Source organism: Muntiacus reevesi, chromosome 15, assembly GCF_963930625.1.
Source record: "Muntiacus reevesi chromosome 15, mMunRee1.1, whole genome shotgun sequence".
Lineage (NCBI taxonomy): Eukaryota > Metazoa > Chordata > Mammalia > Artiodactyla > Cervidae > Muntiacus > Muntiacus reevesi.
The window spans coordinates 40,281,829-40,858,544 of record NC_089263.1 but is presented as its reverse complement, the minus strand read 5'-3'; the positions used below and the strand labels follow the sequence as shown (position 1 = coordinate 40,858,544).

Here is a 576,716-nt window from a genome sequence, read left to right as displayed (position 1 = left end):
AACTAAGATCAAGGCATTCAGTCCCATCACTTCATGGCAAATAGATGGGGAAAAAAATGGAAACAGTGAGAGACTATTTTGGGGGGCTCCAAAATCACTGCAGATGGTAACTGCAGCCATGAAATTAAAAGATACTTGCTCCCTGGAAGAAAAGTTATGACCAACCTAAAGAGCATATTTAAAAGCAGACACATTACTTTGCTGACAAAGGTCCGTCTAGTCAAAGCTATGGTTTTTTCTGTAGTCATGTATAGATGTGAGAGTTGGACTATAAAGAAAGCTGAGCACTGAAGAACTGATGCTTCTGAACTGCGGTGTTAAGAGAAGACTCTTGAGAGTCCCTTGGACTGCAAGGAGATCCAACCAGTCCATCCTAAAGGAAATCAGTCCTGAATATTCATTGGAAGGACTGATGCTGAAGCTGAAACTCCAATATTTTGGCCACCTGATGTGAAGAACTGACTCATTTGTAAAGACCCTGATGCTGGGAAAGACTGAAGGTAGGAGAAGGGGACGATGGAGGATGAGATGGTTGGATGGCATCACTGACTCAATGGACATGAGTTTGAGTAAGCTCCAAGAGTTAGTGATGGACAGGGAAGGCTGGTGTGCTGCAGCCCATGGGGTAGCACAGAGTCAGACAAGAATGAGCGACTGAACTGAACTGAGTCGGTGATGCCATTCAATCATCTCATCCTCTGCTGCCCCGTTCTCCTTCTTGCCCTCAATCTCTCCCAGCATCAGGGCCTTTTCCAATTAGTCAGCTCTTAGCATCAAGTGTCCAAAATATTGGAGCTTTAGCTTCAGAAGCAGTCCTTTCAATGAATATTCAGGTTTATCTCCTTTAGGACTTACTGTATACCCTAAAAATACTAAATCAGTTTAACTTTACAAGTAAAGAAGAAAAATTAGAAGGAAGCTCCTTTGAAAAACAAGGTTAAAAAGAAATATATAATTGTTGCTGTTACCTCACTACAGAAATTTATTCTTTTATAAATGTTTTAGGAACACACAACATTTTCAGAGGTTAGTTATTCCCCTAAGCACTGGCCTGTCCATCAAATATTATATTAACTCCTTTCTTTGTGGTATATCATCTGGTTTTGAAATACTTCCAGAGTTGTTCTACTGTCTTGATTGAATTTGACCAACAAATGTATTTATCACTGAACACTTCCAGAGTTTTCCTTCAGCATTACACTGAGTCATGTGCATAATATGTCACTTTAAAATATAACTTAATACAGCCTCTTGCTTCCTCTGCAATGCCCCTCTGGACATTCTTGCAATAAGTGTTTCCTTTAAAAGATGTTTTCATAGAAGAAATATACTTAGGTATCCTATATTTTATTGATTGAAACCTGCTTGACAAGCATCACATTTGATCCGAAAACTTTAGTTTATGTAATAGTTTTATAAATAAGGAATATATATAAATATTAACACCATCAAATAAAAATTCACATAACTTCAACTCATTATTTTGGATCATATTCATGTTATTCAAATCATGTAGTCACATAATTTTATAGCAGGAAGGAAATGTTAGCAACTCAATATACAAATGAAGAAACTGAGGCTGTAAACGGTTAAAGGATCTATGTAAAACAGAACTTCTTACAAAGGTAACAAAAGACTGATACCAGTGACCAAGACTTAGGCCATTAGCTGCTACTCTACTAGAACCCAACAAGCAAGTAGCCGATGGTAATTCATAATGGATTGCCCTGACAATCTCGATATATACATGGGTTCCTTATCTTAAGTACATGTTTACTATCACTCACCTAGAGCCAGACATCCTGGAATGTGAAGTCAAGTGGGCCTTAGAAAGCATCACTACAAACAAAGCTAGAGGAGGTGATGGAATTCTAGTTCAGTTATTTCAAATCCTGAAAGATGATGCTGTGAAAGTGTTGCACTCAATATGCCAGCAAATCTGAAAAACTCAGCAGTGGCCACAAAACTGGAAAAGGTTAGTTTGCATTCCAATCCTAAAGAAAGGCAATGCCAAAGAGTGTTCAACCTACGACACAATTGCACTCATCTCACACACTAGCTCAATATTCCCAAGCGAGGTTTCAACAGTACGTGAACTGTGAACTTCCAGATGTTTAAGCTGGATTTAGAAAAGCCAGAGAAACCAGAGATCAAACTGCCAACATCCGCTGGATCATTGAAAAAGCAAGAGAATTCCAGAAAAACATCTACTTCTGCTTTATTGATTATGCCAAAGCCTCCGACTGTGTGGATCACAAGAAACTGTGGAAAATTCTTCAAGAGACAAGAATACCAGACCACCTTACCTGCCTCCTGAAAAATCTGTATGTAGGTCAAGAAGCAACAGTTAGAACTGGACCTGGAACAACACAACTGGTTCCAAACTGGGAAAGGAGTAGGTTAAGGCTGTATACTGTCACCTTGCTTATTTACCTTACATGCAGATTATATCATGAGAAATGCCGGACTGGATGAAGCACAAGCTGGAATCAACACTGCTGGGGGAAATATCAATAACCTCAGATACATAGATTACACCACCCTTACGGCAGAAAGTGAAGAAGAACCAAAGAGCCTATTGATGAAAGTGAAAGAGGAGAGTGAAAAAGTTGGCTTAAAACTCAACATGCAGAAAACTAAGATCATGGCATCTGGTCCCATCACTTCATGGCAAATACATGGGGGAAAAAATGGAAACAGTGAGAGACTTTATTTTGGGGAGCTCCAAAATCACTGCAGATGGTGACTGCAGCCATGAAATTAAAAGATACTTGCTCCCTGGAAGAAAAGTTATGACCAACCTAAACAGCACATTAAAAAGCAGACACGTTGCTTTACCAACAAAGGTCCATCTAGTCAAAGCTATGGTTTTTTCAGTAATCATGTATGGATGTGACAGCTGGACTATAAAGAAAGCTGAGCACTGAAGAATTGATGCTTCTGAACTGCGGTGTTAAGAGAAGACTCTTGAGAGTCCCTTGGACTGCAAGGAGATCCAACCAGTCCATCCTAAAGGAAGTCAGTCCTGAATATTCATTGGAAGGACTGATGCTGAAGTTGAAACTCCAATACTTTGGCCACCTGATGTGAAGAACTGATTTTCATTTGTAAAGACCCTGATGCTAGGAAAGACTGAAGATGGAAGGAGAAGGGGACGACAGAGGATGAGATGGTTGGATGGCATCATTGACTCGATGGACATGAGTTTAAGTAGGCTCTGAGAGTTGGTGATGGACAGGGAAGCCTGCCATGCTGCAGTCCATGGGGTCACAGTCAGAGATGACTGAGTGACTGAACTGAACTGAATGGAACACTTCTTGCTTTTTGCCTGCCTTCTATTGTACACAAAATCTGACATCCCTTGATACAGCTTGATGTTCAGGACTCTCTAACTGACTTGCACCCTAGCATATCTGAATAGCAGTTTAAATATCCTAATCTAGCGATGTTATAGAATTCCTTTTACAGTTATCTTTTACAATATACAAAACCACATCAGCTAGAGGATGGTGCCACTGTCATAAAAAGGGCTATGTCCCAAGTCATCTGTTTAAGCTGCTATGCAGCCACATCAACACCTCGAAGAAAAGGGACTTTGGAAATTCTTAATATTCTGAAGATAAATACAAATGTATGACACAGCTCTTTCTTTCTTGCTAAGAATTTTCTATCTTGTTAGTAGTTGTCTGCATCAAATAAGAAGTGACTGCTAAAACATATACTTATTATAGCTATAAGCTTCCCTCTATTAGTAGGAAGAAACCCTTTTTATTTTATTTTTACTTTTTTTTTTTTTTTTTGGCCATGCTGTGTGGCTTGTGGGATCTTAGTTCCTCAACCAGGGATTGAACCTGGGCCATTGGCACTGAAAGCAGAGAGTCCTAACAACTAGATCACCAAGGAATTCCTCTATTTTATTTTTTAAATGATCCCAATTTCTTGTCCTAAAAACCAAAAATAATGTATGAGATTAAACCCTATGGATGAATCCATGTCCTATAGCAGTATAGGTTATGGAGTAATATGCCTTCATAATACCTTCTGCTATCTCTGTTGCTAACTATAACTCTTGCATATATAATTCCATTATACTTTTATAATTCAGGGTTTTGAAATGCTTTTGAACCATTAATATATTTTCCTGGTTAAAATTCTTTGAGATGTTCTTAACAAGAGTCTTAGATAATGAATTTGGGCAAACTCTGGAACAGTCTTTACAGTATTATCATTCTCATTAATTTTCAGAACTACCCACTGTGTTGAGATGATTGTCATGGGCCTAAGACTTCAATTTGGCTAAATATTTTTGCATACATTTCAACATATAAGTAACTACCAGATGTTTAAATGTTAAGTTCATATGGAAGAAATGGTTAAATGTATTTACTTTTATCTCATGATTTCTTTGTAACACTAATTCTTATTTTACTGTTCCATTAAGTATTTCACTATTTCCTCAACATTTTGTCTACAATGGGCCAATAACTCTAAAATCCCTTCAAAGATAAAACAATCCTTTGAAATATTTCAGAATTTAAACCATTTACACATGTATAATATTTAATATATGTAATGTTGCTAATTTTTTAAAGGAGAAACCTTATATAGTGATTCACCTATTACTTTAATAAAATATACAGGCTTTATGTAAAGCACAGGATTATACATTTTTTTAAACAGAGTTTTCCATTTATATTCTTATTTGGCTTTAGCAACCTGATATATGATTCTGCCCTGACCTGTCAGAAAAAAGATGGGTAGGAGGCTAAAGACAATATTACTTTTAAGAGAGTTACTGCAGTACACAGTTCTGCACTTTCATCCAGTTTATTCGTTTTTCTTTGCCTCTTTGGTTATCTCTGAAGACTGCTCCTGTTTCCATTGTTTCATCCTTTAGCATTCACATATCAGAGCAATAAGTATTTCATTACTGGTTTATCTGTCCAGAGGCTTGAGAAGCGGTAACAATTAACCCTCCCTTCACAGTGATTGATACAGGCTTTGCTTTCAATTTGTTCCACTACACAGATCATGAAATTCTGAATGCAATCATCCTCATTGACCTACACTTTCAAACACACGGCTACAATGAGACGAAAGTAATTATTAAAAGGAACACAGGACTACTGAGATCTGAAACAAAGTCTTTTAAAAATCTGTTAGGTGACCTTCTGGTAAAATTGGCAAATTCTGATGTTAACGAAAATGATAGCTTTGTGTCCCTGTCTGAAAATATTCAATGCAAGCTGATCAATGTATACTGTGGTGATTGTACTGACTGTAGTGTATACTTCAAAAATACAGAAAGCCATTTTAGAACTGTTACAAAGTAGATATAAACTGTCAACACTGTAGCTTCATCTGCCTAATTTTTTTTTTTTAAGGAAACTAAACTTCCTGCTTTGTGTATAAAGGATCAACATTGACCAAAGCAAAGAATCAGGACTGGAAAAGCAATAGCTTTATTCTGTAAGAAGACTTGCATACCTGAATCCTACATCTTCCCTCTCCTCCTCCCTTTAGATGAAGATTCACAGTAAGAAATGAATACATTTTTCACAAAGTCTGAAAAATTGCTTCAAATAAATATTAATCTACTGCAATCGATATATATGAGGAATGGAGAGGGGCGAATGCGAGAGTGGTGACTACAGAACTATATTAAAACAAGGGTTGCAGTTAAAGAAAATCAGGGTGGAAAGCAAGGCTGCAGGCCTGAGGCTCTAATCACAGAACAGAGTGATGGAGATGAACCAATACTGCATGGATTAGCAATGAATTATTTTGAACCGTAATCATATGCCTGCACAGAAGAGAGGCAAAACTAGCCATTACTCATAAACTGATCTGCTGATTTCTTGAGAGAAGTGGGGGCAGGGGGGTGAGAACAAATTCATATGCTAAACTAATTCAGAATAATGAAAACCTAAAGATGCAGTTACACTTCAAGTTACATTCTATTTTTAATATCTACCACATACTACATAATATGGGGTATTTACAGCAGAAACTATAAAGGGCTTGGATTCGAATAGGATTAATCCAACCATTTCTTCTAAGATTAGAATGTGAGATATTTACTCCACTCCATTTTTTTTCTTGTCCAATAAAACCATTTCTGAATACCTTTAATACACCCAAATATAAAACACTGAAGTATTTTGTTATAAAGAAGAAACAGTACTCAAGGAATTAACTTCCTTTGGATAATTGGAAAAAATCATACCAAATGAAGATTTGGTTGTTAGAACTAATTTTGTTAGGAAGAAAAAAAAATCAAAACTGCTGGTAGCAAGAGATTCCTGAGATTCTTATGAACAGACTGTTTAAATGAAGAGCACTTTAATCAGTAGAGGAATCCTCACGTTTCTAATGTCTTGCTGTGCATTCTGCAGGTTATAGTAGCAGCTGGTAGAGGTCATATATCTTTTGTGAGCATCCCAAAAAGGCTCACTGCCAGACTGTTAAATTATGAATAAGCAATGAACAAAAGAATGCAGATACGGTGGTGACAAGATAATCCAAGCAAATTTATCTATGACAAATTTCACAGGATTAACAAATTACATTTACACAGAACAATAAAAATGTGAAAAAAAAAATGATGAGCCTACTTTTCCTTAAAGCAAAAAGGAAAACAAAAAGGAAAACAAAAAGTCACAAATCCTCTGCATATATTTAAATTTAACTTGATCTAAAGTAAGACATTTATAATATGTTTAAGATATCTACCTTCCCATTTTAGGTAGATATACACAAACTTGGTATACTGGTTTATATTTCATTTATGTTACATTGTAAAGAATATATATATATACACACACACAGATACATGTATATATATATTACCTATATGGCTTATATATAAATAATGAATACAAACAGTGAAATCTACAATAAATAAATGTCATCCCATCCATATATATGAATAGAATGGATATGTTTTTAAGAAACAGATTTTGAGAAATTATTTGTGTAGGGAAAAATGCTTCCTCAATTAGTACAATACATATAAGCTACCAAAATATCCTTATTCACTGATGTCTCCAGTTTCGAGGATTAGAGAAAGAGGTTCTGAAAATAGTTTCAATCATTCCACTTGCTCCTACCAAAACACTGCAGTCTTTCTGAGTAAAGTGCTTCTGCACGAAGTTTTTAGAACTAGTGCCCTTTTCTGCAGTGTTACAATAGCAAAAAAGAAAATTCACTGTTGGTGGAGGGGACTGATTTCAGCTATATTCATTAAAGATGACCCTTAATCCAATATTAAACTTTTCTTTATAATAAAATTATTTGTATTAATCTTATAAATGAGAAAAGCCCCAGTCTATCAGATAATAAGATATTACTGAAATGACTTGTGAATCCATAAAGTGTTCTTAAAATGCTATGTGGCACTACTTTCCAAAATGTGTGATAAATATTTAAGTTTTAATGTTATAGACAACCTCGGTACCAGAGTCAGAGCCCTTTAATACTGCACTGGCATACTGATGATAATAAAATAATGTTGTTCAGTCACTAAGTTGTGGCTGACTCTCTGTGATCCCAAGGACTGCAGCACACCAGGCTTTCCTGTCCTTCACCATCTCCAAGAGTTTGCTCAAATTCATGTTCATTGAGTTGGTGATATAATTTATTTTAAGATGACCTGAATGCTGTTTTAAATTTTGTAGCCTATTTTTCACTTATACTTCCTGCTGACTGTTGCTTTTAATCTTCAATATTTTAGCAGAACATTCCTCTAAATGAGCCCTTTCCAAGATCTCACAAGTCAACCTATCCTTTATGTAAACAAGAACTTTTAAGGTGAAAGTGAATGTTTAAGTTACACAAGTAAAATACTCAGCTCTTTCAACCACAAATACTCAAGCATTGCTTATCTAGTCCTTTCAAGCCCTGAAATTCCTACATTTTATCCTTTTTCTGAAGAAGTTATTTGGTTGACAATATTGCATCTAAAAACAGGAAGATAAATGTGGTATGCTTGTCTACTACCTCAAATGTAGCCTATGTTCTAGGAGGAGCAGTGATTAAAGTCAGATGTTACAAAGTTTCATAATCTCCAGTCACTAAGTTGTGTACAATTCTTTTGTGATCCCATGGCCTGTAGCCCACCAGGGTCCTCTGTCCATGGGATTTCTCCAGCAAGAATACTGGAGTTTGTTGACATTTCCTTCTCCAGGGGCTATTCCTGACCAAGGGATTGAACACACGTCTCCTGCATTGGTGGGCAGATTCTTTACCAGTGAGCCGCTAGGGAAGCCCTTTCCAAAAGTATAGCTTTTATCAAAGATAACCTTTGCCAAAGAAATGTTACATACCAGACCAACCCCTGTAATCCCCCACCACCACCCCACATTAGAGAAAACAAAATGCTACCAAATGTCACAAGTGTGTGAGCATCCAGAAAGAAGAGTGGGAGAACTAAATGATAACTTATCACTTATGTATTTATTCTGGTCCATTTTTAACATGTTTTTAATTAAATGAGTTAATTAATATATGTAAAGCCCTTCGAACAGTACCTGGTACACAGTACTATATAAATGCTTGCTGTCATTATTTTAATGCCAGGTAATTTGGCAACAGGCCAACTTCCACAAACCCTTATACATCTCCAAAGAATATACAGAAACACAGGCAGTAAAGTGTATTATGCTTTACCCATTCAGTGGCAAAACCTATCCAAAAATAAAAGTCTTGGCTGTAGTCTTTAGATTAAACTCTGACAACTCTGAGGCAAGAATGACAGGAGTGGAAAAGGTCCATGAATACTTCACAGTCTAAGACCAAAGAGGCCCATGTGCATGGCAAACTGATTCTTCAGAAATTATTCAGGGAAAAGTCTGCCTTGAAATGTAGATAGCTGTGGAAGGAAGGAAGGAAGTGAAAGTTGCTCAGTCGTGTCCAAATCTTTGCGACCCCATGGAATTCTCCAAGCCAGAATATTGGAGTGGGTAGCCTATCCCTTCTCCAGGGGATCTTCCCAACCCAGGGATTGAACCCAGGTTTCCCACATTGCAGGCGGACTTTTTACCAGCTAAGTCAAAAGGGAAGCCCAAATAGCTGTGAAACTTGCCCACAAAACTACCAGAATGTTAATGGGTAGAGTTAGTATAATTCATTGATTCTTTCTCTCACTTTATAAACACCATGTTTCTGAACTTCTCCAAACATCTGATGAAGAACCAAGAGGCAGAGATCTAATTCACCACTCAGCACACACAGTCTTTCTGCCATAAGAGCTCTCTGGTGTGGGCTCAGAAATCCCTGACTCTAGAAAATTTGAAAAATGCAGGGCCCATCCACACTGCAGTTAAGGTACTACATTTCTACAGAGACAAACCTGATTTCAATCTCTACCACCTTCTTTGGGAACAATATGTCTCTGTTTTCTCATCCATAAATGGGGATATTAGCACTTCCCTTGTAAGGCAGTGGGGAAGTCAATGAGAAAATTACTAGGAAATATTTAATATTTGTTTCAAAGGGCTTTGAAACAAGTAATGTCCAATAAATCTTTATTATCATATGTGGTCATTTTCATTTTAAAATCCCAAAGATCTTTTAAATTTTTTTTGCTATTAATTCACTTACATTATATAACATCTTTTCTTTCTTTCCCCCAAGAACCTCTAATTATTTTACAGTCTTTAGTTACAGTATTTTACAAGCGGAATACCTGTCCTCCCAGAACACTAAGCTAACAGAAGTCAAAGGAGATAAGAAGCCTTCTTTACAGGTCCATGAATTCTCTACTTTCTACTCTTCCAGAAAAGGGTGTTTTCTGGCCCTTGATAATATTCCCCATATCCAATATATGGACAAGTCTATAACTAATGCAACTGTTCTTACAGGGAGTATTATTCACTACTATCTCTGGCGCAAGTCAGGACGGTCCATTGCAGAGGTTCAATAAATAAAGCCGAATGAACAAACCAATCAATAATTATAGTCGAGGCCCATGAGCAGTTTGGACAATGGCAATGTGTGATTTTCATCTTGCATCTTATGATTTTGTACATGAGACCGCAAGTATGTCAATTAATTCACCAAAACATTATGCTTCAGATATGTATACAGACAGCTTCAAGTCACTGTCACTGTCCTAGTAATTCCAGCTATAGAAGCAGTCAGTTTCCTCTTACTAAGCCATGCCCTACTTATGCACTACATTTTCACTAATATCACTATAAACTATTCTATGTAAGGTTCTATCAAACTTATTAGTGCCAACATCCTATTGACACTAATGGGGCCCAGCACAGTAAAAATACCATTCAGTTACAGTTGGTTTATTACACTGCCCAAAGGGGAGGGGGGGGAGTAAGAATGAAAACAGGCACTATTTACTATAAAAACACTAATATCATTAAATGCAAAGCAAACATAACTGAATTTTCCCATAAATTTGGGAAGTTCTTAGCTAGTCATAGTACAGATTTCAATATTTAAAGTTTTACATATTCCGTTGTGTACAACTTTAGAAGCATTTACATTTCTAAATTAATGTTTAATCACGTGAACAACTAAAAATGTTAACAGCCTAATCCTTCCACTAGGTATCAGCCTTATCCATTGTATGCAATTAGGAAGTGTTGATAAAACACTTGAAATTAAATTCTAAGCCAACAGCTGTGCAGAATTTTTTAAAAAGTTAATTCAAGAGACGAATGCTGTAATACAGAAAAAGTAGCCGTGTGAACATCACAGGGGAAGGCCTAGTTCTGCTCTCATGTGTGTTTAATTTTCTTTAAATCTAGTGAGTGGCATTCTGCAGAAGAAAGGGGATCACTGGAATCACTGGAAAAATAAGAAAACAAAAATAGACTATCTAAGGGTCATTATTTAATAGTAAAGCACTTAAGGAAATTTATTAGAGAAAAACATTATCAGAGGTGATTTAGATATCTCCGTGACATAGCCCCTGCAAATACCCTACAAAATATAAAGCTCAAAAGCTTAAAAAATAACTAGATAAAAGTTACACTGCCTAAATTCTCCCCCTGCAAAAAAAAAAGTACAACTTTACAAAAGCATGTACAGTACAGAAACCCCCTGTTATAGAAAACCTCACCACAGAGCAGGGAACCCTGGACATCAGATTCTGTTTCAAACAGATGCAATTTTAACATGCCAGTGGATCCCAAACTAAGATCTGGGCCAGAGCAAAAGAGTGGAGAGGTTTATGGAAATTCTGGCATTCCCATAAAACAGATCTATTGTAGGTAGGAGCAATGACTGTATAGAAGAATTTGGGGGAAAATTCAAACTTCATATTGCCAAAAATACCAGGCTGTTTCAATTTGTACATCAAATTTAAATTGCAATATAATTCTTACCAACTCATTGCTGAACAAGATATTAATTTCCCACAACTTTCAGTCACATATAAAAGTCATAAAAAAGAATATTTTTAAAGACCACAGGGACTAAAACTTTACTCATAATACCACTAGGTGCTTAAACAAAAAAAGAAAATACCTCATGTAACTTTTTTTTTTAACCAAAAGCATCCAATAATGTTGGATTCGAGTTTGCTCATAACAAATCAAATCTAGTAACAGGCACATTATAGATTTGAAGTAGCTATGTGCCTCTCAATTTATAAATCAGAAATTGGAAATAGGAAAGGATGCTGTAATGTGGGAGGGTCCTACATAATAAAGGTCTGTATAACTCCTGGCTCCTGAGCTATACAATCTAATATCCTCTCCGGTGGTTCTGTGATATGCCCATGCATTACAGTTCTTGTTGACAGTCTGTTGCCTTGGAAATATTTCATTATTTCAGTTTTTCCATTTGTAGACCCTTGGCCTTGTGATATGAAGGCCATCCTATTTCATATTTTCGATTATCATTTAAGCAATCTTGTGGAGCTATTTATATATAAGCAAGTGTTAGACAACGCATATCATCATTTATCACTCTGTGTTTAAGCTTACACTGTAGAAAGAAATGCCTCCAAAAAAGTCTCCACCACCACCTTTACTTTTTAAACTAAAAGCCCTGTGCTACTGGAATATGCTTTGCAAACCAGCATGGGCATATCACATGCTTGATATGTCTAATTTTCTTGGTTTTACATCTACATAGTGGAAAAACTCTGTGGTAGTACTATATAATTTGCAGCCTACTGGTGGGTTGGTTTGTTTGTTTGTTTGTTTGTTTTTGTTTTTAATCAAATGAGTCTTAATACACAAGGTTTTCAACTTGTTCTTTCAGGCTCCAAAGACACTTTCTGTGTGTATGAGTCAGAGGAATTTAAGGAATACTAAATAATAACATAAGGCATTATCATGAAAAAACTTCTTCCCCCAAAATTTACTCTGTAAACATTATTAGGAGGAAATGACTTTTGTATGGTATTATTAAACTCAGGTCATATAAGTCATAACTAAACAACAAGACAATTCAAAAGATGTATTTTTTTCCTCTACAAGTTTCAATACTGGTATATGTGGAAAAACAACATTAGAGATAGTGTCCATAAAAGCCTTTAAGAAATCAATGATTTGGAAACCATGTTTTGAGTAAATGGAAGGAGATCACTTAAAGCATGTCCACAGAAAACCATCTTTTGTATACATATTTCTGTTCAACCGTTAGAGAGAAATCACACTACTAACCAACAAGTTCCAGGCACAAAGTGCACGTAAAGGTGAAATTACTACTTAGTTGAGCAAATAACTATGAAAAACACCCCCTCCTGAACCAACCATCTGATTTCCCATTTCTCATTACAAAACCAAATCAAGGAACATGTGTAATGTTTACACTTAAAGTGTTAAGAGCACTTAAAACCCTAATAACAAAGTGAACCCTCGGGGCATAAAACAACTGTTTGGATAACGGGCCAAGTTTGTGGTTATTACTGTTTGAAACATTTAGTTTATAACTCCTTTCTTCCCTTCCTCTGTATCGCTCCTTCTGCCTCTACGTCCTTAGTACTCCTCCCTCTCCCTGCAGGTTAAACCTTCTCAGATCCAACCTTTAAAATGACAGCATCCGAGCTGAACAAGAAGATGCTATTAAAGGGCATTAAATTAAATACAGTATATCCTCCTACAACTTCAATCAGAATTTCAGACCAAGTGTTATTTAGTTCAGCTCTCAAGTGGAGCAGAATAACAAATCGTGCACTTTGATTTACCTTCTTCGAATGCCAAATGGAGACAGGTGATAAAGAACGCGCTCATGCACAGGCTATGAAGTTTCCTCTAGAAATTAATTCTATCTTCAAGATTCCTATCTCAGAGAAATTCCCAAAATGGCACACAAATAGGCCTCTGCAGGAGAGATTACTGGGGCCATCCCAGTAAATACATTTACTACCAGAGAACTGGGGAAGAAGGAGGCAAAGAAAAAGGAAAGAAGGGAGGAAATCGATTATAAACTTTTTGACTTCGAAAAGTATTCATCACCATGTTAAATACGAAATAATTATTAAAAGCTTTGCACAAATGCTCTGAAAAGTAATTTTTCTACCTACAAAAGTAAAGTAGTTAATATGTGAATTCTCATAAAACACTTAAGACTAAATGTTCGTTTTAGCTTTATGAGTTGTCAGGTAGTTAATGCTAACCATCTTTAACATCTTTAAAAGCTGAGCTGTGTATGAGTTACTCCCAGGTACATGATTTATATAAGAAATTAGCTAGAGTTTAGAATGAGTCACTTAAGTATCTACTTGAAATTATTTCCTTAATCCTGACAATTCTGCGGTCCCTATTGAATAATGGTAACAGGCAATGGTGCAAGTGAAGCTCTTTAAGGGAATAGCTTGTTTAAATATCTCCTTAACAACTCGATGGAAACTACAGGTTAAATGCTATGTTGTATCAAAAATAAAACTGTCCATGTCAAAACAATTAAATCTTGCTACTATGGACTTCTCTCATCTTTTCAAGTTCACTTAAGCCTGTGAGGAAAGTAAACATCGCTGGTTGGGGGCCGGGGGCAGGGGGTGGACACATCTACCCGCATTTGTTTTCCTCAGGAATCAATGGGTAACATTTCATACTTCCTACTGAGCGTTTCCTCTTCTGAGACAGAGAGAGATATTCACTTTGCTCAAACCAATATGCTATATGCAATTAATGTCATTAACGCTGCCAATTAATAGCAAATAGGAGCCCAAACAAAGTAGGCTGGGTGGACAGCAGGAGGAAAAACCACGTGGGGCGGAGGGGTGCTTAGTTACTCTGAAATCTAACAATGCCATTCACGTAGGACAGTTAAGGAAATTGTGAAGACAAACTCCCTTTCCCTTTTGGCTTCGGTGTAACTAACTTCAAACAGACATGCTCGGCTGAGCTCCCTGCCTGGATATGCAATTCTCCCCAGGAACTTTTTAAAACACAGATCCCCAAACAGTAACTAACGGGACAGAGATGCTCCAACTGTTGGCACATTTTGGGTCTCGCTGTGGGCTGGCTCATGGGGACGGAAGGGTTTTCTTTTTTTCCTCGGGGGTGAGGGGGTCGGGGGTGGGGGGGGGGCGGTGAGTGGAAGAAGCGAGTGAATAGGAGGGCAGTGGAGGAGAACAGAGGGCAAAAGCAGGAGAGCCGCAAGTGGACGAGGCTGGGGGCGGCGGGGAGGCGGCCGCGCGCCTCTCTCCGCCCGGCCCGGCCTAGCGGCTCCGCGCGGAGACGAGCCCCTCCGCGACACCGTCCGGGCCTGGCGCGAGCTCCGCGCTCCCCGCCCCCGGCCTCCTCCTCCTCCTCCTCCCCGCTCGCCGCCTGCCCTCCCCCTCCCCAGCCTCATTCCTTCCTAGAGAGCAGCTGCCAGGGGACCTGCGGCGGCCCCGGGGATCCCCGGCCCCCCACCCGCTCCGCGGCTCCCCGCCACACAGCAGCCCCTCCGCTTTGGTTTCTCTCTTTTTCTTTTTTCTTTCTTTTTTCTGCTTTTTCTTTTTCTTTTCTTTTTTTTTTTTTTTTTTTTTTTTCTCTGTCAACGAGTCACTCCATTCGCCGAGCCAAGGAGATGCGACCGCTCGGAGAGCCTGGCGCCGCCGCCGCCGCCGCCGGAGAGCCCGCTCGCTGCCGCAGCCGCCGCGGGCGGACAATGCGCGCGGGGACCGCGGAGCCGCCGGCCCGCAGCCCCGGCTCCCGCGGGCTCGCGGCCCAGGAGGCGGGCTGCGGAGCGGGGCCCGCCACCTCGGCGGCGGCGGCGGCGGCGGAGGGAGCGGCGGGAGCAGCCGCCCCGGCGGCAGGTTCAATAAACAGAAAAGTGTTACCGTTCTCGCCTGGAAGGATCCTGCTGAAAGCTGGGCTTGGTGGGCGCCATCTTCCTGCTATTTTTTTTCCTCTTACTTTTTGCCTCTCTCCCCACTCCCGGGGCGGGGGGCGTGGGGAGGGCGGGGGGTGTGCGTGTGCGTGGGGTGGCGGGAGTGAGTGCGGGCGTGCGCTGCGCTCAGCGGCGGCCGGGCGGGCGGTGGCCGTGGCCGTGGCCGTGGCCGTGGCGGCGGCGGCGGCGGCGGCGGCCGTGCTGCTGAGGCGGGGAGGCTACGGAAAAGTAGAGGGGCCGGAGCCTCGCCGGCAGCCGGCCGTCCCCTCGCGCCGCCGGTGCCTCTCGCCGCAGGTCGCCGCCTCCTCCGCCGCCTGCGCCTTCTCCTCCCCCTGCTCTCCGGGCGCCGCCGCCGCCGTCCATGCGTCGCAGAGCCCCCGCGGCCCGGGCCGCTCCGGCTCCCGAGACATGCCCGGCGCGGAGACAGGCGACCGGCGGCGGCGGCGGCGGAGGAGGAGGGGGAGGCGGCGGCGGGGGGTGGGGGGAGGCGGCCGCGCGGCCCCGCGGGCAGCCCGGCCCAGGGCCCCGCCGCCTTCGCCGCCGCCTGAGGGATCTCGCCCTCGCGCGCCGCCACACCCCCCGCCGTCAGCCCCGCCGCCGCCGCCCCGAGCCGGCCGGGTGGCAGGTGGGGCACACACCCTCCCGGCGGGGGGCGGTGGGGGGCGCTAGGCCGGGAGGGGCGGGGAGCGGGGGAGGAAGCGCAGGGGGTTCCCAGCTTGACCGCTGTGAAAGTATTTCTGGGCATTTTCCAGCTGCTTTGCTCCAGAGCGCTCTCTCGCACGCAGACACACACCCCCCCTTCTCGCGCTCTCTCTCTCTCTCTCTCTCTCCCTCTCTCCGTGTCTCTCTCTCTCCTCTCTCTCTCTCGTTGGGGGACTGGGAAGCTCGGCTGCCGGCGCAACAACGCCACTCAGTTGCAGTTTCGAACACTTCCCTTCTCTGGAGTATCGCGGCCAGGAGGAAAGAAACAAGAGAAGGAGGAACTGGGAGGCCCACGGCAGCGGGCAGGGCAGCCCCGCGTCCCGGGCGCGCGTTCGGGGACAAGCGGGTGGGGGTGTGCGGGCGGAGCGGCCCGGAGAGCCCCTCTGGGCGGGCGGAGCGGCGGCGCGGGCTACCTTGTGGCTCGGGCGCTCTCAGCAGCATTTCCAAGCCCGAAGCGATCTGCATTATTCACGCACACATCAAGTCTGCAGACCCCGGGTTTCACAAGTGTATCCCCAGGAGTTTAAACGCAGTTAGATAAAACGCTTCTCCCGACTGGGCACCTGGGACCAGACCGGACTTCGGGCCCTCTGGGATCCAGCCCAGCCGCCTCCTTATTTTACAGCTCAGAGCGGCCTAGAGAAAGGGCCACTCGGTGCAGGGTCAGTGCTGGAGTCCTATTGCCTAGGTAGCCCCTGGTCAGAGATTTTTCTCTACTAAACCGCTCTGCCGGGTGTGGGCAGCTTTTTAGGCAGACACTTGGATCAATAATGTGTCACCCAGGAAAGTAGAAAGGACTCCCAAAGCATTTCTACTTTGAATAAATGAGAGCCAGACGGAAAACATCAATTCTAAGAGAAGCTTTGCATTTTACTTTAAACTTAAGAAAAAACAGACCTTCAAAGAGGTCCCATTCAGTTCTACCATTTCAGTACAGTGGGGCTGAGAGTCAGAAACTTGGAAAACCTAAGTGTTTTTCGTGGCAGACGTGTTTAATCTGCATGATGATGTTTGAGTTCTCTTTGGAGTACACTCTACAGGTAGGAGAAGATGAGAGTGATTGACAAATGAAGTGGAGGGTGTTAAGTACAAAATATACATGGGCTGGAAGACAGGGAAAAGTTGCCTGCTTGGAAGTTCTGGCTGCAAGACAGTCAGCTTAGGGCGTTTCTACCAAAAGATGACAAATGAGAGAAGCTTGTATTCTCCCAACAGGCAACTCTTTGCTTGAAAACCCCCTTATGCCTGTCACTTCCTCATCAAACTCTCTGAAAGAAGTTAATGCCTTTTTCTTTCTTTTTTTTTTTGTTTGGTAAAATGATGTTACCATTTACTATAACAGACATATCCAGGTCTTGAGGTGGAAACTAAAGTCTGCCCTTCACAGCTCCTACTGCCTAACAAGTAGGTGGCCCACATTCCCAATAAAATTCCAGAGGATAGGGGACTTGTGACTAAGACCATGCCAATAACCTTCTAGCCTCCCCCCATGACTCACTCCCCTGTCCCCAAATTAACTAAAATTAAAGGTAGTAACAGGTGTCATCATATCTGAATAATGAAATGGAGAGCTACATTTTTCACAGCTAGCACCTTCTCTTCTGTCAACATGAGAGAACATAAAAAAGAGAAGGGAACATGACATCCCAAAGGCTAAAGGTTAGAGTTGATTCTTTTTAAAGGTTTAATCTTTAGAAATGCAGTGGAATTCAGAGACTTGATAAAGTGGCCCCAATTCAAAGATGAAGGTGGAAGCATTGCAACACTCAGGGTCAGAGTGGGGGGACCATGGAGTGTTTTCCTTGGGTGCTCCTGACTGGCAGGGCAATTGGCCCTGGGAAGATCTTCATGGTGACAGACACCAACACTAAGAGAATAAACATAAAAGCTGGAAATTCATGACCACTTCTTATGCCCAGTTCATATCTTAAGGGTTATTGAAGTTGCCTGGAGTTCCCTGAAATCGTCCAAAGGCCTTCTGAAATTTCTGACCCTTGACTCCCTACTTCAGAGACCACACTATTGTGACTACTGCCTGCACTTCCTAGTTAAAGTGACCGATGGATTCTGTTGTCATTTAAATGTTTTATGAGTGACCAAAAAAAAAAAAAAAAACTATACCTGAATCATGAGAAGGAAAAATCTTAATTCTTTCCTGGCCCTTTATGTTTGAAAAATTCCCAGATCTTTTGTATTAAATGTTCTTGCAATCACTGAACTAAAACAAGACTAAAATAATTTAAATAAAAAATCTCTTTGACAAGGAATAGCCTCTTTTTGACTTATTTTTAAGACTCTCTTTTTAAAACTTCTGACAATACTCAGAGCATATAATGAAGTCCTCTACAGAATATATGCGATACAGGGCATCAACTTGGAAAACATTCAGTGTGTTATGCAAAACCTGCTCTGGTCGCTGAGCCATTGGTTAGAAGGCACAAAATATGGCAGTGATAGATTATCTTAACCTTTTCAGTTTAAACACTGTTGGTTCAAATCAAAGGTTCTCAAATCAATGAAGTTTGAAATACAAGGTAAAAATAGGAGCTCTTATTTGAATTATGCATTGTGTATATTTTAAGTTAAATGCCATTGGCAAATCTCTCAGATGTTTAATCGTGTGCAATCTGGGAAACACAAATATTTAATTTCACACTTTCATGTGTTCTTTTTTTTTCTCCCATCTCTTATAAAACTGAATCCCACAAATGGGAAGCTTACCTTTCATACTACATTGTTAGTTTTTCTCAGCACATTTTTGTGGATTACATTTTTGATAAAATCTTGAAACATCGCAAGTTGTCCTTAAGGAAAAACTTCAGGGTTCTAGGGCTGTTGGTGGTGTTGGTGGTAATACTTTCTCCCTTTCTTTCCTGATTGAATCAAATGATGTTTACTATTTCAATGTCACACCCATAATTTTTTTAAATCTATAAATGTTTGAAAGAAATGCAAACAAGAAATACTTGAAAACTTCCTTCTCACAACCTAACCTAACTTTGTAAAATTTGCTTCCTAACTTGTATCTCTGAATCTTATCATTTGCATTATAATACGTTTAAAATGAATACTTAACAGCGCCAAGGAGACTCGGATTTATGCTCTATTTCCCTGCAGTAACAGGTGACAAGATAACACTATTATGTAGAATTGCAAGTCTACAGCTTCTCCTGAAAACCGTTCCCATTCTGTTTGGAAACAAATGATCAATCAGCCTCAGGTAATCAACTGCCCCCCTGGCTGCCCGTCAGCTCGGGTCCGCACCGGGCAGAGGCATTGAGAAAATTCCGCTGAAGGGGACGGGGATCCCAAAACTTTGCAAAAGCACCTTGTGCTGAGTCTCAGACTTCGCTGTAACTCCTTGGCTACGCGGGGCTGAGACTCTGGATTTGGGGCCATGCAGAACGCACAGGGTGATTCGACTTCGCCGGTACACTGGAGTGCCTTTCAGTCTGAATTGTGAATGACTATTTTTTTCTGTCTTATCTATAGAACGAGGGGCATGCAAAGTGAGCCCCGGCGATGTGCATGTGTGTTGTAACGCCTAAAACAAGAGGCAAAGTGAGTCCCACCCCAGCACCCCGGAGCGGGGGACACTATCCCAGCCCAGGCGGGACTACTCACCGCTGCTGGTAGGAGGTGATGCCCTGGACGTTCTGCGGGGTGCCGTTGGCCGCGGCGCCGGCCCTCCCCATGCCCGCGCCGGCCGGCACCCCCGCGGCCGCCCCGCCGGCCGCCGCGGCCGTCACCTGCACGCTGAAATCCGGAAATATTCGGATCATCGCCGCGGCTTCGGCCCCCGGGCGCGGCGGCTCTGGGCTCGGGCTGGCGGGGGCTCGGGCTGGGGCTCGGGCGGCGGCAGCAGCAGCAGCGCGAGCAGCGGCGGCGGCAGCAGCGGAGCCAGGCACCAGCCTGCAATCCCATTAGTGAGCCGCGGCCACTGTGCGCGGCGGAGAGGCGCTTTGATGTGCGCGCAGCGGGCTGGGGGGGTGCCGCAAGCGCGAGGAGGAGGTGCGGTGGAGGGGGGGGCGTGCGAGGGACTTGCAAACAGCAAAACGTGTCAGGGTGGGGCCTTTTTTCCCTTTTGGGGGGCGGTGGTGCTCCCCCCTCTTTCCAGGATGTTGCTCTCACTGGCTGCTCCGGCTGCGCCGCGCGAGCCCAGCTGAGGGAAGAAGGGGAGGGGGTGGCGGAGGAAGGATGCACCGGGAGGCTTGGAGAGGACTTGGCCGGTGCAAGGGAATGACGGGCTGAGAGCGGAGGGTGCCTTTCTTTCCCGCCCCCTCAACACACAGACGCACACACATACACACACACACATACACACACACACACACACACACACACACCCCGCGCACTTCCGACCCAAAGTGTAAGATGAGCGCGCGCTCTCCCCCTCTTTTCTCTAGAGAAATAACCACCATCCAGGCAGGCTCGCGCCTCCCGCGGCTCCCAGTAACCTGGACTCCAGCCCGCGTGTGCAGGAATGGGGGCGCAGATTCTCCCCTCCCGGACAGGACCCCTCACTCTACCGGTCTTCTGTACGCTAGGCAGCGCGAGGGTTGCCAACTGCAAGTTGGACTGGAGAACTTGATGCTTATCGAGGAGGGATGGTGTGCAAAGGAAGGGGGGGGGGCGCTTTTGTGCAACGGAGAGTTTGTTCAACCCTTTATAAGAAGGGACTCTCCTCGCTCCTGGTGGGCGGGCATGTTGGTCTTGGACAAACTTGTGAGGAGGGGACTGTAGGTCCAGCTAAAGGGAGCCGGTTGTACCCCTGGTGATCCATGTCTATACGCCCCTTTCAAACGATGAAACGAATAAATTAGCAGTCACAGCTGGGGCGAACTCTGCAAATTCCAACCACCAGGGAAACAAAAAGAGAAAACACGTGCATTTATTTTCTCGTGCCTTCCAGTTACTTCTCCACATTGTTACATCAGTGTTTCTTTAGGGGGTAAGGCGGGATGTCGCGGTTTGGACGCGCCTTTTTAATGACAACTTGCACTCCTTCTCGCCTGTATAATGGGTGGGGACAGTGAGAGTGAATGGCTACCCCCACCCCCGGTCTGGGACCCCCGCGTGGTCCCACTTCCTCCTTCTTCCTTCCGGATCGCGAAACTGGACCGGAGTTGTCTGGCTGAGGGTGCAGCCCCTGAGCAACGTGGGGCGCGGGCTTCCCTCCTCTGGCTCGCCCCTTACCCCCGGGACGCTTTGCTGGTATTGCTGTTGGTTTCCCCCATCTCCTTCTCTCGTCTCTTTCTCTCCCCGCGCGCAAAGGCCCCGGCCTGGCAGCTGGGGGAACGACTGGCCGCCGCGCCCGCCGCGCGAACACAACTTGGGCTCGGCGGAGCGTGGTGGCCGCGGCCGCGCCGCCCGACCCTCGGCCAATAGCGCCTCGCCGGGCGAGGCACCTGCTTAACCCTTTGGGCCTGGGGCTCAGCCGGCCGCTGGGACCCAGAGGGGCTGGGCCGATTGGCCAGAAGTTGCCAAGGACGAGAGTGGTAGAGACTGCCCGGCCGGCGTCCCCGCACCAGGTCTGGGGGCCAGACGCCTGCCCTCGCGGCAGACCTGGGCGTCCCCTTCCATCCTCGTGGCTCCGGGAAAACAGCCCAGCGGCACAAAGACCCGTCCGCGCTCGGGCAGCGTCCCGCGCTGGCGGCGCAACCTCTTTGCTCCCCTAACCCGAGTCAGTTTCCGGAGGAGCCGCCCGCGCCCGGCAGCCGCAGGGAGACAGAGGGAGGGAGCCCCAGCTCTGGCTGGCCGGGCCCACGGCGCAGCTGCGTTTCCATTTTCCTCTCAAAGAAAATGCTTTGGACGGCAGATAATACCAGGAGATATGAAACTGCTTCGTCCCCCACATGTTGCACGTAAAAAGAATCGTAATGAGCATCTGTGGCGTGACGAGTTAGTTGAAGATCTAACCGACGTCCTGTCTACCTCCTTCCTAGGAAGGGGGCCTTTTCCCAGTTTAAAGGCATTTCATTCAGAGCTATTAACAGTTACTTGTTCAGTGGCCAAACGCGAAGTCACTGAAGCGGCGCGGGTGGGGGCTCTGTTGAGCGGTAGGTGGAAAGCCACCGTGGACGGGTCGGGTCACAGACGTGGGAGGGCCCTTCCCACCAGGAGCACTGCGGCCGGCCGGGCCTCGCGGGTGGACTCGGGTCTCCGTGCTCTCCCCACCCACCCCACCTCCCATCCTCAGGGCTGGGTCGGAGGAGATCTCTAACACCACCCCTTGGCTCAGAGCAAGCTTTCCTATGGAAAGAAATGGGAGTTCGCGCTAATTACAGAGAGGTCAAGAATATTCTAGGGGTTGAGAAAAGTTCTCCTTCTCTGACTGCCTAAGGTCAAGGCCAGCAGTCCTGTAGGCCAAATGAAGTCCAGTTAAGGGCTGGCCAATGAGGCTTAAAAGGAACATATATGCAGACAGTGGCTTTCTATATAATAGCTTGTCTGAATTATTGGCCCATTGGGGGTGGTGCCTGTGCCTGGCATCTGACGTCTAGGTGTTTCCCAGCCAGTAAGAGCTGCTTCCATGTATGGTTTAACTCCAGTATGTAATATCATGTTCCAGGTTAGATTCGGTGGATCAGCAGACAGCCCCTAAATGTGCTAAAAGGTGCCAGAAACCGGTAAAATGCTCTTTGCTCAAAATAGACATTTTCCCTTTTAAAATATTTTCTGCACAATGAGTTGCATTTATAGACCATATCATCCTTCTTTTTAAATTTATCTTTGACTCTATGAATAGAAAAGACTAGAGATTATATTATATTGACTACTTACTTTACAGACTAGTTGGTCTTGAAATATGTGGTCCTGCTTCCCTTCTTTCTTGGAGGGCAAGTTTTTCTTGGAAGCCCAAAGGGCAAACCTGTCTCCCTCCAAAGAAGATGTGAGATTTGCTGGTGGACATTTGAAACTAGATATGCTGAAGCTACTTCAATTATACTTGATACTATTAAAGTAGAGTTTAATGAGCATATTCAACTTCAAAGTTCCAAGCTTTCAACCATCCATATTTAAGAGAATTAATATAGTTCCTGCCCTCCAGAAACTTTCTTTTCTAAAATAGAAATAAACAGACTATGCAAAGAAGACTTGCACAGTATGTTACTTTAGGATGTATGTGATAAGTCTGTTTCACTGTTTTTGTCCTTACATGTAAAAATTTGGAAGTTTGGTTTGCATGCATGAGAGACAAATTCCTTATTGGATCTTCTTATCTTTATGTTCATTAAGGACCTTAAGCAAAATATGTTTATTCCCTCATTAGTAATTCAGATTTCATTACTCTACTCTTTCAGTTAAAATCTTTACATGCTGGCAGCTGTTTTGAAATATTTTGAAAGTTGCTTTGGCACTATTCCAACCCAAAGGGCTCCAGTTAACATTAAACTGTATACTTTCTCATTGTACATCCCCCTTCCCCCACCTAAAATGTACATATCAGGTTATGTTGAGATGTAGAAGAGGAGTTTATGATGTTTTAACTCTGAATACATACATATGATATACACACAGCTACCACAATTACATATTTACATCTTTATCCTTGTTGTCAGTGTACAACTGTGCCTTTTGCTCATATGATAAAAATATCTATTCTCTGGAAATTCATTTCCATTTACTTAGAGTTAAGTGGTTTGACTTTGACTTTTCATGATTGGCTGTCAGAAGCTGCCAATGGCAGGTAGGAGAGAGGAACTACAAAGCTTTATTGTATCTAATTTTTGCTTTACTCTAGTCAGGTGTTTAAGGGGAAATAAAATAGTACACAGAGACCAGAATAAGATTAAAAAAAATTAATAGAATGAAAATGTCCTATGTAACAAATAAGGTAGGAAATGCTTTACTCTGAACTGCTGAGTGTTTTATTGAAGGGATCATGCTTCAATGGGGGGGGGTGGTGGTTTTTTTGTTTTTTCCCCATTTTAAAAAAAATGTGAAAAGCTCTATAACAATCTGAGACATAAGGTTTCATTGTAGGAAAAGCTATGGGTTAAAATTAAGGCCCCCCCCATTTCATGGGAAGGAGATTTTATCTTATGTAGAGGGGGTAAACATTTGATTTTAAAAATTTTCCATCTCTGCTCAATTGAAATTGAATTCAAGCTCTTAATGCTAAATTTTCCATGCTATTAATATGTCCCCTAATCCATTCAAAAGCAAAACTATGTCAGAGGAGATAAAAATAACATAAACCTCACAATAATGACTTTCTTGATATTCCAGGGGAGAAACTAAGGAATTGAGAATATCTAGTAAATCATTATCTATCATATATGTATGTCCATTGATGACATATAAGGAGAGCACTTTTGTACATAAAATGTACAAAAGTGGCATGGGAGATTGGGCCTTTTGATATTACTACCACCTATATCAGATACTATCTCTAACTACCATGCTTAAATAATTCTTAGAGGACTTTATAAATATTAGCTAGAAAAATAACTAGTTTCATTAAAAGAGGGAAAAAAAATCCTTTAGCTGTTTTCTAAATTCAGCAGCAGGCAGTAGAAGAGGAATTTTTTTTTAAATGTGAGTGAGGAAGGGTCTCAAATCCATGTGTGTTTTTTTTTAAGTTAGAAGATTCACACATTGTGGTAATATTATTCCAAAGCATGTGCAAATCAATAGAATCTAACTAAAGCTAAACTTAGACTTACATGCAAAATAACTAAAACTAAATTGTCTCTACATATTTAAAAGACTAATTTGTCTTTAAACAACAATCTCAAAAGCTGCTCTTATTTTTTCATGATCAAGGATTTGATTTTGGAGCTGAAATATCTCTAATTTTTAGGAGACCATTGATTTTAAATCTACCTGGGATGACAAAGGAGTGTCGAATGCTGGTTCCAGTTTGCTTCTTCTATGATTGTCGACATAATTAGAACTTGGAAGGACCCACTAAGATGTAAGTTGGGACTTGTACCTCACATCCAACAGCAACATGCTACTTTCTGTTTCAGTGAAAATTATGCCTAGTGCTAACTGCAAATTTTATTTCTGTTCAGCTTGATTCCTCCAGGTAGATATGCTCAAATAGCCAATAGACTCTTTTCTTCACTTAATTTTCTCATTAATTGTAAAAATATTAATTCATTGCATGCTTGATTCAAGGAGTGACTAATTGCTTTGGATTTTTTTTTTAATGAAAATAACCATACTAGATGAGTTTTTACTTGACTTTTTCAGTAAGATGGGATATTTTATAAACCTAACCACATAACAAATCAAATAGTTTTATTACACTCCATGCTGTGTCAACCACTCTGTTTTTATTAAATTATCATATCTTGAGGATGAGATGATTGGATGGCATCACCAACTCAATGGACATGAGTTTGGCAAGCTCCTGGAGATGGTGAAGGACAGGGAAGCCTGGCATGCTGCAGTCCATGGGGTTGCAAAGAGTCAGACAAGACTACAATAACAAATTCTACGTCAACCACTCTGTTTTTATTAAACTGTTATGTCTCTTCACCTAGAGGAGTGATTCTCAAACTTGAGCATACATCAGGATCACAAGAAGGGCTTATTAAAGCACAAAATTCTGGGCCTTACCTTTACAAACTCATATTCAGTAGGATTGGGGTGGGGCTAATATTATTAATAATAATTTGCACTTCTAACAAATTCCTAGGTGATACAGTTGGTCCCTGCATCATATTTGAGAACCACTGGCCTGGCCTGCAGTGTTTAAGATAGAGGTAAGTTGGGAGGTCTAGCTTCAGATCCCAACTTTGCTACACGCTGATGAAATGGTGAAGGGCAAGTTCTTTAAGCTCTCTTAGATTCTACTACTTAACCTGGTATTAATTCAGGCCAGCAAAAATGGATTTGCCTTGCATGTTGGAGTTTCAGGAACCATTCCTTCCTTCAGGGGGTTAAGAGTTTCTTAGCAGAAGTAAATATATAAAGAAATAAATATATAAATAAATAAAGTGTCCTAAGGGCAACAACAGATTTACATAAAATGTACAAAAGTGGCATGGGAGATTAGGCCTTGAGCCAGATGAGCAGAGACATAAAATGCAGTCAGGAGCTGGGGGTAAAAATCAAGCACTTCAGGGGACTTGCTGGTGGTCCAGTGGCTAAGACTCCATGCTCCCAAGGCAGGAGGCTTGGGTTTGATCTCTAGTCAGGGAAGTAGATCCTACATACCACAACTGGGAATCTGCATACCGCAACTTAAGATTCTACATACTGCACCTAAGACCTGGTGCAGCCAAATTAAAGGAAAAAAAAAGAAAAGAATCTTGCACTCCGGGTTTGATTACAGTTCTACCGTCTACAAGCTGGGTGACTTCAAGCAATTTCTTTATTTTCACCAAGCCTCTGTTCCTTTCTTTGTAATATATGTAGTTCTCAAAGGATTGTGGTAGGGTTTCAATGATATAAAATTCATGAAGTACTTAGTACAGTTAATTACTCAATGAAAGGTAGTCATCACTATGACAGTCTCTTAAGTTCTCTCCCAACTTCTCTTCTTTGGAGTTGAGAAAGGTTGAAAGTTACCCACGTAAGTATTGAAATACTTCCATGCTCTGTTTATGGATGTTGATAAGTCTATTTATTTTAAATTCTACAAGACACCTGCAATTCTAAGTGACTAACTTTGTTGATCAAAGTCAAGAAAGACACCAGATAGAAATACTGCAAGCATTTCCAAAAGTCCAGTGCACTTTTCCTAGAGTCCTAAAATTTAGCATTACACAAAGAGCAGATAACCTCTGACTTTAATCATATGCAAATGTATAGGACCTAGAGATTATCATAATAAGCGAAGTAAGCCAGACAAAGACAAATGCCATATGATATCATTTATATGTGGAATCTAAAAGACATGATATGAATGAACTTATTTGTAAAACAGAAACTCACAGAAAACAACTTACGGTTACCAAAGGGGAAAGGTGTTGGGAGAGGGATAAATTAGGAGTTGGGGTTAACATATATACACTACTGTATAAAATAGATCATCAACAAGATCCATCATATAGCACAGGAAACTACACTCGATACTATGTAATAACTTATATAAGAAAAGAATCTGCAAAGGAATAGATATATGCATATGTGTAACTGAATCACTTTGCCATATACCTGAAACTACCATAACATTGTAAATCAACTATTCTTCAGTATAAAACAATTTTTAAAGAAAACTGAAAAAAAAGTATGCAGTGCAGTATCCTATCCATCATTCTTGTTATAAGAAATATATCTGGTTGGTATGGTTCTCAACTGTTTATAACAACTGTTATTAACTTTCATATTATAAATAATTTTTGATTAAAGAAAGTTAAATAAAGATTCTTTAAAAGATATGCTTAGACATAAAATAGTGGGTTACAGATTCATTATTGTATTGGTTATTATTGGAAACAAATATGTGGGTTTTATTTCCAATCTTTTGAAGTTAATAAGGGTAAGGATAGTTATAATCTTTCACCAAAGTGTTCCTTGGAACAATGATTCACAAACATTTTTGTCTCAAGTCTCCTTTAACTCTTAAACATTTGGAGGCCACTCAAAGAGCTTTGGATTATGTATATCACATCTATCAATATTTAATGTAGTCAAAATTAACACATATATGCAATTTTTCTTATTAGGTCATTTAAAAAATAATACTTATTACATGTTAGCATAACACTTTTCATTGTAAAAATTAACTATTGTTTCCAAACAAAGTAAAAAAGAAGAGTGAAATTGTTTTATATTTGTTTTGTTTTAATATCTGGTTTAATAGAGGACAACCAGATCCCCATATTTTTTTCTGCATTTACTCTGTTACAATAAGTTGTTTTGGTAAAGAAAATCTAGCTTCACATAGATATGTAGTTATAAAAGAGGTAAGTCAAATTTTAAGAAATTTAACATATAATTGTGAATATCTTCTCTATTTTTATTATACCAACACTCAACAAGTAATAATTTCTTAAAAGTTAGCTGTAATATGGAATCTGAAGTCACATTAAGAAATGTTTCACATTCTAATCATTGAAATTCATTGACCTGTAGAATTTTTGTTCATGCATGGCTTTGTATCATATGCAGTGATAATTTTCAAAACATTAACATAGATCTTCCAAAGGTTAACAGATTTCATTATACAATATCAACAAAAATCACATTTGCTAGTATCTCTACAATTCTGATTTAAATTAGTATATAAAGCCTTTACTTACTGGGAAGCTGTCAAGCTCACAATGTCAGAAACAAGTTTCCTAAAATTCTAATTTTCACTTGGAATCTCAAATATTATTATTTGTAGCCAAATACTGAAAGCTGTATCTTCAAAGGACAGACACATTTTATTAATATTCATGAAAATGTCCATCAAATACTCACATCTAAATAGCCATAGTTTGTCAGTTGTTCTTTCAAATAGTGTTTAATTAAAAAAAATAAAAAGTGGCTAGTTCAGCTTGCAACAAAAACAGCGGTGTTATACAAGAATATTTTGAGATACTTATAGATATGCACCACAAGGGCTTTATAAACACCTCCCATTTCATCACAAAGGATGTTTAAAGATACAATGTTCAACGGTCCAGATTTAATAAAGTTAATAATTCTTACTGCTTCATCAAGGATGTTCTCAGATGAATCTGGCAGCTGTTTACTGTGAATGTGTGGCAGGGGAGAATAGAATGACTCCCAGTGCAGTTTGGTGCTACTCCCTTGATTCATGTTGATGCCCAAGCAGTTTTACTCACCTTTGCTTTTGTACCCTCAGCATCCATGGTGACATATCCACAATGAAAAAGGCAACTGTTTATTATGTTATTAACATTAGTATAGTCTATTAAAATAGTTTTTACTTCATGGACACCCTGGAAAGGTCCTCAGCCCACACTTTGAGAACTGCTGTCTTAAGTTATTATTATGACCAATAAGGAAAGGTCAAAACTTTCTTTTTGCTGTGCTTTTTAAAAGAGTGAAAACGCACTTTGCAATTATGTATTGCTTCACTATCAAATCATGAATGGGTTATTAAGAATGTACTTACAATTTTGACTTCATGTAGAACTCAGAAATATATGTTTTGCTTTCTTATATTATCACCCAGAGAGTAGGTATTCCAATACTTAATGTTGAAGATCTGGGACCAGGAACGTCACTTTCCCTCTGTTCTCCAGAAAAAAGATGGGAATACATAAATTAGACTGATACTTCAGAAGGATATAAAGATGAAACTCAGAGCTAGATTAAGTTCCATAGCAGAAAGAGGTTTTCCACTGTTCGGAACCTGAAGAGGGCCACCTCTGAAGGTGCTGAGCCTCCCACACTTGGGACATATCTTGGCAGAACAAAGTGACCACCTTCTAGAAACTCAAGTAAAGAACTGGAATCAATGCCCTTTATGTTCATATATTATGTAAACATAATATTTAACCACATTGTCTCTATACCATAAGCAAAATACCATAACACCGTTTTTAAAGTGTTATATAATCTCTCTAACACAGCTTCACAGAAAACTACAAATATTTTCTGTATCATTCATCATTATTCTCAGGCTGAGATTTTTAAACCTTTTTTTTTTAAACCTTGTTCAAAATGGAAAAACAAGCTGAGTTATTTGTGCAAAGCATCTCCAGTTTCTCAAAACCCACAATGCACAAGAAAAAGGGAAAGATCTGTAATTTAAGTATTTACACTAATTAATTTTAAGTACCCTGGACAGCTGCTCAAGACCAGGCCCAAAAGGAGGAGAGTAACAGTCTTTTGAAGTTAAATCACTACTTGTTATTAGTATTCATAATCCAAGGCATATCTCAAAGAGATGATAAACTCCTGAAGAATTAATCATTTATTATGGAATTTAAAATAATCTTGCTCAAGAATTATATCCCAACTCTGAGATACATATTTGATGGAAGTTGTAGAAGAAGCAGCTTCTTGGCTAATTTATTTACAGAGACAGCTTTTCAGTGTTTTTGTCTCAGAGGAATCAGGAAAGGATGTGTATCAGAGAAATGTTATCTGTGTATCTTTGTATGAAGGTAAGATACCAACATAACTCTTTTCTAACTTTACTTATTTTGACTGAGAAATGATCCCGCTTAAAAAGTGATTTGTGTGGTTACCATGAAAGAAAACTATAAACTTGAGGAAGATTCATTGAGAATTGTAAGGTATTTATATATTGGGGGGAAATAGCAAAACCAACTGTTCAAATTTCAAAGTTCTGCCAATCATATTTTGTTTCATTTTGGAGAATGATATGGAGTATTTCTACTTGGAAACTGCTTTGGTGCTGAAGATCTCAGTTTATTATGGTTTTTATTTTTAACTTTTTATAAAAAAAAGAAATATTGAACATTTCAGAAGGAAAATATACTATATATGAAATCACTTCAGTTTTGTGTAACAAAAACCCAAGTTAATAATTGCTGATGTAAGATAGTTTATTTCTCTCTCATGTAAGTGTTTGGGATATACTAGTAAAATGTGATTACATTTCATTTTTTAAAAAAGAAAGAAGACAACAACATTTTTTGAATTGCAGTGTAATAAGGTATCTTGTATTGTGAGGTGTACTTTAAATTGGATTGATAACATAGAATTAAACGGAGGCAAATGTTCAGATATTACTTTTTCCATAGTAATGTGGTCAACTATTGTTCTTTTGGCCCATATTCAGAATATGAAGGAGAAGGATCAAGGATCAAGGTTCTTTATAGTAAGAACATGGACTCTAGAAAATCTCAACCACCCCTTTCATTGACAGAATGGTTGCCAGTATTCAGCAGTTTGAGAATAAGACACCTTTCTGTTGGTCATCTCAGATGTCTTAACATTTACAACGTGGTTCTGGACAGAGACAAGATATATCTATAAAATGACTTATTCCCTCCAAACGTTTTCTGCCAAAGATTCTCTTACCTTCAACAGGAGCTCCTTTTAAACCTTTAACTCCAGGTTTCATTCCAAGCGCATTTCAGTATCAAATACTTTGTTGTTACCATTTGAAAGTTATCGAGAAACTTGGATATTTTAATGATAGTTTAGAAAACTCCATGTTCTACATTGTATGTTAGCGGTCCAGAGAGGGAAAACTTGAAACTCAGTGCCTGGATTTTAACCTGGCCAGGGACTTCAGGCCAATTACTCAGCCTCTCAGGGAAGAGTTGCTTTCATTCATTTCCTTTTAATGATGCATGAATTTGTTTCAACAAATAGTCCTTGAACACCTATTATAGGCCAAGTATTCTTTTAAACAGCAGGGCTACAGCAGGACCTAAAATGACACTGCTGCTCATGTGGAGGTTTCACTATAGATAAGAGGAGATAGCAATGAACTAACATTGGTAAAGTCAGAAAAGACAACTTACAAGGTTGTTATAAGGATTAAATAAAGAAAGCAATATAAAGTGTTTAGCCTAGTGCCTGACATGCAAACACACTTCTAGGTGGGAGCTATTATTGATGGTGTTACATGGATTTGGAACAGTATGAATCAAAAAATTTAAGTTTCATTTATAGTCTAAAATAACATTCCTAATCGGCACGGAAGGAGTTATTCCTATTTTGAAAAAAAAAGTCTCTGTAATATCTAGTGGAATTTTTTTTATTATTGTTGTTTAGTTGCTAAGTCGTATCCAATTCTTTGTGACCCCTTGAGCTGTAGCCCGCCAGGCTCCTCTGTCCATGGCATTTTTCAGGCAAGAATATTGGAGTAGGCTGCCATTTCCTACTCCAGGGGATCATCCCAACCCACGGACAGGACCTGAGTCTCCTGCACTGCAGGCAGACTCTTCACCACTGATAGATCATGGAAGCCCCTGATGGAAAATTATCTCACATTAAAATAATTTTTACCTCTCCTCTCTTATTTTTCACAGTAGAATATATGTATTTGAAAGTACCCACAAAGAATTAGTGGTGCTAAAATGGGTAAATACATGAAAATGAAAAATGAATATTTCCTGGTCATCTGCTAGTAGTCAGGCACTATGTTAGGCATTTTACACACACTCTCTGATGACACTCGAGAAAGTACATATTATTATCTCCATGTTTACAGACGGAAAAACTTCATTAATTGCAACAGACTCTAATAAACACTTGGGACAACTAAAAAAAATAAAAATGAAGGCAACTGAAATGTCTTCCTTTTTTTTAGTTGCCAGTTATTGTTTTACAAGTATATATTATTGTCTATATATATTTTCCCTGTAAGAAACAAAGGAATGAAATACCACCCATCAGACTGAGAAGATAACTGACAGTGTTTATATCTTAATAATTAATTGTCCTAAAATAAATCAGGATTGATTGTTTGGTTTTCTTCACTTTACCTTCTAAGTTCACTCAAGTAATGATGTAAAATGGTCATAACACTCTAGTTCAACTAGGAATGCTCATAGAAATGTTAGGGAATCTTTTTTCCTATTAGGTAATGATAGCAATGATATAGATCAATGCTCCTCAATATATGGTCCCAAGACCAGCATCATCAATGTGGGAACCTGTTAGAAATGCAAATATTTGATTCTAACCTAATATATGAAAAACTCTGAGGGCGAAGTTTACACTCACTAGGTGACTATGATGTACCCATAAGTTTGAGGATACTTACTGGTAACCATATTACAGATCATTATAAAACTATTTTTTTCTGAAGCAAAAGTCTCTCTCCTTAGAATAAATTTATGTCATCGGTTTCTTTATGTGAAAATAGAAAGCAAAACACTCCTTTAAAAACTCAGCATTTCCAAATGTTTCCCAGGATCACCATTTAGGGAGCTGTGGCGATAGTAAAACTTGAGCAAATATTTCAAAGGCAACCAAAGTCTAATTTCCTTTCTAAGTTCTTCTACTTCTAAAGGAGTGGGGAATATATTGTAAAGACTCAAGATCTGAAAGTTCAGAAGAGAAAACCAGAAGAAAGCGTGAACACAGAGCCCTCCCAAATATGCGTTAGAGGGTTTCTATCCTACCTGGAGGGCTGGCAGGACCAGGCCTTGTTCAATATGTAGGAGGTCAGAGACTGGGATTGGCTTGTTAAAGCTGTCACCGAGATTAGAGCTTCCCGAAGCTCCTGTCCAAACATCAAGTCAATTTCTTGCTAAACTCTCTCTCATTTTAAATGGGAAAAAGATTAGACTGTTGAGTGCTTGGGGAAAAATATAAAACCAGCTGGTAGGCAAGCTTTCCTTTTTAAAAGAAAAATTCTCTCAGCCTTCTGAACTCAAAGATAGCTTAATAAAAGTTTTGGAAAAGACTAAAACTAGTGGGGGTAAAAATAAGAGGGCGAGAAAAAAGGAAACCAGATACTTCTTAAAATTAGTTTTCCTTAAGTATCAGTGAAATAAAACCTCTTCAAAGTTCTCACAGAGATACTGCTGAGATAGAAAAAGGAAACACATAATGCAAAATAATGTTTAGAGATTTTAACTCCAGAAGAGTATGGGAAACACATGACCTAAGGATAGAAAAACCATGCTTAGCATTCAAAGTATTCATATTTCTCACATGTGTACACAACCTCCTGAGGCACAGATGTCCTCCTCACATCTAATCAAAAACTCCTTTGACAGGGACCTGTTGCAGGATATAATTGGAATGGAGCAAGGAACTCAAAGTAACTCTCATCTGAATGTAAAAAATAATGAAGAAAGGCCTCTTGAAGTTTCCATCATCACCCCTCTGATGACCACAAAGCTATGACTTGCACTATAGTTTTGAGAAATGAAGCCAAATTAATAGTGATTGTAGCAAGATTTCTGGTGTAACTGAGCCCTGGTGAAGGGTTTCCATGAATTAAACTGAAGTAAAGTGCAAGTGCTCCTGAAGCAGGTGGGCAATGTAGACTTTAGGCCAAATCAGAATCAAGTTATTTAGTCATGATGACCAAGAGTTAAATGCAAAGATGCAGATAGGAGTGCAAGAGGCTTTAGACTGTGTGTGGAGTGGGGATGGGTAATACTGTCCAGGGAAGATAAAGAGAGGGGAAGCAGGATTTGGCTAAGTCTTCAGACCAGGATATACACCTGAGATTTGTGAAGAGAAAGTGGAAGAAGAAGAACTGTGCAGGGAGAGTCTCAGACTGTGAAACCCTGGGGAGTCAGGTCCTGTGTCAGAATTCCCCCGTGGGCAGAAGTGGCCAGGCCCTGCACCCCACTGTGTTCAGTCACTGTTTGAGGACTTCTGGGGAGTAGTGTAGGCTTCCCAGGTGGCGCAGTGGTAAAGAATCTGCCTGCAGTGCAGGAGACCCAGGAGACACAGGTTTGATCCCTGGATTGGGAAGATCCCCTGGAGGAGGACATGGCCACCCACTCCAGTATTCCTGCCTGGAAAACTCCATGGACAGAGGAGCCTGGTGGGTTGCAGTCCACGGGGCTGCGAAGAGTTGGACATGACTGAGCACGCATCTTTGCCACCATCAGGGAGGAGTGTGGTCTGGGCTCAAGAGTTGTGACATCCTGTGAAGGCACTGCCCCTGGAGGCTGTCAGCCATCTCACAGCTGAATGCAAGTTCTTTCATGAAGGGAGATCCAAGAGGCACACTTTTGTGGTACCCGCCGGCCACCCCTGTGCCAGACCCGCGTCTCCATTCAGGAGCAGCCCTCCAGGACTCCGGTGGGCCTCTCTTTCTGAGAGGCACTACAGCCCTTCTTGCAGCTGCAGTGCCTCCCTGCCCTTCTTCCCACCCTCCGCTTTTCTTGCCCTCAGTCATCACTACAACTACTCCTGATGGTTTTTCAGAAGGGTGTGTTTCTCTGCCGCAGATAGCTTGGACTGCTTTTGGAACCCTGGGGGCCTGCACTGAGATTCTCCAGCAGGAGTATTCCATAAATTCCACTGTATCTTTTTCTGCCACTGACATCTTCAAAATTGTAGAATATGCCTGATCATCTGGTCCAAGCAGCAAGGCTGCTTGTTCATGCAGTCTGGTCCTGCCACAGAGCCCTGCCCCTAGTATGTGGGCTGAAGCAGTATTCCTAGTGTGGGATGTGCTGCTTTCAGAACCCAAAGAAACTTACCAGGCATTGTGCTTCTTTCTTTGTTGTAAGATTCACAAGATGCAGCAATCTGGTTTTTTGTTTGTTTGTTTGCTTTTTAATACTTTGGATGGGATATCCCAGCATGTCTATGATTCTATGACTGCTAAGTTCCCCAAATTCTACTGCAATGTATGCATGTGAGCTAAGTCACTTCAAATTCTTTGTGACCCTATAGACTGCAGCTGACCAGGCTCCTCTGTCTATGGATTCCCCAGGCAAGAATACTGGAGTGGCTTGCCATTTCCTCCTCCAGGGGATCTTCCTGACCCAGGGATGGAACCTACATCTTTTATATCTCCCACATTGGCAGGCAGGTTCTTTATCACAAGTACTACCTGGGAAGCCCTCTACTGATATGACAGGCCCCCCAATCCCCATATGGTTTACTTCCTCTTCTCTGGAGGGCATGTTTGTTAACAAGCCTTTCCGTATGCTAGCCACTTCTTACTCAACATGCCTGATTTACATAATATCATCAATGCAATGAACAACTGTGATATTCTGAAGGATATAGAATGGTCCAGATCTCTTAGGACCACAATATGACAGTTTACATAGCCCTGGGACAAAACTGTGATTATATACTGTTATCTATATCATGTGGACCAAAGAGAACTATTTCTGTTCACTCTTCTTGATTAGGAGAGAAAGTAACAAGCACACTTGCCAAATCAAAGGCTACATATCATGTAATGAGGTCCTTGCCAAGGTGAAATTCTATGTTCCAAAGAGAATATCCCTAAGTCAATAAAGTCTCCTTCATCCAGTATTATGTTCTGGCCCACTTCCTCAAGTATCCTCAAAATTTAATCCCAGGGGTACTTCTCTAGCTTCTGCTGGAATATGCTGGCTAAGTTAGGATATGATTAATTTTTCTGATCTCAAACTCAGTACAACTCTCGCTGTGTTCCACTGAGACTTGATCCTACTTACCAACGTGGCAGTCAGAAGTGGTGGAGGCAGATATTGAGGAGAAACCCCCAATTGCTGTGCTGGGAAGAAGCCCCTACAGTATCTTCCCACCTAGAAATGAGCAGCCCACCTACACAGGCTCAGAAGGTTCAGAGGAATCTGGGGAATCAAAATCTATAGGGTTGTCTACTCTGACGACTCCCTTATCCCATATGTCAAACTTCCTGATTTTCCCACTGAGAGCCCTGATTATTAGGTCTGACTCTGGTGAGCTTTCAATCATTTGAAACTCAGTGATTCTAAGTCTGGGGTTTGTTATTGGCTTTTCCTGCTTTCTCCCTATGGAGGATCAAGCCTGTTTTTAAAGCTGTTAAAGAGGTCCCCGGAACCTCTCACTTAATTTTTGGTTTGTTAATGGCCATTAGCTTTTCAGTATTCTTCCCTAATGTTTTAATTCAATCTAATAACAGCAGCCAAATGTATTATCCTTACAGGCATTATTCCCCACCCATCTCCCACACAACACTTTTCAAAATCTTGAATCACACTTGCAATCAGGGTGTCCTCCTGCACAACAGCAATGTCCTAGGTCATTATCTATTAAAGTTTTAGCAATGGAATCTCCACCTTTTGAGAGGGGACTATGTGTGCCCTGCTTACCACCAAGATGGGGGTCCTCATTGCCAGAGGAGTGCTGAATAATCCGGGTCCAAAGCCTATCTCCTCTCCCGTTTGGGTGCCTGAGAAGATAGATGCTGAGACCGAATTAGAAATGTACAAGGTCTTCTGGGAGAGGCATCCCCTGTGAAAGGTAAAGGGGAAGGAAGCAAGATGAGACAGGGGAAACTTTTAGACAAGTTGCAGATCTGTAAGTGAGAAAGGAAAGTGAGAGGAAGCAAACTGGGAGAACCTCAGGCCACCATGCAGACCTAACAAAGCCTCGGCCAACCCAGGTGAAGGCTCCAAGTAAAAACCACCCATAGCGGAGTGTGGCATCGGGCAGAAATGGCCAGGCTGTGGAACCTTGCCGCGTTTGGTCATCACAAAGTGTCAGCCAGGAACAGTCTGGCCTGGGCTCAGATGCTGTGCTGGACCCTCCAGTCACTGCCACTGGAGGCTGGCTGTCAGCTCATTGCACTCTGATTGTCCCGCTTCCATAGCTGCCACAGCTATTTTATTAACAAACACACCAGGGGCTTCCCTGGTGGCTTAGACAGTAGAGAATCTGCCTGCAATGTGAGAGAGCTGGGTTCAATTCCTCGGTCAGGAAGATCCCATGTAGAAGGGAATGGCTACCCACTCCAGTATTCCCGCCTGGAGAATTTCATGGACAGAGGCTACAGTTCATGGGGTCACAAAGAGTTGGACACGAATGAGCAACTAACAACTTTTCTCATTTCAAAGAACAGTGGTAGGTTTGACAGGAAATACAGAGTGAATAAACACGGTTCTTGCCATCTAAGGGGCTGGCGGTACACAAAAGGGGAAAGCCATGCACATCACAAAGAAGTAAGCCAAGTTGCAAGGCTGCCAAGGAAGGACATATTACTCTTGTCTGTTCAGTATCCTTTTTCCTTGTTATGCAAACCTTACCACAGTTTTCCTCTGAGGAACCACCTCTTTCTGTTGAAGTGGAAATGCCCCATCATCCCCAGCTTCATCCGCCCCCCATCACCTCCAAGAGAGGGTGTGACTCAGACTTGGCCACTCAGGATCTTTGCTGGAAACATGCTTTTCCCCTACTGGTGTTGCTTACTCTAAAGATGAGGTTAAGTTTAGAGTTGCCAGAGAATAGAGTTGCCTCATGAAGAGAACCTGACTAAGAGGGGAGCCAAGGCAAAGGAAAGCAGAGCAGAAAAAAAAGAGTTTGAGAAACTGGATCTTGATGACACATTTGGAGCTCCTGGATCCCTCCAGACTTTGAGACCTACATCCCCTCCTAGGCTTTTCAATTTTATGAGGCAATAAAGTAAGTATTTCTTTGGTTTGGGGCTGTTTGAGATGGGTTTAGTCACTCTCAACTAGAAGAGTCTTAATATAAAAGTGGTAGAGAAAGGAGAGAACTGTGATGTGTTTTAAGGCATAATCCTCTTTAATACGGGCCTAAAAAGGGTCATTTAATGTTAGAATTAGAAACGACCTCACGCAGAGTCCGGTTCCAATCCAACACCTTTAAAAGAGAGTCAGCAAAATTTGAATGACTCATCTAAGGTCACAAACCACTTGGTGGCCAATCACAGTTTGACTCTAAGGTTTCCATTTCTAGGCCACAATTATATTCACTGTGACACCCTATGTCCTTTGAGAAAAAGGAGATTATGCAATGTAATTCATAGAACTCACAGAAAGAGAAGAAAACTAATTTACAAACAATAACAGCTACTGCTAATTTAGTATTTAATGCCAGTAATCCTGGATAATGTGGCTATTGAAGAGCGGTTAGTAACATGGGCTTCATACTGTAATTTAGCATTACTTAAGTGAGAACAATATCAAAGTATGCACTTTTGAGCAAAGTGTGAGAAATGTCTAATCCTTATTAATTTTTCCTTTTGTGACTTGCCTGAAAATGCACTTTTTCTTTGTCCAGTACATTTCTCTTTCTTTCAAAACTTATTTTGAACTTGTTAAAAATCTGGAATGTTGTGAGAGGAGAAACCATCTTGGAAAATTCAAATGAAATTTTTTTCAGTGCATTGTTATTTACCTAATTATTGTAAAGATGTTCTGGGAGACTCTTCTGTCTTGATGGTGCCCCTGTCTCATTGTGATAATGTATTCTCATAGTAGCATTTTTAAAAAATCAGCCTTCTTAAGTTTTAAAGGTTACATTAGAAGCTGAATTTTTGAGGGATGATTGTGTCCACAAAAAAATACCTTAAGGAAAAGGTGAAGCATTTCTACATTTATGAGTAATTGATTCTTTTATAATCTTTTATTTTCTAGATAAGGGCTTATAAACAATCTGGGGCTTTCTATTTTGGAGATTTATTTGTAGGTTGTTTGTTTTACCTAGTGTAATATTATTTTAATTTTAAAATGTATTTGGATTTCTTTCATATGTCAGTTTTTTTTTTAATATTTTCCTAATTTATCTAAAAACATTATTGTCAATCCAGGCTCACCATCACATAATCAACTTAGGAGATCAGATTTACACGCTGTAAACTTGAAATAGAAGAGCAGACTACATCTGAAGAGGACAATGAAGAAAGTGCACTCCATTACATACACTCTACCTGGAAACTCTCTAGGCTCTTATTTTTTGAAATAAATTTGATTTTAGAAAGTTCATCTATACTATTCAATTTAAAGCCTCAAGAAATCCCATGCAAATCTTCAGGTTCAAGATGTCGTAACTGCAAGGAGAGGCACTTTCAGTCACATATCCTTGCAAACCCTAGTTAACAAAATACTGATGATGAGAAAAGCAAAGGAATGAAACTCGCATATTAATGACAAAGGAGGAAAGTTGTATCTTGGTATTTTGCAACAAAGGAAAGTCTGTTTTTTTGTCTCCTCAGATTCAATAGCTTCATTTGTACCCTCAAGTAATATTCGCTGAGCACCCATGTTCATTTAGCACTGGAAATGTGGAAATGCATGAACCCAACCCTGGTGCTTGGGAAGCTTCACCATTTACAATAGCCAGGACATGGAAGCAACCTAGATGTCCATTGGCAGACGAATAGGTAAGAAAGCTGTGGTACATATACACAATGGAATATTACTCAGCTATTAAAAAGAATGCCTTTGAATCAGTTCTAATGAGGTGGATGAAACTGGAACCTATTATACAGAGTGAAGTAAGTCAGAAAGGAAAACACCAATAAAGTATATTAAGGCATGTATATGGAATTTAGAAAGATGGTAATGGTGACCCTATATGCAAGACAGCAGAAGAGACACAGATGTAAAGAACAGACTTTTGGACTCTGGGAAAAGGTGAGGGTGGGATGATTTGAGAGAATAGCTTTGAAACATGTATATTACCATATGTGAAATAGATCACCAGTCCAGGTTCGATGCATGAGACAGGGTGCTTGGGGCTGGTGCACTGGGATGACCCTGAGGGATGGGATGGGGAGGGAGGTGGGAAAGGGTTCAGGATGGGGAACACCTGTACACCCATGGCTGATTCATGTCAATATATGGCAAAAACCACTACAATATTTTAAAGTAATTAGCCTCCAATTAAAATAAATTAATTAATTTTTTTAAAAGCAGGGAAGATAGAGGTATAAACAAAAAAGACTAAGGTGCCATGTGAGAAGTGTTATAGTAGAACTGTGTGAGGATTGAGGTAAAGGCAGAGGTGAGAAGGTGAAGGTGGCCTGGGCAAATAAAAAGTAAGATGAAAAGCTTAGTAGATGAGGAAAGCAGTAAGAATTTAACAGGAGTAGAAAGAAAGGGCATTCTGGGTCAGCATTTTCTAGTAGGTGAAGGCGAGCATGTACATTTCATGCAGGGAATGGAATGTGGTTACAGAGCAGGGGGGTGCAGACAGGACACGGAGGTGAAGCGAAAAGGCAAAATGAGCAACAAGAAATTACACTCAGGTGTGCCAATGCCGGAGATTCAGGATTGATCCCTGGGTCGGGAAGATCCCCTGGAGAAGGAAATGGCAACCCACTCCGATATTCTTCCTTGGGAAATCCCATGGGCAGAGAAGCCTGGGCAGGCTATAGTCCATGGGGTTGCCAAAAAGTCAGACACGACTTAGTGACTAAACAACAACATGCAAGGTAGGCAGATGCCAGATGTTAAAGACCTTGAAGACCAAGCCATGGAACTCAGATTTCACCTCGTTTTTCACAGTCACTGAAGATATTTCTATTTTAGCAAGATTGTGGCATGAACATATCAAATACAAAAAAGATAAAGTCTACAAGATTGTGGAGGATAGATTAGTGGGAAGAGATACTGGAGCTAAGGACTAGTTTAGAAAACTGTGCCAATAGAAAGTGGCCTGGTGATGAGCACTTGAACTGGGGGTAATGCAATGGAGTAAAGGTGACAGGAACGTAGCTTAGGTAAAAGCTGGAGGTCAGTGATATTAATTTCAACTAAGGTAGGAAACGGGGCTTCCCTGCTGGCTCAGTGGCAAAGAACCCTCCTGACAATTCAAGAGTGCCCACATTCAGTCCAGTTCCATGATGACTCAATCCTGGGGCTTGACTTCAGTCGATCTACACTGGTGGCCTGGGGAAAACAATGCCTGAAAGATACCTAGGCCAATTACCAGCATACCCACATTTAAAGTGGGGCTGAGAGCAGTGTTAACAGCAGTGTAATTTGTGAGCCTGCACCGTGGGTGAAAGGAACACAAGAGAGGATGTCCACAGGTGAACAATTCCTGGGGAGGAACACTCCATGGCTTCTCTCCCAGTGGGAGAGCTCCAATCCTGACTACCTCACACCGCAGAGCAGAAATATAGTTAAGAAACATGTGCACCCCAATGTTCATCGCAGCACTGTTTATAATAGCCAGGACATGGAAGCAACCTAGATGCCCATCAGCAGATGAATGGATAAGGAAGCTGTGGTACATATACACTATGGAATATTACTCAGCCGTTAAAAAGAATTCATTTGAATCAGTTCTAATGAGATGGATGAAGCTGGAACCTATTATACAGAGTGAAGAAAGATAAACACCAATACAGTATACTAACGCATATATATGGAATTTAGAAAGATGGTAACAATAACCCTATATGCAAGACAGAAAGAGACACAGATGTATAGAACAGACTTTTGGACTCTATGGGAGAAGGCAAGGGTGGGATGATCTGAGAGATTAGCATTGAAACATATATATTATTAAGTGTGAAACAGATCACCAGTCCAGGTTGGATGCATGAGACAAGTGCTCAGGGCTGGTACACTGGAATGACCCAGAGGGATGGGATGGGGAGGGAGGTGGGAGAGGTGTTCAGGATGGGGAACACCTGTACACCCATGGCTGATTCATGTCAATGTATGGCAAAAACCACTACAATATTGTAAAGTAATTATGCTCCAACTAATAAAAATAAATGAAAAAAAAAATATAGCTAAGAAACAGATCTGGGGGCCTCTATTCCAACAGCAGACCCCACTTTGACAAGGAAGTGACAACCATAGAGCAGATATCCTGCTCAATATCAAGTGTAGGCTCTTGTTGCCATAACATCAGTCACACCTCCTATCAAGGGGATAACAGCCAACATATACAGAGGAAAGAGGTGGCAGACATCCATACTAAAAACAGCCCTTGCACCAAAATGTTAAATGCATGGAGGCTACACAGGGACATTTCCACATAGAAATAGTCCTCTAAGACAGTCTGAGGGTATGGCATTGGTGGAAGAACCCCCAGAATATTGAACCTGTAAGGCCAGAGGGGCCTAGTGCAGTAGCTCCAAAGGGCTGAGAGAAAAAGAGACTCAACTCTTGAAGAGGGCATACAAGGTCTCTTGTTCTCATGTGCACTGCTGCTGCTGCTGCTGCTGTCACTTCAGTCGTGTCTGCCTCTGCGACCCCATAGTCGGCAGCCCACCAGGCTTCCCCATCCCTGGGATTCTCCAGGCAAGAACACTGGAGTGGGTTGCCATTTCCTTCTCCAATGCAGGAAAGTGAAAGGGAAAAGTGAAGTTGCTCAGTCGTGTCCAACTCTTAGCGACCCCATGGACTGCAGCCTACCAGGCTCCTCCATCCATGGGATTCTCCAGGCTCTCCAGCAAAAAGCAGTACCTCCATAGGAAACTAGGTTAGACCTCCCCAGGGGTCTTTGAGGGTCTCCTGAGGTGGCAAAGGTTGACTGTAGCTCACTGTGGAGTCAAGGACACCAGTAGTGGAAGCCCAAGGGAATATTTATTGGTATGAGCTTTCCCAGAAGTCCCTATTTCAGCACCAATACCTAGCCCCACCTCACAACCTGTAGGATCCAGTGCTGAAAGTCTCAGGCTAAACAAGCAAGAGAGGAACATAGCCCCAAACATCGGAAGACAGGCTGCCTAAAATCATACAGAGCTCACAGCCACCTCAAAACACATCTCGTGACACAGCCTTGCCCATCAAAAGGACAAGACCCAGTCCCGCCCACTAGAGGCAGGCACCAATCCCTCCAGCCAGAAAGTCTACACAAACTCCTGGTCCAAACTCACCCACCAGGGGGCAGACACCAGAAGTAAGAGGAACTATGACCCTGCAGACTGCAGAAAGGAGACCACAGCACAGAAATACAGACAAAATGAGATGACAGAGAAATATGCTGCAGACTAAGGAACAAGATTTTAAAAAGCCCCAAAGAACAACTAAATGAAGAGAAGATAGGTAATCTACCTGAAAAAGAATTCAAAGTAATGACAGTAAAGAATTCAAAATCTCAGAAAAAAGAATGGAGGCATAGATCAAGAAGATACCAGAAATACTTAACAAAGAGAGAAGATTTAAAGAACAGAGATGAACAACATGATAACTGAAATGAAAAGTACACTAGAAGGAATCGATAGCAGAATAACTGAGACATAAGAAGGAAGAAGTGAATTGAAACTCAGAGTGGTGGAAATCAGTGTGACAAAACAATATAAAGAAAAAAGAAAAAAAAATGTGAGGGAAGAAAAAGGGAGGACAGTCTCAGAGACCTTTGGGACAACATTAAACATACCAACATTTGCATTATAGAGGTCCTAGAAGAAGAAGAGAAAGGGAAAGGGCCTGAGAAAATATTTGAAGAGGTTATAGTGGAAAACTTTCCTAACATGGGAAAACAGTCACCCAAATACAGGAAGTGCAGAATCCCATACAGGATAAACTCAAGGAGAAACACACTGAGACACATATTAATCAAACCAACAACAAATAGATACAAAGAAAGATATTGAAATCAGCAAAGGAAAAACAACAAATATCATATAAGGGAATCCTCATAAGGTTATCAGCTGATTTTTTAGCAATAACTTTGCAGGCCAGAAGAGAGTGGCACAATATGTTAAAAGGGATCTACAACTTAGAATGTTGTACCCTGCAAGGCTCTTCTTCAAATATTTAAGAGAAGAGTTAACACCTATTCTTCTGAAGTTCTTCCAAAAAATTGCAGGAAGGAATACTTCCAAACTCAGTTTATGAGGCCGCCATCACCCTGATACCAAAACCAGAGAAAGATAACATGAAAAAAGAAATTAGAGGCCAATATTACTGATGAACATAGATGCAAAAATTCTCAACAAAATATCATCAAACCAACTCCAACAAAACATGAAAAGGATCATAAAGCACAATCAAGTGAGATTTATCCAAGGCTCGCAAAGATTCTTCAGTACCCACAAATCAATGTGATACACCACATAAACAAACTGAAGAGAAAAAAAAAGATCATCTCAATTGATGCAGAAAAGGTTTTAACAAAGTTCAACACACATTTATGTTAAAAATTCTCCAGAAACTTGGCACAGAGGGAACCTATCTCAGCATAACAAAGGCTATATATGAGAAACTCACGACTGTCATTATTCTCAATAGTGAAAAACTAAAATCTTGATCTTGATCCTCTAAGATAAAGAATGAAACAGGGATTTCCACCCTTGCCATTTTCACCCATTATCATTTGAAAGTTCTAGTTATGGCAATCAGAGAAGAAAAAGAAATAAAAGGAATCCAAATTAGAGAAGAAGAAGTAAAACTATCATTGCTTGCAGGTGACATGATACTACTATACATAGAAAATCCTAAGGACACTGTCAGAAAATTGATAGAACTTATCAGTAAATTTGGTAAAGCTGCAATATACAAAATTAATTAGAAGAATTCTCTTACATCCCTGTACATTGACAACAAAAAATCATAAAGAGAAATTAAGGCAACAATTCCATTTACCATAGCATCAAAAAGAACAAAATACCTAGGACTAAACTTATCTAAGGAAGAAAAATAGCCTTACTAAGAAAACAATGAGGTGCTAATGAAAGAAATCAAAGATGACACAAAAAGATGGAGAGACATGCCATGTTCTTGGATTGGAAGAATCAATACCATCAAAATGACTATACTACCTAAAGCAATCTACAGATTCAATGCAATCCCTATCAAATTACCAATGGAATTTTTTTTTTTTTTTTTTTTTTTTACAGAATTAGAACAAAAATTTTTTACAATTTGTTCAGCTTAGTCAGTCATGTCTGACTCTTTGCAACCCCATGAATCACAACACGCCATCCCTGTCCATCACCAACTCCTGGAGTCCAGCCAAACCCATGTCCATCGAGTCGATGATGCCATCCAACCATCTCATCCTCTGTTGTCCCCTTCTCCTCCTGCCCTCAATCTTTCCTGGCAACAGGGTCTTTTCCAATGATATTAAAATATAGTTGATTTACAATGTTGCATTAGTTTCAGGTGAATAGCAAAGCCAATCAGCTATACATATACATATATCCACTCTTTTTTAGAGTCTTCTCCCATATAGATCATTATAGAGTATTGAGTAGAGTTCTCTGTGCTATAAAGTAGGTCGTTATTAGTTACAATAGTGTGTATACGTCAATTCCAGTTTCCCAATTTATACACACTTTTTACCCTGGTAACCACAAGTTTGTTTTCTACGTATGTGACTCTATTTCTGTGATTATAAATAAGTTCATTTGTACCATATTTTTTTTAGATTCCACATCTAAGTGATTTATCTGTCTTTCTCTATCCGACTTACTTCACTCAATATAAATTCTAAGTCCATCCATGTTCCTACACATGGCATTATTTCATTCTTTTTATATAGTTGAGTATATTCCATTGTAAATATGTACCAATTGTTCCTTCCATGTCTTGGCTATTGTAAATACTGCTACAATGAACATTGCATTTGCATGTCTTCTTTCAAATCATGGTTTTCTCCAGATATATGCTCAGGTGTGGGACTGCTGGATGATATGGTAGTTCTATATATATATTTAGTTTTTTAAGGAACCTCCATACTGTTCTCCATAATGGTTTTACCAGTTTATAGTCTCACCAACAGTATAGGAAGGTTTCCTTCCTTCATACCCTCTCCAGCATTTTTTATTTGTATGTTTTTTGAAGATGGCCATTCTGATTGGTGTGAAGTGATACCTCATTGTAGTTTTGATTTGCATTTCTATAATAATTAATACTGTGAGCATCTTTTCATGTGCTTTTTGTCATCAGTATGTCTTCTTTGAAGAACTGTCTGTTCAGATCTTTGGCCCATTTTTTAATTGCTTTTTTCCTTCTTGAGCTGCATGAGCTGTTTATATATTTTGGAGCTTGATCCCTTTTCAGTTGCTTCATTTGCTAATGTTCTGTCTCATTCTGAGGGTTATTTTTTCATTTTGTTTATGATTGTCTTTGCTGTGCTGTATTTCTGTTTTTCTGTCAGTAACAGTTTTGTTACTTTAACTTTGTAGTATAGTCTGATGTAGGGAGTCTGATTCCACCAGTTCTGTTTTTCTTTCTCAAGATTGCTTTGGCTATTTAGAGTCTTTTGTGTCTCCATACAAATTGTAATAAAAATAATTAAAATAAATAGATGCCTAGAGAAAGCTGACGACTTGTCTGAGCCACATAGCTGGTAGGTAGTGAGCTGAACCACCAGACAAAACCCCCAAATGTAATATAATCTCTGAACTCTGAACATCCAACTCTCTGGAGCTGCGCTTCTTCATCTGTGAAAACTTTTGAACAGGATAATCTCAAAACTTCCTTCTGACTCTAAAGGTTATTATTATGTGCTTCACTAATGAGCAAAAGCTAGCATTTTAATCTTGGTTTACATCCAAGCTGAGTGAACCTGAGGAAATCACAAATCCACTGAAACCCAGTTTCCTCATCAGTACAAATTATCATGAGGGTTTGATTATTGTGGTTATATGCTTCCACGTTTATCACAGTGGTTATCAGGAAAATACAGATTAAAACGGCATGCTGTTACTACATATTCTCCAGAATGTTAACATGTAAAGCCCAGAAAAGACCAAGCCGGCAGCTCCGCAGAACAACTCTCAACTGCTGCCAGTGGGACTGTAGACAGGTCAATTGTGAGAAGACTGGCACTGTCCAAACAACACGAATATCCTATGACCAAGCCTCTCCTCCAAAGGAACACATTAACCAAAAGTCATGCACAAGTATGTTCATGCAGCACTAACAATGCGATAACAGAATGTATATTTATTGGTCTGTGATCCTGATTCCCGGCACAGAGCTCCTAAAGCCCTTGGAATTTCCCAAGTGACAAGAGCAGTAGGGCATCTTGTGTTTTAATGAGGCCCCTCTGTGTGGCTCCTTGATGGTTTCTGGACGGGGGTTGTTCACCAGAATGTTGTTGTTGGTTAGTTGCTGAGTCATGTCTGACTCTTTTGCAACCCCGTGGACTGTAGCCTGCCAGTCTCCTCTGTCCATGGGATTTTCCAGGCAAGCATACTAGATGAGTTGACATTTCCATCTCCATGAGATCGTCCCAACCTAGGGACCAAACCTGCAATGTCTCCTGTTTGGCAGGCAAATTCTTCATCTCTGAGCCACCTGGGAAGCCTTGGTCACCAAAAGACCAAGCCATGATTAGAAACTTGAACTTTTCAGCCCTGTTTTCCACTTCTCGTTAGAGGGGAGAGGGCCCTAAAATGGAGTTAACAATTGATCTTGATTGTGTGATGAATCCTCCATAAAAATCCCGATAGTATGGGTTTTGGAGAGCTTTTAGGTGGGTGAACACATCCACCAACAGGGGGAGTGCCATACCCCAACTCCCTGGGGACAAAAGTCCCTGGGCTTCGGAACGTACTAGATCTTGCTTATGGCCTCTTCATTTGGTTGTTTAGCTATATCTTTTACCGTATCTTTTAATAAACTAAAAAGTGTTTCCCTGAGTTCTTTGAGCTACTCTAGCAAATAATCAAATCACAGAGGAAAAAAGGGATGAGAACCTCCAATTTGTAGCCAAGTTGGACAAAAGCTATGGGTAACCTGGGGACCTAGTACTTGTGATTGGCATCTGAAGTGAGGGACAGCATTATGGGACAGAGTCCTTAACCTGTGGGATGTCACACTATCTCCAAGTAGTTTGTGTCAGAAGCGAATTTAGTTGTAGGGCATCCAGCTGGTGTCATAGGAAGTTGCTTGATGTGGGGATAAATCCCACACATCTGGTGACCAGACATGTCAGAAGTGAAAGATAAAAAAGAAACACAGAGGAGGAGAACTGTCGGTTTTTCCAAAATAGAACCCTAAACTAGAAATTTCCCCCAAACCCTGTCAACAACATAATGGATAAATAAACCAAGGCATATAAAAAGACAGAATGAGAATAAAAGAGGTACAACTACATACAATGTGACTACATCTCACCAACAAAAGACTAAGCCAGAGAAGCCAGCCATAAAACAGCACATAGTGTTTCCATTTATATTAAGTTCCAAAGCAGGCAAAATTACTCCATGCTATGCCAGCAAATTTGGAAAACTCAGCAGTGGCCACAGGACTGGAAAAGGTCAGTTTTCATTCCAATCCCTAAGAAAGGCAATCCCAAAGAATGCTCAAACTACTGCACAATTGCACTCATCTCACACACTAGTAAAGTAATGCTCAAAATTCTCCAAGCCAGGCTTCAGCAATACGTGAACCATGAACTTCCAGATGTTCAAGCTGGTTTTAGAAAAGGCAGAGGAACCAGACATCAAATTGCCAATATCCACTGGATCATCGAAAAAGCATGAGAGTTCCAGTAAAACATCTATTTCTGCTTTATTGACTACACCAAAGCCTCCGACTGTGTGGATCACAATAAACTGTGGAAAATTCTGAAAGAGATGGGAATACCAGACCACCTGACCTGCCTCTTGAGAAACCTGTATGCAGGTCAGGAAGCAACAGTTAGAACTGGACATGGAACAACAGACTGGTTCCAAATAGGAAAAGGAGTACGCCAAGGCTGTATATTGTCACCCTGCTTATTTAATTTATATGCAGAGTACATCATGAGAAACACTGGGCTGAAAGAAGCACAAGCTGGAGTCAATATTTGCAGGGAAATGTCAATAACCTCAGATATGCAGATGACACCACCCTTATGGCAGAAAGTGAAGAGGAACTAAAAAGCCTCTTGATGAAAGTGAAAGAGAAAGAGTGAAAAAGTTGGCTTAAAGCTTAACATTCAGAAAACTAAGATCATGGCATCTGGTCCCATCACCTCATGGGAAATAGATGGGGAGATAGTGGAAACAGTGTCAGACTTTATTTTTATGGGCTCCAAAATCACTGCAGATGGTGACTGCAGCCATGAAATTAAAAGACACTTACTCCTTGGAAGGAAAGTTATGACCAGCATAGACAGCATATTAAAAAGCAGAGACATTACTTTGCCAACAAATGTCTATCTGGTCAAGGCTATGGTTTTTCCAGTGGTCATGTATGGATGTGAGAGTTGGACTGTGAAGAAAACTGAGCGCCAAAAAATTGATGCTTTTGAGCTGTGGTGTTGGAGAAGACTTTTGAGAGTCCCTTGGACTGAAGGAGATTCACCCAGTCCATCCTGAAGGAGATCAGTCCTGGGTGTTCATTGGAAGGACTGATGCTGAAGCTGAAACTCCAGTGCTTTGGTCACCTCATGCAAAGAGTTGACTCATTGGAAAAGACCCCGATGCTGGGAGGGATTGGGGGCAGGAGGAGAAGGGGACGACAGAGGATGAGATGACTGGATGGCATCACTGACTCGATGGACATGAGTTTGAGTAAACTCTGGGAGTTGGTGTTGGACAGGGAGGCCTGGCGTGCTGTGATTCATGGGGTCACAAAGAGTCGGATACGACTGAGCAACTGAACTGAACTGAACTGATTAGAAGATAGGAAAGGGTTACCCTCAAGGTAGAAGATGAATAGTTTTAGGAACGCTGATAATATTCAGTCCCTTGATCTGGGTGCCGATTATACAAGTATAGTTTCTCAAAACTTGAAGGAGTTCTATGCCTACAGTTTTTGCATGTATACTCTACATCAATAAAAGTTTTACAGCTCTTCTCAGTACCTAACAACTATTAGCATCCTCTAAATGTAAATATTTCTTGCTATACCTATGTATTTATTTACCTTCTAAATATCCATCTACCTTTTAATAGCAGCGTGTCTTTCTGACTAGGTCACTGCTTTCTCTACTATAGTTGGCTTGTGATGTGGAAGAGCATCTGGGTTTTTCCCCACTGGCTGTGACTGGCAGTGTTTCCCAGTGCACAAGAGCCCAACTCCATAGAGTATTTCCAGTGAAGTATTTGAAAATGCTCTGCTCAGGGCCCTGCATGTGAAGCATGCTGAATAAATACCAGCTAAGGGGACATGAAATATTTGTCCCTGAACAGAAAATTATAAAAACCATAGTCAAGTAGGTTCTTGAATGAATCAGCAAGTAAATAATTTTCATAGAAGAGATGATTTGAAAACATCATATTAAAATATATCATGGTCTGATCCCCTTTATGCTGTATTTTATTTTCATCATGATGTAGTACACCATAGAACATTAATGTTGATTCTCTCTAAATGATGCTTTCTAATTACTGTAATCTGGTAAAAGTATGTCATATTGAGTAGATAACCATACCAAAAATAACACATAGTTTTATCAATTAAAACATTATGGCAGGAAAACCAATATTAAAAGCTAGATAATTAAAAATTTTAATAGCATCATAGGTTTAAATCCATGGAAACTAGGGGGAAAAGGTTGAGAAATCTGTGACAGTTTCAAGTACTGGATATTTGTGATGATACCAAAAAAATTAAGCTTTTTAATTGAAAGTTTTTGAGATACTTAGTATTTTTTTTTTCAACTGTGGTTTGTGTAAAATTAGAGAACTGAGATTGGAACTATTGTTTGTCAAGCTTGAAAGAATGCTTAAAATACGTTAAGTAAATTAAACTTTCTGGATTGAATATAATAGCACCTAAATCTTCTAATTTTCTAGCCCATTTTTTTGTCCAAGCTAAAATTAAAAGAATTTAGGTTTTAAATCTCCTATGATTTCCTTCTTTATACTGCTTATATTTATAAACCATCTCAAGGTGAGCGAACCCTCTTTCAAAGCATCATTTAAGTTTCTTGCAGGAGATAATGTAAATATTGCATTCAAGATCATCCAGCAATCCTACCCCTGGGCATATATCCAGAAGAGACAAAATCTCTAATTTGAAAAGGTACAGGGACCCCAATGTTCACAGCAGCATTATTTGCAATAGTCAAACCATGGAAGCAGTCTAAACATCCATCCACAGATGGAGGGATAAAGAGGATGTGACATATACACAATGGATTACTACTTGGTCATCAAAAATAATGAAACAATGCCATTTTCAGCAACATGGATGGACCTAGACATTATCATACTGAGTGAAGTCAGACAGAGAAACAGAAATATCATATGATATCACTTATGTATGGAATCTAAAATATACAAGTAAACTTACTAGCAAAACAGAAACAGACTCACGGACAGAAAACAAATGTACCATTACCAAAGGGGAAAGGGAGGGAGGATTAAATTAGGAGCTTGGAATTAACAGATATAAACTACTATACATAAAATAGATAATAAGAATCTCCTGTGTAGCACAGAGAACTATATTCAATATATTTTAATAACTTATAATGTTCAAAAGAATATATATATATAGCTGAATCACTTTGCTGTACACTTGAAACACTAGAAATCAACTGTACTTCAAAGTTTAAAATTACAGTATTAAAAAAAAGAAGAGTGGACAATTAACGCTGGCATAATAGCCCATTGAGATGTTAAACCAGGAAAAGAAATGTGAAGACTTGTTTACTGAAAGAGGTTTCGATATGATCACTTCATCTTAGCCATGGGCTTTCCTTTTAAATGTGTACCATACCCATGCTGAAGGAAATAGTCTGTTATTTAGCTGGGCCGGCAGGGGACGGGGGAAGGAACTTTTTGCCACTTGGATCTATAGGGCCCTGGACGTGGCTTTGTGGCTAAACTGGAAGAAACCCTTTTGTCGCCTGCTTCTGCAGGCTTCTAATTTCTGATTTGATGAGGACGTTACAATGCTCTCCCTGCGCCCTCCCATGCCTCTTCCTCTCCCTCTCCTTCTTCTCCTCTCCTTTCTTTTTGCTCACCCCAGTCAGAGGCCTTAAGGAGTATTTCATTTCAAGCCTTTACTTCACAACAGCTTCACTGAAGCGGGATTCTCACAATAAATAACACCCATCACCAGCCCCCTACTATTGTCCAATTAAAAGAAGAAATAAGATTAATGTAAAAAATTATAGCTTTTAGAAAAAAAGACCACCGCTGATTTTCAGCTTTAGAAAAAACATGGAGGGAATGCAGGTCTTGGTGAATAGCAAACTGCAGTGTTCAAGAAAAAGCTGAAAAGCAGTTTAAGTTGCAAGTCCACTAACCACCAGTACCAGAAAGTAATGGCAAAATAAAGGTTAAAAAGGAAGGTGACAGATACACTGATTAAAAACGATCTTAAAAATGAGCTTCCTTTGAACATTAAATGGAAAAATCCAGAGTTTGGATTGCCAGCTGTTTACAAAGGAAAGATTATTCAGAAGAGCTACGTGACTTAAACAATAACATCTTTCAGATTCTTCTGGGAAGATTGGTAGATAATATGAAATTTAAACTAACATTTGGACTTTGTCCACTTTGTGCACAGGGAAGACATTTTTGGCATGCTATTTAAAATATTTTCATATCGGTTTATCATTCCAAAGTATAGTGGAAACACACACATCTGCAGTTGCACTCTGTGGTATAAAGAAAAAAAAATGGAAAAGGCTGAGGCCACTTTACCTTATATAGAAATAAATCACAATCCCCTGTATCCATTTTGTACTTATTTCTACCCGTTAATGTATGTAAGATACAATTTTAAGAAATTCTTTGTAAGAGCAAAATCATCTTGAAAACTTGAGCAAGTTACTTAAGCTCTGCTATGCTTTGGTTTCCCAATCTAAACCATAGAGATGACAGTAGAGTCCATTTACCCAAGTTATGGAGAGCATTGAAAAGCTACTAAATAGCGACATCCCTGGTGGCCCAGTGGTAAAGAATCCACCTTGCAAATGCAGACGACACAGGTTCAATCCCTGCTGAGGGAACAAGGATCCCATCTGCCAAGGAACAGCTAAGCCTGTGTGCCGCAACTGCTGAGCCCACACGCCACAATTGGATAGGGTCACTACGATTTATTGGAAGATCCTGCATGATGCAAAGTAGCCAAATAAAAAGTAATAACTACTAAATAGCTAAAACTTCTTAGAGCAGTGTATGCATGTGTTGGTGTGTCTGTGTGCATGTGTGCGCATGGGTATATGCTCGGTCATGATTGAATCTTGTGACCCCATGGACTGTAGCCCACCAGGCTCCTCTGTCCATGGGATTTCCCAGGCGAAAATACTGGAGCGGGTTGCTATTTCTTACTCCAGGGGATCTTCCTGATCCACAATTCAGACCCATGTCTCTTGAGTCTCCTGCATTGACTGGTGGATTCTTTACCACTGTGCCACCCAGGAAGCTCATGTAGACAGATAGCACCAAAAATAAAGGAAAAAAAAATCAAAATAAAGCAATGAGGCCATACTTATTGTTTATTAAATTACCAGCTATTAAAACATTTGTAACTGCTGGGGGAAAAAAAGAAAGAATATGTGACAGAGACTATATGTGTCCTGCACTGCCTAAAATATTTATCCAGCCCTTTACAAAATTATCCTTTACAAAATTTACAAAATTTATCCAGCCCTTTACAGGGCTTCCCTGCTGGCTCAGAGGGTTAAGTGTCTGCCTACAATACGGGAGATCTGAGTTCGATCCCTGGGATGGGAAGATCCACTGGAGAAGGAAATGGCAACCCACTCTAGTACACTTTCATGGAAAATCCCAAGGATGGAGAAGCCTGGTAGGCTACAGTCCATGGGGTTGCAAAGAGTCGGACACGACTGAGCAACTTCACTTTCACTTTACAAAATTATTAATCAATCCCTGGTCCAATATAATCTTGACCACAATAGATAGGTTTTATAAATATAAGTGAATAATATATATGGAATGCCAGAGATATTTAGATTTTATCTGGGATTATATAGCATTTACTAAGATTAAAAATTGATTATATGACCAAATTACCATTTCTTGTGTAAGTTCAAATGTTACCAAAATATTTATCAAAGGAAAGTCTACTGAAGGATGTCTGATGTCTGACACCAGCAAAGTTAATCAGGTTTGTTGTAATCCTTGTTTTGTTATTTTTTACAGCCTGGTCCATGAATATGACCACCAGAAGCTAGCATATATCCATAGAAGCCTTAAGGGTTTTATTACCTTTTATTACCAAATTAACCTCACTTAGGTTTATGGTGGATACACAACTCTAGGGGGCACCAGCCCCAATGTGTTCTGAACTATGCTTAGGGTTGCCTATTTTTTACATTTTTATTTCATATCAGAGTATAGTGATTTTCAGTGTTGTGTTAGCTTCAGTCCAGCAAAGTGATTCAGTTATAAGTAAACATATATCTGGCTTCCTTGGTGGCTCAGACAGTAAAGAATCTGCCTGCAATGTGGGAAAACTGGGTTCCATCCCTGGGTTGACAAGATGCCCTGGAGGAGAGCTTGGCAACCCACTCCAGTATTCTTGCCTGGAGAATCCCATGGACAGAGGAAGCTGTGGGCTGTAGTCTATGGAGTCACAAAGAGTCAGACACGACTGAGTGACTAAGCACAGCCCAGCAAACATATATCTATTCTTTTTCAGGTTCTCTTCCCAACAGAGTCTAGTTCCCTGAGCTAATCAGCAGGTCCTTACTGATTATCTCTTTTACATCCAGCGGTGTGGATGTGTTAACACCAACCTAATCTATCCCTCCCCCAGCACCTTTCCCCTTTGATAACCACAAATCTGTTTTCTGTGTCTGGGAGTCTGTTTCTGTCTTGGAAATAAGCTCATTTGTGTCTTTTCTTTTTCTCCCCAGGAAATACTTTTTTTTTTTCATTTTGAATTTTTTTTTCATTTATTTATATTAGTTGGAGGCTAATTACTTTACAATATTGTAGTGGTTTTTGCCATACATTGATATGAATCAGCCATGGATTTACATGTGTTCCCCATCCTGTGTCTTTTTCTTTTAATGAACAGAATCTCCTGAGTTGTGTGACATAATGGTACTGAGCCAGGCTCCTTTATAAGTGGACTTTGAATTGGCAAAAAAGGAAAATAATGTAAACAATGTGTTTTAAAAATTTTAATAGAATATTTGATAAACTCCATCTTGCCATCTTGAAAGGGTGGTTATTTTTCCCAGAGATTTAAAGACCAGTGAGTGATGCATGCCAGCTGATTGGCGGTCAGCACAGTGGGACTAATGGACTATCACAAGACATTTATCTTGAGCCAGGAAAGCTCAGTTTGGTTTTACTCAATGCTCTAAACGAGGGCAGAGAAGTTCTGCTTATCTAATTTGCTTATGACCTGAAGCCTGGAGACCTAGAAGATCCTAGGCCTGGTTTACAAATGAAAAGTTACCAGTGGACCAAAACTTAGGAAAATAATTGTAACAGAAATCAGTATTTTGCATTAAGGAACCCTCTAAAACATGATTCTCTCAATCATGTAATTGATTTTTCAACCTAAATGTATTTTGGGTTCAAGAGACTTCAAGAAATTTTTAGAAGACTGAGGTAAGTATGGCGAATAATAGATATTTTTAACTATCTGATTTTTTTTAAAGTACATAAGTAGAAATTTAATACATTTTTTTTTCCAGAGGTGAAAATGTAAGATAGAATTTAGGAGTTAAATAACTGAAGTGTTTCAAGCCTGGTTTAACCCACAATTGTTCTTTTTTTTAAATTTACCATCCTCCTCCAGAGTATTTTATCTAACATTCGAAATCAGTTACTAGTGTTGAAAAGCCACAGGATTTCATATAAATATCTGAATTGCCAGCATCTTTTGAGTCACAAGAAGACCTGGCAACAGCCAGCAGGAACAGGGCAGGCCTTCCAGTCACTGCAATCCCCCCACCCCTTATTGCTTACCTGGCCTGCTGTACTCATTTATGGATGTGCCTGGACTCTAGGTACCTGAACTTGTGTGACTTCTATAAAGTGATGAAGAAATTCTGAAAAAAAATAGATCTGTCCCCAAATGTAGTGGGTTTCATAGAACTGTTGAGCTTTCCTGCCAAGGCAGGCAGTGTCAGTGAAGTGTAAGCTGACTTGGATATTACAGAGAGCTCTTGCATGGGGTTGGAAGCTAGGTTAGATCAATGTTGATCAAATGTCTTTTTAAGAGAGCCTTGCAGTGTCATTTGCTTAAATTATTTTTTATTGTAATGACTCTTCAACATTCACGAGCACAAAACTTGGGAGTTAAAAATCTTATGTTGTAGCGTAGATTTGTATAAATTCCAAACAAATATTTCAATTAAATTCCAAAATTACTGCTGGTAACATCTCCACAAAAACATTTAAAAAGCAGTCAAATCTTTATGTTTCCAGATTTTTCTATTTTCATATTTTAATGGAAGTGTTTATGATGTGTAGACACAAGCTACATTTATATTTCATCATCCACATAGTTTTGGATCAACACTTTGGCAATGTGCTTAGTTGGAACTGTAAACTGAGGGCTGATTCCCACGGTCCAATATTCCCATGAAGCCAGGTCATTTACCACCAACATTCAGAGAAAAATAAGAAGATGATCCTAATTATGCCAGTTCATTCTGATTATGAATGTTGAAGAGCTAGTTTATACTATTTGAGATTCAAGTGCACATGTGTAGGTTCCTTTTTCCAGTGAAAGCTCTGACTCATTGAAATGAAGTCAATGGATATTTGTAATAAGTGCTTAATGGGTAGTCACCACTGTCAGGACAATAGATGTATCAGGTAAAATCCTTGCTCCTAATGCATATGCTCTCTCATTAAAGATAAGTCTGGAACAGAGTAATTTAAAATAATAAAGTAATAGATACAGCGTATAACCAAATACACTACAGATTACATATATAATAGGCATCTGGAGGAAGGAAAAGGTAACAAACACAGATGTAATCTGTAAAGAACTAGTAGGATGCAGACAGTCCAAAGGAAGAGAGAAGGTATTCTAAATAACAAACTCCTCCTCCATTAGGGAAATGATTGAGGCATGTGCGGGTATGTGAGAAGCTTGATTGTAGAGGTCCTGAACACTCCCCAAGGTTGAAACCTCAAGTATTCCTTTAGGTACTGATGGAAGGGACAAACTGATGAGTCTAACAGTGTCCTGAAGACCAGCTAGGAGATTAACACTCTGATCCAGGCAGGCTGTGAAAAGCACTCTTCTAAGAGATGACAGAAAGGAAAATACAATTTGTTTCAAAAGATGAATGTATTGCTCTTGGTCATGGGTTGGTATAATAGGATGGTGATAAATAGAAATGTTATTTAAAATTTGGATAACTCTGGGCTGCTAGTGTGCTGATGGGATTAGTTGAGTGAACTCAGATTAGAGCCTATTGCATTTCTTTTGATATCACAACCTTACAGGGTAGAATTAGCCCCATAGGGAGGTGGGCTAGTTTTTCCTCAGAGAAAGAAGCAAAGAGAAATGTTGGACTAGGGTACAATTTGAAGATGGAAATAAGAGATGTTGTGGGGGTTTATGTTATAAGGTCTCTTTCTCCCCGCTCCCCTCCCCCCCCATGAAGTAAGAAGAAAGTGCATCTACTCAGCATAAATTCCTAAGGTTAGTGATGGATGATGCATGGGGAACGTGGAAGATCATGTTAGCAATGCACCAGTCTAGGGATTCAAAAATACATAAATAGAATACAATGGCTATTTAAGCAGAGATGAAATTGCATGAATTTGTAACTGAGTTTGGTATCATGGCCTTAAACATTTCCTCCAGCAAACTTTGATAAGAACCAAGGATTCAGAACCAAGAAAGCAGACAGTAAGTGAAGGAAGCACAGGATTGCAAGATGTCCTCTCAGGTCTTATTGACAGGATTGTTCATTTCATGAAGTCCAGCCTGGATAAGGAAGCAAGTAAAACCAGCATCACTTGGATATGATCTGGGAAGAAGGGAAGCATTTGAGGGCACGGTGACAAAGAGAAGAGCAAAAGGAATGAGGAAGTCAATAGGTTTATATATTTTTTTAAATTCCTGTATTCAATTAATGGTGTACCAGTGTAGAAGGCCTAGGTTATGGTGTAGCCACAGATGTGGCTGTGCCAGGGCCAACTGGAGTGAGTGAGGCCAGAAGATGAGGATTTGTAAGGCCAGGGAGGCATTGGGTCATCAACCAGGGAAGATGGTGACAGACTTGGGTTGTAGAGGTTGGTAGAAGCTTCAGTGCCCCTATCCCTGAGGAGATTGGGACAGCATCTGGGTTTCCAGAAACTGAGGTGAGGGAGAAAGAGTTTTGGGGAGAGGTCATGGATTGCAAAAGAGAACTGCCGACTGGGTCATGTTAGGAAGATAATGATCTAGATGCATAGTAATTAGGGAATGGGTTGCCTCTTGCATAGAAAACTTCATGTGTCTCTTTTTGTGTCCCTTTTGGGCTTTGCTGAGTGCACACACAGGGGAACTGGCTGCACCTCAGCTCTTGAACACACTCAACTGTCACCTTCTATCCCAGGTCCTAACAATAAAACGTGGCCCTCACACATGTACAAGCTAAAATGGAGGGAGTTAACACCCACTGGGACATTACTTGTCCAGTACTTCACTGATAGAGTTCCTGGTGGTTCAGATGATAAAAAATCTGTCTGCAATGCAGGAGACCCGGGGTCAACCCCTGGGTTGGGAAGATCCCCCGGAGAAGGGAATGGCAACCCACTCCAACATTCTTGTCTAGAGAATCCCTTGGACAGAGGCGCCTGTCAGGCTGTAGTCCATGGGGTCACAGAATTGGACATGACCGAGTGATTTTCACTTTCACTTCGCTGGTAGATGAGTGCTTCCCTCTTCCATCCATTGGGCAAATAATTCTGAGGTGAATTCTAGAAGGTTTCTCAGAGCATCCCAGGTAGATTGTCCCCCTTTTGTCCATAGCAGTGGCCAGTCTGATAAGACCTCTATGGACTGACTTTCCCTCCTTCCTGGGTTCACTCATTCCAGTTCCCCATGCTGTTTCTGGGGGTTGCTTCTTAAAACGTACTCACTGAAGAGACGCCCTTGTTGCAGACCTGCTTTCCTGCATTAACCTAAGACCCTCATCTGTAAGTAGGTACCATTAATGAGCAATGAGGAAGGTTTGTTGTCAGGTAAAAGTCAAGCTTCAGTTGGGGGAGGCAGAAGGACTCCTGAAAGACACAGGAAGCGTTTATTACAGGACACAAATTTCCAAAGGATCGTCCTGGAATGGGTGGTGATCAGAGCTAGAGCAGGGTGGATAGAGATGAAAGCACGCAAAGAAAAAAGAGGGAGGTGAAATATGAATCGTACATGCTAATTTCTTCTCTGCTAGAAAATAAATATACTAATAACCTCAAAGGGCATGTTTTAGACAGCTGTATTTATTGCTGTAGCTTTGCGTTTGCCTTCGTCTTCATCTGTTTCCCCCTGGATAGAACATCAGACAGTCTAGCCTTGCTGTGTATCTCTATTTCTTGCCAACATGCTGATGTCATCCTATATCCAGCCCTTTAAGTCACTTCAATTCACATTCATGTCTTTTGTCTTTTCTGTGGTGTCTAATTTACTACTGCACTGACTTTTCTCTTAAGTAGGATACATGGTCAATTCCTCTAAGAGAAAATGTCAAAAACAAACTATTTCTGTACACAATAATACCATGTAGTGTGCATCAGGGAAAGTTAAAAAATATATATGTATATATAATTACATAATTTTTTAAAATTACACACAATTCTGATGGACTGCTAGATTCTTGGGCTTGTTTTTTTCTCTCTTTTTTTTGCTGTATTGCCACTAAACATTGCCATATTTCTTAAACTTTTGAACCAATAAATCAGATAACATTTTGTCTATTCTGAGCTGAGGTTTGTCATTTTGAAACATTTTGGGTTAAAATTTTAGGTTGTAAGAGGCATCAGTCATGAGTTATAACAAATGGAGAAAAGACATCTGTTGTTACTTCCTAAGCCTGCTGAGTCATAAGCCATAAGGACTCGCCAGCCCCATATCAAGCAGGCCTGGGAGAGTGGTGGACATGTTTGACATTCAACTGAACCTCGAACTGTTGTTGCTTAGAAAGAATTCACAAAGGAGACACATTTGTTTTGGAATCATAGAAAAGTGAGATCAAAAGAGACCTTTCAGGTCATGGGCTCCCCATTTCCTGCTGCTCTTTTATGTCACTGTTTTGTTTTGTTTTGTTTTCTTTCGTGTACTGCAAACTCTAGCCTTAAATTTCTTCACAGATGACCCTTTGTGAAATTATTTCACAGTGTAACATTGCTGATAAAACTGCTCTGCGTTTGCAGGTCTCTTGCCCATAGCTTTTCTAGGTCTAGTGTTTCTGATGCAGAGCCAGGTTGTGGTTACCCAATTGGACCATACTCCTCCTCTTTCCTGTCCACATTTCTGACCGTAAGAATCATCTCGCTCTTACAGTCATGGCTTCATTCATATACACAGTGTTTAGAATTTCTCTTCTTTATTCAAGTTCTGCAGTTATTTCTGCTACTTGTTTTTTAATTCCTCCTACCTTACATCTCACCTCTCAATGATGAAGAGCTTTAGCAGACTTTTTCTTAAACATAATTCATCACCCCGTCATCATAGTTAGTAATGGCAGTTAAAGTGGTAGATTTCAAAGCATATTTTGAAAACTATAATCCTGACCATCCAAGAGATTCTAATCCAGAGAAACAGTCTTGTTGGGTACCCGCCACCCTTTCCTGAATAACTAAGTTCTTGCAAAGCTAATTGGTTATAGCAATGCTGATGTTAGACATGAAAATGTATCTGTTACACATGTATTGGCATGGGCTTACCAAGTCCCATATCAAACGAGCTAGTTTTTGTGCTCTGTCACTAGGAGCTTAAATCTAAAATCGTCCATATGTCCAGCTAGTCAAAGGAAAATACAGTGTTTCATTAGCATCTATTTATGGGCTTCCCTGGTGGCTCAGATGGTAAAGAATCTGCCTGCAATGCAGGAGACCTGGGTTTGATCCCTGGGTCAGGAAGATCCCCTGGAGGAGATCGCTACCCACTCCAGTATTCCTAGCTGGGAAATCCCATGGACAGAGGAGTCTGGCGGTCTACAGTCCATGGAGTTGCATAGAGTCAGACATGACTGAGTGATTAACACACACACAGCATCTATTTGTATGAAATGTGTAATATAGCAGACTTGAGCTGCTTTCTACAATGGATACTTGTTGTTGTTGTTGGGGAAGGAGGGAATCACCCCTACCCTACAGCTAATTCATGGGGTTTAACTGCAGCTGATCCATGCCCTCCATCTCCTAACACACAAACATGTGCTTACACGCAGACACACACACAGTCACGTGGGAGGGTAGGGAGGCATCTGAATTTGGCCTGGCCATTTTTTATGGGAATGGGGATGTGACAAAACTCTCCACTAAGACTCAGTCATGGGCCTTTTACCTCTCCAATGAAGTTACTGAGGTGGCATATACACACAGAACTACTGGTGGCCGTCTTACCAACTTTCACAAAGGGTCTTTCTGAAGGAAGCGGCAAGAGGAAAACAAATCCGAAAGATGAAGAGTGAAATCAAATTCTGATGACATCATTTGAAAGCCAGCAGAGACAGATCTTTGCTGAAACCAGTGCTACTCCCATACTTTCCAATTATATGAGTCAACATATATCTGCTTTGTTTAAACCAGTTTGATTTAGGTTCCTGTCACTTGCAACTGAAAGATTCCTTACTAATACATGTGGTTTGCCAAATAACCAGTTTGACCAGCCTTCTATATCAATCTTTGGCATCTAGCACTTGTCAAAGGAGATCTACATACCATTTGCTTCAGAATCACCTGGACTGCTTAGAAACCACGAATTCTTAAACTGTATACCCCAAGCTTCTTAATCAGAATCCAGAAAGGTAATGCTTAGGAACCTCATCCTTGTCAAATTACCTCTGGTGATTCTATGCACATTAAATTTTGAAAGACACTACTGAAGTCATAACTTTTGATTATATCAACTCAGATCAATCAGTTTTTTAATCAAATTGACTTGTAAGTTCAGTCAAACTGCAATTCTTTTCAAATAATTGATCAGCTTTTAAATGTCATCATTAATGTGGATAGAAAATAAATACTGAAGGACACATGTGAGAGAACTGTAATGGGACTTACACATTTAAATAACAGTGGACGGTCCATATTGATAACATTTTACCTGTAATCTAAGTGGCCATTAGAAGAAACAGTTAAGTTAGGAGGGGAAATAAGTAACTTTAACTCAAAGAGGTGCAGGAACCAGGACAGACCACAACAGAGACATGACTATTCAGTGTTTCTGTTCTTTCAGATGTTGAAAACGTTTCACCTTTCCAATACAGCATTAATCCCCCACAATTGAATTCCCAGAGACTAGTTCATTTTCCAGAGACTATTGGTACAATGAAATATTCTTCATTTGTGAGGGTCCCTCTGCTTCTTTGGGTCTTTTCCATTACTCTTAAATGTATTTATGCTTAATTAGTTAAGTTTAAGACACATTTGAAACTCAGGAAATTCACCTCCAAATCAGTTTCAGAAGAGAAGGATGATGTGACACAAAATAAAAATGAATCTCTCAACTGGTCAATAGATAAATATATTGTGGTTTATACTTAGTGAGAAAATGGAAAGATATATAATACATTTACTATAATGATCAATCTAAGAAACATTAGGCTAAGTGAAGTAATTCAAACACAATAGAGTGCATTCTCTATAATTCCTATACGAAATTCTAGAAAAGACAAAACTACAATGAGAGAAAGTAGCCAGTGGTTGCCAAGACCTGGGCATAAGAAGCCCTCTCCTACAAAGAGGCACAAGAGAACTTCTCAGGGTGATGGAGTTGTTCTACATCTTAGTGGAGTTTACATGTGCTATGTGCTGTGCTAAGCCACTTCAGTCATGTCCAACTCCGCAACCCCATGGACTGTAACCTGCCAGGATCCTCTGTCCATAGGATTCTACAGGCAAGAATATTGGAGTGGGTGCTGTGCCCTCCTCCAGGGGATCTTCCCAACCCAGGGATTGAACCTATATCTCTTACATCTCCAGCACTGGCAGGCAGGTTCTTTACCACTAGCATCAGCTGGGATACTTGAGATTACATGACTGCATATATATCAACATTTATTTAGCTGTTCCTTGGTAGTTCAGAGGGATTCCCTGGTGGCTCAGATGGTCAAGAATATACCTGCAATGCGGGAGATCTGGGTTTTATCCCTGGGTGACAGCCCACTCCAATATTCTTGCCTGGAGAATCCCCATGGACAGAGGAGCCTAGTGGGCTAAGCCTATGGGGTTGCAAAGAGTTGGACATGGCTGAGCGACTAAGTCCAGCATAGCACACCTTAAATGAGTGAACTGTATGTAAACTATGCCTCAATGAAACTAGTATTCAAAAATAAACTTTAGGGGACTTCCCTAGTGGTCCAGTGGCTAAGACTCCATGCTCCCAAAGCACGGGGCCCAAGATCAATCCCCGGTCAGGGAACTAGAACCCACATGCACTAAGTAAGAGTTTGCATGCCACAGCTAAAGACCCCTTGCTGTAACTAAAAGATCCAGCATGCTGCAATGAAGGTGGAAGACCCCATGTATCACAGCTGAGACCCAGTGGAGCCAAACGTAGAAATAATTTTTTAAAAAGTGAACTTTACATGGAACAGATTTCCTCAGAGAAGAGGAAGTAGAGCCCAAAGAACAGTTCTAGGAAGTCATGGACTGAAATCCAGGGAAATTGTTCATGGTCTGGAGATGCAGGCAGGTCCCACCAAGGGAACGACCAGAGAGATCCAATGAGGGAGGAGAGGGAATCCCTTATTTTAGAGTGGCAGCCTCCTCACTCACGTGTGTTTATGATGCTCGCTGACTTTAGTGCCACAAGGAATCAGAGCCAGCTGAGGCTCAAGTTTTGCCTAAAGGTGACTATAGGAGGAATAAGGGCTTCTGTATCTCACTGATAGGAGCATACCAACGAAAGAGGCAGCGGCCAGGAAGGGCTGTGATGGGTGAGCGGCAACACAGAGAAGCATCCTCGTGTGGGCGTCTGTGGCCTGCAGCTAGGAGAGGTGCTGGGACAGAAAAGGACACTTCCTAGTCCAGGGATATTTGTCTAGAGACCAATGGCCTTTTGTTGTAGGCTAGTCCCATTGGAACTATTTAAAGATGTCACCAGGTTATTTGCCCAAGCAACACATTCTAAACAGCTTACAAGTGAAAAACTAAAGGATACTAGTAAATATCTATTGAATTAAAGATCTATCCTGTGGGGAGGAAAGACTTTGTAAAAGATAGGAGAAATTGCTTCTGAAAAACTGAGAACATTTAGCAAGCAAGCTTGATTACAACTGGTTTATCCTCAGACCTTCCCTGTGAGAAGTGGGGTTTTTTGTTTTGTTTTGTTTGCAGAGTGCTCTCCCCTAAATGCCCTGTCTGCATGCTGAGAGAATGAACAGGAACAACTGAATTCTGTCCATTTCACAAATCCCTTGAAAGTAATAGGGTATCCCTATTGGTAGTGTTTTATGAGTCAAAGGATGAGTTTGGACTGCCAAGTGGGATAACTTTTTATTTAAACCCCAATTTTCTCTTTCACTCATTTGCTGTCATAAAGCAAATGAAATTTGGCTTTTAAAAAAAGTGGTAATTCATGTAAAGAAACTATTAGAGGGATTATTAAAAATCCATAAATTACATTAAATTTATAAAAAGCTCTTAGTGCCAATAAATAAGTCATGTCCTTATCTAGACACATTCAAACTGGGCATCCATAAAACAGCACAAGGAAATGAAAAGTTCAAATGGAAGAAGAATCGCTAGATGAATTACTTCATCCTAAATGTTGCAATTGGCTTCTTTTACAGGAACAATTTTTTTTCCAGAGGTGATAAACGCAGAACCTCATCAATCTAGCTCTTTACCCTTGGCGGATACTTGTCTTTCTATATGCAATTTTTTTTTTTCCTTCTTGGGCTCCAGACACAAAACAGAGTATCTTTGTGATCCAGGATTTGTTTGAAGCGATTTCATCTGGAAAGAAGTCAAGCAGGGCACTAGCAGGGGAGCTTTTACAGATTATGACCTGTAATCTGGTTAATACTTTGAAACACAAAGATCCGAATGTTGGGATAAGAACATTTCATATGTGGCCATGTGCCCTACCTCCCCCACCTCCTCTAAAGTCATCCCAGAGACTGAGCAGAACCCAGCTTGCACATACTGGCGGGCTAAGAGCAAAGATAACACGGATGTAATGGCACATATTACAAGTCAAGCATAGGATAATCACCTAATAATAGGAATCATTCATTCTATTATTGCCATAGGAATCAATTTCCTTTTTAGTTTAGGTGTCATATCTATGGTCTTTGATCAACAGACAGTGCTGGGGTTGAATATAAGGCCTTATTTTCACTCAGATATTTGAGCTAATCTTTGAAGTTTTAGTTTTTTACTAAAAGGTTACCTGAAACCAGTGTTTAACTTTACATATCCATTTGGAGACCAGTAAATTTTAATTTGTCCTCTCTTAGGAACCATCTGCTGAAAGTAAATCTTCGTAACATCTAAGTTAACTTGTGAATATGTTTACCTTTCTTTAAATACAAAGAATTTGTAGAAGATACTCAATGGTGTAATTTTTCTATCCAAAATGAAAGATGAAAGCTTATTTCCCAATTCAAATTTTATACTTTTTTGTTTGACTATACAGCATACAATCAGCTTTTTAATGGCCGTCTTAAAGCCTGAAGACATTGTTTATATATTGGAAATAATAACTTTGTGAGGGACTAATATCGTCATGACAGATTTTAGGCAGATGAGTTTTCAACACATTCACTTGCACACACATGCCCTGTGTGCAAGGGAATTAGGCATCCCAACAATGATTATTTGAGTCATGAATTCTAGACTTGAGAAATCTACATGTAGACTGGGAGTCGGGGGTTACCAGATGCAAATTAGCATATACAGGATGGATCAACAACAAGGTCCTACTGTACAGCACAGGGAACTATATTCAATATCCTGTGATAAATCATAATGGAAAAGAGTATGAAAAAGAATATATAGGTGCAAAAATCCTTAACAAAATTCTAGCAAACAGAATCCAACAACATATTAAAAAAATCATACACCATGACCAAGTGGGCTTTATCCCAGGAATGCAAGGATTCTTTAATATCCGCAAATCGATCAACGTAATACACCACATTAACAAATTGAAAGATAAAAAACATATGATTATCTCAATAGATGCAGAGAAAGCCTTTGACAAAATTCAACACTCATTTATGATTAAAACTCTCCAGAAAGCAGGAATAGAAGGAACATACCTCAACATAATAAAAGCTATATATGACAAACCCACAGCAAGCATCACCCTCAATGGTGAAAAATTGAAAGCATTTCCTCTGAAATCAGGAACAAGACAAGGATGCCCACTCTCACCACTACTATTCAACATAGTGTTGGAAGTTTTGGCCACAGCAATCAGAGCAGAAAAAGACATAAAAGGAATCCAGATAGGAAAAGAAGAAGTGAAACTCTCGCTGTTTGCAGATGACATGATCCTCTACATAGAAAATCCTAAAGACTCTACCAGAAAATTACTAGAGCTAATTAATGAATATAGTAAAGTTGCAGGATATAAAATTAACACACAGAAATCCCTTGCATTCCTATACACTAACAATGAAAAAACAGAAAGAGAAATTAAGGAAACAATACCATTCACCATTGCAACAAAAAGAATAAAATACTTAGGAGTATATCTACCTAAAGAAACAAAAGACCTATACATAGAAAACTATAAAACACTGATGAAAGAAATCAAAGAGGACACAAACAGTTGGAGAAACATACCGTGTTCATGGATTGGAAGAATCAATATTGTCAAAATGGCTATTCTACCCAAAGCAATCTATAGATTCAATGCAATCCCTATCAAGCTACCAACGGTATTTTTCACAGAACTAGAACAAATAATTTCACAATTTGTATGGAAATACAAAAAACCTCGAATAGCCAAAGTAATCTTGAGAAAGAAGAATGGAACTGGAGGAATCAACCTGCCTGACTTCAGACTCTACTACAAAGCCACAGTCATCAAGACAGTATGGTACTGGCACAAAGACAGAAATATAGATCAATGGAACAGAATAGAAAGCCCAGAGATAAATCCACGAACCTATGGACAGCTTATCTTTGACAAAGGAGGCAAGGATATACAATGGAAAAAAGACAATCTCTTTAACAAGTGGTGCTGGGAAAACTGGTTAACCACTTGTAAAAGAATGAAACTAGAACACTTCCTAACACCATACACAAAAATAAACTCAAAATGGATTAAAGATCTAAATGTAAGACCAGAAACTATAAAACTCCTAGAGGAGAACATAGGCAAAACACTCTCCGACATAAATCACAGCAAGATCTTCTATGACCCACCTCCCAGAATATTGGAAATAAAAGCAAAAATAAACAAATGGGACCTAATGAAAATTAAAAGCTTTTGCACAACAAAGGAAACTACAAGTAAGGTGAAAAGACAGCCCTCAGATTGGGAGAAAATAATAGCAAATGAGGAAACAGACAAAGGATTAATCTCAAAAATATACAAGCAACTCCTGAAGCTCAATTCCAGAAAAATAAACGACCCAATCAAAAAATGGGCCAAAGAACTAAACAGACATTTCTCCAAAGAAGACATACAGATGGCTAACAAACACATGAAAAGATGCTCAACATCACTCATCATCAGAGAAATGCAAATCAAAACCACAATGAGGTACCATTACACGCCAGTCAGGATGGCTGCTATCCAAAAGTCTACAAGCAATAAATGCTGGAGAGGGTGTGGAGAAAAGGGAACCCTCTTACACTGTTGGTGGGAATGCAAACTAGTACAGCCACTATGGAAAACAGTGTGGAGATTTCTTAAAAAACTGGAAATAGAACTGCCATATGACCCAGCAATACCACTTCTGGGCATACACACTGAGGAATCCAGATCTGAAAGAGACACGTGCACCCCAATGTTCATCGCAGCACTGTTTATAATAGCCAGGACATGGAAGCAACCTAGATGCCCATCAGCAGATGAATGGATAAAGAAGCTGTGGTACATATACACCATGGAATATTACTCAGCCGTTAAAAAGAATTCATTTGAATCAGTTCTAATGAGATGGATGAAACTGGAGCCCATTATACAGAGTGAAGTAAGTCAGAAAGATAAAGAACATTACAGTATACTAACACATATATACGGAATTTAGATAGATGGTGGCGATAACCCTATATGCAAAACAGAAAAAGAGACACAGAAATACAGAACAGACTTTTGAACTCTGGGGGAGAACGTGAGGGTGGGATGTTTTGAAAGAACAGCATGTATATTATCTATGGTGAAACGGACCACCAGCCCAGGTGGGATACATGAGTCAAGTGCTCGGGCCTGGTGCACTGGGAGGACCCTGAGGAGTCGGGTGGGGAGGGAGGTGGGAGGGGGGATCGGGATGGGGAATACATGTAACTATATGGCTGATTCATGTCAATGTATGACAAAACCCACTGAAATGTTGTAAAGTGATTGGCCTCCAACTAATAAAATAATATTAAAAAAAAAAAAAAAAAAAAAAAAAAAAGAATATATAGGGACTTCTCTGGTGGCCCAGTGGCTAAGACTATGTGCTCCCAACACAGGGGGCCTGGGTTCAATCCCTGATCAGGGAACTAGATCCCACATGTCACAGATGATAGTACACAGTTCAGTTCAATTCAGTTGCTCAGTCGTGTCCAGCTCTTTGTGACCTCAAGGACTGCAGCATGTCAGGTACCCCTGTCAATCACCAGCTCCTGGAGTTTACTCAAACTCATGTCCATTGAGTCGGTGATGCCATCCAGCCATCTCATCCTCTGTTTTCCCCTTCTCCTCCTGCCTTCAAACCTGCCTTCGCCCCCTTCTCCTCCTACCTTCAATAGTATATGTACTGCAACTAAAAAAGATCCCCCATGACGGAACTAAGACCCAGTGTGACCAAATAAATAAATTAAATAAATAAAAGAGTATATATACGTGTATAATTGAGTCATTTTGCTGTAAAGCAGAAATTAAACACAATATGGTAAGTCAACCATACTTCAATAAATTTTTTTAAAAAGAAGGGAAAAAAAAAAGAAAACTACATGCAAGAAAAGTTTCAGAGGAAGCACAACCGAAACCCATAGTTCCTTCATTCCCCATCACATCTGGGAAGCAACTTATTTAGAGGAATTCTTTGTCTGAGAAAGATAAGAGAGAAGTCTCTAGATCTCAAACATCACCATCCACCTGCTCCTGGAAGAAGTCCCTGTCCTCTGAATCTGTTTCCTCTGATCTTCATGCCACTGGAACAAGGAAATACATGAGATGTTAGAGTAATTATTGTTCCTGCAATGAACTAGGGTTCCTGATTCACATGGGTGAAGTTTTTCCAGACTAGTTGGGGAACCAAATTGTATTTCAAAGAAATATTGCCAGGAATGAAGTAAATTTCAAATTTCAAACAAATGACTTGTGTAGTAACTCTTATTTTCTAACCCATTTGGAAACTGAGAGCTTCTGGGATTATTCTTCTGGGGTCAATCATTTGCTATATTGGTTGAGAAACTGAATTTAGGCTAAGTAATTTCCTCAAAAGGTTCAGAGATCAAAATGCCTAGAAATTCCCAGACATATTCACTCTATAGAGTATTCATCTCATTCATTCTGCACATTGTTATTTTGTTCATACATAAACTTACTTGTCAAAGAATGAGCCAAAGCATTGCTCTAAGTAGTGCCTTTTTAAATGTGAAGATTTTTTTAAAAATCCTTTTGGGTAAGCAAGACAGTAGGTTTTAACTCTCTGTTCTTTTATGACTCAACAAAAAGGATCATTCTAACACACCTTCACTATCCCACAATGTTCAAATAAACTCTAAAACTCTGTTTTACACATTTTATACTTGTAGAGAAGAAAATGGAAAAAGGGAGCTTTCATCATAAAGATGTATGGCTGACGCAGGCACTTAGGAAGTTTCTCTACCCTATTTTCTCTATTTATAAACCCTGTTTCTCAATGCATTTTTACAATGAGATTTTTAAAAAACAGATTTATTTTAATAGGGAAATGCAGAATAAAATGTAATATACAGTTAGTACCGTTCTGGGATGGAACAAACGTTCATGTAAAATGAACACACATTAGTGAACATGTAACCTTTCTGAGGATGAACTTCCCACATAAATCCTCTCCTTTCTCTGGAGGCTGTGAGACAAATATCTAGGCTGTCAAAATCAGAAAGCTTTTGATTCCAAGTAATAAGGGGCCTGGGGCAAGTGACATAATTTTCCTGTACCAATGTCCCCATTTGTAAAATGAGGATAACAATACCTTCTGATTCTACAACACTGTGAAAACCAAAAAAAGAAAGAAAGAAAAAGAAAATTCAAGTTTCAATTTTGTAGAGGTATACTCTAAAGTATCAGTCTTTAAATTCAAAAACTGATAGGCCATTTGATTGTGACTTTTAAACACCTGAGCAGGTCAATTTTTGTTCTTTTGCACATCTAAACCTTTCTTTCTCTTAATCAACAAGTTTATACCTTGAGTATTTATGGTGTGATGACAAGTTTACAATACCCATCCACATATATCATTTCATTCGCTCCTCATAGCAGCTTTGTGAGGTAGATGTGATGTTTCTTGGGAGGAAACCAAACAGCAAAGAACCTAATATCTTGCTTGAACCTTGCAACCTACAGGCAGTTGAATTCAGCCTTGAATCAGGTCTGCTGGGTCAAACGGCCACTTGGCCTCTGCAGGATCATGGCTGAACACGGCTGGTTCCTTGTTAGGGTGCAGAAGGCCATGCATTTCTTTATCCCTCTTGTTCTCAGAGCTCCCTAAAAACCCCCCAGAAAAATGGGCTGCATTCTCAGGAAGGGACATGTACATTAGCAAACAGGATACAACTTCTATTGAGGAAGCCACAGTTTATACAGCTCAACTTGGGATTGCTAATCATTAGTCTTTTACCTTATTTGTTCCAAATACTTTTCTCTAAACAACCAAATGGTGGATGAGAGCAGGAGGGATGAGCAAGGAAGAGAATGAGCAAGAAAGAAATGTCAGTAATCATGGTGAGTAACAGTCGTAGGGGTAAAGTGACAGCTCAAGGCTTTACTGTTGTCATAAAAGTGGTGCAGTTTTAGAGCGTTAAGATGAGCAGATCTCTGGGGTCTCTGTCCACCATGGTTCTAATATCATTAGAAAGGGTGAGCCAGTATAAACAATAACAAGATTTATGTGAGAGTAAACTGCTGACCATTGACTCTTGAGCTTGAAGAGAGAAGAAAAGAGAAAGCCAAACTAGACCGGATTCTTGTTATGTCCCTATTTATAGGAAAGTGAGAAACTTGACAGATTCTAGTAGACATTAACAATGAGAAGGCAAGCGGCTGATTCTGATACTGTAAGATTATAGTCAATAGAAATTAAATAGAAAAGAGACAGTAAAAAAGCTGTAACATGGCAATCTTGCACTGCAGGTTTCTAACTAGCAAAAGCGATGACAGAGCCAGCTGGATGGAACAACTATACACTAAGAGGAATGAAAATTTTGAAATTCTATTTTTGTGGGACAAAACATCTCATGTAAAGACAGTGCCAGGAGAAAAGAAAACTCAAATACTTTCATTCATGACTCGTCTTTCAGTTGGTAAAATTTATCTGAAAAAGAAAGTCCAGAATTTACTCTTCTGCTTGGACTTGATTTTTATGCCTTGGTAACTGAGGCATAATTGAGGCACCTCCCCTACATTCTTCCTTTGTTTGTCAGTAAAAGACGGAACCAGACTCTTTTCCTTTCAGTTTATTATCAGATGGAAAAGGTATTTTTTCTACTCTGCAGAAACTTCTCATTGGCTTTATGATTATTTTTGAGCTATCACAAACATTTTGGCTTCATCTTTTTATGTCAGCAATCTCATTAACTCAGCTAGATCTTTTCAGCAACAAAAGAATGCTTATTATAGTCTCTTAGATGGGAAGTCCATCTTCTTAAAAAAACCACATGATTAGAAAAACAAATATGTAGGGAAAGAGTATTTCGCCACAGGAGGGAACTTAACCAAAGTACCATTGACAGATCTTAATAAAAGAAAAATCAAGCTTAAAATAGAAAATTGCATACTTGAGCACAAGATCTGCTCCCATAATCTGGGAATTTTATGGCCTCCCTAAAGGAAAGAGTATGTGGTCTGTTAAATCTGATCATAAAATATCTCCTTGAGACCTTAAAATGTAATGTGTCCGAGGTGCAATCCATTCCGTATGGGCCAATCATATAGCTGGAATGTCAGCTCCCCAATTTCAAGACTGGCCTTCTGGTGTTACAGCCACACTCTACAGCCTTCAGAAAAAGGTTAACAACTATAAAACTGAGGACATTTTACAAATATTAGGTTAGGAATATACATTTGATATGTATTTATTAAATATATTTGAATATCATATCTATACATCTACTTCTCTGTTGAGGACTTGGAAGAAGGCGCATTAAACTCTAAAATGGTTATCTATGGAGATTGCCAAGAAACAGTCTTTCGTTTTCATTTTGTACTTTACTACATTTGATTTTTTTTTTACAATGAGAATTTATTAATTCAGCAATTAACATAATATCAGCACAATTGTTTTTCCAAAGTAGCTTTGAGGTGAGAGGATACATAAAAAATATCTGATAATCCCAGACAAGTTCAATGCACAGTTAAAACCAATTACTTGGGGATGATCTTAGAGCTAAAACAGAAATTGTGATGTTAGAAGTGTTAATTTTATATTGACTAGAGCAGCTCTGGAAATTCACTAATTCACCCTAATTTTTTAAATACCCTTTAGATGCATTTAGAATCAAGTAGTCAGTGATTATTTCCACTTCAGGAGAATAAATGATTACCCTAGGTAAGAACCATTACTAAGAGCTCATCCCAACAACAGAATATTCTAGAATACCACTTTTAGGGATATGTGTTGTACAAACTCTGACAGTTTGGGTTACACTCAAGAAGTAGAACAGCAGCAAGATTTTATCTTTGGAGCAAGATCCTTGACAAGCCTGTACTACTTAGAAAGCTGAATGCTGTATCCTGACACGCACGGTCTCACACTAAACAAAGCATGTGTTCAAATAGGTTTTCTGTGTGAATGGAGACGAGTACCAGACTGGGGGTGGGTTTGCTTATGAGTGTTTTAAAAACATGTAGTGGAAATAAAAAACTAGAGCTGAGCAGCTCAGGTGAGTAAGGAAGTGCCGGGATGATGCAGGGAAGGGCGGGGCAAGGGGGTCAGGGTCAGCAGTTCAGAGTTGTTCCAACCAATTTCATAAATCGAGTCACTTATGAAGTTATAAAAAGTAGAAGACCAAGTTCACAAAAGCCCTAACACTGCCATCTGCAGAAGCGACATCCTCTCTAAAGCAACTGAACAAGGAGAAAAAGGGCAAGAAAGAGATACTTCATAGAGCCAGGCCTAAACTAATGCTTTTTGCCCTACACCTTCACATTTACACTTAACCTAAAAAGATTAAAATATCATAATAATTCTGAGATTTCTGGCTCTCAAGATTTCCATTATGACACATCAATAAAGCAAGGCAAGGTGACTGAGAAAGAACGGCTGGCTTTCATTTCCTGCTCATTTGAAGGTCACTTTTGGAGATAAAGATTATATTTTTGCAGAACCAGAGGATACACGAACATTTCTAGAAACTTGTAACATCAGATGTTCTGAACGAGCAAAGGAAAATGAATGATCCTATTAAGATACTTCTGACCATAAATCAGAGGTGTTAAGCTCTGACTGGCTAACTTCAGCTTCCCATTTGACTCATTTGAAAATGGAACTGATGTGAATATAGATTGAGGCAAAGACGCTCGGTACCATTAGAGGTGGCTTGTAAGCTACTATTCTTGGATCTTAGATTGAAATACAGTGTGCCTAGCACCTGGAGACAAATATTTGCGTCGCTTCACTGTTAAGTGAATGTATGAGTAGCAGAAAAATGGGTGTCATGCTTGTAATACAAAAGAACTGCTTGTGTTAAAGCTCATCGTCTCACAGGGGAGGTCGGAGAGCAATTCAGTAATGTGGAGCATCAGGAAAGGGTAGTCTCATTTTCAAACCTAGCCTGCTGCCATTTGCAAAAGCCCCGATTTCTCCCTTTGTGCCACTGTTCCAACCTCCCTCCCTCCAGTATTCTTAGTGACATTTTGCTTTGCTCCTCTAATGAGCCGTCCTTCAGCAAGAGAAACGTGGACCCAACTTCACCCATTTCTACTGGGTTCTTAGTTTCCAGAGGCTTTTCTGCCGTGATTAGCGTGGTAAAGTTCTGTCACTCACTCACAGGGAAGTGATTCCAACCTTCCAAGCCACTGTTTTCCCATCTGCAAAATGAAGCTAAAATAACTCTAATCCCAGAGGCTCATTTTGAGGCATAGAATTGAATTTGCTAATATGTGTGAAATACCTGGCACTGAGTGGATGGCCAACAAATGCAATTATCTTCCTTCTACTAAAAAAGTACCATGTAGGTAAACACAAACTCTTTGACAACAGAATTCCCAACAATTAAGTGATCCAAATAACTTTTTTTTTTTCTTCTTTGCTGAAAGCATTGAATGCATTTACCTTTGCTTTCCCAGGCCTCTACGTGGTGTCCGGCATACAATAGATGCTCAAAGATGTTGGCTTCATAAATATGGCTTAAAACATCCTCTATAAATGCAAGCAGGTCGACCAATTCAGTGGTCAACTAAAGGCTGAAAAGCTGTCTTAAGAGTTTGTGAAATGTTAACAGGAGCATTCACAATAGAGACAAGTGTTCTGAGCTCAGTGAGCGCCTCTGACTGCCTCCCTTCTGAACTGGGTGCGATCATCATACCACGTGCCACTAATCAACACAACTCACAGAGCAGAACATTAGAAACAGCTGCTTAAGGACTTTGTGAATATTACTTTTCCTTAAATGTGAAATAGTGACACATATATTAATACTTGCATCTGCGCAATAGAGAACTGAGATACTCAGACATAATCTTTAAAAGAAACCAAATTAGTATCTTGTATATTCTAATATAACCACCATAGGCATTTCAATTAGAGAAGTCACATATGAAGGCAATTAGATGGCTAATGATAAGAAAGCATTCTGAGATGTAAATAATGAGTCAAGCCTATAAATTATAATTTTTTATCATCTAGGCAGTTCTTAAACTTTGAGAAATAGAACTAAATATTTTTCATACTTAGAGTTTAAATGATAAACTATAGTCCTTTAACACTAACACATTTTAAAGAGAGAAGTAAAAGTTACTGGTATAAAACTCTATAGTTTTTTTAATCAAGAATTTTGGGGGACAAGTCTATAATATTCTAAAAGAAGTGCTTCAAACTAAGCAGGACTTTACTGAAAAACCACAGCGCATCTGAACTGAGTTTTTTTTTTTTTTTTTTTTTTAGTAAATAAATGATCAAAACACAGTGTTATAGAATCCAGAATCTGTCTCTATCTCCTAAAAAATTCCTGGAGAGGATACTCTAATTTTGTTTTGACATGTTTTTGGTATTGTAGAGATGACTTTTGCATCTAGGTACAAATATTGTAGTTTGTAAGGCTTTGGAAGTTATTTGTTACCTCATTCAGTGACATGACATACCAAGACTTTCTTTTCCTATTTTGTTTTTTCACATGACTAAATTTTCTTTATTCAAGTTGGAAAATTAAAATTACTAAAATATCAAATATTCTCATTGATTCTGTAACTATTCATGAATGCTTTTTGGTGTAGATGTTAAAAATCACAAACAAAATATTTTAAAGACAGGCATGTTAATTTATCATTTATGAAAGTATTTTCAAGGTATTCCAAATCTCATAAAAAAAGAGAGCATATACTATATATTTGATCATTTATAACAAGTATAATGTTCACAGGTTTCTATATTCATTCGATTATTCATTTGTTCATTTGCACTTTCTCATTCTACAAATTTTTATTTCCCTACAATGCCCCTGTAGCCAGAGAAGATCAGTCCTGGGTGTTCACTGGAAAGACTGATGCTGAAGCTGAAACTCCAATACTTTGGCCACCTCATGCGAAGAGTTGACTCATTGGAAAAGACCCTGATGCTAGGAGGGATTGGGGGCTGGAGAAGAAGGGGATGACAGAGGATGAGGTGGTTGGATGGCATCACCGACTCGATGGACATGAATTTGAGTAAACTCCGGAAACTGGTGATGGACAGGGAGGCCTGGTGTGCTGCGATTCATGGGGTCGCAAAAAGTCAGATACAACTGAGCTACTGAACTGAACTGAACTGAGCCAGAGAATGAAGCAATGGTTCCCAGCTCTGACTACCAACCCTGACTAGGGGAGCTTTAAAAAATAAGAGGGCCTGGACCCCACCACAGACTTAGATACAATAACTCTGAGATGAGGGTGGCCTATGGTATATGTTTTCTACAGTCCCCGTGGTGATTCTAATGCATAGCCCAAATTCCAAACTACTGCCATAGAGTTAAGAGGAGTGAAACTGGAGAAACAACTTGGGATTAGATCACGTCGTTTCTTGCATGCCTTGCTAAGGTTTTGATCTTTACACTAAGAGTACTAGGAAGCCTTTGAAAGATTGTGTGAGAAGTAGATATGTAAATATAATGGTGGTAGAGACAACAGTGGCTGCAATAATAATACACAGCCTTAGCAATGATGCTACACTCATTCATTGTCAATCATTTCTTTTTCCCTGTGGAAAAATAGTTCACTGAGGTATTAGTCTATGTTTCTCCTTCTATTTCTCCATCAACCCTTTATTAGGCAACCTCAGGGAATAATTTGAAGTGAATGCTCTTTTGCAAAAATGCCTTATCATTGAAGAAATTATCTTAGGTGTCCTAGAGTAGAAGGGAAGAGATGGTGGTACCTGCAAAGATGAGCATTGTTTGGGCCAGGGGATGTAGAAGCCCATGCATGAGTGTGTAGTGGGGTAACAAGTGGTGACTTGGGGTCCCACAGCTGATGACTCTGGTGAGCATAACCCCTCCTCCCATCCAACCATCACTGTTGATTTATGCTGCATTTCCCATCATCCATGCACGGTTTGGGCTTAAGGTTGAATTTAGAGAAAATAGAGATACGTGACATATCTAAGATACCAAAGTTATGGTTGCAGAGTCACAATCTCTGACTATATCCAGTGAGCCCATGTATTTAACAGTAATCATGCTAGAGGCTACAAACAGAGAAGTGTGTAAACTAGCTTCTGGCTAGAGCTTACAACACAGTGAGGAAGGCAGACGGGAAATGAAAATGATTATATAACAAAAAGATAAGAAATGTGCAGGAGTGCTGAATATGCAGAAATGACTGCACTAAGTGACATTTAAGCTGAAAGTTAAAGGAGCAGAAATGACAGGGGCCGAGGAAACCTGAGCTGAAAAATTATGGTCAGCCCAGGCTGGCTGTGTTTTAACAAGGAAAGAGGAGAACAGCATAAGGCAGGGTGTTAGAGGTATAAGAGTTTGATCACAGAGGACCCGAGGTAGAAAATTTGAATTGTCCTAAGCAGCATGTTGAAGAAGGAAATGGCAACCCACTCCAGTATTCTTGCCTGGAGAATTCCATGAATGGAGGAGCCTGGTGGGCTATAGTCCATGGGGTCATAAAGAGTCGGACACGACTGAGTGACTAACATACACGCAAGCAGCTTGTATTTCAGTACACCCACTGAGGAGTTTCAAGCAAGGAACTTAATATGACCCAATTGTACATAATGACATATAGAGAATAGGATAATTTTATCTTACCTACCACCTTTATTTAATAAATGTTAAAAGTATATATATATATATTTTTAATATTATTTTATTAGTTGGAGGCCAATCACTTCACAACATTTCAGTGGGTTTTGTCATACATTGACATGAATCAGCCATATAGTTACACGTATTCCCCATCCCGATCCCCCCTCCCACCTCCCTCTCCACCCGACTCCTCAGGGTCCTCCCAGTGCACCAGGCCCGAGCACTTGACTCATGCATCCCACCTGGGCTGGTGGTCTGTTTCACCATAGATAATATACATGCTGTTCTTTCAAAACATCCCACCCTCACGTTCTCCCCCAGAGTTCAAAAGTCTGTTCTGTACTTCTGTGTCTCTTTTTCTGTTTTGCATATAGGGTTATCGCTGCCATCTATCTAAATTCCATATATATGTGTTAGTATGCTGTAATGTTCTTTATCTTTCTGGCTTACTTCACTCTGTATAATGGGCTCCAGTTTCATCCATCTCCTTAGAACTGATTCAAATGAATTCTTTTTAATGGCTGAGTAATATTCCATGGTGTATATGTACCACAGCTTCCTTATCCATTCATCTGCTGATGGGCATCTGGGTTGCTTCCATGTCCTGGCTATTATAAACAGTGCTGCGATGAACATTGGGGTGCACATGTCTCTTTCAGATCTGGATTCCTCAGTGTGTATGCCCAGAAGTGGTATTGCTGGGTCATATGGCAGTTCTATTTCCAGTTTTTTAAGAAATCTCCACAATGTTAAAAGTATATTTTTAAAGATTTAAACTACAGATATATTTGAATCTCCTACTGCTCCCCATCTTTCCCCAGAGGAAACCAGTATCTCAAAGATTTTAAGACCTTACAGCAAACAATATCAATAAAATTTTTACAGCAGTTTTATGGTTTAGAATTTAACACTGCTGCATAGTATTTGTGAATCATTCACTCTGCTTTTTCAATTAATATTTGGTTTGGCAAGAATAAAAGCAGAAGACTCAAATTACGAAATATAAGAATGTAAAAGGATATATCACTAGCAAACTTATAAAAATAAAAAGAAATATAGGTAGTAACATGGTACATGTCAACAAATGATATAATCTAGATGAATGAACAAATTCCTAGAAAGAATACAAACTACCAAAACTAATAAGAAGAAATAGAAAATTTCAATAGAGCTCTAGTAAGTAGACATTAAATTAGTAATAATAATGATAATAAAAATTTCCCACAGAGAAGGCTCAGATAGCATCACTGAGTATTCCACCAACAAGCAGAAAAAAAGATCAACCGTTCACAAACTCTTCCAAAAACTGAGCACTCAGAACTCATTCTATGAAAGAAGCATTGCCCTGATACCAAAACTAGGCAAAGAAATCACAAGGAATGAAAACTGTAGACCAATATTCTTTATGGATATAAGTGCAAAAATTTTCGCAAAATACTAGCAAACTGAATTTGGTAGTGTATAAAAGGATTATACACCATAGTCAAGTGGTATTTATCCTAGAAATGCAGGGTTGTTTTAACATATAAAGATCAATCAGTAAAATATACCATATTAACAGAATCACGAGCAAAAAGATCATCCCAATAAACTCAGCACAGGCATTTGACAAAATCCAACTCTCTCTTATGAAAATGAATTCAACAAACCAAGAATAGGACGGAACTTCCCCAGCCTGACAAAGGCCATCTACTAAAAATCCACAGGCAACATCATACTTAATGATGATAGATTGAATTTTTTTTCCGAAAATAATAACAAGACAGGAATGTCTTCTCTTGCCACTTCTGTTCAACATTTTACTAGATGTTCTAGCCAGGAAACTTAGTCAAGAAAGAAAGAAAAGAAGTGAGGAATAAAAGAAGGAAAAAAGGAGAGGAAAGGAGGAAGGAACATCATTCATATTACAAAGGAAGAAGTAAAACTATCTCTATTCAGAGATGACATGAGCTTGCATATAGAAAATCCTGAAGAATCTACATGCACACAAAACTATTAGAATAAAAGAATTCAACAAGGTTGTGGAATATGGGATCAATAATATAAAAATCAGTATTTCTATATGTTTGCAATAAAAATTTGAAAATTAAATTGAGGAAATTATTCAATTTACAATATCATCAGGAAGAGTAAAATATTTAGAAGAGAATTTAACAGAAAATTACAAGAAGTAAACACTGAAAACTATGCAATATTAAAAGAAATTAAAAGCCTAAATAAATAGAAAGACATCCATGTTCAGTTTGAGACAATATTCTTAAGGTAGCATTATTCCCAAAATTTATCTACAGTCACTGTAATCTCCATCAATTCCCACCTGCCTTCATTGCTTTCTGAGAAATTGACAAAGCAATTAAAACTTATATAAAATGCAAGACTCATCACTGAAAACAGTCTTGAAAAAGAAGAAAAACACTGGAAGTCTCACAGTGGTTTCAAACCTTACTACAAAACTACTATAATCAAAACAGTAAAATGACTGCCATGAGGATAGATACATAGATCAATGGGATAGAACTGAGAGCACAGAAATGAACTGTTCAGTGTATGTTTAATTGATTTTTGACAAAGGTATCAAGACAATTTAATGGGGAAAGAATAGTCTTTTCCACCAATAATGGAACCAGGCCACACTTCTTTCTGTTGATGCAAAGCGGGGAAAACAGTCTCAGGCCACCCCAGGGGGAGCTCTGAAGCTGGGTGGCCCAAAGGGCTGGCTTCATATTGGACCACAGGGCCAGATCTTTAACTCATATCTTGATTAGTCGTTGGTTGTGGATCATCCCCATAAGGGAATGACCCTGCATGAGGTGGGTCTCTATTTATGAAATAATCTGAGAAAGGGCTGATGGCTAAACACTCTTCACTAACAGCACTCCCAGCCGCTGAGACAAGAAGGTCATTCTTGAAGGGGCAGCATATCTCCATGTCCATCAGAAGAAAACTTTCATCATCTTCAGAAAGTTCCCTATCCCTCTTACACAATTTTCAACCCACCAGAAGCATAGCTGTTTTAGTTATTTATCACCATAAAATAGTTTTGGTTAATCTTGAACGTCACATAAATGGAATCATAAAATGTGTTTATATCTGACATTTCACTAAACATGTTTTTGAGTATCATCATTTTGTGTGTGTAAATAGTTTATTTTTTTAATATAATTATTTTATTGTATTACTAGACAACATGCTTTTCCATTTTCCTGTTGAACATTTATATTGTTTTTTGATTTGTTTATCATGAGTAAAGCTGCTATAAATAAGTGATTTGGTTGAAAATGTTTCATTTATCTTGGCCAAATACTTAGAGATAGAAATGCTGGGCTATGAAGTGGGTGTAGGTTTAAGAAATTGTGAACATATACTTTTACCAGCAAAATGTGAGAGTTCCAGTTATTGCACCTTTGTCAGTATTTTATATTGTCAGATCTTTTAATTTTAATCATTATAGTGACTATGAAGTGGTATCTTATAGTTTTAATTTGTATTTTCCTGATGCCTGACAAACCTCTGCATGTGTTTATTTGCATCTGTATATTTTCTCTTTTGAAGTATCTATTTAAGTCTTTTGCACCATCACAACACTTTTCTCTTAAAATTAGGTTTTCTTAATTTCTTAGTCATCAGAGTTCTTTATGTATTCTGAATACAAGTTTTTCATTAGATATGTATTGCAAATATTTTCTTAGCCTGTGACTTATCTTTACTTTTCTTAGCTGTCTTTCAAAGAACAAAGGTTTTTAAATTTGCTGTTCATTTAATCAATGTTTTCTAGTATAGTTTCTGCTTTTTTTGGTCTTATTTAAGAAACCTTTGCATAAGCCAAAGTCACTAATGTTTTTCTTCTATGTTTTTGTATATATTTTGCTGTACGATTCAACATCAAAAACAACAACCTAATTAAAAATGGGCAGAGAACTTGAATGGATATTTTTCCAAAGAAGACATACAGATGCCAATAGGCACATGAAAAAATGTTCAACATTGCTAATCATCAGGGAAATGCAAATCAAAACCACAATGAGATATTATCTCACACCTGTCAGAAAGACTACCATCAAAAAGACAACAAATAACAAATGTTGGAGTTGTGGAGAAAGGGTGGGAATACAAATTGGTACAGCTACTGTGGAAGACTCCACAGAGCTTCCTCAAAAAACCAAAAATATAACAGCCATATAATCCAGAGAGTCCACTCCAGAGTATTTATCTGAAGAAAATTAAAATGTTAATTAGAAGAGATATATGTACCCCTGTGTTCATTGCAGCATTATTTACAGTAGCCAAGATATGAAAGCAACTTAAGTGCCCATCAACACATGAATGGATAAAGGTGTGATGCATGTATATAATGGAACACTATCCAGCCATAAAAAGAATGAAATCTTGCCATTTGCAACAGCATGGATCAACTTAGAGGGTATTAGGCTAAGTGAAAGAAGTAAGAAAGAGAAAGACTTATACCATATGGCTTCTTCAAATACATGGGTAATCTAGAAAACAAATGGCAAACGTAACAAAAAACAGCTATAGATACAAAGAACAAGCAAACAAGTTGTTGCCTGAGGGAAGGACAGAGAGGAGAAAAGTAGGTGAGGGAGATTTCCAGTTATAAACCTGCAGTGACAAAATAAATGAGTCACAGGTGAAATGTTGAGTGTGGGAAATTTAGTACACAATTATATAATATCTTTGTATGCTGACATACGGCAACTTGACTTATTGCGGTGATCATTTTGAAATGTATAAAAATACAAAATCACTATGCTGTGCCCCAGGAAGTAACATAATGTTGTCTCTCGATTATACTTCAAAACCAAATAAACTCATGGAAAAGAGATCAGATTTGTGGTTACCAGAGACAAGGAGAAGGGGAAGAGTGAATTGGATGAAGTAGTCAAAAGTTATTAAGATAAAAAAATACTAGGAATATAATATACAACATGATGTGTATAACTAACACTATTGTATGTTAAATATAAAAATTATTAAGAGGTTAAATCCTAATAAGAGTTCTCATCATGAAAGAAATTTTTTTCTGTTTCTTTAATTTTATATCTATATGAGAGGATGGATACTCACTAAACTTATTGTGGTAACTGGGGCTTCCCCAATGGCTCAAGCAGTAAAAAGTCTGCCTGCAATGCAAGAGATGCAGGAGACAAATGTTCCATCCCTGTGTGGGGAAGATCCCCTGGAGAAGGAAATGGCAACCCACTCCAGTATTCTTGTCTGGAAAAACTCATGGACAGAAGAGACTGGTGCGCTATAGTCTATAGGATTGCAAAGAGTCAGACTTGACTGGGCACGCACACATTCACTCATTTATTGTAGCAATTATTTCAGGATGAATGTAGGTCAAATTATTATTTGGCACACCTTAAATTTATACAGTGCTGTATGTCATTAATATCTCGATAAAACAAGAAAATTAAAAAGCAGTACATGAAGAAACTCTGACAAAATTTTATCAGGTCTTTTATCTTTGAACAGATGTAACCTAACAAAGCACACTTGGAGAATATAAAATTTTTCTATTTATTTCTTCATCAAATTGTATTGATCACCTGCTACTTGCTGTGCTGAGTTGAGCTTGGACATAAGTTCACAGCTGAAGATTCCTGCGCTCAGTGATGCTTCAGTTTTGTGGTGAAGATCATGCAAACCAAACATCAGAAGATAATTGCTGCCATGGAGACATATGCTAAGTGGTATGCAGGTGTAGAGAACACTTAGGGGAGATACCATCCAGTTGGATAGGACAAGAAGTGGTTCACCATGGAAACCAACAGAGCCTCTGTATTCTAGGCAAGGGAAGAGTTACCAGTGAAAAGGAAATGTTGAGAAAGTTGTGAAATGGGGTGGCATGTTTGTAAAAGGACCAGTAATTTAAGCATCATCAGTCTGACTTGCATTATTTTCCATCCATAGAGATAAGAGAGTAAATCATTTCTGACAGATTCGGTGACTCTTTGTTTTGGAACTTTATCCTGAATATATTAAGGAAGCTACTCTCATTATTTTGTCCTACTAGTCAAGAACCAGAAGGAATTATACACCTGTAATAGTTGTTGCTTAGTCACTAAGTCTCACGTCCGACTCTTTGTGACCCCATGGGCTGTAACCTGCCAGGTTCCTCTGTCCATGGGATTATCCAGGCAAGGATACTGGAGTGGGTAGCCACTTCCTTCTCCAGGGGATCTTTCCGATCCAGGGATCGAACCTGAGTCTCCTGCTTGGCAGGCAGATTCTTTACCACTGAGTCATCCTACAGTTGCCCTATTACAAAATTTCAAAATGTTGGAATAAGGATTTACCTTATTCCAAAGAAGCTTTTTTTTTCTTTTTAAACCAATTTACAGAATGTTGGTGGCTAAATGTTGGAGTTTAAAAAAAAAAAAAAACTTTCAAAAGAGAGTATCAAATTTACATTTACTTTTGTCTACCCAGCCATTTTCCACCAAATGTACTACAAGAGAAATTGCAGAAAGTGTATAATGGTAATAGTTAAACAGTTACACATTACTATAGTCCAATTGGTCAAGGAAATGTAAATCTTAATTTTTAGTTTCAGAAGGAAACTACTATCTTAAAATTTTATTTACTTTGCCATCTGCTAAATACATTATAGAGAGCATTTTAAGTCAAATTTACTTTAAATATGAACAACACTAGGAAATCCTAAAAAAAAACAACTCAGTGTGAGTTCTATTCATTTAGAAATGGCCAGAAAAGTAAATCACACTGGAGGTAAACCCCAAAGAAAAGACCCTGCAGCTCTCAGGAAACATCATTTTTATACTTGAAGGAAAAGTATACTGGAGACACGATGTGTGTGTTAGTCATTCAGTCCTGTCCGACTCTGTGACCCATGGACTGTAGCCCGCCAGGCTCTTCAGTCTGTGGGATTCTCCAGGCGAGAGTACTGGAGTGGGTTGTCATCCCTTTCACCACTTGAGATATTATACTTAGCAAATAATCTGAAATTTGAAAGGGAAACCTAAGTATTTTGACTTAGTGTTTTCTTTGAAAAAGCAACAACTTTATTTTGATCCAGATTTGATAAGTATTTTTCTTCTTACCAGTAATACAAGGGCAATCTGAGTTTCTCATTAGGCAGTCGCCATTTCTGAAGTTCGGGTGCAGAGCCCTCCGAGAGAAGCGTCTCTTCCTGCATGACACATTCATCACTGTCATATTGCATGGTCATTACTTACAGTTTAAGAGACATCCCTTTTCCTACCCAAGCAGTATAAATAACACTGAGCATGTTTTCCATTGTGAAAATGGAATTAGGACAATGATAAATAGTTGGCACCACCAAATGTCTGAAAGACTCAGGCGATGACACCCAAAGACAGTTGTGTCCACATCCATGTCCAGGAAGAAGCAGAAAAGGAAGTCTTCTCAAGACTTCAAGTGGCCTGCTTGTCAAGTGAACCTATCAGGTTTGATGTCCTAGTGATTTCTCCCACTGCCCATGCTTTGTTTATGGATTACTCTTTTGTTTACATGGAGTTATGCTTTCATAGCTTCAATTTACTGAATTCTGGGAGACAGTATCTTGCTAAGGTGGATCAATTGGTGGAAAGAGGATAAAATTCTTTCTGCTTCTTTAATGTATCCAGGTACCACTGGTTTTAAAGCACTCTCCATATGTAGGTCCAGAGATTTAAAAAAAAACTCAAAGCATCCAAAAATTCACAAAGGTCAGGGGATTAGCTCCAAATTAGTATGTTGAGATGCATAAAGTTTATTTTTGTTCTTGGAAGACTCTTTTTGGGCTTGCTTGTGACTGGATATATCCTATATGGTACTAGATTAAGAGTTACTGCCACTGGGCTTCCTGCCAATGTTGGATCTTATTTATTTCTAGTTAACCACTCTACATGCAAGTGGTAAAACCAACACCATACGCAACAATAGCCATATTGTTAGGAAATCCAGCACCTGATCACAATCAGGGTAAACCAGGCTTCTCACGCTTCAATTTTCCTCTTAGAAAGTCCATGTTGTTCATAATAAAAACTCCAGGGGGAAAACAGGAAGATGAGGCCTGATCTCTATTTCCCTTATTTCTTAGTTTAAGTTCTTAATTAGGTATAGGGATTACATGAGGAAGAATGTGGGGAATTACAAATATGAGGCTTCTGGATTAAAATCTAAGAAGTGTGTTTCTGGGTAGGTGGTTATGGACACGTAGGACAGCTGATGGTGGAAGAAATTCACTGGAGGGTGACAAGGAAGACTTGAAACAGAGAGCAAAAACACTCTGCTGATGCTTACCTCAAAAATCATTAGCTGATTTGTTTCAGGTGTCAAATGATTGATACCCAAGGAAGGTGGCTGTAAGTAGAGGCTATGAATTGGACTGACTGACTCTGCTTTCGGTGTGTGCAGCTAATGCTATGGTTCATCAGTGAGGTGCTACTTAATGGATAGGATAGTTGATTGTGGGTTATTTCAAGTTGATTTTTCCAGCCTCCAAGATCGTCCTCTGTGATCTCTGCCTCTCAGTATTCATGCTTTTATGCATATCCTCCCATTTTGAATCATGAGTGATCTGTGCAACCAATAGAACATCAGTTCAGTTCAGTCACTCAGTCATGTCTGACTCTTTGCAATCCCATGAACCATAGTACACCAGGCCTCCCTGTCCATCACCAACTCCCGGAGTTGACCCAAACTCATGTCCATTGAGTCAGTATTGCCATCCAACCATCTCATCCTCTGTTGTCCCCTTCTCCTGCCTTCAATCTTTCCCAGCATCAGGGTCTCTTCAAATGAGTCAGCTCTTCACATCAGTTGGCCTAAGTATTGGAGTTTCAGCTTCAACATCAAACCTTTCAATGAACACCCAGAACTTTTAGTATGGACTGGTTGGATCTCCTTGCAGTCCAAGGGACTCTCAAGAGTCTTCTCCAACACCACTGTTCAAAATCATTAATTCTTCAGTGCTCAGCTTTCTTTATTGTCCAACTTTCACATCCATACATGACTACTGGAAAAACCATAGCCTTGACTAGACAGACCTTTGTTGACAAAGTAATGTCTCTGCTTTTTAATATGCTGTCTAGGTTGGTCATAACTTTCCTTCCAAGGAGTAAGCATCTTTTAATTTCATGGCTGCAATCGCCATCTGCAGTGATTTTGGAGCCCCTCCCACCCCACCCCCGCAAAAAAAAGTCAGTCACTGTTTCCACTGTTTCTCCATCAATTTGCCATGAAGTGATGGGACCAGATGCCATGATCTTAGTTTTATGAATGTTGAGCTTTAAGCCAACTTCTTCACTCTCCTCTTTCACTTTCATCAAGAGGCTCTTTAGATCTTCTTCACTTTCTGCCGTAAGGGTGGTGTCATCTGCATATCTGAGGTTATTGATATTTCTCCCGGCAATCTTGATTCCAGCTTATGCTTCCTCCAGCATTTCTTATACTGTACTCTGCATATAAGTTAAGTAAGCATGGCAGAGATGAATTCCCAGGCTAGATCACCAGTGCTCTTTTAGCTCATTCTTTCTGGAGGACTGTGATAATATCATGAAGGCCATAAAGGGTCCTATGGAGAGGCTCCTCTGAGAAGGAACCGAGCCCTCCCACAAAGAGCCAGTGCCAACTTGGCCACCATGCCAAGGGGATCCTCCAATCCTAGCTGAGCCTGCAGAAGACCTTGGTCTCAATCAATATCCAAATGAACCTTGTGGAAACCCTGAGCCAGAACTGCCTCGCCAAGTGAGACCCGAATTCCTGATCCACAGAAGCAGTAAACAAATTTGACTGTCGTTTTAAGGTTTTACATGTTGTAGTAATTCGTTTCAGAACAATAGATAGCTAACATTTAACTTCCTCTTCTATACTTTCCATGGGGTTTCCCAGGTCACTCCAGTTGCCTCAAAAACACCTAACCTTGGAAACCAAGCCCCACTCAGGCCTTCTCCTTGTAAGTTGCTAACTGTTCACCAAAATCTATTTTCCTCAACCTCCTGAGTTATCGGCTAAACCATAGTGTCCAGCCTCCCTGAGGTTAGGTGGGGCCATGTGATTAGGTTTTAGCCAGTAGGGGTGGGAAGAATTGTAACTTCAAACCTGACTCATGAACTCTCCCAAGTGTGCTCCCCTCTGCTATTTTCCTTCCCTGCTTGATTGAGATGCAACCTTCAGGGTGACCTTTGAAGCCCCATGGTAAAGATGGCATTGCCACTGTCAGGCCAGGACCCTGGAAGACTGAGCAATGTGGACTGTTTCATTATCAAGGAACAATCTTTGTTCTGATACAGCTAAGCTTTGGGGGTGGGGGGGGGGTCTATTTGTTCCACCAATATAGCCTATTCTAATCTACTTATTGCCAAGTCAGTTTCCAGATTTTCTGGAATCTTTATCAAATCTCTTTCCCAGAAAAATTTCTTTTCATGTGTACTATTTCTTGAAGGTACTTTCATAAACTGGTAAACAAATCTATGATAATATGATCACCAAGTGGGCCTGGGTTAAGGATTCAGCAGTGCCAGATACATCCTGTAATTTAACAAAGTCTGCTGGCAGATCTGTATTAAACTAAAGAAGCAACCCCAGAGCATTTCAAGAAACAGTAAGACAGTGAAACAGATTTTGGATGACAGACAGATTTTGAGTGACTCCAGTCACAGCGTGCATAAACTTCCAACATTTGGAGGGTGTTGGCACTGAACTATAATCTCCCTCCAGAGTTTTAGTCTGGCTGACTCTAGGGAAGATGAAGTTTTGTCTATAACCTTGGTGACATCACATCATAATGTTTGCCCCTTCTAGACTGGCATTTGGGCTCATTTCTTATATGTAGCTGGCTGAGTATTTTTAACCCTCAAATGTTTTCCATGTCCTTTAGGCATCAACAGAGAGGAAGCCAAATATAGTGATCTGAGGATCTGTGGTTTTGTGATATCCTAAAACATTAAGGAAGATGCTGCTATGTCTTAAGAAAAGCATTTTAGTTTTAGCTTATTTTTTTTGTTTTGTGAAAATGAGATAAGAAGAAAAGATTAAAGAAAATATTCACATAGTGTTGGCTCCATCTGCAAGGTGATGCCAACTAAGGAAAGATTATGCCAGCATCAGATTTTACCTTGATATTTTTTCTCACACACCCTCCTACATAGTTCCCACTGTTATCCAAGTAGTCAGGGAGGAGTGACTGTTGATTATGTCACCTTCTAGCTTACTAACACATTCATGACCAGAGATATGTGACAGCCACAGGTGTTAGTTTCTGCAAAAATCCCCTGGTCAGCAATGTATTAAGGTCTGCAAGTAGGAACAGAGAAATTTAAGAATGTCTTTATATGGAGAATAATAGCATGACATATGAAAACATTCTCTTTGTAATTGTGTCTTAACGAGGTACTCCAGAAAGTACAGCCCCAGGCAGAAAGCCTATGCTCAATTACTTTGTTAAAAAGTACAATCCTGATTCTTGAAAACAGGGCCGAAAAGGCAGACCTTGAGGTCACCCCCTCTCAGAGGTCCACCAAAATTACAACTATTTACAGAGCAACTATTGGTGAGAAAGACAGAAATCTACTAGAAAAGATCTATAACTCCAGAGATAAAGAAAGAACCAAATGAGCTGGGTAGGAGGGAAAGAGTGATGGTATAATCAGCATACATGTCCCCAGGTTGATGACCAATAAACGGGAGAATAATTACAGTTGTAGAGGTCCTCTCCAAGGAGGGAGGGGCCTAAGCCCCGCAGTGAGCTCCCAAGCCCAGAGAAGCGCCTTAGGAAGACAAGACCTCAGGCTGTTGGGTTTTGAAGACCAGCAGGGACCCTGATGCTGGGAGGGATTGGGGGCAGGAGGAGAAGGGGACGACAGAGGATGAGATGGCTGGATGGCATCACTGACTCGATGGGCGTGAGTTTGAGTAAACTCCGGGAGTTGGTGATGGACAGGGAGGCCTGGCGTGTGTGATTCATGGGGTCACAAAGAGTCGGACACAACTGAGAGACTGAACTGAACTGAACTGAGGACTTACTTTCTGGAGAGCCTGAGGATTGTGTAAGAGGCTCCACTTCTAGAGGAAGCTCCGATACTTTCACCGCCTGATACAAAGAGCCAACTCATTAGAAAAGACCCTGATGCTGGGAAAGATTGAAGACAGGAGGAGAAGGGGAAGACAGAGGATGAGATGGTTGGATGGCATCACCAACTCAGTGAACATGAGTTTGAGCAAGCTCCAGAAGATGGTGAAGGACAGGAAGCCTGGCGTGTTACAGTCCATGGGGTCACAAAGAGTTGCACACGACTGAGCATCTGAACAACAACTCTTAGCGAAAGCACAAATCTCACATACTCCAGGACCCAGAGAAGAAGCAGTGCTTAGAAAGGAGCTTGGGTCAGACCCACCTACTGATCTTGGGCAGTTACCCAGAGAAGGCAACAACTGGAGTTCATCCTGTGGATGCAGAAACGGCTGCCATTTTGGAATCCTCCCTCTACCTTACTAGCCTCAGGACCCAATCTCAACCCATTCCACCAGATTGTAGGCTCCAGTACTGAGATGGGCAGGAACACAGCCCCACTCACCAGCAGGCAGGCTGCCTTCAGACCCCCTGAGCCTACAGTCACCCCTGGACATGGCTCTGTCCACTAGGGTACCCTGGAACTAGCCACAAATATCAGTCATGGGACAAGACCCTGGAATCCCAGGGCTCTACCGAAAGAGACCCTGCGTCCCATCCTGTCCACCAGCAAGCCAGCTCTAGCCTTGAGACCACCAAAGGGAAGCACTAGCCCCAGGACCACTGCAGCCTGCTATGGCAGGACCCAGTCAACACCACCAGGCTGGCATTAGCCCAGGACATAGGATCTGGCCCACCAACAGTAGCCAGCAAGCTCCACACAGGGTAGGACCTGGTAACCAACAAGACCAAAGGCCAGCCACGCCTACCAGACCATCCACCGAAGTCAGCCCACCGTAACAAAGGACCTATTATGCAGCCCACATAAGGGGCATGCACCTCTGGTGACCAGAGTGGTGAGGTGGTGGCAGTACGCATAGGACGTCTCCTACCTAAGAAAAACTCCAAGGTCAGGAAACATAATCTATCAGGCACATAGAAACAAAAACAGCAAATTAGGAAAAATGAGGAGATAGAACAATACGTTTGAAACAAAGGATCAAAATAAAATTCTGTAGAACTAAGTGAAGAGGAGGTAGACAGTCTACCTGATAAAGAGTTCAAGATAATGACCACAAAGATGACCAAGGAATTTGGAAGAAGAATGATGATACAAAATTAATATGCAGAAATCGGTTGCATTTCTACGCACTAACAACAAACTATTAGAAACAGAAATTAAGAAACAACCTCACTTATAGTTGCATCAACGAGAGTAACATACCTAGGATTAAATTGAAGAAGGTGAAATCTGTACTCAGACAACTATAAGACATTGATGAAAAAAACTGAAGACAACACAAACAGATGGAAAAGTATACCACTTCTTGGATCAGAAGAATTCATGTTTTAATGAGCATGCTACCCAAAGTAATGTGCAGGTTCAATACAATCCCTATCAAAATATCAAAGGCATTTTTCACAAAACCAGAACTAATCATTTAAAAATTTGTTTGGAAATCCAAATGACCTTGAATAGCCAAAACAATCTTGAGAAAGAACAGAGATGGAGGTATCACACTCTTTGACTTCAGACAATACTACAGAGCTAGAGTCATCGAAAAAAAACTATTGTTCTGGCACACACACAAAAAAAACAGACACATAGATCAACAGAACAGAAGAGAGAGCTTGGAAACAGAAGCATGCATTTATGGTCAACTAATTTATGACAAAGGAGGCAAGAATGTACAATGAAGGAAAGGCAACCTCTTCAAAAAGTCATGCTAGGACAGCTACATGGAAAGGAATGAGATTAGAATGTTCCTTCACACTATATACAAACACAAACTCAAGATGAATTGAAGACCTAAATGGAAGGCTGGAAAACATAAAAATCCTAGAAGAAAACATAGGCAGAGCCACTCCTTGGCATAAATTGTATAAATTTCGTGTTGGGTAGTTCTCCCAAGGCAATGGAAACAAAAACAAAAATAAAATGAGAGCTAATTAAACTTAAAATCTTTTGCACCCCAAAAGAAACCATTGACACAAAAAGACAACTTACTGAATAGAAGAAAATATTTGCAAACGATATAACAGATAAGGGGTTAGTATCCAAAATACAGAAACAACTCACAAAATTCAATTTAAAAATACCCAAACTCAATTAAAAATGGACTGAAGACCTGAAAAGATGTCTTTCCTTGGAAGACATACAGATGGCATGAGCAAGAAAAGATGCTCAAGATGAACATGAACAAGAAAAAGATGCTCTGAAAATCACTAATTGTCAGAGAAATGCAACTCAAAACCATGATGAGATGTTAATTCACACTTGTCAGAATGGCTATCATCAAAAAACCACAAATAACAAATGTTGGCAAGGATATAGAGAAAGGGAACTCTCATACACAGTCGGTGGGAATGTGAATTGGTACAGCCATTGTGAAAAACACTATGGAGTTCTTAAAAAATATAAAACTAGAACTACAATAAGACCCAGCAATTCTACTTCTGGGTATATATCTGAAGAAAATGAGAACATGAATTCAAAAAGATACAGACACCCTAATGTTCATAGCAGTGTTACACATGACATACAAGACATTGAAGCCATCTAAGTGTCCATCAGTAAATGAATGGGTAAAGACGTGTTATATATACAATGGAATACTACTCAGTCATAGAAAAGAATGAAATTTTTCCATTTACAATAACATGGATGGGCCTGTTGGGTATTATGCTTAGTGAAATAAGAGAGACAGATAAAGACAAATACTGTATATTATCAAGTATACGTGGAAACTAAAAATAAACAAATGGATAAAACAAAACTAAAACAAACTCACAGATATAGAGAACAAACTAGTAGCTTCCAGTGGGGAGAGGGAAGTGTGCAGGGGCCAGATAGAAATAAGGACAAAGTACAAACTACTATGTATAAAATAAATAAAATACAAGGATATGTTGCATAGCACAGGGAATCTAGCTAATATTTTATAATAACTTTAAGTAGAGTATAATCTATAAAAATTTTGAATCACGATGTTGTATGCCTGAAGCTAATATATTATAAATCAACTACACCTCAATGATAAAATGAGGTACGATCCTGGGGAGAAGAGGGAAGGGTCAAGTGGAGTGATGCAAATGAAAGAGGAGTTGCATTTATCCAGTGATTCCATTACCTGTTAGCCAAAAATTCTTTCCACAAGGTGTAAACTCCCCTGAATTTCTGGGTTGTACTTGGGGAGGGACATATCACTATAGATTAGTTTTCATCTGTAATTTATATAAATATAATAAAAATACATGCTCTCTTTTTGTCTTTTTTTTTTTTTTCCACTCATTCACTCAGTGCAATGATTTTAAGATTCATTCCTTTTGTAGCATATATGAACAGTGGTGGTCAGCATGTCCGAATGTGATCCTTTTTGATCCCCCTCATCCAGTGTGACTGGGGCCTGTGACTTGCTCCTGACTAGTAGAACATGGCAACGGTGGTGGATGTCATGTTCCTGCTTATTTCATTTTATAAAATGAAAAAAAAATTGTTAAAATTAGACCTTTACTTCACCTAGAATTTATTTTGAATTATGATATAAATTTCTAAATTCTAAAATAGCTTATGCATGCATGCATGCTCAGTCACTTCAGTCATTTCTGACTGTTTGTGACCCTATGGACTGTAGCCCATCAAGCTCCTCTGTCCTTGGCATTCTCCAGGCAAGAATACTGCAGTGGGTTGCATGCCCTCCTCCAGGGGATATACCCCGGCCAGGGATTAAACCCATGTCTCCTGCATCATTGGCAGCTTCTTTACCCACTGAGCCACCTGAGAAGCCCCAAATAGCTTATAAGTTTCCCTAAATATCTTGCTGATTTCTTTTCTCCATTAGATTGTGGTGCCAGTTGTATCATATATTACATTCATATACCCAGAACATATTCTGAACGAGGAAGAAGTTTTCAAAACTAAAAACCAGTAGGGAGAAAAATTAAAGAAGACATATAATGAGAAAAATTAAAAAGATAAAAAGCTACTATGTGGGGAAAAATTTGGCAATGAAAATGGAAAAAAAATGTTCTTTCCCTGATAATAAAGGTCTTAAAATTTTGTGTGTAAAGGAATCTATAAGAGAGGAAATACAAGTTTCTGGTAAACATAATCATAATAAAAACTAACACGCATGAACAACAGAATGCTGAGTCACCAGACTAATTGCTTTACGTGAATCTCATTTCATCTCCACAACAGCCTTATGAAGTAATAGAGTTTAACTATATTTTAATTTAAGAAAGATACCAAGATAATATTTATCTTCATTTAGTTAATTAGTGAAGTTCATTGAAATACTGTTTGTGAGAAAATTTCCCAAGACATGAAAAGCACACTTCAGAAAAAAAATCATAAATTAAATTTCAGCAATTAAAAAACTTTTGATATTTAAAATACACTATTAAGAAATACAAGGACACAAACTGGAAGAAAACATTTGCATTAAATGTACCTGATAAAAGGGCTTTTATCCAGGATTTATAAAGAAATCTCAAAACTCAGTGAGAAGATGGCGAACAACCCATTTAAAAATTAGGTAAAAGATTGGAAGAGACACTTCACCAAAGAAGACAGACAGATGGCAGATAAGCACATGAGAAAGCTCAACATGATGAGTCAGTAGAAAGATTCAAACTAAAACCACAATGAGTCCCTACTACATAAACATTCGTATGGCTAGTATTAAAAGATTGGCCATATCATGCGTTGACAAGGCTTTGAATCAAGTGAAATTCTGCTACACTTTGATGGGAATGTTCAGTAGAGTACCACTTTGGAAAAAGAGTTTGCCCTGAAAGTCAACTTTAAAATTTCTTTTAAAGTTAAGTATTCACATATCATGTAATCCAGAAATCCCACACTTAGGTATTTGCCCAAGAAAAATAGAAGCATCTTCACAGGAAAACTGGAACGCAGGTGCTCATAGTAGCTTTTTTTTTACAAAACAGCCAAAATGTAAAACAAGCAAAATATCTCAGTGGGAGGAAGAAGAAACAAATGTGGTAGATCCACACAATAGACTATTGCTCAGAAATAAAAAGCAAGGAACTTCTGTCACACAAGAAACTTGGATAGATATCAAAAACCTTAAGTTGAGTGAAAAAAGTCAGATCCAAAAGTGTACTTACTATGTGATTCTGTTTATATAAAACTCTAGAATAGGTACAACTAGTCTGTAGTGACAGATCAAGGGATGTCCAGGCCAGGGAAGTAGGGAACACAAAGGCGCATATTCTTGGAAAGATTCTATATCTTAATTATAATAATGGTTGCATACCTACATTTTCAAAACTCCTTGACATTTAAGCTTAAAGTGGACTATTTTATTGTAGGTATATTGTACCTTTATAAAGCTGGCTATCAAAAATGATTTTCATCCCAGTGGGATTTTGTTTTTACATTACTAAAGCTGAAATACTTTAAAAAAAGAAAAAACTTGAAAACAAGTTTTGTTACAAAAAAGGAAGCTTTGTTAAAGAAATAATGACATAGCTTCATGCTGAAGAATCATACATTTATTATACAAATTGTGAACATTATTTAATGACATCTGAAACTAATCAAAATGGATTTTTAAGGGAAAGGAGAGTCACATAACTATTTGTGAATTGTATCTCTCTTTAGAATTTTCAAATCAGCCATTACAGCTCGAAATTTAATTTCTTCTGTGCTTGTATGCTCCCTTATTATCTTTTTAAGTCATGGAAAAATGCTTGTTTATATGTGTAGCCTTTATGCAAATTATTGTGCTTCCTAAGGATAACTTTTTTTGTTCCTGACTTTTATTCATAGTGGTGAGGAAAGAAGAACTTACGTACATAATCTGTTTCTTCAAGATCTGGGAATATACCTAGTAAGGTAAAAATGTATTTTGCAGTGGTTTTTTTTTTTTCTTTACAGGATTGACTGAAACCAGGCATGGTGAAAATATTTCATATAAAACGTTGGTTATACCAACTTTAAATAATGCATTTAAATAGGCAGGGCTTATTGTGACTGTGCTATTTTCTTTCTTAAAAGCTCATATTCATGAATTTTTTCACAGTACATGATTTTATGTCTAAAAATAATTATAAAAACTCAGAAGAAAATTATTCACTTTATTTCATATATGGTCTAAGATTTTCACCCTTTTAATTGTTCTTGTGGGTATCTGTGTCTCAGAGGAGCATCTCACATTCTAGAAGTTACCCCAGGTCTCTTTAACTGAAGGAATGGAATAAAAAATTGAGTTCTCAGGCAAAGCCTGGTAGGGAAATGGAATATTCATCCCATTTAGTCTTCATAGCATTAAAAGTACAATGGTCTAGTATAATTCAGGGAATGAATACTTCTACTAATAAAATATTTTAAGATTTATTTTACTTTGCTCAAAACATCTTCAGTGCCTCCCAGACAGCAATGAAATAAAGTCTTCTTTCTGAGAATGGAATTCAAGGCCTTCCATGACCTGTCTTTGGTTCCACAACTTACCAGCTATGACTTTGGGCAAGGTACTTTTTTCCGAGCTTCTAGTTTCTTCATTTCAAAAAATACATAAGAAGAGAAATGTCCTGCTCATAAATTTGATGTGGCCAATAAATGAAAAAAAATCTTTTTGCTCACATTACACATGTGGCATATAGTGAATAGTTAGTAGAGGGAGATATTTATTTCATGTTGCTATATTTGTCTGCTTTTTTCTTTTTTTAAATTTCCCTACTGGGTTGTAACTTAAAGGGTCAAGGTTGTTTTTATTTTTATTTTTGTCTTGTCTATTCAGTGGGCATTTATTGAAGGCCTACCGTTGCCAGGCATCATGCTGGGTGCTGAGGCTACAGTGACTAAGGAAACGAACATGGTACCACCCTCAAGTAGCTTTCAGTCCCATGGGAAGAGAGTCAATAAAGAAGAAATTCAAGAAGAAAAATAGGTAATGACAAATATTAAATGGGAATTGGGAGACCCAGTCTTGGTGGCTGCTGTTAGAGGAGGCCTGAGAAAGGAGGAGGACACCATGCCAAAAGCTGAGGATGAGGGCACACTGCTAAGGGCAAGGGTATGGGTGACGGGCCTGACTTAACATAGTTTGGTAGGTGAATGAGCGGAGAGAAGGGGCTGGAAATTAATGAGCAAAGGGGAGATAGTCCTGAGGTCTGCCTAGAAAAGCCTCCAGGGGCCAGATGTTGGGGGCTTGGCGGGGAGTTTGGGCAACATTCTATGTGCTGTGGAAAACCATGGCAGAAATCTACATGGCCAAAAGACCGTTCTGCAGGAGCTGAGACCGGAATGAATGGAGCTTGGTAGGTGGGATGGTAAAGAAGGGGACAAGGGTGGAAGAAGATGTCTAGCATCTGGCTTCTGCTTGCCCCCTAGTCCTCAGCTGTGTTCCTTTCCCTGTGGCCTCCAGTTGTTCAGCCACTTCTACCTTCCTCTCCACGTGATACCCTGGGCCTTTGCACCATTTATTTTCTGTCTGGAATGCTCTTCAGCCAGATCACTAGCAGACTGGCTGGTTCTTATTCTCTGGGTCACAGCACATATTCACCTTCTCAGAGAGGCCTTTCTTCCTTCTTGATGGATGCACAACTAAGAATTTTTTTGAATCAATGCAAATTGATTCAAAATTTGCAAAGCAATATTTAGCTCATTATAAAAGGGGTACCTGATGAAAAGAATAAACCTAATATTTGAATAAATAAATGTAACTGTTTCTACAAGTAAGTCATGGAAGACTTTAGTAGCTGATTTTGGAAGCTTGAAGTGCAGAAAATGTTTCTCAGCACTGTGAACCACTCGACAGTTCTTGCAGTCACTATAATGCTACTACTGACCACCATTAGTAGAGGAGCAAACGGTTTGGGGTTTTCTGCATTTTCACTGGCAGCCTCTTCTTGTCTTCATGGTCTTTGTAGTCTGCAGTATGAACACACGCAAAGGTTTATCACGGGTATTGTAAAACATGCTTTTTAAAAAGTTTCACCTCGTTAGGAAATTTTGAGGTATGAAATTTGGCATTCTGCTTTTAACTCATCTTAACAAGATGCAAAGAATTCCCAGGGAGGATATTTTCTCAAAATTATAACTAAATGGAGTCTGATAACTGAAAGTTAAATATACATCTTAAAGAGTTTTGTTTGTTCATTTGTCAGTCTATTTCCTTATTTATGTAACTAGTTAAAAGTTCTTCACAACTGCATTTTTACCTAAATAACATTAACAGTGTGCATGATCATCACATAGTATAGCAGTTACTCTATAGTTATAGTGATAACAAACAAAAATTTTTATTTTAACTGAGTCTTTGTAGAATCTGAAGCATAAGATAGATTTTTCATTTCAGATTATGTCTATAATGCTTATCTACAGTTAAAAATAAATACTCAGATATTAACAATGAATATTAATGATATATTTCGTTTTTATTTCTAATGTTACTTTCATTAGGAAGACTGGAAATCCACATGTTTACCTAATCATTAATTACTGACATGTTTAGAGCTGCCAGAAATACCCTTGAAATAGGCATTCAGGTATTTTGCCTTCCAAAGGCTGAGGTCAAAGACAAATTGCAGGTTTTGTCTGAATATAAAAACCCAAACAGAAATTGAATACATCTCTGCTTACCACCATTGCCTCCAAAAGAGAGCCCTGCTTTATTATTAGTTGTATATTAATTATTAACTGGTTTTTCCTTCTTTATAAAAATTTTTTCTGTTCCTTCTTTGAATGCTGCTCTATGGGAATACTGATTCGATCTTGTTCAACGGTGCATTCCCTGGGCCCAGAAAAGTTCCTGGCACATAGCAGGAGTCCCGTGATCTTTGCTGAGTGGATGGGCAGATGGATAATATACAGTAGTATAGGGAAGAGATGATGGTGACTTGACTATTGCAAAAGAAATGCGGGAAGTAATAGTTTTTGGGGTTGGTTTTTTCTTTCTTTTTTTTTGCATATAGAATCAATAGCACCAGCTAAAGGATTGAATGGTAGTAGATGAAGACAAATTACTAAGCAGGGTTGATTTCTAGGGTTCTAGACTGAGAAATTTTTGTATCTTCATGTTTAGTTTCCAGCCTAACACATAGTCGGTGCCTTACTAATGTTTGTTCTATTAGTGAATTGACTTGAGCTTGGACTTCGATAGATTTGATTAGTAGTTATGAAATTGACAGGCACCTACAAGCATTCTGAACGTGATATTCCCAAATCTGTGCCCACTGCTGATACCTGATGCTCCCATTGCTTCCCAGTGGCTGAACTCTGGAGGCAGAGTCGACTGAGAGGCAGCATGGTGAACTTTACTGGCCGGGGGAGAGAGCCAGGGAAGCATGATTACTATCGCTGTCATTTGACTTGGGATTTCAGCCAGGTTGCTATAAAGCTTTGCAGTACCTCACCTTCTTCCCCAGAGGAAAATGAAGAACACTAATTTAGAAAAATACGGCGAATTTTCAAATTAATTATTGGAACAGTATCTGAACCATGAAAAAATTCTGCTTCCAAAAGAGGATTAAAAAAGAGCATAACGGCACTAATTGTCATAGAGTCTCTGCTACATTTTATAGATTTTTCATTTTGTAAAGCAGTGATTCATTTCAAAGGGAAAAAGTTGAACAGCAATTCCAGCGAAAAGTTAAATTAATACAGACATTAGCCCAGACTCTACACGGGTGATGTTGGCAGGCTACATGAAGCTCTTGCTCCCGTGGACACCACACGTGGGAAGACAGCCTCCCGATTTCTTAGCTGCTGTAGTCATTTACTAAATGGTGAGCTCTGATGTGTCCTTGCCCCGGAATTCATTATATGGCTTCAGGGGTTTGCTGGCCCTCCAATTAGCCACTTTTCCTGCCTGATTTCTTAAGAAAGGGACAAAGCTATTTGAATGTGGCCACATCCTGCACAATATGGAGTCTGTCATTTTTCCCCTCTCAATGATTTTACAAATAATGATGTGCCGAGCAGAGGGAAGATAACCATTTCAGCATGTGCCCACCAATCATCTCTTATTGTTTTCAAAGAATGAGCAAGTGTTCTTCTACACTTTGGGTCAAAATAATTTTTTTTTTAAAAATGGCTAGAGTCATATGCACGCCTATGTGGAAAAGTTTCACTTTTAGAATCAACAAAATCATTGTATCCTCTCCTCGCTGACCTCACTCCATCAGATCGCCATCATCTGTAATGAGTCTGAAAGCCTGTAAGCCTGATATTCTTTCCCCACCCACCCTGCCCCCACTCTCACTGGTTCTGTGAACTTTAGGTCACAAGAGGATAACAAAGGGGACTGGGAAAATAACAGGCCTCAGAAGGGACAGGCCTGCCTTCAAATCTTGTTTCAGTCCAATCATTGCTGTTTGGCCCTAGGAAAGTTGCTTATGTTCATCTGTGCAATGGGTTTCATAATGAACACCACGCGAGCATTAGAGACAGTACATGCCTTTGAGACGCAGATGAAGTTCCTGTCTGACCACAGCTGTCACTGTTGCTGCCTAAATCCTCAGAGCACCCCGATTTGTTCATTTATCAATAGGATCATCTTCCCCTGAGTTCTATATTGTGAAACTTCCTCATATTCCATGTATTAAACATCTCCCTGTCATTCCTCATTTATTCATTTAACAAATATGAGCTGTGAAATTATTACGTGTGGGGTCTGGCACGAGTCCAGCTGTCCTAGAAATCCCTGCTTTGTGGAAGACTGTGTCAGGCTGCCTTTTGGTATTAAGAAAAATCCAGGGTGTCCTTTATTTAAATATCTATATTCATTTCAATATTAACCAACTTGTTGGGCGCTCCTATTTTGAAAAGCATGGTGCTAGCACTAGAATAAGATACAGACCAGAAGGAATTTTCGATCTAATAGTTGATGCAGCTATAGGCAAAGTATTTCAAACAAGTAACTTAATAAACTTCACCTCATGGCAAACAGATGGGGAAAAAATGGAAACAGTGATAGACGTTATTTTCTTGGGCTGCAAAATCACTGTGGTGCTGACTGCAGCCATGGAATTAAAAGACACTTGCTCCTTGGAAGAAAGGCTATGACAAACTTAGCATATTAAAAACCACAGACATCACTTTGCTGACAAGTGTCCATGTAGTCAAAACTATGGTTTTTCCAGTAGTCATATACAGATGTGAGAGCTGGACCATAAGGAAGGCTGAGCACCAAAAACTGATGCTTCTGAACTGTGGTGCTGAAGAGGACTTTTGAAAGGCCCTTGGGCAGCCAGGAGATCAAACCAGTCAATCCTAAAGGAGATCAGCCCTGAATATTCATTGGAAGGACTGATGCTAAAGGTGAAGCTCCAAAACTTTGGCTACCTGATGCAAAGAGCCAACTCACTGGAAAAGACCCTGATGCAGGGAAAGATTGAGGGCAGGAGGAGAAGAGAGCAACAGAGGATGAGCTGGTTGGATGGCATTGCTGACTCAATGGACATGAGTTTGAGCAAACTCTGGGAGACAGTGAAAGATGGAAAGCCTGGCCTGCTGCAGTCCATGGGGTAGCAAAGAGTCAGATATGACTGAGCAACAACTTAATAAATACATTCATAATTTAGGTCTGGAGGCTTAGATTTTATTGCCTCTATCATGGGAAGCCATCTAAAATCTGAGGGACCATAGAGGGAAAATATGTATATAACATATTCATATATATATATGTTAACACTTGTGTAAGATTACAGCTTTCTAGACAAACAAAATATACAGTTTATATGTTCAGTAAAGCACCTAAAACTGTTATGTCTAGATATATTAATAAAACTCCCATTTTTTACATGTGATTGTTTTATTTTTGTTTGTTTGTTTCTCTTAATTTCTAAACTGTTGGGTCTTAGATTTTCTAATCCCAAATATTCTGAGAAGAGATTACAGCCCGCTCCTGATTCTCTAGGGACTTCCGAGACAGATGGAGCATGGATAATTGGTATCTGCACACAGTATATCATATCTTGCTTCAGTCAAAAGTTCTCATACTTTTCTGACTGAACTTTTGGCCAGACCTACTGACAAACAGCAAAGTAGATGGTGTCTGCTAGTGAGCCTGAGCCCAGAGGCTTTGAACCCAGCCCAACTGCACTGAGAATTTAGAAATGTAGGAGAGGATCCAATGCTTGGCCAACCCAGAGGGAGGAGAAGTATTTGGCCAGGGGCCCTTGGGGGAGCCTGTTCACCAAGCAGGATCACAGAGCAGTGGAGGGAGCCAGGAGTGTCTGTCAGGCTTCGTGAACCCAGATGCGGCCTGTTCTGTGAGGATAATTGAAACCTCACCCTGAGAGGAGTGACCCAGTCTTCTGAGTGTTCAGAATATATGAAAAATTTCCAGAAATGATTTTACATTTAATCGCAATTAAGTAACTACTGTGTACAAATCTCCGTGTATGTGGCTGTAACTTGGTGTTTTGCATGACCTTGATTCTGCTTTTATTCTCCTCAAGAAAGTCCACCAGCAAAATCTGGTTGTTAGGGAGAGGAAAGTGCGCTGTTTGTCATTACTGAACTGAAATGCTTCCATCAACCTTGAATTACAGGAAGAGTCTCCTGTACTTAGCTATTGTTTGCATCATCGTCGCCATCATTATTCCAGGCTCCTGAAGGAGAGACGAGAGTGCTTCTTGTAATGCCAACTGTGATTTGCATGTTCATAGAAGGTTTGAAGTTTCAGAAATTAAATGTCGGGGTGTAAAATTTTCTTGAAGGAAGAAAGTATGATTGCATCAAACTTTCAAAGTACAATCAAAGTCTAAAGGAAATATAATTATTATTGTCGGTTTATCACCTCAAACATGTTGTTGTAAATGTCATTATATCAGATGAGTTTGGTAACAGGTTTTCCATTTTGCACTTTATTTGACAAGGTGATTCATTGTTTAGTGCAGTTTAAGATGTCAGTCCTTCTGGAAGGAATTGAGCTGAGCTGATGTGCATAAGAACATTCTTCCATCAAAGTATATGATTAAAGAAGGGTTAGACTCCTGAAATATTGTTTCCAAACTTGCTGTGAATAAGAGTAGTTTCTTTGTTGAGATATAATTTATCACAGTTTGCTACATCTGGGAAAGTGTATGTAGACTACACATGCAGGGATGGCATTTAGCACAAATCTAAGTCTCTGCAGAATTGTCCTTCAAACAAGTTTGTCTGCAGCATGGAAACCTAGTTAGTAACTGAAACTGTGTGCTTTTGTGGGCTTCCCAGTTAGCTCAAAGGTAAAGAATCTGCCTTCAATGCTGGAGACCTGGGTTCTATCCCTTGGTCAGGAAAATTCCCTGGAGAAGGGCATGGCAACCCTCTCCAATATTCTTGCCAGGAGAATCCTATGGACAGAGGAGCCTGGTGGGCTACAGTCCATGAGGTCACAAAGAGTAGGACACAACTGAGTGACTAACACACATACACACCTCACAATAAACTCGGACGATAGAGCAAGCATTTGGCTCAACATCTTTGCAAGCAATATGTTGGATTAGTATGTGTTGGTCACTCAATATAGGTAGTTCACAACGGAGCGTCCAGCTTTTGATCCCCAAAAGGGAGCCAGAATCTTCTTTTTGCCATTATGATGATGCCAAAAGCATTTCCTTTTTCTCTTTGTTAAAGTCTTACATCAAATTTTTAAATGAGAGGGCTTCCCTGATAGTTGGTAAAGATTCCGCCTGCAATGCAGGAGACCCTGATTCAATTCCTGTTTGGGGAAGATCTGCTGGAGAAAGGATAGGCTACCCACTATCTTCTTTTTGCCATTATGATGTTGCCAAAAGCATTTCCTTTTTCTCTTTGTTAAAGCCTTACAGCAAAATTTTAAATAAGAACGTAGATCTTTGTGATAAAAAACAACATTTATATATACCCACGAAGAACCAGGAATCGGACTAATTAATACATTATCTCTCATATTCAAAACAATCTTGCCAATTATTTGCATCCTCATTATACAATTGAGGGATCTGAGACTCTGAAAGGGTCAGTAATTTGCCTAAACACATACAGATGTTGAGTGACAGAGCTGGTATTTGTCACCCTGAGACCCCAGTGTCCAAAGTTCTTCCTCTTCTGTGGCTGATGTGTGTCTAAAGCACATCAAACATGCCTTTTTTTTTTTAAACAGTATTGCCTGTAGGTTTTAGTGCTTGCTTGGGCAATACCTATATTTATATATAGTATCTTTCAAAATTCCACTTGGTACCTGACTGTTAGTATCTTGTTGTATGTGCAACTGTTTACATCAAACAGAACTGAAATATGGAACATTTTTGGGACTTCCCTGGTGGTCCAGTAGTTAAGAATTCACCTGCTAATTCAGGGAACACAGGTTCGATCCCTGGTCCAGGAAGATTCCACATGCCGTGGAGCAACTAAGCCCATGTGCCATAACTACTAAAGCCCTGGTGCCAAAAGCCCCTCTCCACACAAGAGAAGCCACTGCAATGAGAAGCCACCTCACCGCAACTAGAGAAAGCCCATACTCAACAGCAAAGACCAAGTACAGACAAATATAAACACAATTTTTTAAAAAGCTGGACCATTCTTTTTTTTCTTTTTCCAAATTCAAATACATGCTGATTTCAACAAAGATCATAATGGCCCAATGCTCTTAGAGGGAAATTAGATATAAAGGAACTCCCAAGTATTTTCCAAATTATATTATTTAGAATTGACCAGGTAGAGAACGTCATGTGATAAAATTCCTTTTTAAAACTGGACAGGCTTTTTATGAGAGACATAATGACCAACATTTGATAATACAAAATAATTGTAGTTATGCAATTGCCATTAAAAATGACAGATATGTTGTAGCTGAATAATATCTTCTTCAATGATAAAAGAAGAGGCAGTTTTGATACTTATATTGGTTCAAGGTTGAAATATTTTCAAGCCCCCCCTCCCCCAGTTTGTCTTGAGGACAGGGAGTCCAGGATGATTTGCATGGCTCTAAGTCCTGTGTGGGCTCTGCTTCTTGGAGTTGGAATCAAGACTCCAACATTGGGATCCACTGGAATACTCAGGTATCCCAAAGTAGAAGAGGAACTCCTATGACTTCCTGTTTACATTATGGCAGCAGAAGCTTTGAAATCTCAGGTTTGTATGTGTATTTAACCATAGATTTCTTAATTGATATTACTAAAAATCAAGCCATCTCCAGGTATGAGGGCTTGTTTTCATTTCCATTTAGATTTTTAAAATATTTATCAGTATTCATATGTCTGCCCACACACATCTACCAACAAACACACACTTAATGGTTTCAAATTCAATAATAGAATTATCATATATCATATATCCCATATATCATATATCATATATCCCATAAATAACATATTGCTTGGGAAGCAATAGAGCACTGTAGAGTGATTCAGTGCGTGTTGTCTGATGTGTGGACTCAGATCCCAGTTCTACTTCCATACTATTTCTGAGACTTTGGGCAATTATTTAACTTCTCTCTTCTCAGCTTCTCCATATTTAAGCGGTGTCTACTTCATAGATTTATATGGGTAATATTTGTAAAGCACCTAGGCGAGTATTTGGGCACATACTGAGTGCTATATAACTATTTGCTTAGTAAGATTTTTTTTCTTGAAGCAATATGATTATCTAATACCTCACATCCCTTATAATGTCTATTATCAAATCAAAACTATAATAAGGTATTACCTAACACCGGTCAGAATGGTTGGCCATTATAAAAAAAAATCTACAAACAATAAACTCTGGAGAGGGTGTGAAAAAAAAGAGATCCTTTTTACACTGTTGGCAGGAATATAAATTTATACAGCCACTGTAGAGAACAGTATGGAGGTTTCTTTAAAAAAAAACCCAGAAATAGAACTACCATATTACCCAGCAATCCCACGTCTAGGCATATACCTGGATAAAACCATGATTCCAAAAGATGCATGCACCTCAATGTTCACTGTAGCACTGTTTGCAATAGCCAGGACATGGAAGCAACCTAAATGTCCAGAGGAAAGAACAAAGAAGATGTGGTACATATATACAATGGAATATCACTCAGTCATAAAAAGGAATGAAATTGGATCATCTGCAGATCATCTGCAGAGGCATGGATGGAACAAGAGACTATCACACAGAGTGAAGTGAGTCAGAAAAAGAGAAACAAATATTGTATATATCCACAGAATATATGTGGAATCTAGGAAAATAATTCAGATGAACCTATTTGCAAAGCAGAAACAGAGACACAGACGTAGAGAAGAAGCATATGGACACCAAGGCGGGAAAGAGAGGGTGGGATAAATTGGGATATTGGGCTTGACATATATACACTACTATGTATAAAATAGATAACTAATGAGAACCTACTGTATAGCACAGGGAGAAAAAAAGAAGGCATAATCTGTTTACAGATCATATATTGAGTTAAGTTTAAAAAACACATTCCAATATACATGAGGTGCTGGCAAATACTGTTTGATTCCACTTATATGAGGTACCTAGAATAGTCTAATTCATAGAATCCAGAAGTGCACTGGTAATTGTTTGGGGGTGTGTGGAGGGGAGATGGGGCCTTAGTGTTTAACAGGGACAGAGCTTCCACTTAGGAAAATAAAAAATTTGAGAGGTGGATGATGGTAAGAGTTGCATGACAATGTGAATGTACTTATTGCCACTGAACTGTACAGTTAAACATGGTTAAAATAGTTTGTTTTATGTGACTTTTACCATGGTAAAAATATTTAAATATAAAAGATAGGAAATAGCTAAGGGCAAGAATGTGAGGAAAAGAGAATACTTGTGCGCTGTTGGTAGGAAGGTAAACTGAGGCAGCCACGATAGAAAATAGTATGAAGGTTCCTCGAAAAAGTAGAACTACCACATGATTCAGCAATTCTGCTTCATGGTATTAATATTTATTTGAAGAAAAATGAAAATACTAAGTCGGAAAGGTATCTGTCCCATGTTCATTGCAGATGAACATGTCCCATGTTCATTACAATAGCCATGATGTGGAAACAACATAAGTGTCTATTGGTAGATGAATGGATAAATAAAATCTGATACACACACACAGGAGTATTCAGCCATAGAAAAGAAAGAAAGTAAAATGTCAGAGAAAGACAACTGTTCTTTGATGTCACTTATATGTGAAAGTGTAATCTATAAAACAAAACCAAAACAAGCTCACAGATACAGAAAACAGGCTGGTGGCTGCCCAGGACAGAGGTGAACAAAGAGGGTCGAAAGGTATGAACTTCTAGTTATAAAATAAGTCAGTCACGGGGATGTAATGTCCAGCATGGTGACTGTAATTAACAATGTCTGGCACGTGTCAAAGTTTCTAAGAAAGTAGATCTTAAACCTTTTCCTAAAGAAAAAAAATGTTATACAAATTGTATTGTATGCGTGCCGACAGATGTGAGCCAGACTTTTTGCAGTGATCATTTCACAGTATATACAAATATTGAATCGCTATTTTGCATACTTGAAACGAGTGTAATGCTCTAAATCAGCACACCTCAAGAAACATGATCATAATGGATGAGGAAATATGTGTTTAGAAGCATATTTTGTGGAGCATTAACTCTTTTAAACTTGTGCTTGATCCTCCTAAGGAGGCAATTGATACAATTTGAAGGTAGAAGTCAGCTTTTAGTGTGGATTGGCTTCTGCATCAGGATAGCTACAAAAGAATCAAAATTCTGTACATAAGGCAAATTGGTTTGACCGCTATTATTTTAAACTACTGTTCCTAGAGATACTAAGCGGTGGTGATCAGACAAATTAACTGTGTGAATCCAAGACCAACCCTGGACAAGTCACCTAACGTTCCTGAGTCTCAGTTTCTTCATCAATAAATCAGAAATATGAATATATCTACTGGTTAGATTGTTACGAGAATCAAATAAGTTAACTTTTGTCAGGCACTACTAACTACAGTGCTTTAGTCAGTAACAGCTATGTATTATATTAATCTGTATAGTTTTATGATTTGTCCACATTCTCTTATCTTATTGTCAAGGATAAGTGTAAATGGCATCAACTGGTTACATTTAAACTGGTGTAATACTTGAGAATGCCAGTGGACGACATTAAGAGGTGAGTAAGCTCATAGGTATACATGTGCTGATGGTCAGATTTTTTACAGTAACGTGTGAAATTTTGATTTCTGTATTTTTAAAAATATGTGGAGAAATCACAGTGAATTTAGACAACCAAGAATAAAATAAAATATTGAGGAAATAGGAAACTGACCCTGGGACAAAAGATGGAAAGGATTGGCCTTATTTACCTGAAAAGAGACTGATAAATTACTTAGTCAAGGTTTTGAAGAATAGCTTTTATGAGAGTTTTATTTTCATATATGAGAAGATTAAGCAACTGACTGTAAATACTCGTCAGCAAAGTGGACAACTTCTGTCCATGAATGATGGAGAGTCCCTTGACAACCTCTAAAAATCTTTAAACATGAGATAAACTATCACTATCTTGGATATTTAGAATAACTAAATCTAATTCCCAGGGATGAAAAGTGAGACCTGATAACCACATACTACTCCAAGATTTGATTTTGTATACTGAAGACTAAGAGCTTCGCAAACTCAGGTCTATCCAACCCCAGCATGAGGTGCCACCCTCTCAGCCCCCACGATGGCTCATTACCATGAACAGGCTCCTCTATATACTCTCGAGTAGAATATCATCACTTCTTACGTGTGCCCTGGGGTGAAAGTATAGGAAATCACTGACTTCATTGCATAATGGTCTGAAAAAGAGGTGGCATCTACACACAAATATTGTCAATTTACTGAAAACCTTTTGGAGACAAAATATAACCTTGTGATACCCATATGGGAGCCAGGACAGAATTAAGAAAATTAAGGAATTTACAGTATTCATGATTCAGACTGCTTAGGTGTTCTTTGGATTTTCCTTAGGAAAAGAACATTAGAGGAACTCAGCTGGAACATTACAATGACTTGGCCAATGTGACAAGGTCTGTCACTTCATGACAAGTGCTGATGGAGCCCATCCATTTCCAACAATCTGTACCTTGAAAATCTGGAGTGATACGATTCCAAATTTTCTTGAGAGAAAGCCAAGACAACCTCTTGAGCTAAAGGACACAGATCACATTCATCATATTTTTTGACTTTTTGTCTCTTCCTTTTGTGTCTCCAGTTTTATGCTTAGGAATGTTGTATTTGATCATAATCAGAGTAGAAATATTCACCCACCAGTCATTCATTCTTTTATTTACCAGACACACAGAAAGAACATTTATAAATTTATAGAATGACTGTTCAAAGTTTTGAATGATCCAATAAAACAGAAAGGTAATTGGGATCGTGAGACAGACATTGAAATTAACTACCATATAGCAGAATGTATAAGAAGTATCATGAGGGTAAATTGGGAAAATAGTTTTGGACAACGGAAAAGGAGATGAGAAATCAGCATGCAGCATATAATTCTGAAGGTAAAATGCAGTCTTTCAATCAGTTAGAAGCATTTTAAGACTTTTCATGGAACTTATTGATTTGTCATTGGTCATCGAATTCATAAAGAGGCCTAAGTGTATGATCTCAACATAGATTCAAGGCTTATAATTCTCTCTCAGGGCCATTACTGCTGGACAGTATGGCATAAATTAACGTGGCTAGGATGAGCCTTCTTTTTGACAGATGAAATGTCTAGTCTAAATGGCATAAAACAGGGCTGGATCCCAAGTGTCCTCCTTTTAATTTTATAACTGAACAAATTGGTTCTGTTTAGATGACCCAGCCACAGCAGGACAAGTATCTCTCATGTGTTGATGACATACTTTCCTATATAGTTACAAAGTGGCTTTGACAAGCAATTCAGCCTATTGGCCAACTTATGTCAGAAAAAAAGATGCTAAGTATTAATTCTAAAAACAAAAATGATCCATTTTGGCAGGCATACCTTGACATCTTAATGGATAATATTAAACTAGTCTGCTCAACTGATGCCATATGTAATTCCTTGGGGTAAAAATCTGTGATTCACCTGGTTAACTCTTGGCATCCTGTTGGTCTTAAACATTTGACATGGGTCATGTTAAGGATATCCTGTGGTCAAGACAGATCTTTGGTACTTCTTATCTTCAAAACCTTCTAAGACAGGCCATCTCCTTTGTGCCTTGTGATACAAAATTCCGGCATTTTCATCAATCTGTGTAAACAGTGAATTGTTTTGTGAGAATTGTCCTTTATCTATTAAAAAGTGCTCATCTGGCTTACTGTTTTACAAAGGTGAAGTGACTCTCCATTAAGATAAAAATATCAGACAAATCTTTTTATTTTCACAGGGAAACAGCTTCTCTGTCGCCTACACATCTGATCTTTTTTTTCAGTCAGAAATGTGGACTATCTGTGAGTAGATCTAGATAGCAATCTCAAATTTGGATTACATTATTACTCACCTTCTGTCAAAAAGCCTGGCTGAGACTATTGATGCTTCGAAGGAATTGAAGGGAACCACCAATCAGGCATTTTCAAGATTCTTCAAACTACAACCATGCTGTGTCCTTACTTATCATAAGAAGTAGTTCTTTGCAGACACTGGGGGAAGGAGTGGGTGGGATGAATTGAGAGAGTAGCATTGAAACATACACATTACCATGTGCAAAACTAGACAGCCAGTGGGAATTTGCTGTATGATGCAGGGAGCTCAAATCTGGTGCTCTGTGACAACCTGGAGGAGTGAGATGGGGTGGGAGGTAGGACAGAAGTCCAAGACTGAGGAGACGTACGTATACCTAGGGTTGATTAAAGTTGATGTATGGCAGAAACCAATACAATATCATAAAGCAATTATACTTCAATTACAAATAAATAAATAAAAAAGAAAAAACTTCTGGAAAACTATAAAAAGATGTAGCTCTATTCAGCCTTTTAAAAAAGTAGACTTAAATCATAGTATCTGTTATGTTATTCAATGGTCCCCAAATAAAGACTCATTGGGCAAATTCCTCCCAAAATTCAGGTGCAGGGAAAAAGTTATTTCCTTTTGTTAAACAAAGAATACTCTCATTGATCATGTTTTCTTCTTTACTTTAATTGCTGACAAACTCAGAGTAAATTTTTATGCTTAGGTTTAGTGCTTTCCGCTTGTTTGGATTTTCAAATAATTATTCCCTCACTGTTTTTATCTCTTGGCTCATGTCTTTTATTATATTAATAATTTCCCACTCAACTGTGATTTTTGTTGTAAGCTACCTCATATCATATATCACTTGAGAAAGTAGGCAGTGTATAAATATATATGAAAGACATCATCTCTTCAACATAGACTGGTTAGCGACTGTTTGGAGCAATGACTAAAAAAGTGTGGTCAACGTAATACCTGTAGAAGAATCACTTGATGTATGTGTTAAACAGATACTTAGTCTTTACCTCATGTCTACTGGATCAGAACAAAGGTGGGACTGGGAATTTTCATTTTCACAAGCTTCTCCAGTGCGCATTCTACAGATTAAGGACAAAAGAAGGACACATCTTATATTCCCAAGCATTGTCTACAGCTCTGTGTGTGTGCTCAGTCGCTCAGTTGTGTCTAATTCTTTGAGAATCCATGGCTGTAGTCCCCCCAGGCTCCTCTGTCCATGGGACTATCCAGGCAAGAATACTAGAGCAAGTTGCCATCTCCTGCTTCAGGGGATCCTCCCAGCCCAGGAATCGAACCTGCATCTCTTATGCCTCCTGCACTGGCAGGTGGAATCCTTACCATTGTGCCACCTGGGAAGCCCGCCTACAGCTCTAGTAGGACAGAAATTTAGATATTCACAAAATGCCTGGTTAAATGAAATGTGTGAGGAAAAGTGATAAACCCTAGGCCTGAATCAAGAATGAATAAGGAACTGGAAAAGTATTACTATATTCCATGTGTGAGTCATGGGGAATATTGACACCAGGGTGGCAGTAGGAATGGTAAGTATTTAAAGATTTCAAATTGTGGGGAAGAGGGAACACAGGACTTTTCTAGTCACATTTTGGGGGTGAGAGAGAGAGATCAGAGATATTCCAGAATTTGAATGTTAAACAAATGGAAAAATGTTAATGTCATTATGTGACATAGATAACCATATACAAGTTAAAAAAAAAATACAAGTTTGGGTTTTAAAGTATGAGGTCCTAAGAAAACTAGTAGGTGAAAAGACAGTTGGATAAATTGGTCTAGATCTAGAAATCTTGAGAAAAGCCAAGTTCAGTGATTAAATGCTGGAATGTTATACCTAGAGGTGAGTTGAAATCATAGAAGTAGAAAATAACTCTGGGACTATAGAGTGAAATGCAAGAAGGCTAAGAAAGAAATCTAGAGAAGCACCTCTAGTGAGGAGAGGAATGAGACACACGTCAAAAAGTAGGAGGCAGAAAAGAGAATTGTGGGCTTCTTAAGTCAAAAGAAAAAAGATTTTCAAAAAAGGGTTTGAGTGCCGGATGCTCTTTTGCTGTCTGCTAGGATTATACTTTCCTGAGGAATTGTACTTGAGCCATTTCAGTAGAGTGGAGAGAACAAATGTGAGGGATAGAAAACTAGAATACGGATAGTGTAGGATGGAGAGCTAGGATGGTCACATGATCAGGAAGAAGGCTTGAGGATGAAGTTACTGCTAGACTCTATGGTGCCTTTTCAAAAACTAGGAAAAATTGATGCTTATAATGGGTAGACACATTTCCACGTGTGCTGGCCTGACTTGGTCAGCAGAATACTGGACGATTTCATCCTGTCCGGCCCCTTCAGCTAGGAGTTTTATGCTGAAGTTTTTGATGACAGCACATATTTAAGAATGTTTCTAGGCCTAGAGAAAGTTAGCATTTATTGGTGGGTGTAAGGACAGCATGGAGTATAACTAAGAGACAGGAGGATAAAGATAATTGATAAATCAAGGGGAGCATGAAAACACAGACACAGCTGTTCTTAGAAAACAGAGCAGATACAGCTATTTATACCAATATCTTACTTGAAATAAACATCATTAATCTTTTCACATAATATGGGCATGAAATGGACTCCAAATCTCCTTTTATATTTACAAAAGGGCTTCAGAAAAGTTGTGACTGCCATATAGTTACAACAAAGAATAAGGCAGATCTTAAGAATTGATATGGGATGATTTCCAGAGGATATTATTAAGTGAAAAAAATCAAAGGCAAAGGACACATTTAGTATGCCACCTTTTGTGCTAGAAAGAAAGGAAAATAAAAAAATATTCATATACCTGCTTATTACTACAGAAAGAAGCAGAAGAAAAGTCAGAAGACAACAGAATTTTGGACTTAGAGCTGATGGTAACCGAGGCTGATGAGCTAGGTTAGGGAATGACTGTGTTCTGAATATACCTTTTTATGTAGTTTTGAGTTTGGAGAACATTGTAAATATTCTACATATCCAAAAATAAAAATTAGTTATTTAGAACTGGAGGGTAGAAAAAAATAACCAAAAACTGAAAGGAAATGGAAACAAATGAGCTTAATTTTGTTTTAAATAAAAGTCATAATAAAAGGGAAGAAATAAAGAAAGAAGGGAAAAGAAGTGAGGGAGGATGATGAGAAGAGAAAAGAGCCAATACCCTCAGTCTTGAGCAGGGTTGGGAGTGTGGGAAAGAGAATGTGGGGATGGGGAGATTGCAAATGAATTCTGAACTCTTTTTTGCAGGTTTATTATAGTGTTTGGAAGCAATTCTGGAACCATTTTAATGGTATTATGTTACTCAGCAAATGAGTAAATGTGCTGATGTTGGTATCCAGGGAGCTTACGATGGAAGAAGGGAATATGAAATGGGAAAAGTCAAGAAAGAATCTGTGGGATGGGTTGTAACTGGAGGAACTGATGTGAACTCCTGATTTTTAAGATCAGTCTATGTATGTGTATCTGTATCTGTAGGTTTGCATGTCCCTGTATACATCTCTGCATGTATATACATCTATACATATGAATATGTCTTTGCACATATACATGTACATATATGTGTATACATATTTGTGTATTTGCTAGATTTGCCAACTGAAGGATCAGAAAAGCAAAAACATCTCAGTAGCCCTAAGTAAACCTAGCACTCAGATCTTGGTCTCCAATGCCAACTCCTACTAAGAACCAAAGCTCTGCAAAGAAATGACTGATTAATGGATTGGGGCAGGTAAGTACAAGGTAAGGCTGAAACACCTGTTATACCAGAAAGTGAGAGATTGTTTAAAAGATGTCAGAAGAACTAAAGAGCAAAATTGAAAAGGCTCCCACTGGTCAAATTTGGGACAATTTCAGCACCAAAATAATTTAAGTATAGTGATGGATTATAAAATAATTGGGAAAAAAGAAATTCATGAATTCATACTTAATGATAAATATATAAATAGGGGGAAAGGGAGAGATTTTATTAGAGTGAAATACCAAGGGCCACTGCTAAGTGTGAAGAGAGTGGCAGAGTTGGAAAATCATAATTTTGCAGCCATCTTAGAAAGAATTGGGTGAGATAAATATTATCAATGGATGGTAAATAAATGGAAAATTTTGAGGAAGGGCAGGATATTCACATGGTTTTACAGTGTTTCTCCATAAAATGTCCAAAGTTAACATCACTAACGGGAAACAGATGAACACTATGTGTCTCTAGACAGGACACACCAGAAATGATAGAAAACCATCTATGTTGATTCCTGTTGAGAAATCATGATTTCAACCCGATCATGAGGAGAGATAAAACACAAAGTGAGGAATCATCTATTTTGCAAAGGGGGAATCTATTCTTCAAAATTGCCAGTGTTATAAGAAGACAAAGAAAGGCTGAGGAAATGTTTCCAGGTTGAAGGAGATTAAAGAGACATGACAACTAAATTCAAGACGTAAATTATGTACAAAGAGGGAAAAGGATGTTAGTAAGGTAATTTATAAAATTGGAACATGCAAGGCAGATCAAATAAATAGATTTTGTATATCTTATATTTATATCCATAAATCTATCAACAACTGAACTATGGTTTTATAAAAGAACACACCTATATCTTTATGAAGAAATGTATAATGAAATATTTAGGGATAAAAGGCAATGATGTATGTAATTTATCTTCTAATGGGCTCAGAATAAAATCATATGGTTGGGTAAGTAGAAAAATGACAAAGCAAATGAGCTGACATATTAACAATAGATAAACCTAGTTGAAGCGTACTATTTTTTTGTAATAAAATCTCAAGTTATTTTCTAATAAAACATTGAAAAAGTTTTCACTTGTTATTATTTAAAATATGTGTAGTTAGGTGTGTTGTCAGTGTGAAACTCAGCAAATATGATCCAGGAAATCTGCTATCTTAGAAAATATCTTTTGAAGATAATGAGAAATTTTGAATTTTTTACAAACTGAGATCTCAGTATTTACTCTTAAAATTACATTACCTTTAGGGGAAAAAAGACCTAGGTGAAGAAAAGTCACATAAAAAGTCCACATTTTCATTCCATTAAATTAAAATTTGATTTATACTTACACTTTGAATTTTCCCTCTCCTCACCTCTTTCAGATATGAAACAAAATACATGAAAGGGAAATTGCATATTTTAAGTATTCTCAAGCAAAAATGTATGTTCTTACTAGAACATTAATCTCATCCTTCATAATTAACTATTGCATTTTTCTTTCATCAGGCTCTGACCTTTAAGGTGTTCCTGTTGTGTGTGTTTTTAACGTCTAACTTTTCTGGAAAATGTGCAGAGGTCATAATGAGGCATAATTATATACAGTATATAATTTTCTTTGGCCTTTTTCAAGTGCTAATTTAGCTATCATTTCTTCATATAGAATTTTTATAAGAAATACTTTTAAAAATGAAAATCCTTTTTCCAGCTTTGGTATAAATTATATGTTCAATAAGCAACACAGACAGGAAATTGAGTAACATACTATAGATGTTAAGTGAACTCCGTAAAATAAATTCTTATTTATATAGATGGAAATGAGTTTCTGAAACAGCTTTTTCCCTCCATACTCTGCTTTTATGAAAAGGAAACAAGTAATAACTAGCCTGCTATATGGTCAGGCCACTCAAGATGGTTGTTCTCTTGCTCTCTGTATATCCCCTGCTCAACCAGTCCCTGTCTCACCTACATGCTACTCCCCTGACCAACCTTCCCTCTTAAATCATAGAGCCTAATCAGAAAATGCCTGTGTACTTGCTCATGGTCCCAGCCAGTGATTATTCTGATTTTCAGATCAGAATTATCTCCAGTATGATAGCATATCAGAGGGGTGGTGAAGGGTACCCACCTCTGTTGGTTTCCCTGGCAACCGATGAGCCAACTTGATGTCAGTTCCCTCTATAACTGTTACTCTTCTTCTTCTCCTGGTAGTAAAAACTACTTCCCTGTCCTGTTCACCACCTGCCACACACAATGGGGTGTTGCTCCAGGATTTTGCTTTAGAAGTGGAAGATCCCTCCTCCCACATCTACTAACCCACCGGTATCTCTGTCACTGACTCTGAGCTCTTTCTTTGCTCTTGAGGCTGGGTAAGTACAGGGCTTGCAGGCCTATAGGGTGCAGTCCCCCGCCTACCTTTCCAGTCCTCAGGTGACTTATTGTAAAATGGGCATGCATAAAGAAGGATGAAATAATGACATTTGCAGCACCATGGATGGACCTAGAGACTGTCATACTCAGTGAAGTAATTCAGACCAAGCAAGACAAATATCATATGATCTAGCATATATGTGGAATCTTAAAAAATGGGTACAAATGAACTTATCTACAAAAGAGAAATAGAGTTAAAGAAATAGAAAACAAACTTATGGTTATCAGGGGTAAGGAGGGGAGGGATAAATTGGGAGATTGGGATTCACATAAACACACTACTGTATATAGAATATGTAACTCATAAGGACCTACTGTATAGCACAGGGAACTCTACTCAATATACTCTGTGATGACCTATATGGAAAAATGATTTAAAAGGGAGTAGCTATTTGTATGGAGAAGGCAATGGCAACCCACTCCAGTACTCTTGCCTGGAAAATCCCATAGACGGAGGAGCCTGGTGGGCTGCAGTCCATGGGGTCGCTAAGAGTCGGACACGACTGAGCAACTTCATTTTCACTTTTCACTTTTATGCATTGGAGAAGGAAATGGCAACCCACTCCAGTGTTCTTGCCTGGAGAATCCCAGGGATGGCAGAGCCTGATGGGCTGCCATCTATGGGGTCGCGCAGAGTCGGACACGACGGAAGCGACTTAGCAGCAGCTGCCACAGCTATTTCTGTAACTGATTCACTCCGCTGTACACTTGAAACTAACAACACTGTCAATCAGCTGTACTCCAATGATTTTTTTTAATGGGCATAAAATTAGCATAGTGACTGGCACATAAGTGGGTAGTCAAAAGATATTAATTTTTTATTAATTATATTGATTTTAAAAATAATATCCAGGGTGTGCTTACTGCCTTAACCTGATTTCCTATAATGTATTTGTCATACTGAATAATAACTAATCACCATTATGATAATGCTGAATCATCAAAGATTAAATTTTAAAGATGTTTAGGGCTTCCCTGGTTGCTCAGGGGTAAATTAAAGAATCTGTCTGTCAATGCAGGAGACACAGGTTCGATCCTGGGTCAGCAAGATCCCATATACTGCGGAAAAACGAAGCTTCTCGCCATAATTATTTAGCCTGTGCTCTATCGCCCGAGCTCTGCAAGAAGAGAAACCATCACACTGAGAAGCCTTTGCACCACAGCTAGGGTGTAGCCCCTGCTCACCGCCACTAGAGAAAAGCCAGCACAGGAATGAAGACCCAACACAACCAAAAATAAATAAAATCTTAAAAAAACTTCAGTTGCCAGGAAGTCACACATGACTTCATCAGATTCTTAGGTTAAGAGGAATATTCTGGTGTTCAACTATTCAGAATCAGAATCTGTCATCTTTTATTTTTTAAATATAGCAATTAAGTATTTCATTCATGTTGAAGAATACCTCTTAACTTTCAAATAATTAGCAATTTTACTGCCTATAAACTATTTTTCCATATAATTTCCATCATTAATATGAGAGAATAATCTTAAACTTAGAACACTAAAAAACATATTTAGAAAATGGACAAGTAGTATATGTGTAAAAAAAGAACTATTTCCTGAAAAATTAAGGAGTTTTCGTTTTACAAAACCTTGCTGTAAGCATCATCAGTCATTTGATATTGGCAGGCATGAGAGAACCTATGTGAAGACTGATATGACTTTCACACCATTGTAATGACAAGATGAAATTCAGCAATGTGGATTTCTCTATGAAAAGACACTTTAAACTAAATGAAACATGCTTGCAAGCAAGCATACACACACACACAGAGGGAATTATTTGTCTTGAATTGCTGACAGTGTAAGTAACTTGATCAACTAATAGTACCAGACTAATTCTATAAACCTTAGAGCATTTTTTATAAACCAGTGGTTAGGGAATTGGGATTTAAAGAGGATCTTATGCATTTTTATGTTCCTAATGCCTTAAATCATTTTAGTCCTTGAATGAATGTTGCTGAATAATATTTGTTTCATGCCTATAATGGCCCAATTTTTATAGGGAGGTGGGATTTCTTTTAAATTGAAGGTTAAGTGTAAGGACAAATAAATGTTTTAGTAATTTTAGTATAGTTTTTACTAAATCATTTGGTTAATGAATTAGTTATTACTTTTAGTAAGTTAATAAAATCCATTAATATGTGTCTTGATGGTGTGGAAAAACACCAAATTTTACATCTGGTGATACGAGTCCAAATTTGCCACATAAAATAGATGAAGGGAGAAAAGGCAAGGCTGCAGTCTATGAGGTTGATGAACATGGCAGCCTCTATGGTAGACACCAAAGACTTTGTGAACAACTGGAAAATCTAAATGTTCTGTATCTCATGCCTCTGTAGTTAATAGGAGTGAAGTTGCTTGGGTTAAATCATCAAAATGGGCCATTTCACTAATGTAAATCTGAGGCCAAGTTTTCTCGCATTTTGCATTAGCTGCCCATAAATTCACTTGTTTTTAAGAATGTACTCACCAGAAAGCTCAAGTTCTTTGTGGCTGTGGGAACAGGGGTGTTGGCTGAGTCTGTTGTTCTTTGGAAGCCATTTCCTAGGTATGGGGCACTTCCTTTCAAGCAAGAGAGTGGAAGCCTCAATAGCAGTGGTTCTTAAACAAGATATCACAAGGGATTTGTAACCAATAATAAAGTACCAATGTTTAGGAAATCACTTTTTATGTAAGTATGAATTAGATTGTCTTAAAAGCTATCCATAGACTATGAATATGCCACCCCACTTTGCCACATTAAGATCCCCTTCATGAGTGGGAGAGAAGGGAGAAGAGCCTTTCCTGACTGGAAATTGCTTATCAATTCTTGGCAAAAGTTGGAAGTGTCTCACACAACCTTTTGGTTGTGTGTGTTGCAATAGAAAAGAGAATGAAAAAAGTTGTTTTCTGCATTTTCTAGCTTACTTTAAAACCCAACACAAACCATTCTTGCATATTTTCTGCTTTGTGAGGACCCATTAGTCAAGGAACAGAGTGGTCTCAAAGCACTGGCCAAAATGGCTTTGCTGCAGAAATCTTAACATTGTGGGCTTGCCTTGCATATGTCATTTTGTTATTTTACTCTGGAAATGCAAATACATAATTCTCAAATTAAGAGGCTGTTGATATGTGGAAAGAAGTGTTTGCTTTTTAGAGACAAAAGGGCGAAAAGACCACAGTCTTTGTGTTTACCCTCCCTAGGCATAATGGCAGTGGAAGGTGGTTGGGCTGAGAAAAGTGAATTAAGAAAAGAGTGTGGCCAGTCTCTAACCTTTGAACAGCTTCTTTTCAAAAAGTGTCTATCTATGACCACAGCAGGATCTGTGGTATGTACTGATCTTGATAAAGTCAGATGGTTATTGATGACCAGCCCTTAGGAAATGCAAGTGTATCTTACATAATCCTTGATCATGGTTTTACCTTTTTGGGGTTGAAAAATGGATTGTCTTTAAATTTCTTTGGACTGCTTTAGAAAAATATTTAGAAAAGGGATTCCAGTTTATTGGTAAACTGAAGCGAGTTTTGCTTGTGTCCATTTTTCGGATGGTTTTGATGGAATTAATGACTTAGTCTGTAATTGACTAATCCTCTAAATCTATCACAGCCAGTCTGTAATAAGTGAACTAAATTTAAATCCTTAAACCAACTGTGGATATAGAACAATCTTTATGAAACAAAGCACACTTCATTTTACCAGGACACGTGAAACTGAAATTAAGAACTCAGTAAAACCTAGAAAGCAAAAACTATTGTAGGTGCTAAAACCTTATACTATTTTGCAAATGAAAATCTACCTGCCTCTAAGAAAATGGTATCAGAATTAAGAATAATATAGACCAAGGATGGGAAAACTTTCTCTGAAATGAACCAAACAGTAAATATTTTAGGCTTTGCAGGACACATGGTCTCCATCACAACTACTTATCTCTGCAACTACAGTGCAAAAGCAGCCATAGACAATATGTAAACAAATGTATGGGGCTGTGTTCCAATAAAACTTTATTCATGGACACTAATATTTGAATTTCATATAATTTTCACATGTCATGAAGCATTCTTTTGATTTTTTTCAACCATTTTAAAATGTAAAAACCATTCTTAGCTCATAGGCCAAACAGGCAGTAAGCTAGATTTAGCTCACAAACTAGTTTGCTGACCCCTACCTTATTCTGATGAAGCATGAGCTGTAAGAGTAAGTCGTGAACTTCAAGACACATCAACAGTGTCAGTGAGTCATTCACACTTATAGAGTAGCTATTGAACACTATTGAACATCACCTATGTACTATCCTTGACTAAAATGTTTACCCTGAGTTGAAGAGAGAGAAAACCGAACATATCCAGACTGTGGGTCATTCTATAAAACTGGACAGGGCCCTTCGGAAATGTCAGTTATGAAAGACCAGGGAAAGAAAGAATAAAAGTGCAGGGAAACTGTTTAAGATTAAAAAGATAGGAAAACTAAAAACAACGTGTAATCTTTGGTTCCTATATTAAAGTAAAAACAACCGTAAAAGGATACTCGGGATATCTGGAGAAATTTGAATATGTGTTGTCAGGTTTTATTGCATCAACCCAACCATTACTTGGGTGTGAGGATGGTATTGTGAACTTAAAGAACAATGCCCTGATCTTTGGTGATAAATGCCAAAGCATTTATAGATGTGCAATTTAATTTCAAATGGTTTGACCACACAAAAGTGTGTGTGTGTGTGTGTGTGTGTGTGTGTGTGTGTGTGTGTAGAGAGAGACAAAAGTGATAAAATATTAACAATAAATGAATGAGTGATAAGTATACAAATATTACTATACCACTCATTCAAATTTTATATAGTCTTGAAATTATTCAAAATAAAAATTGTAATAAAAGAATACATAGAAAAAAGAGATAGCTGTAAATTTAGTGGGTTCAACTTGGAAAATTTTGCAATATAAGACATATAGTGCTTGAAAAATAAAGTATTTGTTAGAATTACAAAATAATACCAGTTCTATTTAGAAATTAAAATGACTTGTAAGAAATAGCTGAATCATTTTAGTGTGTCTTCATATTTTTATCTAATTTTTCCCCAGGAAAATTACAGCACTGGTAAAACCTAAAGTTGGACTAATCAAACACAACAAAATTATTAAGCTCAGCTTCTCAAAAGCCCTGAAATTAGATTTTTTGTTTTTGTTATTGCATAAGATGTATGTTTATTCAGTGACCAGAAATCTGAAATGTACTTTTTTTGTAATTAAAACTTACAAATAAAAAACCCCAGTTCTTCTAGTAGTCAAATCCAGATAATTCTTCACATTACTTTGCTCACAGGATTTTTGGAAATGTAGGGAAACAGGATAGGAAACAAAATAAATGAGTCATCTTTTAATCTAGAGAAAACACCCTATTCAAGGACATGAAAGGCACTTTCACAAAACAACTGTAAACACTTTGTGGGCAGAAACCGCATTTTAGTTGCCTTTGCGTCTCAAATGCCAAACACACTGCTGCAAGTAACCATTCCATGAATGTTTGTTGAATGACTGAATGAGTAAATGAAGGTGGGGGGATTCTGCTATATGAAAACAGGTTAGGTTTGGATTTGATGTAAGGAAAAGATTCAACATGATTCCGGCACTGGACTGGGGCACTGAAGGAAGTAATGAATTCTTATTTATTTACTTATTTATTTCTTTATTGAAATTTACAATAATAGAATAAACATATATCTTGGATATATTCTGAGAGAAAACTTACCACTTAAATGTTCAGATATTTTTCTACATGTATGGTGATGGAGACAGTTCCTCAGTTTCAAGGATACTGCCTCTTAACATTCAGCCAGGTTGAAATGGATCTGAAAATCATGACATATGAAGGGTGGTGGAGGGAAGTGAACAACAGAAATCAGAGCAGCAGGGAGAGGATGAGTAACTGGTCTCAATTTTATCTTCAGGGTTGCCAGGAGAAAGGGGCAGAAATACTCTGAGCAGTTGCCTGAGGACAGAACTCAGATCGGTGACCAAATTAAAGGCAAGGGGAAGCTGGAACTATGTAGATTTTAGCAACCTAAGAAACAACTTTTTTACAGAGAGATGTGTCTAATGGTGGGACAACTTGCCTTGACAGATAATGAACACACTGAAATGGTCACATCGAAAACATATAGGCAGAGTTGGTGTGACCATTTTCAAGAGTGCCTCGGAGGGTTGTGTACAGAGCAAAAGACTGAGGCTATATTTCATTCCTTCCAACCTGAAAAAGCATTTTCAATAAACCTGAAAGTCATGCTACAAATTCAGTGTTAATACTAAGTAGATACTTTAAAAACACACATTTTCAATACCTCAGAGTCTTCAATGAGCACATAACTGGTAAATAGAACAGCTCAGTCAGTTTGTTCTTCAAATATTTTACAATAGACTTAGACTTGGCATTCTTAATTACCATCCAAGGAAAATTTAGGTTGTCTCAGTATATAAAATAATACCATATCTCTACGGAGATTCAGAGTGCTCCAGGATCTGTTTCTTCTCTATAGCCTGGCCGCTCTCCCTGTGAACTCTATGATCCTTGGGAGCCTAGATTATTATCATCTACAGCTGCCTCTCAACGAGGCATTTATCTCTAATCTCTCCCACCTATAATCATAGTGCATCTTGCAGCTAGATGTCTGCCCGAAACCCCTTTTGAACAAATTACTACCCATTACAGAGCCTAGAATGATTCTTTGATTTAGAACTATGTATGGAAAAGATGGGACACAACAAAGTGAAAAGTTATTAAGTGGCAGAATTATAGACTAGTATCTAAAAAACGTTCTTGGTGTGGCTCTAATAAGGTTCTACTAATAAAAAAAATCAGGTGCAAAACAGAGATGCTATAAAGTTTCCTTACTACTTAGCATATTACATTCAACAGCTCCAACTTAACTTTTGAGGAGACTCCTCATTAAGCCTCTCAGTTTACCTTTTCTCCTCCTATCCCTGCAGTTAAGCTTCACTACCTCCTACCGTCTAACTTCCTGCTCTCTTCTAACCTTTTTCTTCCTTCGTGTCCCTTGTTCTTGCTTCCTTGCGCCTCTTTCACCACTTTGCTCTCTTCCTCAGCTGTGGGACAACTACTCAGTCTCTGTGTTCACCTTGTCCATCCTGTCTCTAAGCCTCCTAAGAGCAGGGCTTTTGGTATCATTGCATCCCAACGTCTAGACTAGTGCCTTGCAGATAAAAGATATTAATGAATTATCAGGTGAATGAATGATTGTCATTACTGTGACTATATGAATCTACACTAGTTTTTTAATTTTGATATAACTTGATTACACATTATGTGTGGTTTTATATTGAATTACATCTTTTTTCTAATTGTTTATGTGTTTTAGTGTAGCTTTCTCAAAATGAATAGATAGATGTCATCCATATTACCTAATTCAATACTTCAACTCAGTAGATTTTTATTGAGTACCTACTATGTGTCAGGCACTTTAGTAGGCATTAGGATATAAATTCATAACTATATTTAACAAGAGCAAGTAAAGACCAAATGGAGTATTTCTTAGCTAACTTCTTTTACACAAAATAAATGCACTTGAAATCTATAGTTTAAATTAAAAAATAATCAACTTTTTAAATACTTTTCTACCATTTTTTCTATTAAACCCATTCAAAAGAATTATATAACATAAATATAAGATATACTAGGTATCCCGAAACCCAAAACTATACCATCAAGGATAAATATAAATTAAAAAATCTAAGATAAATTTTTATTGGTTTAGGGGAACTGGCATTTAATCATTTGTGTTCCAAGATCTTTATAGTGATCAGAAAGATTTTTAAAATTGTGAAAGCTTCATCTCTTATGCAATATGAATATTTTGGAAGCTGCTACATGTCACATTTTTCCAGAACCAGGTGCAATAATTTGGTAAAGAACACAGGTAAAAGAGATCACTAATTTTCCTTTTCCCCCAATAAACTATGTTTATTATGCCAATTTTAATTGCCATGCAAACTAATGGATTTAAGGCTTATATTTTCCACATCACTAGACATCACAAACATGAAAGCATTTTGTACTGTCATTATACATCAATGTTTGTACTTGGTTATACATATATACAGAAATTATTCACACATCTTAACCTTGCTATTTCCTCCTTTCAAACCAACACAATTTTACCATGAAAGCAGCTTTTTAATAAATGGTATAAGAAATACAGCAAGGCACACTTTTTTAAAAAACTTTTTTCTCATTACCACCTCAAGAAGCATAAAAAAAGAAAATGTTGTACATAATTTAATAGGAGAATGTCACCAGTTTATAATATACAACACCATATAGTTGTTTCCTGAAGTGCTGCATAGATTATTCTTTTTAAAAGGAAATAAATAAAATGGCGCTTTTAAAAGTTGCTTAACTTTGAAAGAAGGACCAGTGTTTCTTCCCTTTGCTGCCATAAAATCAAATATTGGCCTTTCAGGTAAATCTCTTTCCATAAACATAGGCATCATACCATTAAAAAGAATCAAGATTGAAACATGAGATTGGTCAAGTACCACCAGCAGGGCAGGGACTTGGGGATGGGGGTGGGGGTTCATTCCAGATAGGTGAATTTAATGGACCATCAATTTGGTGAACTGCAGAATTTTAAAGAGTAGATGAGGAAGGGAGAAGGCGAACTGAAAAGTCTTGCTGGAGAGGTGGGGTCGGTAGAGGTAGCTTGGGACAGGAATCCATGGGAGAACAAGCAGCTTTGCTGAACTTCAAAGACAATCACCTAAAGAGAACCAGTGCACATCCAGATCACAAGGCTCATGTGGACAACCGCATTCAGAAGAAAGATTCATCTGGGGAGAGGTCAATGTAACAAACGGCAGTGACACGATGGAGCCAGAGACCAGCCCAGGGAGGGAGGGTGAGGCCGCCCTTGAGCTGCAGCCAGGCTTACCTACAAGAGAGAGACAAAGCGAGAGGAAAAGCTTTCAGAAGTGTCTGATTCATTTGCAAAACTGATGAAGGCCACAATTTTAGAAATGCTTGCTAATGTTCTGAAATAAAAGGATACATAAAATAGAGTGGTTGTAATAGCCCAAATGTTACAATGTTTGAGAATTTGCTCAATGTTTGAGAATCAAGGGGCAAAATAGATTGCTTTGTTTTTTTTTTTTAAAAAGACACAGTTTTAAAGAAAAACAATGATCAAGTTTGACTTTTTCTCTGGATCTCATCTACTCTTTTGCTTGTGAGTGAAAGTTGCTCAGTCCTGTCTGACTCTGCAACGCCATGGACCACATAGTCCATGGAATTCTCCAGGCCAGAATACTGGAGTGGATAGCCTTTCCCTTCTCTAGGGGATCTTCCCAGGGATCAAATCCATGTCTCCCTCATTGCAGGTGGATTCTTTACCAGCTGAGCCACAAGACAAGCCCAAGAATACTAGAGTGGGTAGCCTATCCCTTTTCCAGGGGATCTTCCCAACCCAGGAATCAACCCGGGGTCTCCTGCGTTGCAGACGGATTCTTTACCAACTGAGCTACCAGGGGAGCCCTTCGCTTGTGAACTGGGTTTGAATACTCAAGATAGCTTCAAATCAGTATGAAAATGTGAGACTGCCGATGCCAAGTGACACAGCAAAATAGCAACTGAGCCCCTTTGAGGAACTGATGAAGGCTATCATGTTAGAAATGCTTGCTAATGTTCTGAAATGAAAAGATACATAAAATAGAGAGCTTGTAACAGTTCAAATGTTTCAGAATCATTGTGCAAAACAGATTGCTTTGTTTTTTAAAAAGACATAGTTTTAAAGAAAAATAATTGTCAAGTTTGACTTGATTCACAGAGTGGGAGTCTGAACTCTTGGGTTTAACCCTTCCTTCAATCACTATACGTGTGACAGTGGGATTGAACAATTTCATTATTTTACAATGGTGAAATATTCATAAATGTGATAATCCCAAATCCTTCAGCCCTTTGCCTATGAAATGATACAACTGGGGCTTCTAGCTCAAATACTAATGCATTTCATTTAAAGTACTGATAGCATTGTTCAAACTAGAATGATTCAATTATTTTTGTACATCTGATGGCTCAGATACAAATTTGTTACAAACTCAATTGGTTCTTCATATTTCTAAGTGGCTAAAATCAACCTGTTGAATATGAGGAACAATTAAAATTAGGCAACACAGGATGCAATTGTGGTAGGTGCTCTGACTAGCTCTCAAATATAGCAGGCTTTTGCTTTTAGGGGTTTAAACTGAGTTCTCAAGTCTAATGTCAGATTGCTTTATGGTCCTTCTAGAACTACTTTCATTCTTTCTATCTTACTCTCTTCCTCTATAATCTTGCAACCTGTTCAAGAGCCAGAAAAACTTGAGCAAATGTGGTTTGGCTGGAGCCACACGATGTTGGGGAGAAAATGCAAGTTATCAAGAACAGGGAGAGAAAGACAGGAACAGATGGGATGAAATTTGTTACAGTAAAATAACGCAGTAACTCAAGAAAGGCATGGTGCATTGTTCAAATGCTGAGGACATGACTCATTTGAAATCTGGCCACTGAGGAGGGAATCCTTAGGTGAGGCAAATATGGGCTTACTAAATGACAGTACTTAAATTCCTCTGGATAATCAAAACTTTCAATTTGGTACATTTGGAAAGGGTCAGGATAAACTGGTTGAGACAAAAATCTGAGCTGTGGGTATAAGTGTGTGTGTGCATGCGTGCACATGGGAGTGCATGTGAAATGGGTGATGCCCAATAAAATCTTTGATATTTAGCATGGCAGGGCTTGTTATTCTGAAGTGCTAGAAAATTTTAAAAAGCACTTCACATCCAACAGAACTTTGATTTATTAAAGTGATCTAAAGGTAAATATAATAAGATCACATCTATGTTGTTTAGAGAAAATTAACACACTACCACCAAGAATAGTTTCCTAAACTGCTTGGTCAACTTTGGGTCATATTAAACACTTAATGTCATTCCAATTAACAGAATAACAATTTGTTGTGTACATGAGAAACGTTGCTTTTAGAGCTTTCCCAGTTTATAAAAACGGAGTAGCAGCTCTGTTTACTGTATATATGTATACTTGAGCATGCACAAATACTTGCTTAAAATCTAAAATCTATGGTCCTCTAACTCTTTGCAGACTGACAAAGTAGGAAAGGCAATAAAGCTAAAAAAATTCTGAAGGAAATATATACATCTTAAATAAACACAGCACCCTACCACACTAAAAAAACCCAGAAAATCAGAGCAAACCAAAAGAAAAAAAATAGTATACACTGGCTGCATGTGATGAGTTCAGTTTTTGTATCACAGGATTTACCCAGCCTGAAGTTTAGGGTTAAATCATTCACCAAAGGTCAGAGGCTTATGATGAGGATTATGAAGAAATAACTGTCAGAATACAGCAAAAAGATTAGTGCAAAGTACATCTCTTAAGCGGGTCCTAGGAGGCTTTGCAGACATATATGCTTCCTTCAAATTAGGCAGAAATATCTGGATCTATCCAGTTACCTTTTTTTGATGTGATTTGCTATAACTGACCCCTCTATGTTTGTAGAAACATGATACATAAATGAAAATAGTGAAAGGCACAGCAGTGTACCCGGAAATTGCTGCAAATGCACTGTGTTAGAGGAAGTTAAAATTTCTCAAACAGATTCAGTGGGCTTTTAATTAGAACACAGTAAATGAAGAACCTGTTCCAAAAATTTTGCAAAAAAGAAATGTGTGTTTCTCTTGAGGACTATAACTGTTATTCTAAGTTACAGCCCTTCTAGAAGACATTACAATCATTTCCTCCTCTGAGAACTTATTTCTGGTGGGAAAAAAAAACAAATTTGGTGAACTTTATTTTCCTGATAAAAAGGATATCCCAAATGATAGCTTTCAAATGGCTTAAAAAAGTGGAGTTTTTCTTTTTGCTTTTCTGAATCTTACAGGGAGAACAATGACAGCAATTAAGCTTTCATAGACATGAAACCTCATATTTACATATAATTTTACTATGCATTCCTGACATTCAACACAGAAGGTGTGTCAACATTTTGAGATTAAATAACTTGTCCTGGTTGGTAGTGTTTTAACAGTATGTAAATATTTACACCCAGGTACCCAGCAATAATGACTGGTGAAAAGTTTAGGTATCCAGATGTTCTGTCTACATGAAACTGAGAACACTGAATAGGCCCAGTAAATATGGCTACCTAAATGGCCTCAGGCTGATAACAAGTCACTTGGGGGCGATGTGAGTTCTGCAGAAATAAAATCTGGCTGCTTCTCCCATTGCCTGTGATTGGTCAGGCATTGAACCGCAGGGGCTCCACAAAATATTGCTAACTGGCAGACGGGCTGGCAGATAATTTTACACTGTCCACGCCTGTAAAATTGTGAGGATTACACAGATCTGTCAGCATGTTCCCTTCCCCGACTCTAAAGATGGAGCTGCAAGTCATTACATTTCATTTCAATTCTATATCTGTGTGGGGGAGAGGAGAAATCCCCAGGGCATCAAAAAAGGAAGGCGTGCACCCCAGAGGTTTCTCCAGTGCCAGAGCTTCTCGAGACCAGATCTCGGCGTGACTGGTGATTTGAGGGTCACCGTCACGTAAGTCTGCGCCCAGAGTGGTGTTGCTTTCAAGCCTTGGTCCCCTTTCAGAAAACAAAAATCAGCCAGGCTCTACCGGCCCTTCTGTGGAGGTTGGCAGAGCTGGCAGTACAATTGGTTCTAATAGAACTTGTTTTGAAGCAGCTTATGGAATGGCAGTTATTCTCCCTTAATGGTCAGTTTTACTGCATACTGATGGAGAATGTGATTATAGGGTGGACATGTTTCACAGAAAATACATTTCTCTCTCTCCTACTTTTGTTCTCCCTTGCAGCCAATTGTAAATAGAGTCTGAAACACAGAAAATTAGTTGTGCTATATTAGTAAGTAGGGCTGCTTTCCTACAATTTTGCATACTGAGTTTATTTTTAGGGTATATATATGGTATAGATTCCCCCCTCACTCCCCATTTCTAGCAGCTCTACACAGAATCACACATTTTAATGAGCTGAGGGCACAGGTGTTGCAGGAAAAAAAATAATGATGTTTGCCATTCATCTTTCAAATTAAATAATGTGTTTTTAAATAGTAACTTTTTTCATAATACATTATGGGAACAACATTATCTGTCACATTTTAAAAGATGTATTTGTAATAAATGTAAATTACTTTTAGAAAATCAGTAATTAGGCTCATCAAAAAATAAACAATCTGCCACAAAAAAGATAATCTTTAGCATAGTTAAGTATAATAACTGTTATTTGAATAAGTTAACAAATTAGGGTAGATTGCTTCTGTAATTCATTTCCTATAGCACGAGTTTAGGTTACTGCATTAAGCTTCTGGAGTGGGAGGTGGAGATGGTAGTCGGTACCTCATACTTTGGTGAAATACAACTCTCACATTCAAAAACTCACATTTTCTTTTCTAAACTTGATTGAGAAAGTATATTCATCACTGAGGCTTAGAAATAGGAAATAACAGAGTTTCGGTGTCACTTTTAGAACTGTATCATCCTATCAGAATTATCAATCAGTAGCTGTCTTATTAAACACGAACAGCAGAATGACTTTCTTTAAAAAAAAAAAAAAAAGAAAAAGAAAAACCATGGATGGAAATCAGCTTGTCACCTTCAGGCAAAATTCAAAAATTCTGTTTTTATCAGAACGCCATTAACTTGTCATGTATTCTCTCCGCATTTGCTTTCGGAGCCTGTTCTCAGTCTCTGTGTGGATAAATAAGAGCCTCTTCTTTAACATCAACTTTCCCCTCCTGTTTGAATCCTCAGACTTGGTTGTGATTAACAGCTGTGACAGCACAGCCTTCCACCAGGGAAGTAAATGTGATGATAGTTACATTAGACAGAAGTGTAAAAGGAAGGCCTAGATCCGGAGATGCAGCTTTAACTTAATCACTGTTCATCTCTAGGCACGGAAGGGAGCAGGCCGTGCACAGAACCTGAAGCGGGGAGCACTGCGCGTGCATTCTGATCAGAGGGTATAATTGCAATCTGGAGGAGAACCCCCTTTCCTCCCTTAATGGAAGAATTTGAGGCTCTACTGTATTTGACTACTTCCTCAAATTTTTTATTCTTCTTGGCATAATGATGTGATAAAGGTGATGTTACTAAAAATGTCAATGGTGACTATTTTTTCCCCCTTTTGCTTCACAGCTACTTGCATGGTTGGGAGTATTTCTTCCATCTAAATGCCTTATTCAGATAAATACCAGCCATCCTGACTAGTCCTTTCTCCTATCATAGCTTTGTTGACTAAAACTCATATTTTAAGTATGTCTATATTAAATATATATGTGACAATATATTAAATATATATTAAAACATGAGGACTATACGTACCTTTCAATGAGATGATTTTCATGCTTGGAGAGGGTTACCTTCTACCTATGCATATTTCTATGTCGTTCTTCATGAAGGTTTAGCAGATTCTCTTCACAGGTTAAAGCTGTGGGGCTGGGATGCCACGCGGCCTTGTCCTTTGGCTGCTTCGCCTTCGAGGAGAGTCCAGGAACTCCAGATGGGGCTGAAGAAGCATTGTGTTCTTCTGGCCTTGCTGACTCACCTGGGTTTTCTGAACTTTCCTTTTCACTGCCCAGCCTTGAAGGAGTAGTTACCTCTGTGCTTTCTCCATGGACATTAGAAGCCTGGGATAAACCATCCACTTCCTTTCCTATATCACCTCCTTTTGGAGGACTTGAAAGGGCCACCGTGTCTGCATTATTGGTGAGGAAGGAAGTATCACTGAACCTGGAAGAGCCTGCTGCTGCTGGCAGGGGCACTGCGGCCTCGGTGGGATCCGCAGGTTCATTTGGAGGCGCATCAGAGAAACGGGGCTTGTCTTCAGCAGGGTCCTCCTCAACACAGGCCTCGAAGAAGTATTCGGTGTCCTCCTTGTCTTCTGAGCCAGAGTCAGTCATGTCTGGTGGCAATGGAGTGCTGCTCTTCTCTTCAATGTAATTGGTGACCTCCCCACAATCACTGTCATGAGAGGAGAGAGATAAGTAGGAATAAAAGTCCCCTTTTCTTAGCTGGATGGGCCGATGAGAATGCTCCAACACCTTCTCCTTGATTTGAGTTAATGAAGTAGGAGCAGTGACCTCGTTTTCAGGTTGAGATTTACATTTCAGGGCTGTTGAAGCCATGTCGATGATTTCCTTAACAAAGTCGTGTACTGAGCAATCTTCGGCATCTTTCTGATGAAAAATGTCTGGTTCACAGTCACAACAGGAAACGTTGTCACTGGCGGCAACATTTTCCTCTGTTTCATTTTGTTCGCGTGCTAGGCAGCAACCAGCAGATTTTCCAGCCATACTTGGTGCATCATTAGATGAAGATTTCAGTACATCAGAGTCCTGTCCATTGATAACACTGGTTTCTGGAGGCAGTTCTGGACAAGATTTCTCAGTGGGAGTAGAAGCAGCACTCTGATTTTCAAAATGATGGTGGTTTTGACATTTCTTTGGGACATGTCTAACCATTTGGGGAACAGACTCCTTTCCAGGAATACTTGATTCATCTGAGTCATCTATAACTGGTTTGCACTTACAATGCTCATTCTCTGAAATCCTTTTCCCAGCTGAACCAAGACTTTCTGATTCCTTTGAAATCTCATTCAGTTTGTCCTTCTGACTTTCTGGAGTGCTTTCAATATTGCCATTTTCCATGTCTGCCACATAGGGATCTTTATTAACTTTGAAAATATTTTTCTTATTTTCACCTTTTGTCCCTAAGTCACAGGTGTGGGGTAAATTCTTACTATTTCCATTATTTTCAGAGAGATGTTTTATTGAGCCATTGAGAAGGGCCTCAATGTTGAGGGTGTCCGAGGAATTGGTCATCTCACTACTACTTACATCCTTAGTGCCCTTGATTTCATCACTGAGATTACACCTTCTCTTATCTCTTGTCAAGGAAAGCTTGGGTCTAATCCAAGTCTGCAGCTCATTCTTTATGTAGTCCAGCCCGGACATCACGTTGCAGTCTTCATAAATTTCATCATCCGTTGCAATACTGGAGTCATCATCCTCATCTTTGATGCACAGCTCTTCTTCTGTTAGGGTGAGCGTTGAGCTGGAGAGGAGGTCACTGTCATCTTCATCATCAGTGCAGGCAGAGGTGCAAGAGACATTCACGATCATGCTGACATTGACATCACTTTCATCAGCCACCGAACGAGGAAGGCGCTTCCTGAATGAAGCATTTGATTCCGGGATCTTGTTCTTGTGTAACACAATATCCTCCGAGCAAAGAGAAAGCTCATCACTGCTGCTTAGTTCTGTAAGAGATGCTGGCGAGTCTTCATTGATAGAAGATGCTATGTCCAGTGACAGTTGGCCAGGGAAAGACATTTTTTGGGAACAGCTTTGAAGAGTGATATCAGAAACGCTTCGCTTTATCTTCTGCTCTGAAGGGCTCTGGATATTCTCCAAACGATTCAGGAGATCTAATGTTCTTTTACTCAGTTCACCAACTGAGCCACTGCTCACACTTAGGTCGCCGGAGCTGTGACAGCTAAAAAGATCTTCATTGCTTTTATAAGATGTCAACCAACTTTCTAAAGAAGTGCTTCGCTGGAGGCTGTCACTGCCATTTTTAAAGATGCCCAATGCAAATAAATCACCCCCTGGAGAAAGAGACTCAATAGACGAACTATGAGATAAAAGAGAGAGCTGTCTGGCATTCTGCATGCCAGTGAATGTCTTCTCTACATCACCACTTTTATATGAACTGCGATCCATTTCATGGGGTGCACTTGCCAAAATCCTTTCATGGGGAGGTGCATCTGGTTGTAACTCTGTAGCCTGATGTTTAGATTTGCAGGATTTTTTATCAAAATAAAAACCATGAAGCAGGGGATCCTCCACATGTGCTTTTTCACTTTGTGACTGTTTCATTATCATCGGTAATTTGAGTTTTGAGCCTTGAAGGTACGAGTAATCATAAAATGTAAACACATCATGTTTTCCTTGTAATTCTTCTCCCAAACAACCAGGCGTATGTTTGGTAACACTGTTTAAATCTCCAACTTTTCCATTTACACAACCCACTGGTGAAATGGGTAACTGAGAGCTATTTGGGAGCTTAATTCGTTCCTCCTCGTCTTTAATATTATGCTTTAACAAGTTAACTGCATCTCCCATTTGTGGGTCCAGATGTTCAGTGTCAGGGTTACTTGGGGACCCATCCACTGCATTGAGCAAGCACATTTCAGAGTTGGTGGTGGTTTCGGTGTCCCCTTCACTGACAATTCCACTCTCACTGCCTGAATTTTGGCTCATGTCTCCTCCATGGCATGGGCAGGGCTTCACCAAATTGGAGCCCCCTAGAAGATCTGGCAAAGATTTGGTAGATGAAAAGGAAGAGTCTTTGCTGAGACTCTTAGTTAAAACACTAGGCTGTGTCATGCTAGTGAACTTTGGATTGTTTTTCAGGAATGGGATGTGGCTGTCTTCATAGAGTTCAACATTGTGGAGGCTGTAGACTTGGTAAACGTGCGGACTGGAAGGGGCAGTGATACTTGACGCATACTGAGATGCCCCATGGTCACCTGCCTCTTCTTCATAACTCGGGTTCTCACTGCCTGTCTCGTCAAGGTTTAAGGAAGGCATGACAGGTTGGGATTCTTGATCAAGGTCATTCGATTCTTCATTCAAACTAATTAACTTGTTACTTATGTCAGTTTCATCCCATTCCAGGGCATCCTCACTCGTCCCATTTAGGTCCATCAAGCCAGGATCAATCACATTCAAAGTCTCCTGTGTAGGAGAAAAGAAAAAAGCAGAAGAATTAGGGAACACAAGCATGAAAATTTTATCCATTCAAAATCTCTTGGAAGAGTCAGGAAAGAAATTTGCCCCAAGCATGAATTTGAAAGATAGCATAATTATCAGCTCTATTCCTCTCTGGAATAACATCCAAAATTATTGAAAGAGGCTTTTCTATCAATAGTAATTTGTCACTGGGGGCAATAACATAGATTAAAATGTAAGATTATTACAGTCAAATATGTAATTTATGGAATTAACTATTTCCTATTGATTTTAACCTTGGATTGGGTGAAGATAAAACTGTCAGGTAAATAAAGGTAAAAAAGAGGTTAGCCTGTGACAGCTTTTAGGGAACATTCAGTCTAATATTATCGCAGTTCTGGAGTTCATAATGGAGTACTATCTGTACCCACATATGGTGAAATCCCCTCTTGCTTCTGGTTCCTAAGTTCCCCACCTAATGGAGCTTCTGGGAAAAGAGAAGAGTTGTAGCTATCTGTAAAGCCATTCACTGGCCAGAAGCTCTCATAGATCTATCTTTCCCAAGCCTTCCCTTCAGGGTTCCTCCTCTTCAGAATGTGACCCTGTTCCCAATCAGACCCAAGCTGAGCACCATCTGCCTGGTTTCTTTACTCACATCTTCCTGGACTTGAGTCTCGAGCCCCAGGACTGTAGGGTAGCTTCTTAGTCATTAGTCACTGTACTCACAGTCTCTCTCTTCCCCCGTCTCCATCACAGAGGTTCCACTTTGATCCTTGATCACTTGTTCACTTCTCTCACTACTGTCCCTTTATAAAGTCCAGGCAGAACCCTCCCCCTCCAGTCCTAGAATAACAACTATCTGAGGACTTCCTGACTCCATGAATGAAGCAGCCCAGATTCTCTTAGGCTGCTTTCTGCCTGCACAGTTGGGATCTTGTTCTTTCCTTGGATTTCTTGATTTTTACCCTTTTTGGTGGAGTGTGACATTCTGGGACACAGAAGCTGAATGGGTCTGGCATGGTCTTGGGCAAGTCGCTTAACCTTTCTGGGCAGTCATCGCCTCGCACCACTTTTTCTAGGGGGTCAGCGCTGTCCTTTTTCAGAGAAAATTCTGAGGATTAGGTGAGCTAATGCTTGGGAAGGGCTGAGGAGGCAGTCAGTATAAAGCAGCTGGAATACTCAGTGCATGGAGAATTGCTCTAGAGTGGCCTTTAGTTAATTCATAAAGGGTTTTCCCGGCCTTAGATCATTCTCTCATCTCTCCTTTCAATTTGCTCTTAAAATCACAAGGAATTCATGACATGGTGGGTAGAGAGAGGTGTCTCACTGTATTAACAGGTCAGCATATTTGCATTACAATTCAGAATTATTTTGACAGTCTGGTTGAAAAACAGGCCATGGTGCTTTTCTTCCTCAGGAGTGGAAAAAAAGGCTTCACCAGTAGCACATTCACAGTGCTCTCCTAAGAAGCTCTCAGTCCTTCCTGAAACTACTAGTGGAAGGATACCACACAAACACATTAAGCATAAAATACCCATTAGCACTTTATTATACTGGATATGTAAGAGATTATCTGTACAGCCTATTTAAGTTTAAAAGACTCCAGATGCAAAGTAAACATTAATTAAGGGATAGTCTTAAATTTTCTAACAGAATCTTTCCTACCAATGTTATAGCACTTAATCTAGTTCACTGGCCATCATCATGCTCGCTTAGGTATGGGGTATGTTCACCATGATGAATTTTTATTAGAATTTCGGTTTATTCTTTGCTTGCTGATAAAGTACTAATGACCAGTTAGTACGACTAGTGAATGTTAAAATCTTTAACTATAGAAACAATCAATCAGTCTAATCAAATAGTACATCAATTTCAAATACTATCTTGGCGACACTGGACTCTGAGAATGCTAATAAATAACTGAATTTGTCTTTCAAAAGAGCTCTGTCTGTAACTCTCAGGTTGACTTTAACATTTAGAAGTATAAGATTTTCCATGAGGGTCCCAAACCCGGGGGCTCACTCTGGCTGCAGGAACCATGCCACCCAGATATGCACCAGGAGCTGAGCCCAAGGGATGCCTGTAACTCGGACTTGCCTTCTATGACACAGTTGTTTTCTGACCAAAGGCTGCCTTTGTGGCTTTATAAATGCAAGCCCACAACTTGCATGGCAGCATCTACAAGAACAAATCTTTCACTCAATAAAGAAGTTGGAGTGGAAGATTTCCACAGGAGAAGATTAAACTTTTTGTCTATAATATTGTCCTTTTCCTTTCCTAATTCTTTCTTCCTATAAATCTCTTAACTTGATTGTAATTTCAAAAAAAGTTTTTATGTCAACTCTGGGGAATATCTGACAAGACCCATTAGAAAATCATTCACTTTAGACTTTACATTTTACATATTAAAGAAGAGCTGATCACTCTGCCCTCGTTCACTCTTTTCTGTTATGAATTAAATTCTGTCAATATTTTCAATAAAATCTCCATTTCTTCAAGATTTAACCTCAAACATAAAATATACCCTGAGGGTAAAAAAAAAGTAGGGAAAGTTTCCAAGAGGAAGGACATTTACAACATTTATATAACTAAAAAGTTGTCTTCAAAAAAAGAAAATGTACAGAGTGATATAACTGGCTGGAAAATTATTTGGTCAAATGTTCTCTTTGAGGATAGCCCAATATAGCAGATAATCCTCAAGCTAGTTAAGCATTTTTTGTTGTTTTGTTTTTCTAGAGGAATTATCTGGTGCTTTATAAAATGTCTCAGATATTCCCTGTCTTTGATAAAGTGATAAATCAAATATGGATTTAGGAAAAAAAAAACAAACCTAAGAATATTTGTGAAACCAAGAGGATGGTGAGTAGTACATGAAGTTCTGCCTTTTCAGAGATAATTCTGATTTAAATCCATTTAAATCCATTTGTGCAAAGGCTTTTCATCAATAAACCTGTTTCACTGGTGCAGAATTCTAGCCTAAACCAAGGACTCTCTGTATATAATTACACACAGGTGTGCATACACACACACACACAAGCACACACACACACATCTTTGCAGATCTGCTCAAGACCAAGTAGAATTAATTGGTGTTACTTTGTTTTTATTCTTAGAGGCAGGTTATTTATGTTAGTGTAATATAGACAGAGAGACAAAGTGGCTAGAAAATAATTATGATGATGATGACAACGATGATGAAACAACCAAGATTCCAACTGCAGCAAGTAGTACCTATCCAAATTAACTTCCTTCTGGACTTGCGTGACTTTGAGTCAGGTATCCCAGGACTTCATCTCTAGGATTTTCTTAAATTTTTTTAGGTTAAATGGTAGATTTTTATAAGCGATGAGAAACACATTATCAGCAAAAGAGTGGAGATGAAGGAACCTGACAATCTATAAAACAATAATCCAACGGAGATCTGATATAACTACCTTTGGATTCCTTTAATTTCCTTTAAAGAGATGCAACTTTTGAAAAACTAAGGTATCTCAAAAAGACTAGGATGAACTGAATGTTCCAGTCAAACTTCTGGTGCTCAGAATAGCCAAAACCATTAGGAGGTTTTGCCATCTGTTTATTACAGATCCAAGAGTTTACTAAGCAAGACCACTTACAAAGCCCTGGGAGGAGCGGTTTATTTGTGGAAAAGTAGAATATAACAAAAACATACAAACAAAAGTATCAAAAGCATAGAGAACCATAACTGAATAAAGGTAAGCATATTTACCCTAGGGCAAAAAGCGGAATACAGGGAAGTTTGGATAGGAGGGAGAAAATGATATATAGATAAGGGTGGGGGGATCAATTTAAAGAAGGGAAATTCTACCCTTAATATACTTACTCTGCTTTTTTGATGCAATATTTTCCCTAGCACCACCTCCTCCAAATGTAAAAAACCCAAGTGTTTGATCATTAGATGCATAATTATTTTCCTAAGTTAGACTTAGGTAGAATTTTTCAAAAACATCAACAACTGTAAGAAAGAGCCAGTCCTTAACAAACAGACAGCTTTTATGAGAGTCAGAGCTTGTAGTACTCTGCCTTTTGATGGGCAGAGAACAGATTCAGAGTTAGCAAGAAGAAATATAGATTAAAAAAATAGGATAAGAAGCAAAAATGTTAGCTGTTTATCAACAATTGTGGGATTTGGAGCAAACAGATCTGGGTATGAATCCTGGGTTGCCTCCCTTTACAGGTTAGTAGCATGATCCTGGACAAGTGATTTAACATGTGTGCCTCAGTTATACCATTTATCTGTTCAAGATAATCGGAGCACATTGTGTCTATCTTAGAGACTGCTGGGAGCTTTAAATGAAAAGAAGTCTGTGAAGTTCTAGGGGGAGGGCCTGGCACATAGTAGGGATACAAGGATAGCAGCTATAGCAAATACTGCCTGTGAAAATGGAGGACAGAGTAGTTGAGTGTTAAATAACCTTATCAAGGTTTGCATTAAGACTGGTGGTTGGTTGACTAAATTCTTTAGTGCAACCACATGCATGGAATCCAATGAAATCAACATCAATCAGGTCCCTGACTTACTCCCATTGCACAGGAAATGGGGGGTGGGTGTGTCTTTGCATGTCCTCACTGAGCTTATTCCTCAGGAATAGCCAGATGAGAAAAGATGCCTGCCCAGCCCTCGGCAGGCCCTATAGCTCAAGGACTTTCTATTTCTAGAAAATAATCATTTTTTTCAAAAGGCAGGTCCATTGTCTGTGAAATTCTATCACAACTGACACATTAGAGCAATCAAATCCTGCTCACTATCTATCAGATTGACAATAATGTTAAAGTAACTTGTCTCATCTCAGAAAATGCTTTGAAAGTCTATCTCACACTAATGATCAAAAACTGTTCTAGTGAATGCTCTTTTTCAATAACAAAGCTGATCAGAAACTCAAAACAGACAAGTAAAACCAAAAGTCAGCTCACAAATCTCACTAAAATGAGTACTGACGTGAACATATTTCCCAGTCTTGGCTACACAGATCTTCTGAATTTGATGAAAATGAAAAATCCATGAGATGTTGTTTTAAAGTAAATTTTACAACAGTAAAAATTGCCTTACTTTTTAACAGCAACCAGGGACAAAAGAGAGTTTGACATTGTGAATCAGGGGTTTTCCTCTTAGCTATAAACTCCATGAGGGGAGCAGATTCTCTGCGCTGTCTCCATCAGTGCCCTAGCACCTAAAACCATGCTTGGTAAGAAGCAGGTTCTTAAAAAAATGATTTAATGAGCAAACAAAAGACATGCCTGTGGTCTCGTGAAATGCTGAAGAACTCTGGGAAAGGTCTTTAGGATTTTTTGCCATGACAAAACCACGTGGAGAAATGTTTGACTTTCTAACTGGTGCTGCTGCTCAGTTATGAGCTAGCAGCCTCAAAAACAGTTTGCTTGGTGAAAGAAGCCAGACACAAAAAGTCATATATTGTATAATTTTATTTACATAAAATATCCACACTAGGTAAATCAATAGAGATGGGATCAAAATTGGGGTTGTCAGGGACTTGTGGGAGCAGAGAAGGGGGAGCAATTACTTAATGGGTGCAGACTTTCCTTTTGGGGTGATGTTTTGGAAACAGAAGTGATGGCTATGTAATATTGTGAATGTACTAAAAAAATGTCACTGAATTGCTCAGTTTAAATGATTAATTTTACGTTATGTTAACTTCACCTCAATTTAAAAACAAAACAAGCAAACAGCAGTCCTCAGCCCTACTGAGTTTTCTGAGCCTGTAACACCATCAAACGTAACAGAACATCACGTTTGTTGAGGACCTTGCTTACAAAAATATTATAACAGATACTTCTGAACTCATGTACATCACTGCACATATATTATCAATAAAGATAATTTTTTATTCCAGGCTTCTTTGGTCTGAATGCATGCTCATCACTCTTAGAAATGTTGAAAAGAAAAGCATCCTGTGGATAGTACTTTGGGCTTCCCAAATGGCATTAGTGGTAAAGAACCTGCCTGTAAAGAACCTGCCCACCAATGAAGGAGACATGAGAGATACAGGTTCAATCTGTGGGTCAGGAAGATCCCCTGGAGGAGGGCATGGCCACCCACTGCAGTATTCTTGCCTGGAGAATCCCATGGACAGAGGAGTCTGGAGGGCCCTGCAAAGAGTCTGACATGACTAAAGTAACTCAGCACACACAGAGTAGTTCTCTTAGTTCAACTTAACTCATTTCGATGCAAAAGTCTCATGAGAAGAGAGAGTGTGATCAAAAGAGCCCTTAATTGCTGAGTCTGCCAGGACTCAGGATCACCAGTGACCTTCTGATAGCCCAGTCCAACTGATCCTCCTTTGCCCTTAGGTTACTTCATTCTTCGGCAGCATTTGACTCCATTTTTCTTGAAATTTTCTCCTCCTTTGATTACCTTGATGCTAAGTCTCCTCATAAAATGCATGCAAGCCAAGTGTTAAATGACAGTGTGTCCCACAGTCCTGTCTTGCTTCTTTTCACCCTACAGACTCCCCTGCCCTAGATTTAGCCACAAGAGGCCTGACTGTCTATGATTCTGAAGGTTTATAGGCTACACTGAGGATAAAGGCATTCAGAGAAAGAGTTGGGGCAGGCGCTAGGGGGACACTGCAGGACGAGGGAACAGTAAGAGGTAAAGGCAAAGGGAACTGAGCTTTGTGGGTACCTTCAAAGGAAGGGCGAGCGACCTGAAGAAGGAACACAGCGGGAAAATCCAGGGAGGACTGCTATAAACTCTGGGAACTGAGAGTCGAAGACTTTGAAAGCAGTGGGTGGTTACGAGTGTTATAGAAGCAGAGAGGACAAGAAGAGAGGCAAAGCCAGTGAATTAGCAAGAAGAAAGTCATTCGCCCTTTGAGAGGGAATATCCTGGAGGCTGGTTGGAGAGGAAAGAAGCACAGGATACGTTTCATAGTAACCTGGAGAAATCTAGGTTCCACTGTAAAACTGCTATTGGGATTGGGAACCTGGCCCTACCAGATGCTATTCACCACCTTTCTTGTCTTTCAGCACAGTCTTGGAAAGGGAGCACAAATGGGGAAACCATGGAGGCCACAGAATATACAGGGAACTCTTCAATTGTTCTAACACCTCTTCCCTCAATTCTAGTGGCCCATCCTGACTTTGTGCCTATTTAAAACAAATAAACAAAAATCCTCTTTAATATTTTTAAATAAGATTTTGTGTATAAAGAGCAGGTTGCCAAGAACTTTAAGGTTCTATAAACGAATGATTGTGACGTTGTAAGAAACAATTCCATAGAAGAAAGAAAGATACACACACTAGAAGCACTTCTTTCTATAATTTCAGTCTTACAGTGCTATTTTGACTAAGAAGCAACACATTTTTGCCTGTAAATCAAAGAAACTTAGATACAGTCAAAATGTTGACATAGCTCTTAGGTGTAGTAACCTCAGCGTTGGTGTTTTAAAGCTAGGTATCAACCAACAAATGCCTTGCATCAAGCTATTTTTTAAAACAAATTAATTACTATATAAATCATTATTCATTAAGCATCTACTATAAGAAAAAGTTACTTTAGAAAAATAACTTGCTTCTACTGAAAAATAAATTGTTTTATCTTAAATATTGCTTTATGTACAAACATTGAAACTTTTATTATATTCAGAATAGAATGAATAGGAAAACTAATTTATTTTTCTCTTTTTAGTCACTATTCTGTTTTCCAGAAAATTTTCCCCAGAGTTTCAAGAATGTGTCTACAATTAGGATTGCTTAAAAGTGAATTTAAAAGAAAAACTTGGGAAGAAATTTTTAAATAAAAGGAATATCTTTATCTGACCTTTTCAGTACTGTGTAGAACTGAAACCAATAAAATGAAGAAGAAGAACAACAAAAAAACCAAGTTCAATACAAAGTTTGAAAAACCCAATCACAATAAGATGGTGGCATTTTCTACATTTTATTTACTGCTTTGTTGCTGTTGTTTAGTCATTAAGTCATGTCTGACTCTTTGCGGCCCCATGGACTATACCCCACCAGGCTCCTCTGCCCATGGGATTTCCCAAGAAAGAATGTTGGAGTGTGCTGCCATTTTCTTCTCCAGGGGATCTTCCTGACCCAGGGATCAAATCCATGTCTCCTGCATTGCCAGGCAGATTCTTTACCACTGAGCCACCAGGGAAGCCCGTATCTACGACTTCCACATGGTAAACCTATTTGGATGACAACAACAAACCCACATGCGAAGCTGCATAAGGAATTTTCCCCCTAATGATAATATTTGGCCCCATTCTTCTGTCATTGTTCTGTTTGGTGTTTGCCTTTTGACTGTCAAGAGTTGAGATAACATTTGAGTTTTGTGCCTTGGGATATAATTTTTGCTTCACCTTTACCTTAGTGAAAAGTACAATCTAGTTCCTTCCTTTATGATAAGGATCTCCCATTAACAAAACCTATGATTTTTTAAAACTTATAAAGCATATTAGGGGTAAACAGTTCTGTAAACAACTGAAGTTTACTGACATAGCATATGAGTTTCCAACTTTCAGACTGAATTCTAAGAACACAACCTGAGATAGCTTCATGTACAAACTGAGCTTTGCCAACATGCTGAAGCCTGCCTGAAAAGCCAAATGTCAGCTAACGGAGTTCACTCACATCCAGGATCTGCGTCCTTTGTGAAGTACATATTAGTTGAGGGAATGTTGTGTCTTTTCACTCTCAAAAGGTCCACATTAAGAACAAACACTGCGTTATCCCTATTTTTAATGGTTTGCTTGTCTTGTTTTGTTTGTTTCTGCTGAATTCTAATACTGTGATTACAACTCTCCATTCAGAGAAAGAAAAAATGTTGAAATGACTAAAAATGGTACATATCATTTAATCTCTTTTCCATCTTAAGTCAACCAAACTTATCTGCTGCTTTTCTCAGTTTATCACCTGATTGACCCAGTGTTTAACTGATTAACTGGAAGGTCAGTTATGATTTGTTTTCTTAAAGGACTTAATTTTTCTTTCTAAATCTGATTTAATTTGATCTGATTTGATTTCAGTTCAGTTCAGTCACTCAGTCGTGTCTGACTCTTTGCAACCCCATGAACCACAGCACACCAGGCCTCCCTGTTCATCACCAACTCCCGGAATTTACCCAAACTCATGCCCATTGAGTTCCTGATGCCATCCAATCATCTCATCCTCTGTTGTCCCCTTCTCCTCTTGCCCTCAATCTTTCCCAGCATCAGGGTCTTTTCCAATGAGTCAGCTCTTCACATCAGGTGGCCAAAGTATTGGACTTTCAACTTCAACATCAGTCCTTCCAATGAACACCCAGGACTGATCTCCTTTAGGATGGACTGGTTGGATCTCCTTGCAGGAGGGATCCCTCGAAGGTCTCTCAAGAGTCTTCTCCAGCACCACAATTCAAAGGCATCAATTCTTCTGCACTCAGCTTTCTTTATAGTCCAACTCTCACATCCATACATGACCACTGGAAAAACCATAGCCTTGACTAGACGGACCTTTGCGGACAAAGTAATGTCTCTGCTTTTAAATATGCTGTCTAGGTTGGTCATAACTTTCCTTCTGAGGAGTAAGCGTCTTAATTTCATGGCTGCAATCACCATCTGCAGTGATTTTGGAGCCCCCCAAAATAAAGTCAGACACTATTTCCACTGTTTCTCCATCTATTTGCCATGAAGTGATGGGACCAGATGCTACGATCTTAGTTTTCTGAATGTTGAGCTTTAAGTCAACTTTTTCACTCTCCTCTTTCACTTTCATCAAGAGGCTTTTAGTTCTTCTTCACTTTCTGCCATAAGGGTGATATCATCTGCATATCTGAGGTTACTGTTATTTCTCCTGGCAATCTTGATTCCAGCTTCTGCTTCTTCCAGCCCAGCGTTTCTCATGCTGTACTCTGTATAGAAGTTAAATAAGCAGGGTGACAATATACAGCCTTGACATACTCCTTTTCCTATTTGGAACCAGTCTGTTGTTCCATGTCCAGTTCTAACTGTTGCTTCCTGGCATGCATACAGGTTTCTTAAGAGTCAGGTCAGGTGGTCTAGTATTCCCATCTCTTTCAGAATTTTTTCACAGTTTATTGTGATCCACACAGATTAGATTTACAGTTCTATTTTAGTAGTCTCCTCTAAAGACAGCTTCTTTTAGACTTAACGAAAACTGAGAAATCTCAGAATTTCAAGAATATCTCCCTTGAACTACAGTGTTCAAGAACTACACTGTTCTACACAAATGAGACTGGAGAGTATAGGAGTTATGCCTGATGCTTGAAAAGTTGCTTGAAATTTCAGAATGAATTTTCCTAGAAGGTAGTAAATGTCTTTGAAGTAAGTTTCCAAGAGATTTTATACTTCTGATTCTTAGAGTACTTAGAAATGTTAAAAATGTAGAATCCCTGGGTTATTTTCTTTCTTGAGATCTCAAGGGAAAAATACTAAGGATTCTGAGATCTGATTAGATATAAAAATTCTGTCTTGACTAGAACAGAAGCTCTGGTCCTGGGCTCTCATGAAGGAGGCTCTTGAGAGTTTTAAATGTCAGGACCTTAATTCAAACTGTAACCCAAATCAAAGGTTCCCAAATCAAAGGAATGTAAATTTCATTCTAGAGGAAAAATGATCTCAAAATGTGAATTCATTTTGTAAATTAAAAAAAATAGAATATTAGAGACTTAGGGTCACCTTAATCTCTTAAAATCCTTTTCAATGTAAAAAATAACTAAAAATAATTTCAAACCCTAAACTCTTCAGATATGGGCCCCTAGGTGGCAACTAAGAGAATATGTTGAACTTATAGTCCAGAGAGGCAAGGCATTATGGCCAGTGGAGCTAATTACCTGGGCCAGACCTGCCTAATTTACTACTCTAAGCAGGCGACAATGGTAGTAGCATTTGTGACTTATCTCTGTTTGCTTATAGTCAGTGCAGAGTGAGGCATACTTTAATTACATAAAGCTTGGCTACTTTTTTTTTCTTTCTTTTTTTCTTAATAAATGACAAATAATCAGGGAACTATAAAGCCAGGTGACCTCCATGCTTGTGTGCTAAGTCGCTTCTTCATGTCCAATTCTGTGTGACCCTATGGACTGTAGCCCACCAGGCTCCTCAGTCCATGGGATTCTCCAGGCAAGAATACTGGTGGGTAGCCATGCCCTCCTCCAGGGGATCTTCCTGACCCAGGGGTCGAACCTGCTTTTCTTAGGCCTCCTGCATTGGCAGACAGGTTCTTTATTACTAGAACCACCTCAAAAATATTTTTCAAAGGCCTAATCTGTGAAAGACTTTCTCCTGGCAGATGTCATCGCTGTTATTAGGAAGAGTGAGGAACACTTAGATACACAGAGATCCCTTATGTTTATCTGCTGGTAGTTTCTATATTACAGGTAACAAAGGTTTTATTTTATTTTTTCCTAAAATTAAAGTCCTTCCTCCCATGAAATTAATCATTTTCCCTCATTATTCAGTAAAACCACTAGATGAGCTGAGACTCCATAAACTTTAGGAACTCATTTATTATGTTGTCTGATCAGACCTTGCGTTTATTTACACAGTGCACCCGTAAAACCCAGCTTTCATTAGTGTTGGGGAGGCAGGGCCCTGCCTCCTTTGCTGGGAAGGTGAAGCTGGAGAAGATAATTAACCATGAAACAATAAGGAGGCTTGCTGGGTAAGCAGTAGTGTGAAAACAGTTACTCCTCACAAAAGAGGGGAAATTAGCTTGCTGAATAAAAAAGGAAGTGTCAGATTGAAGACTGAAAGGCCTGCCAACAGAAGTAGATAGCTCTATGCATCATTAATGAAATTTTTTAACACTTAAACACCACAGCTGTCCACATTTAAATGCATGTAAATGCCATGTGTTTCCAGAGATTAATATGCATGTTAAAATATTTCTTTCCTCCTTAAAATCCTAGATGTTGTCTCTATTTCATTTCACCTACTTCTTTTACTGAGAATAAAAATGCACTAGCTTTCTCAGCGCTGTGTCCTCATTTCTAAAACCCACGTATACTAAGCATCCCGGAGATGGGCAGCATGCTCATTATATTTTTAACAAACACATTATTTTACATTCATAATACTGATATTTTAGTAAATAGAAAGTTTGTTTTGATTTTGCTGCTTCACAGAGTGAAGACTTATGATGTGCGTTTCCTTTCAAAACTTCCTCCTAGAGCATTAGTGCTCCCTGAAGCAGCCCCATTTTGGCAGAAATTCAGTTCTGTGCAGTGCCAAAAGAAATAGAATAAACAAACACTGCTCCATGCAGCTGGCGAGATAATTTACATATTACTGCACACCAAACATGAAGACCTGAATATGGATTAGAGCTACGGTGATGACACAAATGTCATATAGATAAAGAGAAACAAAATCCAACACATCGCTGTTTATTTTACTGCTGCTACTGTGTGAGTGCCACTCAGAAAGAAAAAAAAAATGGAGGAATCGCTGTTTGAAAATTGGACTCCTTTCCTTATTTGAAGAGGGTGCTTTCAGACTGTAAGACAAGAAAAGAGCTGAAGGGTGTGGGTTATTTTGGATCCCCTAATATTCTGTCCTTTTGTCTTGTGAGTTAAGCCAATTTTAATGTGCATCAGCTTGGATGAGGAGAATTACTGATCTGATAAGAACAATGTTTAATATACAAAGACACCTGAATTCTTATTTAGACTTTTTTCTGCCCTTGACAATTTTAGTTGAGCACTGTGCTCTTTGACAGTTTAAGTTCCATGAATGGAATCCTTGGTTAGAGAGATCCAGAAGGCCATTTGGACCCATTAAAGCTCCATCAGGAAACACCATCCAGTGGGTAGAACTTGACTAAGGTTCTCAGCTAACTTGTCCTTATTTCTGCCTGTTAGTTGACCTTTCACGTCCATATCTAGATGTACCGGAGTACAAGGAAGAAGGGATATGGCTCTGGATATTTATTACTGTAAGTCTTTTTCTAGTCCTTGGAGATGACAAGAGCTATATAAAGAGCTAAGAAAGTAACACGTGACAAATGATGATAGTGACAGGGTGAGGAATAAAAAAAAATGTAAAATATTTGAGCTAACACCAAATTAAAAATTCTTTATCCCGCATTGGACAGGGTTGATCTTACAGGCAAAAACTGCTTTAAAATGGGATTATCCTAGGAGCTTTCATGACATTGTACAGGAGACAGGGAGCAAGAAAATCCCCAAGAAAAAGAAATGAAAAAAAGCAAAATGGCTGTCTGAGGAGGCCTTACAAATAGCTGTGAAAAGTGGAGAAGTCAAAAGCAAAGGAGAAAAGGAAAGATATACCCATTTGAATGCAGAGTTCCAAAGAATAGCAAGGAGAGACAAGAAAGCCTTGCTCGGTGATCAGTGCAAAGTAACAGAGGAAGACAATAGAATGGGAAAGACTAGAGATCTCTTCAAGAAAATTAGAGATACCAAGGGAACATCTCATGCAAAGATGGACTCAATAAAAGACAGAAATGGTATGAACCTAACAGAAGCAGAAGATATTAAAAAGAGGTGGCAAGAATACACAGAAGACTGTACAAAAAAGATCTTCATGACCCAGATAATCACGATGGTGTGGTCACTCACCTAGAACCAGACATCCTGGAATGTGAAGTCAAGTGGGCCCTAGGAAGCACTGGAATTTGCTCACACCACTACAAACAAAGCTAGTGGAGGTGATGGAATTCCAGCTGAGCTATTTCAAATCCTAAAAGATGATGCTGTGAAAGTGCTGCATTCAATATGCCAGCAAATTTGGAAAACTCAGCAGTGGCCACGGGACTGGAAAAGGTCACTTTTCATTCCAATCCCAAAGAAAGGCAATGCCAAAGAATGCTCAAACTACCACATAATTGTACTCATCTCACGTGCTAGCAAAGTAATGCTCAAACTTCTCCAAGCCAGGCTTCAACAATATGTGAACCGTGAACTTCCAGATGTTCAAGCTAGTTTTAGAAAAGGCAGAGGAACCAGACATCAAATTGCCAACATTTGCTGAATCATCAAAAAAGCAAGAGCGTTCCAGAAAAATATCTATTTCTGCTTTATTGACTATGCCAAAGCCTTTGACTGTGTGGATCACAGTAAACTATGGAAAATTCTGAAAGAGATAGGAATACCAGACCACTTGACCTGCCTCTTGAGAAATCTGTATACAGGTCAGGAAGCAACAGTTAGAACTGGACATGGAACAACAGACTGGTTCCAAATAGGAAAAGGAGTATGTCAAGGCTGTATATTGTCACCCTGCTTATTTAACTTATATGCAGAGTACATCATGAGAAACGCTGGGCTGGAAGAAGCAGAAGCTGGAATCAAGATTGCCAGGAGAAATAACAGTAACCTCAGATATGCAGATGACACCACCCTTATGGCAGAAAGTGAAGAACTAAAGAGCCTCTTGAAAGTGAAAGAGGAGAGTGAAAAAGTTGACTTAAAGCTCAACATTCAGAAAACTAGGATCATGACATCAGGTCCCATCACTTCATGGCAAATAGATGGAGAAACAGTGGAAATAGTGTCTGACTTTATTTTGGGGGGCTACAAAGTTACTGCAGATGGTGACTGTAGCCATGAAATAAAAAGATGCTTACTCCTTGGAAGAAAAGTTATTACCAACCTAGGCAGCATATTAAAAAGCAGAGACATTATTTTGACAACAAAGGTCCGTCTAGTCAAGGCTATGGTTTTTCCAGTGGTCATGTATGGATGTGAGAGTTGGACTATAAAGAAAGCTGAGCACCAAAGAATTGATGCTTTTGAACCGTGGTGTTGGAGAAGACTCTTGAGAAGCACTTGGATGGCAAGGAGATCAAACCAATCAATCCTAAAGGAAATCAACCCTTAATATTCACTGGAAGGACTTGCCAAAGATCCAACTTTGGCCACCTGATTTGCAGAGCCGACTCACTGGAAAAAACTCTGATGCTGAGAAAGACTGAGGTCAGAGGAGAAGGAGGTGACAGAGGATGAGGTGGATAGATAGCATCTCAGACTCAGCAGACATGCGTGTGAGCAAATTCCAGGAGATAGTGGGAGACAGGCTAGCGTGGTGTGTTACAGTCCATGAGATCACAAAGAGATGGACAAGACTGAGCAACTGAACAACAACAACTGTTACTCTTGGCTAAGTGTAAAAGCAAAAGGAGAAATCAGGGCCATGTGAGAAAATCTTGTTAGATATCATCAGTGTTTAATAGTCAGGGAAAGTTCTTCAACATTAAAGAAACAAATCATTTGAGAATAGTCAAGAGAGTTGGAGTTATTTTACGAGGTGAGGGAAAAGTTATATTGGAGCTTATTTTCTATTACATTTTGGAAGTTACTAAGACTAGAACAAGGAAAACGTTCTCTATTTTCACAACTCCAAACTCAAAAAACAGAATTACATTGCAACAAGAAAAAGTAGGTAAAATATACCAGAAGGATTTGCTATTAAAAGGGCAATTAAACATTCTCATGGACTGCCATGAACGTCTACAAAAAATCTATCCCTAGGCTTTTCTAAAAACAGAAGAAACAACAATATGTTTAGGATAATCCTACACACCACTTTCGAACCACGCTTCCTACAATAAATCCTTTCATTGCATTACTCCTCTTACTAAAACAAAACAAATAAACAAACAATTTTCAGTGGTTACTGTCTCTTCAAATTATTTTGACTGATTTTTAAGGCATTCCATCATTTGGTCATATAAAAATGACTGAACTTTAATGTTCCCCCAAAGGTGATCTTCCCTATGCCTCATGAATATTTGCTGCTCACCTAATGTCACCATGTCTATGTTCATAGTAAGCATTCAATAAATTTTCTTTTGAATGAGTGGATGAATGAATGCAGTTTTTAGTACCCTTACCATGTATCTCAAAATTCAGTCTTAAACTCCTGTGTAAAGATTTCTTTGAATACTCAGCCCTCAGTGATTTCCCTCTCAATTCTTTTTTTTCATTTAATTCTTATTCTAGTGACAGAACCATATAATTTAGTATTAACATTTGCTTATTTATTTAACAAACGTTCATTAAATACTTACTACATATAGTTCCCAATCACTGAGCAGATAATAAAGGTGAACTAAGCACAAACTCACTTCTCAAGTATTTGCAGCTTTGTATTTAGTTTTCTAATTGGTACTGTCATTTTCAGCCCAAACATAGCTCGAAATAATTATTGTCTCATCTATGTCAATATTATCTTATTATATTACTTCATATAGCTTGCCAATTCCTTGGGACGGAAGACCATATCCTGAACTGCTTCTGTGTAGACAAATCTCAGAACAGTGCTGAGCACAGAGCAGATACTCAAGGAGCACTTGGTGATTACCTGCCTATAGACCCAGCTCCTTCCAATACCATGATTCAATGGAATCAAAAACAAACCATCTGGAAAATAGGTTAAATATTCAGAATCCAAAACTTGCATAATCAGCAGTGATACACTGATAGTATTATGGTTATAAGAAAATATTTAACCTATATAAAAACAACTTTAGTTATTCTGACTTCAGGCCCATGGACCTACCTGTATCATTTTGCACTGTTATATTCCTCTATACAAATAGTAGCCTTTTCAATATTGGTATTTCAGTTATAACCCCTTGGATGACTAAACATAGAATCTTTTCTTTGATAGTCAGCAAACTTAGTCCTTTATAAGTTAAAAAGTCATAAGCATAATTCAAGTGAAACAACAGACCTAAAATATTAGCCATATATAAAAAAGAAAACTTGAGTAAATTTGATCTTTCTATAGTGGGGTAAGAAAATTATTTGACGCTAGTGGCATTTCCACGTAAATGTTTTCTCTTCAGCCAAAATTTAAATGTGACTCCTGCTTCATGATCAACGGGTTGGTATTAAGTCTTAATACCTATTATTTCTAGACCAGTGCTTCCCAATATTTTTCAAGATATGACATATAGAAAATGCTGATATAAACTTACATACTGAGAAGGAACAAGAGATCGCTCATTGCAAAAGGCAAATAAAAGGCAAGGTTTCCTTCCAGGCCCCATCCTGCCTTCCTTTCCACACCAGGAGGGAAAAGGTTTCAGTATTTTAACACATCTCTAACTGATTCAGGGTACATGGGAGGGCAGCTATACATGAGATAAATACAATTGGAGGTTTCTCTAGTTGAGAAAAACATAAATACATGGGGAGGTAGAGAGACAGGTCAATGAAGACTGAACTAATGGCTGACTGATGTAGGAAGGAAAAAAAATAAGCATACTAAAGCACTTCATGGCAAATACATGGGAAAACAGTAGAAACAGTGACTTACTTTATTTTGGGGGGCTCCAAAATCACTGCAGATGGTGACTGCCGCCATGAAATAAAAAGATGCTTACTCTTTGGAAGGTACGTTGCGACCAATCTAGACAGCATATTAAAGAGCAGAGACATTACTTTGCCAACAAGTCCCTCTAGTCAAGGCTATGGCTTTTTCAGTAGTCATGTGGATGTGAGTGTTGACTATACAGAAAGCTGAGTGCCGAATAACTGATGCTTTTGAATTCTGGTGTTGGAAAAAACTCTTGAGAGTCCCTTGGACTCTCAAGGAGATCTAACAGGAGATCTAACCAGTCCATCCTAAAGGAAATCAGTACTGAATATTCATTGGAAGGACTGATGCTGAAGCTGAAACTCCAATACTTTGGCCACCTGATGCAAAGAGTTGACTCATTTGAAAAGACCCTGATGTTGGGAAAGATTGAAGGCAGGAGGAGAAGGGGAGACTGAGGATGAGATGGTTGGATGGCATTACCAACTCAATGGACATAAGCTTGAGTAAACTCCGGAAGTTGGTGATGGACAGGGAGGCCTGGTGTGTTGCAGTCCATGGGGTCACAAAGAGTCGGACACAACTGAGCAGCTGAACTGAACTGAACTGAGAATACTCTGGGGCTTCCCAGGTGGCACTAGGGGTAAAGAACCCTCTTGCCAATGCAGGAGACTTAAGAGACACAATTCCATCCCTGGGTTGGGAAAATCCCCTGGAGAAGGAAATGGCAACCCACTCCAGTACTCTTGCCTAGAGAATCCCATGGACAGGGGAGCCTGGTGGGCTACAGTCCATAGTATCACAAAGAGTCAGACATGACTGAAGTGACTGTGCATGCATACATGAGAATATTCCAAAATTAATGAGACACCAAAATAATGAGCCAGGAAGCAGGATACAATAAATATACATATATATGAAATATATGTATATATACATTCATATATATGTACATATATATATACATACATAAATACACAGACACAAGACACACACACACACACACACATAGGCGTATCATATTCAAACTCCAGAAAACCAAACACAAAGAAAATCTTGAAAGAAGTCAGAGCAGGAAGAAAACCTCACCAATAGAGGAAAAATGACAAGAAATACAGCAGACTTCTTATCAGAAACCATGCAATCAGGAAGAAATTGTAACAAAATATACAAATTATCAAGAGAAAAAAAATCAGTAATATATAATTCTATAGCCAAAAAATTCTCCTTCAAAAGAGAAGGAGAAGTAAAGATTTTCTTAGACAAAAACTGAGGGACTAATTTTAAGCAGACCTGCCTTGCAAGAAACATTAAAAGGAGCTATTTGGGAATAAGGAAAATTATATTGGTAAGAAACTTGGATCTGTATAAAGGAAAAAGCACTGGAGAAGGAATAAATGAAGGTAAAATAAAATCTTACTTATTTTTATTCTTAATAGATATAAATGATTCACAGTAATGTCATAGGGATGGGAAGGAAGAATTAAAAATATTCTGTTGTAAGTTATCTGCACTATATACATGAAACAATACAGTGTTATTTGAAGATAGGCTTATACTGTAAGCTCTAGGACAGTGACTAAACATTTTTTAGGAAGAAGTATAATTGATACGCTAAAAGAGAAGACAAAATGGAATCATATGAAATACTCCATCAAAATAAAAGAAAGCAGAAAAAAGGGGGAAAAGAAACAAAGAACAAATATGATGAATACGGAATAATTACAAACATGATAGATATTAATCCAACTATATTAGCAATCACTTTAAATGTGGATGATCTAAATCACACAATTAAAAGCTAGACATTTTCAGGAGAGATAAAAGAGTAAGATCCAGCTGTAAGTTGTCTACAGAGCTTTACTTTAAATGCAGACTCATAAAGATGAAAAGAATGGATAAAGATATACCATGATAACATTAGTCAAAAGGAAAGTGGAGTAGAAAATTATAAATAAAAATTTTTTAAGTGAAATGACTTCCAAATAACAACAACAGAAAGAAAGTTGGAGTAACTATATAAATTTCAGACACAGCATACTCAAAAAACAAGAAAAATTATCAGGGATAACAAGGGCTATTATATAATAATATAAGGATCAGTTCTTCAAGATGACAATAATCCTAAACTGTATTCACCTAACAAGAGGATATCAAAATACTTGAGGCAAAAACTGATAGAACTTCAAGGGAAAACAAAAAATCAGATATTATGGCTAGATTTCAACCAGAGTTGGAATCTTCTGATTTAAATTCTTTTAGTAATTGGTAGACTAATCAACATTCTTTCAGTAACTGATATATCAATCAGGCATAAAACTAGAAAGGAAATAGCTGACTTTAACACTAGCAATCAACTGTATCTTAACTGGCATTTATAGGATATTTTATTCAACGATACCAAAATTTAAATTCTTCTCAAACTCAGACGGAACATTCACCAAGAAAGACCACATTCTGAACCACAAAACACACTTTAGCAAATTTAAAAGAATAGAAATCACAATGTATATTCTCAGACCACAATGGAATTAAACTAGAAATCAATAACAGAAAGCTGAAAAAGTCCCAAATATTTGGAGATTAAACAACAAACTTCTAAATAACACATAGGTTAAAGAAGTAGCAAGAAAAATTTTTTAATATTTTAAATTAAATTAAAATGAAAATACAATTTATCAAGATTTCTAAGATGCAGCAAAAGAAGTGCTTAGAGGGAAATTTGTAGTCTTACATGCCTATATTAGAAAGGAAGAAAGAAATAAAATTAGTAACCTATGTTCCTACTTTAGGAAACAGGAAAAAAAAGAGCATTTTAAACCTAAAAGAAGATGGAGAAAAGAAATAATAAAATTGAGAACAGAAATCAGTGAAATTGAAAATAGAATAATAGAGAAAATCAACTAAATCAACTAGTGCTGAGAGGGGTGTGGATTTTAATATAACTGGCTTTAGTTCAGTTCAGTTCAGTGGCTCAGTCATGTCTGACTCTTTGCGACCCCATGAATCATAGCATGTCAGGCCTCCCTGTCCATCATCAACTCCTGGAGTTTACTCAAACTAATGTCCATCAAGTCAGTGATGCCATCCAGCCATCTCATTCTCTGTCATCCCCTTCTCCTCCTGCCTTCAATCTTTCCCAGCATCAGGGCCTTTTCAGTGAGTCAACTCGTCGCATGAGGTGGCCAAAGTATTGGAGTTTCAGCTTCAGCATCAGTCCTTCTAATGAACACCCAGGACTGATCTCCTGTAGGATGGACTGGTTGGATCTCCTTACAGTCCAAGGGACTCTCAAGAGTCTTCTACAACACCACAGTTCAAAAGCATCAATTTTTCAGCGCTCAGCTTTCTTCACAGTCCAACTCTCACATCCATACATGACCAGTGGAAAAACCATAGCCTTGACCAGACGGACCTTTATTGGCAAAGTAATGTCTCTACTTTTTAATATGCTGTCTAGGTTGGTCATAACTTTTCTTCCAAGGAGTAAGCATCTTCTAATTTCATGGCTGCAGTCACCATCTGCAGTGATTTTGGAGCCCCCCAAAAATAAAGTCTGACATCTATTTCCTATGAAGTGAAGGGACCTGATGCCATGATCTTAGTTTTCTGAATGTTGAGCTTTAAGCCAACTTTTTCACTCTCCTCTTTCACTTTCAACAAGAGGCTTTTAGTTCTTTTTCACTGTCATAAGGGTGGTGTCATCTGCATATCTGAGGTTACTGTTATTTCTCCTGGCAATCTTGATTCCAGCTTGTGTTTCATCCAGCCCAGCATTTCTCATGATGTACTCTGCATATATTTTAAATAAGCAGGGTGACAATATACAGCCTTGACATTCTCTTTTCCTATTTGAAACCAGTTTGTTGTTCCATGTCCAGTTCTAACTGTTGCTTCCTGACCTGCATATAGGTTTCTCAAGAGGCAGGTCAGGTGGTCTGATATTCCCATCTCTTTCAGAATTTTCCATAGTTTACTGTGATCCACACAGTCAAAGGTTTGGGCATAGTCAATAAAACAGAAATAGATGTTTTTCTGGAACTCTCTTGCTTTTTCGATGATCCAGCGGATGTTGGCAATTTGATGTCTGGTTCCTCTGCCTTTTCTAAAACTAGCTTGAACATCTGGAAGTTCATGGTTCACATATTGCTGAAGGCTGGCTTGGAGAATTTTGAGCATTACTTTACTAGCGTGTGAGATGAGTGCAATTGTGTGGTAGTTTGAGCATTTTTTGGCATTGCCTTTCTTTGGGATTGGAATGAAAAGTGACCTTTTCCAGTCCCATGGCCAGTGCTGAGTTTTCCAAATTTGCTGGCATACTGAGTGTAGCACCTTCACAACATTATCTTTCAGGATTTGAAATAGCTCAACTGGAATTCCATCACCTCCACTAGCTTTGTTTGTAGTGATGCTTCCTAGGGCCCACTTGACTTCACATTCCAGGATGTCTGGCTCTAGGTGAGTGATCACACCATTGTGATTATCTGGGTCATGAAGATCTTTTTTGTACAGTCTTCTGTGTATTCTTGCCACCTCTTAATATCTTCTGCTTCTGTTATGCCCCTACCATTTCTGTCCTTTATTGAGCCCATCTTTGCATGAGATGTTCCCTTGGTATCTCTAATTTTCTTGAAGAGATCTCTAGTCTTTCCCATTTTGTTGTTTTCCTCTATTTCTTTGCATTGATAACTGGCTTGGTTTTGGCCAATTCTGAATGGAAAGGAGGAAGATAAGGATGGGTGGTTATGTCAGCCATGGAATCTACCACTTTTTCAGGATTTCCTCAACTACCCAGTTCTTTGTCATTTGTTCATGTATTTATTAAGCAAAAATATATTAACATCCCAGTATGCCTGATACAGAGCTAACACATTGGAAAAGACCCTGATTCTGGGAAAGATTAATGATAGGAGGAGAAGGGGGCGACAGAGGACGAGATGGTTGGATGGCATCAGTGGCTCAAAAGACATGAAATTTAACACTCTGGGAGACAGTGAAGGACAGTAAGCCTGGTGTGCTGCAGTCCATGCGTCGCAAAGAGTCAGACACGACTTAGCCGCTGAACAACAGTGCTAGGCAATGTATTAATTTCTAGACAACTACAAAGGGAAGACTTGATTCCTACAATAAAATAAACAACAATAGCAGTTAACATTTACTGATCCTGTGGAAGCAATTGTTCAAAGAACTTTCCCCTTTAATTCATTTAAAATTATCTAACCCAAGGTAGGTATTACTGCTATCTCCAACTCATGTATGAAGAAGGTGAGGCATTAGAAAAGTAAATAATTTGCCACAATCACATAGCTACTAAATGGCAAAGTCTGTCCAAGCTCTTAGTCATTATAATACTCAAAGAAACAAAAATTCCTCAACTTTTCTTGAAAATTTACTCTGTCTACTGGACATCCTCACATTAAGGACATGTATCTTAATTACATTTAATATCAAGACCATCAACTGCAATTTAAAATCATTTCTTTCCTTCTTTTTTCCTTTCTCCCTGTCCTTTTCACCCTCCCTCATCCCTCTTCCCTTCCTTCCTTTCTTTGGCTATTATGAATGGAAACAGGAGGGAGGGCATGTTGAGCTGTGTATAATGCACTTTCATACACTGAAGAATAATAGTGAGGGATTTATGAAAGAAAAATAAATCTATTGGAAGTGATTTTTACAAGAGCTTTTGGTATTTGAAGCTTGACTAGAAACACTCTAAAAGAAGAAAGCTGTTTTTGACATGTATAAGATTTTTTAACAACCATCTCTCTTGTAAGTAATTAAGTATAAGTAATTACATAATTACTTGATTATGTAGCAGCACTAAAATTTTACAGGAGGTTTTTCACTTAAACTCTACCCTTATAAAAATAATTGCCACAAGTCAAAATTATTTTCTAAATGCAGCAATTCTTTCTGCTTTTAATTTTTTGAGTGGGGGTACAGGGGGGGGAGTGGAATCTAGGCCTATTTTTGTTTAGCAACCAGCGCCAGAGAAATATATGATTTAATAATGTGTCACTGTGTTCAGACGCTGACTTAAAACTTAGAGTGAATCCGTAAGTTATGATGTTGAGAAACAATTAGGTGGGAAATGAAATTATAAGCAAAGGCATATTCTAGAGAATTTCTTTGGGCATCAATTTCTAAAATCATCAGTCATAATAGGGTGAGAATGCTATTACTTTAGTCACAAGACAGCATTTTAAAATACTTGGTATCTCAAAATGCATCACCAAATACTAAGACTGAGAGATTAAAAAAGCTTCAGATATAAAGAAGACTCTCAAAACTTCATTTTATGTAACTTCTGCTTACAAGAAACAAGCTTTGGTAACAAAATATGTGGGATTTGCCCCTATTTTCTTTCATTCTTCCTATCTTTCTTTGCTTTTTCTCTTTCTTAAAGTGAGCTGTCTCATCACTGCAAATTTTCTCAAGTTCTTAGAACTCTAATTAAAATGCGGTAATTGGTTATGTTACCTCAATTACCATGATGCATGGACATTGATGCAAAGTGACACCAATTGAATCCCTTGGGTGTTTTACCCTGGGGCCATCCCATTTATCGTGGCCTTATTATTTTCAATTATGTGGCTAGATGTGTTGCATACTTTCAAGGCCAATAAAAATGCAGTGTTCTCTGAACACAAGGTTCTGTTTTTTCAATGCTAGAGCTCTGGAGCAACAGGGCAAAAGGAAAAATATATTTTTGTGAAGAACAAAAACTCCAAATTCACTAAGGACTAAAACATACCTTTGCTAAAATAAAGGTATTTCAAAAGAATCCAGATTACATTTCTTTCTAAAAGCAAGGATGATTTATTTGCTATTGATGACTACTTCTAGCTAAGAAAATAGTGATGGAACCACTCAGAGACATTATAGGATGAGTTAGACAGGGTGGGAAACTGAGATAGAGAAACAAAAGTTTTCTTCCTCTTTAGATATAAGTTTGGGTTCACTTCACTTTGAAAGGGCTAAGCAGAGCTATAGGACTTCCCGTGACTCAATGGTAAAAAAATCTGCCTGCAGTACAGGGGATGCAGCTTCCATCCTTGGGTTGGGAAGATCCCATGGAGAAGGAAATGGCGACCCACTCCAGTATTCTTGCCCGGGAAATTCCATGGACAGTGGAATCTGGTGGGCTACAGTCCATGGGGTCACAAAAGAGTCAGACACAACTTAGCAACTAAACAACAACAACAAAAAAGCAGAGCTATACTGAATACTTTACAGACATAAATATAAACATAATACTAATAGTATTTTACAGAGATCTGTCCCCAGTGTGAATGGGATGGTAAGAGCACCTGAAATGGTTATAGCACATAGTAGTTCCTATTGGGACACCACTGTGTTTGTGGGAGACAAGCCATAGATTGTTCTATGCTTTGCAGTTGTCACTCCACATCTACCCATTCAATGCCAGTGGTGTCCTCAGTTATGATTGATTCCTGGACATTTCTCCACAAAAATCTAGGTGTGAATTAGAACATTATTTGGGAACATCATCTATATATATAATTTGACACTTTGTCAAACCAGTTTCATTTGCTGAGAATGATACTTGCATCTTCACCAGGCTTTCTTTTCTTTAAAAAAAAAAAAAATCACATTCTCAGATTTCTGAGAACCAAGGAATATCTTCTGTCCTTTTAGTTATCAGTTTATGTCTTGATTTATTTTGAGTATTTTGAAATAGGTACAGTATCTATCCATATGCTGCAGATGATAGAAGAAACTGACTTGGGAAAGGGAGTACTGGGACCATACCAAGATATTTTAAAAACTGGCAGAACAGGTATATTTATGACAGAATCCCAAGCTTTATCTCCAAATTAACACCAAAGAGCCTTATGTTTGCAACATTTTGAAAATCCTTTTCCATTTAAGCTTCATGAATAAATTAAATGTCAGGTCATTTCCCCCTTCTTCTCTTTGGATTCAACAGCAAACTCAAAAGAATTTTGCATAAAACTCATTCTGTTACTTTTAGAAGTACTTTTAAAGTAAAAAATGTTGAGTGATGATATATGATGACTTTATCCAAAGCATTTCATTCATAATATATGCCAAAAATTGGAACTTTATTATTCAAAATTTTCAAAACATATTTTGCCTTCTCAAGCCTTTCTTTTTTTTTTAATTCAGTGTTTTCTCATTGTTTGGTTTATCTTTTCCAAATAATCCCAATACTTAATTCTATTTCTTCCAGTGAAAATACATCTTATTTTTTTTTTAAATGAGAGTGGAAAAAAGCACTGGATTTTTTTCCAAATATAATCCTCTAACTAAATCTAAGCTTGAGTCTTTTGATCTTTAATACATTATACAAAAAATTCTTAAGACTGATCAACTAATAGAAAATAGTACATTAATAAAAACTATTGTGCTGTTATTTGTTTATATGATTCTTCTTATATTCAATAAAAAAAGAACTATAGGCAGATTCTAATGACAAGCAAAAATAAGACTATAAATCAATAATACAGGATGTGATAACCAACCAAAATAGTCATGGGGTAAAAAATGGCAAGAAATTATATCCAAAAAAACCTGTAATTCAAAAGATACATGCACTCCAGTGTTCAGAGCAGCATGATTTACCATAGCCAAGATGGAAGCAACCTAAATGTCCATCAACAGATTAATGGATAAAGAAGTGATATATATATATATATATATATGTGTGTGTGTGTATACACACACACACACACACACAATGGAATATTAATCACCCATAAAAAGAATGAAATAATGCCATTTGCAGCAATATGGAAGGCCTTAGAGATCATCATACTAAGATAACTAAGACAAATATCATATGATATCCTCATATGTGGAATCTAATATTAAAAATGATACAAATGAAGTTATTTATAAGACAGAAACAGCCTTGCAGATGTTAAAAATGAACTGGTGCTTACCAGAGAGGAAACATGCTGAGAGAGGGATAAACTAGGAACTTGGGATGAATACACACAAACTACTATATAAAAGTCAGATAACCAAAAAGAACCTACAGTATAGCACATGGATCTCTACTAAATATTCTGTGATAACCTATAGGAGAAAAGAATCTACCTAATACACACTGTAAATCAGCTATACTCCAATAAATATTTTTAAAAGATTAAGAAATAATACTGTGCCTTTCTGATCCACAAGTACAGTATAGCATATAGAGTATGGTATAGTTTTAATCACTCATTTAATATTTTGTTTTCAGAGTATCAGTCTTCCATATTTTTGTTAGATATATGCCTAAGCCTTTGTATTTTTGCTGCTATTGTAAATGATACTGACTTCAATTTCGATTGTTAAGTAAAAGTACAAAAACCACAACTTATATTAGTATATTGATCTTGTATCCTACAGCCTTCTTATATTCTTTGTTAGTTCTAAATATTTTGGGGGATTCTATAGCATTTTCTACATAGATGACCATAGAATTTATGAATAAGTTTTCTCCTTAATTTCCAAGCAGCATGTCTTTAATTTCTTTTTCTTGCTTTACTGTACTTGCTAAAATTTCCAGTGCAATGGTGAACAGAAGTGGGTGAAAATGGACATCCTTACCATGTAAGAAGAAAAAAATTCAGTGTTTTACCATTAAGCATGATGTCAGTTGTAAATTACTGTATATGCCTTTTATTAAGCTAAGGAAGCTCCTACTTTAGTCTTAGGATTCTGAGCTTATATCAGGAAGAATGTTGGATTTTGGCAAATGCTTTTTCTGCACTCATTGGGATATAGTTTTCCTTTCTATTTGATTATGGTGAATTACATTGATCTGTTTCATATGTTAAGCTACTTGTGCATTTCTATAACTCACATGGTCATAATGTGTTATCAGTATTTATATATTGTTGATTATTTTATAAAATTTTAATACCTTTTCTATATTCACGAGAGATATTGGTCAGTAGTTTTCTTGTAATATTTTCGACTAATGCTGAGTTGGGAAGTATTTCTTCCTTTTCAATTTTCTGGAAGATTTTGCATAAAATTAGTACAATTTCTTACCTCTCTATTTGGGAGAATTTACCCATAAAGTTATCAAGGCCTGGAATTCTCTTTACAAGGAGATTTTAAACTAATGGTCATGTAGAAGATATGGAACTATTCAGGTTGTGTATTTCTTTTTGAGTAAATGTCGACAGTCTGCAACTTTTAAGGAATTTGTATATTTTATCTAAATAATTGAATTTAATGTTAGAAAATTATTCATAGTATTTCCTTTATATTCATTCAACATTGGTAGAATCTGTAGTAATTTCTCTTATTTCCAATAACGATGATTAATTTTTTTCTCCTCTGTCTCTGTTCAGTCTTCTAGATCTTTATTAGCTTCACTGATCTTAAAATTTTTTTTCTCATAAATTTTTTTCTATTGTTTTTTTCTGTTTTTAATTTCAGTGATTTCTCCTTGAATCTTTATTATTTCCATTCTTCTACTTTGTGTTTAATCTGCCCTTCTCTAGTTGCATAAGGTGAAAATTAAGGTTATTATTTTGGTGGAAAATTTTGGTTGGTACAAATTTTAATTTTTCCTATTTTTATTCATTTCAAAATAATCTCTAATTTCTCTTTTTCATTTTTCTTTGTTCCAGGAATTATATATAAGTTTGCATTTAGTTTCCAAACATTTCAGGATTTCTCCAATATATTTCTAATAGTTATTTCAAAACTAATTCTGTTATAGTCAGAGAACAGGATATAATGAGGACTTTTTAAAATCTGAGACTTGTCCACAGCTCAGAAGAGAGTCAGTTTTGGTAGATGTCCTATGTACACTTGAAAAGAGTGTATATTCTCCTATTATTGGATGCAGTGTTTTAAATGTCAATTGGGTCAAATTGATTTATGGTATGATTCAAGTTTTTTATATTCTTACTGATTTTCATTCTAATTGTACTAACAATTATTGAGAAAAGTATTGGACTCACTGCCCCAAATTGTATATTCTTATCTTCTTGTAACTGTATCAGTTTTGATTTATGAGTTTATAAGTTTTGTTACTAGAGCACAAACATTTAGTAATGAATGGCATGTTCTCTTGATTAATTAGCATATTTATCATTAAGAAATACCCTTCTTTATACCTTGTAATATTATTTGCTCCAAACTCTAATTGGTTTACTATTAATGTAGACACTCCAACACTCTTTTAATTGTATTAGCTTAATATATAGTTTCCCATCATTTTACTTTTAACTTAATTTTTCTTTATACTTAAAATGGAATCATATAGTTCAGTCTTGATTTTTAATGCAAGCTAGAAATTATTGCATTTTAATTGAGGTCTTTAATCCATTTATATTTAACAGAATTATTCATGCAGTTGGTTCAATTTTTCATTGATTATATCTATTCTTCACTCCCAGTTTTCCTCTTTCTCTGCATTGTGTGAGATTTTTAAAAATGATTTTCTTTCCCTTGTTGACCTATTTCTTATAGCCCCTTCTGTTTTTAAAGAGTCAGAGTATATATTTTATCTATCTTTAAGTGATTCTATACCACTATACTTGATATAAGAACTATACATACAAAAGTATAATTCTATTTCCTGGACTGTGATATTTTTGTTATATGTTTTACATCTACATGTCTTATATTAATAAATCCCTTAATACATTGTTATTATCTTCCTTTCAACAACCTATTATTATTTAAAGAAATTTAAATAAAATGGAAAAAATTTCATATTAACCCACACAGTAAATGTTTCCAATGCTTTTCATTTCTTTTTGCAGACTCAGGCTTCCACTAATACCATTTTTTTTTTTTTTTTCGTGAAAGGATTTCCTTTAACATTTTTGGCAGTTCTGCTGATTGTTTTTTTTAAGTCTTGATAGCTGAAAAATATTTATTTTTGTCTTACTTTTAGAAGAGCATTTTCTGTGTGAAATTCTGGGTTATTTTTTTCAATACTTTAAAAATGCTGTTCCACTGTCTTCTGACTTTTATTATTTCTGAAAAATGTATGCAATGACTCTTTCTTCTTAAGCTTCTATATATAATGTATTCCCCACTGACCACTGGATACTTTGAAGATATTTCTCTTATCACTGGTGTGGTCTTTTTCATGTTTCCTGGGCTTAAAATTTGTTGACATTCTGGATCTATGGGTTTATAGTTTTCGTCAAATTTGGGAAATTCTGGTCATTATTTCTTCAAAAATTAAAAAAAAAATAATTTATTTATTTTAACAGGAAGCTAATTACCATACAATATTGTGGGTTTTGCCATACATTGACATGAATCAACCATGGGTGTACATGTGTCCCACATCCAGAACCCCCACCCACCTCCTTCCCCATCCCATCCCTCTGGGTTGTCCAAGTGCACCGGCTTTGAGTGCCCTGTTTCATGCATCAAACTTGGACTGATCATCTATTTCACATATGGTAATATACATGTTTCAATACTATTCTCTCAAATCATCCCACCCTTGCCTTCTCTCTCAGAGTCCAAAAGTCTGTTCTTTATATCTGTGTCTCTTTTGCTGTCTCGCATATAGGGTCATTGTTACCATCTTTCTAAATTCCATATATATGCATTAATATATTATATTGGTGTCTTTCTTTCTGATTTACTTCACTCTGTATAATAGGCTCCAGTTTCATCCACCTCATTAGAACTGATTCAAGTGGGTTCTTTTTAATAGCTGAGTAATATTCTATTGTGTATATGCACCATAACTTTCCTATCCATTCATCTGCTGATGGACATCTAGGTTACTTCCATGTCCTAAATATTGTAAACAGTGCTGTGAAGAACGTTGGGGGTACACGTCTCTTTCAATTCTGCTTTCCTTGGTGTGTATGCCCAGCAGTGGGATTGCTGGGTCACATGGCAGTTCTATTTCCAGTTTTTTAAGGAACCTCCACACTGTTCTCCATAGTGGCTGTGCTAGTTTGCATTCCCACCAACAGTGTAAGAGGGTTCCCTTTTCTCTGCACCCTCTCCAGCATTTACTGTTTGTAAACTTCTTGATAGCAGCCATTCTGACTGGCATGAGATGGTACCTATTTGTGATTTTGATTTGCCTTTCTCTGATAACGAGTGACGTTGAGCATCTTTTCATGTGTTTGTTTGTTTGTATGTCTTCTTTGAAGAAATGTCTTTTTAGTTCTTTGGCCCATTTTTTGATTGGGTCATTTATTTTTCTGCATGAGCTGCTTGTATACTTTTGAGATTCTTTGTCAGTTGCCTCATTTGCTATTATTTTCTCCCATTGTGAAGGCTGTCTTTTCACCTTGCTTATAGTTTTTTTCATTGTGCAAAAACTTTTAAATATAATTAGGTCCCATTTGTTTATTTTTTCTTTTATTTCCATTACTCTGGGAGGTGGGTCATGGAGGATCCTGCTGTGATTTATGTTAGAGAGTGTTTTGCCTATGTTTTCCTTTAGGAGTTTTATAGTTTCTGGTCTTACATTTAGATCTTTAATCCAATTTGAGTTTATCTGTGTGTATGGTGTTAGAAAGTGTTTTAGTTTCATTCTTCTACAGGTGGTTGACCAGTATTCCCAGCACCACTTGTTAAAGAGATTGCCTTTTCTCCATTATATATTCTTGCCTCCTTTGTCAAAGATAAGGTGTCTATAGGTGCATGGATTTATCTCTGGGCTTTCTATTTTGTTCCATTGATCTCTATTTCTGTCTTTGTGCCAGTACCATACTGTCTTGATGACTGTAGCTTTGTAGTATAGTCTGAAGTCAGGCGGGTTGATTCCTTCAGTTGCTATCTTCTTTCTCAAGACTGCTTTGGCTATTCGAGGTTTTTTTTGTAATTCCATACAAATTGTGAAATTATTTCTTCTAGTTCTGTGAAAAATACCATTGGTAGCCTGATAAAGATTGCATTGAATCTATAGATTGCTTTGGATAGTATACTCATTTTTACTATATTGATTCTTCCAATCAATGAACAAGGTATATTTTTCCATCTATTTGTGTCACCTTTGATTTCTTTCATCAGTGTTTTATAGTTTTCTATATACAGGTCTTTTGTTTCTTTAGGTAGATTTATTCCTAAGTATTTTATTCTTTTTGTCACAATGGTGAGTGGGATTGTTTCCTTATTTTCTCTTTCTGTTTTCTCATTGTTAGTGTATAGGAATGCAAGGGATTTCTGTGTATTAATTTTATATCCTGCAAATTTACTATATTCATTGACTAGCTCTAGTAATTTTCTGGTGGTGTCTTTAGGGTTTTCTATGTAGAGGATCATGTCATCTGCAAACAGTGAGAGTTTTACTTCTTTTCCAATCTGGATGCCTTTTATTTATTTTTCTTCTCTGACTGCTGTGGCTAAAATTTCCAAAACTATGTTGAAAAGTGGTGTTGAGAGTGCACACCCTTGTCTTGTTCCTGACTTTAGGGAAAATGGTTTCAGTTTTTCACCATTGAGGATAATGTTTGCTGTAGGTTTATCATATATAGCTTTTATTATGTTGAGGTATGTTCCTTCTATGCCTGCTTTCTGGAGAGTTTTTTATCATAAATGGGTGTTGAATTTTCTCAAAGTCTTTCTCTGCATCTATTGAGATAAACATATGGTTTCTATCTTTCAATTTGTTAATGTGGTGTATCACATTGATTGATTTGTGAATACTGAAGAATCCTTGCATCCCTGGGATAAAGCCCACTTGGTCATGATGTATGCTGTTGGATTCTGTTTGCTAGAATTTTGTTGAGGATTTTTGCATCTATGTTCATCAGTGACATTGGTCTGTTTTCTTTTTGGTGGCATCTTTTTCTGGTTTGGTATTAGGGTGATCGTGGCCTCATAGAATGAGTTTGGGAGTTTACCTTTCTCTGCAATTTTCTGGAACAGTTTGAGTAGGATAGGTGTTAGCTCGTCTCTAAATTTTTGGTAGAGTTCGCCTGTGAAGCCATCTGGTCCTGGGCTTTTGTTTGCTGGAAGATTTTTTTTATTACAGTTTCAATTTCCGTGCTTGTGATAAGTCTGTTAAGATTTCCTATTTCATCCTGGTTCAGTTTTGGAAGGTTATACTTTTCTAAGAATCCGTCCATTTTTTGCAAGTTGTCCATTTCATTGGCATGTAGTTGCTGATAGTTGTCTCTTATGATCCATTGTATTTCTGTGTTGTCTATTGTGATTTCTCATTTTAATTTCTAATTTTGTTGCTCCCCTCTTTCCCTTGATGAATCTGGCTAATGGTTTGTCTATTTTATCTATCTTCTCAAAGAACCAGCTTTTAGTTTTATATATTTTTGCTATAGTTGGCTGTGCTTTTTTTTTCATTTATTTCTGCCCTAATTTTTATGATTTTTTTTTCCTTCTACACACCCTGGGGTTCTTCATTTCTTCTTTTTCTAGTTGCTTTACGGGCAAAGTTAGGTTATTTATTTTATTTTTCTCTTGTTTCTTGAGGTAAGCTTGTATTGCTATGAACCTTCTGGTTAGCACTGCTTTTACTGAATCCCATAGGTTTTGGGTTGTTGTGTTTTCATTTTCATTTGTTTCTATGCATATTTTGGTTTCTTTTGATTTCTTCCATGATTTGATGGTTATCCAGAAGCATGTTGTTTAGCCTCCATATGTTTGTATTTTTAATAGTTTTTTTTCCCCTATAGTTGACATCTAATCTTACCACATGGTGATCAGAAAAGATGCTTGAAATGATTTCAATTTTTTTAAATTTAATGATTCCAATTAGATATACACTAACCTGCCTGAAGTTATCTCCCAGCTCATTTATGCTATCTTTTTGGCTTTTTTCCTGTCTGTCATTTCTGACAGTTTCTATTGTTATGTTTTCAGATTTATGAATTGTTGCTTGTGCAATGTCTAATTGGTTGCTAATACTATCCAGTGTATTTTTCATCTCGGGTATTATAGTTTTCATCTGTCGAAGTTTTAGACAGATATTTTCAATGTCTCTACTTAATAAGCTCAATATATTTTCTAGCTCTTTGAACATATGGAATGCAAGTAAAATAACTTTTAATGTTATCTATTAATTCTATAATTTGTCATTTCTGGGTCTGCTTCTATTGATTGAATTTTTCTCCTCATTATCGAATGTATTTTACTTCTTTGTATGCTGGTAGCTTTTTAAAAAGAATTTATTTATTTTTAATTGAAGGATAATTGCTTTACAATATTGGTTTGATTTCTGCCATACATCAACATGAAATAGCCATAGGAATAAACATGTATACTGGTAGCTTTTAACTGGATGGCAGATACTGCAAATTCTACCTTACTCGATGCTGGATACTCAGATGCCAATAAGTATTCTTGAGTGTTATGCTGAGATATATTTAAATTACTTTTAAACAGTTTGCTCTTTTCAGGTTTTGTTTTAAAACTTTTTGGGCAAGACTTCCCAAGTGTCTCAGTGGTAAAAAAAAAAAAAAAAAAAAAAAAAAAAAAACCCACCTGCCAATGCAGAAGTTGTAGGTTTGATCACTGGGTCAGAAAGATCCCCTGGAGGAGAAAATGGCATCCTACTCCAGTATTCTTACTGGGAAAGAGGAGCCTAGTAGGCTACACTCCATGGGGTCACAAAGAGTAGGAAGAAACTGAGTGTCTGTGCGCGTGCACACACACACACACACACACACACACACACACACACACACACACACAGAGCATTTAGTCTAATTTGCATTACAAATGCAAAACTGTTCTTAGTACTCTGTCACAGGCCCTGTGAATGATAAGGGTTTCTACTGTGACTGATAGGAAAAGGAACTATTCCCAGCTGTATGTGAGCTTCAGGGATTGTTCCCTCTACTTTGTTCAGGGGATTACCTCTCTGAAGACTTAAGAAGATTCCTCTGCATAGCTCTAGAGCCATCGCTCTGTGCAGCTCTCTCCTCTCTGTTATATGCCTGTAGCACCTGTAGCTGCCCTGTCCTCATTGGACTCCCAGACCTGTCTTCTCAACCCAGGGAGAATGCTAGACTCTGCAAGGATTTCTTCTTTGTATACAGCGACCTGGAAATTCTCTCTAGGCAGAAATGTGAGTAACCACAGTATCACTTCAATCATTTCACATCTCTTCACTGCCTGGTATTCAAGGACTTGAAATTGTGATTTCTGTCCAGTTTTTAAATTATTTCAGGTATAAGGGTACTTGATCCTTTACTCTATCCTGGTTAGAAGTGGAAGACTGTCTATATCTTTTTAGAGGAAGAAGGTCTATGGCTTCCATCAAGGAGTAATCAAGGATGAAGCACAAGCTGGAATCAAGATCTCCTGGAGAAATATCAATAACCTCAGATATACAGATGACACCACCCTTATGGCAGAAAGCAAAGAAAAACTAAAGAGCTTCTTGATGAAAGTGAAAGAGGAGAGTAAAAAAGTTGTCCTAAAACTGAAAATTCAGAAAACTAAGGTCATGAAATCCAGTTGCATCAGTCCAGTTCAGTTACTTAGTCATGTCCAACTCTTTGTGGTCTCATGAACTGCAGCATTCCAGGCCTCCCTATCCATCACCAACTCCTGGAGTTTACTCAAACTCCTGTTGATTGAGTTGGTGATGCCATTCAACCATCTCATCCTCTGTCATCCCCTTCTCCTCCTGCCTTCAGTCTTTTCCAGCATCAGGGTCTTTTCCAATGAGTTGGTTCTTTGCATCAGGTGGCTGAGTATTGGAGTTTCAGCTTCAGCATCTGTCCTTCCAATAAATATTCAAGACTTATTTCCTTTAGGATTGACTGGTTGGATCTCCTTGCAGTCCAAGAGACTCTCAAGAGTCTTCTGCAAAACCACAGTTCAAAAGCATCAATTCTTCAGTGCTCAGCTTTCGTTATAGTCCAACTCTCATATCCATACATGACCACTGGAAAAACCAGAGCTCTGACTAGAGGGACCTTGTTGGCAAAGTAATGTTTCTGCTTTTTAGTATGCTGTCTAGGTTAGTCATAACTTTTCTTTCAAGGAGCAAGCATCTTTTAATTTCATGGCTGCAGTCACCATCTGCAGTGATTTTGGATTCCCCCAAAATAAAGTCTGCCACTGTTTCTACTGTTTCCCTATCTATTTGCCATGAAGTGATGGGACCAGATGCCATGATCTTAGTTTTCTGAATGTTGAGCTTTAAGCCAACATTTTCACTTTCCTCTTTCACTTTCATCAAGAGGCTTTTAGTTCTTCTTCACTTTCTTCCGTAAGGGTGCTATCATCTGCATATCAGAGGTTATTGATATTTCTCCTGGCAATCTTGACTACAGCTTATGCTTCATCCAGCTCAGCATTTCTCATGATGTACTCTGCATATAAGTTAAATAAGCAGGGTGACAATATACAGCCTTGATGTACTCCTTTCCCTATTTGAAACCAGTCTATTGTTCTATGTTCAGTTCTAACTGCTGCTTCCTAACCTGCAGACTGATTTCTAAAGAGGCAGGTCAGGTGGTCTGGTATTCCCATCTCTTTCAGAATTTTCCACATTTGTTGTGGCCCACAGAATCAAAGGCTTTGGCATAGTCAATAAAGCAGAAATAGATATTTTTCTGGAACACTCTTGCTTTTTAGATGATCCAACGGATGTTGGCAATTTGATCTCTGGTTCCTCTGCCTTTTATAAATCCAGGTTGAACATCTGAATTTTACAGTTCATGTACTGCTGAAGCATGGCTTGGAGAATTTTGAGCATTACATTGCTAGCGTGTCAGATGAGTGCAATTGTGTGGTAGTTTGAGCATTCCTTGGCATCACCTTTCTTTGGGATTGGAATGAAAACTGACCTTTTCCAGTCCTGTGGCCACTGCTGAGATTTCCAAATTTGCTGGCATATTGAGTGCAGTGCTTTCACAGCCATCATCTTTTAGGATTGAAATAGCTCAATTGGAATTCCCTCACCTCCACTAGTTTTGTTCAGACTGATGCTTCCTAGGCCCACTTGACTTCACATTCCAGAATGTCTGGCTCTAGGTGAGTGATCACACCATCAGGATTATCTGGGTCATGAAGATCTTTTTTGTGTAGTTCTTCTGTGTATTTTTGCCACCTCTTTTTAACATCTTCTGCTTCTGTTAGGTTCATACCAATTCTTTCCTTTATTGTGCCCATCTTTGCATGAAATGTTCCCTTGGTATCTCTAATTTTTTTTGAAGAGATCTCTAACCTTTCCCATTCTATTGTTTTCCTCTATTTCTTGCATTGATCACTAAGGAAGGCTTTCTTATCTCTCCTTGCTCTTCTTTGGAACTCTCATTCAAATGGCTATATCTTTCCTTTTCTCCTTTTCCTTTTACTTCTCTACTCACAGCTATTTGTAAGGCCTCCTCAGACAGGCATTTTGCCTTTTTGCATTTATTTTTCTTGGAGATGGTCTTGATCCCTGACTCTTGTACAATGTTACAAACCTGCGTCCATAGTTCCTCAGGCACTCTGTCTATCAGATATAATCCCTTGAATCTATTTCCATATAATCATAAGGGATTACCGTAGACTCATAAGAGATTTGCCAGTCCAGGTTCAATGCATGAGGCAGGGTACTCAGGGCTGGTGCTCTGAGATGACCCTGAGGGATGGGATGGGGAGGGAGGTGGGGGGGTTCAAGATGGGGAACACATGTACACACATGGCTGATTCATGTCAATGTATGGCAAAAACCACTACTATACTGTAAAGTAATTAGCCTCCAATTAAAATAAATAAGTTAAAAAATATTTTTAAATTTTTTAAATTTTTAAAAAGGAAAAATAAATCATAAGGGATTTGATTTAGGTTATACCTGAATGGTCTAGTGGTTTTCTCTACTTTCTTCAGTTTAAGTCTGAAACTGGCAATAAGTTCATGATCTGAGCCACAGTCAGCTCTCAGTCTTGTTTTTGCTGACTGTATAGAGCTTCTCCATCTTTGGCTGCAAAGAATATAATCAATCTGATTTTGGTATTGACCATCTGGTGACGTCCATGTGTAGAGTCTTCTTTTGTGTTGTTGGAAGAGGGTGTTTGCTATGACCAGTGCATTCTCTTGGCAAAACTCTATTAGCCTTTTCCCTGCTTCATTCTGTACTCCAAGGCCAAATGTGCCTGTTACTCGAGGTATTTCTTGACTTCCTACTTTTGCATTCCAGTGCCCTATAATGAAAAGGACATCTTTTTTGGGTGTTGGTTCTAGAAGTTCTTGTAGTCTTCAAGAAGCATTCAATGTCAGCTTCTTTAGCATGACTGGTCAGGGCATAGACTTGGATTACTGTCATATTGAATGGTTTGCCTTGGAAATGAATAGAGATCATTCTGTCATTTTTGAGACTGCATCCAAGTAGTGCATTCTGGACTTTTTTGTTGACTATGATGGCTACTCCATTTCTTCTAAGGGATTCTTGCCCACAGTAGTAGATATAATGGTCATCTGAGTTATATTCACCCATTCCAGTCCATATTAGTTTGCCAATTCCTAAAATGTCAATGTTCACTCTTGCCATCTCGTTTGACCACTTCCAATTTGCCTCAATTCATGAACCTAACATTCCAGTTTCCTATGCAATATTGCTCTTACAGCATCACTTCATGCCAAATAGATGGGGAAACAATGGAAACAGTGACAGACTTTATTTTGGGGGAATCCAAAATCACTGCAGATGGTGACTGCAGCCATGAAGTTAAAAGGTGCCTGCTCCTTGGAAGAAAAGTTATGACTAACCTAGACAGCATACTAAAAAGCAGAAACATTACTTTGCCAACAAGGTCCCTCTAGTCAGAGCTCTGGTTTTTCCAGTGGTCATGTATGGATGTGAGAGTTGGACTATAAAAAAGCTTAGCACCAAAGAATTGATGCTTTTGAACTGTGGTGTTGGAGAAGATTCTTGAGAGTCTCTTGGACTGCAAGGAGATCCAACCAGTCCATCCTAAAGGAAATCAGTCCTGAATATTCATTGGAAGGACTGATGCTGAAGCTGAAACTCCAATACTTTGGCCACCTGATGCAAAGAACCGACTCATTGGAAAAGACCCTGATGCTGGAAAAGACTGAAGGCAGAAGGAGAAGGGGACGACAGAGGATGAGATGGTTGAATGGCATCACCAACTCGATGGACCTGAGTTTGAGTAAGCTCTGGGAGTTGATGTTGTACAGGGAAACCTGGCATGTTGTAGTCCATGGGGTTGCAGAGAGTCAGACACGACTGAGTGAACTGAAGGAGTTATCTTCTCTTTGCTAAAGATTATTCTGAGTAGATTTGTAAATTATTATAGATTATTCAGAGTGGATTTATACTGATATGGATTCTTATTGTTTTCATGGATTGTTTCACATATTTTAATCTGTATCTGTTGTAGGAAGTGAAATTCAAACTGTTCAAATAATAGAAAGCTTAGTTCTCTGTAATAAATACATCACAAATTCAAAACAATATTTGGGAAATGGGATACTCTAAGGTAATACAGGCAGATTGTACTGTTGACCAAAATGTAAAGCCTGAATCATATAAAGAAGTCAAAGGAACAAAATTCAAACTTTTTTGGTTCATAAAGAAAAAAAGGAGGAGATGATAAATAAAAACATATGATTCAAATGAAAATTAGTCTTACAGTATAAAAAGTATACACAGAGATTATTTTTACAGATAACACAAAATAAACCAAAGTAAATCTGGGAAAAGAGCTCGAATGTAGAAAGAACGAAGTGGAGTTGGTCAAATAATTATGTAATTTCAAATCTCGATGATAAGTGAGAAAGATGCTTTTGAGTTCTATCTGTCTTAATTCCCAGAATTTTTTTTTTTTTTTATTTAACTCCCAGAATTTAATAAAAGATTTTTTGCTTTCTTCCAGTTAAAAAGAGAGAGAGATTCATTATTTACCTAGTTAGGAGAATTAGAGAAGCTTACTTAATTGACATTTTTACTTTTATTTGAATTTTTCTGAATATTAAGGAAAGATTTTCCATATTTTATCAACATTAACTCTAAACTTAAAGCCAGCAATTACCTCCAGAGACATAGCATTATTGTTCTTTGTATATTTGCATTAACTACACATTTTCTGGAAAAGGAAGATGTCTTGTTTACCTTTGAATCACTAACACTGATTATTATAGAGTATCACTTAGAAAAAATCCATTTGTTTAACAAATACTACAGAGTACCTGTTAAGTCCTACATGCTATTTGGGGTTTTTAGGAATGTAAAGGTGAGGAGAACCTGAAATGTGGCTGTTTTCTTCAGACTAGTGGAGAAGATCAACAGTAATTAAATCATCACACAAATAGAAGTGACATGAAAAATGAGGCAAACTGGACAGACGATTAGGTGACATCTCTTATACAAGCTATTTCCAAAGTGACTGATTAAAAAAATTCTACAGTACAGAGACAGAGTTAGAGCCTTTAATTCTAAGTTCCAGAACCTAGCCTGCACGTTCAGAATGACTTCATTGAATACCTCATAGAGAATTTCCTTCAGAAATAACTTGAAGAAAAGAGTATACCATGGGGGACTACACATCATATCTTAGAACCTGAAAACACTGACCCTACCTTCAAGAAGAAAGGTTAAAAGTCATCTGCTTGGTGATCTCATGAAAGTGAAATACTCAAATAGGAACATAATACTCAAAGCCATTTTTTTGAGAATATGAACACTGAGAATTAATATAGTAACTCTAGACCAAATGCCAGAATGAAACAAAATTATGAAATAAAAAGTGTGTTCATTCATTTAGCAAATGTCTATTAAAATCTACTATATGTGGGTATGTCCCAGACCCTGGAAATACAGCACTGAATGTTCCTGTGCACAGAAAAGGATGTCATAGCGGCAGGGACACTGGATGGAAAAGCAAACAGACCACTTAGAGGCTCCTGAGTCTCTTTAAAGGCAGCCTCCACATGGGTGAAACACTTGTTTGCTTAACAAAGCAACCTGGACTCTTTACCCAAGCAATAGAGATCAGAAGTCAGAAACAGTTCCAACATTTTTAGGTACATGGTATTCACTGCATTGTTGACATTAGTACTGATTGCTACTCTTCTCTCCCTTTCTCGAGGGACTGTCCACTTGTTTAGCACAGAGGACCTTATTTGCTACCTCAGCATTCCAGAAAACCTACACATCCAGCATCCAACCTACAGAAAAAGGGAATTGGTCCACCTGTAATGTTTATCTACTTCTCTGTAGTAGCTTGAACCTCTCAGAAGTAGCCAATATTTCAAAGCTAGAGCTTACCTTTACCACCTAAGTAGGATAAAAATGTCCACAGCTAGTCTGCAGAGGTCCACTCCTGCATCCCTGATCATATGATTTCAAGTAAATCTCCAGAGAAACACAGTTCTGTCTCCTCCAAAGCAGCCTGAATGCTTCTAAAATGTTAGAGCTTCTCCAGGTGCAACTGGTTTTTATGTAAACTTTATTATGGTCACTACTATGCTTAGATGTTTCAAACTATAGATAAAAAATAACCTCTTCTACACTTTCAAACACTAGGAGGGACAAAAAGGAAGAAAGAAAAGAAAGGACTCTAACTAAATGGCTTCACAACAAACATCATTTTAAGAAAAGACATCCAATTATATAGAATCTGATTACTGATAATAACTTGGACGTCTTAAGAAATTTAGCAACTTCAGTACAAAACAATTGAAGTGAACTATTGAGGATAAAATCATCCCCTAGACTCAACATAACTACAGTTGCAAAAAGAGTGAGAAAGCTTACTGATTCACTGCCCCCTCTGTTCCCAGTTCCCAATGCCAAACACATCAGATAGCAAATATTAAGGTTTTGTTAAAATTAAAATTCATAGGAGGAGACTGTTTTTTAGTGGCAACGTTATATTTGATTTTTCAATTTTGAATCTTGAACTCTGAAAACATAGAACTGATGATATAAATACACAAGAAAAAATTTCCATTGTATCTATATATGTATGTATGTGTCTATTTCACTTATGTAAGTCAAACATGAGAATTAGGCCTTGAACTAACAGACACTAACTTCATGGTCCTTTGGGGAATGCAATCTTTTCATCTATAAATCCTTTCCCTTAAGGATATGAAGGTTTTCTCAATAAGTGTGTATTCTATTCTATATTATAATAAAACAACTCTAGCTATATGTTTTTCTTTCATCTAGCAACAGCCTGAATTTACAGTCAATTTGGAAAATTCTTAAAAGCAGTCCACACCTCTACCTTGAGCACTGCATTAAAACTCTCAGAGGAAACTTGCTAGTTCTCAGCAATGCATCTCTATTTGAAGGCACTCTAAGCAGGAACAATGGAGACTGTTTTACACATGGACAGTGTGAATTCCTATCACGGAAAGAAAAGGCAAGTGGCATACTTTACTTCATTGCCTTGTCTGTAGAGCATACACACAGCTCTATAAGCTCTGAGAGTGGTAAGCCATCTCCTAGCAAAACCTTCATGGTGTATTGCGTGATTAGTGATGTTGTTGGTGAAGGAATGATTGAAAGAATTAATGGCTTAGTTTGGTAAAGTTAAGTGAAGCCTCCATATGATTTCTCTGAAAGACAATGAGACTAAAATTCATCTTAGTAGTAGGCAAATGAAACTCTGTGTTATGATAAATGGAGTTTCTTTTAGAGATTGGAGATAACTATTCCTTTAGTTAGCAAAATCATTGTTAAGAGGAACACATTTTCCAAGTTCTGAAAGAATGTTTTTTCTGAGAAAAATGAGAGAGCATCATGATTTTTAAAAAAACTATCACTCACAGATTCCTTTCCCATCTTCTTTTGCAGCCGTGTTTGCCACTGGACAGCTTGCATGACAATGGCTTCCCACCTTCTTTCAAGATTTACAATGATCAGCTGCATGGGCTGGTGGTCTGCGTTCAGGTTGCAGGTCTCCCGGTCATCCAGAAGATGTTGGCATAAACGCAGGATGGAGGCCACTCCGCGACGTCGCTGTTTGATTTCACGACAGAGGGACTGCAATGCAAACAGGGACCGATCCATGAGCATTTACAGGACAGAGTTCCCTTAAACATACAACATTCTCTTACATCATAATTTTAAATTTTAGGGATATGCTTAACCATGAATAAACGGGACAAGAAGGCCTCTGGAGTTACTTTTGGATTGCATATCTTCTACCCAAGTGATTTTTGCTTCATCTCATTCTTCTCCTCCTCTCCCCCACTTTTTGAACATTTCTACATCTAAAATGTTGAGTCCCTCTTTGATACCTAGGTGATTAACTTAACGAAACAAATCATTTAGGTCATATAAATGTCAAACAGATTGCCATGCTTTGCTTCAAGGCCATAGAAAACACAAAAGACAGAAAAATCCTCCAAAAGAAAATGGGATATTTCCAAATTTTCTCCTAGAATCTCTGCATCCAAAAGTTTACTTTTCTACTGACTAGAAATAAGTTAAATAAGATTGTAAAATAATTGAAATATAACAGCTATTATTTGAAAAAAATATGGTAAGCAACATTTCTCTTCCGAAACTTGATTAACAAAGAAATAATATTTTGAAAACAGAAATTACGATACAGGATGATTACTGCATTATTTGTTAGTTGCTCTGTTTCTCTTAATAGACATTCACACTATTTAAGAAGGATGTGCATGCATCAAAATAACAGTTTGCCCCCAGAAGCATTTGTATTGCTGCAGTGACCCTAAGCTGAATGATTCAAGCAAAATAGTGGGCACACATGTCTTAAAATATTGTATCTTTTCTTTGCCTACGGATAGTGTGTAAGTGATATTCTAATTCAAAGCCTTCAGGAGAAATGATGATTATATCCACAAACATCACTGAATTACTAATCTCCCTCTACTGCTACAATTGGACTTTTCTAACAGTTAACAGATTGCTTATTAATCAACAAGGGTAAACAAGACAATGCAATTTAATTTAGTGCTAGAGTTTTAATGCCTGAAAGTATTTGTGCTTAAAATGTTAATCTAGATAAGGCTTCATTAGAAGAAGTCTTAAAATGATTAAGTGCGGTTCACTGAAATGTGCACAGTGGTAGTAGATCAGCAGGTGGACGTTTCATACAGATGTTCCATTTATTGATATAATACATGCTATAGCCATTTAAACGACCCTCACTCAGTAATAGCTGGAATTCTATTATTTCTGTAATGAGAGAACCCTGTACCTTTAATATTTCTGAATTTTAAATAAGGAGAATGACAAATTCCCACACCTCTATTTATAGCAAAATATGACTAGGAATTTTATTATTCAATTTATACCAGTACAGCATTTTCAGTTATGTTTCTTGAACTTAGTCTTATTTATTTTCCTAGGGTTCATTACTATTTTCCTTATATAACTCCTGATTGAACCACCAGGTCTGACAAATTTCTTTACTAACACTATTCATTAGTTCAATGCTGAATGGAGAGAAACTCCTACACAATCAAAGATAAAACTTAAAGAGTTTACCAAGGCAACAGGCATTGTTTCCATCTCCTCCTCCAATTCTGCTGACTTTCTCTTTTACATGCTTTCTCTCTTTCCCTCTATTTCACTCTCTCTCTCTCACACACACATAACCTTCAAATTGCTCTCTTGCTCTAGAACTGTTGAGCAAGTCAAACTATTAAGTCCACTTAATATCTGTCAATTTTACACCCAAAGTTCAACACTTCAAGATGACATAATAATAGAACCAACTGGGATTGCTTCAAAAGAGTTCTATGAATGTATATATAGAAGATTTTACTTTTGTTTGTGTTTGTCATTAATTTGTTAAAAGGGTGGGGGGCGGGGCTAGAAAATCAAAAGAGATGTTCCATGCTACCAAACTGGATCTTGCAAAACTCTATTTTAAGTTGTCTAAAATAATAACTGCATTTCTCCAGCTAACAAAGAATCCTGATGTTTCTTAGCTGAATGAGAATTTGCCAGGGATGGCAGTAAAGGTATGTGTGGCGTTAGTCAGCACAGCCGCATTAGGTGATATTTACAAAGCAGCCCAAACAGGCTTTATTCATCTCACAGGTGTTTTCAAAGTTCTGAAATAGGACATGTGAGGTGGCCAGGGGAAATGTTCATAAAGCTGATTAGCAATAACTTTTAATATGAATCTAGTTTATGGGGTCGCACAGAGTCGGACACGACTGAAGTGACTTAGCAGCAGCAGCAGCAGAACATATCCAGTATTTAAGTATCCACATCTGAACCCCAGTCAGTTGATAGGTTTTAACCATGTGCTAGGTGTTTTTAAAAATTGTTGACACTCACTATCAGATTTTTATGTCTCCATAATTTTGCAAATTAAAAAAATTTAAATATCCAAAGAACTCAGGATATATTCTAGATTAATAATTTATCCTGTATGCACACGTCAGAAATAACACTACTTTAAAGAGGAGAGGAACACTGAGAATTTTACATGGAAACATATTTTTCAGTACCTTTTTACATCTAAGAGATATAATTGATAAAATTACATTCTTTTACATAAATGTGTTTCCATGTCAACCATTAAAATATACATATTTATTTATAATCACAAACACATACTAAATAAAATCAGTACATTTGCTGGCAATGTTTCTTAGAATCAGTAGAGTTCACATTATTTCTATGATAAACTATGCATAGAGAAATGTTAAATATAACTACATAGGAACAAAATGATTATTATAACTATTTTTGGCTTACATTTTTAGAGAAAAGCACTTTTAAACAGAAACCCAAGCTAAGCAATCTAAGTAATTCTCAGAAACAAGATGAACTCATCCCTGCCTCCAGACCTCCTCAAATGTGTATTGTACCTTGCATTTGCTAGGCACTATTTCAGGCATGGAGGTGTCAAAAAAGATCAAGCTACTGTTCCCGCTCTCAAGAATCAAAAGTCTACCGGAAATGGACTAAACAAATAAGTGTGGTACCAAGAATGATACAGAGGTAAGTGCTAACAGAAGTTTATGCAGGTTGCTATCAGAGGAGTCGTGAAATCAGGGAAACGATGTGAGCCAGACTGTCCAAGTTGGGTAGTTGAGGTTACAAGGACAGAAGGTCCAGTAGCAAGTAGTCTGGGACACTGGGAATACCAGGCAGGTTGGAGAAAAGAGAGAATGGAGCCCCTGGAAAAGGCAGTAAATAATGGAAAAATCTGGAAGGTTTTGTTATACATACACATGCATCTATTTTTTTTTCAAACTTTCTTCCATTTAGGTTGTTACATAATACTGAGCAAAGTTCCCTATGTTACATAGTAAGTCCATGTTGGTTATCCATTCTAAATATTGCAGTGTGTACATGTCAGTCCCAAACTCCTTAACTATCCCTTCCTCCCACCCTTCTTTCCTAGCAACCATAAGTTTGTTCTCTAAGTCTGTAAGTCTTTTTGCTGTACATCTGAAACTAACACAACACTGTTAATCAACTATACTCCAATATAAAAAGTTAAAAAACAAATTCTGGAGAAGATATGAGGAAAAGGGAACCCTCCTACATTGTTGGTGGGAATGTAAACTGGTGCAGGAACTGTGGAAAAGAGTGTGGAGGTTTACCAAAAAACTAAAAAGAGAATTAACATATGATCCAAAAATACCACTCCTGGGCAGATATGATAATCCAAAAATGATACATGCATCCCTAGGTTCATGCATGAACGTGTGCTAAGTCACTTTAGTCATGTCTGTCCTATGGAGTGCAGCTCGCCAGTCTCCTGTCGATGGGACTCTCCAGGCAGGAATATGGGAGTGAGTTGCCATTCCGTTCCCTAGGGGATCTTCCTGACCCAGGAACTGAACTCACATCTCCTGTTCCCCTGCATTGAAAGTGGATTCTTTAACACTGACCCACCAGAAAAGCCCTAAGTTCTACTCACAAGAGCCAAGACATGGAAACAATCTAAATGTCCATTGACAGATGAATGGACAAAATGATGTGGTACATATCTACACTGGAATATTACTCAGCCATAAAAAAGAATGAAATAATGCCACTTGCAGAAACATGGATGCAACCAGAGATTATCATACTAAGTGATGTAAGTCAGAAAGAGAAAGACAAATACAATTATTTGTCTATTTCACTGAGATAAGTGAAATATTTATTTTACTGATATGTGGAATCTAAAATATGACATAAATGAACCTATCTATGAAAAAGACTCACGGACATAGGGAACAGATTGTTGGCTGCCAAGGGGAGTGGGTAGGGGAGGAATGGACGGGGAGGTTATGGTTAGCAGATTTATTATACATGGAATGGATAAACAACAAAGTTCTACTATATAGCACAGAGAACTATATTCAGTATCCTATGTTAAACCATAATGGAAAAGAATATTTTAAAAGATGTATATGTGTATATATACCTATATATGTATATACGTAAATATATAACTGAATCACTTTGCTATACAGCAGATTAATGCAATATTGTAAATCAACTATACTTAAACTAAAATTTACCATTTTAATTTACAAAAAGAAAAATTTGGAAGATTTTTCATTATCACCAGTTTTGAAGCACTGTCCTTGATATCCAATGAGATCATGTTGGTTCCTAAGCATAATCATATTGCCTTCTCAGTAAAGTAGAAAGGGAAGAAGTGGGAAAGAGAATATAAATATAAAGAAGGAGAATAATCAACATGTCTAAGAGAAAAAGATTCCAAATGCTTTTGTATTTAGTTGTCATATTTGGTAATCTTTAGCCATTTTTTTCCTAAAGAGCTACCTTTGTTAGCATGGAGCTCATTGTCTTAGTATCACTTCAGAATCTGATTGTTGGAATATAGTTTGGTGTGCGACTTTTAAGTCTCTAATGACCTACTTTATTTGCTTATTTTATATTTCCACTCAGTTTCTTCATCTTACTTTAAAAGTCTATTTGCTATAAAAGTTGAGAAGTACATAAAAGCAAAAATCAAAGTTCCTAAGTTGTTTTTCCTTTACAGTTCACCAACACTTTAAACATATCTTCTTGGACATGTTACAAGAGAGCTGTCGACAGATTGAAGGTATTTGTTTTACACTTACAAACTAGCAATATGATTTTCAATCCACTAATGGTGATACAAAGGGGTGTTTTGGTTTATTTGGGGGTTTTCTCCTCTCCTGACCTGCTCTATGAGTTTCTTTGATAGCTGAAACTACTCATATTATGGAGCCAAATGTGATGGTGGTGTAGTTTTATTAACTGAAATAATAAATCAATTATTTTTTAAACTGTTATTGAATGGCTAAAAAAATTAATGAATTGATCAATGAATATATCTTTTCAGCCAGTGATAACTTTACATTATTCATATTTGCTTGATGATCTCCACAATTTTAATATAATGAAGAATGCTGATTGTTTTAATAGTATATTGGGGGATTTTATACCTTTTGGTTACTTTTGTCAAGTAAGTCATTTACCAACTAGTGACTAATATGTTTGGCATTGCGCTAAATTAAATAGAAGCTTTGTTCTGAGAGAGTTTACATAGTAATCAAAACCTTGATGACTGTTTGGCAGGTACAAGGCATCCCATAATGTTAATGCCTATAGCCAACATGTGAGAAGAATGTATAGCAGATGGGAAAAATGAGAGGCTATGATGCTACCTCTATGATTCTCCAAAAGATGCTTTTGGCTTGTTGGTTTGGAATCATCATTTGGAGGCAAGGTTGGGAAAGATGACATGAATGATACTTCTTGTAGCAACAAACAACTATTGGGTGTCATGTGTCAAACACCATACTTTTCATTACAGGATTGGTACTGGAGGATAAGAGGCCAATAATATGATGTGGTACCTGAACTTAAGGGCTTGTAAACTGGCTGTAAAGAGAAGACTCTTGGCCACTCACAATAAGAGATATCAATGCAACACAAAGGTTTTTGATAAGACCTAACCCATCAAGTTATTGTAGGTTTTTAAGTGAGGTAAGTGAGGGATTGGGGGCAGGAGGAGAAGGGGGCAACAGAGGATGAGATGGCTGGATGGCATCACCGACTCGATGGGTATGAGTTTGGGTAAACTCCAGGAGTTGGTGATGGACAGGGAGGCCTGGCATGCTGTGATTCATGGGGTCGCAAAGAGTCGGACACGACTGAGAGACTGAACTGAACTAAACTGAACCCATCAAGTTATTGTAGGTTTTTAAGTGAGGTAAGTGAGGCAAATGTACCTTGTGAACAGTGAGGCTGTGAACCAAAGTAACACAGAGTTGATATACATACTAAATTATGGGCACTGACTTTGAAGATGAGAAAGATCATTACCAGCTAAAGTAGGTAACTGCTAGAGTTCTCCTCTTAGTAGTATTTTCTTAGTTATTTTTCACTAATCTCCAGTACTAATGACAAATCTTTTGTATATTTCTGTATACTATGCATTTTCTTAGGTATTTCATATGTATCAACTCATTTAATTCTCAGAATAGCACTCTGAGATCACATGAATGGTATCGGCTTCTTGAAGAGGGTCTGAGACATACATTACTGTCATTTACCTATTTTATAAGTGAGATGATGGAGACACGAAGAAGTTAAGTATCTGACCAGTGATGACACAGTTAATAAGGAGCAAACGATTTTAACCCATGCAACCTGAATCAAGAGCCAATCCATGAAACTATGCCACACTGCCTTTCATAAGAGAGCTGAAGAAGCTTGCAAAATTTTGACATTTTCAGACCATCTCTGCCCCTGAGTCCTAATCAGAAGTTGTTGCAGCCATAAACTTACTGTCGATGAGAGGGCCAACAACTTGGTTCATATACCTGTCAGGGGTTTATCTTATACCCATTCCTAACCCTGCAAATACAGTTAGAATTAGTAAACTATACAATTCTTAAGCCTAGGGAAGTTAAGATAGCAGAGGTGGAAAAATAAGAATTAATTCATTGAACAAATATTTAATAAACACATATTATAATGGACACTGTTCTCAGCAGTTGAGAAACATCAGTGAACAAAACATAGTCAAAATGTTCTGCCCTCAAGAACCTCATATTTTATTTTTTTTTTATTTTTATTTTTTTTAATATTATTTTATTAGTTGGAGGCCAATCACTTTACAACATTTCAGTGGGTTTTGTCATACATTGACATGAATCAGCCATATAGTTACACGTATTCCCCATCCCGATCCCCCCTCCCACCTCCCTCCCCACCCGACTCCTCAGGGTCCTCCCAGTGCACCAGGCAAGAGCACCTGATTCATGCATCCCACCTGGGCTGGTGGTCCGTTTCACCATAGATAGTATACATGCTGTTCTTTCAAAACATCCCACCCTCACGTTCTCCCCCAGAGTTCAAAAGTCTGTTCTGTACTTCTGTGTCTCTTTTTCTGTTTAGCATATAGGGTTATCGCCACCATCTATCTAAATTCCGTATATATGTGTTAGTATACTGTAATGTTCTTTATCTTTCTGGCTTACTTCACTCTGTATAATGGGCTCCAGTTTCATCCATCTCATTAGAACTGATTCAAATGAATTCTTTTTAACGGCTGAGTAATATTCCATGGTGTATATGTACCACAGCTTCCTTATCCATTCATCTGTTGATGGGCATCTGGGTTGCTTCCATGTCCTGGCTATTATAAACAGTGCTGCGATGAACATTGGGGTGCACGTGTCTCTTTCAGATCTGGATTCCTCAGTGTGTATGCCTAGAAGTGGTATTGCTGGGTCATATGGCAGTTCTATTTCCAGTTTTTTAAGAAATCTCCACACTGTTTTCCATAGTGGCTGTACTAGTTTGCATTCCCACCAACAGTGTAAGAGGGTTCCCTTTTCTCCACACCCTCTCCAGCATTTATTGCTTGTAGACTTTTGGATAGCAGCCATCCTGACTGGCGTGTAATGGTACCTCATTGTGGTTTTGATTTGCATTTCTCTGATGATGAGTGATGTTGAGCATCTTTTCATGTGTTTGTTAGCCATCTGTATGTCTTCTTTGGAGAAATGTCTGTTTAGTTCTTTGGCCCATTTTTTGATTGGGTCGTTTATTTTTCTGGAATTGAGCTTCAGGAGTTGCTTGTATATTTTTGAGATTAATCCTTTGTCTGTTTCCTCATTTGTTATTATTTTCTCCCAATCTGAGGGCTGTCTTTTCACCTTACTTATAGTTTCCTTTGTTGTGCAAAAGCTTTTAATTTTCATTAGGTCCCATTTGTTTATTTTTGCTTTTATTTCCAATATTCTGGGAGGTGGGTCATAGAAGATCTTGCTGTGATTTATGTCGGAGAGTGTTTTGCCTATGTTCTCCTCTAGGAGTTTTAGAGTTTCTGGTCTTACATTTAGATCTTTAATCCATTTTGAGTTTATTTTTGTGTATGGTGTTAGGAAGTGTTCTAGTTTCATTCTTTTACAAGTGGTTGACCAGTTTTCCCAGCACCACTTGTTAAAGAGATTGTCTTTTTTCCATTGTATATCCTTGCCTCCTTTGTCAAAGATGAGGTGTCCATAGGTTCGTGGATTTATCTCTGGGCTTTCTATTCTGTTCCATTGATCTATATTTCTGTCTTTGTGCCAGTACCATACTGTCTTGATGACTGTGGCTTTGTAGTAGAGTCTGAAGTCAGGCAGGTTGATTCCTCCAGTTCCTTTCTTCTTTCTCAAGATTACTTTGGCTATTCGAGGTTTTTTGTATTTCCATACAAATTGTGAAATTATTTGTTCTAGTTCTGTGAAAAATACCGTTGGTAGCTTGATAGGGATTGCATTGAATCTATAGATTGCTTTGGGTAGAATAGCCATTTTGACAATATTGATTCTTCCAATCCATGAACACGGTATGTTTCTCCATCTGTTTGTGTCCTCTTTGATTTCTTTCATCAGTGTTTTATAGTTTTCTATGTATAGGTCTTTTGTTTCTTTAGGTAGATATACTCCTAAGTATTTTATTCTTTTTGTTGCAATGGTGAATGGTATTGTTTCCTTAATTTCTCTTTCTGTTTTTTCATTGTTAGTGTATAGGAATGCAAGGGATTTCTGTGTGTTAATTTTATATCCTGCAACTTTACTATATTCATTGATTAGCTCTAGTAATTTTCTGAATAACCAACAAATCATAGAAGAAATCAAAAAAGAAATCAAAGTATGTATAGAAATAAATGAAAATGAAAACACAACAACCCAAAACCTATGGGACACTGTAAAAGCAGTGCTAAGGGGAAGGTTCATAGCATTACAGGCACACATCAAGAAACAAGAAAAAAGCCAAATAAATAACCTAACTCTACACCTAAAGCAATTAGAGAAGGAAGAAATGAAGAACCCCAGGGTTAGCAGAAGGAAAGAAATCTTAAAAATTAGGGCAGAAATAAATGCGAAAGAAACTAAAGAGACCATAGCAAAAATCAACAAAGCTAAAAGCTGGTTTTTTGAAAAAATAAACAAAATTGACAAACCATTAGCAAGACTCATTAAGAAACAAAGAGAGAAGAACCAAATTAACAAAATAAGAAATGAAAAGGGTGAGATCACAACAGACAACACTGAAATACAAAGGATCATAAGAGACTACTACCAGCAGCTCTATGCCAATAAAATGGACAACTTGGATGAAATGGACAAATTCTTAGAAAAGTATAACTTTCCAAAACTGAACCAGGAAGAAATAGAAGATCTTAACAGAGTCATCACAAGCAAGGAAATCGAAACTGTAATCAGAAATCTTCCAGCAAACAAAAGCCCAGGACCAGATGGCTTCACAGCTGAATTCTACCAAAAATTTAGAGAAGAGCTAACACCTATCTTACTCAAACTCTTCCAGAAAATTGCAGAAGAAGGTAAACTTCCAAACTCATTCTATGAGGCCACCATCACCCTAATTCCAAAACCAGACAAAGATGCCACAAAAAAAGAAAACTACAGGCCAATATCACTGATGAACATAGATGCAAAAATCCTTAACAAAATTCTAGCAAACAGAATCCAACAACATATTTAAAAAATCATACACCATGACCAAGTGGGCTTTATCCCAGGAATGCAAGGATTCTTTAATATCCGCAAATCAATCAACGTAATACACCACATTAACAAATTGAAAGATAAAAACCATATGATTATCTCAATAGATGCAGAGAAAGCCTTTGACAAAATTCAACACTCATTTATGATTAAAACTCTCCAGAAAGCAGGAATAGAAGGAACATACCTCAACATAATAAAAGCTATATATGACAAACCCACAGCAAGCATCACCCTCAATGGTGAAAAATTGAAAGCATTTCCTCTGAAATCAGGAACAAGACAAGGATGCCCACTCTCACCACTACTATTCAACATAGTGTTGGAAGTTTTGGCCACAGCAATCAGAGCAGAAAAAGACATAAAAGGAATCCAGATAGGAAAAGAAGAAGTGAAACTCTCGCTGTTTGCAGATGACATGATCCTCTACATAGAAAACCCTAAAGACTCTTCAAGAACCTCATATTTTAGCAGACAGTGGGAGCTAATCTCTTTTCTGAGAAAGATGTAAATTATATAAATAATAAAGAAGAGATTTAACAAAAGTGAGAAACATTCATTAGGCAAATGATTAGCAAAGTTTCCAGCGAGGGGTCAGGAGATATTTTGGTCCTGACAGCTCCATTCTTGAGACAATTATGTGCTTAACTATACCTACTGTATAATGCATGCTGCAAATAAGAATTTCCAACCTACAATTGTAAAGGAGTAATTCTTCAAAACAGAAAAAAAAAATTAAAACACCCAAGTGAGGTGTGAATGATGACTTGAATATTTTAAAGAAAATACAGACAAAAGACATCTTCATATTTTAACTGATTTCGAACTTAAAAGACACCAGCCAATACAGGAACTCAGCTCAGTTGCAAACTCTGGGGCTTGATCTATACTGAAGCTAAATATTCTATAAGCATGCAGTGAAGTGCAAAAAATAGCAATTGAAAAATGACATGATTAAATGGCACGACATGCAATCATTTGCTCTCAATTATATCAATGTATCTTCTTCATTTCTAGGAGTCAGGCAGAAATATTGTTTTTTAAATGCCTCTATTAAATTGGTCACCAATAATAAAATAGATGAGAGTCCTAATAAGCTCATTTACATACCATACATCATACACTACAAAACTATTCTCTCCAAACAGTTTTACTCATAGATTTGTCTCCTGGTTGTCATGCGTCTTTGCTACATTAGCAGATTTTAAAAGCATAATACTGCCTTCAGGACCATTTGTAGAAAAACATTTGTGAAACTTTTCTAGTTAACCCTTGGCAGGGTCCTTATTGCTAATTATGGAAAAGGTATTGATATAATATCTTGGCTGTCACATTTTATTATGATGACGGTAGAGGCAGAATCTAGGTCTGACATTTTGGAAATACCATCTAATTGCAAGTCAGAAACAGAGAATGACAGTTTTAAGTAGATTATAACTTCTTGCAAAATAACAAACTGGTTTATTTAATGTAAAAGCTAGATTTTAAAAATAGCATTAAAGCCCCCTGAATTGATTCACCAAGCACATCTCTATTGGCTTCTTGAAGAGGGTCTGGGATGTGTGCCAAAATAGTTTTAAAATTGTACATGACAGTATAAGTCTAGATTCTAACACTAAATGATTTCTTTTAGCCATTTAAAATCAAAGTATTCTCAGTGAACACTTTCATTTGTAAGAAAAACCATCTCCCCTCTGTTCATCTAGGCTGCAGATAAGTGAAATGCCATCTTTACCACCATGGCCTAATTAGCCTGACCTTTGACCTAGAAAAAGATCTTGTTCTTGTAATCTAGAATCCTCACCAATCAAGATGAATCATTAAGGGCCACCATGACTATTACTACTAAAAATTCTTAGACACCCTTTGATGAACGGTGTCATCGAAGGAAAAACCATTCTTTTAACATACTCATATTTATGTTTTAATGTTTTATACATTCATCTGTTTAAAAAAATTAATTCTATTTGGAAAGGAGTATTTCTATTCCTCTTAGCTACTTTTTAACTGTGGACCAAACTTAATAAGCATTCTAAAAATGAAGACTCTGTGTTATTCCATGAAAGCTGTTGCTAGCCCTGTGTGGCATTCTTTAATTTCTTTGTGACTTACCCTACACTATGTTAAGTACTTTTAAATATGTTTGTTTTTAAGAATCAAGCTCAGTGGTCATGTGCTTAGTTCATATCCACATGTAATTAGTAATATGTTATATACTTCCTTTTCTAAATTAAAAATACTATTAAAATTCCAGACATATAGCACAATATGAAGATTAAGTTACTCTAAAGAAAATGGTAATAGCTTATGGATTGCTTGTGTCATTACTAAAATGCTGGCATCTATTACAGAGTCCCTCTGGAATAAAGAATGCACTTTTGGCAATAATCTCCTAAAAACATGTCCATTATTGTTAATATGCTAAACTAGTTTGCAATTATAGAAAGGTAACTTTTAGCAATAAGAGGGAAGGGGTGCTGGATATAAATGCAACTTAGCCATTATACTATAAATACCTTTTTTGAAAATCCTACAGTCACTCTTTTCATAAGTAGATAAGGCATTAATTGCCATTTATTTTTACATTATTATATTTTGAAATCTTTTTACAATTCCTACTGTGCTTTTTATCTCTTACTGATTCCATGGGAAGTATTTTAAAGTAATTCTGGAGAACAGATGAAGGCGATTTTCTTCTCTGGGTAATTTATGGATCCCAACTATCTGAACTCATCTGTGAGTTCAGGTGAAAGAAGAATCATCATAAAAAACCACACCTGGAGAATGAAGTACCATTCAGAAGGAAAGCCAGAGAACACAGGAGCAAGGATGACATATACGGAATTCCCAGGGATAATGTGGAACATAGAGAAGACAGATCATTGGACTAATTAATTTCACAAATCAGTCAACTCTGCTGTGTGATACTTCTCTAATGCTCTTATCCACACACAGTTGACTATTCCTCAACCGTCTTCTCCACCAAATCCTATTTTTTTCAGACTTATCTCTGGCCAACTTATTTGTATTTCCTATGAAGCCACTCCTGGAACTCATCACAAAGCTCAGTGTTACCTGAAGTATAACAGCTAGGAACTGGTATTTTAGGGAAGTATTACTGCTATTCAAGAATCCTACAGATGGGAAGTAAATGAATTCAAGAACTTTAGGGACCCAACAAGAGTGCAGGAAGAAAGTTAGGCTATGGGGAATAACACCACTAAAAAAGAGGAAAATGATACTAGGGACAAAAGTCAACATTAGAAAGACCTTTCTGTTTTTTCATTTATACCTTCCTGACCTGGAGGAGGCTGAGGTATAGCCAGCTCTATAAACTTCATATTTCTGATTTTATTTTCATAGCACCTAAAATAAATAGGACACTTTCCTGTGGGTTTGGACCATTGGGAATTTGCTTCTTAGCTCTTTCTTTTGCATTTGTGGAGGAAGCCCAGGGCAACTCGACTCCTTTTTCACCAGCTTTCAGTATTCCCAGATGTGCAGTAATACTAACCGCACTCTCAGGGTCGTTTAGAAGTTTAACTAATACATAATGGCAAAACACTCTTCAACTGTTACATGAAGTAGTAGAGAGATGCTGACTAAATATTAGCCAACTGGTAAATTGCTATAATGATTACTTAGCTCAAAGCAATATTCCACAACCTTATGGGAAGGAAATGTAATAAGAATTTCATTCTTTAAACACTCCCATAGCTCAAACAAAGCAGAGGTCCAGGAGAAATTTTTGAGAGCAGTTTCTTGAACAAAGCTAATTTTCCTTTTAGAGGAATATGTTTTCTTTTTCTGAGAAAAGACACCACATCCTTCTCCTGCTTGCTCCCCCAAACAAGATTAAATACACTGGAGAATAGTTTTCTCATTAATCTCCTTCATCTGTCAGCAACGTAGAACACAAGTGATCTAAGCATAAATGTGTTTTAGTGGAATATTGGAGAGGCAACTTGGATTGATGGGGGAAAGAAACAACTTACAATCTTCTTATACAATAACTAGTTATGTGATCTTCAGTAAATGATAGAACTTTTATGTGCCCTCAATACCCATCTCTAAAATGCAGTGATCCTTTAGTGTTTACCATCTTCTTGTATCTGATTATTATATAACTTTGTTCTGAGACAGGAAAAATTTCATATGGTGGTCCTTAAAAAACAATAAAGCATTGAACATCTCTATTCAGTTGCAAGAGGACTCTCATCTTTGTTGATGAACTTTTAGGGATGATAGATTATTAGTTTCATTTAGTCTGTATCATTCTTACTCATTTTCCTCTTCACTGGCCTGCGCTGTGGGCAATGGCTTTAACTGGACAAGTGGGTGGTTGCAATCATTTGTACAAATCATCCTTACTTGGTCTCAAGATTCTTCTCATGTCTTGGTCAGGTTCTAACATCTTCAAAGTCTAACTCCAAATATTTTCATAGTAAGAACCACATGCCTAAGCAAAGTACGCAAGACTGTAAATTTAACTTCCAGTGTTGCTTTTGTACAACTGTGAAGTCTGTTATACCAGAGTTTATACTATAGACAGTTAGGGTGACATAGTTGAATGGATCCATCGGTTCTCTTGCTGGTAGTCTTGGCTGACAGATAAAGAAGTAAATTGGTTTTCAAACATCTCTCCAGGCTCTAGAGGACATTTCTTCTGTCATGACTGAGCAGCAATAAAGAGGGACATTTTTTAGAAAAAGAGAAGAGCATAGGACAAGGAGGAGCCAGCATAAGATAATAGGAGGAGCCTATTATCCTGTGCTTCTCAAATGAGCTTCTAACATCAGACCTTTCTACCTGGTTTTACTTACCTAGATGACATTAAACTGAAAAAGAAGAAAAACTTTCTTCTTGGGGAAGAAAATATTATATTTTAAACGTATAGCGTATAAGTCAGGATTTAATCAATAATTTGGAGTGTCAGGAAAATTAAAAGAGATGTTAGGCCATCTTTGTGCCAGACAGGAATAATGATTTATGTCTCCACTCTTATCTTAGAGAGGTTTGGGGAGGATTCATGAGTTAATGTGTGTAAGGCTCCTTAAGCTCCTCGTATGGAGGTAAAACACAAACAAAAGGGAAAAAATGATAGCAAACTCCATATTGAGTTGAACTCCTGAGAGTAAAGCCCCTGGAAATGAGAAGATGTTGCAGGTCAAGATGGTTAATCTCTGAGTTCCAATGCCAGAAGAGCCTTGGTTTGTTGTCATACTTATTTGTAATACTGTTTAAAATAGTACTTCATAGTATTAGTGTTTCTACATTTTCTGCAAATCACAATGTTCATTGTGATGATTGTTTTTAATTTCTATTCATCGAATGAGATAGGTTTACTCTATTTTATAGAGGAAAAATTAAGATGTGAACATTACAAAGGCATCACTGATTGACTCATAAAATCATTCATTTGGTATTATTGGACTATGGCCTGGATTAGGATTTAAGAGATATGGGCTGCCATCTGGCTCTGTGTGGTCTTGGGTGAATGGTTTAATTTAGCAGAGACTTGGTTTTCTCCTCTTTGGAAAAAGGAGGTTGAGCTAGCCAAATGACCTCAAATACTGTCTTGTGATGAAGTTTTGCAATCTGCTAAGTACTTCTTTAGTATCCAGCAACCCTAAAGCAATGTCTGTGTTACTGCGAAGGGTATGCAAAAAAACAAAAACTTCAAGATAGTTCCTACTCCTGGATGGACCTAGAAATTATCATACTAAGTGAAGAAAGCCAGAAAGAGAAAGACAAATATCATATGATATTTGTCTATAAAAATTTATCTATAAAAATGATAAAAATGAACTTATTTACTAAACAGAAATAGACTCACAGACAGAAAACAATCTTATAGCTACCAAAGGGGGAGGGATAAATTAGGAGTTTGGGATTAACAGATACAGACTACTATATATAAAATAAATAACCAAGGAGGATCCACTGTATGGCCCAGTGAATGATACTTAGTATTTTATAATAAACTATAAGAGAAACTATCTATCTACAACTGAATCCCTTTGTTGTATACCCGAAACTAGCATTGTAAATCAGCTATACTTCAATAAAAAATGTTTTAAAAGTTCCTACTCTCAACAAGTTTATACACTTAAAACAACAATGAAATATCATCATGCACCTATTAGAATGCCCCAAATTTGGAATACACAACACCAAATGCTGATGAGGCTACAAGAAACAGGAGCTCTCATTCATTGCTGGTGTGAGTGCAAAATGGTACCAACACCTTGGGAGACATTTTGGGAGTTTCTTACAAAACTTACTACCATATGATTTCCATATGATTACATTCTTACCATATGATCCAGCAATCACACTCCTTGGTAGTTACCCAAAGGAGTTGAAAAGTTTTATTCCTGCAATAAACTGCACATGGATGTTTATAACAGCTTTAATTATAATTACAGAAATTTGGAAACAACCAAGATGTAATTCAGTAGATGAATTAATTAATAAACTATGGTACCTCCAGAAAATAGAATCTTATTCAGTGCGAACAAGAAATGATTTATTAAGCCATGTAAAGACATGGAGAAATCTTAAATGCATATCACTAAGTGATAGATGCTAACCTGAAAGGGATACATACTATGATAGAACTATATATTTTGGAAAAGGCAAAAGTATGAGGAATGAAAAGACCAAGGGTTTCCGGAGGTTGGGGTGGGGAGTGGGGGATGAGGAATGAATAGACAGAATACAGAGGATTTTTAAGGCAGGTAAATTACTCAGGATGTTGATGGACATGTCATTATACATTTGTCCAGACCCACAGAATGTACAACACAACTGTAACATAAACTCTTGACTCTAGGTTTATGATGTGTCAATGTAGGCTCACCAGTATATACAGAACAGGACATCAAAAGGGAGGGAACTAAACATATAAAGCTTCCCTGGTGGCTCAGTTGGTAAAGAATCTGCCTATGATGCAGGAGACCTGGGTTCAATCCCTGGGTCAGGAAGATCCCCGGAGAAGGAAATGGCAATCTATTTCAGTATTCTTGTTTGCTATATCCCATGGACAGAGGAGCCTGATGGGCTACAGTCTCTGGGGTCGCCTAGAGCGGGACACAACTTGGCGACTAAACCACCATAGTGAAAGTGAAAGTGAGTGTCTGACTCTTTACAACCCCATGGACTATACAGTCCGTGGAATTCTCCAGGCCAGAATACTGGAGTGGGTAAGCCTTTCCCTTCTCCAGGGATCTTCCCAATCCAGAGATCAAACCCAGGTCTCACACAATGCAGGTGTATTCTTTACCAGCTGAGCCACAAGGGAGACCACCAAACATATAAAGAAACAATAATCAAATAGTAGGAAAACTTTCCTGATCTAAAGCAGAATTTAACTTTTCAAAATCAAGTAGGACTCACCAAGCTCTCAGAAGAAGAAATGAAGAGATAACACTCTATCACATACAAGTGAAAAACGAAGTTACTGTGTGGCCACAAAAATTAGACTTCACCTTTACCACCACAAATGCCAAAAGAATCATTAGCAGTTTTGATGGCAAAAGATTACACAACCCATAACAAATTTTTTAATTCAGCCAAGCTATTGTTTGTATGTGAGGTCAAGAAAAATACATTTTCAGACATGCAATCATTTGGGGAATGTACCAAAAATGTACTTTTTCTATAAAAATTATTAGAAGACAATCCAATAGTCAGTACTAAGAATAACTTTTTTCAATAAAAAACTATGGTATAAAAAAATTGAGGTTGAGCAATAAAAAAAATTGTGTAAAGAATTAATTCTGAAATATTCTTCATATTCTTGTAAAATAAATGCAAATGCCAAAAGAAATTATTGAAAGTATGAGAATGAATATAATCATATTAATAATACTAGTTGCACCAGTATTTTACTGATATTTCTTTCTACTTTTAAATCAACCAAGTTCTGATGAAACAAAACATGTTACCTGTGCCAGCATCCTGACTGAAATTCATAACTAGGAAGATGTTTACCTTTACATTTTATGCAGTATCTCTATTCAAATTATAAAAACACTATAATATTAGGGAAAAAATGAGTACGAAGAGACAACAACCATGGTGACAAAGGTAACAACATTGCAACTTGGGTTCAAAAGATGCTTTTGTCCTTCTGAGGTAGCATTTTCAATGACACAAACATGAATCCTGGTATATAAAGTTAATTATATATAAGCAATTTTGTGCCAAAGTCAAAGTATTGTTTAGAGGAATTAAATGGCACCTGCAACTGAATAAATTTAATGATAGAAAAGAGATGGCTAGTGTAGAATCACAGAATGCTACAGTTGAAGAGAATTTTTTTTCATTCAAGAGCCCAAATTTACAAACAAAGATTAGACAAAGAGAAGAGAAATTAGTTGCTGAGATTACACAGTTGAAAATCCTAGATTGTAATACTGCCAGCTAACAGAACCTAGTGAGGATATTCAGTAAATACCATTGATTAGTTAAATTATAAAAGAATGATATGGAAAAATTACAGAAAGATGATTGACAATTCAACATGAACATTGGGGGAAAAAAAGAAATTTTGTTTGTTTCCTTAAATGAAAGTCTAATGTATATGTGGGGGTATGTATGTATCTGTAAACCAATGATCTGTGAGAAATATGATGAAGCTATAAAGGGGTGTTGACAAAAGAGTCAGGGAGACAGAAAGTAGAGAAGAAAATGCCCTCCAAGAATCACTACCTTGCACACAATCTGTAAAGTAGCCCAGTGTGGAGACCCCCTTTTGATAATCTGGGATCTAGTTTTCTACACCCCTGTCCAGTCCATAGGTTAGAGCACAAAATTAGGAGGTCTGCTGACTACCTCCTTTTTTTTTTCTAGTCTTGAGAGGAAAACAACTTTCTTGTGACCTTCCTTACCTACATAGTAATAGGTAAATGGTGCAACTAATAGATAATTTAGTTCCTAAAGATCATACAACTAATGAAGTAATTGAAATCCATGGAAATGTCTCCATTTACTATTTAGCATTTATGTTATCTACTGTATATATGTATACTGTTTTAAAATAAATGCATTTTAAGAAAAACAAGTTTATGCTATAGTAATTATAATGTTTAGAGCTAATATATATTGAGTTCCCATCAGGCAGGCTCTATTTTAAAGAACTTTCATATATATTATATCATTTAATAGTCATAGCCACTCTATGAGATTAGGTGTTATTACTATGCCTATTTTAAAGATAAGAAACCTGGGGCTTTAAGAAAAATCATGGATTAGAAATAGGTAGAAACAGGCATCTTGAACCCACACATTTAGGCTTCTACATTGTAGTGGACCAAATTCACTGCTTCAACCTTATCTACATGAAGGGCAACTTGAAAATTGTGTACTCCCAGTTCCTTCCTAATTTGAGTTTATTAATAATTAAAATAATATTTAAGTAATGTTAAGGCTGTATATTGTCACCCTGCTTATTTAACTTAGATGTAGAGTACATCAGGAGAAACACTGGGCTGGAGGAAGCACAAGCTGGAATCAAGATTGCCGGGAGAAATATCAATAACCTCAGATGTGCAGATGACACCACCCTTACGGCAGAAAGTGAAGAAGAACTAAAGAACCTCTTGATGAAAGTGAAAGAGGAGAGTGAAAAAGTTGGCATAAAGCTCAACATTCAGAAAACTAAGACCATGGCATCTGGTCCCACCACTTCATGGCAAATAAATAGGGAAACAGTGGAAACAGTGGCTGACTTCATTGTTGTGGGCTCCAAAAGCACTGCAGATGGTGATTGCAACCATGAAATTAAAAGACGCTTACTCCTTAGAAGGAAAGTTATGACCAAGCTATGCTCCGATAGACAGCATATCTATCGGAGAAGGCAATGGCAACCCACTCCAGTACTCTTGCCTGGAAAATCCCATGGACGGAGGAGCCTGGTAGGCTGCAGTCCATGGGGTTGCAAAGAGTCGGACACGACTGAAGCGATTTAGCAGCAGCAGCAGACAGCATATTAAAAAGCAGAGACATTACTTTGTCAGCAAAGGTTCGTCTAGTCAAGGCTATGGTTTTTCCAGTGGTCATGTATGGATGTGAGAGTTGGACTATAAAGAAAGTTGAGTGCAGAAGAATTGATGCTTTTGAACTGTGGTGTTGGAAAAGACTCTTGAGAGTCCCTTGGACTGCAAGGAGATCCAACCAGTCCATCTTAAAGGAGATCAGTCCTGGGTGTTCATTGGAAGGACTGATGTTGAAGCTGAAACTCCAATACTTCGGCCACCTGATTCGAAGAGCTGACTCATTGGAAAACACCCTGATGGTGGGAAAGATTCAGTGCAGGAGAAGAAGGGGACGATAGAGGATGAGATGGTTGGATGGTATCACCGACTCAATGGATATGGGTTTGGTTGGACTCTGGGAGTTGGTGACGGACAGGGAGGCCTGGCGTGCTGTGGTTCATGGGGTTGCAGAGTAGGACACGACTTAGCAACTGAACTGAACTGAAGAAATTTAGTAAGAACAGAAATATTCATCACTGTGGTTTCAGAGCCTAAAGACAGTTATTTGTGGTTTTTCAGGCAGCAATAAAGTAACGACAGGTGACATATCTGTCATCTTTCTGGATTACCATCTCAGCCTTTGTGTGCATCACTCAGTCATGTCTGACTCTTTGCAACCCTATGGACTGTAGCCTGCCAGGCTCCTGTGTCCATGGGACTTCCCACTCAAGAATACTGGAGTAGGTTGCCGTTTCCTTCTCCAGGGAATTTTCCCAACCCAGGGATTGAATCCAGGTGTCCCACACTGCAGACAGACTCTTTACCATCTGAGTCATATCTGAGAGCAATAATACAAATGACACATATGAAATGAGTACATAGCTACCTCTCTGCATCTTTACCTCAGAGGCAAAATGTGCCACTTCAGGAATCATTCTGTGTCTTCTAGAAAAAGGTGTACTCAGAATGAATTACGCCTTAGTTACTCCATTTTCTTTACTTTAGAAGGCTTACAGTGGGATTGCCTATAAAAATTTCCTGTGGGTCTTCCCACTACCCTGATGGTCAGTGTGAATAACATCTATTTAGATTTATCTTTGAACTTCAACCTTAATCCAGCCAATGTTTTTCTCTTTACAAGGCAATTCTGGATTGTATCCAATTACTTAAAATTATTTCCAAAGAAATGTTAGATGATGGAATTATACACACACACACACACACACAGTGGGGGAAATATCTGATAAAAGCTGATTTCAGTATTTTTTTATGAACATATATGGTTAATATAGCTTAAAAAAAAAGTATTTAAGACACATAGAAAGGATTAAATCTTGATTTTGAAGGCATTTTACAAGCTTTTGTTACAGCCAGAATGAATTACTGTAATTCTTTGTTTGCAGCTTTGCCAACAGCATCATTACCAAGTTTGTAATGAGTGGCTCTAGGACACAGCAGCAGAGATGATCCCGTAGGGAACATGGTCACCTTTCTCATATCTCAAAATTCCAGCATATTCTCTTCTGTCCCTCAACCTTACCTCCTTAATATTGAGAGTTTTGAAGGACACAGAAAGTGTGATTATTTGTGATTATTTGTGCCATTTGAGATTGATTATAGTGGACATGGGAAATTCCCTTTAAACCTCTTGGCTAGACTGGTTCTATTTTTATTTCTGGAAATTACAGAGTGAGATTTGGGAAAATACTTCTGAAACCATATGAACTGTGTTTAGCTCTTTTATTTATCTATTTTGTAAAAGTACATCAGTGATATTCCCTTTCAGCTAATTACTTAGTAACGCTGCAAACTTCAGAGTTAATTTGAAATTCTGTTAAAAACCCTACTCTGAAAATTTTAATTTCCAAATTTTAAAACACTGACTCGCATGACTATCAATTTGACCTTCAAGCTGAACCTAGGCAACTGGACTCCTCGTCTCCACCCCTGTCCCTCTTAGAAGTTGTCCCAAGGACAAGGCCTAGAGATAAGAGTGTGGTGATAAGACTAAATGGACTCCATATATGACTGAACTCAGGTCAAGCCTCTATATAAACCTTTAAGATTCTGGCAGGTATGGAAATCTGCTTGTCTCATGACTGCCCATGACAAGCCTCCTAAGTTTCCTTTCTTATTAAAATTGCCAACTACCAATTTGGAGTGGTCAGCTTCTTTCTTCTGTCTTTTCCTGCCCTCTGCTTATGGGGGTTGGTTTCAGGTTATAGCCAGGGGTTATAACTCCTGGTGGGGTTACAACCCAACAGCCTATAGATGGCTATGCAAGTAATCAGAAATGGAAGGAACGACAGAGTAAGCTACAAATTAATGTGTTTTTCTCTTCCAGAAATAGTTCTTTGACCCAGGGACTAGTGAGTCTACAAAGTAGCGGCAGATTCAGGAGCAAACTTTCTAGGTCTGACTATTGGCCTATTTGCTCTATCCCTGACTAACAGTATGATCTTGAGTAACTTCAATTTTCCCTGTCTCAGTTTTCTCATCCATAAATAGGGATAATAAACCCACTGTCTCAAGACTGTGATGAGTGTTAAATAAGTGAATGGAAAAAATTAGGAACTGTGACTCGCCTCCTATGAGCACTCAGTAAGTACTGGTTGTCATTGTCACAGTTATTAAAAGAAGGTTTTGTTCCTCCTATTGCAGTTCTAGCATGCAGATGGTACCCATCACCATGTTTTTGGTAATTTTTGTAATCTAGAGCAGGGTCAGGAAACTAAAGTCTGCTGGTCAAATCTGGCCCACCAACTGCTCTTGTAAACAGTTCAGTAAATTAGTTGTATTGAACACACCATATATATTCATTTACATATTGTCTCTGGCTGCTTTTACTCCACAATAGCAGAGTTGAATGGGCTTCCCTGGTGGCACAAGTGGTAAAGAGCCCATCCGCCAGTGCAGGAGACGTAAGAGACTCGGGTTTGATCCTTGGGTCGGGAAGATCCCCTGGAGGAGGGCACAGCAACCCATTCCAGGATTTTTGACTAGAGAATCCCATGGACAGAGGACCCTGGTGGGCTATGGTCCATAGGGTCGCAAAGAATCTGACGCACTGAACTGACTTAGCACAGCACAGCAGAGTTGAACTACTGTGACAGAGATCGTATTATCTGCTTTTTTACAGAAAATGTTTGCTAACCCTTGATTTAAGGTAAGACAAGGTTTCAGTGTATTTAAGGGTCAGCAAATGACAGAATGGGAGAATACTAAAATTTGAACCTAAAGCCCATGGCTTTTGCTCTGTCTTCACTGCTGGTTGCTGTCTGAATTCACATTAACTTTCCATATCTCAAGTTCTTCACTCATAAAAATAAATAAAAACACACATAAGAAAGTGATCACAATTTTCAACTTACATTGTTAGGGTAAGGTTTAAATATAATAACATGCATAAAAGTGCTTGGTCAAATTTAAATTAGTAAGCAAATTTGGGACATCAGTCATTGAGAAGGCTACTATATCTATTCCACTCATTCTTCTCAGTGACAGAGCCCCTTGGCTGGTCTAGACTTATCCTTCCTAGGCTGGTTCTGGACCCAGTCCAGTGCTGCAGCCTCCTTTAACTGGTAATGGATAATTTCTCCCAATTTGAGTCTTTAGAATAATGAACTTCGTTACGGGGTACAAGGAACATATGATTAAGGAATTATTTTTTTTCCCTCTCTCTGAAGGGTCACTGTTAAAAAGCAATGCTTTCCAGCCAATGGCATTGAAGCCGCACACACACAGCTCTAAGGGGCCCTTTGCCAGCTGGCCTCATTACATCTCGGATGTGCTGTCTGCATTTTGTTGTCACAGTGTGTTCACTCCTGAACCGTTTCTGCCTTTCTATCCCTGGGCTCACACCTTCCTGTCTCTCCCATCCAGGGCTCTGACTCTTTCTTAGGTAGAATTTTGCCTCATGTCTAATCCCACATTTATCACATTACTGCCTTAAAGGAAAAGAATAAATTCCACAATTGCTTTTTTTCTTTTTCTGAAAACATAAGACCCTTATCCTTTCTCTCATCCCAGACCAAGCTCTGAGAAGGAAATGGCTGTGTCTACAAAGCGACGGATTTTCCTTTTTATATGCAGCACCCTCCTTCCCTGTTCTCCTGGGCAGTGCACTGTGCCCTATCTATCATTACTCTGGGTGTCACATAAAGAAATTCATTCTGTTAAAAGCCTGAGACTTTAGAGAATGGAGAATCATAAAGCTAAACCCTGTGGATAAAGCCTGTCTTCTGTGTGACCAATGACAGCAGAAGACATTTGGGAACCCATAAGAAAAGGCGTAACGTGGCAAAGAGTTTTTGACACACAAAGGTTCTTTAATAACTCTCTTATCTAAGTGGTTTTATCACTTAGGAAGGCAGAGGTTATCTGCTTTTTTGGATTTGGGGTAAGTAAAAAGTTCATATTCTGCATATGCCTATTACCAATTATGACTTTGACAGGTTATAAACATTATATTACAATATTATTATATTACGAACATTTGGTTTCATTCTTCCAATGAATGTGGTAATATACAGAACACTTAACTAATTATATACTAAGCACTAAAGAGCAAACAACTCAGAAATATTTATAATTCTGGCTAGGAAAGACATTTATTACAACAAATATGCATAAAGCTTTCTTTAAAAAAAAAAAGTGCTATCATGCTAGATGCACTTAGCTTATCTGACCAAATTCCTCAAGATCAAAACTTTAGAAGAGATTAGAGTTCCAGGTCATAAAAGAAAATCATCAGGACTCCATAATCTCAAAAAGTTTTAAAAGCTTCAATTTTAAAAGTGATACATGGCAAAGAAATTGACACTGATATTGTACAAATACATAAAACAAAAATACAAATATTTTCACCTCTCTAGACCATTAATAGCTACAGCCATTTGCTATTCTGACCAAATTGCTGAAGACTGTGACTAATAAAACAATCACATTTAGTTCTGTCCTGCTCTTCCCTTTGAGTCACCTGGCATGGGAAGGCATTTAGTAAATACCAATAAATATCAATTTTGCATAGAAGTTCAAAGAATGGACTTTAGAAGAGTCAGACAGTTCTGGATTGAAAACCAAATTCTACCAAGTGTGGCCTTGGACACACAAAACTTAACCTCCATGTGCCTGTTTCCACATTTGCAAAGTTGGGATCCTAATACCAACCTCATATGTTGCTAGTAGCATTAAGTGAGATACAGGTACATATAATGGAATATCACACAATGTCAAAGTAAGTGAATTACAGCCACACTCCATGAGATGAATGAATCTTGGCATTATAATGCTAAGTGAAAAAGAAATCCTAAAAGATAACATACAGCATGATTACCTTTTAATAAAGTTAAAAGCAACTAAAATTAAAAATACTCCTTCCTACCAGAGGAAAGAAAGTAAATAGAGAACATGGGATTCAGGATCATGCTATCTTAGGTAAGGGTAGCAGGGGACGGAACAGGGCTGGGAAAAACACAAGATGAGCTATTATTACCATCAAGATCCTATCTGTTGTTTGGAATAGGAAATATTACTTATTATTTTTTAAATAATAATAACTATATTATTAGTTTGGGCTTCCCTGGTGGCTCAGATGGTAAAGTGTTATTATCATTTATTATTTAGTTATTATTAATAACTGTATTATTATTAACTATAATGTAATAATAACTTTTTTTAATAGCTAAATAAGTGAGAGTGAGGCATAAAAGTGGGGCATTAGTTGTATCACTAATGAATAGTGATACTGAAAACATAAAAATGCTCTAAAGAAAAATCATCTTTGAAGAAAAAAATAAAATAGCAAAAAGTATCTCTAGTACTTCTAAAAGAAAACTTCTATGATGATTTTCAGGCACTAAAGTACACATCGTAAATAATGAATTAAGTGTAGTGAATATACTCTAGTGGCCAGAAAGTATTAGTTAGCAAATGACTGGAACTCCTAGAAACTGTTTAATGATTTGGAAGCCAAGAGACATATCTCTGTCTCTCTTAATCTCTTTTAAATTTGTTACTAGGACCTAGCTGAAAATGACATTGATGACAGTGTATAAACCTAAAGCATAAAGCTAACGTCATTTGGCAGCATCAGTGAAATCAATGCAGAACTGCTTATGCTTCCATTTATGATAATAGCGGATGTGGGAAAAACTGGCTTTCAGTTACCTATGTATGAGCCAAGTGGGTAGGTAGGCAGGTATATAAATAACTGTAATAACAAACTTCCTGTTACTGTTTCCAATTATTATGTAACATCTTTGGCCTTATAATATTAAGAAATATCTATCCTTTATGAATGCATCATTACAAAAAGTAGAAAGAATGATTTACACATGTGAGCTCATAACTATATAAGATACATATTACCAGCATACCATTTCATAGACGAGGAAACTGAGGCACCAGGGATCATACAAGAAATATGACCAAGGTCAGAAAACTAACTGGGGCCACTAACCAGTTCACTAAAGCTGCAATACAGGCATAACAGAAAGAAAACATGTTACACAGCATCTAGCCTATTGATGACCTTGCTTTGCAAGGTACCTGTAAAGTTCAAATAACACAGAGGGAAATATCTGAAGACTTCATCTCCCCGAAATGGGGGGTTAGAGTTAAACAAGCGGAGGTCAAATAACAAATCTTTCGGATATTAGATGTTACAGAGTGAAACCCATTTGCCTTGGCAAGAGACTTTTAAGTTCAACTCAATGGCAGACAAGGAGTTCAAGTAAAAAGCAATGTGTAGGTGTGTGATACAGATGGTTTCCTGAGAAATACAGTGCCCTTACCCTAGAGGGGGGCGTCCTCTTGGGTTATGCAGGTGAGCAAGGGGAGCCTGCCTGTCTGGCAAGGGAAGGTGAGCTACACGTGACTGCATTCTCTGATATGTAGAGTGCTCGAAGAGGGCAGGGCAGAAGGTATGAGATGAAGAAAACCTGGTCCTAGAAGGCTTTGAGAAGAACCACTTGCTTGGTATCAAGAAGTTCTTTCCTTCTTGATTTCCCCTTTTCTCCTCCTTCAAACCTCTCAAGCCAGCAAATTCAGGTTTGCAACCCAAAAGCCTTAGGCTGACACCAGCCAGAGCCCAAATAATCACTGAATTGACGGGAGGGCTCAAGTAGTACAGGCTAGTGTGGCTGGTAAGAGCCAGCATTTGAATTTTAAGCTGCTTTTGAATAGATATTGTGTAAACCATGGGAACAAACAAGGGGAACACTTCTTCGTGGACATACAACAAACATGCACACGGCTGTGTTGCTAAGGTTGACGTTTTTCTATGGAGGAAAATGCCTCTAATGTAGGAACCTCTTTTACTTTATTTCTTCCTTCCGTAAGTAACTAATTCTTTCATATGTAAAAATTACATTTCCTTTTGTTAGCATTAATACTCTTCAATTAAATCACGTGCTTTTATCATATCAATTTATAGAAGTATTTTTAGCCACATTATTTATAGAACATGTAGGTCTGCCTTTCAAAGTCCTTGGTAGTCTTGAGTGTCTGCTGGTCTGCTTTTAATTTATCAAAGCCCTCCTTCAATAGGCTCTGCACAAAACCCACAAGCAGCAGAGATTTCCCCTACACAATGTGTATTTGATATGCTTAATGTTCATCTTTATAAACACACAGACGCTGGCATATAAGAAATGTGGAGGGTGTCTATAAATTCAAGGAAACATTTAAGTGCACAGTGATACATAGATACATGGGTATAATACTTTATGTACTTGATAAATATTTCATCCCTACCATAAAGAAAGCTTTTTATCAACTTTGATTGTTTTTTTATTACCTTAAAGTATTGCAGTTGTTTCTCAGCATTCATTGTTCCTTCCTTTTCTTGTCTCAGACAGGAATTGAAGATGAAAAGCTCTGTATCTCTCAGCCACCCTTTCAGTTCTTTGATCCTGACCTCCAGCTGCCTTACCAGGCTTCCGCTTTCAGGAGAGAGCAGGTCACGTGTACTCGACACACTGTGGCCCGCCATTGTGTCCTGAATCTTCTCTCCTAGGGTTTTCTAATGCAGCAAATTAAAAACAAAAACACCAACAGCAAAAAAAAAAAAAAAAAAAAATAGAAAGAAAGAAAAAGAAAAAACATTGATTAGCATGGGTACCAAATACATATCACAGTTTGGCTGGTGACAAGAGCCCACCTGGAAGGTGTCTGCTGCACCTGCGGTGTTACAACTGACATTCAGTTCAGATGAGTTCATTGTTCCATTAAGAACTTGATTCTCAAGCCATGGGTGTTGTTCTGACTACCACTAGAGGCTTAAGAAGACCTCATTCACTGATAATTTCCTCTAACAGAAAGGAGCTCTGACCCAACATTTCACCATGGTCACTCATAAAAATTCATTTGAATTCTCATGACAGGAGCTTACAGTAAAAATTCTCTGCCTAAAATTTTCAGGAGATAGAAGTTTGAGTTTAATCAATATGTTAAAGAGGCCAAGAGAAGATTGCACAAAAGAGAATGAAATTTCCTTTTTTGTTGTTTTGTGAAGTACAATTCCCCAAACCTTATGATTCAGGGCTGTTAAGAAGGGGCAACCTCCTTGGTGCTCTTGTCGATTTTACCTGGCCTGGAAATCATTCAACCTTTCAATTCTTCCCACTTCGCATTTGTGGATGTTAGAATTTCTAAAATAAGTGTTAAAATGAGTCCCAATCCACTATGCTAGAACTCTGCTTAGATGAACCACTATGGCATGGAGTACGGTCAGAGAAGGCTCTTTTTGCTTTTTTTTTGGTGAAAAACACTCTGTTTGGAGCATTAGAAGGAGTTACTCTATAAGGATGAATTAAACCTACAAATATCAGCTTTAAAACACAAATAAAAAGAAGTCAACCAACATTCATCTGCTGTGTAGTGTTCTGTAAATAGTATTTTTAGGAGATCGTAACAGAAAAATAGCCTTTCCTGGCAACACCCTTGTATTTTCACGGTGCAAATATTGATAATTTGAAGACCCTCAGTGGAATCCAGATTTAGCTATTGTTTTTATGCTGTAACAAAAGTAGCAGCAGGAGGTGAAATCAATGCCCTTGGAGGGTAGGGTCACAAAAAAGAATTTATTGCCACTTTTTTGTTCTGGAACAGTTTGCAATCATAAATTCTTCATAAACAGAATACTTCAGAGAATGGTCCGTCTTCATAAATATACGACAGAGGACATCAATTTCATTTAATTCACAATTTGTGTCAGCACAGCAGATGCCAATGCCTGCCTTGATAGGGTTGTTTAATATGCAATTGAGACAGAGTAATATGCAGCACAGGGGACAAAATTTCACAGATTAAACTGTACGCACCACTGACATTTCATTCTAATGTATTTCCATTCCACACTGTTCACCTTAGATGAAAGTAATATTAAAAACCATATCCCTCTATTTTACCATTGTTAGAAGTTAAAATCCTTGTCTTTAAATTTTTTTTCATGCCAATTAAAATGTAATCATGCCAATTAAAGCAGTATGCCTGGTGGTGGTACTGTGGCACACGTTTTGTTAAAATCTTCCTTCCACCCTTCTCTCCCCAGAAATCATAACAACACTCAGCATATTGCATTCGAATAATATTTTTGTCAAAATGGCAACCATTTTAAAGGTATCTGGCTCATAAAGGATAGCGAAACATTCTGGTTATTTTTTTTAATATTATCTTGATTTAAAGTTTTTGTTTAGGGAGCTATATATATGACATACTTCAAACAATTTTCCAAAAAAAATTATTATTAATTATTTATCAAGTTAGAAACAGATACGTGAAAGTATAGCACAAACCATCACTTTATCTACTGAGCAAATAAAGTTGCTGCTCTCATCTATTTAGTAAACAATCCTTAAAATGTCAGACACTAACCACATTTCTCCTGAATGAGATCAATGAATTCTATAGAATTTAGCAGGTTCAGATCTAAATCACCATATAATAAAATGAAAGCCATTAATAATAATTGAAAAGTGATATAACAATAGGTCAGAATAAAAACTTTTAATGTTTTAAGTTACTTTGTACAACTGTAGAGTGTGGTGAATTTAGATGAGAAAGCAAGGATTTATACTTGCAGTTTTTTAATCACCTAGATTAAGCATGGCATAAACTGAACATGGCATTCCTCCAAGTCATCAAGCTACATGGAGAGCTTTTTATTCAAAATATTTTTGGAGTATTATTCCTTTAAAAATTAAAAAAAAAAGTCAGGAAAGGGAAGGCATGCAAAATCATGCTCCATAACTGACACCACCCATACTTAGCTGTTAGAATTAATCATTTAAGTAATTGACAAATTTAGCTTACCCTTGATTTGAAGTGAAGGCAATTTAAGAGAGAAGTTGATGAAAAAATCGAGTCTAACCTCTCTCTCTCAGCTGTCTTCCAACAAAAGGACAGAACTGTCCCCTGCACAGTGCCATCCTGGTCTCTGGGTAACAGAATCTCTATATTGCCTTTTTGCCAGATTCTTGCATCTCAGTGCTTGGCTGAGACCCAGCCCATCATGGCGTGAAATGAATTACATGAAACTTTTTTTTTTTGGCCTTTGTTAAAAGTGAGCTGGAAATTGAGGCACAAAACAGAGGCTGGTTTAATTCTGCAATTCAGATTTGGGTCAAATTTGCATCTTTGTTTTGGTGGCTTTAGTGTGACTTGAAAGCTGTAGTGACAACTCCACTTTTCATCTGAAGGGTACAGTAAATAGTTAAACAGTGGATGTCTCTAACATGTACCTTTGGAATAAATTCTATTAACATTCATTCAAGCATGACAGTCAGTGTATATCAGATATACTGTATTACAGTTGACTTGTGCCTACCCATAATACATGGCATATTTTACTTACTTTTTTATGTATTAAAGAACCAAAATTATTAAAAATCTGAAAGGAGACAAGCTCAGAGTAAAAAAAAAAAATCAACAGAAGAGGAAAAGCAGTGTTTTTCCCCCATAATAGCATGAATAGCTTGTTTGAAATGTAGGTAGTGAATTGAAAGAGAGAGATATTTGTGCCTCAAATTAGAAATCAGACAGATAGAGTACTTCACTACACAAAAAATGTACACATAACCTACAAACAGTAATAAAAATGCAAATACCCCAAGCAGTTCCCATTTTTCATTAATTGAATCCACTTTTTCAAGGAGATCATTTGGTAGTAAAACGCCACCTTTCTTCAAAGCTTCAACCTTACTAAGCAGCTCCGTCTTTTTCAGGTCCCTGATGGACATTTCCACACTGTATCGCTAAAACGGGAAGAGAAAAAAGATTTCATTAGGGAAAGAGGTGTTCTTAGAAAATCTTTGAGCACAGAGTTAGTGAGGCTCACGGGTGTTAAAAGTTTTTGTCTCCAATAAAATTTATGGTGAGGCTAAACTAAGAACCTTGAGTAGTTGAGAAAAATTGCTGAAAACGGTTTTACATATATATATATATTTCACACACACAAACATCCAAGGTATTCTATTTAGTTGAATAAGCTTTATGTCTTTTTAAAGTTTGTACACATATTTGATCTTTATCTTGAAATATTCCAAATGAAAATACCTGGTCTAGGGGGATTTAATATTACAATTAGTCTTGGTCAATACTTGCTCTGGAGTACTGCCCATCACTCATTTCTGCCCTCTAAAGGACCAGTCTCAGAGTGGTACAAATAAATTGATCTCTAAAAATTGTGTAATTTCTTCCTTATCCTATAGGTCCTCAGAATTCTTAGTTAATATTTTTTTTTTCATTTCTTTTTTACTTAAAAATTCTTGTGTGGGCTTGGAGAAGAGGTATATACAGAGAGAGAAAAAAAAAACACCTCTTTGAGAACGGTTACAAATCTATGCTTCCTTATTGATTACTATAAAATGTCCCCAAACATCACAATCAATTACAGAACTCTCATCCCCTGATATACATGGTTTTCTAACAAACTGCCAAGTGAGTGCCTCCTAAAAGATGTTTTGCAAGCGATAATGTAAGTGCTATTTAACGTGACAGTTACTATGGTGATTCTCTTCAAATAACTCTATCTTCATAGTTAGAAACTCCTATATTATGGACAACTATAAATGACTGTGGATGTATTTTTTAAATGTGCACATAAAAACACTACTGAACAGAAAAAAAAAAAAACTAGATTCTGGTTAAAGTATTAAACCTATTTTACCACTTTAGCACATTTCCAAATGTATACTGACAATCCCTAAACTTCTTTCTTCAAGGCATGAAAGTTAGGTTACCAAGGTCCATTGTCCTAACTGAGCTAAAACGAGCACCTTATCAGATCTAATAAGAAAAGCTTTTGTCTGGGCAAGGTAGGAAAACAGCAAGTTCAAAACATCTCCAAGCACTTGGGTGATTTTATTCACCTGAGAACATGATATTTCAAAAGATCCCCAACTAAAATACAATTAGAAGCAGTAAAGGAAAAGAAGGTGTAGAATCCTTGTTTCAGTTAACAGGCCCTCAGCATCTTCCTGCATATGTTTGCATACTTTCAGCTTCATATTTCAATCTTTCATTTACGCTAAACACGCGCATCATTTGTATTATGTAAACTTCTCCAAATGTTAGTCATTTGTGGATCACAGAGCAAAATGTTTTAAATGAGGTGATTTAAAGCATTTCATAGTATTAATGAATGTTGATCAGGGAGTCAGAGTATCCAAAATTACATGAATATGCATAATGAAAAGAATCAAGGGTTGCTTTAGAGTTCTTTCAGAATTTGGCCTGTGAAACATGGGAGTTCTGAATTCATTTTCTAATGGCAGGCAATTACCATGACCACATTACTCCAACAGTTATAAAATACACTGTCTGCTTGAGTCCTCTGGACTCAACATTCAACAAGTGTTCTGTTTATTTATCAGAGTAATGATTGGAGGAAAGGGCAATCTGCTTTATGCAATCAGATTCCCAGCTAAAGGTGACATTGCTGACAAAGCTTTACATAATTAATTTGGTAAGACTTCTTTGACATCATACTGGAGGAATGAGAATTTCAAGCAAGCAGAAGAATCCTATTCAAATCTTTTACTTATGCCACGTGCATTAATTGATAGAAGGAGTTCTCCACCTGTGCCACCTGGGAGCAGCCTCGACCAGTTATCACTTTCACTTGTAACACGCTCACCTTCTCTCTTTATCCCAACTTTGAACAGCAACTACACAGCAGATCAGTCATGAAAGGCAACAGCTTAGATGTGTCCCACAAAAAACATAGTCTTGTAATAAGAAATATATAAAAAGCAACTAATGTAATTTTAGATATAATAAATTAATTTTCTCTGTGAAATCTAGCACTGGTAGTCACTGCAACAGCTATTATAAAAAGTTACTACGTTAAAAAAAAACTTGTCTTCATGTATGCTCTCTTTGTCACCACATAACTTACTGTATAAATAGACTGATGAAAGACAGGATTGATGGACAACGCCTTCAAACTATTAACGCTAAGAGAATTCAGCTAATTGTTAGGTAAGTATCTGTATGTGCATGAGAGGTAACAGAATGCCACATAATTTAAGGTGAAAATGTTTATTTTAATTTTTGAAGCACTCTGAAGGTTGAATCTGATACAATTTAAGACCTCAAGCTGTATATGTCATCATGCCAGAGGGTTATACTTTTGTTGATGTGAGTATGTTTTTGTTTTTCTCTCTCCAACATCCTCAGAAGCATTAGACAGGGACAATCAACTGCCAGCTCTATCTAGTTCTTGGTCATTCTGTCAAGTAGGGCTACTTTAGTCTGTGGTGAGAAAATAATTTAATCTTCATATTCATTCTGTCCACAGCAGTAAGTGAGCAGAGGCTGCCCCATTGTGTCCTGTAGTCTAGGGACGTTATGATACAGACTACTCTTCCAATAGTCAAAAATGAGATTAACAAAGTTAAAGTCAGATGGCTTTTCTTGAGTGCTAAGGTAAATAAGCATCCAGTATTTAATTTCCCCACAGCACCTGCTGTGGGCCTCTCTGTCTAGTCAAAAATAAAATATACTCTATTGAAAGGGCATATTTACATTATTAAGTGTATTTGCTTGGCCAATTCAATTTTGACTAATGAAGCCTCCTAATAGATCTGTGAATGACCTAAATTAAAGACACAGGCCACTCCTATTCTAAATGCCACTCTTGTGTGTGTATAGAGATATATAAAGAAAACTTTAAAACAGTTAAATATAACCACAAACACTAGCTTATTTTAAAAACTAAGAATTAAAGAAGTTTTTAGAAAATTCTTATTCAGTGCTTACTTTTTAAAAGAACAAATACTAAAATTGAATTATAAAATGAAGTCAGCCAAAACAGGATTTCTGAAGTAAATATAATTAGAAATGCATGAAGGCTTGATTGAGACAACTTTTTTGACAGTTATGCTAAAGGCTTTTTTTTCCCTCCTAAAACCTTTTTTTTCCCTTTTTTTTTTTTTTTTTGTTAAAAATCACACCGAAAATTCTGCCCAAATGGAGACTGGAACAATGGCTTGAAACAGTGTTAATTGTCACCATGGAAACCAGAAGAATAAGCCATTTTGAAACTGGTATAGAAGGCACACATTGAGCAACTCAAGCATTTTTCTGCCTCCCTCAATGTTAAAGAACAAGATGCCTTGTCACTGTGAGGTCAGAGAAAGAAAGCATCATGAAAGGGATGGCGATGCTCACTGTCTAGTAAATAAAAAAATAAAAAATAAACTACATACAGCTAATGCTACAAGACTCTACCCAGTGAATCTTTTTGAAATAGAAAGATCATCAAAAGATGGCCAGGACTGGGGGATGGATTCCACCTAAGCAAAACTTCAGGGCTATATTATGTGAACCTTGCCCTCAAAGCTCCCTGGGAATTCTGCTGTTGTAATAAAACTTCAGAAGAGGAAAGAAAAAAGGCAGCATGATGGAATTCAAAATAATGCTCTAAAAGCACACAGAGAGATTAAGACATCCATTGTAAGACTTTTGTATGGTGCTTCTGTTGGTTATGCTGAAAAGAGACCAGACATTGCTGAGAGGAGAGTGAAGTTTTGGCTATGAGAAACACAAGAATTAAACCAAAGAATTTTCTTGATTATTAGAATAGGGCTGTCAGATTCTGTGTCTCCAGGGTTTGCGTATTTACATCTTATACCGTATTTTAACTAGGCTTCATGTGATTTTATATGAGGAAGAGTAAAAGCAAGGATAAAATGATCTAGTTATTAGAACAACAGTATGATTATCTTTCCCAATGCAAAGTAATACCATAAATACCTGTATATCCAGCATATATGCCTTTTCCATAAGGACATGACAGACAAAGAAAATACACTGAGGAAAGAAAATATACTATAGTCTATCAACAAGAAAGCTTATGCTAGGAACACACCAAAACACCAAACCACTGGCAAAATTATGTGTGAAAATATGCATTTTTGCACAAAAGTGCAGGGATGTGTCCATCTATGACTCCCATATTGTGTTTTCGGGCTAGTGTTTGCCCTCCTCATGCGAGGCTTCATGGTGGCCCCTCAGCAAGTCCATGCCTAATGCCATTCAGTGGTGAACAAAGAGTCTTTTTATATGAAAGTCCAGGGTCCACAGCTCAGCTGTACATGCCGAGTGCAGGAATCTGCTGAAGGCCAGTGTCCCCTCTGCAGCAGGGCTTGCGCTGCCCCCTTTTTCAGAGCACCAGCATCCAGCATCTCAGGATGCATGCGATGTTTCACATGGAGCCACTATCACCAGCACTTAGCGAAGATGGCCAAAACTTAAGAAGAGGGTTCAAGCCCAAGACAAATAATGGTCTTTATTTCTTGCAAACTCCTTGTATTTTCCATTAGCAATTTATGGCGAATAATTGCACAGAGAAATTATAAAGACTCCTACAATTGTCCTTGTAAATTAATAATAGGCTTTCTTGATTGGGATAAATCTGCTGCTGAGCCTTTGGAAAAATTAAAAAGTGCAATGTCATTTAAAATTGCCAGAACTCGCACAGCAAATTACATCTGAGGTTAAGAATTGAGTTTTCCCCCCTCTTCTAGCTTATTCCATTTGCATGATCTGGAAATCACATTACATTGGCCATGTATTGTTAATTGGACATAGATTGCATTATCTTTAATATAAATCAAACTACAAATATTAAAATGAATTGCAAATTCCCTAATAGAAGATCATAAAACAATCTTTTTTAAAGTATCTCCCATTAATAATTTAATTCCAATTATATCACTCAGAAAACTTAAGTAGGAAACCTGGCAACTTATTTCTCCAATCATTCCTTTTACATAACAAATACCTAAGCTTTTTCTAATAAACACTCAGAGCAAAATTCCCTGTTAGAGAACAAAAATAAAACCACCATAACTGAAAACTTTTCAGTGCTGATTTTAAGTAAAATACTGCATAAGAATACCAAGTCTGTCTCTCTTGTCCCTTCCCTAAGGATGAGAGAAAAAAGTCTCCTACAAAAAAGATTTACTAAGTTTAACAACTACTGTAATCATACTCTCTGAAATTATAAAATTTATTATTCTTCTATTTATTTCTTAACAGGTTCTCTAGCCCCTTAGCTTTTTCTATAAATTTGATATCTTTCTGAAGCCTTTGCATGGCCTTTAATGAGTTTATATTAAATATTTAATACTGTTTAGGGCATATCCTCTACTACCAAAAACAGTTATATTCCCAGCAGTCCCACTGTTTCAGGCAGAGGACTTGATTGATCCTCCTAGCCTGAATTGAGTAGAATGAAAAGAAGCAGTTGGAAAATAGCTGCAATCATTTAATGCAGATGACCTCTGACAGCCTCGCAGCTCTTCTATCTGAACAGAAATTTGCATGGGGTCTCTGTGCAGAGGAACAATGTAACCTAAATGGTAGACAATCTTTATTCTAATGAAGTGGGTGTCAAGGTCAATGTAAAACTGCAATGATAAATGGTGCACCACTAGGCAAGAGAAGTTGCATAGGCATTGTGGCGCTTTCACATTAATTGAAGACTGAAATGCACTGCGTGAAAAGCACAAGCCTCTCTTTTCACCATAACGTGTTAATGCGCCAATGCCAAAATGATTTCTGCAAGATGTTTGCCTGCTGACATGTATCTTATTGCAAAAACAACGTAAATATGAAATTATGGCACAAAAAGGACATTTTTAGAATTTAGCTTTTTCCCTGATTATAACCATAAAATTCTAAATATTAATAAAACGTCCCCAAACAACATCCTGACACCTAATGTAATTCCTTTGATCCCCCTTCCTTTTCTTTTTCTCTTTAGACCTGTCTTTAATTAGCTTCAACCAGCAACCTTTTATGGTTCAACCAGAACCTGTCGATGGGTACTTTCATACTGAGCTAAGTTTAAAACAGGACTTAGGAGAGGAGAATCATTCAAATACATATTTTCCCCCTCTCACTTCTAAGTTTTCTGCTTGGTCTGCAGTTAAGATCTTCAGGTGGTGTTTGTCCTGAATAAAATTGTAAGAAAAGCCCGTAGTTCACAAAAGAAAATAACTATTTTCTAGTGTGAGAACTAGCGAACTATAATCTGGTTGTTGGACATTGCCAAAATGACGATACAGCAATGATTACACCATTTCTTCAGTTGATCTAGCAATTTTGTGGCAGTCAATATTTTTCTTTATATGAAAATAAGGACAGTAGGCTGCTTTTAAGAAATCCTGATCTGTTTAAGCCTGTGAAGGGGACATTGTTTGCTAATACACTCATTAGCAACCAAGCATTTTCAGTTCATCAATTAAACAGGAAATGGAGTTGCACCATTAGTCACAATTTGCTAAAATACTGATAAGAGCATATTGCTAACCATTTGAGAAACATTTCCAGGCTCAACCCGTAATTTGTTATAAACTGGATGCATTTTTATGGTTGACAGTTTTTTCTGATTCTGGTAGACCCTGTGAAATGTCAGCCACATTTCACAACGCTATGCTTCCTGCTGCAAATAGATCTTAATAATGAAATTATAGTTATACTAGTCAGGGATGGTCTGTAGGTCTTTCGGTCTGCCGTCTTGGTGAGTAGAAGGCTTCTGGTCTTATTTACTATAAAATAAATGATATTGCTAGTTTGTAAGTCTGATGTAAAAACAAACTGTCTCAAATAGAAATCAACATTCCTGAAACGGTAATTCAGGGGGAAAAAAATCTCAACATGAAGGAGGATAGTGAAAAAGGAAAAAAGTTACTGATGAAACTGTTTAAAAAACTGTACAGCTTCATCTGTGTGTGATTTGTCAGGTCTGAAGCTTTGACGTGCCCAAGGGGCAGACCCCAGCGGGGAGTAGGCTGCCGAGCTAAATAGCTGTGAAAGAAGTCTTAATGTAGGATGGAATTCAAACTAACCTTGACATGACCTCAGGAAAAATATGCAAAAAGTAAAATGAATGCACTCTGCAAGATACATCCTAATTTTGTGGTGGAGCTGGTTAGTTTTACAAACATAACTGAGACTTTAAAAGAAAAATAGAGAGCTAGTAAAAGGGGAAAACTTTGGAATTCGGGCAAAAAAAAAAAAAAAAAAAAGATGTAAGCAGGCATGATGTGCTACGGTGAAGGCATGTGAACCATTTGGAAAGAATCCAAATAAAAACCCACACTGAACAATATTGTTGTCAGCCTGTCTATTCAGGAAAATTGTTTTTTTTAGGTTGAATATAAATGACACAAAGCCAAGATTACATCATTGCATTACAAAGTCTGTTGTGGCTTTTAGCTGAACAAGCCCCATGGATCTATTGGTTTAGGACAGTAATTCAGTAAGGAGGTTTTAATGTGTTATTTTACCCCCCGTGTCAGTAAAAAAATAGAAGAATTTAAGAAAGAAATATCACAAGTGCTCTCTAGTCTCTTCCTTGTTTTTAATCTGTATTTGATAAGCCAAACTCAAATATTAGTTGATGCACTGAGTCTTGATTTGACTTTATTATAAATTTTGCCTATTTCGAAATGTTCGGCTTAAGGCGGAAGGCATTTTTTCTAGCTCCTCAGCTAAGAACTGGCTAACTCGTTGGATATATGGAAATTTTAATTGAGTGTCAACTTGTGTAGAAATTCAATCCTATTACCTTCTCAATGTAATTTTGTAGCAATACCAGTTATTTACTACACTACTAACCAGATTTTAAACATAATTAAATTGTTAAGAACATACACCCCAAATCTAATGACTTAAATCCCTACAGCAAGGATGTGAATTCCTGGATCAAGTATATACGCTTCTATTAGATTTTTATAAGCATAAAGCGAGCAGGAGGATGCAATCATTTAGAGGTACAGAAGTACAAGGAATTTTGCTAAGAACCTGTTGAATGTTTATTTGTAAAGATCACTGCTTAATGGATATGTCATACCATGGGATCATTTTTTGGTTAGTCTTATTCAATATTTTTATTAGTGAACATATATATATAATAACATTTGTAAATGACATGTTGATTAGATTGCCAGATTATACTAATCTCATTGGTCAATAAAGAATAATAAATATTTTAGCTCTGATGTCATAAACTCAAGCACCTATAGGTAGTAGTAAACTGGCTTCCTGGTGGAATGATGTCCCTGGTGTAAATACTCCCATCATGGTAGATTCCAAACTACCAATGGTTGCTACTGCTGGCAAGATTCCTTAATATTTAACAACCAGCTCTCACAAGTCAGAACTAACCAGATCCAGCACCCCACTGCCTGGCTCTAATGTAAAGGATGTGAGTATAGATAAGTCATCTTCTATCTTTCATACTCTTAACTATTGCTATTTTCTCTACTAAAACAAAATGCATAAATGTGACAATTACTAACATTCGGTTCCAGTCAAGGGGAAACAAGAGGAAGTGGTGTGGATTTTATAGAGGATAGAAGAGCACAAGTTTCTCTACTCAGCTCTGACAACTGTTCCTGTGTGAGATATGGCTTCAATATGGCTTCTGTATAGTCAGGTACTCATCTGAAGCGAAGACAGAATGTGTAGTTTTATATGAAAATTATCATTTTTATATGTTGAATTAAACTTTTTAACATTGTCCAGGCCAATCTATGTCTCTAGTTGGATCTGAATTTGCAAGCAAGTACTTCTAAATGACACTTACTCCTTGGAAGGAAAGTTATGACCAACCTAGATAGCATATTAAAAAGCAGAGATATTACTTTGCCAACAAAGGTCTGTCTAGTCAAGGCTATGGTTTTTCCAGTGGTCATGTATGGATGTGAGAGTTGGACTGTGAAGAAAGCTGAGCACAGAAGAATTGATGCTTTTGAACTGTGGTGTTGGAGAAGACTCTTGACTGGAGTCAAGAGGTTTTTCCAGTGGTTTTTCCAGTGGTCATGTATGGATGTAAGAGTTGGACTGTGAAGAAAGCTGAGCACCGAATAATTGATGCCTTTGACTGTGGTGTTGGAGAAGACTCTTTGGACTGCAAGAGATCCAACCAGTCCATCCTAAAGGAGATCAGTCCTGGGTGTTCATTGGAAGGACCGATGCTGAAGCTGAAACTCCAATACTTTGGCCACCTTATGCGAAGGGTTGACTCACTGGAAAAGACCCTGATGTTGGGAGGGATTGGGGGCAGGAGGAGAAGGGGACGACAGAGGATGAGCTGGCTGGATGGCATCACCCATTCGATGGACATGAGTTTGAGTGAACTCCGGGAGTTGGTGATGGACAGGGAGGCCTGGCGTGCTGTAGTTCATGGGGTTGCAAAGAGTTGGACACAACTGAGCGACTGAACTGAACTGAACTGAACTTCTAAATGTCTCTTTTAGATAAGATATCTGAATTTGCAAGCAAGTACTTCTAAACGTCTCTTTTAGATGAGATATTAGACCCAAAGGGAACATAACATGCTGGCATTGTAGATGAAATCTAAGAAAGAGATAGGACAAGTATTAAGTCAGACAGAATTAGTGAATAACCATCCCTTCCTCCCACCAAAAAAAATAAAAATATAGAAACCTCATAAAGAATGGAGGTGACTAGGCTTCAATTGTCTTTAGGTTCAAGGAGTCAACAGATAGTGGAAGGAATGTAAAAAGAATGAAATATGATTTGAGGCTGGATTGAGGCAAACACAGGGTCAAAAAAAAGAAAGAAAATGGCAGCAGATAGTTCAGTTTAACTCTGGTTTAACTAGGCCCAAACCTGCAGTCCTTGTTCTCACTGGGCTCCATGTTCCAAGAGAGACCTAAGCAATGTGTTAAATATTTAAAGAAGAGCACCTAAGGAAGTTCCAGAAAAGAAGCAACACTCCTCCAGGGAGCAAGCTGTTGAAGAAGCTGGAGATATTCAGCCGAGAGATAAATAAGAGTTGAAGATGACAGAAGAAAGGGAAGAACATGTTAGCAAGTGTGGAATAGTAAGAGTACTAAACAGAAAACATTAGTTTCATCTGACCTCAGAGGTCAGGTCTGGAATCAAAGACTGAAGCACAAGAAGAAATAAAGCTTGGGCAACAGTGAGTTCTCACTCACCAGAGTTATTCAAGCAGAGACCAGAAGTCTACCTGGTTGGGATATTTTATTGGATAATGAAGCATTGGTTGAGGATTGGCCTAGAAGATAGTCTAGAATTCCTCTCTATGTTAGAAAGTTGAGCTTTGGGGGCCCACATTCACCAGATCAGCCATAACAATCACAGTATTATGTGTAGAAGAAGTGCCAAGACTGAAAACCACCAAGTTAAGGAGCAAGCTGTCACTTGCTGGAAAGAGACTCAGATATAAGATCCTCATGCAGAGAAACCCAGGAGAACAGTGGGGCAAAGATACAACTACATAAAACATAAGCTGTATAATCTAAGCTCAGATATAGAGAACAAAAAGAAAAGGCAGTGTTGGCTGAAAAATTCTCAAATCATCTTCCTACTTTAGAGGCATATTTGGTGAATTCCTCAATTTAAGGAAACCTTTTGGATCCCTTTTTTTAACTAAATATTTTATAGGAAAATTGAGTTTATAGGAAACTTCTACTATCCAATTTATGCAGTTAGGTCTGTATTTCAACAAGTCCTTCCTGTAGATTTTTTTTAAAAAACACAAACTTCACAAATGCCACTCTTGAAAATTTCCTTCCATTGATATATATCAGAACTTTCTCTAACAGATATCTAAGAAATGTGTTACATACAACCCATGCTGCCAGCGGCATGGGCATAATGGCAATTTCTCCTCCATGCTATGAAACTTCATGGTTGTGCTGTATTATGTCGAAAATCTGCACATCTCAATGGGTTTTCTGTGCATTCCAATGCACTTCAGTGACGATGTGGATCATTGCCATAATACATCATGACTGTTCTAATTACGGTTTCATTATGATATACCCTATCAGGGCTGGCGTAATGTCATGTCAGCACATAGTAAGAATAGTTATGCAATTATGTAATATCTGTTAGAGTATGCAGTGTACAAAGAGCAGCAATTAATGTAATGAAACTCAGTTTTCTCCTTTAAAAAAGTTTCCAATTTAAAAGTACTTCCTTTGTTTCCCATCTCCCAACCTAAACAAACGCCTTCAGATACATCTGTTTTTGTTTAATTGGATACTGCCATATAGTTTAATGGACTTGTTTTTTAATAAAGCAAAATAAGAAGAGGGAAGTCCTTGACTTCAAGCTGTTCTCTGTATATCACAAAAGAGTATGATTCACCTAATATACACGACAAGAAGTCCAGTAAAAATTTAGGCACTGAGGCTTAATATTATGCAAACTTCAATGTCACATTCTTCTATTTCTCTTCAACTCTTAAGTGGACATAGAATTTTTTGCCTTAGCTCCTAAACCTCAACTGACCAGCTCTGTCTTAAAAAACAAACTATGATAATGAAATGAGATAAAATATTAACATCCATGTTTACCTCTCTAAATTATGACCATATATTCACTTGCCTTTAATTTAGAAGCCAAAATATACCCAAATATCTAAAAAAATAGAAATCTTGTCATTTGTCTTATAAATTTGAAGAATAAACTCTCAAAGCACAAGAACATGCCTTTTTTGGTCAACCATGGAGTACCTTGAATATATGAGGCCTTCAGAAAGCCCTGAGTCAATGAATAGTTTTTCAAACTAAGTGATACATGAACTGCTTTTTGTTGTTTTAATATACAATCATGGGAGAATTTATATATCAAAGCTATGCCATATCTTTATAGCTGAATTACAGGCCTGTTCAATGCATTCATAATAGAAATGCTGACGAAGCCTAAACCATGGATGCGTACGGTTGTGCAGCAGCAGTCATTTCAAATATAGATATATTTTTAGCATTAGGAGCAACCAAGTTTGTTTAAATATGGACTTTTTTTTTTTACAATTGCAAGTAATGTTAATAGCACACTGTAAATGTTAAGGCTAAGTGTGCAATGTCAAAATAGATTGAATCTCTCTGAAAATTGGAAATTCAGGCTTTTCAAACGTAATCCAGATGTTTGGCTTTTATTCAGATTTCAAGAAAGAGGGAACTAATATGATATAAAATTCATACATGCATATTTCATTAGTGCCTTTTGTATCGCTGAATTAAACATTCTGAAACGTGCTTTTCCCAAATCACATAGAGTCTTAAGCCAAAGCAGTTGCCAAGATGTTGCTCACCTCAAAAATAATGCCAAATTAATTTCATAAGGAAGATACTATATATTTCTTATGTTAACTCTGCAGATAATGTTTCTCCAAAGAGAATATCTTGCTTTCTCTTTGAGGATGATAAGAAAAATGAGAAGTGGAACACTGTAGCCATCATAGTGTATGTATCAAAAAGATATTACTGCCAAATATGGTGACTTTGGAAATCTGGGAAGATCAATGGCCTAAACGAAGGCTGAAAACGCTGTCCCCCATGTTGTCATCATCAAAAGCAAACTTTTCAAGTCTAGTGCAAACAGGCATTCCCTGGGATAGCACTGAGAAGCATGTGCAGAACTCACCAGGCAGGTGTCAAGACAGAGCCAATCAAAGCATTTCCAGGGTTGTCTGTGCCAATGGAAGTGCCACCCTAACTTTATGCATTCACATCATGACTTTTCTTTGGTAGAGTGTTTATAATTTTTCAAAGGGTCTCAACATCTATAATTGTAATAGCCCCTTAATGCCATGGGATTTTTCTTGGTGACTGCCTGAAAGCGTGTATAATAAAATATTTGATCTCTTAGGCCAGTTTTTGAGAGTACTCTAGGTGTCTTTTCATCAGATGAAGATGAATGTTGTATCAGAATTAGAATAAAAGCTCCTGCAATGGAATATATAAAGTCAGGGACCATGTTTTGTTGATCCTTCATCTACTATAACTCTTATCATTATGGCATAGATATAGAAGATAGTTGGAAAATATTTATACATTTGAGTTTGTCCTACATGATCAGGTGAGCCTGTATCAAGCTGTCAAAATATATATGCCAGATATAAGTATACAGTACACAACAATGAGGAGCACGTGATTGCCTTATTTCTCCTTGAACTTTATGCTCAATAAAAAACAAACAAACAAACTTCTTTGGTTAAAGCCTCCTATACAGAAATATTCTCAAATTTTAGAGAAAACGAAGTTAACTGTTTCCCATGGCCAGGAATGGTTAATTCAAGAAAAGCTTCTATAAAATGTATCAAAGAAAAGAGGAAGGTGACAGCAGCTCTTTAAATATTTAAGGACACCTTTTATGAGTTCAGTGTTTTCTCACAGCAATAATATTTGATCAGAATGCGAGAGGCTGGGTCCAATTTCTAGTTCCAACACTAGTGTGCAACAGAATTAAAAACCTTCCTGTTCTAACCTCTTTTTTGTTTCTTTGGGATATATGTTCATATTTACCACAGAGAGTTTTTAAGAAAATAAACTTTAAAGATTTTAGGCTTTAAGCTTTAAGTGCCATGTCTTGCTTCAGCCTCAAAAAACTTGACTGTCATTTCAATGGATTGTTCTCTTTTTTTGTTCTCCTACGGCAAGCCCAAGGGGAAACTTAGTCACATCACTTCTGTCTTATGGATTAAAAATTGATACGTAGAAGTTAAGTGACATGCCCAAGGTCAGTAAGATCATGCTAAAACCCAGAAACAGAATTTTCAGAAAGAAAATTTTCATCTTAGTTTGCTAGGCCATTCCATTATCCTTGAAAATGCATCTTTAGATATCAGTGCAGAAGTCTGAGGAAACTGGTGGGCCCTGGGTATTACATTACAGTATAATATAAATAAAGTCAAGAATGCCATTCAAAGTGAGTTTAGAGTAGTCAAAACACAGTTAAGAACCCCACTCGCATGGCTTCCACAGCCAGATTTATTTTGGTATAGGCTCATCTTCCGAACCTTCATGCATCTTTAAGAGCATGAGGTTGAGGCTAAAAGGGCAGAGAGTTTTCACCATTAGTCATATCTGTGACCCAGAAGTTCTCAGGCACAGGTAAAAATTCATTAGTGTAAACTAAGACTATGGGCTTCCCTCATAGCTCAGTCGGTAAAGAATCTGCCTGCAATGCAGGAGACCAAGGTTTGATTCCTGGGTTGGGAAGATCCCCTGGAGAAGGAAATGGCAACCCACTCCAGCATTCTTGCTGGAGCATCTCATGGACAGAGGAGCCTGACAGACTACAGTTCAGGGGGTCACAAGAGTTGAACATGACTTAGCAACATTAGGACTAATGTCCTAAGCAATATCTTAGGACAAGACTACAAAGAGCAGACTTTGGTTGTGACAACTGTTTTTAAGCATTTTTTCCAGTTATGTAAGGGACCCTACCGTGAGTCTTCAAATAAGTTCACTAGAATAGCTGCATCAAAGAGAAACACACAGTGTGTGAGAGTATGTATGTTTTCAATCACATAAGTGATAAAAGTAAGGAAGAGGATGGAGAGAAGATCTAGAGACCAAAATGAAGGAAATGCATAGATGGATGGAAAGAAAGTAATGAGTAAGTAGGGGAAATTACAAAGGTTTAAACAGATGGGGGAAACAATAACTAGTTTACAGAGAATAAACCATAAAAACTATGTAAAATAAAAGTATTGCAGAAGAGGAAAGAAATCACTGCTAGAGAAAAGATCTTCAATAAATGACTTCCTGGAAATAATCAGATGAAAGAATATGATATTGATGGCTTAAAAAACTGTGTAAGGGCTGCAAAAAATCACTAAGAGAAGAAGAGAACAAAAAGAGGCAAGAGTACCAGGATGTGGCCATTTAGTACAGCTTACAGCCACAAAAAAAGGATTTAACTTTTCAAGATTAAATGGCAGTTACTAAAATTTGTGATTTTGAGGATTCTCCTGAAGCACCATTGAAAGGGAGCCCCTTCCCTGGGCACCATCTTCCCTGAGACTCTTACTTCTCTCTTTGCTATACTGGTGGCTTGTTACCTGATTCAAGAGATGCCGTTTCATATTTCCATGTAAAATCTCTGCTGTTTAAAAACAGGGACAATAATATACTCATCACTCATCCACCACAAAGATATTTTAAGTAAGTGGGTCATGTTTTTACAAAATTTCAAATCTCTGTGGAAAATGCATCCTTTTTTTTTTTTTTTTAAGAAGTCTCTACTTCTAATATATGTGACTTTTGTAATGAGATTTTTTTTGGTCTGTTTCCCATTTGTAAGTCAGAATGCAAATTCCTCATTCATTTTTATTATGTCTTAGAAATAAGGTATTGTAACTACTGTCAATATTAGAGAGCAAAACAAGTCACATCGGAGGGCAGTAATTGAAAAGGCACACACTCTCTCTCTTTATATATATGTATATATGTATAAAGATGGTTCCCATCTTTTAGAATATATGTCAACAAAGTGTTATTTACTATTTTCCTCTACCCTTAATGAAAGTAGGAGGGAATATCGTTAATATTACCCACTAACACTGCTTCTCAAAATCTACACACTTGTAACCATTCTATTACTGAGTTCTATAAACATGGAAACGGAAAAGGACCCATACCAAACATTTTAATTTGTGAACCAATGAGTTTCAAAGAGTTAGGCCACAAAAAAACAAAATAAAATAAAAAAGAGAGAGAGAAAAAATACATGCCTGGAATCAGATTGCCCATATTTAAACTTTGTTTGCATTGCTTACTAGCTGTTCAATTCTCTATGCCTTAGTTACTCATTGGGGGATAATGTTAATACTTTTTTCATAAGGTTCTCTGAGAATTGAATGTGCTAATATATGCAAAGATCCCTAGACAATTACTGTTACATACTCAGCACTCTAGTCAAGTGTTTGTTGCAACTTGATCCAAATGTTGCATGCTAAGAAAATTCTGAAGAAGATGGGAATAACAGACCACCTGACCTGCCTCTTGAGAAACCTGTATGCAGGTCAGGAAGCAACAGTTAGAACTGGACATGGAACAATAGACTGGTTCCAAATAGGAAAAGGAGTTTGCCAAGGCTGTATATTGTCACCCTGCTTATTTAACTTATATGCAGAATACATCATGAGAAATGCTGGGCTGGAGGAAGCACAAGCTGGAATCAAGATAGCCGGGAGAAATATCAATAACCTCAGATATGCAGATGACACCACCCTTATGGCAGAAAGTGAAGAGGAACTAAAAAGCCTCTTGATGAAAGTGAAAGAGAAGAGTGAAAAAATTGGCTTAAAGCTCAACATTCAGAAAACTAAGATCATGGCATCTGGTCCCATCACCTCATGGGAAATAGATGGAAAGACAGTGGAAACAGTGTCATACTTCATTTTTGGGGGCTCCAAAATCACTGCAGATGGTGACTGCAGCCATGAAATTAAAAGACGCTTACTCCTTGGAAGGAAAGTTATGACCAACCTAGATAGCATATTAAAAAGCAGAGACATTATTTTGCCAACAAAGGTCCATCTGGTCAAGGCTATGGTTTTTCCAGTGGTCATGTATGGATGTGAGAGTTGGACTGTGAAGAAAGCTGAGCACTGAAAAATTGATGCTTTTGAACTGTGGTGTTGGAAAAGACTCTTCAGAGTCCCTTGGACTGCAAGGAGATCCAACCAGTCCATCTTGAAGGAGATCAGTCCTAGGTGTTCATTGGAAGGACTGACGCTGAAGCTGAAACTCCAATACTTTGGCCACCTCTCATGCGAAGAGTTGACTCATTGGAAAAGATCCTGATGCTGGGAGGGATTGGGGGAAGGAGGAGGAGGGAACAACAGAGGATGAGATGGCTGGATGGCATCACCGACTCGATGGGCATGAATCTGAATAAACTCCGGGAGTTGGTGATGGACAGGGAGGCCTGGCGTGCTGCGATTCATGGGGTGGCAAAGAGTCAGACACGACTGAGCGACTGAACTGAAGAAAATATGACCTTTGGCATAAACTTTTCTAATCTCTTTTATGACCCTAGTTTTAATATTTATGTATAACTTCCCTTCACTAAATAAAACATTGAACCTAGGAATCAGTAGTCAATAGGAAAAAAAATCTTGCTTTTTATTGACTTCCACTGAACATATGGATGAAAGCTATTGCGATCTGCCATTGGTTTGTTATTCTTCCCCATTGTGTCTTCCTGATTTTGGTAAAGGCCTAGGAGCATGTCAAACTAATTCCCGTATCTGAGGGGTCTTCTCATTCTGCATTCTACTGCAACGGACCTATCTCCATCCAACTTAAAAAAATTCTGTCTAGCAAGTTCCCTGATGGCTCAGACAGTAAAGAGTCTGCCTGCAGTGTGGGAGACCGGAGTTCAATCCCTGGGTTGGGAAGAGACCCTGGAGAAGGAAATGGCCACCTACTCCAGTATTGTTGCCTGGAAAATCCCAGGGACAGAGGAGCCTGCAGGCTACAGTCCATGCAGTCTCAAAGAGTCAGACATGACTGAGCAACTAACACACACAGCAGGGTCCAGTTCAAATCTCATTTCTTTTACAAACATGTTCTAAGAACGTCCTCTTAGAAGACCAGCACTTTTTTTGGTACCACACAAATGTGCTATCTTTGTTATAATTTTATGGCTTTTGGTTTTACTTTTCGAAATGGATTATAAATTACTATGGAAAAGGGCAACCTTTCTTTTTTATTGTTCTCCACAAGATATAGTAATATTTTTAAAAAGGCTTATTGTCTCATCTTTATAGTCACTAATACAAGACAGCATCATTCCTTATTCTCCCTCACTTTTTAAACTAAAGGTAAAATTATTCAACCATTAATTCCTAATATATATATATATGTATATATATGTATATATATATCAGAACATATGAACATATGTAATTTTAAAAATATATGTGAGAAAAGAGAATTAACGTGAAATATCATTGTGTGTAGGCACACCAAGAGTGATGCAAATTTCATAAATTATTAGTAGGGCTTGATACTAACTAGGGCAGATTGCAAAGTAGATAAAACTTGAAATCAATTTTTCCCCAAAGTAAATACAATTCTGCCTTTAACCAGAGAGTGCTGCAGAGAAGCCCCAGTAGCAAATTTGGAATTAAGTGTGATCGTCTGTCACGAGGCCTCCCATGGTTAACTTTGGATTCAAATGTGAGCTCTCCCAAATACCTTGGAGACCATTCTGGTCCTTTCTTCACAGACAGCTAAATGCCTTTAGCCATATTTGCAATGACATCCAATGTGACAAACAAAATACAAACCAAAATATGACGTGTGCACACTATACTACAAGCAGAAGGTAAGAACAGGTCGTTCATATGATGTGAAGTGACCCATTTTCAGAGGAAATATAAACAAATATATCTATCTGATGCTGTCAAGAAGCCCGAGGAGTATTTGATAATTCTGCCAAAAGAAAACAGTAGGAAAATTAAAATACCTGGAAAATAAGACGTCAAAGAGAAAGCTGAACTTCCCTGACAGTTTATCAAAGGATACTGGCAAGAACCTGAATGAATGGCTATCTAAAAGAGTGGTTATATGTATATTATAACTGATTCCCTTTGCTTACAGCAGAAACTAACACAATATTGTAAAGCAAATATACTTCAATAAAATTAATTTAAAAATAAATAAATAAAATTGTATACTAATCTGCATAAACGAGAAGTTATCTACTACTGAATAAAAGTAAAATGGAAAGGAAAGAGTCCAAGAAGGCTGATAAAATATGTATTTATGACTACTACCTGAAATGAACCGAAAATAATGTGGCATTTAGAAATTACCACTGTTATGATAGTTTGCAAAAAAATTATATTCATTCAAATATATATTGTTTCCTTAGCTTGGAAACTATTCCTAAAATCCTGATTTTTGCCAGATTGCTTGTAGGCAAAATCAATTACTAATTAGAAAAACCTTTTTTTTTCCGCCAAAGAGAGAATACTGAAGTTGGAATGGACCTTGGAGGTACCCAGTCCAGCTCTCTCACTTTAAGATGAGGGAAACAAAACCTGAAAGCAACAGAGTCATCACCTAAGGAGAATCCAGCCTCCTGGTGCTTTATCACACAGCTTTCAAATCTTTTCTTTCTTACACTGGTCTTATATGAAGCTTTCAAATAAGATCAAAGAACACTGAAAAGAGGATCTAGGGAATAAAAATAACAAAGAAACTGAGGCACTGAAGTGAAGTCCACCCATGCTCAAGAATTTACTGTACGGAGATCTGAGTGACAGTGGTCTTTCCTTTTTCCTAAGGAAGCTTCAAGATCAGTAAATCCTGACAGCATGCACATGAGAGAAGGGCTGAGTCATGGTAAAGCTCTTAGAGTAGTGGCCAAACTTGTTTTTTCAAAACTTCACTTTACTGTATGTGTGAGTGTGCATTTAAATATTGTTATTTTGGTTTTACTGTTTTAATTCTAACTCTGCTTGATAATTAATTTTCTTAAAAGGTCAATGTAAATTTCTCTTTCAGGACCAAATACAAAACATAGGGTTCACAGAATGATTTGAGAGCAGTCAAGCCACCAGAGAAATACGAATAAAAGCTGAGTAACAGCCAAAGTTGAAAGAAGTGTGTCAGATACACTTTCAGCTTCCTTTGGGTCCCACATGCACAACAGAGTGTAGGAGGCCACCTGGTGGTGGAATAAACCAATTAACCATTTAATGCTACACTGGAAAGCAAGCAAAATAGGCAGACTCTGGACTGTCACAGAAGAAAAACTAGAACCTTGGGCAAAATAATGATCGTCAACATGTATTAGTGCCATACAACAGAGAGAAAACTGAATTGGACAATCATTCAAATCTGTAGAGTAACGTGTATTCCTAAAAATGTTGCTGTAATAGTTATTATTTATACCAGGGACTGGCAAACTTTGCCTGTGAAGAGCCAGAGAGTACTGCTGACTCGAACAAACTGAGAGTTACAGGCACTGACACCCACACAGTCAAACTTCTGAGTATAACTACAGTGGACCCTCCCTGTCTGAGATTCAGCAACTCAATCAACTGCAGATCATGGACTTATTGTAGTTCTTATTTATTGAAAAAAATCCATGCATAAGTGAATCCAGGCAGTTCAAACCCATGTCATTAAAGGGTAAACTGTAAACAGTTAAGGCATATGGGTCATTTGGTCACTGCTGAAACTACTCAACTTGCTATCTTTGTATAATAAATACAGCCACAAACAATTCATAAATGAATGTGCCTGTGTTCCAATAAAACTTTATTTAAAAAAAAAACAGGCTATGGTCTGGGTTTGACCTTCAGGCTGTAGTTTGTCAGCCCTTGATTCCGCACTATGTATTGAGCCCATACTATTTACTAAATAAGCACAAGACTGAACCCCTTACATACATCATTGAATTCTAACGACCTTTCAAGGTGGGTGTTCTTCCCATTTCACAGGTTTAAAAACTGCAGCTTAAAAAGTTTAAATAATTTGGTGTAAAATGTACTCTGCTCCTTCTAACTTAGAAACACTCTATGTAGCCTCCTCCTTTATAGAGCCTCCTTTTCTCCATGGTTGCTGATGCCTGTTCTGACCCTCCCTCCCATTCATTAGAAGCTGTTTCTGGTTTCGCTCCATGGTGACTTTGCTCCTGTTTCTCTCTCATGTTTCCTTGAAATGTTGTTTGTCTCTTCCATCTCTTTCTCCATCACTTCTGTTATGTTTAAAAGCTTTATGTCAGTTTTCATAACAACAGATGCAAGCAAGCATAAAAAAAGACAAAGCAATGTATTAAAAATAGATAGCCACATATACAACAATAAGCCAAGGAAACTGTCATACCATATATGTTCCAAATGGAAAGTGAGCCAAAAACAAGATGCTCACTCTTATATAAATAATACATTACACATCCACTGGGAGAAGAAGCAGCTCTGTCCCTAAATAGGAGAAGAATTTTTTTGGTCTATTTTTATGTCATTTTCTTTCTCTTTTTAAATTCTTTTTTCCCAAGGTATACACTATAAGTCATCCCATCTCAGACAGACCACATTCCACTTCCAAACCATCCATGAACTGTTTTATTAACTATTAATAGGAGAAAGTTGAAAAACCCAATGTAGAAATCCACAGACATCACTAAAGTTCCTCAAATACATAGATTTACCAGCAGTCTCTCCATATTAGCATAATTTCTCCTACAAAAGAGGATGGAGGTGGTTTCAATAAGATGGAGTAAAGACAAACTGAAATAAAAGATTTTTTAACTTAAAAAGAAAACTGCAGAAGATGAGAAAAGATATGTGACTACATTAGAAAACAGAAGAGATTTAATTACAGAGCAGGGGTTCCAGCCGATTGGACAATAAATCCTCACAGAAGGGATTTACACTAGATACAGGAAGACTTTCAGGGCAGGGAGAGTTGTTAAACATTTTAATGGAAGGTTGTGAATTCCCTCTGGGAAGATCTGTAATGGAGGACAAACTCTCTCCTATCTGGAATGGATAAAAAAAAAAACAATCTCTGAAAGAGAGGAAAAGAAATGAAGGTCATTTTGAGGTCACTTGCAGTCCTGAAACTCCAGGTAAAACTCTCACTTCCCATGGGTAAATAACTGTACAAAACCTCTGAAAGATTCACTCTGGAAGATTCAGGAGAAAACACTCATTAAGCAAGTGATTCAATTCAGAAAATATTTATCCAGTGTCAAATATTACCTAGCTCTGGGGAGACATCAACCCCAGGAGGGCACAGGCCTGAGCAGCAGTGTGGACAGGGAACACAATTATTCACTTCAGTTAATTTCTTAAACAAATCTTTGAGCTTCAACCAGCTTTCTGTAACTGTATTTCCTGAACTTGGTGAGCTCAAAACTCCTGCAAGAGCTGGCTGTCACATGGAATTTCTGGCATTATTCATGGTATCCTTGGATCTTTTTGTAAACAGAAAAGATTCTGACAGTGTTTCCATACTTTATTTCCTTTTCAAACCCAAACTTGGACGGATGGAGCCTCTTAAACTATCATCGAAACACTGGTTATAAAATGCTGGCCAAATTTGAGGTCTTGTGCTATACTCCCTTGTTGCAGAAAAAAAATTCAATTAGCTCAACTCTAGGGATTCATTTATGTTTAAGTTTTCATGAATGTGAAGATTTTTGTGGCTTATTTATAAGAAAACTAGAGATTCACAGAATTGGTCTTTAGCATCACCAGGCTGAAGAGAGTGAAGAGGTGAGAACAATCATACAGAGAGAAGTGTTCTTCATGCATATTTTCAAATCTTACCATGTCCCAGCTGAGGAAAGCTAACGAGGAAGGACAAAGTTCAATGGGAAGACAGTAAACCCAAAAGGATATCAAGGTAGACACGAATGGGGGCAAGAAGTGAATTCATCACAAATCTTTATCAAAATCTAATTTTAAATGGCACAGCTTTTAATCTTGGCTTTATTATTTAAAATCATAAAGCTTACAATTAATACCTAAATAAAAAGTATAAACGGCAGTATATGAGAATTATTTTTTAAAATAATGAAGAGTATAATTTTTTTTTTAAATACAAGAGTGGGAGAAAGTTTCAAAATTACATTTCAGCTTTCTCTCAATATTATAGCAGTGAAATGTAGTTTTTTAATTTTCTTATTCTGGAATAGCTTGCTATAGCTTTGGAAAGATGAATCAGTCTTTTAGTCTTTCTCCTTTCTTCACCCTCATTATGATGGACTTGGATTAAAAAGAGCCAGCCCAAGTCCAAATCTCTTATTATTTTTCTCACCCCTTCATGATTACATTTTTAGACACACACTTGTCTGAAGTCAAACCAGTTTATACAATGAAAGTGTCAGTAAACTCTCCTGCTAACGACAGTACAAGAACAAACTGTCCTGACATACTTCCCATTTCAAATGACTGTTTATGTTCACCTATACCTACTGCTCTATTTTTGGGCTTCACGTTTGCATGGCTCATGTTATCCTCATACGTATGAACAATTATACTGAGATTGTCTGCATAATCAAGAATATATCAGTGAATACTATGGTTCAAGGGGTTGGAAACTAGCCATAGAATTCAGGTGATTAATTGTACATTTTTGTACTATTTGTCTCAGACATGGATGTCACTGTCCTTCTTTCCCTCTCTCCCTCTTTTTCTCCCTGATATCAGCCTGGACAAATCTGAGTACTCTGAATATTAAGAACTGTCCTTAATGTACACTGGTTTTTCAAGGAGAGAAAATTTTATTTTTCTACTGGGTTGCCCCAAAAAAATCATATTACAGAAAAACCTGAATGAAATTTTTGATCGCCTCAATATATAACATAAAGTGTTAGTCACTCGGTTGTGCCCGACTCTCTGTGACTCCACGGACTGCAGCCTGCTGGGCTCCTCTGTCCATGGGATTCTCCAGGCAAGAACACTGGAGTGGGTTGCCATTTCCTTCTCCAATAATATGAAAGGAGGCCATAAAGTTTTAGACTCAACTAACACAACATGAAAATAGGATTGTCTTCTTGAAAAATTAATGAGTTGATAGCATAGCTCTGATCAATAGAATCTAATTAATAGATTATTAAATGCCTTATTGTTAAAATGTTTCTCACCACATATTTATTGAATTTCTATTCTATGCGAGGTACTGTGCTAGGCACTGGAGATATATCAATAAACAACACAGACATGAATCTTGCCCTTGGAGTGTGAAATCTAATAAAAATTATAATCATTCATTCTCAAATTTGGTCCACAAAGTCTAAATCTACCATATTATTTAAAATGTTATTTAATTAATAAAAAGTACTCATGGCTAAATTAATCTCAAGGAGGCCTCTCGCTGGGAGGCACCTGTGAATATTGAAAGGGATAATTCCATTGTAATGAAGGTAGCAAAATTCAGTATGCCAAGATTTATAACACAGAAATGAGCTCCAGACTGAAACTTGGCATATATGAAAGGATTTATATAGTTATTTATATATGCATAATTATAATGTCTTGGGATAGCCAATATGTCTGGTTAAAGGAATCTGACTTTATCTAGATTCAATCCTGATGAAAGATTATTTTAACTCAACAAGTTAATACTTGGTATTTATGTGCATATGCGTAAACACACATAAATGTACATGCATAACTAGGTGTGTGTGTATCTTTTGCATAGATTTCCTAGTTTTCAATGGCTAAGTTGAGATGACAAGGGGGATATCACAAATTTTTTAATGCAAATATCTAAGAGCATATGGAATCAATCACTTAGGAAGCAGTGAAATAGTAAGTTCAGATGAGTTTCAGGGGTGTATAGATATCCTTCTGAAAAAAGGTGAAGCTCTGTGGCCTGAGAAATTTTGGAAGGAAAATTTAAATCAACCCCAAAAGCAGTAAGGATTTTAGTCTGGAAGACTCTTCCCTAGCTTTAGAATAAGAAAATGTGTGTATGTACATTGTGTCTTATGTAAACGAATCAAGATTCAGCAGGAAGACCACTCTTCCCTCTTGGCTTAGTCCAGTGTGCCTCATTAGGGACAGAGTGTCACAGAAGTGCCTATTTTAAGAATGTATGAGCTTCACAAATGCCCACATTATTAAAAATATGCTTAGGAAAGTCCTTGCTTCTGAGAACTGAATTTGCTTCCTTGACAGGATGGGAAGGTAGTTTTTCTGCAAATGATATGCCTCTAGAGCATCTCTCCAAGGGGACACTTCTTCAATGACTCCCTTTCCAATAATAGGATCCATGAGGTTGAATCTTTCTAGGGTCATGATACCCTTAATCTCTCTCCCACAATGACTTATTTTCAGCCTTAGCTTTCCTGAAACTGACAAAATACAGGAAGCCTCTGTGAGGTTCAACATGGCACCCCTCCCTAGGATGCTGAGGTGTTTAAGAAAGGTTGATGAGTGGCTAAAGAACCAGCCCATTTTCTCTGCAGATATACCATCTAAATAATAAGGACTTTCTTCTATCTTAGCATAAAAAGCTTATAGAGAGGGAGGAAATAATGTTCTTGCAAGAATTTTACCTGTTGTAGAGAAGAGGATATAGGGCAACAGTGGGCAGGCAAGTAGTATATGAAAGAAAGACTATGGGCATTAGAACTGTCCAAATTGGGACCAAACCCTAACTTATTTACTTACTTCTTGTGGTAGTTACTGATGCAGTTCAACAAATATTTCTAGTTTTCTTCCTTCCGGCATATAGTAGGGGTGAATTTCCCCATCCAGTTTGGAATAAGGTGGAGCCATGCAATTAGTTCAAGCCAATGATTGTGAGAGGAGGTGACATGTGTTTCTTTCAAGTAGAAGACTGAAACCCAGAATGGGACCCTCCAGAAGTCTCCTCTCTTTGCCACATTGAGGGAATATTTAAGAGGGTGACTAGTCCATTAGTCTGAGTCCTGGAGTTAGTAACAATATCAAGAATAGCCCATAACTCACTTGTGATGGACACGTAATATGTAATGAGAAATTAATCTTTGCAGGTTTAAACCTCTGAGATTTTGGGGTTGTTTGTTATCTCAGCAAACCCTAGCCTATCCTGACTAAGAAACTAGTTCTATTATCTTTTAGACCAACCAGCTAACCTCTCTGTATTTCAAGCTCAGAGTACATGAAGTGGGGACAATAATCCAAGATCATCATTAGTATTAAATACAATAATGTGCATAGGGCACTGACACAGTCTAATAGTAAGATTTGACCAATGTTCTTTTTTTTTTTTTTTTGGTCTCACTATCCTACTCCTACCTCCTATCACACACACACACACACACACACACACACACACACTCCCCTTCTTATCAAATGGCGAAGTAGATAGCATCTGTCCTTGGTTTATTTTCTAGATTTCTTCTGTCTACCCACTCTCCACTCTATTTTCCCTTCTCAGTGTCTTTCCATTTAAACTAGATAACAAAATTAGCATTCAATTCAATAGTATTCTTCCCCTGCCCATACACTATCTGCATCCAATAGAGTACATTCTTTTTTATTATAAGGAAATGAGTCTTAACAATGGGCTGTAAGGCAGTGCAGATCTTTAGTAATGGAGATAAGATAGTTTGGATTGGGAATACCTAATTCTCTAAAAATTATGAAAGTGAAAATGTTAGTCACTCAGTCATGTCTTTATGTGTCAAGTCTTCACTCAGTCATAACTTTTTGCAACCCCATGGACTGTAGCCCACCCAGCTCCTCTGTCCATGGGATTCAGGCAAGAATCCTAGAGTGGGTTGCCATGCCCTTCTTCATGAATCGTCCTGACCCAGGGGTTGAACCCAGGTCTCCTGCATTTAAAGGCAGATTCTTTTTTACCTGAGCCACTTGGGAAGCCCTTTTAGAACACTGAAGTGGGTTGCCATGCCCTTCTCCAGGGGATTTTCCCCACCCAGGGGTCAAACCTGTGTCTCTTCCATCTCCTGCACTGGCAAGTAGGTTCCTTACCACTAGCATTACCTGGGAAGACTTTATACCATAAAGAAATGAATCTCAAGAATGGGATTTAAGGCAGTGTGGATATTTAGTAATGGAGATAAGATAGTCGGGATCGGGAATACCTAATAGACTAAAAATTATGTCCCTTGGACAACCACACATCTACTTCTTTCTAAAGTTAGACATGGTAGTAAAATAAGGACAAGAAGGAAGAAGGTCTAAAAAAAAAAAGGAAGGAAGTTAACAAGTTTATTTGTGAAAGCATTATGGCTGAGCGTTGCCTGCCCCCTGCTCCATCCCCAGCTGGCAACCACCAGTCTACTGTGACAGCTACCAGGACTTCTTTTGAAATAACCAAAACATTATTTAGCTACCCTTCCAGCATGGCTCAGTGGTAAAGAATCTATCTGCATGCAAGAGATGCAGGATTGATCCCTGGGTCGGGAAGATCCCCTGGAGAAGCAAATGGCTACCCATCCAGTATTCTTCCCTGGGAGATCCCATGGACAGAGGAGCCTGGCAGGGTACAGTCCATGGAGTAGTAAAAAGTCGGACATGACTTAGCAACTAAACAACAGCAACAAGAAGCCTCATCTCCCAGCTTGAGGAATATACACATGAAATCCTAACAAACTGTAAAACTCAGAATGATAATAAAGATGCAATATTTGGCTTTAATAGCATACATATCATATACTTCCTTGTAGTTATGGTTACCATAACCAACGGCTTCTTGATGTAATTATATGGAACATTAACCTAACATTTATCCTTTTTATATTAAGACCCTTTTGCCAATGCCAATAAAAGATGTCAATGTCATAAAATATTAAAAACAATATTTGTTTTTTATGTTTTAATTTTGGCAATTTTGGAGGGGCAAAATAAATAACCCCCAGTTCTTACCACAGTTATCTGTAAAGTTTAATCACACAACATACAACTTTTTTCCTAGCGTCAAACAAGATTAGCCTAAATATGAATAGAACCACTAAAGAAAAGCAATTTAAAAATAGGAAATACTAAAAAGTAGGTGAGTGACATTTCCCAAGTCAGTGACATTTCACTGACTTGAAACATATATTTATATAGTATTGAGCAGTTCAGGAGCCAAAGACAACAGTAAAGCAAACATCTTTTCTTATAAGGAATGTAAATGTTCCTCTCATTCATTTCTATAAAACTAGGAAGAAATCTACAAACATGTAGAGTTAAAGCCAAATCTCTCAGCTTAACAGAGGTGGGGATTCATGTCTAATTAAGTAAAAGTCATTTTTCAAAAGTTAAAGGCTGAAATTCTTGCAATTTAATCCAAAATTTTATTAGCAAACTTTAATGATTATCCTGATTGCAATTAATAAAAAGCTCCCAACAGGTCAATTCATTTAAGTGCTATCTGTAATCATTTGTATTTTAACATGATGGTTATTACTTATCACCCTGAAACCAAGAAGCACAATGAGATATTGATTACTTTTAACCTTTAGAGCCAAGGATTCAGGAAAGGTTAGAGTAGGGGAACATTCTTCCTTTCTTGGCTGGCAATGTATAGCCTTCAGGAGAATTCAAATGATTCCCATTGGCCAAGTAGATCCAAGATTAGTTTATTCCCTGGGCTGACAAGAAATGATGATGCTTTTAAAAATAACACCCAGCAGTATTGGGTAAAGTGTTACATTTATATAACCAATGGCCTCAAGATGTGCTTCACATCACAGCAAATCTCAGGTTGTTAACCCTTTACCAAGATTTGTTTGTCCAAGTATTTTGTTGGATATTAAAAGTAACAGTTTTAATTGGAATAAACTCATCTCATTAAACCAAGTTCTCTGGTGGTTTCCAAAAAGCTGAACACAATCACTAGCCACTGCTGGTCACTAGCATTTCTTTTTGTTTTCTTTTTCCATGACAACATTTAAAAATAATTTTCACATCGTGCCACTAAGAAGCAGTGAGTCCTAGGTAGGGTCCAGCAAAATTATGGGCAAGGGAAACATAACTGTTATGTGTTAGATTAATTTGCAGAACACTTGGCATTATTATTGCCAAGTCGTCAAATTGTTCCAAGTTGTTCCGGAAGGTTGTTATTAATAGTATGTTTTCTGAGGAAAGTTCTGTCTACTTTTGGAACTGCATTTCTGTTGCCAAGGAAACTCCTTTAAGCACAGTTTTCTAGGAGCACACTGCTGCTTTTGTTTGCCAGTGTCCTATTCATATCATCTAAGTAAGCGTTTTACATGCTCCAGCCTTTAGTCCCAAATGTTGAAGTTTTAGCCCATTTAAGTTGCTTTTTCAAACATAGCTAATGCTGGCTATGATTGCCCTCTCTCTTCCTCCCCCCTACTCTCTACACCCTCCACCCAAAGCCCCCTCTCCCCTCCTTCTTCCCACTCTCCCTCCAACATGCCCAAATCTTACTATTCAAGGTATATATTTTTTAAAACAGTTATGGTAAGAAAGATAGCTTTCACAAGTTTTTGATAAATTAACTTCAATTTTAATAATAATTCATAGGTTGTAGCATGAGTCCTTCAAGTGTTAATTATCTTTTCACTCTGAAATTAATGTAGTCATTTCCTACTGACTCCTCTACCCCATTTATTGAAGTGCTGAGGAAAACATGTCATTGAGTCCTGAGCCAGCCCTGTTGTTGTGATTAAGCGTGGTCACATGGCCCATCTCTGCCAAAAGGAGGGCCCTGAGAAAAGGTGACAAAGACAGTGATTTCCTGTCAGCAAAGAGTACGACAGGGCTGTCTAGAAGTGATGCAAATGAGGGGAACTTTCCCCACGGCTTGTTTGATCCACTCTAGGCCAGAGCAGGCCAGGCCAGGGAGAGAGGGAGCAGTACAATACAGCTGAGGCTGCCCAGAGAGCCAACGCACCTTCCGGACAGTAGCTCACCCGCCAGAGACAAAAACTGCTGGCGGGGCTTCCCTTCCTTGCCCCTCTGCACACAGAGCCAGCTATTTCTTGGCATGCTATTCTCTTAACATCCTTCTTTTTTTCCCCCCATTTTAAAAAAGCAATGCAAATAGGTATTATAAGCTCTAGCCTAAATAGTGTTTCATATATTGTTCAGAAATCACATTCATCTACTTTTTCTTCTAACGTTTTCAGGATAACGTTTGCCCTCTCTCAAGAAAGAAAAGAAAAAATATATATATATACACATACATATATATATATATACATATATATATATACATATATATATATTCATTCAAGTATTCAAAGCAAACACTGATTCATCAAAGCCCAAATTAATATGACAGCAAATCTAAGGATTTTTTGAACTTTAAAAAAATGGAACAACAAATTCACTTCTAGACAGCAGTGGAGACAGCCTAGGTTTTTCCATTCTGATTGCTTTAAAAATGATTAGATAATGTTTTTTGCAATATTATAATGATTTTAAGCATATTCTTCTTATCTTAATGGAGTTTTAATCTAACATACAATTAAGCTCTACAATTAATCTACTGGGAAAGAGGTAAAAAATTATCATTAGGTTCTAGTGTCTGATATACTTGGTACATTTTTACCTTGACTGCTTCACTAACTAGTAATTTGCTTCCTTTGAACAATCAAGGTAGAAAATTTGGATATTGAAATTCCAATATAAAGTCTAATTAACAGAATTTAATTTTTTGATGTGTACTTCTATTCTGTACACCAACACGTAAGTTAAAAAAAAAAAGTTAACGGGCTTTCTTCTATTTTAAGCCTAGTTACCGTGACCTGGACCATGAACCAGCCTGCTACTGCTGCTGCTAAGTCACTTCAGTCGTGTCCGACTCTGTGCGACCCCATAGACGGCAGCCCACCAGGCTCCCCCGTCCCTGGGCTTCTCCAGGCAAGAACACTTGAGTGGGTTCCCATTTCCTTCTCCGATGCATGAGAGTGAAAAGTGAAAGTGAAGTCGCTCAGTCGTGTCCAACTCTTCACGACCCCGTGGACTGTAGCCTACCAGGCTCCTCCATCCATGGGATTTCCCAGGCAAGAGTACTGGGGTGGGTTGCCATTGCCTTCTCCCTGAACCAGCCTACCATTACATTTTTAAGAGCTCAAGTTCAGGCACAAAGGTCTCAAGCCACATTTAAAATTATACAAATCAATATAATCCAGAACAAAATGAAAGAGAACTATTGTAGAGAGCTGAATTTACAAAATATAGGACTAGCATGATTAATCTGTTTTCTATGATCAGTTCATAGCTATGACAACATCATTTTGGCATCAATAGTTATAAAAACAAAATAAGTCAACTATGTCCCATTTTTCTTCTTTTACACTATATTTCTTATTCCCTAGAATTTCTTATCCCATTCCATACACATGTTTATTCTAAAAGTCACATTGGTTGTCTTATAATACACATCTAAATTCTCTAAAGTAACATTTTCTCCTTTTAAAATTTACCCCTTACTCTTGTCTGGCCTTCTCCCCCTCCCCCCAAAACAATTCTTTTTTCAGTGTTTTAGTTTTAAAAGTTTGTTTGTCTTTGATTTTTTAGCATTTTCTTACCTATTCGTCTACCCATGATTGTAATTTACTCCTTTATTCTTTTTTTCCTTTGGTTAACTTTGTATTAACTAATTTCAACTGTTTTTCCATCTCTTCAATGTTTACATTTCTTTCTCATTTTACAAATAACCTCTTCTTTTCCAGTATACAATATTGATGTCCTTTCATTAATTCCATCTGGCCAAACTATCACTGAAAAAAGTCACTTATGGATGAGAGCTGTGCTCAAAGTCTCTAAGCATTACTTGGCAACAGAGTCAGAGGAAACATAACTAACTTACTTGTCAGAAGTATTATGTCTACCTGTAAGAAATAATTGTGGTTAGCCATTTCTCTATTGTACCCTTATATTAAAAAAAAAATCCTAACAGAAGATATTTTCATTTCTAAGTATCAAAATAAACAATTTCTCAAAGGAAATATAATTTTTTGTCATGGAAAATGTAAATTTATCATCTGAGCCTATTTCCCTCTTTTTTTTTTTTTTTTTTTTTGCCTATCTCCCTCTTTGCTTTCACTACCAGGAAACCCAGAAAAACTTTTAGGATCATCTTTAGTAGTTGTGTAGGACTTTATAGTCTATGTGACTACATATTAACTCTTCTCACAGAAACAGAATCCAGCCTACATGTATTTTCCCATTTCTGATTTGTACTTATATATTAAACATATTTTTATTATTTTCCTGTGAAGTTTTATGCTATGTTAAGTTACTTCGGTCGTGTCTGACTCTTTGCAATCCTGTGGACTGTAGCCCATCAGGTTCCTCCTTCAATGGGCTCTCTAGGCAAGAACACTGGAGTGGATTGCCATGCCCTCCCTCCTTCAGGTGAATCTTCCTGACCCAGGGATTGAAACCATGTCTCCTGCGGCTCCTACACTGCAGGTGGATTCTTCACCACTGAACCACATGGGAAGCCCGTGAAGTCTTATAAACAACTTCAAACCAATAACAAAATGAAAATGACTATATTTAGTGAGCACTGTATCATATAGAATGAATGAATTTTCCTTTTTCACACAGGATATATTTTTTATAATACTTACACCAATGGAGAAAGATATAGGACACTTGGATTTTTCCCACAAAAACAGAAAACATGAATAACTAACCTCCTAAATTAAGTATAACACCTTCCGTGTAAATTCCCTGAAAGCATATACATCTTGGTTGAAGTGTCAGTATTATATTATTTTTAAGCTAGAAGAGTTATTTTTAACCCCTTAGAAGTAATATAATCTAATCTTTTATTGATGTGGAATAGCTAAGGCATTCATTCAAGGTACAAATCTCTAAATGTGGTATTTTAGTGAGCTTCACACTATCTGAGGGCTTCCCTGGTGGTTTAGACGGTAAAGAATCTGCCTGCAATGCGGGAGACCCAGGTTCAAATCCTGAGTCGGGAAAATCCCCCGGAGAAGGGCATGACAACCCACTCCAGTATTCTTGCTGGGAGAATTCCATGGACAGAGGGGCCTGGTGGGCTAAGTTGGACATGACTGAGCGACTAACACTTTCATTTTCACATTATCTGAAAACAGCTCTTGTTCAACAATAACTATAGACACCAGCCGTAACTCCCGAATTTGGCTCTTGAAATTAACCCTTTATCTCTGAAACCCTTTCATCTCTGAAGCATCCAGCATGATTAGGGGCTCTGTCACCTGTGCTTTGTAGGTGGCAGAGACAGCAGTGCTCTGGGGCCTGGAATGAAGCCCCTGGCAGGGCACAGCCTCACGGCCCTCCAGGACTGGCTGCCTCTGCTGTGGACGGCAGCAACAGGCACAGCTGGCTCCAACTCTCCCATCATGGAGATGCTTCCAGGTCACTCAGTTTATAAAATGTACAGGATGGGGGAGGAGCTGTCCTGAGCTTCTCTGAGCCAAAGAATAATGCCACCTTTGATCTGTAGGAATGGAAAATAAAGCTTTTCCTTGGCAAGTGGGTTTTAAATATTTCTCCATTAATAGTTAATGCACATGCAGACCAGCAGAGTGACAGCTCCCTGTGATTATGAATTCTGGCTTCGTAATGCTAGTCCAAATAGGAGCTGAACTTTCAAAATCACGGTGTTACTTTTGACAAATTAAATTGTCCTACTTAGGAAGGTAGGAGGAATGAAGAGAAAGAAAGTGAGAGAGTGGGAGTAAATTCTCCTTGGAGGTGATTCTCAAATAGAGGAGGAAAGAAACGAGAAAAGACTACCTTTGTGTTTTCTAAGCTGATGATACTGCCAATGTTTATTAGAAAATAGCTTTAGAGGATTCCCATGCTGATGCTGAGCCAGACCAAGAAGGGGGAAGGACAGACATTGGCAGCATGTCTCACTGTCTCCAAACAAAGAAGAAAATATATTTAAGGGAGTGGTTACTTTTTAATACGAATCAGGTCATTCTTAGGGCCCAGCAATTTAAAACCAATCAGAAGGAAAATGATTTTAAATTTCTAACAATCTGAAAATAACAAGAAATTTTTTAAACAGACAATCCACTTTATAGCCCATTGTAATATTAAGGGTCTAAATTATGTGAGGTTGCATCAATGTATTCTTTGCCTTTCAAAACTAATTCTTTCCCCTTCAAAGTTCCTTGAGCATTCTGGTGGTTTGGAGTAACCAAGATATTACAACACACGCTCCACTCAGGAGGTCTGCTGAATGAATTGTCTGGTCTTTATCTGAAGTTCCATATCTAGGAGTCACATGATTTTCTAGCAGAGACAAGAATATAAAAGTCAGAAAGGTAGTACCTAATGCCGAAAATACTAATAAAAAAAAACAAAAAAAAAACAAAAACAACTTCATACTCTCTGACTACCGTCTTACTAAATTCCTCTAATGTAACATTTACAAATGGGAACTTCAGAAATCAACCTCAGTTCAGTTCAGTTCAGTCTCTCAGTCATGTCCGACTCTTTGCAACTCCATGAATTGCAGCACACCAGGCGTACCTGTCCATCACAAACTCCCGGAGTTTACTCAAACTCATGCCCATCGAGTTGGTGATGCCATCCAGCCATCTCATCCTCTGTCGTCCCCTTCTCCTGCCCCCCATCCCTCCCAGCATCAGGGTCTTTTCCAATGAGTCAACTCTTCGCATGAGGTGGCGAAAGTATTGGAGTTTCAGCTTCAGCATCAGTCCTTCCAATGAACACCCAGGACTTATCTTCTTCAGGATGGACTAGTTGGATCTCCTTGCAGTCCAAGGGACTCTCAAGAGTCTTCTCCAACACCACAAGGAATCAACCTAGGACTGAGCAATGCGGAACTGAGGTGTGGGCATGCCTCTCCATGCCAGGAAATCAGCTGAATGATGAAACAGAGAAAGCCCTACTCTTCACCAGGGAGAGGAGGACAAAAGTTTCAAATTCTATGATAACAGGAATAACTGTCCTGATCTACAGTTCCTGGGAATTTACCATAACTCAGTGGAAGTCTCTCTTAAAAACCATTCACTCTCATTCTTTTCATTAATAGCAGGGATAGTGAACTTCAATGTCATCCTTAATTGTTATAACTCAACAATTATTAGTTCAATATCAACTATGTAAGATGCTTTGCTAAATAACATAAAGTATACCAATGGAAAGCCTTTTTCTCACTGTTACACATGCATGTTATCAAACGAACATGACATAGACAAGCTGAGATAGATGAAAATTCTGTGAAAAGAGTTGAGCGTCCTATTGAGTTGCCACGATGATTGGAGGAACACGAATCACAAATACCCTGTAGTGGAAGGAACAGACCTACAAATGAATTTTTTTGTCCCAAATGCCGATGGTGCCCCTGGTGAAAAAGGTTGATGACATGTTGGTAATTTTTTAGGGCCAACAAATATTAAGATTAAAGATGATTAAGGTAGACTCAAATGGTATCAGAAGCCTAGAAAGGTCTGGGGACTAACTGAAAAGCTTTAGTCCTTTAGGGGTCTCTGTGATCAACTGGCTCCAAATCTCTTTCCCAAGGCATTAATTGAATTGATTCCTAGAAAAGCAGATTAGAAAGAGAAATGGGACACTGGAAATGGTGACCTAATCTGAGAATCCCTGGGGATTCTTGACAAAGGCCTGAAATTAATTTTCTGCCATCAGTTTTTCTAACTCAGCAGCCACTCCAAGTTCTAAATGAGTCCTTCATCAATATCCTCAAGACTGATTTGGAGATTTCTAAATCTCTGGAATAATTTGGGAGTTTATATAAAGAGAGACACTCCACAAATCTGTAGCATTGCCTTTGGTTTCTAACCTAATCTGTCATTTGTTTATAAGTCAAATGCAAAATTAGTCTAGTGAGCTTAGATATACTGACACGAGTCACAAATGAAGAACCCCAGTACAAAAATGTTTGGAAAAGTACTATACTCCAGAAGTACTGAGTGGGAGGAATAATGGCCTTCAATATGCCAGAATGGAAATTCGCAAGCAGAGCACTTAACAAGGAAACCACAAGCAAAAGAAGACTGCACTTTTTGTTCAGTGATTTCCTATTAATTGTGATGTAAATTATATGAATGCGATTTTGACAAAGAAGAGCACTGTTTCTAAAAAAAATAGTGGTTTATGTGCAAAATACAAAATGCATCAAGAAAAATGCTCTTTAGCATCATGGATGCAGTAAGCTCTGAGATAATGGCTTATGATTAGATAACTTTCATTTTATTATTTTTTTCTTTTTTACCTAGACTTCTAATGCTTAAGTCTTCGGAATAAAGCAAATATTAACAAACAATTAGTATAGATTTACAGACATTTTTCATACGTAAGTCTTGATCTCAGCATGAAATACAAAATCATCTCACTTTGGTTACATTAGGTTGAAATTGTTATTCTAACAATATGTGCTGTCAGACGATGGTAAATTTGTGGCTAATGTGGACAGCTATCCATACAGGAAACAGCTAGCAGTCAACAAACTTGATTAACATTGGGCAGAATTCTTTAGGGAGTAAAATATCACCGTTTGCTGAGTCCCTAGGGAGTTTGTATCTTCCGTTAACTAAGATGATTCCCAGGGGACACAAATTAAAGTCTACCACACCCTTGAAAATAAATATGTCTCTTAAGAGGAGGTAAAAGTTAAAATAATATATTAAAGAAAGGTAACTTAAAATGATAAAAAATTGGAGAAGAAAGAAGACAACTTCTATTTGACCTTGAACGTACTTCTTATTCTATAAGAAATTTTAAAAAGCTAGAGGGTAGTTGTTTCTTGTCATTATACTGTTGCTGATTCTGTGGTTAGTTATTAATTTTATTTTTTATGATTCACAATCTGCTCTTTGAAATATGCCATATGCTCAAAGCAATTCAAGGATGACAACTGTCAGAATTACTCCAATAAAAATTGCCTAAATGAGGAAGATTTACTGCAGTCTGATATTTCAGTGGAAAGTCCCTCTACCCTCCCCAACTGCTTTTTCAGACACTGAATATTGCAACCATTTTTTCAAGTCAAAATCACATAACTTTGCAAAACTTCTAAGACAATTTCAGTAGAATCAGTGAAACACAGTAGGCTAAGGGTGAATTAACAGACATGGAAAACAATATAAATAGTTATTAGATGGATTGCCTGCAATCAATAGGTGAGTTCCAAGCCAGTTTTCTTAAATCACATGCAAATGCATTGACTTAATATGACAATGTCTGTGCTATGTAACACTAATAAACATTAAATTGGACAAGCCCTGTACCCTGGAAGCAGCAAGCCAATTGGAAGGCATTTTTTTTTAATCTCTGGAAAGATCTGAGGGGTGGACAGAATCCACCTGAGTGCTCCAATAACAATACATTTTGTTAAATGTTACCAGTCCATTTATCCTTCATTTTGTTTCAGTCTATTTATTAATGCAGTTTCATTTATTGCTATTCATCTTGAAGATAAATCTTTGTCCTTCTATAGAATTACACCAAATAGAATGTGATAAAGGGAACTTTCTTGCAATTATGATGTCGGTGCAGTCTGTCAGCACACAGGGGATGGAAATGAGTTTGGGGACAGGGAAGGGAATTCTAATAGACACCATGATACATACAATGAACACAAAAGATATCCTGAGAGAGAGAAAGACTTGTCAGGCTAATCAGATCTTCCCCAGCAAGGTAAAGGCAAGAAGGGTAGCTCTAACCTTGTAAAGATGCTGCTGCTGCTCCTCTGACATCATCAGGTCGTGGCTGTCCATCACGAGAGACTCCATGTCAATCAGCCAATCCCAGAGCTCCTGATATTCTGAATCGAAGTCCAGAAGCCTGAAGATAAGGCACAAAATGTATTATGCATAAATACAGTGTAGTTGTTAAAAATCTCGTATTAGAATAATATATTCTTGAAAACCTATGATGTTCCTGGGTGATACCTGTAGAAAAAGAAGGAAAAATTCTCGGTGTGGTTACACAGTGGGCCAGATAGGAACTCAAGCTTGTGACATAGCCATTTTCTTAGATTTTGAAAACATAACATGTAATTCTGATGCTTGTACCTGAGACATATTATGGCTATTTCCATTCGCTCACCCTTACTGAGGATTTGCAGCATTTGAACAAAATGATTTGAACAAAATGGACTATGTCCTTGAAAAAGAGCATTGCTGTATTTAACAGACATGGAGGGTCAGTACCTTGGGAAGGTTACCCAGTCCAGAATCTGGGGTACAAATAGCACTCTCAGCATTCAAACCTCTTTCTCTTTGACTAGATTTTCCATGGATACTGCATGCGTCCTAATATATTCATGATTAAAAATACTAACTCAGCTAATTTCTCTATGTGATCACTATATACTACCATATCCAAAATATTATTTTCACTGGGAAATGACTCAATCATTTATCTGTCCCTCTGCTGTCTATCTTCCTATCTCTGCAAACGTATATCCTACATTTATTGTCATGGATGAGTAGCCAGCATTTCAGTTTAACACTCAGAGATAGGCTTGAGTGACTCTGGTAAGCCAGTGAGAACCAGGGGCAGATCCAGTATTAGACAGGTGTTCCCCACAGACATGTAGGAAACAAAGGTAAGGACAGGAAGTCAAAACAATGAATCTCTGAATAGCCAGCAATCATTAAAATTCAAAGGAGGATCACTATGGTTTTCAACAAAATAAATCATTAGAATAAGGAGCTTAAAAGGATTAATGTGATTCTCTATTGAAAGCCTGGTGAATAAGTAAAGCTCAGATTCTTCTAAAACACTGTGATCAGAAAATGAAAGTGCAGAATGAAAAAAAAACTATGACTTTGTCCTTCTCCCTAAAATCATCCCTCTAAAAGAAATCTTCGAGTCTTGTCAAACTCTGAGCAAAACGCTATCAGTACTAATGAAGCAGTAGCCTCAGGTATGAATCTGAACTTATCAAGTGGGCATCTTATTACCTCCTTGTCCCTGTCTCTATATATGAAATGACTGCTTTCCAAAAAAGTGAACATCTGCTTTTCATAACTTACAATTTAATCTTAATAGATCTGTCAAAAAATTAAGGTGTATCTGGTGATGAAGGAGCCTAGACCTAGAATCATCTATTTTATTTTAATTACTTTTCCATAATTATAAAGCTTTTTGATTAGATCCATAAGTACCCAGGCCAAGGCTTATTATTGGCTAACATGTAGAATGAATTAATAAATGTTTAGTGAATGTCAATGATGGATATAATCGATGTAGCCAAAACCTTTGGTAAGGCTAAGGTGGTCTAGAGCTGTGCTTTCTGACTTTACTATGCATATGGCATAGCTGAGAATCTTGTTGAAATGCAGATACTGACTCAATACTTTTAGGGTTGGGTCTGAGACTGAAGTAAGTGTTGGCAACTGGCAACCCTGCTGCTCCTAGATCACGCTTTGAGTAGTAAAGACTTACAAGCATACATGAAATCTGAAATAGTATCCCATTTCAAAATACTAACAAACAAGCAAAAACCACTGCAAGAGGAACCAATAAATCGTTAGGCCTTTTTTTTAATTCATTCTGTGAGTGATTGATAAGGAATGACTAATAAGCATTTGCTCACACAGCAGGCACAATCACTTAGAAATATCTCCTGAATTATGTTTACTGTTTCTCTCTCCTTGTACCCTCTCAAGGGGGTACATGGGAAAGGTGGCATGCCATCCCCCAAATTAGGAGAGTATACTCCTAATACTCATATAGGTGAGAATATTCAGGAGGATATTAAAAGCAAAAGATGAAGGAAGGGAAAGGCTCCCCACTTCCATCTCAGTGAACTTGGAGAATAAGAATGAAATAAAGGCAAGAGGAGCAGGTGCTCAAATGTGTGTCCCCCATCTCTTGGCTTAAGACCTAAAGGGAAAGCCAGGATGCTTTTCCTGCTATGTAGTCTGGGAGATTGCCTTAAACAATGCCCTCCCAATAACCTGGGTGGGGGTGTTGCAGAGAGTTGTGGTCAGGACTCCCTTTGCTACTCTGTTCTCTTCCCCCTTGATGAGACTGTTCTCTCATCCTCCCATGAGGTTTCTGGGAGTTCAGCTGGTGAACTTGACAGAGGCATTACCATGGCAACAGAGACACAATGACCTCTAAGAAGAGCCAGGGGGGCCTCTGAAGTCAGACCTCAGAGAACTGGCTGGGCCAGTGAAGGCTGAGATGAAGTTTAGTCAGCAGGAAATACCTTCTGAACCAAGCCAAGAGATAACAACACTGCCACAGGCCTCTGTCGGGTGCAACCTCATGATGTAATGGCAGGGCAAGACCCATTTCATGGAACCTAACCAGCCTGCATCCAGGGACCACATTAAGCCAGAGGGCCTCACTGTACCCCAGAATCACAAGATCACATAAGCCCATTAAAAGAAGGGAGAGGAACAGGAAATCTGAAAAACAGCATTTATTTCAAGATGTTGTTCCCTAAAGAAAATGCTAATTTTTTAGGAAAGGCTACAATATTGTGTGTAAGAGCCTGAACTCTGATCTTAAAACCAGGTTTTTTCTGTTGTTATACCAATGATTTATGTAATTAGAAAGTCTCATAAATTATCAATCAGCAAGTGATAATAAGGAAGCCTGTTTTCTTTTCCATACGTATATGATTAAAAAAGAAGCTTTGATTATGACTAAACAATTCAAGGGCAAGGCGTGAATTTATCTTTGTATCCCTAATGCCCAGAATCAATTCAGTTCAGTAGCTCAGTTGTGTCTGACTCTTTGCAACCCCACAGACTGCGGCACACCAGACATCCGTGTCTATCACCAAGTCCCAGAGCTTGCTCAAACTCATGTCCATTGAGTTGATGATGCCATCTAACCATCTCATCAGGTGTCATCCCCTTCTCCTCCTGCCTTCAATTTTTCCCAGCATCAGGGTCTTTTCCAAAGAGTTAGTTCTTTGCATCAGGTGGCCAAAGTATTGGAGTTTCATCTTCAGCATCAGTCTTTCCAATGAATATTCAGTACTGATTTCCTTTAGGATGGACTGGTTGAATCTCCTTGCAGTCCAAGGGACTCCCAAGAGTCTTCTCCAAAACCACAGTTCAAAAGCATCAATTCTTCAGCACTCAGCTTTCTTTATAATCCAACTCTCACATCCATACATGACTACTGGAAAACCATAGCTTTGACTCTTTGGACCTTTGTCGGCAAAGTAACGTCTCTGCTTTTTAATATGCTGTCAATGTTGGTCATAGTTTTTCTTCCAAGGAGCAAGCATCTTTTAATTTCAAGGCTGTAGTCATCATCTACAGTGATTTTGGAGCCCAAGAAAATAAAGCCTGTCACTATTTCCATTGTTTCCCCATTTTTTGCCATGAAGTGGTGGGAACGGATGTCATGATCTTAGTTTTTTGAATGCTGAGTTTTAGGCCAGCTTTTTCACTCCCCTCTTTCACTTTCATCAAGAGGCTCTTCAGTTCCTCTTCACTTTCTGCCATAAAGGGGTGTCGTCTCCATACCTCAGGTTACTGATATTTCTCCTGGCAATCTTGATTCTAGCTTGTTCTTCATCCAGCCTGGCATTTTGCATGATGTACTCTGAATCTAAGTTAAATAAGCAGGGTGACAATATACAGCCCTGATGTACTCCTTTCCCAATTTGGAACCAGTCTGTTGTTCCATGTCCGATTCTAACTCTTGCTTCTTGACCTGCATACAGATTTCTCAGGAGGCAGGTAAGGTGGTCTGATATTCCCATCTCTTTAAGAATTTTCCACAGTTTGTTGTGATCTACACAGTCAAAGGTTTTGGCATAATCAATGACCAGGATAGTACTTGATAAATGATGATGAATGAATATAGATAATGAAACCAAAAACTTTTAGTAGGGCAAGAATGAATTCAGAAGAGCAATACAGGATAGAGATAATATTTCATCCTCAAATACCCACTGTGATACAGACAGGCTTCCCCATTCATTCTGAAGGTAAGATTTTGCCTTCAGTACACAATGGTACATTTGCTTACTTGAAATGATTATATGCAGTATGCTCTCAATTAATGTGAGCTGCCTTCTCATTCCTTTCACATCCTGCGTCTATGGTGAAAATTAAAGGAAATTTATGAATAGATTTTAAATAGATGAAAACTACATACAGGATGATAAAATGTTCAGAATCATGGAATTTTTTTTACTAGCTCTTTACCATGTCTTTACATCCATTGAGCTGTTCCCTCCTATTATTCTCCCTATCAAAGGACTTAGAACAAAAGCCATTTCTTCCAGTTAAATGTACCTCAGGCTCATCTGAGATGATCTTCACTGGAGACCTGCAAGTCCTGAATGAATCTAACAAAAATATTCACAATTCCTCCAGTCTAGTCTGTTTTCATTCTAGCTGAGAATACTTAAGCTTGAGTTTGTTAGACATGGTAAATGCTTTGGTTCTTTATATTGTTTCTCTAGTGTAGAATCAGCACTAGTGTTTTTCAAACGACAAATTCTCATCCGATCCTAATACTGAAAAGTGAAAGTGTTCATTGCTTCAGTAGTGTCTGACTCTTTGGGACCCCGTGGGCTACAGTCCGCCAGGCTCCCTCTGTCCATGTAATTTCCCAGGTGAAAATACTGGAGAGGCTTGCCATTCCCTTCTCCAGGGATCTTCCCAACCCAGGGATGGAAACTTAATTCTGAAGACAAAAACATATTTTAAGCACTTGTGCCTGATTTCAGATTCTTTGCCATGTGTTAATTCACAGCTTAGGAAAAACCTGACAGTTTTCCAAATTTAAGTGAAATCAAATACATAACTTTGTAACAAATCAGAAATAAATTACTAGAATTTCTTTGTTGTTGTTTTTTTAAAACTTCTAAATGACTATAATTTAATGTGCTGATTATAGCAGGAAAATTCTGAGGTAAAGGAAGTAGCTTACTTTCCTCTATTACCTGCAAAGGTATGCTGTAGACTAGTGATTTTATAAAAGACATCTTCTAAGGAAAACGCCAGCTACCACACAGGAAAACAGAAAAGACCATAGATGAGTGAATTTATCAAGGGTAGCACAGAACTAGTTAGTTCTATAACCCTTTGCAGAATATGCTGATTCCATCTGCTGATTTCAGAACCAGGTACTTTTCCTTGAAGTCCTCGTGACAAATGACCTCTTTTTAAAAGAGAGAGAGAGAGATGATTGAAACTGTGGCAAATAGTTCAGAACCTTTTAAGGGCTATGAGTACAAGAACTGCTCTTTTGGAAGGATTTTCCTTATAAAATTTCCTCTGTAAATGTGCTTGGGTTCCTGTCAACTGATTGATACAAATATATAATCTCCTAGATGTTAAAAGGTCTCAAAGCATACCTTTTCAGTACTCTATGAATACATTATACTCTATGAAAATATTACAAAGCAGACTTGTACACTATTCTAAGACAGTATTATAAATCAAACACATCATCAAAGTGCTATTCTTTTGGATATTTTTCTTCAAATTGCCATATACCCGAAGGTTTCACAATAAAAGAGTTGGACATTCTATTGCAGATATGATATTACCAGTTTTGGAGCTTTATAAGCACAATCATGTTATGAGGAGGAAAAGTCTTCTAAATCAAAGTCAGGTTTTGTCAGATAAATATAGAATTATGTGTTTATTTCAGCATCTGAAATTCTAATAAAGACAGAGACAAGTCTATGGAAAAAATAAACATGCAATTTTTTTCTTTAGTGTTTTTTTTTCCTAAATTTGGGCTAACTACTATGATAATTACCAAAAGTATTTCCCAATATCTTGTCCATCATTTTCTCAACTTTTTCAGGTTTTTTAAAAAAAGATTCCAGGGTTTTTCACCATGGAAATAAAATACTAACAAGACTGTTTAGTATCAATTTTTGCAGACTGGATAGCAATATATTATTTGTGAGTCTGGCATAGTTTAAGAAATGATCCTTCCTCTAAACCCTGGTGGGAGTTACGTTTGACCAGCTAAGTGTTTGAATACATAAATGCATTCAGCCTTTGGTATTTAAAGTGAGCATCATTAACTCAACATTTCAACTTAAACTTTGCTTAAAAGATAAAGTTTCACCCAAGTGAAATCAATGGAAGGTGTGTGTGAATATATGAGGTTCCAGCTTGTTCCACTAAGGAATTTTGATTAAATCAGACACCAAATGAAGAAATCATCAAAATAGAGCAACTAATAGTTGAAGAAAAGATAATACCAAAACGGCCTGGAAGCTTTTCTACTAAGGATGAGTAATACATATTTTGGAGCATTTAAGTATTCATCTTTTGTAAACTTAATACTTCCTTTCACATCAACATATCCAAAAACATAAGATCAGCTCCTGAGATACTAGCTTGTCTATGTTGGAATTTCTGTTAAGTGATCCAATTTTCCTAGCTTCTTTAGCATATTGATTCTTTCCCCAAATATTCACTAAGTGTTCACTGTTCACATTATTTGCTCAAGGAAGTTTGCCTCTGGTTTTCAAAAAAAGACACTAAAGGTAATCGTAGCAAAATCTCATAAAAATACAGTTTAATATTATTGAAGTAAAACACTAATAATTGATTAGAATTTCCCATCATCCTCTATGCCATGTGGCATGTAAGCACAGCAGGGAGATACAAGAGTGGAACCTAGTCCACTCACAATATCATTCAAGAATAAAATTTAGCTTTCCGGACATGAAATCAGATATGCACAGTTGCATGTAGAATCCCTTTCCACTCTAAACATATTAAAGTGTGGACACTAATTTACTATTTTGAATGAAAATTCATGAGCCACTTCCTCATGAGAAAAGCCGCCTGCCTTTGCCATTAATAAATAAAAAGGAATATGGAGTTCCTTCCAGTAGTAATTTTCTGAATTCTCATATACACCCATGTACATGTGAAAATGTCTAAGAAAAACAAAATCAACACTACAGATTTAGTAACGATAGGCCCTACTTTCTCATGGTCTCATGCACTGTTCATAAACTCTTGCTATTAAAATACAATCCATAAAGCAAAAAAATTCTAACCTCCAAGATTAGCCACAAAATTAGAAGTATTAATTTAAGTTTCTGGATATATTTAGAGGATTCCGTTAGGCTGTCAGGAAGTCAAAACTCTCTCTAAATTTTCAAATACACTGGACTAAGTTCTAGCCAAAGAACTTAAAAACATTCTGAAGAATTTAGAAATGGTAGTGATTCTAACACAAATGTGAGAACCCCTATAGCTGAAGACAAAGCAAGAGATAACGTTGTTTAAAAAAGAGAGAGAGATAAACCTTTCTATGTCACTGTCCATGTGTTAGAGGGTCTGGATCCAGACTTGCTTCTGGCACACTGCTGAGGATTAGGCAGCTCTGTCTTTTATGAAAAGTCTACTCTATCCTATACTTCCCTGGTTTTCAAAGATTTAACAAGCAACAGAGAATATTTGAGGAGAGTATGGCAAACCACTCCAATATTCTTGCCCAGAGAATCCCCATAGACAGAGGAGACTGGTGGGCTATAGCCCGTGGAGTTGCAAAGGGTCAGACATGATTGAGTGACTAAGCATAGCACAGAGAATATTTACCCTCAAGGTTAGGGCAGGGGATAAAAATGTGTGTGCTCAGTCACTCCAGTCGTGGCCGACTTTGAGACCCCACAGACTGTAGCCTGTCAGATTCCTCTGTCCATGGTATTTCCCAGGCAAGAATACTGGAGTGGGTTGCCATTCTCCTCCAGGGGAACCTCCCGACCCAGGGATCAAACTCCTGTCTCCTGCCTCATGTGTCTGCTGCCTTGGCAGGTGGATGCTTTACCACTCTACCACCTGGGAAGCTCAGGAGGTAAATAACGTAGGAACAACTCTCTGCCACCCAATCTCTAACAAAATGTCTGTGGAAGAATGACTATGGAGATCTCTCCCAATATGACTTCATCTATCCTGTAGATGGGCTCTTAACTGAACTGTGCCTCGACATCACTTCTGCAGCCTACATCAAAAAATTGCCTTGGGAATTTGGTTTCTCTTATGAAAGTATTAGTTGCTAAGTCATGTCCGACTCTTTGTGACCCCATGGACTGTAGCCCGCCAGGCTCCTCTGTCCATGAGATTTCTCAGGGAAGAATACTGGAGTGGGGTGCCATTCCTTTCTCCAGGAGATCCTCCCAACTCAGAGATCAAACTCAGGTCTCCCGCATTGTGGGCAGGTTCTTAACCATCTGAGGCACCAGGGAAGAGATGGAGTATCACAGAGGCCTACATTCTCCTGAAAGAACTACCAGAGAAATCCCTCCCAGGACTCAGAGTGTTTCCCTGGATATATATTATTTTTAATCTTAGGATATTATGAATTCTGATGGATGAGATTTCGCTCTTTTCTTTGGATGTGGAAAGCTTAGAGCCAAACCATTGCCCTTCTTGAGGGCATGCACAGAAGATACACTTTTTTGTTTTCTGGTACACATTTTACTTTTACCTGAGTTCAGTCCAATATTTATTCTATTTTATTGTAAATATTTTTGGTAAGTTGACTTAAATCCTTTGTGAAAGTGATGTGGGAATGCATAAAGGAATACATTTTAAAGAAAAGAGTTAAGCTCTGCACATTAAAATGAGGCAGATTAGATTTGTTTTAGACTCTCTCATCATATCTCTTTCCTTCTTCAATTGATCCCATAAACTTTCCAAAGCAGCACAGAAATTGAGTCAGCATTGTTAAGATGGAAAGGAGCTATATAAATAAATAAATAGTTGACTTTAACTGTTAACTTTGAAATAAATACCCAGTAATTATGCCACTACCTCTTTAGTTCATCCTTTGTTGGCTCTTGGTATGGATGGCATTAGATTACTGAAGTGGAAGACTGTCTAGGTCTAAAATTAGTCTAATGTATTTGAACATTAGAAGGATATAATATTATGATCCCAAATGAATACATGTATACTGGTGAGATTCTTTTTACAGCCGGTAAGACTTATTTTAATAATCATAGTGCCCAGAATATCAGTTTTTCAGAAGGTATTCAGGCACTTTTTGCTCCTTTGACTACAGGATGCATTGTGATCTTACTACGTGATAACACCAGAACACAACAGGAGCAAAAAGAACCCGAACTGAACGCTGATCAGTTGTTCATTAGTTTGAGACAGGGTAAAAATCAGGGGAGGAAGGTAAAAATGCAGAGTGAAATAAGGTCGCCTTGGATTGTCTAGTGATTTATCTGTGAGAGTATTCCCAATATCAGCACACAGTTTATGACTGTGTGTACCAAAAAGAAAAATTTTATTAATATGCAACAATGTTCCAAAAACAACCATTGAGCAGAAATTCAAAATGTTCATTGAGAGAAAGAGAATATGAGTGAGCATGAATGTTCACCCAGCTGCACAAGGATATTTTTGGCCTTTGGCTCAACAGAAAACCAGAAAGATCATCCTAGTGTAGTGAAATCCAGAGGTGATTACACCCCTTCTCAGGTATTGGGAGTCATTCAGTATATCTTATTGCTGTGGTCAAACAGGAGAGGGCAAGAGTGGATGTCAACATTCTAGGAATCAGCAAACTAAAATGAACTGGAATGGGTGAATATAACTCAGATGACCATTATATCTACTACTGTGGGCAGGAATCCCTTAGAAGAAACGGAGTAGCCATCATGGTCAACAAAAGAGTTCAAAATGCAGTACTTGGATGCAATCTCAAAAATGACAGAATGATCTCTGTTCGTTTCAAAGGCAAACCATTCAGTATGACAGTAATCCAAGCCTATGCCCCAACCAGTAATGCTGAAGAAGCTGAAGTTGAACGGTTCTATGAAGACCTACAAGACCTTTTAGAACTAACACCTAAAAAAGATGTACTTTTCATTATAGGGGACTGGAATGCAAAAGTAGGAAGTCAAGAAACACCTGGAGTAACAGGCAAATTTGACCTTGGAGTACGGAAAGAAGCAGGGCAAAAGCTAAAAGTTTTGCCAAGAGAACGCACTGGTCATAGCAAACACCCTCTTCCAACAGCACAAGAGAAGACTCTACACATGGACATCACCAGATGGTCAACACCGAAATCAAACTGATTATATTCGTTGCAGCCAAAGATGGAGAAGCTCTATACAGACAGCAAAACAACACCAGGAGCTGACTGTGGCTCAGATCATGAACTCCTTATTGCCAAATTCAGACTTAAACTGAAGAGAGTAGGGATAACCACTAGACCATTCAGGTGTGACCTAAACCAAATCCCTTATGACTATACAGTGGAAGTGAGAAATAGATTCAAGGGACTAGATCTGACAGACAGAGAGCCTGATGAACTATGGACGGAGGTTTGTGACATTCTACAGGAGACAGGGATCAAGACCATCCCCATGGAAAAGAAATGCATAAAGGCAAAATGGTTATCTGAGGAGGCCTTACAAATAGCTGTGAAAAGAAGAGAAGTGAAAAGCAAAGGAGAAAAGGAAAGATATTCCCATTTGAATGCAGAGTTCCAAAGAACAGCCAGAAGAGATAAGAAAGGCTTCCTCAGCAATCAATGCAAAGAAATAGAGGAAAACAACAGAGATCTCTTCAAGGAAATTAGAGATATCAAGGGAACATTTCAGGCAAAGATGGGTTTGATAAAGGACAGAAATGGTATGGACCTAACAGAAGCAGAAGATATTAAGAAGAAGTGGCAAGAATACACAGAAGAACTGTTCACAAAAGATCTTTATGACCCAGATAATCACAATGGTGTGATCACTCACCTAGAGCCAGACATCCTGGAATGTGAAGTCAAGTGGGCCTTAGAAAGCATCACTACGAACAAAGCTAGTGGAGGTGATGGAATTCCAGTTGAACTATTTCAAATCCTGAAAGATGATGCTGTTAAAGTGCTGCACTCAATATGCCAGCAAATTTGGAAGACTCAGCAGTGGCCACAGGACTGGAAAAGGTCAGTTTTCATTCCAATCCCTAAGAAAGGCAATGCCAAAGAATGCTCAAACTACCGCACAATTGCACTCATCTCACACGCTAGTAAAGTAATGATCAAAATTCTCCAAGCCAGGCTTCAGCAATACGTGAACCATGAACTTCCAGATGTTCAAGCTGGTTTTAGAAAAGGCAGAGGAACCAGACATCAAATTGCCAATATCTGTTGGATCATCAAAAAAGCAAGAGAGTTCCAGAAAAACATCTATTTCTGCTTTATTGACTATGCTAAAGCCTTCGACTGTGTGGATCACAATAAACTGTGGAAAATTCTGAAAGAGATGGGAATACCAGACCACCTGACCTGCCTCTTGAGAAACCTGTATGCAGGTCAGGAAGCAACAGTTAGAACTGGACATGGAACAATAGACTGGTTCCAAATTGGGAAAGGAGTACGCCAAGGCTGTATATTGTCACCCTTGTTATTTAACTTATATGCAGAGTACATCATGAGAAATGCTGGGCTGGAAGAAGCACAAACTGGAATCAAGATTGCCAGGAGAAATATCAATAACCTCAGATATGCAGAAGACACCACCCTTATGGCAGAGAGTGAAGAGGAACTAAAAAGCCTCTTGATGAAAGAGAAAGAGAAGAGTGAAAAAGTTGGCTTAAAGCTCAACATTCAGAAAACTAAGATCATGGCATCTGGTCCCATCACCTCATGGGAAATAGATGGGGAGACGGTGGAAACAGTGTCAGACTTCATTTTTTTGGGATCCAAAATCACTGCAGATGGTGACTGCAGCCATGAAATTAAAAGACGCTTACTCCTTGGAAGGAAAGTTATGACCAACCTAGATAGCATATTAAAAAGCAGAGACATTACTTTGCCAACAAAGGTCTGTCTGGTCAAGGCTATGGTGTTTCCAGTGGTCATGTATGGATGTGAGAGTTGGACTGTGAAGAAAGCTGAGCACTGAAAAATTGATGGTTTTGAACTGTGGTGTTGGAGAAGACTCTTGAGAGTCCCTTGGACTGCAAGGAGATCCAACAAGTCCATCCTAAAGGAGGTCAGTCCTGGGTGTTCATTGGAAGGACTGATGTTGAAGCTGAAACTCCAATACTTTGGCCACCTCATGCGAAGAGTTGACTCATTGGAAAAGACCCTGATGCTTGGAAAGATTTGGGGCAGGAGGAGGAGGGGACAACAGAGGATGAGATGGCTGGATGGCATCACCAACTCAATGGGCATGAGTTTGAGTAAACTCTGGGAGTTGGTGATGGACAGGGAGGCCTGGCGTGCTGCGATTCATGGGGTCGCAATGAGTCGGACACGACTGAGCGACTGAACTGAACTGAACTGAACTGATTGCTTATTTGATCTTTAATCAAGTATTGTTTTAAATAGTGATATATTTGTTTTCATCTGTCAACACTATTCCTCTTTGGGAGTGTTTTATATGTATATGTGTGTGTGTGTGTGTGTGTGTGTGTGTGTGTGTGTGTGTGTGTGTACATTATCACAATGATTCAGGAATACTTCATTTCCTAAAGGAAAATGGATTTATTTTTACTGCCAAACTTTTAACCTTTTGTCTAGTTAAAGTTCATTTAATTCAACCTGTTGTGCTTGGAAATAACCTGTGTATACTGTTTGTATTTGAAAGTAAAATTTACTCTTTCAACCTGTTGTGCTTGGAAATAACCTGTGTATATTGTTTGTATTTGAAAGTAAAATTTACTCTAAAACATTACATGATGTGGGATGAATACTTCTACATTCTTACAGAGAACAAACCTGACTACATATCCATCTGTGGACATTGCCCAAATTCCCCCTCAGTCAGAGGCTGGCGTATGAGTGAGACTGAAGTATCTTCTAGAACTTTACCACAAGAACAGAAAGCCCTTTGAAATTCCCTCCGGAAGCACAGTCAGGAAACATCTCCCTACTCTTCTACTCCATATTATTACTTACAGTAACCCTTAATATGTGTGCACAGACACGCATACACATGCACACACATATCCCTATGTGATGTTGTTGTTTAGTTGCTCAGTTGTGTCTGTCCGACTGTTTGTGACCCCATGGACTATAGCATGCCAGGTTTCCCTGTCCTTCACCATCCCCCAGAGTTTGCTCAAACTCATATCCATTGAGTCAGTGATGCCATTCAACCATCTTGTCCTCTTTCATCCCCTTCTCCTCCTGCCTTCAGTCTTTCCCAGCATCAGGGTCTTTTTCAAAGAGTCTGCTCTTCGCATCAGATGGCCAAAGTATATATCAACTTGAATTCTGATCTTTAATTTTTAATCCTGTATGCTCTCTCTCCTCCTTTAAGAATTTAGACTAGAGTGAATATACATCCCTAAAACTAATTTTTTTATGTAGTTGGAAGCAATCTGAGCAGACCTAATACATTTTAATAGCTGGAATCAGAAGGTTCCAGCAGCTTGAAGACAGAAAATAATAGTCAACAGTAGTTCTCAATTCCTGCTAATCAAGATATCACCTTGGAATTTTCAATGCCATGCTTTTAATTTGGGTTTCCCAGGGGGCACCAGTGGTAAAGAACTCGCCTGCCAATGCAGGTAGACTTAAGAGATGTGGGTTTGATCCCTGGGGTGGGAAGTTCCCCTGGAGAAGGGCACAACAACCCCCTCTAGTATTCTTGCCTGGAGAATCCCATGCACAGAGAGCCTGGCAGTCCATAGGGTCGCACAAAGTCAAGAAACATCTGAAGTGACTTGGCATACACACAAATTTTATTTTAAAAGACTTGTATAATACAGCCTGAAAGATTCTAGCTGAAATAAAAATGCCTCTATCAGCCATATCTTTTAAAATGAGCATTCTTAAAGAGACTGCTATGTCTACCTGGGGCAGGTTTTATGGGGACACGCTACCGCAAGGTAAGGTCCCACCTCCCCCAGCCCCTGCTACCTCATAGTCACCATACTGTCCTTGTTGATGGTTGAGGAGCCCAAGACATCCCTGAGCTTCAGATCTGCTTCCTGGGCATTTCTACTTAGATGTTCTGCAGACCATAAAAAAGAACTCTGTCCCAAACAGTCAGTTCCTCTCAGGCCCCCTGCTCCTCCCCTGCATTGAATACCATGTCCATTTGTGCAAAAGCCTGAAACACGGAGGTCTGTCTTAAACCCCACCTCCCTTAATGCCCCTCATCCACTCAGGGACCAGGTTCTGTCTTCAACTTCCTTCCTTCAGTTTCCATTCCTGCTGTCTTCAGACCAGAACAATTTCTCACTTGGATGACTGGAATAGCTTCTTAACCAAGCACTGTCTAGTCTTGCCCATGCCAGTTCCTTCTCCAGAGTGCTGCCAGAATACTGTTTTAAAATTGCCAACCTATTCTTGCTGGAATCTCTGACTGGCTCCAGCTGTTTATACACATTGCCTCTGCTGTGGGAAACACTGGCTGTCACCTCTGACCCTGGGCCAGCCTCAATGACACTTCTCCTGGCAGGCGTTCGTGATTTACATGCCCTGCCACTCTTTGTGTCCAGCTGCCTCTACAACCCCAGTGCCTACTAGAGCCTGCACAACAATCATGAAATGCTGAATGACACAGAAATCATTTGAATCCGAGTCTTCCTATTTTCATTCTCTCCCCACAATAGAGCGGCCCTTTTCTTTCTCTTACTTGCCCCATCCAAGGTTTATCAACTCTTTCTGGCTTTAGCCTCCAATCTTGTCTCCACATCTCCCATTAATTTCTAATCTATTACTGGTCTCCACCTTCAGATTTTCCAATTTAGTACATCTGGAGTGGGACCCACAATTTGCAATTTCTAACAGATTCCCAGGAGATACTAATGCTGCTGGTCTAGAGATCATTCTTTGAAAACCACTGGAGCAATGATCTCAACTTGCAGTGGGCATCAAGTATAATATATCTTGGCCCACTCCTGCCTCCTGAATCAGAATTTTGAGCGAGGTAAGATGGGCAGGCAGTTTTCAACTTAAAAGTTCCCTAGGAAATCTTGATGCATCCTAGTTAAGAACCATGAACTCAGTGATTAACTCCAGGATCTCAACTTCACTTTCTTCCTAAGCCTTATTTTGCACTACTCCCTCTGACTTTCTACCTTGTTCTCTAGTCATATGGAACGGCAAGCAGCACAATGATTCCACACCCCTGTTCCTTCGAAGCACTAGATTTTAGTTTTTCATTTATGCACCAGCATTCACTGGGTATCTAGCACACTCCAGGATGCAGTGCATAGTCTGGTGAATGGGACAGACATGGCCCTGCCTCATGGAGTCCACATGTTGTTTGCTCTAAGCTTCCCTGGCATCCTCTGCCTCCCCTTCTTCTTCATGATACAGAGAAATACTGGTTTAATGCTGTTCTCTTGATAGACTGTAAATTTCATGAAGGTAGGGACTACGGTCTGTCTGTGTTTGTAAGTGCTCAGTACATGTTTGTTCAGATTAAACTGAAAAATTCTTTCCCTGCCCTAGCCCTCTTCCGAAAATCACCTCTAGCGTCCTGTCTCTATCATTCCTGACCTGCTCCAATTCTCCCACCACCGTCAGAACTGAGCCCCACCTTCCATGAGCCCTGCTCCCTACTCTAAGCAGATTCCTAACTCATCACTTTGATTCTTCACTCTCTGTTGTTTATAGATCTGGTTCCTTCTACTAAATAAACTGTGAGCTTCTCAAGGGCAAGGACCATTTCATTTTTGCCTTTTAACCTCTATACTTCATAAAGGAGGTATTTAATAATATTTGTCAAATTAATGAATTTCATTTTTCACTTAAGCCTGCTTTGCAGTGTTTTGTCCAAACTTCCTTGTGGCTTAAATGAAATTGCCTTAAGACTCTTCTGCCTCTCTATGGTAGGACAATACCATATTTCAAATTTCATATACCGTATGGAACATGCATAACATGTGATTTAGGGGGAAAAATGTTTATCAAGGGTCTGAGCTAAATTTTCAGAGAGAGGGCAAAGTGTGACTTCATGGACTGTTCACTACATCATGACTCAGGGCTCTGAGGTGAGGTCCTGGACAAGCCAGTCACCCAGCCTTTTTGCCTCCCAGTTCTATTATTTATAAGCTAAACAAAAGACATGCTTGGTAATCTACTCTAAGTCTTGACAGGAAGTAGGATACTACTTACTAAAATAAACAAGATTTTGAAATTCATTACAAAAATGAAATCAGACAACCCCTTAATAGAAAGAGGTGTCAGAAAGACAGATGATTATACTTTACAAAATTTACAAAAGAGTGTCCCTGATGAAATCTGCTCAGAAAATTGTGCCATGCACGTAGTGTGCCTTCAGTGAATATTTACAGGATGAAAGAAACAAACAAGACAATCTACAAGCTTTCATTTAAATCAACAGGAGTCAAAAGCACCAACCTGCTCCCTTTGAGAATCACCAGTGACTCAAGCGTTGCAGGTCCCTCCAGGGAGCCACGGTTGCCCACTTCGCTACTTAGGAACCAGTGCCCAGGGTCTCCCACAGAGGAACACACTCTGTTACCACAGCTCACGCAGCTTCACATACTGTCAGGGAAATCTTCCCACCACACATGTTCATGACTGTCAAACACACATTTCATGGTTGTACACAAGCTGTGTTAAATCATCTTGATACACACCTTTTCATCAAGCCAGAGAGGTTAAAAATTCATTTCTAAACAATACTTTGGTTACACAAAAATCTTAGAAATTTAAGATCTCCATTCAATCTAGCAGCTGAGTCTTCCCTGGAGTAACCTTATACATTTTTCAACTACATATTCTCCTTTGCATGGACATAGACTGGAGGAGGAAATAAAAATATATGGATTGCATCACCAACTTAATGTTCTCTTCAGTGGATTGGATATCTACCTGCACATGGGATGAAGATCCTAGAAGACCCACATTATTCCCACAATATCTTATCAAAAACAATGCTCATTCTGTGTAACAAAAGGAACTGTTAATGAAGTTCATGTATCATTGGAGCAGATAATTTTAGAAGGCTGTGTTCTTAAGGTTTCAGAATTACAGATTCAACTGTGGGAGCAAAGCGTCTAGGGAGCAGGACGCCCCAGATAACCTCACCCACGTACATTTCTCAAACAATGGTTTTCTGTATGTAAACAGAAAACAGAAAGGAGTATATGGTTTTTGTCCTAAGTATTAAATAGCTGCCTTTTCTTCAGCACACTCTTAAATTTCCTCACAATGCACAGCCTTCAGCACCCTAAGGAGCGTAAACAAAGGATATCAGGCAAGTTCACCTACTCCCACTTCACAGAACAATGCTTGCTGTTAACTAAGCCATTCCCAGGGCAGATTTATGATTTGTGGAGCCCAGAGTAAATGCTCAGGTTGGGCCCTTGGAATCTGAGGTCAGAAGCACGTGGTAACAGCTCAATCCCTAGGGCTTTTAGAAAACATGAAAATGTGACCTAAAGTTTTTGGTGGTGGGTACACCAGGGACTATTTAGGCATTTAGAGAAATTAAACCACATTAAGGCCTCAAAACAGCTTATTGTTCATGCTCAAATATTTAACCTTTTCTTTCTAATTTGCTGTCATGCTTTTCCTCTTGTGAATAAATGTCTTCTGAATCATAGAAGATAAATCAAATACATGCTCACATGTCTATATATAAAAAATATCTTAAAAGAGCAACAAATTGTATAGAGAGGTAAATTTTAAAAGTGAAAAAGCCGTTGCCCATTTCCTAAAAAGAATTACAACTCGAATTCTTTTCTTGCATTCTTAGACCTCGGGTTATATCACAAGACAGAATTTGTAACCTGTGTTGTTAATTTATCCTCAAAATCTGAACGAGAATTTTAAGTCACATCAGAACTATAAGCACGTAAGAGAAAAAAGAAAGCAAATGCATGGAAAGACTTCTTTTCTCTTGCCTTTTGAAGGAATATTTTGGCTAGAGTTACTCCCCATAGGTTTATACTATGCTGTTAACATGTTATGGAACTTGGGGGAACAGTTTCTCTCCCTTGTTGTCTGGCTCAAGTATAAAAGAAAATAGGTTACTCTTTCCATTTTAATGAGTATAATTATTATCAAGTCATTAAAATTATGAAATGATTAAATTTCATTATACTCTTTTACTCTTTAATAATCACCTACTAAATATTAAAATTGAACCAGAAAAGAAATTTAAAAATGTATAGTATTTTATAAATCTCATATATGTATTATATATATGTGTACATATATACACACACACACACACACACACACACAGAATGTTTGCATAATTTTGAAGTAATTTGGAAATACTTGAATGCATTACTTAACTATTCAGTAGCATGGATAGTTAGTATAATATAAATACAGCCATAGATCTCAGGCTGAATGAAACTGTTGGTGGGTCATTGAAGTTGCTGGGTCTTTTCATGTAACACAGACAATAAGCACTAGTCCATCATTCCACTTGACTTCATGTGATGCTAACCAGTTAGTCCATAGTCCCTAAACAGTTATTAAATATCTGTATTTTCAAAAAATTATGTTCCACCAGTTTCCAGTGAGGTTCTGGTGTTTAAAATTTGCTTAGATAGACTTTAAACTATGAGGTTTAAAGAGAGGGAAATACGCTGAGAAAATTACAGGCACAATGTAGTGACAGACACGCTCAGAAAATCACAAGACTGTTTTGAACAAATAATACCAAAGTTAGGAAGTCCTGGGTGAGATGACAGACTGATAAAATCCATAGTCTTCAATTCTGGCATGAATGGAAAAGGACATAAATACCTTGTCTATTGCACTTCTCTTGCTAGCTTGGGAGGAAATGCCCGCCTAACACCGACCAGTGGAACATCGTTGAAAAAAGTAGAGATTAATGAGAATAAAACAACAAAAAGAATAGCTCCCTACCCATTGCCTCCTCCTGAATGAACTTTTGACATATCAGCAAACTCTTCTTTCCGTTTGCTGCCGCTGGTGTATTGCTCACTGTACAACTTGAGGGACATCTGCTCAACAGCATCTCTTTGTGCTTCCAGGTAGCATAGTTGAACCTCAGCCTGGAGAGAGAAACAAAGGGGAATGGCTGTTTTAATCTGGAAGGAATGCATTTCAAGTGAGGTGTAACAACACAGAGAACGGGAATTGTTCACATCATTATACCACTCCTTTTCAGCTTGGATTTAATGGGATCAGCTGGGCATATTACAGAATTATATTTTAGATCTGAATCTTATAAGTTCCTCCTTAAAATATAATCTGAATAAATGAACTCTCAGAAGACTCAGTAAATATCACAAAATATCCCTGAGATCATAATACTGTATGATGAGACTTTATATAAAAGTTCTGTGAAATTCCTTAATAATATTCTTCCTCATACTGCCACATATGTAACTTTTTTTTTTTAAAGAGTCCCCTTCCAACCCATACATTTGCATGGACACATACTCTGGATGCTTCTCATTAGCTTCACCCTGAGGAGAATAAAAAAGCCTAGGACTAATTCAATATCTCTTCAATAGGGATAAGACTTTCTATATTACTTTTTTTTGGTTCTCTGTATTTTGTCTTAATAATTTTAAAATAGAAAGAACAGTGATTTTGCTTACATGCAGGCTTGAATTGTTAAATTTTTCATAGATACTTGGGGCTCACTGTACTAAAAGGAGAGGTAGTAAGTTCACCATGCTGTTTTCTATCAAACCAAGGCCAAAAGAATGCTGAATAACATTTGGCAAGGAAATGTATTGAAGAGATGCTTTATTTATTGCAGCTGTTGTGATCCCTGTGGCTTTAGAGTTCCCCAGAACACCAGATAAAACGGGGAATGAGGTCTTCTCAGTGGCATGCTTGCCTGTGGTGAAGGAAAAAGGCCAGTGCTGAGTACATGTGTACTGTGGACCAAAGGAGCTCTCAAGGTCTTTTTGTGTACTTCACTAAATCCCACATGCCTGTTAATATTCCTCAACAGCCTTAAAATTTCTACTTCTTTATTATTTAATTATATATTCTCCTACAGAAAGACCAAGTCTGGGTCAGTTGCTGGGTAGTTGCCAGATTTCCGTAACATGTAGGAAAAGCAGAGTCAGAGATGACCTTCTACTCTTCATGTCCATGGCCAGCCGAGGCCTCTTGCACACTCTCTGGTTTTATAGGCGCAATCATGGGGGGGGACAAAAAGAGTGTCATAAAGTAGCAGCTGCTTAAAAGGGCGAATCAGGACTCTGTAAAGGAAATGGGTAGCTTATGAAATGGAAGATCTCAAGTCATTCTAGAATTTGTATTTTGTTCTTTTCCACAGGAGCTAATTATGAATGATCTAGATATTGAGGAAGAACTTACAAAATACTAAAATTACTATATTCATGTAATTGAAGTTTCTGCAATCTATGTAATGGTTCATGTAACCTTTTTTCGCCCAAACTAATTGACTTGCATAAGGATTAAGAATTATGTCAAACGCTATAAACTAAGGATAATGTTACATGGAGTATTTTCAGTATGGGAAGAAAGGGTGTGGCTGGTGGAAAGCACAAAGGAAATACTAAATCTAGTGTTAGTCAGCCTATTTATTAATAGATGGAGAAAAAGAAGGCATGGAGCATATTAATGACAACATAGAAGAGTGCCAACTAAGAGGTTTGCAGGTATCACATAATTTGAAGAAATATCTAGAGACCTAAGAATATTCTTTAATGTTTGGGGGGAAGAAAATGAAACTGAATATAGGAAGTCAATGATTAGAAAAAAACAATAGGCAATAGAAATGTATTGGTTCTATATCTTTCAATAAAGTATACAATATTCCCAAGCAACTAAATATGAGATCATTGAGAGATACTGAACAGTAGTCAAAGAACTTAATACAGCTAGAGATTATCATACTAAGTGAAGTCATAAAGTGAAAGACAAATACCATATGATATCACTAAAGTATGAACAAATGAACCTATCTACAAAACAGAAACAGATTCATAAACATAGAGAACAGACTTGTGGTTGCCAAGGAGGAGGGGGGAAGGAGAGGAATGGACTGGGAGTTTGGGGTTGGCAGATGCAAAATATTACATTTAAAATGGATAAACAACAAGGTCTTAGTGTTTAGCACAGAGACCTGTATTCAATATCCTGTGATAAACCATAATGGAAAAGAATATTAAAAAAGAATGTCTATAAGTAAATAACCGAGTCACCTTGCTGTACTGCAGAAATTGGCACAATGTTGTAAATCAACTACACTTCAATAAAAAGTAGTGATAAAATACTTTTTAAAAGATAACTTAAAAACAAAAATCTTTCCAAATGCTATCCCCACTCCTCCCCTTCTCAACACTATGGGGATAATGAGGAGACATCCCACACAAATTATTCTTTTGGAAATCCTATTAAAATAATGAATCTGCACCATTAGATGCCAAAGCTGCATGTCTGATCCATAGAGGTCCCTGTTAGTTTTTAACCACCCTAAGGTAGCAAACTAGACCACTGCTTGTTTTTGGTAAAGATCTCACAAATGTGAGCCACTAGTCACAAAAAGCAACGTAAAGAGGGAGGCCAACTTCACATAGACTCAGCACTACCATGGAAAAATAATTGAAGCTCAGCCCTTTGAGATCCTCGGCCATCTCTGTGCACAAGGGTAGCACCTCTTGTGTGACACGGATTCCCAGAAAGGAATTCAGAGAACAATGCTGAGAGCAACTGGAGAAACAATTAGTCACCTTACAAAAATGATTGAAATGCTATGATCTAAGACTTTTATTGCACAATATCTCATAGGCATTTGACATAGGAAACTTCCCTGTGCTAAAAAGGAGATGAATTAGATGGCCCAGCTTTTCCTATCCATCTGTATTTCTATCTCTGCTTTCAGATTCATTGCAAAACGTGATGATAAAAATAGAACCAAAGTTTCTTCGGCTAAGGTTGAATGACTTTGTCAGTCTAAATCTCTCTGCGAACTGCCTTAACTTTTTCTCATACTGTATTTTACTCCACAGATAAATTTTTAGGAGAAAGATTTGGAGAAATTATAGTTCTTAAAAAAAATAGTCACACTGAATCTTTGATTAAAATAATTTCATTTATTGAATCAATAGTTAGAACCAGACATGAAACAATGAACTGGCTTAAAATTGGGAAAGGAGTACGTCAAGGTTGTATAGTCTCACCCTGCTTATTTAACTTATATGCAGACTACATCATGCGAAATACGGGGCTGGATGAAGCACAAGCTGGAATCCAGATTGCCAGGAGAAATACCAATAACCTCAAATATGAAGATGACACCACTTTTATGGCAGAAAGCAAAGAAGAACTAAACAGTCTCTTGATGAAAGTCAAAGAGGAGAGTTAAAAAGCTGGTGTAAAACTCAACATTCAAAAAACTAAGATCATGGCCATCCATTCCTATCCCTTAATGGTAAATAGATGGGGAAACAGTGGAGACAGTGAAGGCTTTCTTTTCTCAGGCTCCAAAATCACTGCAGATGGTGACTGCAGCCATGAAATTAAAAGACGCTTACTCCTTGGAAGAAAAGCCATGACAAACCTAGACAGCTAAAAAGTACTAGTTAAAGTAATAGTAGTTAAACAGTAGAGACATTGCTGACAGAAAGAAGTCTGCTAGTCAGAGCTATGGTTTTTTCAGTAGTCATGTATGGATGTGAGATTAGGACCATAAAGAAGGCTGAGCACCGAAAAACTGATGCTTTTAAATTGTGTTGCTGGAGAAGACTCTTGAGAGTCCCTGGGACAGCAAGGAGAAAAAAAAACAAAAACAGTCAATCATAAAGGAAATCAACCCTGAATATTCATTGAAAGGACTGATGCTGAAGCTTGAATACTTTGGCCACCTGATGGGAAGAGCCAACTCATTGGAAAAGACCCTGATGTTGGGAAAGACTGAGGGCAGGAGAAGGAGGCAACAGAGAATGAGATGGCTAGATGGCCTTATCGATTCAAAGGATATGAGTCTGAGTCAACTCCAGGAGATAGTGAAGAACAAGGAAGCCTGGCATGCTGCAGTCCATGGGGTCGCAAAGAGGTGAACATGACTGAGCGACTGAATAACAACGAGAACAATGACAATTGTAGATACTTTAAAAGTGACTATATTTTACAAATAGAAACATAGACTATAGTATATTAAATAATATTACTGATGTGTAATCAACAAGATTTGATAACTTATTCATTAAGAAAAATGAAAAGGAACAAGAAGGAACAGACTCGCTGACAGATCTACCTCTCACTTCCTGGCCAGTGTCATAAATGGGAATATAAAATGAGTAGCATAGACAAAGGGAACAAATGAGCTAAAACAGAGACTTTTGCTTTGAGGTACTAGTATGATTCCCAAAATGAAATGTTCAGCAAGCAAGAGGAAATATTAGGACTGAAATATAAACCCAGAGGCAAAGGCTGACACTAGGAGATGAAATGAGAATGCCATGGGAGACCATGTATGATGAGAAGAGAAAAAGGATCAGCTCTTTCTTATTCTAATTGAGGCCTGCTTAAGACCTCAGCTGACCTAAAGTGATGGATTCTCAAATACTCTACCTCCCTCTCCGCCAGCCCCAAATCCATTTTATAGATAGTTCCTTGATCTTTTTGATTCACATCTGGGATCACTGGTTCTTGTTGTTTCAGGGCTTAATTCTGGACCTCTTTATTTAACTCTTTTCCATGGCTTTCAATGCTACCTATGTAGTAACATCTCCCTATTCTCTCCTCTGAGTGCCATACTCATATATACAATCAACCACTGCTAACTGAATTTACTTTAAGCATAGCTGTTGAAAATACTCTCCATTCTCATCCTTACCGCATGCCTCCAAACTTTCTGTTCTTAGTACCCTCCCTTTAAATAAATGGCACCATGTGTTGCTTAGGTCAGAAACCTGAGAATCATCCATGACTCCTCTTCATCATTTCCTACAACCAGTTACTCCCTAAATTCTGTTGATTCTTCTTTCAAAATGTCTCTCCAGTCTGTCTTGCCAATCTGCATTGCTGCCAGCCTGGTCCAAACCTTTATCAATTCTCCCCTGTAGTGTAGCAATTATCTTCTAATGTGTATCTCCCCTTGCCCATTCCTGCCTCTCCCATCTCTTCCATTACAATGTCCGAGTGATCTCTATAAAACATAAGTTGGCTTCATTCTGCATTTAGATCTAAAACACAAACTTAGAACATAGCTCATTAGATTTGCTTCCTGCCTACCTCACACCTCATTGCCTACTTCTCTCTTTCTTGATCACTATGGCCCTTGTCATGCTTTCCTTCTTCCTTCTTTAAATAGCTCTTTCCTCTCTAAGGACCTTTGCACATACTGTTCCCTTTCTCTAGAACATTCTCTTGCCAATGACTTCTCATTCCTTAGCTCTCAGCTGACATGTTACTTCTCAGGGAAGCTTCTCTGTCCACCTTATCAAAAGTAGACCCACTCTATTTTCTCCATTTCAGAACAGTGTTAATTTCCTTTACAGCACATATCTCAATTTAGAATTCTTAGATTTGCTGGCTTATAATTTCTCTGTCTCTGTCTCCAGACTCTAAGCTCCATACAGGGATGGTGTTTCTCTGTCTGCTTGGCCATTCTGTATTCCCAGCACCTAGGCAGTAGCTTGAATGTGATAGACACTCAGTAAATAATTTATTGCTCATATAGTCACTAAGCCTTTATCATGTGTCAGGAACTACACCAAGAACTATGGGTACAAAGAAGAACAAAACATTGTCCCTTTTCTCAAGGGATTGCAGTGTAGTGGAGGAAAGAACCATGGCAACAAGTAGATAAGTGCGCTGAGTAAAATTATGGTGGGGGAGGATGGGAAATAAAACATTGCATGAAGGTGAGAAATGGGCAGTAAAAGCCAAGTAGAGGTAACATTTGAGCCAGATCTGGGAGTATGGGTATATCTTTGTCAGGTAAAGAAGCAGATGAATATCTTTACAGGTAGAATTCTTCATTTGTTCAGAGGCCCAGACTTACAAAAGGACGTGGCATGTTCAGAGAATGGTGGCTGCAGCTTTGGGGGCATTTAGACAAAGAGACTAAAGTAGAACGGGATAGGCTATGGAGAATGCCACTTTAGGGAATCTGAGCTCTTTAATGACCTACCAAGAAGATGTCACTGTTTCTGTAATGGCCTTAATCTACTATCTGCCTTCTGCTGTCATGAGATGGGTTAGTCCAGATACACTCATAAAGTTCCTACCTCCTGACATCGCATTGAGAAGAGAATCAACAGTTTCCAAGGGGACAGAAGCCCAGCAATCCAACAGAGAGAATGCCTGCCTAAGAGATTCTATTAATTCACTTTTCTCTAGTAAACTTTTAAAATAATGTTATGGGTTTATTTCACATAATGTGTCCTCTTCAAATTGTATGTTGAAGCCTTAAACCTAAATGTGACTGTAATTGGAAACAGGGTCTTTATTTATTTTTTTTTTTATTCTTTTTTTTTATTTTTTTTTTTCCAGTGGGTTTTGTCATACACTGATATGAATCAGCCATAGAGTTACACGTATTCCCCACATCCCGGTCCCCCATCCCACCTCCCTCTCCACCCGACTCCTCTGGGTCCTCCCAGCCCACCAGGCCCGAGCACTTCACTCTTGCATCCCACCTGGGCTGGTGGTCTGTTTCACCACAGATAATATACATGCTGTTCTTTCAAAACATCCCACCCTCACCTTCTCCCACAGAGTTCAAAAGTCTGTTCTGTACTTCTGCGTCTCTTCCTCTGCCCTGCATATAAGGCCATCATTACCATCTTTCTAAATTCCCTATATATGTGTTAGTATACTGTAATGTTCTTTATCTTTCTGGCTTACTTCACTCTGTAAATGGGCTCGAGTTTCATCCATCTCATCAGAACTGATTCAAATGAATTCTTTTTAACATCTGAGTAATATTCCATGGTGTATATGTACCACAGCTTCCTTATCCTTTCATCTGCTGATGGGCATCTAGGTTGCTTCCATGTCCTGGCTATTATAAACAGTGCTGTAATGAACATTGGGGTGCACGTGTCTCTTTCAGATCTGGATTCCTCAGTGTGTATGCCCAGAAGTGGTATTGCTGGGTCATATGGTAGTTCTATTTCCAGTTTTTCAAGAAATCTCCACACTGTTTTCCATAGTGGCTGTACTAGTTTGCATTCCCACCAATAGTGTAAGAGGGTTCCCTTTTCTCCACACCCTCTCCAGCATTTATTGCTTGTAGACTTTTGGATAGCAGCCATCCTGACTGGCATGTAATGGTACCTCATTGTGGTTTTGATTTGCATTTCTCTGATAATGAGTGATGTTGAGCATCTTTTCATGTGTTTGTTAGCCATCTGGATGTCTTCTTTGGAGAAATGTCTGTTTAGTTCTTTGGCCCATTTTTTGATTGGGTCATTTATTTTTCTGGAATTGAGCTTCAGGAGTTGCTTGTATATTTTTGAGATTAATCCTTTGTCTGTTGCTTCATTTGCTATTATTTTCTCCCAATCTGAGGGCTGTCTTTTCACCTTACTTATAGTTTCCTTTGTTGTGCAAAAGCTTTTAATTTTCATTAGGTCCCATTTGTTTATTTTTGCTTTTATTTCCAATATTCTGGGAGGTGGGTCATAGAAGATCTTGCTGTGATTTATGTCGGAGAGTGTTTTGCCTATGTTCTCCTCTAGGAGTTTTAGAGTTTCTGGTCTTACATTTAAATCTTTAATCCATTTTGAGTTTATTTTTGTGTATGGTGTTAGAAAGTGTTCTAGTTTCATTCTTTTACAAGTGGTTGACCAGTTTTCCCAGCACCACTTGTTAAAGAGATTGTCTTTTTTCCATTGTATATCCTTGCCTCATTTGTCAAAGATAAGGTGTCCATAGGTTCGTGGATTTATCTCTGGGCTTTCTATTCTGTTCCATTGATCTATATTTCTGTCTTTGTGCCAGTACCATACTGTCTTGATGACTGTGGCTTTGTAGTAGAGTCTGAAGTCAGGCAGGTTGATTCCTCCAGTTCCATTCTTCTTTCTCAAGATTACTTTGGCTATTCGAGGTTTTTTGTATTTCCATACAAATTGCGAAATTATTTGTTCTAGTTCTGTGAAAAACACCGTTGGTAACTTGATAGGGATTGCATTGAATCTATAGATTGCTTTGGGTAGAATAGCCATTTTGATAATATTGATTCTTCCAATCCATGAACACGGTATGGAAAACAGGGTCTTTAAAAAGATAATTAAGGTTAAATAGATCACAAGGGTGTGGCCCTAATCCAACAGAACTGGTGTCTTTATAAAATAATGAAGAGTGGTTCCACAGAGAAAAGGCCATGAGAGGATGCAGTAAGAAGGCAGTTGGTCATCCACAAGCAAGGGGGGAGGCCTCCTATAGAAACCAAACCTGTCAACTACTTGATCTGGGACTTCCAGCCTCCAGAACTGTAAGAAATAAATTTCCATTGTTTAAGCCACCCAGTCTGTGTATTTTTTATTGCCACCCTAGTAGACTAACTAAGATTATGGCATCCAGTCCCATCATTTCATGGCAAATAGATGGGGAAACAGTGGAAACAGTGGCTGACTTTATTTTTGGGGGCTCCAAAATCACTGCAGATGGTGACTGCAGCCATGAAATTAAAAGACATTTAATCCTTGGAAGGAAAGTTATGACCAACCTAGACAGCATATTAAAAATCAGAGACATTACTTTGTCAACAAAGGTCTGTCTAGTCAAGGCTATGGTTTTTCCAGTAGTCATGTATGGATGTGAGAGTTGGACTATGAAGAAAGCTGATCACAGAAGAATTGATGCTTTTGAACTGTAGTGTTGGAGAAGACTCTTGAGAGACCCTTGGACTGCAAGGAGATCCAACCAGTCCATCATAAAGGAAATCAGTCCTGGGTGTTCATTGGAAGGACTGATGTTGAAGCTGAAACTCCAATATTTTGGCCACCTGATGCGAATATCTGACTCATTTGAAAAGACCTTGATGTTGGGAAAGATTGAAGCCAGTAGGAGAAGGGGATGACAGAGAATGAGATGGTTGGATGGCATCATCGACTCAATGGATATGAGTTTGGGTAAACTCCAGGAGTTGGTGATGGACAGGGAGGCCTGGTGTGCTGCGGTTTATGGGGTCACAAAGATTTGGACACGACTGAGCAACTGAACTGAACTGAGCTGAAGAAAACTAATACACATAATAAAGTTAGAATCACTGCCTTATCAGAGGTTTAATACAACTGCTTTGCTACTTATCATTGTTAGTATGTTTTCCCCTTTTATTTCCCAGGTGGCGCTAGTGGTAAAGAACCTGCCTGCCAATGCAGGAGACATAAGAGACTTGGGTTCAATCCTTCGGTCAGGAAGATCCCCTGGAGAAGGAAATGGCAATCCACTCCAGTATTCTTGCCTGGAGAATCCCGAGAACAGAGGAGCCTGGTGGGGCTACAGTCCATATGGTTTCAAAGCATTGGACACAACTGAAGCAACTTAACATGCACAATTTACAATGTAGGCAGATTTAGTTGCTAAGTCATGTTCAACTCTTTGCAACCCTATGACTGTAGCCCACCATTCTCCTCTGTCCATGGGGTTTCCCAGGCAAGAATACTGGAGTGGGTTGCCATTTCCTTCTGCAGGGGATCATCCTGACTCAGGTATCAAACTTGGGTCTCCTGTATTGCAGGCAGATTCTTTACCAACTGAGTCACCAGGGAAGACCCTTGATTTACAACAGAAACTTCAATTAAATCTTTAGAATTTCCTCTACTCATATGGAATTTTAAATGTCTTCATTGAGACAGGTTTGATCCCTGGGTTGGGGAGATGCCCTGGAGAAAGAAATAGCAACCCACTCCAATATTCTTACCTGGAGAATCCCATGGACAGAGAAGCCTGGTGGCTACAGTCCATGGTGGGGTCATGAAGAGTTGGACATGATTAAAGTGACTTAGCATGAATAGCCTAAATAATTAGAGACACTCCTCTTCAATAGACTACATATTAATAATTTAGTCAGAACACAAGACAGTACTGTAAAATATTCTATTTAAATTTGGCTTGGTATGTGGTGATTCAAATTCAGTGATATTCTCCTGAGCCCAAATAATCAACCATATACTTCCCTCTTGATGATGGTGAAAGAGGAGAGTGAAAAAACTGACTTAAAGTCAATATTAAAAAAACTAAGATCATGGCATCTGGTCACATCACTTTATGGTGAAAAGATGAGGAAAAAATGGAAACAGTGACAGATTTCCTCTTTGGGGTTCTAAAATCACTGTGGATGGTGACTGCAGTCAGGAAATTAGAAGATGATTACTTCTTGCAGGAAAGCTATAACAAACCTAGACAGTGTATTAAAAAGCAAAAACATCATCTTGCCAACAAAGGTCCATATAAACAAGCCTATGGTTTTTCCAGTAATGTACAGATTTGAGAGCTGGACCATAAAGAAGGCTAAGTACCGAAGAATTGATGCTTTTGAATTGTGGGGCTGGAGAAGACTTTTGAGAGTCCTTTGGACAGCAAGGAGATAAAACCAGCCAATCCCAAAGGAAACCAACCCTGAATACTCATTGGAAGGACTGATGCTGAAGCTCTAATATTTGGCCACCTGATGTGAAGAACCGACTCATTGGAAAAGACTCTCATGCTGGGAAAGATTGAAGGCAGGAGGACAAGAGGGCAACAGAGGATGAGATGGTTGGATGGCATCACCAAGTCAATGGACATGAACTTGGCAAACTCTGGCAGATGGTGAGGGACAGGGAGGCCTGGCATGCTGCAGTCCATGGGGTCGCAAAGAGTCGGACAGGACTTGGCAACTGAACAACAGCAGCAGCAGCAACAACACACTTCCTTCTGATAATGTGTCTAACAACAAAATAGTTATTTAGCCCATTGTAAATTTGGTGGTGAGGGGGGTAAATTTCAGTTATTCTAACAATCTTGAAGGATTAAACCCACACTTACTTTTATAATCACATACAGATACATGCCTTGCCCTTGCCCTAAAAAGCACTGATTTAGTTGAGAAATATCAATTATTTCATTGTCACTGCATATCTCTCGGGTTAAGTATCCTGAGAATGTTAGAAAATTAATTTTACTCTTTCTTAACTCATGCCATTGTAGGTCTGCCTGTTCACTTCATAGCTTCCCACCACATCTACGCAGCCACTTGCATCTGGTTACGCATCCTCTGCTTTGTCTCCTATTTCTGTGGAAAATGTCCATATTTCTACCCAAGACCAATCCCCTCCACTTAGACACAAAGACCCCTTCTTATCTATGCAAAGATTATCACCCCAGCAGCAAGTCACCCATCTCTTCTTCCTCAAGATTTTTCCTCTCCTTTCCACTATATCATTCTCATTAGCACATTCCCCACCCTACCCCCCAAATGCTGTGTTTCTCCCATGGTAAAATAAATAAAGAGCTTCTCAGGTGGTGCAGCGGTAAAGACTCTGCCTGCCGATGCAGGAGAAAAAAAGAGACGCATGTTCCCTGGGTCTGGAAGATCCCCCAGAGGAGGAATGACAACCGACTCCTGTAATCTTGCCTGGGAAATTCCAGGGACAGAGGGGCCTGGCGGGCTACAGTCTGTGGGGTCGCATGGGGTCTGACATGAGAGAGAGACTGAGCACAACTGTACAAAATAAATAAATAAAAAAGAAAAATAATCTCTTGACATCAATTGATACCAATCTATTCTTGGCTGAAGCCCCATTTCTCTGTTCTTCATTACAGCAAAATCACTTTTATCCACATTATCTATACTCACTATGCCCAATTCCTCTCCTATTTTCTCTTGAATGTACTCCAACTAGGCTTTTATCCACATGCCACAGTTGAGTCCTCAACCTATCCTGACCTGCTTCAGCGGGGCCAGTGGGCTTGCTCCAGGGCTCTAGGGGCATGGTGACCTTGTTTGCATGACAGCTCCATCCCTAACCTTCCTTAAGTCTTTGCTAAAATGTCATCATCTTATTCAGGTCTTTTTTGATCTTCTACTCAATACTTCAACTGACTCCTGCCTCCTACTCCCCACCCCTTCAATCCCCTACCCAGCAATCCTTACTGTCCTTCATATATATTTACCTTGTGTAGCCAAAATAGGTAACTTATTTTATATTGTCTATCTTCCAATTGTGGACTGGAAGCTGCGAGTGGACAGGGGCTTTTATCTATGTATCCATTGCTATATTTTATCCATGTATTCATTGCTTTTATCTATGTATTGATCACCATATCCCCAGCACCCAGCACAGCACAGTACATGGTATGTGATAGGCAATCTATATAAATTAGCTGAATACATTTTACAGATTTTGAAAATTTTAAATGGTTTAAAATGTACAAAGAAATAAGACAGTTTAAGGTTGTAGCCTCCGTTTAAATTTGAAAATAGTTGACTTTATTCTCTCTTAAAAAGGAGACTATTTTTTTCTTTGACCAAAAATTATTGAAATATATAACTTGTTTCCTTTTATCTAGAGAAAAGGAAGAAGAAAACCTTCTTTATTTTGAGTCATTTGGTAATATTTTATTCAGCTAATAGAGTGCTCTTATATGTCACATATCATATTAAAAGCTAACCACAATGGTCTCACACTTATAGAATGAAAATTTCACCTATTGTCATAATGGAGTAAGCTACACAATACATTTTAAAATGAAGTTTGAAGTCTTCTGGGTAAGAATGTGTTGAAGCTTAATAAAACCTGATTTCCCATTTAAAATAAAAAAAAACAGTCATTTGAGCTTATGGAAGGGACATCAGCAATGTCACAGTTTGTATTTGGAAGAATCTGCACCAGCTCAGGAAGACCATGGCAATCCATCAATACAATGGAACTGTACATTTTCTGACAATAATTTTGTTATTTGGGAATATTTTCCTACTTTTACTAGTCTTTTTTCTTTACCTTTGATGCACTGTCTCTAAGCACACACCTTTTCCCCTTATGCCTTATACAAATATGCCTCCCCCTCTAACCTTTCTGTAGAATTCATCTCTTGCAACTGACCCAAATCACTTCATTCTTCTGGAAACACCTTCAGGTCCCTAAACCCCCAAAGACTCTGACAAGGACTTTCAGGATTGATTAGAATCTCCTTTTGGAAATCTCCATGCTTTTGTTTGGCAGAATTCCTCATATTCACTCCAGGATTGAGAGTTGTCACATCTATAGTGGTTTTTTTGTTCCCCAAGATCCTAAAATGAACTCTCGGAAGACATTTATCACACATCCATGATTAGCCACGTTCTGCTGCTACTGCTAAATCACTTCAGTCGAGTCCGACTCTGTGCGACCCCATAGACGTCAGCCCACCAGCCTCCTCCGTCCCTGGGATTCTCCAGGCAAGAACACTGGAGTGGGTTGCCATTTCCTTCTCCAATGCATGAAAGTGAAAAGTGAAAGTGAAGTCTAATTAAGTACAAATATTATTTGGTGATACAAAGGAGGAGTCCTGTGTATAGGACTGAGTTAGAGCACCAAAGTTTCCTTCTCCTAAGAGTTGGAGCAGAGACTAAGGACTACAGAGCAATGCATCTCTCTTTAGAATAAAGTTGATTAAAGGTCTTCATTTCTTCATTTGACAAATATATTTTGAGAGTCTCTTTATGTGTAAGACATTGTAGAAGATACAAATCTGGGTCAGACATGGTGCTTGTCCTTAGGGAACCTATAACCTAGAATTATAAAAATTATATCACACATAATAGGAGCTAAAATATTTATTCAAAGATATGACCAATACACTTTGAAAATACTGTCAAAGAAATAATTACTGAGTTGGTTAGGATATTCTTTTTATCAATGGGTAAAAAACTTTTAAAAGTATTTAAATATTTCTCATTAAAAATAAAATACATATCAAAATTTAGGAAGATGCTTAAAGCTATTTCAATATCATACTCAGCAAGTAAGTGAGTGAAAGCTGCTCAGTCGTGTCTAACTCTTTGTGATCCCAGGGATTGAATACTGGAGTGGGTAGCCTTTCCCTTCATCTAGGGGATCTTTCCAACCCAAGGATCGAATCCAGGTCTGCCGCATTGCAGGCGGATTCTTTACCAGTTGAGCCACAAAGGAAGCCCAAGAATACTGGAGTGGGTAGCCTATCCCATCTCCAGCAGATCTTCCCAACACAGGAATCAAATCAGGTTCCTCTGCATTGCAGGCAGATTCTTTACCAACTAAGCTATGAGATTATTACAAATACTAATATTTGTACTTTAGGCTATAAAATTTCTCTGACCATACTGGCATCGCCAGAAAACCTAGACTTATATTCCCAAGGTTTATTTATACATATTCATGGATAATGATGTCAAGACAACTGCAAAAGATAACTGATTTAAATAAAAATGTTGTATTTCTATATTTAAAAGGTCATCTTTCTGTCTACTAACTTGGTGCTAGTGGTAAACCACTAAAACCATTCACTGTAATGTTTAAGAAATCCAATTTTAAAGCTATAGACTTAATAGTATTTGTTAAATGGGAAGCATTTAAACAAAGCAGAAAAATTAACATGAATGCTATTTTCATTATTTCTTCTGCATTTGTATGTAAAGAAAAATGCCATCTTCCTCCATGTTAATGAGAGAAGAGATGCCTATATTAAAAACAACGATAACACCTCCACTTAAACATAAAGAACAAATATATCACACAATCACATTTGTGGATAGCCTCATCTACCACTACTCTCCTGTTCTTTGTAATGGAAGTAGTTAAAGTCATTAAAAATTCAGCATTTTATGTCACGAGCTAGGGTGTGAAGGGAGCGTGATTACACTGTGTGGACTGGAGGGGATGATTAGAATTTCTATGTTTCTCCATTACTGTTTCCTTAGCAAATCTCTGCACAATGACACAGGCGTCAAATCTTGTGTTTATATTCTTCAGCAGTGTTCTTATTCCCAACTTCCAAATACCACTACCACAAGTCCTTATGTACTTTCTGGCAGAAACTAAAAATTAAAGACGTATAATGTCAAGATACAGTCTTAGCTTCTCTTGCCCTGCAGGACTGGCAGTTCCTTCCCGAGTACAATTATGTTGGCAAATGCTGCTATCAACTCTATGACTACAATGTGCACTCCAGTTCCTTTGAAATTCTATAAAATAGTTGTCCTTAGATGGTGATAGAAAGGAAGGAATGAAGCAGGAACAACAAGAATTACTTTACATACTAATAATAACAATTTAGCTATCAAAACAGAACTGAACAAGTGTGCCTTTATACATTCTTTAAAAAATGTAGCCTCCTAGGGTCCTAATAATCAGAGCCTATGGTTCAGGAATGCACGGTAGCACTCAGCTCAGCGCCTGTATCCTCATTTCAAAGAGAATCATTCAAACCGACATCCACCCTGTCAAGAGTCTTGACTTTGAGCTGCTAATGTAGAATAAAAATCAATATAAATTTTGATCATTTGATGAATATTTACTTCTTTCTTTAGTGTTTAGGGATTTAGAATTGAAAAGTGCTGAATCAAGTCATTTTATTTTTCTGTGTTTGTGCCAACACCAATTTACTACCCTCCAGAAAGTTCCTGAACAAGATGTCTCAGGTGGTGTGCATGTTGGTTTTTCCTGTCAATCATAACAGTATGTCAGTAGGGAACCATAATCATTTCCCTTTCACACTCTTAGTGTTCCAAAGAGGAATATTTTGATTACATCCCTGGAAAAGGTAAACTTTCTCATTTAGACACACTATTGTAAGCGGGGTGTCTGCTGGTTTTGGCATTCAGTTGAGCCTCAATTGATACAATCTATTAAAAGTTAAACATTTTATCTTAGGCGCCAAGGATTTTGCACTATAAACAGAGCTACAAATGGGTTCCTCTATAAGCAACATTCAGCGACACCCCCAAGACAAAGAGCTTTTACAGATGTTGCCATGTTTTTCACCCATTTTTCTGAAGAATGGCAAGAACATATCAACTGACTGCTCTAATCAACAGACTGACTTCACAATAAAAAAATTACACTTTCATCATAAATGAAAAGAAATGCATTACAGACAAATAACTCTTTTAAAAACTTAACAATTAAAATGTGATTCCAGTGTAAGTCTAGTTGTGAGTAGAGTAGCATGCCACCATTTTTACTGATACCTTGATATATATAACAAAAGCTTACTATTTTTGCAGTTTCCATAGTGATTATTAAAAGAATGGTCTTTCCTAATTTGAAAGAGGCTAATTGCAAATACCAAAAAGGTAAGCTATTCTCATTTAAAAAAAAAAAACTCACATGTGACAGAGTGCCAGAAAATTCAATATTAAGGAGACATTTTTGGTGGTTCCTTAAAAATTAAATAAAAATGGCAGCAGCTGCTTTTCCCAAGAATGATACAGCCCTGGACAATCACTAGATATTATGTAGACAGATGTTTTAAATAAAATAAGTATTTAGATTGCTAGATATCTTGCTAGATATGAAGGCAATTATAGGATGTCTTTGTTAAATTACATTTTTCATTTTTGTGAGGGAAAAAAAGAATTGTCCTGGAAACAGTACCGACAGGAAATGATCCTATATCTAAAACAGCTGGAGACTGTAACTAATATAAATTTACTTGAAAATAAAAATGCTGTGTGCCTCTGGAGACAAGCAGCAACATGCCATAAAAACAGATGAGAATATAAAAGTATTTAAAAGGAGAGAAAATACATTTTATCTAGATTATACTGAGATATGATTCACTAATAAATGAGAAATATTTGAAGATGAAGAAAACAAAGAAAATCAGAAGTCATTTAAAAACTTACAACAGATATTTTACTTAAAAAAATCTGCAGGAAACATAAAAATAATTTTCTAGGAAAAACATTTTGCTTTACAATATATTGATTATTAATCAATTGACTAGAGTCATATAAAAAGGTAAAGGCAGATAATAGTGTTTAATTAGAAAATTCTAATGAAAGCAGAGGATGCTTTACTATGAGAAAGGAAAGGACTCCAAATGCTGCCTAAGAATACCGGAGTGATATGTAAGAGCCTCTAAACAAAACTCTCACTACCTTTGTCCACACTATTCCCATCTTTATTCCTGATAGCTGTTGAATCAGAAAGATATGTGATGTACTAATTCATACCAAATATTTATAGGCATTAACATTAACAAGGGACCCATCTCTAAGTTCATGAATTCAATATTCTTCAATTAAAGACTGAAATGTGTTAATCTACAAGATAATTTTAAGGAAGGCTAATGGATGGAAACCTTTTTTCACAGCAGCAGTGAGGAGGGTCTGCAAAGACTTCTAAGTCTCGAGTGTCCAGCTCCCTCATCTCTCTCTAAGGCTCGTCCTGGCTGTGCTCACGGGGTCTGGATATCAGGCAGGAGGAGATCACATGAAGCTGGATTTCCTTTAGGGCTCTAGTTTGCACAGCCAGAAAAGACCCAGAGCCTCAGAATTAGCTTATCTTGTCAAGAGGAAAGGACACCCAACAAAAGAAGATAGGATGAGTGGAATAAGGGCAAGTGGAAGAGCAAGGAGAAAAAGCAAGCATGTATGATGAGTGTAAGGAATGGTTGTTACAAACCCCAAATAAAATGCTCTTAAATAAAATCTTGACTTAAAGTTCTTTGCTAGGTTGCAATTGTAACATGCTCAAAAATGAAAGTCTGGAAACAAAACTAAAACTCAAAACACATCTGTTACAGACTAAATGTTTGTAGCAAAAAAGAAGTGACACTTTTGAACTGTGGTGTTGGAGAAGACTTTTGAGTGTCTCTTGGACTGCAAGCAGATCAAACCAGTCAATCCTAAAGGAAATCAACCCTGCATATTCAGGACTGATTGCTGAAGTTGAAGCTCCAATACTTTAGCCACCTGTTGTGAAGAGCTGACTCATTATAAAGACACTGATGCTGGGAAAGAAAGAAGGCAGGAAGAGAAGGGAACAACAGAGGACAAGATGATTGGATGGCATCACCGACTCAATCGACATGAGTTTGAGAAGCTCCGGGAGATGGTGAAGGACAGGGAAGCCTGGCATACTGCAGTCAATAGGGTCAAGAGTGGGAAATGACTGAGCGACTGAACAAGAACAAATGTTTGTGTGCCACCCCCCAATTCATACGTTGAAACCTACCCTCAACATGATGGTATTAGGAGGTTGGGCCTTTGGTAGGTGATTGGGTCATGAGGGTGGAGCCTTAATGAATGGGATTAGTGTTCTTATGAAAGAAACCCCGGGAAGCTGTTTCTCCCTTCTAACCTGTGAGGACACAGTGAAGCAGGAAGAGAGCCCTCGTCAGACCCTGAATCTACCAGCACCTTGATCTCGGACTTTCCAGCCTCCAAAACTGTGAGAAATAAACGTCTGAGGTTCACAAACCACCCAGTCTATGGTATTCTGTTATAGAAACCTAAACAGGCTTAGTCTTCTTTATGGTCCAACTCTCATATCCGTACATGACTACTGGAAAAACCATAGATTTGACTAGATGAATCTTTATTGGCAAAGTGATGTCTCTGTTTTTTAATATGCTGTCTAGGTTTGCCATAGCCTGTCTCCCAAGGAGTAAGTGTCTTTTAAATTCATGGCTACAGTCACTATTCACAGTGATTTTGGAGCTCAAGATAATAAAGTCAAGATAATAAACTGTTTTCACTGTTTCCCCATCTATTTGCCATGAAGTGATGGGACCATATGCCATGACCTTAGTTTTCTGAATGTTGAGTTTTAAACCAGCTTTTTCATTCTCCTCTTTCACCTTCTACAAGTTACCAAGTTAAAAAGAGCTACTGGGGTTATTTTCTGGTAAATCTGTAACAGAACCACTCACACACAGATGTACACACACATGCACACAGACACATGCTCACATGCATGCATGCATGCACACACACACACACATATTTGCACAAACTATTCTAACAGTAATTCCCACCCACTTACATCATCTTGATTACTATAAAAATTGATCATCACTTCTTCTTAGAGCTTATAAAGGTGAGCTTGTAGTTTAGTTGTTCTTGAAAATGCTCACTAGCTCATTGATATTATATCTGAAAGAGACTAAAAAAATTTATAAATACACATTTTTTCCTCTTTGGAGGTTTGATTCCTACCCATCAGACATACTCTTATTCTAAGTAATGGATAAACTAAACAAATATGTCCTTCTTCCTCACTTTTCTTTTTTTTCCCTCACTTTTCTTAACTCTTTTTTTCTGATCTTTGTTTTAGGACCACAGTCATCGATTCAATGGACATAAGTCTGAGCAAATTCCAGGAGATAGTGAAGGACAGGGAAGCCTGGTGTGCTGCAGTCTATGGGGTCACAAAGAATCAGACACAACTGAGTGACTGAACAAGAGTGAAAAAAAATGGACTATTGCTATCTCCTAAGTCAACAGACTCATGAAAAGAATTTAACATTGCTGTATCCAAAGCAGTCAAATTTCAACATATTGTTCCATTATTATTTTTTATTTCCATTATTCTATTAATATATTTCCCCCCTTGTAGTCAAGATGGAAGGAGAAGGCAATGACAACCCACTCCAGTACTCTTGCCTGGAGAATCCCATGGACAGAGGAGCCTGATAGGCTGCAGTCCATGGGGTTGAGAAGAGTCGGACATGACTGAGCGACTTCACTTTCACTTTTCACTTTCACACATTGGAGAAGGAAATGGCAACCTGCTCCAGTGTTCTTGCCTGGAGAATCCCAGGGATGGAGGAGCCTGGTGGGCTGCCGTCTATGGGGTCACACAGAGTCAGATACAACTGAGGCGACTTGGCAGTAGCAGCAGCAGTCAAGATGGCAGAGTAGAAAGATGTGCACTCATCTTCTCCTGCAAGAACACCAAAATCTCAACTAACTGCTGAACAACCATCAACAGGAGAATGTTGGATCCCACCAAAAAAAGATACCTGCATCCAAGGGCAAAGAAAAAGCCCAACAAGACAGTAGGAGGGGCACAATCACATTTAGAATCAAACCTCATACCCTCCAGAGATGCTTGGAGGGCACAAGCAAAACCTTGTGTGCACCAGGACCCAGGAAACGGAGCAGTGGCCTCCACAAGACACTGGGTCAGACCTGCCTTTGAGGATTGGAATGTCTCCTGCAGAGGCATGGGTCAGCAGTGGCCTGCTGTGGAGACAGGGGCTCTGGCTGCAGCAGACCTGGGAGCTGTGGTGTGCTGGTGTAAGTCCTTTTGAAGGAAGTCACCATTACCATCAGGGATTCCCTCGTGGCTCAGAGGATAAAGTGTCTACCTGCAATGCCGGAGACCCGGGTTTGATCCCTGGGTTGGGAAGATCCCCTGGAGAAGAAAATGGCAACCCACTCCAGTAGTCTTGTCTAGAAAATTCCATGGATGGAGAAGCCTGGTTGGCTACAGTCTATGGGATCACCAAGAGTCGGACATGACTGAACGACTTCACTTCACTTCACCATTACCATCATTACCACTACCATAGTTCAGCCTCAGGCCAAACTACAGGAAAGGAACACAGCCCCACCCATCAGCAGAAAATTGGATTAAAGATTTACTAGAGCAAGACCCTGTTTTCCCCACAGCCAATCCTTCCCATCAGGAAGCTTCCACAAGCCTCTAATCCTCATCCATCAGAGGGCAGACAGAATGAAAATCACAATCACAGAAAACTAACCAAACTGATCACATGGACCACAGCCTTGTTTAACTCAATGAAACTATGCACAGGGCTGCGTAGGGCCACCAACACAGACAGATCATGGTAGAGAGTTCTGACAAAATGTGGTCCACTGGAGAAGGGATTGGCAAACCACTTCAGCATTCTTGCCTTGAGAACCCCACGAAGAGTATAAAAAGGTAAAAAAAAATATGACACTGAAAGATATTAGATACTATGCTCCAAGTCTATTCAAAGGAATGATCTGACCTCAGCCTCAACCAGTGTGGTGCAGAGGCACCTCCCCTTGAGTACCAGAATGCTCAGGGGTCTGCCGTGGCTGTCCTTCACCGTCTATCACTCCTCCCAAGCTGCTCTCACTCTTGCCCACACACCCCAGGTATTGTAGACTTCTTTCAGTTCCTTGAACAAACCTAGCCCTTTCCCATACTGGCCCCTCTGCCCAGAATTTTTCCTTCCTTCTTCATATGACTATCATCTTTATATCCTATAACAGTCAGTTTAAGTATTACTTCCTTCCCTGATCATCTCACCAAAGATAGGTATACTCTATTATTTTCTTTCTCAGGTCCTATTTATTTTATTCTTAATATTTACTGCATCTTAAAATTATAGTTATTGCACTTAATGATTTTTTTTTTGCTTATTTGCATCTTTGCTTTTTCTGATTCTTATCTCACTGATATGTAAATTCTATAACGGCAGAGACCTCATCTTTCTAGTTGTATCCCCTAGTTGTATCATAATTGTATCCCCGATGTCAGAAAATTGTGTGTTGATTGAATGAATGAATAAATGGGTTGTTGAGTGACGGCTCACAAAAAATTCTTCAAGGAAGCCTGAAGGAGAGGCTATGTCTTAAAGCGAAGATCCTTGGACCGTGGTGACAAACACTTCAGGTTGCCAAATGGAGTGCTAAGATATAAATGGTGGCATTCAAAAGACTCCCAGAGCTGTAACAGGATCAATTCCCTTTAAAGGGCTGCTTTGACCAAAGTCTCCTGAGATTCCTTCAGTTTAAAATAGACTGAGAATAGTCTAAGAATTGCAAACAAGAAAACTCCTGGTGGCAATTAAGCCTCTATGTTATACATTTTCATTTAAAGTGTTGATGCTTAATTTTAGCTGGTCTGTATGATGCTTTAAACCTGGAGATAAAATAATTAGTTGAGCTAAGACATGGAGAAAATATATTACATACCAAGCCACGGTAGAAGCGGGATTCTCAAAGTGACAGGAAGTACAGTTGAACAACATACAACAGGATGGGAAAATTCACGTCACAAGGAACCAAAGAGAATAAAAATGATTAATACATGGGAACCTCCTTAAGAGGAATTCAGAGAGACTCCAAAACTTATCTCATTAGGCTGTCAATTATCAAAGGGGAGAGGGATGGGGCAATTTACCTCTTGAAGTCCTAGAATATTTTTCTTTGAGCTTCATTTCTTCCATTTAGAATGGAAGTCTGAGATATTTCATATCCTTAAACAGAATCTGTTCTGTGTATGACTGTCGAGATAGAAACACCAATTATGATGTGGTTATACCTGCAGGTACTGTTGGAGCTATTTTCTTCACATAGAATAGCTTAAGCACAGTCATTTTGGAGTTATTGTTTCTGATTCTTGTTAAACTTATGCTTTCTGTCACATGTAGGTTAGAAGAGTTATTCCTTGCTGTCCTTGATGTGACAGCATATAGTTCATTTCATCTTTTAGATATGTTAAATTAAGCTGGGAAACTAGATAATGCAAGTTGTAATAAGTATAAAAACAAATGTAGCCTCAAAGTAAGAGCATAAGAAGTCTCATTTCAGTTTGAATTTTCAGCAGCATTTTGGTTGTTCACATCATTTTACTTATTGCTGTAGCTTACATAATTGAAGTAGACTATGTAAGTTAATATCTGGAGATATAACTCTATCAAATTTTGGAGAAAGAAACAAGAAGGAAGGAGTTCTGTGTTTGGAAGAAAGATATCTGGGCTTCAAAGAGCTTCTCATGCATGGGTGCATCCTGAGTTGCTAGGTCATGTCCAACTCTTTGCAACCCCATGAACTGTAGCCCTCCAGGCTCCTCTGTCCACGGCATTGCCTAGGCAAGAATACTGGAGTGGGTTGCCATTTCCTTCTCCAAGGGGATCTTCTGACACGGGGATCAAATCCATGTCCCCTGCATTGACAGGCAGATTCTTTACCAATGAGCCACAAGAGAAGCCCAGAGTTTCTCATAGTTATGAGCAATTGAACCAACCCTCACCATGAAGTAACATTAAAATATCTTGGTGATCTGCTATTGCACATAAGACACAAATCACAGGATTAGCTAAAACCCTCACATTCGAGTCAGTATACCCACTACTAGACAACTTGTTCAACAAATAACCTACTGGCAATGTGGTTACATTTCCCCTTAGGATGGACCACGTATGAACAGACCTATCTGTGAGGATTAATGGGTTTCCCTGGTGGCTCAGACAGTAAACAATCTCCCTGCAGTGCAGGAGACCCGGGTTCAATCCTGGATCAGGAAGATCCCCTGGAGAGGGAAGTGGCAACCCACTCCAGTATTCTTGCCTGGAGAATGCCATGGACAGAGGAGCCTGGCGAGCTACAGTCCATGGGGTCACAAAGAATTAGACACAACTAAGTGACTCACACACACACACATACACACACACACGAGAATTAATGTAGCACATCTTCAGTTATATCACTGTTCTAATTTAAAAATCAAATAATAACAACAATGAACAAAGGTCTTTCAGTGGTTGCCATTTTCTTTAGAATAAAATTCAAATGTCTTAGCACAATATTTAAACACCACGCATGATTGGATCCCAGTCCACCTTCCCCTGAATCCTCTTTAACTTCGTTTTCTGACAAATAGCAAACACCACTGATATTCACTTCAGACTAAACCATGTCCTCCCAGGTGTATAGCCTTTCCATCTGTTTCCCAACCATTTCTCCATTTGTGAAGCTCCACATCCCATACATTCCTCCATGCTCAATAGCCACTCACCACACCTGAATTCCTGGACTCACAACTTACACCTTTATTATAAAATATGCATTTCTTCCCACCTTATAGATATTCATGATTGCTCTATCCTATCAGATTTTAAGTTCTCCAAGAACAGGATATGAACCAGACTTATTTTGATATTGCAGGTTTCTGATACATAGTAGACAGTCAACAAATACTTGCTAAATGAATGAATGAGTCAAAGAGATGGTCTGGTGAAGCTTGTATATTAAAAGAGCTGATTATTTTAAAAATTATTTAAAAGTTTGGGGCAGGAAAAGAATAAAGTAAGCCTGGGACATTTTTTTCTACCAGAAAGCAAAGAAGCGTCCATTGACTAATGGGAATATCCAAACAACACAAAAGCCATCATGAGGAGGCTCCCTTTTGGCAAATTTTAGACAATCTGAACATCAAAAAAGAAGAGTTGTAAGTAAAAAACACAACATATAATTATACTCAAAAAGGAGGAAAAGAAGTATCACTAACTAAGATGACTAATACCCCAAAGTTGGTAAGTAAAAAGAAAAAAATTAGGCATTTCACTTGCTTCTTAAAAGAGAAACTATTGTTTATCTTAGGTTGATATGAGGAAACTCTATAGGAAAAAAATGCCAGGTAAAAATATGGAAGAAATAGAAAACTACCATTTCACAATCCCCAAGGAAATCATTGATTCCAGCAAGAATCATCAATGGATTCTAAAACCATTAAACAAAACTTTGAAGGAGAACTAAATATTCACATGATGTCAAGGCACTGTCCTACAGATTACTACTAACTATAAGGAAAATCTCATCTCTACAAAGAAGATATTTGGCTGCCACCAATTTAGCATCACAAAGAGTGGACAACACAACTTGATGAGATGCCATATGAAGTATACATACCAAAAACATCTAACTTGAATCCAAGGAAGCCTCTGGACCATATTTACAGGTTATAGGAAACTGGGAGTAGAGGAAAAGCTATAAGACACCATGAGGAAGCAATCAGACAAATCTAGAACATAAAACATTTTGCATAATGATTCACCTGTTTCTTCAAATTGGTATTTAAGGGCTTCTGGGACTTCAGTTTGAGTGGAGGTTTCCCCCAGCTTTATTGAGAAATAATTGACTTTCATTACAGTATAAGTTTAAGGAGTATAACATGATGGTTTGATTTACATACATTTTGTGGAACAGTTAGCTCAGTTTCAGTCAACATCTATCATCTCATATAGATACAATAAAAATGAAAGAAAGAAGAAAAGAAATAAAGAAAAAATTTTCCTTGTGATGAGAACTCTCAGGAGTCACTCTCTTAAAAACTTTCCTATGTATCATACGATAATGTTAATCATAGTTGTCATGTTGTACATTACAGCCCTGGTTCTTATTTATCTTAAAACTGAAAATTTGTACCGTTTTGTTTTTACAAACTTCCTCCAATCCCCCTCCTGCACCCTCTGCCTCTGGTACCACGTGTCTGATTATTTTTTTGAGTTGTTTTCTTTAGACTACACATGCAAGATCATGTAGTATTTGTCTTTCTCTCTCTGACATATTTCACCTAACACAATGTCTTTAATGTCTATCCATTTTGTCACAGATAATAGAATTTCCTCATTTTTATGGCTAAATAATATTTTATTTTGTAGAACTTCTTTATCCACTCATCTGCTAATGGACACTTAGGTTGTTTCCATGTTTTGACTATTGAAAATTATGTTGCTATGAATACGGGGGTGCAGATACCTTTCCAAGTTGGTGTTTTCATTTCTTCTGGACATATTCCCAGAAATGGAATTGCTAGATCATATGACAGTTCTATATTTAATTTTTTGAGGCTCCTCCATACTGTTTTACCTAGTGGCTGTACCAATTTACAATTTCACCAACAGTACACCTGAGTTCCCTTTTCTCTACATCCATCCCAGCACTCATTATCTTGTCTTTCTGATGATGGCCATTCTAACAGGCATGAGGTGATACCTCATTGTGGTTTTAATATGCATTTCTCTAGTAAATGACTAGTGGTGTTCACCATCTTTTCTTGTGCCTGTTGGCCTTTCATGTGTCATCTTTGGGAAAGTGTCTGTCAGGTCCTTTGCCTAATTTTTAATTGTGTTATTTCTGGTTGGTTTTTCTTTCTTTCTTTCTTTCTTTTTTTTTTTTTGCTATTCAGTTGTATAAGTTCTTTTAGATATAAAATATTAACAACCTCATTATATATATGGTTTTCAAATATTTTTGTAGGGTTCTGAAATAGAAACATGTTAAAATAAAAGATGACAGTGAGGAACAAAATCATTTTATATTAGCATTAAATGCACTGTTATCTTCAATATGCTACTTTGAAGCCTGAGAGCCAGCACTAAGAGAGAACTATATTTCCTAATGATAAATATTTTACTTTTAGTCAGAATACCATACCCATAATGAAACTTTCTACTATTTATTGGATATTTAAAAAGAAATATAAAGTTTTATATTGTATATAATAATTCATTTTTTATAGTTCCATCCCAAATAATCTATTCTCCTATGAAACGAATATTGATTTTTATCCTCTTACTTGAGCCAGTATACAAATTAACAGGTTTATTACACATGGTAAAAACCTGGATTTACTATCTCTCACCTATATCAGTTCACTATTCACTGGGTACTTAGACAAATGCTCAAATCATCATTGAGAATAATGTTGTGTTCGATCAGGAATCACTTGCTAATAGGATATTGATACTATGATAATAAATTACATTTAAACTTTCATGGCTATGTGATTACACATACATTTCTTCATTTGACAATTATACAATCTTGTGCCATGCTCAGGTAGATCAGGTATTATTATCCCCACTGAACAGATGCAGAGACCAGAGATCAAATAAATTTATCCAAAATCAAAGACCTAACAAAAGGAAGAGCCAGGGGTTCTGGCTCCAAGTCTAGTGTTTCTTTAAATAACCATTCCAAGTATCCTCTCAAGCCAGCAGTTCTGCAACCATGATTTTCAATCCCTAACCAGTCTCAGAAAAGGCAACTAAAACAGATGGGGAGTGGCACTAAATCCCTGGGTAAGGTACGCACATCAGTCACTTTCTGCGAGGCTCAGTGTACCTTGTCCTGTGACTCCTGGACTCACTCAAAACTCTCTGCCCCTTTACCTCCAGCAGTGATACTGATTATGCCCCCTTAGTGGCAGAGCACCACCGCAGTGTCCACACAACAACCTAGTACTGCTCCCCACTCAGCCACCTTGTTGCTCCTTCCCTTCACACACCCTGCATATGGTGAGCAACTTGGCCTCGCTGCAGGGATCTTTTTCTTGCCAGTTCTGATTACTGATCCCCAACCAGTAACAACCTGTTAACCTTATGATAGGATTCATAGGGGTCCTGGGATAACTTAGAAATTTAGGGCCAGGGTTACAGCGCATGTTGAGCTCTTGACTTTCCTATATTTATCTTGTCGCCCTGTTACTCCTTTATGGAGGCATTATCCCTATTCCTTTCTGATCTCTTGCTTCTTGCTGGTCACAGATCCCCTGGCACCTACTCAGACTCTTGTTTCCGTCCCAACACATGGAGGCTTGCACATTCCAATATCAGCATCATGGAGCAACTAAGGACTTACCTGGTAACCTGCAAGACAATCTGTCCCAGTCTTATAGCAGGCAGCAGTGACCTCTGCCTTCTAATTCTACCTATCAGCCCCCTAGGGCATGTGGTCCTTACTGTGCCTATTCTTTAGAAAATACTAAATTCCCCAAATGAAACATTACTCTCTGTGGTGAGTCTTGAAAGATAGAGATTATGAAAAGTCAGGTGATCCTTGTGAGAAAGTGGGAGAATAAGCACTGAGACACTGACAGTCAAGGACAAAAGGCTAGAATGAGGGGGAAAAAAAGAAGAAATACAGTGACAGAAATAGCCCAAAAGCCTTTTTATATTTCATGTAGGTTCTAGAAAAATCATGAGATAGTAAATTAAGAAAGAGGAATAGTGACTTGAGTCATTAAATAGCCCACCTTCCTCACTCCAGTTTAATTATTGTTTCCATATTCTCTGTGAACACATAATCTTTCCATATACCCTCCAAATCATATGTTTTAAATATCATTCACAAGGTGGTGATGAATCAACTATCTTCTTAAAGTGGATTCCAGGTCCATGTAAGCTTTACTGACATCTTTAAAAAGTGTGTTATTTAGCACTTGAGAAAAAGCAAGTTAATTTTCTATAATCTTTTTTTTCCCCCTGTAATCTTTTCACCAGACTCTAAAATCACTTATTTTCAGAATTCTCTCAAATCCCTGAGCTGGAATGTAGTGTTCCAGCCAGCTCCTTCCTCCCACCACCAAAACATCGATGTTTCTTTCCAGGCTTTTTGAGCGATTGCCCCACAATTAGGAAAAGCCCAGTACACCCTTTAGGTTGTCACTTCCTACCAGATGTTTTCCAGCTGTTCCCAATGTCTTTCTGGTAATTCTCTGCCATCTGCCACCTTAATGGTGCCCCAATGGAGAATGGATGCTTTGGTGACATTGCTCTCAGACTTGTAAAGACCTGGCCCATTGCCTCATCCTGGGAAATCTGATCTGCATGTTTATCACATTTCTCCAAATAACTGTTGCATTTATTCTACCTAATAACTAAGCAACCAACATTGAGCCAATTATGACATGAAGCGATAGTGTCATATCACTACACCTCTACACCTCTACACCTGTATATCACTCTTCATTAACAGGCACATTCACATCTCATTTCCAGCAATCATATGTCCTGCCACCTAGATGACAACTGACATCTTGCCTAAACATACCATTACTTTTTATCTTAAAATATTTTTAATCAGTATGCCAAGCACAGCAGGACAGTAAGGAGTTATGTGCCTTTTTGTCACCTTGCTGGTTATATCAATACTTTACACATGGAAATCTTGTGTTCATTTGATATTCTATACAGCTGAATGAAGACAAATCCTGGTCCTCTGAGATCCACAGTCAGTTAGAGTCAAAGTCTGCCAAGGAACAGCGGTAACTGGCACTTATTTCCGGAGTCTGTAAATCAGTGTGGGATCTATTTGTGTATATTTATTGAAATTATTGCTCCCTTCAATTATGTAGAGTAATGGAAACTATTTTTCTGAAACCACAGTTATACTAGATGTCAAAAAGGTTAGCACCATTAGCTCATAATGTTTTCCCAAACCCAATGGGAATGGTTGTTATTGGGACTCCAGCAAACACAACAGCAAGTTCCAGAAAAATGACAAGCATACTAATTATAATATATCTGTCTATAGGCATCTATCTATATTTTGAATGTGTTAACTTAAAATTTGGGCCCACCACATGATAACATGTTATCTTCCAAGATAAAGCAAGCCCACTATGGCACTCTTCAATAAATAGTTTACTAAAAGTATTTGTGCTTATGGGGTCACAAGCCGGATCTGTATGCAAAATCATCAGATTATAAACCTGAGACTGAAAAAGAGTGTTCACATCATCCCTGCCAGCATAAACACAAGTTCTCTCATCTCATTGTTGTTATTTAGGTGCTAAGTCGTGTCTGACTCTTTTGTGATCCCATGGACTGTAGCCCACCAGGCTCCTCTGTCCATGGGATTTTCCAGGCAAGAATACTGGAGTGGGTTGCCATTTCCTTCTCCAGGGGATCTTCCTGACCTAGGGATCAAACCCAGGTCTCGCATTGGCAGGCAGGTTCTTTACTGCTGAGCAACCAGGGAAAGCCTCTGATCTCATAACACTATTTTACATTGAACAAGCAGCGTCTACCCATTTCAGCTCGTATTTAACTGAAATTAACAACATCCATCTTTTATTTGACAAAGCAATAAGATCCCAAATAGCAACTTCATGCTTAACTTGAAGCAGTTATAAATGTAGCAACAGTGCAATGGTCTTACACTGAAAGTTAAAAATTCACTCATTTCTGCCTCAGTCAATAAATGTATTTAGTTGTTTTGTAAACACTTAGAGTGTCTTCAACTTAGAAAACATCGTATCATCTAATAACGTGTGCTGGGCCTTGTAAAGGAGGGAGATAAGGCCTGTAAGGAGCTTCTAGTTAGCAAAAGACACAGATTGTAACAGGTAATTTAAAGCAGGGCAGAGTGGCATAAAAGAAGTAAGAACAACAAAAAGGAGCTAATAATATATTGAAAATATATGTAAGAAATGGTATTTTCACTGAGTTCTAGTGGATGAACAGAATTTTGACCAGCAGATAAGGAATAAATACAGCTAGGCTGAAAAGAGCCTTTAGAAATGAACCTACCAAACTACTGCACTTCATATAATCACTGATATTTTGCACCCCTAAGAGTGTTATTTAAGTTTTCAATGCAGTTAATTGAAACCCTACTAGATGCAAATCAAAAGTTTCAGCCTTAATTGAGATATTTTGAAAATTGAACCCATTGCTTCAGGCAGGTGCTACATGAGATTCCATTAATATAGGTAATTAACATTAGCCTCTGCTTTAATTAACATGCACACTTTAATTAGCAAAGCATTAACCAACATTAAAAAATCTGATCTTCATGCATCACAAAAACTACAAAGTTATGACTACTATGTTATTTTTCTCCAAGGTTGTAAATCACAAAACAACGATCACTTTTGAAGTACACATCAAATTTGAAATATTAAACAGGGAGATATACACAATATGAGTGATAACTCTATCAAAATGAAAAACTATGTTCTTTACAAAATATAGAGCCAAGAGCTTTCACATTTTAAATATGAATTACATTATAATCTTTCAGTGATCATTTGGAGGGCAGAAGACTTTGACTTAAATGAATCCCCATAGACTGCTACCTTCTTTATAAGAAATAAACAAATGACTATAATAGAGTTGACAATGTGACTATCTACCGCCTAACCTCTTCTTATCCTTTCCAGGGACCAAAGAAAATAGTAGTTTCAATGTCATTTAGTACCTAAGGTTCCAAACTAGCAAAACTTTCATTTTTAAAACAACCTATGTTGCCTTGTTTTATCTTAAAGATCCACAGGCAATGGAATAGTTCTTTACTGTAGACCTACCATGTATTGAGCCACCAATAATTTTCTATTTTTATAAAATATAAAATTGACTTTCATGTTATTTCTTTACAATGATCAATCAAGATATGTCAATTTTTAAGTTCTAGTAATATTCCATATTATATATTTTTATCATTTTAATGAAAAAAGCTACATCTTTATATGGAATAAATGGTACCCATGTGGCATACCATTGTATTCTTTTGTCCCAATATATACTAAAATTATAGTAAAAAACATCACAAGCCTTTTAAAACTCACATTTATAGAAAAAGCAAACATACCCTGATTAAAAATTACAAAAAAATTACATTCAAAATATTGCACAAAATTAAAACAACGAAGTCCCCACTGATCTCCTACAACGTGTAAGGCAGTACTTTAGACAAAAAGAAACCCAAGTGACCAGGACAAAAAGTGTCCATCTTGAGCTTATATTCACATCCAAAACTGAAAATGTCAGAAAGCACAGTCATTGCAGTAAATTTTGGTACAATGAGAGAAAAACAGCAGTGGGCGTGATATTAAATTTGTAGGCTCGTTTGCTGTCTTAAGCAGTTACTAATCTTGCTCGTTCCCAGTGACTTCAAAGAAAGCTGGGTCTGTTCCCACCATTGACCACTTCACCACAGCCTACCACAGGGTAAGCAGGAGCCCATATTTTCACCCTTTACTCTCCGAGCTCTTTTTCAGCTAACAAGTTGGGCAGTGAAGGTTTCCTGGGTTTTACAAAGCTGTTTTCCAGCTGTTACAGTGAATTCCTTGGCCCTCCCTCCTATGGCAAATCAGGACCTGGGCTACCAGGAGACCATGCGGGAGACAGGTGTCCTTCCTGGATCACCGCCGAAGGCAGTGCCCTGGAAACAGGTGCAAGGGCACCTCTCAATTCTGTTCAAATGAAGTTGAAAAGTCTTTATCAAATTCTTCCTCTATGCTGGAGATTTTATTATGACAAATTCCTTATATAAAGTTTGAAAGAAAGTTTTAGTCACTCAGTCGAGTTCAACTCTCTGAGACCCCATGGACTGTAGCCCACCAGGCTCCTCTGTCCGTGGAATTCTCCAAGCGAGAGTACTGGAGTGGTTAGCGATTCCCTTCTCCAGGGGATCTTCCCAACTCAGGGATGGAACCTGTTCCTCCTGCATTGCAGGCAGCTTCTTTACTGTCTGAGCCACTAGAGAAGCCCACTTCCTTACGTAGGGTGGCCATGTATCAGTGCTACCTATGCTCTGCCCATTAAATTCATTTGGGCTTTCATGCAAAAGATACAGCAGGAGAGACAGAGCATAGAACCCTGATTTAGAAGTGTGTGATTAATTTAAGATCCAAGGACTTTCATAGGGAAGTCCACCAGTTTAAGTTCCCCTCCTGGTTTAAGTTCTGAAGACTTTTATAGAGAATTCCTCCAGTTATTCAAGAGTGGACCCACTGCATCAATGAGCCATTTGTTTAACTGCATTTAAATTAAGACAAAGGCCTAATAGTGAGAATTCTCTCCACTAAATTGATTCTTTCTCTTCACTCTGAAGTAATGAAGTAATGAAACCACCAGTTTCAAAATCAGCCTGTGGATACACTAAAATGCAGATTCTGGGCCCAGTTAGGAGGAAATGAACCCCAGTCTGAGGAGTGGGTCATGTTTAACCAGGACATCTAAGCAATACTTACTCAGAGTAAATCTGGAGAAACTCTGAGAGAAACTACAGTACCCAACTTATCATATTACAGAAGATGGTCCTGAAAATAAGCAAAATAGTCCATATCCATTCAGAACCTTGCCTTACACATCAGAGTTACCTGAAAGCTTGATATCAACATTTTGAAAGATTAACTCCTGGAAATTCAATGTAAAACATGACAGCTATAGTTAACAATACTGTACTGTATGCTAAAGGTGTAGAACTTAAACACTATTATCACATGAAAAAAGTTTTATAACCATATAAGGTAATGGATGCTAATTAATATTATGGTGGTGATCGTTTTGCAATATGTACATATGTGAAAACATTACGCTGTACACCTTAAACTTAAATAATTTTGTATGTCAGTTATATCTGAATAAATCTAGCAGAAGAAAGAATACCTTAAAATCAAATAAATAAATAATACAAATATTTATTAAAACATTCAATAATAAATCATTCAAACTGTATAGAATTTATCCTTTAATTTGGTGTACAGTTAACATTTTCACCTGGAATCATATGAGAACCAGATATAGATTCACATAGTTCACAGGTGTCACCAAGGTAGAAGAAGAGTAATGGAATGTTAGGTAAGCACTGAGGTGAAAGAAGTTAAATTAGCAGCATCATAGGCTGGTACAGTTAGAATTGACTTCAATTTTTTTAGAATATTCTATTTCTAAAAAATAGTTTCAGAATAATAATTACTATTAAGGAAAACTACCCAAAAATGTAAAAGTGCTCAACCATCTACTCCTAACTCTGAGCAATAATGATGTTTTCATTGTGTTGGGGAGGCAAAGTTTTCCCTTCTCTCCTTTGGTTGGCCTGATAATTAAATTGACATAAGACAGATTAATAGGAGGAAAACAAATTTAATTATGTAATACAGAATCCTCATGAAAACCTGAGACTCAAAGGCAGTTAGGCGTCGAGGCTTAAGTACCATCTTGAGATAAGGAGAAAGGAGTAAAGACTTAGGACTTCGAAAGAGAAGAAAATTCAAAGGAAAGTAGGATTAGATGTTTGGCCAACAAATGTTTACCCTGTCATGTACATCAGTCTTTCTGATATAAAGTTATCCCTGGTAATAGCTAGCACTCTATTACTGGTCTCCTAAATTCTTTCGGGCAGAGAAGGGAGAAATAAGAATTCTCTTCTGAGCCTATTGGGTCTTAATAGCCTTCTGCTTAAACCATCCACATGCCAAAGTAGCACGGTTTGGGGTGGCATACTATGCTCCCCCTCAGTTGCAATCTGTAGTATTTTACTGAATACGAGGTATACAGATATACAATTATATTTAATCCTCAAAGTGTCAACTCTATCTACCATTCCTTAAAAGTAACCTAGAAATACCAATATTGTCTAAGTTGAAAGACAAACAGGAAAGACAGTAAAAATACAAACTGTGATTATTTATGACATCCATCCATATGGCATAAATTAACATAGCAGCATCAATTGGGCTTTTTGTATTTTATCTCCCAATTATTTCTGAATGATAGACACTTTAGGGAACAATTTTTACTTTTGCTGACTGTTTTATTTTTTTTCCTTTCCCTTGTCTTTCTTCTTCTCTACCATCTTTTCCCTTTCCTCTCAGATATGAAAAATACGAAGGAATAAGGGTTACCACTGAATTGAATAGTATCACCAGGGTAAAAGATAACTGATGAGAAAAAAGTGATCACCCAATTATAACTGAAACAGGAGGGGAGGGAGTAGGAAATAACCTTTAAAAGAATGACATAACCATAGGACATAACAAAAACTGTTTAGAACCACTAGGTCCAAGATGCCAGAAGATCTGACTTCCAGTGGACCTTGAGTCTCATTATATGCTTGTAGTACATTAGCATATGCTAAGTGACACACCCACCAGCACCATGACAGTTCCATGGTCAACCATCAAAGGTCAGAAAATGGGTGGTGGCTCAATTCCTGGAAATCTCTGCCTCTCCTCCAAAATAGTTGGAATAATCCTCCCACTTATTAGCCTATGAAATTACTGAGTCCATAAAAATTAATATTTCATATTAGTTAGCCCTCATATTTCAGGGCCTTCTGAGATGGCCCACCTTCTCTGGAGTGAAGTTCTCTCTAAATAAATCCATTACTTACCGATCACTTTGTCTCTCACTGAATTCTTTCTGTCACAAGACATCAAGAACCTAAATTTCATTAAGTCTTGAGATCAGGTGTGTGTTCTTAAGAGCACTGTGAAATTTTCCACCAGTTAGAAACAAATTAAAAATTTTAAAAAATAGACTGTGGTTAAAGTCCCAATCTGGGTTGCTCAGTTTCATAAGCACTAATTCTCTAACTCTCCCTCCTCTCCTCACCTTTCTCTCTCCTAAAAGAATGAATCTAACATCATTCGGATTCAGAGTTTGTGACTCTGACAAAACATGGCAGAATCAGTGGGATACTTTGTCCCTTCAAGGAATTTTTAGGAATCTCCTAAAAATCAAGAAGAATCATAGGTGAATATTTTACAATATAGAAAATACATTGAAACTTGAATTCTGTTCTTAATTGAACATTAAAAGTAAGCTTTACTGTAAAGTGAAAGTGAAAGTCATGTCTGACTCTTTGCAGCCCCATGCAATCCATGGAATTCTCCAGGCCAGAATACTGGAGTGGGTAGCCTTTCCCTTCTCCAGGAGATCATCCTAACCCAGGGATCGAACCCAGGTCTCCCACATTGTAGGCGGATTGTTTACCAGCTGAACCACAAGGGAAACCCAAGAAGAGTAGAGTGGGTAGCCTATCCCTTCTTTAGGGGATCTTCCTGACCCAGGAATCCACATTACAGGTGGATTCTTTACCAACTGAGCTATCAGGGAAGCCAAGCTTTACTGTAAAACCATAGTGATTTTGATGCTTATCAATTTATAAAATGTTTTATTACAAAAATCAACTTTATATCGTAATTCAAATTACTCACAGAAAACATTTTCTGATGAGACAGTAATCTGTGCCACTATCAACTGTATCTTAATCTTCTGCATATTAATGTTTTTCTTGATAGTTATTTCTACTTCCATAATTAATTTTACTCATTGATACAGTATTTCTATTGATGCATGTGTGTGTGTCAGTTGTTGGACTGTACAGTCAGTTGGACTGTAGCCCACCAGGCTCCTCTGTCCATGGGACTGTCTAGGCAAGAATGTTGGAGTGGGTTGCCAGTTCCTTCTCCAGAGGATCTTCCCAATCCAGGAATCAAACCGGGTCTCCTGCATCACAGGCAGATTTTTAACCTTCTGAGCCACCAGGGAAGCCCATTTCTATTGATGAATTTTTCTAAATTGAACTTTTCTGCTTATATAACATTTCATCATCATAATATTTTACAACCAAAATTTAAGTAATAAATCAGATTGAAGCTGTAAGTCCAACATATGTTATTTTGTTCATTTATAGAAGTACTTAGAATATAATCTTCTTGTATTCTTTTTTAATGTATAAAATAGATATTTAATATTTCCAACTGTGTACAAGGCATCTTCCTAAAATACTAGGGCGTGATATATCTCACTCTTAAGTAATAAGTCCACAGAATTATGTGCTTTGTTTTGATTTAATTGGTTTGTTGCATTTGTGATTGGGTTCTTTCTAATTCACTTTCTCATAGAGGAGAAAATTCTCATTTTAGTCAAAGACATTTCATTCCACGACAGAACATCCCTAGGGGAGCCCTTAGGGTATGAAAAATATGCTCTAGGACAGTGTCAGCAAAACAGACCCAGGATGTCAGTGGTGCAGGCTTCAGAGTCTAGCTCTTGTGAAACTAGAGTTTGTAATGGCCTCACAAAGTCCCCTAGCCACTTGCAAATGACATACCAGTATTAAATTGAGCATGACATTTTTTAAAAGAGGAAATTACACAGCAGATATATAGCTGCTAAAAATTATGGCATTTTATAGGGTAAAATCTGATTTTTAATAATGGTCTAAAATAATGACTTTAAGTTTGAGCAATTAGTAAGAGTTTAAGGTACAATGGTTTGCAATTAGACTTGTGCACATGGCAGAAGAACCCAAATGGCCTAAGACATGGGTCTTCTAATTTGCTACTGTGAGTCTGCACAGGTTTTTAATGGTCAGAAACCTGAAAATTCCCACTCATTCAACTTGCATGAACATGAAATGATAGAAATCAATTATTGCATTTTTCTGTTGAACATATCAATTCACGGCCACAAACAAACAAACAAACGAGGCAATCTTTCATTTGGTCTAGCTTTCTTAACACAGAGACCAGAGATAGCAAATGAACAAACACACATTTGTTACTGAATACTCAACAATTTCATTATGTTCTTGAAGACAAATATTATCATTACAATTATATAGATAAAGAAATTGATTGACACAGAAGTAATATTTATAGATCAACAAAAGAAAGAAGAGGCAAAAAATGGCCAAACATGGTAACTATGCTTTCAATGGTAGAATACCTAAATTCAGGCCAAACATGTACCAATTAATAGAGTGACTCTTCTGTGCTTTAAATGTCAAGGTACGCAAAGTTGCACAGGCATAAATCAATGATGGATTTAAAAGTTTAAAAGTCGTGCATTCAGAAAGAGGAATGGGGAGAAAAGATCAAGGGAGGAGAAAGGTGAGCAAGCTCAGAGGAGAGTGGTAGAGTTGTAGCTTGAATGCAGAGTAGTTTTCTTCACTGGAAATGAAAATTTATTTTGATGTAGTGGATGAAAGTATCTTTTTAAAAAAGGCAAGATATCCTGGACTTAATCCAATTGGGAATGATGACCATGCATGGAATTTCCTTTTAGAAAAATATTTTGTGGTCTTATAAGGATTAGAAGGCAGAATAATACTTAAAAATAATCCAGCTCCGTGATATTCCAGGTTTCTAAAATAGGGAAGACAATCAGGTAAGGCTGGTGAACTAATTTAGACATAAATTCATTAAGGCCTTTGCAACAGTGGCAGCTGGAGAAATAGAAAAGCATGACTCCAAAGGGCTCAGCAAGGAAGATTCAGCAGGATTTGGTGGCTGACAGTCCTCGTTTGGGAAATAAAGGAGAGAAGAACAGTGAAAACTGCTTCTGGTGTCTGTTGCTGAAGAGCCTGGCCGGTAATGACAGGAAAAGTAGAAAAGGAAAAAGAGATACAGTTAATATTATTATGGACAGATTCAGGTATCAACACATCTAAAACTGGTAACCTTCTACAGGCCACCAAAGACAGAACTGTAGAATGCCAAGTGGGAGAAGATCAAACTGAAGACGTAGGTTTGAGCACCACTGCTTATGATCATAGTTGAAACCATCCTAAATGATAAGACCCCCAAGGAATCTGTACATAGAAAGGAGATCTAGAATGGACTTCGAAGGCAATAAAAAAGTGGGAGGAAAAAGAACAGTCAATAAAAAATTTAGTCCAAGAGGTAAGAGGACCAAAAAAAATCACAGGATTTGTTGTTAATAATCTCTATAGGAAGCAGATCTTCCACAGCACACAGGGTAGCAATTGATCCCACATAGCAGTGACCAGACTACCTGCAACAAATTAGATACCAATCACCACCATGAAGACAAAGAGTCACTGAAACAACTTAGAAAGAGTGATGAATCTGTTAAACCCATAATCCTCTGCTTCTATGACACACACAATAGACATGAGCACCCTGCTTAAAGAACAGAAAGTGGTTGAGAATGTGGAGGAGTGGACAAGTCTGCACAGTTATAAGTGTGGGCACTGGGTACCAACATGGGAGCCATTAAAACATGTTAAAGGGTGGAGAGGGGCTACAAGGCAAATTCCTATGACTGGTCAGTATAAAAAGCATCAAATAACCCATACAAGCTCCAGTAACCTCTAAAACTTTTCTCTGTGTCTCACAGGGCCACCCCTAGTCGTTTCTATATTCCACCAATCAAAGTTGAAATAATTAGATATCATGCAGAATTTTGTCCTTTATATGTTCTATAGTTTAGAACAAAAAAATTTAAATCCCCTTTGTAAGTCAAAAAAACTACATTTTGAAGAGTAGAAAATAGAAAAAAGAGAGTTCTCAGAACTATCCAGCTTAAACCAGGCTTCCTATTAGTTTTTGCTATTTCTCAAAGAATTAAAAATCAATGCACAGTCTAGGTGAATACAAAACAGGGCGAATAATGCTGTTTTTATTATTATTGCGACTTCATGGGGAACCCTGGTCTGATTAAAACACATTTGAGCTGGTAACTGATATATTTTTCTTTTTTAGGTGACATGGGTTTTTGTAAATTAATTGTACTTAACATTTAGAAGTTGGAGTACATCACCGATATGTCCTTAAAAGGCAAATTACTCTAAGTTATGTGGGACTTCTTGCACAGTACACATCTAGGCTGTCTTAGGATGAAATACTGCAGAGTAAACTGCTTATGGGCTTCCCAGGTGGCTCAGTGGGTAAACAATCTGCTTGCAATGCAGGAGACACAGACAGACGTGGGTTTGATCGCTGCGGCAGGAAGATCCCCTGGAGGAGGGCAGGGCAACCCACCCCAGCATTCTTGCCTGGAGAATCCCATGGACAGAGGAGCCTGGTGGGCTACAGTTGATAGGGTCACAAAGAGCTGGACATGACTAAAGTGACTGAGCATGCATGTACAAACTGCTTATATTTGTTTGCACTGCACATGATTTTAACTGGAGCAAAGAAGAATGAGACAGTAATAATGAGATATCTTTTTAAACTCTAACTGAAATTTATAACTATGAGACAAAATCAGATCTACAAAATTAAAATAAAATCCCAAATCTTAGATAATTAGTTCAACATCTATGATAAACTAAGAAACAAGAGCCCTTCTTGAGGCCTATTCTTAAAAGTGATCTATATAAAATGTAAGTACTGTGTGCTGCTTAGAGAAACTCTGTCTCCATGGAAGATCAGAAACTTTTCTCTACAACATACTTTCCACCTTCTCTTCATTAGTTAAACCAGCTGAAAATCATTTACCAAGCCATTCTGCAAACCTAGCTGAGTGATCAGCCAGCTCTCATTAATACTTTTTTATATCATTCTTATGAAATCCAGGTCACTTCAGAAAGGATTTGTATAAAATTGATCATAAACTACTTAAAGTGATATGTTTACTATTGCATGTTTGTTTTATATTTGCATCCTAAATTTTCAGACTTCTAAAAGTTATATATAATTGACTCATATTTATAAAAAAGTATAAATAATGCCTGATTTGCAACAAGGAGAATAACAAATGTCTCTAACTTTAGAATTGACAAGTAACAAAATAAAAGTAAAATTACAGTGGAATCTATTGTAGCCCTTCAGTTCATGTCTTAGAAATATGAAGATATTTGTAGAAATTTAATGAAAACTTTGCAGTACAATTAAATGTGAAATAAGTTTTAACATGCATTTCTCCTGCCAATTGGCATACATAATAGAAAAATAGTAGAGAATAGGTTAAACAGTCTAAAAGGATTTTAACCTTAAATTTGACAGAAGTTAAATGGCTGTGACATTGGGTTCTTCTGCTTTATTCCAGCTAGTAATCCACCCTCAAAGTTCCTGTCAGGTAAATGACCTTGTATTTCATTAACTGATAATTAAATGGATTTATTCCACTAACGGTTTTAATTAAAATGCTAGAAATATTGATTACCCCTCTCATCCTTATTCCCCCAGATGAAAAAAAGGTTTTAGGAATGTTTATTTAGAGAAGACAGAGAATTAAATTAGATTGAATCTCTATGAGACCCGAAGACTGGTTCTTTCATTTCTGCTGCTCAAGCAGAAAAAGGTTTCAATTTTTTGATGTTTGATTAATTATTTTGCAATCCATTTATGCTTACCTTGGTGTTTAATTAAAAATGTCATTTTTAGCATAATTAAATTGGCTATCTGTGGAAGACTAACTTCAAACTTATATTTTAAAAATGCAATGCCTTTTTATTTTATTTATTTTTTTTTTGGTAAAAGAAACTTTTTAGTTATTTGCTTTTTTGGTAGTGATACTGCCTCATGAATGAAAAACTAAGGAGAGCTGGAGCTTAATTGGATTTCCTACATTTGAATATTAGGCCACATATGCTTATGACTAGTCTAGGTTTATTTGGCTGTGCTCTTTAATCTATTAGTGATTCATTCATTCTAACAAATACAGAATATGCTCTTCCAAATGTGCTGGATTTCATAGTGTTTACACTGACAAAATGTACCTCATAAAAGCTGTCTTCAGCATGCCTGGGTGCTTTTCTACAGCACTGATTCAAGTTAAGATACAGTTTCTGCTGTCAGTTCTGTCAAAGCACATCCAGGCAACTGGAAACCTTTTTCTGCTAAACATCAGACCTAATAATGACAAAGTGGGAAGTGTAATAAACAGGAAAGAAAGACCCAATCCTTCTTGCTTTAAGGCACATGACCAAAAGGAAATGTTCTCCTATGTGCTCCTCGAAAAGGCAATTCTAAAAATGATCACCATTATTATTTATGAAGCAGCGCTAAAAAACTAATTTCTACATTGGCGAGTAGTAATTCATTAGAAAAGTACAACCAAAGAAGTAACTAATGGAAATCAAATCTTACTCAAGACTGAGATATTTTGTTGTAGCTTTTCAACCAAAATCAGCTCAAATCAACATATTTTCTAAAATGTTGGCTTTTTAAACAACTCCTCCTAAATTCTACTCTAGCCATAATAAGTTTGGGCCTTAATGCATAGTCCTGGCTTGCTGAAGTCACAGAAATGAGAACATATGCAGTTCTCATGTTCATGACTGATAGGGTTTCAAGAACTGAAGTGACCATTTAACATTATTTGAGATAGAAAGACAGTAAAGGGGGAAATAGTGATATAAAGACTTTAGATGAATCCTCATTTTGGTACACTTTCATATTTCACTATTTGGGTGCTTCTTTATTGATTTTGTAGCTTACAGGTACATCCTTCCAGGGCATAGTTGCATAGTTTCTCTTTTGATGGAGAAAAGCAAGTATAGTCATACTGATAAAATAATTATTTAAATTCTTCAATTAATTCCAGAAGGGTTTTTGAATATTATTGTGCTCTGAATAAAAAGGCATATTTCATACAGCTAGGCAGAGTAGATGGTGGTGGCTAATGCTCCACTGACATGAAGTTCAGAGCTTGAATTTTTAAAAAGAATAGTAACTTTTAGCACTCATGTACCTTAATTACATTAGTGATCCCAATATCTATTAACAGGATTTTAGCAGTCTAATTTAAACAATGTGGATTTTCTCAAAGATTGTTACAAATCATTGATATATCATCACTCGGTCTTATTATCAGAATAAAATCTTGGCTAAAGCTTTTACCAGACAGCTTCATTCAACTGACTGAATGGGAGAAAATATTTACAAATGATATGACTGATAAGGGGTTAATATCCAACATACATAAATAGCTCATACAACTCAACATCACAAAACCAAACAACTCAATTTAAAAAATGGGCAGAAGAACTGAACAGTCATTTTTCCAAAGAGCAAATGCAAATGGCCACCTTTTTGTGTTAAGGACACAAAAAGATGTTCAACATCCCTAATTACCAGGGAAATGCAAACCAAAACCACATGGAGATATTATATCACAACTGTCAGAATGGTTACTATCAAAAAAGAACACAAATAGCAAATGTTGGTGAGGATTTGGAAAAACGGGAACCCCCCATCCACTATCGGCAGGAATGTAAATCGGTGCAGCCACTGTGGGAAACAGTAAAAGGTTTCTGAAAAACATAAAAACAGAACTACCATAAGGCCCAGCAATTTACATTCACCACAGTGTTCACGGCAGCATTATTTACAATAGCCAAGACATGGAAGAAATCTAAGTGTCCATCAACAGATAAATGTATAAAGAAGATGTGGTATATATATATATAATGGAATACTATTCGGCCAAGAAAAGAATGAAATCTTGTCACTTGAAGTAACATGGATTGACCTGGAGGGCATTAATTTAAGTGAAATAAGTCATACAGAGAAAGACAAATATAGTATGATGTCACATGTGGAATCTGACAAATATAATAAACTAGTGAATATAACCAAAAAAGAAACAGATTTACAGATACAGGGAACAAGCTAGTGGTTACCAGTGGAGAGGGGCAATATCAGAGCAGGGGATTAAGAGGTACATACTATTATGTACAAAATAAGCTACAAGGATAGATTGTACAACACAGGAAATATAGCCAAAATGTTACAATAACTATAAACAAAGTATACCTTTAAAAATTGTGAATCACCCTATTGTACACCTGTAGCTTATATAATATTATATAGCATATATACTTCAATGAAATAATAAATTTTTTAAACTGAGGATGATATTTAAAGCCTGCTCGGGCTTCTAAATGGGCTTCCCAGGTAGCTCAGTGGTAAAGAATCTTCCTATTAAGTAGGAGACCCAGGCTTGATCCCTGGAGAAGGAAATGGCAACCTACTCAAGTATTCTTGCCTGGGATGAATGCAGGCTCCAGGGACAGAGCCTCGTAGGCTACAGTCCATGGAGTTGCAAAGAATTGGGCACAGCTTAGCGACTAAACAACAACAGGCTTCCCAAGCAAAAGAGAAGAGGAAGAGGACCCGAAAAAGTGAAAGGGAGCAGGACTCCAAGAGCCTATTTTTCTCACCAGTAAAAGGAAATATATTTGGTCTTATACCTCAGTTTTCTCTTTTAGCAAATGGGAATGATGGATGCCTAAGGAAAAGGATCATGGGCATCTTTGCTGTTGCTAGTTCAGCTATTAGAATTTCTGAAAACCCTGCATCTGTGGATGTAAAGACTAATGAATACCATTTGTAAAATGATAACTATATCAGTGGTTCAAATTTGCATAGAAGAACAAAGACAAAGATAAGGGAAGGTGGCCTGAGTTACTATACTTGAAAAATGACATGTTTCATTTTCATAATAATAGGAGCAGGGTTTTTCATACACCTACCACTTCTGGTATTTAAACAACAACCACTTGTCAAGACTACTGATAATCCTAGCACATATACCTACTTCTTTGACTATTGTTTTGGGAGAGGGTGACTTGGTATGCCCTCAAGATACATACAGAAATATTTTCAAGTTGCCAATATAGTTTAGTGCCTTTCCCATGAACTGTAAGAACTAGCCAAGATGAATAACTTTATTTTTATCATTGATATGACATATTTTAATCTGTCTACATACAAAAGTAGTGCTGTTAACAATTGCAACTTTCTTCAAGTATGCTATGAATCACTGTATTCCTTTTCACTTTTTTCATGCACCATTGCCACTATCTTACCTTCAGCGGTTTTGCTAGATTTCAATGAAGATGGAACTAGAGGGCACACATTAGAATTTTATATCAGTTCAAGAAGGGGAAAGAAGAAAGACATATGAAACCAGAATGACATTCATTGAAGGTTCCCTAGGGAAGATAACACATGTTTTTGTCTCTCACCTGCTAGGCATGCTAAATCAGTGCAATGATAAGCTAATTTATGAAATATATTTCATTGAAGCCTGGACATCTTTACTGTTGCTGGTTCAGTCAGTAGAAGTTTAGAAATAATGGCAGCCTAATTTTTTAAAAGTAGAGGACTTGAATTTTCTGAAATAATGCTTGTAGTAGATTTTGTATGCAGCTTCAGGTTTCTAACTAAAATAAATGCTACGACGCAGCTGGTTAGCCTAAACCCAGAACCTCTATTGAAGTCTCTCTGGAATCTATCATACTAGCCCTGGATGTGTCACTATTTTTTTTTTTTTTTTCAGAGATCTTTTTTTTTAAATTTTATTTTATTTTATTTTATTTTATTTTATTAGTTGGAGGCCAATTACTTCACAACATTTCAGTGAGTTTTGTCATACATTAACACGAATCAGCCATAGAGTTACACGTATTCCCCATCCCGATCACCCCTCCCACCCCCCCCTCCACCCGACTCCTCTGGGTCCTCCCAGTGCACCAGGCCCGAGCACTCGTCTCATTATACAGAGTGAAGTAAGCCAGAAAGATAAAGAACATTACAGCATACTAACACATATATATGGGATTTAGAAAGATGGTAATGATAACCCAATATGGATGTGTCACTATTGACACATTGCAGAGTCAGAGTGATTGGGTTTGGGGAAATCCTTATATATATTAATATGTCTAATATATGTGTTCTCAGATGTACAACTGTCTTTAGCTCTTTATGATCCTTTACAATGCTTTATAACTCAAATGTCCAAACTTGGCTTTTTTCAGACACACCTTGACCCATTTTCCTTTAGAACTGTGACTTTAACAAAACTATCAGGCCATCTTAACCAGAAGAGTGGTCTAGGGATGAAAGAGTGATTCCTAAGGAGTGTGCATCAATGTTTCCACATGGGCACCATTAAAATACAATGCCACTGTGGTAGCCCCTAAAACCAATCCTGTTTCGTTAGTAATAGAGCAGACAGCTTCTTATATTATATAATCAATGCCTTCTCTAAGGAATGGCAAATTAAATGTGGATCAAATTAAAAGCATCTGAGCATAAAATTAGAGTCAAAACAAGAATTTCCCATTAAAAAGTGCTATTCAGCCTTGTGTGATATTTTTGAAGACTCCTTTCCCCTGCCATGCTCTGATCCTCCTGCCAGGTTCCCCAGAATTGTATATAAATAGAGTGCTTCCCTTACCGTCCTCCTGTATCTCTTGCCAGATTTACTTGAATCCAATACATCCCTGTTTGAGGCTTGGGAGCTCATCAACACAGGAGTGAACTTTGTCACCTGCATAGACAGTGCCATCAAGAAGCAGATAAGGTAGGAGGAGACCAGTTAAAACCTCTTCCCACAGATATATTAGCAATCTGCCATGATGGGACAGGAAATGCAGCAAACACTTGTGATAGCCAAATGGCATTCAAATAAACTATTAAAGGTTGAAAAATTCCTCAGTGCTACCTTGCTCTTTTAAGGGTGCACCCTTCAGAATGAAATAATTTTCTCTGAAACTAAACATATAAATAAGTAAATGGGATTTTATTTAATTACTTAATTTTTCTATGCACAGAGTCAGAACTTGAGTAGAGCCTAACCTTTTGAGATTAGATCATGACCAAATACAAGATAGTCATTGTCTTTAGCTCGATAATAGCACTGTCCTAAGCAATATACTGAAGCATGTTTTATAGCAAAGATGATAACAAAAGGTTTAGGTTTGTCACAGAAATAAGCCCGTAAGTGAGAGGTGACTGGTTTGTAACTTTTGTGCATGAATGATCCATTGATTACAGTAAACACACCTGTTAGTCTGTCAAAGATCAGAAGCATTATGACATGACAGCTTTGTTTTTTTTAAAGCAGGCCTCTCATGACAAAAACAAAAGGGAATTTTATTGGGTTATCATATGAAGAACTCCTGTTACTCTTTGTGGAAGAAATTGGAGAGATTAAGTTAAAAGGCTAAGAAATAATTTATATATTTATATAATAATAATTTATATATAGGGAAACACAAATGTTTCAGTACGTGAGAGTTGGTGAGTTGAAAGAATGGAGAAAAGGAAACAGAGGCATAAAGAAGCTGTGGGATTAAAAAATTGGGGTTCCCTAAATACAAAAGGGAACTAAAAAGCAATCCAAGGCCTTGTTATATAGACTTTGTATCACTTTATAGAAAAGTAGAAAAAATTTTGAGTATTTAAAACCCTTTTTACTTCCTAGGTCAGTAGAACTCTTGGGAACACCCTGGAAACAAAACCCCTTGGGCAGTATTTACAGAGAGATCAAATGAATGTCTAGTTTCTTTACTCCAAGGTCACCAGATAAAACTCAGCCAGGTTAGAAATTACTGACAGCTTTCCTCTGTGATGTTGGCTTGGAAACACTTGATAGGAGGAAGAAATGACCTTCACAGAGAAAGCCACTTCTCTGGACATTATTTGACAGGCTTTGGAGGGCAGTAACTTCCCATTCATACCACCATGCGTGTTTGCCAAGTCGCTTCAGTCATGTCCGACTCTGCAATCCCATGGACTTTGGTCTACCAGGCTCCTCTGTCCATGGGACTCTCCAGGCAAGAATACTGGAGTGGGTTGCCATGCCCTACTCCAGGGTATCTACCCAACCCAGGGATCGAACCCATGTCTCTTATGTCTCCTGCATTGGCAGGCAAGTTCTTTACCACTAGCGCCACTTGGGAAGCCCTCATACCACCATACCACCTCTTCAGATTCCTGAAGTAAAATCCCAAGTTCATCCACAGTAAGATCTATGGATGTTGGGCTTACAATCCCTCTGTTTCCTTCTGACAAATAGATCACCAACCTAAACTGGACCACTGAGCATCAAATGATCTGTTGGAAATGGTCTGTTCAGCAAACATCACATCCTCAAAGGTCTGTAAATGAGTAGCTTGCATAAGTCAAAATTTGTGCTTTCTATAGATGTGTACAGAGAGGGGAATGGCAGTCCACTCCAGTATTCTTGCCTGGAGAATTCCATGGACAGAGAAGCCTAGCGGGCTATAGTCCATGGGGTCACAAAGAGTCGGACATGACTGAGTGACTAACATACACGCACACACACGTAGATGTGTACATAAATGAGCATCTATTAATGTAGGGTTCATTAACATTTCAGTATGTCAGGTGAATATATCTAGGGGAAACAGAGGAAAGAGGCAAATAACCAAAGTCAGCATTATGAGTATATTTAAGCCTACATAGTGAATCCTAACAAAAGATAAGGAAACATGCATTTTTCATTTCTACTTCAGATGACTCTGGTCTGGGCAGAAAATCAAGACTAACTACCAAGTCTATTTTACCTCAAATGTCCATTTACTTACAGGATGTGTCTCTTGACTTTATATTTTCTCCTGATGACACACAATTGGCAAAAGACAACACTGTTGTTACATTTCTTCAACAGAAAAAAAATGTTTTTTAGAAAAGGGAAACCATTTTCATGCTCATAAATCTGGAGGAGAAAAAAGGAGGGGAAGAAGAAATGCAGGAGGTCAAAAGTGAAAGGAAGAAAGAAAGAAAATGAAGAAAAAGAGAAGAGAGGAGGGAGGCAAGCAGCATATACCTTTTTAAACATAATATCCATCCTTGTAGATGAGTTTCACCATTGGTTCCTAATTTCTCCTTTCAGAGTTAGAATATTTGAAACATTCATTAGGGTAACATTGGTAAGACAATTCTTTTCTAGATATCCAGAGCATTAATCTTCCTTATTCTATGTTTTTAAGAGTTATACTGAAATGTACACATTGGTTCTAGTTGTACTAGTAAGTCTCAATTTATCCTCTTTCATATTATCATAAAAAGGGCTTCCCTGTTGACTCAGACCATAGAGAATCTGCCTGCAATGCAGGAGACTGGGTTTTTTCCCTGGGTTGGAAAGATCCCCTGGAGAAGGGAATGGCAACCCACTCCAGTATTCTTGCCTGAGAAATCCCAAGGACAGTGGAATCTGGTGAGTTACAGTCCTCAGGGTTGCAAAGAGTCAGACATGACTGAGCAACTAACACATACACACACACACACAGACACACACACACACACACTGTTATAAAAACTTTATCTTAGTGAAAAAATTCTAATGCTATGTGAACTTTAATTGTATTGCCAATTTCCTCGTCATATCGTATTCCCATGGCACAGTATTAACACTGATACACTTTAACTACGCTTCATGTATAAATTTATACACACAGAGGCATATGAAATTTTTAATGGGATTTACCTGAGTAATGCTAATAGGGAGCCACACATGTAAATCCTTGAGCATCAGAATGAAAATATATCTCTACACATTCTCAAATAAGGTTTCTTGGGGGTTCATTTAATGTTTGTGGGGAATTCATTTATATTTGTAACCAAATCTCATCATGTGAAGGTCACAGCTTTTGGAGTATTTCCTAAATGCTTCTTTCTATGGTGAATGAATAGAATAGACTATGTTCAAATGTGCTGCTTTCCTCAAAGCCCACTGAAAAATGAGATGCCTAATATTTTAAGGATAGTTTCCCTCTATTTAAAAAAAAATAAATTAACTTTGCAAAAGAAAAAATGTATAGCTGCCAAGTATATATAAGTTCAAAAGTTTTTCTATTGCCTGAAATAGAGATGCAAGAAATTACATTAAAGTTTTAAACAGAAACAGAAGTTTTCAGTCAATGCAGATAAAAATCTATTAGAGATAAAATTGTTTTGACAAAAACTGTGTAAATACAATGCCACTGGCTGCAAGCCTATTATTGAATGCAAGTGGAAAATAAGAATAGCACTCCTGAAGGGGCATTGCTAAAGTGACACAAAATAAACAGAGCCATTTCAGTATAATTTTTCACATTAATTACGTTCTCTTATCGTAGATGTATAACTAGCCAAGTATAACAATAATAACAAGATAGCACCGAAGTTATTTTGCAAACAGGAAGAGGCAAATAAAATAATACTGATATGCTAGTTATTAGATTACCAGCCTTTTATCTTGTGGAATAGCTTCCCTGAACAAAAAGACTATATTAATCATTTCTGTTCCTCTCAGTAAATGATATTGCATTTCTGGAAAAATAATGTTAACAGTCTTTCTCCTTAAAAATACCTTCATTTATTTGCTGATTTGCCATCTTCAAATCTCCAACTACTAAGAACATTTCCAAAAATAATTTTCAGCATAAGAACATTGGCTTTATTTTCTCTCTTGCCAGGTTAAAATATAATGCCCTAAAAGCACAAGTTTTCCCCGCTTTCTTTAATGGACCTCTTGCAACCTGTTATTTACAATTTTATCAAGTATGTACCTATAGATTATACCATTTTTAGTCTCCTCAAATAAATTTCCCTTTACTCAAGTTCTAATTGTAGCTCTCCATTATTTCTTACAGACTGAAATTTACGAACCACCCTGAATTTAACCAGTCTCCATCAGGAGTCTTTGAGGTTTGTCCTCTGGAGGCCATATTTTTTGTCCATTAATCTTAGAAATAACCCCAAAGTTCAAGTCCAACAGGCTTGGTTAACATAAGTCCTTTAGTTTTTCACCTAGAAGACAGAAGTTCTCTTTCTCTTTTTCTGAACATCCTAGAGCTCAGATTTTCTTTATTGTAGGGTATATTATTGTGCCTTCCACTTCCTCCATTTATATAATTTGCATTCTTCTCTTGCACTCAGATCTACCCTTCTGTACACGGAGCATGCCAGACTTAATCGAATGCACACCTGATTACTCATTACCATCACAGAGAGGAGATGGGCATATTTTTCTTTATTAGTCTCAAAATATTATTCTTAGTGAAGGACAAATTCAAAAGAACCTCCCAGGGAGTAGAAGAGCAGTAATTTATTTCTTCTGCACCCTCACTAAAAATGGTTATCTGCAACATGCCTTAAAAGAAATCTCTGGGTCTTAAAAGAGTCTCCGGGTAGAATATCAGTGGCAATAGTTTATGGCAACACACCATCAAAAGGTCACGAAGGGAAAATGGCAGCAGCTAATGATTGCTTGTTATTTCACCTCTTTGGATTTTTGTTTGTACATTTCAGTTTGTTTCTACATTTTCACCTGCATACTTTTGTTTCAACATTTTTTTTTTTGTTTGTATATGTCTGTAACAAAGGGTCCCATGACATTACTACATAGATTCTCTGAGGCAGTATTTCTGTGTTGTTTCTAAACCACATTCTTTGAAGCTTAGCATTCATGTTTCAGAACTCTGATCTCTTTGGGGAATGATAGGATATTTAGAATATACCACTAGATGTGTTTAAGACTCTGAATCAATCGAAGGTTATCTGTGAGGCCTAATGTGAGCACAGGTAAGAGAGAGTTGCCCTCTATCCACAATGTGAAGCATATTGAATATTATAAGGACTGATTAGAACAGATGTTTATATTTGCATTTTATTTATGCAGACATTTATAAATTGTTACAAAAGAAAATTATTTTTTCATCTCCCTAGATTAGATATGAGGATAATAAAGAAGAAATGTTGAGCAGAAAACTGGAAGATCATAGGCCCCAAAAATAAATAAGAGGGCTCACTCCTCCCTAAGGCCTAAATCAAAGCTCTGGAGTGATTTTAAAATGTTTTTTAAATGTTTTTTTAAAAATGATTTAATATAGTGAGTTGAGATACATTACATTAGATATAATTAGACCTAGACAGGAAAGGTGGTTCTGAGGAGCTAATGAAATATCATTAAGGTTGAATATAAGATTGTTGATTAGGATAAAGCTAATCCTGATTAGGATAAACAAGATAGGAGCTAGAGATCTTATTTTTTCTCTTATTTATATATTTATTTTGAGTGGAGAAGATGTATGCTATCTTGTCTTTACTGGAAAGAAAAAATAAAGATTAATGTCTTTACATTTCATTAAAATATTCTATCATGACAACTGTCTTTACTTTATTCTTAGAAAAAACATTTGCCTTTCCTATATTAAGGAAAATGATATGAATAAAATTAAATTTACTTGCTGTATATTTTGCCTTCACAGTAAAGAACTACAAGGCTTTGAGCAGTCTCCCGGCTCCTTTCCTCCTAAAGTCACACCCCTCATGCCTCCCACACCATGGCCCTCCTTGTACTCTCCAGCCACTATGCAGCATAATCACCAATACTCTCTCAGCAAGAAAAGATTTTCTCCCTCATTCCTCCCCACCTTTACCTATTTAGTACATAATCATTATTTAGATCCCCACTCCATTTTGCTTTCTTAGTGAACACTTGTCCAACCTCCCTGACTAGATCAAGCCAAATGCAATTTCTCCTAATACTCTGGACTTCTTTGCAGCATTTTTTCACAGGTGCAATTTTATCTTTATCTGTACAAATATTTGATTATAACCCTTCTTCCTCAAGCCTCAGTTCAGTTCAGCCCAGTCACTCAGTTGTGTCCTACTCTTCGTGACCCCATGAACCACAGCACGCCAGTCCTCCCTGTCTATCACCAACTCCCAGAGTTCACCCAAACCCGTGTCCATTGAGTCAGTGATGCCATCCAACCATCTCATCCTCTGTTGTCTCCTTCTCCTCCTGCCCACAATCTTTCCCAGCGTCAGGGTCTTTTCCAATGAGTCGGCTCTTCGAATCAGGTGGCCAAACTATTGGAGTTTCAACTTCAACATCAGTCCTTCCAATGAACACCCAGGACTGATCTCCTTTAGGATGGACTGGTTGGATCTTCTTGCAGTCCAAGGGACTCTCAAGAGTCTTCTCCAACACCACAGTTCAAAAGCATCAATTCTTCTGCACTCAGCTTTCTTTATAGTCCAACTCTCACAACCATACATGACCACTGGAAAAACCATAGCCTTGACCAGACAGACCTTTGTTGGCAAAGTAATGTCTCTGCTTTTTAATATGCTATCTAGGTTGGTTATAACTTTCCTTCCAGGGAGGAAGCATCTTTTAATTTCAAGGCTGCAATCATCATCTGCAGTGATTTTGGAGCCCATAAAAATAAAGTCTGATACTCTTTCCACTTTTCCCCCATCTATTTGCCATGAAGTGATGGGACCGGATGCCATGATCTCAGTTTTCTTAATGTTGAGCTTTAAGCCAACTTTTTCACTCTCCTCTTTCACTTTCATCAAGAGGCTCTTTAATTCTTTTTCACTTTCTGCCATAAGGGTGGTGTCATCTGCATATCTGAGGTTGTTGATGTTTCTCCCAGCAATCTTGATTCCAGCTTGTGCTTCATGCAGCCCAGCATTTCTCATGATGTACTCTACATATAAGTTAAATAAGTAGGGTGACAATATACAGCCTTGACGTACTCCTTTCCCAGTTTGGAACCAGTCTGTTGTTCCATGTCCAGTTCTAAATGTTGCTTCCTGACCTGCATACAGGTTTCTCAAGAGACAGGTCAGGTGGTCTGGTATCCCCATCTCTTTCAGAATTTTCCACAGTTTATTGTGATCCACACAGTCAAAGGCTTTGGCATAGTCAATAAAGCAGAAATAGATGATTTCTGGAACTCTCTTGCTTTTTCGATGATCCATTGGATGTTGGCAATTTGATCTCTGATTCCTCTGCCTTTTCTAAAACCAGCTTGAGCATCTGGAAATTCACAGTTCACGTATTGCTGAAGCCTGGCTTGGAGAATTTTAAGCATTACTTTACTAGTGTGTGAGATGAGTGCAATTGTGCGGTAGTTTGAGCATTCTTTGGCATTGCCTTTCTTTGGGATTGAAATGAAACCTGACCTTTTCCAGTCCTGTGACCACTGCTGAGTTTTTCTAATTTGCTGGCATATTGAGTGCAGCACTTTCACAGCATCATCTTTTAGGATTTGAAATAGCTCAACTGGAATTCCATCACACCCACTAGCTTTGTTCGTAGTGATGCTTCCTAAGGACCACTTGACTTCACATTCCAGGATGTCTGGCTCTAGGTGAGTGATCACACCATCATGATTATCCGGGTCATGAAGATCTTTTTTGTACAGTTCTTCTGTGTATTCTTGCCACCTCTTCTTAATGTCTTCTGCTTCTGTTAGGTCCATACCATTTCTGTCCTTTATTGAGCCCATCTTTGCATAAAATGTTCCCTTGGTATCTCTAAATTTCTTGAAGAGACCTCTAGTCTTTCCCATTCTGTTGTTTCCTCTATTTCTTTGCATTGATCACTAAGGAAGGCTTTCTCATCGCTCCTTGCTATTCTTTGGAACTCTGCATTCAAATGGGAATATCTTTCCTTTTCTCCTTTGCTTTTCGCTTCCCTTCTTTTCACTGCTATTTGTAAGGCCTCCTCAGACAACCATTTTGCTTTTTTGCATTTCTTTTTCTTGGGGATGGTCTTGATTCCTGTCTGCTGTACAATTTTTTGAACCTCTGTCCATAGTTCATCAGGCACTCTGTCTATGAGATCTAGTCCCTTAAATCTATTTCTCACTTCCACTGTATAGTCATAAGGGATTTGGTTTAGGTCATATCTGAATGGTCTAGTGGTTTTCTCCACTTTCTTTAATTTCAGTCTAAATTTGGCAATAAGGAGTTCATGATCTGAGTCACAGTCAGCTCCCAGTCTTGTTTTTGCTGACTGTATAGAACTTCTCCATCTTTGGCTGCAAAGAATATAATCAACCTGATTTCAGTGTCAACCATCTAGTGATATCCATGTGTAGAGCCCTCTCTTGTGTTGTTGGAAGAGGGTGTTTGCTATGATCAATGGGTTCTCCTAGCAGAACTCTATTAGCCTTTGCCCTGCTTCATTCTGTACTCCAAGGCCAAATTTGCCTGTTACTCCAGATGTTTCCTGACTTCCTACTTTTGCCTCAGGAGGGGACAAATCGTATCTGGTTTGGCTCACTAGCATTTCCCCCAAAACTTATTAGTGTGATTCCTAGCATGTGAAAGGCACGCAATGAATATCTGACAAGTAAATAAATGAATGATTTTCATTTTTTACTGGGATGATTGTGGTCTTATAAACACAACTAATTATCAGTTCTAATCTTGAGATAAGTAAAGACGGATGCAGCATCCTCTCTGTAAAAATTTGATATATAGCTGAAACCTTTTCCTCCAAGAGTAAATATCTCTGTTCTATGAACATAAAAATAATTGGCCACAAGTCATAAGATCATGTACATTCATGCAAAAACAATTTAGATACTTCTGGATCACTTGAAATTCTTTTAATCATCTTCAGGGCTTATTGGTAAGCATCAGTGGATCATAACATTAATTTATTTTGAACCATTCAATAGAAATAGCATTTATACATTACATATTGCATGTATATCAGTTATTCATGCTAATGGCAAAGAATCAAAGTAAATCATACATATATGAAACCATCTAGACTTTGAAATTTAGAGTGTTACTACTATATCAGGACTAAAATTCCCACTGAGGCATGTAAATTTATAAGTATTTCATATTCTTTATTGCTCTTTTCTCTATACTTCCATAAGACATCATGTACCATCTCACTTTAGTCCATATTTTTGCTGGTATTATAGTCATGACTGTGTATATTCAGTCTTTTTCCTTACCTATAATAGCCTTAGGAGTAGAAATCAAATTCTGTTTATTGTATACCACCTCCAGCACTTTACCCAACCAACAACCATGCACAGTGCTTTGGTAGTTAAAACATAATACATATGTTTTAAATAGAAGGGAGGAGAAAAAAAAACTAAAGTAAAAAAGAGAAAGAGAAGAGGAAAGAGATGGGGGGAAAGAGGAGATGGATAAAAAAGTGGTCTTTCCACTGATGCTACCATTTTGCTTGAACCAGGCTACTAGATAATATCAACTATTTGCAGCAGTTATTGCACAAAAACTCAACAATGGTTAAGGTTTCATCACAATATGCCATCATCTATGATTAGATTTTCATTCCTTCTCACCATCTTTCTCCCTCAATTACCTGGCTACAACATTAACACATGGTTAAATAGTCAACATGATGGATGCAGAAGAGAAAAGGAAACAAAGCAGAGGCATATAAGACACAGAGATGAACACATGGTCTATTAGGCCACAGGCAGCTGCCCGCCTCCAGGGCTGCTGCCTGTGTCAGGACAGAAGTCTGGGACAAGTGGATCCTACCATGCTTCTCATCCTTGCCATTCTTCACTCGAAAGAGAAAATCCTTTGCTGTCTTTTCATTTACTCTTACCCTGCTCTGCTCCCATCTCATTTTCCTCTTGACTTTCCCACCAGCCTTTTGCTCAGAAGTAGGGGCTGCTCGGTTTCCCCTTTCCACTAACCAAGAAGTGCACAAGACAGTCTTCACATCCCCACTGCCCTTCCCAGACTGCTGCTCCTTTCCTCTAATTTAAAAACATCCCTGGGACTCATCCTGACTCTCCCTGTGTGGCTCATTACTGTTGGATTTCTCCCACTCTATGGTTGAGGACTGTGGCACCAGGTTCAGGATCTATCTCCTCACCATCCCCAACTGCTATGGTCAATGTCAACATATGTAAAAGTAACTCTTCCCATAGGCCAGTTCCTTGGCCCTTTTGATTCTAATAAACAGCAGTCCACTCCCATAACCATATTCTTGCCGTATCTAGGATGTGAATGTAAACACCCATAACTTTGATCACTTAGGTGTACACCACTCTCTGACCACAATCTCTCTGATTCTCCCAGTGCTGTCTCTCTCCTCTCCCATCCCCACTCACCCTCAGCTGTTAATGCATTTACTCTTTCCAGACATGTCTTGAACAATTCTAATGCCTGACCATATATCAGCTCTCTTTCAGCTTCCTGTTTTTCTCCAACATAATCTCAGGGTTTATTATTCCAATCATCCCCTTGCCACTGTTTTCTGACTCAACTCAATTGGACATATTTGTATATATGTTACAAATAACCCCCCAAGAAACATAACACAACAAAAGAAATCTTTATATAACATTTCCCTTTGGCTATGATCTTGTGTTGTTGTTTTTTTTTTCCCCTACCTGTCCCAATATCTTATTAGAATAGTCTATTCTACACTTTCACCTTGGATTTGTTCTTGAATCCAGTGTAATCTGGTTTCTGTCCTTCAGAATCTGTCCCTCCTCCACAATTATCTATCTCAGAAGACACTGCCGTTCACCCAGTGCCTCCTCAAAAGCCAGCAACTGCTTATGTTCTCCCTCCTCTCCCACTGGTTACCAAATGATGGTGTCATGAGCTAACATTCACTGAACTTATGCTATGTATCAGGGTCTGTGTTAAGTTCTTTACATTTATTCCTCTCGAGAATGGTACAGAGTACACAGTACTATCATTATTCCCATTTTATAAAGATGGAAAGTGTAACTAGAAATGACAGGCTAGGCCAACATCCTCCTACTCTGTAACAGCCTCTGGACCCATTCTTTCCTCTCCTTTCCCATGAATACTGCCTTGTTCCGGCTCATCAAGAGGTGCCCCACCTCACTACTTACCCTGGCTTCCTTTGTGTCTTCCATCCATGCTCCCTGCTGCTGTCAAAGACTCCCCTAAATTTCACAGCTGATTATATCACCCTTTGCTTTTTTTTCAAAAATTTTTATTTTTATTGGAGTATAGTTGATTAACAATGCTATGCTGATTTCAGTGTACAGCAAAGTGATTCAAAGTTATACATACACATGTATCTATTCTTTTTCAAATCCTTTCCCCATTTAGCTTATTATAAAGGATTGAGCAGAGTTCCCATGCTATACAGGAGGTTTGTTGGTTATCTATTAATATTTTAAATATAACAACATATCTCCTTGCTTAAATACCTCCATAGCTGCCCCTTAATGGTCAGACTGAGGCTCAGTGGCCACATTTATCACACAGGTCTGCTCACAGTCTGCCCCTTGCTGGTCTCCCTGGCACTCTACTCATGCACCTGCCTCCTCCTTCCACACTCAAGTGGAATTACTTACTGTTCCCTGATACAGTCAAGCCGTGTTCACTCCCAAAAGTACACTTGCATCGGATTAATTTTTATTCATTCTTTAAAACTCAGTTCCAGCACAGTCCACCCAGCAAGTCTTCGTGATGCCTGGGGTAGGTGCCCTTCCCCACCACTGTGACTTACTGTCCCGCTCCCACCACACAGTTACATGTTCATCCCTCGCACTCAACTATCATCACCTACAAGGTGACCAGGACTGTAATTTTCTCAACTTTTAACCACGAGTGCCACTCATAGTGCCTATCAATATAGTGGGACTCAAATATTTACTTCTCAATCTCTTCTCTCTAATTTAGCTGTCCTGATCTGAACTCAAACATCAAAGGATGTTTTTCAAAATCTGTCATACACCTAAGGAAATTTTTTCTAATCATTCTCCAAGTGCAACGGATGATGTTTTGATAAATTAACACTCCTAATGAAGACAGCATGGATGAATTTATAGCAAAACAGGTATCATTTGCTTGTTTTGATGGGTAAGTCATTTGATTGCCAGCAATTATGTTATATGTGTGTAGATATTTCAGCGCATGTACCATTTACTACATTTCAAAGTCTGTTATTTTTAAAGGTATATAGATTTTTGGTTTAAAATGTCTAATAACTACTGGGACACCTTTAAGTAATTTTAAAAATAAGCACAAAGTCCCTTCAAACACTAGTCTATACGTGTATAACCGAGCTAGAAAACCAGTCAGTTCAGTCGCTCAGTCATGTCCAACTCTTTGCGACCCCATGGAGAAGACCACTATTTACATATAAATCAGTAAGCTTAGTAGTAGATTTCAGGTGTCTTGAGAACCAACATTAAGCAAAGAATAAATTGAATAGTACCATATTTTTTTCACAAAAGCTCATAAACATGGCTTCGTAATACCCTGTTCTTTGAAGTAATCTCCTTTCCTACCATTATTTGGCTTAACATATATATTCCTACAACCTTCACATATGTATCCATACTTTAAAAAAATTAATTACTCAATAATTAATTACCCATGCTCAACATTCTTTGTGTGTTTAGTAAAATATGTACAACGAAACAAAATCACTTTCTCATAAAAAGGTTGACATTCATTTTTTTCCCCCAGCGTAAGTATCAGTATGGTGAATGTAATTGCTGTCTGTTTCTACCAGTGTCCTTCAGCCCCAATCTGTTCTAATTCATTCATCTAGCCTAGCCACAACACTAGCTCCCAGCTTCAAGACAGCTTCTTAGCCACAGCTAAATTAATAATAGAGTTGAAGGTAGTACTTTCTAAAATTACTTTCAATTTAATAATTGGAGATGGATCGAGGATATGTTTGCTTTTTGTGATTTTTCTGCAGTGAATGATACAAATTAAAGTGGACAATACAACATCCAAACACAGAGCCCCAGCTACTTATTTCTGTATATAACTTATACATATGTTAAGCCCTAAAGCACAGACTTTTACTCTGATCATGACTCATACAGCAAGCGTTCCATAATTCCTTGTTCTTTACAGTTGTATGAGAATTGGCAAGCTACTTTTCCATGCCCCTATTCCCTCAGTAAAATAAATTGACTTCTGGAGTTTCCTGGAAAGGCTGTAACTTGATTTTTGAATCTGAAAACAATTAATAAAGCACTCAGCAAAAGTCCCAAATAATATTAGCACAAGACAACTTAACCTTGGCAGAACACACACTTCATTGAACTAGAAATGATCTTCCCTTTCAAAACTCCCCTGATTAAACTCAGTAGTACTGAGGTCACTAGAGGTCTACACTGAAAACTAAACTGAATACCTGGGCTTCATTTCCTTTATCTCTGAATTCTTATGTTCAGAAGGGAAGCAGTCCTGCCCAGGGGTCTCAGAGGTTTTGTTATTCACGTTTTTATCTCAACACCAAACCCTATTGTTATATAGCTACCTGACTCTTTCAAGTTTGGGTGTATTTAGGAAGAGAACTGGATGACATGCCAGATGTTAACCATTTTCAGAATGGTCTGAAAGTAGCATTGTATTAAATCTATGGCCATTGCTATGCTGACTCTACCCGCTACCCAAGTAATCAGCTGTCAAAATGAATAACCTCAAGATAATTACTATCAATCAATTAAATTGAAAGCCACGATGTCCTCAGCCTATAGAAAGATTCGAGGTAGGTTTAACTCACTGCTATTTTCAAAAAGCTTAAAACCAGAAGAAACAGTTAACGAGCAAGTAAAAGTACCACAAGAATTTGTCAGGGAAGACTTACTAGAAAAACTAGGCTTTGAACTCAAACTTGAAGCTTGGTTAGAAGTGAATGAGATAAATGAAGAAAAGGAAGAAAAGAATTACAGGTGAAGGCAACAATGTAATACCAAGTAACAATTAATAAGCATCTACTGTGAGACAGAGATCACACTGAGCACTTTAAATGCCTAACATCAGCTATTTCTACAGCCCTGGGATTTGGTTTCTTTTATCATCCCCATTTTGTAGATAAGGAAGTTGAAACTTAGGTAGCCTGAGTATCTTGTTCAAATTCACCCAGCTAGTCAGTGGCAGGTGCCTCAAACTCTAATGCCTTAAACATACAGGTGGAGCTTGGAGGACAATGAAAAAACTAACCCAACTAGTGATGGAGGCTATGTGGAGTAAAAACAGAAAGTGTTTGATGTATAAATTAGATTGTAGAATGCCTTAGGAATAAAAAAAGTTTGAATTTGAAATAAGAGCCAGGGAAGGTCTGTAAGCAAGAGAGCAGTGTTGGTGGAAGACTCAGAGTTGCAGAGACATGCAGATTGGTTTGATGAGGATGGAGGTACACTTGACTGTGCTCAGTCGCGTCAGCCAAGCCCAACTCTTTGTAACCCTATGGGAGGTAGCCCGCCAGGCTCCTCCATCCATGGAATTCTGCAGGAAAGAATACTGGAGTGGGTTGCCATGCCCTTCTCCAGGGGATCTTCCCAAACCAGGGATTGAACCCATGTCTCTTATAGCCCTTTGGTAATTGTACTTGGTAAACTTTGCTTTAGAAGTGATTTAGAACTAAACCACCAAATGTTAGGGGCTTACAAAACCAAATGTTTACTTCTCACTTATGCTACATGTCTGCTAAGGATGGCTGTGAGTGAGTTGTGAGTTTTCTCCATCTGTCTTCATTCCTGGATCCAGGCTCCAGGATGAAAGAGCAGTGCCTATTTGGACATGCTATTCTTGTGGCAAAGGAAAAGAGCCAGAGAGACGAGAAAGACAGGCAATGGCTCTTAAAATATCTGCTCACTTACTGTTGTCAAAGGCAAGTCACACAGCCAAGCTCAAGCTCAGGGTCAACAGGGCAGGTTTGCATACCCCTCCACAGGAGGCCTGCAAGTCCCACAGTAGAAGCAGGGGTGTATAATCCTCTTACAGGAAAGGGGAGTGAACAGTGGGAACAATAATACAATCTACCAGAGGAAGCCTGTGCTCTTTACAGGTGCTGTCACTGTAAATTACAGCAACGGATCGAAATGATAAACTTCATAGAAGGGGGTAAAATGTCCTGTTCTCCCCAGATAGAGGGCTCCATCCTAAGGAGAACAACTGCTATTCTATTTCCATATTTCCTGGTAAAAGTCTTATGCTCTATAATTTTATTGTCCTGTGCCTAAAATCTGTCAGAGCCTAAGAAATGAAACAAAGACAGTTTATATGAATTGATGGGGATATGAATCCTTTATACTATTTCATTACAATTAGAATCAAATTAAATTAGAAAAGTAAATGAAGAAAGGACCCAGTTAACATGTGTGTACATTGTCTTGATTTTCTATCCTAGATGGTATTATAATTAAGATGATTTTACCTACTGACTCTCTGTGGCTGCTGACCAATAAAATATTCTAATTGTATACAAAACACATGTGATACAAAGAGTGATAGTTAAAAACAAACTGACCTAAATATATTTGGGGGCTGTTAAAAAGGAGACAGCAGGCCTAAAATGGAGTTGTTTGTGCTATACCCCACGTCAGCAAAACAATACTTAATATCTAACCTAACTGGTCTTAATTCCCCCCAGAATTGTAACCTTTAACTAGTCAAGCTGGAATTATCTGGTCAGCAGTAGTGGGGTAATCCACCCCATAGAACTTGCTGTATCCCTTATAAGGGCAAACTTCTCTGCGACCTTTGGTAAAATTTCCTTTTTCTGTCCCTTCCCTACTTTTAAAGATCTTTCCTCTTCTACACCTTGGTGGAGTTCCTTTCTATTTTCTAGAGAGGATGCTGCCCAATTTATTAAATGAATCATTTAATTTAATCAATTTGACATTTACTCAGTTGAACTTTTACCTAACTGTGCTAAACAAGTCACTCACAAATATGCAGATCATTAAATAAATAAAAATGATGTCATGATATCCTTAGGGTGAGTCATTTCCACGCCTTTCTTTAGACTATTTTAACCTATAAAACTAAAGTCTGAACCTTAGCTTCACACTGTTTGGTTTTATCACTCAAGTCTCTTGTCCCCACTGATCATTTACAGCTTCCAAGGTCATTCCAAAAGGTCACTATTTAACTGGTCCAAAGCCTGGTTCTTTGATCTCCTTCCCAGCTCCACATCAAGCTTTCCTGTTTGAATTCTTAAACAGAGATGCATATCTCTGCAAATTCACAGCTTCATCTGAGCACAAAGTTTGGTGATACTAGAACATTCCCATTAAAGATCAGTTTTGCCTGACATTCCATTAGAAAATGATCTCTTTCCTTTCTTGCAATCCTACCAAATCTTTCAAGGAGAGTCTAAGTTTTTCCAGAAAATACAACTTGAAAGTCTAAGGAAGACAACATATTGAGATCTGTGGTAGGTATGAAGTACTTAATAAATATTTGTAAATGTATAAATAAATTGATTCATCATTCTAGCAGTTAAGCCCCTCCTACTTAGCAAAAGCTCCTAAACTTTTACTTAAAAGCATATAAAAAATTCAATATTTTTTTTTATAAGATGGTCAATAATTATCTGTCATTGCTTACCAGAGCAAGAAGAAAAAAGTATAGTCAATGGTTCATAGCAAAACAGATGTCCCACTTCCCATCCTCACCCACTTTTCTTAAACAAATGTTTTTAAGTTCTGGGCACACAGGTCAGGGGGAAGGGGAAAATGAATATAATACTGAAAATTCTAACATTAGAAAGAGAAAGTTGTCTCACTTCCAGTCATCTAAAATGCCATTTCCTAAATACCATAGAATGTTATTAGAATTCATCAAGGTCTAAGAAGCTTTCTTTTGTATTATAATGATTTACTACATGTAATCATGTTTATAGAAGAACATTGACAACTCGCAGCAAAACCACATCTAGGGTATATTGTATTTGCTTTCTAAAGATTTTTTCCTAAATTGACAATCAAAATGCTGCTGTAAATTTTTAAATCATTTGAAATATCTCATTTGTGTGGCAACTTCTATGGTGTATTCAAAAGGCTACTTTCCATACAGTAGCTCAAATAGACTTATGAGTTGCAACTTATTGGTGAAATGCTGGAATGCTGGCTTAATCATAGCTACGAACTTTGATGCACTGGAAGAATGTGAATAGAATCCCATCTCTTCATGCTGCAATTACTGCTCTCATGAGATCAATAAATGTATTTCTCCTAGTTTTGTACAACTGCATAACTGTAATATATAGTGTTTACTAACTCTGCTTTGCTATATTTGTAAAACCTATTTAAAATCTAACCAATCTCAATCTTAAAAAATCATAAACTATTCAATCATGAAACCCAATCATGAAATCATAAACTATCTAAGAAAGCATTCTGAAAAGTGGAAAATCAGTAAATATAAAACCTGTCATTTTAACATCATGAGTTCATTTGCATAACAACATACATAGGGTGCTCAAAGAATAATTTTCTAAAAATAACATGGTAAACAATAGATGGGCTATTTCAAGCACAATGTGAGATTTTAAACATAAGAACAAATCTCTCAAACAAATGAAATGCCATTTGTGGAAAATGAGTCATGGAAAGCATGTTTCTTAATATGAAGTATAAATATTTTGATCTAATTTAAATTTCTATATAATCTGTGAAATTTTAAAAAATTCACCAAAGTTTTTGGAAATAGAAAAAAGACTAGAAGGAAATAATATACATAAAAATGTTTAGCCATCCTTACAATTCAAAGATAATGTAGTTATGACTTTATTTCTTTTTTATTGTTTACTGTAATTTCCAGTTTTCTTTAATGAACATCCATTACTGTTAATAAAAGAAGGAAGACTAAATTGTCTAGAACATTGAAAGAACTAACCCCTTTGAATCAAGAAACTGTTACACAAACTTTATACATTCTATATGGAAGGGCTTAACTTTTAAATTTGAAAGAATATTGGAGGTATACATTATCAGGTTATAATTTCACTTCGATTGGGGTTAATGCTTGCATTTAAGTCCTAGCAACCCACTCCAGTGTTCTTGCCTAGAGAATCCCAGGGACAAGGGAGCCTGGTGGGCTGCCATCTATGGGGTCGCACAGAGTTGGACACGACTGAAGCAACTTAGCAGCAGCAGCAGCAGCAAGTCCTAGCAGGTGACATTCACTTTCATTAAAATATTTTTTCTCTGGTCCAAAACCATCTTGCTTTCTTCCCTGAACTAAATTATTACAAATAAGTCTTGGAAAATAAAACTAGTGCTGATACCCAACTCCACTGCATTTACAGGTTTTTCATCAAAATCTGCAAGTAATGCATCATATTGCTTTCTTTTCCATAACAGCAACATGAGGTAATTTCCATTATATCCTTTTTATAGTTGAAAAAAAATCTTTCATTTCCTAAATGTTGAACAATGCAAAAAGCTGCTTGCTTACATTTTCATCTGGAATCTTGTTTCTAATTTCAGTTTAAAGATGGCCTGAAGTAAATTAAATGGGCCTATTAAATAAGATCTTCTAAAAACCCAAGTTTAAAACGAGATGAGATCTTCTATTTTAAAATTAACTTGTTAAATTTTGACAACTTTATTTAATGCCAACAGGAAGAGGCAGTTGAAAAATATAGCCTTGGTTTACACCCAGGAGAAGAGAAATTGATATATTAGAGTAATAAATTTCCAGGAATCACAATGATCACCTAGCTATTGGGAAGCAGTTTTTTTTCTCTCATGTAGAGGTCCCAAATTAATACTTTGGTTAGTCAATGTAATATGGCAGAGTATTACCATTCTTAAAAAGACATAATTTCAAGCCATTGAAGTTTGGGATCTAGTTCTTCCAGCTTCCTGATAAATGAATGCTTAGAGGCAGCTATCTGCACTGGAACATGTTGGAACCTTACATGAATGCTCTCTGATTAGAAAAAAAGCTTAAGGTTGTTTTCTGCTACTTACGAAAGAAACCCACTTACACCTATGCATCCACAGACATGGGACTAGGTTAAGAGCTTACTTCTACTGGCTCCTGGGCAAAAAATATGCTGTATGATTTTCACATTGAAAATTTTCACATTTTACATATAAGATATATAAATGTAATAAATATAAATATATAAATGCCTTCCTTTTTCATTTATTTCTCTCTTTTTTCCCCCAAGAAACTAGCACTTCAGCAAATCACATAGTTATGCTGTGTTATGATGCACGATATTTTCATAGAAATGTGACATGTCTAAATGACAAAACACTGGCTATATACCAAAAATGCAAAGCAGTTTACATCCTTTCCCAAGGAAGAAAAGACTATTATCAATTCCTTTAGCAAATTTCTTTGCTGTAAAATGGCAACCAAATAACTTAATACCAAATCTTCACAAAGTTTATGATTACGCCGAAACAAAAGGTTTTAGGTATGGATGACTTTGTTTGTGAGATTGTTCACTACCCATAGCTCTTCCCCTCTTGGCTCAAAGAGGTAAAATTATGAACCTTGAAATTGCCATCTCTCTCTTTTGTTCCTAGAAAAGGAGTAATAGAAGATTTCCTCCCCAAACTGCACATACCTCCCATTTCTCCAAGAGACCTGAACTGCAGGTGGTTAAAAGTTTTTATTTAGAAGACAGCCTCCTTATAAATCATGGATAGTAAAGTTCTGGTATTAATTCTCACTTTTGTTTGCTCAACTTAAATATTTTAATAAACTATTCATTTTATTTTGACTTTTCACAAGTACTGCTACCCTGTTAGAACACACAGCTGTATGGAATTCTTGAGAAAAATGCGCTATTAATATTTGGGAAAAAAAAAGCCTTTGGGGGATGTTACTCTTTAGTTGGAAATAAAGGGAAAAACAGAAGAAAGATAGGAGAGAAGGGAGATGTCTATTGTGTTACATTAAAGGCTTGGCAAATGCATCCAAACCTAGCCATATAAATAAATCCTTTCACTTTAAAAAAAGAAAAAAAGGCAAAAACAAACAAAAAATTTCCTTCCTTTTATTACTCCCTCCTTCTTTTTGTTTCCTTTCTGTGGTCCAGGTTGAAATTATTTCCTGGAATCAATCAGCCAGCCCTAATTCTAATAGAAGACTTTAGAGAGGTTTGCGTCTAATAACAGCTCTGTGGAGGCCCTTGAAACTCTAATAAAGACCCATCAACCCATCAGAAGAACATGTAATTTTATGTTCATTACTTGTGGTGCCTGGCTGTAGAATTTGGATGGTTGCACCTCAATTAAAAGTTGAATTGAAGTTAATATCATTTAAATAAAAACTTCAATAAAAAGTTAAAGTTCTATTCTTAATGGCATTAATACCCTCTTAATGACCGCTATGGTCATTACCACCAGATAACTGACCTCCTTGACCCTTTCCTCAGTGAGACACCTTCCTGTAACACAGTCAATGATTTAGCAGTAATGAGCACTCTCTGGGAGCTTATCATGTAACCAAGCACCTTGACTTACCATTCCCTTATCTTCATCCTTCAACAAATTTTGTGTTTTTCCATTACAGGTTTTTCTTCTTCTAAAAGAGAAAAGTGCTCAGGCTCCACACCAAACCGTCTACCTCCCTTTGCCCTGCACAGGTTCACCATATAATTGGTAAAAACCTCAAATGTAATTAAAACAGTGTAAATTAGAGGCAGTCTACTATTCGTGAGCAGTGACTGCTGCCTGTTAAGAACCTTAATCTCCACGATTTGAGACCACTCTAAAGAAGGAAAAAAAAAAAAGGAAGAAAGCTTAGAAAGGAGCTAAATGTGGCTTTCTAAGTCTCTTTCCAACTGGGCTTTGCAAATGGTGTTAAACTGGAAAATGTGGGAGACAAAAAAGAAGAAAAGTCCAAAAGGGTGATTTTAACAAGAGAGACTTCCACAAATCCTTTAAGAACTTCATTTCCTGTTTTCCTTTTTCCAGAGACTGCCATTAACTCGGGGTTGTGCCAAAGAAGAAAAGGGAAGGGACACTAACCCAATTTTCTGTTAAAATAATGTCCTAGTAGGTTCAGCAACTAAGGTGACTGAGAAATTCTCATTTCATAATGTAAGTTATTTTGGGGGCACTGTTTAAGGAAAAATAATATGCTCCTTGTAATGCTCTGAAACTTTATACCTTAATTAAGAATCGATCAAATTGGTAGAAAATAAATCCAATTTTTGTGGGAACTCAAACTCACAAACTAGAAAACTAAAATAATATCAAACACTGATTACTCAACAATTAGTTTTATTACAAGTCAAATTGGTCCTCAAATTGAGGTTAAGCAGAGTTGATGAGATACCCCTAGTTCAAAGCTCATTTATTTTGCTTCTCTGATTTTCACATTAAATTTTTACCATAGCAGGAGATTATTCAAAGAATAAAGGCCAGATCATCTTTGATTCCTCAGAGGACAGATACAAGATGAAGTAAGTATCTGATGGTACTTTCAGATATAAGCAAAAGAATTTATTAACAAGGATTTTTCTACTAACATGCAATGTTGCTCTGAAGAGATATTTAATTCCTTTTTTTGTATAATTCTGTGTATATATATATATATATATATATATCAGGTCTATTTTCATGTTCATAAAACGTGAACAAAGGCAGGGAGATTGAACAAAACTTCAGCTGATATCAGTCTAATAGTTTAGTGATTCCCAATTAGTTCAAGATAAAAAAAAAAAAGGAAGGAAAAGAAAAAGAGGAATATTGTTCATCTATTCACCAACAAAGCATTACCTATTATATACTGTGCAAGAAAACAAAGATGGTAAGAAAACAAAGATGAAAGAGCTATAGTTCCTGCCCTTGAGGAGTTTATAGTCTAATGAACAATAATAAGATAGGATGGAATATATGAGAAATGACACAGAAGTAACATGTTGAAGGAATGTAGTTGATAGGATTAATTCTGACTGAAGGAGAATTGTTTAGTCACCAGGTTGTATCCGATTCTTTTGCAACCCCATGGAATGTAGCCTGCCAGGCTCCTTTGTCCATGGGATTTCCCAGGCAAGAATAAGTGAGTGGGTTGCCATTTCCTTCTCCAGGGGATCTTCCTGACCCAAGGATTGAACCCGCATCTCCTGCGTCGGCAGGTGGACTCTTTACCTGAGCCACCAGGGAAGCCCCGAGAGAGAATTAGGAAGAGCCTAATGGATGAAGCAATATTTGAGCCGAACTTTGGAGAAACAGAGTCTGAATGGATGGAAAGCAAAGAACACTCTTAAGGAAATAGCCTTGGACCTGTAGTTGAGTGTGGTGCTGGAAAAGCAGGACTGAGGTATGGCCAAAGCAACAGAACTAAGGGCCAATAAGCCTGGAAAAGTGACTTGAGGCTGAACTGTGCTGTGTGCTATGCTTAGTCGCTCAGTTGTGTCCGACTGTTTGCGACCCCATGGACTGCAGCCTGCCAGGCCCCTCTGTCCATGGGATTCTCCAGGCAAGAACACTGGAGTGGATTGCCATGCCCTCCTCCAGTAGATCTGGGGCTGTGTCACAGATGATTCTGAATACCTTGTTAAGGAGTTCAGGTTTACATGTGGCAAGGCTTTTGAGCTAAAGTTTGATGTGACCCAACATATATTTTATAACGATGACAAAGGAAGCAGAGTGACTGGCACATAGAAGTAAAATTGAGACTGAGAGATCATTAAAAGCCAATGATATTGCTCATCTCCAACACTGGGTAGGGAGACTTGGGTAGGGTGGGTACCACCAACATTAATTATAAGAATTATAGGCAAGCAAGTCAGGATATCCTTATGACCTCATATGTAAAGTACAAATTACCTGCAATTCACTGATTCAGTCTGTGGGAAATTAGATTTCAAGACCAGTTTGGTTGTACAAGGAGGCCCAGGCCAAGGATAGTAACTGGATATAAAAAGGAGATGGGACATAACAGAAGAGCATCTCTATGGCTCAACCAAATCTGAGTGTGTCCACTGATTTGTAAATAAACACTCTATGATCCAAGTTAAAAACACACCTGGCTGGTATTGTAATGAACTTTCCAGTTCGTCCCTACTGGTCTCTGTACATATTAGACCAAAGTCAGGACCATTTAGGGCCAGGCCCACTAAATATCACCTGGAATGACCCCTGAAGGGCTGCTGAAATATCATCCCTTTGGTTGAAATAGGACTTAACTTGTGTCTTTCCAGCAGATGCCAGGATCAAGAGGAGTAATGGTCTATATTCTGCATGAAGCGGGGGCTCGGGTATGACCACATGGGAGGCTTCCATAGACCAACGAGAAAAACTATCAAGGAAACATTTTTACTACACTGAAAGAAAATGGAGCAAGCAGGGTTATTTATTTATTTTTTTTCTGTAAAATATATTGTTCTTCCAGGCTGCAGTGAAATAGTTTCTATTTAATTGCACAGAAATCCTAAGAAGGTTACAGCAGTGAAACATTAAAATTCTAAGGGCAACTAATAACATTAAAACTTTATAGCCCCAGATAGAATAATTTAGACAAAAACAACATGAACATATGTTTTGTGTAATAATAACAAACATTTATAGCTGTCAAGAGAGAAAAACACAGGTTTATGCACACCTTAATGGTGTGCATGGGTGAGCATGAGTATATTTAAAACATAATATATTACGAAAGTGACAGCAGGCATGGCTCTTCTGGGTACTATGTTAAATCAATGAATAAATTACCAAAAGTGAGCTGTGGCTGTTTGGATGTGTAATTGAGCTTAACGTATGTAGTGTTATTTCAAAAGAAACTGTTCAAGGAGTTTCGAGCCCAATCCACTCTGCATCTATCCTAGGTAGTTTACAAATAGCAATAAATGAAACTGTTTCACAGTAGGAAGGAAGTTTAGTTATATACATTACTTAAATGGAGGAAAAGTTAATTTTAATATGCTTCGCAGGAATTGAAAACAAACTTATAACAATTTTCTTATGTTCACCAAATTGGAAATTGAAATGTAATATTTGAATTTAAATTTATTTTAATTATTCACTGTATGACTCACAAAATCACTAGAAATTATCTGTTCAATGTAAAACAAATACATATACAACCCTTCATAAATATATGTTTATTATTCTACTTGTTTTAATTACACCATTTGAATGCCACACTTTTTCAAAAAAATTATTAGACTACAGAATGTGAAATAAATTTTAAGCTTGTTTGTGCCAACAAGTTAATGGCAATTGGTAATAACTGTGCTGCAGACAAAGCCATTAATGTGATTTTTAGAATAAAAATAACTTCTCATAATTTTCTTTCTAATTATAAGGTTGTTTGTCTTACTTAGTACTCTACTACAGTTTTATGAAACTGAGAAACAGGTATGTTCTCTTATTTTTCCCTGCTTGTTTTTTTCTGGACTTACCCATCTCATATTTTTTGTAATATATACAATGCTGTGACCCTTTTACATAGAAAAAGTGAAACAAAATTCCTTAAGAATTAAGTCCTGAACCTTTTGAATTATAGATCTTGCCAAGTAGCCAAAAGGGCCATGCTATAACTGTAATTTCTTTTTTAGGAACAGCAACTTTAAGCAATTTAAAATGTTATGATGGGTTTAGGCAACAAGCATGCTGACTCATTTTTCATTTCTTTTCTGTTAATAGGGTCCTTATATTACGGCAGATGCAGGATGCAGGAATGTCATGTGTTTTATGAAAAGCAGCCTCTTTTTCTTGAACAGCATATTTTCATCTGTCCTGTTAGACCTGTGCTCTGTCGCCATTTATGGCCTAAACCTAACCACCTAACAAAAGTATCTTCCAATGCTCTCTGCAACTGTATGGGCCCCTGGACTCAGAAACCCAAAGACTTGCTTTTCATTTGCACTAGGTGAAACAGCTGCTTACTAGCATTGAAAAGAACTAAAATGAGCTTGTACTTAAACATAGTTTTATTGAAAATCACAATACAACTATTTACGCCAACTACACCTCAATTTATAAAAAGGGACATTATCACTAGGTAGGAGTTTGTCGCTTGGCACTTTCAACACCGCTTCTTCTCACGTTGCCACAGTTAAGTCATTTTGCCACTCTACTCTCTTCTCCCAAGTTTGCACAAACCAACCAGTTTACTGACTCCGCCAGGCACTAATCCCCCCGGGGTTTCCATGCTTCTAAGAGCAGATGCTGATTAACACAGTCAGGGCAGTCAGATGTAGACAGACAGTGAAGCCCACTTACTGCTCCCTGCTTGTTAGGAGACCAAGATACGGAAATTACTAGGACAGGAAACACTGTTTTATGAGCTGGGAGTTTAAAGACCAGGCCATATATGCTGAACTAGGTAAAGCTATTTGAAAAAAGCTTCCTTATCTTACCCTCTTTCAAGTCTTCTCTGTCTGTAACTGTGGTCAGAGTTCTCTCATCTTCAGGGACTAATCTCACTGAGACAAGGCTGGTAGTTAAAGCAACAAGAATCAAATACTTTGCAGAAAGAAATTTACTGAGGCTCCTAAGAGCAAGACCATAAGAGCCAGAGCCTTTCCCTGACTGCACTCATTTTTAAGTAAGCCATTTTCCTTTCCTGATTTAAACTGAGTCCTACAGAATTAATGGGCAAAGAGTCAGGGTATGTGGGAAGGGAAAAGAGATCGGCAGCTAAATTAGCGCTCAATGCCAACTGGTATGTTTTAAATGTTACCCTATGAATACTAGACCTACCAAGAGTAAGTAATGAATGTAAGTCACAGAAACAATTTACTATAGAGGTCTAAATACATACTAATAAAATCTTAACCTCAAAGACCCTTGAAAAAATATCATACTAGTTATTCCCAATAATAACCAACATAAGATCATAATTCAGGAAGGAGTTCAGATCCTAAATCACTAAACTCAGGATCTAGCCACCTAAGGGTATAATGCTACAGTTCAAAAAATATGAAGATATCACACATTGAGCCTGTGGGGTTTATAGGGCCCGTATTTTTGCACTGAAGAGAAATTTCAGGAATCACAGGATGTTGTGTGGAAGGCATGGCTGTGCTAGGACTGATTTTTCTGGCACCTTAATAGGTCCTACTGCCACTACCTACCTCTGGTACCACCCAGGGTCCCTTCCGTGAAGCATCTGGCTCTGAGGACTGGTGCCTCAAAGTGGCTATTTTCAGATTAGAATTACTGTTTTTCCTTTTCACATCCATTTCTTCTGACTCCAGTTGTGGCTTCAGTCCTTGCTTCAGACTGTGTCCTTGGTTCTCATCCTCGACTTCTCCCTGAATGAGGTGATTCTCCTCCATTCCATGTCCCACTCACGGCTCCTCATTGTATCCCAGTGAGGTACTAGCCCCCACACACCCACCATTGCAAGAGAAAAGGGAGTTAGACTCCTACCCTGCCTTAACTATAAGAGATTGGGAATGTACAAAATATCTCTGCTCTTAGCTACCATGTATGAACTGGTCAACCATCCAACTCTGACAGTACTTCCATGTCTATCATCTGACCACATCAACAACCCTGTGAGGGAGGGAGGCAGCATTATTACACCTCCTGGGCAGATGATCACACAGGTGCAGAGAAGGGATTCTCTGACTTATGATCCCTGGGGACAGCACCCCCCATTTGTCTATGGTGTGTGGATATACAGACTTATGCTAAGCCTCAGAGTTCTAATTCTGAAATATAACTATTTGTCTCCAACATTATTTCTAGTCTTAATGTCAGTTCTTCTCTGGTTATGAAAATAATTGATAGCATTAGTCTCAGGAAAAAAATACCTACTAAATTTATTTGGGCTTTTCCCCTCCAAAGCATATTAATCATTATATTATCACTACTGTAACATGGGATATAGTCTTAATACAGTTTGCTTGAAATATAAACTTTACCAAATCATCATACCTTTTCTTCATCCAAAACTAAAGGTATTAATAAAATTATGAAGCACTAAATAACTAAAATGAAGTAACAGAAAGTAAATAGCTTAACAGTATAGTACATCCTCTCCTTCATCAACTTTTGTAACTCAAATTAATTAAACTTAATTGAATTCTCAAACATCCTCTAGAAAGGAATGATAATCTTATAGAAATTATAAAAAACAGAAAAATAAATACAAAAAGAGGTATACTTTACTGAAATTACATGTTTCATTGTCCTCCCTGGGAGCAAACTAACAATTATTTAAATGAAAATTTAAAATTACAGTATTATTATAGCTGCCATATTTATTAATATATAGTTGGTATGTATAGGATGTCAGTGAGCTAGCTAACTCATAAATAACTGTTTAAAATGTCAAGAAAAGGCAAATTTCCAAACACAGACATAGGTTGCTTTGTTTTTCTTTTTTTTTAAATTATAAACTGCAGCTATAAAATATTATGCATTAAAAAGATACTTCACTTTAGTTTTATATAACTGACCTAGATTGTATCATATCAATTAAATTTAATCTACATAACCTCAGAGAATATAAATAAATTTACAAAACTGCTACAAATATTTAAGGCACTAACAAACAATCTAAAGAATAACCACATAATTGAAGGATTTTGATTTCTGTTTTAAGTTTTTTGTTCATTAACAAGCATTTTAAGAGTAATTTTTAAGAGACATAGGCTGAGTACCACAGTGTACAGAACAATGAATGAGAAATAGTTCCCCACCTTCAGAGAGCAAACAGCCTGAGGAACATCTTTAATACAAAACTCAAAGACAGAATGTGATATGTACTGTAATTGAGGTACAAATGCTGTGGGAACATGCAGAAAATTGAGTCATTTGACTAAGATAGGTATTGGGTGGGAGTGGAAAGGATTGAGCAGGTAGAGATGGGAAAGATATAAGAAGCAGAAGGAGAAGAGCACAGAAAAAAGGAGAACCTGAGCAGTTCTGGAGACTAGAAGTAACCCGGTGTAACTAGCAAAGGAAGACAGGCTCGCAGGAACAACGCTGAAAGGATAGAACTTCACAGGCAGCGATGGAAAACCACAGACACATCCTGGATAGGAGAGTCACGGTGCAAATGGAAAAACAGCACTGACAAGAAGTTCAAATCAAAAGGCTAGTTTCAGAACCTTGTCCAGTGGAAGCTGTGAGCTCTGCAGAGGTTGGGGACAGTGAGGGCTATACAAGGTCTAGATGGTTAGCAAGCAGGGGCCAGAGCCTCCGGGTTCTGAGTCAATCAAGAAGTTTCACTTGGTTTTATGTTTTCTATGTGATTATGAATAACATTTAGTTTGAAATTTTTCCATTAAAAAACCCCACTAATTAAGATCAAGGGTTCTATTTATCAATTAGGGAACTGAGACTCAGAGACTGTTTTATTTGGTAACCAAAATCATGAGTGAATACCAGTGAGCCTTATTTCAATAGAGTGACTATTGCTAAAGTTATCACGGGGCAAAGAGTTAAGAAGTAAGAGGTTAAAATAAAGGTGATAGTTTAACAGTATCAGAAGTAGTAAAAGGGAAGTAAAAGAAAGTATTTTTAGAAGTAATAGGTAGAGAAAGATTCAAACTGTATAATAAAACAGTAGTCTATAATTATTCATTTAAACAGTGAATTTGTTGCCTAGGGTGCTTGTGTTCCCAATAAGAGAAAATTCCAACTCCACTAACAGAAGAAGGCTAGACAAAAAGGGAAATATTAAAAATGCTGAAGGTAGGATGGTTCCAGGGTTAGTTAATGCAGCTGTTCAATGATATAAGGAATCCATCTTTCCCCTCTGTCATCCTAGGCACATAAGTCTGTCCTCAGATAACTCTATTCCCACTGACAAAACTATACAGGTCAGCTTTTTGTCATTTTGAAAGCATTCAGAACTGTTAAAGGGAATCTTTTCCTCCTGTTTGTCTCTTTCCATAAGGAAGAAAACCGAGGCAGAGATTTCTCTTCATATCTTACCGGTCAGAAGGGCATAAATTGACTGTGCCTGAACCAATCATTACCATGGCAAGGGTGGCCCTTGTGGTTATCTGGTGACTCCTCATGGTTAATTGCCTGAGCTGGAGAATGGGGTCCACTGGAGAAGCAAATGGCAACCCACTCTAGTATGCTGGCCTGGAGAATTCCATGGACAGAGGAGCCTGGCGGGCTACAGTCCACAGGGTTGCAAAGAGTTGGACATGACTGAGTGATGAATACTTTAACTGTCACTTTTTCACCTCAGCCACCTAGTATGGAAGAAGGTGGGTATATAGACAAAATATGTTATTCTGTTAGGAAACAAGATGAGGAAAATGACTGTTGGTTAGGCAGTCCACATGCCTACAAATGAAGCTTAATAACCATTGTTTGATGCTATTGTTAGTACAGTATCCCCAAACCATTTCCCTTTTAGGAAGAGACGTGTGTCCATACTTCCTAATATCCAATTTCACCATTTATAGGAAGAAAGAGAGAGAACTATTGATTGCCTAGGAAAAGTACACACAACAGGAGTTTCTATTTCAAAGTGTTCATTGAAAGAGGCTGCTGTAAGACAACAAATGCTTAAAATGAAAGATTTCCAAAGAAATTTTATCTTCAAACTTTCACCTGATTTCCCTTTTGTGTATTAGCCAAAGGAGAATAGTCATTAAGCTTTTTGTGTACAACTAAGACTAAAAGAATCTGCAGATAATGACAGAAGATGCTATTTGTCAAAGGTGTGAAGCAGGAATACAACTGAAAACTACTTCACAATTAGATAAAACACAGAAGTAATTACGAAGGAAGAAAAAACACTCAGTACCTCAAATTTACCTTTATCCACTGATATTTTGTTCACATCACTGTTCTCTTTGTTCTATACTACACAGTTAATAATTCTTAACCTTCACCCCCCAAAAATGGGGGAAATTTTTCAATTACTGAAAACAGTAACAGTTATAAAATTCTCAATTATTAGGAAATGAGATGATTTACTTTCATCCTAAAATGCCACATTAGCACTATTTAATGACAATTTGAAAAATACATTTTATTTTCTGTTGTCACGTTAATCTAATTTACTTGGAAGAAAAACTTGTGACACAAGAATTTCATTCATGAGGACTGGTAGTGTGGTCCAGAAAGCTGCTAATTTATAAATATGTAATTCTTAGAAGAGTTTGTGAAGAGGAGAAACAATGCATGATCAAAAAGGGGGTTCAGTATAAAACCCTTGCTAAGTACACAAGAGGTCAAGTTCTGGAACCTCTGAAATCTTGGGTAATGGGGTAAATACCAATACATTAAACTGTTTGGCATCATCCTACAAAAGTCAATATCACTGATACTACTGAGCTCGCTCAGCATTAGAATCATGAGTTTATATCATGTAGTTGTTGTTTTTAGATAGGAAACAACTTCAGTATTCTTGCCTCGAGAACCCCATGATCCCGGAAAATGAACCCAACAGGTTGGCAGATGTCCAATATTCTACTGGGGAAGAGTGGAGAAACAGCTCCAGAAAGAATGAAGCAGCTGGGCCAAAGTAGAAACGATGCTCAGTTATGGATGTGTCTGATGGTGAAAGTAACATCCAAAGCTGTAAAGAATAATATTCCATGGCAACGGGTAATGTTAGGTCTATGAATCAAGATATTTAAGGTCAAAGACCAACAGAGTTTTGCCAAGAAAACACACTGGTCATAACAAACACAACAATGCAAGAGATGATGCAAGAGATGAATCTTCCAACAACACAAGAGATAAGTCTACACATAGACATCACAAGATGGTCAACACCAAAATCAGATGGATTATATTCTTTGCAGTCGAAGATGGGGTTCCATACTGTTAGCAAAAACAAGACCAGGAGCTGACTGTGGCTCAGATCATAAACTCCTTATTGCTAAATTCAGATTTAAATTGAAGAAAGTAGGGAAAACAATTAGGTCATTCGGGTATGACCTAAATCAAACCCCTTACGATTACACAGTGGAAGTGACAAATAGAGTCAAGGGATTAGATCTGATAGAGTGCCTGAAGAACCATGGATGGAGGTTCATAACATTGTACAGAAGGCAGTGATCAAAACCATTCCCAAGAAAAAGAAATGCAAAAAGGCAAAATGGTTGTCGGAAGAGGCTTTACAAATAGGTGAGAAAAGAAGAGAAGAAAAAGGCAAAGGAGGAAGGGAAAGATATACCCATCTGAACGCAGAGTTCCAAAGAATAGCAAGGAGAGATAAGAAAGCCTTCTTAAGTGAACAATGCAAAGAAATGGAAGAAAACAATAGAAAGGGAAAGAATGGAGATCTTTTCAAGAAAATTAGAGATATCAAAGGAACATTTCATGCAAAGATTGGCACAATAAAGGAAGAGATGGTAAAGATATAACAGAAGCAGAAGAGATTAAGAAGAGGTGGCAAGAATACACAGAACAACTATACAAAAAAGTTCTTAATGACCTGGATAATCATGATGGCGTGGTCACTAACATAGAGCAAGACATTCTAGGGTGTGAAGTCAAGGGGGCTTTAGGAAGCATTACTAAGAACAATGGCAATCCACTCCAGTATTCTTGTCTGGAAAATCCCATGGTCAGAGGAGCCTGGTAGGCTACATACAGTCCATGGGATTGCAAAAAGTCAGACATGACTGAGCGACTTCACTCGCTCACTCACTCACTAAGAAAAAAGCTAGTGGAGGTGATGGAATACCAGTTGAGCTATTTCAAATCCTAAAAGATGATGCTGTTAAAGCACTGTACTCAATGTGCCAGCAAATTTGGGAAACTCAGTAGTGACCACAAAACTGGAAAAGGTCAGTTTTCATTCCAATCCCAAAGAAGGGCAATGCTGAGCTATTTCTTTGTCTCAGATCTGGTTTCACAAATGGACCAAAAAGTCCCATATGAAATTATTGGTTTTAGTAGTTTTAGGCAGGTGGAACTATCCAGTGAAATTTAGTATGTCCCCCTATCTTTCTAATGGCTGCCAGAAGAAGCACCAAATGAAATGACAGTAGGGAAACAAATGTGACCAAGCTGTTCTGGAAAAATGCACATATAGCTTCTGTTCCAGAGAAGTGATCTGGGTCATTTTACAAGGCAGAGCTCCCCAACCCTATATTTCCTACAAAGGTCTAGAAGAGTATAAAAGAATATAATAAAGTGCATTATGTTAGCTAAACCTCATTCATCATTTACTAGAAGGATGTGCATGGACACAGATTATGGTGCACCAAATATAACATGTCAAAGATTAGACTTTGTTAGGGATTCAAACAGTATCATGATCTAGTTCTGCTCTTTGAGTTTATGTCAGTTTAGAAACCTTTACCTTCTCAGTTCAATCTCACCTAATCTTGCTAGAGAACTTTAGAGCAAAGACTACAAATTACATCAAACAGTGTGCTGGTCAGCTGCTAAGCCACAATAGATGCTTTTAGTCTTTTTCAAAGCAACTCAGAATGTATTTTTTCAGAAAGTCTGTTCAAATAGAGATCAACCTTCCCCCCCACCAAAAAAAAAAAAAACTAACAATCTATTAAAATAATTAAGTGACTCTAGGAAATACAAAAAAAATTTTTAAATCACACTTTTTTATTCTTTATCATAGAAATTACTAGTTATTTGGGGAGAAATAGGTGAAATGGCTCTTTTAAAGATTTTTTTATTTACAGTAAAAGCCAAGAGGCAAAGGAAATGGGAGAGAACTTTACAAAGGAAGATCAATTGGTAAGATAAGACTGTGCCATTACACAGTAAAGAGAAAAAGAATATCATAAAAGATGAGAAGATAGAGTTCTGCCTTTAATAATAATATTATATATCAACAATTTAAAATTTAAAAAATTTTTTTTAGTTTAAATAATGTTTAAAGTGAGCAAAACAAAGAAGTTTAGGATGTAGTTGCTGCACTGAGGAGTCTTCAGTCATGGAAGGAAACTGACAAAAGATATAAATGAGAGCTCAAGACAACAATGGAAATGGTGTCACAGGCTGTGTGTGTTTAGTTACCAAATGTGTGGTACAAATAGTAAATGCAATGTAGTTTAGAAGAAATAGCAATCACTTAGGGCTGGAAAGTTGCAGGAAATCTCCACTGAGAAGGAGAGATTTGAATCCCAATCTTGTTCTCCAGTTCCTCCTCACTCTCAACCCTCTCTCTATTCAAGTAATTGCCCCATTGACTAATCCCATGGAATTTGCCTTCATTCTAAATTCTTTGGTTTCCTGTTCTCTTTACTATTGCTTACCACTCAATATTCTTTCTTTCTCTTCTTTTTCATAAGACATATCCTCCCTTCCTTCAATTCATAGTTCCACCTGATTTACTTCCTCTCCATCATCTGATTCATTATGCCAATTCATCTTCTTTCTTATCCTTCTTGAAACTATCTTCTTCAACCATCCATTTTTAACTAGTCCTATTCTGTAGTCTATAAATGTACTAAGGTCACCCTTACTCCATGAAAAGTTCCTTTGACCTATACCCCTAGTATCCCTTGTTACCAGTATTCTGGAAGGCAAGAGCTGGGAGTTTCACTATTGAACATGCAGATTCTCACTTAATCCCCAGATTAATATGACATCTTTGCTCTCAGTTACCCTAGACATCCCCCAAAGTTCTATCACACTGCTCCATTCTCACACTATAGGCTTTTCTTCTCAATATCAACTTCAAAGGCTAAAGCTATTAAATCTATGGAGACTTCCCTAGCAAATTACCAATGGCATTTTTCACAGAATTAGAACCAAAAAAAATCTTGCAAATAGCCAAAGCAATCTTGAAAAAGAAAAATGGAACCGGAGGCCTCAGGCTCCCTGACTTCAGACTTATACTACAAAGCTACAGTCAACAAAAAAGCATGGTACTGGAACAAAAACAGAAATACAGATCAATGGAACAAGATAGAAAGTCCAGAGATAGACTCATGCACATATGGGCACCTTATTTTTGACAAAGGAGGCAAGGATACACAATAGAGAAAAGACAGTCTCTTCAGTAAGAGGTGCTGGGAAAACTAGACAGCTATATGTAAAAGAATGTAATTAAAACACTCCCTAACACCACACACAAAAATAAACAAAGTGTATTAAAGACTTAAACATAAGGCCAGATTCTGTAAAACTCATAGAGGAAAATACAAACAGAACACTTTTGACACAAATCATAGCAAGATCTTTTTTGATCCATCTCCTAGAGTAATGAAAATAAACACAAAAATAAACAAGTGGGACAAAATTAATTATACAAGTTTTTGCACAGCAAAGGAAGCTATAAATACTTGCAAACAAAGTGACCAACAAGGGATTAATCTCCAAACTACACAAACTGCTCATGCAACTTAATATAAAAAAATATTTTTAATGTGCAGGAGATCTAAATAGATATTTCTCCAAAGACATACAAATGGCCAGAAAGAACATGAAAAGATGCTCAATATCACTGATTATTAGAGAAATGCAAATTAAAGCACAAAAGGTATCATCTCACACTGGTCTGAAAAAAAATCTGGCCATCATCAAAAAATCTACAAACAACAAATGCTGGAAAGTGTGTGGAGAAAAAGGACCCTTCCTATACCCTTGGTGGGGATGTAAGTTGGTACAGCCACTATGGAGAAAAGTATGGAGGTTCCTATAAAAACTAAAAATAGAACTACCATATGACCCAGCAATCCCACGCCTAAGCAAAATCCACAATTTGCAAAGATACATGCACCCCAATGTTCACTGCAGCACTATTTACAATAGCCAGGGCATGGAACCAACCTAAACGTCCATCAACAGAGGAATGGATAAAGAAGATACAGTACATATATATAATGGAATATAGTTGTTAAGATGTGTCCGACTATTTGCAACCCTATGAACTGTAGCCCACCAGGCTCCTTTGTCCAGGGGATTCTCGAGAATACTGAAGTGGGTCACCATTATCTCCTTCTGAGTAATGGAATATTACTGGAATACTACTCAGTCATAAAAGAGAACAAAAAAATGCCATTTGCAGCAACATGGATGGACCTCGAGTTTGTCATACTGAGTGAAATATGTCAGAGAAAGACAAGTATCACATAACGTTGCTTATATGTGGAATCTAAAAAGTGGTACAAATGAATCTATTTATAAAATAGAAGTAGGGCTACAAATGTTGGAAATAAGCTTAAGGTTACCAGGTGGTAAAGTGGAGGAGGAATAAAGCTTTTCAGGTTTTATTTTCTATTAGGTCCTCATCCATTTCCATAGATATGTGGATACTCTATGTTCAAAAGAGTCAAACCATTCACTGTTCACCACTCTCTAAATGTCCCTTATATTTTCCATATCATATTTCCTCTACCTAGCATGCCCTCCTTCTAATATTTTCCTACTAACAATTTGTCAGAATAATAGAGCTCTCCACAAAACACAAATTCTCTTAGAGGAAAGAGCTTTCCCGGGCACCATGAGATTGAAATAATGTCTCCTCCACAAAATTTCTCTATTTCTTACGTCTCTACTCTCATTATAGTATTCACCACACAGTCTACCTTAATTTATAATGATATGTGTGTGTGTGTGTGTCTACTGTTGGGAAGTGAGCATGGAGATGAATAGAGTCCTGTCCAGAGCTATGACATCATAATGTAGTTATGTATTCAATATATATTGATTTTAAGGATGGATAAGAGCAGTGTAAGTAGAGAGAATAGGAAAAGTCCTAGGCAAAAGCAAAGAAAAAAGAAGGGAAAAGACATTTGGAAGATGGTGAATTAATTAGAACATTAATGAAATGAAACAGTGACATGAATCTTGACTAAGCAGGTGGAGTCAAGTGACAGGGTAAGGAATTTGGTCTTTATGCTGTCACATAAAAATTTTTAAAAACTTTGAATAAGCCTGAGTACCTAATATGAGTTTGGAGCCTACATTATCTATCAGTAAAGTAAAAATGATAATAGAAGCTACAACTGCTATATTGTTGGGAAGAATGAATGAAGGACTTCCCTGGTAGTCCAGGGGCTAAGAGCCATATTCCTGATGCAGAGGGCCCAGATTCAATCCTGGGGAACTAGATCCCACATGCTGCAGCTAAGAACCTGCACACTGCAACTAAGACCATCGCAGCCAAATAAATAAATAAAAATAAATATTAACAAAAAAAAGAATGAATGAGATAATCCAGACATAAACCTAGACCATAGTAAGCCTGATAACTATGCTAACTCCATTAATACAACATGTTACACACACACACACACACACACACACACACACACACATTATGTGATAATATCCATGATGTCAAAAATAAAGACAGTTTTTCAGGCTTTGACTTCTAGACTAGAGAAAGGAAAGAAAAAGACAGAGGGAGTAAAAGGAGAGCATTAATGTCCATGAAGTGACTTAGGCAGATGAGCTTCCCTAGATGCATACTTCCTTCTTTTATCTTTCTGTTCCTTCTCTTGTCTTAGCCTCCTGCTTTAGGCTTCCTTTTTTCCTCTTCCCTTTCTCACACAGCAAGATCCATGACCCTGCTTAGCCCTACACAGAGCCAGTGCTGGCCTCTGTGGGCCAAATTAAGTACATAGAAGCCACTGCCCACTCCTAGCAACAAAGTGGCCTGGAAGCTGCAGTGAGATGGGTCTCTGGACTCTAGCTCAGCAAGACCTCAATTGAGCTAATGTCCCCTGAGAAACATTAACCTTCATTTTGATATAGTGGGAGGGAAATAAGACTGGGGATGTTCTGTGGGCCTGGTGGCAAAGAGCACTATAGTACACTGAAAAAATCTCTCTGTCTCTGTTAGCATCAGAACCATATAAATGGCTATATTCCAACAGACTTTCAAGGAAAAGGAAAACCCAGTATGTGGACATCTCCGTGCTTTCTGACCTCACTGGGTGGAACAGCTACTCCAGGTGTGAGAACAGTTAAACGAGCATTTGGAGTATTCAGGGTGTTGAGCGCAGGTGTGTGTACGTTTGAAAGCTGCTGTTTTATAAGAAGTCCTAGGTGACTCAATAAACACAAGAGCCAGAGCAACGTAATCCCTTTAGCAGGGCTCTCCCCAGCTCAGATGCTCCCCTGCCAGAAACAACACATTTGGGGTTGGGAGGAGGGTGGCGCAAAGTGTAAATCACACACTGAGGTAATTGTTTCACACTTTCAAATAATTTACTTATTAGTTTTAAAGTGGTTTTTAGAAGCAATTCTGTATCTTGCCTTCCAGTTTTGTTTTGTGTAAATACTTCTAGATTTAAAAAAAAATGCTGATCCCCACTGTATATCAAAAAATACCTCAAATATGTTTACTATCTTCAAAATAGATCAGGCTGAGTTAAGAAATGTTAGTTCTGCCCATAAAAGAGGGCTGCTTTCCATAGAATGTAACTTTGTATCTAATACCATGCATCTCTGCAACTCTAGTGTTATAGATTCACAGATTAGGTACTCTTTGACTAAAAAGGAAAAAAATAGACTACCTACTGTTGTCAATGACATTTCTCTGTGCTGACTAGAGACACCAAAGAATTTCACTCTCCAAATCACCCAGCACTGGAAGTATAGTGTGAAAAATCAAGATAAGGTATGGTTTTCTACATCACATGGACCATGATAGGGCTGACCATTAGCTATCCTTTGACCTAATATATATTATATCGTCTCCATCATTTTTTTCAATCACCTAGTTAGAATGGCAGACTTCTTAAAAAAAAAAAATCTTATCTTGGGCCCACCCACACATCTGATAATATGCAAATTTAAATGCTTCAAGGAGATTAGAAGAACTATCTTTTATTCAATTCCATCACAAATTTAGTAACCACAACTGATCTTCAAAGAAATAACTCACTTTTGTTTCTGTCTTTCAAAAACACTTTTGAAGAAAAGTTGCCCTTCTGTTAACAACAAAAAAAAAAGAACTACTGAAGAATCCACAGTAGAAGAAAGAGCTCTCCCTAGGCACTACATTTCAGGACTGCTTATACAGTTCACCAGGAAAGGAACTGGATACTGGCTTTTAGGAAGAATTCTGTAAGGAAGAGGTGGAATTGCTAATGCATTTACTACTCATTTGCTTGCATCAAGAACCCTATTGCATTTCAGGCTGCCAACATCCTAATTAAGATGATCTAAATCTGAGGTGATCTATTATTCTAGATCTAAGATAGCTCAATCTACATTAGACAAGATGTAACAGTGTGTGCTTACAATGAGATGATAAGACCACTGAGCAGGAAAGCATGTCTTCCCTCATGTCTAACCCAGCACGGGGCAGAGCTCTCTGTCAGCGCTCAGTAAATAATGGCCAGGCCTTTGCTGGTTGTTTTTGTTTCTACTAATTCAATCATATGATACCATTTCTGGTTCCTCTGACAACATGTAACTGTGCTCTTGTTTTGAAAGAAGAAAAGAGTAAATTATCTCAAGTAATTCTTCATATACGTCAGTGCCACATACAAGTGTATGTGGGACTGACCACATATAAATGCAATTCCCGTTCAATATCTTAAGGCTGTTTCTGAAGTTCTATATTAAAGAACATGCAACTCCATAAGCATTTGAGCCAGAAAAGAAAAGAATGCAGAGACAATGCTTTGTCTCACCAATGCTTTAGAAGAATCTGGATCAAATTCTGTTCCAGGATAATAATATCCAGCTGCACTATTACCCAAGAGGTACTATATAATACAGAGACAAGATCATAAAAAGGGCCTTCCCTAATCAGCCTCTTTCTCTTCCTTCAGTTAAAGAAAGTTACCCATAGTTATTTGCATAAATACTAGGTAAAGACTCGAGTGTCTGGTAAACAAACAGAAAGTATGTGTTACTGTTAAGACTTGCCCTCTCTTGACATCTAACAAAAGGCTAGGTGGTTAGCAACATACCCAAGTCAGAGTACACACAGACACCACTTTCTCAGCCAGTACCTGAAACTGTCATTTGTAGGGCTGAGCAAACATATTTAAGAAATGTCCTTAAGCTTGCTCTTGTGCTATTGTTGAACAGATAACATTGATGACCTTCACGGTCTGATATCCATTTCCAAAGGGATGACAACTTCAATCTACAAACCTCAAAAGAAACCAGATAAAATAAGCACAACCCTAGAGTTCAAAGCAGCTAACCCTCTGCCTCCTTTCACTAAGTAAGTGAAGATCTTGGTTGGAACCCAGGCGAGGTCACCCTTTCTATTTGCTATAAAGTTTACTGAATTTACATTAAAATCTTCAGATAGTCTTTGTTTTGGGAATGTATATGTCTCTTTAAAGAGGACAAAGGAACCATTGCTGTGTGCTTTCAGTGATGCAAAGTTTGAGATGTCAGGCGGGGAAATCCCGGCCTTGATTGTAAGACATCCGTAATGATGGCAAGCTCTATAGGTAAAAAATAAAAACAGGCATAAGAACGTTTTAAAGGAGGCAATGTGCAAAATTTAAGAATGCCATTCTGCTTTCAGGATTTTTGTTTTTTTGCCTTGAGATGTCAGAAAAAAAAAAAAAGAAGAAGAAGGAATGTAGCCTTTGTTTGGAGTTAGACATTCACTGTGTTTTGAAATCCCTCCAGCTATACACCATACAGAATTTTAACATACTAAAAAAGCCTACTTCAAAATGATAAACTTTCACCAATCTATCTTAAAATAAAATATATAATTACAAGCATACATTCAATTCTTGGACTGTGTGTGCCAAAGCTCTATTTCTAGAATTGGTGGATTTTGTTCTCTATTTCCATGTATAAAAGATCTCACAGTCCTGGGAAAACACTTTTTTTAAAAAATGAAATACAACAAATAAGGTATGCTGCCGAGTCCTGGGGGAGAAGTTTCCCAGAGTCTTTGAATTTCCTCCTATCCTCCTTCTTTACAAGATTTCTAAGACCAAGCCCTTTTCTACAGTCTCTCAAACAAGGTAAAAAGAAAAATACCCCCTAGATATATTCCTTAGATTTTCTATTATGCTTCTCAAGTTCCCATAGCTTCTGATGTAAACCTAAGATGAATTCTAGAGTTATTTTTTATTATGTTTTAATTTTAGTTCCTCTTTTAGGTCTAAGATGAAATAGATGATCTTAACTGCTATGCTTGGAGATATACTTCAAGGCACAATTTGTACATGACCTGTGCAAGGTCATGTCACAGAAAGAGGGCCTACATGATAGACAGAGAGTGAAATTCAGCTTTTAGTCTTGCAGAACTCCAGGGTTTAAGCTTGTTCCATGTGTGCAATATGGCAATATGTCTGTTTAAACAGGACATTTTAGATACTTTCTGTATAGGGACCTCACTCTGACTTGAATAGTGTCAGTTAGAGACATGAGGAATTATTGCTCAAGTCACTGATCACTAAGGGTCATTTTTTGTCACATGAACCTGGGTGTGGCAAGCTGGCCTAATCTCGTCCAAAAGGTTGCAAGTTCTCTGTATGTGCTGTTCTCTCTGCCCATCAATTTCACTTGGGCAAAAATCCTTCCCCGTTTAAAACATCAACTGCCCTCTAAGTCTTTCCTTGCGGCCCCCACTTGGGGTTAGTTAATTCCTCCTCTGTTTACTCACAGAACCTTGTACACCCCTCCAGTATTCTTGTCTGGAGAATTCCATGAAAAGAGGAGCCTGGTGGGCTACAGTCCATGGGGTCGCAAAGAGTCAGACACGACTGAGCAACTAACACTTTCACTTTTTCACTTTCTACTAGAGTAATTGTTAGATTCTATTACAATTATTTGTTTGTTGTCTCCACCGCTAGATTATGCAGTCTGGCATATTTACCCACATCTCGGAATTCCTATGGGCCCAGTGCTGTAAGCATTTCAGATATGCCAACTCTTTAATCTATATCATAGTCCCTTGAGGTGGATGTCACCATTGCCTCCATAGTACAAATGAGGGATCTGAGGCAGAGAATTTCAGTCATTTTCTGAAGGACACATTGCTAGTAACGTCAAGTTGAACACAGACAGTCTGCCTTCTGAGTCTGAGCTTCTCTTATCATTCCTCATGCTTGCCCACAGGACTGAGGAAGGAGTTCATCAACATTAAGCAAATAGAAAGAATGACCATTCTGGTTTTGCCTCAGTTTCCTAAGTTTAAATTTAGAAATGGATTTTCTTTATCTTAAGTTGAGTTTACCTTCACTCTTGACTATGGATGAGTTCATTTGTCTAGAGAAAATTCAACCCAAACGGAGGAAGAGAGAACTGACTGGGAGGCAAAGGCCTGGGGTATGGCCCTCTCTGCCAGGTCAAAGTCTTAACTCTCACGCCTCCCCCAGGTTCACATCCTGAGATGCCTACAGAAGCCTCTCCTTTAGCTGCTTTCAGATGCACCACACTGTGCACATAGTATGACAGGAAATGCTTTGAACAGAAATACTGTTAACAGGAAAGCCCACTCATGTTATTCTTTGTAAACAGATGTGACTTAAGAAAGGCATCTTCACTTAGGAGATGATTCAAATACAGAGGATTTTTGTTGTTGTTGTTTTGTTTGGAACTGAGACATCCAAGTTCCAAACTTGGGTGACTGGTGACGGAAGTAAAGTCTGATGCTATAAAGAGCAATACTGCATGCAAACCTGAAATTTAGGTCCATGAATCAAGGCAAATTGGAAGTGGTCAAATTGGAGATTTCAAGAATGAACGCCAACATATTAGGAATCGGCAAACTAAAATGAACTGGAATGGGTGAATTTAACTCAGATGACCATTATATCTACTACTGTGGGCAAGAATCCCTTAGAAGAAATGGAGTAGCTATCATAGTCAACAAGAGTCTGAAATGCAATACTTGGATGCAATCTCAAAAATGACAGAATGATCTCTGTTCGTTTCCAAGGCAAACCATTCAATATCACAGTAATTCAAGTCTATGCCCCAACCAGTAATGCTAAAGAAACTGAAGTTGAATGGTTCTATGAAGACCTAAAAGACCTTCTAGAACTAACACCCAAAAAAGATGTCCTTCTCATTATAGGGGACTGGAATGCAAAAGTATGAAGTCAAGAAATAGCTGGAGTAATGGGCAAATTTGGCCTCAGAGTACAGAATGAAGCAGTGCAAAGGCTAATAGAGTTCTGCCAAGAGAATGCACTGGTCATAGCAAACACCCTCTTCCAACAACACAAGAGATGACTCTACACATGGACGTCACCAGATGGTCAATACCGAAATCAGATTGATTATATTCTTTGCAGCCAAACATGGAGAAGCTCTATACAGTCAGCAAAAACAAGACCAGGAGCTGACTGTGGCTCAGATCATGAACTCCTTATTACCAAATTCAGACAAATTGAAGAAAGTAGGGAAAACCACGAGACCATTCAGGTATGACCTAAACTAAATCCCTTATGATTATACAGTGGAAGTAACAAATAGATTCAAATAATTAGATCTGATACACAGAATGCCTGAAGAACTTTGGACGGAGGTTCGTGACATTGTACAGGAGGCAGGGATCAAGACCATCCCCAAGAAAAAGAAATGCAAAAGGGCTAAATGGTTGTCTGAGGAGACCTTACAAATAGCTGTGAAAAGAAGAGAAGCAAAAGGCAAAGGAAAAAAGGAAAGATATACCCATTTGAATGCATAGTTCCAAAGAATAGCAAGGAGAGATAAGAAAGCCTTCCTCAGTGATCAATGCAAAGAAATAGAGGAAAACAACAGAATGGGAAAGACTAGAGATTTCTTCATGAAAATTAGAGATACCAAGAGAACTTTTCATGCAAAGATGGGCTCAATAAAGGACAGAAACCTAACAGAAGCAGCAGATATTAAGAAGAAATGGCAAGAATACACAGAAGAACTACACAAAAAAGATCTTCATGACCCAGACAATCACAATGGTGTGATGACTCACCTAGAGCCAGACATCCTGGAATGCGAAGTCAAGTGGGTCTCAGGAAGCATCACTACAAACAAAACTAGTGGAGGTGATGGAATTCCAGTTGAACTATTTCAAATCCTAAAAGATGATGCTATGAAAGTGCTGCACTCAATATGCCAGCAAATTTGGAAAACTCAACAGTGGCCACAGGACTGGAAAAGGTCAATTTTCATTCCAATCCCAAAGAAAGGTAATGCCAAAGAATGCTCAAACTACTGCACAATTGCACTCATCTCACACGCTAGTAAAGTAATGCTCAAAATTCTCCAAGCCAGGCTTCAACAGTACGTGAACTGTGAACTTCCAGATGTTCAAGCTGGATTTAGAAAAGGCAGAGGAACCAGAGATCAAATTGCCAACATCTGCTGGATGACTGACAAAGCAAGAGAGTTTCAGAAAAATATCTACTTCTACTTTATTCACTATGCCAACGCCATTGATTGTATGGACCACAACAAATGTGGAAAATTCTTCAAGGGATGGGAATACTAGACCACCTGACCTGCCTCCCAAGAAATCTGTATGCAGGTCCAGAAGCAAGTGTTGGAATCAGACATGGAACAACAGACTGGTTCCAAATTGGGAAAGGAGTACGTCAAGGCTGTATATTGTCATCCTGCTTATTTAACTTCTATGCAGAGTACATCATGAGAAACGCTGGGCTGGATGAAGCACACGCTGGAATCAAGATTGCAGGGAGAAATATCAATAACCTCAGATATGTAGATGACACCACCCTTAGGGTAGAAAGTGAAGAACTAAAGAGCCTCTTGATGAAATTGAAAGAGGAGAGTGAAAAAGTTGGCTTAAAACTCAACATTCAGAAAACTAAGATAATGACATCTGGTCCCATCACTTCGTGGCAAATAGATGGGGAAACAGTGGAAACAGTGACAGACTTTATTTTTGTGAGCTCCAAAATCACTGCAGATGGTGACTGCAGCCTTGAAATTAAAAGACCCTTGTTCCTTGGAAGAAAAATTATGACTAACCTAGACAGCATATTAAAAAGCAAAGACATTACTTTGCCAACAAAGGGCCATCTAGTCAAAGCTATGGTTTTTCCAGTAGTCATGTATGGATATGACAGTTGGACTATAAAGAAAACTGAGCACTGAAGAACTGATGTTTTTGAACTGTGGTGTTAGAGAAGACTCCTGATAGTCCCTTGGAGTGCAAGCAGATCCAACCAATCAATCCTAAAGTAAACCAGTCCTGAATATTCATTGCAAGGACTGATATTGAAGTTGAAACTCCAAAACTTTGGCTACCTGATGCAAAGAACTGACTAATTTGAAAAGACCCTGATGCTGGAAAAGATTGAAGGTGGGAGGAGAAGGGGACGACAGAGGATGAGATGGTTGGATGGCATCACCAGCTCAATGAACATGAGTTTGAGTAAACTCCAAGAGTCGGTGATGGCCTGGAGTACTGTAGTCCATGGGGTCGCAAAGAGTTGGACATGACTGAGCGACTGGACTGAACTGAGACATCCAAACCAGTAAGAGTCAGATATATTTATTTTTTCTCCTAATATTTAAATTCACATCTCAAGTCCCTTCAGATCAATGTCAAGTATGTCACCTTTTAATCACTTTTTAATTCTGCATTTTACATATATTTATTTTCTGGATTCAAATAATTCTTACTCATTGTAGATACTTAGAAAATTCAAAGGTATTTTTAAATATATAATTGCATACTATAGGCCTCTTCAAATGTTTGAAAATTCTCTTCTAAAACACTTGTTTTAAATGGTTATGTAATCTTTCATTGGGATAAGATGTAGCATAGTTTAATTAAACAGCCCCTATTTCTGAACATTTTTAAAGTGTGAAAGTGTTAGTCACTCAGTCGTGTCCAACTCTTTGCAACACTGTGGATTGTAGCCCACCAGGCTGCTCTGTCCATAGGGAATTTCCAAGCAAGAATACTGTAGTGGGTTGCCATGCCCTCCTCCAGGGGAGCTTTGTGACCCAGGGATTGAACCCAGGTTTCCTGCATCACAGACAGATTCTTTACCATCTGAGCCACCAGATACCAATGGTTTGGTATTGGAAGTAACAAGAAGACAGATATCCGTTCACACTGTTTTGAGGATCCCAGTTATGTGAGGATCATACGGCCCCGTAGGAAGAGGTTTTCTGGGAGCTGTGGAATGCAGATTCTGGGGCCCTACTCAGGTGACTGATTCATTTGAGGTGGGGCCTGAGGAAGGCGGTCCTATTTTTGAGAAATGATAACATTGCCTCTCTTTTCATAATACCTTCTCCTCATTGTGTTTAGCTATCTTCTTTATTTCATCTGTCTCCCACAGAATGAGCGATAGTGTCCAATTCAAGTTGGCCCTGGTGAATAGAGCCACAGGGCCTTATGAACGCAGGTGACTGCACCATCTCTGCTCATCCACCTTGTACCGCTCCACCTCCACCCCGCCTCACCCCACTTACCCAGCCATGCTCCACACCAAAGCCAAGGACAGGTCTTCATTCTATGAGTCAATGATGTCATTTCCTTGATCACTCCCAAACCCTCCCCTTCAGCCCCACAGCCACACAGCTTCGCTTGCATACTCCCCGCCCCTCAATAGCTGCAACAGCCTGTTCACAGAACGTCACTTCCTCAAGGAAGTGCTCCCCCATACTTGGATCCCGATCACTTCTCCCAGCCCAGCGTCTGGCTGCTCCCTTTGCTTTTCTTTCACAGTCCATCGTGGTTTATAAAAGCATGATTATGAGATTTAAGTCTGTCACCCCACTTCACCACAAGCTCCGTGAGACAGGTACTGAAGCTGATTGTTCATCACTGTGTCCCACCCTGAGTAACCAGTAACAGGCAGTGCTTTAGGCGGTGTTGAAAACGGGCTCTGGGGCCAAAGGGCTCAGATTCACATCCCAGCTCTGCTACCTAACACCTATGTGACCGTAAGCCATTTACTTAACTTCTCTGTGCCTCCATTTTTTTCCATTAGGAATTATAATAGTACTGCCTTAAGGTATATATAGTTTGTTGTGAGAATTAAATGAGAGAGTACACAAAAAGTAATGTACGACACAATAGCTGGCATGTAGAATGCATCCAACACAGGGTAGCTTTTAAAAAAGTAATCACTCAGTATATTTTTGTTCAATAAATAAAACACAAAAGAGTTTTCAGGCGTGTCCTTTCTCATCATCACTGCCCCCTACTCCAACTAAAGCATCAGCCCAACCAACTTCCACTATAGTCTGCTCCTTGAAAGAACAGCATTTCTGCCCTGAGAAGTCTGCTGAAGACACTCCCTGTTCCCCGTTATTAGTTACAGCTCTGATTCTTTCATCACGTCACTTCCTAAAATATGTGCTCATGTGCCAAGCCACCTCTCTTCCTTCCTTTAAGTATTTCCTGAAATGTGACCTCCTCCATGGAGGCTTCTTTAAAAGGAACTGAGCTCATCATTTCATCCTCTGTTTCCAACAAATAAGGTAAAGTTTGTTGTTTAAGATTCCAAAGCTATAAACCACCTGAGCTTTTCAACTAGCTGCATGGCCTCACCACTGCAGAGTAGGTTGGGTTTCTCCTTGCCTGAACTTAAGAATGTGAGACTCAGAGGGCAGAGGGTTTGTTTAACTTGCTCTGTATACATGTAGCCCAATGACAATCCACATGGAGGCTGAATAAATGTGACTTGATGATGATTTAATTACTTTGTCCATGCCAGGAATAGAAGCCATGAACTCTTAAATCTGTTTCCCCCATTTTATAGTATGTTTCCATGCTGAGTCTATTATGAGACCTGTTTTCTGCATTAACTTTCACAAAAGAACAAATACAAAAGGAAAGAGAGATTGAATGAAAATATCAAATTAATAAAATTATCTTCCACATCATGAGTCCAAAGATACCTCTAGAACCTTGGCACACTGTATTATGAGTGTGCCAAATGAGGCCACACCTTGGTCTCATTTAAAATTCAAGTTCATATGCTTTACAGATTATTTTGTAAATCTAAAATAGATAACCAAAACAAGTCAATATTCATTTTTAAAGTACTTGTTGTATTTGGTGCATGCACCATTATGGAGAACTTACACTCAGAGCAAAAAGATTTGTAGCAAAGCATATGACCTTCTTCCCACTACAATGACCATCCCCTAATTAGGCAATGCATCTGATAGTCATTAACAGGAATGAGATAATGAATCACTTTCTCTCTTCTTTGTTAATTTGCTGTAACCAAGCGGCTAATGGATGTCAGAGCTGAGTGATTGCACTGATTATAGTGATTTATAGTTGCAACAAAACAATTTAAAACCATTCTGATTATTCATGTTAAAGATGCTTTATGTTTTGTTTACTAAATGTTTTATGTCCCCCTTTCTTCTACCCTTAAAGTACTGTCCCCCTCCTACTCTGCCACTTTTCACAGAAAGACCCTGGAAAACTTGAAAGTTGTAGGAGGCTTTTTTTATTGTTTTAAACTAAGCCATTTCATTTTGTTTATACATACCTATACATAGAGAGAGAGAGATAAAGTTTACCCAGTAGAAATGAAAAGCCTTAGGGGTAGAAAGAAAACTTCAGTGGTGCCTAGTTCAAAAGAAGACAGAAATAAGAGGAAATAAGGCAAACTTCAAGCCACTTACCTTGGGGCTTCCAGTCCCTTCCTCGCCCTCCACAGACACATCAGTAGCCAGAATCTCGGCTTTGATGGTATCCAGAGCCCGGAGAATCCAGCTGTGTTGCCGTTTGATTTGCCTCTGCAGCTCCTTCCATTGACTTGCAATCATCCGCAGCATGTCCTTCAGTCCTTCTCCAAAGGAGGGGGAAAGCACACGTTAGCGACTCGGCTGTGTTTTTACCCAGTATTGTTTTTCATTTAAGATTAGATGGATATTTCCAACAATAAACATAATTTTAAGCAACCATTACCATCACCTGCCTCTCAGAACCGAGACTGGGGGCTTTTGACTTGACAGAAGGCATAAGGACACAAAAATGGGAAAACCCCTTAGATGCATGGTTTAGAATTGACTTAGATTTAACACATGGACTAAAAAAATGTATACAGAACCAAAATCACGATACATAAAAATTATTAACACTCTAGCCTCACATTCCAAATAAAAGGCCCTGTGTATATCTTTTTGTGGAGACTTTATGATGATCAGAAAATGTATGGAAATAAGTAAAGGTAATTCGACTTGAAATACAGTAAATGGGCCAAATTTAAGACAGCAATCTTTAGCATTAGCACATCAGATTAAAGCTGCTCTTTTCTTATTGGGCTGTGGTAAGCTCAAAACAAGTGGCAGACTAATTCATCCTGTCTAACAGTCTTTGACTACCAGGATAAGTATAACCAAATGACAAAACTATTTTTTATTTACAATCCGTTTCTCATAAATACACTAATACTGGGGTAAGAACTGGTCTAAGGCTAAAACTCTGCCTATGCAATGACCAGCAGAGAACATGCAAAACGGTCATGTGTGTGAATTGGCAGGGAAATAATCAGGTGTCTCTAGACTGCCTGCCTTATATCTGTAATGATACCTGCAAGTACCCGGATGCATATGCATTGTAACTATATGCACAATTCTCATTCATTATCTTAATGTTATTTCCAGAGCACCTACATCAAAAAGCATGTCAATGTGAAGTTCTCAGGAATGTGATTTCAAATGAAACTCGGGTGAACAGCAAGCCCCAAATAAAATGAACAGACCATTTGGAGGCAGTATTTCATCTTATAAGTATCACAGCATTGTATGCAGTATATGAAACATTTATAAATCTTGAAGGTCAATCTGATAATGTAAATATTAATAATACATAAGGAAGTGAATATATGCAGTAATTTACAGCAATGCTTCTTCATTCTTAATAGTCTGGAGACATAAAGACTTGCAATATTTCACGAGGATTTACCTGCTTTGTGAGATGCAATAAGCTCAAGAAGTTGGTGTCCTTCCTCCTCCACAGCTTCCTTGAGTGCACAATGACTGTCTACATTCAACTTAAAACTCTGCAAGGAAAAATATGAGCATCAAACCCTGGCAAGGCCATTAAACATAAAACATCCATATAAAATTACTTGCTACTTTTTATCAAGAGCCACACAGTTCAATTTACCCAATAGACAAACTAATTTGCAATACTAAAAGCTATTGATATTTGGGATCTGGGCTCAAAATGTTTCCATTAGATTAGCAGAGTGCATCTGTTTGGAAACAGCTGACATATCTAGAAATTCATTAGGTTTTTATGAAAAGTCACATCCCGTAGGCTATATCAAGAGTAGCAGTGTTCTACAATATATACTGAAATTCTACCAGCACATATGAGGTCTTTTCTTCACCTTTTAGAAACATTAGTGCTAGCACTATTTATGAAAGCATAAAAAATTGGCAACATAAATTATGTGCACATATATAAATCCATTAATATAGTAGGGTTTGATTCAGCTGTTTTTCAGATATCACACAAATTATAGAATACTGAGGTGAATTTAGGTGCTGTAGAGAGGAGTCAAATGTTTTTTAAATGTTTGAATTTTAAGCTTATTCCTTACAATGTGACATTGCTTTATAAATAAATACATCAAGCACATGAGGGGCATTTTTCACTTATGATAGTTACCCAAAAGATAAAAACTGTTCTTACTGGTGAATTTCAACTCATAGAAATTTCTTGCAGGAAGCTTTCCATAATGTCTTTCATAGAATTAATTACTCCCCTCTCTCAGCTTCCTCTGTTCCTTATATCTGCTTCTATTGAAGAATTTATCATACTGAATTCTGCTTTATTCCTATATTTGGCTACCAAATTATTACAATCAAAGACTTGCCAGTTTCACATTTATTTCCAACTCATGTCACATACAAGGTGTTCAATAAATGTTTGCAGGAATAGTGGATATCTGCTGAACTGGATCAATAGGACTCTCTGAAGGGGAAAGTTTCCATTTTAATATTTCAAGAAACAGGGATGGTTTTTCCAAAGATTTTTTTCCATCTCTGGAATGTTATAAGGTGTTCCAAACACAGGAGGTCTGATGGAGACTAATCATAGTAACCAATATGTTGAATCAATGATTAGTCTTCAGAGTGAAAATCCAGCCCAGTCCTTGACTTGATTAATCTGAAAAAGTATGGATTTTGAAAGACTATGTGCCAAATTCTGGCTTCTCTATAACAGGACTCCAAAATACATGACATATTTTGCTCTCACTAAACACTTGTTGAGCAATGGCTCTATGTACTTACACTGAATTTAGTATTAAGAATAATTGACAAGTGTGAGATGATACAGTGTCATCTGGAATATAATACAGGTGAAAGAGGTTAAACAATCATAAGCTATGAAATCAGGTATTAATTTTTCCCATTCTTTCACTCATTCAGAAACCATATTGTGCTTCTTCTGTACATTGGAGAGGGTAATAGCAATTTAAGGAGTATAAGGCATGGTCCTGCACATCAAAAGGCACCTGAACCATCTTGGAGGTTCAAGGTGAATCTTTTTCGTAGTGGAAAAAAGGGGTCTTTTAAAGATCCGAAGAAAAGGCAGAACAATCAAAGCAAGCTGAAAATGAAGGAGGTAGGAACATAATCAGAACTTGGAGTATAAAGATAAGAATTTTTATTTTTTTAAAAATGACTCCAAAATGATGAATCATTTCATCTTACTAGAGGCATAAGAAACAGTAAAATTGCAGCACCATATGACAGAAAGGAACATTAAATTTCCCTGAGGGTTGTTCACTATTTCTTGTATTGTCTTCTTTCAACTACAGGTATTTGGTCGAATAACATTAAGTATGGCAATGTATCAGAAGCTTGATGCTTCTGGTCAATATACTAGTTATTAAAAATTAAATTATTATGATTTTATAGCCAAAACATGGGTGTTATTTACTTTCTGCCACGGCAGTGGAGATCCTCAGCTCTGAAGTAATGCCATGCAGATTGAGGTACGTTTGTGTGTTTCAGGGAGAAGGGACACAGAAAAGAAAAATACTTGCGATCAGCCCAAGAATGCCAACACTTAGGAAGAAATCTAGGAAGAAATCTATTCTATAGATGATTTCCTCATAACTGTAAATTTAGCCCAGTGCTCTCTTTGATTCTGTTTACCTAAAACAGACAAGTGTTGAATGTTGGAAATCATGAGCTTCCGAAGGCATGCATCAGACCCACGTCTCAACAAAAGAGAACCTTAGGACCTGTGAGTAGGTTGCATAATTTGACATAATTGAGGCCAATAGTACAGGATAGAAGCAGTTGGATCTGGTTCTGCCTCAAGATGATGTGGAAGGATTTGATTAGGACATTGAAAAAAATGGTGTTCATTACTAAGAAAAAGATAAGCTGACAAGCTTTATGCTACAGAAAAGAACCACTTAATATAACTACAACCCAAACGATATTGCTTGGTTTTCAGGTGCATCCATTAACGATTAATAACATCAAGTAAGGAATGCACAATGGGCCTCTGAGAAGGCAGACAAGCCAGCACATGAACAAAATTGTCAATGAAATTTCTGGCTGCTAAAGAATTCTGTAATAAACTCACCTGATTCTGTGCCCACCTCTTCCCTAGGGAAGGAAGCTTAAGCAAAAGACTTTTTTGTTGTTGTTGTTTCACTTGACACTTAAGACACATTTCCATTCCTGTGCTACTAACATGTTTCCTCAGCAATGCCTTATGACATATGGTCCCTCTGCAGCATCCATAGCACTCCCTGAAAATGCAGGGCATTCTCTGGAGGTTTAATTTATGGCAACAACAAGGCCATAGGCAGGTGCCACAGATCTACATCACTAACGATGATGTGAAATTCCATAACTATGAGTAATCTGGGGCTTACGAGATACTACATCTTTTTTTAGTGTTTTAGAGCAGCATAGAACTGAACATCCAGAAGAGAATAACTAAAGACATGAAAGATACAGTGGCTGAGACAAAGGACCAGATGATCAAAAAGATGATACATCAGAGGTTGACCAGTGGGTATTCCCTTTAGTTCAACCTTCAGCCTCACCAGTTGTATATATATATATATATATATATGGGTGCCTTACTCCTTGTCAGGATCCAAGTTCAGGTAAGGCACAATGACTGTACTTTGATCATGATAACACTTTACCAAGTAGATAAAGTACTACATCTTTATCCATACTATCCCATCCAAATTTCTGCAGATCTCAGTTTGATGGAAATATGGAGATCACAAGGATATGAAATGAAATCATGGAAATGTATGCCTTGATACACAAAACTACGACAAATGTGAAGAATGTTATTCATGAGGGCTCATAAGAATTGATAAAAAATCTCCTGGTATACGAAATAGTGGGAAAGACCATAAGCACATTCAGAGGTTTCAAGATCCAAAATGTCTGTTTTAGCAGAATCATATCATGAACACAGACCTTCCACTGTCCCCATGGAATATTGTTAATGTGGGTCAGGTCCATTGAGGTCCATGAATTTTATGTTTGTGAACAGAGAGGCCAAAAAGAATTACTGCATCTTTCCTGACATAATTTTAGTTTTCTTTTTAATAAAGCAAATGTTTGACTCAATAGTTATTTATTGAGTAGTCTCTACCAGATCTATAGATACAAAAGTTAACAGTACACAATACACATGCAACAGATAGTCTGTTGGGTAAAAGAGATCAAAAGCAAATAGCTATATATGACCCAGTAAAGAAATAATATGTAATCAGGGCTTGATGTATAACAGAGAGTGGCAGGGCCTTCAGCTGAACAGCGATACGCCATGTTCAATGAGATTTAGCTTTTTGAAAGTACCATGCTGGCCAAACAAAAATAAGACTGTAGGTTATATTCCGTATGAGTATGACAGTGCTGAATAGATACTGAAGGAGCTCAACTGGGAGTCAGGTTCCGCAGAGCCCGGTGGGGAGCTCGTGGAGAAAGGACTGGATTTCCACATGGGGCTGGAGACACCTTGTCTTGCAGCAGGAAGCTGGGAGGCAGAAGCAGCTTGGTGTGGCTAAGACAAGGTGGAAGGAGAGCTGGGAGCTGTGGCTACATGTGATAATTACCTCTAAGAGTCACAGAAGAAGCAGAAGAAGATGTTGACAACATGAGAGAGAGACTGGCAGAATTCTGTGTTCTAGAAACATCTTTCTAGCTGTTATGTAGAGTTGATTTTAAAAGGGCGGACAAGGAGACCATTTAGGAGGCTGCTGTGGTAATACAGGCCAGATGTTTCTGCAAGCTCATATTTTTTTTAATTAAAAAAAGGTATGCTTTTTCTTCTAAATGAATGGAAGAAGGAAGAATGGAGACAATCTTCTGCCTTTTTAAGTTTTTCTCAGTGCGTGAGAATAGCATGTGCCAGAATTTAGTTCTTTGGCTGTTCTGATGATAAATACCAGAGTTTTATTAGTCAGGAGTCTCCAAATGTGAAAGACATATTGAACTGATGAACTTTTACTCCCACTGTCATTTTAAAGAGATGGTATATATGCTGATGAATAAGACACCTGATGACACTTTTTCTTCACACAAAAGATTTTTACTACCCTAAGAAAATGAAAACTTGCTTTTTCACAAGGACAGGAGGTAGAATGTGTGTTCAGTCAGAGAAGCAGAGACTTGAAAAGTCACCTGCTACCTGTCTCAGGCCAACTCTACCCGGGCTCTATTCTGAGCTGTGCCTAGTACCATCCTGCGTCCCCCGAAGGGCTCTTGATGGGAAAGAAAGCCATGATCCCCTGTGGAGAGCCTGGCAGTTTCTCTCCTGCTCGTCCCAATGCCATCGATAGAGAATGGTCATATGGTCCTCAAAATATAATATATACCTTCCAAATGCCATATGTGCCAAAAATCAAAAGATTTTTATGAGTAAATATTTATTTAAGAACCTCCTAAAAACTTGATAAGACACTACACAGCCATTAAAATGAAGACTATGAATTGACATGAAAAACAGAACACATTACAAGTCAAAAAAATGAAAGTTCAGTGTTGGTGGTATAGTGGTGAGCACAGCTGCCTTCCAAAAAAAAATGAAAGTTCAAAATTGTATCTATGATACAATGGACAGACCCAGTGTGTAGAAAAAGAAGAGAGTAGGGAAATGCAACTAATGTTAACACAGACTATGCAGTTAGGACTTGGAGTGAACTTAGTCTGGTCTTATGGAACGAGTTCTTGGGGCTTTAGCTTTCTGAAACATAAAATGTAATATTATCTAACTTCAAGTTGTTGTGATAATTAGTGGCAATGACTGGAAAGTATTGAAGCAGTGTCTGGCAATGAGTGGGGCTAAAGAAAAACCATTATAGACTTTCAAACTCATTGCCTCTGTTTTCCAAATGTTCTGTGCAGTAGGTGGTACTTCACGGCATTGTTAGGTGAAAAGTGGCACTTCCTGTTGAGGCTGTCTGCACTCCTCAAGCACTGATGCCAGGTTCTCTTTGCTTCTGGGCTAGCACCCAGCACAGGCCTGCCAGAGAGGACATGGAACACAGATGCTGCTCCCTGGGAGTCCAGGGAGTGGGGGACTGACAGACCAGTGGTCTGGGTCTTCATTTTGCCTCAGGTGTGTGCCCTTGCACAAGTCATCTAACCCTTCTGGGCTTCTGTTTCCTTATCTACAGTCCAGGCATTTGGACTCAACATTTTCCAGTTCTTGGACACTTTGATTTTATCTTTAAGCCAGACAGTTAAGGACAGATGGTTCAGGAGAATTTTTATTTATTCTAAACTAGAAAATTTTCAAAGGGGGAAGAATCCCAAAGGCCATCTAACCATTCATCTACCCTAGGGCAGCTCTGTCCCTCTACCATTCCATGCAGATGTGTTCATTCTATTTTTAACTATCTCCAGGAAACTTTCTTCTAACTTCTCATCCTGAGTCCGCAACATTTCATCTCAGGAATGTGAGAGCTTTGTGAAGAGCAGCATGAGCTTCCCTCCGCTTTAGATTGTTTTGCCAAGTCATCTCTCCAGTGTAGGAGTTGGAGATCAGAAATACTGTGAGGATATGCCAACAAAATCCACATGTCCAATCAATCACCAAGTTCTGCCAATTTATTTCTCATCCTCACCACTCTGTATCGACTAATTCAGGCCCACATTGCCATCCCTTGACAGGCTGACTTCAACAGCCTCCAGTCATGACCCCCTAAAAACTACATTTTTTTCTTTATTTGTGGCATGCCTATGAAGGTGCAGGCATCATCTTAAGCTTGAGGGATGTGGCTGTGAGCAAGATAAATATAGTTCCTGGCCTCACAGCACCCACAGCCTAGAAGTAGAGATAGGAGGTGGAGGAGTGTGCAACTTAAAAACAAGGAGTTACACTTGATTATATCAAGGGGACTGTGACACGGTGTGGGTGCTGGGGACAAGCATGGGCTTTGGAGCTGGACAGGCCTGGGTTCAAATCCTGGTTCCTCCACCACCCCCTCCATAGCTTTGGGCACTCTCCATGTTCTCAGTTTCTTTATCCGTATAATGAGGAAATATCAGTGCCTGCCTTATGGGGTTGCTGTGAGGATGAGACGCCCTGATATCTGTAGAACAGAGCCTGACAAATCATAATAGCCCAATACAAGTATTTTATTACATGGTGTGGTCCAACTCTGAGAAAGATGCTTGTTAAAATCTCCCAGTGCTTCCCCAGGTTGCAGGATAAGGTCTGGCCTGTGAGATCTCCATCAAGTCGGCTTCTTGGGCACCAGGTCTGCCTTGAAATGTGCCTGAACTGCTTAAAATTGCCAGCTCACACCAGCCATTTGCTCGTCTAAGATTCTGCTCTTGCAGGCACCTCTGCCTGGAAGGTCCTTTCCCCCTCCCCTAACTCAGTCCTGTTGTTCTTTATAATTCATCTCAGGTGTCACCCTTTCTAGAAAGCTTTCCCTGACCATCTTCCACCCTCCTGGCTTCCCCTCCTCAGCACCCACAGTACCTGTGCAGAGCTCAGACCTCCACTTATCACACTGCTGGGTAACCACTGATGGTCTGCTTTCCAATCATGAGTTCCGTGAGAGGAGGATGTAACTTTTCACTTGTGTGTGTATTCTCACTGCCTAGGACAGTGCCTAATAAATGTTGAGGGAGCAAATGAATGCAGAGTCATACCAGAAACCTTCCACGATGCTTTCGAATCACCTCTACGCCATTTTGGGCAATACTGGTACAATCACTTCACTTGGAAGTGGTTGATAAATGTTCCCAAATTTTATTCATTGAACACCATGTAAATGAGCTGTCATGTTCCTTCGCTTACAAAATTACTTGCCAATTACACTGAGATGATCCTGGTGTAATTGCCATGTAAACTGTATCCTGGCTGAGAAAGCCCAAATCATCAATTTAACTTTACCCTCTCATCATATGGTACTTACCACATAATTAAATAAATGGTCAGCTACCACCACAATTATATATCTCCCCAACAAAATGAGGTTTGTTGTTGGGGCTACATTTGTCACTGATTTATTAGTTATGACAATATGCAACACACCACCACGTATAATATCAGAAGCTTCATAAAATGAAAAGCACTATGTGCTCTTGAGAAAGATGCTCTAAGTTTATGAACAAAGAAATAAGCATTATAAAAACTTTGTTTTTTTTTTTTTTAAAGGGCATTAGGATATAAAGACAAAAATCCTGTTCTTTCTGAAGAAACTCTTTTCCCCTGAAATCTCAGATAATAAAAACATCTAGCATTTGAAAGTGAATTTAGCTCCTCAAACAAATTACAACTTCTTTCAAACAGCTGCATTTTTTTGTGGAAGGTATATGTACTTTACTAAGGTTGGCATTTGTTTTTGATAGACTTGCTAATATCTAATGCAAGGATTAGAGAAGTTGGAGAGATTCTGAACATTGATGGTGCCTCTTAGTGACGAAATTTTCATGTTTTTCTGGATGCTGCCTCCATACCTGGCACAGGTAATCATACTGACTTCCCAGCACGGCCACATTAGGCCAAAGAGATTCACAGAGGTTCTGTCTAAAGGGACCATTTGACTTCCAGAACACACTGCTTCTGAGGCCCTAATTGAAAAAAGAGGTCAATGCTAGCCCAAATATCTCTCTACCCCCTGCGGTGGAATAATTGATGTGCAGCAGCCTCTACAGATGTGGAGTCACTAAGGTGATGGATGGATATAAGTATATTATTCACACGTACATCTGCTAATATACAGGTCCCAGTGCAAACACCAAGACCTAAGAATATTATGTGGATTTAGGACAATCCCTGAAGGACTCCAGTTCCATTAAAAATTTGTTTGGCAGCCTGGGGCAGATCTATTCCAACTCCCACATGCTTCATGCATTTGAGAGGGGGAACCAAACTGCTTCAGAAATAAATTTAATAAATTTTGTAATGTCAAGTCATTAACATCCTGTCTAGTCATATAGTCTTCATCTTTTGAAATGGTAACGTTAACCTGTGGAATTTTTTTTAACCTTTCTAATATCTGACTTAACATTTTTATTTTCCTTATGTTTTCTGCCAAAAGGGATGAATTACATCCTGAAAGCAGAAGAAAAATATCCTACTTTTTCTCTCTATAGGCATTTTTCTTGTCACAAATATACCAGATAATACCCAGAAAGTCTAACCAGGGTCCATTTTGATTTGGAAATTGCGCAGGAAATTCCTGCAGACATTCATGGTTTATAATCTTAGTTACAATTTGCTGCTGTAATGATTGTAACACTGCTTCTACAAATGTTCATTTATTCATCTGGCAGATTTGTTTAGTACTCATTAAGCATGTGTAGGGCAGGGTGTCAGAGGAGACACCAAAAAGACACAAGCCATCTCTCAAGTCAGAGGCGAATCATTCAGGCAGGGAAGCTAGGGAGAAATTCAACCTCTCTAGGGACACCTGAGCAACTCACACCTGTTCTCAGGTCTCCGAAGGGTGGGCATGACTGTCCTGAAATGAACAACGCATCTTCACAAACAACAGGCTTATGTGATCTTCACAACACCTTCAGGAGACATGACAGGCATTTTTCTGGCTAAAGATCTATTTTAGGCCTGAAACTTTTATCTTAATATCATTTATGCCAGGTGAATGGTTTCAAAATTCCAAAATTCCATGTGACACAGTAGATAAGTAAGATCTGCACACAGGTCTACATAGGGAGACAGATGGTAGGTGACAGCACCCTGGCTTACGTGAGTTAGGTCACCCACTGGCTCTTCTCCATACAGAGATCTTCAGTCCATGCAGAAACCCTCATAGTACAAGGCAGTCTGCAAACTTTCTTTCAACATTTAGCATACCACCACCCTAAACAGCAAGTGCTCAATAAATCCAGTTATTCTCTGTCATTCTATTTTAAAATAGTCATCACATCTGAAAGAAAAAGAATAAAGTAATAAAATTAGGAAAATGTGTAAGTGACAGCAATTTTCAAAATGATGGGAACAAGAGTCCTTAAACTGAGTCAGGCAAAAAGTACATCCCCAGGTACTCTGAACAATTCAAAGGGAAGACAAGACTATTTGTCTCCCAGATGCAGAGAATTAGTTACATGAGCAAAAGGATGTGGTCTAGGACTCTCACACGAGCCTCCTGTCCCCACGCATCAACCTCAAAATGCCTGCATGCTATAAATCCCCGACAGATCTTTCTTCTACAAGCTACCAAAGGAAGAAACTCGAGGCTGTAAGTTGAGTACCTCAAATCCCTCAAAGAGAAGTGATGCTACTAAACTCTCAGCTACTCACCTTAAACCTTAAACTGAAAGGAATCAAGGGGGACAAGCATATAGAACTTCAAAGCTCCTACAAGGCCACCAGCCCTAGTCCGTGAGGCTGAGTGGGGTGGCGGCCAAACTCACACAGCTCAGGCTTTTGAAGTCTGTCGACGGTCTGAAGAGGACAGGCATGTGGTAGCTGCTAGTCTTGTGAAGCTCAACTTTTTTGGGCCAGAGCTGCCTATCATCTCAGCAGAAGAGTGTAGGTAGGGAGAGGGGGGCACCAGGAAGTGGTAAATGGAAAGCCTGTCATTCCTTAACTTCAAACAATGAGAAGTGGAACACAGGTGAACATGGAAGGGCAAGCTAAAGAAAAACAGTTGAATGTATTTTGGGAAATTTTCTGGCATGACTAAAAACCCTGTGAGAAGTATGATGTTTTTCTTATGATGCAAATAAAAAATGTGATTTAATTTAAAATGATATAACATAAAGATCTAAATATAAATGGTAAATGCATGAAAACATCTGTATTGAGGTTTTGTTAGCTGGTCACATTATTAGTTTGATTCAATCTGCTTTTGTAAGTTCTTAAGGTAATGCACAATAAGGATGAAGGGGAAGTTTTCAGACCATTCTGCACCAGTACAAAAGTACTGTCTGCGGGCTTTTGGTGTGTCTGCGCCCTCTTGAGGAAGACGCTTCAAATTGCAGGGACCACTTCTAAAATGAACAAGGTTCTGGAAAGTGAGCTTTAAAAACTACCCCCTACAAACGCAAATTCAAAGCTACACACACACAAACATGGCCCTATTCACTTTTTAGGAACTGGAGCAAAAGCTTTTCCAAAAACATGGTAGACTCTCATTACGCGGGACCCTTAACTGCTGTTGCTGTTGCTGTCTGCAGCAGCAGCTCAGGCAGACAGCAGCTCTGCTGCAGACAGACGAGGGGACAGGGAGGAAGCGCTCGGCTGGCGTCACAACAACGTGAATGCGCGCTGTGGTGTCATCCAAAGCGTCAACAAAGGGGCAGCCGAGACAGCCATAATTACGGGAGTGGTTAAAAAAAGTGTAGCGAATCTACACAAATACTGAGGAGCAGCTAAAATGTGCAGGAGATTTTCGTGTTCTGACATAAGGATGCCTGAGATATATTGAGATACAAAAACAATCAGTGAACAGTATGCACAATGAGAGAAAAATCCTTAAAATGTCTGCACTTTTATGTAAAAAGGTTCAGAAAGATATAGAATAAAGTGTGTTGGTTATCCAGAAAGTGTAAGGCTTTCTACTTTTAAGTTCATGGTCTTTACACAGGTTAAATTTTTCCAGTGAATATAACTTAATGTTTTCCTGTAACTAGAGTTCCATAATTACAACAGCTGAATGAAAGACAGTTTCCTCCGCCTTAAGCAAATGCCCCCAGTAATTGCTGAGTTCTAGTAATGTCCCCTCTTTTCCATGTGAATACTTCTTATAATGTTCACATTCCCTGATTTCACAAGCCCCTAGACTAGCCCTGGAGCTTCAATCCCACCCCATACACAGGGAAGCTTTCAGCCAGTTTCCAGACCCTTCAATACATTGAAGTCTTGGTCAGATTTCTGTCTGCTGTGGGGCAGCAGACTTTCCTGTGCTAATCCCAAGGGCACTGGTAGCATCAGGGGAGACTACAGAGGACAAACCAGATGCTGGTAATAAGACTTCTGACCAGACAACAGCATCAAAAAGTGAAGAGAGATTTTTCTGCTGACATCTCTTTCTAATTCACCCCCTTTCTAGTCTATCCCCTCTATTCTTATCCATCTCCTGCCTAACCCTGTCCACTTCCTCTCCATTCCTCTCATTGCTCAGACCTCGTTTAATCCTCTCACTCAACAACAGCCTCCCTAATCTTAGGCTTGTTCCATCCATGACTAAGGAAGCAAAGTCTCTAGCACATACTGGCCTTTTCAGTACTGGAAACCAAACACGCTTTTGCCAGGGTTAGAGAGCTTTTACATACTTATCAGCCTGGCCTTCAGTCCTGCCTAACTGTGGATTCCTCAAACAGCTGAGATATCCATGTTCTTTTAGAACAGAACCCCCAAAATAGTTTCTTTTAAAAACATTTTCTACTCATGTCAAAAACAAGGGACTCATTTCCTTAATATACACAAAGCTCCCATAAATTCCAAAGCAAAAGGCCAATGACCCAGCAGAAAAGTACATTAAGAATATGAGCATACCGTTCTCAGAAAAGAAATACAAATGACTTCTAAAAATAAAAAGCGGTACTCAACACCACCTAAATACAAGAAATAAAAACTAAAATACAATGAGATGACATTTATCAAAGGGACAAAGATCAACCAATCTGATAACATGGTCTAATAGTAAAGATGTGCAGAAATAGGCTTTCTCATGCATTGCTGAGTAGAAACTGGCACTATCTCTGTCAAGGACAATTTGACAATACATGAAAAATTTAAATATGTATAACCTTTGACCCAGAAGTTTCACATGAAAGATATTTATTTTAAAGATAAGCCAATACTATGCAAGATAATGAGTATCCAAGGATATTCACTGAAGCGCTGTTTATAATAGAAAAAGACTGCAAACAACTTACGCTTTCATCAATAAGCGATGGCATATTCATAAATGGAACAACGAGCACCCATTCAAAAGGATGCAGTAGATATATATTTACTGATTTTGAATTATTGCTAATATAAATTAAGAGAACAAAGTTAATTATACATATGCATTTGTTTTTCAAATATCAGGAATAACTCTGAAAGAATACAAAGAAACAAGGAATAATGGTCACCTCAGGAAGAGAACTGGTAGAGGTGATGGCTGGGGGGCGCAGGAGTGGACATAGGTGGGAGGCATGCCTTTTTACTTCCTTCCTTCATTTACCTTTAGAATTCTGTGTTCTATCCATGTATTAGTTACTCAAAAAACAAAACAAAAAAAAAAAACCACCCACATTTAAAAAAATCTGATACCAGGGTGCCAGTACCAGCACATCCTTCAAATGCTACATGTGTGTGAGTTAGTCACTCAGTCACAGTACGACTCTTTGTGACCCCATGGACTGTAGCCCATCAGGCTTCTCTGTCCACAGAACTCTCCAGGCAAGATACTGGAGTGGGCAGCTTTCCCTCCTCCAGGGGATCTTCCTGACCCAGGGATCAAACCCAGGTCTCCTGCATTGCAGGCAGATTCTTTACCATCTGAGTTACCAGGGAAGACCCTCAAATGCTATACTCAAATTCACTTTCCATTATGTCCATTGTTATTCTCTCACTTAATCCATCGACTTATACAGTTAATTTATGGCAAGCAGAGACTTCCCCCATGGAATTTACAGTTGATTCTTGTCACTCTCCTGCTTTAAAATAAAATCAAACCTTCTATGAATCCCCATTGCCCACAGAAAAAAGTTCAATCCACTCAAAGGACATTCAGTCTCTTTTACCACCCAGCCCTAACCTGCAAGACACAACCTAGCCTCAGTCACATCAAATAGCTCACCCTACCTCCCTTCAGTTCAGTTCAGTTCAGTCACTCAGTCGTGTCTGACTCTTTGTGACCCCATAAATCACAGCACACCAGGCCCCCCTATATATCACCAACTCCCGGAGCTTACTCAAACTCATGTCCATCGAGTCAGCGATGCCATCCAACCATCTCATCCACCATCGTCCCCTTCTCCTCCTGCCCCCAATCCCTCCCAGCATCAGGGTCTTTTCCAATGAGTCAGCTCTTCGCATGAGGTGGCCAAAATACTGGAGTTTCAGCTTCGGCATCAGTCCTTCCAATGACCACCCAGGACTGATCTCCTTCAGGATGGACTGGTTGGATCTCTTTGCTGTCCAAGGGACTCTCAAGAGTCTTCTCCAACACCATAGTCCAAAAGCATAAATTTTTCGGCACTCAGCTTTCTTCACAGTCCAACTCTCACATCCATACATGACCACTGCTTGCCCATAAAATTTCCCCCCATCTCCTCACCTCCCCTCTTTATCCAAGAAATTATATATAGCCTGTGAGGACTACATCAAATTACATCTCTGAGCCTTCCCTACTCTGAGGAAGAGCAATAAAACTTCACACTATGCTCTGAACAGTACTTGGCTTATCTCACAAGAAGTTTACTGCTCAAAATTATATTACATTCATCATTTATGGGTCTATAGATGACTACATTTAATCTATGGTCATCTCCCTTAGATTACAAATCCCAGGAAGAAAGATGTGAAACTCATTCATCATGTATTCCTAGCATGTAAATAACTGCCTGGCACTCATAGGTGCTTAATACATATGGACTCATCATCATCCCCCCCCACCATGTTTTCTCATTTATCAAAATGAATTAAGAATGTTGTTTTTCCAAGGCTTTTTCTATGTGGTCGGTTAATGTTTGCCGAAGCGGACACAGCACTGCCTGTGCAAATTTATCTCCCAAGTTTAAACCAGGCCTTTGGGCTTGGCTCTTTTTCCTAATTACTGTACAGATGTCTGGTGTCAGTTTGACTTTGCCTTCTCCTACTGGATACTCTGGCTACAGGTTTTAAAAAAACAAAAACCAATTTCTGCTTTGTTTTCCGGCAATTGATTGCATATGATGTGGTGCCATTTGGTGAGTTAGGCATGGATAAACACTATTTAGGAAGTGAAAGTTGTCTTTTCAGCAAATGGACATGGACTGAATCTCTGAGGAAAAAATTACTGTCCTGCTCTCCTGCTTTGCTTCTCAGTAGTCTAACTGAAGATAATAAAAATCCTTTCGAAGGGAAAAACTATTTATGATGCTTCTACTTAAACGTAGGGTGACTTTTGCTTCCTTAGACAATAAAAATGGTGGTGAGGGAAATGACCTAAGTGTCTGCCATCAGGTGAATGGATAAACAAATTGTATTATATCTACACAAAGGAATACTATTCAGCAATAAAAACGAAAAATTGTAACATACAAAATCAAAGGAAGTACGCTGGGTGAAAGAAACCAGACCAAAAAAGGAAAGAGAGAGAGAGAACATATAGCTTGATTGCACTTATGCAAAATTCTAGAAAGTACAAACTAAACTAAAGGCTCATGACTACTTAGGGATGAAGAAAAGTCTGCGAGGGCAGGGAGGGAGCAATTGCAAAGGGGCAGGAGGAAGCTTTTGGAGGTGATAGATTTGTTGCCTGTCTTGATTGCAGTGACAGTTTCATGGGTGTATACATTTGTCAATTTGTCAAAACTTGTAAAAATGTTTGAATATATGCAATTTAGGATGTCAAAATTATACCTCAATGAAACTGTTTAAAAAAGTGGACAGAGGTGAAGAAGGAAAACCATTCAAGAACACATGTATACAGTGCCACTGTAAAAGTAGTTTTTAAAGAGGGTCATCCAATGTGCTCAATATTTGCAAAATACCTTTCTAGACTGACATTTTCCTGAAAATGTCATTTTCTAAAAAGACATGAATTGTATTTTTGAAGGAGCAGCCAGGTTGCAAGCAGATGATTAATTATCATGGAAAATCATTGATGTATCATTGCAATTTCACAGTATTTCTTACAGTTAGAATAAAGCTCCTTCATATCTCTCATAAAGGTATTGTGAAGCTTTAATTGATTTGTGTTGGTAAAAACCCTTGGTTACTGTCATGGAAAATAATTGAATTAAGTATAAAAATATAAATGTACAACTTTTGTTATTGTTTATTTGCTTTTCTTTATAATAAACGCTGCAGGGTGCCAACAATTCTATCACATGATTAAATCAGGGAAGACATGGGACCCAGAGGCTTTCACATCCGTTGGTTTAACATTAAATTATAGACTCTATAGAGATGTTCATCATGGAGCTAACTCCATATACTAGATACTCTTGAAAATACCTCTTGCCCACTCACTAGGAAGCAGCAAAGACTTATACAGGGTGAACTAAGAAATATAAATCTCTAGATTTAGTTGTATACTTTCTTTATGGAAAGGTAGATTTTTTTTCACCTACTTTTGAGAAGAATAACAATATTAACTCAGCACTATAGTAAAAAAATATACAATAAAAAAAATAAATGACAATATTGCTCGGGAGTTATGTAGATAGACATTGTGCTCAGCAAGACAGAGTAACACAGAGTTTGCATGAAAGATGTTTGAATGACAGGCTGTATCTAGATTAACAAACACAGTATGCAGTAAAACAGTGACTCAATAACTGTCTTTTAGCATCACTCAATGGCAATCCATACACACTAGGTCTTCAGTAACTGTTAAAACAAAATTACTCCTAATTTCAGTTCCTAAGATTGTGATTTAACAACAGGAACAAATCCCTCCCTATTTGCAAAGGTGATGATGATGTTCCTATGTTATCTCTTGCAACTAATACAGACATGGTAATGGAAAAAAATCATTCAAAAAAGTGTTGATCGTCAGGTGGAAACAAGGTTATTCTTTAAGAGATAGATAGATATTTTAAGAAGGACTGTTTGCTGTAGAATCCAAAGAGAAATAGTTTCTATATTTTAGGCGGGAATGTCATTATGAAGCCGGTACTGGGTACCTGCAATTTATTATGGTCTATAAAGAGCTCTGCAATTTACAAGACCAAAATCCAGTGGACACAGACCACATGTGGCAATTTAAAATCAAATGTAAGTTCATTAGAAATAACAATTCCTCAGTTATTCTGGCCACATTTCAAGCGCTCAGTAGATAGGTGTGGTTAGTGGCTCCAACAATGGACGTGCAATATAGAATATTCCATCATCACAGAAAGTTCTAGTGGATGGTGTTGGACTAGAATGAGATAGAGGCCAACACAGGGGTGCTAAGTGAATAATTCTGCAATATGGATTTGAGAAGAGGAGTACATACTGCTTAAAAAGAGGTCAGGTCATTCAGCTCCCAAAGAGAGGAGAGACCTTGGTTCATATTTTCCTTGCCTGGCTTTCAATAAATAACCTAGAGTTAAAGCGCCCCTTGTGTCCTCATGCCCTCTGGGACCTCAAAAACGAAATCTGTGTTTTCCATAAAATATTAAATCAAGAGAAATTAAGACAGCACATTTAATGTGAAATAAAGTTCATATACTCCTGTTTAAACACAGATTAGAATTTCTGTCAGAACAATGCCAGTGAAAAGTTGACATCCTAATTAATACAATTTACATTATAAAGCAGTGAATATCTTTATCTTCCTATTATGAAATGCCCTCTTTAAAAAAAAAAAAAGCAAGGCTCTACTCAACAGGGATTTGAATACTAAGGGTAGTATTTAAAAACCCATGTACAAGAGAGGTAGTTAGGGTCAGTGGCATTTTTACACATCATCAACCCAGGTCTCTAAAAATGGAAACAAAATACTCAGCCTCTACCACACAGTTTTGTGAGTTTTTTAAAAAAATCATCCACAGGATATTTACATGTAGCAATAGGGTTTTGAGGCTGTTCTTCCTGCTTTTCTTGCAATGATATAAAACACACTGCAAAACACAAACACTAAAGAACTAAAACACCCCTGCTCTCTCTCCCCTCTTCTTTCCTTCTCTCTCCTTTCTCTCTCTCCTCCATGCACTTAGTATCACAGGGAGTGGCTCCGGAACCCTGTGAACTCACATACATGCAGGACTCCCACACAATGTGTATTCAATCCAAATTCTGAGTGTGTGAGAGGGGCAGAGAATCAGCCCCACAGCTGGGTACCCAAGAATTCGTGTTCATTGCCTTTGTCAATTTTATGCTATCGGTGAAAGGAATAAAGATGAGATCCTGAAAGCTTGAATTTTCATTTCCTCTGACAACGTGCTTTTTCTTCATGCTTTATCACACTCCGCTACTTGGTTTCCTCCCCTTCATAATTGATATCGGCCATTTGAAGCATTCAGTAAAAACCTCATGAGGTTCATCAAATGTCCCCCAGTCTATAATTCTTGCTTCTAACATATTCAGAAGCATATTCATCCAAGTGTTTTCTACTTTCTCTCCATGGCTTTCCTTGTGCACAGGGACAAGAGTAATGACAGTTGTATTAATTATATGCTGAAAAACCCACATAGCAGCAAAAATGATGGAGATCATCATTTTAAATATTTTATTAAAATAACCCAGTGTAGAACAGATAAAGTAGACCCTCTTGATAATGAGAGGTTCATTAATTTTACAAGAATTCTAGAAAGCTTAGAATGGTCATCTAAATGACCTTTCATTTATTTTTTTAAGAAGAAGAAAAACTTCAGTCATCACTTTAGAGAGCAAGGGTCTAGTAAAATTTTCTAAGATATTTTTTAAAATAATTACTTACCTTTCTGGGAAAAGTTTTGAAAAAATAGCTTGAAATACGGAGAATTTAGACTTCATAGTATTACTTGAAATGCCTGTAAATTTTCAGCTTCTGTAATTTACCCCATTAAAACTTGGTTTATTAGCATATAATGACTTCTGATAAGTAAAATCGACATTCTCCATAAACAAACAAGGACCACATTAAAATTCCTCCCTAACTAACATTAAGAGCAACACAGTCTGGCTTACCAAGTGTGTTTCCAGGTACAGTTTTAGGCCATCCGTCTCTGCTTTAGGAGGTGTCCAATTTTCAGTGGTTTCCATGGCTTCATTTAACCATTGAATAAATTCATCCAGTTTGTTTACAAACCCCTTGTGACAGAAAAGTGTGGGGGGGGGGGAGAACAAGAAAAGCATGTTAATAGGTTATTTTTCAAGCCAATCTTAAAAATTCCGTACCTTATTGATGGTAAAACTGATACCACTGCAGTCCCATCCTATGTCCACACTGTACAACAAAATTCCCACCATTCCTGCCACTGAAATCCATTAAAATGGAAAGAAACTGTTCATGATACCACTACGGTTTTTTCCCTAGGAAACATTTTGCTTTTTTTTCTTTTTTTTTTTTGAGGAATTTAGATTGAACTGCAGGGCATCATTGGAAAGGTGACCCTCAAATCATCAAAACATTTCTGGGTGTCTGACAAGAGCCCCCTCACCAAAAAATCAGGTCAAGTCTTCTAGGAACCTGGCTTTGGGGGATAAAGTAAAGATGGTGTTCTTTACTTAGAAGCCCAAGGAGTTGAGGTGCCTTAACTGAAGGAGAAATCTATTTTTTAAATCACATAAATGTTTAAAGGGACTTGGGTGATTTCTACTGACAGCTCAAATGTCTGTGATTCAGTCTGGGTTCTAAGAAACTAAAAAAGGTACAGGACCAAGGAACAAATGTAAAGGCCTAACTTTGGTTGTGTCCTGGACATAAAAAAAAAAAAATTCTTGGCTAAGAAGAACAATTCACAATAATCTTGCAAATTTTCTAACAGTGGTTACAAAAATTTATTGGCCATTTAAAAGAACACATCTGTGGAAACGGAAAATATTTTGAAAAAATGAAAGCCCAGCTCTGAATCTTAAGGGAAGGAAATGGGGCTGGCACCGGCTTGCCATGGCTGAGTAAACAGCACCACCTGGCGGTCGAAAGGAGGGATGACAGGCTTCTGTATTTGAACTCACTGAGACGGCTTGGGATGCTAGTTCTCTATTGAACTTAACCTGTTCTTCAGAGTTACCGTTTGATTATCTTTGATTAATATTTTAATACTTAACTTGCTTTAACAGTTAACTTGCAATAAAAATCTAAGCACTCCTCCTTACCAGGGGGAGTTTTAGCTTTCCACCTTTCCTCCTACTTATGTACAGCCATAAGAATATAAACAGAAATTATGAAGGCAAGTGATACTAAAGTCCATCTGATTTCTGAGACGTTTGTCACTTGCTATTTCTCCACCTCTCTCACCCTGTTTCTGTGTGGTGTGTCAGCCAGTGTTCTGTGAAGTGGACAGATCTATTCTTGTATTATGAGAGGATATTCTTAGAGAAACCAAATAGGCTCCACTCTATACACTGAGCTATGCAACGTGAAGGAGAATTCACATTTGGATACAGAAAAATGAATATTTGATGTTCATCTTCAGAAGCTCTGCTAGAGTCTTCGTGGTGTGAATGAAGGAAAATTAGGCTGACATAAGTAACAACATGAGAAAATGAGGGGAAAATGCCAAATTTTACTTATTTTGTAATATAAATCAAATCCTAGTAAAATAGATACTGGTCTTTCATTCCTTCTTTTTAAACTTTTAAGTATTTATTTCTGTCTGTGCTGGGTCTTCACTGCTGCTGCATAGGCTTTCTCTAGCTGTGGCCAGAAGGGGCTACTCTCTGGTTGTGGGGCATGAACTTCTCATTGCAGTGGCTTCTCTTGTTACAGAGTGCGGGCTCAGTAGCTGCGAAGCACAGGCTTAGCTGCTCCACGGCGTGTGGCATCTTCCTGGACTAGGGACTGAACATGTGTCCCCTACACTGGCAGGAGACTTCTTAGTCACTGGACCACCAGTGAAGTCCCTTATTCATTCTTTTAACAAATATTTATTAAGCAACTGCTTTTTGTGAAGCACACTGCTGGACATTACTGGGAACAAAAAGATAAATATCAGTGAAGCAAACATATCAGCAGAACATAAAGCATGTCTAAGCACTGGCTTACTGAATTCTGGTAATTTCAATCAGTAGGAAAAGTTAAACCATCAGTAGAGTTGAGACATGTACCTGAACTTTTTTGTGAAACTTATTCTGCCTGTATCAGAATTCTGTCTGTACCTAAGTTTGTTTCTGTTCTTAGTATTTTACCTGCCTGTTTCTCTAATACTCTGAGTTTACGCATATTTACCTGGAGAGTCAAAGACGACTATAAAAATCTGATTTTCTTCATAACACAATTCAATGCTGCACTACACAAAAAGCACATTTTACACACGTTTGCCTCGCTGCTACAGACTGAATTACAAGCCTTTGAAAGGCCACACTTTAGTTTTCCTCATTCATACTCCTGTATCTCATCTATTCCATCCCTCTTGTCATTTTCTACCACCAGTTTCCTGATTGTTCCTTTTTGCCCCTTCTTCCACTGTTTTTCTCTGCCTCCCTGCCAAACACGCCAGGGGCACACTGAGGGTGACCCCATCCACAGGCACCAGTCCTCCTGGCCCCCCCCCTTAACTGTCTTCTTATGGGTGTGTTCCTGGCTATACTCATGTTTGACACATGTTCTAAGAGTCTGATAACTGGAGCCAAGCCAGGATTCCACCTGCAGCAGAAACCTTGGTCACTCAGCTTGGGAGAAAATGGAACAGCCGTTAGCCTGTTGTCACCAGTAACAGCGCGCTTCCCACTTTCAGATCATCTGCTGGAGGAATCAAATCATTTACATTTTGAAAGTTCCTTAATGAGATGCTTTTAAAGAATCTTACTTTGAAACTTTCTAAAGCATGAATCTTTTTAAAGGCTAAGAAGCACAGTGAAAGTATATTAAAATGTACACTTACAAGTTTGTATAAAATAATTTGCTAAAGCCCTCAGTGGTTAACATACATTTGAAGATTATATTTGCAAGGAAAATATAAGGTTGAGTCTTGCAAACAGCTACATTCATGACAGGTTAAAAATACCCATTATTAATCCTCCTACACTGCTGGTGGGTAAACAGGTACAGCCACTATGGAAAGCAGTGTCGAGGTTACCTTTAAAAACTAAAAAGAGAACTACCATATGATCCAGTAATCCCACTTCCAGGCATATATCCATGAAAAAAGAAAACTCTAATTTGAAAAGATGCATGCACCCCAATGTTCATAGCAGCACTGTTTATAATAGCCAAGACGTGGAAGCAACCTAAGTATCCACTGACAGATGAATGGATAAAGAAGAAGTAGTGTATGTATATATATAATGGAATATTACTCGGCCACAAAAAGTATGGCATATTGCCATTTACAGCAACATGGATAAACCTAGAGATGATCATAGTAAGTGAGGTAAAGCAGACAAAGAAATAGTATATAATATCACTTACACATGAAATCTGAAAAATCACACAAATGAGTCTATTTACAAAACAGAAACAGATTCACAGACATAGGAAACTAATTTATGGTCACCAAAGAGGAAAGTAGGGAGGGATAAAGAGGGGAAAGGGGGGAGAAATTAGGAGTACAGGATTAACAAATGCACGCTACCACATATAAGACAGATAAACAATAAGGACTTTCTGTATAGCACAAGAAACTATATTCAGCATCCTGTAATATCCTATAATGAAAAATATTCTGGAAAAAATATATATCTGAATCACTTTGTTGTAAACCTAGAACTAACACAATATGGCAAATCAACTATATTCCAATTTTTTAAAGAATACTCACTATTTCTTTTATTTTCCTACCTATTTCTCTTCTGTGGCAAATCTAGTCTGGTTAACTAGGAACTGTGGGGGTGATTCCTGTTGCCCTTTGACAAAACTGCTGTGTGCAGCTAGGACAGAAACAGAGCTTCCCTTGCATCAGACATGGGCCAGGAAACAGCAACACAGTAGAAAATGAGGCATGGTCCCCTTGCCTTGTGTTGTTAAAAGTCTAGGGGTAGTTTTTTTAATAGAATTACATGCTTTTTAGGATAAACTGAAGTTGAAAACTATTTCGGTAAAAGGGGAAAGGGGTATAAAATAGGAAGCAGACACTTGTGTTGTCAACACAAATCTGTGAAGTGGCGCTGATTATGGCCATTTTACAGATGAGGAAACTGAGGGTCAAAGAAAGTGGGTGCCTAGCCTAGAGGCAGAGCTGGAATCTGAATCCACATCCCATGCCAGAGTCTGTTCCGCTCACGGTACCACAGCGCCCTCTAGAAACAGTGCTCCCAGAGACATATTATCAAACCCAGATGAAGGAGAAGAAACATTTGTTCCCACTCTCACCTTCTTAGCACTGAGATTAAAACTCTCAAAAAAGTCCCTCTCCCTCACATTCAGTATTTTCTATTAATTTTTCTGAAAGGGGATCTTTGATGAGAACAGGGACTTTAAAAAAATCTTTTTTTTAGCAAGCAAAAATCACTGTAAGTTTTATTTTTAATTTATAGAAAATTTAAACCAAAATTTTATATCTAATTTATAGAAAATTTAAACCAAACTTTTGAGGCAGCACATGCTTAAGCAAGCCCATCCTATCAGTGCCTCAATTACAGATGAGTTTGACTCAGTTCAATCACAGAGGAGATAGCTCTTAGTCCTCAGGAGGTAGTTTAGCCAGTGAGCTGAACTGCTAATGTCCTCTTGGTGTTTACTGTTTGGATATGTGTGAACATGTGTGTGTTCATCCCGAGAACGATGCACATTTCTTGGTGGACACAGAAATCAAGTGTGTTGTCTGACCTAGCCCAGATCAAGTTAACTGCCTTCAGAGAGGGACATGCTGAAGAGCATCAGAAAGTGAAATATTTTCATTGTATTTTTGAAACTAGAAAAGGCCAGCCTCTGCTGTTAAAACTTTTTAAAGCATTCAAAAGTATTTACCCCTTTCTAAGTATTCCAAGATTAAAGGATTCCATGAATGACCTTATCTGAACAATGCTAGCTGAAACAATAAGTAATCCTCACATAGCACTCACTAAGCCTGGCATGCTACAGTCCATGGGGTTGCGAAGGGTCAGACACAGCTTGGCTTCTGAACAACAACAATCATGCCAGGACCCTTTAAAAGCAATATACAATAGATCATCAAACCAGACTTTAAAACATATTTTCCCTTGAAATCTTCACATAAACCCCTAATGGATGTCCCCATTACTATCTTATCAATGCAGAAACTGAATTTCAGAGGTACCAAGTAGGGTCATAAAGACCCTGTGAGGTGGGTACTACTGTCGCCCCCATTTTACAAATGAGAAGACTGAGGCCCTGAGAGGTAAGGAGACATGCCCAATGCCGTGTGGCTAGAAGGTGGACGACTCAGCACCTGAATCCAGAGAGCCCAGCTGGCACCAATGTGAAATCATGAAAGGCCAGCAGATCCAACGATTTGCCTAAGTCCCTGGCAGAAATTAGAACTTGAAAAACATTTAAATGAGGATTAATCATGATGACAGGAGAAGGTATATTAAAAGGCAGGGGGAGGGGGACCATGCTTCTCATGAACCAGTGCAGATAATATTAAGAGAACAGCTATTACAACCAGACAAAACTGAACTTGATTCCAGGCTCCATCCGTCTCTTACTAACAGTATAAACTAAACGAGCCACTTGGTGCCTCTGAATTTCAGTTTCTTCATTGGTAAGATAGAAATGGGGATATCCATTAGGGGTTTATGTGAAGATTTCAAGAGAAATATATATTTTAAAGCCTGGCTTGATCAACAATTTTTAAAAACCATTTCTAATGAACAAGTTCCAATTTGATCTTTTATGTCATTCACTCAAAACATTTTGGTTATTCACTAAGCATACAGCATTTTGCTGGGTGTCACAGGGAAGATGGAGAGAAAAGTCCCCCCACAGTCATAATATGAGAGGTGGCACCAACTGCTCTGGGCATGCAGAGGGGGTCGTAACTTGTCTCAGGTCATCACATGAGGGGATGTGGCGGCGGCAGCATCTGAATCTGCAGGTGAGTCAAGATTTCCCTACTTCTTATCCCACCTGCAGGTCCTGAAAAGGGGTCATGCTTCTCACTTTAAGGATAATCTGGCTTCATTTTTCAAACCAGGACAAATGCTTTGGAGCCAGTCTTTACATTAATAATGAGTACCAATGAGTAATTGCAATCCTCTTCCCCTACCCAAAAGGAAGCTTTATTTAGGTTCTGGCAATTGGTAAAATTAGAACTCCACTTATAAGCAAAATTATGCATTGAGATTTAATATGTGTATCTACCAACATATGGGACTTCCCTGGTAGCTCAAGCTGGTAAAGAATCCTCCTACAATGCAGGAGGGACGATCCCCTGGAGAAAGGAGAGGCTACCCAGTATTCTTGGGCTTCCCTGGGGCTCAGACTATAAAGAATCTTCCCACGATGCGGGAGACCTGGGTTTGATCCCTGGTTGGGAAGATCCCCTGGAGGAGGGTATGGCAACCCACTCCAGTATTCTTGCCTGGAGAATCCTCATGGACAGAGAAGCCTGGAGGGCTGCAGTCCATGGAGCCACAAAGAGTCGGACACAACTGAGTGACGAAGCACAGCACCAAGATCTTGGCTTCCCAGGTGGCGCTCGTGGTAAAGAACCAGCCTGCCAATGCAGGAGACATGAGAGATGCAGGTTTGACCCCTGGATCAGGAAGATCCCCTGGAGGAGCGCATGGCAACCCACCTCAGCATTCTTGCCTGGAGAATCCCATGGACAGAAGAGTCTGACAGGCTACAGTCCACAGGGTCACAAAGAGTCAGACACGACTGAAGCAACTTAGCATGCATGCTACCAACATATATATTTAACCTTCCATTTTTGCTTATATACCTAACTCTTACATGAAATGACTAATTTAGCTTTTTACACAATAGCTTTCAAATGCAATTCACCTTTCCCAACCACATGTCTGTGTATGTGACATGCTACCAAGACACAAAGGCTCAAGATCAAATGAAAGGGAATTAAAAGTGATACTTTGAACTCTACCAACTTACACATTTACCCACATTCCTACTTATCAAATCCAACACAGTACAAGTAATTGACAGAAGGGAGGATATGGTATGCGCTTTTAGAAGAAAGATTGAAGAGAAAATGAAATGCTTTAAGGCAGTTTTAACTCTGTTGCCATAAGAAAACTCAAATACTGAGATGTTTTATGAAATATTTAGCTTCTCTTCTAAAGGTTGAATGAAATGTCTTTAGAATTTGAAAATATTCCTAATATAACTATCCCAGAATAAAGGCTGTCAGTTGGAAAGAGAATAAAAAGGGCAAAGAATGGTATTATTTTACACTGGCCGGGTGAGATGTCTTATTTCTGAATTCGGTATCATGTGAGTATGATAAACTTAGCTGAATCTCTAATTCCTTCAAATACTAATGACAGTGGTTTCAACTGTCTTCCGAAAAGAGCCCAGAAAGATCCCTGACTCTCATAATGGGAAAGGCTTTCCTTCAACATCCAAAGGCTTTGACTTCAGTTACTCCCTGTTGTTCAGTTACTAAGACATGTCTGACTCTGCGACCCCATGGGCTGCAGCCCACCAGGCCCCTCTGTCCATGTGATATTCCAAGCAAGAATACTGGGGTGGGTCAGTTACTCCTTACTTATTTACAAAAAGAAATAGTCAACAATGTTAAGGGCAAAACAAGTTTGGAATGTGTATCATCAAAGTCTAATAAAAATGGGAATGAGTAAAAGAAATAGGAATAAACTGGAACTCATAATAAGTTAATATTAACTGAGTACCTATTATGTGCCAGGCACTTATGTATTATACTTGTAACTACTCTTTGCTGTAAGGGTCCCACACTCTCCACTTTACAGAGAACACTGACGCACAGACAAGCTCAAATGCCTACAACTGTCAGGAGTGAAGCTGGGGACCCTCCCACAGAGCTGTGCTCACTGACTCTGTGTGACATTTTGTCTCCAGCACCCCCAGTGCTCCAGAGGCACTGGATCAGCAGATCAGGTCATCTTTATCTGCCTCTGAATCCCAAACAAGGATCTAAGATGCTCTCACTTTAGAATTTAGGATTATGATTGTTTAATGGTTCACTTGTAGGCTTTTTATATCCAGTGTTATAAATAACAGTACTTAATATTTGGGTGCTATCTACCAACTATTCTTCTGATAACTTGTGTAGTCACTTAATCTTCACAAATGTCTCTATTGTACAGATGAAGAGGCTGAAGCATAGAGGAGTTATGTAATTTATTCAAGTTCATAAAGCCATTAAATAGCTATTAAGTAGTTTTGTTCCAGGGCCCAAGCTCTAAACCACTAAGCCATGGTCTTTGTAAGCAGACTTACCCTCATGGGGTTCACAGAGAGAAAAACAAAGGACAGAAATATTCACTGTTGTCCATTCTTACTTCTCAAGCCTCTGTGAGAACCACAGTCAGTGCCACAAGACTTCAACGTTCCCATCACCACCGCCTGTGTTTTAGATAATTCTCCATTCTCTACCCTATTTTCTGTCCTCTGTTCCTTTTTCTTCAAGAAAGGGCTAATCTCTTATTGACATTAGATGAACATTTACTATTAAGTAGAATCTTACAAAGATTACTTGGAAATATATAACAAAAATATAGGCATCATATAGACATGTTATATAGACAAGAGCTCCCATATAAACTTTCTATAGAAAATATATAAACACTATATAGAAAAAGGACAATATTTTATTGAGATTAGATGAATATTTTACTTTGCAAGTATTTTTGTTAATTTTTATTGGAGTATAGCTGCTTTAGTTATACCAAAGTTATGGTATAGCTAAAGCTATGACTTTAGAATGACCAACCTAGACAACATATTAAAAAGCAGAGACATTACTAAGTCAACAAAGGTCTGTCTAGTCGAGGCTATGGTTTTTCCAGTGGTCATGTATGGATGTGAGAGTTGGACTACAAAGAAAGCTGAGCGCAGAAGAGTTGGTGCCTTTGAACTGTGGTTTTGAAGAAGACTCTTGAGAGTCCCTTGGACTGCAAGGAGATCCAAGCAGTCCATCCTAAAGGAAATCAGTTCTGGGTGTTCACTGGAAGGACTGATGTTGAAGCTGAAACTCCAATATTTTGGCCACCTGATGTGAAGAGTTGACTCATTTGAAAAGACCCTGATGTTGGGAAAGATTGAAGGTAGGAGGAGAAGGGGATAAGAGAGGATGAGATGGTTGGATGGCATCACCGACTTGATGAACATGGGTTTGGGTGGACTCTGGGAGTTGGTGATGGACAGGGAGGCCTGGCGTGCTGCGGTTCATGGGGTCACAAATTATCGGACACGACTGAGCGACTGAACTGAACTGATAGCAGCTTTACAATGTTGACGACTATTTCTCTTTTGCCTTTTCCTTCTCTTTCCTCTACTCCTTGCCCCTTCCCTCTCGTTCTTCATTTTTCTCTCCCTTTTTTGCTCTTCTCTTCATTCCTCTCCTCCTCCTTCTTCCTTGTCATTCCTGCTCTTTTCTCCTGCAGCTCAAAGTCTCCCCCAACCATGTTGTGGCTAATCAATCACTTTTAATAAACATTTCCCCATATGTACATACAATTTTAAAGAAAAGGGCAGTTTCCTTGACACTGAAGTACAGAGCTGAAATGATATAATCCTATGTTTAGACGTAAATACTTTCCTGAATAGTAAAACCTCCTGTAAACCTAATAACTGGAACAAGAATGCATATAGCTAGATGGGAGTGCTTTTAGATGTTAAAATTTTTCAAAAGATTATCTATGATTTTTTAAATAGCCTAAATTTTCTCTAAAGAACATACAGTTCTTTAATAATAACAAAGTTATTGCTTTAGAAAAAAATGGAATTTAGTGTAGAGAGTTTATCACACTGGATGAGCAATAAAACAACCAACTTTCTACCAGAGAACTTCAGAGCAGCGAGTCAGTAAAGGGTAACAATGCAGCCACTGTACTATCAGTGGAGCCAAGAAGATAGAAAATAGCATTATCTAAATACATCTGCTTGCAAAGGACAAGAGTTCCCATGCACATTAGAAGCACAGACCCAGTGTTCAAAAGTCCCTCAGATCCCAGGTAGTTCAATGCCTTACAGGTAAGGAAACTGAAGCTCAAAAAGGTCAACTACTTGACTGGTAACAGACCAGTAGGCGGCTGAGGCAGAAGAACTCAGATGTTGTGTCCTCAAGTACAGAGCTCTATTATTGCCCATTTTTAAGTTTTCATGAATGTCTTTTGGGGGGAGGAATTCTAGAATTAAAACAAAGATAGAATTAGAGTTTTAAAGAATAATGTAAATCCATGGCTGATTCATGTCAATGTGTGGAAAAAACCATTACAATATTGTAAAGTAATTAGCCCTCAACTAATAAAAATAAATGGAAAAAAAAATAATTTAAAAAAAAAGAATAATGCAAAATTCCAGAGCTCTGTTGGCTTAGCTAATTGGATATGCTATCTAGATTGGGTGGCATGAGGCCAGAGGAAAAACAATAGAGGGCACCGAGAGGAACCCAGAACACTCTTGGCAGATCAAATCCAATAGAGAACAACTCATTGTGAGAAATCTAAGTGGCTGAGCATGGCTAATGTTCTGGAGGCAAACAGGGAAACTGAGAGGTAAGGTTGAAGAGTCTAGGCCAAGAGCTGGGCATATACACCGCGCTCTCAAGTTGGGACTTGATCCTAGGAACAGTGATGGTGTCAATGCAGTTCTGCAGCAGAAGAGAGAGAATCTGATCAGCGTCTTAGAAGACTCGCTCTGACTGCAGTGTGGAGAGCGGACTGTCAGGTGTTAGGCTGAGATCAGAAAAGCCAGTTGAAAGGCTACTACCCTAATTCCTGTGAGGGCTAGACTGAGGCAGAAGCAGTGGGCATGGAGGGAACATGCAAGATTGCAGAGAGACATTAACATGGACAGGAACAGTTGAATGTGATGGAGAAAAAATTTGGGAAATCTGTTAGAATCTGATATGACTTCTAGATTTCAATTTTGGTTGGAGGCACTATTCTCTGAAAGAAACAGTAAGATATTTAGATGGAAGAAGTCATTTGCAGGCATATGATACACATGGTCTTAGATAGCATGTGAGGGGTAAGGAACAAGATCTAGGTTAAAGAGAGCAACATACAGGTGGTACTGGAGACCACAGGCAGGGATGAGAAGCCAGGAACAGTGTGGAGAGGCATACCCACTGGGCGTCCTCTACACACTGAGGCCCCACAGTGCAATGCTCTCAATTTTATCCACTCCAGCCCCTCATTCTGTGTCTGTCTCAGTGGTTCTTGACACTAGCTGTGTCCCCCAATCAACTGTAAAATACACCAGATTCAGAGAAGGGAAATCTTTCTCAAAGTCCATTAAGGCTACAAAGATAAAGAGCCAACAGCTGAGAGGCACTCGGAACATACTCATGTTGATCTTGGTGGGAGAAAAAGTACTCACTGCCCTTTTGTGACAAGCCAGCAAAATCTGGTATTAACCAGAAAACAGGATGTGCTAATAGGAAGCACCAGACCACCTCACCTGCCTCCTGAGAAATCTATATGCAGGTCAAGAAGCAACAGTTAGAACTGGACATCGAACAACAGACTGGTTCCAAAGTGGGAAAGGAGTACGTCAAGGCTGTACATTGTCACCCTGCTTATTTAACTTATATGCAGAGTACATCATGAGAAATGCTGGACTGGAGGAAGCACAAAGTGGAATCAAGACTGCCTGAAGAAATGTCAATAACCTTAGATATGCAGATGACACCACCCTTATGGCAGAAAGCGAAAAAGAACTAAACAGCCTCTTAAGGAAAGTGAAAGAGGACAGTGAAAAACTTGGCTTAAAACTCAACATTCAGAAAACTAAGATCATGGCATCTGGTCCCATCACTTCATGGCAAATAGATGGGGAAACAGTGGAAACAGTGTCTGACTTTATTTGGGGGGGCTCCAAAATCACTGCAGATGGTGACTGCAGTCATGAAATTAAAAGACACGTGCTCCTTGGAAGAAAAATTATGGCCAATCTAGAGAGCATATTAAAAAGTAGAGACATTACTTTGCCAACAGAAGCCCATCTAGTCAAAGCTATGGTTTTTCCCGTAGTCATGTATGGATATAAAGAAAGCTGAGTGCCGAAAAAGTCATGCTTTTGAACTGTGGTTTGAAGGAGACTCTTGAGAGTCCATTGGACTGCAAGAAGATCCAACCAGTCCATCCTAAAGTAATTCAGTCCTGAATATTCATTGGAAGGACTGATGCTGAAGCTGAAACTCCAATTCTTTGGCCACCTGATGCAAAGAGCTGACTCATTTGAAAAGACCCTGATGCTGGGCAAGATTGAAGGCAGGAAGAGAAGGGGACGACAGAGGATGAGATGGTTGGATGGCATCACCGACTCAATGGACATGAGTCTGAGTAAACTCCAGGAGTTGGAGATGGACAGGGAAGCCTGGCGTGCTGCAGTCCATGGGGTTGCAAAGAGTCGGACATGACTGAGCAACTGAACTGAACTGAACTGAACTGAACTGAATAGGAAGTACTCCTGGGAGAGGCATGTTCCAGTTGTAAAATGAGGGAAATGAGTTGGACAACTTCTCATGCCTTTCTGACTGTTACCATCTCTGGTTCTTGCATACAGAGCCTCTTTCAAAGCCAGGCATGCTCGCATGATCTCCCTGTTCTCCTCTAGTTGAACAGGGAGCTTGTTCTTTGGTGACTTTCGCATACCTTCCCAATGTCTTCTACTCCTCTCACCGTATCTGTCCTTTAAGATTCAGCTTCAAGTTTCCTTTCCCAGCAAATCATCCCGACCTAGCACTATCTTTCCAATGTGCTTTCTTCATTTTTCCATCTTTTGCAGTCAGGGTTCTGATGGACAATTCTAAACCTCCTTGAGATCCTTCCTTTTCTTCCCATAAATCGTAATGACCTTCCCCTGGCTTAAGAGTGCTGTGGGAATTATTATTTATAAGTACAAAATTATAAATACATATTATAAATATGTATAAATACAAATTACACATAAATAAGTACATATTATTTATAAGGTTGTTGTGTGGCAATATTATAAACTAGAAGTTTGTATTTATCTGAACACATATTCACAACATAAATTCCTCTACATAAACTTCCTAAGGTGTCAGAGAAGTGCATTAACTAAAATTTTATTGGGCCAATTAGAGAAGAATTATCTCTAATGCAACATAAGAATCATTTGTCAAGGCAGGAGGCTCAGAGTCTCACAGAGAAGAGGGGTGCAGGAATCTAGGGTGACTATCACAGGTTCCAGGACGGAGGAGGGGTTGCCTTAACCATAGTGGGTGGGTCTTGAGTAGGAGGTTGAGGTTTCATAATGACCAAGATGGCTGAAGGTAGGAGGAGAAAATAGGGTGGTGGCATCCGATCCCAAAAGGCCAGAGCCACCTACATACAAACAGCTACTGAGGCCTCAGCCCTCCCTCTCATAATAGTAATAGTAACAATAAAACCAAAGGAGCAAACATTTATTAAATGCTTACTACATGCCCGGTACTATTCTGAGCTCTTTACACATTTTAACACATTTAATCATTAAAAAAAAAAAAAGACCCTATGTGGAAGTTAACATTTTTAACTTATTTTGCAAGGAAAAAAAAAAATGGGATGAGAAAGATCATCAAGTCATTGACTCAAGATACACAGAACCACATCAACCTGAAAAATTCAGAGTACCTGGGCCTGAACTTACAAGCAGCACCTTTCCTGGGTAAAGTTGCTTATTTACCATGAAAATCTCAGGCCAATCATCTTTATATGATGAGATTAATAGCCTGACATCATGTGTGACCTTGACATGGAACCCACACTCTTGGAATCATCTGCCCCCACATTGTCTAATTAAAATTTAAAAAGTTAATTTTAAGACATCACAACAGCAAACTTGTCAAGATGAATGTTTCCAATCTGCTTCATTTAACTGAACTTACTATAAATCAGTCTAATTCATATCTAATTCTTACTTGTTTACTGTCACCACTGTCCCTAGCCTCTTGGCATCTTAGAAACTCTAGCCGGGCCCTAGATTCCTCTAGGATGTCTGGATCTTCTCACTTTACAGTGCTGGAAATGCAGCATGCATAGTTTCATACCACCAGGCTCATTAATGTCACAGCCCCACACGCACTTACCATTAGGGTCTTCTAAAGAGAATTCACCCAGGATTCCATGGAACAAAAAGAAATTCCATGTTGAAGTGATATATTCTAGCGAATATTTTACAGAGAAATGGCTGCATCTCCTAGTTATGCCTCTTACTCTCATAGCATTTCAGAACTGAGAGGCATCTTAGAGGTCAGCCAATTCAATTTCTCTACTAACATTTATTTTTTGAAACTGACTTGAGGGCTAAAGTTTCCAAGGTCACAATGCCTACAGAATTGATATTCTTATTCTAAAATTAAGATTATTCTTTCTATTATTGTGGATGCTAATTCCTTGAATTCACAGGAAAGGTCACAATCATAAGACTAGTATTCATGTAGCTATCAGAGTCTACAATGAGCTGGTGCTCTTGGTAATTTCATACAGTAATCTGTACAGTGACAAACATAATTAATATCCCATTTTTGAGACTAAGAGATTTAAACAGTAAACTGTGAGTGATGTATTCAAGTTTTGATAATTAAACAATAGGGGGCTATGAAAGAGCCCAAAGTTCCTGCCTTTCAGTCTGTACACTTGAGTAAATTACTAACTTCTCTATGTATCTCTGCCCTCATTGGTAAAATGGGGATAAAATAAGAGTGTCTTCATCAAAGAGGTATTTTTCTCTTGAGAATTAATGTGATGATGTGCTAAATGAATAAAACTGTTAGCATCTTGCTGACGTGGGAAGTGGGCAATAAATGTCAAGGCTTTGTTTTTTTTTAATCACTATCTTTCTAAAACATCATACTTTTAACACAGAGTAATTACTTTAGGCTTAAGGATAAAGAAGGGTTCACTAATGCCCTAATAATTATTGTAATTGAATTAAAAATGCAACACTGAGTTTATTCCTCTTTTGATTTTCATCATCATAGAAATACTTGCTGTCAAATGAGGTTAGGAACTTTTATCATCCTGACACAACAAAAACCAATTTAATCATAGCTTTTTTACACCAAGAAAAGGACAAAGAACTATTTTCATCTTAACATTTAAAACTGCAAACAAAAAAGCGCACCTTCCTTATACATTTCACAAGCTAAAAATCAGATGCACTGACCGGATATAGCCTCATGGTGGTGCTAAATCACCATGGATAAAGCCTGGAGCCCCAGCTAAGGATCTGCAGAAACCAAACTGACACAGGACGGAAACATTCCTACTGAGTTAACCAGGAAGGTATTGGCTTTGAATTCCCACAGTTCTTCTCCACAAACCTTGAGCAATGACCTTGACATACTGTCCCAACAAATCCATTAGAAAAGTTAATTCTGTTTTTTCCCCTGGCATTGCAACAAATAACATATACACACATATATAATATTAGCCATAAAAACATCTGTGTAGCTTTATTTTTTAATGTTGTATTAATCGAGATTCTCAACGTGAATTTGGCCACAGCATCTGCATACAAGATAACATTTACCTCTGCCCCGTTCATCTACTGTAGATCTTAATTTCATATGTCCCTTGGAACCACTTATTAAAGTTCTTATATCTCTCAGCCCCCAAATCTTAGATTGAAATCTAAACTCTTGACCTTCTTCCTCCAGTATCTCACTTTTTAAAAGCCACAAAACAAGACTGATTTGCCCTTCATAGTATAACCCATCTCTCTTCATTTTCCTTAACTGACTTCCAAAACCATAGTTCAGACCCTTTTATCATACATGCAAGTTATGGCAACAACCTTCAAAATTAGCCTTAGAGCATTAGCTCCCAACCTTGACTGCACATCAGAACCACATGAAGGAGCTTTAAAAAATATCCATCCCTTGGGAATCTGCTTTAATAGGTTCGAGTGGAGCCTGAAGTTGGAATTTTCTTTTCAAAGCTCCCAGTCATTATAATGTGCAGCCACAATCAAGAACCACTTCACCAGAGGTGCATCTACCACACCATGGCCAGGTTAACCTTAAACTATAAACTATCTGGGCCAAACATTTGAGTAATTTCTCCTCATCAGAAAGATTGCAAATAAGTGACTTGAAGGCCAAGCTGGTTTTAGAAAAGGCAGAGGAACCAGAGATCACATTGCCAACATCCACTGGATCACAGAAAAAGCAACAGAGTTCCAAAAAAACATGTACTTCTGCTTTATTGACTATGACAAAGCCTTTGACTGTGTGGATCACAACATACTGTGGAAAATTCTTCAAGACATGGAAATACCAGATCACCTGACCTGCCTCCTGAGAAATTTGTAGGTAGATCAAGAAGCAAGAGTCGGAACCAGACATGGGAACAACAGACTGGTTCCAAATTGGGAAAGGAGTGTGTCAAGACTGTATATTGTCATCCTGCTTATTTAACTTATATGCAGAGTACATCATGTGAAATGCCGGGCTGGATGAAGCACAAGCTGGAATCAAGATTGCCAGGAGAAATATCGATAACCTCAGATACGCAGATGACACCACCCTTATGGAGGAAAGTAAAGGGGGACTAAAGAGCCTCTTGATGAAAGTGAAAGAGGAGAGTGAAAAAGCTGACTTAAAACACAACATTCACGGTGGGATGCATGAGACAAGTGCCTGGTGCACTGGGAAGACCCAGAGGAATTGGGTGGAGAGGGAGGTGGGAGGGGGGATCGGGATGGGGAATACATGTAACTCCATGGCTGATTCATGTATGACAAAACTCACTGAAATGTTGTGAAGTAGTTAGCCTCCAACTAATTAAAAAAAAAAAAACAACAACGCAACATTCAAAACACTAAGATTATGGCATCCAGTCCCATCACTTCATGGCAGATAGATGGGGAATCAATGGAAAGAGTGAGAGATTTTATTTTGGGTGGCTCCAAAATCACTGCAGATGGGGATTGCAGCCATGAAATTAAAAGACGCTTACTCCTTGGAAGGAAAGTTATGACCAACTTAGACACCATATTAAAAAGCAGAGACATTACTTTGCCAAGAAAGGTCCGTCTAATCAAGGCTATGGTTTTTCCAGTGGTCATGTATGGATGAGAGAGTTGGACTGTGAGGAAAGCTGAGCGCTGAAAAATTGATCCTTTTGAACTGTGGTGTTGGAGAAGACTCTTGACGGTCCCTTGGACTGCAACATCAAACCAGTTAATCCTAAAGGAAATCAGTCCTGAACATTCTTTGGGAGGGCTGATACTGCAGCTGAAACTCCAATACTTTGGCCACCTGATGTGAGAAGTGACTCACTGGAAATGACCCAGATGCTGGGAAAGATTGAAAGCAGGATGAGAAGGGGATGACAGAGGATGAGACGGTTGGATGGTGTCACCGACTCGAGGGACATGAGTTTGAGCAAGCTCTGGGAGTTGGTGATAGACAGTGAAGCCTGGTGTGCTGCAGTCCATGGGGTTGCAAACAGTCAGACACAACTGAGCAACTGAACTGAACTGAACTGACTTGAAGGCCAAACCCATCCAATGGATATATCTTATTTGGCCTATTATTAAATTGTTCAGACTAAAGATTTAAAAAATTGGGAGATGTCACCTAAAATCCAGATTTCCTATTTCTTTTTTAAAACTGCAATGTCTGGCCACACAGGCCCACAACCCCGAGCAACCATCACATGGCTGCCTCCCGCTAGGCATGGCAGTGACCCCTCAGCCATTCAGGATCCTTCCCTCCTTACTTATACACACCTGTGTGACTCATTTACACTGTCTGTCTCCCACTCTTAGGAGTCATTTCAGTTTGCAACTCCTAGTCTAGAGGAAAAAGTTCAAACTGAATGATACATTTCCTCACCCACTTATTCGCTTCTTCAAGCATCCATTAGACAGGTATTTATTTTGTGTCGGTGCTGGGCAAGCACTTGGAATACGAAGTTCCATATATTTCGGTCTTTTCTTTCTAACTTTACATACTGTTTCCCTTCAAGTAACTCTATACTAACCAACAGTTGGTTTAAGAGACATCTCTCTCCTAATGTTCATAGCCTAGAGGCTAAATTTCCAAATCCTTTGCAGTTAGTTGAGGCTATAAAGACAAAGTCTGGACCAACTGGGTGTGAACAGAAGTGATGTGTTCAACTTCCAAGTCCTGTCTGTGACAGTAAAGTCGGGTGCTCTCCATGTTCCCCTTCTGGTGAGATGGAACACAAGCAGAGCACCGGAGTCCCCTGGGACAAGAGCAACAGGGAGAAAGCACCCGAGTCCCTAGATGGCCTCTGTCTTCCCTGGATTGATTGCCTACCTCTTGTTATGTGAGAGACCAACAGCCTTCCATCTTATTATATTTCAGAATCTCTTTGTTTACAGCAGTTTATCCTACACCCTTTACTATTTCCCAGATACACCTTATATATTCTTGCCCTCAACCTTGGCTTATACCAAAGCTTTTGTCACTAATATCCTGCCTTCTCACCTCTACTAAACTTGGCTCATCATTCAAGGCCCAGCTCAAGTAGTCCATCTTCTGTGATGCTTGTTGTCTTCCTTTCTCTGCTCCCCCATTGTTCGAATTTCTACTTGATGAGACTTATCAAATATTATCATATTTAATAAACAGGGCCTAGAGTTATGTTGTCATAGCTCTCTCAAATTCCAGGCCCAGAATTTAAATCAAAATTTGAGATTTTACATACCATAAATACAGAAGGATATTCAGAGCCCAGTATTCTGTCACTAATGCTTCTTGTGGAAAAATAATCTGCACTATCAATTCATGTTCAGTTTGTTATCTTTTAGCACTCTTGAATCTTTCAATTTGGGCTACAAAGCTAAGCCTTTCCAAGTCTTTAAAATTATGGCTTTTTCCTTGATATTTAAGCTAAATTCCTTATTCTTGCATCTAAACAAATTTGTCAACCCACTGCATATATATTTCTAAGAATAAGAAATGCATTGAGAAGATCAAGGGTTCAAGCTTAAATGGTGATGAAGAGTCACCTTGTAGTCCTCTCACACTTTGAATATGAGAATCTCTAGGACAACATTAGAGGACGAAAGCAGAAGATGCACTTGGGGAAGGAAATTAATAGGGAAAATAGGTGCTAGGGAGTGAAAACTATATATTCTAGAAGAATAGTAAATAAAAAGGAAAAAGAAAAGAAATAAGGAAGATAATTCAGATACAGGAGAAAGGTGAGACTAACAACTATGAGGGAAAAGGTTAGCATAAGGGAAAGGCATGTACAAAATGAAATGCCAGTGAAGAAGATTTGAATCCAATAACCTCAAAATGCTTCCTACCTGATCGAATATTCTTAAGAGATCATTATAAACACTGAAGTGCAGACCAACTTTAGGAAAACCACTATGTGATTGGTACAAAAGAAACAGCAAAGGGAGGTGAAAATTAAATTTATAGCAGATCTCAATAAAGTTATTAAGTTACTCTGGGGCAAATAAAAACAATATAGCTGTGTTTCAAATCAAGTAAAGAATGGCAGACAGGGCTTTTTAAAAACACCCAAGTGTTTTTTGTTATCGTTGTTTTTTTATTTTTTAAGACAAATCTTGGCTCTTGAAGTTTTGTCCTATCACAGAAAAAAGCTAGAGGTGAGAGGTGAGATCTTTAAAGCATAAAAGGTAATCATCCTGAGATAAAAGGTAATCACACTAAGATAAGATAAAAAAAATAACTCAAAGATTTAAACCTAAGTCTTAAACTATAAAACACCTAAAAGAAAACATAAAAGCCTCATGACATTGGTCTTGGCAAAGATTTCTTGGCTATGGCACCAAAAGCACAGACAACAAAAGCAAAAATAGACAGATGGGTCCACAGCACACTTTGAAAATTCTGAGTATCAAAGGGCCCAGTGAAAAGGCTACCTACGGAATGGGAGAAAATGTTAGAAAATCAAAAATATAATAAGATCCAGAATATAAAGAACTCCTACAACTCAACAACAAAACATCAAATAACCCAATTTATAAAATGGGCAAAGGACCTCAACAGACATTCCTCCAAAGAGGATATACAAATGGACAACAAACATATGAAAAGATGCACAACACATCACTTATCATCAGAGAAGTGCAAATCAATATCCTAATGAGACATTACCTCACACCCATTAGAATGGCTACTATGATTAAAAAAACAACAACAACAACAACAAATGCTGGTGAGGCCATGGAGATACGGAGAAACTGAAACCCTTATGCACTGTTGCTGGGATTGTAAAATGGAGCAACCACTATGGAAAATGGTATGGTGATTCCTCAAAAAATTAAAAGCACAACTACCATATGATCCAGCAGCAGTACAATCCAATTTCTAAGAATATATCCATGGAATTGAAAGTAGGGTCTTGAAGAAGTATTTGCATGCCTACCTTCATAGCAGCATTATTCAGCAATAGCCAAGAAGTGGAAGCAAGCCAAGTATCCCTCCACAGATGAATGGGTAAACAAAATGTGGTATATATATATGTACAATGGAATATCATTCACTGTTTAAAAAGAAGGAAATACTGCCATATGCTACAACATGGATGAACCTTGAGGACATTATGCTAAGTGAAATAAACCTGGCACAAAAAGACAAATTCTGTATAATTCCACTTAAATGAGGCATCTAAAAGGCTTCCCAGGTGGCGCAGTGGTAAAGAATCCACCTGCCAATGCAGGAGACTCAAGAGATGCAGGTTCGATCCCTAGGTAGGGAAGAACCCCTGGAGTAGGAAATGGCAACCTGCTCCAGTATTCTTGCCTGAAAAATTCCATGGAAAGAGGAGCCAGAGGAGCCTGGTAGACTACAGTCCATGGGGTCACAAAGAGCTACACATGATTGAGCACACACACAAAGGAGTCAAGTTCATAGAAACTCAAAGTAGAATGGTGGTTCCCAATGGCTGAAGGAGAGGGGATAAGGGCATCATTGGTACAGTTTCAGATTTGAAAGATGAAAAACTTCTGGAAATCTGTTTCACAATAATAAGAAGATACTTAATACTACTGAACTGTACACTAAAAAATGGTTAGGAAGGCAAATTCCATGTTTTTTTTTTTTTTCTTTTACCACAATGGAAAAAAAGGAGAAGAAAAAGAGAACACAGGACAGCGTGATATTTCTTTAATCACTGCCACCATCAGTGTGGCATCAGTGATGTATCAACATATGGTCAAAACGAGGATGAAAAATAGGAAGGGTCCTATCTGCACCATCTTATCTCTGGGATAAAGAAATACAGAAATCAGTGACAAGTTAATCCCAAGACCACACCTCTTCTATATTCCCATTACTCATACTCAGGAATTACTGACCAATTCCCGTCTCTATCTCTAGGCGGCGGCAACGGTGACTGCCTTTGCTACCACAGACTAGACTGCAATTCTATATAGCCTAGTTACAAAGAGCAAGCACTCAAATATCTGTTGCACTCAATCTGAAATTACTTATGTGCAAAGACATTCTTAGCTGATACCAAAAAAAGGTTTTCAAATTGGATTATAGATGTCTCTGAGATAAAATGCTGACAACAGCTGAGTCATTGAACTATAGCTGAGACACTATAGTTGAGCATTTGAAGACATTTATATCTCGGGGGGGAAAGGAATCAGCTATGTCATGCATCCATTAACTTGGTACCAATAAATTCAACCTAATGGAGTCATATCTTCCAGGGTGAGTTCTGAGAATTTAGAGTGAGCAGAAAGCCTGTGATGTGAGAAGTGAACCTGGCACTTATCCCAAAGGACAGATCTCCTGAAATGCTTTACTTATCGCTCAGTTGTGTCTGCGGATAAGGCAATGGCACCCCACTCCAGTACTCTTGCCTGGAAAATCCCATGGACGGAAGAGCCTGGTAGGCTGCAGTCCAAGGGGTCGAGAAGAATCACTGAGTGACTTCACTTTCACTTTTCACTTTCATGCATTGGAGAAGGAAATGGCAACCCACTACAGTGTTCTTGCCTGGAGAATCCCAGGGACGGCGAAGCCTGGTGGGCTGCCATCTATGGGGTCGCACAGAGTTGGACACGACTGAAGCGACTTAGCAGCAGCAGCAGTTGTGTCTGACTTTTTGAGACCCCATGGACTGGAGGTCCTCTGTCCATGGGTTTTTCCCAGCAATAATACTGGAGTGGGTTGCCATTTCCTTCTCCAGGGGATCTTCCCAGTCCAGGGATCGAACCCAGATCTCCTGCATTGCAGGTGGATTCTTTACTATCTGAGCCACCAGGGAAGCCCTGCTGGTATCACACCACACTGCAATTTTCCAGATCCATAAGAATCACGACTGCTAAACTAGTATCAGTAATCACCCACATTGGACTAGTGGCTACTTACCAGCTATGGCTATGAGAAAGAACTCATACTATTCATTTGTTAATCTAGTAGTGGTCTGTGGGTTTTATAAATAGATTTGATCTGCCTATGTGATTACTGCCTAAGTTCCTTGACATTTGAATACATCTCTAGGAGGAAAGCAAATCAGTTCTGGCATCTCAGTTGAAATCCCAGCTCCCATACTTAGCAACAGGGTGACCCTGGACAAGTCATTAGCATTGGAGCCTTAGATGTGTCATCTGTAAAAACAGAACCAATAATAGCTCTTCCCTGGGGATGTTATATAAATTAAATGAAGGAATCTACTCAGAACGTGGCATATAGTGGATACTCAGTAGACATTATTTGCCTAGCTTCTACCTCACTTTCAAGCAAAGATCAGCAAATGTTTTCCATCAAGGACCATACAGTTAACATTCTAGGCTTTGCAAAGCCATTGGTCTCTGTCACAACCACTCAATTTTGTCACTGCAGGACAAAAGTAGCCATAAATAATGAGCACAGCTATGTTCCAATAAAATATTATTTTAAAAATTAGGCCTTGGACCAGTTTTAGCCCACAAGCTATAGCTGACATTCCTTAACACTTAAACCACATATGTCCAGACATCAGACTAAGCTAATTTTTCATCATTCTGTTGGATTTTACCTGCTCCAGACATGTCCTTGCCCCCTTTCTCTTCATTGTTTTTATTTCTTGAATGTATCAGAGCAAATGAGTCTAGTTCAATGGACTGACTCATTTCTCTACTTATAATTTTAGGCCTTGAGAAGCCCCATAGGAGGTAAGCACTCAGACCTGGGATGCTCGATTACCTTATCCACACAAGAGGTTCTGGGGAAATCAGAACATTTGAGGAAGATTCCCTCAACCTGCACAGAGAGACTGGAAGAGGGACCATCACTTAAGAACTCACTGAGCTAACTGAAGAGTTTTCATTAATGGGGAAGGATGTGTTGCAACTTATTTCCCAGGTTTTAAAATACTGCATAACCAATATATTTGCATTCATTTGTGTATGTATAAAGCACTTCTTAAAGGACATAAGAACTGAAAACATCAATGATCACTGGCGAGGTGGGAACTCAAATTGAGGGACAAGGATGGGAGAGAGAGTTAACTGAATATTTTTTAAATGTCTTTAATAGCTTTGTTTATTTTTATTGATGTATAGTTGACTTGCAATGTTGTGTTAGCTTCTGGTATACAGCCAAGTGACTCAGTTATACATATATAAACTGACTCAGTTATACATATATAAACACATTCCTTTTCATATTCTTTTCTATTATGGTTTATTACAGGATATTGAATATAGTTCCCTATGCTATACAGTAGGACCTTGTTGCTTATCTATTCTATATATAGTGGCGTATATCTGCTAATCCCAAACTCCCACCCTTTTCTTCTTTGGTAACCGTAAGTTTTTTTTTCCTATGTCTGTGAGTCTGTTTCTTAAGCATAAGTTTTTAAACCATGTGAAAACATACAATGTATTCAAAGAAATTAATTTTTCTGATGAATTAAAAATTCAAACTAAAAACAAATCTTTCACATTCACAAAATCAGCCTAGTAAGAGAAATACATACATGTGAGAGGTGAAAAATGACAAGAACAAAAAGCATCTAAGACTCTCACATGTCTCATGACTCCCAGGTGTCCCCAGGGATTCTATGACAGCCCATAGTTTTAGATCAGGCCACAGTTCCTCCCATGGAGTCCCACATGCCACAGTGAGATGCCTTCCAGAACCTCCATCTCTCTTGCTACTGACTCTTTTATTCCTGCCTTCAAATAAGCTTTAACTTTTTAAATAGAAACTTTTATCTGACCTCACTTTACACCACCATACTCTCTCTCATATGGCTTTCATAGCTCGGTTCCGGGAACCATTAAGAATGACTCTCTCTCACTTCTTAACCATCTATAACCCAGCTTTGACCTCTGCTCTTTCATGAGGTCCCTTTTTCTCTAAGGTCCTCACTGACTCTTTAAAACAAATCTAAATCTTGGTTTTTCTCCTTCGTCCTTACTGTTCTTGAACTCCATTTTGCAAAGAACGAAGCTGATGTTCATCTTACTAAACATCTCTTCTCCCTTCATCTACTTAGTACAACATAATTCTGTTCCTTCCTCAACCCCACTCTGGGCCTCTTTCATATTCCTGCCTCATAACTGGGCTAAGACTTGAGACATCCTTTTCTCTTCTCCATCTATCCTCAATCTCTCAGGGAATTCTTCTCTTCCCAAGACTTTATCTAGTGGGAAGAGAAGGCAGACGTGGCTTGAAGCATGGCTCTATGACTTATTAGCTGTGCAGGTTAAGGGAAGTAATTTCATCTCTCTGAACTCATTTCCTCCACTCTAAAACAGGAATTCATTCACTCTTTCATTCAACAGTCTTCATTGAGCACCTACTATGTAGCAGACAATCTTCTGGGTACATGAGATTCACTAGCAAACTAAAGAGATAAGTATTTCTACCCTCACAGAGCTCCCAGTCTAGTAGGGGGAGATAAAAAATTAACAATAATATACATGCTAAATAAGAGAATTATATAAAATGTCAAAATACAGTAAGAACTGAAGACAAGAAATAGAGGTCAGGATACACCTTCTAAAAGGTGATCAGGGTAAGCTACCCTGTCTGCATGTTTAGTTGTATCCAATTCTTTGCAACCCTATGGACTGTAGCCCGCCAGGCTCCTCTGTCCATGGGATTCTCCAGGCAAGAATACTGGAGTGGGTTGCCATGCCCTCCTCCAGGGGATCTTCCTGATCCAGGGATCAAACCTGCATCTCTTATGTCTCCTGCACTGGCAGGCGGGTCCCTTCCCACTAGCACCACCTGGGAAGTCCAAGCTTTCCTAAGAAGCTAATATTTGAGCAATCACTCAGAAGAGAAGGAAGAATTTAAAAACTGACAGAGAAGGTACAGTCAGAGGGAGTTGACAAAGGTCTGAAAGGCAGAAGTGTACCTAGCTTATTCTAGGGACAGCAAAGGGGCCAAAGTGGGAACGGAGTGAAGTGAGCACAGGAAAGAACAGTTGGAAATGAGTCAGAGATTGGGGGGGGGGGGGGGTGGCAATCCATGTAGGGCCCTGAATGCCACAGGAGCTCTTGTGGGGTTTTGAGCAGAGGGGTGACATAATCTGATTTATTTTATAAGGATCACTCTGGCTGCTCTGTTGGGAACAGACTTTAGGGGGAGAAGGGTGGAAGCAGACAAACCAGCAAGGAGGCTACAGGTGATGGTAGCTAGGACCAGAGTGGGTGCACTGGAGAAGTGGTCAATTTAAGATAAGAATAAAAAAAAAACCCTGTAGGGTTGTTATGAGAATCTTATGAGAGTATGACTTCAAGTGCCTAGTATGTGCCTGATAACAGGAAGATGTTAACTTCCTAGGTGGCTTAGTGGTTTAAAAAAAAGGAAAAATCTGCCTGCCAACACAGGTGACTCAGGAGATGAGAAAAGGGTTCAATCCCTGGTGGGGAAGATCCCCTGGAGTAGGAAATGGCAACCTATTCCAGAATCCCTGCCTAGAGAATCCCATGGACAGAGGAGCCTGGCGGGCTACAGTCCATGTGGTTGCAAAGAGTTGGATACAACTGAGCACGCACGCCTGCACACTTACTATATTTTTCTGGTCAAATATGGGTCACCATACGGAAGAGATCAAAGCTAGAATGTGATACCCAAGGTCAGCTGACCTGGGGATTGACAGTCACCCTCACCTAAAGTATTGAAAGGGTTGAGGAAGGGGCTTAATCTCCTTTTAGCTTTTTAACTCATAGCCCAACTCCAGGACAATATTTCCCATGGCCTACATTCCCTCTTAGAAGTTTCATCATCTACTCAACGTCAGTGCATATATTTTTGAAAACTACCTGCCTCACCTCCATCTCAAACTGTTTCTTCTATTAAAACTAAACCAGTACCTAGAAGCTGAAAACTTAGCTTCATCTTTGTAGAATTACGGAATAAAAGATGCTTCCTTTGGAAGTTGATATCATGCCATCATCTGTTTAAAACACCTCTACCTACAAAAAAAGAAACGAGGCCCAGAATGGAGCAGAACTAGCTGTGAGCCATTCTTTGTCTTTAATGACTGGGCAAGGTCTGGAACCAGTTTTCGGGATCCCGGTCACGTCTTCAACAGTCCTCCCTCCCCCCATTCACCCGCCCCCCATTTCCACAGCCCATTACACTGGCTGCCAGAGGCATCTCTGTATCTGTCACCACCATGGCTGCCATGACCATCTTCCTGTCACTGCCCCTGAGGCCTTCCAGAAAGGCTATTAGAGGCCACAGCCTATTCTGCTTCAAGTGTGCTGGCTCTGGGTTCAACTCCTGGCTCTGCACTCACTACTGTGAGGCCCTGAGTCAGCTTCCTAATCACACTCTGCCTTACCATCTTCATCTGAAAAGTTCTTACCTACCGGGACTTAGTAGAATAAGGCATGTAAGGCCCTTAGCACAGAACCAGTGCAAATGAACAGCCCAAGAAGGATGAGCTGTATGACTACTCTCAGTTCCTTTCAGAGAAGTTACCACAGATGTCTGGTGAACAAATCCTACTTGCCTCGGTCTGGCCATCAGGGCCAGGGAGTAACCAGCTCTATTAAATGTATGGAAATGTAGTGCTCCCCACTCACTGACCTTCTGGCTGAGAAATTCTCTGTGCCCCGGTACCATGCTCATTCCCAATCCCCACCTCCACGTTTTGGTTTTTGCTCCTGCCTGAAATGCTCAGCTTAGTTCTCTCTGTCTAAATCTTGGCACATCCTTCAAAGCCCCAGTGAAAGCTTATTCTTTCAGAAGGACTTCCCAGGCAAATCTTAGCTCTGCTGCTATTATTTCTTCTCTTCAATACTACAGTAATTATATGTGATATACCCTGGTCACTTCCTTATGGAAAGGCATGGGAGCATTTAGTTAATAATATGAGTTCTAGAGCAAATTGCCTGGTCTCTCTCAGCCTCAGTCTCCTCATACATAAAATAGGGTTAATATTAGGGTTGTTGTGAAGATTGGACACACAAATATGTAGTTAAAACAATTATTAATATATGTAACTATTATTATATATTGCTGTTAACTTATCCCTCTTTGTTTTATATATTTTCATCTTCTTCTTCCAGGTCATTCCATCCATATGTACTATACTTTTATCTAGTATCTTATATCACAGCTTACATTAATGAGCTGAGTTCTGAAAATTTTGATTTCTTTTCTTAAAGATTTCATTACATCTAATAATTTGCTCTAAAAGTACAGATTTACCCAAAATATCACCTCCCCATCTCAGAGCCCATAGATGGTACACAATACAGGTAACATGGTTGTTAGCCAGAGGAGGAAGATTAAAGAAAAGAAAAAATCCTGAAAAACTAGAACTGTCTGGTCTTTTTCTACAAGAAGTTAATATTGGAGATATGGAAGGTGTTCTGGACTTAGAACCAACAAATCAGAAAAGCACTGAGGGTAACTGGAACTTTCCATTCACATATTCCTGAAGTACTGGTATGTGTGCGCGGCTACTGTTCTACTTTGCTTTGTATTTCACTTAAGCGGGTCCACCACTCACCAGGAGCAATGTTAGGTCTGAGCAACACCAACCAAGAGTTCTACACCAGCAGGCACACATCAGGCTAATGCACAGACAGGCACAGTTCCTAGTTGATGCCCACTGTCACTAGGCAGTGATCATTGTGTGTTTTTTTCGTTTCTTTCTTTGGAGAATCAACTATGTTTATCAACAATAGCAAGACATTTTATAACGGGGTGGGGAGGATTTCACCTTTTCCCAGCAATACTTCCAAAAATCAGGTAAGAAATCATCTAGATTTCTTTAAAGACCATCCTTACCTCTATTTTTTCCCATATGGCTTCATAGTTGTCCTGGTGTTGAATATCTTGCATCAGTTTCTGAATTAAAGCAGACTTTGCAGCTGAATGGCTCTCATTTTTCTCAGAGGATGAGATTCTCTCTGACTTCTCATCCGTGTACTTTTTCATGCCAGAGAGAGGCATGCACAGTTCCTCGTCAGAAAGAAGGTCACTCAAGGGGCCAGATTCCACACTCTCCCCGAGCGAAGAGGCTATGTCACTGGACGAGCTTGGAGACACCCTGCCTAGCCTCGTATGCTTCTTCTTGACATGGTACGTTGGATACATCTCAGAGTCTGAGTTCATTTCAGACAGTTCCCAGTCATCAATATTCTGAATGGTTTCTCCTCTGGGTTTCTGAGGCAGCAGCTTTGTTAGGTTTTCCAACTTCAGAGCTAATACTTCTGTTTGCTTGAGGTGAGAGGGCAGTGCCAGGTACTCATCAGAGCCGTACCAGGCCTCCACAACCTGGCCGTTCCTGGTGATGTGACTTGGGGAGGAGGAGTAGCTGCTTTTGCCTTTGTGTTCTGAAAGAAGGGGTCCTAGAGACGCGACGCTGTCTGAGCTAGCAGAGGACTCGCTGCTTTGAGTAAAAGGTGGTGAACTGGATGTTTCTGACTGCACTGGCAATTTGGCCTTCCCACTCCTCTGGTGACATGGCTCCAGTGAGGACGTGGAAGCAGAATCTGTCTCTGGCCTCTGTCTGGCCTTGGAAGGACTAGAAGGAACTGCATTCGGCACTGTCGAGCTCCTAGTGGTTTTGGCTTGCTTGTCTGAACTGGGTTCCTGTTTAAGGGTCTGGCATGGAGGTACCTCTTCTCCGGTCTTGGGCTTTTTCAGTCGAAGCTTCTCTTTATGGCAGTCATTGAGCCTCCCCAGGCTGGAGGAGATCTCCTTAATGTGACTTCCAACTGTATTTTCAAGATGCCCATCCCCCATCTTGTGCAAACACTCATATGACTGGCTGGCGGCAGAGGGGCTGTTGGGGTAAGAAGACTGTAACACCAGGCACAGCTTAGACCTGTCAGGAGGATCCACCAGGGATGGGGTGCTTCTGCTCATCTCAGGCTTCAGATCGACCATCTGCTTCTTTCCACTAGAGCCTTTCAGATTATTCTTAAATGTCTCATCTTTAAGAAAAAACCCTCTTTTTGGCAACGTGGGCTGTGTGGGAGAGTCCTCATTATAGTTAAAGCAGTCTCTGATGGATCGCTTGGGGGTTGTGTTTTCACAAGCAAGAGGCTGTGGATTCTTTGCCCCACGTCGGGAAGAGGAATCAGATTCTTGCTTCACAGCTTCCGAAGTGGGTTGAACAGCATTTGTCGGAGCTTCCGCTGAAGATGATGGCCCCTGCATTAAGCCTGGTTGCTCCTCCACTGTGCACGCATTACTTTCCTCAATTCTACCTCTGTCATCTGCTGAAAGAGATACTTGAGACGCCTCCTCGCTCACGGCTTCGCTGCAGTTGGAAGGGACGGAGTCAGGAGCCACCGAAAGTAACCCAACACTTCGGATAAGCTCGGGGAACTCCTTTTCCATCTCACTGTAGCTCCACGAGTCGAAGGGTTTGGTTTTGACCTGGCTAGAGGTCATGTCACCCAGGCCACCGAGCAAATCCTCACTTGGACTGTAGTCAGAGAGTTCGAAAGCAGTAATACCGCAATCCAGAGACAAGTAATTTTGAGAGCATTTGATTGTTAACTGTCCAGAGTCGTCTACTTCCGTTAGAGCATCAAGCCGGCCCTGAAACAGACAACGGAAATGGTTTCAGCGAATGTAACATTACACTCATCTGCTGCTCACATGAAATCTCAGCAGAAGCCACAATACAGGCAAAAAATGCATCAATCTCAATTGCTTCTGGTTTGAGGTACAGAAAGGCACATTCATTAATTACCATATTGCTTTACATAGTAGCCTGTTCTTAAATATTTAAGGATTTTTCTTCAATCTGGAGAACAGAGCCTTGGTCAAGGCCAATCCAAAAATAACCATTCTTGCCCTGACTTTCTATTTTAAAATAGTGTATTGTTCACTTAGTAAGCATTTTTTTAAGTGATGCTTTAAGTAGTAATATTTCTGAGAACAAATTAATATGAGAGTAAAATCTCCATGTATATCTCTTTAGCTTATCACTCCATCACCTGCTACAGTGGTAAGCTCATAGTAAATGCTCAGTAAATATTTTAAAGTAGAATAATTAATTATAGTAAGTCTGTTGTGTTAAAAATATGTTCACAAATCACAGGAAGATGAAATACTGAATTTGCATACATAACAAAAATACTTCAAGACCAGCGTCTACTGTCCCCATCTGTGTGAAGGTAAACATGAGAATCCTGGAAAAAATTAATGTGCTTCAAAGGTGTATCTTTGTAGCCCCTGTCTCTATCCCCTTTGTGTATTCTCCCATACTCTCCCACCCTGATGCCCACTTCATCTGTGTATGTTAGATACCAAGCGCCCACCTTCCTTCAAAGTAGGCTGACTTGAAATTCCCTTATGCTAAAAAATAGTATTGTAAGTGTTTTTAATTTAATCATTGGTTGTGTGACTAAGGCTCCTATCTCATTACTAATGTAGTTTCCAACGTCACACAACAAATGGGGAGTGTTTTAATTCATGATTTGTTTGGGGCAGAAGGGCCCCTGGTATCCGACATGCCTACAAGGCTGAAGGAATACCTGGTCTCATCTAGCCCTTTCAGTTCAGTTCAATCGCTCAGTAGTGTTCGACTCTTTGCGACCCCATGAACCACAGCATGCCAGGCCTCCTTGTCCATCACCAACTCCCAGAGTCCAAACCCATGTCCACTGTGTCGGTGATACCATCCAACCATCTCATCCTCTGTCATCCCATCCTCCTGCCCTCAATCTTTCCCAGCATCAGGGTCTTTTTAATTGAGTAAGCTCTTGGCATCAGGTGGCCAAAGTATTGGAGTTTCAGCTTCAACATCAGGCCCTCCAATGAACACCCAGGACTGATTTCCTTTAGGATGGTCTAGTTGGATCTCCTTGCAGTCCAAGGGACTCTCAAGAGTCTTCTCCAACACCACAGTTCAAAAGCATCAATTCTTCAGTGCTCAGCTTTCTTTATAATCCAACTCTCACATCCATACATGACTACTGGAAAAACCATAACCTTGACTAGATGGACCTTTGGTGGCAAAGTAATGTCTCTGCTTTTTAATATGCTGTCTACGTTGGTCATAACTTTCCTTCCAGGGAGGAAGCATCTTTTAATTTCATGGCTGCAATCACCATCTACAGTGATTTTGGAGCCCAGAAAAATAAAGTCAGCCACTGTTTCCACTGTTTCCCCATCTATCTGCCATGAAGAGATGGGACCGGATGCCATGATCTCAGTTTTCTGAATGTTGAGCTTTAGGCCAACTTTTTCACTCTCCTCTTTTATTTTCATCAAGAGGCTTTTCAGTTCCTCTTCACTTTCTGCCATAAGGGTGGTGTCATCTGCATAGCTGAGGTTATTGATATTTCTCCCAGAAATCTTGATTCCAGCTTGTGCTTCCTCCAGCCCAGCGTTTCTCATGATGTACTCTGCATATAAGTTAAATAAGCAGGGTGACAATATACAGCCTTGACGTGCTCCTTTTCCTAGTTGGAACCAGTCTGCTGCTCCATGTCCAGTTCTAAATGTTGCTTCCTGACCTGTATAAAGGTTTCTCAAGAGGCAGGTCAGGTGGTCTGGTATGCCCATCTCTTTCAGAATTTTCCACAGTTTATTGTGATCCACACAGTCAAAGGCTTTGGCATAGTCAATAAAGCAGAAATAGATGTTTTTCTGGAACTCTCTTGCTTTTTTGATGATGCAGCGCATGTTGGTAATTTGATCTCTGGTTCCTCTGCCTTTTCTAAAACTAGCTTGAACATCTAGAAGTTCACGGTTCACATATTGCTGAAGCCTGACTTGGAGAATTTTGAGCATTACTTTACTAGTGTGTGAGATGAGTGCAATTGTGCGGTAGTTTGAGCATTCTTTGGCATTGCCTTTCTTTGGGATTGGAATGAAACCTGACCTTTTCCAGTCCTGTGGCCACTGCTGAGTTTTCCAAATTTGCTGACATATTGAGTGCAGCACTTTAGGAGACGAAAAAGGAAAACTGTGGAGTGGAGGGTGGCAATACCCCAGATCTCTGTGCTTCTGAGGGAGGAATGGGGTGAGCATGACTCTGTAATTTCGATCAGGTTATCCCAAGATCTGACCTCTCCAGGCCCTTATATCAGGTTTTTTGACTCATTTGCTTGTTTGGATTGGGGAGGTTCTCTCTCTTCAGACCTTGCCTTTATCTCCTATTCCCTTCAGTCTTATTCCATAACATCCAGATAAATAATAATAATGAAAAGCCTCATTTTATTTTTAAGCCTAAATCTCCTCATCTTATAAATGGGGATGGTTCATTATTACTATTACTTTTTCACTTAATCCTCAAAACGATTTTCTCCTGGGGTCTGTACTGTTGTCCCTGTTTTATATAAGTGGAGCCTGAGCCAAAAGAAGGTGCATAACTAGCACAGGGCCTGGTGACTAAAGCTGAGATAAGCCTTAGATGAAGGCTATCTGACCCAGAGTCCACACTCCGACCTTTGTGCCAAAATTTTCTCTGATTCACTGGATGCTATTTTAAACGGATATATCCCCTCCTCCAGTTTGCTTTCCACATTGTCACCAGAGTAATCTTTACAAATTGCAGGTCTGATGCTATTACTTCTCTGCTTAATGTACTTTGTTAGCTTCCTGCTGCTAGATTAAAACTCAATCCCTTCAAAGACAGATATGGAGAGGCCTCTCTCAAGCCACCTGCCCCTCCCAGGCTGTACTCAGCCACAGCATCATGCTTTCATTTTTTGAATATATTGTGTTCCTTCTGCCTCAGAACCTCTGCACTTGCTATTTCCTCTGCCAATAAAGCTTCCTACCTGTAACACCCCTAACTAGTTAACTCTTACTCACCCCTCAGACCTCAGATCCCAGCTTTATTTCTTCAAGATTCTAAAGTCCCATGTAAATCAGAATCTTTTATAATCTCTCATAAAACTATGTTTTTTCCCTTAAACATTTATCTCAATCTTTAAATACATACTATTGTGATTCTTTGATTAATCTGTTTATCCCATTGGTTTGTAAGCACCTCAAGGGTATAAATCACATAGAAAATGGCTTGCTTGCAGGATAACCACAACACTTAGCATAGTGAGCTGCAGAGAGTAAGCATTCAAAGATACATCTGTTGAATGAATGAAGACATTTGGGAATGTATATCTTTGCCTTCATGAAGTTTATTCCTCTGCCTGTGTAGTTTTAGTTGACTCCAGTGATTAAACGCCCAAACCTCAGAGTTAAATGGACACGACTGAAGCGACTTAGCATGCATGCATGCATTGGAGAAGGAAATGGCAACCCACTCCAGTATTCTTGCCTGGAGAATCCCAGGGACAGAGGAGCCTGGTGGGCTGCCGTCTATGGGGTCGCACAGAGTCGGACACGACTGAAGTGACTTAGCAGCAGCAGCAGCAGAGTTAAATTCTAGCTTATGCATTAATTATTCATGTGACCATGAACCAGTAGCTTGATGTCACTAAGCTTCATTTCCCTCATCTGTAGAAATGAAACAATAAACCATGTCATAGGGCTGCTGCAAGCCTTAAAGACTATGTAAGAAACAAGTCCGGCACAGGGATAGGTATTCAGTGAATTCTTACCCTCATTACCTATTTTACACATATCACACTTGGTTGTGATATAAATTGTCCTGTGGTTAAGTGCTAGTGGAAGAACACGCAAAGTGCAATGGTGTGAGTGCTTGCAAGGGCCAATGTGTCCCCACTGTGAGAGTGAGCATCATTCAGGTAAAGGGCTTCCCACACCATCTGGCATATGGTTAGTTCTTAATCAATGTTTGCTGTTGTGTTAATACTATTAACAGTTATCACTATCTGTGCAACTACCTCTGTTAACCTCAGTCTTCTTATCTGTAAGATGGCTTACAATATCATCTGTAAAATAAGGATAACAGCACTCACTCTCCCTACTTTCCAGAACTGTTTGAGGCTCTAACAAAAGTGTGTCGGTGATTCCTAACATTTAATAACATACATTATTCATCTTTGACTACCTAGTGTCTTAGAAAGGGTAACAAATCAGGCTCCTCTGTCCATGGAATTCTGCAGGCAAGAATACTGGAGTGGGTTACCATTCCCTTCTCTGGGGGAATCTTCCCAACTCAGGAATCGAACCCAGGCCTCCTGCATTGCAGGCAGATTCTTTACCATCTAAGCCACCAGGGAAGTCAGTATTTAGGGGAGGTAGGAAGAAAGGAAGGGAGGAAAGAAATTATTATTATTACAGAACAAATCAGTTAAGAGCTGGTTTTGCTTGTTTTATTTAATTATTCCTAAGTTTATGTCCTTAAACAATCACTTAACCTCTCTTAAATTCAGTTTTGAGAACTGGATGGAAAAATGAAACTTTTTTTTTTAACTGAAGCATAACTGAAGTATATTTTTTAACTGAAGCAACTGATTTACAATATTGCATTATTTTCAGGTATACAGCAAAGTGATTCAGTTACATACATGTTTTTTCAGGTTCTTTTCCATTATAGGTTATTCTGATACTGAATATTGTTCCCTGTGTTATATAGTAAATCCCTGTTGTTTATTATTCTATATCTATAGTTGTGTATACCTATTAATCCTGTACTTATCATTTATCCCTTTTCCCTTCCTTTTCCTTTTGGAAACCATAAACTTGTTTTCTATTTCTGTGAGTCTGTTTCTGTTTTATAAATAAATTCATTTATGTTACTTTTTATATTCCACTTAAAAGTGATATACTTTAGTATTTGTCTTTCTCTTTCTGACTTATTCACTTAGTATTATACTCTATAAGTCCATCCATGTTGCTGCAAATGGAAATCTTTCATTCTTTTCTATGGATGAGTAATATTAAAATGGAACTACTTTTAATATCAATTACCTTTCTTACTAAATGAAACAATAAACATAAATTGCTTATCATCACAATTTCTGAAATATAGAAAATTTGAGCTTTGCCCTAATGTATATTTCATTTGTTTGTTCAGCTGACTTTCTTTCAGTAATGCATTTGCCAATTTGTTTACAAGATATGATCTACTCCATATTTAAATAAAGGAATAAAACTCATTTTGTTTTTGTAAGGACAGAAAGAAAGAGAACTTGCCACTTTCTCAATTTTCAAACCTATTCTTTAATGGGCTCTGAAACTCAACTGACTTCTAGAAAAGAAAAATGAATTCACCTTCACTGGAATACATCTACTATTTTAGTTCATCAGCATGTTTTATGCCATTTCCCTCTTCTTTCTACAAATCTTTCACAGCTGAATTTATTCTGATAAAGCTGAGAATTTTATCCTAATTCTCTTCCTACTTTCCACAGTTTCAGTGTGTTGGCAGAAACAAAACTGACAAAAAAATAGGATCAAAAGTCCATAGCATCAGAAAGGACGGTAACGGAGACAGTGCTTCAGTTCATAGAGAAATGTTCACAAAGCAGATGGCTTTGAATCCACTGTTCCTTTACCCTTTCATACAACATATTCTTGCATGTCTACACCAGAGCTAAAAACTGACTCCAGACATGAAAATGCACTAACTTGCTTTCAGCTGAATCTGTAAATAATTGTTGAGCTCACAATGTGGGGACCATGGGTACTACTTAATATAAAGTCACAACACAGTGTGAAAATAGTGGCCAGTTACAGTCTCAATGGTTTTTCATCTTTCATGGGCTAACACTTGGTGAACAATAGAAGTTCAAATAAAAGCATGATGAACATATTCCACAAAACAACAATAACCATAAACTCTAGAGCACTTTCACATCCCCAGCTATAAACAGAGTTGATGAGTAAATGTTTATTGAATGAGTAAACTGTTGTTGTTGTTGTTGTTGTTGTTGTTGTTCAGTCACTCAGTTATGACTCTTTGTGAACCCATGGGCTGTAGCACGCCAGGCTTCCCTGTCCTTCACTATCTCCAGGAGTTTCCTCAAACTCATGTCCATTGAGTCAGTGATGCCATCCAACCATCTCGTCCTCTGTCATCCCCTTCTCCTCCTACCTTCAATCTTTTCAGCATCCGGATCTTTTCCAATGAGTCAGCTCTTGGCATTATGTGGAGCTTCAGCTTCAACATCAGTCCTTCCAATGAATATTCAGGATTGATTTCCTTTAGGATGGACTGGTTTGATTTCCTTGCAGTTCAAGGGACTCTCAAGAGTCTTCTCCAACACCACAGTTCAAGAGCATCAATTCTTCAGTGCTCAGCCTTCTTTATGGTCCAACTCTCACATCCATACACGACTACTGGAAAAACCAAAGCTTTGACTAGACGGACCTTTGTCGGCAAAGTAATGTCTCTGCTTTTTAATATGCTGTCTAGGTTGGTCATAGCTTTTCTTCCAAGGAGCAAGCATCTTTTAATTTCATGACTGCAGTCACCATCTGCAGTGATTTTGGATGCCCTCAAAATAAAGTCAGCCACTGTTTCCACTGTTTCCCCATCTATTTGCCATAAAGCAATGGGACTGGACGCCATGATCTTAAGTTTTTGAATGTTGAGTTTTAAGCCAGCTTTGTCACTCTCTTCTTTCACCTTCATCAAGAGGTTCTTTAGTTCCTCTTTGCTTTCTGCCATAAGGGTCATCTGTGTATCTGAGGTTGATTGATATTTCTCCTGGCAATCTTGATTTCAACTTGTGCTTCATCCAGCCTGGCATTTTACATGATGTTCTCTGCATATAAGTTAAATAAGAATAAGCAGGGTGACAATATACTGCCTTGACATACTTCTTTCCCAATTTGGAACCAGTCTGTTGTTCCGTGTCTGGTTTAATTGCTGCTTCTGGACCTACCTACAGGTTTCGCAGGAGGCAGGTAAGATGGTCTGGTTCTCCCATCTTGAAGAATTTTCCACAGTTTGTTGTGATCCACACAGTCAAAGGCTTTAGTATAGTCAATGAAGCAGAAGTAGACATTTTCCTGGAATTCCCTTGATTTTTCTATGATCCAACGGACATTGGCAATTTGATCTCTGGTTCCTCTGCCTTTTCTAAATCCAGCTTGTACATCTGGAAGTTCTTGGTTCATGTGCTATTGAAGCCTAGCTTGGAAAATTTTGAGCACTACTTTGCTAGCATGTGAAATGAATGCAAATGTGCATAGTTTGAACTTTCTGTGTCATAGCACTTCTTTAATAATTTGAATAAATATGTAAAATGAATTGGTTTGACTCAATTATTTCCAGTGTCCCCTCTAGTGGTAGAAAGTGGGCAGATCTAATGACTAATCAATATGGGATGTTGGACAGAATGAGGCAAATACATGGGTAAGAACAAACAAGCAAAAAAGAATGTATAGATTCTTGGTATCTGTGGAGATACCAAGAGATATCTAAAGTAAGATCTCTTCAGAGTTTAGACAAAACCTTCCCATTTCTGATCTCCACCTCATTAGCATACAACTCCTCGTAACAACAGATTTAGGGCAGAGTTGACTAGTTTTGGATTCTTTTTTGTTAACTGGATTATAATTTCTTGGGCTCCCAGATGGTGCTAGTGGTAAAGTACTGGCCTGCCAGTGCAGGAGATGTAAGAGATGCAGATTCGATCCTGGGTGGGAAAGATTCCCTGGAGGAGAGCTTGACAACATACTCCCATATTCTTGCCTGAAGAAACCTATGGGTAGAGGAAGCTGGAAGGCTACAGTCCATAGGGTTGCAAAGAGTCAGACACAACTAAAGTAACTTAGCACACATGCATGCATAGTTGCTTAGTTTAGAGTTCTTTGTAGTTTCCCATAACCACAAAAATTCCAATCAAGGACCCTCTAGGGATCCCACTTGGGAGGGATGGCATCTGGGGACTAACACACACCTATATATTCATCCTACAATTTTAAAAGGAACCCTACCAAAGACTGTACTACGTCCTTCATTGCCACACTATCCAGGAAAGCTAAATGAAAACAAATTGTGCCTTAAAGTTAGAAGTGAGCCCAGTAGATTTTCATTCCCATAAACTTCTAGGACCTGCAGGGAATTTTCCACAGCAAGAACATCATTAAAAAGACAATAATCAACAAGTATAAATCATTTATGAGAAGCCCAGATTTGTTTTGTGCTGTTGATAATGTTGGAGCCACTAACACATTAATAAATTAATGAGCTATGGAGCACTCTTTACAAGGCCTTTTTATATATTTATACAAATGCCTTTTATACTTGTATAATACATATTTTCCACAAAATCAACAGCAGAGCACTAAACTGGATGTCAAGGGCCAAGGGACTACACACACACACACACACACACACACACACACACACACACACACACTCTCTATATATCCATAGATGGTATCTATATATACATACACACGCATATATATATAGACCCTACTTAGCTGGCACAATACCCCTGTGTGTGTGTGTGTGTGTGTGTGTGTGTGTGTGTGTTGCTTTTATTTGGGAATAGGAGAGTTTACTTGGATTTAACTTTACAGTGTTCATTTTTAAACTATGCATCAAGATTAATAACAATAAACTCTCCAAACTGTGCTTACTGTGAGTACAAAAAATCTAAGTATACTGGTTGTGCAAAAAATTCTAAAGCCCATATGATTCACTGCAACCAGAATGATCTTTCTAAAGCATGAACTGAATCATATCAAATCCCTGAACAAACTCTCTGTTATCCTCAAAATAAAGTCCACTTCTCTTAATATGACTTTTTAATATAGCTTTTCATCTTCATGATATGATCTCGCTCACATATTAGTTCAAATGCAGCTTCCTAGTCCTTTGAACTTTTTGCTCTCTGATATTATCCTTCTCTCTCTTACCTCTGAAACTTTATGCCACTCCTTCTGTCTAGAACAGTTTCTATCTCCATTCGTCAGTCTAACCCTGCTTCTTCTTCAGGTCTCAGGTTAGACTTGCGTCTCCTGAAAAGGCCTCCTTGCCTGAATTAGGTGCCCCTTCTCTGACCTCCAGTGGCTTCACATAGACCATTGTATCTGCATGCAAATAATGCAGATCAGCGTCTGGTCTTCATGTCTGTCTACTTGTCTCTATCCCCCACTAATCTCAGCTCTTTAAAGACAAAGATCATGCTTTGATCATGATTATATTCTTAGCACTAATACCTGGCCCACAGTAAGCACTCAATAAATATTATTTATAAAATAGTTGAACAAGGAACAGGATTTCATGTGAGCATCAAAAGCTACAGGTGATATCTATGCAAACTACTGGGTTTGAGTTAACTCTGGATCATAGTTTCATTCATTCATCATAGCCTCTGGCTGATAGATTCATTCATTCATCATTGCCTCCCAGCACTAAACCTAGTTTCAAAGCCCAGCTTAGGACCTGCTTATTTACTTATAGGGAATTCATATCCCGCACCTCTGAACGAAAACATTCTCAAATAGTCACACTTGATGATGCATTATGTGGCTTCCAAGAAAACACCCACCTCCTTTGTCTCTTCGGAGAAAGCCTGCAGGATGTCCGTCTGTCTGGTGTAGTTGCCATTGGCGTCCTGCAGACCCTGCAGAATGCGCTCCCGCAGAACGAGCACTGAGACGCGGAGTTGGTGCCAGAGCAGCTGCACGGCGTGGATGTCCACGATCACATTGACGGAGTAGGACAGCAACTTCAGGGAGAACTCTGTTTCAAGGAGGGCATGGATTTGCTCGACATGATCAGAAATATCTTCACAAATATCCTGCAATAAAGAAAAGTGAATATATGATGACTTTTTTGCCTTAAGCTGGGGTGCTGTGCTGTGCTTAGTCACTCAGTCATGTCTGGCTCTTTGTGACCTTATGGACCCATCAGGCTCCTCTGTCCATGGGATTCTCCAGGCAAGAATACTGGAGTGGGTTGCCATGCCCTCTTCCAGAGAATCTTCCCTGGGGAGGGGAACAGTAAAAAGGTCACTCCGTCACTTGATGCCAGGGATCAGGGCCAACAGGTCAAGGGAGCACATGCTGAATAGCATCCTTTGTTTCAACTCAGATGCAGAGTCACAGGGGCTTCCCTGGAGGCGCTAGTGGTAAAGAGCCCGCCCACCAACGCAGGAGACGTAGGTTCAATCCCTTCCCTGCTGGGAAGAGCCTCTGGAGGAGGGCATGGCAACCCACTCCAGTATTCTTGGCTTGGAGAATCCCCATGGACAGAAAAGCCTGGTGGTCTACAGTCCATAGGGTTGCACAGAGTTGGGACACAACTGAATTGACTTAGCACAGAGTCACAGGCCTTTTTCCCGGGCCCTGGGGCTTCAGTGCAAGCACGTAAGTTGATCACTTCCAAGACACAGATAAGCTACATTTTTTCAGATACCCACACTGAAAGTTTAGCCAAGGTAAGAGGTTACCTCACAAATCCAACCTCTGTTCTCTGTATTTACTGTTAGTTTGGGATTCAGGTAAGGGATCCAACAGGGTTTCTCTTTGCTACTGGCAGACTCCACCAAACAAAAAACATCTCAGAATGGAAGCATCCTTCTGACACCTAGGGCATCCCTGATAGCTCAGCTGGTAAAGAATTCACCTGCAATGCAGGAGACCCTGGTTTGATTCCCGGGTCAGGAAGATCCTCCGGAGAAGGGACAGGCTATCCACCTCAGTATTTTGGGCTTCCTTTGTGGCTCAGCTGGTTAAGAATACACCTGCAATACGGGAAACCTGGATTCAATCCCTGGGTTGGGAAGATCCCCTGGAGAAGGGAAAGGCTATCACTCCAGTATTCTGGCCTGGAGAATTCCATGGATTGTATAGTCCATGGGGTCGCAAAGAGTCAGACACGACTGAGCAACTTTCACTCACTCTCCTGACACCCAGCAAGAAGAAAAATGGGCTAGAATGTGGGCTTCAAAGAACTCCCAGCCATTCTCAGTGAGACATGGGATCGTCACTGTAAGGGATAACTGTCACATTCCCACAGGGACACAACTTACAGTTAAATTTGTAGTGGATATCCACACTTGGCAAACAAAATCACTCTTAAGAAGGAATACCAGAGAAATCCCAAGAGTAAAAACAGATAGAGTTTGGTTTTGTTTTTAGGACTCAGATATCGAAAATAAAAACACTATATATTAAAGTTTCAACGTCCTCCTCGCATACTATTAGGAAGGCATATTTTATCTGATGTGTCACTTGTCCTTACAAGTTTCCACATTTTCATTGTGCTGTTAGAGGTCTGCAGCATGAAATGAGTAGCAGCCCTGTAATATTTACTTGAACAATTGAACTCCATTAAGCATCAAAATGATGCAAATGTCAGTGAAAAGTGCTCAATTAATCATTTTTAGTTATGTATCAGTGATTTCTTTTAAATGAAGCTTTTATGATTTTTGTTAAAGCTAAAATTTTTAAATAGCATTTTGAGTTCTAAGCCCTATCATGAGAATCAAAACAGTCATTCTGTGCTGGAAATATAACCTTTCAATTTCACATAATTCAGTTACTTGTCAAAGAAAAACTAAAATGTAGCCTGTATTTAACAACGTGTGCTAATAAGCAAAAAAAAAACAAACAAACAAAAAAAAGAAAAACACTATTGAATAATGATGGAAAGTTGTGCTGAATTTTGAACAATAATTATTGCACAATTTCAATAAATGCTTCAATATTAGCCCTTGAAATCTAAGACCTAATTGGTAATAGTGATATAAACTGGTGATAATAACTTGAAACAGATTAAAAAGTTTAAATAGGCATTGGAGTTCTAATTAGGTAAACTTCTTAGAAAAGAATATGGGCCCATGGGCTTATGCAGTCCAGTAGAGACTTGAAGCAAAAATTATACTACCATATTACATGTACATGAGAAGCAATCATAGCCAGATTAGCTAGCCTTTGCTGGCCTTCAGCAGAAAATAGCAGGCCTGTAACTATCATCAGATCTTCCATGTAGCTTGGGGTCTTAGCTGATGCTTGTCTGGGCATCCACTCCATTCACCCCCCAGCTCTTATTCCTGATTCTCAAACACCTCCCCCAAAGCAAATGCCCTGCATCCTTTGCCCCGTCAAGATGCTCATTTCCATGTAGCACTGCTGCCTTGGGAAACGCCCTTCCTCCCACTGCTGACCTTTCCCAAATTCTCATACTCTCCTGGGTAATACCCCACAATCCTCTGTAAAAACATGCCTTAACTTCTTCACGCATGCTACCTCTGCCTTCTGGTCTTACCCAAACTTGACTTTGCCCAAGCCTCCTGCTTTCTCCATCACTCTCCCGGGGGAGCTGCTCACTCTCCCAGGCCTGGACTGAGGGGAGATGGACAGGAGAGGGAGGGGGACCTGATGGGGCAAGAGCAGACCTCAGCGCCGCTTTGCCACTTCCTGCTCATCACTCTTCTGCCCTCATATTAACACCCTTCTTTTTTCATAGGTGCCTACCATCTGCTATCCTTCCTGTCATCCTCTTTTACTGCTGTTATCTGCATCCTTCTCTTTCCTTCCTCTGCACTAAAGAATGCATCTGGTTCACAATTTTCTTTCTTTTCCATACTGAGCATAACTGTTATCTTAGGTAATGTCACATCGAGGAACCAACCAGCACTCTAGGCTTGAATTCCCTTCACTCCACAGCTCCTAAGACCTTGGCTGCCCTGGGACAGCTCTCCATCATAGCTCTGCTCCGGGCCTTGCTACCACTCCACCTGGGAACAATGTCAGAAAGTTCCCGTGCCACCGACCTCTTTGCCCGACTCCTTCACTCCCGCTCTCCCACAACAGGTGCTCGTCACCCTATCCAGGCCACCATTCCCTCCGTCTCCTTTCCTCATACACCTCCTGCCTCCTAGCACAGCCTCTACAGTGATCACTTCAAGCACTCTGCCGACAGTGTTCTCAACTTCCTCACACTCTTTGACTCCATGACTCAGAATGTGTGAGTGTCAGTCCCTGAGGCCCCATTATGATCCTACAGATGCAAAATACATGACATACCTCGGAGAGAAAAAGGTTGGGGTAACCCTTCTGCCACCTGCTTAGAACAGCTAAACAGGCATTTCTACACCCTCCCACACCCATCCCCCTATACAAAAATTATATATATATAACCTTGGTACCATGAAACCTACATGCCAGAGCACATGCCATCTACTCTCTTTACACACATATGGCTCCTTCATAATGGATGCAGGAATGTAGTCAGAGCCAGATCATGGGTCAGGATGTCAGGCAAGTATCCAGGGGAGACTGCGCATAAAAGGCACTAAAGCATCAGCGATGCCAGTTAACTTAGGTTAACTGTGAAAGGTGAACTGGCCCTGTTCCCACACATCAGGTTAAATATTTTCTGACTTAATTTACATACAGCACAGTAGCTCCTATGGCATTCAGAATCACAGCACAAAATGCATTGACTGCATTATATTTATGAACTGCCCACTTCACTCAACAGCTGCTGCCACCTGTCACTGAAACAGGACTCTCCTATGGTTACCTAGTAGCTGATACAAACACTGATGACCCGAGACTGTTTACAAATAAACTCCGCCTGGTGGGCTCAGTGTTTTAATTTTATGTTTATGTGACAGAGGTGCCTTTTTTGGGTAAGACTGTTGTATATGTATTTTCCAGTTGTATCTTATTTCTTCTGGACAGATACAGGACTTTTAAGACAACTGCTATGTATCTAACCAGTGTGGCCAGTTTCCACCAGTATGAGATAGCAGTGAGGGTGCCTCTTCTGCAAGTGCTCTGACTGCCTACTCTCCTAACTCTAAGCTTAACTGCCAAGACTCTGGCTAACTCTCCCTGGGTGGGGGGGGGGGGGGAGATATATTTGCTGCTTCATCATGAGGCCACCATGCTCACTCCCAACCATTCTCAAGACATCGTGATGGTTTCCTTGTGAAATTAAAAGTATTTGTACATCAACATTCTGCCAACGTGTCCCAAACTGCCCATCTTCAAGGATTTCATGAGTATGAGAAGGGAAACCTGTGCTTCCAGTGACTTCCCTGCCCAGGTCCTAACGCAAAACTTGGCACCCCCATTTCACTAAGTCCCACTGATGCAGCCACTCCCACTCCTCCTTGTTTCATACTCTCCCCCACGCACTCCTTAAATGAGAACAGAGAAAACCCCCCCAGTAACTACAGCCTGCCTCTCCATAAGGACAAAGAGTAATCAGCAAATATTTCTGCCTCTTCTACTATCCAAATAATGTTTCTTTCTCTTCCCCTCAAATAATTTCACCATTTCTCCCAAAACACTCTTGAGGTACATTTGTATAACTGCAGGACACATTCAGATGGCTTTTCTAAAACAAATATGAATTATAGCCTACTTTTAAAGAACATGTCTTCCCACTCCCTCTTCCATCTTTTTTCCTATCAGAATTTTAAAAACCTTGAACCTTCATCTTATTCAGAGCATACCATTACATTTAAAATAGTTTTTATTTTCTAAAAGCAGTAAGCAAGAGATAAGCAAATATAAGATGTATTGTGTGTACCTATTTTAGTATTACTGCAAAATGCCATGTCATCCTGACTGCTCATTTTCTTTATTAGCAATTGTAGAAATGAATGATTAAAAGTACAGTGACTTTTCCCATATGCTCACCATATGTATGCATGCTCATTAGAAAAAGCTGAGAAGAGATTTTTACCTAATACATGTACTTTGTATTTTAAAATGTAGATCAAGGGAATAGGAGTTACTTGTTTAAAAAACCTTACAAGTGAACCATGTGAACTAGAACTTGCAAGTTTATGCAAAAAATATCACAGAGTATTAATGTTATCTTCAGTTGACTTTCAAAACAGTACTTTCTCCAAAAGACAGATTAACAGCTGTTCCTGTGACAAAGTATTTTTATTTCTCCCAAAGTAGGCTACCTCCTCTTTTCTCCTTCCTCCCTACTTTTCTAATGGTTCTAGTTTCTTTGTCACATTGAGATTGACTGTGAGTTATGAAGACTGGTGGGGGGGATGCTGAGACTCTAATCACCATAGTACTTCTCTCCAAAGTTTGAAGATCTCTATGGTTGTTATCAGTGTTTATCCTTTTAATTACTAAAATTCTGCAAGTGTGAGGACTGAAATGAGATTATTAATGTAGAAATGATTTTTCTGTTATGATTAGCTGGTACTCGTCCATCTCCCTCACTGTATTGTACTTTTCTGGAAGCAGGAAATGTGTCCTACTCATCTTTGCACTGCTAGGACACGGCCATAGAAGTGAGCACTGTTCAAAGGATGTTTGCAGAATTGGATTCAATTGGATAAAATATTGCTATTTCACAAATCAATGTAAAATCCTTAAAAAGTAAGCACTGGTTTAGCGTCTTCTCCTAAGTATATCCACATTAATTAGTACTCTCTGCAAATGTAACTGATACTGAATTGTCTCCTGCTTTGATTAGAAGAGGTGACAAAAAGAGCATTTGGGTTAAAAATTGTGATTTTAAAAGACTCAGAGGGTTCACTAACGAAGATGCTGCTTTAAATTCTTAATCTCAGGCTCTGATTTATTTGAGATGAGAAAAATCCTGAGCAAAAAGACAAGAGAAAAACTGACAATTGCTACTGCACACTGGAAAACCTGTTTTCTCTAATTGAGCTATTGCTTAGTCACTTTCACATTTGGTGTTTTAGGTAATAGCTCAAAATCAAAGTTCATTCACTAATGAAAATCATAGCTGTGGCCTCAACACTCAACAGCTCATGTGGAAATGGATCAGAAGGTCTGTACTTTCCCCAGGACATCTTTACAGAACTGACTTAAGGCAGAAATGGACAGAGAAGTCAGTTCAGTTCAGTCGTTCAGTCATGTCCAACTCTTTGCAACCCCATAGACTGCAGCATGCCAGGCTTCCCTGTCCATCACCAACTCCCAGAGCTTTTATACTGTAGTGCACTTGTTAATTACACAGATTTCAAAACTGCTTCTTTTGAAGAAAAATGGGACCAAGGAATCTGCATTTTATGAAGCATGCAGTGGCTATTATGACTGTGTTCTAAGCACTACACATCAATAAACACTGAGCCATAGATGGATCATCAATCTAGAAATGGGAGCTACATGCAAGCCGGCTGCTACACAACCATAAAAACAAAACCTCCAGCAACTTGAAGGGTAGCCTGCTACGGACACTACACAGATGTCTCTACTGGAGTACTTACATTCTTTGTGTTCCAGAACAGTTTCCCACAACCTTATTTATCCATCATGATAGACTCAGGCCATTATTTTTCCACCTTCCTATTCCCCCAAACTCCTGCACACACACACATACACACACACACACACACACACACACACACACCTGCGCACATATGCATATTCCCTTGAGGCTCATTCCCATCTGCCTACACCACTAACTACTTTCTCTTCATTCCAGCCACTTAAGATTTTATTTTCTAAAAATTTATCAAAACTTTTTAGCAATTTACATTTCTTTATCTGAGATGGAAATTTTCTAATAACTCTCTTGAAATTTTGGAGCATTTCAAGTTACAAATGGTCTTATAAATTTACCTACAAATACTTTCTCCTGATCTATTCATAAACACTCTTTATACTGGGAGAAAGTTCTATTTGGGATTTCATTGCTGACTCATAGTGTGACCTTGGAAAGGTCAACCTCTTTCTTAGATGCTTTTTATATATTTAGATCACTAAGAACATGGCACAGCTTCTAAGGATGTGTTTCTATGTCTTCCTCCCCCACGTAAATATATCCACAGCAACTAGCTTGGCTGTTGATTTGTATTTAAACACCTACAGCATGCCTGCTGGAAGCTAACATTATAGACACAAGTTTTTAGATCTCATATCCGGAACAGGAAATGAAATCTTTTAGTATTAGAGCCCTGTGAAGAACTAATTTTAGGGGCCATGGTTTTACACCCTGTGACAGAGATAACAACAAATCCATATTATGAAGCCAATACTACCCTTTTATGTAAATGGGAGTGCATGTTGTCAATTAACCTTCTGAAAAACTCTCATTGCCTCCCAAGAACCCAATAATTTCATTTCTAGGAAACTCTTCTAAGGCAGTAATGTATTTACCTACTGAAATGCTATCACAGAGTTGTTTAAAATGGTGAAAAAATCTAACAGTCAAAAGAGAGCAGATTGGTTTAACGTGATGTGGTATCCCATACAATGAAAAAATACACAGATACTAAAATATGCATTCTGGATGTCAAGAAATGTTGTTAAGTGAGACAAACTAAATTATATGAGCTCTATTAAAAATTATAGCTACATATACTCTCAAGGAGAGAACTGAAAAATATGTCAAAGCTGTTTGTTCATAGTATATTCTCTAGGTGGCAACAATATAAATGATTCTTAATATATTGTTTTGTCTGCATATATTAAATTTTCTCTAGTAAATATACAGTTCTTCTGTGAAAAAGTAAAGTAAAAGCTAACCAACAACAAAGAAGTTAGTTTCTATGGCAACAAGTCAAGGAATGAACAGCTATGCAGAGTAAGTGATATGTAGAATACAATATAAACAGAGTCAATATCACTGATTGAAGAAGATCCATGTCAGAGCACCAGGACCCCCAAACTGTCAGCATTCTTTCTATATAGGGACAGACCTGTCACCTCATTCACAGATAGTCTATCATCATTCTCTGAGGGCTCTATGTCAGGTGGCCAGGTGCTACAAGTTGAGTACTAACAGATAAATAACATGCCATTAAGCAGTGGTTATTATATTCATATTATATTCATATCCTGAATATTCATTGGAAGGACTGATACTGAAGCTGAAGCTTCAAAATTTGGTCACCTGATATGAAGAATTGACTCATTAGAAAAGACCTTGATGCTGGGAAAGATTGAAGACAGGAAGAGAAGGGGACGACAGAGGATGAGATTGTTGGATGGCATCATCGACTTGATGGACATGAGTTTGAGTGAGCCCCAGGAGTTGGTGATGGACAGGGAGGCCTGGCATTCTGCAGTCAACGGGGTCGCAAAGAGTCAGACACAACTGAGCGATAGAACTGAACTGAATCAGTGGTTATCAAGACTTTCAGCTCTGTTTTTGTTCTCACTGCCTTTTTTAAAGCTTAGCAGAATTGATATAAAGATATAGGTAAGGAAAAGACCTATAATCACCTGAAATGAGTGAGAATTTATGTATTAATCATCCTCTCTCCCTTTTAATTTGATTGAGTTGTTCCAGAGCACAAGTACATAGATCATCAACCCTCTTTCATATTTTTATATAAATTCACTAAGGAGGGATGTTGCTGGGGACAGATTCTATTACTTAACAAAGTAAAACCTGTTCATCTCCAGGAGAGACCTCAATGCCGTAGGATTCAGAATCTCCCACTTTCAAGATACTATAGTCTTTAGGTAATCACCAGGGAAGTGAAGACATCTAAAGAGAACTCAGTGTTCCCTCGGGGGTATAATTTATATAACTGAAATATCAGTTCTCCACAACTGATTAGGAATTACTGAAATACGAAACTTTTGACAATTGATTTATATAAGCTTCTGTTTACTTCCATCAATGCAAATAATTTGTATTGGTGTGTTTGTTCTGTCCCTATGCTCATCCATCCATCCACAGAACCACAAAGAGAAAAATGCAAACATCCAGCACATTTTCTGAAAAATCTAATGCTGAGCATCAGAGCCTATGTTTTCATAAAATGAAAACATAGAATTCGGCTTATATCTTAGTTAAGAAAATCCATTTTTGTATTTTGCCTGCTCCCCGCTTGACTGACTCTCTGTATTGGAACTACTCTTCAGCAAGCACTAGACATACAAAGCAAGGCGAAAGTTATTGAATTCCAATAATGTGGTTTTAAATCTACCCTCATTGCCCTTTTCCAGAGGCCCCTTTGGGAAATAAAAATGGATCAGAATAACATATCTGACCACCAAGTGCAGCAACCATCCATTATTAATGTCCCAATGACACATCAAGATGAAAGACGGAGGAGCCATTCAAATAGTCATACAACACTGATTCAGTCTTCTCAAAGGACATTGTACTTTACTTTTTAAATCAGCAACCAGCTGAGAAATAAATTCAATTTCAATGCACTTTCCAAACTTCCAGATTAATTTTACCTATAAAATCATTTTAACCTCATTGCTTACTTAGATTGACTATAAACTTAGTGAGGATGAACTTTCTTTTCTCTTATTACACACACAGAATCCTATTCCTATCAAACAATAAGCAGAAAGCACACAAAAGGAAAAGCTCTGAGCTAGCACAATGACCAACCAAACCTCAGGTTAGTCCTTTCCACATTTACTCCATGATTAATAAGTGCTTCCCTATAGCATCCTAAGTCTTAAACTTCTCTACCCTTAATTAATTGCAGACAGAAACCATTTTGCGAATGTCAAGTGAAAATTCAGACGTGTACAAGTAAATTAATGATGAATTCAGTTCAGTTCAGTTCAGTTCAGTTGCTCAGTCGTGTCCAACTCTTTGTGACCCCATGAACCACAGCACACCAGGCCTCCCTGTCCATCACCAACTCTCGGAGTTTACCCAAACTCCTGTCCATTGAGTCGGTGATGCCATCCAACCGTCTCATTCTCTGTCGTCCCCTTCTTCTCTTGCCTTCAATCTTTCCCAGCATTAGGGTCTCTTCAAATGAGTAAGCTCTTTGCATCAGGTGGCCAAAGGATTGGAGTTTCAGCTTCAGCATCAGTCCTTCCAATGAATATTCAGGGTTGATTTCTTTTAGGATTGACTGGTTTGATCTTCTTGCTGTCCAAGGGACTCTCAAGAGTCTTCTCTAACACCACAGTTCAAAAGCATCAATTCTTCGGTGCTCAGCTTTCTTTATAGTCCAAGTCTCACGTCCATACATGACCACTGGAAAAACCATAGCCTTGACTAGACGGACCTTTGTTGACAAAGTAATGTCTCTGTTTTTTAATATGTTGATGAGTAATAAAATTAAAGAAATACAACACAAAGGGCAAATGACACAGTAAGGAAAGGCGATATGAGAGATTTACAACGATGAGGCAATTTACATTGTTTCTCCATGATTCAGATCTTACCTAGGTTCACAAAGGGGGAGAGATGGAAGGTGGCTTACAGATAGCAAAGTTTACTGTTAAACTTTGAAAAAGGACAGGAGAGAGGAAGATGAATAAGACACGTAAAATGACATAGTTGCTGCATTCAAGCACTCAGCTCAGCTCTATTGAAGGAGAAAAAAACATATGAACAGAAGTGGGTGATTGAAGAAAAAGACCTGGTGTGGGAAATCTGAGACACAAAGCAGTTATCAATAGCTAACATAGAGGGGAGCAGTAGATGATTTCTGTGAGTGGTGTGAACTAACGACCTGGAACATCCAAACACAGAAGATCCTGTTTCTTTGGAATTGCATGAAATCTTTCTGGCAATAACTCAGACTTTGAGCGGAAATCAGAAGCAAGGTTTCAATCAAGGGAGTCAGGTGCAGAGAGGCCTATCTATCCTGGAAAAGGGCTGAATTGAAATCAGAGAGAGAACATTGATAACAAGGAAATTTCTGAGGAAAATTTATCCCTGGCACTAGTGAAAAGTAAATAAACCCTGTCCATGGTGCCTGTCCACGCATACTCTATAGAGGATTTGTGCTCCAGATTTGCTCACACAAACAGCAAGAAGGTTCTCACATTCCAAGCAGAGGGTACAAGATATATGTAGAGTGATTTCATCCCAAGAGACTCATCTCCTCCTTTCTCCTGCAGAATGGTACAAAGGTCAAGATCATCAGTGACCCTGAAGAGCCCTCTATATCAAAATGACCCTGGGGTTTCATCACAGAGCAGCAAAGAATGAGGACTTGATCAACCAGCCTGACTCATGATTTCCTTTTGACAGAGTTTACATGAGAAAATAAACACATGCTTCCTTGAAATGGACAAACATTTCATCATTATATGATCAGAGCAAAGAGGGCATCTTGATGCTGAAAAAAGCAGCTAAGCACCTAATTATAATAGCATTCATTCTCTATAGGTCAGTCTTAGGTGGAAAACAATATGGACCACAGCTTAAGATCTATAAATAGGCTATGAAAGCAGTAGAACAAAAGCTGACAACAAGTATATGAGGAAAAAGTAAAATAAGTACCCATATCTCTGGGAGACAGGACTACAGGTTACTTTTTTCTTTAGGCTTTCCAGGTGGCTCAATGGGGAAAGAATTGGCCTGCAATGCAGAAGACATGGGAAATGTGGGTTCAAACCTCGGGTCATTTTTTCTTCGTAGCCATGTGTTTGTTTAGATATTACAATTTAGTATAAGAAACATGGAATACTTTTTAAAAATAATCATTTGGTGGGTTTTTTTTTGGCTGCTTGTTTGTTCTTCAGCATATACACAAAGATCCTGTTTTTTAAAAATAGGAAGCGCTAAGTGTATTGTAGCAGAAAGACATGGTTAGTAGTAGTCATGGGAGAAAAGCTGGGAGAAGGGAGGGAGAAATAGCACAAAGGCTTTTGTGTAAGGGCCCTGAACCCTACATGATGGCCAGTGCCAGATTCCCCATGAGTGCTCTGCCCACAAAGATGTTACAGCCATGTCCTGACCCATGAACTCACCCTAAAACTTCCTTTATATGTAGCCAGATCACATTTTGTTTTTCAGACTGTGGGAGGTCAGCTGCCAGGGGTTATGGAATGACAGAGATTTCCGGGAGAGGCAACCTCAATGAGAATAAAGGAGTGTCAAGTAACATACAGCCAATGTTAATCGACACCAAGGCTGGAATGACCAGCCCTCAGATGGACTATAAAAAGCCAGCAGAGTTGCACGTCTTACCAGCAGGACTCTAGCTGCCTTGGAGCCAGACTGAGTCTGAGAGTGGTAACCACTCCAGCCGTCAACAAGCAGTCAGTGCCATCATCCACCCCAAGCAGGAGCATGCTGTCCTGGAGGCACCTTTCCTTTCGTGTAAACACCTCGATGAAACGCAGGCCAAGACAGTGTCATTTATAACAGCGCAACTTGCACTCACTTATACAGCCACGGAGGAGTCATGAAACACACAATATGCCATGCAAATGGCCAATGAGAGGATTTTTTAAAACTTTACAAAATAATATTGACAGTTCACAGCAAAAATGCTAGAAAAGCTAAGAAAAAATTAATCATGGACATGTCTGTCTCATTTACCATTTATCCCTAGAGCCCAAAACAATGCCTGACACATAGTAGGTTCTTGATAAATAAATAATCATTGAATGAAGAGTAATAAATAAATCTCCAATAACCTACTCTTCATACAAAGTAGTGCATAACTTCCAAGACTGTGTTCTATTTTTGTGTTGTTTTTCACTCAATGGCATATGAGGAATATTCTTTCAAGTCAATAAATGTGTTCCATAATTCTTTATGGCTGCATAGCATTCCATTTTATGAAAATACAGTATGTTTTGAACTATCCTTTGTAGCTGGATGTTGGCCTTGGAGGGTCATTTTCTTAAAGGCACAAATACCCTATTGGTCAATCGCCAAATTCTGTTGATTTTTTCTTTTGTCATGGAATATTAAGTTCCATGAGAATAAGAAGCCTCTTCTGTGTTACTTATCACTGGATCACCAGAACCTAGTACGGTTTCTCAAGATCAACAATAAAAAATGAATAAGCAATGACACTTGTCTGTCCCCTCCCTTTAATTCCCATTTCAGTGCCCCAGCTCCTGTCTGAACCCCTGACATAGCCTCTGAGCTGGTTTCCTTCCTCTGATATGTCCAACCACCTTTCCTGAGACAGCCATCCTTCACTGAGTTACATGCCAATAAATGCCCCTTTAATTACACAATGAGCTCTCCCTTCATTATGTGATTCTCTTGCTCAGAACAACCTTAAAATCTCTGCAATGCAAGGATAAATTCGAAAGTCTGTATTCTAATTTATTAAGGACCACTATAAAATAATCACAGAATACATTAAAAGTGGGAATCTACCTCGGAGATTTTTCAGTCTGAAACTGTCATTTCACACATGAGGTAACTGAAGCTTAGAAAATTCAGGGACTTACCAAGGACACGTAGCTGGCCAGTAATAGAGCTCAGGTCATTGGCCTGTAGGCCACAGCTTGTTCCTTGAGGTCACACCAGCTGTGTCCCGGTATACCCTGCCAGCTTCATCTCCTACTTAGATCCTCATTTCAGGGGAGACAGTTTTCAAACTATTGCTGAAATAAGCCTGACTCATTCTGGCTGTCTTTTGCTCACAGTATTACTATTGCCTAAACTGTCCTCCTGTTCTGCTTCAAATCTTTTTCAAGGTTTAGTTCAAACCCTGCCTCCTCTACAATTCTTTCCCCGGCCAAACTCAATTCTTTGTCCTCCGATCTCCATTAGCACTTGCTTGTCCCACTCATTCTAGCACTAAACTATACACTGCCTTGCAATAGTAAATATCTCATAGCTGTGATATGTAGCTTACTGCATGTGTAAGAAGGAAAAGAATGGTGGAAATGGAAAAAGCACCAATGTGTTGAGCCAGTCAAATATATTCTGATGCTGGAACATACCACGTAGTAAGCACAGGCACTTAGGCATTATGCCTTGATACTTCCTTTCACCCTTTTTTATTTTAAATGTGGAACTTAATTTGAGGCCAGTGTTTCTGGTTTGCTAATTTCTGCAAAAGCCTCCCAGCTTCAAAGCAGGAATATTTTTTATACTTTGAGACACTGGATGATAAGACCTTTGAGAGAAAGAATTGTGTCTTACTTCTTTTAGTATTCACAGTAGTGGCTTATGCAAAGCATTAGACTACACATTTTGGAGCAAATCTGACTACTTTTCTATAAGTAATTCTACAAATGCCCAAATTGAAATTTTCTATGGCACTATCCCCTAACTTACTAATACTTTTGACTAATAATGAGCAATTATTGGATGGATAAACATAATACTGACCAATCTGGAAAGAAGATAGTTAAAACATTTTATTATAGTTACTACTATGCCAAAGAACAAAAAAATCCTCTAATATATTTAATTTACCTTATGCTAGTCACTACTGTCTATTCTTATACCATAACTCAGGGGAAGTACTGCTTTTTAGGCACCCTGTGTAGACATTTTTTTTTCTTTTTCTTAAGGCCTTACTAAGTATATGTATATCGGGGGGCGGTGTACAATGATATATGCACACACTGAGGAAAAGAGATAAGGAACTTTCTTTATATAGAAGAATTAAGACTATGTGTGTGTGTTTGTGTATGTGTGTGTGTATACACAAAACACAGTTACATCTGCCATAAAACTGCTATTTATTATTGCTATATTGATACATAAGTTTGGGATCAGACGTCACTTTATGTATTTCTGAATCAGTGACTAGATAATTGATCCTTTCACATATTTATTGATGAGTGAATGGACCATCTCCACCTACTGGCTAACAAGTCTACATATGTCTAGATACTTACATGTATATACAAAATCAAGGCCGGATTTTATGGCCATGGCATGACTGAAATTCTAGAGGGGCTAGGGGTGGGAGCGCAAATTATGTGGATGTGGCAAGAGTTGGTCTCCTCATAGTAGAGCAGTTTCCATAATCTTTGCAGTCAATTTTTTTTTTCAGTTTAAATTTTTCAGTTCAGTCTAACTTTTTCAGTTTCTACACCAAGGCAGAACAAATAGATCTATGACTTTTGCTTTACACTCTATCTACAAAACAAGCTGGTTCAATGTTCATAGGATAGTGCTAGTAAGCTTCCAACAACTGTATTCCCCTCCATTTATCAGGACTTTAGGACATTCCTTCAAGTCGTTCACATGAAAGAGGAGCTCCTGGGTTGGTAATTACAGAAAAACTTGAACAGTCTTTTTGGCCAACCCAATAATGCTAGGCTTCACACATCCAAAAGTAATGTTTTCCCTCCAAGTTGTTGCTTTTTCAGCAGTGCAGTTAAAATAGAAATTTCTAGAATTCCACATTAAGAACTGCCTTCAAGACAAGCTCGCAAATTGCACAGTAAAATAAATGCTGTATCTTCACATTCATTTCTATTTTGACCAATGATTAATACCCAGCTTAATAACCTGGCTTACTCACCCTACTCTTGGCCCCTAAATAACTTTTGTCTGTTTTCAAAAATCAAATCTACTATAAAAAGGATGAGAATTAGACACCACTGAGGATTTTGAAAGAAGTATGTAGACGTCTCTAAAGAAGATTCCAAAAAATGGATTCTCAAACTACTGTGCATATTATTGGACCATGACTCTGAAAATGAGTACATTTATTTATACAATAATATAAATTTCTTGTGACTGAGCAACTAAATGGAATCATTCATATTTATATATACCTCATAAATAAAACATGCATATATATTATGCATGTATCAGAATGCCTTATACATAATACTCAATAAATACACTTTTTCAATAATTGTTCCTAAGTACAGAATCAATGTTATTGATTTCTCTTTTTGCCTCAGGCTACAACATAACTTGACATAGCATTGTTATGCCTTTATTTAAAATTTATTTCATCATGATTTATCTACACTGATTTTGGCTATTTAAAATATGCATTAAAATACTATTTATCTTGATTACTACATTTTGTATCACCCTCTCAAATTTTGGGCCTGAGAAAAGTCCCTCAATTGCTTCACCAAAATCTCCACCCTGCTTTGGCTAACCCACTGGCTGAGGAAGATGACAGAACCTCCCATACCAAGCTGGGTCTATGTCAGCCACCATCAGAAAACTAGCAGACACAAGAACTAGACAAATGCTTGATGCCATATGGCACTGAATTATGAAGTGGCTTCTTATGCAGCAAGAGTTAATTGATATAGTAATGACAATTATAGGTCTATAGAGATTAAATTTAGGGGGCTAGTGGACTCTGGGAGTAAAGTTTGCTGCTTATCTGGAAAAATAAATGAGACAGTACAGAGCAGATTATGGGGCTTCCTTGTGGCTCAGATGGTAAAGAATCTGCCTGCAATGCAGGAGACCCAGGTTTGATCTCTGTGTCAGGAAGATCCCCTGGAGAGGGGGACGGCAAACCCCTCCAGTATTCTTACCTGGAGAATTCCACAGACAGAGGAGCCTCGTGGGCTACAGTTCATGGGGTCACAGAGTTGGACATGACCGAGTAATTAACACTTTCACTTTTTACTTTCATAGTAGATTGTATTACTGATTTCTAATAGTCAGTGTTCTTCTTTATGAAAGGATTATACTTCTTCAGCCCATTGATAACAGACTTGGCCAAATGGCTTGTTTTGGCCAGTGAAAAGTGAGCCAAAATGAAATAGCTGAATTTTAAAAACCATAGAGTAACCCTCTAGTCACTATTTCCTTCCTGATTTCAGAAGACCGAAATAACCCCAAAAGAGCTGCTCCTTCAGCCTGGTCCCAGACGATAAAGACACAGAGGGAGAGCAGAGCTGAAACTCATGCACCAAAATGCAGAGCCCAGGGACCACAACAAAGATCCAGTGCAGCCAAAATAAATCAATAACACAATATAGCAACGGCAAAGATAACGCCTTGTAATGAACTTAAGAAAAATGGAGAAGACCTAAATTTAAAAAAAAGCTTTAAAACACTAATGAGGTTTAAAAAAAAAAAAAAAAGATGAGTGAATAGAACAACAAAATATGTCCCTGGATAGGAAGATTCTACATCATTAAATAGCAGCCCTAAGTTATTTTATAAACATGATGCAAGTCCCCAAACAAATATCAACAGATCGTCCTTTTCACTGCAGAGAGGAGTTGAAGACTGGGGTTAGAAACAGTCTGATTCTAACATGATTGGATAAACAAGAATAACCAGAGAAAACCTAAAAAAAAAAAAAAAACCCACCACAATGACGGTGTGCATGCTAAGTCACTTCAGTCATGTCCAACTCTTTGCGACTCTATGGATCCAGGGGAGGTACCAGGCTCCCCTGTCTGGGATTCTCCCATCAAGAATACTGGAGTGGGTTGCCATGCCCTCATCCAGGAGATCTTCCCAACCAAAAGATCAAATCTGTGTCTCTTTTATGTCTCCTGCATTGGCAGGCCAGTTCTTCATCACTAGTGCCACCTGGGAAGCCCTCTTTAATAAATATTAAAATATATTATAATGTCTCAGTAATTAAAATTGTGTAATATTATCACAGACAAATAGAAAAAAAAAAAACAAGTCCAGAAGTAGACCCAAATACATAAGGGTATTTGAGCTTGTGATAAATGAGGCATCTCAAGTCAGTGAAGAAAAAAGTAACAACCAGACAAATATCTTAAAAGAGTAAGTTGGATCTACCATATACCTGGATAAATCCCAAATGTATCAAAGATTTAAATGTAAAAAATTAAAACATAAAAATTACTAGGAAAAAATAGCCGAATTATTTATAATCTTGGGATGAGTAAGGCCTTCTGGACAAAAAATCCAGAGCTATTAAAAGAAAGATAAACTTGTATACAATGGAAAAAGGAAAGAAAAGCTCTACAAAACTGTGAGAAAGTATACATTAAGCATAGTCAATGACAAATGACAAACCAAAAAATATATATATCATGGCTCATATCACATGATTTATACCCCTAATCAACATAGAACTCCTATAAATCAATGAAGGAAAGACAAACAACACAACTGAAAAATAGGCAAAAAAAATTAATACTGTTCATAGAAAAAGTATGACTTCATAGAAAAAGTAATAAACATATGAAAAGCTGCTCAACCTTCTTCCTAGTATGAGAAATATAAATTTAAACTATACCAAAGTACCAGCTACAAGGCAAAAATCCAAAAATTTGATAACTCAAGCTATTGGCAAAGGTGTAGGAAACAGACACTTTTAATACATTCCTGGTTGGAGGGTAAATTCGTGAGATAACTGAAGAGAACAATTTGGCTATTTTGTCAAATTCCAAATACATATACACAGCTGACTTAGAATTATACATCTGAGAATTTACACCTCTAATATATTTACACTTTTTGTGAAATGACTCGTGTTCAAGCTATTTACTGTAAAATAAGTTTACAATGTCTAAATATTGGAAACAGATTGAATGTCCAGTAATGGGTGACTAGTTAAGTAAACTAAGGTACATTCATACGACAGAATACTACACAGCTATAAAAAAGAATTGCGATGATAAAAAGTTCTTATAATTCTGGCATAGAAAGATCTCCATTAAGTTTAAAAAGCAAGGTTTAGAATAGTATGTGTAGATTAACACAGTAGAAAGAATATATACTTGCTTATAAATGCAAATACAAAGTCTGGAAGGATCTGTAAGAGACAGACAAGAATGAGAACAACTTGGTTAGGGTACGAGAGGAGGAAGCTGGACATCCGCTACTAGAGGACAGAAGGGGGGCCTTGGAAAGTATATATTTCATATTTTTAAATTTTTGAAATCTGTGAATGTATTTCATACTCAAAAATTTAAGACAGCATCATAAACTCCAAACTACTTTGCCATAGGTAATTTAAAGCTAAAGGGCAGTCAGTGATCTAATCATATCATCTTCAATAAAACTGACCTAAGGGACTCTTATGCTATAATCAGTAGTCCATGGAGAGCCATCACTCTTTACTACTAGTCTGATTTGAGGAATATTATCTCATTTCTCCATCTAAAATATCCCCTCCCATCCAAGAAATAAAGCAGCTTATTCAACCACTTCAACTCAACAGTTTCACTAACAGCATTTCTGTCACTATTCTCCTAAGTACTTCGAAAAAGCTGAAAACTTCAATTGAACAGGCTGCTCATTATAACATAAAACGCAATTTATACATTGATTGAAATAGCTTGATGAGGACCTTAGTAACCCTTTGCTTTGAACGAGGAACTTCAGTATGCCAAAGGAAAAGGCCCACTCAAAATGATAATGCAGTGTTCAGAATAGTACTATTAGTTGAATTATTCAGTAATAAGGCATATTTGCTTCATTATACTTGGGCTGCCTGTCATTTTCCAAAACAGCTGTAATAGGATACTGTCATTAAGTTATAGAGCAGCCACAGAGGCAAAATATTGAAGACCTGAGGTTTTCTGCAAGAACTGTATCTACACAGACAAAATTAAGGAGGGGGTTGAGGGATAAATAAACGAGGATTGGGCAGACTGACAGAAAAAACATCACTCTAGGGACCAGCATTCTACTTATACTTTCTCATAAACTAACCCATCATGTAATGTGCCTGGGCATCAGTTTCCTGATTTGTAAAATGTGGATAATAATAGCCTACCTGCTGTGACAGAGACTCTGCTGTATGCTCTTTAAATGCATTTCCTCTTCCTCTTGGGCACAGGGCTAAAGAACATTTCCCAGGTATCTATCCCAGGGATTTAAGTGAGTTCGTATGACTGGCCAATGGAATGTAGGTAGCAGTAATACTTTGCTGCTGGGTCTAATCCCCAAAACTTCCTTTGGAATACTCTACCCAACTCTCTTCTTTGTTTGCTGGCTAGACTCAAAGGATCCAGGGGGGTAATCTGAAGTCATAGAAAACGGCAGAGTCTAGAACTGCACTGTCCAATATGGTACCACATAAAATGTGGCTACTTGAAATTGAGATATACTGTAAGTATAAAATACATGCTGGATTTTGAAGATTTAGTATAAAAATGTTTAAATAGCTTATTAATAATTTTATAATGATTACATGTTAAAATAATATTTTGGACAAATTGGGTTAAATAAACTAATATTATTAGAATTTATTTTGCTCATTTCTTAGATCTGGCTACTAGAAAATTTAAAATCACATACATGATCCACATTTGTGGCTCATATTATTTATTTATTTTGGACAACACTGCTCCAGATGTAAGGAACCTTGATCCCTGAATGACTGCAAAACAGCAGAAGTGATCCACTACAGTGCTGAGCAGTCCAGAATGCTTCTGCCAGGAGAAGCTGCAGGGCTCAACCCTTGTTCCTTTGGGAGTCTACCCTATGTCCCCTGTGTGCATACCTGCTCCAGCTCAGCTAAAGGAAAAAGAGATGTGGTCACACCAAGGGATGTGTGAGTAAAAGGGATGGGGGAAGAGTATCTCAGACAGGATGTGGCTATGACCATTACACATTCAGACTCTGGAAACATCTGGCAAAACTAGCAGAGAAAATGATAGAAGTTGGGGATATAGAGAATTTTCCACACAGATAGTGATCAGCACTAAAGTACAGAACTCAGTTCTATTTGCCCATCCAAACCTTCACCATTCTAACTAGTACTGGCACCCCACAATGACACCACCATATCAATCCTAGGTAGATATGTTACAGGAATGAAATTTTAACCACTGGCAGAGCACCTGGGCATCCTGGATGGTGAGCATGCTCTCCTTCCTACCAGAGGCTTGAGGGAAGTATGTCCAGTGTCACATAGTATGTTCACTGTCACAAGTACAGGAAATAACAACTGATTGAGCATGATACTTTCCTCCTTTCCTTCAGATATACTGCAAAATTCATTTTCATATAATAACAGCAAAAAATCTTAACAAGTAAATGTTCTGTAGCAATCTGCCAAATGATCAGGTCATGGGATGGGTCTGGGTGCCTACTTCTCCACAAAGCTCATTCAAGTCTTTTGTAAGCAAGATCATTGCTAAAAATAATCTGTCTATTTTTCCTGTTGATAATTCCATGGATCAAGCAGATAAAATATGTTAGTAACTTTTTCTCTCCTTCTTCTTCTTGTCTCTTTTTTCTTGAACATAAAGATTTTTTTATAAGTGGGCCAAACACAAAGGTATTAGAGAGCAGCAAAATCAGAACCTCAGGTATTTTGGACATGTCAATTGCAGTTAACCTTTTATAGATAATAGCTTCATACAGATATAGGGTGGACCTGTGGCTCAGAGGGTAAAGAATCCACCTGTAAGGCAGGAGATCTGGGTTCGATCTCAGAGTCGGGAAGCTCCCCAGGAGAAGCGAAGGACTACTACCCACTCCAGTATTCTTGCCTGGAGAATTCCATGGACAGAGGAACCTGGCAGTCTACAGTCCATGGGGTCTCAAAGAGTCAGACACGACTGAGCAACTAACACTTTCATATATAGATATACTGCTTCAGTTCATACAAATTCTTACTGAATAGATTTAATTCTTTTATCATGCACATATAAACTTTCAATAAGTTCTACTTTTAATAATAGGTATTTCATATTAATGAGGACTACTCAGCTGGAATTATAAGATTTTTCAAATTAAAAACCATGTAATAAAGGTTTTGTCTAGTCTCTTTTGAGTGACTAATGTTTAAAAAAATTAAACATTTGAAATCTACAATACTCAATGCATTTTAATTTGATAATAAATATGTGATAATATCAAATATAATAATTAAAAATAATAAACGCATAGTAGTATCTCAAACTTCATGAACTATATTAACAGTGATATATTTAATACTACTACTACTGTATCAAAAAATATTGTCTAATTTTATTCTAAGCGTCAATATCAATGCTTTGCATTATCTACCACATTCATCTTCTGAATAGGTCACTTTATAATGTAGACAGATCTGACTGTGTAAGATCAAAATCAAATATCATCTAAAAGCTGAAGCAAGGGGTAGCTTCTTAATTGTATACAGAATTATAGCCCTAAATGAGTGAATAAAGATGAAAATTCCTTCTCTCTCTCTCTCCTTTTGTTGCACTAATATTTTCTCAAGTGTTTTAAACGTTCATATTGTGAAATACAGCTTACATATATAAAAATTTATAAATCATAAATTTAAATTTTAACCAATAGTCGTGAAGTGAATACTTGTGTAACTATCATTGTGCTGAAAAAATTGAACATTGCTAACAGCCAAGATGCTCCTCATATACGCTGTCTAGAGATGATTAAGCCTATTACTTTACGTTAATCACCTCTTGCTTCTTTTTTTTTTTATCATTTTACCTAATTAGTATGGGCACCTAAATAGTTTAGTTTTTCCTGTTTCTGATGTCTATATAAATGTAATCATACAGTGTATATTCTCTTGTCTTGGTTTTTTCATATAACATTAAGTCTAAAAGATTTTTTCCTATCCTGTGTGTTTTCTATGAGAAAGTTTCTAAAAATAGAATACTAACAAAGAATAATAACAAAATGAATAATAACAAAATAATATAAAGAATAATAACAAAACGAACACTCATGTGCCCATCATCTAGCTTGAGAAATTTCCCTCATTTACAAACTGGGTTTGCCTAACAGTTTCCAAAATGTTTTGACAAGAAAAGGGAGGAAGATGGGTAGAATTACTTAACTACCAACTATTACTGACTTGGTAGTTCAGAGCCTCTAAACATCTTTGCCAGTAATATAATCAAAGCAGCCTGACCTTCTAACCCCAGGGTCTTGGGGATGCCCTGGCCTAGATGGTGACTGAAGCTAATTTATTCCCATGGCCAAATGGCAGACGCTATATATACTGTATGGAAAGAAACAGAGGTGTTTGTAAATCCCACCTGGGGCCTGAGCTGCTGTAAGCTTCTTTTCTCTGAACTCTATCCTCAGTATGCAGAAGGCTCTACACACAAAGCAACTACAGAGCAACCCATTTTGTTGCTCCGATTTCAGTCCTGTTGGTGCATGATGATAGCTCACCCCCAGGTTCTGAAGACACCTTCCCCTCCCAGTGGTGCTATGGAGTGATAGTGCTAGTCTGTGGTATTTCCAGTGAGTCACTTCCTTTAGGTAACATCCAGCTTGTGACAGCTGAAGAGCAGCTCTAATTTCTTCCTGCATCGCCCATGTTGTTGTTGTGTTAGTCACTCAATTGTGTCTGGCTCTGCAACCCATGGACTGTAGCCTGCCAGGATCCTCTATCCATGGAATTCTCCAAGCAAGAATCTGGAGTGAGTGGCCCTTCCCTCCTTCAGGGGATCATCCTGACCCAGGTAACGAACTCAGGTCTCCTACATTTCAGGCAGATTCTTCACCAACTGAGCTACCAGGGAAGCTAAGCAAAGGAAGAGCATTAGTAAAAACCCAGACACAGACAAAAAAAGTAATCATTGAAGATACACTGATTATAAGGTAAATGGTTAAAAAAATATCTCTGGAAGAAGAAAATGGGATACATATTAAAAAGTAGTTGTTATCTTTTTGGAAATAGGTGAATTAATTTATTCTGAGCTCTTCTAAGAGATTCTGACCCTCCCCTGCCCCCACACTGCTGCATCACAGTCTAGGTGTATTAGAACCTTCAACAGGTCTCTCTTCCTGACTACACTAGCTTAAGGGGAAGGACCACCGAGTGTCACTCATCCTCAAGTTCACAGTGGCTGACACATGTGGCTGCTGTTCAGTCGCTCAGTCATGTCCAACTCTGTGACATGATGGACTGCAGCACGTCAGGCTTCCCTGTCCTTCACTGTCTCCTGGAGTGTGCTCAGACTCATGTCCATGGTTGGATAGCATCACCAACTCAATGGACACGCAACTGACATACGGGAGAGCGTCAATAAATAACTGGTAAGTTCACAAACAAATATTTGCTACCTGAAGCATCAGCTAAAGTCTAAAAGTTTAAAAATAAATTCCTTTATGGAATTTTCCTTATATAAAGAAGTCATGCCTTAATATGTTGGTATATATATTAGCTTGATTATTGAATAGCTCTAAGGATTAAAAACAAATATTCTTTTTTTTAAAAAAGTATCAATAAAATGTAGACTATTGGTATGACTGGAAAAGTGGTTCCAACACTTAAGTAAGGGGTGATTAGTTACTATATATTCAGGGCTGATATTCAGGCAGCACGTATAAGTAAGCCCACACCTGTCGCTTAGAGCTGACGTCAATTCTGATTGGCCAGTGCTCATTTCATGCTACATGTTAAACATATGAATATTATGCATCATATAGAAAGAAGGCTACTTATTATAAAATGACAATCACATAACAATGGAGGAGGGATAGCGGTAGAAACACTGCTACTGTAAAAAATGGAATTGTAGAAGGACATCTGAAAGCTGTTAGTGAATTCCACTCATAATTAATAAAATCAATATGTTAATAAAGAAATAGTTATACAGTTTATTTTTTCATAAGTCCCTTAGATAGACAATCCCTAGAAGAGAACAGTCTTTAAAACAAAGCTGCAGGTACTTTCCTAGTGGTCCAATGGTTAAGAATCCACCAGCCAGTAAAGGTTCCAGCAGACGTTAGTTGCTGCAGATTAAGCCCGTGTGCCACAACTACTGAAGCCCGCACTCTCCAGAGCCCGTGTTGCACGAGGGAAGACACTGTAATGAGAAGCCTGTGGGCCACAACTAGAGCGTAGCCCTCACTCTCTATGGGTAGAGAAAGCCCACGTGCGGCAACAAAGACCCAACACAACTAAAAATAAATAAATAAATTAAATTTAAAAAGCAAAGCTAGGGTCACTATATTAATATCAGAAAAAGTAAATATCAGAGCAAAAAATATCACTAAAGATAAACAGTCATTAAGAGTCATTTCATAATGATAATGGGATAAGTTCATCAAGGGGATGAAATAATCCTAAATGTCAATGGATCTAATGAGACCATTTCAAAATTCATAAAGCAAAAACTGAAAGGGGTAATAGATTTACAGTTATAACTGGATATTTCAATATCCCTCTCTCAATAATTGATAGAACAAACAGACATAAAACCAGTACTGATACATACATAGAGAAAATTTAAACAACATTAGCAACCAACTTGACCTAACCGATTCTTTAAATCTTTCTCAACTAAGAGTAAAATACAATTCTTTTCAAGTGTCTGTGGAATGTCTACCAAGACAGATCATAGTTATAAAACAAGTCTCAATAAAATTAAAATTTAAAAGACTCAAGTCATAAAAATTATGCTCTTTGGCTACAATGAAATTAAACTAGAATACTTAAAAACAATAACAAAAGGACCTCTGAAAAATCCCCCAAATATTTGGGAAATAAGTAATATACTTCTAAATAATTGATGAGTTAAAGAAGAAATCAGAAAGTAAGTTAGAAAGCATTTTTAAATGAATAAAAATAAATATACAACCTATAAAAATTCTTATGCTGCAGCTAAAGTAGTACTGAGGAGAAAATTAATAGCATTAAACACCTATACAAGAAATGTATCAAATCAATGAACTCAGATTGCATCATAGAAAGTCAGAAAAAGAAGAGTACTGAGATAGTACACGTAGAGAAACCCTAAAACTATAATATACATTTGGTCACTGACTAACTACCAAGGTTGAATTTTTTCAAAGATATCCCAAACACTGCTAAATATCAACTCTCAGCCATTGAGGATGTATGCTCTCAGTCACCAGGTCTGACAAACACCACAGGCAGCACTCAGCAGAAACAGTAAGCTCTTTTAGAAAGACAAAGGAACTGAGAATTCAAAAAAGATATAACACATACATACTAAATATATTCATAAGAAGTAACCTTGATGATCATGCTTTTAATGAGATGGCTCTCATATTTTGGGAAAATATTTCACTCTTGCTATTATTGTTAGGGATTTAAGGCTAAATTTTCATTAAAAGGAATTAATGTTCAAAAATCACTTAGAATAAGCCACACAAAACAGGCCCAAAATTATAAAATATTGGCAAATGCTTATAGTTCAAGCTAATAATTTCTGAGACTGCAATAGATACAAATATTGGAAGAGCAATAAGGTTGTAGCTCTGCAGGTTATTAAATAGACATAATGCACAAAAAGCAGGATAATACTCTTTTCAACTATTATTTTTTAGTTTAAGTCTCAGACTACACTCCTTGCCTCTAGAAAATCTTTACCCACCAAGGTCATGATTTAATATCCAATATATCCAATAGGTCACCCCCCAAATCCAAAACCACACATTCTGCTAGGGATACCCAAAAGGTTTTGTGTGATCACATACATATACCTAAATGTTCCTTGATAATGAAAACACAGTTTTTGCTTCCCAGAAATTTATCCAGGTTTATGCAACATTTGTGATCTCAATTTAAGATCCTGATGCACAAAATAGAACCACCTAACCATAGTTTAAATTATAACTTCCTACTCATTTTCTATAGAGTCTCCTTAAAAGTGATCAGCTATTGAAGGATGTGTTAAATTATTCCAATTACAGAACCCTGCTTGCACATATGTTTCAGAAATATGTCTGTCATATGATATGAGGTATATGTATAAATCTGAATAAATTCTGGATTATCCCACTCAGGCGGAAGTTCCAAAGCATCCCTTCCAGCATTTACATAATTATTTTCTGTGCCAGATATCTGGAAGCCAAAATTAAACTTGATACTTTATAATGCAGGTCAACACTGGAGTAAGAAGAGCAAATACTGCAGCATTTTACATTAGTTGCACAGATATAGGGAACAAACAGAAGGCTGAGATTATTTGGATGAGAGAAGTGCTGATTTTCATCTTAAAGATAAAAACCTAGACCCTCTTAAGGGTTTTAAAATATATTTAAACTACTAACAACATTTTCTCCCATTGTTTCTCACAAATATAAAACCCTGTCTTTTGGATCTAGAATAAGGGAAATAAAACAGGAAAGAGGAAGGTAAATTTTCAAGAGGCATTTCATCATATGCCAAGTAAACTGAACTTTGTCTAAACTCCATCAGTCTCCGTTAGGTCCTAGAATTTTCATGCACTTGAGTGAGAAAATGAAGACTTTGATTTGCAAAATATCAAGGAAGGGAGTGAAATTAAGTACCCATCAATACAGACATGCTGTGTGCAGAAGAGACACTTGAGATCTCTTGTCCAACTCTGGAATTAACAGTTTTATGACCTTTGTCCAACTTATAAAGAATTCCATGTAAACAACAGCCTACCTGAACTGCGCTGCAAGAAGAGAACCAAAGAACTGTGGGTCCTACACAGACTGCGGAAGTTTCCTGTCCCTCGGCCGAGCCCTCCGCTTCTGTCAGTTACTCCATCACCGACCAACAGGTTGAAAGCAGGGCGCTGGAAGCCCAGATCTTGTAACTCAAGTAGATTTGGTCTTTAATCAGCTGTCACTGGCTAACCAGCTTTACACACAGAGACGATAAAGCACAATACGTAACTTTCTTTCCATAACTGAACACTTAGAGGCTTTTGGGCCTACTGCGTTGAGGCGTGTTGTGAACTGTTAACCATAGTACACTTTCATATCCTCAGTCCCTCAGCTCCCAGACTGCTAACTGGAATTTCAGTCCACATGTGCCCCTCACAATTAGCAGGGTTATTTTAGGCACTGACCTAAGTTCTCAGGGAATGTAAGCTGATGGCGAGGGGGAGTCTAATGTGACAGTTGCTTGGTTACAATAGAAAGCTCATTCGAGAGGCTTACAATCTGTGTGCAGCGCTTCCTCGACACCCCACTACATGGATTTTTACTTTAGCTGAGGAGAAACACTGAAATTATTCACCTAACTTTTAATACCCACAGAAAGTTTAGGCCCATCATGAAGAACAATAATTCAACAGAGGGATTGGATAGCTGTTATACAAAACAACTTTAAGTTCTGACTGGCAGTATTTAGTCACATGGCATGTCATTTCACAAGAAGTCCTAGCAAAAATAAACTACCCTGAATCTAATCAAGATTACCAATTCCCTTCCAGGCTCTCCTACAGAAAGCTATAAATATAAAATACTCTAAAAATTTTTCATAATTATTAAAGTTAGTTCCCCTCTACCGACTAATACATAGCTACTAGGTTCTACTATTTCTAATAAAGCACCCCACCTACTGGCTAATATGACCGTTTTGCAGACTATCTCATGGGAGTGATAAAGCAGAAAAACAGTAGAAGGAAACTGTGCTAAGTCTCCTTACCAGTGAATTCCTCCATGCAGCAGTGAATATTTTGTCTTCCAGAGGCAATATTAGATAAATTCACAAACGTTTCAACTTCCTCATCAACACCCTTCTCATGGTTTCCACAAAAGTCAGAACTCAAAGAGAGAACTTGAACTCCCAGGAAGGCATGGATATAAATTAGACACAGGAAGAATTTCCTGAGCTGGAGATTTGCTGAGAACTACTTGTAGAGAGAATTAGTCAAACCTCATTCTGCATGCTCGGCTGTATCCAACTCTATTGTGACCCCACGGACTGTAGCTGGCCAGACTCCTCTGTCCATGGGATTTCTGAGGCAAGAATACTGGAGTGCGTTGCCATTTCCTCATCCAGGGGATCTTCCTAACCCAGGAATCAAACCTGCATCTCTTGTGTCTCCTGCATTAGCAGGCAGATTCTTTACCACTGACCCACCTAGGAAGCCAAGTCAAACCTCATTATAAGAGAAGGTTAAATAAAAGGGTTGATAAATCTGTCAGGAATGGTTAGTCATGGACTCCTTAATGAGACAGCAACAAAAAGGGTTAAATCTAAAAGTCTCATCTCTTTCCTTGGCGACTGCTCTCTCAAACTTTCTGACAGTCAGCTCAATGGTCATCTCCTCTGGAAGCCACATGACTCCCCTCAGCTGGCTTAATGCCCCTTCCTCAGTGTTTTTTCAATGGTCTATTACCCCCTTCCTAGTTCCCCAAACAGGGAACTCTAGTTGGCAGTTCCTGTGTCACATTCATCTTTGCAGAGCAGTGCTTAAATCAGCACTGGGCCCTTAACAGATAGCAGCGAATGTTTGCTGAAAGAATGAATTGAGTGGGATGTTCTAGAATCACTGACGCATTCATGGCCTGCTTCTGGGTTCAACAAGCCACTCACTCTATTCCTACTCTCCTGAAATATTGTTAGTTTAGGGTGACCAGCAGCTCTGAGGTGGCATGATAGATGTCACACAGACTCCTATAAAACTGAATGACTGATGAAGGAGCAAACAAATGAATAACCACTCATTAAATCTTTAGTATTAGTAAAAGTGTTCTGAGAGCCCATTCCTGGGTTCCAGTCTTAAGCCAGACCTGTTCTAGTCAGTTACTGCCAGTGATAAAAAAGAATCTGCTTTCCCAAAGCCAAAGGCTTTTTCACACAGCTCCCTCTCTGAATGCAATTACCTTTTTTCTCCAGCACCCCAGCTCCCACTTCCCACAATCTGAGGTTCTTCCATTTATGATGATGATGCAGAAAGGGAAGCCCAGCAGTCAAAGCCAGTTCATAGCATGGATGAATCACAGGCTATAATGGCTACACTTTAATCTTCAAATTCTTTGAATATCTTTCAAGAATGAGGGGGAAAAGCACATTTTCTATTAGGACTCATGAAAAGTATTTGGACCACTGAATCTCTGAGGAATTATTGTTTTCATCACCGATTTTTATCTAGAACTTGATAGCATAACCTGTGCAGTTTTTTTTTAAGAGAGAGAGAGAGATAACCCCAGTTCTGTGGTCAGTTATATCCTGGCAGCAAAAAAAGGAACATGCACTTCACAGAGTCCTATTTTTAATTCTCATTTAAATAGCTGTCAGCTCCTGCCAGCACGAAATAAGAAAGATGACAAAATCAAGACAAGATTTTCTGACCAGAACCAAGTATTAACACTGGATAAAAGCTATACTTACTTGAAAATTTACATACTTCTCAGCAAGTTTAAGAAGCATCCAAACATAACTTTCTATCATTCTGGCATACACCAGAAGTAGATAGATAGACAGATTAACAGATCATCCAAAAGACATATTTGACAAACCTATAAAAAAGATTCTTCTCAAGTTCAGATAAGGGAAATGCATTTCTTTACTGTCTCTCATTGAGAAATATATTCATTCATTTAAATATAAATTATTTTTTCAATATCCATTATATAGTAAGTTCTGCGCTCAGCCCTCAGAATTTTAAAAAGGAAAGCACCATGGCCCCGATCCTCAAGGCACTTAGAATTTAGAAAAATAGATGACTAAATAATCACGATGCTGTTTGAGACAGAGGTGGTGTCTGCAGAGGGTGTCATGAGAACAGGAAGGTGGAAATGGGCACCCGAGTCAGAATAAGACAGAGAAGCCAGTTAAAAGAGGCGAGGTAAACCAGAGTCCCAAAGAACAAGTAAGAGAGAGGCAGACAGATTCTGTGGGGAAGCATTCAAAGAGAGAGTCTGATGAGAATATCTGGAAGCAGGAGAGTACGAGGTACTTCTGCTGAGGGAACTGAAAACATATCAGCGTGAGAAGAGCCTAGCACACAAGGGTGGGAGCAGTCAAAGAGGCAAAAGATGGAAACAGAGGATAAGACCATTTGTCACACTGCAGGCCCGCCCAGAGGAAGGGATGTTGAGGATAACAGCTTGCAGTACACCTTAATCCTGAGGGGCTTCTGTGGGCCTTTCGTGGTGGAGGACTTCAATTAAAATAATTCAATTAAGACATGATTTAGTTTCCCATTTGAGTCACAAATCCATGTGGATAAAATCAACTGTTGTTACATAAGAACTGCATGAAGGATATTTGATATTACTCTTTATATTTATAATCTAGATATGGGTGTAGCTATAAAAATAAGCTTCATTTCTAAAGGCACACATAACACACTTTAAAGCAATGATTCAGAATCACAGTCACTGGAATTGGAAATTTGGCTCAATTTCCTCTCATGGTAGAGGAGGAACTACCATAACCATGGTGCAGAGAAGCTGTCATTTGCTCCAGTCATATGCTAGAAAGGGGCAGTCCTTATTTGAAGGCAGAGGTCTATGAGAATCCCACAGCACACAGTGTCTGCCTTCAGTATTTGCTGCAGCGGGGTGGAGGGGTGTGAGGGGATAGGTATAACGATACAATTTTATTTTATGGGTTATAGAGAGCTATCTCTAGATTGTAAGCACTGCAGCAAAGCTTAGGTAAGATCTGTATTTTAGAAGGAGCATTCCTTGTTTCAAGTGGAGAGTTAGAATACAGGTCTTTTTAGTAACTCAGACAAAGAATTGGGATAATTGGATGAAAAAGGGAGAGGGGAAGGAAAAGAGTGAACATAGTATGGAGACAATAGGGAAATATAATGGAAAATATTTGGCAATCAGTTGGACATGGTAGGTATAGAAGCAGAGATGTTGAGCAAGGGTAACTCCTTGTTTCCTGGCATGGACAACTGAGCAACCGAGGAGGAGGTATCTAGTGGGTCACACACGAAGAGTTTCTGCAGAAAGGAGATGTCACCTAGCCTTGAGAGGAGCAGAATGAGCCTGGAGTGACATGTCACAGCCAGATCACCTTCACATCCCACGAACACTAAATGACATTCTTGGTATCTGAAGTAGTGTGTCCTACCTTCATTGTTCCCAGAGGGATGGACATAAATCATCGTTATTGAATAAATAACTAAAAATCATAAACCATTCCCTGATAATAAACCATTATACTTTGACAGTATCTTCAACTTCCATTTGTATCATTACTTGTATCATTTCTAGTTCTGGTTATGGCAGACTAGCCTGTGCAGACCAACCTTTCTCACTGAGAATACTAGGTAAGCTGAACAAAAAAAGTATCTGTTTGAAGGCCTAAGAGAATTCCCAAGGCAGCAGGGCCTTGAGACTCTAAGATCTTACAGAGAATAGAAATTCAGAGAGAGAGGCTCTATAGCACCATTTTCCCCTTTAAGGACTTTGCAGAGTTGTAAGCAGAACTAAGAGTTGAGAAGCTGGGCTGAACTTCTAGCAGTTTTCAGTGCTGGAGGGACAAAAACTGGAGCTCAGAGTGCAGCAAGGAGGAGGAACCATGCTAAAAAAAATTAAATAAAAATAAACCAAAACAAACAAACAAAAAATCAGGCTTTCAGGGAGAACCTCTAAAGAACCACTCCAGAGGAGTACAGGTAAGCCAGAAACAGGCCAGTCCTCAAAAGGAATCCAGCAAAATGTAAAAAAAGAATGTATCATGACAAAGTTGGATTCATACCAGGAAAGCAATATTGTTTGAATGTTTGAATTTAATGTTTGAAGATGAAAGTTTGAAAAATAATAGGAAGATCTCTATTCAGAAAAAAATTGCTAAAAAAGGCAACAGTCAGGGATAAATCACATAGACACATTTTTGGCAAAGGAAGTTAGATACAAAAGAATATATCTAGCATGATTATATTTATTTTAAGCTCAAAAGCAGGCAAAACTAAACTGTTATTTAGAAATGCTTACCTGGCAGCCAAACTGTAAAGCAACAAAATGACTATCATAAAGTCAGAATGCTGGATACTTCTGAAGGGACAAAGGGGCTGAGATCAGAGGGTGTATGTGAGATGATTCTATGTTCCTAAAAATGTCCTACTTTTGTTTAAGTTAGGTAATAATATGTCAGATGTTTGCTTTAAAGTTTCTCAAATCAAATATGTGTGTGTGTGTGTGTGCATGCGTGCGTGTATATATATGTGAGGGAGAGAGAGCAATTTTTAAAAGGAAATATATACTGATAGCAAGACGTGAATAGCTAAAGAAACATACCATGTTCTTGCATAAGAAGATTCAAGATTATGAAGATGCCAATTCTTCTAAAACTCACCTCTAAAGCAATATAAGACTAATAAAAAAAACCAGAAAATCTGTACCAAACAAGCCGATTTTAATTTTAATTGGAAAAATATGCTAGAATGGCAGGGAATTTTTTAAAATATCATTCTTTTCAGAACTTTTCTTTTAGTTTGAGGTAGAGACAAGGAGTCCATCAAAGCTGTATATTGTCACCCTGCTTATTTAACCTCAATACAGAGTATATCATGAGAAATACCGAGCTGGATGAATCTCATGCTGGAATCAAGATTGCCAGGAGAAATATCAACAACCTCAGATATACAGATGATACCACGCTAATGGCAGAAAGTGAAGAGGAACTAATGCGCTTCCTGATGAGGGTGAAAGAGGAGAGTGAAAAGGCTGTCTTAAAACTCAACTTTCAAAAAGCTAAGATCATATAGCATCCAGTCCTATCACTTCATGGCAAACAGATGGGGAAAAAATGGAAACAGTGGCAGATTTTATTTTCTTGGACTCCAAAATCAATGTGGATGGTGACTGCAGCCATGAAATTAAAAGATGTCACTCCTTAGAAAAAAAACTATAACAAACCTTTTTAATATACTTATTAAAAAGCAGAGAAATCACTTTGCAAACAAAGGTCCATGCAGTCAAAGCTATGACTTTTCTAGTAGTCGTGTACAGATATGAGAGGTGGACCATAAAGAAGGCTGAGCGCTAAAGAATTGATGTTATCGAACTGTGGTGCTGGAGAAGACTCTAGAGAGTCCCTTGGACAGCAAGGAGGTCAAACTGGTCAATCCTAAAAGAAATCAACCCTGAATATTCATTGGAAGGACTGATGCTAGAGCTGAAGCTCTAATACTTTGGCCACCTGATGCGAAGAACTGACTTGTTGGAAAAGACCCTGATGGCTGGGAAAGATTGAGGGCAGGAGGAGAAAGAGGCGGCAGAGGATATATGGTTGAACGGCATCACTGACTCAATGGACATGAGTTTGAGCAAACTCCAGGAGACAGTGAAAGACAGAGAGGCCTAGCATGCTGTAGCTCATGGGGTCACAAAGAGTCAGACACAACATAGCAAGTGGACAAAAACAGCCAGATAACTAATGAAACATAGTATAAAACTGTATTATATGAAGCGATGTAGTACTTCATATGTGAACAGATAAATGGAAATATAAAGCTAGAAACAGAAATGTGATGAAGTTGGTATAAGTGGAAAAAAGATCATTTATTCAACAAATGATATTGGGACCCTAAGGTAAACTTGAATCTTTGGTTTAAGAAAAGTTTCATTATAGGGACAACCCAACAAAGTTTATAGAAGAGGTGTTAGTACAAAAGGAATACAATTGTGTTTTAAATACATAAAAAGATATTAAACCTTACACATAATAAGAGAATTATGCCAATGTTATCTCAAAATGCATGTTGTGGGTGAGGGCCTGATGCAACTCTCTCAGTTTTGAGGCATTTCCTTTCTCTAACTAGCAGCTTGCTAATAGGTATATAACTCCTTGCTAAAAACTAGCAAAAGGGCACTCTTTCTGTCATCTTCCGATGTCTATTTTAGAAGCTTTCTCTATCTCTTTTATACTTTAATAAAATTTTATTACATACACACACAAAGAATTGAAAGTTAAAACTACACTGAAATAGCATTTTCATTTATCAGATGAGTACTATCAAAGAATTAACATGTGTTGAAAGAGACACACTCATATCCTGCTTATAAGAATATAACCTTGTATAAGATTTACAGAAAATTATTTGGTAATATCTATCACAACTATCAATATTAATTATATACCCTTTGACCAGCAAATTACAATTATAAAGATTGTTTTCCTAAAGATATACTCACACAATGTAAGACAACATTATGAAGTTATTCACTTCTGTATTGGAAATAACATAAAAATCCATTAATAGAGGACTGATTGAATAAACTGTGCTTATACATATAGTGCAAAACTATGCAGGTTGTTATTCTGATTGGACATGTTCTCCAAGGTATGTGCTGTTCTCATATGTGCAAAACATTATGTAAAGGATGCAATATTTCCATGAAAAATAAAATGAATAATTATTCATACATCCATAATATTACTTGAACATATTTTCTGTGGCAAGCACTTTTCTAGGCCCTTGGAAAATATTAGAGGACAAACCAGAAAAAGACAGACAACAAGAAAAAATATATAGCACAAGTACTTTGGAGGAAAAGAAAAACAAAACAGGGGGAATAGAGAGCACAAAGCTGGCAGTGGGGATGCTGCTTTATATAAAGTGGTCAGGAAAGAATTTCTGATCAAGTGATATTTGAACAGAGACACCAAGGAAATGAGGGGGAGACAGGAAGGCATCTGGGGAAGTATATCTCAGGAAGTCAGAGAGCAAGTGCGGAGGTTCAGGAGTATTAAGTATGCTTAGGGTATTTAGGGAACAGCTAATGAGAACAGAATGAAGGGAAGAGTGTAGGAGATGTAGCCAGGAAGGTTGCTGGGGGCGCTGGAGGAGGCACACATCCTGGCTCTTATTCTGAGATGGAAAAACCACTGGACCGGTGTCGCAGGATGGTGTGCTGGGAAGCAGACTCTACAATGAAGATTAGCATCCTGGAAGTTTTTCAGGGCAGGTGATTGATGCTAGCAGTAAAGAACCCACCTGCCAATGCAGGAGACATAAGAGATGTGGGTTTGATCCCTGGGTCAGAAAGATCCCCCCTGGAGGGACATAGCAATCCACTTCAGTACTCTTGCCTGAAGAAGCCTGTGGACAGAGGAACCTGGTGGGCTACAGTCCATGGGGTCGCAAAGAGTTGGACACGACTGAAGCAAAGTTGCTTCGCATGCTCTTAGGATGAACTCCTGAGGAAGGGGAACAAAGTAGGCAGAGCTGGGGAAAGGTGGGTTGTAAAGCAGTTTCAACTAATGCATCAGTCCAGCCCACACGGAACTCTGAAACTGAAAATACCCTTCAAATTGCCCAAAGTTGTAATGCGGGGCCAGGCCTTTATAAACCCACATTGCTTAAATACAGCATGAAAATGGAAACTGCAGTAGTGAGTTTATCAAAGGGTGGGAGAAGAGGAATTGGAAACAGTAATTGGAGACAACTTTTCAAGTATTACTGCTATAAGGGGAGCAGAGAAGCAAGGTGGGAGCTGAAAGGGAATGTCTAAGTCAAGGAAGAGTTTTTTCCTCTTTCAGGCTGGGCTATGTTACTGCTTGTTTGTGCACTGAAGGGACTAATGCAGCTTATATTTGTTTTGGAAGAATCTATATTAAATTGATGGCAATGATTGCCTCTAGAGAAGAGAACTGTGAGGCTGGATAATAAGGGTAGGAGGGAGGTATCAGTGTTTACAATTTTGTAATTTGCATGCATTATCTAATCACAAGTCAATCAATATACAAAGTAGAACAAATAAAATAGATACTTATAATATTGACACAAAAAGTGATCCTAAATTATTATGTGAAGTAAGCTAACTAATAGTAGCCAGTACGTTTTTAAAATTATATAATATGGATATTAACTTGGACTAAAAGTCTAGAAAAATATACCAAGTTGTCCACAGAAGTTATCTCAAAAAATATAGTAGGAGAATTCTCATTTATCTGTTTGATTTTTCACAACAATCTTGTATATCGGGAAATTTTTTTCATATTTTAAAAGTATCTTTAACATATATGAATTTGTAAATATGTATTAATCTTCAGTGTGCTGAAGCAACAAGGAAACCAACTAGATACTTTCCTGGGTCACTGAACTCTTCAGGCATGAGAAGATGGGGTAGGGGCTGAGGGGGAATACCAAGAATCAGACCTCGGCTGATTGAGTAAAAGTGTAGTGAACTCCGGCTTCTAAGAGCACATCTCACACTGCTTTACCTACCAAACCATGCCTACCACAGTGACACCTAAATTCAAACAAATAATAAATCAAAATAGATTTCTTTAATATTTGGACTCTACATGGGTTTATAAATCATAAAACCATTTATTCCTTCCTTTCTGACTGCCATGTGAGTCACTTTACACAAATATCTACAATTCATGGAAAGAAATCCAACACCTATGAATGGGCACCTTGACCCTGAACGGAGTACAAATGTTTAAGAAGAGAGCCCTTTGGATTCTTCATATTGTGCTATTATTTCAATTACAAGACTTCAGGGCCTAATACAGATCATTCATCAATACAAGAGTCCACACAGGAGAAGTTGGTATTCAGGTCAGTTGTGAATTTTTTTCTCTTAAAATATGACTCCAGCATTCTCTGAGTTGGGGCTATGTTCAGCTGCTTCTTTATTTTAAATATCTGACAAAGCAGCCAATATTTCTCTCTCAACCAACAGCTGTCTATCACATGTTTGAATTTGTTGAAATGTGAATATACATTTAGTCAGAACATGCTTCTCAAAGGAAGAATATTAAGAGACCTAAACCTCAACTTCAAGGTCCAATGCTCTCATGTTTACAAAAAGATTGTTTTTTTCCTCTCACAGCTCAAGACACCCTGCAAATCCCAGACTGGCCTCACAAGGACTAAGCAGTCACGGTGCCAGCATGAAGAAGGTAAAGAACTCGACAAAGCCCTGAGCGCGGGAGTTGTGAGAAAACATAAACATATGCGTCTGCCCGCCTATATGGTACAAAAAATGTTCAGGATATAATATTAAGTTAAAAAAAAACAACATATACAATTGTGACGGAGTCGAAGTCCAATTTTTGTACACATGTAAGTAAAAACTGGGAAAGGGAAATACATCAAGAAGGATTATTGTGGGTATCTCTAGTGGGCCATAGGTGATTTTTTATTTTCTCCTCATTTTTATAAGAATATGTGCTATTGTTATAATCAAGGGGAAATAACAGAAGTGATTTTTAAAAGCAATTGTATACAATGCCAAAAATCAATCAAAGTGGGAAGGGGTATTTCCCTGATATAATCTACATGTTCCTAAGTCTAAACTCAATGGCATTTCTTTCTCAGGAAGTATTTTCCTCATGTTCCTGGGGGTTCTAACTTGAGACTAGCTCCTCTCTCCTGGATACTAATTGTATTCTGAACCAAAGACAACATAGCAGAAATCAGGAGTTCATGGTGAATGATAAACTCCATTACACCAAGAAGCCTTGATCATGCATGCTACTCTTTCATTCTCTATCTGAATCCAACTATTCGCTCTTCCTCCACTTGTGTAGCCATCTCCCATCTGAAGGAGTCATAGCCAGCTTTATTCATACCCATGTGAAGTAGTCATAATTAGCTTACTTCATACATATCACAGTGGAGTTTGTATGTCCTGGTTTCTCCCCATAAAACCTACCCTGGTATAAACCTTCCTTTTCTGACGTGCACCTTGGGCAGACATATATTTCAGGCTAAATCTAGTTTCCACATGCTAATTATCTTTCTGATATCAAAATACATTTTTGCGTTTTCTGATGGCAGAGGTCTCCACTGATATGTCTTCTGTCTCATTTGGCTTTCCCTCTGAGGATATTCAGTTCATCTTTAATCCTCGTCATCATGGTGTATTAGCTTAACTGCTGCTGCTTCACATCTTGACTCCATTTGCAGCCTGGAATTTTCCTCCTCACAATTCACTTACTTAACTCTTTAGTCATCTGTTTAGCAGAAGGACCCTCAGCTGTCTAACATCTATCCCTTTGTTTCACAGATCTGAGTGTGATGTCTTCTTGTAACATTTGATAAAAATCAAATAGGAACTTGGCTTTCAGGTGCAGGTGTGTGTGTGTGTGTGTGTGTGTGTGAGATATGCTTCTTGGCATCAACATTCACTGAAGTTGGCTCTTAACCATTAAATATGGAAGCCCCAAACTCCATACATGGCAATGCTCAGTAAATATTTTGCTCTTAATATTTCCTTCTGGCATTTAGAACTGGATGCCCACTAGATCTGTCCTGTCCAGCTATGTGAAAGATTCACTGTGGATGCTAAACCCAGCCAGGCAATGCCTATTACTGACAAATCTAAGACTCTCATCATAATAGCTACATTCATATGGCACTTATTATGGCTAGGCATCATTCTAAGCATTTCACAAATACTATTTAATTTCTGTTCATTACAATCCTATGAAGTAGATACTATTATTATAATCACCATTTTACAGAAAAGGAAAAAGGGGCACAGAGAACTGCCTTTTGTAGCTGTGTAAGAGGTGGGGCTGGAATTTGTACCCAGACAGTTGGGCTCCAGGAATCAACTCCCTTAACCACCACTCTAAATTGTCTTTCATATGTAGCAAGATCGCTATAAATAAAAATGCTTCCTTACTGAAAAGATCTGACTAAATTGAGTTTGGGAACCAAAGTAGTAAATATGCCACAAGGCATTTTTGCAAGTCTGTGATACACACTTGTCTTGAATTGTGGCACTAAGTAAGTTTGTCAGGACAGACACGCACACACATATGGTAGCCAAGTTGCCTTGGGGCTGAGCTTCAACCAGCCAGTCGAAGCCACTCCTTGGGAGAACTGTGAACCCCATCCTCAACTTCCTTTTTCATCTGCTTCTACTTACGGAATTTTTTCTCTGTCTATTATTTTTAACTCTGTGATTCAGAATGATCCTCAATTTGGGATCCAACATCTAATAGCTTTAATCTTCATCTACACAATTAAAATATAGCTAGATTAAATTCTAGGTATGAGAAAGAAGGCTGGGAGACTTAGACTTCTATACAAGTTATCTTAATACAATGCATCTTTGAGGTAATTTACACAAAGGAAGCTCAAATGAAACCTTTTCTAGGCCCCATTTTGCTGTTTGCTGTAGTCTGAACAGAGTCTGAGCTGGCATTGGGGCTCTTAAAAAAGAAGGCTCCATAATTTTTCCCTAGGCTGCTCAACCCAATCTAAGGAGCTGCTTCTATAGACCCACCCTCCTTCTCTCTCCTTCTGTTGATAACCCTTTAAAAAACTAATCACTGCAAGAATGTTAAGTGCTTGAGGTCAGAATTTTTGTCAGTTTTGTCATTGCTATGCCAAGGATGAATGTCTGACATATGGCAGGCTCTCATTAAGTATTTCTTGAATTGATAAATACATTGTAAGATGCCAGAATATAAATATAAGTATGTTTAAGAACAATATATTGAACTTTTGTTTCAGCATAAAAATAGCACAATTTAAAGGCACAAACTAGATAATAATTACAAAACTATTGTTGTTCAGTCACTGAGTCATGTCCAACACTTGGTAACCCTATGGAATGCAGCACTTCAAGCTTTCCTGTCCTTCACTATCTCCCAGAGTTTGCTCAAATTCATATCCATTGAGTTGATGATGCCATCCAACCATCTCATCGTCTGTCGTCCCCTTCTCCTGCCACCTTCAATCCTTCCCAGCATCAGGGTCTTTTCCAATAAGTTAGCTCTTCCCATCAGGTCGCCAAAATATTGGAGCTTCAGATTCAGCACCAGTCCTTCCACTGAATGTTCAAGGTTGATTTCCTTTAGGATTGACTGATTTGATCTCCTTGCTATAGGGCTTCCTTTGTGGCTTAGCTGGAAAAGAACCTACCTGCAATGTGAGAGACCCCTGGAAAAGGGAAAGGCTACCCACTCCAGTATTCTGGCCTGGAAAATTCCAGGCCATGTATAGTCCATGGGGTCGCAAAGAGCTGGACATGACAGAGCAACTTCCACTTTGTCCAAGGAACTCTCAAGAGTCTTCTCCAGCACCACAGTTCAAAAGCATCAATTCTTTGGTGCTCAGCCTTCTTTATGGTCCAACTCTCACATCCGTACAGGACTACTGGAAAAATCATAGCTTTGACTAGATGGATCTTTGTTGGCAAAGTGATGTCTCTGATTTTAATATGCTGTCTACGTTTGTCATAGTTTTTCTTCCAAGAAACAAGCATCTTTCAATTTCATGACTGCAGTCACTATCCACAGTGATTTTTGAGACCAAGAAAATAAAATCTGCAACTGTTTCCACTACTTCCCCATCTATCTGCCATGAAGTAATGGAACTGGATGCCATGATCTTGGTTTTTTTGAAAGTTGAGTTTTAAGAAAGCTTTTTCACTCTCCTCTTTCACCCACATAAAGAGGGTCTTTAGTTCCTCTTCACTTTTTGCCATTAGAGTGATATCATCTGCGTTTCTGCAGCTGTTGATATTTCTCCCAGCAATGTTGATGCCAGTCTGTGATTCATCCAGCCTAGCATTCTGCATGATGTACTTTGCATAGAACTTAAATAAGCATGGTGACATACTCCTTTCTCAATTTTGAACCAGACCATTGGTCCATGTCCAGGTCTAACTATTACTTTTTGATTTGCATACAGGTTTTACAGGAAACAGGTAAAGTGGTCTGGTATTTTCATCTCATTAAGTTTTCCACGTTTGTTGTGATCCACATAATCAAAGGCTTTGGCGTAGTCAATGAAACAGAAGCAGATGTCTTCCTGGAATTCCCTTGCTTTTTCTATTATCCAAAAGATGTTGGCAATTTGGTCTCTGGTTCCTCTGCCTTTTCTAAATCCAGCTTGTACATCTGGAAGTTCTCGATTCATGTATTACTGAAGCCTAGCTTGAAGGATTTTAAGCATTACCTTGCTAGCATGTGAAATATGCACAATCATACAGTAGTTTGAACATTCTTTGGAACTGCCTTTCTTTGGGATTGGAATGAAAATGAAACTTTTCCAGTTCTGTGGTCACTGTTGAGTATGCCAAATTTGCTGGTATATTGAGTGCAGCACTTTAACAGCATCATCTCAGGATTTTAAGTAGCTCAGCTGGAATTCCATCACCTCCACTAACTTTGTTAGTTGTAATGCTTCCTGATACCCACTTGACTTCACACTCCAGAACATCTGGCTCTAGGTGAGTAACCACACCATCGTGGTTATCCGAGTCATTAAGATCTTTTTTGTATTCTTGCCACCTCTTCTTCATCTCTTCTACTTCTGTCAGATCCTTGCTGTTTCTGTTCTTTATTGTGCCCATCTTTGCATGAAATGTTCCCTTGGTATCTCCAATTTCCTTGAACTGATCTCTAGTCTTTACCATTTTATTTTTTTCCCTTTTTTCTATTGTTTTCCTCTATTTCTTGGCATTGTTCACTTAAGAAGGCTTTCTTACTTCTCCATGCTAGTCTCTGGAACTCTATATTCAGTTTTCCATATCCTTCTCTTTCTCCTTTGCCTTTCACTTTTCTTCTTTTCTCATCTATTTGTAAGGCCTTCTCAGACAACCACTTTGCCTTCTTACATTTCTTTTTCTTGGAGGTGGTTTTGGTCACCGCCTCCTCTACTATGTTATGAACCTCCAGCCATAGATTTTTAGGCATTCTGTCTACCAGATCTAATCCTTTGAATCTATTTGTCACCTCCACTATATAATCATAAGGGATTTGATTTAGGTCATATCTGAATGTTCTGGTGGTTTTCCCTACTTTCTTCAATTTAAGCCTAAATTTTGCAATAAGGAGCTGATGATCTGAGCCACAATCAGCTCCTGGTCTTGTTTTTGCTAACTGTATAGAGCTCCATCTTCAGCTGCAAAAAAATATAATCAATCTGATTTCAGTATTGACGATCTGGTGATGTCCATGTGTAGAGTCATCTACACATGTTGTTGGAAGAGGATATTTGCTATGACTAGTGTGTTCTCTTGGCAAATTCTGTTAGCTTTTGCCCTACTTCATTTTGTACTTCAAGGCCAAACTTGCCTGTTACCTCAGGTATCTCTTGACTTCTAACTTTCGCATTCCAATACCCTATAATGAAAAGGATATCTTTTTTTTGGTGTTAGTTCTAGAAGTTCTTGTCGGTCTTCATAGAACTGTTCAGTTTCTTTGGCATCAGTAGTTGGGGCACAGACTTGTATTACTGTGATGTTAAATGTTTGCCTTGGAAACGAACCAAGATCATTCCGTTGTTTTTGTGGCTTCACCCAAGTACTGAATTTTGGACTCTTTTGTTGACTATGCAGGCTACTCCATTTCTTCTAAGGGATTCTTTCCCACAGTAGTAGATATAATGGTCATCTGAATTAAATTTGCCCGTTTCCATCCATTTTAGTTCACTGATTCCTAAAATGTCGATGTTCACTCTTGCCATCTCCTGCTTGACTGCGTCCAATTTACCTTGATTCATGGCCCTAACAGTCCAGGTTCCCGTGCAATATTGTTCCTGAAAGCATCAGACTTTACTTTCACCACCGGATACATCCACAGTTGAGCAAGCTTTTCACTTTGGCCCAGCCCCTTCCTTCTTTCTGAAGCTATTTCTCCCCTCTTCTCCAGTAGCATATTGGACACCTACCTACCTAAGGGGCTCATTTTCCAGTGTCATATCTTTTTGCCTTTTCATACTGTTCATGGGGTTCTTGAGACAATAATACAGGAGTGATTTGCACTCCCTCTTCCAGTGGACCCTGTTTTGTCAGAACATTCCACCATTACCCGTCCATCTTGGGTGACCCTGCATGGCATGGCTCACAGTTTCATTGTGTTACACAAGGCAGTGATCCACGTGATCATTTTGGTTAGCTTTCCATGACTGGGTTTTTCATTCTGGTGGCTATGGGATTGTAGTTCTTGCTTCTGTCTGCCCTCTGCTGGGTGAGGATAAGAGGTTTTAACTGCAATATTATATAGTTTAACATGGTGTTAAAACATTTTTATGGCTAGTTGAAAGAGCTGAAAATGATTTCTGGTTGCAGACTTGGCTCTCAGATTAAGAAGCAAGGATTAAGGTGAGCAACTGGTTGTATGCTAGTGCTGCAAACAGAAGGTGAGTTTGCTTGAATCTCCACACTGAGGAGATCCACCAACATGCTCCTTTTGAAGCTTTGCTCCTCACAAAATAGTCAATATGTACCTGCCATCAGTCCTTCAAGACACCTTGCCCAAATGGCACCTTCAAAATACAAACCATCAAAATTCAAGGAAGATGATTAATTGGGGCGGGGAGAGGAGCGAGGGTTGCATCTGAATCAGGCATAGTCAGTGTGATAGTAGAATGGTATAGTAAATTAAGAGTAGGTCTGGAGATAGTCTGAAAGTCAGTCTTAGCATTCTTATTAACCACTTTGATTCCTTGGAAGGGAAACTTAACCTTTGTGCCTCAGTTTCTTCATTCGTTGAGACAGGACTAGACACAAGTCATAGGATGAGGATTAAATGTGATAGTACATGCACAGTACCTTATTATGCCAATAATTCACTCTGATTATTATACATTTACAAACCATTAAAAGTAAAGCATAAAAGAATACTACACTAAGATTTCTTTTCCTTTGTATAATGTCCATCATGCCATAGCTCTGACTTTATTTTCAGAGAGAAAACTTAAACAAATACACTTCTTATGTTGCAAATAAAAATATAAAATTGAGCATGAATGCTCTAGAGCTGTGGAAGTGAACCAATGCACAAGTTCTTCCCAAATGAATGGAAAGTTAGTTTTCACCTGAAAAAAAAATCAATATACTTCCTATCTTTCAAATCAAAGAGGAATAAACAAATATACAGAAATGTTTGACAGAGATGTGGAATCAGGACAGATTTTGGAAACTGAGTGAACTGCAAACACCAAACTGAATTTTTAAGCTAAATGAAAGATCAAGTAGACTGGAAACATACCCCATGTAGAGAACTTCAATCCTCATCTCCCTCAGGGAGAAGCAATAGTTTCCTGCAAGCTGCAACCCCTATTTCTTTTCTATTTGTGAACTACAAGCCAGCCCCATTTGGAATTTAGTTTGGTTACAAATAAGTTTGTCCGTTTGTTTACCTTGAAGTCTTTTTTTTCTCTTCTCCAAGAATTCTAAGGATAAAATTCATAGTCACTCTTTCTTTTTTTTTTTTTTAACCAGAGAACTCATTTGTATAGTAGAAGTTTAACCATGTGAAATTACCTACATTTAACTGCCTTTGACCTACAAAAAGAGCAGTTTCATATGGCTCCACTTCATTTGTTGTAAACTGGATGGATGTGGTCTTGGGAGAACTGGGAGGTAAGGAAGTGAATTGATAAGAAGGGCTGTGAAAGAAAAATAAATAAAAAAAAGAAGAAGAAGGGCTGTGTTTCCCAATGAATCTTTACTTCATTTCTTCAAAGTTGTCATATCACAAAGCCAAACACTTGTTGAGGAATCGGAACCGCTTCACAGGGAAGGAATTAAATTCTTTCAGTATTGATGAAAAGACAATGTGTTGCTAACAGCAGCAGACCCATGACCCAACGGTATGAGGAGGTGACAAGGAAGTAAACCACTAGCAAAGCAAAGCAAACAATGGTTTTCTGCCCCCTGCGCTGGGATGAAAGGTGAACAAGTTATCCTGAGAAACATGACCAGTTAGTTTCCTACCATGGAAAGCACTAGATTTTCAGTCCCCTCCCCTATAATCCACGCCCCTTCAATGAACCTTGTTCAGGCAAGCTTACTAAACAATGGCAAAATGCTTGAATTATGAACCTTCAGGTGAAGCAGCAAGCAGCTCACTCCATTAATTAGGCATTTCAATCTCTTCTTCCCCCACCTCCTTGCTTTCTCTCTTTCTGCTTTGGAATTTTCATTAAGTATGACATTTGACTTATTCTGAGAGCAAACACTGTATTTTCTGCCTTTCTTAATTTGAAAACCAGATGATCTCTTTCCTGGCCCCAGGGAAGAGGGAAAACAACTTTTTATCAATAAAATTGCACTTGGCTTTTCGTTTCCTGGTTTTCATACTCACAATTCCATTATTACCTGTTGTGCGTGTGCCCTGAAGATGGTGTGAGCAGCCTATAAAGCATGCTTCCAATGTATCACTGCCTCTGAGGACCACCCACCCCTCACTATCTCCCGTCTCCACCTCTGGGCCCCCTCCCACTGTCCACCAAAAGCTAAACTGTCATCTATGTTTTATTGAAAATATTATTTTAAAATGTGTAATAAATAAAGCAGTAGGTCAGTCTTATGGAATATAAATGCAGAACATGGAAATTTTTTTCCACATTGTAATTCCAACATTCCACAGGAATTTATATTTAGGCAAATATGGGTGTTTGAGAGTGCTTCTGGACTCAACTTTAATCATTCTGAGAGAGGAAGAGTCCAACCAGTTCAAACTAGATTTTTCACTCTTTGTAACCCATGTGGCATTCCAAACATTTCTAAGCATTAGAGTTACATCATTTTCTCTCTTTTTTTCATTTAATACAAACAAGCCATTATATTCCATTTCACAACCTTTAAGTTCCCAGTATCAAATTACCCAGCTGTTGTTTCAATCTCTCTCAGTTGCTAAGAGATGGAGATGGTGGCAGAGCAGACCAATTTTCTTCAACACAGAATTGCAAGTTGACATAAGAGGGAACTTTTAAAAGCAGCCAAAGCACAATGAGCCCAGCAGTTGGCAGCCAGGCTGTGTGTCTTCTCACAGCTGCAGGAGACAGTTGGTTCAGAGAGCTTCATTGCCATCTCCCTGCCAACATCACTGCCCTGTTTTCATGAGTTCTGCACAATGCCTCTCAGCAAAGAGAGGTATTTTCAATCGCATTATAGAGATCAGTCTCCTGTTACACTGCTGCTCTTAGAATTAAGTACCAAGATCTTTTCTGGGTCAAGCCCTTTAATAATAATAATAACAATAACAACAATACAGAAAAAGCTATAAGAACATTTATAGTCCCCCACTACTCTGCCTAAGGCATTTATTTATTCCCCCAGCTGCCAGGAGTGTTGGCTGCTTACTGCTTCCAGCTGAGACCTCTGGGGCGTGCCCTCAGCTGCCTCACCCAAGGTCACATCATTCCCTGGGAGCACTCCACATCCAATGTCTGCTCAGCAGGAGGAGGTAGAAAGCCTGGCAAGGAAGGAGTAGGCACAACTCTATGGAGTTCCCCTAGGAATGACTAAGGCCTCTGCTGCAGCACAAGGGTTCCCTCTGCTAGGATGATGTTGCTCACGTCTCTCAGATGCTTTCCCGATGGTTCATTCCAATAAGCCTCCAATATACAAATCTCAGAGCCTCAGAATGTGCTTCCTTGAGAACGCAACCTACAAAAGGACAATTATCAACACATTCTCAAACCTCTGATTTCTTTGAAGGAACAAACCACTTAGCTTCTACATATTTAAGTCTCAAAGAAATCTCACAAGGACTATTTTTCTTGGTTTATTCACAATAATCATGCCAGCACAAAAGTCAATAGCTCAGAATGCATGATGCATGTGTTTACACAGTGGCACAAGGCAGTGTTTTTAATCTTGTCCAAACTTCAGTCAGGGGGTGACATCAATAGAATGATGGTAAAATGGAGGTAGACGAAACAGATAAGAAACTATAAAGACAGTTTATATCCTGGATGGGGGTGTAGGTTTCAGTTAAAGTTAACTGTGCAATGAAGATGTTAGCTGCAGCCCTGGTAGGGGGTACACAATTCTATCTACTTCAACAGGGAGAAAGAATGTTGAAAGAGTTTACAATAAAACTTGAATAAAGGTAGACTACACCTCAGGAAAAAGTGAGGAACTGGGTTGTGAAACTAAATTCCATCTGATGGCCATAGACTTGGATTGCACCCCTGGCAGAGAAGATTTAAACATTTAAACTATGTATGAGAGGGTTCATAATATATGGGTTCCAAAAATAGCCCTCAGCTTTTGCATTCTGGAACACAATGTGTTACTTCACTATTCCTGCCTGTAACTGGACTAAAGGACTGCTCATGGATCAAATAACTTCTGCTTCCTTTATTTGTATGACTAGGAAATATGAAATGTAGAAATAAGTATAGAGATGATAACATAAGGCATGGTATTTTGTGCTAGATTTAGTACTAAGTTTTGTAATTATAGAGATAATGTGTGTTTATTATTTAAAGTTTTAAAATATTTTAAGGAGTCTGAAATATAATATTGTTTTGAAGTGTTAATTTGAAATGTTTCACACCTACTGTGATTTTATTAAATTTTGATTAACTTTTAATATAAAAGAATCTAGTTTATTACGGTTATGAGTTTGGTTTATTACATTTCTTAACTTGTCTAAGTGCATAGAAAGATTCGTTTAGTTAGGCTTCTAAGTCTACGGCATTATTCATCTAAGGTGTTTGAGATTATTAGATAGGTTAAAATGCTTCAGGAAACATAACCAAATTTGTGAATGATGTTAAACTTGAGATTACTGAACATTAACCAAAAATGGTATCTTATTTTTGCCCTCTATTTACTAGGTATATTAATAAAGAGATAGATAAGATAAAATTAAGTCATAAGAAAAAAACTCAACCTTTACAATTTTCAACTTTAATAATGCAATCTCCAAGTGTTTCTTTCTACCTCAATTATCAGGAATTATTTAAGCCTCACCTACTACTGCCTGTTCAAACTATGAGTCTATCACAGCAAACTTAAGTATTTTGTTGGCGTCTGCATACCCTACAATTTCAGAGCTGGCAATTTTCCTCTCAGTTGCTTTAAATGGCTCCCTAATTATGTTTCTTGAGAGATGAAGCTGATGAATTCAGTAGGAAAGAACTGTGCCTTCTTTGTGAAGTTGCTGATGTGAGTCCCACAAACATCAATGATACAGTTTATATGGAATAAGTCATGAATCAGAATAGAAGAAAATCATGTAGCTTTATCCAAAAGTAAAATACTGTATAATAAATCCCAAATTATAATGAAAACGCCTTAGTTCTGGTTTGATTGCCTGTCAATCTTTCACAGCGCAGTGGGAGTAGTATGGGTGGGAGTTATGTCTCTCAAACTGTGCTTCTCCATTGTTCAAGGGCATAGAGGTCACCTTGGGATCTTGTCAAGCTGCAGGTTCAATAAGTTTGGGCAGGAGGAGAGATTCTGCAGGCCTAGCAGTTTCCCAGGTATTGCCTAAGCTTCCAGTCCAGGGACCATACTTTGGGCCACAAAGCTCTAAACATCAGTACTCTGGTTGATGTTTTCTAGTTTCTTTAGCAATGAAGATCCTGTCAGGTGTAACAGGAAGGGAGTGGTGATGCCTAAGTACTAATCCTGGCCTAATATGGTATCAATATATTTGCAGGAATTGATGTTTCACCATTTAAAGATTTGCTCTTGAAAGAGCAACTGAGGTTAAAGCAAATCAGTAATTTCCCAACATCTACAGGGTATTTTCTTAGCAAGTAAAAAGATAAATATTAAGCTTAAAAGAGTTAAAATGTCATATATGCATGTCAATGAACATGTCCATCCTGATAATGAGGTAACTGAAGGCATAATCCTTCGTTTCAGAAAGATATAATGTCATCTGTATTTCATAACTTACAGACGTGTTTGAGCAGCATTTCTTTGGCTGACAGACCGAGAGTATATGCTTTAGGAATGTGTTTCTGTTGAACAGCGAGGCAAGAAAAACTGTAGATAACTGGCATCTATATGAACACTAGGTGGTGGTACAGTACAAGTAAACTATAAATATATAGCAAATCCCTTCCTCTGCCAGGATTCAAGTCTTAGTGATTTATTTAATCATCATATCCTGCTTGTTTTCTCACAGATTGAGTTCGAAATTGATCTTCAGTTTATTACACAGATTACTGGCCACGTTTCAGCAGTTTTCTATTTCTAGGGAACACTATAGGAATCTACTGACAGTTTGATATGTCACAGACCCTAACAGTTATTTAAAATGTATGAACATTTGTAGGCATATATTTTTTCATTGTTCTTAAATTACATGAGAGAATCTTAATGGTCACAAAGTCTGTGATACATTGGCATACAAAATTGTGAAAATCTCTTCTCTTAGAGATTTTTTAAGAGCAATATGAAGCCCTCTATTGATTTCTTGGATTAGTTTCACAGGCCTGCTTCAAAGCAAGTTTGATGAACTTTACCAAACAATGCCTACAAATTATTTCCTGGCACTAGGTCTCGCGGCACGAGCTCTCATACAGGAAAGTACTTCCCCAGTGTTGCATCAGCTCTCACGGTAAACCCCATGAGTCAGGAAGGAGTGACAAAGCAGAGGAAGGATCAGCAAATTTTCTAGTAGAATGCTTAACTAATACCTCTTCCCGTAGCAGCACCACAGAGTTTAGGACAATCTGTTTTACACATTCCACTAAGCAGAGATTAATTTGGACTAAATCTACCTATCATTCACGTCTTAATCACAAGTCATTTTAAACAACTGCTCTATCTAAGATCAGTATCGTAGAAATAAAGATGCAGATGAAAATGGGTTAGGACTCTTAGAGCAGAGGGAAGGCCCAATCAGAAAGCAGGACACTTGGGAATTAGCGAGTCCCTGGAGGTTGTTGTGGTTATACGGGAGGGCTTTGATCAGAGGAAAACAACATGAGGGTGTGGAGCACCATGAAGAGAAAACAAAGCAACAAAGATGGGAGGAGGAAGAACAACAAAACATACCATGAACACAAGTCCTGTTCGTCAAGTTTTGCCTTTAGTCACGGTAGCACAGGTGTGTGACCCAGAAGAGACCCTGATCTGAGCAATAGAGATGACATCCTACAGCAACTTCCAATTACAGGGTGCTTAAGCGCAGAGATATAAACTTGAATCAGCAAAGTCCCTAGCTTCAAGGAACTCTCAATATAGTGTTTCTGCGCTACACTGATGAGGTAGGCTGACCTTCAAGTCCATGAAAGCGCAAGACATTGTCTGACAAAGGCTCTGATGTATTCATTTCCTGGATACAGAAAGCATGGCAGACAGGAATGAAAACTGAGTCTAACCCCTCAAAAGGCACTGAGTAAGGAATAATTTTGTCATGAAACTAGCTCTTCTCAGTTGTTCTTCATTATTCAGTCGCTCAGTTATGTCCAACTCTTTGTGACCCCATGGACTGCAGCAAGCCAGGCTTCCCTGTCCTTCCCCATTTCCTGGAGTTTGCTCAAACTCATGTCCATTGAGTCAGTGATGCCATCCAAACATCTCATCCACTGTTGACCCCTTCTCCTCCTGCCCTCAATCTTTCCCATCATCAGAGTCTTTTCCAAAGAGTTGGCACTTTGCATCAGCTGGCCAAAGTATTGGAGCTTCAACTTCAGCACCAGTCCTTCCAATGAATTTTCAGAGTTGATTTCCTTAAGGATTGACTGGTTTGATCTCTGTCTGTCCAAGGGACTCTCAAGAGTCTTCTCCATCACCACAATTCTAAAGCACCAATTCTTTGGTGCTCAGCCTTCCTTATGGTCCAACTCTCACATCCATATTTGACTACTGGAAAAACCATAGCTTTGACTCTATGGACCTCTGTGGGCAAAGTGATGTCTCTGCTTTTTAATACGCTGTCTAGGTTTGTCACAGCTTTTCTTCCATGGAGCAAGCGTCTTTTAATTTCACAGCTACAGTCACCATCCACAGGGATTTTTGGAGCCCGAGAAAATAAAATTTGTCACTGTTTTCACTTTTTCCCCATCTATTTGCCATGAAGTGATGGGACTGGATGCCATGATCTTAGTTTTTTGAATGTTGAGTTTTAAGCCAGCTTTTACACTTTCCTCTTTCACCTTCATCAAGAGGCTCTTCAGTTCCTCTTCGCTTTCTGCCATTAGAGTGGTATCATCTGCATATCTGAAGTTGCTCTTCTGAGAATGTCATTTAATTTCCACTTCAGCAACATCATCTGTAAATATTAATGAGGTGCCTACTTTTTCAAGGTACCAGGGTTCCTCTCATATTACTGACTGAACAGAAAAATCACATATCTTCCTAGGTTCTCAGTGTTATTGCTGGGGTTCCTGTCTCATTGCTATAAGACAAGGACTTCTATTGTTAAACAGAACTGTGACACCATTATTTCATCCCTAAAAATTAATTTCTAAACATTATAAAATGCCCATATTTTCTCAATAGTCATATATATATATTTATCTTTTGCTATATACATTGAATTCTGAATCAGGATCCAAGCAAATTCCAACAGATTGGTTAATACGGCTCTTAAATCTCTATTAATCTATAGTTTTTTCTCTGTCTCCCTCTCTTTCACGGAAATTCTGTTGAAGAAGTAGGGCTGTCTGTTCTGTAGAGTTTCACATTTCACAGTCTGGGCTTTGCCAATTGCAACCCCATGGTGTTGCAATACATTACACATGCCACTCTCTCCTATGTTTCCTGGAAATTGATAGTTAGATCTAAAATCTTGATCACATTCAGGTTTCTTTGTTTTTGTTTTCCTTTTGGCAACACTAACTTATGGATGGTGTTGCACAGTTTTGTAAAGAATTGTACATGGTTGTCTTACTTTTTGTGATTTTTATCAGCCAATGAAAATCACTGCCAGCAGTTCTCATACAGACCTTTGTTCAGATATTCTGACTACCTAACACACAATCTCCAGCAGATTTCTTAGTAATTTAAGGAAACAACATACCCTGATTTCTTGCAAATCTGAGGTCTTTATATTCAACACTCTGTTTCACTGAAGCCTTAGCTCACATTTTCTTTCCCAGAGTACCCTAAACATGTTACTCAGTATTTTCTGACAGGAAAATAAAATTAAATAATCATCTGACAAAAATCTAGTGACAATCTCACATTCCTTCCCTAATTAATGACTTCATTCTTTAGCCTGGATGACCATAGGATGTTTTTTTCCTCCTTTTCATAGTCCAGTGATTTTTCACTAACCTGAAAAACTGTCTTTTTTAAGTAGATTTTTCGCTGCTTTGGAATCCTTTAAGAAAATGAAAGCAAGCTTGATATATTTTTAACTGTTAATACAGCTTTAGGGTAGTAAAAGAATTGCCATCTTGAACATGTTAACTTTTTTTATATATGCTAATATATATTTGCCAAGGGTTTTCATTCACACTAATCTGCTAGCAAGGAGGCAGACTGAATAAAATATGACTTTGGTCACTGGGGAATTATCTGTAGCAAAATGGATGGAATCCCTACCTTATAAAGTTAATTATTGTGATTTGCTAAAATGATGACCAGGTCACCCTTGTAAAGTTGGAAAAGGAAGGCTTCAGGAAAGTGAACATAAGGGGAACTTTTAAATTTTTCTGTTTTGTCATAACTTGGGTCCTATTATATAATTAAGGTTTACAGCCTCTGAACAGAGATGAAAATGTCAATGGGAACAATTCAGCAAATCAAGTTTGTGATGCAGACAAGACACAAGTTGTCCAGGGATGGGGTCCGGTCTGTGCAGCTTCACCAGGGCCTGAACTTTATCAGGATGTCAGCCCAAGCAGCACACAGGGAAGAATTTCCAGTGTCGTCAGCACACAAATATCTTTCTGTTTGGTTTCACTCTCGACTAGCTCTGTGTTGAAGTCCTGAAGTTGATTCTAGATGAATAAGAAGCTTGGGATTTCTAGGTTTTGCCTGCCCTGGCCTACTGCTGAGTACGAGGGGGATGGGGTATTCTCACCATATCTGCTATGCAGATAAGCTTCTAATTTTGAGCTGCCTCCACACTATGCCCGGGCCATTTGAGGGCTAAAATGTGAAGCAGATAAAATAAAGTTTGGAACCCTCATGACTTCCCCTGACTTCCCCTGAGCATAAAAACGCTCATTGTCAGGGAAGCTTCTGGCCCATCCCCCCACCACTTGATCAAAACCTACATCTTCTATATTAAATTTCCTCAAGTCCTACTCAGTAGATGATAAGGCCCTATTCTGTACATTAAATTCAGGGCTTCTTCAACTCTGTCTTCACCAAGAAACCTCTTCTGTTAGCTATCTCACTATAGCCAATTCTTTCTCACCATAAACTCCACATTCTGAAAGACTGTACCTATTAGAGAAGTTAACTTGGAAATTTTTATTTTTCAATTTTTCCATTTATTCAGTGACAACTAGAACTGCTTCTCAGAGCTGCCTAACCAATATGAGATAAGAGATATTAGTTACCTCATAGCTTTGATAGAACTTCAGAGAAAGCAGTAAAAAAAAGAAAAAAAGAAAAAAAATCAGTCACTATATTATGGGTAAATGTATGGCTTCAGCAATACATGAACCATGAACTTACAGATGTTCAAGCTGGTTTTAGAAAAGGCAGAGGAACCAGAGATCAAATTGCCAACATCTGCTGGATCATTGAAAAATCAAGAGAGTTCCAGAAAAACATCTATTTCTGCTTTATTGACTATGCCAAAGCCTTTGACTGTGTGGATCACAATAAACTGTGGAAAATTCTGAAAGAGATGGGAATACCAGACCACCTGACCTGCCTCTTGAGAAACCTGTATACAGGTCAGGAAGCAACAGTTAGAACTGGACATGAAACAACAGACTGGTTCCAAATAGGAAAAGGAGTATGTCAAGGCTGTATATTGTCACCCTGCTCATTTAACTTCTATGCAGAGTGCATCATGAGAAATGCTGGGCTGGAGGAAGCACAAGCTGGAATCAAGATTTCTGGGAGAAATATCAATAACCTCAGATATGCAGATGACACCACCCTTATGGCAGAAAGTGAAGAGGAACTAAAAAGCCTCTTGATGAAAGTGAAAGAGGAGAGTGAAAAAGTTGGCTTAAAGCTCAACATTCAGAAAACTAAGATCATGGCATCTGGTCCCATCATCTCATGGGAAATAGATGGGGAGACAGTGGAAACAGTGAGAGACTTTATTTTGGGGGGGCTCCAAAATCACTGCAGATGGTGATTGCAGCCATGAAATTAAAAGACGCTTACTCCTTGGAAGGAAAGTTATGACCAACCTAGATAGCATATTAAAAAGCAGGGATATTACTTTGCCAACAAAGTAATATCCCTGACTTGACAAACTTTGTCTAGTCAAGGCTATGGTTTTTCCAGTGGTCATGTATGGATGTGAGAGTTGGACTGTGAAGAAAGCTGAGTGCCGAAAAACTGATGCTTTTGAACTGTGGCGTTGGAGAAGACTCTTGAGAGTCCCTTGGACTGAAAAGAGATCCAACCAGTCCATCCTAAAGGAGATTAGTTCTGGGTGTTCATTGGAAGGATTGATGTTGAAGCTGAAACTCCAATACTTTGGCCACCTCATGCAAAGAGTTGACTCGTTGGAAAAGACCCTGATGCTGGGAGGGATTGGGGGCAGGAGGAGAAGGGGACGACAGAGGATGAGATGGCTGGATGGCATCACCAACTCGATGGACATGAGTCTGAGTAAACTCCAGGAGTTGGTGATGGACAGGGAGGCCTGGCGTGCTACAATTCATGGGGTCGCAAAGAGTCGGACACAACTGAGTGAATGAACTGAACTGAACTGAACTGATAACATCTATTAGACTTTTTGAAGTTTCCAAAGTACTTTGAAGATTATCATTTATTTAGATATCTTTGGTTAAATATCATTGATTACTTTTCATTTTAAAATTATTTCTCCTAATATGTATTACTCCCTCCTCTTGCATAAGAAAATATTTTTAACTAAAATGCATACAATTATTAATGCTAAACAAGTAGCAAGTCAATTTAAGAGATATATTTGAGGCCCATGGACAAGATTCTGGTTACCACCAGCCCTGCCTTTTTTTTTTTGGCTCATGATATCTTAAGGTGCCTATTTTAAAATAGCTATCTTGATCCAGCCATTTGATGGCTATTACTAAATCATAAAGTAATCTTCGTTGATTTAGATTTCACATCTACCAAAATCTTTTGTTTCAATTCAAGAGCATAATTTATTTTATAAGGATTGCTACCAGCCACTTATTTTTATTATTTGATAACGAAACAAAAAACTCTTGAAAGCTTGTTTCTGAAAATAGCTATATTTGGTGATTTGCTTACATAATATTATAGCTTTTTACTCTGTATTTTGGTTTTTATAAAAAGCATTTTGATCTCTGCTTTCTATCCTTTCTAAAGTCAAAACTGAACATCATTTCTGTGAAGACAACATTTCTACTTTTTCCTTCATTTTGAAATAATTGCTAAATTAAATACTATGTCATTCAAAGACTGCTCATCATTAAAATGAAACCATGATGAATGCTATTTTTCATATAAGGCATTGTAATAATATCTAGACCAATTTCTATGAATCCTATTGGCCTTACACTTATTATTTTACCTGCTTTATAATCAAATAGTCTCATGTATTTATCACATATTGAAAAAAATGTTAATCATTAACCCCTTTAAAATTTTGAAATGCATGTCTTCTGTCCTTTTCTACATATGCTAATCTACCACTTAAAAAAATAACAAGACAAAATAAACAATCCCCCCACAAAAATTCAGCCCTTAAAAAATGATGAGGTAAAGACAACAACAAAATACCTTCCTTGATCCCTTCCTCTCATCAGTGTGACCAAATCCAGATTGTCCTGCTTTGACCAACCACTTTCCCTGACCAACCCATTTTATAAAGGCAGATGAACAGTAGTTCAATCATTTGTTTGGAATTTATACTTCATGTACTTCCAAAGTAGGATTGGGGCAAGTTACAAATGTCATGTAATATAAAAACAGGACAGTACTGATAAAAATAAACCAGTCACTCTAAAGCTGATCAAAGGGACAGGGACTATATGGCTCACCACTGTTTTTTCCCAGTGTCAATATCACAAAGGAAGATTTTGGAGTGAGCCAATTTTACTTCAATAAAAAGGGGAGGAAAAGGAAGTTTATTTACAAGCAAGTACTTTTTGGGACTTTGAGTAAACCATGTCTGATGACAACCTGGCAAACACACTGAGACCCTCTTCCAATGGATAATTCTCATATTCACATCATTCAGCTGCTACAGGTTCAAAAAAAAATACACCATCCAATAGCTGTATACTCAAGAAAAACATACAACCAAGTTTTTTAATGAATAAAAGAAAGAAAACAATTTCATATAAGAAAGTATTTATTTGGGGCAAATAATTCCATCCATTCCAAATCTATGATTATATACCTTTTAAATTATATATAAAAAACAAATGTGAAACAAAAACTCCTTAAACATCTAAACATGTGTGTTATCTGCATCTTTTCATCTCATATAAAAATCAAGTTTTCACTATAATTTATCTTCCTACTGGTCTGCTCCAGCAAACCAGTGGTCCCTATATTGTGGCATCTCATTTTCTACTGCTTTATATCAGCAAGTACAAGATCAAATATTGCCCTGAGTGTAAAACTCTGATATAGGGGTCAGAACGGGCCACATAAGAAGTTGTGCTCTGACCAGAAACCTTGAGACTCTAGTTTCTGTAGAAGGACAAGCATTCTTAATGAGTTGAAATCCAATACATGACTCATTGGAGGGCATTTGCCCTTTCTAAATTTAAGATCTCTTACATATCTTAGAAGACGCAGATGAAATAGAAGGCAGGTCATCAACCTAAATTTCTCTAAGATACGTTTTGCTAGCATTCAAAAAATGCCAGTGAAGAGAGAGATCCCAAAAAAGGCAACTGGGCATTAAACACTCAAGAAAACAACTTTGAAGGCATATTCCAACTGCAACAAGGCCACGACCATCTGGTTAGCTTCGCCGGCTGATGGAAACCTTACGCATAATTTGAAGCTGTCCGTCCTTATCATTTCTTATGTAAAGTCATGGAGAAAATTAAGGAATTAAGCTCAAGTTTCAGAGATGAGCTAAAGACAGAGACTGATTGCTTCCCCAGACTCTAAGAAGCTTCATTTCTAAGGAATGTTGCCTAACTTGGATGCCATTCATGAGAAACAGATTTGTAGTTTGGCTTAAAGAGTCACTTTGAAAAATTGTATTATCACTTCAGGAATTTGAAATAGCTGATAATGAGCACATGGTAGTCTGACTTTAAAATGGCTCAGTCAGTCTATTCAAAGCATTTTCTTCAAAATAAGCTTCCAGATAAATACTAGTTATCAGACTGGATTGCAACACTGCCTTAAATTGTATCTGAGAGACAGTGTAAATCCTGCCACTGCCTGACTTGTCATTTAGAGTGGTGGGATGTAGAGGAAGGATGCTGGCTGGAGCTTCAGACAGCAGGGTATCACCTAGATTCTGCCCCTTGTTGGCTGTGTGAATCTGAGAACTCGCTTAACTTCCGTGGACCTCTGCTTTCTCATCTGTAGAATGAGGAGTGAGATTGGATGATCATTCAGGTTTCATCACATTGTAAGGTAAAACAAAAAAATCCCCACTGCTCTAAATGTCCTTATATAGAAAATCTTTGTATTTATGTATTTATGCCTACAACAACAACAACCAAAAAAAACTGCTTCTGGAAGCCAGAGTTCCCTTTGCATTGATAGTCTTCCAAGTCATATTTTCTCCACCACTATCACCAACATAGGTCCCTACTTTAGGTTTTAAACTGGACTGCAAAGGATAAAGGGTCTCTGACTACCACCCTTACAACTAAGAGGTGCTTTAATAATATGAATATCATTCCTGACAGTAGCACTTTCCTTTTATTTGTTTAAACTAATCATGAACATTATTTTATCTCTAATTATTTGGTAAGGTAAATGGTAAATATTATTAACCCTATCTTGAATAGAAAAATTTAATGAGACTTAAGAGTGATTCAGTGACTTGCCCAGTTGATGTGAATGCCTCCCTCTCTCATAACCAACCAAGGGAATATTTATTGATGCAGTCTCTGCAGGGCAGCTTTAAAATATAGACCAATTTTAAATATTTTTTACACAAGTACAAAAAGATATATTCTCAAAGATAATAATCACAACAGTTTTTATAATAGGGAAAAAATAGAAGCTACCTACAGGTACAGCATTAGCAGAATACGGAAATAAATGAAGGCATATTCAGGCAATGGCTTACTACACAAAGGAACTGAATTTGTAAAGTTTTATTTAATGTTTATTAACTCAAGTTTAAATATCCATATTTGGTCAGAGGCTATTGATTTCAGATAGCACAGCAGACACTGATATTTATTTTATGATTATGTATTGCCTTATAATCAGAAAAAATATAAAATATTTCATTTAAACATCTGCAGCAACAATAAATCAACTGACCTGTGCTTAGAAGACAACCAAAAGATACATGAATAAATTAGTTCACAACAGGTTTATCTAAGGACCTGTTCTTCCTGCAGAGTGAGATCCCATTCCACGTTTTATTAATATATGCATGGTTTCCATACCTGCACATGATTGTGCTAATTTGGCAAGTTTCCTAGACACTGGTTCACATACCAGCAAATAAATTGCTTTATGCCAAGAAAGCTATATCCTTTGTGCTAGCTCTGCAGAACACACCCGAAAGAGAGAGTGATAAATGGACGGGACCAGAAAATAGAAGCTGGAGCATTGAAAGCAAGGTCAGATTTTTTGAAAGGATGATAAATTATTCAACTCATTGAATAGATTTATAGTGATCAGAAAACTCATTCTTTTTACTTACAAATTTTGATTATATAAAAATGTATACTAATAAAGCAGGAAAATACCTTACTTTTTCAAATGGCAGCCAGTATAAAATTTAGTCTTAGGGAATCATGCAAACTAGCTAAAAGCTAATTTGACTTTTAGACCTGCATGAAGCAAGAAGGATATTTGTTTGTTCACATGGATTTTCAAATTCCAATCTATTTGCAAATTAAAGCAACATTTTCCCTCCAGTCAATTAATTTTTTTTCCACTACCAGGTTATTAGCTAGGCAAAATATAATAATGAACAACTTCCCCGATTTGTGTTTTTCTTAGTTTTCCACTATTCTAAATAAGCTATAATAAACATATTCATGTAGAAGCCTTTTTCCCCTATATTAAGGGTTTTAAAAAGCCTTCTAAAGGATTAAATTGGCCCAAATTTTAGCATCATTAACAATAAAACTATAACTAAGCTCGTCAATAAATTAAATCTTCCACTTAGTCCACTCTTTTGAAGAAAAAAAGCTAATCCCGAAAGTATATTGAAAGAAGACGGGAATGCTCAGCAGATATCTCTTTGTTGTTGTTGTTCAGTTACAAAGTTGTGTCTGACTCTTTGTGACCCATGGACTATAGCACGCCAGGCTCCTCTGTCCTCCACTATCTCTTAGAGTTTGCTCAAATTCATGTCCTCAGTGATGCTATATAACTATATCATCCTCTACCACCTCCTTCTCCTGCTGCCCTCACCCATTTCTAGCTCAGGGTCTTTTCCAATGAGTTAGCTCTTTCCATCAGGTGGCCAAAGCTTCAGCTTCAGCAACGTTCCTTTCAATGAATATTCAGGACTGATTTAGTTTAGGATTGAGTGGTTTGATCTCCTTGCTATCCAAAGGACTCTCAAGAGTCTTCTCCAGCACCAAAATTTGAAAGCATCAGTTCTTCACCACTCAGTATTCTTTATGGTTCAACTCTCACACCCATACATGACTACTAGAAATCATAGCTTTGAAAATACGGATCATTGTTGGCAAAGTGATACCTACTTTTTAATAAGCTGTCTAGGTTTCTTATAGTTTTTTATTCCAAAGAGCAGGCACCTTTTAATTTCATGGCTGCAGTCACAATCTGCAGTAATTTGGAAACTTGGAAGCCAACAAAATAAAATCTGTTACTGCTTCCACTTTTTCCCCTTCATTTTGCCATAAAGTGATGGGACCAGATGGCATGATCTTAGTTTTTAAATGTTGAATTTCAAGCCAGCTTTTTCACTCTCTGCTTTCACCCTCATCAAGAGGCTCTTTAGTTCCTCTTTACTTTCTCCCATTAGAGTGGTATCATCTGTATATCTGAGGTTGTTGATATTTCTCACAGCAATCTTGATTCCAGCTTCTGATTCATCCAGTCCAGCATTTTGAATGATGCACTCTGCATATAAATTAAATGAGCAGAATGACAATAAACAGCTTTATCATACTCCTTTCCCAATTTTGAACCAGTCAGTTGTTCCATGTAAGGTTCTAACTGTTGATTCTTTTTTTTTTTTTTTTTAATTGTTGCTTCTTGACCTGCTTATAAGTTTCTCAGGAGACAGGTAAGGTGATCTGGTACTCTCATTTCTTTAGGAATTTTCCACAATTTGTTGTGATCCACACAGTCAAAGGTTTTAACATAGTCAGTGAAGCAGAAGTAGATGTTTTCCTGGAATTTCTCATGCTTTCTCCCTGATCTAACAAATGTTGGCAATTTGATGACTGGTTCCTCTGCCTCTTCAAAACCCAGCTTATACATCAGTTATCAGTTATCAGTTCATGTACTACTAAAGCCTAACTTGAAGGATTTTGAGCATTGCCTTGCTAGCATGTGAAATGAGTATAACTGTATTGTACTTTGAACATTCTTTGGCACTGCCCTCCTTTGGGATTGGAATGAAAGCTGACCTTTTCCAGTTCTGTAGCCACTGCTGAATTTTCCAAATCTGCCGACGTATTGAAAGCAGCACTTAAACAACATCATCTTTAGGATTTTAAATAGCTCAGCTGGAAATTTTTCACCTTCACTAGCTTTGCTCCTAGTGATGCTTCCTAAGGCCCACTTAAGTGCACACTCCAGGATGTTCGGCTCTAAGTGAATGACAACACCATAGTGGTTATCCCAGTCATTAAGACCTTTTTTGTACAGTTCTTCTGTGTATTCTTGCCACCTTTTTTTAACCTCTAATGCTTTTGTTAGGTCCTTACCATTTCTGTTCTTTATTGTGCCCATTCTTGCATGAAGTGTTCCCTTGATATCTCCAATTTTCTTGAAGAGATCTCGTCTCTTCCTCTATTTTTTTGCATTGTTCATTTAAAAGGCCTTCTTATCTCTCCCTTCTATTCTCTGGATTTCTGCATTCAGCTGGGATATCTTTCCCTTTCTTCCTTGCCTTTTCACTTCTCTTCTTTGCTCAGCAATGTGTAAAGCCTCCTCAGACAACTACTTCACTTTCTTGCACTTCTTTTTCTTTGGGATGGTTACAGCCTTCTGTACAATATCACAAACTCCATCCATAGTTCTTCTGGCACACTATCTACCAGATCTAATCCCTTGAATCTAATCATCACCACCATTGCATAATGATAAGGGATTTAATTTAGATCATACCTGAATGGCCTAGTGGTTTTCCCTACTTTCTTCAATTTAAGTCTGAATTTTGCAATAAGGAACTCATGTTCTGAGCCACAGTCAGCTCCAAGTCTTGTTTTTGCCGACTGTATAGAGCTTCTCCATATTTGGCTGCAAAGAAAATAATCAGTATGATTTCAGTACTGGCCATCTGGTGATATCCATGTGTAGAGTTGTCTCTCGGGTTGTTGGAAAAGTGTGTCTGCTACGACCAATGTGTTCTTTTGACAAAACTGTTAGCCTTTGGCCTGCTTTATTTTGTACTTCAAGGCCAAACTTGCCTTTTACTTCAGGTATCTCTTGACTTCCTACTTTTGCATTTAATACCCCTATGATGAAAAGGACATCTTTTTTGGTGTTAGCTCTAGAAGGTCTTGTAGGTCTTCAAAGAACTGGTCAACTTCAGCTTTTTCAGCATTAGTGGTTGAGGCATAGACTTGGATTATTGTAATATTGAATGTTTGCCTTTGAAATGAATGGAGATCATTCTTTTTGTTTTTTGAGGTTGTACTCAAGTACTACATTTCAGACTCTTTTGCCTATGAAGGCTACTCCGTTTCTTCTAAGGGTAGATAGATACAATGTAGTAGTAGTAATATAATAGTCATCTGAATTAAATCTGCCCATTCCTGTCCATTGCAGTTCATTGATTCTTAAGATGTTGATGCTCACTCTTGCCATTTCCTGCTTGACCATATCCAATTTACTTGAATCATGAACTGAACATTCCAGGTTCCTATATAAGATTGTTCTTTATATCAAGTAGATTTTACATTAGTTTAGTTTCACCACTAGACACATCCACAACTGAGTGTCGTTTCTGCTTTGGCCCAGACACTTCATTCTTTCTGGAACTATTAGTAACTGCCCTCGGCTCTTCTCCGGTAGCATACTGGACACCTACAGACCTGAGAGGCTCATCTCTCAGTGTGATATCTTTTTGCCTTTTCATACTGTCCATGGCAAGAATTCTGGAGTGGGTTGCCATTTCCTCCTCTAGTGGACCACATTTCGTCAGAACTCTTCACTATGACCCATCTATCTTGGGTGGCCTTGCATAGGCATGGCTCATAGCTTCAGTTGATTTACTAAACTCCTTCTCCACAACAAGACTTGTGATTCATGAAGGAGATACAATGTCTTAATCTACATTATTTTGTGAAAATGATGTTCCAATGGTTACCTCAAAAGCTTCTGTATCCTTAATTCTGAGAAAGATTTAGGTATGCTCAGTACTATACACTTGAAATTTAGGGAGAAAGCATACTAATACACAGTAAAAAAGAAAAAAAAAAAACTTTAGTATTAATATTTGTTCTTTATTTTACTCTGTTAACTAGGAAAGTCAAATGAAATATGCCCTGCCCCATACAGGCCTTGCTAATTAAAGTTTATTTTTTAAATGCTATATTTCCTTAATTTCTTGTTTCTTTATACTTTTTCAACATATTTGGATGTAAAATAATAGTCTTATAATTTGAAAACAATGCTCAAAGATCACATTCTTCCTCAATAGGCAAAAGAACAAAACTATGTTTTATCTTTTTTTAAAAAAGCTATATTTTATTGTGTCTTAATAACAAAAAGAAAACAATAGAAGAATGAATTATGAGTGGCAGTATATACAGTGGCCACGAATCTAACACACATGCACATACATACACTTGACCGGCTCATCCTGTCATAGTCACAAAAGCAGCAAGCAAGGTTTGGACTGGGAAGTTATAATCAGAACTAGGGACATTTACATAGCATCTGAGAGAGTTCCAAGTTCTTCTAAAGAATGAACTTACTTGATCTTTAGCCTTTAGAGAGAAACATTTACAGCCAAGAAAATTACAGCTTGGCGTCCAACTTCTAGTGAGTAGCAGAGACAAGATAAGAACGAGCCCTGCCATCTCTAAATCCTGAGGACTTCCCACTCAGCCTCATGTCCAGCCAGCTGTAGGACAGCAGAAAGTGGAGCAAGGGCCACAAGGGCAGAGAAGACAACTGACTGTCATCAATTTGAAGAACTCCCATTCCAACATTAAAACTAGTTTATACTAGTGGGGCATCAACCTTTCATTACTCACAATATGCTTCTGAAATCTCTGATGCTGCTTAAACTAAAGGAGCCACCATAAAATAAAATAAAATTTAAAAAAGGACTAAGACATTCCAGTATGCCCTACAAACTCTAGAAGGCAGCTTCAAACAAGTTTTAAGAATACCTTCAACTGTTTTAGTAGTTATGAACAATATGTTTAGAAATTAGTCTCTTCTGCTTGAACTCAGTTAGCAGTCAAGTCATATGGCAAGGTAAAAATTGGCAGTTTTCCACAGGGCCTCTTCTGGAAGGCTTTTCCTTCTCTCTACTGTTTCTGGGCCCAGAGCCCTCTCCTCCATAAAAAAAAAAAAAAAAAAAAAATTCTAAGAAAGCTTCTGGTATATATTTTTGATGTGAATGTATGCCCATGCATTACTTACACCAGTGACATTTATTTTTAATGATTTATCTCTAATTATGAAAAGGAAGTCTTTGCAGAGGGCAAAGGGAATTCAGGCATTAAAGAATGGACTGGGAAGTTAATTTTTCAAGGTGGATCTCATCTGCATTCTTACCATATACCTGGGACTGGACAGCTCCCCCTAAAGCTCCTGATGTTCATGTATATAAAAAACATGTATATAAAAAAGGAGAATCCAGATGACTATTTTCCACTAAACATCAGACTGTGAAATCAAGTATACATTTTCAATATATCTTTCAAAATCTTCCCATTTTGAAATCAGGAAAAAGTGAACTGAAAAAGCAGCATTATATATAGTATACTATAGGAATAAATGCAGAGTCCCCACAAATGGGTTTCAGAGGTTGTCTTGAAATAGTATGCAAATTTTGGGCACGTGTGTGCAACGCCTTGTGAAGATGACTTAAAGCTTTCATCACATTTTCAAAGAAATTACTAATCTAAAAGAGGCTAACACTGACTTCAGAATTGGAAAGACCTAGTTTTTATCCCTAGCTCTACTGCTTTCTAGCTGTGTGAACTTGGACAAGTCAACCAACCTCTCTGTACCTCAGATCCCTCAGCAGACGTCCAAGTATTATTGTAAGGATTAGCAGAGATAAGGCATACAAATCACTTTGAAGAAAGTAAAACGTAAACACTGGGGAGCTGGTTAGTATTATTACTAGCAGAGAAAAGGACTAGAGGGACTTTAAGAGAAAGGAAACTTTCTTATCCAGATGCAAAAAGAGGCAAAGGGGGATCAAAGCTACAAATTTGGCAGAATTTACAGTTGGCTGAGGATATGTTTAGTTATCTCGGAAAAATGTTACAGCTAGAAGGAGGCCTCCCGTTCCCTCATTTTATAAATGAGGAAGATGAGACCTAGAAAAGGGAGGTGTCACCATATCATAGAGTTAGTAACAGAACTTGGACACTGAATTTTGGTCCTACTCCAGGCAGCCGAGAACAAAGAGAAGCTGCCACTGAGGTATTGTTGTTAACCAGCAACAAACAAAACCACTCAGCTTCATCAGATTTATAGATGTTTTTCCTCCTTTGCAAAAGGACCTTTGGTCCTGGGCATCATTAATCAAGATGTCAGTGCATTTCATTTTCAGTTCTTCCCCCTTTGCTCTCCTTACTACAGAAAAGGCTGTGTGAATGGGAAGATTTATAATGGATTTAAATATGTCATTGTACCTGTTTTAATCTTTGAAACCAAGACTCCCATTGGGAACTGTTAGAGAGAATGTCATGAGGAGTACATTTCCATACCAGCTTTCACTTGGACAGAGAATGGATGTAAATGAATATTAAACTGCCAAGTAGTCAAAGATGGAGTTGGTTCATAATTCTATTTCCTCTCAAACATGAATATGTGTTATGCTAGAGATTTAGAAAAACTGAACTAACTGGTTAAGGACTTGCGTAGAACTTACAGATTTAATTTGCCCCAAACTTTAGATCTGATTAACTGGAGTATATTGTCTTTCAAGGGAACTTAATTAAGGCTACTCATTGCCTCATTCTTATCAAGAAAAAAGTCAAATTTTGGTCTGAGTTAATTCCAACAAAATTCTGCTTGTTTTGGCCAAGGCAGAACCCTCAAACTTCTGTGAACAATTACACTAATTTTAAAATGCTTATGAATACATTTTACTAATTCATTGAAATATCCTCAGGAAGTTATGTTTTCCCTGGCATGCTAATGCCACTCAAAGCAGAGGGAAAAATTTAAATGATAATGTGATGTTCTTGGATTAGAAGAATCAATATTGTCAAAAATGACTATACTACCCAAAGCAATCTACAGATTCAATGCAATCCTTATCAAATTACCAGTGGTGTTTTTCACAGAACTAGAACAAAAAACTTCACAATTTGTACGAAAACACAGAAGACCCCAAATAGCCAAAGCAATCCTGAGAAAGAAAAAGAGCTGGAGGAATCAACTGTCATGACTTCAGACTATACTACAAGGTTATAGTCATCAAGACAGTACATACTGGCACAAAAACAGAAATATAGACCAATTACAGGTCTATATTACAGAAATATAGACCAGGAACAAAACAGAAAGTCCAGAGATAAATCCACACACATGCGGGCATCTTATCTTTGACAAAGGAGGCAAAAAATACAATGAAGAAAAGAGAGCCTCTTCAGTAGGGGAAAACTGGACAGCTACATGCAAAAGAATGAAACTAGAACACTCCCTAACACCATACACAAAAATAAACTTAAAATGGGTTAAAAATTTAAATGTAAGGACAGAAACTATAAAATTCTTAGAGGAAAACATAGGCAGTACACTCTTTGACATAAATAGCAGCAAGATTCTCTCTGGCCCATTTCCTAGATTAAGGGCAATAAAAATAAATAAATGGGACCTAATAAAAGCTTTTGCATAGCAATGAAAACTATAAACAAGATGAAAAGACAGTTCTCAGAATGGGAGAAAATAATTTCAAATGAAGCAACTGACAAAGGATTAATCTCCAAAATATATAAGCAGCTCATATAATTCAGTATCAGAGAAACAAACAATCCATTAAAAAATGGGCAGAAAATCTAAACAGACATTTCTCCAAAGAAGGCATACAGATGGCTGATAAACACATGAAAAGATGCTCAATATCACTCATTATTGGATAAATGAAAATCGAAGTCACAGTTAGGTTATCATCTCATACTTTTCAGAATGGCTATCATCAAATAGGGAACCTGCCTGCACTGTTGGTGGAAACATAAACTGATACAGTTATTATGGAAAACAATATGGAGATTCCTTTGAAAACTAGGAATAAATCTACTGACTGATTCATGTTGTTGTACAGCAGAAACCAACACAACACGGTAAAGCAATTTCTACCAGTTAAATAATAAAAATAAATAAGTAAATAAATTTTAAAAAAGAATAAAATGATGATGTGAGAATTCAATCAGTCAATCAGCTGACTGAAAATGGTTGCAGTTTTATACCCAAAAAAAGTGGGAAAACTTTCCCTTAAAAAGCGTTTGAGTGGGAAGATTAGATTGGGAGTTTGAGATTGATATGTAGACACTGCTATATTTAAAATAGATAACCAACAAGGACTTACTGTTAAAAACATGTTTTTAATAAAATAAAATATGAGGGGCAAGCTTTTAAACTTGAGAATATAGAGAACATATGACAATAAGAATTTTTTTCAAATTAGAAAAAATTAGCAAATAAGAATGCAACACAGTGAACACTGTTGCTAAACCACAGCTCAAAAAAGCAGTGAGGGTTGAGTGCATCCAGTAAGGCTTTACAGCTGAAAGAGGAGATATGTGCTCGGCTTTGGGTCACTGGCTTTTAGTTGTGAATGAGAATTATGAGTGTAGAATTTGTGCTGTACTGTCTAGCTGGGATCATTATATAAAGAAAACACATTCATCTTCTTAAATAGCTTCCGTCTGAAATAAGATTTTTTTTTTCTATCATTGACTATGTTATAAAAATCAAAATAAAACAAAATAATCTAAAAAAAGAACCTAAGTTTGGTGAGAAATAAATAAATGCATAAAAGCCTTGAGCTTTAAGCTTCAATACATTTCTTCTGGAAACCTGCAACACGTTTATGCAACTGCATTTTAAAAGATGTATGGAATTTCAGGGTAACCACATTAAACAGATATGAAATATTTATTCTTATTTATGATCCTGTGGCAGACAAGAAATATGATTGCCTGTAGCTCTTTAGGAAAAGCTAGGCCCAAGAATTTTTAAAACCTAAAACAAACAATAACAAAACAGAAGTCCAACTCTGAGAAGAAAATTCACCATTTTTTCTAACATAGTTTTACATATCTGCAATTTAATTTATGAAAGTTTAAAAAGAAATATTTTTAAAAATATGGACACCTCAACTTTATCTAATTAAGAGATACAAAAAAAGAACATATGAAGCAGAAAAATGAATGAGGAAAGCATGCAATTACATGCACACAAAACAATGCCAACTACTGTGCTAATCCATGCAGAATTTAGATTCACTTTGATTTATCTAGCTCATTATTCATTATAGAAGACCAGAATCCAACTTATATGCACCCCAGGGAGACCTACTAAAGTGAACACATTTAAACAGAACCCAGCAAAATCATCAAGTCCATGTGGATATTTAATAAACAGTTTCTGCCACAATAATGATATATCTATGTATCCACGTATACAAATCTTACATTCATCTACTACAAAATATAGTACAGAACTCAAATAAATAAGCTAAAAATACCTCATTGTTTTTGAATGTCTCCTTACCACAACTACCCTTTAATAACATCAAGTTTTCATTACAAACATGATTTACCCCTAAGTGTTCATTAACACACTATTTTAAAAATTGCAGAGTTTTGAGGTGGGGACCCACCCACCCTCTCCCCCACAGTCATAACCATAAGGTGTAAAGTGCTCAAGATGTCTTGGCAAAGGTCAGAGAAAATGAAAATATACATGCCAACTACTGAGTTAATCCACGCAGAGTTTCTAGCATAGGTGTGAACTAACTCCCTGAGGAAGATGTGCTAATTATTCATAGGGCTAAGTTTCTCAGGTTGTAGTCGACCAGGAAAATAATCAAAGGTAATGTATTTTATGCTGATTGTTCCCTTCTGTCCTGATTCCAAAGTCATACAGATGTATCATCAGAGATGCAAAATTATGGAATAGAATAAAGCAGAATCCCTCATAACAGCTAGAGTAGTAATAACCCAAACTGGATGCTACATCTACCACTATGCTACAGTAGATACCATATGAAAATATGAGGAGAATCAACACAAGGACTACCAGACTGAACTCCAAAACAGTTTCACCAGGTAGGTAACATTTTAGCTGTGACTTGGGAAATGTATAGCTATTTTTCTAGAAATAGAAGTTAGGGTAAGGAGTAATGTGATTTCCCAGGGAGACAGAAACCATGTTTCAAGGCATGAATTTCTGAAAGGGCCTGGGTTTTCAGAGGAACAGGAAAGGAAATGTCAGAGGGAGCAACAGACCAGCTGAGTCCAGGTTGTGAAGGAACTTGCAGGCCATGCCCAGACATTTGGACTTAACCTAGGTGTCCCTGGAAGATCAACTGGTAAAGAATCTGCCTGCAATGCAGGAGACCCCAATTCAATTCCTGGGTGGGGAAGATCTGCTGGAGAAGGGATAGGCTACCCACTCCAGTATTCTTGGTCTCCTCTTGTGGCTCAGCTGGTAAAGAATCCGTCTGCAATGAGGGAGACCTGGGTTCCATCCCTGGGCTGAGAAGGTCTTCTGGAGAAGGGAAAGACTACCCACTCCAGTATTCTGGACTGGAGAATTCTATGGACTATATAGTCCATGGGGTCGCAAAGAGTTGGACATGACTGAGTGATTTTCGCTGGGAGGGCAGCCAGAGGCTAAGAGAGGTAAACACTGCAGTTGAAATATTTTTTAAAACAACATTTTACCCGTGTTACTTCCAGGATGTGGACATATGTGCATAAAGGAGGGAGTCTCCTACATGTGTCATGTGGATGACTCTCCCCATCTCGTCACCAGCACCTAACTCCCAAAACTACAGAGGTGGATTCCTTTGGCCAATGTGATAATATTAATTCCCTTTGCAGTAGCAAAGGTTTGAGTTGCAGCCATTCTTAACAGTGTTGTTTGAATTACTTTATAGGGTCTTCTGATAGACTTTAAGTTTCTGGAAAGAGGGGACACTACAGTGCATACTGAAAACTTTCTTTGGAATTTCACTCAGGCCAGCTCCCTCCTCATGAATCAGTTCTCCAGCAGACCTGATACTCATTCTCTCTTCCTCAGGTGAAGAGCATATCACTTTCCATCTTCATTTCACATATTCCATGTCTATTAAACAATGATTTTGGTAAATTTGCCTCATTCAAATAATGAAAAAAATTAGTGGTTTGAGTATCTCATAACAATAGAAGCATCTTACACTAAAAGCCCTCTAGTAACAGCCATGCTGCTAAAACGAACACAGGAGAAATTTCTACCCTGTTCCTTTTTATACTATTCACATGTGTATAAAGAAACACAGCCCTGAGCCCTAATGGCAAGTGATAACAGCTATATCAGTTTGATTTGAGCCCAAAGAGGGCAAACAAAGCCACAGAGAACCAGTCGCCTCTGACTCCCCAGCTACCTTCCTGGTTTGCTGCAGTGGCCTGGTCTAACGGGCCGTTTCTCGCTTCCTGTTACCACCACCCAAGTCCAGCCACTTTGTGTCATTTACTGAACATCCTCATAAACTGTCTCACATCTCTCTCCTTCCCAGATTACTATGCACACACCCACATATTCATGCCAAGACCCAGGTTTTTATCATGTTATTTCTTTGTTCGTAGGTGTCTATAATTACTGGATCAAGCCCAGACTCCACCGAGGGTTTTACAATATTTGTGGCCCTGCAAAATGTCTCTTCTTAAGTTCAGTGACATACATCATTCATCATTCCTCGACGCCAGGGGAAAGGCCCTTCCATCTTTCATATTCAAAGCAGCACATAAAGTTATACCAGTAAACTGCACAACCTCAAAAGGTACCATTTGTATATAACCTGAACAACTATAGGTGGGCAATTCTGAGCCTGGACTTCTCTATAGAATAATTTCTAGCTCAAAAAGTTGTTCTGAGAATTAAGTAAGAGAGAAACATTTACTTTTTCTGGATTTAGTTTTTCTTTTGTAGGTAAAAACTGTTAGGACTGTAACATAACATTTTGAGGCATTTCTTACAATTATGAGTATGGGTGTGTATTCATTCATTCATTTAATAAAGATTTTTTTGACCATATAGCATGTGGGATCTTAGTTCCCCAACCAGGGATTGAACCAGTGCCCCCTGCACTGGAAGCACGAAATCTTAACCACTGAACCCCCAGGGAAGTCTGAAGTAAGGTAAAACAGTACATCTAAAACATAAGGGCTGGTGTCTGGCATGGACTTATTACTTCCTTCCCAAAATTTTTACTTCTTTATAAGGTCACTTGGGAAACTGAAAAAGTTCAAAAGAGTCATTTCATAGAAGTCTTTGCTTCTAAATAAGTGATTATAAATCCCTTGCTATCAATTTGGGAGGAAAGGAAAAATGCATGGAACAAGCAAGACATATCCAAAAGCCCTCTGTTCAAAAGTGTCTCCTTTCAGCATGGTCAACTCTAGCCTGTGCACTGGAAACACCAGCGGAGCCTTTAAAAGTACTGATGCCTAGGTCTAAACTCAGACTCTGATATCACTGGTCTACAACAGGGCCTGGGAAACGGGCTTGTTAAAGATTCCCAGGAGATTCTACTGCATAAGCAAGGATGAGAAACACTCTCTCTACACATGACATACCTGGAAATCAACTGATTTGTTAACATTTTTCGATAAAGGTGTTCATCGCTCTACCCACTTCCATGTTAGGATACTAGTAATTCACATCTTAATATCAGGTCACTTTAATTAGATCACATGTTTCCCTCTTTTGAGATGAAAATTTTGAAATGAAGAGAGTGCGCAAAGGAGCAAAAACAATGGAGAGGAAAAACATCTCTATTTCATAAGCTATGAACAACACTCCTTCTCAAAGGAATTTCAGAATTTCATTTATGTCCCCATTTCTAAAACCTCACATTCCTACTTGCGATGAATCAAAATACAAAATATTTTAAATTAAGAAGAAGCTTAAAATACTAAAGTAGAAAGAATATTAGACTTGAGACCCTGAAAGCTTGTTTGACTCCCAGGTCGATCACCTACTAACATTTCTGGGACTTAATTTCTTCATCTCTACTAGGGGATTAAGGTATGGATTGAATAAAATACTGTAAGTAAAAACTCCTGGAACATATTAGGCATTCAGTAAATCCTACTGAACTAAAAACTCTCCAGGAAAGGGAAGAATTAACTCATATCCTACCTCTGGGGCTGCCCCTAGAAATATCTATCTCCCTGAGATCATAAAAACTGATGGCTACTGTTGCTCAGTGATAGTTCATGCTGACATTATTTTAAAACTAGTTTTTAAGCAACAGACCCCAAAAACACTTCTCTTATCAAAATACTGGTTTCTTTAGATTTTTCTCATTGGACTCATTTCTAAATCCTTTAACAATATTTATTACTTTTCCCTAAACGCTGTTTATATAGTTTCCTTCAAATTGGGAAGCCTGTGATAATTATAATTTTCCATTCTACTATTGCTAATTAAAATTACACAGCTGGACAATCTAGTAAACTTGTTGGGCCACCTCGATAATTAGTCCTCCCATCCTCAACTCTAAATATGCAGGCACATGTGGCTAAGGTCCATACATACCCAAAGATCTTCCATAACATGTGTCACAAATTACAAAAGTTATTTTTTCCATGTCACCCTTCCCAAGTCTTAACCAAGAATATTCATGTGTATTATTAAACATGTTCTTGATGTGAGATTTTTAGATCATCTTCCACAATCATCATGAAAAATATTAATCATGCAACAATCAAAAAGTATTTATTTAGCACTTAGAATGTGTGTGCAGGGGGGTGGAGGCAATTACTCAACAATTAAGACAGACATTTTTTCACATAATTACATATCTAAAATTAGCCTTCTTGAACATTAAACACTCTTGTTCAGTTCAGTTCAGTCACTCAGTCATGTCCAACTCTTTGCAACCCCATAGACTTGCCAGGCTTCCCTGTCCATCACCAACTCTCAGAGCTCACTCAAACTCGTGTCCATTGAGTCGGTGATGCCATCAAACCATCTCATCCTCTGTCATCCCCTTCTCCCACCTTTGATCTTTCCCAGCATCAGGGTCTTTTCAAACGAGTCAGTTCTTTGCATCAGGTGGCCAAAGTATTGGAGTTTCAGCTTCAGTATCAGTCCTTCCAATTAATATTCAGGACCGATTTTCTTTAGGATGGACTGATTGGATCTCCTTGCAGTCCAAGGGACTCTCAAGAGTCTTCAACACAACAGTTCAAAAGCATCAGTCTTGTTACTTCATCCATTTTTCATGGTCAATGATACCAACTGTCTTTATATAACCTAAGCATTAATAATAGGAAAACCTTTTCCACTGCTAATCATTTTACTGAAATCAAACTTCCAGGACACTTGACAGCTAGTATTCATATTCCCTGAGAAGATACACCCTGAGGAAGACGCATTAGCCAAAAGAAGATTCAAGCAACAAATCTGGGCTTCGGGTAAATAAAAAACTTCAACATCCTCATATCTAAAAACATAGAAATCAGCTTCATTTTCTCATTTTCTGAGATTTGATTATGCTTTGGGGTTGTCATCTGATCCCATATAAATACAAAAAAAAAATTTAAGTTGCAAAAATTGGTACCAGGTTACCCTTACTTGCATAATAGATTGCACAATTACAGTACATATCAAAGATATAAGGAAAAAAGCAGTAACTATCAAACTGTTCTGGCACTGACTCAGAGAAAGACATGAATTATACATCATGACCAAGCACACATACATATATAATGAAAGCCAAGTTTCACAAAATAGTATTTATCCTACCTTACGTAATTCTACTTGTTTTAGCACTTTAGTTGATTAAATTGATTTCACAACCACTAACGCACTGAGATATACTTTTTTAAAAACAACCATCTAAAGAGTGAAAGGGAAAATATTTACTCCTGGGGCAAATGTCTTCACCCCTAAACAAAGACATTTGGCCTTTGATCTTAAACTAGTACTTATTTAACTTAAGGTATGTTACAAAGAAAAAGAAAAGCAAGAAGGCAAAGTGGTTGTCTGAGGAGACTTTACAAACAGCTAAGGAAAGAAAAGAAGCAAAAGGCAAAAGAGAAAGGGAATGATATGCCCAAATGAATGCAGAGTTCCAGAGAATAGCAAGGCAAAATAAGGAGGCCTTCTTAAGTTAACGATGAAAAGAAATAAGAGGAAACCAATAGAATGGGAAAGACTAGAGATCTCTTCAAAAAACTGGAGATACCCAGGGAATATTTCATGCAAAAATGGACCAAAAAAAGGACAGAAACAGTAAGGACCTAACAGGAGCAGAAAAGATTAAGAAGAGGTGGCAAGAATACACACAGAACAACTATGCAAAAAAGAGGTCTTAATGGCCCAGATAACCATGATGGTGTGGTTACTCATCTATAGCCAGACATCCTGGAGTGTGAAGTCAAGTCGACTTCAGGAAACATTATAATGAACAAAACTAGTGGAGGTATGGAATTCTAGCTAAGCTATTTAAAATCCTAAAAGATGATGCTGTTAAAGTGATGCACTCAATAGGCCAGCAAATTTGGAAAACTCAGTAGTGGCCACAGGACTGAAAAATGTCAGTTTTCATTCCAATCTCAAAGAAGGGCAGTGCCAAAGAATGTCCCAACTACTGTACAATTGCACTCCTTTCACATGCTAATAAGGTTATGCTCAAAATCCTTCAAGCTAGGCTCCAGTAGTACATGAACAATGAATTTCCAGATGTACAAGCTGGATTTCGAAAAAGCAGAGGAACCAGAGATCAAATTGCTATCATCTGCTGGATCATGGAGAAGGCAAGAGAATTCCAGAAAAATATCTCCATCTGCCTCATTAACTATGGAAAAAGCTTTGACTGTTTGATCACAACAAACTGTGGGAAATTCCTAAAGAGATGAGAATACCAGACCACCTTACCTGTCTCCTGAGAAACTTCTGTTTAGGTCAAGGAGCAACAGTTAGAACCTTACATGCAACAACTGACTGGTTCAAAACTGGGAAAGGAGTAGGCCAAGACTGCATATTGTCACCCTGCTCATTTAACTTCTATGCAGAGTCCATCATGCAAAATGCTGGGCTGGACGAATCCCAAGCTGGAATCAAGATTGCCAGGAGAAATATCAACAACCTCAGATATGCAAAGGATACCACTCTCTAATGGAAGAAGGTGAAGAGGAACTAAAGAGCCTCTTGATGAGGGTGAAAGAGGAGAGTGAAAAGCTGGTTTAAAGCTCAACATTCAAAAACTAAGATCATGGTATCTGGTCCTATCACTTCATGGCAAAATGAAGGGGGAAAAGTGGAAACATTGACAAATTTTATTTTCTTGAGCTCCAAATCACTGTGGATGGTAACTGCAGCCTTGAAATTAAAAGGCAACTGCTGCTTGGAAGGAAAGCTATGACAAACCAAGACAGTGTATTAGAAGGCAGAGATATCACTTCACTGACAAAGGTCTGTATAGTCAAAGCTATGATTTTTCCATTAGTCATGTACAGATGTGAGAGTTGGACCACAAAGAAGGTTTGATGCTTTCATATTGTGGTGCTGGAGAAGACTCTTGAGAGTCTCTTGGACTGCAAGGAGATAAAACCAGTCAATCCTAAAGGAAATCAACTCTGAATACACATTGGAAGGACTGTTCCTGAAGCTGAAGCTCCAGTCCATTGGACACCTGATGCAAAGAGCTGACTCACTGAAAAAGACCCTGATGCTGGTAAAGACTGAAGGCAAAAGGAGAAGCGAGTGGCAGAGGAGGAGATGGTTTGATAGCATCACTGACTTAATGGACATGAATATGAGCAAACTCCAGGGCTTCCCTGGTGGCTCAGAAGGTAAAGAATTCGGCTGCCATGTGGGAGACCTGGGTTCTATCCCTGGGTCAGGAAGATCCCCTGGAGGATGGCATGGCAACCCAGTACAGTATTCTTGCCTTGAGAATCCCCATGAATGGAAGAGCCTGACAGGCTACAGTCTATACGGGTGTACAGAGTCAGACACAACTGAGACGAGTAAGCAGCAGGAGATAGTGGAGGAAGGAGGAGCATGGTATGCTACAATCCACGGGGTTGCAAAGATTGGATACAACTTGGTGACTGAACAACAAAATATTACAAACTGAAAACTACTTAAAAATCTTTTAATTGAATATTTCAGGCTTTCACACAGTTTATTAACCTTAAGATCAGATCCTCTAAGCCCTAAACTATGATGTCAGAAGTTGAGTTCCACTCAGAATTTCTGTTATAAAGAATTTCTGAAACCCCTATGGTGTGTTTTGGATGTACCCAAGAATTCACCCTGGCTGTTGCTCACTGTTACAGCCTGTAGACTCCACAACTGCCACTTTAGTACAGCCTCTGCCGCCACAGGCAGAGCCTGTTCTGCTCCAGTGGTGAGGGGAAGAGAATATTCTTTCCCTCTATACCTGTGGAGCAAGGACGAGAGAAGGCCGGGCACCCAGGCACAGACAGCTGAGACAGGTCCTCCACGCTGTGCCCACAGCCCTTTCCCTTCCCTGGGTTCCCATGCTGCCAGCTGGTGGCTGCTTAAGATGGGTTCTAGAACCGAGAACACACTTAACCATGAATCACACTCCCTCCCTGCTCTGGGGAAGATTCCTTGCCCCATGATGAAGGTGAATCCCGTTCCAGGAGTTCATCATCCCAGGACTTCCATTGTCTTCAGTTCGTCAGGTACATCTGACATGAGAATCCCAGCTGTGGAGAGGATTCAAGCCTTTTCCCCCAGCAAGCCTTCCAGACCCTCCATGTGAGTCACTGGGTATCTAGATTTAATTCCAGATGTCAGGCACATCTCAGTCTGGGTATAGCCCAGTCAGAACATCTTATAAACTCAGTATCTACTCAGTGTTCTAACTTTGAGAATCTTAAGCCTGTTATTTAGGGAGCTGATTCCAGTAAAGTCACTTCAAGACTTTTATTTGTCATCCAGCCACATCTTTTAGTCTAAGCTTTGCCTCTTTCCTGATATCATGCTTCCAGGAATATAAATAACTTTCTCTCTAAGATGACTGTTAATCAGGAAGCATAGGTATCTAATTTGCTTATTTAGCACCCAAATATATTCATTCAGAGCAGAAGTTGCAGTTAGAGTCAAACCCTTTTAAGGTTCTTGTTCTGGTTTTCCCACACAGAATAGTCTCTGAATCCAAAGGAATGGGGTTGGGGTGGAGGGGTGGGGGAGAGTTTCTAAAAATGGCTCAGATTGTATCTGGAAGCTAAGAAGCAAAATATGTGGATTACATATTTTAATCTTAAGGTGAGATATTTTTAATTCACCCTCTAGAACAATAACCACCACCCCCTCCCATTTTGGGGACTTCATAATAGTGGTTTGTAGTTCATCCTAAGGTTTACAAGAAAACTTCCCCTAAGAACTTGGAAATAGGTTGGTAAGAGTAGTCTCTGATAAATAAACTTTCAGATCAACACAATGACCAGAAGAGAAGTTTAGTTACCTTTAAAGAAAAAGAACTGTTCCAGGCCCTCTAGTTTATTGACTGGAAATCCTTACCAAAGAAGGAGTCAAACTGAAAGTGGGGTGGGAGGAAGACCAATACAGCTACTTATAGAAAGAATAGACTCTCCCAGGCAGACTCCCCAGACAAGATCTCCAAGATTTCTGAATCACTCACAGACTCTCCCTCAAGGGAGAGTAATGTCCCAAATGCATTTGGGCCTGATTCATCCAACACCATTGTCTTAATTCAATCCTCACCAAGCAGGCTTCCTGCTTGTTAATTCCAGAGCAAGCCTGCCTAGGGGAGAGAAGGCACTGACATAAAGATTTGGGCTTATCTATCCAACCACAGATACGAACCAAGCTACTCACAGATGCCCAGCCCCTGCCCTAGGCAACAGGGATATAGTGGAGAATTATACATTTGAGGTCCTTGGAACTAATACAAATAAATAAGGAAATTAAAGCTAATGATAAGAACTATGACAAAAAATAAGCTGAATAATGGACTAGATAATTGCTGGGGGAGGAGATGAGTATTTTAATAGGGATCAGGAATAGCTTATTTGAGAAAGTGACATTGAATATAAAATCAGAGGGTGAACCCCACTCTGAACAATTTCCAAAAGCATCTCTCAACTAATCTAAGTTATATATCAACAGGATGGAAGAGAAGACCGTGACGACAAGATTTAGAACAATCAGTGTGAAAGGAAGTTTGAGGTAGGTAGACAAGTTAGATAAGGGTAGCTCCTTTTTCTATGCTTGCCTTTCACCAACCATAGCACAGGTCCCACCTCACTCCCAAACCCTGCTCAACCCTCTCCCAGGTTTGTGCCTCCGGATATCAGAACTGGACTGTGCCTCTGGCTCACTGTTTGATGAGGATCCAGAAGCTACCAGATCAAGCTAGAGGATGAGCATTTCTAGGCAGAGGACACAGGAAAAGCTGTGAGGCAAGAACTAGCCTAACGTTTCTTTGGAACTTTCAATCCACTTGGAGCTTTATAAACAAGGTGAAAGTAATAGGAGACATGGATAGAGAAGTCGGCAAGGACAGAGCCACAGGAAGAGAACTGGATTTTATTACAAGTCAACAGGAAGCAAGGGAGTTACATGACTGTTTTACATGTTTAAAAGATCTCATAGCTGCTATGTAGAAGATAAACTGCAACATAGTAGAAGAGGCTCTAAAAGTAACCCAGGCAAGCAGTAACATGGCTTGACCCCAGTGGCGGCAGTAGTGTAGGGGAGAAGTGAATGGATCTAGGGCATATTTTGAAGATGGATCCCTAGAACTTTTAACAGACATATATGTGGGGCATGGAGTCATGTTTTGGCTTGGCAAAAAAAAGTGGTGCCTTTTACTGAAATTGGGAAAACAGCACTGGGGAGGCATTCAGGGCTTTTCAGTGAGCATATCGGTTTGAGATGCTCACTAGAGACACAAGATGTCTGTTAGGAAGTTGGGGCTCCTAGAAAATGTTGTGATGGATATACATAAATTGAGAAATTATCTGTGCCTAGATGGTTGGAGCATAAGAAGACTGAGCGCTGAAGAAATGATGCTTTGGAATTGTGGTGATGGAGAAGACTCTTGACAGTCCCTTGGGCTGCAAGGAGATCAAATCAGTCAATCCTAAAGGAAATCAACCCTGAATATTCATAGGAAGGACTGATGCTGAAGCTCTAATACTTTGGCCACCTGATGCGAAGAGATAACTCATTGGAAAAGACCCTGTTGCTGGGAAAGATTGAAAGTAAAACAAGAAGAGGGTGGCAGAGGATGAGATGGTTAGATAGTATCACTGACTCAAAGGACATGAATTTGAGCAAACTCTGGGAGGACAGAGGAGGCTGGCATGCTGCAGTCCATGGGGTGCAAAGAGTCAGACATGACTTAGCAACTGAACAACAAGATGGTCCTTAAAGCCATGGTATTCCCATCCTTGTGACAGTTTTTTTTTTTTCACTGTATAATAAATAAACTGAATAATTCACCAAGGCATAAAGACAACCCAGGATGCCCCACAGCAGATGGCTGGCTTTGCCCCAGCTGGGCCTGCCTGTCTGCTTTGCATGCACCTAACTTAAGAGCTGCTTCTACAAGGGTGTCTTGCTGTGATTTCACATATAAAATTCTGTGACCCAGGGCCCTTTTTTTCTTGGGGATCCAATGTGGAAATCTGAAGAACTGACATGTATTTAAAGTATTTTTTAATGTATCTAAATGCTTATTTGGTTGATTTAAAAAATATTACACAGAGGGGAAACTTAAATAAGCAGATTAGGAGACCAAAACTAAACCCTTGAGTTGACAGGGCCATAGTTCACTCACCAGAGCTCTTTGACTTTGGGTTCAAGGTGGAAGGGCTCTATTATTAGAATTATCATTAGAAAATTCTATTACTATAGAATATTCAGAGACTGTTGGTTAAGTCACCCGATAAACTAAGCATCAAAGAAAGTAATAAAAGAACTCCTAGAATAAAGTTAACATGAGACGATTTCACTTCAGCCCTTAAAATGTTATTGATTAACTACTTTGTGACCACTGTGTTGACTTCCTGCTCGCCAGGCTCCATTCTCAGCAGGGCAGACAGACCACACAGTGGGACAGAGCTAGATAGAGAGAGTAAGATGCCTTTTGAGTGAGAAAGTAATAGGCAGTTCCAATAAGAAAAAGTAAACTGCCCTACAGGGGATTTCTCGACACTGAACAAAATCCTGGTTGACATACAAAACTTCATGTTCCTATCTGGAATGAAAATTTAAGTTTTTACCTAAGTACTATTGATGCAATTAAATGTAGTCAGTTGACACATTGTTTTTAGATGCACTTAGCATTTTTAGTAGAGTCTTCTAAAGAGATTGCCATTCCCCCATTCTCATTTATCATTTACCACATTTTCTGTGTAAATCTGAAAGATTCTGTGCTTAATTGGGCTTCCCTGGTGGGCTGCCATCTAGGGGGTCACACAGAGTCGGACACGACTGACGTGACTTAGCAGCAGCAGCAGGTGGCTCAAACAGCAAAGAACCCTCCTGCAATGTGGGAGACCTGGGTTTGATAGCTGGGTTGGGAAGATCTTATTTTAGAGAGCAACAGTTAGTAGGATTGCGGAGGAGCCCCCAACTTCCTTCTGTCTTCAATCTGGAGGAGCCAAAGGGCTGGTGGTCGTTGTTTAGTCACTAAGTTGTGTCCGACTCTTGCAACCCCACGGACTGCCAAGCTCCTCTGTCCTTGGGATTCTCTAGGCAAGAATACGGGAGTGGGTTGCCATTTCCTTCTCCAGCTAGAGGGCTGCTCCTCTGATTAAAGGGACTGTGTTGCAGGAACTGATGTGCAGCAGGACACACACTCTGCTGCCACAGGAGGGCGACCAGCCAGCCGGCCCTCCAGTAAAGCTCGTTCCCAGCCACCTCTGATACCCTCTTGGTGCTTTCTCCTTCCTAAGAACCTATAGAAAGAAGATCACCCCACCTGCTCAGCCTGGGAGAGGTCAAGACACCTTGGCATTGTGGTCTTTTTGTTTTTTCTCTCTAAAACCCCTCCCCTTCCCTTTCTTGAAAACTCTCTCTTATGGGGTAGCTGGGGCCCAGATTTGCTGAGCCAGCCTGAGGAGGCTGAGCTAGATCTGCTCCAGGCTTTGGGGCACCTGTGCTCCCTCAACTGTCCTGTCCCTTCACGATGATGGATGCATCTAACAAGCCATTTAAGCATTAAGATCCAAGAATCTGTTTGGTCTTGGGTTGCAGATCATTTAATATGAACCGGTTTAGGCAGAGGAATTCTCCTTAAGATCTCACCTAACTGACTAGAAAGTTACATTGGGGTTTGGGGCCAATGCCCTAATTGGTTATAAATCTGCCTTGCTTTTTTCCCACCATTGAGTTGAGTGTGTATTTCCCTTGGGAACCTGGAAGAGAGAAGTGGCCATGAGAGGGCAAGATTTCCTGTATCTTGAGATCCCCAGGCCAAAATCTCTATTAATAGCACTCTTTACTAGCATCTCCATTTCATTATTATCAACAGTCAGGCTTCTGAAGGGCTCAAGAAGTCACACACATTTTTTTAATGTCTGAACTTTAGATGAGTTGTTATAAAAGCACCTTTGTTCTGCACGATGCATTGTACCTGGATGAAAGAACACATTCTAAAAGGAAAACACCGCCCTCCCCCACCATGCCAGAATCCATTGTTTGCCACAAAGGCAGCATCGACTTCAATAGGAGGTAGTAATCACATACATATACAATCATGGCTCAGTTTGGCTTTTTTTTTTTAATCTATGAGAGTCTTTAGTAAACCTTTTGTAATATTTTTATTCTTTACTACTGATTTCTATGGCATTGCACAAAAATATCCCCCTGCTTTCCTCATTTCTCTGCATTATCCCCTGAGGTTAGTTTTATTTTAGGTGCTCAGTTCACAAAGTAAAAGCAGGAAAGAAATCTGCCCATGTTTAGCTACAAAAATAATAGTTTCAAACCTGTTGTTCTGATTTCCTTCTTGGATGCTTTCTCATTGAGAATTACAGAACTCGGGCCCTAGTTCCCGCAGACACCTTCAGACTTCTGTCTGGAATGGACCTGAGCCCAGAGACCTTCCTTACCTTTAGTTGAACTAGATGCACATCCACATGCTTGCTGTCTGAGTCCTGCTGGACCGAATAGGTTAGGTCTCGGACCCTCTCTGAGGTCATCCGGAGCCAGGTCTCAATCTCAGGTAAGTGGAGGACAATCTTCCAGTCGGCCCCTGTATGTAACGGGGGAGGCTTTTCGTACTGCTGGTCAGGATCCATGTCCCTCATCACCTCTTCTCCCTCACCCTGCTCCACAGTGGGCGTCAGGTTGATGGCCATGGGTGAAGCATCAGTAGCCATGGGATCCAGGTCCTGTGACCTCAGAGGGGAAAGTGTCACGCTCATGGTTAACATGGAGAAGTCTAAACCTTACTTCTTTCCAAAACAGCTGAAAGGCAAGAGGAAAGAAGAAAGCAAAAGTCAGACAAGATTGCCAAATAAAGGAATGATACTTTGCAGAAGAAACAAGATTTCTAAATTAAGCCAGCTTTCTAAATTAAGAAACCATAGCTCATAACAAAAACAGAAAGAGGTGCTCTGAGTTTCTACCAACTAGGTCCAAGACTCAGCATAAAACAGGAACACAAAACTGTATGGTAATGCCTATCCCAACATCCATTCTCTTCTTACTCCTTAATAACAAAATCCTAGTTTTCAGTTCTGTATACATTTGCCAGGAATTTAAAACTACATTCCCTGCCTCCATCGGAGCTCGCTGTGGTCATGTGGCTAAGTTCTGACCAATGAAATGCATGGTTTCTTTTAAGATAAAGTTGATTAGTTTACTAATGATCTAACTATGTCATTTATCTTTTTTCTGTAACCAATTTGACATAAAATAACAGCTCAGGATCTTTAAACATTTTAAATAGACATTATTTTTAGTTTCAGGAAAAACTTCTTCTACTCGGGGCAATGGGTTCCTTGTCCTTTTCTAAGTCTTTTTCTAGTTCTATGCATTCAAGTCAGTTTATAGCCTCATTTCCCCACAGATGAAAGGCAACTGATCAAAATGTGAAATGTGATTATCAGAAAGTAGCTATATTTCTTTATATTCTTAAGATTAACTTAATACAAAAACAAAATTATTTTACCTATAAACATGGAGGGGGAATAAACAAAAATGTTCCCAGTTTGACTTGGAATATGTCACATTCCATACAGGAATGAGCACAGGGAATAATAAGACTTATTGAAATGACAAAAGCCTTAAGAATAATTTATTCTTATTATTTCAGAAGCTTTCTAAATCATACGCCCTCTCCCAATTTCTTGATTTTTTTTTTTTTTTAAATATTATTTTATTAGTTGGAGGCCAATCACTTTACAACATTTCAGTGGGTTTTGTCATACATTGACATGAATCAGCCATATAGTTACACGTATTCCCCATCCCGATCCCCCCTCCCACCTCCCTCCCCACCCGACTCCTCAGGGTCCTCCCAGTGCACCAGGCAAGAGCACCTGATTCATGCATCCCACCTGGGCTGGTGGTCCGTTTCACCATAGATAGTATACATGCTGTTCTTTCAAAACATCCCACCCTCACGTTCTCCCCCAGAGTTCAAAAGTCTGTTCTGTACTTCTGTGTCTCTTTTTCTGTTTTGCATATAGGGTTATCGCCACCATCTATCTAAATTCCGTATATATGTGTTAGTATACTGTAATGTTCTTTATCTTTCTGGCTTACTTCACTCTGTATAATGGGCTCCAGTTTCATCCATCTCATTAGAACTGATTCAAATGAATTCTTTTTAACGGCTGAGTAATATTCCATGGTGTATATGTACCACAGCTTCCTTATCCATTCATCTGTTGATGGGCATCTAGGTTGCTTCCATGTCCTGGCTATTATAAACAGTGCTGCGATGAACATTGGGGTGCACGTGTCTCTTTCAGATCTGGATTCCTCAGTGTGTATGCCTAGAAGTGGTATTGCTGGGTCATATGGTAGTTCTATTTCCAGTTTTTTAAGAAATCTCCACACTGTTTTCCATAGTGGCTGTACTAGTTTGCATTCCCACCAACAGTGTAAGAGGGTTCCCTTTTCTCCACACCCTCTCCAGCATTTATTGCTTGTAGACTTTTGGATAGCAGCCATCCTGACTGGCGTGTAATGGTACCTCATTGTGGTTTTGATTTGCATTTCTCTGATGATGAGTGATGTTGAGCATCTTTTCATGTGTTTGTTAGCCATCTGTATGTCTTCTTTGGAGAAATGTCTGTTTAGTTCTTTGGCCCATTTTTTGATTGGGTCGTTTATTTTTCTGGAATTGAGCTTCAGGAGTTGCTTGTATATTTTTGAGATTAATCCTTTGTCTGTTTCCTCATTTGTTATTATTTTCTCCCAATCTGAGGGCTGTCTTTTCACCTTACTTATAATTTCCTTTGTTGTGCAAAAGCTTTTAATTTTCATTAGGTCCCATTTGTTTATTTTTGCTTTTATTTCCAATATTCTGGGAGGTGGGTCATAGAAGATCTTGCTGTGATTTATGTCGGAGAGTGTTTTGCCTATGTTCTCCTCTAGGAGTTTTATAGTTTCTGGTCTTACATTTAGATCTTTAATCCATTTTGAGTTTATTTTACAGGCCAATATCACTGATGAACATAGATGCAAAAATCCTTAACAAAATTCTAGCAAACAGAATCCAACAACATATTAAAAAAATCATACACCATGACCAAGTGGGCTTTATCCCAGGAATGCAAGGATTCTTTAATATCCACAAATCAATCAACGTAATACACCACATTAACAAATTGAAAGATAAAAACCATATGATTATCTCAATAGATGCAGAGAAAGCCTTTGACAAAATTCAACACTCATTTATGATTAAAACTCTCCAGAAAGCAGGAATAGAAGGAACATACCTCAACATAATAAAAGCTATATATGACAAACCCACAGCAAGCATCACCCTCAATGGTGAAAAATTGAAAGCATTTCCTCTGAAATCAGGAACAAGACAAGGATGCCCACTCTCACCACTACTATTCAACATAGTGTTGGAAGTTTTGGCCACAGCAATCAGAGCAGAAAAAGACATAAAAGGAATCCAGATAGGAAAAGAAGAAGTGAAACTCTCGCTGTTTGCAGATGACATGATCCTCTACATAGAAAACCCTAAAGACTCTTCCAGAAAATTACTAGAGCTAATCAATGAATATAGTAAAGTTGCAGGATATAAAATTAACACACAGAAATCCCTTGCATTCCTATACACTAACAATGAAAAAACAGAAAGAGAAATTAAGGAAACAATACCATTCACCATTGCAACAAAAAGAATAAAATACTTAGGAGTATATCTACCTAAAGAAACAAAAGACCTATACATAGAAAACTATAAAACACTGATGAAAGAAATCAAAGAGGACACAAACAGATGGAGAAACATACCGTGTTCATGGATTGGAAGAATCAATATTGTCAAAATGGCTATTCTACCCAAAGCAATCTATAGATTCAATGCAATCCCTATCAAGCTACCAACGGTATTTTTCACAGAACTAGAACAAATAATTTCACAATTTGTATGGAAATACAAAAAAACTCGAATAGCCAAAGTAATCTTGAGAAAGAAGAAAGGAACTGGAGGAATCAACCTGCCTGACTTCAGACTCTACTACAAAGCCACAGTCATCAAGACAGTATGGTACTGGCACAAAGACAGAAATATAGATCAATGGAACAGAATAGAAAGCCCAGAGATAAATCCACGAACCTATGGACACCTCATCTTTGACAAAGGAGGCAAGGATATACAATGGAAAAAAGACAATCTCTTTAACAAGTGGTACTGGGAAAACTGGTCAACCACTTGTAAAAGAATGAAACTAGAACACTTTCTAACACCATACACAAAAATAAATTTCTTGATTTTTTAAATTACATGATAAGGGGGTTAACAGATGAACTTTTGAAAACAAAGTTATTTGCAAAGAGCAAAATATTATGTTATAAGGTAAGTTTATCACATTGGTACCTGCCTTAGAGAATGGTTTTAGGCTTCAACAGCTTTTCTACACCTGATTGCAAGAGGGAGAAATCCACACCCCACATTTTGAACCACTCTCACATGCAACCTTTAAAATAACAATAATACTAGACTTGACTGTTTTTTAAAAACTAACAGAATCCTGCTCAAACTCTTCCAGAAAATTGCAGAAGAAAACCTCTCCATCACCCTAATACCAAAACCAGACAAAGATGCCACAAAAAAAAAAAGAAAAAAACAGGCCAGTATCACTAATGAACATAGATGCAAAAATCCTCAACAAAATTCTAGCAAATAGAATCCAACAATACATTAAAAGGATCATACATAGTGATCAAGTGGGCTTTATCCCAGGGATGCAAGGATTCTTCAATATACGGAAATCAATCAATGTGATACACCATCTTAACAAATTCAAAGATAAAAAACATATGATCACCTCAATACAGGCAGAGAAGGCTTTTGACAAAATTCAATACCCATTTATGATTTAAAAAAAAAAAAAAACTCCCCAGAAAGTAGGCACAGAAGAAACTACCCCCACATAGTAAGGGCCGTATGTGACAAACCCACAGCAAACATTATTCTCAATGCCAAAGAACTTAAACCTGATCCTCTAAGATCAGGAACAAGACAAGTGTACCCACTCTCACTACTATTACTCAACATAGTTTTGGAAGTCCTAGTCACAGCAATCAGAGAAGAAAAAGAAATAAAACGAATGCAGATTTATAAAAGATGAAGTAAAACTCTCACTGTTTACAGATGACATACTACTATACATAAAAAACCTTAAAGATGCCACTAGAAAATTACTAGAGCTAATCAATGAATATAATAAAGTCACAGGATATAAAAGTAATGCACAAAATCCCTTGTATGCATATACACTAACAATGAAAAATCAGAGAGAAATTAGGGAAAAATCAATTAGAACGTATCAAAATTTCACTGAGAGGGATAAAACTCCAGAAGAGTGAGCTTTCTTATGTTCAGTCACTCAGTTGTGTCTGACTCTTTACAACCCCTTGAACTGTAGCCTGCCTGGCTCTTCTGTCTATGTGATTTTCCAGGCAAGAATACTGAAGTAGAAATACTGGAGTGGAGAAGGGAGTGTCATTCCCTTCTCCAGGGGATCTTCCCAACCCAAGAATCTAACCCAGGTCTTTTGTATTGCAGGCAGATTCTTTACCATCTGAGCTACCAGGTAATGTGTGTTATTTATACCAGATATGTCTGTAAGACTTTCCAGAGGAATAAATATGGAAGATTCTTGCTTCTGGAAGTTTGCATATTAAGACTGATAACACAGATGTGGTTATATATGTAAAGGACAAATAGAGTAGATTAAAACAAATAAAAGCATTAAAGAAAAATGTATTAATACCTGATGTGCATCACACATAAGGGGCAAAGAAACCTTATATTCAAGCTGCAAAGGCAAAATTTTCCTGTGTCTACCCTGTGACTCAGATGCTAAAGAATCTGCCTGCAATGCCGGAGACCCAGATTCGATCCCTGGGTCAGGAAGATCCCGAAGAGAAGGAAATGGCTACTCACTCTAGTATTCATGCCTGGAGAATTTCATGAACAGTGAAGCCTAGCAGGCTACTGTCCATGGGGTTGCAAAGAGTCGGACACACTTGAGCCACTAACACTTCTCACAAAATTTCAACCTGCATGGGATGTTTTTATATTTAGCTGATCAAACTGTGAAGAGAATTCCCATAACCCAGTAAAGCAAAGCAATACTTTATTTGAAGTATATTTCAACTTCTGTCTATTTGTTTTCCCTCACATATAGCTTTGCCCCTGGGGAAGGAACACCGTCTGTGTCATAGCAGCAGAGCAAGTCCAGGAAGTGGCATTAGATTGATTAATCATCCATTTTCATGGGAACTAATTACAATAAACATTTAATTTTCAATTCCAGTAGCTCACAATTAAATGTACCACCCATGGATAACCACCCTCTATTTCTGATTTTCACAAAATTACATCTGATTTCTGAGATAAATTGATACTTTAAAGGAAAACTGCCTCATATTGTAGAGATCTACAATAAGTCTTTCTGTGCATTTTTCCTGCCTTTATCTCAACTAGTCAAGCTTGCTTTCCCATCAAATTAATGACTCTATTTGAATGCAAACAAATAGTAGGAAATTCAGCACAACTCTATACATTCTTCCAAATTCTAAGTTTTGTATTTTTCTTTTACAGGGGGTTCATGTAATAAGATTCCTTTCCAGTCACAGATAAATTTGAGCAGGGTGGGGGGTGGGGAAGCCAATAGACCACAACTTCTGATGATGCAAAGGAAGCAGTGACTCAAGTACATACGGATACCTACGCAGTTATAACTCTGGCTCTGAAGCTGTATGAGAGGAGTGATCAACCCGCTTTTTGGAACCCAATGAACTCCTGTTCCCCTCCCCCATCAAATGCGTATCTGTGGTCACCTTTCCAGCATTAGAGATAATACCACCTTTATCCCAGCTGCTGTTAAAAATAACATAGATCTTCCCACAAATCCTTTCCTTTCCACAAATTCAAAGAAGATTCAACATTTAAAGTGCAAAAGGCAAAAGTAGTAAGGATTTTAAGACTTTAAAAAAAATCTTTGTGGGAAGGTTTTTCTCACCACACTCTATTTATCATCCTACAGGAACTGAAGAAACATGCCATGGATTGCTCACTAACAAGGACTGCTGCTGCTACCTCCCTGACAGTCCACAAGTTTTCCGTCGAAACCTGACGTTAGCAGAATACATTCAACGTGAATAAGACATTTAAATAAGGAGTGTGTTCTTTGACCAAAATAGGAAGCAAAATATGCAGCTACACACGCATCAAAACTGCCCACCTCTTTCTTTCTCTTGTGATTTTCTCTGTTAAATAAAAGAACAGAAAAGCCAGAAATCTGCTGCTGTACTCACTGTAAATGCTTTTGTCTCTAAAGGTCCTTCAGGATTAAGTGCCTGGCTCCTCCTCCTCTCCCCACTCGGGTTCTCTTCTTATAGCCAAACAAGATAAAGGCCCCTATCAGGGCTGATTCATGCCAGGACACTGGCGAGCCTGTAGAGCACCAGCTTCACGCACTCTGAGTGCCCTAAATCTCCAGCAGAGAGAGGGCTGCTGCACTGTCCCTATTTGGAAGCTAATGTATAAGCGCCAGTCCTGTGCAGTTATAGGCTGGCCTTTTGTGAACAAGCAGTGATAAGGGTGCTAAGAAAAAGGAGTTAGTTGCCAAAACTAGGATCACTATGAAAAAGAGTATTTGGGTGGACAGAGCATATCCAGGCATGGTTCAGAAGAACCAAGACCATATACCCCCAAATCAAGGAATTTTTAAAGCAGGATAAATTTTAAAATGAACAAATGAATTAATAGTACTATAGCAACATAACCAGTTGACAAAGTCAATTTGAGCTAAATGCATTCAGGCCCTATCTCTTTTCTTAGGAAGAAACTGCTCTTCCCAAAACAAGAGCATCTTCATGTGTATAGTTTGAAAGATGGTCTTATCATCATGTAAATCAACCCCAAACCTAAATACTTACTGTCAATCTTCCCTTACCCTACTCACTCCACAAAAAAAAAAACAAGTGAGAGACTAAAGCATAAGTCTAGCCAAATTAACAAATATGCTCACGACAAAGGACATGCCACAGAGCTGAGGTAGAGAAAATTAAGTTAGGCATCACTAAGTGTCCTTGTTTCTTTTTCTTCATTTTTTTTTTTTTGCTTTCATATTCTCATAATTACTCTTCACAGAACCTATTCATAGAGACACTGAATTTTGAAAGAGGAAAAAAAGTTCCACTGGATTCTTTGGTTTTTGTCTATGGCTAGCTCTCATGCTTTGACTGCATTAAGGAAAAATAAATGAACTCAAGAGGTGCACCCTATATCCGCTTCCAGGACTCTAGAATCGGGCTCTGCAAAGAAAACACAAAAACAAGCTTAATAAATGGCTTAATTAAATGTCTCGGCCTACCCAGATGAATGAGGCTCTAATTCATCACCTAGTTTTAAATCTTGCAGCCTGTCTACCTCCCCAGCCTCTTGTGAGGTCAAGGGTTGAGAAATTTTAAGTGGCTTTAAGTTCTTTAAGAGGAGAGCCAAAGAATTCCTACAAAATAGTTAAATTTGTACTTAGGGGGAAAAAGAGTGCCTTTTGTAAGATGCTCCTCAGGAAGTTCCCATCATTACCCACTCCTCCTTCTTCTTCGCCCTCCTCTTCCAGCCCCAAGCCCTCTAGCACTCATCTGGACAACACTGTTCAGTGAGATCACTGTGGTAACCTCAGATTAGGCTCACTTTCTAATCCTCCTACATAACATAGCAGCCTGCAAATGGGTATCAGTGAGAAGAAGCAGCTCAAGCTTCAAGTACACAGGCTTAAGGAGTAGGGAGGGGGATGAATATAGCCTGTAAATAGTGGGGCCCAGACAGATTTCTATAATTTAAAAGGTCTTCTTGGTGTTATCACTGATGTTCTCCCCCATCCTTTTCCCCTTTGATATATCCTTTGTATATGGCTGTCCCCTCAAGCAAATGGCTGATTTCATCCTACTAATCACACAGAGACCATGAGCCCTCTCCTGGGTCTCTTCTCCATCACTGCTAACTCCTTTGCTCAGAGCATGGGGTCTTGTGTCAGCCATAACACACGTCATCAATTGTCTTCCTTGCTTAACTCCTTCTTCTGCCCTCCCCCCACCCACCTCCTATTATTTAATCCTCCTCCTGTGGCATGGACACCCAGACTGACTCAGTTAGTCATCACACCTCCCATGTCTTCCTTCCATCGCTGCAGTGGTCCGTTCCTGTCACTCCAAGATTCAGTTGGCTACTTCACTCCACTTGGGGTGGGGTAAGGAGCACGAACACTTATCAGCTGCAAACAATACCCATAGTCACGAATTTGTGGATCTGAACTCAGAGATGCTCATGAGTGTTCCTATTTCTTACCCCCACTCCAAGTTGCTAATAATCATCTTTAAGCATTAGGCAGTCACCTTTCTGTTGTTCAAGAAAATGTCTTGGGGAGAACTGGATTTGTAAAACTAATACATGATTTATATATTCATTACTTTTGTCAGTGCTATTAATAGAAAATGAAACAAGATTTATATCAAACCAAATGACATTACCGAGAAACAACTATATATAAGGCACTATGTGTATATGTAACTCATCAGATTACTTTCAAGGAAATTATAATTAATGGGGACAATTTCCCTCCCTCCACTCTCCCCTTAGACACACACACACACGTGCACACACACTCATCTACTAATACCTTTAACATAGGCAGAATGTGGGCAAACAAAGCCCTGTGGGAGCCCTGTAGGGTGGCATTAATCCTGGATAGAGGAAAGATAAGGAAGAACCTGAAGAAGGAAACATTTGAGATAGGCTTGTAAAAGTGGGTATGATTTAGATGGGCAAAAATACAAGGGAGATGGGGGAAGAATTCCAGCCTGGAGGAAATACATGGACGAAGACACCTCAACATCAAGAACTGGGGAGAATCAGCAAATAATTCAGTGTTGAGAGGAATTGGGAGCTTGATGGGATGGGAACCAGAAGCAATTAAGACTACAAGGTAAGCTGCAACCATGTTATAAGAACACTTTGAACACCATACAATGGAGTTTGAAATGAATCTCACAGGGATCAGGAACTCTGAAAAGACTGCTAAAGAAGAGAATAGAATTACAGTTGTGTGCTAGAATGAGACAGAAAAATCAATATACAAACTCTTATTTACCAAGAAAATTAAATGAGAAATAAGCATTATGAGAGAATCAACATCTTTTCCAGGCAGACTTCATCAATATAAAATGTAATCTTAAAAACTTCTTTATATCCCATAAAAAACAGAAAGAAAGACTGATTGAGACAGAAAGACTACAAGTCTGACTTTTAGACCAGAGTGATTAAAGGAGTTCTGTGCTCTGTTCTACCTATTCCATTAAATATAAAAGAGTTCTCCATTTTTAGCTCTCTATTAACCAGAGCATCATATATCTGAAGTGGAAAATTTTTTAGGATCGTTTCATGCAATGTTTTTAGCTTGTCTTGTTCTAAAAATTTTTAATTAATTAAAAAGTAACAAATAGTAATGCAAACATTATAAAAATAGATACTATTGAAGTTAAAAGCTACTCCTCTGTCCCAATATTTTCATCCCAAATCAATAAGTGATAAGAGGTTATTTATCTTTTGTGTCCTCCATATGTAAAGTAGAAAGGAAATGAACCCTAAAAGAAAAGTTGTCTTTTAGGATTCTGAAGCTTAAATTAGTCAGTTATCTCTATTAATGAAGCAATATAGAAATGTTTGCTAATTCAGTGTTGATTTACTAGGTACTAGTATGTATTCTACAGAAAGTTGTCACCGACAAACTGAAAGAATGCTGGGAAATTTCTGCAAAGAGACAGCCAACTGAATACATGCATCTGATTTGGCTCCCTCTAGAAACCTCACTAACACTACTGCAGTGGGGTTTCGGTTTGAAATTTGTTTTAAGTGTAAACACTCGAGAATGCGAGGGAAAACAGTAATATTTTTGGCAGCTGAAAATCAAATGAATGTGATAAATGCCTTAGCCAACCCAAGAAAACAAAATCCTAAACCCAGTGGCACAGAGAGCAAAGAACCAATCTGATCTTACCTTAGAATTCTTTAACTATTTTGAAATTGGTGGAGTCAGATACCTCTGGCATTGGAGATGGAAAAGTATTTAGTGAAAAATTAACTTTACCCAAGAAAAGTCTGGCCTTCCTTCCAACTCCTGAGAGGTAATCTCTAAACTTTTGGAATATCCTGAGTGATAGGATTATTTTTGTTGTTCATGGTGGGCCCCTTAGTCTACACTAACAAGGTGACGCCTGATGGGAGCTAACCAGACAGAAAGACCATTAATGCAATTGGAGGGATGGGGCCTTGAGCAACCATATGGGCAGTCATTCAATCATTCATGCCTAAGTAATGAAGCCCCAATACGAATTATCAACACTGAAGCTCAAGTTAACTTCCCAGGTCGGCAATACTCCTTGTATTGCTACCCCAAGTAGCAGCACTACTTGGTTATACACCAAGTACAAGAGGTAATGCATCCCTAAGGACATAGAAGCTTTGTATCTGGAAACTTCCCAGTCCCAGATGCCACCCTATGTTTCTTCCTCTGGCTGGTTCTGATTTGCACACTTCTGCTAGAATAAAACTACAATCCTAAGTATAGTGCTCTCCTGAGTTCTGTAAGTTGATCTATCAAATTATCCAATCTGAAGGAGTCTGTGAGAATCTCCAAATTTATAATTATCTGGTCTGAGTGAGGACGGTTCTGGGGACCCCAGAACTTGCAGCTGATATCAGAAATCTTGGGCAAACTAGATAGTCTTGAGGAACTGTACCCTTAACCTCAAGTTTCACCTAACTGTGGATAAAGGAGCAATGCTACATTGAAAAGATTAATTCTAATTGAAAAATGTTTAGAGACATTATAATTTTAGGTCTTTCCTTATTCTGTGTTGCGGGTTGTTGCACTCACTTCGATTCTAGATGATTATTATTCAGAAAGAATCAATCAAAGGATCTCTGGACTTAGGGGCTCTGGGCAGTTGAATATAGCAGTACCTTGAAAATAGGTGAATTAAGTTAACAGGCATTCAGAGTGCTGAGACCCTGAGTCCTCCTCTGCAACTTGACTCTCCAAAGCCTCTATCCTCCGTTTAGGAGACTAGAGACACCTCCCCCACCCCCGCAAGCAGATCTGATCAGTCCAAGAAGACACAATACAAAAATCTGGCACATCCAGATCACCATACAATGACATTCAGGTCTACCCACACACTCAGAGATTCAACCAGTTTTCTAGTCTCCTACTCCTAAATATGATTAGGCAGGATTAGCAGAAATTAAGGAAAAACTCTAATTTGGATAACAGTCGCAAAGGAAGCAAACAAAAAACTTCAACCTGGAGGAAATAGACTACGGCAAGGAGAAGGTGATTTGGTGAAAAATAAAAATTATCAGAGATAAGATATTATATCCATGAAGAACAGAATTTTATTTTTTAAAATGTATAGAAAAAAAGAAAAATTTGGAAAAATAAAAACATGATAGCAGAAAGGGAAATCTTAATATAATTGCTGGAAATAAAGTTGAAGAAATCTCACAGAAAGTAAAGCAAAAGATAAATAGACAGAAATTAGGAGAGAAAGATAATCAGGGACCAATCCAAGAGGTCCAAGAATAGGAGTCCCTGAAGGTGAAATGAAAAAGAAAGGAAAATATCATTAATAAAATCTTATAAGAAAATGAAGGACATGAGTAAGAAGACCCACTCAGTGTATGAAAATAGACAAACAATAGGGCACTTTATTGAAATCCAGAATACTAGGAAAATAAGATTTGGGTTAAAGGTAGAGGCATATACAAAGAATTATAAATTAGATTAATTTAGATCTCAATAGTAACTGTGATATTGTGATTTACAGTAAGAATATCTATTTTGTCTTTATCCCCATTTCTGGCACAGAGTTCCTAAAATTCTGGGAATGTCCAAAGCACAAGAGTAAAGAGATCATCTTTCGTTATAATATTTGTTCTTTTGTCCTTCTTACTGAACTAGCTCTAGAGCCATAATGACGAAAGGAGTGTCTTGTTATTCTATAAAGTCTCTTTCAGCCACACCTGAGTTTAAGTTAATGAGGTGACTTTCAGAAAGGATGGGGGCTGATTGCCAGGGAAACCAACCAGATTAGGAGATTGGAACTTTTGGTCCCACTGTTATAGCCACGCATTCCGGGAAACAAACTCACTCAGAAGGACACTGCAGATAGTGGAGTGCAGTTTATTACACCGGCAGGCCCAAAGGGGAGTCTCCTCTTAGCCAAGGACCCCAATCAGCACTTGTGAAAATCTTTTATACCCCATGTGTATGTGTCCAAACCCACCACCCCAAATTCCTTGAAATTTACATAAACAAAGAAAGGGTAAATACAACTACAATAACCCCATCATTCACATGTTATGTGTTCAAACAGTTAATAATCAATAAGCTCGTGGTCACATTCCAACCAGTTAATAATAGATAATCCCGATAGATATGGAAAAAATTTATGACCTTTCCGGAGGCAGGGGTGATTACGGTATGTTTCCTCTTAGGCAATGAGTAACCTGGATGTGATCTTCAAGATTCCCCTGCCCAGAGGGGGTCTTATCCTTCCATTGTCATTCCCATAGGCGCTAAGCACAGAGTTCAGAGTCCACTGGAGAGGTGGCCGCGCACGACCAGCACGGACAGGCCTGAGATGGAGTCCAGGCCCTATGAATTCCTTCTTCACCACCCCTCAACTTCTAGGGAGGAGAGAGGGGCTAGAGGTTGACTCAAACACTAATGCCTATGATTTAATTAATCATGACTGTGCAATAAAGCCCCATAAAAACCCAAAAGGACAGGCTTTGGAGAGCCACCAGATTGGTGAACAAGAATGCGTCCACAGGCTAGGTGGCTGGTACATCCCAAACTCCAGAGACAGAAACTCCTGTGCTCAGGACCCTCTGGACTTTGCCCTGTGTCTCTCTTTATCTGGCTGTTCGCTCATATTCTTCATAATCTTTGTGACAAAATGATAATCTAGCAAGTAACCTGTTTTCCTCAGTTCTGTGAGTGGTTCTAATTAATCTAACCTGAGAAAGGGGTTGTTTTATAGTCAGTCAGTCAGATGCACAGGAAAACAATCTGGATTTGCAACTGACACCTGAAGTGAGTAGCGAGAAGGGGACAGTCCTGTGGGCGAGCCCTTAACATGTGGGATCTGATACTATTTTCAGGCAGACAGGGCCAGCACTAAGTTAAATTACAGGATGCCCAGCCAATATCACTGAGTTGCTTTGTGTGGTAAAAACCACACACTCAGCAATGCCAAAGTGAAGAAAAGTATTGAGAATAGAAGAGACAGAGAGAAGTATGTTTTTCCATAATAGCAACATTGGAGACTAGAAGACAATTGTTTTCCTCAAGAAGAAAAAAGAACCCTAGCATATAATGGGATACCGAGAACAAAACAGTTGGATTAAAAAAAAATCAAATGTGAGGACAGGATAAGAGACTAGTCTCTTCACATTTAAGTTTATAAGAAAAGAAACCTCCCACACACTTTTCTCAAGAGATACCAGTCTCTTTGGTAGGTACTCCACCAAAACAAAGAGGTAACCAAGGAAGAGGAAGTTAAAGGATGCAACAAACAGGAAACCTATCACCTCAGGGTGGTAAAGAGGAGAAATTTAAGGATGCCAGCCATACACCAGGGCAAGCAAGGCATCCAATCCAGATTGGACCAGGTCAGAAGGCTCTCAGAAAGACTTCTCCAAACAGATGACACTGAAAGAACACGACAAGAAGATATTTGTTGGTCTAGTGGAACAATGGAGATTGAATTAGAGACAATTCAATTAGAGACACAGAAAACTAAGCAAATAATAACAATAAACTCTAGAAAAAAATTAAAAGGTATACAAAAATAGAATAGGAATTATATTATTCTATGTGGTTTAGTTAAAAATTGCATCTACATAATATTAACACTAAATGTTGATGTAATCCAAGTCACAACACGTTTTTGCAGGAAGAACTGGGGGTAAGAATTGTGTGTGTGCACTCATGGGCATGTGTGCCTCTGTGAGAGAAAGTAAGAGAGAGGGATGGGATGGGGAAACAAGCTAAATAAATTCCTATATTTCATAGTGAGAAGTCAAAAGATAAAAATAAAAGAAAAAATACTCAGGAAGTAGTCATGCCATTCAGTTGTTCTAAGATGAAGGTACTTACCAAAGAATCAGCTGACAGATGAAAATGGTTGCCTCTGGAGAACTGGAAATGGAAAAGAAAGTCTAGAGGCTGCTGTTTGTCTAAAATCCCCAAGCTACCTGACTCTAAACTATTTGTGTGTAAACACGCAAATTTAAAATACCTAGATTAAAAAATAAAAGCGTTTCTTAACTGCAGGACAGGGTTTTAATAGACTCAGGTATATTGAGAATTTTCAAATAAGGAATAGGAATATATGACTTATTTGACTATGAAAATGATTACTTTTGTTTGCTTGTTTGGGGTAGAGAATGGTACAAGACTGGATGGGGCACTTAGTTATAATGTTAAGTTTAAAACTGTGCCTACCCACCTGTTAAAACACCCTAGTTTAAAAGACAAAATGCTTATTGTGACTCAGTTCAATAATACGGTTATATTTGTTTCATTCAAATAATTCCTTTAAGAAATAAGTGCTTCCTATGAACTAAACCTGATCTCATGATGAAAGCCACAGAAGATTAAGGGACCAAGCTGAAGACAAGGTTATTTCATTATTTGTCCCATGAGTGTATATGTTCTAGAGTGAATAACTATTATTTCTGACGACAACTGAATCAGACTAAAACAAAAAATAATGAACTTAAGCCAGATCTTTCAACTAATAATACATTTGTTAGCACCATTCATGCTGCAACTTGAGAACACATCAAACAACTACCCACACTTCCATTCTTTCATCAACAGAAGGCATTTTACAGGTGAGGAACTTTCATAAAGACCAGGCTTTTCAAAAGCATTATTTCCTATTCATTATTATTTCTTATTTACCCTAACCTCCCAGACATGCAAAAAAGATTTTCTTTAGAAGATTCTAATGTCAGATTTAAAAATACTAATGCAGATAGTAAGAGCTCTTAATATCTAAAGGTCTGATGTGATCACAGATCCTCCCTCTGAATGTTCTTTATTACAGAAAGAATAATTAAAGGTCTGGTATTATATCTGCTTTTCAAAGAAACAATTTCAGCAAGGTAAAATTATTTCAAATATTTCACAATGGTTTTGCTTAAAACGAATCAACTTTATTAAATACTGTTAAGTACTTCTGTCCATCCAGTCATCTAAATTGAAGATTGGTATCCCTGATAAAGTATGACTTGCTCCAACATGAACTGTTGCTTTAAAAAATAATTCCTAGAATAAATAAAAGTTATACATTATGGACCTGCAAAGAAAAATAAAATATATATTTTCTAGTAAAAAAGAGATAGATAGAACAAAAATAAATATGGGCTTATACTATGCATGCTGGTAGGCAATAAAAGCATAGGGCATGGACAAGCTTAAGCTTTTTTCTTAATGAATTATTCATTCTCTTGTTTAAGGAAATAAATAGCAATAATAGAAAGTGCTGAGTAACAGCTAATGACTTGCCTCTAAAAAGAACCTGGCAGATCCTTTAAGGACCCTAGAAACTTAGATTGAATACTACCAGATGCTCTGTCAGATCTTCCCTTCAGCAAACAGGAAAAAAATATTTTATTTTTTAAATGTAAGTTGTCTCCTCTAAATCCCAGGGAGTACTAGGGACAAAATGCTGAATATTATAACAGATTAACCTGTACTCTTTCCCAACTGCTTGAGAGCTAAAGCCTAGTAAGTTGAAAGCAAAAACCCTCCAGGCCTTAGATTTTATCACTTACCACTAACAAAGTTTAGCTGTGCTGTGGGAAGACAGCAGCAGGTTCCCAGAAAGGTCATAATTTCCAAGCCTTTCACTTCTTGCTCTCCTTGGTAAGTCCTAGATAAGGCTTTATCATCAAGCACATGAGAATCTGGCAGTCATCCAAGACCCAAGTGTCATCCAGATGCTTCAAAGCCAACTAAGCGTTTTATTTTAATTTTTCCTATCTTTCTTTCTTAGCAACAGTTAAATTTGATGGGGCACTCATAAACAGTTGTTCCTTCTCCATCAGGCTCAGAAAATCATCTTTGTATAATTTTTCAATTTAGACTTCACAATCATATCATACATCACATGACACAGCTATTTTGGGTCTTACTTAGTCATTTACAGCTAAATACAAATGAACCTCAGACAAATTATGCCTGTCACAGCTTCTGTTCATTGTGCCCTTTGCCCAGATCCTGTCATCATTAACAGTTCCCTGTGAGTCATTGATTTGGATACTCAACATCTTTTGAATGAATTTCTTCAACAAGAAATGTTACTTCATAGGTTTGAAAATGAACAATCCAGAATGTGTCATCAATACAGCTGACAACTTTTAGAACAAGAGTATTTGGAATGACCTTTAATTAAACTAGACTCTATAATGTGGGAGTTTTATTTCATTTTTAAATAGTGTAAAACACAAACATCTGAGAGAATATGGCTTTTCTCAGCTTCCATCATAATGTGCAAAGTAACATGAATAAAACAGATTTAGACAGATTTATAAGAAAGCAGAGAAATATTTTGGCCTGCCAGTTTTATGTATACCATAGTTTAAGGGAAAAAAGGGTATTTAATGGGCATCTCACTTTGACACTTTCTTTGTGCTATGAAAAACAAATGAGGCAACACTTGTTGACCCTCCCTCTTCCAGGAACTTCAGGCCCAGGAAAGGAAGAACTAGCAGTTTCTGTGTGGACTTACTTCTCAACTGAACTATAAAGAGAAAAGGTTGGAGAAAAACTGCTCTGAACATAAAGAATAAGTCTACTGTTTTTCCATTTTTTACCAGCTTTATTCAGATACAACTGACATATAAATGTGTATACACTTAAGTGTATGTGAGGGCTTCCCTGGTGGCTCAGATGGTAAAGAATCTGCCTGCAATACCCGATATCTGGGTTTGATCCCTGGTTTGGGAAGATCCCCTGGAGAAGAGAATGGCTACCCACTCCAGTATTCTTGCCTGGAGAATTCCATGGACAGAGGAGCCTGGTGGGCTACAGTCCATGGGGTCACAAAGAGTTGGACATGACTGAATGACCAAGCATGCACACAAGTGTATGTTATGATCTGACATACAAATATTGCAAAAGATAACAACATAAGGTTAGTTAATACACCCATCAACTCACATAATTACGATCTTGTGTATGTATGGTGAGATCACTTAAGATATATTAGTATTAAATATAGTCACAATACTGTCCAATAGATTCCCAGAACTTAATCATCTTATACCTGGAAAATAATGCCTAACAACCACATTCTACTTTCCATTGCTATGAGCTTGGCTTTATTTTAGATTCCACATACAAGTAAAACCGTATACCGTATAATATTTCCCTTTCTCTGTCTAACTTTTATTACTTAGCCCTCAGGTCAATCCATGTTGTCACAAATGGTAGGGTTTCCTTCCTCTTATGAATTATATATATATATACACACATATACATATATATATATATATATACACACATATACACACACACACCACATTCTTGTCACATTATATTTATCCATTCATCTCTTGATGAACACAGATTTTTCCCATGTCTTAGTTATTGTGAACAATGCTGCAATAAACTTGGGGATAGATATCTCTTCAAGACAGTGATTTCATTTTCTTCGGATATATACTCAGAAATGGGATTGCTGGATCACATAGTAGTTCTATTTTTTGAGGAACCTTCATACTATTTTCCACAGTAGCTACACCAATTTACATTCGCATCAATAGTGCACAACAGTTGCCTTTTCTCCACATCCTCACCACCATTTGCTGTCACTTGTCTCTTTGAGAACAGCTATTCTAATAAGTGTGAGGTGATATCTCATCGCGGTCTTGATTTGTATTTCCCTGATGATTACTAACATTGAGCAACTTTTCTTATACCTGTTGGCCATTTGTGTATCTTCTTTGGAAAAATATCTACTCACATTCTCTGCCCATTTTTAAATGGGATTATTTAGGGGATTTGCTATTGAGCTGTGTAAGTTTCTTGTATATGTGAGATGTTAACTCCTTATCTAATATATGGTGTGCAAATATTTTCTCCTATTCCATATACTACAAAAACTTTTTCCCAGTTGAGTATTCTTGATTGCCTTGTCAAATATGACTCAACTCTGCCCTCCAGTGAGTAAGCACCAGCCCCCAGGCCACCCCCACCCCACCCTCCCGCCACCCCAGGCCATGTACACGGCTTCAGGGGGCCCCAGCTCCACCCTCCAGCAGGTCAACACCAAGTCCTATCCCCTCGGGGCTGCATGAGCAGCCACAGGGGGACCCAGCCCCACCCATCAGCAGGCCAGCAGCAGCTCCATGCCCCCCTCACCAGACGACACAGCCCACTGCACAGGAAACCTACCCCACCCTCCAATGAAGCCACCACTGAAGCCACCACATGAGGCATGACCCTGCAGCCAATGAGACCAGGGGCCAGTCTGACCTCCCAAAGCATCCACTGTAATCAGCTCCAGCACAACAGAAGGGCAGACAAATCCCACAGTGACGGCAACCCTAGAGTGTACAGCTCTGGTAACCAGAGGGGAATGCTTCTGGGCCCCCAGCACATCTCCTCCATAAGGCCACTTCTCCAAGATTGAGAAATGTAACCAACCTACCCAACACTGAAATAGAGAACTGGGCAAAATGGGGAGACAGACTATGTTCCAAACAAAGAAATGAGGCATAACCTCAGAAAAACAACCAAATGAAGCAGAGAAAAGCAATCTTTAAGATGATTGTTTTGATTTATTTGTCAGGCAAATTATAGATCTTCATTTCTTTGTGGTTGGAGTTTTATTAGTTTTCTTTGGTCGTGTCGTATATTGCCTGACACTTCATGATCCATGAAACTTTACATTGACTTTTGTCTATTTGAAGGAGCAAGCACGTCTTCCAGTATTTATAGTTTGGTTTCAGTAAGAAAAGACCTTCTCCTGTCTATTCCTTCAGTTGGTGGAATAACCTACAGAATCACAGTTATGCTGGGTTGGAGCTGGTTATGAGGTTGTTGCTGGGTTCGCAGTGAGATCCACGGTTGGCAGGCTTGTTCTCAGGGTCTCAGGTGGATGTGGATAATGCCTGGTGCCTCTAGTACCTTATTCAGTAAGAAATACTGAGTAAGTAGTGTTTAGAAAGCTGTTCACTTCAGAATCCACAGTGGGGTCTTCAGACAGTGGACCTATTACAGGTGGACCTATTGCAAAACTGCTGGCAGACTGCAAAGGCATTGAAGTAAGGCCCTTTCAGATCTCCAAGGGCACACTTGGGAGTGTCTCCTGTGCTGGGACCCTAGAGCCCCAGGACTGCTGGCAGACTGGCAGACCATGGCTGTGAGGAAGCTAATGCCATGGATAGGGCCCTTTCAAGGTCTTCTAGGATCCATATGAGAGTTTCTCCTGCCTGGTTCCTATGCCAACAGGCTTGGTCTTGGATTACGGCTGGCACAGGACTAATACCTAGTCTGAGGCCCTTCAAGGATCGCCAGGGCACAGATGAGAGTATCTCCTACCTCATCAAGTCTCTGTACTTTTAAACTAGTTTCTGAGTCTATTGTTGTTAAGTCGCTCAGTCATGTGCAACTCTCTGTGACCTCATGGACTGCAGCACACCAGGTTCCCCATTCTTCACCATCTCCCAGAGTTGGTTCAAACTCATGTCCGTTGAGTTGGTGATACCATCCAACTATCTTATCTTCTGTCACCCCCTTCTCCTCCTGCCCTCAATCTTTCCCAACATCAGGGTCTTTTTCCATGAGCTGACTCTTCACATCAAGTGGCCAACGTATTGGAACTTCAGCATCAGTCCTTCCAATGAATATTTAAGACTGATTTCTTTTAGGATTGACTAGTTTGATCTCCTTGCAGTCCAAGGGATTCTCAAGAGTCTTCTCCAGCACCACAGTTCAGAAACTTCAAGTCTTCGGCACGCAGCCTTCTCTCTGATCCAACTTTCACATATGTACATGACTACTGGAAAAACCATAGGTTTATGGATCTTTGTTGGCAAAGTGATGTCTCAGCTTTTTAATATGCTGCCTAGGTTTGTCATAGCTTTCCCTCCAAGGAACAAGCATCTTTTGATTTTATAGCTGTAGTCACTCTCCGTAGTGATTTTGGAGCCACAGAAAATAAAATCTGTCACTACTTCCACTTTTTCCCCTTCTATTTGTCATGAAATGATGGGACCAGATACCATGATCTTAGTTTTATAAGGTGGAATTTTAAGCCAACTTTTTTCACTCTTCTCTTTCACTGTAATCAAGAGGCTCTTTACAGAAAGAATAATTAAAGGTCTGTCACTTTCTACCATAGGAATGGTATCATCTGCATGTCTGAGGTTGTTATTTCTCCCAGCAATCTTGATTCCAACCTGTGATTCACCCAGCTCGATGTTTCACATGATATACTCTGCATAGAAGTGAAATAAACAGGGTGACAATATACAGCATTGATGTATACCTTTCTCAACTTTGAACCAGTCAGTTGTTTCATGTAAGGTTCTAACTGTTGCTTCTTGACCTACACACAGGTTTCTCAGGAGGCAGGTAAAGTGGTCTGGTATTCCCATCTGTTTAAGAATTTTTCACAATTTGTTGTGATCCATCCACACAGTCAAAGGCTTTAGCACAGTCAATGAAGCAGATGTTTTTCTGGAATTCCCTTGCTTTCTCTATGATTCATCAGATGTTTGCAATTTGATCGCTGGTTCCTCTGCCTTTTCTAAACCCATCTTACATATCTGGAAGTTCTTGGTTCACATACTGCTGCAGTCTAGCTTGAAGGATTTAGAGCATTACCTTGCTAGCATGTGAAATGAGTGTAACTGTATAGTAGTTTGCACATTCTATGGCATTGTTCTTTGGCAGGGGTACCATACCCTAAATTGAAGAATTTTAAGCTTATATTTATATTTAATATACTTATATTAAATAATACATTTATTTAATACTTAGATCTCATCTATTCTTCCAGTCAGATCTCAAAATGCTATCAGCATGGCCTTAACCTTCAGTCAGGAAATTGGAATCTGATCAGACCTGAAGGAAAGACTGAAAGATACTATTGAGGGAGATTAGTTCATCAGTAAACATCACTCCACAGCAGGATTCTTCTACCTTGCTATTATTTACATTTTGGGCCAGATAATCCTTTATTATGGCTTCCCAGGTGGTACAGTGGTAAAGAATCTGCCTGCCAATGCAGGAGACACAGAAGACATGGGTTCGACCCCTGGGTTGGGAAGATTCCCAGGAGAAGCAAATGGCAACCCACTCTGGTATTCTTGCCTGGAAAATCCCATAATCAGAGGAGCCTGGCAGGTTGCACAACCCTTAGGGGTTGCGAAGAGTAGGATATGACTTAGCAACTGAACACAGCACAATACTGTATAATAAAGAGCTGACTTGTGCACTGTAGCATGTTCACCACCAGATGCCCGTAGCACTGCCCCCTGTCCAGTGATGATGATCAAAATGTCTTTAGATAGTGCCAAATGTTTCCTAGGGTTAAAATCACTCCTGGTAGAGAACCGCTGCCTTATACTGAGACTCACAGTTGACATTCCCCTCCCACATACCCAGAGCTTCACATCAGCTTCTAAAATATTTTAAAATTATGCATGGGTGAATATATATAAATCTGTAATATGTGTTTGAATTAATTAACCATTTAGGAAGCATAGTATAGTCTGGCTCTTTTCAACTAAAATTATTTTGTTCTTTACAAGATCTAGACTTAAAAAAAAATTTCTGAAAAACACCCTCTAAAATTAAAAGTATCCATCCTCCCAAAATTTAAAAACTGAAAGCAAAAACTATTTAACATTATCTACCCATGGGAAATGAAGTTTACCTTACTTTACACAATTCTAAACAGACGTTCTTTCTCACTCAAGAAACAATTTATTATCTTAACCATCATCATGATCATCTAAAAATCTCATCATACATAATCAAGAGAGGTAAGAAAGTCAAGCGTATTTTCCTGAGGATACCTCTGAGGTTCTGGCCTTTAAGAGACACGCATCGAATTTCAGTTTGAAATGTGGAATTTTATTACCTTTCATGCTGTTAAGTATTTTTAATGTCAGTTTCAAATTAAAAGAGTGCCTTTTTGATGTAAGAAAAATACTTTTAGAATGTATGTATATATATGTGTGTCTGTATACAATCTAAAAGTATTTTTCTTACCATCTGGTGGCTCAGACAATAAAGAATCTACCTGCAATGTGAAGACCTGGGTTCAATCCCTGGGTTGGGAAGATCCCCTTGAGAAGGGCATGGCAATCCATTCCAGCATTCTTGCCTGGAGAATCCCCATGGACAGAGTCAGACACAACTGAGCAACTAAGCATACACACACACACACACACACATATAACACTGAATCACTTCACTGTACAGCAGAAATAATTAACACAACTGTGTAAATCAACTACACTTAAAGAAAATAAATTTTCTAAAAAAAAGAAAGAAAGAAAGAAAAACTCTTATTATGAGAACCATACAATTTCAAACTAGAAAGGAACCTCAGGAGCCATCTATCAATCTCTTATCCCAGGAAGGGATCACCACATCAAGATTCCTGAAACATGATTAAGGATAAAGAAAGGGCTGCTATTTTTTAAGATGGTTCACTTGTGACTCAACTAGAAGACTATCCAAATCTGCTGTTATAATTTTTATCCATTGGTCTAGCCTTTAAAGAAAACAGAATTTTTCTAATTCATTAGTTTCCATTCAAAGGTTCTGGGCTCTTCCCTCATCCATGTAGTTTTAAGCCCCCAAATATTCCTAAGCCTCACTGGTGTCAGGAGATGAAGTAGAACAAGCTTCCTGAGACAACTGACCATGTACCCCTCCACCAAAACCCCTCCCACCTATCCCAAACTCCTTTCAAACACACCCAAAGTCACCTAGATAATTAGCATTTTCAGAAGGGATGGACTCTTTGTCTCAGATCCGTTTATCAACTAATCCTGCAGCCTTTCACCAGCATCATCCTCTCTTAGCTGAGCCTCTACCCTTCACCAAAATCCATTCATCAAGGAGTGATCCTTATTTATACTCAAAGGCTATTAGAGGAAAGGCAAAAAGGTCATCTTCCTCACCTACACACACCCATTTAGAGATACTTCACACTATAGCAGAGAATAATTAATACTTTTGATTAAGAAAAGAGGCTAAAATCAAGTCACACTCAATTTACCTGTATTCTTAGGAAAAACTGTGTAACAGATGCCCACATTCTCATTCATTCTTGTCTTTAGAGAGTTTTTTCATCCACTTAAGTGAAAATCAAATGAGCTCCCAACAGTTAAAACCATCACCAAAAACCATCCCGTCTTACTCTGAACACTGAAAAGTTTTTAGTATAAATAATTTTGCTAATCTGAGACCACTTCTTTTTTGTGATAATTTTTAAGCCTCCAGCCCTATACAAGTCAATCATTTCAGAGCTAAATTTGCAAACGATACTACTTTTATAAGATAATGTAACAGCTGAAGACTCATTAAAATTTTCATTGTACCCTGCAATAGAATTCTTTTCCCCTCCTTCCCTGTTCATTCCACTTGATTAATCCCAGCTCCCAGCCAGCCAGTCTTGGAGAAGATCCTGCTCCCCTGCCCAATCCCCACTGCTAGCTCTGGTGTGCCAAATACTAATTCTTACTCATGCAGTGGCAGCTCCTCTTTTCTGAGAAGCTTTTCCTCCCCCTTCTCCTCTCCTGTATTACAGTTTGGGGGAGTTACAAGACCAATGATTTACACAGGTACTAGAGGTTCCTGACACCACCCAGAATAAGCCTACTCTTTTGGCACTTTTCTGCACATTATCTGACAGTAGGTATCACCTGCAGTCTGCAAGGAATTCTTTTCAGGACCTTGAGGTTTTTCTGCCTCAGCTCCTAATAGGCATTAAAACAAATATTTTGCCCAGATTCATCCTACCTACCACTATGGAAGCCTCGCTTCCTCCAGGGGTATCTCATAACCCAGGATCCTAGGAGAGTTTGTTTGTTTGGCTTTTGTGTTTCTGTGGAGGTTGCCATTGCTCTGAGGTTACCTGGTCCATTTATTCAGTCTCTAAATCTAAAACTATGGGCTTCCTGAAAACTACCTGGAAGTAAAATGAGAATGAGTGATCATAAAATGGAACAAAGGAAGAAGTAGAGAAACTCTGAGACAATCTCAAACCACCTCACTGACATGCAGTGGTCATTTAGGTTTTGTTGCCCTACAATGGTGCCCACGCCTCTGTGAGGGTCAGCCTCCAGGTGCCTGTCCAGGCCTGTCCAGGGGGGCTCAGCCTCTGCTCCCACCCTCTGTGCTCTGTGGTGGCTGAGGCTCTTCTCAGTGCCTGAGTGGCCAGCTCCTCACACAGAGCTGAGCTGGCGAACTGATGCTGCCCAGGCCGGGAAACGGTGGGGGCTGGATGGTTTGTCTAATTCTCTGAACATAAACTTGGCAGGAGTCCTCTGAGTTACTAAGCAACAGAACATCTGACATGAAGCGTTTAACAACCTTTCCATAGATTACTAAAAGTTCCCAGAGCAAATTCATGTCTGGTCCCGTGAAGACAGAAGAAGGAAACAGAGGTAGCCAAGAAGAGAATGGGGAGAAAAAGCCAAAAACGAAGGCGAAAGGAAACAGCAACTTACAGAGGCAGCAAGAAGAGGGAGACAGAGAACGGGAGGCACTTGAGATGGAGACTCTCAGGGAAGGAGAATATGCCCCAGGATAGCATTTCCCAAAAGCTCTAGGAGGCAATCTTTCAGCAAAAAGAGCTTCTACGGTTTTCATTTGTTATACAGAATCGTGGGTCTTTCCTCCATTTTTGTTGTGTTCACTCCACTCACCCACTCACCTCAAATACACAGCTCTCACAAAATCTGTAACAGGAGGCTACCATGCATGACAATCTCATGTAGACACACAAGGAACAGAATACCAATGCGAGACAGTTAGCAAGAATGTAAGAGTTCACTACTTCTGGCTTAGAAAGCTCTCGATTCTTAACTTAATGTTCTGAGCAAGATGCCCTTCTGCTGCCTCTCTGGATCGACTTCCTACCCTGCTCCTGGTGCAGGCAATGTGTGCGTAGTTGCTCAGTCATGTCCAGCTCTTTGAGACCCATGGACTGTGCCCGCCAGGCTCTTCAGTCCATGGGGATTCTCTAGGCCAGAATACTGGAATGGGTTTTCATGCCCTCCTCTAGGTGATCTTCCCAACCCAGAGACCAAACCCAGGTCTCCCACACTGCAGGCAGAGTCTTTACTGTCTGAGCCACCAGGGTGGTGGTGCAGGCAATAAGCAGATGAATTCTTTGTGGAGAATTGGAAAATTTGACAATAAGAATAAACCAACCAAAAGTCAATCAGCATTTTATTAACACATGGCTAAAAATCTAAACGCAAGAATTGCTACACTTTTAATAATAGGTTTGTGGGCCTCAAATTCTCTCTCCCACCACTTTTCTTGAATAAACATTGTATTCTACATAGAAGTTAATCCAATGAGCTTCCAGTCCTGCTGTCAGCCCTGACACACAGAGACCCATTAGAGGGACTTCTTTCCAGAGTAAATTTTAGGGGTGCAGAGTCAGTGGTGTGTGCTACTACAAGAGCAATTCTTGCTCCAGCCCCCAGAGTACTACAGAGCTCATTTAAACAGCAAATTAGAAACATCAATTGTCAAGAGGAAAAATTAAAACTTGAGTGACATAAATTCTGCCATTCTGTACGATCACATGGAATTTTTAACTCATGCTTAAAACTGAAAGCAGTAAAACAGTGCAATTATAATGTTTTGTTTGAAAAATGCAAAATTAATAAGTGAAACATTTTACTGAATTTAAACTTTAAATTTTAAACTATTACTTTATTAATTATTGTTAACTATATTGATTATGAAACTTAAGGGTGAATAAATAATTATGATTGATTATTCACATGGTTATTGTTGAAAATAATTTTGTCCTATATGACCAAGGGCAAGGGAATTAAAAATTATCTGTTCTGACCCATCACAAGCAAGGAAATCGAAACTGTAATCAGAAATCTTCCAAGAAACAAAAGCCCAGGTGGCTTCACAGCTGAATTCTACCAAAAATTTAGAGAAGAGCTAACACCTATCTTACTCAAACTTTTTCAGAAAATTGCAGAAGAAGGTAAACTTCCAAACTCATTCTATGAGGCCACCATCACCCTAATTCCAAAACCAAAGATGCCACAAAAAAAGAAAACTACAGGCCAATATCACTGATGAACTTAGATGCAAAAATCTTTAACAAAATTCTAGCAAAAAGAATCCAACAACATATTAAAAAAATCATACATCATGACCAAGTGGGCTTTATCCCAGGAATGCAAGGATTCTTTAATATTAGCAAATCAATGTAATACACCACATTAACAAATTGAAAGATAAAAACCATATAATTATCTCAATAGATGCAGAAAAAGTCTTTGACAAAATTCAACATCCATTTATGATTAAAACTCTCCAGAAAGCAGGAATAGAAGGAACATACCTCAACATAATAAAAGCTATATATGACAAACCCACAGCAAGCATTACCCTCAATGGTGAAAAATTGAAAGCATTTCCCCTAAAATCAGGAACAAGACAAGGATGCCCACTATCACCACTACTATTCAACATAGTGTTGGAAGTTTTGGCCACAGCAATCAGAGCAGAAAAAGAAGTAAAAGGAATCCAGATAGGAAAAGAAGAAGTGAAACTCTCGCTGTTCGCAGATGACATGATCCTCTACATAGAAAACCCTAAAGATTTTACCAGAAAATTACTAGAGCTAATCAATGAATATAGTTAAGTTTCAGGATATAAAATTAACACACAGAAATCCCTTGCATTCCTATACACTAGCAATGAAAAAACAGAAAGAGAAATAAAGGAAACAATACCATTCACCATTGCAACAAAAAGAATAAAATACTTAGGAGTATATCTACCTAAAGAAACAAAAGACCTATACCTAGAAAACTATAAAACACTGATGAAAGAAATCAAAGAGGACACAGACAGATGGAGAAATCTACCATGTTCATGGATTGGAAGAATCAATATTGTCAAAATGACTATACTACCCAAAGCAATCTATAGATTCAATGCAATCCCTATCAAGCTACCAATGGTATTTTTCACAGAACTAGAACAAATAATTTCACAATTTGTATGGAAATACAAAAAACCTCGAATAGCCAAAGTAATCTTGAGAAAGAAGAATGGAACTGGAGGAATCAACCTGCCTGACTTCAGACTCTACTACAAAGCCACAGTCATCAAGACAGTATGGTACTGGCACAAATAAAGAAATATAGATTAATGGAACAGAATAGAAGGCCCAGAGATAAATCCACGAACCTCTGGACACCTTATCTTCAACAAAGGAGGCAAGTATATACAATGGAAAAAAGACAACCTCTTTAACAAGTGGTGCTGGGAAAACTGGTCAACCACTTGTAAAAGAATGAAACTGGAACACTTTCTAACACCATACACAAAAATAAACTCAAAATGGATTAAAGATCTAAATGTAGGACCCGAAACTATAAAACTCCGAGAGGAGAACATAGGCAAAACACTCTCTGACATAAATTACAGCAGGATCCTCTATGACCCACCTCCCAGAATATTGGAAATAAAAGCAAAAATAAACAAATGGGACCTAATGAAACTTAAAAGCTTTTGCACAACAAAGGAAACTATAAGCAACGTGAAAAGACAGCCTTCAGAATGGGAGAAAATCATAGCAAACAAAGCAACAGACAAAGGATTAATCTCAAAAATATACAAGCAACTCTTGCAGCTCAATTCCAGAAAAATAAATGACCCAATCAAAAAATGGGCCAAAGAACTAAACAAACATTTCTCCAAAGAAGACATACAGAAGGCTAACAAAAACATGAAAAGATGATCAACATCACTCATTATCAGAGAAATGCAAATCAAAATCACAATGAGGTACCATTACACGCCAGTCAGGATGGCTGCTATCCAAAAGTCTACAAGCAATAAATGCTGGAGAGGGTGAGGAAAAAAGGGGACCCTCTTACACTGTTGGTGGGAATGCAAACTAGTACAGCTGCTATGGAGAACAGTGTGGAGATTTCTTTAAAAACTGGAAATAGAACTGTCATATGACCCAGCAATACCACTTCTGGGCATACACACCGAGGAAACCAGATCTGAAAGAGACATGTGCACCCCAGTGTTCATCGCAGCACTGTTTATAATAGCCAGGACATGGAAACAACCTAGATACCCAAGAGCAGACGAATAGATAAGGAAGCTATGGTACATATACACCATGGAATATTACTCAGCCGTGAAAAAGAATTCATTTGAATCAGTTCTAATGAGATGGATGAAACTGGAGTCCATTATACAGAGTGAAGTAAGCCAGAAAGATAAAGACCAATACAGTATACTAACACATATATATGGAATTTAGAAAGATGGTAATGATAACCCTATATGCAAAACAGAAAAAGAGACACAGAAGTACAGAACAGACTTTTGGACTCTGTGGGCGAAGGTGAGGGTGGGATGATTTGAGAGAACAGCATCGAAACATGTATATTATCAAGGGTGAAACAGATCACCAGCCCAGGTTGGATGCATGAGACAAATGCTTGGGCCTGGTGCACTGGGAAGACCCAGAGGGATCAGGTGGAGAGGGAGGTGGGAAGGGGGATCGGGAAGGGGAATACATGTAAATCCATGACTGATTCACGTCGATGTATGGCAAAAACCACTACAATATTGTAAAGTAATTAGCCTTCAACTAATAAAAATAAATGGAAAAAAAATAAAAGTAAAAATTATCTGCTCTGAGTGTCAAAAATGCCTGGTATACCATTACCTCTTTGGAGCATATAACAGTCTCCTCTGCCCTCTGGCTTCTGACTGGGTTCTTACTGGACCACTGGTGGGGATCAGGAAAGAAGAAGAAGGAGATCGGGGCATTTATCTCTTCCTTTCCTTGCAGACTTGCCCAACTCTAACAACATCCTTTGACATTTCTCCCCAGCTTTACTGAAATATGATTGACAGATATACAGTGTATAAATTTAAGGTGCACAGGTGGTCCAGTGGTTGAGAATCCACACTGCGGTCCAGGGGACACTGGTTTGATCTCTGGTCCGGGAGGATCCCACAGGCCGAGGAGCAGCTGGGACTACTGTGCCACAATCACTGTGCTCTAGAGCCTGACAGCCACAGCCACTGAGCCCATGTGCTGCAACTACTGAAGCCCGTGCATCTACAGCCTGTGCTCGGCAACAAGAGAGTCATCGAAATGAGAAGCCCATGCACCACATGAAGAGCAGCCCCCACTCACTGCAACTAAAGAGAGCTCGTGTGCAGCAAAAAAGAGCCATCACAGCCAAAATACATATATAAATATTTTTCAAAAAAAAAACTTAAGGTGCACAACATGATCTTTGGAAATATGTATACATTGTGAAATGATTCCCCCAACCAAGTCAATTTACCTATGCATCACCTCATGTATTTACTTTGTGTGTGTATGGTGAGAACACTTAAGATCCGTTCTCTTGACAACTCTCAAATACATGATACAGTATTATTAACTAGAGTCACCATGCTGAATATCAGATCTTGAAAACTTATTCATCTTGCATAAGTGAAATTTAGTACTATTTGATCAGTATCTCCCCATTTCCCCTACCCCCTGCCCCTGACAACCACAGTTCTACACTCTTTTTCTGAGTAAGTTGATTTCAGATACCATATATAAGTAAGATTAAATGATGTTTGTCATGCTCGCTTTGCAGCACATATACTAAAATTGGAAACATACAGAGAAGATTAGCATGGTCCCTGCATAAGGATGACATGCAAATTTGTGAAGCATTCCATATTTTTTTTTAAAAAATGATGTTTGTCTTTCAGTGTCTGGTTTATTCCATTTAGTATAATATCCTCTAGAACCATCCAGTTTGTCACAAATGATAGAATTTCCTTCTTTTTCATGGCTGAATAGTAATCCATTGTATAATACTCCAATATACCACATTTCTTTATCCATCTACCCATAGATGGTCATTTAGGCTGTTTCCATATCTTGGTTACTGTGAATAATGATGCAGTGACATAGGGATATGACTACAGTGATGTCATTTCCTTCAAATATATATCAGAAGTGGAGTTGCTTACTTATATGGTAGTTATTTCTTTAGTTTTTTTTTTTTTTTTTTTAAGGAATCTCCATACTGCTTTCCATAATGGCTATACCAGTTTACATTCCCACCATCCTTTGACTTTGGCCAAAGTAATTCTTCCCCCATCCAACCCATTCTCTCCCTCTCTCTGTCTCCTTCTCTCAATTGTGATTATTACCTGCTCATTCAGACCCAAGGATGGACAGGCACTGCCCTCATTCCTTAGTAGCCTGAGGATACCACACTATCCCCTGTCATTTCTGGATATCCTGTCTATACCTTTATACATTTAGATTTATTTAAACTCTCTGAAAATTACCCACTTTGTAGGAGTCAACTATTTTCCACTAAGACCCTAGCTAATATATATTCTTACTTCTTGTAAATCCAATTTCCAACACAACTCTTCATTATCCTAGATCTCAAACAGAAATTTTTCTCCTCCTTAAATATGTATATTCTAATTCCATAGGGTCTTAGGATCGTGGGAACAGAGTAGTTGATATCAATTGTTTATACTTTCAATATTCAGGGGAAAGTGGATGTGCACTTAGCTGATGATTTGCTGCAGCAGAGCCTCTATACATCACTTCCCTTCTCCAAAGTTTGCCAGTCACCTTGTAAAAATAACACTGGACAAATTGCCTCATTTAGCACAACATCTCCCTCCACAAAAATCACTATCACTTTTCTGCATCTCCCCAAATTAGGATCTAAGAGTTCAACAGTCATGCCATGTCTAAAAATTAAACTTACACATTCTGAGATTAATCAAATCCTTTTAAAAGGGCTAATCTTAATCTTCCCAAAAAAGGCAATGCCAAAGAATGTTCAAACTACCACACAATTGCACTCATCTCACACGCTAGCAAACTAATGCTCAAAATTCTCCAAGCCAGGCTTCAACAGTATGTGAGCTATGAACTTCCAGATATTCAAGCTGGATTTAGAAAAGGCAGAGGAACCAGAGGTCAAATTGCCAACATCCACTGGATCATCAAAAAAGCAAGAGAAATCCAGTAAAACATCTAGTTCTGCTTTATTGACTATGCCAAAGCCTTTGACTGTGTGGATCACAACAAACTGGAAAATTCTTAAAGAGATGGGAATACCAGACCTGTCTCCTGAGAAATCTGTATGCAAGTCAAGAAGCAATAGTTAGAACTGGACATGGAACAACAGACTGGTTACAAATTGGGAAAGAAGCACATCAAGGCTGTATATTGTCACCCTGCTTATTTTACTTATATGCAGAGTACATCATGAGAAATGCTGGGCTGGATGAAGCACCAGCTGGAATCAAGATTGCCAGGAGAAATATCAATAACCTGAGATATGCAGATGACACCACCCTTATGGCAGAAAGTGAAGAAGAACTAAAGAACCTCTTGATGAAAGTGAAAGAGGAGAGTGAAAAAGTTGGCTTAAAATTCAACATTCAGAAAACTAAGATTATCGCATCTGGTCCCATCACTTCATGGCAAATAGAAGGGGAAACAGTGGAAACAGTGAGAGACTTTATTTTTCTGGGCTCCAAAATCACTGTAGATGGTGCCTGAAGTCATGAAATAAAAAGACACTTGCTCCTTGGAAGAAAAGCTATGATCAACCTAGACAGCATATTAAAAAGCAGAGACATTACTTTGCCAACAAAGGTCCATCTAGTCAAAGTTATGGGTTTTCCAGTAGTCATGTATGGATGTGAGAGTTGGACTATAAAGAAATCTGAGTGCCAAAGAAGTGTTGCTTTTGAACTGTGGTGCTGGAGAAGACTCTTGAGAGGCCTTTGGACTGCAAGAAGATCCAACCAGTCTATCCTAAAGGAAATCAGTCCTGAATATTCATTGGAAGGACTGATGCTGAAGTTGAAACTCCAATCCTTTGGTCAACTGATGTGAAGAACTGACTCACTAGAAAATACTCTGATGCTGGGAAAGACTGAAGGCAGGAGGAGAAGGGGACGACAGAAGATGAGATGGTTGGATGGCCTCACTGACTCGATGGACATGAGTTTGAATAAGCTCCAGGAGTTGGTGATGGGTAGGGAAGCCTGGCATGCTGCAGTCCATGGGGTCGCAAAGAGTCGGACACAACTGAGGAACTGAACTGAACTGAATCTTAAGGTTAATGGGAAGAATTAATTATAGACAGTACTGACTTTAATCTGCCCACATCCTCTGCATTTCATTTCATCCATTTCCAAGTTAACAGCAACCAAAAACATAGCTAAAATTTTCTACTAAAAGTATTTCTTAGAATGAACACTTTTGTTAATAATTTTCAAAAAAACATGTGGGAGAAAAGGCACACTCATCTCTGTTCTCTGTCCTTTTAATGTTTAAATGACTTAAATACTCTCACAGTATTTGACATCAGAGTGCCAAGTAAACTCAAGCAAGGAAACAGAATTATATCTAATAAAGAGCAAAACTACATGATTTCTGCAAAGCAATTCATCATGTGACTCTAATGGAATTACTCAGGAGAGAATCTGATGGTGGAAATGGCCACTGAAGAAACAATTACCCTAACTAATCTGCATTGATGAAAATGAGAAGTAGAGTTGAACAACAACAACAATAGCAATAACTAAAAAAAAAAAAAGCTAATGCATCACACTATGTTTGTAAGGCACAGTTTTTAATGTTCTACATGCATTCACTTATTTAATCTTCAGAACAAACCTAGGAATTAGATCAATATTGCTGTTCCCAATTTTCAGATGAAGAAACTGAGATTCAGAGACTTTAAGTAATTTTTCCAAAGTCACACAGCTAGTAAGTGACAGCTGGGATTCAAGAGTGGGTCATCTGGCTTAGCACCCATATATCAAATCACCAAGACATACCATCTCTACTGGAACTTAGAAAAACCATCCTTTTATTGGTGTGCAATTGAAAACTATATCATCTTATCACAACTACGAATTCCATTTAATTTCTGCTTCTCTTTTAGGAACAACAACTAAAAATGGGAACTGAGGCATCCCAAGAGAACTCTTACTGGTATAGTCAGAGACATGGCATTAGGACCTAGTTTTGCCAGCAGAAAAGGAAATGAATAAATTCTCATCATTTAGGAGAGAATCAGGAACCTCTTGGTGAATCTGCTGACAGCTACGGTCCCTTTCCCCAGAAAGTATGTACTTTGTATTCAATTTCAGGGAGTTTGCAGAAGCCCAGATGTCCATCTATAGGCCTTATGTGAGAAAACTCTCTTTTTAAATAAATCCTAAGTCTATAATGCTGTATATACTTCATTAAATTAAAAAAAAAAAAACAAGAATCAACTGATAAACCAATATTTTCACTGGATGACTTCTACAGTCAAAGCACTGTGCTGAACCTTGTGTGGAGAGTCTAAGAAAAGACATATAATATAGTTCCTGCCTTCAAAGAGCTGTGTGATCAAGTTTGCAAAATAAGACAAGATAAGAGTAGGGTCATTACTTCTCTAGGGACTCTAAAGAAAGAAATAATAATTCTAGCTTGAGCTGTCAGGCAAGGCTTTAAAAGAAGACTTGGAACATGATGTGGTCTAGAGAGCTGATTAGGATTGCAGAGAAAGCGAGAAATGGCATTTCATATCAGAAAATAATAGAATTCTTCCCTTTAACACTTGCCTGGATTTATAGGCTAAGAAATTACTTTTATGAGAAATACTCTGTGTTAGCTGCAATTGTTAAGAATCTTATTTTCCAACCAGATACTGTGCTTCCTGCCAACATGCTCACCTCGGCCCAGCTCTCTGCTGGGAGGACAGCACACAGCTGGCAGCCCTTGGTCTGTCCTCTCAGAAACCAACTATTAATAGATGGCACATAACACTGTTCACCAGGACAAGGATACCTGTCAGTAGAAATCGGCTTACAGCTCTTAACTCATCTCCCCTTGCCTGGCCAGAGGAGCCCAACAGATAGAAATTTATTTTGATTCTGAGGTGGCTTTCTTTCTCATTAGCAATCCCATGAGTCCCTATTCTTTTCACTCAACTGTCAACAGTCCTTGATGTTCTGAATAAAGAAGCTGTCCAAACTGGGATTAAAAAGAAGGGGGTAAAATCACCATTCCTTTTCTCAGACTCCATGTGGAGGTGCTGAGCTGGCTCAGCTCCCTAGAGAGCCCTCTTTTCCTTTTCTCTGCAGCCCTAGTGACGATGCAGGATTTAGGTATTTACATCACACAGCCTTGATTCTTGCTGCAATTCCTTCCAGCAAAAATTTCACACAACAGAAGGGCAGGGTACAGTTAAAATTCTGGTAGAATCAATGTTGACTTGATTGGGAAATTCTAGAAAATGGAATTAAAAGTCTGAAAAGAGATTAAGTTACTAATTAGCTAGGGTTGCAAAAAAAAAAAAAAAGAAAGCAATTTATAGAATACAAGGAAGAAGACATCCAGTAAAATGGTCATCCTACATTCAACCAGAAATGGATACCACCATCTCATATGTGGAAAGGAGATGCAAGTTTGGAGCGGTTGCCTCCTTTCAAGAGATTCACAGTTTGACAGTGTTGTAGTATATCCCCAGAGGACTGGGTAAAATTGGAGGGTGGGAGGGAGAGGTACAGTGGAGAAGAAAGTATCATAGAAAGCAAGGAGGTCAAAAACAGAAATGAAAGCATAATTTTAAATGAACTCATACTTTGACACTCTATAGCTGGGGGTAGTGAGAATAAGATCCAACAAACTAATTCCATGCTATATCGCTTAGAATATTTTGGGTGGTAAACAACCAGGAAACTCTTGACTCAAAGTGTACTTAAAAACTTTTTAAAGCTTTTTCCTCCCCCCCACCATTTATACAATACCTCACATGATAAATAACAGGCAGAGTAGTACCTAGCCAAGAAGAAACCATCAGGATTCTAGCTCTGCTGCCCTGGGATTCACTTGGCTCTGCTCTCTACCCTAGATTGGTTTCATCCTCAGGATAAAGGCAACATGCCTATAGCAGTTCCAGGCATCATGTCCTGACAGCGTGGCCAGAGGAAAAACAGATCTAGGCTTTCCTGTTTTTCTCTCAGGATTGAGGGGATGTTTCCTGGAAGCTTGCAGCAGACTTCCCCTTGCATCTCTTCCAGCAGATTCAGATCATGTGCCCCTTCCAAAACCAACCACCAGTGGGAAGAACGTGAGTGATCGTCAAAGTGCAGTCCCTGATTCATCAATAGTACCTGCTGCTGCTGCTAAGTCACTTCAGTCGTGTCCGACTCTGTGTGACCCCAGAGACGGCAGCCCACCAGGCTCCCCCGTCCCTGGGATTCTCCAGGCAAGAACACAGGAGTGGATTGTCATTTCCTTCTCCAGCACATGGAAGTGAAAAGTGAAAGTGAAGTCGCTCAGTCATGTCTGACTCTTAGCAACCCCATGGACTGCAGCCCACCAGGCTCCTCCGTCCATGGGATTTTCCAGGCAAGAGTACTGGAGTGGGGGTGCCATTGCCTTCTCGGAATAGTACCTGAGAACAAGGTAAACTATTAGGACTAGCTCCAGACTCACTGAATCAGAGTGTCCTGAATTGAGAGGCACAGCAATCTGTGTTTTAACAAGAATTCCAGGTGATTCAGATGCACTTCAGTTTGTGAACCACTGGTTTAGACTAGAGTAGAATGGGTGTTGGATTTCCAGCCACAACGACCAGGACAATGGTTGACGGATCAGACCAACCATTAAGATGACCAAAGAGTTTATTCAACTACTATTTTTGAATGCTTGCTCCACTCCAACTTTTTATTTTACTTTTACTATACCCTTTAACACTATACAGTATCTCTGTCAGGTATTACTGTCTCCATTTTACTGCTTAAGAAATGGAAGTTCAAGCAATTTAAGTAAACATCCAATTTTACAGAGCAAAGCCAAGATCTGAACTTAGGCCTTCCGACTCTAACCTACTTTTCATTTCATTATGCCAAACCTGAAAGATGGAGATTGCCCTAGTCTCTATATTCCAGGGAGGCTCTGAACTCCCTGATATTCATATTTAAATGAAGATTGACCAGAGAAATATCCTCAAATCTATAGTCTTCCTTGGGTCCTGGAATTCTAAAAAATTGCCAGGTTATGAGGCTTCCCTGAGGATACTTCTTAACTGCCTCTTAGAGTTCAGAGTAAACCAAGCCTAAAGAGATGGCCCAAAAATACAACAGACATTTTTCTTCTCTCAGAAATGGAAAGGAAACCCCCAAAGGCCCAAAACTGAGAGAAATCTCAAAAACAGGCACTCAAGTTCCTGTTATTTTAGACAGAGGTCGCTACCATTCTCAGTAAGAAAGGGGCTTGCATGTAAATGATATATGGGGTGGCCACAAGATGGGGTGAGAGAACTAAGATTCTTACATTGAGCCAGTACCCTAAAAGGGCTACACTCTGAGAACAGGTGGACTAAAAAAAAAAAAAAAAATCGATCTACAGATGGAGGACAAGGAAACTCCTCTCCCTCAGGCTGAACTCTAAGGGGGACAAAAAAAAATCTCCCCTGATAATTTGCAACAAGAGGCTTGCCCTCACAGTGAGTTTGAGATATGGATTTACACTACTAGTAAGGGCAATAAACCCCCAGTCAGAGAAAGTAACATAAAAATTGGTTTCCAGATTGTCAGTGACCCTGAGGTCCTGGCTAAAGAAACCAGGAAACCTCTTTGTAAAGACACATTCCCATCTCAGGCCACACAGGGTTCTCACAGACAAGAGCTCATAATCCTAAATCACAAAACCTGAAGGAAATGTCACCACAGCTAAAAGTTCAAAGAAACAACAAATAAGAACTTCACATAATAGAATTATCAGAACAGGAGGTTTTAAATTATTTTTAGAAGTAAATGAAAGAATTAAAAATATGAGAAAGGAACACGATACTATCAAAAAAAATAAAATAACCAAGCAGATTTGAAAAAGATACGCAATAAGGAAATTTCCAACCTCTATCATACAACTGAGCACACACACACATCATTCTTAACAAGAAATGTATGAGCTCATTGAGAAATCATCCTGGGTTGCAACAGAAGTTGTCAGAGAGGCAAGAAAAGCACAAGGTTAATATCACTGCTCCAAAAGCATTTTGTAATTTGAGAATCTAAGCAAGGGATCACCAAAATGCCCTGCTTTATACTGTATCCAATCCTACCCCTACCACGAAACAGAAAGGTTTGTTCCTGTCACCTGCTGTAAACATGCTGAGAAGTTGAACAACAGCTAAATGACCGGTGATGATGTTTTTAAGAATATGGAGGGCATGTTTGATGAAAAGCTTTGTGAAATCTTTTGCCCTGCAGAACGTCTTTACCTTTCAGCTTAATACTTACATTCATGGTATTTCACAACAAAGGCAAGCATTTCAGAAAATACTATATTGAACTCAAACCTCTCTTTAGCAAAGTGAGTTTTCTTTATCAAACTTAAAACTTTTTGTTCTGGTTTTCTAGATAAGGAGCATTTCCCTTAAAATTTATTTCTAATAACTGGCAGAAATATAAAAAGGGGAAAATGCAAATTGCAGAATATCATAATTTGTACCAAATACAAATTCAATTCCAGTGTTGGAGAAACGCTTCTGTGAAGGCCTACAGTTCAGTAACCATCATAAGTGTACTTATTCACAGAGATTGTCACACCCCTTCTGCTGCTAGACCTAGCAGAAGCCTGAAACCATGGGAGAGGCCTGCACATAACAAGTGGATGGCTGAAAAGCACAGGATTGCATCAAACTATGCTCATCAACTTGGATGCTTCTGTCTTAATCCATTCCTGGCTGAGGGAAAGGCCACTCCTTCACATTCCTCCCTGCATTTCCAGAATGTGTGAATCACTTGGCAAAACCTGATGCCAAAGACACCACAAAAGGCAAGTTAAAGCCAAGAAGCCCTTGCCTGACCCTGCCTCGGGGAGAATGAACTCCTGGTTTAAATAAAGCCTTGGAGGAAGCTGCAACTCTCTTCCTACCAGGGAGAAGGCCTCGTGCCTGCCCACCACAGATTTCCTTCCATCACTGGAGACAGGCAGAACCTCACTGCATTTGGGACCTGTGTTTGCTGCTGGGAAAGAAAGCAAAGAAGCACTTCTGACCCTTGTACAAACACCAATTATGTTCCTTGTTTACGAAGAAGTTATTTGTCTGAACACAAGCCACATAAAGAGCAGGAAGATTCTCTTCTCTTACAAAGTCAGAGTTCCTTATCTATCTGTAACACAAAGGCCTCCTTTATTATAAATCTGGAATAGATGTGTCTACACAGGGGATAAGTGATTGAAGGCACAAGCAACCCTGCCAAGCTAGTAGAGTGGCATCTGAGACTTCTTGTGTGGTTAGTGTGAAAGGTAGAACAGAGACAGATGATATAGTTTTCCGGTTAGAAGCCTGAGGCTTCAAAGAGGAGATCTCAGTACTACCATTTCCCAAGTTGATAGTTTCATAGCAACTAAGTGAACTCTTATTTACATAATCGGCCTGTGCTAGTTTTAGCCTCCTCTGTACTGTACCTACTCTCATCTTAAAACATCCAACCACAAATGCTTGGCAGAGAGCTCTTTCCTTCCAGTAAGTTAACCTAGGGTTGTTGAGTACCTACAGCCTATTTAAGAGCCGTGTGTTAAATCATCTAAGTCACAAATCCTCTTCTCATGAAGAAGATGGTTCATTTAAGAAGACAATCATCTCATCACAAAGAAAAATATATTTTTCTATTTCTTTAATTTTGTATCTATTCAAGATGAAGGATGTTCACTAAAGTTATTGTGGTCATCGTTTCATGATGCTATACCTTCATTATGCTATACCTTCATTATGCTATACCTTAAATTTATTTGGTGCTGTATGTCAATTACATCTCAATAAACTGAAAGGACATAAACAAGTGAAAAAAAAAAGAAGATGACCACAATTGTAAGTTGGCCCATTATGTGGCTTTACTTGCTTTGAGGCACTTGGTGGCTCCTCCAGAAACAGCCAGAGTTCATTTCTTGGCACCATGGCCCTGCCCCAACTCATGGATATCCTGGCAAGAAAGGCAGAATACTTGGAACTCGAAGGCAGTCATTCTCAAAGGTGGTCCCTGGACCAGGAGCATCAACACCACTGGGGAACTTGTTAGAAATGAAAAGTCCCCGTCTTTGCTCAGAGCTAAGGAATCAGAAACTCTGGGACCGATTCTCAGCAATTTAACGTTCTTCAGTGATTCTAATGTACATTCAAGTTTGAGAAGCACTGGTTTAAGTGAACTAATTTTTTAAAGCTCTGCACCTGTCAAACTGTCTTGCTTTGTTTCCACTTTCCACCTTTTCAAAACTAAAGAATTTTTGTTTTGTTAACAAGTTATAACCCTTTTGGCTGCAAGTCACAGCAGACACTTATCAAACTAGCTTAAACAAGGAGAACGTTGACTGGCTCACCTAATTGGAAAACTAGCATAGGGCAGGTTCCCCCATGGACCTAATCCACCAGCCCCGACTTGGGTTTTCTCAGAATTCGATTAATCCCACCCCCCTCCCAGGTGGTCAGTGAGATGTTACAGCAGTTCCACCTCACAGCTGCACACAAAAACCTCCAGTGGGAGAGAGAGGGCTCACTTCTGGCAACTCCCAAAAGAGTGAGGGAAAACTTTCCCGGAAGCCTCCAGCACACCTTTCCTCTCTTTTATCATGGATCCAAATTACAACATGAAGTCATTCCTGAACCAATTACTGGCAGAAAGGATGGGAATGAACAGTCAGGCCCATTACCACATCTGTGGGAGTCAGTTGCCCCCACTCCCACGTGGAGGGTGGATGTTAAAAGAAAGTCAGGGTTTCGGCTAAAGAGGAGAAAAGAGGAATGACTGATTGATAGGTGTCAACTCATTTCCAAGAACATCCTCTCAGTAATGGAAATCATCTATTCTCGACATGGCAATTAAAGCTAAATATCACGAGTCTAGAAAGCCAAAACCACAAAGTCCAGCCCTTAGCATTGAACAGTAATTAGCTTGGAGGGAAAGTTATCAGATCTCACAGGAAAACTCAGGAGTAGAGTGAAAAATAAAAACTATTTCCTTTTTATTTCTTATACCATTATTCTACTTTTCCCATCCCTGACAATACAATTTTCTAAGGAATAGCTGAGGTCTTCTGGCCATTTCACCAATGTTACATGAATACTCCTTATAGATAATTAATGACATATTTCACTCACAAATAATATATCCTGGGGCTATTTCTATAGCTTACTAGATATTAGTTAGAGCAACAACTCTAAGCCAGGTAATGTTAAGCAAAGAGGGTACAATGAGGGTGGGTCCTCATCTCTAGGACCCACAATGAAATGGAGGGCAGATATGTGAACAGGTGAGCACAGCGCAAGGGGCAGTGGGCAATAACAGACACACGCCCACACTGTAAACGTGCCATACACCAAAGCAATGAAATCCACCTGAGATATGAAGGATGGAGGTGATACTCCAGGAAGGTTTTGAAAGATAAATAAGGAGGGGAAAGTTAAGTTTCTGGCCAATTTGTATATCAAAGCAGCAGTTTCACCCAGGGCAGAATACTCCACTTCAGTGCAGGGGCTCAGAAACAATTGACATATTTTGAAAGTAACTTGCTACTAATTATAAAATAGTAACATATGCAAATAATTCACCACTTAATAAATGTAAGCAGGTTCAATGTTATCACTATAAACCTTTTACTTTTATTTCTCATGTGCTTTCAGAGGTGGAGAAAAAAGGGAACAGAGTTATATTTAGCCTAATGGAGACAGAGTATGTGTCTGGGTTTCCCATGATTGTATACAGTAGGTATGAACAGAATCTGTTCTGAGCCCTGGCTAGAAAAGGTGAGGACAGAAGCTTTAGGCTAATGCTGTTATTAAGTAATTCCTGAAGTCAACTCCTAATTTGTGGTAACCAAGGCCCTAACTGGGGCCTTGAAATGAAATGAAACTAAGGTGGCCCTAACTTGTACAAGTCCACTCTATGACGAATAATGCTATCAAGCAGACGCCTGATTTTTCACAAGGACAAAACTGTTCTGCCCCACAATTTTTCAGAGATAAGGGTCTTTTTCCTCCTTTTCCTTTAGTTGCTAAGAATGAGAAATACAGTGACTTTTATATAAAAATAAAGCCATATTTACAGGAACTACTTCTCCCACCAAATAACAGAAGTAAACTTAAGAAAACTACATGTTTCAGTTGACTAGAACCAAAGGTCACCCCAGCAAGAACAGACACATGCAACAAGTAAACATGCTTCAGCCAAGTTCAGGGACATCTGTGTGTGTGCAGGTGTTTGCATCCGGGTGTAGAGAAGAGAGAGGGAAAGAGAGCTGTTGCATGATATGAGTATAAATTTCTTCAAGAGTAGGTCATCTTGATTACTGTTTAGTCTGTTTGCTCTCATGCACCAGTGACCCCACATTTCCTGTCCCAAAAAGATTGTTATTTCATTCTTTTTGAGACTCAGAGTCTGATGCTTCATCTCACCCTGTAGAACTGCAAGATCACCCCAGTGGTCCCAGTTTGGGAACTTAATCTCCCTAATATTATAACATGTTTGCCCGACTCCTTTGGAATCCTAAATCTTTGGAAGTTTAGAACATTCGCCTCAATCAAGCAAAGAGTGTATCCCTTGTGGTTGGCATACAACACATCGTGAATGCTCAGTAAGTAAACTTTCTAGCAGAAAATCATCTTGGAAGAAAAGTATCAGAAACACTTCTGAAATACCAGTGTCAAATGGCTTTCAATTTCACCTATTGCTTGAAGATCACTTTAATGAATGTTATACTGACAACTGTGAGTTTCATACTTGAATAAGCAGAATTCATGCACCTATGTTAAATATTATCATTTAACATGACTCTGTAGAAGAGAGTGCTTGGTGGTTATTGATTTTAAATATGCAGTAATTGAAACCTGAGGAAACTGGTTGAAGGTAGCTGTTTTCTACATGATTTGTTTTTTCTTTAAAAAATTTCTTTTCCAGTTAATTTCCACACCTCATTCTATTATTTACTCATATATTCAACTGTGCCAGTTAGAATTTTAAATACATAACAAATCTCAAGTGTTTATCAATGTACCTATTTTTAAAGAACACTTTCTTACTTTTTATCATTATTAGTCATACAAAGAAATAGTAATAGCCAAGAAGAGGACTAGAACCCATATTTTCCCTTAAATATCTCTTTACCACAATTTTTCTTTAATTTCTTAAAATTTGAATTTAAAAAATTTAACTTTAACTTTTCACTTTGCTTTACAAAAGAGTTGCAAAATAGGACAAATAATTCCAGTTAATTCCTTCTTCCCTTCTTTTCCCCAAATGTTAACATCTTATACAACCACATTACAATTGTCAAAATAAGAAAATAAACATTGATAAAATTTTATTATCTAATCTATAAACCTGATTCAAATTTTGTCATTTGCTCCACTGATGTCCTCTTTCCAGTCTAGGTCCAGTTTAAGATCATACAGTGCGTTTACTTGTCATGTCTCCATAGTCTCCTTCACCCCTGAGCAGTTCTCAAGTCTTTTAGGACCTTGATAATTTTGAAGAATATTGGCCTGTTATTCTGCAGAATGAACCTCAATTTTGGTTTGTTTGATGTTTGCTCATTATTAAATACAAGTTTTCAATTCTGTCCAGAATACCAGAGATTTGATATCATACCTTTCTCAGTATATGAGCACAGGAGACACACAATGTCAATATGTCAACATTTACTGATGATACTAATTTTGTTCATTTGGTTAAGGCGTGTCTGCCAGGTTTCTCCACTATAAAGTTACTATTTTTCTCTTTGAAATTAATAAGCATATCATAGAGAGATACTTTGATTTATGCAAATACTTTTTCTACTAGTTTTAGCATCCACTGATGACTTAAAATTGCTAAGCTGCACTCCTGTGAAGAAACAAGCTGTTATTTGTTTCTGGTTTATCCATCTTGTATTTCTTTTTTCACAAATGAATATTTTCTTTCTTGCCTGTCTTTATTACATGAAAGGCACATACTATAAATAATTATTCATCTTTACTTTTTTCACTTATTACATCAAGGAAACTACTCTATATCAGTTCACAGAGATTATAGTCTAAGTCTTCTGTTTTGGGGGTGAAATTTTCTTCAGAAGGATAGAGAGAAAGTGTATGACAACTTGTTCAAATTCTGGAATATTTTAACTAATATTTCCTAGAGGAAAATGTTTCTTAAAACACCAGTTGCACAGATAAGCATACCTAAACCTGGCAGGATTCCTCCTTTTACTGCACAAAAACAGCTCCTCATTTATCCAGGGTAAAGCATCTCACCTAGAAAAATATTCCATATAAATGTTAAATTATTTCATCATTTCCAGTATTCCCGTTTTGTGTTATATTTAAACTATCTTGTAAATTAATGAAGTATTATTGAATATCTGTTGAGCACCTTCCAAATGCCAGTTATTATGGACCTAAGACACTGCAGCTAGGAAGCTAAGAAGTACAGTAAATATAACTAAGGAAAAGGCTATAATGCCAGGTCATATGACAGTGAAGTGATTGTAAAAACTGCCCTGGAAATTCAGAATAAGAGAGTCCTATTCAAAAGAATGATGAGAGACATACCAGACATACCAGACATTACCAAGGGCTCTAATTCTTTTTATTAATAAAGTGTTACAGGCTTGCAAAAAATCGATGCTTTTGAACTGTGGTGTTGGAGAAGACTCTTCAGAGTCCCTTGGACTGCAAGGAGATGCAACCAGTTCATCCTAAGGAAGATCAGTCCTGAGTGTTCATTGGAAGGACTGATGCTGAAGCTGAAACTCCAATACTTTGGCCACCTCATGCGAAGAGTTGACTCATTGGAAAAGACCCTGATGCTGGGAGGGATTAGGGGCAGGAGAAGAAGGGGACAACAGAGGATGAGATGGTTGGATGGCATCACCGACTCGATGGGCATGAGTTTGAATAAACTCTGGGAGTTGGTGATGGACAGGGAGGCCTGGCATGCTGCGATTCATGGGGTCGCAAAGAGTTGGACACAACTGAGCAACTGAACTGAACTGAACTGATTACAGACTTGAGAATAAAAGGAGAAAGCACTCATTTGTGTTGAAATGTAATACAATAGATGATTGTAAACTCCCAACTCTACCCAACAACTCAGCAGACCCCACTTGGGATCTTTTTCTATAATTTAATCATCACTGGAAAACAATGAATAATAACTACAATAATTAACAGGCTAGGATGAAAACAAAAACTAAATAAACACTAACAGGTTAGAAAGCAAAAGGGATGATGTAAATAATAACCAAACTTTCACATAGCCAGCTTGTTCCATGGTCTGGTGATTATTAACAAGAATAACGCAGTGTTAACAGAGTCAGTTGTTCTAAATCTCTCAGTTCATATCACAGTTTTCTCTCTTAAAAATCATCTTTCCTGGCTCTAAATCAGTGTTTCTCAACTTGTTTTTCATTATCAACACCCCTCAGGTGCCCTTTTAGACATATTTTTGTAATCACCATTCATAAAATTTTATTACCACAGATATACTCTACATGTACTATATGTATATCTGTACTTTAAATATCAAAAGAGTAGGATTCTATTTTTTTTTTTTTTTTACTGGGCAAAAACCAATTTTTGCCTCCTAGGGTAGGGGTGTAATAGTGCCTCTATTTAGAATGCAGACTCTAGAATTCTCCATGATGCTGTTTTCCTGTGTAGAAAAGTCTTCCATCTCCAAAATGAAAAGAATTGAGAACCAAATGAGTGTCAAACTACTGAGTGACAAATAAGAGAAAAAGCATAAGGAAAGCAAGTCACTAACCACTAAAAACAAAAAACTATATTTCAAGTATTAATTAGGAATAAATTAAAATAGATTTTATGCATTAATAAGACACTTACAGCAGTTAGAAATGGCTACCTAGTAAAGTTAGCTGTCTTTGACAATGCTAAAGTCATGCTGGACTACTAAAGAAAATTATCTTCATTAATGATAAAACTGCAGTTGCACTTTCCAAAGGCATTGAAACACTAAATGTTCTAGCTCTCAACCATATTTAGCTATGTTACGCATAGCTTTACTATTGGAGGAAAGGTAAAAAACAAGCTAATTGACCTTTTATATATAAGCCCCCCTCTTAAAAAAAAAAAAAAAAAAAAAAAACCTACAAAAAAGGGGAAAAAAAGCATTTTGTCAAGAGATTGTTAACACTGGACCTAAAGAAAGTAATCTGAATGACTGACTCACTTTTCAAGAGAAGGCTTGTTGGTCTTTTTTCCCAATGAAATGACAGAATCAGGAGACTTTCCCTTGGCATTAGCCAGGCTGAGAATAAAAGAAGCTATGGGGAATTCAAATTTATTGGGCCATTTCTCAAAGTTAGGGAACAACATTGAGTTCTTCCTTCTCAAATGTCCCAATCTCCCTAGAAGCAAATGCTGAGGGAAAACTGGCATGATAGACTTTTGTGAAATGAAATAACAGAACTGGAATAGAGGAAAGTAATGTATACTAAATGAAAGTGTAAGTTGCTCAGTCATATCCAACTCTTTGCAACCCCATAGAGTGTAGCCCACCAGGCTCCTCTGTCCATAGGATTTTCCAGGCAAGAATACTGGAGTGGGTAGCCATTCCTTTCTCCAGGGGATCTTTCCAGCCCAGAGATCAAACCCAGGTCTCTGCACTGCAGGCAGATTCTTTACTGTTTGAGCCAAATTTGGAGCCCTAGGGAAACCCCAATGTATACTAAGTGCCAAGCAATTTCATTAAGTTACTATATTTATCTCTTAAAATTACCATATGAAGTGATATTTCACTTCATCTTCAGAAGTGAAGAAAACATGCTTAGAAGGATGATCTAAATTTTCCCCTGGGTGACACAACTGCTACATGATAGATTTAAATCTAGGTATAACTCCAGCATTAATATCCTGTTGCATCATGGGTCCAGAACCTTGAAACAGTTGCCTACTGCCCTTTCTGACTTTTTGATGCCATTTCTTCCTACATTTTCCTCATTCTTTTTTGCCTAGTACATTGGCAAAAACACTCAAAACCTGCATGTCTCTGTAATTCCTTTACCACCTCCTTTTTTCTTTCTCTTGGTTAGTGGCACTGGGTTGCTCCTTCACTTTCAGATTCAGTGGAATACCTGAAAGGTCAGGTTTTTCTTGCATCTCTTCTGGAGGAGTCTTGAGTGACCTGTTTCTCTCTGTTAAGTGCCAGCCTGGACTTAGTTAAGTGCCTGCTTTGCCTCATGCAGCTTGGTATCTTCCCGTCTTTATTTCCCTTTTACTCTATTAGGAATAAATTAAAATAGATTTTATGCATTAATAAGACTGTGTTTTACACCTCATCACCTGTGTTTACACCTTCACATGAAGCACTGAAGCTCTTGTCTTAGGCTCTGCTTTCTAGAGAAATAAGGCAAAGACTCTTATACTTAGCTTTATAATACTTATAAACTTTATGCAGTGTTACATTGAATTTTTAATAGACTTTATTTTAGAGCAGCTTTAGGTTCACAGCAAAACTGAGTTAAAGGTAGAGATTTCCTACACATATACAATCTCCGCAGAGATTTCCTACACATATACAATCTCCGCAACTATCAAAATCTTGCACCAGAGTGGTACATTTGTTAAAATGTTAACATTTTAACATTTTAAAATGTGGTACATTTGTTAAAATGTTAAAACCAATGAAGCTACATCATCACAACCAATGAAGTTACATTGTCACATCTTTATCACCATTAAGTTCAAAGTTTACATTAGGCTTTACTCTTGGTCATACACATTCTATACAGGCTTGACGAACGTATATTGGCATGTTGTTGTAGTATAATGGTGGATAATGGCATGTATCTACCATTACACTATCATACAGTATAGTTTCACTGTCCTAAAAATCCTCTGTGCTCCACCTATGCATACCTCCATCCCCGCTAACCCTTGGCAACCAGTGATCCTTTAATTTTGCCTTTTCTAGAATGGTATATAGTTAGAATCATATAATATGTAGCCTTTTAGGATTGGCTTATTTGACTTAGTAATATGTATTTAAGGTTCTTCATATTTTTACATGACTTGATAGCTCATTTCTGTTTAGTACTGAATAACCCACTGTCTATACATATCACACTTTATTTATCCATTTATCTACTAAAAGACATCTTGGTTGCTTCCAAGTTTTGGCACTTACTAACAAAGCTTCTATATACATCCACATGCTAGATTTTGTGTGGCTGTAAGTTGTCAATTCTTTTGAGTAAATATCACAAAGCCAATTGCTAGATAATATGGTAAGAATAAGTTTAGTTTTCTAACAAACTGTCAAACTATTTTCCAACGTGGCTGTTGGAAACCATTTTGCATTCCCACCAGCAATAACTGAGAGTTCCAGTTTCTCTGTATCTTCATCAGTATTTAGTGATGTCAACATTCTGGATTTTGGCCATTCTAACAGGTAAGTAGTGGTATCTTGCCACTGTTTTAATTTGCAGTTTCTTGATTACACATGAGGTTGGGCATCTTTTCATATGCTTATTTGCTTTCTCTGTATTTTCTTTTGTGACATGTCTGTCCCAATCTTTTGTTTCTTTCTCTCCAATTAGCCAGATAAGTCAGGATATGATGGATTATCAGCCATGTACACTTGCCACTCCCAAAGTCACCACAAAGGTCTATTCTCTGCAGAAGACGTTTTTCTCATCAGATTGCTCTGCTAAGACTAAGACTCTACTCTGCTCCATTGCAGGCTGCCTAAGGGAGCCCCTCCCTCAAAATCTTGACCTCAGTCTTGTTTCTACTGAAGAATAGGTCAGCCTCTCCCATCTTCACTTCCAACTCAATTCCAACCAGTCCTTTTTTCCCCCCTCTAGTTTCTCCAGTATGTTTAGCTTTCTGGCATTTGATGCATGCATGATGTCCAGGGTGCAGCAGAAAGCCCTCAGAGTACAAATCTGGAGAACTGTGTCTGGGGCCTGCTCTGCCTCTGATCAGCTGGTGAGCTCTGGCAAAGTCACTTAGCATCATTATACTTCAGTTTCTGATTCTGGGAAATGAAAAGCTAAATTGAGATCTTTTCCAGCTCTGATGCTAGAATTTTTGAGATATATTCTGCTCTTTAATGACATCCTGGAATACAGCCGAACTCTTCCTGTGTATCTGAAAGTCTAGCAAATATATTTCTGTCTTTGAAAATGCAGTTGAAATGTATCATCTTCCTTTTCAGGGACATTGGTGAAATAAGGAGCCAATTCCCAAATCATATATTAATGTAATCTAGCAGAAGGTGAAACCTTCAGATAAATAATCTCTTTCTCAATCTTTCCTCCAGCCCACCCTCTTTCCTCACCCTGCCCACTCCCTGTGCTTCTTCTTTTCTCCTCTCCTCCCTTCTCTCTTCCTCTTGTGCACTCACAGATGGCATGAGCAGAGCAACACAGCTGACAATTAGAAAGCTAGTAAATTTGCTGAGCTATATTTGGGCACAAGATTCATGATGAAATCTTTCATGTATGAAAACCCATTTATGCTGACTTAGCTCATCCAGAAAATGGTTAAGAGTAATCTCCACCCCCATCAGGGGACTTCCACCAGCAGTATGTGCACACTTGCTGGTTGCAGCCTAGAGAGGTGGTGAGTCCTGTGTAGCGGTGGAGGCTTTGGGTCAGACTCCATGGCAAAGTTGCTTCCCTCCCAGCCGGAGTCTAGGTGGACCACACAGCTGCTCTCTCAACTGCCCGAAGGTCAGGAAGGAGCTGATTCCAAACAAGATGCTTTCAAGGAAATTAAACTTCTTAATATGCTGCATTTTCACATATTTCTATAGAAATATGTAAGAAATGCAAAGAAGGAAAAGCTGTAGACCCAAGAGCAAGACATCATCAGAGAAAAGATGATGAAAAGGGCAGAGATATTTCAATTGAGGAGTTTCACCAACTTCCTAATCAGGAGGCACTGGAGATCAATATGAGAGTGATATTGCATGGTATCTGCCATTCACTTTAAATTAACAGTTAGCAATCTAGGGTCCTTCGCACTTTAGCTGCGTCAGCAAAGTTCACAGTAAAGAATCTGAGAACAGAGGATAAATATCTGTGAAGAGTTGGTCCCAGAGAACAATTGTAGATCCTGTACCCGGGGGTAGGGAAGCAGTCCTCTACATACTGGTGCCTAAACAAGATTATTTCCGTTGGGTGTGGCACATGCCACACTGCAGTAAATGTGACACTTATAAAGCAGAGGCCACCAACAGCAAGTAAAAAAGCCATCAGCATCATCATCTTAGTAAAATAAAATTTCCATTCAAACCATTCCACTCAAATGTCATCAAAAGATAAAGGGAAAGAATTCCTTTCCTTCTATAAAGGTGAAGAACCAAGAAAGCAGTCTGGAGCTCTGTCTCATTTCAAATTTACTCCTTGTAGATTTGCCTAATGCCAAACAGATCAAAGCAGGAAATATGCATAAAACCCCCACTAATTCCATTAAGCATCCATTACCATTATATGGAATCAATTTTTCCATTTGTGACTTTCATTGTTAGCATCACGAATCCCCTTCACCCATCATAATCCACCTCAATCTAATCCCTCTCCATCCCCTGCACACACAAGCACAAAATGTTTTCAGAGTTTAGGCACACATGGCACTCTGCCAGTGACAGTCATGCCCCCTAAAACCAAAACAATAAGCAGAATGTGGACTTTGTTCTCCCCCTTACAGGGAGCTCATTAAAGGGTGAGGCTGCACTACCACAAAACAGAGCAAACCAGTTCCTATTAAACCAGTTCATCAGAGACATTGTAACATAATAAGGAACAGGAACCTGAGGTCTGAAAACTTGAAGTTCTAGTCCTAGCTCTGCCCGGTATTCTGATCTTAAATCGTTTCACCACTCTAAAACCTGAAAAGTAGGGTTGAGGTCTCCTCCGTTATCAAAATTCTATGTTACTATGGCTTACACTGGGCTTCCCAGGTGGCTCAGTGGTAAAGAATCCACCTGCCAATGCAGGAGATACAGGTGATGTGGGTTTGATCCCTGGGTTGGGAAGATCCCCTGGAGGAGGGCATAACCACCCACTGCAGTATTCTTGCCTGGAGAATCCCCATGGACAGCCTGGCGGGCTACAGGCCATAGAGTCGCAAAGAGTCAAATGAGAGTCTGAGCATGCACTTGGCTTCTCATAGGTAGCCATTTTCAGTTGTCCCTTGCTTCCTTCCACCCCCCCCCCGCCCCCCGTATCACTAAGTAACAGTAACAAAACATGAGATGACAACCTCAGAATTTCCCTGGTTTTATATCCTACTCCCCCATGAGAATTTATCTAGTAGTATTAAAAATAACCTGAATACTCAGCATATTAGGGCAATGCAAGACACAGAATCTGTACCCTACAGATTCTACCTTGTTCAGTCACTCAGTCGTGTCCAACTCTTTGTGACCCCATGGACTACAGCATGCCAGGCTTCCCTGTCCTTCACCATCTCCCAGAGTTTACTCAAACTCATGTCTATTGAGTCGGTGATGTCATCCAACCATCTCATCCTCCACCTATTGCCCTGGTATTGGGAGAATTAACCGAGTCTGAAAATAAGCCCTCCTCACACTAATCTAGCAAGATGGGACACAATGACCAGATTCCTCAGGTGCTGGAGTCCAGTGTCAGAAGTTAAGGGATTTCGCTCCTTCAGTGTTTCCCCAGGCCTTCCATGTGCAGTGGGCTCACTCCTGGTCAGGTGCTCCCAATCCCAGCAATGCACATCACGTTACCAGTGGCCACTTGCTGGTCAGGAGCCAGGCTTCCTACAGGCTATCCCTGGTCACTTACATGCACAATGGCCAACGTAGAGAGTATAAGTTGGGGAAGGGAGTGTGGCAAGGCAGGTAAGGAGAGGCAGCTGGTGGCAGAATGAGGAGCTGTGTTTCACCAGGGCTTAAATCCAGGAAAAGCTCACTTTGAAAATCATCCTCAAAAATCCATTAAGAAAGCACCATATTAGAGACTGACATTTGGCCCCTCGATAATACTTTTCTCCGGGGTAGGAACAACTGACTCTTTCTTGGGTTAAGCAAGAGATGAAAAAGTTGGCTTGCACTTAGGAGCCATGTTTAAACCCAGAATTACCCTCCGTTCAGGAAGATGCTCCACCCTGGGGCGCCCAGCGGAACCAAGATCAGCTGAGGAAAAGCAAGAGCATATCTCCCATCCTAAGGGAACTCTCCAGACAAGCCTAGGCTTTTTGGGTAATTCGGCATGTAGGATTAGTCACAATATTTAAACTTCTTTCCACAAGTTACTGGTTGAATCTGTATATTTTAAATGTCCTATGATGGAAAACTCCACTGTACTGTCACCAGGCAAGGATACTGGATTTTCTGGAACTGGCCAAATTCAGATATTCTGTCTCAGCCTCAGAACAGTTGATAAATTACAAGTTTCAAATATAGTGATTTTAGAAAATAATACAGGCCCTTGAGAGATAATTCATCTGCTTTTTTCAGACTAGAATAGGAAATGACATAGTATGCTTTTATACACACACACACACACACACACACACTCACAAACACAGAAGTCTGCTCTCCTGTGGCCAGAATGTGACATAATATTACTTTTGACAAACAGTGAAATAACATATTTTTTTTTCTAAGTTGCTTTAGGACAATTTTGGTTTTATACACCTAAATAGTTTTCTCATCTTTGAAAGTAGTTTCATCTTCAGCTTTTCTCTCTACTATTCACTGGGGGGGGGGGGGGGGGGGGGGGGGGCGGTGGGTGGGAAACCTCTGAACTCTGCCCTCCTGAGTAGAATCTCAAAATTCTATCTCGGAATGGTGCATGATCTTTCTGAGGCAATTTATTTTTTTTTAAGCAGGGGCTGCAAGGTTCTGATAACTCTGCAAGATGTTCTGATAAAACTGCAAGAGGGTGAGGCCAGTAGAAATACCGAAAGCGTTCAGGTGATGGCAGTAGCACCCTTGGCTGGCCCGCTCTCCTCAGCCTGCTGCCACCAGCTATCCCATTTCAGGGAGCCACATCCAAGTCACTGCATCCTTGCCTGCTGATACAGCTTCCTTCCCCTGCAAAACAAAGCTGGTGCACACCCCCACACCCGCCTCCTCCACAGACAGTGAACCCCAGCAAGCATCTATCAAGGGCCTGCTCTGGATGTGCCCCAGTAACTGGCGCTTGAATCCTGCCATGCTTTCCTTGTGAGATGAGATAATGAAGCTGGAGTACTGAGGACATCAGGCCAAAGAATACTGGAGTGGGTTGCTATTCCCTTCTCCAGGCAGATTCTTTACCAACTAAGCTACCAGGGAAACCCTGGTCACAAAGTACTCAATCAATTTTCTAATTTGAGGTTACCTGTAACATTTACTGAGCATTTACAATGTGCTGGGTATTACACTCAACATTTTTCATCTAATCTTTTCTATGACCCTAGAAGCACAAATAATTATTATCCCCAAATTATAAATGAGGAAACTAGCTCACCAAGAGAATATGCAGCGTACCTGAAGCTCACACAGGAGCACATGGTGGGACAAGGAGCTGAACCTGCAATGTCTGATTCTGCAGCTGCTGCAGAGAGGTCTGCAACGCAGAGCCTCCCTCTGAAACCCTTCTCTCAGACACAGGCGTGGACTCCAGGCGGAATTCCAGAGGCAGATTTCCAGCAGATGGCTTAGAGGCTGAGAAGACTGGAAGAGCACTGATATCAGCAGGGTGGAAGTGAGGCAGTGGGAACAGCAGCAAAAAGCAGAGAAGGGAAGGGAAATGAATGTTTGTTGAGGACCTGCTGGGCAACTAACTCACAATCTTGAGAGGCATGTGTTACTAACTAACGTTCTTTCCACAGATGAGCCTACTGAGGCCCAGAGGGTTAAATCACACATCAATAGTAAGCTAGGACTCTGCTGAGCTACAGATAAGCAGGTAGAAGTTTCATGTTTCTAGGGAAAGAGAGGGAGGAGATGATATCTCACAGCAAGTGGGACCCTGGACCCCAAGCAGGTGAGGGTCTGGAGGCAGAGGCTGGGGAGGCAGACTGATAAGAAAGCGAGAAAAGGACCTGCAGTGTCTTGGGTAGACATGTCGTTGGAGGAGGGTTTCAGCCAGATGAGGTAAGTTAGAAAGGAAGCAGGGCTGATGAAAGCAGAGACCTCGAAGACAAGGTTATGGGGGAACCATGGGAACAACCTCCTCTTCTCGTGGGCTCGCTCTGCCCTCCCAGCCTTTCCTTTAAGGCAAGCTGTGCTCTGCCTCAGACTCCCCACCCCACCCGCTTCTCTGCCTCCAGATAGCACTTTCTTTACTCCCTCTCCTTTAATTGCCCAAACAATGAAGCTGAAACTGACTTATTTTATGAACTTATTTAATAGTCAGATGCTCTCATTCAACTTTGAAATTAGTTAAACAGACAATTTTCTGTCTCTACCATTGTTCAGAAACTTCACTGAAATTAAAACCAAGCTTCTCCATGTACGGGCATCTTACTGATATTTTCTACATTTCTTTAAAAGGAAAAAAAAAAAAGGTTTCCCACTTTTACCATAAATTATGTACTTTGGCCGGATGTTTCTCCTACTATGTTATCATTTTTTAAAATAAGACTTTGGGATTTCCATGGTGGTCCAGTGGTTAAGACTTTGCCTTCCAATGCAGGGGGCTGTGGGTTCTATTCCTGGTTGGGGAGCTAAGATTCTACATATTGCGCCGCCAAAAAAACAAAACATAAAATAGAAGTGATATTGTAATATATTCAATAAAGATTTAAGAAATAAAATAAGACTTTGAGGATTTGTATGTTTAATTTATAGGTCTTGCTGAAAACACCGAGAAAAAATTTTAATTAGAGGCTCTCAGCCGAAATCTTCTCAGAAATCTTGAGAGTAAAAGTTCTGAAGCAGACGACTGTTCCCTGTACCTGATTAGTGTGGTTTTAATGACAGGGGCTTACTTTCCTCATGTAACAAGGACTCCAGCAGCAGATGATTCTGGAGATGATGCAAGGGTTTAAGGACAGCCCTATGGATGGAACTTTCTGTTCTTCTGCTAGACTAGCCTCAGTGTATAGGCATTATATTCTCTTCAAAGAGACAAAAATCTTAAATATTTTCTAACATGTGCCTCTTGAAGGGAGAATCTGTTAAAATGTTTTATTATTTTAATGTCCAAACCATCATCTTCAATAACAGAATACAACTTCAAGCCTACATGTAAGTGAAAAAGACTTCTCAAAATCTTCGCTCATCAAACATTTGTTAGTTTGTATCTTGTCTGAGGTAGGCCCTGGGATGAGGATTGAGAAAGAAACGAATTATAAATTGTACTCTCCAGGAGCTTTCATTCTGGTATAGGTGACACATAAAAACAGACCATCAAAAGTGTCTCCTTGAAAGAAGAGAGTGGGAACCCAAAAAAGGGGCAGAGGATTGCCTGAAGACACTGGAGAAGGCTTTGGAGAAAAGACACTCAACTGGTCTTGAAGGATATGCAGCCATTTGCCAAGTCAATCAGGGAGCATTTTCAGTGGCAGAAGCCATGGGCTTACTAAATAGAAAAGAAGCTGGAGAGTTAGGGCAGAGTACAAAAGACTTTACATGCTTAGCTGAGGCAAAGGGGCGGGGAGTGCTCTTAATTTTGAGAATGACATGACCAGAATCAAATTTTAGGAAGGAAAGTTACAACCTTGTGAAGACAAGTTTGTGTGAGAAAGTGACCAGAGAGAAGGCACTTGTGGCCACCTGCAAGGTGGGATGAGGGACTAGATGAAATAGTGGCAGAGAGGAGTGGAGAAGGAGCAGATCCTGAGTTTCCAAGGTAGACATGACAGGATTTGCTAAATGACTAGAGGTGGTGTGATAGGGAGGAGACCTCATTGTCAAGGGCAATTCACAAATTTTCAGGCTAGGTGGAGGCTAGCTGGAAGGTGATACCATTCGCAGAACTTGAAAATGAAGATCTTGACAAGAACGGCTGAGCTCAGCTTTGAAGTATTGAGTTTGAGGCCCCAAGAGGAATCCAAGTCAGGATCCAACCAGAGATGCAGAGCTTGAGCCTGCAACCAAAGTACGGGGGCAGATATTGATGGAGGCCCTCTCTGTTCACAGGTGGGGCTGACATCATGAGGGTGGGCCACAACAAAAAGGAAAAGAAGTAGATGGTCCAAGGAGAGCAGAGAGAGAAAATGAAGAACAGGACAAGACAAGGGGAGAGAAAAAGGAAATGAAATAAGGGACCATCTTTATATTTCACACTGTAGGGAAGGTATAGAGATGCCTCAGACCTCTGGCCCCTTCTTCAGGCAACTCTGTGTAAACTGAGAAAGCAGACTACAAACAGACAACACACGACCTGTATTACAGAGGACAAGTGGAAGTAGTAAAGGAAGAGGCAGGAAGAATGAGAAATAAATTACTTTTACTTTGCTCCAAAGTGTTTAATGAGAATTTTTTTTAAAGCCAAGCAGTCTGAAGTAATTCCATACAGGAGAAAATAATCCTACCCTCTTCCACTGTCCTTGAAAGAATTACTCTATTAGACAATTATGAGTTTCAGCTATTTGGAAAATTCACTTAGGTGAGACAGGGTTTGTGAGAGTGTCAAAATAAAACAATTATTTCCATTTAAAATACTCATTTTTCTCCAATCATTTGAAGTAAAAATCCCTGCCCTAAAAAGAAGTAACCAGTTTGGGTCATCTTCTACGTAATACTAGAAATGAATCAAACCTGTATAAAAGTCACTTTAGTGTGGAGTCTAATAGACCATGCGCATGAGGACAATCAATAAATGTTATTTTCCAGTGATGATTAGGCTGGTCCCTCTTACCCAGCAGGCATCCAATCCTCAGACACTTTCCTCTCTTTCAGGCATGAGCTCCCACTGACTTCAAAGGAAGCTTTAAAAATGGATTAAAGCAAAGATCATATACTGACTTCAAAGGGAGCGCTGAAAACACAGAAGATATTTCACAAGGGAAGGGATGGAGATGGAAAGTTGGTTCCTCTTATTGTTTCATGCTTAATGAATACCATCCGTATCCGCTGTGCATTCAGGCAAAAGGGTTTTCTTCCCTTTGTAACACTTTCCATTTTGATGACATCATAACAGTTGTTCATTCTTAAAAAAATTCTAATGATTGCTCTAAACATTTCAGTATTACTTATTAACAGTAAGGCTAAATGTTAATTTTCTCTCTTGATGACATGGTGGCCATGACAATACAATTTTGTCACACCGTGTAAAACAGTGCCATTTTAACTGCATACCATAACATCACTATGGAAAATGATGAGACTTATTCTTGATAGCACAATGTTCTTCTATTATACATAGCCAGATCTGATTCTTAGGTCTCTCTTCCTCTGTTAAATTTCAAATAATTTACTGTAATAACCTTAGAAATTTCTGTGTAAGTGGCCACCAGGCCTGTTGTTTCTCTGAAGGATGATTATTAACGAACCATCACCAACCACATTGACATAAGCAAAGTTCAAAACACTTAACTCTTTGTGGCATTAAAGAGACTCTGAAAATAAAAATATATTTTCAAGGAGGGTTTGTCTTCTCCATAAAAAAATCTCCGACTCATCCTAAAACAATAATTATGATTAATCAGGGGCTTGTAAGCAAGCATGTGAGCTAATAAAACTCCTACAGAGCCCTCTAAACTCACTGGTGTCCTGATCCAGAGGTAGGACATCCACTTAAGGAATAAATAAAACTTGCGTGCAGGTGTAGTTAATGTGGAGGAGGAAAGCAGTCATTTTTCCCTTAATGCTCAGGCCTTTTCTAGGGATCTCCATGCTTCCAAGACTGCCTGTGTTCATGACTGCCCTGTCTCCCTCCCCTGCCCTGTACACACACACATTCTCTCTCTCTCTCTCATAGACAAACACACACACTTCTGGGAGTCATGAGCTGTAAGATGCAGGAAAGAGAGTGAGAGGGAGTCACAGAAGGCTCTCCTCTCCCTCCATGGGAAAAACAGAGGAGGGCATAGCTGAATGTGTTATACAATTCAAAGGAGAGAAAGATCAGAAACCACCTCACATTTGATTAAGGATTCACAAATGAAATAATGAAACCAGTGGGACCACCGCCAACAGTAAGTCAGAATGAGCAAGAGAAATGATTACAACAAACTGGTAAGAAGTTCAAAGGTATAAGTATGCACTGATTTAGCTAAGAAATCCAAATCTGGCTTTAAATGATATGACAAGACCAGATACTGCTCAAGAAAAGTGATGTTTCCAAGACCTCATGGTATATCCCATTAAACAGTTAGAACAAAGTGACCAAAATGTTACTTTTCTTAGTTTATTCCTCAACTGACCCCAAGAGTAAACAGTTCAAATGAAAATTAAAACTGGAAACATACATTCTTCTTATTCTCAAAGAAAAGCCCAGTTTGAGTCTAAATTTGCATCCACATTTTGAACGAGAAAAGTTCTTTTAAGAGCAGAGTTTCATTTCAAAAGAAAAAGTACAAATTTCCTCTGTATTCTATTCATTTTACTTAAGCACAAATAGATGAAACAATGACTATAAGAGAGGCACTGTGCCAGGTCCCATGTAAGACCAGGGCACTGGGAGGAAAGCAAGGCACAATAATGATGGCTCAGGAGAGAATGTGTCCCATGGCCATGAAGAGTGAGAGGCAGATAAAGCTATGCCACGTATCTCACTTAAAATCACCTGAGGAAAAGCCAAGTCGTGGTTCACTAGGAGTGCTGCGGAATTCTAGTTATGAGGGGAGTTTACAGATTTTCTACAAGTAAAAAAGGAATGGGTCCCAGGGTCAAATAAGTTCAACTACATCTGGGAGACATTTGACAGACAAAGTCAGAATAGGTGCTTTACTGTGGCACTTCCCAATACCCCTTTGATGGACTAACATACATCACAAGTTTCCAAGAGAATTGAGCTGGCAGCATTTCTCAAACTTGTTTGACCACAGGATACTATTTTTCACAGAATATCTCATGAAACTAGTGGCCCACAAAACACTTTGGGAAGCCCTGGAAGAGTATGAGCTTGTGTAGAAGACATGGAGCATTTCAAATTGACCAGTCTCAAGTTAAGTAAAAAGTAATTAGAAGACACAGTTGGAAATGTAGGTTAGGGTTCAGATCATGGAGGACTGTGACCCCTCTGAGTATATTCTCCTGGAATCTCACTCTTTCCTTGGCCATCACAATAAGACAAATCTGAATGACTTTAGTTCAAAACTGGCTCTGCCACTTACTAAGTGCAAAACATTCAGCAAATTACTTGACATTTCTATCCCTAAGTTCCCTTCTTTCCCTCATCTATAAAATAGGGTTGCTACAAGGATTCAAAGAGTCCCTGACTTACAAATCACTTATGAACTCCAGAACATAGTAAACACATAATAAATCTTTGTCTGTCTGTCTATCTATCAAAGGCTTGATAGGGAAGCTCTGGAAGAGTGTGGGTTTGTGTAGAAGACATTGAGCACTTCAAATTGACCAGCTGAGCATTTTAAATTTCGAGCCTTTTGACTATTCCTCTGTGCCTCCCATGTTGGTTCAGCATTTCCCTCTTGTTCCTTAAACACTGGCTTTCCCCAGAGTGGTCACCTTAGCCCCTATTCTCTGCTTACTCTGAATGCTCTCCTTGAGAAATGGCTTCACCTTATTTTTTGCTCTACTTCCAAACGCCTTTCCCCCTCTGTATTGCATCTCACATCATCAAACATTCAGCTGCCCAGAACAGAAAGCCTTGGATCCACCCTTCCCTTTTTATACTCCCACCATCCTGCCTTTGCCCTCCACTGCCCCCCTCCCTACATTCAGCTTGTCAACTGATTCATTGACTCCATTTCTGGGATGGTTCTTGAATTAACTGGTACCTCTCCATTCCTGGGGTTTCCCTGATAGCTCAGTTGGTAAAGAATTCACCTACAATGCAGGAGACCCCAGTTCGATTCCTGGGTTGGGAAGATCCTCTGGAGAAGGGAAAGGCAACCCATTCCAATACTCTGGCCTGGAGAATTCCATGAACTATATAGTCCGTGGAGTCGCAAAGAGTTGGACACGACTGAGTGACTTTCACTTCACATCACTTCTCCATTTCTACTGCAGACTTTCATCACATTCTTAGCATCTCTCACTTAGATTTTTGAAGCAAGTTTCTAATTTGTTTCCTTATTTCAATAGGTTCTTCACATTATATTTCATAAATATAAAACTGATTATCTTATTCTCATTTAAAACCTATGAAGATTATAATTTTACATTAAATGGTTTAAACAATAAATTCCAGTTAATGATATTCATGTTGAAATATTTAAAGAGTAGTGTTCTAAGATCTGTGATTTGTTTTGAAAGGCAAAAAAAAACCAAAATGGATTGATGGATTACAAAGGGATGCATGGTTGGATAGACAGGTGATTAAACAAGTATAATAAAATGTTTTTAGTAAAACACAAACTGAATGATAGTTGTACAAGTGTTCATGTAGAATTCTTTCAGCTTTGCTATATGTTTTGAAACTGTTCATAATAAAATGCTGGTGTGTGGAGGATCATGCTGGCTCCCTGCCATCTAGAGGAAAGTATCCAAACATCTCAGGTGGGCCCATCACAGTCTGGCTCCCATTCTTCCCCCTGATTTTATATCCTATTTTGTTGTTTTGTTGTTTAGTTGCTAAGTCAATTCTGACTCTTTGCAACCCCAAGGACTGCAGCATGCCAGACTTCCCTGTTCTTCACTATCTCCTGGAACTTGCTCAGACTCATGTCCATTGAGTTGGTGATACCATCCAGTCATCTCAAATTCTGTTGCCCCCTTCTTCTCCTGCCCTCAATAATTCCCAGCATTAGGGTCTTTTCCAATGAGTCAGCTCTTCATATCAGCTGACCAAAGGACTGGAGTTTCAACTTCAGCAGCAGTCCTTCCAATGAATATTTAGGGTTGCTTTCCTTTAAGATTGACTGGTTTGAAATCCTTGCTGTCCAAGGTACTCTCAAATGTCTTCTCCAGCATCTCAGTTCAAAAGCATCAATTCTTCTGAGCTCTGCCTTCTTTACAGTTCAACTCTCATGTACAGACGCTATGCTCTAGCCAAATGAGTCAAATGCCTTAATACCTTGTAGACTCTTCTATGGCCAAGGTTTTACCATCCTTTTCTCTTTGTCTAGAAGATTCTTTCCATTATTTCTCTACCTAGCAAATGTCTACCTAGCAAACTGTTCTCAGCAGCAGCATCACCTCTTAGATGGCCTCCTGAACAAAATTAACTATCGCTGTATCAATAAGTTACTGTTAGTTTTCCTGCTTGTACTAAAAACTTTTTCTAATAATTATTTTGGCTGCACCACATAGCAGGTGGGATCTTAGTTCCCCAACCAGGGATCAAACCCATACCCCCTGCATTGGAAGTACAGAGTTTTAACCATTGGACCACTTACTAGGAGTTTCTTGATGGACTATGTCTCTCAATTCTTGTATACACAATACTCAAAATAGTGTGGACACATTCTAGGCCATCAAAACATGTCTCTGAGTTAAATTGTGCACCAGATTAAGTGTGCTATTTCTTACACAGAGTTGTAAGTTGCTATCGCTCAGCCTCTCACCTCGTTCAGAAGCAATCGCCATGTCCTCTATTCCGTGTAACAGTTGTTTTCACCACCCCTCATCTTTAACCACAGATAATTGTGATACCAGGCTGTATAGCTGTTCTATCTTAATCCAAATGGGTTATACACACTTCAAGTCTATTTTCTATAATTAAGGAGTAAGAATTTTTTCTTCCTATAAAGACTTTTTTACATCAACATGTAAGAGAGGAGAAAGTCACTTATGACTAGCTGATGTTTGGTCTGTTTCTAAAAGTGCTAACAACAAAAATCTCTTAAGTTTTAAAATGAAATTCTGTTTTATAAAGAAATAGAACCATCAGACACTGAAACACTGAAAAGTCCCTCAGAATTTTTACCAAAGCTTGCATCTAACATTCTTTATCTTCCCCTAAAACTTAACAGGCAACAATCAGCAATAACACTTTAACCTCTCATTTCTCTTCCCTCTCATCATTCTGTATTCTCATTAGAAACAGCCTGTGAACTACACAAAATCTTGTTTGGGGCATTTCTTACTGCTCCTTCCACTTGCTCAGGAAAATTCTTGTCGACTGAACAAGTAAATGTTTGATTCCAAAAAGCTGAATGTTGCCATTCCCTCTACTTTGTCTCCAGTGTCCAAAAACAAAAATGTGATTTTAAACAAATACATTTGTTATAAAGAAGTTTTACTCCAGTTGGAAAAAAAGCAACTTTTTCCAGGTTCATTGTGATGGCATTTGATTTGGGTGGTTAGTACTTCATACCGATTACAAACACTGTCTCTGATCCACTAAATTTGCATTGCTCCAAGGTTCACTGAATTAAAATACCTCCTCCTCGGCCTAGCAATAAATGATGTATTTCTTCACAAAAATCTTCAACAGTGACTCAGAACTCCTCTACAGTCAAGAGAAACCCACAAAGGACCCAACAAAAACAAAAGAAAAATGTTAACTTAACAAACAGCTTTTACAAAGTGCTCACAGTTTTGATGGCATAACAAGCCTCCCAACTTCAGCCTGTTAGCCACTTTCTCAGCGTGCCGGCCTCCTCAGGACCACGTGCATCCTCCTGTATGGCAATTTGTTTGCTGGTCTCCTTTTTGATGAGAGGCAACAACATGGGGTGAAGGGTGCATCCCATATCCCCAGGACATAGAATAATGCCAGGGATAAAGTCAGTGCTCCATAAACTCTGTGTTGACAGGAGGGAAGGAGAGGCAGTGATTGTGGCTCATGTGTCTAGCTTAGGGACATCTTTTAGGTCACAGAAAACAAGGTGAGCATTTACTTCTAGGGCTTAGTTAATTTTCATGTTTCTGGAGTTCTCTCGCCACAGTTTAATATATAATCTACTTCTCAAATTACTAAGCTAGCAAATATCTCCCCTCAAAAGAAATAAGCCAGAGTGAAATTAAATGAGATGATCTGTTGACTCAGTTTGAACCTTCAGGAATTCACTGAAATTAAAACCAGGAGTCATCATGAGTCACTCTTCTTCCTCTTGCACAAGGAAAGGAGATGCAATCATGGAATGGAGCATACAAAGAATAAAGCAGGTCCCTCCAGTACTAAAACCTGCCCCAGTCTCTACATGCCAGTGAACCTAGAAAATGCAAATCCCAAACAGATCTTTAACCACTTACTCGTTTGTTTACATTTTGAGAGCCTTTATAAGAGTAATATCCTTTAGCTTTAAGAGACTATCCTCCTTTCTCCCCATCATTTAATAGTAAAGTAAAAGATTTTTTTCAGATACCTTCCATTTCACCAGCACTAATAGGGCCTCTGGTTTTCTCCTCAATCAATCAGTAAGTTATTTATGGCTAAGTCTCAGAACTGTACAATTAGAGACACTGGAAAACTCTACTAACGGTCATTCATCGGGAACAGCATTTCTAGTCCATAGGGAATCAAACTCAGTCACTATTTGGGTTCACTTCTGGTAATTAAGCATTTCAATAGCCTTCTGCACATCTAGCATGTTCAGCAACAGTTTTGACAAGTATTCTTCCTAAGAACCTAGAACATCACCGTTAGATCAATAATACTGTCTTTATAAGTCACAAAGTTAGGGTGGTCAGAGACCAAGAAAGTCCCCTCCTTCTGCACGAAAAAGATGCTTCTCCTCTGAGGGTAAGAATCAAGCTGCTTCTCTAACAGCAATTTCTGGTTTGTGCTGATTCGTCCTGCAGTTCTTCAGTCTTTTACTAGGTCCTCTCCTGATGGCTAACGGTATTTCAGAACTTTTGACCCTGTCCTGAAACTCCATACATCACACACTCTGTGGTCAAAGTGGAACAAAACAGACTGGTTCAGAAATAATGGTCATATAATGGCCTGATGTTAAGCTGCTCTAGGGAGTTGTGATTTAAAGGAAACTTACACACTTAAAGAAAAAGACTGAGAACTACTAAGAAGAGAACTGCTGTTTCTATTTGGAACAAGTCAACCACTAAAAGGAAAAACTCAGCACTTAAAATGGATTGTTCTCCTGGAAAAGCATTTAACCTTACATGTGTATTGTGCATGTGGTGGTTAATTTTATGTGTCAACTTGACTGGCTAAGAAATGCTTAGATAACTAATAAAACATTTTTGCCAGGTATATCTGTGAGAGTGTGTCTGGAAGATATTAGTATTTGAATCAGTAGACCTAGTAAAAAAGATTGTCCTTACCAGTATGGGTGGACACCATCCAATCTGTTAAGGGACTGAATAGAACAGAAAGGTAGAGGGAAGATGAATTTGCTCTTTCTGCTTGAGCTGGGACATTCATCTTCTCCTGCACTCGGACATCAGCATTCCTGTTTCTAGGACACTGGGACAGAAACTGCCACTTACACCACTGATTCCCCAGTTCTCAAGCCATGGGATCTGGACTGAGTCACACCACCAGCTTTGCTAATTCTCTTGCTTGTAGACACACCAGATCATGGGACTTGTCAGTTTCTGTAACTGTGTGAGCCAATTCCTATAAGAAATGTCCATATATATATGGATACACACACGTGTGTGTGTGTGTGTGCACGCACACGCATACACTTCTTTGGAGAATCCTGATTAACTTGGTACACTGCCTGTAAGCCAACACTTGAAAGGAAGCAGCAATCTCGGGATCAAGAGGCCATTATGAACAAGTCTTATGAGGCTAATCATCCCTTAATTATTTGTTTTTAAACATTTGTTTTACTGAACAAACAATTCAGAAAAACATAATAGATGGGTATACATACCTGTATAGGTTCCATCAAGAGCTCTGACTTAGTCGGTCAAGACGTAGAGAAGGTAACAGGAAAGCAGGAAACCAGTGACAAATCCAATGAACTTAGCGAACGGTTACTGGTTTCTGAGTCCTAATCAGTCTGGAAGAAGGCTTTTGGTGCCACTCTGCATTTCTTGTCCTTTGCCTGTCTTGGACAACAGGTCTCTCCCTCTAAGTGCTTCTCAAATCCATCCACTTCCTTCCCCTCACTGAACATCCCGGTACCAGGCCTGGCTATCTTTCCCCTGGGCCCTGCAATGGCCAATCTCTGCCTTCAGTCTTGCTTCTTTCTTGTCTTTTGCTCATATTTTAAAAGGGTACCTATCTTTCTTGTTTTTGCCTATCTTCAGAACCAGCCAAAGTTCTATTGTTCTATCACAATTATTCATAATTACTTTCATTGTCAAAAGTACTTCCAGTGGGTGAAATCATATGCCTAACTTTAAAACAGCATAATTCTAACCATATTACTCTTCCATTTAACCCTTTCAGTGGGTTCCACCTGCTCTTAGAGTAAAATCCAAATTCTTTGATAAGGTTTTTTAACTTAATTCCACTAAACTCTATGTACTATGAGGAAAGGGATTTTTTTCTTGGTCTGTTTTCTTAACTGGCATGACTCTAGGGCCCAGAAGAGTGTTCAAGCATGTGTTGAATAATTAGCTTTTAAGGAACCCACAGTGTGGACACTTCCTGTATCTCCTACTTCATCTCTGCCTTCTCTTCTTTATAGTCTCATCTTCAGCCAGATGGTGTTACATTCAGTTGCTTCTCACCTCTAGGCCTTTGCATATGTTCTTTGTTTTGCCTGGTACATTCCCTTTCCTCCCCCAGCTCTCCCTCTCTCTTGCACCTAATCTCCGGTCCAATTGCTTTATGGTCCCATTTAAAGTCCTTCCTCTCAGAGGCCTTTCCTAACCCATCAGTTAGGAAATGTCCCCCAACTAATTATGCACACACCACCCTGGCTCCTAGGCTAATACTCATCATACTTGCTTTCTGGTTACCTATTTTTGCTTACTCTCTCCCTCTCTCCTTCTTTTCTAGTCTGTTTGCTCCCTGATAGCACGTATACATATTCCCAGCACCCACATATCTATTACAATGTCTACCAGTGGGAGGCAACTAATAAATTACTCTTCAGTTAATGAAAATAAGCCAATGTGATCTTCAAGGTACGGTATAAAGATAAAATGGGATGACAGTCCTGTCCCAGTTTTCAGTGGATGGTGTTCAATCCTGTGTACCATTTGTTATAAAAACATAGCCCTGCCTGCTCAGAGGAAAGCAGTCAGGGAGGTTAACAGACTAAACACAGAAATGGAGCCAGTTCGGCCTAGAAAAGCATGCGAAGGAGGAAACAAATGAGAACTGCCTTCATATTTCTATAAGAAAGACTAAGTCGATGTTTCCCTTCTAGGGTCAATGGAAGCAATGAGAGGACAACAGGTTTGGGCTTTTTTACCAGTCAAAGCTACCAAAACATAAATGTGTTGCCTATGAGACATTCCTTATAGGCAAATGGTGACTTGGTGGTGGAGTGAGGTTGGACTAGAATATTTTTAGTCATAAGCAGCAAAGAAAACATAGTAGAGATTAAGGTGGTTAAAGCAGGTTGGTCAGATGAGAAGGGGAGTTCCCAAGACTCCCATGCATACCTCACTGAGCTGGCTGGGAATTCATCCCTGTCTCCACTTTATACATCTGTGAAGAAAAATAGGCTTGGTCAAGTAGGATAAGAAGCAAGGTTTAAGGAGTAGGATACTAGAGGTGAGCAGTCATTGAGGAGAAAATTAAATTATTGATGGTAATCCATCCCTGTTTAAAATACAATAAAAATATACAAGAAGATAATGGATTCAGTAGTCAACTTTTAATAAATAAAAAAAAAAGAAAGAAAAAACTGTTCACTTTAGTTCAAGATAAAGAGAAAAAAGGTCTGATCTTTTTTTCATAATAAATAATATCTAATAACACTTGTGCTCATAATCTTAGCTCCTGGACAATTAATAATTTAAAAAACAAAAAAGCAAAGAGATGGAGTTTTAGACCACTCAATTCCATGACAATAATACTTTCGACCACTTCATATCCTTAACCCATCCTTCAAGTCACTGGTGCAAACACCCATGTCTTTATCAGGCTCTGAGGTAAGACTCTAGGTGACAAAATATTGACACTGATCTCTGTTTTGGAGGACTTATTTCTGGATCTCCGATCTTTGGAGGACTGGACTTGGTGGGAAAGGAAAGAAACTTCCAACAGCAAGTCTGAAGAAGTGGCTAAGCCTCTCTCATTCAAAAGAGCCTATCCCAGGGTAGTGGGATTGCTGCCCCCAGGAGGGCTTCCAAAAGATCTTCTGAATTATTCATGGTGTGAGTTGGAGCAGCCCACTGCAGGGAATTTTCAAATACCCCTGTGTTTGGCTACCACGCTGGCCCATTTCAAGGATCTATTCCAGAGCTCAGGGGGGGTCAGGGGGGTTTGTAAAGCACTCTGGTGTGTATCCAAATTCTTTCCCCTAGCCTCCTCTGAGCTGTGCTATGACCTTGCAAAAGCCTTTCTTTCTCCTAGGGGACAAATTAGACATTTAAACACCTCAGTTTTCAAATTTCACATTTTGACTAACATAAACAGAAATGCTTGCTACAGTTTTGTCACCACTACCTCCTACCCCACCCCTTCCCACACACACACAGCATGTTCTAATCCAAATGTAAAGGGGAAAAAAGATCACTCTCTAGTTAGAAAAGAAACACAGCAAGAGATAAAATATTCAATGCCAGTTAAAGTCAACATTCTAAAAATTAAAGGGCCTAGTTCTCAGGACAGATTGTCTTGCTCTCACAATGGTTTTCTAAAGACCTTGGACCAAAGTCAGAGAGTATCTGCCAAGGATCACAGTCACCCCCCTACTCCACCCATAGTCACAACAGGCCACTGGGTGGTGTCAGAGACAGACTATCAATCCACAGTCTCATCCGGAGAGGACTCTGACCCCAGAAGGGGCTGCCCCACAAAGAATTAACTCCTGAGGATCCCTGGCATCTGAAGAAAGATTTGTTAGCAAATAAAATAATGAAGTCTGGCAATTAGGCATCAGGCCACTGCAAGTGGGCTGGAGCAGGATGGAAGCGATGGTATAAGGGCTGAGCAGAGGCAGGGGCAACCAAGGAAGGGTAGGATGCCAGGGAGAGGCAAGGACCAATGAACTGTTGTTTGCTGAGTGTGGTTTTGCTCCTGTCTGTTTATTTTAATGGGAGAGATTTTGAGGGTATTTACGTCCTAAGGGAAAGAGTCAACAAAGAAAGAAAAATTTGAAGATACAGGAAATAGAGTGGGCGGATTAGTGAGCAAGTGCCCCAGGGAGGGGGAAGGGAGACTAACTGCAGGCAGGGCAGGGACACATCTCCCCCGAGGAAAGGGGAAGCAGTGAGCGCAAATGATGGTCAGCAAGGCTGGGTGTGTGAGCTGAGAAGTTCTCACCCCATGATCAACCCTCTCTTGGTGAAGTTAGGGGCAGGAGGCAAAAGTCTGGAGTGATTCTGAGAAGGCAGAGGAAAGGCTGACCGGGAGGATTACCTGATGGTCCAGAGGCCCTTCTGACCACCAACCTGGGTACAGGTGCCCCAGGAGTAGCTCCCACGGGAGATCACAGAGGAGAGTGGAGTTCCAGAGGGCCAGGGCAGCTGAAGGAAGCTGTTCAGAGGAGGTGGGAAAGGTCTGGAATCAGTAGTCATGAGGGTTAACTGACCACACAAGGTACACATCATCTGGTGTGTTTCAAAAGAAGGCTCAATGGGTCCTGGGGTCATCAGTAAGTCCTAGTGAGACATTAGACCCTCTTGATGGCAGTGTCTGTGTGAGAGCTTCACAAAAGGGACAGACTAGGTCCTAGGACCAAAGAGCAGTGTGGAAATGAGCTGCAAAAGTCTCCCACCAAGAGAATCTCTCTCCCTATTGTCCCGTGACTCCATCATTACAGAAGCAACTGTCCTGTGCTGAGGTGACTCATTTGCCATAGGTACTATACCACCTGCAGCTTCTGCAATCAAGGCAGAAATCGAGCAGCGGACAGAAGTCAGGGGATGGGAATGTGGTGGTGCATCTGCGGTCTCCAACACAGCCATGTGCCGGGGGGCAGGGGTCAAGCCTGTGGACTCAGGGAAAGCCTAGCTTGGCCTCTGGGATAACGTGAATGCATGGCTCCAACTCTGTGTCTACATCTGTGAAGTATGGAGTGTGTCCTAGAATCTAGAGGCTTTCTAAGACATTCCCTGGTTCTATTATTCTTTATAATTCTATCTTTAATTCTATTTATTCCAGAGTCCGAGCACCTCTGGCAACCTAAATCTACCACTTAGCAACAAATAAATGGGAAACAATCTGGGAGACCAATGTGGCTGTCATAATTTGTTATTTGTGTCACTGATTATCATCTAGAAAAGTGGTTTTCTCAACTGGGACTTCTGAAATATAAATTGAAGGAAAAATGATTCAAAAAGTCCCCTTTTCACTTTTTCTTTGAAGTAAAAATCTTATTTCTTCTTCCTTGAAATTTCTACACTTCACTGAGAGTGAGACAGGAAATGGGAACTATTGGAATGGGGGGAGGGGTCATGGTCCAAATGACTAAAAGGTTGAAAATACCACCAGTGTGAAAGGTCAGAAGAAATCAGGGCTATTTACCTTAGCTAAAGAGATAAGTAGTTAGTTAGATACTTACTCAGATAATCCCACTCCCCATCACCATCTGCTCTTCAACAGATGGGGTACACCACTCTGCCATAACCACCACACAGTATGCACAGTCTACAATCCAAACAGATTTTCCAAGGGCTCTGGTTGTGCTAAGAGGAAAGGGGGGAAAGGGGAGCTTACAAGGAATGTCTCTCTCCTCTATCAATATCGAGAAGAATCCTAGAGAGGACTGAACTGGTCCAAATCTATTTCATTTCTCTGCATCAGTTTATTTCTCTCAAAACTTGCCACCTTCTTTCTCACACCTTTCTTTTCCTCTTCAGCTTTTTTCACAAAAATCAATCCAGATTCATTATCTCTACAACCTCACCCCAGTGTGAAGAGACTTCCTGCTACCACCCTTCCTCCAGTTCCTAATTCTCTCTCCTACCATTCAGATTTGAGACCCTTGCCCTCACCCCACTTACAATCTAATCGGCAAGCCAGCTGTTGCCTCCTCAATCCTCTCTCACTATTTTTTACTTATCAAATGTTCTCTCATGAACTAGCCACTGCCTGTTTATTATCCTAGCAGCCAACTAATCATCTCTCTAGTAGAAGCTGAATCGGCACCTCCCCAGTGAAACCTTTCTCTGTTCCCTTTGGTAGACTTAAATATTTGTTTCCCTGTGTTCCCAAAGCACATAATACATAATCAACCTGTTTCTGGTCGGGGCTGATTGGTTGGTGATTTTTTGTGCTTCTCTCTACTCACTAAGATGGTAAATTACTCGAGACTAGGGATGATGTTTTCTCTCAGTAGCAACACTGCCCAGAAGAGCATGGCATCTATCAGTAAAAAAAATAAAACTGTGTTATCTAGTCCATACGTCAGATAATATTCCATCCATTCAGCTATTCACACTACAAACTATAGAACCATCTTTGATTCATCCTTTTCTCTCTTTCCCTATTCCACTGAAATCCAGGTATATACATCTGAATTAATGACTTTCCCTTTAATGTTCTGCAATCTCTGAGTGCCCGCCTCATGCCAGCCCTGGTCTTTTCTTACCTGACCTATGACAACAATCTGCTCACCACTTTCAGTCCTCCCACCACTGAATGACCTTTTGAGTTGATGCAAAAATGGTTTTCTAAAACACGGGTCTAATTGTATAACTTCTCTATTCAATAGGATAAAGTCTTATTAACTCCTTAGCACAGTTCCAACTCACCTCTCCAGTCCCACCTCTTACCCCTCTGTGCTCTACCTGCCCCAACCAGCCGTCTACTCATCTTACGCTCAGGTCACATTAAACTGGTACATGCCATGTTTGTTCCTGCTCAGCCTCTGCATATGCTCTTCACCCTACCTGGAACACCCTACCTGTCTTTCCCCGAATACACACACACACAACACACACATACCTTTCCCTGGCAAATTCCTGTTTGGGATAGAAGCCCAGCTCAAATATCAACTTTGCTCTGAAGATTTTCTCAAGTCTGGCAGAGCCCATTTTTTTCTCTCATAGCGCACCCACATATTATTTGGCTAATACCTGGAATATAGCACTTAAAGTACTGAATTTTAATGCTGTCTACACAGCTGTGTGCCCTACAATGTTATAATTTGTTGGTGTCTTAGACACATCTAATTCATCTTTGGAATGTACACAAGCCATATTGTACAACACACAGGAGGTTCTCAATAATGTTGTCACCACTGTTGAAGATGCCTGTGTAGCTGGCATGTTTAGAAATATTAGAAAAGAAAATAAGAAACTTTAACCAGAACTCTAGGGGCACTCATTGGCCTCCAGGCGGAGGGATGGACTAGATAATCCCTCAAGGACCCTCTCGGTTCTAGTCTAATCTCTTAGCATTAATTGAGTACAATAGAGCAAGCACTATGCGAGGTGATTTTTTTTTTAGTCAAGTATCTTACCTATCTCTCACAACAAACCTGTGAGATAAGGAAATTATTTCCTTTTCAGTGCTGGAGAAAAGTAAACTCAGAGAAGAGACTTGGCCAAGTTCCTGCAGCCGGTCAACAGCAAAGTCCTCTACTAACCTGAAATTTGAAGATAAGCCTGGAGAGCAGGCCTTTTTCAGCCTTGAGGCACAGCAGCACCCACTGGGCCTAATAAGTGGGAGAGAGAACTTAAAGGATAATACATGAACAAGCAGAAATCAAATGATCTTCCCTGTGGCTTGAGTCCTGGTCTCTGTTGATTCTGAGCCATATAAACAGTGAAAGTGAAAGTCGTTCAGTCAAGTCTGACTCTTTGTGACCCCAATGAATTCTCCAGGCCAGAATACTGGAGGGGGGAGCCTTTCCCTTCTCCAGGGGATCTTTCCAACTCAGGGTTTGAACCCAGGTCTCCCACGTTGTGGGCAGATTCTTCACCAGCTGAGACACAAGGGAAGCCCAGAATATTGGAGTGGACAGCCTATCCCTTCTCCAGTGGAACTTCCCAACCCAGGACTCAAACCAGGGTCTCCTGAATTGCAGGCGGATTCTTTACCAACTGAGCTATCAGGGAAGCCCCCGATAGTAAAGCTTAATAAAAATCAATGAGGAGCCAATCCATATTACAAGTGCAGCTGGAAATATCCTCTGTGGGAAAGAGAAAGATTTCAGAAGCACTGAAGAAAACTCTAATTAGTCCCTCACATCACTCTTTACCCAGCAGAATCCAAAACAAAACTCTAGATGGCGTCCCTTTACAAGGTCCAGCGGTTCGTTAGTTATTGGACTTTGAAACAGCGCCAATTAGGCTGTTTCCTGCCCTCTTTCCAGTGCTGGCCTCACTGGCCTCCTGGCTGGTGCTTCTCACCCCTATTCCCTTCATCCTTTGCCATTTACAGCAGAGCCCAACCTCGCCGATTCCCTGATCCCACCGGTTCTCTTCCTACCAGATAATTGCTCACACTGTTCTCAGCCTGCGATGACCTTCCTCAACCTCTCTAAAATACATCAATGGCCAAAGGTGACACCATTTGAGCAATGTAACAATTAACCACAGTACTGAATTATAACCTAAAGTATAAAATAAATATCCATTAGTGTATACTTACATCAATAAATGATTGAATAAAAAAATAAGGGTAGGAGTGACGTTCCTTACCAAAAATTTGAATCAATAAATGTAGGGAAATGAGGGAAATAGAAAACCACCACTATAACACCACAGTAATAATTGCTACAGGCAAGATCCATTGATGAATGCTAAAATCAGTGGGGTAAATGTTCAGGAGAAAGATGGTACTAGCATTGCCTCAAAGTACTACCTCCCAAATTTACTAAGGACTGTGGTGCTTTTAATATATGCACACAGACCCTTTGACAGACCTCCCTCCAGGAGATGAAGCTCAAGCCCCCTCATTAAATGTCACTGAATTTAGAGATTTGCTTCTATGGAATAGGGCATGGAAAGGGGAAAACAGCAACTTTACTGCTACTAACCATATGATCAAGGTTAAATCACCAGCAGTCAGCATGAGCCCTCTGACTTACATGATGAGAAAGGCACATCACGTCTGTGGTGTCCTCCCCCAAAATTCATAATCTTAGTTGATTCAGGTGAAAACACCAGCCAGACTAAAATTGAGGGCCATTTTAGAAAATACCTGATGACTAGTCTTCAAAAGTATCAAGATCACAAAAGACAAGCAAAGACAGAAGGACTGTCACAGACCAGAGGAGACTAAAGAGATGTGACGACTAAACGCACTGTGGGATACCCTGGATGGGATCCTGGAATAGAAAAAAAAAAAGAAAGGAAAATCTGGAGGGAAATAAGTACTTGGTTTTTATTAGTGTGTTGTTGTTAATTTCTTGGTCTTGATGAATATATCATTGTGATGTCAGCTGGTAATATTAGAGGAAGCTGGGTAAAAGATATATGGATATGGAGACATTCGTACTATCCTTGCTACTCTTGTAAATCTTTTTCAAAATAAAATTTTTTTAAGTACACCTTTTCTTTTTTTGCTTTTTTATGTATGTATTTTATATTTTCACTTTTCTAAAATAAACATGTTTTCCTTGAAAAATCAGAAACAGAAAGATGTTCATTTTTAAAGACAATTTTCTTGGCAAAGGCTTCTCTCAGGAGAGTAAATGGCTCCCTCATGCTGCATGCAGGAGATGAGAGTTTGATCCCTGAATCAGGAAGACACCATGGAGAAGGAAATGGCAATCCACTCCAGTATTCTTGCCTGGGGAATCCCATGGACAGAGGAGCCTGGCAGGCTACAGTCCATGGGGTCACAAAGGGTCAGACACGACTGAGCAACTAAACAACCGCATTCCTTCAGGATTTTGTCTGCTCAGAGAGTCTACTGCAGGATTCAGTTCATTCTTCTTTATTTTGCGGTTATGTGTCTCTCCTCTCTGCAGCTTTATGGAGGCAAAGGCCTTTTTAATCCTACACAGTACTGAGAATCCAGTGAGTGTAAGCTGAGCTACTGGCAGTAAGGAAGACTCTTGTCAGCCCACGGACAGGCCCTGAGCCAACCTCCCTTTGGAACTGGCCTGACAGCTGCAGTTTCTCTAGACCTTCTCTGCACCTGGGGACTCAGCAGGCAACATTAAAGCAGAGCTCTGCAATCAGTCAGTCCCGGGATAATTCAAATCTCTACCATCCCTGGCCAGAGCCTTGTCTAACTCAATAAAACTATGAGCCATGCTGTGAGGGCCACCCAAGATGGAAAGGTCATGGTGGACAGGTCTGACAAAACATGGTCCACTGGAGATGGGATTGGCAAACCACTTCGGTATTCTTGCCTTGAGAACCCCACTAACAGCATGAAAAGGCAAAAAGATGAACTCCCCAGGTTGGTAGGTACCCAATATGCTACAGGACATCAGTGGAGAAACAACTCCAGAAAGAATGAAGAGACGGAGCCAAAGCAAAAACAACACCCAGGTGTGGATGTGACTGATGAAGTAAAGTCTGATGTTATAAAGAGTACTGTTGCATAGGAACCTGGAATGGTTAGGTCCATGAATCAAGGCAAATTGGAAATGGTCAAACAGGAGATGGCAAGAGTGAACATGAACATTTTAGGAATCAGTGAACTAAAATGGACAGGAATGGGTGAATTTAACTCAGATGACCACATTATCTACTACTGTAGGCAAGAATCCCTTAGAAGAAATGGAGTAGCCCTCATAGTCAACAAAAGTGTCCGAAATGCAGTACTTGGATGCAATCTCATAAACAACAGAATGATCTCTGTTCATTTCCAGAGCAAACCATTCAGTATCACAGTAATCCAAGTCTATGCCCCAACCAGTAATGCTGAAGAAGCTGAAATTGAACAGTTCTATGAAGACCTACAAGACCTTCTAGAACACCCAAAAAGATGTCCTTCTCATTATAGGGAACTAGAATGCAAAAGAAGGAAGTCAAGAGATACCTGGAATAACAGGCAAATTGGGCCTTGCAGTACAAAATGAAGCAGGTCAAAGGCTAACAGAGTTTTGCCAAGAGAATGCACTGGTCATAGCAAACACCTTCTTCCAACAACACAAGAGAAGACTCTACACATGGGTATCACCAGATGGTCAATACTGAAATCAGACTGGTCATATTCTTTGCAGTCAAAGATGGAGAAGCTCTATATAGTCAGCAAAAACAAGACCAGGAGCTGACTGTGGCTCAGATCATGAACTCCTTATTGCCAAATTCAGACTTGAAGAAAGTAGGGAAAACCACTAGACCATTCAGGTATGATCTAAATCAAATCCCTTACAATAATACTCTAGAAGTGACAAATAGATTCAAGGTATTAGATCTGATAGACAGAGGGCATGAAGAACTATGGATGGAGCTTCCTGACACTGTACAGGAGGCAGCGATCAAGACCATCCCCAAGAAAAAGAAATGCAAAAAGGCAAAACAGTTGTCTGAGGAGGGCTTACAAACAGCTATGAAAAGAGGAGAAGCAAAAGGCAAAGGAGAAAAGGAAAAATATACCCATTTGAATGAAGAGTTCCAAAGAATAGCAAGGAGAGATAAGAAAGCCTTCCTCAGTGATCAATGCAAAGAAATAGAGGAAAACAATAGAATGGGAAAGACTAGAGATCTCTTTAAGAAAATTAGAGATACCAAGGGAACAGTTCATGCAAAGATGAGCACAATAAGGGACAGAAATGGTATGGACCTAACAGAAGCAGAAGATATTAAGAAGTGGTGACAATACACAGAAGAACCACACAAAAAAGATCTTCATGATCCAGGTAATCACAATGGTATGATCACTCACCTAGAGCCAAACATCCTGGAATGTGAAGTCAAGTGGGCCTTAGGAAGCATCACTACGAACAAAGCTAGTGGAGGTGAGGGAATTTCAGTTGAGCTATTTCAAATCCTAAAAGATGATGCTGTGAAAGTGCTTCAGTCAATATGCCAGCAAATTTGGAAAACTCAGCAGTGGTCACAGGACTGGAAAAGGTCAGTTTTCATTCCAGTCCCAAAGAAAGGCAATGCCGAAGAATGTTCAAACTACCACACAATTGCACTCATACGCTAGCAAAGTAATGCTCAAAATTCTCCAAGCCAGGCTTCAATAGTATGTGAACCATGAACTTCCAGATGTTCAAGCTGGATTTAGAAAGGGCAGAGGAATGAGAGATCACATTGCCAATATCTGCTGGATCATCGAAAAAGCAAGAGAGTTCCAGAAAAACATCTATTTCTACTTTATTGACTATGCCAAAGCCTTTGGCTGTGTGGATCACAATAAACTGTGGAAAATTCTTCAAGAGAGGGGAATACCAGACCACCTGACCTGCCTCCTGAGAAATCTATTTGCAGGTCAAGAAGCAACAGCTAGAAGTGGACTTAAAAACTCAACATTCAGAAAACTAAGATCATGGCATCCAGTCCCATCACTTCATGGTGAATAGATGGAGAAACAATGGAAACAGTAAGACTATTTTTTTGTGCTCCAAAATACTGCAGATTTTCCCCCTGGACTCTATGAGGTTTCAGATATATCATAACCAGAGTGAATATTCCACAGCACAGTACTTCCCACCTAGCAACTCTGCTAGACCCAGATAATGCCCTGAAAGTTGCAAGTGACCCTGTAATTTTTAGTCATTCCTGATCCTGTGTCCTTAGCCTGCCTTTTGGTCTAGGGTCCTCCCCAAGATCTTCTGAGGATCTGTCTCTCAGGACACCTCTCTGATTCTCATGCCCCCTTCTTAACTGGCCAGAGTACTTAAGGTAGAGGTCCCCTTTAAGTCATCCCCTTATGACTCTCACTATCTAATTCATAAAAGGGACTCTCTAGTACATACTACTCAGTAAGAATCATGGCACTTGTGGTTGACACAATGGAAGTTACTCAAAGGAATTTTTACAAATCTGTTGGACAACAGCCATTTCCATTCCAGTAACATTGCAGTATTTCTAAACAACAATTTTTTGGGCAAGAATTCAGAACTGTACTCTATAGATTCAAAGTGAGTTTGACTTGTATATTGGCGTGATTCTTTTTAAAATGCCCTTCAGACATTTCATTTAAACTTAAAAATCAAGGGAAATCTTTTCCTACAGTAGTCTTTTGATTTTATGGCTCTGTGTAGATGCTAAGAAGGGGGCTTCCTTGGTAGCTCAGATGGTAAAGCGTCTGCCTACAATGCAGGAGACCCGGGTTTGATTCCTGGGTCGGGAAGATCCTCTGGAGAAGGAAATGGCAACCCACTCCAGTATTCTCGCCTGGAAAATCCCATGGACTGAGGATCCTGGTAGGCTACAGTCCATGGGGTCGCAAAGAGTCAGACACACCTGAGCGACTTCCACTTTTCACTTTCAGATGCTAAGAAAGGAAGGAAAAATATCTTATGACCAAAGAATGTACAGTCCTGGGCCAGGGGTGGAGGACTATCTATTTCTTGGCCTTATAAGGTCCTGAGCCTCAGAAGTACAGAAAGATCTGTAGGCCTATTTGGGCTTGATATAATGATTAATTGGATATTATTTTGGCTTAGAATTTGGAAGTTCCAAATTTATTGAAAATGTATATAATAGTAATAAAAATAATAATAACAGCAGCAATGACTTTCTTGTTTATTGGGTGCTAATTATGTGTCAGGCTTTATGTTAAGGAGTGTTTCACATTAAATAAGTGCTGACTTATTCAATCTTCAACCAATTTATTGTTGATAAAACGTAGTTGAAAGGATACACTCAGTGCCATGACCTTGGTTTCCAAACATCCTTCTTCAGTAAAAGGAATAACTTTCTAGGATACGAAAAGTTTAAGGTGAGCATGAACATCATGTAGTATGAGAAAGTAAGGAAGTGCTCACAGAACAAAAGCAAAAGGGTGGGGCATGTCAAAAGGACATAGGAGTCAAGATGAAAAAGCTTCTCTTTTTTTCAGTTGAGCCACACTTGCAGAATCTTAGTTCTCTGACCCAGTCCCAGCAGTAAAAGCACCAACTCCATACTACTAGACCACTAGGGAATTCCCTGAAAGAGCTGCTAATAGCAAATTTGGAACACTCTGAGCAATAAAATAAATAATATAATATTGCATTGTAATTCCAAAGTATAAAACAAATATACATGAGTGCATGTTAATATAAATAAATGAATGAATAAATAAATGAACAGGAGGAAAGAGGCAAGTTTCCTTACTCAAGAATTCCCAAATAATGTATAGTAGTGCTGTTGTCTCTAGGAGTAAGAATTTAACCCACCCCTCCATTCCCTACCCACCTCCCCACCAACCCCCTGCGCCCCTGCCCCCCTGCCTCTGACCCACCACCAAATCCGGGTGGGCTAGATTTGGTGGCTCACTTCCAAGGAATAGAGCACAGAAAAAGAAAAATACTCAGTAACTTTACACAGGAAAAGTCTGGCAAACACCACCATAGGCAAGTGATGAAGTAAACTTCAACAGTGATACTATGCCGA

The 576,716-nt window shown here is 38.6% G+C and overlaps 1 protein-coding gene and 1 non-coding gene across 2 annotated transcripts; one reads left to right on the top strand and one right to left on the bottom strand.

Annotated features, from left to right (window-relative positions):
* Window positions 1-122,119: 122,119 nt before the first annotated feature.
* On the bottom strand, window positions 122,120-563,158 carry AKAP6 (A-kinase anchoring protein 6). Its single transcript, XM_065906586.1, has 14 exons — window positions 563,069-563,158; window positions 498,270-498,627; window positions 416,105-416,356; window positions 404,547-406,310; window positions 376,297-376,419; window positions 357,988-358,084; window positions 356,703-356,866; window positions 264,035-264,183; window positions 244,981-245,101; window positions 207,696-207,842; window positions 204,386-204,610; window positions 176,424-176,639; window positions 131,074-134,489; window positions 122,120-125,607 (listed from the first exon to the last, which is right to left on the bottom strand). The coding sequence occupies exons 2-13, from the start codon at window positions 498,591-498,593 to the stop codon at window positions 131,115-131,117; spliced, it is 6,957 nt and encodes a 2,318-aa protein (XP_065762658.1). The 5' UTR covers window positions 498,594-498,627; window positions 563,069-563,158; the 3' UTR covers window positions 122,120-125,607; window positions 131,074-131,114.
* Window positions 528,839-528,944, top strand: LOC136147739 (U6 spliceosomal RNA). The gene has a single exon (XR_010659385.1). It is a non-coding gene; the product is annotated as a U6 spliceosomal RNA (small nuclear RNA).
* Window positions 563,159-576,716: the final 13,558 nt, after the last annotated feature.

Bases quoted from the DNA above. Each gene is read 5' to 3' on its own strand.
- AKAP6 (XM_065906586.1), bottom strand. From the start codon at position 498,593: ATGTTAACCATGAGCGTGACACTTTCCCCTCTGAGGTCACAGGACCTG. The intron at 376,420-404,546 runs GTAAGGATGGTC...TTCTGTCACAAG, and splicing joins CCATATGGGAAAAAATAGAG to GGGTTTGTAAACAAACTGGA. The intron at 204,611-207,695 runs GTATTTGCATTT...TTGCTGCATTAG, and splicing joins AAAAATGGGAACTGCTTGGG to AAAACCCTAGGAGAGAAGAT.